The sequence below is a fragment of the Schistocerca nitens genome, chromosome 9 (assembly GCF_023898315.1).
Source record: "Schistocerca nitens isolate TAMUIC-IGC-003100 chromosome 9, iqSchNite1.1, whole genome shotgun sequence".
Classification (NCBI taxonomy): Eukaryota; Metazoa; Arthropoda; class Insecta; order Orthoptera; family Acrididae; genus Schistocerca; species Schistocerca nitens.
The window spans coordinates 175,422,690-175,910,276 of record NC_064622.1 but is presented as its reverse complement, the minus strand read 5'-3'; the positions used below and the strand labels follow the sequence as shown (position 1 = coordinate 175,910,276).

At 42.4% G+C, this 487,587-nt stretch overlaps 3 protein-coding genes across 6 annotated transcripts; 2 read left to right on the top strand and 1 right to left on the bottom strand.

The window, feature by feature from the left end:
- The first annotated feature begins 6,645 nt into the window (after positions 1-6,645).
- On the top strand, positions 6,646-327,469 carry LOC126203398 (aminopeptidase N). Its single transcript, XM_049937703.1, has 16 exons — positions 6,646-6,752; positions 36,634-36,785; positions 43,308-43,503; positions 75,421-75,579; positions 143,333-143,632; positions 176,194-176,377; positions 199,607-199,763; positions 202,336-202,417; positions 218,639-218,822; positions 251,675-251,873; positions 254,560-254,840; positions 269,767-269,966; positions 277,736-277,903; positions 282,679-282,822; positions 324,883-324,964; positions 325,452-327,469. Exons 2-16 carry the CDS (start codon positions 36,686-36,688, stop codon positions 325,611-325,613), a joined length of 2,598 nt encoding a protein of 865 aa, XP_049793660.1. The 5' UTR covers positions 6,646-6,752; positions 36,634-36,685; the 3' UTR covers positions 325,614-327,469.
- A 77,599-nt stretch (positions 327,470-405,068) lies between these two features.
- On the bottom strand, positions 405,069-411,181 carry LOC126203559 (protein lethal(2)essential for life-like). Of its 2 annotated transcripts, none has more exons than XM_049937882.1 (4): positions 411,043-411,181; positions 410,194-410,403; positions 409,882-410,103; positions 405,069-405,311 (listed from the first exon to the last, which is right to left on the bottom strand). In XM_049937882.1, the coding sequence occupies exons 2-4, from the start codon at positions 410,401-410,403 to the stop codon at positions 405,195-405,197; spliced, it is 549 nt and encodes a 182-aa protein (XP_049793839.1). In that variant the 5' UTR covers positions 411,043-411,181; the 3' UTR covers positions 405,069-405,194. The 2 variants fall into 2 exon arrangements, with proteins under 2 accessions (XP_049793839.1, XP_049793840.1); XM_049937883.1 differs by having other exon boundaries at positions 411,137-411,157.
- A 207-nt stretch (positions 411,182-411,388) lies between these two features.
- Positions 411,389-452,355, top strand: LOC126203557 (uncharacterized). Of its 3 annotated transcripts, none has more exons than XM_049937880.1 (3): positions 411,389-411,473; positions 448,473-450,285; positions 450,316-452,355. In XM_049937880.1, exons 2-3 carry the CDS (start codon positions 448,488-448,490, stop codon positions 451,815-451,817), a joined length of 3,300 nt encoding a protein of 1,099 aa, XP_049793837.1. In that variant the 5' UTR covers positions 411,389-411,473; positions 448,473-448,487; the 3' UTR covers positions 451,818-452,355. The 3 variants fall into 3 exon arrangements, with proteins under 3 accessions (XP_049793837.1, XP_049793838.1, XP_049793836.1); XM_049937881.1 differs by having other exon boundaries at positions 448,473-450,435; positions 450,466-452,355; XM_049937879.1 differs by having other exon boundaries at positions 448,473-452,355.
- Positions 452,356-487,587: the final 35,232 nt, after the last annotated feature.

Here is a 487,587-nt window from a genome sequence, read left to right as displayed (position 1 = left end):
TTCGCCTGTGGGCGTCATTAAGCAGTAAACACGGAGAGAAAACAAGGCGGAACGGAACGTCTGCAGAGAGGGCGGCACGCGGCCGGCTTCCCCCTCGCCCGGCCCTGGTTGGTGCTCGGGTCACGTCCTGTTGACAAAAGACTAAGCGCGGGCGGGCGGCCAGAGGTGCACTTTGTCCTCGGCCTACATAAAGAGGTGGCGGCGACCCCTGCGGAGACGAGACTGGACTCCTGTTTCACTTGTTACGTGCCGGGTCGCAACCCAACCGGGGCAGTACGTCTGCGAGGGGAGTCGCGAGCTCTGTGATATGACTTCTATTGAGTTATACGTGCGTTTTGTTAGTCTAACACCCATTGCAAGCTCCCTACCTACAATTAATCGAGTGAGATGAAAATTGCTTCGCCAAGCACATCTAAAAATTGGTTCTGATGTAACATAACTGATAGGGAGTGAGCGGGAGCTGGGAGCGGAAGTGCCAGGCGACCAAATAAACACCAGTCACATTAAGATTTAAAAAGATTTTATTACGTAGGCCAAGGAAGCACTGATTTAGGTAAACACCCAAATAACATAAATAACTGCCAAAAAATGTACAATAAAGCAAAGGTGCTGAAAAAACTAGCCATGTCCTTGTGGGAGGTCGTATTATACTTCAATCTTCTCTCTTGTCAAAACTATGGGCCTATATCTCTGACATCGATCTGTTGTAGAATTTTAGAACATGTTTTTTGCTCGCATATCATGTCATTTCTGGAAATCCATAATCTACTCTGTAGGAATCAACATGGATTCCGAAAACAGCGCCCGCAGCTCGTGCTCGTGCGGTAGCGTTCTCGCTTCCCACGCCCGGGTTCCCGGGTTCGATTCCCGGCGGGGTCAGGGATTTTCTCTGCCTCGTGATGGCTGGGTGTTGTGTGATGTCCTTAGGTTAGTTAGGTTTAAGTAGTTCTAAGTTCTAGTCCCATAGTGCTCAGAGCCATTTGAACCATTTTTTTCCGAAAACAGCGATCGTGTGAGACCCAACTCGCTTTATTTGTTCATGAGACCCAGAAAATATTAGATACAGGCCCCCAGGTAGATGCCATTTTCCTTGACTTCCGGAAGGCGTTCGATACGGTTCCGCACTGTCGCCTGATAAAGAAAGTAAGAGTCTACGGAATATCAGTCCAGCTGTGTGGCTGGATTGAAGAGTTTTTAGCAAACAGAACACAGCATGTTGTTCTCAATGGAGAGGCGTCTACAGACGTTAAAGTAACCTCTGGCGTGCCACAGGGGAGTGTTATGGGACCATTGCTTTTCACAATATATATAAATGACCTAGTAGATTGTGTCGGAAGTTCCATGCGGCTTTTCGCGGATAATGCTGTAATATACAGAGAAGTTGCAGCATTAGAAAATTGCAGCGAAATGCAGGAAGATCTGCAGCGGATAGGCACTTGGTGCAGGGAGTGGCAACTGACCCTTAACCTAGACAGATGTAATGTATTGCGAATACGTAGAAAGAATAATCCTTTATTGCATGTTTATATGATAGCGGAACAAACACTGGTAGCAGTTACTTCTGTAAAATATCTGGGAGTATGCGTACGGAATGATTTGAAGTGGAATGATCGTATAAAATTAATTGTTGGTAAAGCCGGCCGAAGTGGCCGTGCGGTTAAAGGCGCTGCAGTCTGGAACCGCAAGACCGCTACGGTCGCAGGTTCGAATCCTGCCTCGGGCATGGATGTTTGTGATGTCCTTAGGTTAGTTAGGTTTAACTAGTTCTAAGTTCTAGGGGACTAATAACTTCAGCAGTTGAGTCCCATAGTGCTCAGAGCCATTCGAATTGTTGGTAAGGCGGGTGCCAGGTTGAGATTCATTGGGAAAGTCCTTAAAAAAAGTAGTCCATCAACAAAGGAGGTGGCTTACAAAACACTCGTTCGACTTACACGTGAGTATTGCTCATCATTGTGGGATCCGTACCAGGTCGGGTTGACAGAGGAGATAGAGAAGATCCAAAGAAGAGCGGCGCGTTTCGTCACAGGGTTATTTGGTAAGCGTGATAGCGTTACGGAGATGTTTAGCAAACTCAAATGGCGGACTCTGCAAGAGAGGCGGTCTGCATCGCGGTGTAGCTTGCTGTCCAGGTTTCGAGAGGGTGCGTTTCTCTATGAGGTATCGAATATATTGCTTCCCCCTACTTATACCTCCCGAGTAGCACACGAATGTAAAATTAGAGAGATTCGAGCGCGCACGGAGGCTTTCCGGCAGTCGTTCTTCCCGCGAGCCATACGCGACTGGAACAGGAAAGGGAGGTAATGACAGTGGCATCTAAAGTGCCCTCCGCCACACACCGTTGGGTGGCTTGAGGAGTATAAATGTAGATGTAGATGCTCCAGGTTAATGAACTGGATTCTAGTAGGCGTCGATAAAAAGTATGTAAATGCATTTTGCAGGATTGTGGCGGAGGAACGTATGAATATTACGTGAAACAGGAGTTATAGCCGGCCATTGTGGCCGAGCGGTTCTAGGCGCTTCAGTGGGGAAGCGCGCTGCTGCTACGATCGCAGGTTCGAATCCTGCCTCGGGCATGGATGTGTGTGATGTTTAGTTAGGATTAAGTAGTTGTAAGTCTACGGGACTGATGACCTCAGATTTTAAGTCCCATAGTGCTCAGAGCCATTTTGAACCAGGAGTTATAATGACTTTGATTTATTACGAAACAATCAATATTAAATGATGGCTACCTATGCCAGCCAGCATTAACAAGGTAACAATCAATATTAAACAATGGCAACCTATGCCAATATTAACAAGGTAAAATCATAGACAATAAACAATTTAATGGCAACCTATTTAAATGTAAATTACAAGTTTATTTCCTTTATGAGATCGGAGGAAGGCAAAGGCAAACCACCTCCGCTAGGACCTTGCCTAGTCGGCGATGCGGGTCTCCCGCATCGTCCCCTACGCTCCTCGGAGTATGGGACCTCATCGTCATCGTCGTCCCTTTATGAACTGTGTTAAGCTCAAATATTTCATTTAATTGGTAGAATTGTCACATTGTAGAATTCTTTGTGTCACCGTTGTTTCCACCTGTTTAAATTATATTAAACTTTGGGGCTTAACTGCCCCGGTTCTCATGCAGAAGCTTTATGTGTCATCTAATGTGCTGGCATTTTGTAGTAGAGCCAATGGCTCCACGAGCTCAGACGGAAGTTGTGTGGAGAAGCGCCTCCGGAACAGGGGGCTGGCACTGACTTCTTTCTGGATGCTTTATCATCGTATTGTAAAGGAAGTGCCGAGACAGTTTTTTTGAACAGCCTCGATACATATGCAACACAGTAATAAAAATCCCATGTAAATGGAATACTTGATTCATATGGATAAAACTGATGTACCACAGAACTAGTAACTGTTAGTAGATCACTGATGTAGTCTGATCGTTCTGTTGGCTTAAATTCAGATTCGCATGTGATGCAGCAGTGAGAAATGTTGAAAGCACCTGAAGTCGTAAGAGAGTCGCACCGCAGGGACAAGTTCTTGGAAGTGTTCCGACGAGTCACTGGCCAACAGGAAGTGCGGCCATTGCGCAGAAACGCAGATAGCATCTCGCATAGAGAAGCGTCTGGTGAAAACGCTTTACAAGCAGAAAATGAACTAGCCCTCTTTAGCTGGAACGCACCTTTGTATGCGAGGTGTCGAAAGCTTCCGATTTTCCCACAAGACACAGAAAAGTGAAGATAAACATCTCAGTGATGAATAGGAGGAGCTCTATCCTGTGGCTTTGAAATTGTGAGTGGCCACCCAACACTCTGGCTTTGCAGTAAGACAATGCTCTTTGATGTGAAACGTACATCTATTGGCTAACGTAAACAAACTCTGAGTTAGAACGAGACACAGGACGGTGACGAGGTGAGCACTTCATTGGTTGAGGAAAGCGACGGAGAGACAATGACGTTAGTTTTTTCGATAGACTTTGGTAAAAGACAAGTCATTGGTTAAAATGAGCAGTTTGATCGCTCGGAAGATTCGGAGATGAGCCAACCAAATACTATGAGCTATGGAAAACATGGCAATGGAAGGATTCCTTTTACTTCACATTCGATTTGAAATCAGAGATGGTAAGCAGAGTTTTGAGATCGAGGTCAAATTCCGAAGCCTTTGATGCTGATAGCTGCCGCACAGCCTCCTGAGGCTAATTTGGACTAAGCCGCTGGTGAGGGTGGTTGATTCCACCAATGATCGATTCTTCATCCACTTTGAACCATCTCCTGCAGTACTATAGGCACCATGGTGAGATCATACAACAGACATGAGATGAGGAGTAGGGAAATTAGAATCAGTCTTCCATACTCTGATTACTTCAAGCTTCACTGTGTCTCTTTCCACGGCCTATGAGGTGCTCACCTCATCATCGTCCAGTGTCTGGTTCTAACTCAGAGAGCTGTACGTTTCACATCAAAGAACACTGTCTTTCTGCAAAGTGATGGTGTTAGGAGGTCTCTCGAAATTTCAAAGCCCCAGGATCGAGGGTCTCCTATTCATCATTGTTATCTTCACTTTTCTGACTTTTTTTCAGGGAAAATGGTCAGTTTTCGGCATCTCGCATACGAAGGTATGTTCCTGGTAAAGAGGCCTAGTAGTATTCATTCCATTTCCTGCTTGTAAAACGTTTTCGCCAGGCGCTTCTCTATGGGAGATACTCCCTGCGTTTCTGTACAGTGGCCTGGCTTCCTGAGGCGCTACTGCATGTCAATAGCTTCCGTCCGGTGGCCAGCGACTCCCCGGAACACTTGTTGTGGCCCTTCCAAGAACTTGTCCCTGCGGTGCGACTCTCTTACGACTACAGGTCTTGAGCATCCCAATTCATCGTCTCCCACTACTTTCAACATTTCTCATTGCTACATCACACGCAAACTTGAATTTAAGCTTATAGAACAGCAAGACTACATCAGTTACCTACTAACAGTCGCTAGTTCTGGGGTATATCAATTTCATCCATGTGATTTAAGTATTCCGTTTAAATATGAATTTCATTACTGAGCTGCATATGTGGCGAGGCAGTTCCAAAAAGGTGTGACATCACGTCCTTTACAATAAGATGATAATGTGCCCAGAAAGAAGTCAGTGCCAGCCCCCTGTTCTGAAGATGCTTCCCCAGACATCTTCTGGCTGAGTTCGTGGAGCCATTGTCTGTACTACAACATACCAGCTCATTAGATAACATATAAAAATTTTGCATGAGAACCAGGGCAATTTGTCTGGTGATTCTTAAGCCCCAAAGATTAATAAAATATAAATAGATGGGAACACGAGTGACAGAATTCTACAATGTGATAATTCTACCAATTAAATGAAATATTTGAGCTTAACACAGGTTAATAAAAGGAATAAAATTGCAATTTACAGTTTAAATAGGACAACCTGTTGCTAGCCAAGATCCAATAACTTCGTGAAACCTGTGAAGAAGTTTAAGTTAGATTCAGAATAATTGGCTAGTAAAGATACTCAGAACTCATAATTTTGCGGACTATTGTTATGGGGGTGGAATCTGTACGGGACTAGGAAAAAGTATTTTATAATTTTTGGTTCGATTTAAAACGCCTTATGATAAAAATTTAATTTTTATTTAAAATTATTACTTATGTGGTGGCCATATAGTAATGGGGTTTTATAAATTAGTTACACAAAAATAACGTTCAATTGTGAAAAAGGTAAATAATTTACAGAAATATTTGACGGAGCAGTGAAAGCAGTATATCTTCAAGTTTTAGTTACAAATGTTCATTGTAGTTACGTTTTGTAACGCGACAAATATCCCATCTGTAATCAATTTCCTGACAAATATTATGATGCGAGCCTTGATGTATAGTGGCAACTGCTTGTGCTTTTATGAAACATTTGTGCCAATTAATAACAGTTTGCCTTTGAGATGGTGGCTTACGATATTTACTCCTGAATTGTCTCTAAACTAAAGTAGCGGATTAAAACTGCGTGCTGGACTGAGACTCGAACTCGGGACCTTTGCCTATCGCGGGCATGTGCTGTACCATCTGAGCTACCCAAACACGACTCACGCCCCGTCCTCACAGCTTTATTTCTGCCAGTAGCTCGTCTCCTACTTCGTACGAGAGAACTAGGATACGAGGTACTGGCTGAAGTAAAGCTGTGAGGCCGGGGCGTGAGTAGTACTTGGGTAGCTCAGATGGTAGAGCACTTGCCTGCGAAAGGCAAAGGTTTCGAGTTCGAGTCTCGGTTCGGCACACAGTTTTAATCTGCCAGGAAGTTTCATGTCAGTGCACACTCCGCTGCAGAGTGAAAATGTCATTCCTTATTGCCTTCGTGTCTCTAGAGGGCGAAACAGAAATTATCGAAGTGCAGCATCTGTATGGATGTCTTAACTGAAGTGGCGCTCTCGTGTGCGCAGGGCAGGTGATGGACGGCGGCAGCGAGCTGGGGGTGGCGCCCAAGACTGGCGCGGGGCCGTGCTCGGGGCGCGGTCCGCGCGCGTCGCGGCGCTGCCTGCTGGTGGCGGCGGGCGCGGCGGTGGCGGCGCTGGTGGTGGTGGCCGTGGTGACGCGCCACGTCACGCTGCAGCAGTGCGCCTCCGCCGCGGGCGGCAGCGGGGCCGGCGCCGCAGACTCTGCCCCCGGCAGCGCGGCCGCGCACGCGCACGGCGGAGACGCCAAGCGCCTGGTGCGCGACGTGCGGCTGCCCGCCGCGCTGCGGCCCCTCTCCTACACCATCACCATCGTGCCCTTCATCTGGTGAGTCACTGAGACGCCCAGCCGCCGCAATACCTGGCGCCTAGATGCACGTGTCCTCCGGCATTATGCGGCACAATTTTATATACACTACTGACCATTAAAATTGCTACACCAAGAAGAAATGCAGATGATAAACGGGTATTCATTGGACAAATATATTATATTAGAACTGACACGTGATTACATTTTCACGCAATTTGGGTGCATTAGATCCTGAGAAATCAGTACTCAGAACAACCACCTCTGGCCGTAATAACGGCCTTGATACGCCTGGGCATTGAGTCAAACAGAGCTTGGATGGCGTGTACAGGTACAGCTGTCCATGCAGCTCCAACACGATACCACACTTCATCAAGAGTAGTGACTGGCGTATTGCGACGAGATAGTTGTTCGGCCACCATTGACCAGACATTTTCAATTGGTGAGAGATCTGGAGTGTGTGCTGGCCAGCGCAGCAGTCGAACATTTTCTGTATCCAGAAAGACCCGTACAGGACCTGCAACATGCGGTCGTGCATTATCCTGCTGAAATGTAGGGTTTCGCAGGGATGGAATGAAGGGTAGAGCCACGGTCGTAACACATCTGAAATGTAGCATCCACTACTCAAAGTGCCATAAATGCGTACAATAGGTGACCGACACGTGTAAGCAATGGCACCCCATACCATTACGCCGGGTGATACGCCAGTATGGAGAACACGAATACACGCTTCCAATGTGCGTTCACCGCGATGTCACCAAACACAGATGCGACCGTCATGATGCTGTAAAGAGTACATGGGTTCATCCGAAAAAAATGACGTTTTGCCATTCGTGCACCCAGGTTCGTCGTTGAGTACACCATCGCAGGCGCTCCTGTCTGTGATGCAGCGTCAAGGGTAACCGCAGCCATGGTCTCCGAGCTGATAGTCCATGCTGTTGCAAATGTCGTCTAACTGTTCGTGCAGATGGTTGTTTTCTTGCAAACTTCCCCATCTGTTGACTCAAGGATTGAGACGTGGCTGCACGATCCGTTACAGCCATGCGGATGAGATGCCTGTCATCTCGACTGATAGTGATACGAGGCCGTTGGGATCCAGCACGGCGTTCCGTATTACCCTCCTGAACCCACCGATTCCATATTCTGCTAGCAGTCATTGGATCTCGACCAAAGCGAGCAGAAATGTCGCGATACGATAAACCGCAATCGCGACAGGGTACAATCCGACCTTTATCAAAGTTGGAAACGTGATGGTACGCATTTCTCCTCCTTACACTAGGCATCATAACAACGTTTCACCAGGCAACGCCGGTGAACTGCTGTTTGTGTATGAGAAATCGGTTGGAAACTTTCCTCATGTCAGCACATTGTTGGTGTTGCCATCGGCGCCAACCTTGTGTGAATCCTCTGAAAAGTCAATCATTTGCATATCACAGCATCTTCTTCCTGTCAGTTAAATTTCGCGTTTGTAGCACGTCATCTTCGTGGTGCAGCAATTTTAATGCCCAGAAGTGTAATTAAGTCAAACTCGTAACATTTCATAGTCGGTTTAATCCTCTCAGATCTGTTATTCTTCTTGAGGAACGAAATTTTTTTCAATGCTCTGATGCTCCTAGATATTTTTTTTATTATTTTAGAAGCAAGAGTTACACACACAGTCGATTTCAAAACACACTGAGGTGACAAAAGTCATGGGATACCACCTAATATCGTGTCGGACCTCCTTTTGCCAGTCGTAGTGCAGCAGTTCGAAGACCTGCCAGGGTAGCCGAGAGCGCTAACGCGCTGCTTCCTGGGCTCGGGTAGGTGCGCCGGCCCCGGATCGAATCCGCCCGGCGGATTAACGACGAGGGCCTAGATGTGGTTTTTAGGCGGTTTTCCACATCCCACTAGGTGAATATTGGGCTGGTCCCCATGTCCCGCCTCTGTTACACGACTCGCAGACATTTGGAACACATTCTCACTATTTCATGATTTACACTAGACGCCGACAGTTGGGGTACACCATTTCCATCCCAGGGGGGTATGAGGTGGCGACAGGAATGGCATCCAGCCACCCCTTCAAAAGTTAACTATACCAAATCAGTATTTATACAGCAGACCCCCGCACATCGGGGTAAATGCTTGGAAAGAGAGACAGAGTACAGCAGTTTGAAGCCACATGGACTCAACACGTTGTGAGAAGTCTCTTGCAGAAATATAGAGCCATGCTGCCTCTACATGCGAAAGTGCTGCCAGTGCAGGATTTTGTGCAAGAAATTATCTCCCGATTATGTCCCATAAATGTAAGATTGGTAGGCCGAATTATTCGCTCGAACTGTCGAGAATGATCTTCAAACAAATCGCAGACCACTGTGGTTCGGTGACATGGTGAATTGTCATCCATAAAAATTCCTTCGTTGTTTGGGTTCATTACGTCCATGAATGACTGCAAATGGACTCCACGTAGCTGAATATAACCATTTCCGGTCAATTATCGGTTCACGTGGACCAGAGAACCCAGTCCATTCCATGTAAATACAGTTCACATCGTTATGGAGCCTCCACCAGCTGGCACAGTCCCTTGTTGACAACTTGGGGTGACGGCTTCGTGATGTCTGCGCCACACTCGAACCCTGCCATCAGCTCTCTCCAACTAAAATCGGGACTCATCTGACGAGGTCACGGTTTTCCAGTCATCTAAGGTCCAACCGATATGATCACGAGCCTAGGAGAGGCGCTGCACGCGATGTCGTACTGTTAACAAAGGCACTCGCAAAGGCACTCGCGTCGGTCGTCTGCTGCCACAGCCCATTAACGCCAAATTTCGCCGCATTGTCCTAACGGATACGTTCGTCGTACGTCTCAAAGTGATTTCTGCCGTTATTTCACACAGTATTGCTTTGTGTTCGCACTGACAACTTTTCTCAAATGCCTCTGCTCTCGGCCGTTAAGTGAAGACCGTCGGGCACTGAGTCTCCCGTGACGTGGTATTCTCAACGCATTCTTTACACAGTAAATCTCGGAATGCTGAATTGCCTAACAGTTTTCGAAACGGAATGTCCCACGCGTCTAGCACCAACTACCATTCCGCGTTCAGAGTATCTTAATTTCTGTCGTGCGACCATAATCACGTCGGAAAAGTATTGACATGAATCACCTGAGTACAAATGACAATTCTTCCAATGCAATTCCCTTTCATACTTTGTGTAGGCGATACTACTGTCGTCTGCATGTGTGCTTATCGCTACCCCACGACTTTCGTCGTCTCAGTGCATACTTCGTACACAATAGTGTACGCTAGGCCTCAATTAACGCTGAAATCATTGTAGACCAAAGAACATAGGTTTAGAAATGGCGTACAGGCTGTGCTGACATCAAGCGTAGCAAGCACAAACTTAAAGGAATAGGAACTTACTGCCCCAACGGGTCCAACGGGCTGTTGAGCTACATAGTACCACACTGAATCTGCCGGGACTCCTATATCCCGCAAGTAAATAAAGGTTTAAAATTAAAACTACGAATTATTGAAACAAATCACATTGACACTATGTGATCAAAATTATCTTGACGCTTATCAGTGGACCTTAATGTGGGGTGTGTTTATGCTTCGCCCATTTCTCATGCCTTGGGGATACTTTCAATGTGCTGCCTGACTGTCTGTAGAGGAATGGCAGCCTATTCTTCCCAAGACAGACCAGATAGTGATGTGGGACGCGGAGTCTGGAGCAAAGTCGATATTCCAACTCGTTTCGAAGGTGCTCCACTGGGTTCAGGTCGGGACATTAGGCAGGCTTGCCCATTTCAGAAATGTTCCTGTTCACAAACCATTGCCTCACAGAAGTGAATAGAATGCTGCAAGTCTTATCAGACATTATTAAACTACGGCAAATCAAACAAACGAAGAACGAAGGTAATGGTAATACCAAGTTTTTCATTCTAAATATTGAACAATCTCAATGATATTTTTGCAGTAAGTTTGTGTATTTTACTATCACATCTATGTTTTGATCATTAAAGAAAATTTAAATTTGAAATTTGAAAAAAAATACTGAAAGTAAATTAAAAACTTTCCTCATAAAATGAATGCACAGAACTTTTGAACAATGTCTTGTGAATGTACCTAAAGAATCTGGAATGCGAAAACTCAGCTCTTAGTATGCGAAGTTGGTTTTCAAAATATCGCTAAAAAACGTATTAAAAATTTGCAGAATTACAAAGTCAGTGAAGTTATGGACTTTAAAATTTGGTTGTTATCAGCAAAGTAGAAGAAAAGTTAAGTTTCTGGGTGGGGTTTCCCCTTAATAACTGACTGGATGAGTCAGGTCAAAGGTTAGAAGAAGGCAAGGGGATGCCAGCATCGTTAGGACGAAGGTTACTAAAGTGCAGTGGCGTACAAACCAGCTTGACAATACCTGGAGAATACTCAGTATTATAGAACACTCAGTATAGTGTCGTTTATTGAAACTGAAGTACACTTCTCGAACAATCACTATATATACACAAAAACAAATAACTTGTAGACAACCATTCATCAAGAGCGTCGGTGAGGTCTGTCGGAGCTGGTCCTGGCTCGGCGAGGAACTGGCTGTACTGCTGCTGCGCTGGCCTTATAAAGCCGGCGGAGGCCGGCCGAATACTCCAACTTTCCCTTGGATCTGTGAGGCGACCTCTGCAGAAAAAGGTTCGCATTAGTCTCTAGCAAGTTCTGTTTGTTCTGAAGAATTGTTTTCCTCTTAGTTGCGCCTGCAAGTGCTTGTGTATGTTATATGGAACACAGGGGTGTCTTGAGTGTAGTCTGACTAGCAGGGGCCGTGTGTGGCAGACCTAACAATACCCTTGTCTCTGATGAAAACTCGCTGTCGAGAATAGCGAACTGGGTTCTATTACTTAAGAAATCTTCGAGCCACTCACATATCTGGAAATCAAATCCGTACGCTCAGATATTCGTCAACTGTCTTCAGTGCCTTGCTGCCACAGGATATTTTCTGTAAATCGATCCTTTCTTTTAGTCTAGTTGTGCCACAACCTTCTTGCTTTCTCCAATTCTGTTCAGTACCTCTTCATTAGTTATCCAGTTTACTTATCAGATATTCAATATTCTCCTCTACCACCACATTTCAAAAGCTTGTATTCTCTTCGTGTATTAACTTTTTATCGTCTAAGTATAACTTCTGCAAAAGGCTACGCTCCAGATAAATATCTTCAAAAAAGAATTGTTAATATTTAAATTCATACTCGATGCTAACAAATTTCTGTTTTTGAGAAACAATAGTCTTGCTACTGTGAGTCCGCATTTTATATCCTGTTACTTCGGCCATTACCAGTTATTTTGCTTCCCACATGGCAAAACTCGTCGATTACTTTTAATTTTACTTCTCTTAACCCAATTGTATTAGGATCACTCAAATTCAGTTCACCTACATTCATTATCCTTGTTTTACTTTCGTTGATACTCTTTCAAAATGGCTCCAAGCTCTATGGGACTTAACATCTGAGGTCATCAGTCCCCTAGACTTAGAACTACTTAAACCTAACTAACCTGAGGACATCACACACATCCATGCCCGAGGCAGGATTAGATCCTGCGACCGTAGCAGCCGCGTAGTTCCGGACTGAAGCATCTAGAACCGCTCGACCACAGAGGCCGGCTGTTGATAGTCGTCTTATAGCCTCTTTTCAAGTCACCATTCATTCTGCTTAGCTACTTTTCCCAGTCCATGCCGTCCCCGTCAGAACTACAGTGTAGTCGAAAACCACAAAATTGTTATTTCTTCTCCCTGAAAGTTAATTCCCTACCCAAATTCCTCCTTGGCTTCCTTTTCTTCTTGCACAATTTACAGATTGAAAAATGTAGGTTAGCAGTACAATCATGTCTCACTCATATCTCAACTGCTGCTTCCTTTTCTTGCACTTACATTCTTATACCTGCGGTCTGGTTCCTGTACAAGTAGTGTATAACTTTCCGTTCACTGTTTTTTTACCTCTGGTACCTTCATAATTTCGAAGAGTGTACTCCAGACAACATTGTCCAAAGTTTTCTCTTAATCTACAAATGCTATAGACATTGATTTGACTTTTTGCACTCTATCTTCTATACTTCAGTACGGAGAATGAAAAATATGGGTGCTTAGTGTTACTAAATTGTCCGGCTAAAAGTGTTTCTGACAGAACGGTGAGCGTACAATTTACAGGAGGACAATCCACATGGTCCTTTACCTAAACGTCCGTATATGACGGGCCACACAGCGCAGCTAAGGACCTGCGCGAAGCCTTTCTCACAAGGGCTACTCGCGAGCACAAATAAAACGCTACCTCCACAAAAATAGGACCTAAAAAAGACGGAAGAAAGCGAGAGCCTGACGGTTTCTCTCTACGCAGGGCGACCTTCCGTCAACATTGCTGGGACCTTAAACAAATCTAACGTGAAGAGCGTATTCCACTCGTGGCGCAAAATTGAAGGCGTACCGTTCTCTGCCAGAGGCCCGTGGGGGACTGTGTAACTGCGTGCACCTAGGGTGTTTAGCAAAGCGCGTACGTGTGAGTGTGTGTGTGTGTGTGTGTGTGTGTGTGTGTATGTGTGTGTGTGTGTGTATGCGCTCGTGTGTGTGCGTGGGGGGGGGGGAGGTGCGGGGGGGGGGGGGAGGAGGTGCCAAATAATCAGGCAAAAACTCGCTGCAGAGGTATGAACTTGTTGAAAAGAAAACATAGAAGAACTTTATGATGGTCAGGACGTCAGGAATGAAAATAATCCAACTGAAATAATCAATGAGTGTGAAATACAAGATCCCCCATCATGAGACATGAATTTGAACATCATCTTCGGAGTCTCAAAAAAGCAAAAGCTACTGGTGTTGTTGATTTCCCTGCAGAGCTGCTGAAAAATTTAGCTAAAAATATGAACAACCAATTATTCAGAGTAATAAATGACTGCTACCGAAGAAGAATCATGCCAGAAGACCACACACAGTGCAGAACCTTTCCCACGCCTAAAATGGGAAAGGCAGCCTGCACCAATCATAGAACGCCATCAATGGTGTCGCATGCCTCCAAAATACACATTAGTATGGTTAAGAACAGTATAAAAGAGAAGGTAGCTAAGTATGTTGGAGAAGGCCAATATAGATTTAGAGAAGACAGAGGAACAAGAAAAGCAATTTTGGTGTTGCACATACTGTTGGAGAGAAGAACAGGTATAAATACGAGATGGACTTATCGTACCTTCATTGACCTAGAAAAAGCTTTTGACAATGTGACAATATAGGGTGTCAGCTTGAGAGGCACCCACGTACCTTACTCATACTGTGGCATCAAGCAGTCAGGCCTGCAAGATGAGTGGTTTGCCAAGCGAGTGGATTCTTCCTTAATTTATCGAGTAACATGAATTCTCGTATCTTACTATTTAGTTACAAATTATCCTTTTGTATGAATACTACGCAACGGAAACGCATATCTGACTATCAGTGAATTACAGAACTCAGACTGTACACTACACACTGGCAATACCACATTTTCTTTTTGTCTATTATTTAACGGCTTTTATCAACACGTGGCCACCGCACTGAATATGGATGGCGTACACATTATAAATTCGGGACATCATGATAACATACAATTCGAAGGAAAAGGCCACCGATCTTTTTAAACACACAAATTCTACAACCTACAACAATAACACATGAGAAATTCCGCCCAGTGGGCATGGCTTTACATTAGTGAATCATTATGGTCTCGTAATTTATTTAACTCTACAGTGCACTTTCTGGATAGGCTGGTGGATCTTTTATTATACCTCACACTTCGACTCTCACAATCATCACGAAACTTTCCTCCAGACCGAGCGGTACAGAAGGAACAAGCATAACCCACAAATCTTTTGAAACTACCTTGCTACTCCCCCATGCAAACCACACATACCCAAATTGCATGACATACACCACACAACAATATGAAATACTACACAAAGAATGGTTACAACATTATCACTTTCAGCTTTCCCACTTCAATCAATATTTATCCCAGTTTCACACGACACTGCCCCACTTTGTAATTCTACTTTCCTACTGTGAACTCTGGAGATAAATGCACGTCTTCCTGTGCAATGCAAGCCAAGTGGCGTTGCTGGATAGACGGCCGACTCACCTTGATTCTCTCTCAGAGTTTAAATCTAGCGTCACACGGAATCATATCATGCAGTTTAATATTAAGCACACACGCGAGTCCTCAACTGATACCATGGACGAGTACTTCTCTTTATCCTATGTCTCATACACAGATTGAGACTCACACAGTACTCACCACGTGGAAGTACTCGTCTCTAATTTCAAGTCCTGCACACGCCGTTTCTTAAATATTTCAGCTTATGGTACACACGCTATTTCTTAAATATTTCAACTTATTGTACACACGCTAGTAATTCAGCTTAACTTAAGCACACGGAAGTATTTCAACTTATTGCTACACGTGGTTTCATTGTGACCGTTGGTCACTTCCGAAGATTACTACAATCCCATTAATGTTACCTGCCTGACATTTAATTCTCCCCACAAAAGTTCCTGAGATAGAGAAATTATTAGTTCAAACTACTCTTAAATATTCCACATGCATACCATGTCTCCACTCTTTCGTCATTACGGAGCACAACTAAAACAGATCTTAACAGCACAAGATTCAGCGGCAGAGTGCTGAAACATGGCCGTTCTCCAGGTCGTCTCCCATCTCTGTCGAGGTGGGGGAAGCACCTTGCTACCGTATTGGTCAACCACATTTCAGGAGCTCAAAGCTCTGGTACCTTTCATCTCTTTGGTCCCACCAAAGGTGGCCAAAGGATCGACTCAAAGATGATCATATATCCACATTCACTATCTGCGGTTAGCAGACGACCATACATTCATTCATTTCACAGATCTCACCAAACTGGATGTAGGGATTTATTTTGTGGGAGTGCACATGCGATCAATTAAATAAATAAATTGTCATTCTTTCCCACACTGGTATCCGGCTTCGCTGTATTAATTGAAATTGAGTTATTTTTACACAAAAAATGTGTTGTTCTGACAAAAATGATGAAGTATTTCGTACCTATTTTCCATGTCGGGCGGTACTGTACCCTTTCACCACCGGCTACCCATGCAGAAAAAAATGGCACGGTACTATCCTTGCAATGCGAGGGTAGTTCCGAACATTTTTTTTTTTAAGAAAACTGTATTAAAACAAACGTAGCAATTCATCAAAATACCCAAGAGGAGATTTTAGCCCCTGGTGACCTCAAATTGACGACCAAATGTTGTTACTTTACCAAATTATTGACAGTTGTTGCATTATTGTACTCTCCACAATCCGGAGTAACGTACACATACAAATTTATAACAATCCACATGACAACTAAAACATCACATCAAAGAAATAAAAAAAATAATGGTGAGATAAAAATTTGCTTAGTTACTGGGATCTCCGTTATTTTTACGAGTAATCCAAACTTCAATAATTCTAAAACAAATGAAAAATACTAATTGTACTCGTGAAATTTTAAATAGCTCACCGTCCAAACACAGAACAAGTAATCTGACATTCATAAATTGCGTTGTAATAATCTTTACACGGCAATGTCTAAATACAAAACAAAATCAACAAAAGAAAAACATTGCGTACACTAGTTACGTGTAGAATGTCAGGCTCCATACCATTACTCTAAAATATACCTCAAACCTACAGAGAAATAAAACTGAGAAGAAAAACAATGAAATATACCACAAGTTACATACTGGTTACGTAATATAGTTCGTCTAAGACATCATGTCATACTTCATTAACTATCATCACCTAAGCAATTGCCACAACTACTCGACAGTGAGGTTAACCTTATCCTTATCCATCAGTACAAATGCCTGCTGCTGAGCTAGTCAGTCCATCAACTTTGATCAATACACGCAATAAATAGTTAGCAATAAGTGCTTGAATCTACCAGTAGCTCTCGTATCTTACTCTACTGTTCATTTCTCTGTTGTCACACATTTAGACGACAAGAACTTGCATTTCGACTAGCCTTCGTTACACTTTAATGTGAAATATCACCACTGTGATAATGCAAATAAGTGGCTTCAGTCAACACACCAATAAGATCATTACTGTCCACGACATCAAAATGCATCAGTTAATTCCGATATTTGTTGTGCAATGCAAACCCTTGTCCCCTGTGACAACCTTACTGATCAATGCTACAAGAGCCACTACGTTAGTATTACGCCACTGGCTAATAATTAGAGCATCATTGTACCAAATATTCTAATAAACATGCTACGTGAACTTGATAACCCAGAACAAACAAAAAACAAACACTAACTATTCTAAACACAAATGTTAATGAAATACAATTACACTTGCTGTCCCTTCAGGAATGAAACATATAAAAAAAATTTACACAATTACAAGTACAAATACATTTTTCCCTATCTTGCGAGTCACACGGAAACATTTCATTCTGTGATTTTCTTGGGGTCAAAAAAGTTGCTGACAGGTTCCCTAGAAACACTGTCTCAGTGTCAAAGCTCTCCCATGGTTTCCCGGACGAAAGTCTTTAAGTCACTCAAATCGGCATTTTGAATACGCACTGAACAGTAAACTGTATCTCACATTAAACACAAATGTCATAGTCACACTCAGCGTACCATCCACACGAATCCGGTCGTCCAGAAATGGCCCTACAACTACTATTACCCACGGTTCTGTCCTTTCAGTTCATGGTGTAATTAAAAGTCGTAAGTTCCATCAAACAGCACTTATTCCCGCACCAATTCAAGAAATGTCTCCTACTACAGACGCAAATGTCAATGTCCCACTCTAGTTTCTTGCGTAATTACAATAATTAGTCACCAAACGACAACTGTTCTCTTCAAGAATACCAAGCGTCCCACATGCAATTCACAAAGCACACTTAACAAGTCACTGCCAAAAGTTTATGGATCCCACCATTCAGTGGTCAAGACAAAACAAAACGATCGTCCTGTGTGCTAAAGACAAAATCTTTTCCACCACTCACAACGTGGAAACACCAGTCCTTCACTTTCCATCTTATGGAGATGTATCGAGCAGTCATCTTGTTTCACGGCTCCACAGTTCAGTACTAGTTAATAGTTGCTGGTAACAAATGCCCGCCGGGCTCTGCCGCGCCTCGTCCATTCTGCAGTAGCGCCGCTGCGCGCGCCGTTGAGCAGAAGAAACCACCCGCTGTTGCCTCCGCGGGATACTTTCCCCAGTCGTAAGGGTGGCGGAACTTATGAATGGCCAGTGGTACGTGCGTGTCGCCCCAGGCCGTTGACCTGCTGTGGCGGGCGCGTGGAGTGTACCCCGTCTGACAGTGGAGTGGGGAGTGCCGCGGCTCTGTCGCCCGTCGCCATGGCGACGTCAGCTCGGCCCGTTAGCGGTATGGGCGTTACGACACCCAATCAGTCGGATCCTTCCGTGCATCTCGCAACATTACAGACAAAAGGATATTCTTACATTATTTAAATACTCATTGATTACATGTATGATCTATTAGATACATTGGTAATAAAGAATACAACATCAACATTTATCTCTTTTCTATATACAGCCCACACTTGTGCTATTGATTGCCTGTCGTCCCTCATACAAAACATGAAGTACAAAAAAAAAAACAAAAGGAATAATAAACAATCTATACAGCTCATAATTACAATATCAAATAGTAGGCTACTCTAACATCCTATCACAGTGAAAATATTAGAAACTGTTGATTCTAAAACTACAATATACAATGAACTTTTGTGCTTGTGACAGACTGAAATTAATGCCCCTTGAAAGTGTTCTAACAAAAAAATAAGAAATAATCTACACAGCTCACAATTACCTACCACATGTTATTAAATAGTAAACTACTTTAACATCCTAACACAACAAACATTTTAGAAACTGATGACTCTAAATCTACAACATACAATGCACCTTTGTGCTTGTGACAGACTGAAATTAGTATCTTTCTATATATTTTACCTTTTTATTATATATAACAACATTTCTAGGACATGTATGAACCATCCACATGATGTCAGATCCTGACCTGCCATCGAGGTTCATCCCAATCAAACAATACACAATAATGTTTTAGTTATGGATCGGTAGCATCCCCTTCACAGGAGTGTGCGCATTGGTCACACTACTCTACGACTCTCACTCACCAGACATCACATTTTCCTTCTCATTCAATCCATTAATACACTAACAGAATAGGTCTAGAAGTCAGCTAACCTTAACACCACCACACTCACGACAACATACCATACCTTTGCTCCCTTATACTCAACCACATAACACATGAAGCTGTTTCAGAGATAGCATTCCAGTCTCCGAATTCGTGCTTTCACTCTGGCACCTCTCTCCATCGGCTTACCTCTGCATTCACTTTATGCTAAATATCAACTTAGAATTGCGACATTTCATCTAAGAACAAAAAATACACAAATTATTCAACCTGCAAAATAACAGTACACATTATTGGTACCGTTTTGATTAGTTATACTGGTACCAGGCTTCAACAACAACAAAAAATATTATTTTTGCCAAATCGCAAATGTTATGCTAAGAATTAGATCTACACTTATATTACATCTTACGTCAGTATTCCACAACGTTCACCATCTGGGTCTCATACTCCCTTTATGTCCTTTCACATTGTGCAGTTGTCCTCATCTCTTCATTCGTATTTCGGCTCTCCGTCCGTCCATTACTCCATCATTTCCTGGTCTTCCTTCGCCATTGGCATCAATCTCTATTGCAGCATACACAGGCCTCTCTGTAACATACATCTAAGACATCTCCACATTATTACTTCTACTCACCTTTATTTACCACTGTTTCATCACGTCGAATCTCTCTTTATTAATCCCACTGCTTCACGTCGCTTCTTTCCTTATATATATCACCTTTATCCACTACTATTTATCACGTCGTTTCTCTGTCTACCACCTTTATCCACTCATTAATCATCACGTCGTTTCTGCTTGATCCTTATTCATATGACAAAAAATACGTACATACACCACCCTGTCGGCTCCTGTCCATGACTCATTCGACCAGTCTATTCCGTCATACTTCCTGACATCCCGCCTGAAAATTCCTATGTTCGATTTGACCCTGCACAACGTTACACACCACAAATAAATACACTGACTAACTACCATAAATTGCCTACTTTAGATCTATCCTTAACTTTTCCATAATTTGATGTTAGAAATGTGATGAAGCCCACGAGACTGTTTTCCCTTGATCGTCTCAATCAGTACAGCATTTTCATGGACAATCCGCCTCACTCTGAATGGTCCACTATACACAGTAAAAAATTTGCTAGTTAGGAATCTGTGCTTCTTCGATAATCGATGAGTTTTTATTAGAACCTTGTCTCCTACTGCCAATTCGATCTTACGGATCTTTCCTTTCTGCTTCTCCTGCCTATCCTTAGCTGCTTTCTTAATACGCTCTATCGCAACCTTGACAATTTCTGTGTGCCTCTGCTTTCCTGATCGCGGAAAATCTACCAGCTCCCTGACTCGGTCTGGTGGTGGTTCATTCTTTAGTACCGTAATTGGTGATAAACCAGTTGCTCCATATGGTAGCTCATTGAGGATGTCCTGAAAATCTTTGAGAAAAATACTCCAACTTCTGTGTTGCCTATGGCAATAGACCTTACACAATTTTCCCAGTTCTTTTACCACTCTTTCACTGGGGTTACTTGCAGCATGGTATCGGGATATGAACACCGGTTTTATCCTTCTTCTCTTCAGTGTGGTTAGCCATTGTCTGGATCTATATTGCGGTCCATTTTCAGCTATGAACTTTTCTACAGTTCCTACTTCTCGCAAAAAGTTTTTAACGATTGCTGCTGCTACTGTCCTTCCCGTCGCACGTTTCAATGCGGTAAAAGTCACATACTTTGACACCAATTCCACTGCTACTAAAACATATCTATATCCTTGCACTGACTTAGGTAGCGGGCCAAACAAATCTGTTGCTCCGAATTCCCTCAGTCTACCTGGCACTATCGGAAAAAGCGGTGCTTTGCATGAGATTGTTAACGATTTTGCCTTCTGGCACAATTTGCAACTATCAAGCACGTTCTTGATCCTCCTCTCCATACTAATGAAATAAACTGATTCCCTTAACTTCTTACAGCATTTCCTTGCCCCGTAATGCCCGTAACTTAGGTGCGTGTACCAGATCAACTTGTTGACTATTTCATTTGGTATACACAACACCCAGTCCTGTGTGTTCGGATTTCTACGGTAGAAAAGGACCCCGTTCTGAATTGTATAAAAACGTGATATATTGGCATCTAAGTTCGCTCTAACTCTGTCCTTCACCATTCTCCATGATGCGTCTTTATCCTGCTCTTTCGCGATATTTGTGAGTACCGCCCCTATGTATTTCTCGAACGGCACGCCCTGCATATACAATATATCATATCTGTTCTCGTTTACCTCCTCATCAAAGCATTGACCATGACCTACTGGGTTCCTTGACAACGCATCTGCCACTATATTCTGTGGCCCAGGAATATACATGACCGAAAACTGAAACTCCTGTAAATAGAGTGCCCACCTAGAGAGTCGTCTATGGTTAAGTTTGGCCGACATCAGAAACTGTAGTGACTTGTGGTCAGTATAGATTTTAGTATGCCTTCCATACAAATAGTATCTAAACTTACTAAAACCCCATACTATTGCCAAAGCTTCAAGCTCAGTTACCGTGTAATTTCTCTCAGCTTTGCTAAGAACTCGGCTCGCAAATGCAATAGGTTGTTGTATTACTTCTCCTCCTTGCTCTTGCTCTTGGAACAATGTTACCCCAAGTCCACTACGGGAACTGTCCGTGGCCATACAAAACTCTTTCCCTAGGTCTGGATGCCCGAGGAGAGGTGCCGATAGCAGTGCCTTCTTTAACGCCTCATACTCTTCCTGTGCGACAGGGTCCCAATTCCATACCGTTTTCTTTCCAGTCAGCTGACATAGTCTGGGTGTCGCTGCACCCGCAATCTTAATGAACCTCCTGTAAAAATTGATTAATCCTAAATAACCCCGTAGCTGACGTTTTGTTCTTGGCACCGGAAAATCTCTGATTGCTTCGAGTTTGTCTGGATTTGGTCTTATTTCCTCTGGTGTCACAATGTGACCTAGAAACTCGATTTCTTTTCGTCCAAATTCTGACTTTCCCAAATTCACGGTCACCCCATGTCTCTCCAGTGCACCGAGCAATATGCCTAACGTTCTATTGTGGTCTTCCCAGTTTCTTTCTGCTATCAGGACATCATCCACGTACTGTGTTACCTTGTCTTTTATTTCATTAGGAATGACAGTATTTAGCGCTCTGATAAATGCCGCGGACGATACATTTAACCCAAATGGTAGTTTCCGGAATTTATACGATTTCCCATAGCACAAGAAAGCAGTGTATTTTCTACACCCCCTGTCTAACTCCACCTGCCAGAAACTCATTCTCAAATCAACTGAGCTGAGAACTCTGATCCCGTGGAACTTTTGTAGCAATTCGTCAAGTGTCAGCGGCCGATCTGTCTCTGGCTCTATTATCTTATTAATCCTTCTTGCGTCCAAAACTAACCTAATTGACCCATCCCTTTTTTCAACACAAACTAAAGGGCTGTTGTACGGACTGGATGCTGGTTCGATAATCCCTTGTTGTAGCATGCTTTCGATCTCAGCTTCCACTCTTTCTTTGTACACAACAGGTATCGGGTACACTTGGGCCCTAAACTGTTTATGTGGCTTGACCTTGAATCTATACACAAAATTTCTTATTGTACCCGCAGCATGTTTAAATACCTTTCTATTCTCGTATAAAATTTTCTGCAATTCCCCGTAGACCGTGGTCCCTCGTAAATGCCAGATTTTCTCCCTGATCTCCTCCTCCAAACATTTATGAATTTCCTTCTTCTCTTGTTCGAACCCCGTATTCTGTGCCTGTCTACCGGACTTTACCGCCAGACATAATGCTAAGTGTGCGTTATCTTTACCATGTAAGCAATCGTCGAATCTTAATGTAATTTCCTCCGAATCTCGTTTCAACTCCATCGAACCATTTCTCATGTTAACGACTGCTTTATATTGGTTCAAAAAATTAACGCCTAATATCCCTTCAACAGTGAGAGATGACACAATCATGAACACTGTACTAAACCTCTTCGCCTGGCACACGAAGTCTACCTGCGCTTGTAACTTCACCTCAATTCCCTTTCCTGTAACTGCCCCTCTCACTGTTGTCCTTTGCAATGGCAACGTTGGCCATGGTTTTGTAAGACTACAACACTTCAACACATCTTCCCTCAAAACACTCATTACACTGCCTGTGTCGATGACACAAGGTACGATTATATTATTTATTTCTACGCTAATTATTGGGTGGACTTCACTCCCCACATCTCCTACCTCCTCTAACAGATTCTCCCTTAGTTTTCCGTAATCGATATACCTAATATTTACATCATTAATAGTCCTGGTTTGTACCCGTCTGTCAAGTAGTCACCTTCTTGTCCCTCCGTCATTGTGACAATGATTGTCCTGTCGTGAACCCAATAACTGCCTATCCTCTCTTCGCCCATCATTTTCATTTTCCCTTCTTCTCCCATCTCTGTCCCATCTTCTATTTTCCCGGTTTGCTGGTCGATATCCCCATGAATTCTGCCCCCTATTTCCTCGCCATCTTCCATTTCCGTCATTCCTCTGATTCCATGCTCTCCTGTCATTCTGATAGTTTCTACCGTTCCTATCCTCAACTCTGTCTGACCTATGAGTCATGTCGCCGTTCACAATGTTGCTCTCATTACCCAGTTCCTGTAAGAAGTGCTGAAATGACGCAGAATCGTTCAAGCCTCTGCCTGCTATCACTATATCTCTGCGCAATCTCACTGGCAACTTCGTTATACAGATCCTAATGAGCTCCCCAGTTTCGTATGGCACATCCAAATACCTGTTTCGTCTCAGCATTTCCTGATAGCACGACACTGGATCTCTTATACCACCTTCGTTACAATTTGGCATCATCAATATGCTTTGCTTAACCTGGTCCTGCTTACTTTTCGACCAGAATTCATTTAAAAACTTGTCACAAAACATCTTGTAGCTACTACAGTCTTTAATAACTTCCTGCATTTTCGCTCTAGCCTCGTCCCTCAAATGGTTACACACAAACTTCATTTTGAGGAGCGGTCCCCACGATAAAGGTAATGAATCTTGAAATTGAGACAGCCACAGGCATGGATGTTGGTAATTATCAGGATCCGGAAAACAAGTGTACGTTTGTACCGACACGAAGTGCCTCCTACATTCTTCTTCCGCATTTATGTTTTCCGACCTTGGACTATACCCAGTTGGGTTTGCCACCTGTTTTATCCGGCTCAACCGTTCTTCTAACTCTCTGAGTTCGTCTTCCTCTTTCTGCCTATTTTCGTTTTTTGAATTTATCTCACTCTCCCTCTGCAATCTACCTGGTGGTGTTTCACCTTCGCTTCTGCACGCTAATTGCAACTGTGCTAGTTCTTCCCTATGTTTCCTATTTGTTTCTAATTGTGCCTCTTTAAACTGTAATAGTGATTGTATCTCCTCCTGGTCGGCATAAACCTCTCGCTGCGTACTGTCAGAGCCCGTTTCGCCTCTCATACTGATCTTTTCTACATCTGCGCTAATCGTATTCATTCTGGTCACTACCACCACAACTTCGTCCCTGTGTTTATTTAGCGCCATTTCCTGCCGTGTGACTTGAGCTTCCACGCTGTCTAATGCCCCTGTTTTATCTGCAAGTAAGTCCTCCACTATCTCTTTGATTCGCTCATCCGGCCACACGCCCCTCTGTTCTGTAATATCGCTCTCTATTGCACTTATTCGTACCTCCAAATTATTGGTTTTTTCTTTCACGGCATCACAAACTTGCTTCACCGCACCCAGATTCTTCTCCCCCTCATCTATCCGATTACTAACTGCGGACAGACGCTCATCGATAACTGTGTGTAGCTTCCTCATTGCCTCTTTATTTCCCTTATCCATTGCCTCCAATTTTTCCTTAGTTGCTTCAAATCTTTCCTTATTCTCCCTATCTCTCTCCCTATCTCTTTCCTTATTCTCCCTATCTCTCTCCTTATTATCTCTATCAAATCTTTCCTTATTCTCCCTATCTCTCTCCTTATTATCTCTATCCATAGCTTCTAATCTTTCATCCATCCTCTGTAAAAACTGCAGTAGCACACTGTCATTTGCTACTTTCGACGCGCTCACCTCGTTTGCCTGTGAAACCGTAGCTTCGCTAAGGGTAGCTGCACTTTCACTGCATACCTGGCCTAGTCCCTGCTTACCCGCGTCGTCGGGAAAGGCCCGCGTTTGTGGACAATGCCCGCCGCATAAAGGATCCCCTTGCAGCGGTCCACTGAACAATACAGCCCCTTCGGAGTGTTTGTCTTTCTCGCTCATTAACCCATGGTCAACAGCTACTTCCTGCTGCACTGCTACGTTCACCCCAGAATCGCTATTCTCCATGGTGGCTACGCTTTTCGACTGCGACCTAGTTACTACGGACATTACGCAAAAAAAATTATACAACGATCTTCCAGCCTTGGACTATATAGCAATTAATTACATAAAAAAATAAAAGATCCTCACCAATCCAGAAAGAAATTGGAAACAGAAAAAAAATTTTACTTCTTAGCGCTATCACAATACATTCCATAAAAAAATCTTAACAGCAAAATATCCTGGAAAAAATATCCTGGTAACAAAATTATCGTGGCAAAAACGGAATCCTGGCACAAAATCCTGGCAGGGTCGAAATTATAAGAGGCACCCACGTACCTTACTCATACTGTGGCATCAAGCAGTCAGGCCTGCAAGATGAGTGGTTTGCCAAGCGAGTGGATTCTTCCTTAATTTATCGAGTAACATGAATTCTCGTATCTTACTATTTAGTTACAAATTATCCTTTTGTATGAATACTACGCAACGGAAACGCATATCTGACTATCAGTGAATTACAGAACTCAGACTGTACACTACACACTGGCAATACCACATTTTCTTTTTGTCTATTATTTAACGGCTTTCATCAACACGTGGCCACCGCACTGAATATGGATGGCGCACACATTATAAATTCGGGACGTCATGATAACATACAATTCGAAGGAAAAGGCCACCGATCTTTTTAAACACACAAATTCTACAACCTACAACAATAACACATGAGAAATTCCGCCCAGTGGGCATGGCTTTACATTAGTGAATCATTATGGTCTCGTAATTTATTTAACTCTACAGTGCACTTTCTGGATAGGCTGGTGGATCTTTTATTATACCTCACACTTCGACTCTCACAATCATCACGAAACTTTCCTCCAGACCGAGCGGTACAGAAGGAACAAGCATAACCCACAAATCTTTTGAAACTACCTTGCTACTCCCCCATGCAAACCACACATACCCAAATTACATGACATACACCACACAACAATATGAAATACTACACAAAGAATGGTTACAACATTATCACTTTCAGCTTTCCCACTTCAATCAATATTTATCCCAGTTTCACACGACACTGCCCCACTTTGTAATTCTACTTTCCTACTGTGAACTCTGGAGATAAATGCACGTCTTCCTGTGCAATGCAAGCCAAGTGGCGTTGCTGGATAGACGGCCGACTCACCTTGATTCTCTCTCAGAGTTTAAATCTAGCGTCACACGGAATCATATCATGCAGTTTAATATTAAGCACACACGCGAGTCCTCAACTGATACCATGGACGAGTACTTCTCTTTATCCTATGTCTCATACACAGATTGAGACTCACACAGTACTCACCACGTGGAAGTACTCGTCTCTAATTTCAAGTCCTGCACACGCCGTTTCTTAAATATTTCAGCTTATGGTACACACGCTATTTCTTAAATATTTCAACTTATTGTACACACGCTAGTAATTCAGCTTAACTTAAGCACACGGAAGTATTTCAACTTATTGCTACACGTGGTTTCATTGTGACCGTTGGTCACTTCCGAAGATTACTACAATCCCATTAATGTTACCTGCCTGACATTTAATTCTCCCCACAAAAGTTCCTGAGATAGAGAAATTATTGGTTCAAACTACTCTTAAATATTCCACATGCATACCATGTCTCCACTCTTTCGTCATTACGGAGCACAACTAAAACAGGTCTTAACAGCACAAGATTCAGCGGCAGAGTGCTGAAACATGGCCGTTCTCCAGGTCGTCTCCCATCTCTGTCGAGGTGGGGGAAGCACCTTGCTACCATGTTGGTCAACCACATTTCAGGCGCTCAAAGCTCTGGTACCTTTCATCTCTTTGGTCCCACCAAAGGATCGACTCAAAGATGATCATATATCCACATTCACTATCTGCAGTTAGCAGACGACCATACATTCATTCATTTCACTGATCTCACCAAACTGGATGTAGGGATTTATTTTGTGGGAGTGCACATGTGATCAATTAAATAAATAAATTGTCATTCTTTCCCACACTGGTATCCGGCTTCGCTGTATTAATTGAAATTGAGTTATTTTTACACAAAAAATGTGTTGTTCTGACAAAAATGATGAAGTATTTCGTACCTATTTTCCATGTCGGGCGGTACTGTACCCTTTCAAGCTAATCTTTAGAATTATGAAGAAAACTGGACTGGATTTGAAGAATAGAAGAATGATTAATAGACTATATCAGAACCAAAGCAAAAAAAATAAACATCACTAAGGTAGAAGAAGAGGTCAGTATTAGATAAGAAGTTAGACAATAATGTACACTGTGTCCGTATTTATTTAATATGTTCTTTCAGATGATGAAGGATAAGACAAAGGAAATAAAAGTCAATGGCGAATTGATAAATTATAGCAGATTTGCTGAGGATGTCATAATAGTTGGAGACTCCGGAAAAGAAGTGAACAGAATGCTGCAAGTCTTATCAGACATTAGTAAACTACGGCAAAGCAAACAAACGAAGAACGAAAGTAATGGTAATATGAAAAAATGTGGAAGAAATCAAAACCAATATAAAAACTGATGTGTCAGTTTTGATCAGGTTACACTATTTTGTTTTCTTGGTAGTATAACAACAGAGGACAATAGGTGCAACATGGAAAGCCCGCATCTCGTGGTCGTGCGGTAGCGTTCTCGCTTCCCACGCCCGGGTTCTCGGGTTCGATTCCCGGCGGGGTCAGGGATTTTCTCTGCCTCGTGATGGCTGGGTGTTGAGTGCTGTCCTTAGGTTAGTTAGGTTTAAGTAGTTCTAAGTTCTAGGGGACTTATGACCACAGCAGTTGAGTCCCATAGTGCTCAGAGCCATTTTAACATTTTTTGCAACATGGAAGTGAAGAATATGGCTGCATTGGCAAAAAGACGTTTATGATTGAGAAAAACATTTTAACCAATAACAGTTTGAACCAGCAGCAGTATGAATATAGATGTCAGGAAATCTTTTGCAGAATCATTTCTATGGTGTACACAGATCTACAGAAGGGTTAATTGGATAGGAATCGCCTTTTTGGATATGGTGAAAAATGAAGAGGGCGGACTGGACGAAAAGAAAAGAAAAAGACATCTGTCTTAATGGAAGTCAATGAAGAAAGAAGAGTATTAAAGGAAATGGAAAAGAGAAAAATAAAATATATTGGATATGTCATCAGACACAACGGTTCCATCCTTAATAGTCTTGAAGGTAAAGAGACAGGAAAAACCTGAAGAGGGAGGCCAGAGGATGGCCTAGGAAGAATTATTTGGGTTATATCGAGAAGAGTTTAGAATGTGGCGTCTGGAGCCGAGCGACCGCTCCGGTCACAGATTCGTTTCCTGCCTCGGGCATGGATGTGTGTGATGTCCTTAGGTTGGTTAGGTTTAATTAGTTCTAAGTTCTAGGCGACTGATGACCTCAGAAGTTAAGTCGCATAGTGCTCAGAGCCATTTTTTTAGAATGTGGCAATTACATGGAACTTAAACGAACAGTAAATAACAAAAGAGTGTAGTTGCATCAATAAGGCATTAGCCTTTAGAATAAGCATGGGCGAGGCACTTTCAATAAGTAACACATTTTTTTCTGAAAACATTCCATCCACGTAGTGCTTCCAGCAGAATGCATCATTCACTGGGTCAAACAGATGAAAGTGGGAAGGTGCGAGAATCGGCATTAGGGTGGATGAAGAAGAAACATGCAATGAAGTTTTATGAGCTGCTCTCGGTTACAATGACTTGTGTGAGGTCATGCGTTGTCATGGAGAAGGAGAAGTTCGTTTGCATTTTTGTGGCGACGAACACGCTGAAGTCGTTCCTTCAATTTCCTGAGGGTAGCACAATAAACTTCCAAGTTGATCGTTGCACCAGAATAACCCAGACACCGGCTGAGGGTGTGGTTTTGAATACCTTTTCTTCGGAGGAGAAGTGGTGTGGCGCCACTCTATGGATTCTCCTTTTGTTTTCGGTTCGAAGCGATAAATCCAAGTTTCATCGCTTGTGACGAAGTCCGACAAAAAATTGTGACAATCAACCTCGTAACGCACAAGCAATTTCGCTGTTCTCTATGGTCTTCTTTTAGGCGGCGAGAAACCCAGCGGGCAGACAACCTTGACTACCCTAACTGGTGCACCAGTGTGTCAGTACTACCAACAGAGACGTCCAGTTGTGCATCGAGGTGTTTGACTGATCCGTCGATAACCTCGAGTGAGACTGTTCGCACGTTCCAACACTGCAATAGTCGGAGCTGTGCAGCCGGCCAGCAGCGAGAAATGGGATGTTTGCGCATCCTTTCTGCGATGATAACAGACGCCTCGCCCAACGACTCACAGTGCTTTTGTTCATCGCCAGGTGCAAATTCCACGATGCCCCAAAGCGAATTCCCCCTTTTTTTCAACCTAGATTGGGCGGGAAAAAATGTGTTGCATTACTTATTGAACGCTCATCGTGTGTAGGAAGCATTTGTCTCCGGTGAAGTATCGAGTTAGTCTACCATGGCAGAGTACAGCATAGTCGTAGAAAGGAGTGAAAATACAAGTAGATGCGTATCAAGTTTATTAAAGTTACTTCCATCTAAGCGCCGAATTGAAAGTGAATTTGTAAAGAACATTATGAATGACAGCGACGGATGCAGATACGCACGGTATGGATTGGTAAACCAGGACTTAACACAGAAACTAGATATTGAGTGCTTTGCATCGATCCCCAAACTTTTTAATTTATGCTTTTCAACTGATACCTTTACTCATGTAAGTACTTTATAGTGAGTATCGCATTGAGAGATCGTACTAATGATTTATTAGATATTTATTATTTACCCAAAACTTTGGTCCAGTGACTAAGTTACATTTTTTACAATTAAACGCGCAAGCGCCAGCAGGCCAACAATTGAACGAGCTGTGTACTTGTGGGCGACAGCGTAATAGTACGAAAGTATCTGCGGTATTTCGCTAATTTTGGCAATGTTACGTTTGTAGTTCGTTCATTTGGAATCCATTTTTTCCACGCGTAGATTCATTTGCCTCTTTTTGTATTGTTGTTTAAAACAGTTTAAATTCGCGGGTTACTGAATCAGCAAAGATAATAGAAGCAAACAAAACCGAAACTTGGTAGTATTCTGATTAACTGTAGAAAAAAAAAAGGTTGAAATGTGTGTGAAATCTTATGGGACTTAACTGCTAAGGTCATCAGTCCCTAAGCTTACACACTACTTAACCTAAATTATCCTAAGGACAAACACACACACACCCATGCCCGAGGGAGGACTCGAACCTCCGCCGGGATCTGTAAAAATGAAGTGAGGTGCGAAATCAAATCTGTTTGAAAAACTCGAAGTCTATTGGAAATACTTCAAACTTGAAAAAGCGTTTAAGGAAACACACCAACAGACAGAAAGACATAATTAGTAACTTAACAAGATGTAAGAGTGAATAGAGTTTTGAGCATGTGCTTTATTGGGTCACTGAAATCAACAAATCACTTCTCGTTAGCAATTTTTATTTTGTGACGCGTTTCGGCCTTAGCCCATCATCAGTGGATCATATAAAATATAGAGGCTTAATACATAGCGTTGCGTCACATAATTACATTCTTGACATTGGTACGCACATGACAAGAATGTAACTGTGTGGTACGATATCAAGTGTTAAGGCGTTTTATATGATGTACTAATAACAGGATACTACAGAAATGCTTCCTAAAAATAAATTTTAACAATGGGTTTGTTGATTTTAGAGATCTAATACTGCAGTGCTAAAAGATGTGCGCAGAGTTTATGTAATAGACGTAGATACCCTGCGCGACGTCATGTCGACTGAACAGTGTGTTACATACACTGCATGACAAAAAAGTAAATCACCCAAAGATATGGTCGTACGGCAATGTAACTTCGTACGCGTACACACTGTCGTCGGATATGTGAATATTTGGAGTTGCAGTACTCTGTGACACGTACAACGGCCAACAGAGTGCACTACTGTTGTTCATATTGAATGTTATTACAAGTACCAGGTGTGTTAGGTTATATAAAGGGCGCGAAGAGCGTCAGATATTGAGTGATCGCTGTGAATGACACAGACGTGTTGCATTCGCCTACGAAACAGCATTGTCAGCAACAGAGTTTCAAAGGCCCCTCTTTGTGGATCTTCATTTGGCCTCTTGGTCGAATCGTGCAATGTCCAGATTTGTGGGGCTTTGGACTGCATGGGGACCTGGGCGTATGGGTACTCGTCATCAAGGTCCTAATCGACCACATCTGATCGGCCATATCGTGCACCAAGCGCATCGTAACCCCTTCACAACTGCGATTACCATCGAGGTACAGTTAATTCTATGTCATCCTACACAATTGGTGGGAGACTAACAATAACCGTCTAGGAAACTGGCGTCCCATTCGTAGTCTGCGATTAACGCCACACATACAAGCGGCTACGTTCAGGTTGCTGCCGTGAGCGAGAAGCATGTATTGCCGATGAATGGCCCTTCTGGTTGCTTCACGTATTTTTCGGGTAGTGCAAGGACATGACAAGATGTAAGTAAGAAGGGTATAATTAAAAAAATAGGTTTTTTGATGATAAAAACCAAAACATGATATTAGAAAACCGTTTCAGAAAATCTTGTCTTAGCAAAGCAATCAGCCAGTATAAACTTGATTAGTCGGAAGAATTCAGTTTAAACACCTTTATAAAACTGGGTCTTAGGAGCTTCTTTTTTCTTTTTTTTTTTTTTGTTAAAGTTATGGCCTTCATTCATGAGTAAGATATCGATACTTTTCGTTCGATGCTGTGTCCCTACTCGACCTCAACATCTGTCGCGAGGGAGCCACTTGCGAGCGCGCAAGATAACCTCACATGAAACTCAGGCTGAGTTATTTTGTTTTATTATCATTTATTGCCGCGTTTCAATTTGGACCATCCTGCAGGACCATAAGGTACGTAAAATATCTCATGAAACTGAAAAATTATTTCATTTACTGCTTTTCCAGCAGTACCAGACACTTTACAGAGAAATACACAAAACTATTAAAAGATGCCTAAGAATAACATGTTATACATGTTATAATCTGCGATAGAAGGAAGAATATTAGTCATTTTAATGATACAAAGAGAAATCAGATACCCTCCATAGAGAAATCCAGATAGCAAATCTCTACACTGTTCTACCACAATATCCCTCTAAGAGGAGACAGCCAGTAAGGCGGACCCCGCTGTGATGGGGAACAAACTCTGAGAAAGAAGAGGAAGAAGATGAAAGTTGAGCAAATATGGTTACTCCCTCCCTAGTCACCGGTACTTGTTTAATTCTTAGTCTAAAGGAAGAAGAATCTGGGTCATCTAAGTAGGTCCATAGTAAACACTACCTATTCTAGTGTCAGTTTCCATGCGGGAGACTACCTTACGAACGATACAACAGATTCACATACAATTTACGGCGAATACAAAGAGCTCTGGCACTCGACCACATCAGATGGAATGGATCTCTTTGAAAAATATTGTAAAATACGTGAAAAAAAGAAAAGAACTCTGTAAACTTGGAAAGTTCGGCCAGTCCAGCGATGTCTCCAAACTACTATACTGTCCACTGTAACGTATCAAATTGCAGGTTCTAGGCGCGGTTTATTCTCCCAACCCACTAGTGCACCATGTATGTATTTGTGTGTGTGTGTGTGTGTGTGAGAGAGAGAGAGAGAGAGAGAGAGAGAGAGGGAGAGAGAGAGAAACAGAGGGTAATAGAAAGAGAATGAGAGGGGATGGGGAGAGCGAGAGAGAGAGAGAGAATGTGTAAGGATACACCAAGCGCTGGTCGATCTTGCCTTCCCTCGGGATAAACCCGGATGCACTGCAGTGGATATCAACACCAACCTGTGGCTCTTTCTGACCGTCGGAAATGACAGGTACAGCGGTTATGTGAGGCTCACATTACGTGTGGCCGTTGCGCGTTTGTATGTGTGTGTGTTTGTGTGTGTGTGTGTGTGTGTGTGTGTGTGTGTGTGTGCTATTTCCGAGTAAAGTGCATGCCCTTTCCGAACAGCTCATTTGCTGCACGATGTGTTGACCGTATTGATTATAACGCCCCAAATTCAACATCCACTTTTGAATTTCTAAACCCTTTGTACAACGTGTGATGAAGTGTGGTGAGGGCACTAGTAACATTTTACCTTCTTTTTGTTCACTGCTAACAACCACATTCGGTAGGTCTCTGTGTAAGCCTGAACTTCTTTAACTGCTCCGTCCCGATCATTACGTGTAATGTTCAATGTTTTATGACAAGGTTGGAAACGTACTCTCTCGAAATTTTAAGACGTAGCCCCTTTGACTGTAGACCCTCTTCCTCGTGAGTCAAAGGACACGCTAGAATGTATAGTGTAGTATCAGTTAATTAAACACGGTATGATGTTAACTAGACATTGACAACAGGATGTTGTACGGAACCTTCTCCATATCAACAAACCGTTCCACAGTCTTGATTGCTATCTACTACTTTCAAAAGCCAAAACATTGCATCCTGCGCTGTGCCTCAGAAAACCTTTTCATCATGTCTTATAGGATACGAACATTGTATCTTAAAAGAATCACAGAAGATGAAATGGAGGGACATAACATCTGATGTCCCTCAAGGATTGGTTTTTGGGCCACTGTCATTTTCCTAGATGCAAATGTTTCCCTCACACTTAACCTCCAACTACCATATGTATGAGGGTGAATTTCAGTTACATGTGAGGGACACTGCAGAAAATCTAACCCCAGCTATATATTCCATTAATAACCATCTACAGTAGGTTTATGACTTGGCCAACAAAATAGGACGCATGCTGAATATTACTAAGAACTAAATCCATGCAGTTCACGCCTCAGCGTCTCTTCAGTTGACATGTATTTGAATTTCTTCCTTATCAGAATCACTCAAGAAATCTTGGTCAAATTTTTGGTACCATTTGACGACGATTGGATGGCATTTGGTCCACATATCGCCAGAATTTCTCTGTGAATCTGTACGCAATTTAGACTTTCTCCACACTATAACCGTACTGTCCCGCGTACTTCAACTCTGGACTACGTTCCCTGCCAGCATGTGTGGCCGAGCGGTTCTAGGCGCTACAGTCTGGAACCGCAAGACTGCTACGGTCGCAGGTTCGAATTCTGCCTCAGGCTTGGATGTGTGTGATGTCCTTAGGTTAGTTATGTTTAAGTAGTTCTAAGTTCTAGGGGACTGATGACCTCAGCTGTTAAGTTCCATAGTGTTCAGAGTCATTTGAACCATTTTTTTGACTACGCTCCCACAATGTGATACACCTATTAACCGTATCACAGCAGAACTGTCTCTGCAGGAAACCCGAAACATTTTCTCTCTTCTGACAAAGCATCAGTGCTGTTGAGTACTGATGGTCTTAGCGTGGGACGACATGTGTAACCTACTCCTGGAAGTTCCTCGTAATCTAAACAGTTACAATTTCTGATGTTTCTACCTCGTCGTAAATTCCTCTGTAATTTTATTACCGAACCACCACTTTATGGAAAGACTACCCTTCCCCTTACATCTCGAAGGGCGATTGCTACACACTTTGCTTTTTCGATTCCTTCATAATCACAGTCGTAAATAGCTATGCTGAAGCGTACTGGGAAAGACTGTTGTATCTGCAGTATGGTGAACTAATTATTGGCCGGTACTTCCCTCTAATGACAGATTTTAGAACCGCATGCACGAATGCACACTAGAGACCCCTTTAAGCAATTTCCATTTTATCCAGTTTTTGTTGTTGCCTGAGTAACATTTGTAAATATTTCGCGTTCTACACGCTTTAGAAAGACGCGCAATAGGAAGAAATTACCCGAATGGGACGAGAAGAGTAGATGTGACGTACATATACGGACAAACAACTGATTATAATTTCAGAAATTGAGCTAGTCAATAACGCATTTTTCCACCTCTGACTCTTGTGAAAGCAGTTATTCGGCTTTGCATTGATTGATAGAGTTGTTGGATGTTCTCCTGAGGGATATAGTGCCAAATTCTTTCCAATTGGCACATCAGGACGTCAAAATATCTAGATGATTGGAGGGCCCTGCCAATTATGCTCCAAACATTATCAGTTCGGGAGAGATTTGGTGACCTTTCTAGCCAAGGTAGGGTTTCGAAAGCACGATGACAAGTAATAGAAACTCTCACAGTGTGCGGGTGGGCATTATTTTGCATAAATGTAAGCCCAGGATGGCTTGCCATGAAGGGCAACAAAACAGGACGTAGATATTGTCGTCGTACCACTGTAGTGTAAGAGTTCCATGGATGACCGCCAAAGGGGTCCTGCTATGAAAAGAAATGGCACTCCAGACCATCACTCTTGGTTGTCAGGCTACATGGCGAATGGCAGGCTAGTATCTCACTAGTGTGCGGGACGACTACAGACACGTCCTCGCTGATCATTGAGGCTCATTAGAAGTGGGAGCCATCACTGAAGGCAATTCTACTCCATTTAGTGACGTTCCAGGCCGTGATGACCAGCGACGAAATGTTTAGAGACGTCTCAGGCAGCGAGGGATTCCAACTTCACTGTCACCTGCCATACGGCCCGAAAACCAGGAAGAGTCTGCAGTGCTATTTCACTTCTGAGCAGGACCCCTGTGGTTGCCATCCGTGGTACCGTTACGGTAGGGCGGTATGTTGACAGTATTCTGCTCCCCGTTATGTTGTCCTTCATGAGAAGCCTTCCTAGGCTTACATTTTAAAAAGACTATGCCCTTCCGCACACGGCGAGAGTTTCTTCTGCTTTTCGCTCTTGCCAAGCTCTACCTTGGTCAGCAATATCACCGGGTCGCTCCACAATTGGGCACGTCTGGAGCATTATGGGCAGAGCCCTGCAATCATCTAGGTATTTTGACGATCTAATGCGCCAATTGGGTAGAATTTGGCAGCACGATATCCCTCAGGAGGACATCCAACCAATATGTCAGTGCCAAGCCAAATAACTGCTTACAGGGGCAGAGGTGGACCAACTTTTTCTCGACTTGCTCAACTTGCGAAACTCTCTCTTGAATATACGATCCAATTTTTCTGAAACTCTAATCGTTTGTTTGTCTTTCCATGTACGTCACACCTACCGATTTCCTTTCCATCCGGATAATTCCTTCGAGATGAATAATTTAATGAACTGATTGCTGTACATCAAGATATAGAACAAGAATACATTATTGAGGTTTAAGTCGAATTCATTTGCAGATGAAGGAGAGCTGGACTCTGGGTAAGCGCTCTGGTGCTGTGATTGTGAATATCACTTAGTACAGAAGAGAATTTTTCCTTTGCCTGTAGGCAGTCTAGGCTGTTTTTGATCTGTGCTCGGCCAGAATGTTCTTATGTACTGACATACTTTACTGACATTCCGTCTCTTACCCTGCAGGGCTGCTGATCCAGTGGGCAACTTCACGTTCCACGGCAGCGTGGTCGTCCTGATGGAATGCATGGAGGACGCCGATAACGTGACCCTGCACTCGGAGGAGCTCCTAATCGACGAGACTTCCGTCCGCCTGACGCAACTCTCAGCAGTCGAGAGTAAGTACAGCTGGCGATTCCCATACCTGTGCAGCTATCACCCAGAGCTTAATTAAGCTCGTTCTTTCACGTTTCCTATCTTGTCTATGTTCTCCGCAGACTGAGTATCGGAAAAGCAAAAATCAAAATATTTTTTCAGGTATCGGCTGATAAACGAATGATTTCTTTTTTTCTTCATCATTAGTCAACACCAACGCAGTAATGACCTATAGCCCGCAATAGTCACCATACTACTTAACTATCCACTTAGTTAATAATGCCAAATTTGACATACTGCTTAGAAAAATGCGACAGCTAAAATTTTCAGATAATGCTGAAGTGGTCTGAAAACTACTTGAAAATCGTACAGCAACGTATTGTCTACGTGAACGAAAAGTCGACCCGGAGGCATTTTCTCTCAGAAACGTCACAGGGTCAATATTGATCCCACTATTGTTCGCCCTTATACGTGAAATGATACCTCGTTGTGTCTTCATTTATGAGTCCACATCCTTGACGTAACTTCTGAATGCTAAAACCGTTTTAACAGTCCACCGCACGCTGTCAGTACTTTATACAGCTGAAATTTACATTACTGGCCTGTTTAGGCCTATGACCAGTTCCAGATGCAGTCGCTGAAATGAGCGTCATATGAGTGACACACATAAAAACAGTTCCACGTTGCACTAAATGGCTTTTTAATATGATTCTGATTTCACCGACGCAATAGTATTTTAAAATGGCCACTGACCGAAGCTGGCCAGTGATGTAATAGATGACTCAATGAAGTTCATCTGTATAAAAAAACTTGACAGCCTACAGTGATCACTTGGAATGGTCGTAGCATTCAGCACCTCGTCGGTTCTGCCCCCCCCCCCCCCTGCAAGTATCGTTTATATGCTACTATCAGCTTTACCTAAGTGGCAGTACTAAAGACAATACTGCGATCGTCCAGACGAATGATGATAAGCCATCAGTGGTGAGATGGGCGAAAAACGTGGGACTTAAACTAAATGCGAAGGAGTTCCAGTAATTTTAGTTATCCCATCAGAAATTAACGAGTTCTAAGTTTCTCGGACCATGTCCTCACATTCTTGTCGATGGTATTCCGGTACCTTCTCTAAAACAGTCAATAACTTGAATGTAACATTGGAAGAGCATCTCATGAGGGCAGAAATATACTGTCTCCACATTCTGGGAGATGTCCGACTGCCTCTATACCCTTAAAAGTTCCGGAATATATTTCCACAGGATGCGGAAGGTAAACTCGTTTTACTGAACCTCCACTATTGCGAAGAATCAGATAGGACACAAGTAGCGAGAAGACTAGACGGTTAGAACTAGCCACGATTGCTCGTGTGTTTTACATCTGCAGCACCCGTCTATTTGAGCACGCCAGCGCTTCTTTCTTCCAATTGGCTTGGTTACTACCAGACAAGTTACATTACTACGATACGCTTTGATTACTTCATCGGCTCCTTAGTATACATACGCCCCAGTACCTCACGTCAGGGTTTCAGTACCTGTCATCTTATCTAATTGAAATAAAAAGTCTCGCTTATCTAGTACCCTAGCTTTGCCCATCCGTAAAACAAAAACATTTGCGAACACCTTCTCTGTTGTTGCTGTTCTTCTCGGAACAAGCTGCCTCTGGACTCTACATAAATTAAATGTTCTTTTACTTTTAGGAGCAAGCATTTCCTCCTGTCAGCCTCATAACGTCTGCACAAAAATTACTGCGTACGTCCATTTTCGCTCTATCAAACATTAAAGCGAAATCTCCTATCATATTCCATTTATGCATTGTTCTCTCCAAATTTCCCAATCAGTCACGTCACTTTTTTCCCCTAATTTCATTAATTGTATTTTATCGCTGTATTTTATCACGTTCCTCTTACTCTCCCTTTTCCACTCTTCCACTTACATCCATTGCTGTTAGCCCTTATAATTTGAATCTGCCTGCGTGTTATTTGTCATTATTCGTGTACATCCCATGAACTATTATAAACGGTATTTTTTTAAATGACGTGATTCACCAGGCTATGTTTTAAATTACTTTATTTGCACTTTACTTTATGTGACAGTCATTTGAATAGGTTCACATTGCGAGATACGTAGTAAACATTACGTGGTTCGTTTCCCTGCTGCTCGTGATATATGTGGCATTTTAATAAGGTTGTAATGTTATCGTTCTCGAAAGAACTTTGCATGTCATGCACCTAATATTTTATAAGATGATCGTTGACGACTCTCTGACAACGATGTGTCCACACCTGTTACTATAGATGCACTTGAAAATGGGCAATGTCTGAAACTAGCTGTGCAAATAATATATATATATTTGTTTTTGTAGACTGCATTAATTAAAAAATGTTTTATAATGTTGTACAACAACAACTTTAATGCAAAATATGTGAAGTACCTGGTTAGATGTAAGGGAGACCTGATGGCCCTAGACGTCAGGATAATAAATAAATATATAGTTCGAACCGCATAAACTATTTTCCTGCGTCTAGGTGGGAGATAGAGTTACCATTCTTGTTCTTTCCGTAGCATACAGTCTCAAGTATGCATCAGTCGTGTGTGATTGTCTGTGGGCAATGCTTGTAATGTATTTTGTTGGGTTTGCGGTGATAATGATGGGTAAGATTTGAAAGGAAAGGAGGGAACGGAAACGATATCAGCAACGCCAGGGAGGCCGGTACTCTACACTCACCATCCTATCGTCGAACCACCTCCTTGTGTAACACAAGACAGTAACAAGGGGCCTTTGGATTTAACCTACGAAAAGGTCTTGGCAGCCAAATACTAGTGGTGGATATTTCTAATGGGGCTCTTCTGGATCGATTTTCATTACACTAACGTGTGCTGGCGGTCCCCTCCATGTATACAGAGTGTCCCGTTTATCTTGATCACACAAAACAACTTTCTGACCAGAATCAGAAAAAAATGTAACAAAAGAGTGTTGTTTAGCTACAAGAGAGGTATCAACCACATAAATATGACAGTCAACTTAATAAGCAGAAAATGGAGTTCTTTAACAGGATTTTTAGTGCTACGATCCATTGTAGGGCACAAAAATGGACAGAAGATTCAAAGGTGCTCGAACTGCGGTGCACTGCTCCATGCGTTCGATAAAATAATTCATCGCCGCTTGCATTGTTGTCTCCCGATGTGAATTACACGTAAACACGATACCTTCCTGCGATGTTCTCTGGAGTTGTTAGATTTCTGTGACGGACAGTGTCTTTTATGCATTCCCAAAGAAAAAAGTCCCGAGTATTTAAGTCCGAAGGAGACCGAACAGGCCTAGCCGCTATTCCTCAGCGATCAATTCTTCTGGCAAGATATCTTCGCTACAGAACACAAAGCGCACGCAAGACATAATGTGGTGGACAGCTATCTTGTTAGTACCATATAAACATTCTGGTTCTTAGTGGCTTTTCATCCAGAAGGTGACGAAGAATTCGTGTGACAGAGTTCTCATACTGGCTGTCGTTTAGGTTACCAGTGATGAAATAAGGCCCAACAGTGGTAGTACCAAGCATCATACAATAGACATTAACGCTCCATTGACGCTGATGTTCCTCCTGCTACCCCTTGTAGGTTTTTGCTGCACCAGTAACGGATGTTCTTTATATTTGCCTGTCCTGAAGGGACGTTCATAGATAAAAAGAATATCGGAGAAGACGTTCTAGGAGGCGGAGATTTCCTGGTGTGGCCAGTGAAGAACTCTATTCTGGAAATCATTCTCATACAATTCTTGGTGGATATTTGCTTGATAAGGATGGAAGTAGTGACGTGCTAGAATGCGATGTTCATTGGTTTTAGGAATCTAAGCTGCCGTGTGCTCACGTGTGGATTCACTGCTGCAGATGCGAAAACAATAACTTTTGCAGCTTCTTCTGTGCGATGTCAACAACGATAGTGTTGTCTTCTTTTTTCTCGAGGTGTCACAACAAGACGAGGAAATATCAGGTGGATTCTTGCCAGGATATCGCTCTCTGTGGAGTTATTCTGCCTGAGTAGCATTTCGCCTACTTTCAGCCACGATAAAAAAAAGCAAAGATGATACAGTTTTTAATCTAGGACTACCTCTACTGTAGCCAACATAGCGTTTATAAGTCCTACAGTCCCCTGTGGTAAAGACTTCATTTTGATAGTGACAGAGCAGTGTAAGCAGAGGCGAGGTATGGCTCCGTCAACAAACTCGAACATTTTACAACGACGGTATCAACAAACTAGTCTCTCGTTGGGAGAAAAGTGTTCCTCGCCAGGGTGACTATGTTGAGAAATACGTATGTAGACATGAGGAACAAAGATGTAGAATTTTAATAACATTTGTCTTATTTAAAAAAGCTTTAAAAATTTTCACATGAAAAATTCTGAGGCATTACTGTGCTCCTTAGATGAGCAGCATTTCCACGTTTCTCTTCGTTTGTGTGCAGTGTACACACACAAACCTTCAACTGAAGACGGCTGAGTAAATGGCTGGTGTGCATTTCTTTTGTGTATCCATTTGTTTCCTGTCAACTACAGCAAATTACGTTACCCGGGTACCTGCACTATGTGATAGTACAAGAGGATCAAAGTCCATTTTGTGTTATGCTTTCCATACGTGAATGGTAGATAAGTTTATCGAGATAACCGAATAAAAAATCTACGGTGACGTATAAGAAAAACGTACTGTTGTTCATATCTTTGTAGCGAACAAAGTTGCAAGAACGGAAATCCTCCTGGTAAATGTTCTCCTTGTTGTTAAATAACAGCTGCTTGACATCCAGTATACTATTGTAACTGACTGACGAAAGTCATGAGACAGCTCCTAATATTGTGTCGGACCTCCTTTATGTCGGGTGGAGTGCAGAAAGTCGATGTGGCGTGGACTCAACAAGTCGTTGGAAGTCCTCTGAAGAAATATTGTACCATGCTGCCTCTGTAGCTGTTCATAAGTGCAAAAGCGTTGCCGGTGCAGGATTTTGTGCACCAACTAACTTCTCAATTACGTCTCATAAATGTTCGACAGGATTCAAGTCGGGCGATCTTGGTGGCCAAATAATTCCTCGAACTGTTCAGAACGCTCTTCAAACCAATGGCGGACAGATGTGGCCCGGTGACCGTTGTTTGGGAACATGAAGTCCATCAAAGCAAACTGTCTTCAAGGAGCCGAACATGACAGTTTCCTGTCAACGATCGGTACAGTTGGACCAGAGCACCCAGTCCATTCCATTTAAAACCAGCACACATCATTATGCAACCACCACCAGGCTACAGGTGCCTTATTGAGAACTCGAGCCCATGGTTTCGTGGGGTCTGCGTCACACTCGAACCCTACCATCACCTATTACCAGCTGAGATCAGTACTCATCTGACCAGTTCATGGTTTTTCAGTTGCCTAGGATCCAACCGATATGGTGATGAGCTCAGGAGAGGCGCTGCAGGGATGTCGAGCTGTTAACAAAGGTACTCCCACCGTTCGTCTGCTGGCCAAATTTCGGAGCACAGTCTGTTGTGACTGACAATTCGCAATTTTTCACAGACACAACTTTTATTGATGTAAGTGCACAAGGTTGATGACTGAACATACCAACGAAACGTAACAATAACGAAAAAAGTCTCCTAATTGAGGCAAACAGAAGTTCACTTCTTATTTTCCACAAACGTTCGTGGTAACACACTCACACACTAGTAACAGTCCAATTCCGAGACGTTATCGTCGACGGTTGCAGTACACGAGGTTGGTATCAGGCGTGAATTGAACTTCAGGCCTCGTTCTAGCCTCTAAATACCTGTCTCCAGCCAATCAGATTTCGGCGTAGTAATACTTCCTGCAGGCCGTGGCTCGAGCTCCCTCTGCAGGAAGTACTGCTCGGAATGTCTGTTTCCATTATCTTGTATGTAAATAGCCGGTGTTTATCATGGTGCTTTTGGGTACGCCTTGCGCATTGACAACCTCATCCTCTGCAGTGTTATATGGGTTGCCGGCCCTCAGGGGCTACCTTCATTCCGGTATAACACTGTGCTAAAGGATAAGTTCGCCATGTGTCCCCCATTGATTTCTGCAATTATTCCACACGTTGTTGTTTTCCTGTTAACACTGACAACTCTGCGCAGACGCCGCTGCTCGTGGTCGTTAAGTGAAGGCAGTCGGCCATTGCGCTGTCGATGGTGAGAAGTAATACTTGAAATTTGTAATTCTCGGTACATTCTTGACACTGTGGATCTCGGAATATTGAATTCCGTAACGATTTCCAAAATGGCATGTCCTATGCGTCTAGCTCAAACTACCATTCCGCGTTCAGAGTCTATTAATCCCCATAGTGTGGCCTTAAACGGGTCGGAGGTCTTTCACATGTATCACCTGAGTACAATTGAGAGTTTCTCCAATGCACTGCGCTTTTATACTTTGTGTACGCGATACTACCGCCATTTGTCTATGTACATATTTCTATCCCGTGACTTTTATCATGTCACTGTAATACAGTACAATGTACGCAGCGTACGACGCTGACCATTCAGCGTTCTGTAAACTGATGTTCACAGACGGAACGGGTACTGAGCTGCCGGTGGAGAGGCTGTCCTTCGACCCGGACCGGCAGTTCGTCGTGTTCCACGTGGGCGGCGGGCAGCGCCTCAAGAGGGATTCCCGGTACCAGCTGGGCCTCAACTACACGGGCAAACTGGGCGACGCGCTGCACGGCTTCTACCGCTCCTCCTACAAGGAGGGCAACGTCACCAAGTGAGTACTCTACCTGGCTAACGTGGCCGACTGGAAGTGGCCGTCTTCTCTATCACACAACGACCCATTCGTGATCAGTTCTCTACTATATCACTAGGTCCTTCGAGTCTCCGTTTCCTGCGATCCATTGATTCCTTCTTAATGTTGCTGTATGTGCTATCGTCCATCATATGACGCACGACCTAGAATCTCTTCATCCACCACCTCCTCTTCCCTTCCAACTACGTGTCTGTTTTTGTAATCTTTCCTTTTTCTTCGTATACACCGACGAAAAAAATCGCAACACCACATTTTAACGTAGAGTAATGAAATTTCGGAATTACCATTGTCTAGGTAACATATTTGGGTGGTTAACGTCGTAAGGCCACAACCACAAGATAATGTACGTGCGATACAAGCCACTGAAAATGTGAAATGCTGGTACATTAATAACCGGCGTAGCCACCAGAATGTTGAATGGAAGCATGCAAAAGTGGATGCATTGTGTTGTACAGGTGCTCTATGTCAATACAGGGACGATTAATGCTGGTTGAGGATGATGCTGGAGGTCGTGCGATGATGTCCCATAAATGCACGATTGGAGATAGATCTGGTGATCATGCAGGGCAGGGAAACATGTCGACACTCTGTATAGTATGTCAGGTTACAATAGAGGTACGGTAGCGAGCGTTATCCTGTTGGAGAACACCCCCTGGAATGCCGTTCATGAATGGTAGCACAAAAGCTCGAATCACCAGACTGACGCACAAATTTGCAGTCAGGGTGCGTGGCATAACCACAACAGTGCTTGAAATCTAGTTTCGCAGGACAGAGCGGATCAGGTTGTGGATAGGGGTCAAGGTCAATTACCGTTAGTTATACAAGAACACACACAACTTTATTCCTCAAACCAATGCACAGTTTTCTCTTTAAAACAACAAAGATCAACTCACGGCTGAGTGCCCGAGTTTAAATGATTGCTTTTAAAACACCAGGATTTAGAGTAACGGCTGAAGGCCTTACTTAAGTAAAATTACAATATCTTGTCGGCTAAAGGCCGAAATAATAGAGGGTTATTACAAATGATTGAAGCGATTTCACAGCTCTATAATAACTTTATTATTTGAGATATTTTCACAATGCTTTGCACACACATACAAAAACTCAAAAAGTTTTTTTAGGCTTTCACAAATGTTCGATATGTGCTCCTTTAGTGATTCGGCAGACATCAAGCCGGTAATCAAGTTCCTCCCACACTCGGCGCAGCATGTCCCCATCAATGAGTTCGAAACGGTAAGGCTTCTGCTTTAGCCTTTTCCGTAAGATTTTCCAAACCGTCGGCTGTGGTGCGGTTAGCTCCCTGCTTGCTTTATTCGTCGACTTCCGCGGGCTACGCGTGAAACTTGCCCGCACGCGTTCAACCGTTTCTTCGCTCACTGCAGGCCGACCCGTTGATTTCCCCTTACAGAGGCATCCAGAAGCTTTAAACTGCGCATACCATCGCCGAATGGAGTTAGCAGTTGGTGGATCTTTGTTGAACTTCGTCCTGAAGTGTCGTTGCACTGTTATGACTGACTGATGTGAGTGCATTTCAAGCACGACATACGCTTTCTCGTCTCCTGTCGCCATTTTGTCTCACTGCGCTCTCGAGCGCTCTGGCGGCAGAAACCTGAAGTGCGGCTTCAGCCGAACAAAACTTTATGAGTTTTTCTACGTATCTGTAGTGTGTCGTGACCATATGTCAATGAATGGAGCTACAGTGAATTTATGAAATCGCTTCAATCATTTGTAATAGCCCTGTATTTCAGATCAGTTAAGGAAATTCTTTAAAAGCCAAGCATTTACTAATTCCGGCTAAAGGCCATATTAAGGAAAATTCAAGTTAATTCTTCGGCTGAAAGCCCAATAAAAATTTTTCTTTACATAATAAAAGAGAGGCTATAAAGATAAGCTTTTACACAGAACAACAGAAAGACATTTAAAAAAAAAAACTTGAAGCATCTCGTCGGCTGAAGGCCCAAACAATTACTAAAGAATGATTAAGGACAACCTTAAGATAAACACATACAGAACACTGCGGAAGACCGTTTCAAGAATTCAGTATAATTAAAGAGAAATTTTACAGCCAAGGATTTACATATTAAAGCCACAGATCCTGAAACAAACGCGGCTGAAGGTCTAAATACAGAGCAACAAGAATTTTAAATAAAAACACGGCTGAAAGCCTAATCTTAAAATAGTTGTCATGAAGTTCGACTGAATGCCATATACTAAACATAAAAGAGACAATATTAATACACGGATGAAGGCCTGGCACAGTACTTGCGACCAAACAAAATGACAATCAACAACAAACATTGGTGCTCAGAAGTGTTCCAAGGGTCGGCCTGTGGAGGAAACTCTAACCACAGTTTAGGTGATACAGGCAGCCAAACTTAACACTAAACAATCGGGTTGCAGCACGACCTAGGGACGGCTGACGAACCGACCAACAACCTAATCAATTCCCTCTGTCGCAATCGACCAACTGGCTATTCCAGTACGCAGACAGCATTCATCTGCTCAGTGGAAATCACAGAAGCTACACACAATACGACGTAACCATACTTGCACAAGAACTCGAACAACAGTAAAAGCGATCTGTGGTGTCACAGCCAGACACCACACGTGCTAGGTGGTAGCTTAAATCGGCCGCGGTCCATTAGTACATGTCGGACCCGCGTGTCGCCACTGTGTGATCGCAGACCGAGCGCCACCACACGGCAGGTCTCGAGAGACGTACGAGAACTCGCCCCAGTTGTACGGACGACAGTGCTAGCGACTAGACGTACGAAGCCTTTCTCTCTCATTAGCCGAGAGACAGAATAGCCTTCAGCTAAGTTAATGGCTACGAACTAGCAGGGCGCCATTAGCCTTACAGTGATTGTAATTAGAGTCTCACTTGTGTTCACCATAGAGATGTACAAGAAGAAATTAAAGATAAGTATATGAGAAGCTCCGTTCTTTTCTTCATAGCATTAATTACGTATCCTGTTCCAGTACTTCACGCCCGTCTGCGTTAGTCTAGCGTGCCTTTAAGCCACCTCTATCTACAAGGTGTTGGCCCAGCTGCCGACACATCACGATCACTGTGGAACAACAAGGACGAATCAATTCGACACACAGATAGTTTCCACAAGCGGTCGGCGACCAAATATACGTCGTCCGATGAGACGACCGACCAAACGACTAACCCAGGTCGTTCACACTCAAGTTACGTGTGTCGGCTGACTGTAGCTCCAACCCGACTCAACTCCATGTCCGTTCGGAACTCGGAGACACGACGACCCGGAGATACTGTTTCGGACCCACCCATGCAGAGGTAACTCTTGCCCATCGGTGACGGCATCTCTGCACGAGGAAGGAACCGACCCACGTCCGGCAAGATGACCAACTAACGAGGCCCAGTGGTCAAAAGACCAAATACACGTCGCCTAATGAGACAACCAACCGAACGACCAGCCGAACGACCAACCGGCCGTCGTTCCCGATCCAATCTCCTTCCGTCGGACAGTTCATGTTTGTGGCCAGCGGTCGGGAAGTACTGACTGTCCGTGCCTCACTGGCGCTCCGTCCCCATCTTCACTGCTGCTGCGCCCGGACTGAACTCTCGAAAGACGACGACCCGGAAATACTAGCGGTCGCTCCAAAGACAGTACGACAGTGCACTTATCGATAAACCCTGCTCTGCCACTCAAGGGCAAGCAAACCAGCAACTTAGTGAAGCCAGTAAATCGATTTTTTTAAAAAAAAAAGGCGACAGAACCGTAGGACAAGATGACGAGCAATAAACGGTATGACAGCGAGCAGCGCACGGCTCAGTGCTCCTGCTGTCACATGAAGTCGCATCCAGACCATAGCTCCAGGTGCAGGCCCAGTGTGTCTAGCACGCTGACAGATTAGTTGCAGGCCCTCAGCTGTACTACTTCGAAGCAACACTCGGCCATCACTGGCACAGACGCAGAACCAGCTTTCATCAGACAACACAACAGACTTCCATCCTGCCCTCCAATTATTTCTCGCTTGACACAACTGAAGTTCCAAATGGAGTTGGTTTGGAGTCAGTGCAATGCACGCTACAGGGCGTCTGACTCGGAGCTGTCCTCGAAGAAGCCGATTTGTAAGCGATCGTTCTCTCACTGTGGTGCCAGCTGCTGCTCATCTCGTTGCTGCAGATGAAGTACGACGCGCCGGAGCCATACGCCGAACACGATGTCTTCGCTCTCGGTAGTACCACGTGAACGTCCAGAGCGCGGTCTTCTTACGACCGTGCATTCTCGTGACAACCGCTGTCAGTAATCAAGTACAGTGGCTACATTCACGTCTTTCTGCAATATCACAGAAGGAACATCCAGCTATTACATGACCTCTTTCAAACTCAGTGAGGCGTTTATAATGACGCCTTTGTTGCCTTAAAGGCATTCTTGTCTAACTTCAACTCTCCAATTTCAAAGATAATTAACGCTCACTACCTAATTTGTAACCCCTATAATGACGCTGCTAGTGCCACTCTTATGGTGAGAAATTTGGATAGATATCATCCTTCAGATGAAGCACCCGTACCAACTTTCGTTTGCAGTCAGGGTGTCGCACAACACTTTCTTCGTGTTGCAATTTTTTCCATCAGTGCGTGTCCAATACAGTTTCTTTTTCTTTTTATTCCTACATGGAATAACATATACAGGGTGTTACAAATAGGTACGGCCAAACTTTCAGGAAACATTCCTCACACACAAATAAAGAAAACATGTTATGTGGACATGTGTCCGGAAACGCTTAATTTCCATGTTAGAGCTCATTTTAGTTTAGACGGTATGTACTGTACTTCCTCGATTCACCGCCAGTTGGCCCAATTGAAGGAAGGTAATGTTGACTTCGGTACTTGTGTTGACATGCGACTCATTGCTCTACAGTACTATCATCAAGCACATCATACGTAGCATCAACAGGTTAGTGTTCATCACGAACGTGGTTTTGCAGTCAGTGCAATGTTTACAAATGCAGAGTTGGCAGATGCCCATTATGGATTAGCACGGGGCAACAGCCGTGGCGCGGTACGTTTGTATCGAGACAGATTTCCAGAACGAGGGTGTCCCGACAGGAAGACGTTCGAAGCAATTGATCGGCGTCTTAGGGAGCACGGAACATTCCAGCCTATGACTCGCGACTGGGGAAGACCTAGAACGAAGAGGACACCTGCAATGGACGAGGCAATTCTTCGTGCAGTTGACGATAACCCTAACGTCAGCGTCAGAGAAGTTGCTGCTGTACAAGATAACGTTGATCACGTCACTGTATGGAGAGTGCTACGGGAGAACCAGCTGTTTCCGTACCATGTACAGCGTGTGCAGGCACTATCAGCAGCTGATTGGCCTCCACGGGTACACTTCTGCGAATGGTCCATCCAACAATGTGTCCATACTCATTTCAGTGCAAATGTTCTCTTTACGGATGAGGCTTCATTCCAACGTGATCAAATTGTAAATTTTCACAAACAACATGTGTGGGCTGACGAGAATCCGCACGCAATTTTGCAATCACGTCATCAACACAGATTTACTGTGAACGTTTGGGCAGGCATTGTTGGTGATGTCTTGACTGGGCCCCATGTTCTTCCACCTACGCTCAATGGAGCACGTTATCATCATTTCATACGGGATACTCTACCTGTGCTGCTAGAACATGTGCCTTTACAAGTACGACACAACATGTGGTTCATGCGCGATGGAGCTCCTGCACATTTCAGTCGAAGTGTTCGTACGCTTCTCAACAACACATTCGGTGACCGATGGATTGGTAGAGGCGGACCAATTCCATGGCCCCCACGCTCTCCTGACCTCAAACCCCTTGACTTTCATTTATGGGGGCATTTGAAAGCTCTTGTCTACGCAACCCCGGTACCAAATGTAGAGACTCTTCGTGCTCTTATTGTGGACAGCTGTGATACTATACGCCATTCTCGAGTGCTGCATCGGGGATTCCACGCGACGGAGGGTGGATGCATGTATCCTCGCTAACGGAGGACATTTTGAACATTTCCTGTAATAGAGTGTTTGAAGTCACGCTAGTACGTTCTGTTGCTGTGTGTTTCCATTCCATGATTAATGTGATTTGAAGGGAAGTAATAAAATGAGCTCTAACATGGAAAGCAAGCGTTTCCGGATACATGTCAACATAACATTTTTTTTTTCTTCGTGTGTGAGGAATGTTTCCTGAAAGTTTGGCCGTACCTTTTTGTAACACCCTGTATACTATAATATTGACTTTCATAAGTTTCATTACTACTACAGTTCAAAAATATTCATGACACACATTAATATTCACAAAATGTTCATGACACACTAATGAAAAATTACATGCTGTTGCACGTTTTTAAAGCATTTTTTAAAAATGAAATTTGTAAAATATTCTTAAACCTACGTTCATTTTTCTTTCAAAATGCCATTGCTTTTAAATTACTGCTATTCCTTAACATCTACAAAATTGAATCGCACTAAACCTGTGTGCCTCATTCTCTTTACATCTCAAACTAAAATTTGAACATTTACACACACAAAAAATGCACTGTAAACTTAACCTACTACTCACATACGTAAAATTTGCTCTACTGAGCGAACTTCTTTAAGTCTTTGTATGGATAGAGTCCATTGATCTCCTCAGATTCTACGTCACCCATCAAATAGCTACATCCATGTAGTATGTCTGATTTTGTAGGGCCCGGCATACACCGGTTGCCATTTATTAATCTTGTTTGCTAACAGAAATGACTTGGGACGAGTCCTTATTATCACCAAGTCACCTGGTTGATACAGTGTTACCTTCTTTATTTTCTTATCATGCTTCTCCTTTCGGCGCTCCGCGCACCTCTTTAAATTATTTAAAGTCTCAGCTATAATTTGTTCGTGAGGTACAACTTGTCTTGGTACAGTCGGTAATGGTGACAGCCAACCTTCGCTTTCATTCTTTCCAAACATGACTTCTAGTGGAGTATAACCGGTGACTGAATGTGGCAATCTATTGTGGAGTCCCTCAAAAGTCGAAACGTATTCTGCCCACTTGGTGTGGCGATTCGGAATGTAAGTTCTCATGAACCTCTTCAATTCTTTATAGGTACGCTCTACAACACTGCTTTCAGGGTGAAATCGGTCTACAAAAATGTGTTTAATATCTTGCTCTTGTAGAAACGTTTTCCATTTGAGACCAGTAAAATAGGTGGCATTTCGGATACAATGATCTGTGGTTTGCCAACATTAACAAAATAATTTGTTCGTAATTTCTGAATGAGGGGTATGGCCGTTGAAGTTTTTACGGGATACAATTTTAGAAATTTGGCGTCATATACAGCAAATATATATTTCACACCACCTCTGCCAGTGGGAAGTGGCCGTAGAATGTCAACAGAAACTAGTCGTAATGGTTTGTTAGGAACAACAGGGTGCAATTCACTTGCAGTGGGCAGGTTTGTAGGTTTCGTCCTTCAACAAACTACACATGTCCTTACAACATTCTGAATTATTCTTTTCATATTCCTAAAATGACATTGTCTTGAGAGAAGAAGAACATTTTTCAATGCCCACGTGTTCCCACGAAAGGTGGACGTGCCAGATTAAATCACTGATACATACTTCCGCTACACAAATACACCACAAGTCCTTGTTAACATCTTTCCGGTAATATAATACTCCATTATGCACAGAATAATGGCTACCTATCTGATTTCCACCCGAAGCTAGGAGCTCTTGTTTGACTTTTCCCAAGGCGGGATCTTCGTCCTTAACCTAGCCAGTTGCTTGCACGGCTGCAGGAACTTTTTGCGACAAGTAGGGTCTTTCATGACTAAAATTTTGTACTCAGTTGCCTGTTCTAGTATTGTTGTTAGCCCAGGTAGACCTTGCTGCAACCGTGACAAAGAATCAAGCACTACGTTGTCACAACCTTTTACATACATTATTTGAAATTGATATTCAAATGGTTCCATTGGCTCTGAACACTACGGGACTTAACAGCACAGGTCATCAATCCCGTATAACTTAGACCCCTAGAACTTAGAACTACTTAAACCTAACTAACCTAAGGACATCACACACATCCATGCCCGAGGCAGGATTCGAACCTGCGACCATAGCGGTCTCGCGGTTCCAAACTAAAGCGCCTAGGACCACTCGGCCACAGCGGCCGGCCCATTTTTTTCGGATCAGGCACAATACCTGTAGGTGATATTACATGACCAAGAAATTTTATTCTTTCCCTGCCAAATTTGGATTTTGCGAGGTTTGCGGTTACGCCCACCTCAGAAAATCTTTTTAGTACGCGTGTCCATGTGGCTTTCCCAATCGGCAGTAGCTATTAATAAGTCATCGACATACAACGTTACTCTGTCCAACAAATCTGGTCCCAATATTGTATCGAGTGTTTCAATGAAGACACCTGCACTAACATTTAATCCTAATGGTAAAACTTTAAATTGGTAACTTCTGCCAGCAAATACAAATGCAATGTACCTTTTCGATGATTCAGTTAGCGGGATTTGCCAATACGACGAACGCATATCGACAGAGGTCAGACAGTTAACTCCATAAAACTTCTGTATCTGTTCATCCAGGCTTTCTGATCGCGTTCTGACAGGTACAATAATTTTGTTAATATCGCGCGCATCAAGCACGAGACGTATACTGCCGACTGCTTTCGCAACTGCCATTATCGGATAGCTGTACGGAGATAGAGATGGTTCAATTATCCCCCAATCATGCACTTTTCTTTTTTCCTCCATAACTGCCTCCTTTGACCACGGGATGGTGTAGTTTGCGTGACAGAAAGTATGGTGAGGTACCACTTCGATGATATAGGTGCAGCCCTCGATAACACCGGGTTTTTCCAAAAACACATTCTCATAATCTGTAAGTAGCTGAGTCAATTCGTTTTGTTGTGCTCCAGTCAAATATTCTGCCTCCATGACTTTCATGGCTATCAGTTTTCTTTTTTCCTCTCTGTCTTCAGTAATAAACTATTTATAATATGCTTGTCTTGTACGTAAGTCAGAATATAAATTCATTACCTGTATGCCTTCGAATCTAGAGTGAAAGCTCTGGCAATATTTACCGTGCACCTACCGTGCCCTCAACAATGGCAAAATTACACGTCTACCCTCACTCAAAATGCTTACTTCCCCGCACAAGAGGTCGATTTTTGCGTCCCTCTGGCGTCAAAATTCCATCCCCAGGATGCAAGCAACACCTAATCCCTTCACTACTAGGAACGAGCTTTTCATTGCTTCATTTCCTACAGTAAACTCGAATTGCACCTGGTGCTTTATGATATGAGATTGTGGACCTACTGCGTAACGTTCCCGCCTTAGGATTGTATATTTCTGGACGGTACAACTCCTTACGTAATCTTTCTTGGACGCTGTCGAACCAGAATTTTTGCAAGAATGCACCTTCAGACTGTTGCATCATTAGACATTTTTCGGACACGTCGGTGGCCCACAGTGCCGCGTCAACTTGAATAAAGGAGACCACGAACTGTATTCTTTGTCTTTCCGTCCACGTCCTGGGAAACACATTCCTGAAGCTCTTAATGAAGCTCTTAATTTCGCTATTGAAGGATTGGAATGTCCTGAGTTGTATCACATTGTCCTCCTTTTTGCACATCTGATTGCTACTTTCTGTGGCATTCATTACTTCGTGATGTGCGCTCAACGGTACCGCATATTGTTTGTGCTCATAATTCGCATTAGGTTGCGGTTGCGCACTCTCGCCCTGCATACCGTCTGCGTTATTATAGTAATCAGTACGCAGAGTCGGATTCACTATCTGTGCGCCACTGTTTACATAGCTTTCCAACACAGTCTCCGCGCGACCTCCTGTTGCCAATTCGGCAACTCCACTGTCGCACGGGATTTGATCTGTGTTAATTCAGCGAGTGGTGCGGCAGCGCTAGCGTCAATATTTACACTCGCGGCCGCAGTCGCTTGTTCTACAGCTGTTCTTACATCGCTTTCAATCTTTGCAGATATCTCGCGATCCTTTACTTCTAGCCATTCATTAAATTCTTTTTCGACTTTTTGAGCTTGCACTTCCAAATATGTATCAATACTTTTCCGTGCATCAAACTCCACATTATCTACGCGGTTGGTTAAAGTCTGGACATTGTCTTCTAGCCTGGACTGCGGTATCTGTAGTTTTTGCATCTCGCCGGCTAGGCTTTTCACAAGATCAGGTATTTCTTTGCAAGCGTCTCGCGTCTCGGCAAGTTCGCTTTGGATACTCTTTAGTTTCGTTTCTAGTCTTTGGTCTCGCTCTCTATCTTTCTGCTCACGCTCATGGAGCATTTGAGCAAGTTTCTCTTCTCTTTCCCTTTCCCTCTGGTCTGACATTTTTTCTTTTTCCCTTTTTTTCTGTTCTCTTTGTCGCTCTTGATCATAGAGCATCTGAGCAAATTTCTGATCTCTCTCCCTATCTCTTTCTTCTAACCTGCGCATAAATTCTGCAAATGGCTCTGCAATCGGTGAGCATACCGGTGCCCCGCTTCATCTAGCACTCGGTTGGCCCCCCTGTCGTCGGTAGTCTTCTTGTGGTGTTGTACACTGTACTTTTCCTGTCTGCTGGAATCGTTTCCATAATCTTGAGATCACACTTTGTGGCACACGGTGGACCCGTGCTACGCCCTGCTGTGTTTGACTAGCCTCCAGTCGCCCTAGTATTCTACCCCTCACAACGCTATCAATATGTGTTCTCTGAGCCATTTTCAACACACAGTCAGCATTAGCACGTCTAAAAACGTCTGCACACCTACTCGCTGCACCGTACTCTGACATGAACCGACACACCTATGCGTATGTGGACTGCTGTCAGCGCCACCGTGCGACGACCGCAGGTCAAATGCACCGCATGGTCATACCCCGAGGTGATTTAAACCCGCAAACCACCCACCAGAGCGTTGTTTCACCATGTATCAGCATTATCCTTAATTTATGAGCATTATTGTACATAAGTAAGTTTGTCGGATCTCTCAGTGCACTAGTCCTACTCGCAGTTGACCAACTTCGCTACGCATCGCCGTCATCGGAGCTGAATATTTGCTGTTGAATACTTGATGTTGCAATCTTTTTCACAATTCCGTCTCGTTTTCTTTACATGTTTATTACATGGGACATCTGATGGATACCGTCTGTAGATGTCCTCTTTGATGCAATTGCACAAGAAATTTGTATCTTTAGAAAATTATTGCAAAATCTAATAAGACTTGCATATGAGCAATCCTCGCTGCAAATATTTGCAGCCGCCCTTCAACCGAGCATTTCACAGTTAAAGGTGTCAGGATGAATCATGCTGGTGGCCGGAGTGGCCGTGCGGTTCTAGGCGCTACAGTCTGGAGGCGAGCGACCGCTACGGTCGCAGGTTCGATTCCTGCCTCGGGCATGGATGTGTGTGATGTCCTTAGGTTAGTTATGTTGAATTAGTTCTAAGTTATAGGCGAATGATGACCTCAGAAGTTAAGTCGCATAGTGCTCAGAGCCATTTGAACCATTTTTGAATCATGCAGAACAATATCTGCCAGAGGGATAATGTGCGTTAGGTGGAATAGCGCGCAGGACTGACAGCGTACTTATACTGTATGCGCTGTCCACCAGACAGGGACTAGTTGCGAGCAGAGTAACATGCCCGTGACAGACTCCAACGTACATGCGTACACGAAGGGTTACGCAATGTTTGGACATGCGGGGAAGTCGCTTTGAGCATCTGTTGTTCTGAGAACAACGTATTCTTTTGTGAAGGTCATTCGGTCATTAATGTGGACATAATTATTGTCAATGCTTGCTAATGTGCGACATCTGAGAGCTCATATTACATGTAGGATAAACGATAAGTAGCTGTGTTATTGTACTGTGCTGTCATCTTTAGCATCTAGAAATTGATCTTGTTTTCGTGGTTATTCTGTCCTATGACAGAGCACTTGTTTTTACTCTCTATTTCTTATTTGTCTAACCACGTATTTGTTATGTTCAGCTTTTCAAAACATTGTACATTTAGGATACACCTGACCAAGAAACGCGGTATATTACAGTATGAAATGTCAGAATGAAATTAGCAAATAAAAAAAAACGCGACCTAACCCAGGATCGAACCCTCGTCCTCCTGTGTGCTAACCCAAAACTATATCCTCTGCACTAACTGTACAGCAAACCTAATCTTCTGCTGATAGAGGTAATTACCATACACGTGGTTACAGTGTTGCCAGATTGCCAGTCTTTAACGTCCTTTTTCTGCCAGATGTACTCGCCCGACGAAATTTTGTGGGAGACATTTCTGTATCGCTAGCGTGTGTGGAGTCGCGTTTTAAAAGGACGAGTGCGCGACTTTCACTTCACCCTGTATAACCTCCGCTACACATCCTACAGTTCCTTGTGAAGATGTTGTTACAAATGTAAATGTAGTGTTCTACGACCTCCAGAAATGTGGAACGCACCACGGAGTGGCTCAACTAACAAACTCGTTATTGACTTGAGAATGAGATTTTCACTCTTCAGCGGAGTGTGCGCTGATTACTTATTGACTTCTTTGAAGTATTACCCGGAGAATTTCCATCATTGTTACAACAATGAAGCTGTGGTTAAGGAAAACTCTCGATGATGGTGGGCCTAAAGGGACGGAAACATCGCGGTCATCCCGTTGCACTGAAAATTCACGTAAAACAATGTGGAACAAGAAAAGGTAAATTGACAGCTCCAGAGTTTGTTAGCTTGCCATCGTGGTTGAAAATTAGCGTTACAGTAACTTAAGTCAGATGGATAATACCGAGAGAAAGCCTAGGGAGCTAAAAACTGTACCTGGACACTGAAGGATTCTCTAAGAAGGTTCACCATAGCCAGTGATACTAATATGGGGTGAGAAAGTGAAGACTGTAAGGTTAGGTAATCAATTACGTAAAACGGTTGGACAAATAAACATACATAAAAACGCTTAAAAATGCGTGACAGTGCAAAGGTAGAAAGTAGGTGGAGGGCACTCGCGACACACGCCGCAGTGAGATGTGTTCCCCCTCATCTAACCTTAATACCGAACATTGAGATGCATTAAATTTTGTTATAAAAATCTTCTTTCGCTCAGAAAACGTACGACTTTGTTACATGCTATCCCATCATCGGCAAGTATCTGGGGTAATGAGATAGACAGGTTGATGGCTCTTCTCAGATCAGCCAGCAGGGCACACACTGCAAAGATCTGCGGTGACTACCACAACTGTATTAAGGGGAAACCTCCTGAAGCAACAGGAACGCGTGGGTAAGCCTGGTGTGGCCGATACGCAATCAGCACAGTACGACGCTATCTATCTTCCGGAGAAGCCTGGAGAGGAGTATGCCACGCCTTACTGATCCCCATGATTGCTCTCAGCTTGTTGTGGATTGTGGCCGCCTGCAATTCCACATCTCACGTTTTCAAAATTTGATGTAGCAGTTCCAGTCGTAGACCTGTGCCAGGTACTCAGTTTTCAAGTTTGTTTCCTGTGGTTGCTTCTTTAACTAATTTTCCAGCTGGGATACACACGTGGCTCGGTGTCCAAATGAATGTGACTGTCGTTCCTGAGTTGCCGAGGTAAACTAACAGTTTTTGGGTGTTAACGACCAAATATTTTCTGGGGTAGCATTGAGATTCGTATTGTAAACAACTCAAACCAAGACGGTCTCTGTGGCGAAACTTTTAATGCAATGCAGTGCCCCTGATATGGCGACCAACTCTACAGTGTGTATACTGCGTACACTGGACAGAAAACACTTCTCGTGTACCCTTGCGTGTGCAAAAGCATAACCTTTCTATCCGACCGTGTGGACGATGCGTGTCGAACCTGGGTCTTCGTGGTGAAGCGCACCGGCCTCAGAGAATGGTGGGGCAGCATTTTCCTTAAGGCCACAAAAGAGGTCCATCCGAAGCATAGGACTAGGTACACACTACTAGGCGTGGCGAGAGCAAACACACGAAAACATGTCTTATGGCTCTGAGCACTATGGGACTTAACATCTGAGGTCATCAGTTCCCTAGAACTTAGAACTACTTAAACCTAACTAACCTAAGGACATCACACACATCCATGCCCGAGGCAGGATTCGAACATGCGACCGTAGCGGTCGCGCGGTTCCAGACTGAAGCGCCTAGAACCGCATCTGTCTTACCTCAGTGACAGAGTCTCTGTGGCATTATCAAGGAATAGAGACGAGGTAGTTGCAAGTTGATGCCTTGAACCGGACAGTGTGACGTATTTGGTGTACTAGATTAGTAGAGTATTTGCCTCAAAAAACAGGTTTTATAGTAAGATGCATCATCGTCTCTACGTCACACTGTTTTAACTAGTCGCATACACCGTATTTCACGATCTCGCAGACAAACTTTCAGAAACGATATATTACAACAAACATGGAATCCTTTACCGTTGAAGCCGTCGTTTATGGCTTATGTTTGTGAAATGTCGATAGAGTTCTGCGAATGATAGCACATAAAATATACACGAATCACAATTTGTTCATGGTGTTGTTCACTCGACCTTGAGCCTAATTATATGGCTGATACCCTTTCCAGCAATGACAGTCCAACCCAGCCGACAACTGCGGGATACAGTTTCAATTCTGAAAGGTGTAGCTGATATGGGCAATCAAGTCAGTTCTGGTGGTAATGGAAGTAAAGTACATCAAAGTTGACAGTCATATGTGTTGATGCATCAACAATGAAATGTGCAGAGCATGAACAAGAAGTTACTGAGCACAGCATGTTGTACTGTTCCATCAGTGTGGTACACGTAACCGATCTCTAAGAGTGTTCGCACAAGTGAAATGAAACTGATAGTTGATTACCTGCCATTCCAACCCAAATGTTCACTTATAGCGGTTGTTGGTGTGATCTAAATCAATTAATTAAGATTCTCATACTCACGCAAGTGATATATTTTGATTTTTGAAACAATCATTTAGTCTCAATTAGGCCTCGTCAGCGAATAACGCGTGTGTGATTGGAACGACAAATAATTATCATTTTGATTAATAGACTACCGTACTAGATCGATACGAGGTGTTAAACTAGATGGTGATGTTTGGTTGTGCACTGGAACGTACAATGCCATCGACTGCGTAATCCGGGCCCCCGACGTGGCGTAGCTTATATAATTTTTGAACTTGCGTCATTGGACCTGTGATGGTATCCCCGAAATCCAGTGTTCTCACATCATGGCTTCCCTCAGTGACAAGCTTCGTTACACGAAGGTGTCAACAAAGTGATTGGGGGTAGGGATTCCCTTTTAGGAGACTGATACCTGCAGATGTTTACCATCTCAGACATTTCATAGTCAGTCGTCTCGTTGATGTCTGAATCTCTTATTGCCGTTTTTCCGTATTTGCAGATATGGCTGTAAAGTCCTACCTTTACCAAACACAATGTTTTCCTTTTCCAGTTTTCCCTAGCTCAGCCAGTATAAACATAATCCTTACATGATCACCTTGTTTCTGTCTTTCTGTCTGTCTGTCCATCCGGCTGTTAAAAACACTTTTTCTCAGGAACGGGTGCATGCATCTAGTTGAAATTCATGTCACACACTAAGGTTCACGGTCTGTTGGCGGTGTTAAAAATTTAAGCTTCGAAGTCAATGCAGCCAAAAGATATTGCCATTGTTATCCGACTTCAAACTTGAAATTAAAAAAAAAAAAATCGGAAGTCTTGGACTTCCTTGGATCGTTATCTTGCCAGTATCAATGTCGATAATAAGCAAAAATCGTCGATATTCTAGACTTCCTTGACTGTTGAGCCATTGTATACATAATTAAGTTCGTGCGGAACCCATAGATTTCGAGTCGTACTTCCGTCTGTCCAATTTCTTTTTATACAGTTAGAGCACCTTGGAACACTTTTCAAATTTTCGCCTCTAACAAAACCTGTTAAAGAAATTAGATTTTTTTTTCTTATTCCATTTCCAACTGATAGCATTCACTTTATGTATGCTGCAGTCGTTTTCTGAAATCATGCAAATTGTCCGGCAAAGAAAGGTTTTTCCAAATGTGAAAAAATTTCCACGGTACAACATAGTCATGTGCCTAGGAACAAATAATATATTCAGATTTAAGTGTTGCAATAGAAAAAACATCTTGTAAATACTGGATTTAATATTATTGGTGTTATGTCATTATTATTGTGGTACACACCAATAATCAGCACAGTGAAATCAAATGAAGAAGTAGTATTATCGAAAACCATTTACCAGTTAAAAACACTTTGAAATTGGTAACTAACACAAGTTTCCAGTTTCAAAACAGGAAAAATTGGTAAGACATTAAAGAAATTCAGTTCATTTGGAAATATTACATGTTCCATGTCCTATGGTAAGAAGACATTCTTCTGTTTCAGTGTGCAAGACAGTGCACGATCGACAAAATATGGTGTAACCGTCCACACATTATTAACTAGCTCTGAAAGTACACTGAAGTTTTATTACCATAAAATTCTGTAACTGAAGAACTAACGATAGCCTTCAAATAGCTTTAACATATTATACGACACTTAAATACGTTGAAATATTATTTAGAACTGCTGTAGAAGACAACCTGGTGTCTCACAACCAAAAAAAGAAGAAAGAAAAGAAAGAAAAGAAAAAAAAGTAGAAAATACCGAAAACTGCTCATTCCTTCAAGTAAGACTGAAAAACCGACCAAGAAACTTCCTGTGTGTCCAGGCACACTATCCTTCAGGTACGACACTTCCCACTACGTTAAAAATGTTTCGATACGTATGTGTTATCTTCTGTGTGTCTCGTTTTATTTCTAAAACTACATTAATTTCAAAGATGGGATTGTACAGGAAGGCGGGCATTTATGCATTTTATAGCTTGACACCATGTCGTAGGTTCTGCGGTATTATACATCACTGGTCTGTTTCTTTTGTGGGTTGTAGTTATACACACTTTTTTCATAGGAAAAACAAAATTTTGGAAAACTTGTGTCGCCACACTGTTCGTGAGATTAAAATTAATGCTGTTTGAGCAACAAAAGGTGACCCTCTGAAGACGACACATAGGTGTCGAAGCATGTTTGTTGTGTTTTGTACAGGGCGGAGTTTTAAAAACCAAATTTACAGTCAACGTTGAGTCAGAATATAGCACTCAAAACATTTACTAGGAAAACAACAATCCACAACGAATTGCCTACGGTGCGTTTTATACCCTGATAGATCCGTGTTTTAATTACGCATATGACCCGTGAAGGACAGGATGAAAAAAAATTATCTTCTCTCTATGTTTTATTGCCCCTCAAAGCTTGTCGATGTAGTTCTGACACTTCCAGTATAATTAAAGCAGAGTGGGCTCCAGTAAAACGTAAGAAGTTCCACCTGTACAAAACACTACATTTGAAAACGTAAGCCCAATCTTCACCTTGCCTATTATAGCCTATAGTGCCAATGTCGATTTAAATAGAATCTGGTAATCGTGGTCGCAAGTACTTCGGTCACAGCAATAATATGCCACACAAACAGAGGTTGTCCTTGTTACATAAAGTAAGAAGCTGTTTCACAGAACACAACATAGCCACGATTATATACAGCAAGCAAAAACCACTGTACTGGGTCGCGAACCGAACTCAGTTCTCTGCTGCCATTCGTCTGCAATCTGTTATCAAGTAGGTTACACGAGTTCACTTCACGGACCAACTCAACTCCGTGTTTTTGCCGATTCCTTCCAAACTACACAGAGGACCCCTATAATATGAGACTAGCGTATCCGTAAGAATGATAAATGAATAGCGGAAAGTTTCTGGCAAGTTGAAGCTACACGTTGGTACGTGAGGTGGACTCGAATAGCGCTGTTCGTAGCCCACTGGCCCATTCCTACGCACACATACAATCGATAAAAGCATATACGCCAAAAAGAGTAGAACAAGTTGGGAAGTCACTATCAAGCCGAACAGCACAGAAATGACGCCGAATTTGCAAGCAACAATAAAAACCCTGAAAATATACAAAATGAAAGGAACGTGTGACCACAAAATATTCGAATCCACATAAAATAATTTTCATTAACATTTCCTTTCTGAGGCAGCCAGTCTTCTCTGTCTGCGGCGGCTGTGCTATTTTCGCTGTTCAGATATAATGGCTACCGCTTCTTATACTTATTCCACACCGGTTGAGTAACAATGTTGAGATTCTTTTACGTTTGCCACACGAAAGCCTGACTCCGTTACAAACGCAAATCTACGACTCAGTGGCTCCTTAACACAAAGAGTAGACCAATTTCGCTTCCTTGGAATGTGGTTCTGTGAAGATGTGAAATATGACATGGAGATAAAATGTCGCACACGGGACACCCGTAACGCTTTCATTAAATTCAAGAAAATTCTCACAAGAAAATGGCTATACCTACACATTAACTTGGATTTGTAAGATGCTATAACTGGTCTGTACTTCTGTACGGTCATGAAAGATGGATACTAAACAAGTCAATAGCAAGGAAAATCGAGTCCATTGAAATATGGATTTACCGCAAATGTTTAAAATAACGTGGAGAGTAAAAGAACAAATGTGCGAAGGAGAATATCTTGGTTAGATAACGTAAGGCAATGAACAGGACTGTCAAGTGCAGAACAACCACTACATACTGCGGTTCATACAATAAAGCGTCATCGCTAACATCCATTAACGGGTGGGCACAAGAAGAAGAGATTTCATTTGTCGTTTTAATGAAGTTCTTGGAATGAAACTTCCTGGCAGATTAAAACTGTGTGCCCGACCGAGACTCGAACTCGGGACCCTTGCCAGTTTTAATCTGCCAGGAAGTTTCATATCAGCGCACACTCCGCTGCAGAGTGAAAATCTCATTCTGGAAACATCCCCCAGGCTGTGGCTAAGCCATTTCTCCGCAATATCCTTTCTTTCAGGAGTGCTAGTTCTGAAAGGTTCGCAGGAGAGCTTCTGTAAAGTTTGGAAGGCAGGAGACGAGGTACTGGCAGAAGTAAAGCTGTGAGTGCCGGGCGTGAGTCGTGCTTCGGTGGCTCAGTTGGTAGAGCACTTGCCCGCGAAAGGCAAGGGTCCCGAGTTCGAGTCTCGGTCGGGCACACAGTTTTAATCTGCCAGGAAGTTTCATATCAGCGCACACTCCGCTGCAGAGTGAAAATCTCATTCTAAGTCCTTGTAAGTACATCACTCAATGCAGACGCCAATTCATCTTCATTGTAATATATGCTTTTCTTTTAAGGCGAACGTAAGCTCCAGGACAGGACCGTAATCATGTAATTATAGTAGCTCGAAATTTTTCTTGACATACTTTCGACAAAACTTTATAGATTACAATTAAATTCGCTTCGTGCTACACTATTTTATTCTAGTCCGAACTATTACTGATATGGTGTACATGAGCTATAATTTGTCTTTAAATTTTAATACACGAAAAAATGAAGAGTTTGGGGTCAATTCGACTTGGTAAAGTTGCCAGTGAATACAGCTTGTCCAGAAAATTGAATGTACCAACAATTTAGGTTACTTTAATTTATTAAATCTACCTGACTATGAGAACGTAACACGTTGTGGTTCAAATGGTTCAAATGGCCTGAGCGCTATGGGACTTAACAGCTGAGGTCATCAGTCCCCTAGAACTTAGAACTACTTAAACCTAACTAACCTAAGGACATCACACACATCCATGCCCGAGGCAGGATTCGAACCTGTGACCGTAGCGGTCGCGCCGTTCCAGACTGAAACACGTTGTGGAAGCCTAAATAAAGTTACTGCTTACAGCTCTCTGTGTACTTTAGTTGCTGTTCGTAACAGTCGCAATGAAGCCTAGTACGAAACGTGTGCGTTCCAAGTAATTTAACTGCTAAGTGTCTGTAGGTACGGCCAAAATTAATTTTATTACCGTGGGAAAGAATTTTACTCGTTATTATGACAGCGTTGTATGTGTGATGTTTGAGTACAACAGATGTATGAGGCAGGATGGAAACATTTCGGGCACACAGAAGGTGATATTGAGCTTAATAAAACATTTTCATTATGCTAGTATTATAGCTAAATCAGTTGGCATTTTTTTCTGCGGGATAACTTTGTTCTCACAGTCTTTTGAGGTACTCGCTGTGTGTGTGTGTGTGTGTGTGTGTATTCGGGCAGCGTGCATTCAGAAGATTGACGACAAAAAAAGACACGTCCTAATGGCGCTGTGTGGAGTTGAGTAATGTATCACCCAGCGGAGATTGCCTCAGATCACCCTGAATGCAAACGTAGCTAATTCAGTTGGTGATCAATTGAATGAATTCTATTGCACAATTAATCTGTGTTGAAGGCAGTTCGGTTCGACTTTGTTGCGTACCCTTCCCCCTTTTCGTCGGTCACACATACGTGTGTGATGATGTTTCCGCCTGATAACACTGAGATATTCCAGTAAAATAATGTGCGTGGCATACTTCCAGGTCATCTAGTTGCTGTGTGAAACACAAACAGTTAATTCAGCACTAGCAACTCGTTCTTGCAATCCAAATAAATGCTTTTGAGTTATTATGTATCATCTTTTTCCTCTACCTCTTCTTCTTCTTCTTCTTCCTCATTAACCCACCGAGTGATGCTGCAGTGGTAACGCACTTTCCTCTCATTAAAAGATAGATTCAAATCACTGTCCGGTCATTCTGACTTATATTTTTATTTGATCTCTTATATATCCCAAGTTAAATGTCATTACGATTCATTTGACTAGAAAAAGGACAAACACCTTTCATAAACTTCTCCGCTCCCCATAACCAGTCATGAATATTCTGGTGTCCTCAGCTGACACTACCGAAATACGATTTTTCTTTCACATCTTTCACATGATGGGCTGTAAAGGAGAGGAAATGTTCTGAAAACAGAATCAAGAACCTTCATTGCAGACAAAATTTACAACTGCGGAGCACTTCGAAAACTACGAGCAGAGTATAGATTTTAACAATACGTGTGTGACAGCCAAAGAATGTATCATTTTTCAGAGTGAAAGTCCTGGAAGCTGCAGAGGTTTCTAAGATCGAGTCTAATTTCAGCAGAGATGATAGTTACAACCTGTCGAGTTCGTGGCTTCCAGCCATCATCGGAAGTACCTTCCAGATCGCAATGCACGGAGAACTTCACAAAATTTCCAGGAAAACACTTTAGAAGCACAGTAATAAAAATATTTTTGTTTCTGAAATGTTGTCGTTACATTTCCTCTTCTTTACCGCTTGCTATAATGTTAGCCTATCAATGAGAAGCTTGATGAATGTTTACCCAGTAATTTCTTTTCTTTAAAAAAAGCATCGGAGAACACCCTCTTCTACGTGAGACTGGCTTCCAACGCCGTTCAGCCACCTGTGGACTTTAAATGGTTACAGCCGAATTAGAAGAACGAAATGTAGTCACATGGAATATTTTACTTTCACTGATAAGTTGTAATACTGCATACTTGTACAGGGTGTAACACAAGTAATAGCAAAATACATACAAGTCCCAAAATGAGCCATTTTCGAGATAACTGCTAATACGTCGTTCCGAAGTGCAACTGACATCATTACGACTTATTGTCCAAGATTATACAAATATATTCAAACGTAACCTTAAGGCTCAAATTTCACCCGTGCCCTACCTTGACAAGAAATACGTTTTTTTGTCTTTATTGTTATTTGATTCCTCTCGCTCCGTATGGGCAAGTGATGGGCTGCCAGTGGTACAATATTTCATCTTCAGCCAAGAGCAACCTTAAAAATACATGGTGGCCAAGATAAAAGACGCCCCGTGTTGTATTGCAAGTGATATATGAAGTTATTTGTTGTTACTTCTTAACGCTAGGGAAGCGCTCGAGCGGGATCACGTCATGTCACTTGCTGTCGAGCGGCGATCTAGTTTTCAGCAGTCAGTTTTCAAACTTGTTGTGAACACAGTTCTACCGAATGCTTTTTCAGTCGAACAAAAGGTATATATTGTTGAAAATATTTCTGGGTGTAAATCGTTTAAAACGCTAAATGAAAGGTTCACGATAAATTATCCAGTGACAACTGCACCTGCAAAAAGTGTTGTGCAGAAATTGATCACAAAATTTAGAGCAACAGGTTCAGTCGCTAATGCCAAATGTAACCCTGTAGAGTTTGTTAGCCGGAAAATATTCAACGTGTTCAGGAAACTATGGTAAGAAGTCCACGGAAATCAACTAGACGTCTATCCTCCCAACTAAACATCAAACGAACGTCTTGCCAGAACATGTTGAAGCTGTCACGTATGCGAAAATACAAAGTAAGAGTGATGCTAGAGTTAAAACCTCCGGCTTACGCACGACGACAAACATATTGCGAATGCATGTCGCTGATGGTTATCTGGATCCAAATATTTATTTCAATTCAGATGACGCATCGTTTCACCTTAGCAGATACGTGAGCTCTCAAAACACACGCTACTGGTCAACAGACATTTCTATGAACGCTCTGAGGTGCCTCTGGCGTTTGTTGTGCAGTTTCAGGCCAACGGATTGTAGGCCACATTTACTTTAACAACACCGTGAACTCCCAAGTTTATGTAACGGAACTGTTGCAATCATTTGTAGAGCAGCTAACTGAGGAAGAAAAAGAGTATGCATTTTTCCAACAAGATGGCGCCAGGGTGCATACTTAATAGTTTTCAGTGTCATACGTCCATGAAGCTTTCGGAGAGGAACGTAGTTTTCAGTGTCATACGTCCATGAAGCTTTCGGAGAGGAACGTAGAGATTTGTGGCCTCCCAAATCGCCCCATTTGTCCACCTGTGATTTTTATTTGTGGGGTAATACAATGTAAAGCCTACCGTAACAAGCCACTTACAATTGATGAGTTGAAACCAGACATTCGCAATGCGATTGCGGAAATCATACCAAATGAAATGGCAAAATCTTCCAGAAACATGCTGAGACGTGATCAGTTGTATATAGAAGTCTAGGGTGAACATTTTCAGCACCTCCTGTTAGCTATTGACCTACTGAATGTTCAGTACTGCGTTTTTCATAATCTACTGCTTCGTATTCTGTATTTACAATAAACGAGTGAATTGTCTGTATGTTTTTTTGTAAGACATGAGGCCTCTTTATTTTGGCCACCCTGTATAACAAAGATGCGAAAAATAAGACATTATGAATGTTTTTATTTGTTGAATTAAAAATCAAGGAAAACTAAAAAATATATACATTTTAAAAACAGGTCACTGAAAGTTTAATTTCTACTAAGAAAAAGCACTGAAGCACTGCAGTTACACTAAAAACCTTAATAACATGCACAGCGAGAGAAGTACGTATTTCAGAAGGGGAAAACATGTTTCATTGAGCTGAGGGACGTGGGTAGAGAAAGCAGGTGTCTATTACGTAGGAAAACTGTAGAGCGGAAGATAGGTGTTGGGGTAGATACTGAGAAGATAGAGCGTAGGAAAGACAGAAGATGGGAGGGAGTATCTCGTGTGGGTGGGGTAGTGATAACAAGACGAAACGGATGAGAATGGACAGAGAGGGAAAGGGAGAGAGGAGCCCTGATGTGAAGTGGGACCCGTGAATTGGCGTTAAAGTTGCTAGGAGCAATAAATATTGCAGCAAATCTCATTGTCTGCGAGAGGGAGTTGGTTGAAGTTGCGTTGGATGAAGTTGTGTTGGAGTGTTTTAAGGTGTAGGGTGTGAGTGTGAAGTGCGACAGCATACCAGGATTGGTGATCAGAGGGGAGACAATCGAGTTATTGGAATCTAGTTTGCGGATAACGTACGAAATGCGGAGGTGTTCATTGTGGGTGAGGAGGGGGTGGGAAGTTGATGAGGTGGTAGAAGATCTAAGTGGGGGAAGGTAAACGGATGATGAAACCTAGACGGAGTGCATGGTGTTCGAGGATTTGGAGGGACTTTAAAACTTTGATTGGGGCAGAGGTCAATGGAGCATTTGCATAGCAGACGATGGGTCGGATCAGGTTTTTGTACGTGAGTAGGTTCCTGGAGAGGTGTAATCGTCAAATTCGGCCTGTTAATGGTTTCTGTTGGATGGTTAGTAGGTGAGGTTTCCACTTTAGGTGCTGGTTGAAGGCTAGTCCAAGATATTTCAGTGTATTAGTTAACTCGATAGGACCGTCGTAAGTGGTAAGATTAAAGTCATGGAGATGGAAGATGCGAGTGGTTCATCCCATAATGACTGCTTGGGTATTGGAGGGGCCGATCTTGAGAAGCCATTGATTACACCAGGAGGTAAATTGAATAAGGGAGATTTGCAGGGATCCTTGGGATTTCTGGAGTCTAGGGTAGAGTGTGAGAAAAGCAGTGACATCATCTTACCGAAACAGGTGGTGTGGTGGAAGAGAAATACAGTGCCGTTTCATTATGTTATATGGAAACTCTCGTGTGTTTATGCTTAATTTCTTACTGATAATTAGCAATCCATCGTAGTGCTAATAAACACTACGTCTATCACTGGGTGGAACTGATATCTAATGTGCATTAACGATCCATCTTATTGATCATAGCCCTGAAGTGAATCAACACCATTAGCTAATAGTTTGCACAATGAAAGCTATCTGTGCACCTGTCCTGCATCTCGTAGGCGACTAACTAACCCATGCGCTGGAAGGAAGAACATTTGAAGAGTCGAAATGGAAAATGTTCTAAGTGCCATTTTTCATAAAGCGCGTTTTCATCGCCATTGTGTTCTTGGTATTCTGATGCATGTCCTTAGATTTGATCCAGGTCCCAAATAATGGAGAAAGTAGAAAAATGACGTGATTCCACCAGGCTGTGCTTTAAGTTATTTTATTTGCAATGACTGACTGCGCATGACGGCCATTTCAACAAATGCATACAGTGTGATTTGTGGTAAACATTACAATGTTTGTTTCTCTAGTGCTTCTGGGTAGATGTGGCATTATAATAACGCAGTAATGTTATTGTGTTCGAAAGGACTTTGCGTCTCATGCACATTATATTGTAGAAGATGACTGCTGACCTCTCTGTCCTCTGTTACGCACACGTTGCATGGATCTAGAACGCCGTACACCTCACATCGCTTTCATCATCCGTTTACCTTTTACTGGGTTCTTTTTTAGATTGGGGATGGCCTTATTCCCCAATCCATTTTATCACAGACTCTCGCGCATTCGTGAGTCAGAAGTTTTAAACACCTGGTTATAAACATTGGGAAAATTTTTATTTGGTTTAAATAGAACCTTAACCTTCTGACTGTAAGTAGACATATACCTTATCGCTTTTATTTGTCCATTTCTTGGAGTGCCTAAATGTCTGATAAGTTCCTTTGTACCTTTGTATACAGTGAGGCACCTGAAGGTGCAAATTTAATTTGCCAAACCGGCCATGTTCTCGAATAAAGAATTCTAACAGTCGTAGCGGTCTTGTTGATTCAAATCAAAGAGTTCCCTCCATCGTTACCAGCTGGGACCTGAAGCCATACCAGATGAATCCTCACACCATGACGCCAAAAGTAACACCGCTGCTCCTCTCTGAAGCCCTGGAAGAACAGCATCTTTCCCCAGGTCGCCTCTGTACAGGCCGACGATGATCATCCCGTGTGCCGCAGAACAACGATTCATCGCTAAACACGGTGCGACACCATTCATCAGTAGTCCGTGCTTCCTGGTCCCGGTGCCATTCCAAACACAGCCGTTTGTGTTGTGGTGTTACCAGCAGTCTACGCGTGGGACGGTAATTCTCTAGTCCGGCTGCTTCTAGTCTCTGACCGACGGTGCCGTATTAAAAGGAACATTGCAGGGAGTCCATTACATTTTCTAGGACGTCACGTGCAGATGCAAAGGGGTTACGACGTGCTCGGTGTGCATTACTGCGGTCCTCCCTGGTCAGATTTTGTCACCCGGAAGCTTCACGACGAACACGTTTGGCACCATGTTCCTATCCCGTCCAACATCGTACCACTACGACATCCGTATGCTCCACAAATTTGGATATTGTACGATTAACCAGCCGGTCAAATGCAGATGCACAGTGAGGTCCTATTCAAAACCAGGTGCTGCTGACGCTGTCTCTGGCGAGGACACAGGACCTCCGTATTCTTCACATCTGACGATGTTCATCCGTTTATACCCCCAACAAGATCTGGTAATAACACTAAACAAGAACATCAGTAATGCACTCTGTTGGCCGTTCAACCTGTCATGGAGAACTGCAACTTAATCACTTACATACCCGCCGACGGAGTGTACTTGTATGAAGTTTCATTGCCATCCGACCATGTCGTCGGGTTGCTTCACTTGTTTTGTAAAGCAGTGTACATTTTTTCTGGGATTTTGTGCTTCTCTTATTGTACTCTATCATCTTTCTCAGTTTTCGCTATTAATTACGATACTCCCCAAATATTTATGCAACTATACTGTTTACATCCGACAGCTGATAGGTGTTTAAAAATAGCCATGTTTCTGTACGTTCACACGTTTCTTCGAGCTCTATAAGAGATCAAATGTGCTTGTATTTACGAACAAGCGATGCGCTCGGCAGAATTGCATTTGTGAGTTACCCTTACTTACTGCAAATTTTCGTCGCACGCCGTTTCACGCCGCAGGCCACAACAGTCTATCGGTTTTCAGGTGGCCATTAATCAGGCGACCGTCCGCTCTGCCAAGGCAATTTTCTGCGTTAATGGAGCGACGGGCAAATGAGCAGCCTAGGGCATTTTCTACCTGCAAATGGGATAACGGCCCACCAGTTTCCGATAGCCGACGGCAACGCCAGCTTCTAGTACAGCAAAACGGCGATTCGTATTTGGGGCTCGAGAAAGCTCCAAGGAGGTGGAAAAATGTCGCACAACGTACATCTTTTATTATTTAAAGTAGTGTCCGTTAGTATCGCCTTTACAAGACGCATGAGGCTCCAACGAAAAATGTTTTTTAATTCTATCTAAAATTATTGATGTCTCTTAATTTATTTTCTTTCGCGAGAGACTTCAGCTGACCCTTTTAATCTCGAGACGTACTATGAACGAGGAGTAATTACTTTTAAGAATAGTTGAACATACCGGTAAACACTTTATAATTCAGCTTTATACTGTAGGGAAAAAAAGATTTCTTCGTTCGACCTGAAGACAAGAAAAAGCTTTCTGCCACATTGGGAAGATCAAAGATAAAGAACAAAACAACTAATGAAGTGGGAGGTCATGAAAGACAATTTTGTATAAGACAGAGATTGCGTTTAGCATTTCGATTGTTGCAGCTGTATGTAGAAAATGACGTGACGCAATCAAACGGCCACGGAAACGCGTAATAATAAATGTTCAAATGTGTGTGAATTCCTTAGGGACCAAACTGCTTAGGTCATAGGTCCCTAGACTTACACACTACTTAAACTAACTTATGCTAAGAACAACACAAACACGCATGCCCGAGAGAGGACTCGAACCTCCTGCGGGAGTGGCCACGTAGTAACAAGAAAATACCTTACTCCTATTACGAAAATAAGAACAGAAGAGATTACAGTGGTGCACAAGTTCTTTAACACAAATCGAATTAGGGACAAATGAAACTAATTGAAAAAACTATCAGTTAAACATCAGAAATAACGAAGCTGTAATAAGAGAAATAGAAAAATAAAGTATTTTGAAAGTAGGAACGTACAAAATAGGTGAAAAAAGAAAGATTATTGGTGAAGATGATGGTGGTGATGATAATGAGGAGCAGGAGGGTATGTGGGTTTCGGCACGAGACAGTCACTTCTTTAAACGTCCTTTCATCAAGAACTGGTACACAACAGTTCTCTAAAAACCACATTCATGTACACCCACACACACACACACACACACACACACACACACACACACACGCACACACACACACACACACACACACACACACAGAGAGAGAGAGAGAGAGAGAGAGAGAAGTAGACAAGCGCGGAAATAATGCATATTTAAAGTCATTTCCAAAATATTCTGTAAAAAATAAATATTTAATGTTAAGAGCTAAAGTAATGCAACTGACTGATAATTCTGTCTGCGTGGTCACTGGACTAAAAAAGGATGAGCCAACCACTGTGAAGGATTAAGCAGGAGTCCAGACGCTGCACAAAATTTTAAAAGTTCTACAACAGGCGTCTGGGCATCAGCTGAAATAGAGGGCACGCCCGTACTTAAACTTGCTTCTGCTCACTCTGCAAAATGTAAAATTTTATCTGTTAAAATGTGACATACAGTGGTTTGCAGACCACATGCACCATTGTCTGGGATGTTCCCATCCCCACAACCACCGACGCAAAAAATTTATAAGCGAATAGAAGAAGAGAATTTTCTCCATCTTCCTGCTTCAATCAAAGATTAGCCGAAAACTGAGGAAACAATGTGAATTCAAATTCTAGCTCTGCAAGTAAGAGAATTTTAGCCACTGGAAATACATGAGAAAATAGATAGGGGAATTTTGAAATCTCTCTAGATTGATGCTAAATATTTTAAGAAACCCAGAATTGTGTGTAAGAAGAGTTAACCTAGGAGAAGCAAGAGATTTACGGAAAACTCAACAGAAGGAAAGACGGAGAGGATCGAGAGACATGCATTAAGTCACCCAAGACTCGGTGGTTATTTTGACACTTGATGAATCAATAAAGGATTCATGTTTCATACAACAAGAGAGGTCGGACTATATAGGTAAGTTTATTTGTTATTTTGGTTATATCAGGTAGGCCAATATGAAGAAATCAGTACTGGATACGATAATTTGAAGGGAATGTCAAACACGTCTACTTACTGAAACATAAAAGTAAAATAAGTATTAGTTCTTAGCAAAAGGTGAACAAGTTCCGTGTGCTTTCCATTCCTAATAATATGAAATATACGGGTATTGGAATCACATTGCAAGACCAGTGTTAAAGTACATACAATACCAGTTTTTTTTTTTTTTTTAATATTGTTCCACACATCGCCTTCGATATTTCTCACGAGAATTTTACCGCTGCGTCAATTTGCACACGAGTGAAGTGCCTACTGATTAATTCGCATAGATGGCAGGATGGAGTTCTGTGAACTGTCGACTACGCGTTTCGTCCGCTTTGAAGTAAGAAACAGTTTCAGTAAAGTCACGTATGAGTAGATCCACCACTGTTCATGCGTGCGTTGTGTGCTGCATAACCGTAAGGCGCTACTGCAAACGTGGTGTGCTCTCTCCACGAACACAAAAATAAGATTTTCATCACAATTTCCATATGTAATTATTCTGACCTATTGTTTGTTATAACCATTATAGGGATCGAGCCGGGAGACTTAACACACTATTTCACGTGTTTGTTTTCACAGAGTTTCTGTCGCGAAGATTACTTCACCCAGAGTATAAAGCGTTCGAGTTTACTATGTAACTTTGGTAGTTCGAGAAAAATCCTGTTGGGGTCAGTAGCCGAACTCTGAAGTGGATTGTCGGGGAGAGATGTAAAAATCCCCGCGTGAGAGAGAGAAATTACAGAGTGACAGACGATCTTAATGTATTTCCGCAAATACTTTCGCTCTCGGGTAAAGTTGCTATATGGAGATTACTTAGTTCACGAGAACCTTCTTCTGGACTATAAATCTGGGAGATCATTCTTGCCCAACCATAAACGGCCGTGCCGGTTGCTGTGGAGGAGCGGTTCTAGGCGCTTCAGTCTGGAACCGCGCTGCTGCTACGGTCGCAGGTTCGAATCCTGCCTCGGGCATGGATGTGTGTGATGTCCTTAGATTAGTTAGGTTTAATTAGTTCTAAGTCTAGGGGACTGATGACCTCAGATGTTAAGTTCATAGTGCTTAGAGCCATTGACCCATAAGCGGCGCCGGCCGGAGTGGCCGAGCCGTTCTAGGCGCTACAGTCTGGAACCGAGCGAACGCTACGGTCGCAGGTTCGAATTCTGCCCCGGGTATGGATGTGTATGGTGTCCTTAGGTTAGTTAGGTTTAAGTAGTTCCAAGTTCTAGGGGACTGATGACCTCAGAAGTTAAGTCCCATAGTGCTCAGAGCCAGCCATAAGAGGCAGTAGTAGTAATGAGTCGTCTTTGAGATTGTTTCGCATGATTGTGCCGGTTTACTTAGGATCTTTGTACTCTGTTTCCTGGCCTTGCCGCCGGGTTCAGCACGTTATTTTGGATTTGATAACGTTATTGGTGGAGGGTGGCCTCATGCCCGTCCCCTCGCTAGCCAGTTTACTTAGGATAAAAGGTTTAAAATGCATTCAGATTGAGAATGCATCAACAGACATAGAGTCATTCAATTACACTACACGTTTTTGTCCATTTCAAGAGCTTCTGATTGTACACAGGAGGGTGGTACTTATTTTTCAGCTGCCTAAATTCGAGCTCTTAAATTGCTACAGACAACTAAGAAACTGAGTAGAATTTTAGCCCAGTCAAGCAAATGTAAGATGACCATGAAGTTCTGTTGTTTTCTCGAGGAATATGATACATTTATATAATATTTTCAGTTGTTTCATTTGCAATCAGTATAAACATTATTAGCGAATAGTAAACGTAGTTCCCATTAATTCATTCTGCAAACAACAGCAACCTTCATACTACGGCAATACTTGCAGCAAGTTGAGGTGGTTTGCACTTTTTCTTCTGTATGAAGTTGCTGGTAGGTACAATATCAGTGATAGAAATGGGGTTTACATTCACAGCTCAACCTTTTGGGTATTATACTGAAAAACTGGTATTAAGCTGTACCATTTTTCAAAGCCCCAGATTACAGTTAACCGATAGAACCACCAAGAATTAGTTGGTTGGTTGGTTGGTTGGTTTCGGGGAAGGAGACCAGACAGCGAGGTCATCGGTCTCATCGGATTAGGGAAGGATGGGGAAGGAATTCGGCCGTGCCCTTTCAGAGGAACCATCCCGGAATTTGCCTGGAGTGATTTAGGGAAATCACGGAAATCCTAAATCAGGATGGCCGGACGCGGGATTGAACCGTCGTCCTCCCGAATGCGAGTCCAGTGTCTAACCACTGCGCCACCTCGCTCGGTCAAGAATTAGTGGTACGCTGAGATGGAAACTAGCTGCAATTACTTCGACCCACACAAGAAGCAGTTTCCCGGATGGATACATCACAATCTCTCATGCCAATAATGCTCCCTCTTTCAATCTCGCTGGTTTGACTTTACGATTCGCGCATACGCCTGCGAGGTGTCATGCACGCCTGCTCAAGTCACTGTGATCCATTACATTCGGATTGTAGCAACAGCGCGAGCCGCTAGCACGTTTTACCGGTAAGTGCTGTTGCACCACGATATCGTTGTTGACCTCGAACCCACCGATCGACATTTTACAAACGCTAATATTTTCTACAGAACATACTAATTTACATGTCCTGTGAATATGAACGTTCTATCTCTAGTAGTTCAAAATATTTTGTTTTTTCTGAACATTAGTGTATTTTCTGAAATGTTTCTATCTCTTTTGATGACTGGGATGACGTAGTGGTTAAGACACTGGACTCTGGTTCGACAGTAGTTATATGATATTTTACATGCTGCAGGCTTCCTTTATTTGAAATTTGTGGTAAGGCCTTATGGGACCAAACTGCTGAAGTCATCGGTCCCTAAGCTTACGCGCTACTTAATCTAACTTAAACTAACTTTCGCTAAGGACAACATACACACCCATACCCGACAGAGGACTCGAACCTATGACGGGGTTAGCCGCCCGGACCTTGACAAGACGCCTCAGACCGCGGGGCTAACCCGCGCGGCAGTCTTCCTTCATACTTGTCTGTGTGATGTATTGATTCTCTCTCTCTCTCTCTCTCTCTCTCTCTCTCTCTCTCTCCCTCCTTCCCTGACTTTGACATCGGCGATACGTTTAACTACATCCTTCCTGCCTGATACTTCCCTTCCAGCTCTCTATCCTGAGGCAACGAGGATCCGCCACTAGAGAGGGTTGCCTTCCTTGCCCAGCTAACTAGAGTGTGTTGCTGTGGCCTTGCAGGTGGATCGCGACGACGCAGTTCCAACCGACGGACGCTCGGCGGGCCTTCCCCTGCTTCGATGAGCCAGCGCTCAAGGCGACCTTCTCCATCCGGCTGGCCAGGCCTGCCAACGCCACGAGCATCTCCAACATGCCCCGCGTCGGACAACCCACGCCCGTGTGAGTACCTACCTCAAGCCACTCTCTAACCGTGCTGCCCCTCTGTATTTTTACTCAAATGTTTGAGCGGTGCAAAATCTAGACTCCTTAGAAATTAAGCAATGAAATTTTGTTTCATTTTTCTTAACCAAACGAAGAATGGATAACGGACAAATGGATATCATCTTGACAAGCGTAACGCCTAGTTTTACAAAAATATATTTAATCACTTGAAAGTAATCAGAGTAATTGTCAAAAACTTAATTAGAAATTTGAGGGAAAATTGAGAGATGGACACTTTTGTACGAATTTTCACATACACTCCTGAGATCGTCAGCGAGACGGTGATCTGTAATACAATAAACACCGAATCAATTTTCAACTTCCAAGATCGCTAAAATCATTTATTCATATAGGTAATCGGTTTCGGCAATTCTCTGTTGCCATGTTTAGGATGATGTAAAAATGGATCCGAAGATTTCAATACAGAATCTCCGAAACCGGTTATCTACATGAATACATAATTTTAGGGATCTTGACAGTAGAAAATTTGTTCAGTGTTCGAATTTTCACAGCCAAACGAAGAGTCACAGACGGGCAAATGGGATATCAAACTGATTAGCGTGATTTTTGTTTTTGAAAAGAAAGTTTTAAATGCTTGAAAGCAATTAGGGAAACTCAATAAACTTAATTAGTGATTTGACAGAACATTTTTGGACGTATTTTCATAGTCTAGCAAAGAACGGAAAATGGACAAAAGCCTATTTTTGGGAAAAGAGATTTAATTGCTGAAATGTAATCAAGGAAAGTAAGACAGACGGAATTAGTTATTTGGGAAAAAATTATTGACCTAAGTTTCATAGTCAAACGAAGACTAGGAAACGGACAAATGGGGTATCGAATTGACAAGCGAATGTTCTAGTTTTGCAAAGAAAGATTTAATTACTTGCGAGTGATAAGGGTAATTCAGAAAAACTTTATTTGTGATTTGAGAGAAAAATTGGCCTGAAATTTCATAGTCAAAGAAAGAATGGAAAATGGACAAACTGGGTATCAAATTGATCAATATAAGGTCTAGTTTAGCAAAAATGCATTTAATTACTTGAAAGTAATCAGAGTAATTAAGAAAAACTTGAATACTGATTTGAGGAAGACTTTTAACCGTATTTTCATAGCCAAATGAAGACTTGGAACTAGAAATGTAGTATCAAACCGACCACTGTCAAGTGCACATTTTCAAAGAAAAATTTAATTGAAACTTCCTGACAGATTAGAACTGTGTGCCGGACCGAGACTCGAACTCGGGACCTTTGCCTTTCGCGGGCAACTGCTCTACCATCTGAGCTACGCAAGCACGACTCACTACCCGCCATCACAGCTGCAATTCTGCCAGTACCTCGTCTCCTACCTTCCAAACTTTACAGAAACACTTGGAGAACTAGCACTCCGGGAAGAAAGGATATTGCGGAGACATGGCTTAGCTACAGCCTGGGGGATGTTTCTAGAATGAGATTTTCACTCTGCAGCGGAGTGTGCGCTGATATGAACTTCCTGGCAGATTGAAACTGAGAGCTGGGCCGATACTCGAACTCTGGACCTTTGCCTTTCACGGGCAAGTGCTCTACCATCTGAGCTACCCAAACATGACTCACGACCAGCCCTCACAGCTTCAATTCTGCCAGTACCTCGTCTCCTACCTTCCAAACTTCACAGAAGCTCTTCTGCGAACCTTGGAGAACTGCATTCCTGGAAGAAAGGATATTGCGCAGGCATGGCTTAGCCACAGCCTGGGGGATGTTTCCAGAATGGAAAAATTTAATTGGTTGAAAGTAACGAGGGTAATTAACAAAAATGTAATTAGACATCTCGAGGAAAATTGAAATACTTCAAGAACAGCTGCTGCTAGCTACGTAATTGAAGTGTGAAAAAGTTAATCTCTTGAACGCCTAGCTATTTTTCGCATAAAAGGTCACATTCGTGTATAAGTTGTGGAATGTATTTTTTCATGCTGAAACAACAAAATAAATGTGACCGTAAGGATAAATTGAAACTTCTCTACATTCTCTTGATCTACATATACTTAATAACGAATAAAACGTACCAAATAAAGAAAATTTTTGAAAATAAAAAAAATAACAAACAATCAAATGTTTTGTAAGAAGATAGATTAGACAAACACTTGACAAGCCGTTGAATGATGTTCGAAATCATTTACAGCAAATGGGGTACGTCAAATTTTTCTCTGATCTATTTTATTTCTTACTCTTAGACAAGTTGTTTCGTAAAACATTTGACAGTTTTTCCATTTTTCTAATTTATTTATTCCACTAAGGGCATCTCTGACTCACATGAATAGTTGCAAAGATATTTCCCACGAACTTAATTCCATCATTATTCCAAGATCCTCTCGGTGCAGTTGCTTGGCTCCTGTTCTTGCATGAAGGCTGTGCTGATTCTTCAGGCGTTCTCGTTGATCGAGCACTGGGGGCTTTTCTTCTTCGCGATCTTGTATTGTGTCGATCTAAAACAAACGAAAATAAGCACATTAGTATTCTGGAAGGACAAGCATTTCTCCATCTGCAATTGTGGCCACCCACTGCCCTTCTAGGCTTACCGCAGAAGTTACCGACGAAGTACCTAAATAACTCCGGCAGGTATGTTGGTATTCGGGCTACCAGATGCAATTCCGCGGCCTGGATATCTCGAGGATGGTGCGAGTTTGAAAGCACGAATTTTTACCTCGTGTAGGCTGTCGATATGTGTATCGATCGCGTTCGTCCCTTAAATGCTGCACGGAGTACGTATCGAAGTTCTGAGTAACCCGCGAAGAAGTTGCATACAAAGCTGTAACGGTGCTGCTGTTTGTGATGAAATGGCTTCAACAGCAGACCATGTTGAAATAAATTTTGAAAACCCTGTTTAGTTTATAAATATCAACTGACTTTTTTAATTCATGAGTCATTTGTTGTTATATTACTTTGTTATAAAGATGTAGTAACATTTAATCTGATCGTGTCTTAGTTTCTTCTCCTATAACAACTTAACAGCATGTACTTCATTAAGTACCCCACTGTGCCTTATTCAGAATCCATGGTTTTAATTATGTCCATTTGATGCTGTATCTTTCCTACCCTCTAAAAAAAACCTAAATGTTTAATGTAGAGTTCTAATTATAGATTTCATTTTCCTCAAAATTAGAAGGAGAAGTTTTGCAAATCATATAAGATTTAGAGCATGAAACGTTACTTTTACAATGGATATTTATTTCGAAGATTTCAAGGGTGATTTTCATTGTTACTCATGTTTTTCTGTTCAGGTGTCCTAGTTTCATTGCTTTTTTGGGATAATGAACAATTCTTTAGCAATTCCAGTTGGTTAACTTTTTGAAATAAAAATATCCGACACACTAATACTGCTAAGTTTTCTTCAAGTATTCTTTCCATCTACCTGTAAATTTAACACAATTGACTCACACATGTACTGCCATTAATAGCTAACATGAACCAACTGACAACTAACTATTTTTACCCAAAAACGGCCCTTATGTAGAAAATTAACAATTCATAGCGATAAAAACGTTATAAGCTTCAGTATTTTTATGAATTTATAATGACAAATTACTCGATCAAAAAACCTGCATGTAACAGTATGTTTAGTAATAACGAGGAAAATGTTTTACACCGTTTGTTTTCTTATATAATTTTTTTTGCAAAATGTCTTATAATGTGAATTGTAAACAATTACTTCTAAAATATGCATCTTTCTACTAAAACTTTAATTATTTTGATTACTAACTTTTATGTAAGTTCCAATTAGAAAGTAATTTTTTTCATTCCAGAAGTTACTTTGTACACTGTATTACATACCACCTAAAACGAGCTTGATTTTTCTATACTGACTTCCTAGAACTTTTTAAACGATAATTTCATACAAAAACAGATGTGTTACATAGCTAAGACTTTTTTTTTTAAGTTTAACAGTCACGTTTTAACTGAATATATGCTCATAAATGCATTATATCAGAATATTGAGATTCTTAATTTTTAAATGATGTGGTGTCTTTATCGTTAATACAGATACAATCCTCAGTTATTCCAAATACATAACATTAAGCAATGAATAATTTATGTGAAATGTAGTCACACAATGTCTGATACAGCGTATCGACTAATGCACTAAAAAACTTGTAATTCATACTTTTATGCGAAATACATTACTTTTACCTTACAATGACTAACTCTTAATAAGTTACAGAAGCAAAAATTAAGAAACATAATTTCTCCATTTCTCCCCTAACAGAGAGATTATTTAACTTTCTTGTAGTGTAGAGAGAATTTCCCTGAATGACAAAATTAAAAATACAGAGGGTGCCGATCCTTAAGTGAAGTTTAATTGATACACCTATTTTATATGTAAATTTAGCTATACACAGTTCTGTTCAAATGGCTCTGAGCACTATAGGACTTAACATCTGAGGTCATCAGTGCCCTAGAACCTAGAACTACTTAAACCTAACTAACCTAAGGACATCACACACATCCATGCCCGAGGCAGGATTCGAACCTGCGACCGTAGCGGTCGCGCGGTTCCAGACTCAAGCGCCTAGAACCGCTCGGCCACAACGGCCAGCCACAGTTCTGTCAGCAACTAGTGGTTTCAGGTGTATATTGTACATCTCAAGAATCTTATGGGCTCTCAGCCGAACTGAGTACATTATTAAATTTAGAGCAAGAGCTCAGATGGAAATCCAGTTCTAAGCAAAGAAGGGAGTGTCGTAGGACCGTTGCTATTCACAATATACATAAATGACCTTGTGGATGACACCGGAAGTTCACTGAGGATTTTTGCGGATGATGCTGTGGTATATTCAGAGGCTGTAACATTGGAAAATTGTACTGAAATGCAGGAGGATCTGCAGCAAATTGACACATGGTGCAGGGAATGGCAATTGAATCTCAATGTAGACCAGTGTAATGTGCTGCTAATACATAGGAAGATAGATCCCTTATGATTTAGCTACAATATAGCAGGTCAGCAACTGGAAGCAGTTAATTCCATAAATTATCTGGGAGTACGCATTAGGAGTGATTTAAAATGGAATGATCATGTAAAGATGATCGTTGGTAAAGCAGATGCCAGACTGAGATTCATTGGAAGAATCCTAAGGAAATGTAATCCGAAAACAAAGGAAGTAGGTTACAGTACGCTTGTTCGCCCACTGCTTGAATACTGCTCAGCAGTGTGGGATCCGTACCAGATAGGGTTGATAGAGGAGATAGAGAAGATCCAACGGAGAGCAGCGCGCTTCGTTACAGGATCATTTAGTAATCGCGAAAGCGTTACGGGGATGATAGATAAACTCCAGTGGAAGACTCTGCAGGAGAGATGCTCAGTAGCTCGGTACGGGCTTTTGTAGAAGTTTCGACAACATACCTTCACCGAGGAGTCAAGCAATCCCTCTTATGTATATCTCGCGAGGAAACCATGAGGATAAAATCAGAGAGATTAGAGCCCTCACAGAAGCATACCGACAATCCTTCTTCCCACGAACAATACGAGACTGGAATAGAAGGGAGATCCGATAGAGATACTCAAGGTACCCTCCGCTACACACCGTCAGGTGGCTTCCGGAATATGGATGTAGATGTAGATGTAGAAAGAAAGGTGGAAGGAGTATATAGAGGGTCTATACAGGGGCGATGTTCTTGAGGACAATATTACGGAAATGGAAGAGGAGGTAGATGAAGATGAAATGGGAGATACGATACTGCGTGAAGAGTTTGACAGAGCACTGAAAGAAGGCCCCGGAAGTAGACAACATTCCATTAGAACTACTGACAGCCTTGGGAGAGCCAGTCCTGACAAAACTCTACCATCTGGTGAGCAAGATGTATGAGACAGGCGAAATTCCCTCAGACTTCAAGAAGAATATAATAATTCCAATCACAAAGAAAGCAGGTGTTGACAGATGTGAAAATTACCGAACTATCAGTTTAATAAGTCACAGCTGCAAAATACTAACGCGAATTCTTTACAGACGAATGGAAAAACTGGTAGAAGCCGACCTCGGGGGAGATCAGTTTGGATTCCGTAGAAATGTTGGAACACGTGAGGCAAAACTGACCCTACGACGTATCTTAGAAGCTAGATTAAGAAAAGGCAAACCTACGTTTCTAGCATTTGTAGACATAGAGAAATCTTTTGATAATGTTGACTGGAATACTCTCTTTCAAATTCTGAAGTTGGCATGGGTAAAATACAGGGAGCGAAAGGCTATTTACAATTTGTACAGAAAACAGGTGGCAGTTATAAGAGTCGAGGGACATGAAAGGGAAGCAGTGGATGGGAAGGGAGTGAGACAGGGTTGTAGCCTCTCCCCGATGCTATTCAATCTGTATATTGAGCAAGCAGTAAAAGAAACAAAAGAAAAGTTCGGGGTAGGTATTAAAATCCATGGAGAAGAAATAAAAACTTTGAGGTTCGCCGATGACATTGTAATTCTGTCAGAGACAGCAAAGGACTTGGAAGAGCAGTTGAACGGAATGGACAGTGTCTTGAAAGGAGGGTATAAGACGAACATCAACAAAAGCAAAACGAGGATAATGGAATGTAGTCGAATTAAGTCGGGTGATGCTGAGGGAATTAGATTAGGAAATGATACACTTAAAGTAGTAAAGGAGTTTTGCTATTTAGGGAGTAAAATAACTGATGATGGTCGAAGTAGAGAGGATATAAACCGTAGACTGGCAATGGCAAGGAAAGCGTTTCTAAAGAAGAGAAATTTGTTAACATCGAGTATAGATTTAAGTGTCAGGAAGTCATTTCTGAATGTATTTGTATGGAGTGTAGCCATGTATGGAAGTGAAACATGGACGATAAATAGTTCGGACAGGAGGAGAATAGAAGCTTTCGAAATTTGGTGCTACAGAAGAATGCTGAAGATTAGATGGGTAGATCACATAACTAATGAGGAGGTATTGAATAGAATTGGGGAGAAGAGGATTTTGTGGCACAACTTGACTAGAAGAAGGGATCGGTTGGTAGGACATGTTCTGAGGCATCAAGGGATCACCAATTTAGTATTGGAGGACAGGGTGGAGGGTAAAAATCGTAGAGGGAGACCAAGAGATGAATACACTAAGCAGATTCAGAAGGATGTAGGCTGCAGTAGGTACTGGGAGATGAAGAGGCTTGTACAGGATAGAGTAGCATGGAGAGCTGCATCAAACCAGTGTCAGGACTGAAGACCACAACAACAACAACAGACGCTGACTACATACGTAAACAAAGTGACCGATATGAGGTAAAGCCCAATAGGTAGGCAACACATCTCATGTAGAGGTAACGCAAGTACAATCGTAACTGACCGAGGTTACTAGGGAAACAACGGTAGCCTACGGTAGTTTTACACCTCTAATTCAGGCTAATGCTGGGTTGGATCATTTTCAAAGGACACGGCCAAATTCCTTCCACCTCCTTGTCCAATTCGGACTTGAGCGCCATATTCTCCTAAACCCTAAACTTCCTTCCTACTTCGTAAGCACTGCGCACGTATGCCTGAGTAAGAGACTTCGTTACCGCAACGTTGTGCTCCGGTCCGCATTTACCACTGGCTGGCCTCTGGCTGACGCGGACACAGAAGTCCACGAGGGTCGCGCCTCCACCGGCGTGCATCATTCATCAGGCGGGCGTCGCAGCGCTGCTGAAACTTTCAGCACCGCCTCCGGCAGCCGCCGTCACCGGCGCCCAGCCGGCCCTTACCGCCGACTCCCGGGACAAACCATACCCGCTACCTGCAACGTTTTAATGTACGTCACGTATAGGGGCGAGAGCTACCACGCTGAAAGCGTCATCAGGTGTGATGAAAAGATGGTTCTCGCGGGCAACTTAGCCGGTAGGCGAACGTTGCTACATCCCATTTGTCAACTGTAGTTCAGGGTTGTGCATGAAATGTGTTACCATTTTGTTTTTGAATATAAACTTTATTGTCAATACAATCTGAAAGGGACATATACTACAATGAAGAGCCGTCCATGGAGATTTGTTCTAACTCAGCACATGCTCAATATGTCCTCCATTTCGTTTTCTAACTTCCTTCCTACGGCTCATGTCTTCCGTAATTTCACTGCAAGCTTGAAGAATAAGTCTTCTGAGCTCCATTCAATCACGTGGACGTTTCGTAAAACTTTTCTCCTTTAGGTACCCCCAAAGAAAAAAGTCACACGATTGAAGGGCCAATTTTGTCCGTCATTCAAGCGACCTGGAAACCTGAGTGAAATGATCCGCATGTCGAAATGCTCGTGTAAAAACTCCAACACAGTGTTTGCAGTGTGTGGCCTTGCTCCATCTTGCATGAACCACTGCGTGCTGAAGGGCAAGGCAGTAGCATGAAGCTGTGGAATGAAGCTATTGCGAAGCATGCTCAAATAACGCTCGCTGTTCACAGTTTCTTCAAAGAAAAAGGGTCCAATAAGTCCGTGACTGGAAATTGCTACCCACGCTGTAACTCTCGGAGCATAATGTTGTCGTTCATGAAGCACTTGTGGGTTTTCAGTGGCCCAAAAGCGTACATTTTGTTTGTTAACTACACCGTCTAAATGAAAATGCGCCTCGCCTGAAAACCATACGTTGTTGAGAGCTTCTTCCTTATTCTCCACCCACTGAGCAAACAGTAGTCTCTGCTGCTTGTGTTCTTCAGTGAGCTTCTGTGCGCAGGCCATCTTGTATGGGTACATATGGGTACATTTAGGTCACACTTTTAAGAATGCGTTCAAGGAGCGTCTGTATATTCCCAGTTGCACTGCTGCCTTTCTACACGATTTCCCGGGACTTCTCTGTACAGCAACTCGTACCGCTTCAATATTCTCCGGCGAACAAACAGGCTTAGGCTGAGGTCGCTTCGCTTCCAGTACTGTTCCTTCCTGTACAAATGTATCGTACAACCTGTGGATGGTCTTCTTGCAAGGGACCCATCGTGTGTTAAACTGTTGTCGAACACGCCTCTGAGTCACAACAAGACTTTTCGTTTCATGAAAAAGTAACACAATTACCTATCGTTGCTGTGTCGTCAGTCTTCCATTGTCAGCCATTGCAGCTTACTAGTCTCCTAGCGGCAGTATCGTGAATTACACGTCATTTCGTAACCCATTTGTTTTTCCAAAAAATGGTTCAAATGGCTCTGAGCACTATGGGACTCAACTGCTGTGGTCATCAGTCCCCTAGAACTTAGAACTACTTAAACCTAACTAACCTAAGGACGTCACACACATCCATGCCCGAGGCAGGATTCGAACCTGTGACCGTAGCGGTCGCGCGGTTCCAGACTGTAGCGCCTAGAACCGCTCGGCTACTCCGGCCGGCCTTTGTTTTTCCAATCTCTGCTAGTACTGCTGTAGAGATCCCAGCGGGATATCTCAAGTGCGCCGTAAATTATGAAAGAAATAATTGGTAACACATTTCGTGCGCCACCCTCTATTTCCCATCTCTTCCGCATTTCCATTCTCACACAAAAACCGTATTTTTTTTTTTTTATTTTTGTTGGGTGCCACTGGGGCCACAGCCTCAACGTGTTCGGAGAATGAAAACATTGGCCAAGTAAGCTGTATTCTTTTTTATTTTGCGTACAGTTGGCCAATTTCAACCGTGATTCACTTTCAAGCACCTGTAATATGTTCAAAAATGGTGACATCGACTTATATCAATTGTCTACAAGCTCTCACATACACACTTCACAGCCCAAGTTACTTATATATGTTACACTTCCAGCTTCATTTCACGTTGTTATGCTGGTTTAAATTATTCGTTTTATCGTGTTAATAATTTACTAATGGAGATTTAACTTTTTCGTCTGACTAATATGACCCATGAACAAGTCTGGCATATTTTTCTTCTCTTCTTCTCCTGTAGTGGTCAATCCAAGGATTGGTTTGCAACAGCTACAATGGCAGCTTGTCTCCATTCTGTGCGTCTTACAGCTTTTCCCTTCATTTCTTTATATGTGTTACATCCCACATCTTTCACGATTTCATCCATGTACCTCAGCCGTGGTCTTCCTCTTGGTCTTTTTCCCTCGCCATATCCCTGTATGATCGTGTTCAGGAGTCCTTAATGTCTTAATAGATGGCCTGTAAATTGCAATCTTCTTTTAACAATGAAACTCCAGAAGCTTCTCTTCTCACCTGCTCTTTCCAGAACCACTTCGTTTGTGACCTTGTCGATACATTTTATTTTGAGCATGCGTCTATAGCACCACATTTCAAAAGAATTTAGCTTCTCCCTCTGTCCCGAGGGTCCATGTTTCACACCCATAGCATGCCACACTCCACACATATGATTTCAAAAATCCTTTCCTGATTTCAAGGCTGATGCTCTTAGATGTTAAGATGTTTTTCTTCTTGTTAAAAGCAGCCTTTGCTTGAGCAATTCTACTTCTCACTTCTGCCTTGCTCCTTCCATCCCTGGTGTTATTACTGCCCAGGTAAGTAAATTTATCAACTTGTTCAAGCAGTTCATTGCCTACATGAACTTGGACTTTCACTTGATCTTTTTTGTCGCATGCCATTAATTTTGTTTTTGCTTTATTAATTCTCGTATTATATTCTTCCCCCATAACTTTATCCATTCTATTCAGTAAGACTACAAGATCTTCTTCACTTTCAGCTAGGACAGCTATATCATCGGCATATCTTATTATATCTATTCGTTGGCCATGAATTACTACACCTGTCAGTGAATTTCCCCTTTCTTTTTTCAGCACCTCTTCAATGTATTGGTTAAGGATGACAGGGGATAGTGCGCAACCTTGTCGGTCCCCTTTCCGTATCTGCACGTCTTCTTGTTTTGTCCGTCCACGGATAACTGCTGTCTCGTTTTTGTACAGGTTCCATATCATTTTTCTATCTTTATAGTCTATTCCTAATTTTTTGAGTACCTCAAACATCTTATCACATTTAACATATTTTTAGTGGTTTTAAAATGACAACGAATTTACATTCGTACTTCTAGTGTGACATATGCATCATCAAGTCCTATAACACTTTACAAGCATGAGCTCCTCAAAACTGTAGCTACTACTTCCATTTCACATTAAATTCTACAGTGATTTAGTTGGTCAATACAGGGAGTAAAATATACGTCCCTCCTCCTTCACATAACATCTGTAGGTCCTAACATTTGTACTGCAATATATTGGTAAAGAAACCGTACTGATACGGTGAAATCCAACTATGGTTTTCCAGTTTTATTACAACACCGTATAAAAGATGAAGTAGGAAAAAATGTGCTTACTATATGCACAGTATAATCTGTTACTAATTTTAATGTATCGCATTTAATTATTTTTTAGAATAACTGGCACAACTCATTAAGAGGCCCGACATAATCTTTTGCAGCTGGACTTTGCACAATATTTTCCAATATTACATGTGGCGTTCATTTGATGTATAATTTTCGATCCTCTACTTTTAAATAAGATAGCACATCTGAGAATAATTAACATAATACGTCGGTGGCTATTGCGCCAGTAGCTTACATAATGTCATTGACCATTCACGGATAGGATTCTGGACATCTTTGGTCATATCATAACCTTACTGCCTATACCGTGATGCGGCAGCTTTCTGTTTGTGTCGGCTAATGGGCGTAATCATGCTTGCTACTGTATTGTTTTTATGCCACTTATATACAAAAATACGAGTATACCTGTTCACATGTACCAGTGATGCATTAGAATGTGAAATGAAGGTGAAAGCTTAAGATATGTAAGTATCTTGCGTTGCGGTTGGTTGGTTGGTTGATTGGTTTGGGGGAGGGACCAAACAGCGAGGTCGTCGGTCCCATCGGATTAGGGAAGCAAGTCGGCCGTGCCCTTTCATAGGAACCATCCCAGCATTTTCCTTAAGCGATTTAGGGAAATCACGGAAAACCTAAATCAGAATGGTCGGAGGCGGGTTTGAACGGTCGTCCTCCAGAATGCGAGTCGAAGGTGCTAACGTCTGCGTCACCTCACTCGGTTACGTGCATCATGAAGTATTGTATATGCGAGAGCTTTTAGGCAATTGATGTCACCATTTTTGAACGTATAGCAGGTGCTTGAAACTAACCCATGGTTGACATTGGCCAGAGACACAGAAAATAAAAAGAATACGGCATACTTGGACCATGTTTTCATTCTCAGAACGTATATTAGAGTCTAACAGACCCTCAAGGTTGATGGGATAAATCTCTACTACGCATGACGCCGTACAAAGTGAGGAGAAGGATACTAGAAACCGCTGTTCTTTCTCTCTGTTTCACTCACGGCTCTGAGGCGGGAAAATGTATTATCCTTACATTTCTGTGTAGCCCTGATTATCGTTATTTGTTATTCACGACTGTTACGCAGGTAGGTGTTCCGGGACAACAACATAAGAGCGTAGGCTTCCGCGGTCAAACTCCACTTGAATAAAATTCTTCTGTGTATTTGACAGCGTCATGAAGTGATAAAACTACCAACGTTTCTTCAACAACTACAGGCAACCTTCATCAGGAAATGAGCTTACGGCATTGTTGGCCGGGAGTCTCCCATTCCAGGAAGTTCGGCCGCCGAGGGCAAGTAAATATTGAATTCGACGTCACATTGGGCGACTTGACCTTTATCAGGGAGTCACCGTGACAGGGCCATTCTCCAATGGCAGGCGAAACACCAGTAGTCGCATCACGATGCGGTCACACACAGAGCAATTTCATTGAAATAGACAGTAAAGTGTTTCTTGACTCGTGTAGGAAAATGGTCTCTTAGGATATTCAGAGTAATGTTCTCTGCGATGCTCAACCATGCGGCAGCTGCCCGCAGGCTTTTGTTGCGCAATAGACACAGGCAACAGAGCATGCACAATGTCGGCACTAGTACAGTGTATATCCACCTTCCGCAGCAATGCAGGCTGCTATTCTCCCATGGAGACGATCGTAGAGATGCTGGATGTAGTCCTGTGGAACGGCTTGCCATGCCATTTCCACCTGGCGCCTCAGTTGGACCAGCGTTCGTGCTGGACGTGCAGACCGCGTGAGACGACGCTTCATCCAGTCCCAAACATGCTCAATGGGGGACAGATCCGGAGATCTTGCTGGCCAGGGTAGTTGACTTACACCTTCTAGAGCACGTTGGGTGGCACGGGATACATGCGGACGTGCATTGTCCTGTTGGAACAGCAAGTTCCCTTGCCGGTCTAGGAATGGTAGAACGATGGGTTCGATGACGGTTTGGATGTACCGTGCACTATTCAGTGTCCCCTCGACGATCACCAGTGGTGTACGGCCAGTGTAGGAGATCGCTCCCCACACCATGATGCCGGGTGTTTGCCCTGTGTGCCTCGGTCGTATGCGGTCCTGATTGTGACGCTCACCTGCACGGCGCCAAACACGCATACGACCATCATTGGCACCAAGGCAGAAGCGACTCTCATCGCTGAAGACGACACGTCTCAATTCGTCCCTCCATTCACGCCTGTCGCGACACCACTGGAGGCGGGCTGCACGATGTTGGGGCGTGAGCGGAAGACGGCCTAACGGTGTGCGGGACCGTAGCCCAGCTTCATGGAGACGGTTGCGAATGGTCCTCGCCGATACCCCAGGAGCAACAGTGTCCCTAATTTGCTGGGAAGTGGCGGTGCGGTCCCCTACGGCACTGCGTAGGATCCTACGGTCTTGGCGTGCATCCGTGCGTCGCTGCGGTCCGGTCCCAGGTCGACGGGCACGTGCACCTTCCGCCGACCACTGGCGACAACATCGATGTACTGTGGAGACCTCACGCCCCACGTGTTGAGCAATTCGGCGGTACGTCCACCCGGCCTCCCGCATGCCCACTATACGCCCTCGCTCAAAGTCCGTCAACTGCACATACGGTTCACGTCCACGCTGTCGCGGCATGCTACCAGTGTTAAAGACTGCGATGGAGCTCCGTATGCCACGGCAAACTGGCTGACACTGACGGTGGCGGTGCACAAATGCTGCGCAGCTAGCGCCATTCGACGGCCAACACCGCGGTTCCTGGTGTGTCCGCTGTGCCGTGCGTGTGATCATTGCTTGTACAGCCCTCTCGCAGTGTCCGGAGCAAGTATGGTGGGTCTGACACACCGGTGTCAATGTGTTCTTTTTTCCATTTCCAGGAGTGTATGTTCCATGATTCTACAAGAAATCGATGTCAGTGAAACTGGCCCGTAATTATGTGCATCCGATTTTCTCACCTTTTTATAGATTGCTATGACCTGGGCCTTGTTCCAGTCCCGTGGAACTTTCCGCTGTTCCAATGATCTCTGATAGATGATGGATACCAATGGTGCTATATTTGTAGCATAGTCAACGTATAATCTTACGGGAATACCGTCTGGGCCAGATGCCTTCCAGGAGTCTAAGGGTCGTAACTGTTTTACAATCCCAGATAAACTAAACACTATGTCAGCCATCCCTGCGTTTGTTCAATAATTGAAAAGGGGGAATGGTGCTGCAGTCCTCTACAGTAAACGAGTTTTTGAAAGCTAGGTTTAGGATTTCGGCCTTCTGTTTATCATCATCCGTTACGTTACCCGTACTGTCAGTAAGAGAAGGTACTGAATTATTTGTAGCGTTCATAGATTTTACGTATGACCAAAATTTTTTGGGGTTATTGTTAGAATTTACAGATAAAATATTACATTCAAATTCGTTAAAAGAATCTCTCATTGACCTTCTGACAGCTGCTTTCATTTCGCATAATTTCTGTTTATCGGCGGGGCAGTGACTACGTTTAAAACGACTGTGCAAAATTCTCTGCTTTCTCAGCAATTTCCTAATATGTTTGTTGTACCAAGGTGGATCCTTTCCCTCCACTAAATTTTTGCTAGGCACATATTTCTCTAGGACGTGGTGGGCAATACCATTAAATTCCGACTAAAGGTGCTCAATATCTTTGTGTCCCGCGGTGAATACTTGGTTTTTTTTGCAACATCCACTGACGTAGAAGCCAAAACGATATTATGGTCGCTAATACTTTCTTCTAGATTAACTACCTCAAAAAGATCAGGTCTGTTTGTGACCAAGATATCTAATACGTTCCCATCTCTAGTTGGTTTTCTAACCAATTGCTCAAGGTTGTATGTTGAGAGCGCTCCGAGAATAACTTTACACGAGTCTTTGCTTCTGCCCCCTGTGATAAACGTGTAATTTTCCCAGTCAATGGATGCCACATTAAAGTCTCCACCTATAAGTAATGGATAATTTAGTTCACATATCGCCAGAAGTTCACGGTGAATCCGTACCCACTGTAGACTTTTTGATCCAAAGAATCGTACGGTCCCGTACATTTTAGCTGTGGAGTACGTCCTCAGCTCCCGGCCCATTTCAATTGCACACCTTGACGCGCCTGCTATCCGTCTCGCAGCAGAACTGTGTGTGTTGGAAACGCGGAACACGTACTATCTACAGACGATGTACCACTCATGATGCGCAATGCTTTTAGCTTGGGATACGAGTAACTTACTTTCTGAAATCCTTACGTGGGAAGCTGGGGACAAAACGGTATAGTAGAGAGCAACGGGATTGTGCTCTTTTTTGGGCCGAAGAACGATGCTTGCTGTGGTAGTGACACGTAGCTATATCTCTGAATGGAAAGGAAGGTGCGACAGCCATACTGACATGGTTTGGAATGTGACTTGTAAGTGATCGGTTGTCCATCAGGTTTCCGGTTGTGTTTTCATAACTTTTGGCGAATTTAAACGCAAAATAAGGTGTTAATTGATACTTGTACGCCCGTAAATGACTTGTAATCTTAAAGTGCATGCCAAACGCTTTACGTTACTTGCATAATATATTAAAATCTGTCAGTTTAATAAGTCATGGTTCCAAAATACTAAAATGTATTCCTTACAGAAGAACGAAAAACTGGTAGAAACCGACCTCCGGGAAGACGTTTGGTTGCAAAAAAGTGGGGCACATGCGAGGCAATACTGACCCACCGACTTATATTAGAAGTTAGATTAAGGAAAGGCAGACCTACGTTTATAGCATTTGTAGACTTGGAGAACGCTTTTGATAATGTTGACTGGAATACCCTCTTTGAAATTCTGAAGGTAGCTCGGGGAAAATACAGGGAGCAAAAGGTTATTTACAATTGTACAGAAACCAGACGGCAGTTATACGTGTGGAGGGGCACGAAAGCGACTCAGTTATTGAGAAGGGTGTGAGACATGGTTCTAGCTTATCCCTGATGTTACTCTCTCTGTACCTTGAGTAAGCAGTGAAGGAAATCAAAGAAAACTTAGGAGAAAGAATTAAAGTTCAGGGAGAAGAAATAAAAATATTGAGTTTCTCGATGACATTGTAATTCTAATAGAGACAGCAGAAACTTGGAAGATCAATTGAACGGAATGGACAGTCTTAAATAGTGGATACAAAATGAACATCAAAAAAGCAAAAGAAGGATAATGGAATGTAGTAGAATTAAGTGAGGCGGTGCTGAGGGATTAGGAAACGAGACACTTAAAGTAGTAGAAGAGTTTTGCTATTTGGACAGCAAAATAACTGATGATGGTCGAAGTAGAGAGGATATAAAATGTAAACTGGCAATGGGCAATGGCAAGAAAAACAATTCTGAAGGAGAGAAATTTGTTAACATAGAATATAGATTTACGTGTTTGAAAGTCTTTTCTTAAACCATTTGTATGGATTATACCCATATATGGTAGTGAAACACGGACGATAAACAGTTTAGACAAGAAGAAAATAGCAGCTTTTGAAATATGATGTTACAGAAGAATGCTGGATGGGTATATTACGTAACTAATGAGGAGGTATTGAATAGAACTGTGGAGAAGACATTTTTGGCACAAACGGACTAGAAGAAAGGATCACTTGGTAGGACACATTCTGAGATGTCAAGCGATTACCAATTTATTGCTAGAGAGGAAGTGTGGGAAGTAAAAATTGTAAAGGGAGACCAAGAGATGAATGCAGTAAGCAGATTCAGAAAGATGTAGATTGCCGTAGCTATTCGGAGATGAAGAGGCTTGCACAGGATAGAGTAGTGTGGAGAACTGCATCAAACCACGCTTCAGACTGAAGACCACAACGACATCAACAGCAACAACAACCGTAAGTTTTGACGTCCCTTAACATGAAATGTGCTCTTAAGGCGGAACAGGATGGGGCAGGATGGGATATTGCCCGTTCTGCCCCGTCACTCTTTGATGCAAGTAGATTTCAAACTATATATTTCTTTTCTTTTTTTACTTGCTTTACCAGAGGTCTGAAATTACATTAGAAAGGTTTATAGGCAGCAATTGGATATTAAGGCAATGGCAATGTCAGTTTCGGCCATTTTATCTTCCGAAATTTTAAAAGTCTTCTGAAGTTTTAATAGTATCTAGAGTGTCTGACGTACCCAAATCAACGTATGAAAGAACGTTCGTAAAACTACGAATAATCAGTACTGCAGGGTTGACAAATCAGATGGGAAATTTAAAAAAGTGTTCACTGAAGAACAAAGAGACGAGCTGGTAGCTAGCTGAGATTAGTGGAAACGTCTCATTGTCAGATCATCAGCCTACCTACTAGTAGAAAGGATCAGCACGCAGAATAAGATTGTCATCGGTAGGAAAGTATCTTTCTCGAACGGTCGTAAGGAAGTGCAGAAACACTTCGAGAAAATTGACATTTAGTGTAATGAATTCCAGCTCTCTTGAAATGTGGATATGTGTAAGATAATACCTATAACAGCGAAAAAGAATCTGATAATATATATGAACAACATTAATAGTGAACTTTTTGGGTACATCATATCGTGTTACAATTTCGGGGTAATACTAAGAAGCGATATGAAATGCAACGGACGAGTAAAATCGGTATTGGGGAAGGTGGATATAAGTCTTAGATTTGTGGGAAGGATTCTGATAAAGTGGAGAGCATCTCTCAAGCTAATCGCACACAACACGCCAGCGCGACCAATAATTGTAGAATATAGTCCCAGCTTTTGGAGTCCTTATGATCGAATTGAGACACGCACTGCTAAGATCGCAATTGGTCACTGTAACCTTACTAAAGAATGACATAAATGATCGGGGAACTTAAATGACAATACTTTGAAGAAAGACGTTGCTCTCGCGATATTCTGTTGGGTCGCAAATTCTGTGTAGCAAAAAAAAAAAAAAAAAAAAAAAAAAGGGAGGTCATGGGGACAGCGTGCCTTCTTAGGGCTTAATTTTGGCCGGAACGCACTGGATTGAAAATAGTACACGTCTATTACACTGAAGAGCCGAAGAAACTGGCACACCTGCCTAATATCGTGTAGGAAAGTGCCACAACAGGTCGTCGGATGGACTCGACTACTGTCTGAAGTAGTGCTGGAGGGAAACGGGCACCATGAATCCTACGGGGCTGTCATAAATCCGCAAGAGTACGAGGGGATGGAGATCTCTTCTGAACAGCATGTTGCAAGGCATCCCAGATATCCTCAATAATGTTCATGTCTCGGGAGTCTGGTCGCCAGCGGAAGTGTTTAAACTCAGAAGAGTGTTCCTGTAGCCACCCTGTAGGAATTCTGGACGTGTGAGGTGTATCATTGTCCTCCTGGAATTACCCAAGTCCATCGGAATGCACAATGTACATGGATGGATGCAGGTGATCAGACAGGATACTTACGTACGTGTCACCTTTCAAAGTCGTTTTTAGACGTATCAGGAGTGCCATATCACTCCAACTACACACGCCCCATACCACTACAGAGCCTCCACCGGCTTGAACAATCCCCTGCTGAGATTCATGGTCCATGGATTCATGAGGTTGTCTCCATACCCGTACTCAACGACCATGCAACATGTTCCCAGTCATCAACAATCCAATGTCGGTGTTTACGGGCCGAGGTGAGGGGTAAAGCTTTGTGTCGTGGAGTCATCAAGGGTACACGAGCGAGCCTTAGGCTCCGAAAACACACATCGATGATGTTTCGTTGAATGGTTGGCATGCTGACAGTTGTTAATGGCCCAGCATTGAAATCTGCAGCAATTTACGGAAGGGCGGAACTTTTGTCATGTTGAACGATTCCCTCCAGACGCCATTGGTCCCTTTCTTGCAGGATCTTTTTCCGGCTGCAGCGATGTCGGAGATTTGATGCATTACCCTATTCCTAATACTCACGGCACACTCGTGAAATGGTAGTACGGGAAAATCCCCACTTCATCGCTACCTTCGAGATGCTGTGTCCTATCGCTCGTTCACCGACTATAACACCACGTTCAAAATCACTTAAATCTTGATAACCTGCCATTGTAGCAGCAGTACCAGATCTAACAACTGCGCCAGACGCTTGTTGTCTTATATAGGCGTTGCCGAACGCAGCGCCCTATTCTGACTGTTTACATATCACTGTTTTTTGAATACGCATGCCTATACCAGTTTCTTTGGCGCTTCAGTGTAAATTGCAACCTAACTCACAATTATTAACGTTACGAAAAACAAAATCTGACTGAAGAATATTATGTACAGACTGTCACCGTAGCAGCAACACATAAGGGGGAAGGAGAGGAGGAATATCATGGCTCATACGGGGTGATGGGGATGGGAGAGGGGGATCTTTTTCTCCTTATCTTGTTGCAGTGTTACCCACTCAGAACCATGCACCCATCAGTTGGCGTGGTACAAATGACACAAGGAATTAATATTTCGTAAAGACGTATTGTAGAGACGTTAATGTTCTTATATGTTGCTTATGTAGTAATGAACATGAACTTAAATCAATCTATTTATAGTGCAACTCAATGAGTAAAAGACAAATGGAGTTTACATCGTTCACTAAACATCTAACTCCGTGTCTTATATTACATAGTGTTTTGTTTTTCCTATCTCTTCGAGAAGTCTAAACTGTACGTGACACCGATGGGCAACGAAAATCTTCATCGTCATTCATTGCTGAACGCTAAATTCTTTATTAATTGATACTAGACACATGTTCCCCGAGCATCTACAATGCATCTGTTTGAACGATGCGGCTGGCAGCAGTTGAAAACATGATGTCTCTTTCATGAAGACTACCGATTTGTGCCGATATGTATGGAACAGAAGTAGAGAGCAAAGTGATGCTGTTACAGGGAAAGACACTAACACCCGTTTTTTATCTTAAATCTGGTGGTTTTATTGCTTGGATTATAGGAAATTATGTTTCGAAAACCTGAATTTCAGAACAGTATTTTGTAGAAAATGATTTCTCACTGTGACTTTCATCGCAAGTTTTCAAAAACCGAAACATGTTGTTTTTATGGCTGAGGGCGGGGGCTAGTATGGTTGAAGAAAATTCTAGAAATTAAGCACTTCTTTGTACAACTTTACTAGGGTTACCACACGTCCTCATTATCTCGGGCATGTCCTCTTTTTGAGGCTACAAAATGTGTCCAGGCGGATTTCACAAAAATTTACAAATTTCCTATTTTTTAGCTCCGAGAAAAAACGCGAGTTTGGGACAAAGGCAACCAGTCTTCGCTGTAATTATTCACAAATAAATGCAAGTGCAACACTTTTGGCAAAAGAATATATCTTTGATTTGGTAAGTTCATTTTTCTGTTGTTGGCGACATCATTAGGAAGCTGTCTATCCTATATTCCATCAGTATATTCTGTCTTCCGCATTATGTTCTATGCCTTGGAGACTGAGGGTAAAGTTGTGCTGTTTACCTAAAATAGCGTTGTGTGTTACGAACTTAAATATAAAATGCCGAAAATAAAGTCGGTGTTTAATGATATGCTTGCGGGGAAATATAGCTTTAAATCAGTTGACTGTACAAGTCAATTACACACACAGTTCTGTACAAAGATTCTACCATTGCTAGGCAAGTTTCGTGTACTCACACTGAAGCTGAAGATATTGCTACGTCTGTTTTATCACCACATTCGGTAGACGTTCCTGTAGGTGTGCTATTCTAATACAGTTCTTTGATATCAAACCAGGTGCGATCAAGGTAACCTTAAACTTTATGGATTCCGTCTGTTTCCCAGCACCGATAACAGTATTGTCTGTCTCACTCCTCTTGGCAGTTGTGCGAGAATTAAACTGTAGCAGTAGCTCCTGGATTTTCCGTTGTGAAGGAACATCAGAAATAGGAGTTCAGCGTCTCTGCTTTTGCTTTCTGCTTTACGCTCAATTTTTGTTCTTTTGTCACCCATCGGTGTCTCTACATCATACCATCGCTGCGGAATTTTGCGCAGCTCGAAATCACTTCAGTGTTGATATTGCGCCCTTTGAGGTCGGCAAGGCGTGCTGGCACTCGCTCCCACGTTTTCGTTTAGTCTGAAGGTGCTCCACCGAAAGAGCTTCACGTCTCACTGACCTTCTCTACCTCACAAGAGAGCGCGCTTTTGCGCCAACGTGTGTGCCATCTCTGTGCAACTGTAATAACTTATTTCTCACACGCTGTTCTATACACGCTCTGAGTCTGATTCAGTCCGGTAATTTTTTCCACGGATTGTAATTTTCACAAAATTTGGCATTTTCGTTAAAACTTCCACGAAAAAGAAATACTAGGGATTCTTTTTAAGTGTCTAACATCAACGTGGAAACTCATGCAGCCTTTAACAAATATACTTATGATACATTATACACAATATAAGTGGTTACATTCAGTGGTATGAATCTATGAATCGGATCTGGTAATGATCACAGCCTCTTATTACCTCCCTTCCCTCCTCTAAAATATGACTTACCCTCCTCACTTCCACTCTTAATATGCTACATGTACGTACGAGTTTAACAATAATAAAACGTATAGAATGTTTCAGTTTAGTAATAATTTTTAACTCCAAACTGTTATAATATAATAAAAGAAAAAATGATTTAATTACAATATTTTAATTTGGAAATAACTGTTAATCACTATCCCCGAGTCTTTGAATAACTGAACTCTAAGAAAAGTTTTTCTCGCGCCGAAATGTTTATGGCGTCCTATTGAACTATGTGTTGTACAAATATAATTTTGCAGGTACATTCCATGGTATACGTGGAGCGAAAGGCTATTTACAACTTGCACAGAAACCATACGGCGGTAATAAGAGTTCGAATGGCATGGAAGGAAAGCATGGGTAGAGAAGGGAGTGCGACAGGGTTGTAGCCTATTTCCGTGTCCACACTCTACTATGCAGTCTCTCCTCGTATATTTGCTTATTCCTTGTCGAACCATTCTCCCACTCATTGTTGTTTAGCCGGCCGGTGTGGCCGAGCGGTTCTAGGCGCTTCAGTCTGGAACCGCGTGACCGCTACGGTCGCAGGTTCGAATCCTGCCTCGGGCATGGATGTGTGTGATGTCTTAGGTTAGTTAGGTTTAAGTAGTTCTAAGTTCTAGGGGACTGATAACCACAGATTTTAAGTCCCATAGTGCTCAGAGTCATTTGAACCATTTTTTGAATCATTGTTGTTTGCTTGTTTCCCGTACTTGAAAGCATCGATAAGGCAAAATCGTTGTATACATTATCTGATCAATAGTACGTGGACATCCCTATGTAATGTGGAAGTGACGATTAGATGTCACGAGAGACAGACGCGCCAGCATAAAAGGCTTAAAGGAGTCGGGAAGTACTGTGTTGTCAGCCCGCCCGGCTAGCCACGCGGTCTAACGCGCTGCTTCCCGAGCGGGAAGGTGTGCCGCTCCCCAGCACGAATGCGCCCGGCAGATTAGTGTCGAGCTCCGGTGTGCCGGCCAGCTTGTGGATTGCAGGTCTCCGGGCGAATAAACCATGTCTGTTCAGTCGTCTGTGGACTGTGTGTCTGGAGACAACTGTTCCAGTGGCTGCGGTAAGGTCTTCTTGTGGTGTTGTACACTGTGGAAGTCCCGTACTGTAGCGCCTGGACACATTTCCTGTCTGCTGGAATCATTGCCATAATCTTGAGATCACACTTTGTGGTACACGGAGGGGCCATGCTACGACCTTCTGTGTTTGACCAGCTTCCAGTCTCCCTAGTATCCTACCCCTCATAACATCAATATGTGTTCTTTGAGCCATTTTCAACACACAGACACCATGAGCACGTCAGAAAACATCTGTACACTTACTCGCTGCACCGTACTCTGACATGCACCAACACACCTCTGCGTATGTGGACTGCTGCCAGTGCCACCGTGCGACGACAGCAGGTCAAATGCACCGCATGGTCATACCCCGAGGTGATTTAAACCCGCAAACCGCCCACCAGAGCGCTGTTTCACCATGTATCAGCATTATCCTTAATTTATGAGCATGAGTGTAGATGTGTTTTCCTAAAGCAAATATTAAAATATTTTTTTCGTAAAAAACATGTAACAGTGTAGACTCCGTCGTAAACTCTGTAACAGTGGGAATAAGTTGCAGGATTCACAGTGACAACAGTACATAGGGCAAACGGTGGTTGGGGGAGGGGGAGAGGGAGGATTTCGAAACTAAATACAGGAAGCACACATACTATAAGTACAAAACAGCGTTTGGGACACATATGGCAGCTTTAAAGCAATCAATCACCTACCTTGATCAAAATTTAGAAATCCTACACAAAGCTCAAAAGGAGAGATTCGTTAACGTCTTGGAGGAACTCGAAATTTACACTCACAAAAAGTAAGATCCGAATCTGATTAGTCAGAGCGAATTCAACGATAACGCTTACATTAACGTTTATGACAACCTACTAAGGTGATGATTGTTGTATATGGATGTCAAAGGCGATAGGGGAGAAAAAGTGTGCTGTGGAACAGCTGGGACACGTTTGCAGCGTGTGACATCGGTGAGGCGTCCGCCAGCCTGGCTCTGCCTACGGAGTGGATATGGATGCCTTTCGTTTCTTGATCACAAAACGTTTTGCGTTGGTCTTATCTTTCAAGTTTGACAAACCACAATTTTTAATTAAAAATCTCTAAGACCAGTATTCTCACCAAACAAACAAAAGTTAATATCAATTCAGTGTGGATGTAAATGTTATATTAAAATGTGACAAACGTACCAGATGCCACCTGTTGGTAGTAACCTTCTGGGGTATATTATTAAAGTGGATTCTATTAAACCAGTATTTTATCGTGTGAAGTAGCATCTAAAATTTAGTGAAGAAAGACGGGTTACTGATGTAATCGCAGGTACGTTCTGAAATATTTGATTTTTTATGACGGACAACACTATGTATTTCGTCGAGTATTTGTTGATCAGTTACTTCACTGTTGTCTATAGATCTAAGGACGTTGCTCGTTTTAAAAAATTAATGCAATCAAGACGGGAATAAAAAAAATTGTTTTACATTTTACAGCATTATGTACTGCGTACATAATAGGAACAGTTTGAAGACGATGATTATTTCTATCGGCATGACAGTGTATCCTGCCATCAAACAGTACCTGTGAGTCAATGGATTGTGAACAATTTCATTGAATGTAATGGTCTGTGCAGAGTTCTCGTCTGACCCCAATAGAATAATTCGAATCGAGAACAGCTGCCAACATGAGTAACGTAGGAGTAAATATCCTCGGAGTAGTGAAGCAACTTAAATCACTTAATAAAAGAAAGTCTTCTGGTCCAGACTATATACAAATTAGGTTCCTTTCGTAGTATGCTGATGCATTACCTCCATACTTAACAATCATATACAACCGTTCGCTCGACGAAAGATCCGTACCCAAAGACTGGAAAGTTGCACATGTCACACCAATATTCAAGAAAGGTAGTAGCAGTAATCCACTTAATTACAGGTCCAAAGCGTTAACGTCGATATGCGGCAGGATTTTGGAACATATATTGTGTTCGAACATTATGAATTACTTCGAAGAAAACTGTCTATTGAAACACAGTCAACATGGGTTTAGAAAACATCGTTCTTGTGAAACAAAAGTAGCTCTTTATTCACATGAAGTGTTGGGTGCTATTGATAAGGGATTTAAGATCAATTCCGTATTTCTGGATTTCCGGAAGGCTTTTGACACTGTACCACACATGAGGCTTGTAGTGAAATTGCGTGTATATGGAATATCGTCTCAGTTATGTGACTGGATTTGTGATTTCCTGCCACAGAGGTCACAGTTCGTAGTAATTAACGGAAAGTTATCGAGTAAAACAAAAGTGATTTCTGGCGTTCCCCAAGGTAGTGTTATTGGCCCTTTGCTTTTCCTTATCTGTATAAACGATTTAGGAGACAGTCTGAGCAACCATCTTAGATTTTTTGCAGATGACGCTGTCATTTATCGACTAATAAAGTCATCAGAAGATCAAAACAAATTGCAAAACGATTTAGAAAAGATATCTGAATGGTGAAAAAATTGACAGCTGACCCTAAATAACGAAAAGTGTGAGGTCATCCACATGAGTGCTAAATGGAACTCGTTAAACTTCGGTTACACGATAGATCAGTCTAATCTAAAAGCCGTAAATTCAACTAAATACCTAGGTATTACAATTAAGAACAACTTAAATTGAAAGGAACACATAGAAAATGCTGTGGGGAAGGCTAACCAAAGACTGCGTTTTATTGCCAGAACACTTAGAAAATGTAACAGATCTACTATGGAGATTGCCTACACTACGCTTGTCCGTCCTCTTTTAGAATACTGCTGTGCGGTGTGGGATCCTTACCAGATAGGACTGACGGAGTACATCGAAAAAGTTCAAAGAAGGGCAGCACGTTTTATATTATCGCAAAATATGGGAGAGAGTGTCCCAGAAATGATACAGGATTTGGGCTGAACATCATTAAGAGAAAGGCATTTTTCGTTGCGACGGATTCTTCTCACGAAATTCCAATCACCAACGTTCTCCTCCGAATGCGAAAATATTTTGTTGACACCGACCTACATAGGGAGAAACAATCACCACGATAAAATAAGGGAAATCAGAGCTCGTACACAAAGTTCATTCTTTCCGCTCGCTATGCGAGATTGGAATAATAGAGAATTGTGAAGGTGGTTTGATGAACCCTCTGCCAGGCACTTAAATGAGGTTTGCAGAGTATCCATGTAGGTGTAGATGTAGATATAGATGTAGAACTTGGGGATAATGAGAACATCGACTTCGCTCCAGACCTCAGCGTCCGACTTCAATATCTTCTTTGGTTTCGGCTCTTCAGGAAGAATGAGCTGTCATTCCTCCACTGCCATCAGACACCTCATTGAAAGTGTGTCCATCAGCCGTCGTAAAGGTGAAAGGAGCACACATCCCATATTATTAGCTGCTTGTAGGTGTCCATATACTTTTGATTAGATAGGGTGCATGTCATTAACTGTAAAATATTTTAAACAAAATTAATTTTAAGTGTGGATCTGTGGTTACCTGTAACGACAAAAGGCCACCATTCTTTTAATTCGACACCCCAAACCAATCAAATCATCTAAACTTGTAAATAGTTGTGGAATCACATTTTTTTCACCTGTCACAAAACAGCATCCTCACAGAAAAGACGCCCAGATACCACGTCCCGGCTGCCACATCCTAGTTAAGTCACTGCATGCATTTACTGTTAACAACCCACTGCTGTAACCTATTTCACACACACACAGGAACATTGTAAAATGTTCTTCAGCTTCGACAAACAAATGTAAAACACGTTACTTGACCTAAACTTCAATTAAAAATGAAACAAAGAGAAAGTTGTGTGACATAGTTGGCTGGTAGGCCCAGAGAGATTGATTCAACCATCTAATGGCAATACGGTGTAGAAGTCACCAGAGAGCAAACAAGGTTGCTGTAACTGACTGGTAGAATAATATCTGCTTGGACAGTCCACAAACGTGTGGTTGCAAATTGGGGTTACCACCAACCCAGTGCGGTGTATGTGTTCTCCGTAACAGCTATGATTCAAAGTGAGGCATGTTAAAGTGCTACTGAATTTTACGCAACATGTACATTTCTCGTGCCACATGATAGTCACCAGCGACGATTATAGGTTCGCAGGGCTTCTGGCCCTGTATTTCAATGACGCTTGCTATTCTGCGTTCCATTTCTTCAGATTATTAATTTGAGGATGTTTAAGAAATCTGCAGGTGATACCCCTATATGTTCCCTTTCTATGTCGTGTCTGCTGCAGCCGGCTTGTCTGTCGTTTCATTTCCGGGACTGCCGCCATGAGCTTTTACACAGCACATGCAAGCATCCCGATTTCTACGTGTGGGCCTTTCGTATCTGGCTGTTGATCTAGTATAGTACCAATAGACTGTATCGTCCACTGTATAGGCATCTCAGCAATTCAAGCGAGTTTGGAATAAGAGAAGATGAAACAGCAGAAAAGAGATTAGAGATAAGCGTAATTTCAAAGTTAGTGACCTCTAAGTTGACGAAGTCGATGATGATGATTTTGATTTATAGAGCACTCAACGACATGGTTATCAGCGCCTATACAAAGTCCCAATCTCTTCATTTTCCAGTCTCGCAATTCTCCGGAATGATGATGAAATGATGTAGAGAATGCATCCAGTCCCCAGGCGGAGAAAATCACCTGCCCGGCCGGGAACTGAACCGGGACCCCGAGGCAGCAACGCTAACCACTAGACCACGAGCTGCGGACTGGACAAAGTTGAGGGATTGTGCTGCCTTCGGAGCTTAGTGTCACATGACAGACGAAGCAAGGAGGATATAAAATCAGGATAGTACAGGAAAGGACGCCAACAAGTCTATTAGTATCAAATGTAACATTTAGTGTGAGGAAGAAATTTCTGACAACATACCTTCCTAGCCTGGAATTGTATGAAAGTGAATCGTGACCTGTGAGAAAATCGGAAAAGAGGAGAACGTCTCATCAGAACAGGTGGAGAAAGGAACATATGGTAACAAATGACAAGAAAAAGAGATGGGATAATAGTACACGTGTTAAAACATAACTTCCATGTTAGTAGAAGAAGCTGTATAGGGGTAAAACTGTAGGTTAAGACAGAGATTGGGATACATCCAACAACTAATTGAGGATTTAGTGTGCAAATGCTTCTTTGAGGTGAAGAGGCTGGCACAAGAGAAGAATTAGCGGTGATAATTTTTATTTCCTTCGTCAGTGTGAATTTCTTAATCCTGTGACCCTTTCACAACCACATCCATTTCCTTTATTCGAAACACCAGTGTAGGTGAGTCTTACGTTTCACTGTTTGGAAGTGGGTCTCACGTTTCAGAGTTTGGAAAAATATTCGTTCAAAAAGACATCATTTTGGTATTCACAGCCTAAGTCTAGGCCTAATACAGGTGTGGGTCCAATCCACTGTCCTGGCAGTCCGAATCATAGATAACTATTCTTTTTGTAGGTAAAGTTCTTCTTCCAAACGAACTACTTTCCTGTATAAGAAGATGAAGATATTAACTGAACCAGTAAGTGAACGTGGAGAAAAAAACCTGTTAAGGTATAAATGTCTCACAGTATCCGAATTTTGCCTGAATGCAAACATTTTAGTAAAAAACGTTTACTTCAGCATTTGCGAAAAAGGAGAAGGATTGGTTCATTTTTCTCGACCATTGCCTTCACCATTCTTTCAGTGATACCCTGCGTAATTCCTCCCGGGGAGTTAACTAGACAACGCATTTACACAGTTCACTGATATCAATTTATCGTCGACAGATAGAGAGTCATCTTGCTGGAAGCAGTGGAATTAGACGTAACAGAGGTCACCGGTAAACGTCAAAAATCAGCAGGCTGCTGGAGGTTTTTGTGCTGCAGCAAACGATACACTAACGAAATTAAAAGAACGGAACGTCGGTGGTTACTGGCCATAAATCTGACAGAAACATAAAACCGAAGAGCTGCTCGTTTCACAAAATTGCATTAAATTACAGAGAGCGAGATACCATCAAAACTAAAACAAGCCTGTGTCGGGTCGATGAAAAATGCATGAGACCTACCAACTGCTGTAGATGCGAAGTCCAATGTGTGCAGTGGACTAAAATCGCTGTTTTTTTTTCTATTCGTAATGTTTGTTTTATTTCATATTTCATTATTATACTCATACAATTTACTGAGTTGGGTTTATCAATATGTTGGAAATTTCACCGCAACATCGAGTTCATTTTCCGAAAAATGGTGAATGCCGTTGTCCGTACAATCGTTTAAAGAGAAAACGCCAGCTGTACTGTATAGATACCTTCACTATTTTAAACTTGCACACTGTTCATTCGGTCTACATCTACACACATACTCCGCAAGCCACCGTACGGTGTGAGACGCCCTGCTAAACACATAGGAAAGGACAGGCAGTTTAAGTTGTGGAAAGGGGCCGAAATAAAGGGCTAAAATAGTTACACTCGAACTTACAACCTTTTATTTAATCAAACATTACAAGAGCCAAGAATTTAAAAAAAAAAACACAGCTTTAGTTTTGGAACTTAATTAGCGGCTGAATGCGCCGTACAATCTCATGCCTTAAGGGCAAGATCACTTTAATTTAAAAACGGCTGAAAGCTAATAACGTAAATCTCAACCAAAATCAGAAATTTAAAAGGAAAAGCCTTATCTTAAAACAGGTCCTTATTTAGGCTGAAGACCCAAAGAATCAGACACTTTAAGAGCAAACAACTAAAATTAAAAATCGGCTGAAGGCCCTACACTGAAGACTCAATAACATTAATTTTAAGACTGCTAAAGGCTTTATGTAAAACAGTCCTTAAATTGGGCAGAAGGCCCAAACCATCTGACGCCCTAATGGCAAAACAACCTTAATCTAAAAATCGGCTAGAAACCATACAAGTGCAAACAACAAGAACAAACAAGAAAAGGCAGTACATCCAAGGATGATCAGAAGTTCCGAGGGTTGGCCTGGAATTCAATCACTAACATTCGCTTAGGTGAGACAGGCAGTCGGCACAACCATTGTCGATCTGACGACAACCCAACCAACAGGCAATCAACGGACCCACCGACAAGCTATCCTCCGCTTCAACCGACCAGCACACAACAGGGAGTTCAATGGAACAATGTAGAAGCGATTGGCTCTCACAACCAATTATACATTAAGCTGTTAAACTACACACCATGTTGGACAGCGACAGCATGATGAGGAAACTACACTGCCTGAATTTACGTCAATGGCCAGGGCAGGTAACCAGAACGTTAACGGCCACAAGGCAGAAGATTTCACTGGTGTACTTCAATTTAAATACCCAAGCACAGTTAAACTCTACCGGAGGGTGGCTGAAATATGACAACTTGAAAACACACGTGGTTGCTTGCAGGAATATCCCAACAGCCAACAACGAACTCCAAACGACACAATGTGAAAAGTCATGACTTGCTGGTAGATGAAGTCAAAACTCAACATTCGTGTCCAGGATCGGTGAGCCACGAACCTGGTAGGAATGGGAACAGCACCACACACTCTGACACTGTAAAGAGGCCACCAGCGGGCCCGTCCAAACAACGCGCTGCGGAGATTTCCTCGCTGCTCCACACCAACCAACCAATTGCCCCCACACAGCCCAGCTGGAAACTATAAGCGCCAGGCCAAAGATAGTCCAAGGTGTGGATATCAATACACACCTCTGCTGCCACCTGCAGAAAGAGAGGATAACAGCATAATCGCGATAACAGCGGGACACTGAACACAGAATAGCAACCAACGTTTAATCCAAAGCATAGCATGAGCCAGCCATGGCTCACGGTGCTTAGTGGAGGGTATCCTGTACCACTACTAGTTATTTCCTTTCCTGTTCCCCTCGTAAATAGAGCGATGGAGAAAAGACTATCTACATGCTCCATATGAGCCCTAATTTATCGCATCTTATCTTTGTGGTTCTTACGTGGCCATTCGCCTTCCCTACCACAATCCTAACATGATCGTTCCGTTTCATATCGCTTTGCAACGTCATGTCCAGATATTTGAAAGACGCGACTGTGTCAAGTAGGACACTACTTATGCTGTATGTGGACATTATTCGTTTGTTTTTCTTATTCATCCCCATTAACTTACTTATTTCTACATTTAGAGTAAGCTGTCATTCATCACAGCAACTAGAAATTTTGTCCAAGTCGTCTTCTATCCTCTTCAACTTCGACACCTTACCGTACACCACAGCATCATCAGCAAACATCGGCAGATTGCTGCCCACCCCGTCCGCCTGATCATTTAGGTATATAGAAAATAATGGCGGCCCCACCACACTTCCCTGGGGCACTCCTGACGATACACTTGTCTCTGATGAACACTGGCCGTCGAGGACAACACACTGTGTTCTATTGCTTAAGAAGTCTTCTAGCCATTCACATACCTGAGAACCTATCCTATATGCTAGTTCCTCCGTTAACAGCCTGCAGTGGGACACCGTGTCAAATGCTTTCCGGAAATCTAGAAATATTAAATCTTCCTGTCGTCCTTCATCCATAGTTCGCAATATACCATGAGAAAGAAGGGAAACATGAGTTTCTCACGAGCGGTGCTTTCTGAAACATTGCGAACTCGTGGGCATAAACTGCTCGATCACAAGAAAATTTATTATATTCGAACTGAGAATACGTTCAAGGACTCTGCAGCAAACCGATGTTACGGATATTGGTTTGTAATTTACCCTTCTCATATACAGGAATCACCACTGTGTCGGGTCAATGAAAAATGCATGGGACCTACCATCTGCTGTCGATGCGCAGTCTAAATGTCTGCAGTGAATTGAAGTGCGATCGTCATCCGTGGATAGGGCTCCATGTTGTTTATAAACAAAATCTCGACATTTTAAAAATATTGCACAGAAACCAAGACTCTATAGAATTTCAATTCTCACAAGCACATTATCAATTTTCGAGGTAAGGTGGTACTGGTATGACGTTAATAACGTTCCTAGGATTGTAATAAACTCGAATGTTACACATACCGCGCTGAAGTCAAGCAGTGATAAAACAATTCGGAAGGACAGAGACTCAAATGCCCATCCGGTCATGCAGTTTTCCTCGATTTCCCTACGCTTAAGACGAATGCCGTCTGTTTCCCTTGAAAGGGTACGACCGATTTCCTTCACCATCTTTCCTCATTCACAGCCTGAGTTTCGTCTCTAATAACCTCGTTGCCGACGGGATATGAACCCTAACCTTCCTTCCATCTCCTCATAGCAGGTGGTATGCCGTTGGCTTCCTCCAGCTTTCGATCTGACTTGCTCAACCAGTTACAAAGGGAACTGCAGTTTAACGTAGACTCTGAACCGCTGTGCAACGTTTATTTTTCACATTTACAACTCATTGCCACAAGAACTGTAAGAAGTGATAAGTGACAAGAAGAACTCTAGAACTGACTGACGATTGAAGTGCGGACTTTCAGGGTTTTAACCTGCCATGCACCCATTTAGCCACTCAGCCATTGAAGCTCAATTTCTTGTGTTTCATGTGGCTTTTTTTTCCCTCTTATTACACACACTAAGGTTACAAAGTCATTGAACAGCGACGTGCACTTAAGCAGATGACGGTAGGATCCCGTACACGAGGTACAGGAGGACAGTGCATTGGCGAAGCTGTCATTTGTACTCCGGTGGTTCATGTGAAAAGGTTTCCCATGTGATAATGGCCGCACGACTTGAATTAACAGGCTTTGAACGCGGAATGGTAGTTGGAGCTAGAGGCATGAGACATTCCATTTTGGAAACCTTTTGGGAATTCAGTATTCCAAGATCCACACAAGAGTGTGCCGAAAGTACCAAATCCCAGGCATTGCCTCTCACCATGGACAACGCTATAGCCGAGGGCCTTCACTTAACGACTGAGAGCAGTGGCATTTGCGTAGAGTTGCTAGTGATAACTCACAACCAACACTGCGTGAACTGGACGCAGAAATCAATGTGCGGCGTACGACAAACGCGTCTGTTAGTACACTGCCGCAAAATTTCGAGTCAGTTGGCTGTGGCAGCAGACGACCATTCACTGGATGCAGCAGACGACCATTCAATGCTCCATGTCACCGCGCCAAGGTTGTTCGTGATTTCTTTGAAGAACATTCTGAACAATTCGAGCGAATGATTTGGCCATCCAGATCGCCCAATTGAATCCCAACGAAAATTTTTAGGACACAACCGAGAGGTCACTTCGTGCAGAGATTCCTGCACCGGTAACTAATTATTGATGGCTATAGAGGCACCATGGCTCAATATTTCTGCAGAGGAATTCCAGCGACTTGTTGAGTCCATGGTGTTCATTCTTTCCGCGCGCTATACGAGATTGGAATAATAGCGAATTGTGAAGGTGGTTCGATGAACCCTCTGCCAGGCATTTAAATGTGATTTGCAGAGTATCCATGTAGATGTTGGTGTAGATGTAGATAGATGCCACGTCGAGACGCTGCACAACGCTGGGCAAAAGGAGGTCCGACAAGATGTTATGAGGAATCCCATGACTTTATGGGGCTGCACGCCCGAAAATTTAATGGAACAGTCATTGCGCTGCGAAAATATGGAGATGCACGATAGTTATTTATAATATTTTTGACTCTAGAATATTCATTTTGAAGAGCAACAATGTTGTTTTAGTAGTCTTCTGTCCGAAAACTGCTTAGCTGCAGCTCTCCACGCAAGTTTATCGTGTGAAAGTGTCTTCATCTCTGCATAACTATTACAATTTATATCGAAGTGAACTTGTTTACTGTAATTAGGTCTTGTCCCCCAATGTATAATTTTTAACTTCCACGCATCAATCCATCACCTTATTAATTAATCCTAGACGCCTCAGGATGTACTGTATGAACCGATATCATTGTTTAGTAAAGTTCTACAATAAAGCACAAGAATGCAGTACAGTACAGCAGTTGAAGGTAGAAATAAAATTACACAACAACCACAGCTCGAGTAACAATGTTCCTTTTTCAATGACAGTATTAATTTTTGTATGGCAATTGAAAATTTATCTGCTTCTAGTTATAACTGTATATTTATGCGTTAAGTCTAGTCTAAGATCCAGTTGACGTTAGTGTCCTAAACATCGGTGTCACTGATTCAACGTTGAGTCGTTGCCTTGCGAAAGCTAGAATTAACTTCTAGTGTTATGAAACTAATACTCCATTTCCAAACGGTATAGCCTTCTTACAGATGGCCCAACAGGTAGTAATTGATCGCCAATATGTTGTTAGAATTAACAAAAAGAAAAGCAAATGGGCGAATCTTAAAGACGACCTGGCCCAAGAATCTTTATTTGCACCAGTTTTGCTTAGTATCTACAACACCAACAACTCCAATAATAAGAAATGCTTTTTATCCTTATTTGCAGCTACATACTGTCAGGTCCGTAACGTCCAATCCAGTGAAGACACAACTTTGGGCTTTGCAGCTGCGCAATCAATAAGTTGATCTTTACGAAGTGAGGTACGAGAATGCTACTCAGCAACGATCTTGAAGCGTAAGAAAAGCTGGAACAACGGAAAAGGATGAAAACGAGAGTATGTAACAGTATGGTTCAGTTACCGTCTTCAATCGACGGTGAAAACGCAAACGCTATGTTTTTGTTTGCGTGCACATCTTCCGCAGCAGCTGTTAAAATCTATTTTTTTTTCATCTAAAGACTTGTCAGGCATTTACAATTGGCCTCTACATGCACTTTGAAAGGATACGTCTCAGACCACATAAAACTGTACAACATTTAAAGTTCAACAACATTTGCAGATCAAATAATATTATACTTAAACATATTACTGTACAGGTTAAAAACAGTTGTGCCAGTGCACAGAAAACGAAACAAATAGCTCAAAAATTTGGCTAAACAGCGAAATCAAGCCTCTCCACGCCGATAAGCGAGATCTAGCTATACAAAGAACATTTTAATCTCACAGAAGTTCTGAATAATAACAGTTTTCTTCAATATTGTTAGCAAGGTTGAAAATGTAACATACACAGTGACAGAAAAAAATGAATAAAACTCACAGACGAAAAACTGCAAATTCATAAGCTAAACAAACGCCCAACATAGCTCCAAATTACACCCAGTCTAACGAAAAACTTCATTTCTATACAAGACTGGTCAACCTCACTGACAATGTTTTGTTTACAAAAGAAATAAAACTGCTCGAAGAAGGTCTGAAACACAATATCAGCACACAAATAGATGGAAAATACGTAGAAGTACTCATAGTTGAGTCATAAACCAGTCTCACACATGAAAAAAAACGAAACAAGTGAAGTAAACATTGGTCTGACGAGATAGCTAGTCAGCAATGAAATCAAAAACATAATAACACAGATGACGGAAAACACAGTAAACTAAAACAATACAGTTTCCATAACACTCATAAAACTTAAAAAGAAACTACAGGAAGACAATACCATCATCACAATGGCAGATAAAGGAAAGACTGTGGTTCTCATGAATAAAGAGCAATATTAATAAGAATCTAAAATTACGAAACTAAAAATGGATCCAACTAACAGATTCCAAACGAAGTTGAGAAACACTATTAAAGACGTTGAACATACACTAGAACCCAAGGAAAAAAGTAAGCTTATAAAGATAAATCTCTTTGCACCTTCCCTCCCATGCCAACCAAAGCTACACAAGAAAGACCTCCCCGCCAGAGTCATTGAGAATGATAGGAACGCTCCCACATACCCATTTGCAAGATACATGCTGAAAATCTCATCACAAAACCACAAATTACAAGAAGACAGAACTATAAGAAACACCTCACAACTGATACAGTACATAAAAGACATACATGTTCCAGGCAAAACTACCCTTCTGTCATTTGATGTAGAGAACATGTATTCCAATGTAGGCTACCAATAACTGAAACAATAAAAATTATAGAACTAAATCTTGAGACACACGGTACACTTCCGCATAAATACATCGAAGGATCAGTTAGACTGCTAGAGCTAATAACAGAACAGAACTATTTCCATTTCAATAATGAATTCTATTTATAAAGTGAAGGTTTACCAATGAGGTCCCCAGTGTCCGAAACCATAGCAAACATGTATATGAACCATGTAGAATAGATCAGGTTTAACAATATAATGCCAAATACGTACAGCATATTATACTGGATTAAATATGTGGATGACATGTTGTGCCTGATAGGTGAACGAAGCAGTAAAATTGACCTGTTACGCACAGACATAAATTCTGTCTGTCATAGGATACATTTTACAACAAAAGAAGACAAAATAGTTAGTTCAAATTCATGGATATCACCACACAGATTCAGAAAATCAACACACATTTGACATATAACGAAAACAGACAACAACAGACACAGTTATACGTGAGACATCAGAACACCTGATTCTCAGAAGCAGGCAGCATTTACATGCTTCTCAGACTAAACACAGTGCCATTAGACACAGTCAAACAGCAAAAAGAAATGAATACCACAATACAAACAACCAAACAAAATGTATACAAAGAAAACTGAACAATAAAATCAAGAAACAGAAAAGAGCAAATACCCAGTTGTCACCATTTCAAGAACAAAATCCCATACAAAGTAACGCACAAAATACAAGAACAGGAACAACACGAAGTGAGAAAAAACCATAAAACAAAAGATGGTACACAATGACATGCAGCCAAAAATAAACACACAGGATATCCAATATTTTAGAAAGAGAAGACATAAAAAATAGCCCAGGAAACCAACAATTCAGTTCAATAGTACTTTCCAAAATCGATATGAAAAACTGATCTATATTAGAAATCAAGAATACATCAACTGAAATGCAATACATCTGATGCAAGATACCTAGGTCAAACCATGAACGAATTTGACACCAGATACAAATAACATGCAAGAGCACGGAAGCACAAAGCAAATAATTCAAATATTGCAGACCACTTACACCAACACCAACATAAAATTGCTACCAAAGACACAGACCTGGGAACTAGAAGGAAACACAACAACAAAAAATACCACCTCACCTGATATGAAAACTACCACATTCTGTATACCATAATACTAAAGAAACAACTCATAAATGATCAGACCATACAGGTAAACCATACGCTCTTTAAACTGATTGACCACTTAATATAACATTAAATATACACATATAACCACACGCTCCTTTTACTACTACCATCTCCTCCCAGTCTCTTTTCTATAACCACCAAGCCATGCGATGCTCATAAACTGTACGAAAAACTAACGAATAAACATAAACACTATAATAATGTGCTGAGTTCAGTTCAACTTCCGAAAGTGAGGTGAAGTATAAACAATGGAAATGCAGCGTAAGAAAAGAGTAAAAATTAAAAAACTGCTGTACATGCGTAACTGAATTTATTTCGGCATAAACCTCTGCTAACAAGAAGGGAAAAAGCAGTAGTTTGGAGAATATGTAAACAAGAGTCAAACACCGTAAGTAAATTGCACACAAAGTTTATAAACAAAATACCGTTTTTAATCCAAAAGAACCAAAAATTTACAAACATATGAATCCAATTTGCAGAATGACCGCAGAAGATGCTCTGAAAGTGAAAATGAAACGTGTCTGGTGTAAATTTCGCATTAATTAATTGCATTTAGACAGAGGAACCAATAATAATTGATGCAAATATTATGCTTTACTAGTATATCTATTCCAGCTATGATCTACTTTGCACATGAATGCAGTATTGAACACTGCAGTACTATGACGTCAAATGCAACCGATAGTGCAAACTGCTTACATGCAGAGGCAATGACATCACAACCCAAGATGGCGGTAAGCAACACTACTACTTGACAATGATGTCATCATTATCACATAACAAGCCCCGCCCACTTTCAATTACATCTTCATGCCTCCCCCTTCCCCTGTTCCTCCTCCCAGTTCCAGCCAATAACAGCTCAGCATTAAAACGAAACAGACGATTGGAACGTGTTGTTTTAGTGGTAATTAAAATGAAGCAGCCAATCACAATGTAGCCCTGGAACAGCCATCTCGATTGCGTATCGGAACGATCTGTATTTCTTTCACAGCGTTCATACGTACTTGTCCGAAAACTTACGGAAAGGTTTTAGCTTGTAGTATTTCCACATCTAAAATACGTCAGAAAATAGAGATTAAATAGCACTAGCGAACACGCAACGTTCGTACAGGGTGTTTCACTAAATGTTTTGCCTCTGTAAGTTACGAAGTAATAGGCGACGGAAATATTTATTGCGATAGGTCACCATAAGAAACGTTACACTGTCCGCGGAGCTATGAACATAGTTTATTGTGTCATTATCCAAAGAGTTACAGCAAAAAGATGCAATTTTTTAAATGGAACAATAGTTGTTTCTATCATGCACTGGAATCAGTAACACCAGCTGTGTGTACATCAATTTAAATTACATTCCTATCACTTTTACTTTGGGAGCTACAACCTTCAAAGTTTCAGGGGCAGATACCATACACTGTATCTAATACATGGCTGTGTGGTGGATGATGGATGTTCTGGCGGTGGGAAGTTGATTTAAATGAGATGTTCAAATGTGTGTCCATGATCCTGAATGCACAAAGCAATGCGTCTTCTAAAGGATCTGCGGACGAGATGTAACATCGCCGGTGTCACGTAGCAACATGCGTCCTCGATGCGCCGTTTTAGATCATCTGGAAGTGTGGGCTCAGTGACATAAACACCATCCTTTAGACATCCCCACGAAAAGAAATCTAATGGTGTTAAATCGGGCGACCTTGCGGGCCATGCATGAGGACCACGGCGCCCCAACCACCTTCCTGCAAACCTCTTGTTTAGTTCTTCCACAACAGCACGCATAGAATGGGCTGAGTGACCATCGTGCTGCATCCATATATGGACTCTGGTGTGTAGACACACATGTTCAAGGAGACCACCCAAACTGTCGACTATGAAAGCGCGATATAACTCACTTGTCAGTGTACCTGGGAAGTAGTGTGGGCCGATGATTTCATCCCCAAGGATTCCACGCCATACATTAATAGACCACCTACGTTGACGGTCGACAGGTCGTACCCACTGAGGATTGCTGTGGTCGAGTAGTGCATGTTATGGCGATTCACTGCACCATAATTTGAGAACGTGGATTCATCAGAGAACATAACACCTTGTAAAGACTCCAGCGTGAAATTCCGCATGGCCCATTCACAGAATGTAACTCTCGTACGGAAATCGTTCCCATGCAGCTCCTGGGTCAGTGACAGGCGGCACGGGTGAAGCCTGTGGCCGTGTACTATACGCCACACATATGTGAGACTGATACCAGCGACTGCAGCGATGTCTCGTAAGCTGGCATGATGATCGTGGTGTACTACAGCTAAAACAAAAAAAAAAAAAAAGGTTCAAGTGGCTCTGAGCACTATGGGACTTAACTTCTGAGGTCATCAGTCCCGTAGAACTTAGAACTACTTAAACCTAACTAACCGAAGGACATCACACACACATGCCCGAGGCAGGATTTGAACCTGTGACCGTAGCGGTAGCGCGGTTCCAGACTGTAGCGCCTAGACCTGCTAGGCCACACCGTCCGCCTAAAACAAACACCTCCGTCTCCTCACTTCTTGCAGTTCTTCGTTTGTTCCTGCGGCGCATTACCAAGCTGTCTGTTGTTCGGCACGTAAGAACGTAATGGCTGCCAGAGCTCTTCGCCTAGGATGTCTCAAAGCGTACGCCATGGCTGCTTCAGCGGCATCGTGTCGGCACTCGCCGAGCATTAGCAACATGTCAAAGTACTCGTTGTTCGTGTATGCCATCTTCATCCGATGTTAGTAACTGTGATATATTGAATCCCGTTTGTTCGTGTGGCTCGAACTGTCGGGTATACGGCCGTGTGCGGAGACAGTCGGCAGTGTAATATCGCGTCGAAGGAGATTCTCGCTCCGTGACACCGGCGACGTTACAATTCGGTCGCACCACATTTAGAAGGCGCATTGCGTTATGCGCAGCGTGTGTGGTATCTGCCCCTTAAACTTCGAAGGGTTGTAGCTCCAAACTAAAAGTGATATGAATGTAATTTAAATTGATGTATACGCAGCTGGTGTTACTGATTCCAGTGCATGATGGAAACAGCCATTGTTCCATTTAAATCAATTTAAATTACATTTTACTCCAATTATTAAATAAGTCGCTTAGCATACCGTACGGCGCAATTGTCAGCCGCGTGCAGAAATGTAGTGCTTCCAATGAAACCACCAATTCGACAGTTGTGATCTTAGCCTCTGTTAGTAATGTAAACAAACCACACTGCTGCAAACAAACGTGGGCTGTAAAATGCGATTCCAATAGCATCAGTGGTTTGGGTCATAAGTTTCGATATGGGTTGCCTCAGAATGCTATATTAAAAACCAATCATTTTTCTGTTCATGGGTTGCCCCGAATCTTCAAAATGTCATAGTTTTGTCAAATAAAAAGTTGAAATATTCTCTCAAAACTTAGTTTAACATTTCAACCTACGCACATCAATAAAAGTTTTGCATTTGCTCCTTTATTACGAAATTCATGGCACAGACAACAAAAATTGGCTCTGAGGTTTGCGCGTCGATTTTTGTATCGACAAATGGGGAGGGGAGCTGGGGGGAGAGTTCACAGCCCTCCTGAGCAACGTCCCTTTCCTCAGAAGCAGTCTTCAGATCGTCGCGGCATATTTTGCGCAAGTTCCGCATAATACATGGTAGTCATTGACGTCAAAACATGCTCATTTCAATCGATCCTACACATGTTCTATTGGTTTCATGTCCGAGGAACAGGCAGGCCCCTCCACTCTAGTGATCCTTTGTTGCTGAAGGAGCGTGTTCACGTGAACAGCAAGCGACCTACCATCCATCAGGATGAAATTATCACCAACATATGGCGATACGGTCCCACGGAATCTCGCCCCCGTACCATAGAACAGTCAGATTGCCATCAAAACGACTAGAGGCAGACGGTGGTCCCTTGTAATGCCATGCCGGAAGATCACTCCACCGACACTTTGACCGCAGCTCGGGATCTAGTGGCTATCGTTGCTGCCTCTGGATCACGAAGTCCCGGTTTTTATTCCCGGCCCGGTTAGGGGTTTTCTCCTCCCGAGGACTGGGTGTTTGTGTTGTTCTCATCATTTCATCATCATTCTTAAAAGTGGCGAGATTGGACGGTGTAAAGATTGGGAATTTGTACGGATGCTAATATCCGTGCAGTTGAGTGCCCCAGAAATCAAAAATCATTACCACCACCACCACCACCACGACCGCAAATGAGGAATGCAGTGTTGAAAGCCTTTGATGTTACCGGGTTGTCTCCAAACAAGTTGTCTGCGATTATTAGTGTACAAAAATGGCTCTGAGCACTATGGGACTCAACTTCTCAGGTCATTAGTCCCCTAGAACTTAGAACTACTTAAACCTAACTAACCTAAGGACATCACACACATCCATGCCCGAGGCAGGATTCGAACCTGCGACCGTAGCAGCCTCACGGTTCCGGACTGCGCGCCTAGAACCGCGAGACCACCGCGGCCGGCATTAGTGTACAAACAGATGCGAGTTCCGTCCACAAACAACACGCGAAGCCAATCCTGGGCTGTCCATTGTGCTTGATAGGTTGCGCATCTATAACGGAGTCCGTGATGCCGTGGCGTACGATATGATCCTTGCCATGGTCGTCGGGAACGGAGATTCTGGTCATACAATCATCTGCTAGTAGTTTGATGCGATACATGACATCCTGCAGCTTCTTAAAATCGGAATTCTGTTCCGGAGCATTCAGCCCATGGTTTCTTTGACTCAAAAGTCGTAGATATCCATCATCCTTCGTACCTGTCGTATATGAACGGCCTGTGCGGTGTAAGTCCTCAATATTGCTTGTCAATTGGAACAGATTACGTGTCGGCAACACATCACTTTGACTCCGGTACACAACCCGAACAACTTTCCTGGTCGACAAGCTTCTAGCCTCCTGCAGGTAACGGACCGAGCGAGGTGGCGCAGTGGTTAGACACTGGACTCGCATTCGGGAGGACGACGGTTCAATCCCGCGTCCGGCCATCCTGATTTAGGTTTTCCGTGATTTCCCTAAATCACTCCAGGCAAATGCCGAAATGGTTCCTCTGAAAGGGCACGGCCGACTTCCTTCCCCATCCTTCCCTAATCCGATGAGACCGATGACCACGCTGTCTGGTCTCCTTCCCCAAAACCAACCAACCAACCATCCTGTAGGTAACTTGGTAATGCGGACCGATAATTGACCGCGACTATCCTTCGTGGCATGATGTGTGCTCACTCTACTGTTTCACAGAAGTCTCTAACGCGACCGAGCGAGGTGGTGCAGTGGTTAGCACACTGTACTCGCATCCGCGAGGACGACGGTTCAATCCCGTCTCCAGCCATCCTGATTTAGGTTTCCCGTGATTTCCCAAAATCGTTTCAGGCAAATGCCGGGATGGTTCCTTTGAAAGGGCACGGCCGATTTCCTTCCCAATCCTTCCCTAACCCGAGCTTGCGCTTCGTCTCTAATGACCTCGTTGTCGACGAGACGTTAAACACTAACCACCACCATCTCTAACGCCTCACTACTGGTGATTTAGTTTCATCTGAAATGCTGTAATCCACCCGAGCGTTCTTCCCGTAGGTAGCGCTCGCGTATGTTTACAAACACCGTCAGGGGTGGACTTCCGATCAGTAGAGGAACTGTCACAACAGCAACACACCTGCACGACCTAACGGTGTAATGCAAAACTTTTTTTATATGTCTATTACACAATCGGTACTAAGTAACAACACGAATGTCTTTCGACTTACGTAATTCACATAATCATTTTTCTTTATTAATATTTATTTCAGTGTATTTTACTTTACTAAACTGTATTCCATTCCCATCCGCACTCAGGGAATTCACCTGTGTCTGCTGTGATAATGGTATCAGTGCTGCACTCTGTCAGTGTATCCAGTCACGAGTGTAATTCGTATGCATTTGCTGCGCTTTCATGTACGTGGCTACTGTCACACTGGAACACAGCACGTGAAATACGTTGCTGGAAACGCACCGCTGAGCTATCTGCCTCGGAACTGTTCCATTTGCTGTGGCGACTGGAGGGCGCCGGCTCCCCAACGCAGCGGCTACCTCCGATTCAATTGCTCTTGTCTGCTTACTCATTGTGGCCGAAGCGTTATTAGTTTGCGCGCGAGTAGCAATGGCCGCAAGGGCATATTACCGTAAACACAGCGTTCAGAAGAGCTCTCCATATACAACGCGCCCCGTAGCGACAGATGCCGCTGTATTGGTGTACGGTAAATTGCCGTCGGGCTGCGTCCAGCGTGAGCCATAAAATCGGGCGACAGCGCGCGATCTCTGGGTGTGCATCTTTAAGGCCACGAAGAACAGCGTCGGTCGACACGAAAAAAAGGAAGATTAGTTTCTAGCATTTGTAGACTTAGAGAAAGCTTTTGACAATGTTGACTGGAATACTCTCTTTCACATTCTAAAGGTCGCAGGGGTAAAATACAGGGAGCGAAAGGCTATTTACAATTTGTACAGAAACCAGATGGCAGTTATAAGGCCGGCCGAAGTGGCCGTGCGGTTAAAGGCGCTGCAGTCTGGAACCGCAAGACCGCTACGGTCGCAGGTTCGAATCCTGCCTCGGGCATGGATGTTTGTGATGTCCTTAGGTTAGTTAGGTTTAACTAGTTCTAAGTTCTAGGGGACTAATAACCTCAGCAGTTAAGTCCCATAGTGCTCAGAGCCATTTGAACCAGCCATTTGAGCAGTTATAAGAGTCGAGGGGCATGAAAGGGAAGCAGTGGTTGGGAAAGGAGTGAGACAGGGTTGTAGCATCTCCCCGATGTTATTCAATCTGTATATTGAGCAAGCAGTAAAGGAAACAAAAGAAAAATTTGGAGTAGGCATTAAAATCCATGGAGAAGAAGTAAAAACTTTGAGGTTCGCCGATGACATTGTAATTCTGTCAGAGACAGCAAAGGACTTGGAAGAGCAGTTGAACGGAATGGACAGTGTCTTGAAAGGAGGATATAAGATGAACATCAACAAAAGCAAAACGAGGATAATGGAATGTAGTCAAATTAAATCGGGTGATGCTGAGGGAATTAGATTAGGAAATGAGACAAAGTAGTAAAGGAGTTTTGCTATTTAGGGAGGAAAATAACTGATGATGGTCGAAGTAGAGAGGATATAAAATGTAGACTGGCAGTGGAAAGGAAATCGTTTCTGAAGAAGAGAAATTTGTTAACATCGAGTATAGATTTAAGCGTCAGGAAGTTGTTTCTGAAAGTATTTGTATGGAGTGTAGCCATGTATGGAAGTGAAACATGGACGATAACTAGTATGGACAAGAAGAGAATAGAAGCTTTCGAAATGTGGTGCTACAGAAGAATGCTGAAGATAAGGTGGGTAGATCACATAACTAATGAGGAGGTATTGAATAGGATTGGGCATAAGAGAAGTTTGTGGCACAACTTGACTAGAAGAAGGGATCGGTTGGTAGGACATGTTTTGAGGCATCAAGGGATCACAAATTTAGCATTGGAGGGCAGCGTGGAGGGTAAAAATCGTAGAGGGAGACCAAGAGATGAATACACTAAGCAGATTCAGAAGGATGTAGGTTGCAGTAGGTACTGGCAGATGAAGAAGCTTGCACAGGATAGAGTAGCATGGAGAGCTGCATCAAACCAGTTTCAGGACTGAAGACCACAACAACAACAACAACAGGGTTTGTTAAGGAAAATTTTGCAGCACCACTGGGCAGGGGAGTAGAAGTGGCTGGCAGTTGTGAGGGCGCAAATACAGGATGTTAAAAACGAAAGTGTTCCATATTTTCAGTCCATTCATGACGGGCTCTAATGTGTATACCTAGCACATAGCTATTGTCACTTGTTCATCTTCGCTGTTATGAAACACATCTTTTCTACTGCAAGCTCTTTGCTGTTACGAACGACCTACACAATGCAGTAAACAAATAAGAGCACACTCTTCTGCTAATGTGAAGAATCAAAACTAACTGTTATTACATGCGACTTACACTTGCAAAACATCTCTCAAACAGCTGCTCAATAAAGTGCTTATTCACAGAAGTCGTCCTTCTGTCAGACGTGGTAGAAAATAACGCACTCTACAAAAAAAATCCATATTGGTCACGGTTGCACTGGCATCCATTTATGACACGTTCCTGTAGTATCTGTACATCATTAATAGGGCTTGCGCACACCATAGATTTCAAGCGTCCCCACAACGTCCAAGGGATTAGGTTCAGACGAAAGTGATGGCTAACTTACTGGACCTCTCCAACCTATGCATTGCCCATTAAATGTCCGTGTGTGGTGTTGTCGGACATTTCGAAGAAAATGGGCGGGTGCTCCATCGTGTATGAACCAGTGCTCCAGCCATTGTTGAAATGGTACATCCTCTAGCGGACAGGGAAGTCTTTTGATAGACACTGACGAAATCCTTCACCAGTCAACCTGTTTGGTTGTATGTAGGGTCCTATTAGTCTGCTGCCCATCGGCGGTTAGCCCTTGCTTCTTCAACTGCGTGTCCATTTCCCTCAGCCCACACATGTTGGTTATGAAAATTGGCAAACAACTCACCTGAAACCAGCCTCGTCTGTGAACAATATTTTTGTTGTGAAAAAAATGGTTCAAATGGCTCTGAGCACTATGGGACTTAACATCGATGGTCATCAGTCCCCTAGAACTACTTAAACCTAACTAACCTAAGAACACCACACAACACCCAGTTATCACGAGGCAGAGAAAATCCCTGACCCCGCCGGGAATCGAACCCGGGAACCCGGGCGCGGGAAGCGAGAACGCTACCGCACGACCACGAGCTGCGGACTTTTGTTGTGAACATCGGACCTTCATCACATTTGTAGGATAGCCATTGGCGAACTACATTCTAGCACGCTGATCTTTTAGCCCAACGGCTTGGATACTCTATACATGGAAAGGTATAGCGTCTGTTCATGGAAGATAGCCCAGACTAGAGGATGACTAACGCTGATAGGTGCTGAAGTTCTACGCACACCAGTTCCAGAATTTTCTTTTACTTGCTGCTTCAGTCCCTCCTCCACAGCATGAGTACGAGAAGTCTACCACTATCAGCCGTTGTTAGAGCTACTCGCTGGAAAAAAACGGCTGAATATTTATGTAAATGGTATCCTACGTTCTGGATATTTTTCACCTTATAGAACACGAGCTTGACGGTTGCTTCCATTTGCCAGACGATAACTGAAGATCATGTCTTCCATTTCCAGTGTGTTACAATAGGCTTCCATTACGGTAGTAAATGCAAGTTTAAAAGCATTTATCAAAGCAGTTATCAAATGGCTAAAATGGCTCTGAGCACTACGGGACTCAACTGCTGTGGTCATCAGTCCCCTAGAACTTAGAACTACTTAAACCTAACTAACCTAAGGACATCACACACATCCATGCCCGAGGCAGGATTCGAACCTGCGACCGTAGCAGCCGCACGGTTCCGGACTGCGCGCCTAGAACCGCGAGACCACCGCTGCCGGCGTTATCAAAACAGAAACTGGTTACATGAGATCTGTGCACATGGCTTTCAGTAGTACCAGTAACAGATGTTTGCTGCATGCTGCGTCCATAAACAATAAAAGAGGAATGTGCCCCCATTTTTTACTGCATGTTGTAGGTCATTGGTAATAGCAACGTGCTTGCAGTAGAAAAAATGTGTTTCACACTAGCGGAGATGAAAAGGTCCTCACAAGCTCTTAAAGTAGGCATTTTAGAGCTCATGTTTACCGGACATCATTGTCTTGTTTTGATCCATACTACCACCTTCCAAAATATGGAATACTTTTTTCTACGTCCTGTGTATTTTCATATTAACACTATTTTATTGCAAAACAAAATTTACTATAACTGGAATACTTTTCTTACAAGACGTGTGTCTGGTACTAAGGAACGACACATATAAAATAAGAATAAAATATACTCAAAGACTAAATTTCTGATAACGAAATAAACTTAAAAAAATAAAAAATAATGGTTTCTCTAACTAACTTCAACAAGAAGTCTGACCCAAGACTCAACAAATGTAATAAATGAAGTAAAAATACATAATCATTCCACATTAAGCACTGCAGGATGCACCTACAGCCAATTCAGTGTAGAGTTCAGGAGACAGTCAACTAGCTGTATTTCACTTTGGTAATGTCCGTCCCGATAGCTAAGTGGTGAGCGTGACGATTGCCGTCCTACGGGCTCGGGTTCGATTCCCCGCTGGGTCGGAGATTTTCTCCTCTCAGGAACTGGGTGTTGTGTTTGTGGCAAAACTCACTAGGAGAAAGGATAGATTGATTGGACACGTTCTGAGGCATCAAAGGATCACCAATTTAGTAGTGGAGGGAAGCGTGGAGGATAAAAATTGTAGAGGGAGACCAAGAGATGAATTCAGATGGATGTAGGTTGCATTAGTTACTCGGACATAAAGAGGGTTGCACTGGATGGAGTAGCATGGAGAGCTGTATCAAACCGGTCTCTGGACTGACGACCACAACAACAACAGTGTGCTATTGCTTCACATCGGCATTCTTCAAAAACAGTTGCCAAAAATGATGAGAAAAGATCTAAATGACAAGACTGGCCTTCGCGGTTGATGGAGACGTGTAAGAGGAAATTCCATTGTAGTCGGCGCTCGGTGCTACCGACAGAAACTGCAACGTTTCGCTTCTGTACGCAATTTTGACACTAGGCCTGCTAGATCGCTGGCTGGCTTTAGCAGAAATAAAAAAAAAAAAAAAGGGAAGTCGACACGAAGTATTCCGGACAATCCGATATGTGTCGAAACCTAACGACAGACCCATCGGACACCTTCTATTTTGCCACCATTGTTATCAAAGTGGTTATCGCCATGCGTAAACGTGCATTTTTTCCTTTCAGTTGTTGCTCTCAGGGGGATACGTAGGTTGCTGGCCTGCTGATGTACAAAGAATCTAATAAGAAATCAATACTTAAATATACAGCTCTAAAACAGGCAATATATTTACATTGTGCAGACGATACGTTTATAGGTAGCAACGTCAATATTTTTCCGTCGATATATCAATATATATCGACCCTGTTTTCCGGTATTTCGAGAGCACGTAATGCTACTCTTTTAAATATCGATGTATCGAATTCTGGATACTTTTAAAAAGTCCTACTTGAGACTCCAGTCGCCAAGCGTCTTCCTCGTGGCACTGACCAGGTGTCCCGCTCGTTCTCCTGCCCCTGTGAATATCCATACGGTCGCTCCAATCGCTACTTCGACCACACGTTGCCGCCTTTGATGTTTTTATCGCCCTGTCGCCCACAGCGAGGAAACTGCCCCCGGATTTGACACCATCTGCTGAGCACAGCGGGGCCTCTATCACGGCACAGGTTTAATGGCCCGTCGACGACAAGGTCATTGGATGTGGCTCTCAAGCTCGGACTGTGAAAATATGAAGAAGGAAATTGGTCGTGCCCTTTCACACGAACATCCTGGTATTCCGTAGATGCTCCCCAAGCTGCAGCCGTTTAAGATTTTCGCTACGACTGCAGCGTCATCTGTGTTCGCGAAACCGGGAGACCGATTAGCGCTCGCATATCACAGCATGAATGTTACGTGCTACTAAGGCAACAAAGCAAATCACCAATAATGGAACTTAACTTGGAATGTGGCAGACCCATAAATTTTCAAGTCCATGCACTAGCCCTACACCTATGGATACAGTGGTGGAAAATAAGAGAGGCTGTTGAAATAATTAATGTCCCCAACAGCATGACGAGGAAGGATGCTAGAAGTTCCCACGGCCTGGCTGGCAAGGATCTCCTTCCTACGAACGGCGTGTGTTCGTCGATCATCAGCTTCACAACACCAGGGTTCACCACCTTAAACAAGCAGCCACACGAAAACTGCCGTGCGGCATCGACGTCTCGCTGTAGGAAAATTCAGCCATTGGATACAGGCTACCGAATCACTGTTACCTGCCAATCACCAAAGTGGCCTTCTGTACAACCATCGCTCCATAGGCATGTTCAGTTTTGAGGCCGCGGGGGGTAACTGCGCGGTCTCAGGCGCTTTCCACGGTTCCCCCGTCGGAGGTTCGAGTCCTCCATCGGGCATGTTGTCCTTAGCGTAAGTTAGTTTAAGTTAGATTAAGTAGTGTGTAAGCCTAGGAACCGATGACCTCAGCAGTTTGGTTCCACAGGAACCTACCACAAATTTCCAATTTCAGTTTTGAGCTCTCAGATGACGTTCCAGTATAGCACAGTGATAACGAAACAGGACGGTGTATAGGGAAGACAACAGCAGTCTGGCCGTCGAAAAGGAGGAACAAGTAGAGCTGGGCGATGAATGGGCTGCTAGCATAAATGAAGATTATGAGAATGCACTACAGGACTTTAGAGAAAGGAAGGCTTCGAGTGTTGATAGTATATAAGGACAACTGTTTTAAAAGTTATGTAATAAGCGAAGACTGCACTTCATTGATTTCATATTAGATATTTAAAGCCTGGAGAGTTATCGGAAGACTTTGTGAAATGAATAGTGGTACCATTACCTAAAAAACTAGATGAAGGACCTGTGAGCAACACCAAATATTGAGCTTGGCGTGCCATGCATCGAAAGCAGTCACGAAAATTATTCTCAGAAGAATGGAAAAATAAACGGAGAAACAATTATCTTAAGACCACTATGGTTTTATAAAATGTGTGGGAATAAGAGGAGCTATGTTGGCACTCAGGAAAGTGATCGAGAAACAACTAAAGGGCAATAGTACACTCATAGCATTTGTAGATCTTGAGAAAGTAATTGACAGTGTCCACGGGAATGTATTATCCAGTATCCTACGTCAATCAGGAATCACCTTGAGAGGGACAATAGGCCTACTGATATAAAACACTTACATACGTGAAATCGGAGTAATGAGAAGTAGCAGAAATAAGAATAACGAGAAACTTCACATCAGGATTGATGGTCACGAAGTAGATGAAGTTAAGGAATTCAGCTACCTAGGCATTAAAATAACCAATGACGGATAGAGCAAGGAGGACATCAAAAGCAGACTAGCAATGGCAAGAAGGGCATTCCTGGCCAAGAGAAGTCTACCAGTATCGAACATAGGCCTTAACTGGAGGAATAAGTTTCTGAGAACGAAAGTCTGGGGTACAGCATTGAATGGTAGTGAAACATGGACTGTGGAGAAACCGGAACAGAAGCGAATCTAAGCATTTGAGGTGTGGTGCTACAGACTAATGTTGAAAATTAGGTGGAATGATAAGGTAAGGAATGAGGAGGTTCTGCACAGAATCTGAGGGGAAAGGAATATGTGGAAAATACTGATAAGGAGAAGAGACAGGATGATGGGACATCTGTTAAGACATAAGGAAATGACTTCCATGGTATTAGAGGGAACTGTAGAGGGCAAAAACTGTAGAGGAAGACAGAGATTGGAATACATCCAGCAAGTAATTGAGGACGTAGGTTGCAAGTGCTTCTCTGAGATTAAGAGGTTAGCACAGGAGAGAAAAACTGATGACAAAAAAAAAAGAAACGGAGACGTGGCTCCCTATTCCCATACTTATTTAATCTGTATATACAGGCTGAGAGAAGAAATAAACATAGTAGTAAAAATTCATGGAGATAAGGTAGACATGCTGAGATTTTCCACTGATGTAGCACTAATTGCAGAAAGTGAATGAGATCTGAAAAAACCTGAACGCAACAAGAAAACAAAAGTTCGTGTGTGCAGTATAAATATAGAAAGCAACACAACGTTAAAAATTAAAAATGAAACAATTGAGGAAATGAACGAATTTAATTACCTGGTAAGTAAAATCGCGAGTAATGGAAGAAGCTATATAGAATTCCCCAGGCCAAGAAAGCTCTAATAAGAATAAAAATATATTCGCTAGAAAGAACATAAACCTTGACATGTGGAAACAAATGCTGAAGACCTACGTGTGGAACACTGCCAGAAGAATAATGAAAATCAACTGGATAGAAATGATCAGGTATAAGTAAGTTCTCATTAGAGCAAGAGAGAAAAGACGATTCATGAAACACCTAAAAAAAGCAGAAGGGTTCACCTGGTAGGCCGGATACTCCGACAAGATAGTCAACTGAAAAGAATAATTGAGGGATCAGTAAAGGCAGACGCCACAGAGAAAGACCAAGACTGGAGTAATTATAATAACAATTAATATCTACAGCTGCTAACTGCCGTTGATACACAGGGTGAGTCACCTAACATTACCGCTGGATATATTTCGCAAACCACATCAAATACTGACGAATCGATTCCACAGACCGAACGTGAGGAGAGGGGCTAGTGTAATTGGTTAATACAAACCATAAAAAAATGCACGGAAGTATGTTTTTTAACACAAACCTACGTTTTTTTTTAAATGGAACACCGATAGTTTTGTTAGCACATCTGAACATATAAACAAATACGTAACCAGTGCCGTTTGTTACATTGTAAAATGTTAATTACATTCGGAGATATTGTAACCTAAAGTTGACGCTTGAGTACCACTCCTCCGCTGTTCGATCGTGTGTATCGGAGTGCACCGAATTACGTAGGGATCCAAAGGGAACGGTGATGGACCTAAGGTACAGAAGGGACTGGAACAGCACATTACGTCCACATGCTAACACCTTTTTATTGGTCTTTTTCACTGACGCACATGTACATTACCTTGAGGGGTGAGGTACACGTACACACGTGGTTTCCGTTTTCAATTACGGAGTGGAATAGAGTGTGTCCCGACATGTCAGGCCAATAGATGTTCAATGTGGTGGACATCATTTGCTGCACACAATTGCAATCTCTGGCGTAATGAATGTCGTACACGCCGCAGTACATCTGGTGTAATGTCGCCGCAGGTTGCCACAATACGTTGTTTCATATCCTCTGGGGTTGTAGGCACATCACGGTACACATTCTCCTTTAACGTGCCCCACCGACAGAAGTCCAGAGGTGTAAGATCAGGAGAACGGGCTGGCCAATTTATGCGTCCTCCACGTCCTATGAAACGCCCGTCGAACATCCTGTCAAGGGTCAGCCTAGTGTTAATTGCGGAATGTGCAGGTGCACCATCATGCTGATACCACATACGTCGACGCGTTTCCAGTGGGACATTTTCGAGCAACGTTGGCAGATCATTCTGTAGAAACGCGATGTATGTTGCAGCTGTTTGGGCCCCTGCAATGAAGTGAGGACCAATGAGGTGGTCGCCAATGATTCCGCACCATACATTTACAGTCCACGGTCGCTGTCGCTCTACCTGTCTGAACCAGCGAGGATTGTCCACGGACCAGTAATGCATGTTCCGTAGATTTACTACCCCTTGGTTTGTGAAACCCGCTTCTTCGGTAAACAGGTAGAACTGCAACGCATTCTCTGTTAATGCCCATTGACAGAAATGCACTCGATGATTAAAGTCATCACCATGTAATTGCTGATGTAGCGACACATGAACAACGGGTGAAAGCGGTGACGATGCAGTATGCGCATGACACTACTTTGACTCAGTCCACCGGCTCTCGCAATGTCCCGTGTACTCATGTGTGGGTTCATGGCAACAGCAGCTAACACACCAACTGCACCCGCTTCTCCTGTGACGGGCCTATTACGGGCCCGTTTGCGTGCTACGACCATACCTGTTGCATACAGTTGGCGGTAGATGTTTTGCAATGTGCGGCACGTTGGATGCTCTCTGTCCGGGTACCGTTCTGCATACACCCTGCCGGCTTCAGCTGCATTTCGGCGACACTCGCCATAGATGAGTATCATCTCCGCCTTTTCAGTTCGAATACACCATGGTCACAGTTCCTACAACACTACACTATCACAGACGTCTGGTAACACGGTGTACTACAGTTGGTCTGCGTGCGGAGACGAATGCAGAATAACAATAGCAGCAAGCGCTACATGCGGACACTGCGACAGCTAGACCAAACCACAACAGTGTACTACAGCCACACTCGTAAACACGGTCGTGATCGTAAACATGTCCCTGCAGATGCTGCTCGCCGACCGTGGCCCGTGTTTGTTACAACACGCAACTGAACGTCGGAGGTTTCAAGCGTCAACTTTAGGTTACAATATCTCCGGATGTAATTAACATTTTATAATGCAACAAACGGCACTGATTACGTATTTGTTTATATGTTCAGATGTGCTAAGAAAACTAACGGGGTTCCATTTAAAAAAACGTAGGTCTGTGTTAAAAAACATACTTTCGTGCATTTTTGTTTGGTTTGTATTAAACAATTACACTAGCCCCTCTCCTCACGTTCGGTCTGTGGAATCGGTTCGTCAGTATTTGATGTGGTTTATGAAATATATCCAGCGGTAACGTTAGGTGATTCACCCTGTACGTCAGCGGGGACAGGTGAAAATTTTTACCCCGACCGGGACTCGAACCAAGGATCTCCTGCTTACATGGCAGACGCTCTATCCATCTCTTTTTCTCAATTTGTTCGGTATTGTTCGTTGCGTTTGGTCTGGGCGGACGTCACAAGCCATCCGTTGAAGTTGATCATTGCTTCCTTTACTCAGTTTTTTTTAATTACAGAGGGCGTGCAGACCTCTGACGGAACACGCTGAGCTACCGTGCCGGCAATCCATCACAGCCACCAAGGGCACAGATGATAGTGCGACTGCAGGGACTATCTCGCGCACGCTCTCCTTGAGACCCACATTCTCACCTTGTATGTCCACACACTACATTCGTAGTGTCCCTACCCAACACACTCATTACTCGAGGGAGACATTCTTACCAAGTCCCGTAAGAGTACGGGCAATATGTGTGCATCCGCACATATATCCATATAAGACTGGAGTTTGTTGCCAGCCAGCTTCCCAGCTTCGCGATTAATGACTATAGAGGGAGGCAGGATGACTGGGGGGAGGGGGGGGGAAGGGGGGGGAAGGGGGACCATCCCCGGAAACCAACAGTTCAGTCGCCCTGAAGAAGATGATCGGAACGTCGGTTCCAGTAGTTGTTCTTAGTTTCAAAATAAAGCGGCCTAATGCCTTGATAGGATTATATTCATAAATCAAATTTTGCCTTTGTTGAAGGAAGCATCTTGACATTCACTAGTATGCTATAAGAGTAGCGTAAACCATGACGCCAAAATATGGGCAGCGGAGCTTTATTACGGTAATCGTATTCTTTATTCAACAACTGATGTGGATATTTGTTTAAGTTAGTGAAAATTTGACACATCTCAAGTGTATCCAACCCCCATCCTTTCGGAACTAAGTGACAGGTATTAAGATGTTGATTTATGTGCCCTACGTTATGTCGCCGGCCGCGGTGGTCTAGCGGTTCAAGGCGCTCAGTCCGGAACCGCGCGACTGCTACGGTCGCAGGTTCGAATCCTGCCTCGGGCATGGATGTGTGTGATGTCCTTAGGTTAGTTAGGTTTAAGTAGTTCTAAGTTCTAGGGGACTGATGACCACAGATGTTAAGTCCCATAGTGCTCAGAGCCTACGTTATGTCCCGTGACAGTCCACCTATATCGCCCGTCCATGTGCCTTTTCTGTATCCTCTAAGCAATGAGGGCGATGTAGAAAACCCGTTTCTCAGTGACAGAATTAAGCTACGTGTGGGGTATAAATGTTGTATTAATTTTTCTGCGAAACTGTTTTCGGAAAATAATAGAGTAGTACGACTCGCTGGGGAACGAATACCAGGCCGTAGCAACGTGCCGCGTGACGGTAGCATTTCAATCGGTCTGCGGGCTCAGAACGCCCGGGAGACCAATATTATTTAATGAATATTTTATTTTAGCTATTTATGATATTAGCTGCACCATGTCAGTTTATTTTAATGAACTTATTATTAATATTGACTGAAGTATTTAAGCGTTATCTAGGGAATTACTAAGCGCAGTATTTGTAACAATTATTTAGAGAATATACGTTGAAATTGTGAAAGCATTACGTCGTTTTTCTTGGTATTTTGAGAAACTATGAGTGCCTGAGTGAATTTTCAATTAATTACACGCAGCGCTTCATTTTTATTGAAGTGACAGTATTATGTGAACGTCCGAGGAATTTCTTATGCTGTGAAAATGACAGAGATTATTTGGAATTTAAACTTATATGTAGGAAAGAGTTTCATTTAGTACGCGCTCGGATGTACATTTAGGGCTACAAATAGACAATTTAGTCAATTCTACGTTGCGCATATTCAGGGATTTTCTGTATTAGGCTCCTATTTGATGAACTTTCATCTGAGCCAGAATATTATTATTCTAGCACACAGGAACAGGATGCTGGGACTGCTTGCAGTTGAATGAAATGTATCCAACTCACCCCGTCAAATAAGAGAAACGCCAGTCAGCACTTTATTAAGTGAGAACCAAAGGCTGTTTTATTGCTACCTACCTTACAGTTTTCTCTGACTTGGACATTAAAAGATCTGGTTCTCATCGAAGTTGATCGAAGACAGAACGGTCTTTTTAAATTTAACATAATACTTTTTTCGAATATCACTTCTGGAAAATCCGTGTGCCTGCAAAGCAATAACATTTATTAAATGTCCGTGGTACTAAACGAATTGGTGTTTCTGTTGCTTCTGCAGTAAATACCATCCGGAATTCTGTTCCAGCATATCTAGTGATGCAAGTGATAACCTGTAGGACCATTCTGTAATCTATATTATAACAAATGGAGTATACATTTGAAGAAAATGCGCTGTAATGATTGATTTATTAATTAAATTACTACGGCGAAAATGAGTGTTTCTGAATAATTTTGCACGATTTATTCCATTTAATGATATTCTGTACAATGAAAGCGAAAAAAAATTTTCGCACGTGGATGTTCTGAACCCAAACCGCCAGTCACTGCACTCCGCTCTTTCGGTCGATACATATTTAACGTTACGGGCGTAGTAGGTACAAAAAAAACTTGACACCGATTTCCAGCGAGACTAGAGGCCTTCAAATGAAAAGCCACTAGCCAGTTATTCAGGACAGGTCCCTCTGCAACATACTTAAAACTCATCAAAATCAGTGGTTAACAGGTCAGCTGATCCCCTTTTAGTTCTACCGTCTGGCGCATAAAGCGCTTTCGTCCTGTTCCATTTGAAACAGCATTAGTCGACTGTTTTTCACTAATTTCGACGTGCACCAAAGTGTTTATATACTGCTTCATACACTCCTGGAAATGGAAAAAAGAACACATTGACACCGGTGTGTCAGACCCACCATACTTGCTCCGGACACTGCGAGAGGGCTGTACAAGCAATGATCACACGCACGGCACAGCGGACACGCCAGGAACCGCGGTGTTGGCCGTCGAATGGCGTTAGCTGCGCACCATTTGTGCACCGCCGCCGTCAGTGTCAGCCAGTTTGCCGTGGCATACGGAGCTCCATCGCAGTCTTTAACACTGGTAGCATGCCGCGACAGCGTGGACGTGAACCGTATGTGCAGTTGACGGACTTTGAGCGAGGGCGTATAGTGGGCATGCGGGAGGCCGGGTGGACGTACCGCCGAATTGCTCAACACGTGGGGCGTGAGGTCTCCACAGTACATCGATGTTGTCGCCAGTGGTCGGCGGAAGGTGCACGTGCCCGTCGACGTGGGACCGGACCGCAGCGACCCACGGATGCACGCCAAGACCGTAGGATCCTACGCAGTGCCGTAGGGGACCGCACCGCCACTTCCCAGCAAATTAGGGACACTGTTGCTCCTGGGGTATCGGCGAGGACCATTCGCAACCGTCTCCATGAAGCTGGGCTACGGTCCCGCACACCGTTAGGCCGTCTTCCGCTCACGCCCCAACATCGTGCAGCCCGCCTCCAGTGGTGTCGCGACAGGCGTGAATGGAGGGACGAATGGATACGTGTCGTCTTCAGCGATGAGAGTCGCTTCTGCCTTGGTGCCAATGATGGTCGTATGCGTGTTTGGCGCCGTGCAGGTGAGCGCCACAATCAGGACTGCATACGACCGAGGCACACAGGGCCAACACCCGCCATCATGGTGTGGGGAGCGATCTCCTACACTGGCCGTAAACCACTGGTGATCGTCGAGGGGACACTGAATAGTGTACGGTACATCCAAACCGTCATCGAACCCATCGTTCTACCATTCCTAGACCGGCAAGGGAACTTGCTGTTCCAACAGGACAATGCACGTCCGCATGTATCCCGTGCCACCCAACGTGCTCTAGAAGGTGTAAGTCAACTACCCTGGCCAGCAAGATCTCCGGAACTGTCCCCCATTGAGAATGTTTGGGACTGGATGAAGCGTCGTCTCACGCGGCCTGCACGTCCAGCACGAACGCTGGTCCAGCTGAGGCGCCAGGTGGAAATGGCATGGCAAGCCGTTCCACAGGACTACATCCAGCATCTCTACGATCGTTTCCATGGGAGAATAGCAGGCTGCATTGCTGCGAAAGGTGGATATACACTGTACTAGTGCCGACATTGTGCATGCTCTGTTGCCTGTGTCTATGTGCCTGTGGTTCTGTCAGTGTGATCATGTGATGTATCTGACCCCAGGAATGTGTCAATAAAGTTTCCCCTTCCTGGGACAATGAATTCACGGTGTTCTTATTTCAATTTCCAGGAGTGTATATGAAAAGAGGAAATGTTAAACGTTCTATGTGCAGTTTTTTTACAAAACGTATTTTCAGTGCTGCTGTGTTCTTGGTACTCTGTTGCATATCCCTAGACTTGTTCCATGTGCCAAATGTTTCAAAAACTTGTTACCAGATGGGGTATGATCTCTGTGCCCAGCAGTGCTACCCTCTGGAGTTGTAAGTGTCAAGCGGCAAGGTCTACGTTTTACAAGGTTTAAACAATGCCGCTGAATCAGTTAGAGTTCTGAACCCACTCAATGTAATTCCAAAGCATACGATTGACTTCTTGGATTTTAAAGATGCTGCTGAAACATTGTTGTCAATGCAGGCCTGTAAGATCTCCAGATGCAGTCCAGTCAATTTGTCTCATATCCATCCTGATCAAATAGCTATTAAAATTTTTACTCTGAAACAGAAGAATGAAAAAATATCAATGCATTCAAAAAAGCCCATGCCTCACTTCATCTGAAAGACCAGCCGTGTTTACCAGTTGCAAAACAGAAAGACCTGTTGACAGTGTTACCATTTATAATGATTATCCTTCAACAACACAGGGAACTCTACATTAAACTTTGCCAGTCTTGGATCACAATTTTTCTTTGTAATCAGTTTACTAGTTTCGGTCGATAATGGCAATCTTCAGAGCTGTGTAAAAAAGGGTTGCATTACACATACCACACAATAAAGGGATATTTTTTCTTGAATTTAATTTTGTTATTCTCTTGTAGAATATTTAAAAGGCGTGAGAAACATATTTTGTTAATTACAGTTCTACTAGTCAAAACACTATTGCTGTATTTCCTTACTTGTATTATCACAAAGAAAACTTAGTACCTCGGTATTAATTGTACATAAAACAAAACCCTTCAGAGTCATTTTTATTTCAAATGACAGCACAACATCATCTTAAAAATATTAGTTAAATAATTTGCTGTAAGACAAGGTAGATGATGTTTATGTGTTCTTCGGACGAAGACTCGTTTGGTACAGGTCACCAGGCTAGTCTACCCTGTGCAAGCATCTTCATGCCGACGTAACTATTGGATCCTGCATCCACTTCACACTAATTAACGTATTCAACCCTACAATATTTACCCCTCGTAGCTCCCTCCACTACAAAACTGGCGATTCCTCGATGCCTCAGGGTGTGTACTAAAAAGCAATCCCTTCTTTTACGAATTTTAACATACATTTCTATTCTCCTTAATTCGGTTAAGTTCCTCATCATTAGTAATTCATTCTAGGAATCTAATATTCAGAATTCTTCTGTAGCACTACACGTCAGAATCTTCTATTCTGCCCTTCTCTGAACTGTTTCATTATCAACTTCTGTACAAGACTATACCCCAGACAGTTACCTTCAGAAAAGGACTTCCTAACACTTAAAATCATATCCGATGTTAAAAAATATCTCTGACAGAAACTCTTTTTCTTCCTATTACCTGTCTGCATTTTATATCCTCCTTACTCGACCATCGTCAGTTATTTTTCTGTCGAAATAACAAAACTTATTTACTACTTTTAATGTCTCACTTCTAGAGTTTTAATAGTACCGTTGGGTACCATACACTGTTATAAGTAGGCGTTGACTATGGTAGGTTTCCTAGCAGCATTCGTCAGTTATGATCATAACTGTATGTTACGTGTGTTGCATACCCGTTGGGCGTTACCTCATTTTGAACGCTTTGTTTACGTATGTGATCGGCGCCTTACTCGATTCCGCTAGCAACCAGGAGCAGCTAACCGTCTAGAAACAGATCGAGGATATGTAAAATACCTCATAACGTATGGAAGACTTTTGTTCTACATAGTTATCCTCTTGTCTGTTACTTAAAAGTAAACAGCATTTATAACGAAACTGAAACTGTCAATGTTTAATTCAGGTTTTATTCGAAAAGTGTTGATTTTTTAATGTGAAACAGAGGAATGTTGTAGCAAAAATTTTAAAAAAGGCATATTTATAACATAGCGCCAGAAAACGCAATTTCCTCAAAAAAGAGCGAAATTAAACAAAAAAACGCGGATCGAAGACATATCAAACATCGCTTTAATACTGCGTAGAACTTATATAAAAGTGTTTCTTTTATCAATAATAACAGGAAACTCTTGCCTCTGATCATGGTGAAGAACGTTCTACTGAGTACAAAATAGCGAAAACAGTTGTATAGTTCATGCATGCATATAGTTCATGCATGCAAACTGTGCTTGCATCAATAGTAATTGCCTTGGTTACATAAGAGCGCGGAAGTTACCGATCAACCAATTTTTATTACTCACAAAATGCAATTTGTACTTCGTAAGGATATAAAACACAGAATGGAATAACACTGAACGTTGAGAAGTTTTAATTATGTACAAAACAAACAAACAAAAAACAGAGAAGTCGTCGCCTCCCATTTTCTCTCAAACATTCATTCATGGTTCTTTCCCTACGAATGCTACCAATACTACCCCTAATCCTATTATTTACTTAGTCATTTATGTAATATACCAGAAATACTGAACCGTAGTTTTGGTAGGGCATAACTATACTCACTTCCTAATCTATCTCCTTCAGCATCGCTTGAATAAATAAATGATTTAGTTTAGAAAAGGGCAAATGTAAATACTTTTCCATGGCAGAAAACAAAGTAGTGGCAGAAAGGGATGTTTTGTATCGAGAATGAAACATTTACTCTGCATCAGAGCGAAAGCAGTTTTGACACTTCCTAGCATATCAGAACTTTGTGCCAGATCGGAATTTGCATCTAGGCCCTTGGCTTTCGCGGTCAGTGCTGAAGGGAAGCTTCCGTGTAGGCGATGAGACATTACTAGATAGCTCAGCCGGTTAGAGAATTGCCGAGAACACAGTTTTAATCTGCTAGGAAGTTTCTGGTTTTTTGTTTATTTGGGAGCCGGCGCAGGACTGTAGCGAAGATTTCCTGGAAGTAAAGAAACATACATCATCCTCTCTGCTCTCTCTGCTACCCATTGTCATTGAGTATGGTAAAAGAACGGAGCAGGCTTGGTTTCATTCGATCAGTGCTTTAAGTCCTCTAGAGCAGCATTTAGGTGTCCGTGAAAGCCTTCACTTTGTTCAGGTTATGTCAAAAATGGAAGGGAGGGCAAGCGCTTCTCAAGTATTTCAGAAGGGAGAAAGTTATGGAGCGGTTGTTGTAAGCCGCGGTACGCTGGCGTTCGGCGTAGCGCGGCGCCACGCTACGCAAGAACGCAGGCTGCGAGAGCGTGCAGTGTTTGGGAGCCAGGGGACAATGGACGGCGCGTGATTAGCTTTCAGGCTGTCTACGCACAATGGAGCCTCATGTATTAACCGCCTGTGGGCGGCCGCGGAGCGCTCGTTCGCTTGCGCTACCAAGAAAACCGCGTGATCCAGCCTTAAGCCCGCTCTCTCAACAACCTACAGCTTTGTTATAGGGGACAGAATTCTATCTTGGAACAGTTTCCAGACTGTAGCCTCTAGCGAGCTCTGTGATAGATGTTTAATACATTTTTTTATTGTAATTTGTGCGTGCCGCAGTATTATTGTGAAAAAAATACTCCGGAAAAGTTATGTTTTTCCAAATGTGAAAACATTATTAATACCGGAGTTTTGAGCTCAGTTCCCGTGCTCACAGAAAAATAATAATGAATTAAAGATGGGTCCGCCTTTTTGCAGTTACACAAATTGTTGGTTTGTTTTCTCATCCAAACAAGTTTCACTACTGTTGTGGCATCCTCAGTGCTTTTTGTTTTATTTCACTTTCCTGAAATATATAAATGCAGATTATTTTTAGGTTTGGGAATATGACACATCAGATTTTGTTGTTATTTGAATTATACATGCACTTTATCTTTTACTTTACATTGTGTTTGTCCTGTGGCTGCCAACCAAAAATCAGCCACAGGTCTAAATTAGTACACGACGTCATCTGCAAACATGAGGGATGTTAGAAAATCGTCGGCACTGAATTCTTGTTTATGATTCAATCTTTTAAAAATTAATATTCTTATAAAATTCTCGACTTATGCCCGTTTTTGGCCATACCATTGTAGTATTTAGCTTCTCCTGAACTGACACAAGTTTTTTTATGTACCACACGTGTTTTTGTGTAGTTGAGCTGAAACTGTGGACATAGGTAAAAGTTGTTTGAAGCTTAGGTATGGAGAACTATTACTGTGGACATAGGTAAAAGTTGTTTGAAGCTTAGGTATGGAGAACTATTTCATGTAGTCTGTTATTCATGGATTATCTTTCAAAATGGTTCAAATGGCTCTGAGCACTATGGGACTCAACATCTATGGTCATCAGTCCCCTAGAACTTAGAACTACTTAAACTTAACTAACCTAAGGACATCACACAACACCCAGTCATCACGAGGCGACTATCTTTCGTATTTTGGCAATGTTTACTCACGTTTTCTCCCGTTCGTTTGTAAGTACTATGTCTTGCTATGTCGCTGAGCTTGGACAAATGTTTTTGACGTTTCACTGCACAAACTTACGTCTCTAATGCGCTTCCAACTGTCGCTTGTTTAGTGTTTTGTTTTGGCTTGAAGACCCCGAACTTTGAAAACGATCCGCTTGTTTCCATTGTGTGTGTGTGTGTGTGTGTGTGTGTGTGTGTGTGTGTGTGTGTTTTTATTTTGTGTTGTTCGATAAGTCGTTAAGATTGTTTAACAGTGTTTTGTTACATAGTACTGTTTGGACATTGATAACTTTTTGCTCTGTGTGGTAGCATTTTGGATGTTATTTTCTTCGATTTTTAAAAACTAATACTGATGATTGTTGTGTGTTAGGATTTGGAGATCTGTTTCTATGCCACTGAGGTGGTGGTTGTTTTTGATAAGGCGGTCTGTAAATGTGGGCGGTCCTAGGCGCTTCAGTTCGAAACCACTCGGTTGCTACGGTCGCAGGTTCGAATCCAGCCTCGGGCATGGATGTGTGTGATGTCCTTAGGTTAGTTAGGTTTACGTAGTTCTAAATCTAGGGCACGATGACCTCAGATGTTAAGTCCCACAGTGTTTAGAGCCATTTGAACCATTTTTGTAAATGTGGAATGTGTGCTGTCACTTTTCAGTGCTCGCAGATGTACTGAGTACCTTATCCTGAAATTTCTATATGTCTGTCCGATGTTAACTGAATTTCAGTCCTCGCAGGATAGGTAGTACGAGTATATACCCACTTTCTTGAATTTATCTGTGGTGGTGTTTGGCATTTTTAATCTTTTCTGCAGAATATTCTTTCCCTTATATGCCGCATTTATACGTTTGTCCTCATGATGTTACCTATCGAAATGAAGTCCCATGCCTCTTGACACAGCGTAGGGGAACAATTCGAGAGACCCGCGCCGCCGTACTAGCGAGGTCCTAATGGAGGTTGCCTTCCTCCGACAGTAATTGTGATGGATGATGATGATGAAGACGAGACAATAACACCCAGTCATCTCGGGGCAGGTGAAAATCCTTGACCCCTCCGGGAACCGAACCTGGGACCCCGTACTCGAGAAGCGAGAACGCTACCGTGAGCGGACGATGTTATCTATACTGTGTGTTATTTTGTTGTCAAATATCAGAGTGTCCCAGGCTTTCTTGCTGTCTGTGACTTTGTCATCTTCTGTGCCTTGTATGTTCCCTGTTGTGTAATTGTTACTGGTGTGTTGTTTTAAGGTATTCTCGCTTGTATTCTGAGTCAGTTGTGTTTTTATTTAATAGTTTACTTTGTCAACATTGTTTATTTTGTAACCATTTTCTGTGGCAATCTGTCTGATTACGTTTAATTCTTGCGTTTCTTCTATTTTTTGTCAGTTCTAAGAGTCAAACGTACTTTTGTGTGAGCAGTATTGTGTGACAAACAATAATTTATGTACTTGCAAAATGGTGGACCCCTCCGTCATTCCTCATAATCTATTGAAATTTAACAGTCGAGAAAATCTTTCAGTACTGTATTTAATAGTTTATGCGTAACATTATTATTCTGCTACACGCAAATAATCAGTAAACGAAATAAGATTAAGAAATATCATCAAAAACGAGATACTGAAACACGTATGTTCTGTAGCAGCGATGGCGAGCCATGAGAGAATCTCTGACCAGAGAGTTATTTATCGTCGCTAGTCTGCGCTTGACCGCGCGAGTGTTCAGTTGGAGAGTAGTAGCGCGTGCGAGATGTTTCAGTTGCATGTAGGGAGTCAGTAGTAGTAGTTGCTAGTTGCACTCAGTCAGTGCTAGTAGCACGCGCGAGACAGTCGGAGTTGTGTGTGAGGAATCGGCGGGCGTCGACATGGACCTCTGGTCAAGATTCAGGACGAGGTATATTTTTTAAATAAGGTAATGAAGCAGCATTGCGCCCATCTGATAATGTAATGCATCTTAAGTGTAATTAATTTGTTCAAGAATCGCCCCAATAATAATTATGTTTTCAAACCAAGCATTTTGACAAAACAAACATTTTATTGAAAGAAAGTTTCCCATGCATTTCCATAAAGAAAAAATTTACTTAAGTTCAAAGGATTTTTGCGATGCATCTCCTTCAAGCTATGGCGAAAAATAAGAGCAGATGCAGTTTTACTGAGGTAAGAATTTGAGTTTAATCAGGGCCTAAAGATCGACATTTCGGTCTATTTGCGTTTTCATTGTCACTGAGATCTCATTATCATTGAATTGTCTTACATTTTTTTTGTGGGCAGCTTACATTTGGGTCAGATTGCTATTTCTCATTTAATTGTCATTGTCAATAAATTATTTTATTTGCTGGGAGGTTACACTAGGTTCTATTCTCGTTAACATTTAAATATTGTCTTTCGAAATTTTGTGGGGAGGTTACAATACAGATTAAAAATTTTTTGTGGTAAAAGCTTTTGGTAACTAGCACAAATATGCATTTTCAAGACGGGGAAAATTATAGAAGACAATAAAGAAACTCAGTTCATTTGCAAATATTACGTGTTCCGTGGTAGTAGACCTTCTGTTTCAAAGAACGAGATGAAACTGACAAACTAGAGCTTAACTATCCACACGTTATGGAAATGATTTTTAAAATATAAATAATTTTACTCACCACAGAACTCGTAACTGGAGAATTAACAATATTGTCAATATAGCTGTAACACACACTGAGGTGACAAAAGTCATGGGGTAGCGACATGCTCATATACAGATGGCTGTAGTATCACGTACACAAGGCACACACGGAGCTGTAATTTGCACCCAGGTGATTCACATGAAAAGGTTTCCCTTGTGATTATGGCCGCACGATGGTAATTAATAGACTTTGAACGCGAAATAGTCGTTGGAGATTGATGCTTGGGACATTCCATTTCGGAAATCGATCATTAGGGAATTCAGTATTCCGAGATCCACAGTGTCAAAAGTGTGCCGAGAACTCAAAGTTTCAGGCATTATCTCTCACTGTGGACAACACAGTAGTCGACGCACTCCACTTATCGACAGAGAGCAGCGGGGTTTGCATAGAGTTGTCAGTGCTTACACATAAGAAACACTGCGTGAAATAACTGCAAAAATCAATGTGGGATGTACGACGAACGTATCCGTTAGGACAGTGAGGCGAAATTTGGCGTTAACGGGCTGTGGCAGCAGACGACTGACCGAATGCATTTGCTAAAAGGAGGACGTTGCCTGCCGCGCCTCTCGTGGGTTCGTGATTACTTCGGTTGGACACTAGACGACTAGCAAACCGTGGCCTGGTCAGATGAGTCCCGATTTCAGTTGATACGAGCTAAGACAGGGTTCGAGGGGGGCGCAAACCCCACGAAGCCACTGAATCAGTTTCGTCAACAAGGCACTGTGAAAGCTCATGGTGGCTCCATAATAGTGTGGGCTATGTTTATGTTGAATGGACTGGGTCCTCTGCCCCAACTGAACCGATCATTGACTGAAATGAATGTCTTCATCTACTTCGTAACCACTTGCAGCCATTCATGGATTTCATGTTTCCAACCAACGATGATATGTCACCGAGGCAGAGTTGTTCCCGATCGGTTTGAAGAATATTCTGGTCAATTCGCGCAAACGATTTGGCACCCAGATCGCCCGACATGAATCCAATCGAGCGTTTATGAGACATAATCGAGAGGCCACCTCGTGTACAACATCATGCACTGGCATCACTTTTGCAGTTTTGAGACGCCTATCGAGACAGCATGGCTCAGAATTTCTGCAGGGGACTTCCAACGACTTGTTGAGTCCGTGCCACGTCTAGTTGATGCACTACGCCTGGCGAAAGGAGGTCCGACACGATACTACACTACTGGCCATTAAAACTGCTACACCAAGAAGAAACGCAGATGATAAACGGGTATTCATTGGACAAATATATTATACTAGAACTGACGTGTGATTGCATTTTCACGCAATTTGGGTGCATAGATCCTGAGAAATCAGTACTCAGAACAATCACTTCTGGCCGTAATAACGGCCTTGATACGCCTGGCCATTAACTCAAACAGAGCTCGGATGGCGTGTACAGGTACAGCTGCCCACGCAGCTTCAACACGATACCACAGTTCATCAAGAGTAGCGACTGGCGTATTGTGACGAGCCAGTTGCTCGGCCACCAGACGTTTTCAATTGGTGAGAGATCTGGAGAATGTGCTGGCCAGGGCAGCAGTCGAACATTTTCTGTATCCAGAAAGGCCCGTACAGGACCAGCAACATGCGGTCGTGTAATATCCTGCTGAAATGTAGGGTTTCAGAGGGATCGGATGAAGGGTAGAGCCATGGCTCGTAACACATCTGAAATGTAGCGTCCACTGTTCAAAGTGCCGTCAATGCGAACAAGAGGTGACCGAGACGTGTAACCAATGGCACCCCATATCATCACGCCGGGTGATACGCCTGTATGGCGATGACGAATACACGCTTCCAATGTGCGTTCACCGCGATATCGCCAAACACGGATGCGACCATCATGATGCAGTAAACAGAACTTCGATTCATCCGAAAAAATGACGTTTTGCCATTCGTGCACCCAGGTTCGTCGTTGAGTACGCCATCGCAGGCGCTCCTGTCTGTGATGCAGCGTCAAGGGTAACCGCAGCCATGGTCTCCGAGCTGATAGTCCATGCTGCTGCAAACGCCATCGAAGTGTTCGTTCAGATGGTTGTTGTCTTGCAAAGTCCCCATCTGTTAACTCAGGGATCGAGACGTGGCTCCACGATCCGTTACAGCCATGCAGATAAGATGCCTGTCATTTCGACTGCTAGCGATACGAGGCCGTTGGGATCCAGCACGGCGTTCCGTATTACCCCCTGAACCCACCGATTCCATGTTCTGCTATCAGTCATTGAATCTCGACCAACGCGAGCAGCAATGTCGCGATACGATAAACCGCAATCGCGATAGGCTACAATCCGACCTTTATCAAAGTCGGAAACGTGATGGTACGCATTTCTCCTCCTTACACGAGACACCACAACAACGTTACCAGGCAACGCCGGTCAACTGCTGTATGTCTATGAGAAATCGGTTGGAAACTTTCCTCATGTCAGCACGTTGTAGATGTCGCCACCTGCGCCAATCTTGTTTGAATGCTCTGAAAAGCTAATCATTTGCATATCACAGCATCTTCTTCCTGTAGGTTAAATTTTGCGTCTGTAGCGCTTCATCTTCGTGGTGTAGCAATTTTAATGGCCAGTAGTGTAGAAGATACCGCATGATTTTTGCCAGAAAAAATGTTCAAATGTGTGTGATTCCTAAGGGACCAAACTGCTAAGGTCATCGGTACCTAGACTTACACAGTACTTAAATTAACTTACGCTAAGGACAACATACACACACCCCCATGCACGAGAGCCATGCACAGTAATATACAGTTAATCATTACTGTTAGTGGAGTATGTGAACTTGGTAGCGTTTGATTAAGATGTTAATGGTGCAACACATTTCATTAGTATCAGTGCAGTAAGCAACGGAAAACTTAGCCTTGCGACTGTAATGAGCCAATCTGGACTGACCGATCGCCGTGTCTCTGGCAATGGCGTCACTGGATGTGCTACGGATGGGTGTGGGGTCAATATACCGCTTTTCTGGATGTTGTCGGCTTTCTTGCCCTTGGAGCCGCTACTTCTCACTAAAAAAAGGTCATCAGTTGGCAACACGAAGCTGAGTGCACCCCATTCTAGTCCTGCCACCAGGGAAAAATCCCTGGCGGTACGGAGAATCGAACCCGGCTCCTCTGCATACCAGCCAGGCATGTGGACCACTGAGCTGCGAAGCGCACAGTGCAATAAGGGTTGTCTTATTGGTTGAATAGTTATCAACTACCCTTTGTTTTTATCCCTCCGGAAATTTGATTGTGACCATGGGGCAATGACCGCCCCCAGATCGGGAAGCACTGGTCTAGAGCCTCTTTCCTACGCAGCAGAGGCGCTGACGGCAGCACTCTGTCGGTTGCAGGGCGGAGCTGGCGGGCCACGAGTGGGACCGTTTCGAGACGTCGGTGCCGATGTCGACGTACCTGGTGGCGTTCGTGGTGTCGGAGCTGGGCCGCGAGGCGGACGCGCAGTCGCGCTTCGCGGTGTGGGCGCGGCCCGACGCTCTGCGCCAGGCGCGCTACAGCCTCCAGCTGGGGCCCAAGCTGCTCAGCTTCTACGAGTCCTACTTCGACATCTCCTACCCGCTGCCCAAGGTCGACATGGTTGCGCTGCCAGACTTCGCCGCCGGCGCCATGGAGAACTGGGGGCTCATCACCTACAGGTAATGTCTACATACACAGCAGTACACCGCAAGCCACATGGTGGTGTGTGGCGGGGGGGGGGGGGGGGTCTTGTCATAATACTAGCTCATCCCCTCATCCACTGATTCACTAGCGAATGGCGAGTGGGAATAATGATTGTCGCTAGGCCTCTATATTACCTCAAAATTACAAAATTATCGAGTTTTCTCGTCGTGGTCATTTCGCGAGATGCATCTAAAGCACTCTGTCTTCAGGCCACTTGTGGCCCACCGGGACCATCCGACCGCCGTGTCATCCTCGGTGGAGGACGCGGATAGGAGGGTCGTGGGGTCAGCACACTGCTCTCCCGGTCGTTATGATGGTATTCTTGACCGAAGCCGCTATTATTCGATCGAGTAGCTCCTCAATTGGCATCACGAGGCTGAGTGCACCCTGAAAAATAGTAACAGCGCACGGCGGCTGGATGGTCACCAATCCAAGTGCCGGCCACGCCCAACAGCGCTTAACTTCGGTGATCTCACGGGAACCGGTGTATCCACTGCGGCAAGGCCGTTGACCGAGATGCACGTAGCAGGAAGTAATATGTTGTCCGACTCTTCCGGAAAGTACTCTGTTGAAATTTCGATAGTAAACCTCTCCGTGATGCACAGCGCTTCTCTTGTAGCGCCTGCCACTGCAGTTTGCTGAGAATCTCAGTAACGCTCTCAGGCCGCCTAAACGGCGCTCTGACAAAAGGTATAGCTCTTCATTGGATCCCCTCTATCTCTTCTCTCAGCCCTACCTGGTAAGGCTTCCAGATTGATGAATACCCAATAATTGGCCTAACAAGAGCCTTGCTACTTCTTTCGTGGAAGAGTTACATTTCCTTAAGATTATTCCTATGAATCTCAGTCTGGCATCTGCTTTTCATGCTATTTTTTTTATGTGGTCATTACACTTAATGATCGCTTGGATAGTTACTCCTAGATATTAGGAAATTTGTGGAAGATCTTATGGCACCAAACTGCTGAGGTTCTTTCTTTTGCTATTGTTTTTGTCCCGCAGTGTTCGCAGGGTCGGAAGGGTTACAATCGTATTCGGCATGGTTAATTTGAAGAGGCGGCCGTATGCCCTTCCTCCCACCATCCCGTAACCTCCTGAATAGAATCAGTGTAGCCCAGCTGTCTGCGTCTAGTGTAAATCATGAAATAGTGCGAACGTTACACACTACTTAATACAACTTCGACTTACGCTAAGGACATCACACACACCCATGCCATGAACACAGCACATTCACCGGTCAGTGTTACTGTTTTAGTGTACTCGTTCTCCAGATGCGCCTCTTCAGGGTTGCATTCGGCACGGACTACATTTTTAAAGATGACACAGTGCGACAGTATCAAACAGCACAGCTGTAGGAGTTCTTGGTACGAGAGGATACTCAGCGAATGTATGGACCCGTCTGTTCCATTCTACTGAAATGCCCTCGAGCATGGGGAGACGTATTGCAGCAAGTCCAAATGCACCAACGACCACCCAGCAAATATCAACCACCCTGGTGGAGGGATTCAACGCCCTACCACAAGAACTCGTTACCAACCTTGCGGCCAGCATCACATCACATTGCAGAGCGTGAATTGCCGTCTGTGGTGATCACAGACCCTGTTAAGAACCACGTCCTGTCTTTTGTAATGCGTAGGACCACCATCGTACACTTCAGTGTAATTACTATCTTTGAGTAAAGGTGTCATTTCTCTTCGAGTTATACCGGGTGAGGTATGCCGGGGTGCGAGTTCGAGCCTCACCTGGGGCATACTTTAGCCGGCACGGTAGCTCAGCGTGTTCAGTCAGAGGGCCAGCTGCCCTCTGTAATAAAAAAACTGACTTAATGGATCAACAACGAACTGAAACGGGTGTCTTTCGACGTCCGCTTGGAGCAGATACAACGAACGAAAACGAACAAAATAAGATTTAAAAAATAAAAAAAAGGAGGTGGCGCAGTGGTCAGCACACTGGACTCGCATTCCGGAGGACGTCGGTTCAATCCCGCGTCCTGCCATCCTGATTTACGTTTTCCTTGATTTCCCTAAATCGCTTCAGGCAAATGCTGGGATGGTTACTTTGAAAGGGCATGGCCGACTTCCTTCCCTAATCCGACGAGACCGATGACTTCGCAGTTTGGTCTCCTCCCCAAAATCAACCCAGTTCCTCTTCGCGTTATAGCGCATTTCTTTCACTTACCTTCTGCATTATACTATAGCAGTTCTCTCTCTCTCTCTTTCCTATTTTTTTTTCTAGGCCCGTATTTCATCGAGCTATGTTACGTGGCAGTGACACATAATGCCAAGTTATATTCATCCTTCAGTTTTGCACGACAGATTCATATATACAGAGTTTATGCATTTACAGGTCGCGTTTGACAACGGACTTGCTCGTTTAGCGTCACATGTAGAGCGCCATCTTGCGAAACGAGGTAGTGTGCCAAACCCAGAACCAATACGGGCTGCTAATTAACGACTATTGGTCTGGTCCATCAGCCAGCATGAGTATGGCTTTAAGTGGGCTTCCACACTCAGAAAATATGATACACAAGTAGTTACAAAGGCACACACGACATGGCCACAAAGGCAAATAAAACAAATTTCTGAAATTACGAAACGCAACGGACCCAATATGACGCTAGGAAAGAAAAAGAGATCTAGTCTACCGAGGGTTGAACAGGCATGTATCCTTGTAACAGGGACCACCACGGAATTTGGCTCAAGTAATTTGGCGAAACCACGGGAAAGCTAAGTCAGGATTACTGCATGGGAATTAAAGCCTCTATCCTCCCGAATACAAGACTAGTCTGCTAAAAACAGGGCAATCTCATTCTTTTTATTCCTAGTGTTCAATAGTATTTTATTGATATACTGAGTGTTTACCAATTTGTTGCCGGCCGGAGTGGCCGAGCGGTTAAAGGCGCTACAGTCTGGAACCGCACGACTGCTACGGTCGCAGGTTCGAATCCTGCCTCGGGCATGGATGTGTGTGATGTCCTTAGGTTAGTTAGGTTTAAGTAGTTCTAAGTTCTAGGGGACTTATGACCACAGCAGTTGAGTCCCATAGTGCTCAGAGCCATTTGAACCATTTTTGAAGCAATTTGTATCCACAAACGTACGGATATTTTCCTGACAATAAAACATTACAAAAAGTGTATATGAACAAGGGCCGGATAATCCTCCGTGAGGGTATTACATGTGATACATTTAACAATACACATTCATTAATATTACTCTAAGAGACCTCCTCCAGTTTCGATGCATGTCCTGACCTGCATTCCATTGTTCACTGTATTCCATGGAAAATTCCTGGACTGTATCGTATTTGGTCAAAATTATTTTGGATACACTACCTCAAGACATCTTCATTAGGTGCAACAGTTAAATACACCAAGGATTTTAATCGTTCTGAGAGGTGGAAATCCACTGGATTCAAATCTGCTGATCTGACCAAACAGTGTATCTCCTTCGACCAGTCCATCGAATCGGAAACGTGGCATCGAGATCCCGGCAAACTGTTGAAGTAAAGTGAGTTTTATATTTTATAATCCAAACTATCACTTTGGCTACACGAACGTTTCATTTCTCTGTATTTTGTGATGTAGTTTTTGCTTTTATGCTAAACAATTACTGTTATTGTGCTTCCATATGGCTCGTGATCACTTGGTGTGTTGAAGAGAGGCTATTTCTGTATCACTACATGTGCTTGGTAATGAAATGCCGGAAAATGTGTTCCAGCATGTGACAACGACGCAGCGTGTAGTTCAACATACCACAATGCTTGAATAGTACAAACTGTCGAAATTGCAATGGTAATAAATACAGGGTAAGCACAAAGTCTTGCCCTGATTATAAAAATTTATAACAGAATAACCGTTTGACATAATAAGTTACATTTGATGCCGTTACATAGGTTAGTGTTACTAGTTGTTGTGACCAATAGATGGCGCTAGTGCTCCTCAACATCGGCGCGGTCTCTTAGGTCACGTTAGTTGCTGGCGAAATGGTGTCGAAGCAGGAGAAAGCGCAATGTGTGCTTTGGTTTCACGAAATGAAATCGACCATCAGTGTTCAGCGTGAATTTCAGGCTTCTTATGGACGAAGCCCTCCTGACGTTACATCAACAAAGCGATGGTATGCAAAGTTTAAAGAAAGCGTTGAAGATCGTCCTCGAAGTGGCAGGCCTCGTGTGAGTTATGCAACTGTTGATCGTGTTCGGCAATCGTTTCAACGCAGTCCGTCTAAATCAACTCGTCAAGCACCACGTGAACTTCAAATACCGCAAACAAGTGTGGTGAAGATTCTTCATGAGGCTACGGTTGCATGCTTACAGAGTTCAAATCGTGCAGGCATTGCAATCGAATGATTTGCTGACACGTACTGAATTTGCAGCTGAGATTCTCAACAGGATTGATGGCGCTAACGATTACTTAAATCGCATATGTTTCACCGATGAACCCAACCTTTCATGTCAGTGGAATTGTAAATAGGCAGAAGGTTCGTATGCTACTGTACAGTTACAGCGAGACAGCGGAAAAGTGAATGTTTGCTGCTGCCCCATGCGTAACAAGGATTTTGGACCGTTTTTCTTCGCGGAAAAATCCATTACCGCTAACATTTACTTAGACATTTTGCAACAGTTCATTGCCCCACAGTTAGAAGAATATCACCAACCATGGATACTTACAGCAAGATGGAGCGCCCCCCCCCCCCCCCCCTCCACTGGGCATTGATAGTGCGTGATTTCCTGGATGAAACATTTCCGGATCGGTGGATTGGAAGGAACGGTCCAACACCCTGGCTACCCCGCTCTCCAGACATTACGCCCCTTGACTTTTTTTTCTGAGACTACATTAAGGACAGAGTCTTCGTGACACCAGTTGCTGACGTCGACGAAGACTAGGATACAAGCTGCTGTGGGTACTGTGACAGAACACATGTTACGAAACACCTGGCGGGAACTGGAATACCGCCTCGACATTCTCCGAGCTACCAAGGGAGCACACGTTGAGGTTTACTAACGTAAGTGGTCTTAAAAAAACTAGCAACACTAACCTATGTAACGGCATCAAATATAAATTATTATGTCAAGCGGTAATAAATTGTTATAATCAGGGTAAGACTTTGTGCTCACCCTGTAGTTTTCACAGTCATTACGTTAAGTCCTTATCAAAACCTGCCTTCAAATGTATTTAATACTTGCTGCATATAGCAACACAACACGGCATGGTAGCCCCGCTAGGCGACAAAGTCACCTCTATAGTGGTTTCCGGTCGTATATTTCTCAGACACTTTTACGGAAGATTTCAACCTTATCACTGACACCCGTTACATCACTGTACTCATAATTTCAAGAGCTTTTACAAAAACTAATACCATTAACCACTAAACACTTTTACGTGCCCTCTCTTCGTAGAATTGTCTTCCAGAAATCTAGTTTTGGTATCGTGAACCGTTCAGGACACAAAAGGGGTGTTGCGTTTTATGTGACTCACCCAGAAGAATCCACAAGATGTCAGATGTTGGGTGGCAAATGGTGCTTCGTACCAATATTAAGAGATTTTCCGTCCCGTTAAATTCGCACACGTAACGAGGGACAGATTAGAGTATTTTTGATTTGGACCAAATCTACATCTGCATATATACTCTGCAAGGCACCTTACGGTGTGTGGTTGAGGGTACGCTGTGCCACTACTTGTCATTTCATTTCCTGTTCCACTCGCAATTAGAGCGAGGGAAAGACGACTGTCTGTATACCTCCGAACGAGCCATAATTTCTCTTATCTTCGTGGTCCTTACGGGAAATGTATGTTGACGGCACTAGAATCGTACTGCAGTCAGCTTCAAATACGGCTTCTCTAATTTTTTAAAAAGTGTTCCCTGAAAAGGAACTCACCTTCCCTCCAGAAGTGACCATTTGAGTTCCCTAAGCACTCCGTGAAACGTGTACGATGTTCAGACCCACCGGTAACACATTTAGACATCTCCCTCTGAAATGCTTCGATGTCTTCCTTTAATCCGATCTGGTGCGGGTCCCAAACGCTCGTGGAGTACTCAAGAATGGGTCGCTGTAGTGTGCTATGTGCGGTGATGAACCACACTTTCCTAATATTCTCACAATGGACCAAACCGACCATTCGCCTTCCCTATTACAATCCTTGCTGCTCGTTCCATTTCACATCGCTTTGCAACGTTGAGCCAAGATGTTTAATAGATGTGACTGTGTCAAGCAGTACACTATTAATGCTTCATCCGAACATTACGGGTTCGTTTTTCCTACCCACCTGCAATAACTTACATTTTTCTACATTTACAGCTAGCTGCCATTCATCACATCAACTAGAAATTTTGTCTAAGTTATCTTGCGTCCTACTACCGTCACTTATAGTCACTCAACAACGACACCTTCCAGTACACCACAGCATCATCAGCAGACAACCATAGATTGCTGCTGACCTTGTCCGCCATGCCATTTATATACAGTATGCTCAGTTTAACTGAAGACATTGATATATCTAGAAAACTACATATTGGATAAAAAAATGACAAGTTAAAACTTGTTCGTCTCAGAGGAGGACATTTAATGATACCAAACTTGACCCGCCCCCTTCCCACCAAACCCCATGTTTATAAACGGGGGAGGGAGGGGGTGGTGGAGGCAGCTTTGAAATCTTAAATGGGAATCCCCGTTTTTATTGCACATCCGAGTTCTACGGAAAAAATACATAAGTTTTGTCGGAAACAATTTTTTCGTTACGTAACACATGGCGCTATAAACGGAAAAATCTGAATGAGTAGAAAATTGTGTGTTTCAAAATGCTATCCAATGTCGCTTGAATTAATCCCTCACATCCAAGGTGCGTGGGTAGGACAGGTAATTATTTAATAATTTTGGATGGGACTGCACTGCCTGTTATGATAAGCCGTAGTTCGCTACACGGGCACAGTGGAGCGTTGAGCAGTCCCCTTTACGTTTTGTCGGAGGAATACAACGGTGAGAATGAGGTTTCCCATTCATCTACATCTACATCTACATACATACTCCGCAATCCACTATACGGTGTGTGGTGGAGGGTACCTCGTACCACAACTAGCATCTTCTCTCCCTGTTCCACTCCCAAACAGAACGAGGGAAAAATGACTGCCTATATGCCTCTGTACGAGCCCTAATTTCTCTTATCTTATCTTTGTCGTCTTTCCGCGAAATATAAGTTGGCGGCAGTAAAACTGTACTGCAGTCAGCCTCAAATGCTGGTTCTCTAAATTTCCTCAGTAGCGATTCACGAAAAGAACGCCTCCTTTCCTCCAGAGACTCCCACACGAGTTCCTGAAGCATTTCCGTAACACTCGCGTGATGATCAAACCTACCAGTAATAAATCTAGCAGCCCGCCTCTGAATTGCTTCTATGTCCTCCCTCAATCCGACCTGATAGGGACCCCAAACGCTCGAGCAGTACTCAAGAGTAGGTCGTATTAGTGTTTTATAAGCGGTCTCCTTTACAGATGAACCACATCTTCCCAAAATTCTACCAATGAACCGAAGACTACTATCCGCCTTCCCCACAACCGCCATTACATGCTTGTCCTACTTCATATCGCTCTGCAATGTTATCGCCAAATATTTAATCGATGTGAATGTATCAAGCGCTACACTACTAATGGAGTATTCAAACATTACGGGATTCTTTTTCCTATTCATCTGCATTAATTTACATTTATCTATATTTAGAGTTAGCTGTCATTCTTTACACCAATCACAAATCCTGTCCAAGTCATCTTGTATCCTCCTACAGTCACTCAACGACGACACCTTCCCGTACACCACATCATCATCAGCAAACAGCCGCACATTGCTGTCCACCCTATCCAAAAGATCATTTATGTAGATAGAACACAACAGCGGACCTGCTACACTTCCCTGTGGCACTCAGGATGATACCCTCACCTCCGATGAACACTCACCATCGAGGAGAACGTACTGGGTTCTATTACTTAAGAAGTCTTCGAGCCACTCACATATTTGGGAACCAATCCCATAGGCTCGTACCTTAGTTAGGAGTTGTTATGAAACAATTGCATGTCTAACCCTCGCAGCATGGATGTTGGGGGTTAATTCAAGTGTCATGGAATAGGATTTTAAAACATGCGACTTTCTATCCATTTAGAATTTTCCGATTACAGCGTCACCTGCCGCGAAATGAAATAAAATGTTTCAGGCAAAACATATATTTTTGACCGTAGAATCTGAATCCACTATAAAAAGTAGAGATTATCATTTAAGATTTCGAAGTTGTCCACACTCAGGGTGGGGTGAGCGGTCGAGCTTGGTATCATACGATGTCCCCTTCGATACGAACAAATTTTAACTATACATTGTTTGAATCCTGTATGCAGTTTTCGAGAGATTTCAATGTCTTCAGATAAAATAATCTCTACATCTACATCTACATGATTACTCTGCAATTCACATTTAAGTGCTTGGCAGAGGGTTCATCGAGCCACAATCATACAATCTCTCTATCATTCCACTCCCGAACAGCGCGCGGGAAAAACGAACACCTAAACCTTTCTGTTCGAGACCTGATTTCTCTTATTTTATTTTGATGATCATTCCTACCTATGTAGGCTGGGCTCAACAAAATATTTTCGCATTCGGAAGAGAAAGTTGGTGACTGAAATTTCGTAAATACATAGATCTCGCCGCGACGAAAAACGTCTTTGCTTTAATGACTTCCATCCCAACTCGCGTATCATATCTGTCACACTCTCTCCCCTATTACGTGATAATACAAAACGAGCTGCCCTTTTTTGCACCCTTTCAATGTCCTCCGTCAATCCCACCCGGTAAGGATCCCACATCGCGCAGCAATATTCTAACAGAGGACGAACGAGTGTAGTGTAAGCTGTCTCTTTGGTGGACTTGTTGCATCTTCTAAGTGTCCTACCAATGAAACGCAACCTTTGGCTCGCCTTCCCCACAATATTATCTATGTGGTCTTTCCAACTGAAGTTGTTCGTGATTTTAACACCCAGGTACTTGAATTGACAGCCTTGAGAATTGTACTATTTGTCGAGTAATCGAATTCCAACGGATTTCTTTTGGAACTCATGTGGATCACCTCACACTTTTCGTTATTTAGCGTCAACTGCCACCTGCCACATTATACAGCAATCTTTTCTAAATCGCTTTGCAACTGATACTGGTCTTCGGATGACCTTACTAGACGGTAAATTACAGCATCATCTGCGAACAATCTAAGAGAACTGCTCAGATTGTCACCCAGGTCATTTATATAGATCAGGAACAGCAGAGGTCCCAGGACGCTTCCCTGGGGAACACTTGATATCACTTCAGTTTTACTCGATGATTTGCTGTCTATTACTACGAACTGCGACCTTCCTGACAGGAAATCACGAATCCAGTCGCACAACTGAGACGATACCCCGTAGGCCCGCAGCTTGATTAGAAGTCTCCCTCACTTTATTCCCGTGATCCCTGTGCGAGATGTAGGCGCAGCCCACCTTGTGTTGCTGGCTGCCTGCCACAAGCCCCCTTGGCGGCCCACTACAGCAGGGACCACGTTATCCGCCCGAGGTCCGCTGTACCGGTGATAGAGTTGTGGGCTTCCCGCAAACTTCTGACCGCGCTTGAGTGGTACCTCCCTCCTTCCCCTCCCCTCAAAGCTCACACACAAACACACACACACATACACTAGAGGCACTCCCGCCTCTGCATTGTCTGCCAGAACCGCAGGACATGTCCCGACTACCCCTTGCGGTCACCGCATTTCCATGCGACACGGCTACATTAATGCTGCGGCCCTTGTTTCGTGACGTTTCTAACGTCGGTCGTGTATATGTTTTTGGTAGCGAGTAGTCATCGAAGAAAGACAATTTCGCAACGCTGGTATCTTACTTATGACAATATGACATTACGTAATTATGTGTTACTTTTTTTCTTTCCGTAAGAATGACATTTTCAATACAGAGGTCTTCATTACTCCGAACTGCTGCCGAAGAGCATCTTTGCACCATTCACAGGAAAGCTAAAATAGTGCTGCCTAATAACAAGATGTTGAACAAATTTACTTGAAATTAATTTCTATTCGTTGGCGAGTCAAATAATATTTCTTTCTGAAAGTACAAGTTATCTTCAACAGCATACGTGATTATTTGAGGTCTAGCAGACTGTCTCCAGAATTTTCAATCTCCACGCAGTTGCGACGTTTATTTATACAACACATTGCGATTAATGCATGGTCAATGTTCTTCCAAAATGTCTACTAGTTGTAAATTCAATATTTCATACCAATTCTACACTTAGTCCAAACAGCAGGCAATCTTCAGACTTGAAATTAAAACTTTTACGTCTTATTCCCACGTAAGTCAATAGTTCTTATGCTTGTAATTATCACACATTACTTCAAAACATCCGATTGCAGGCTTTCTCGGCGTATTTCAGTGATGAACTCTTCTCGGGCGATCAACCGAGTGGTGACGTCGTCTTGTCGCCAAGTTTCGATGAGTTTCGTACCCATCATCCTCAAGTGAGGTGTCGGGATGCTGTGCTGCGACAAGACGACACCACCACTCGGCTGATGACCCGAGAGGAGTTCATTACTTCAAAACATATTTTTCCATCAGATAATCATTTCAGCAGCAGAAGTACACTTGTCACATGAAATTACTCCGCCCTCATACCATCAAAAGTTACACCCTATCAATATCCTTATCTGTCACAGATAAATGTTACTCATTCTCGCTGTTGGGGTTTTCACAAACGCCGACGAATCTCAACTATTTTGCAGTTACCAAACGAGATGTCTCAGAGGATAGATACTGCACTCGTATTCGGGAGAACGGCAAATGACATAATGATCGCTTTGAAAGGCCACAGTCTATTTCCTTCCCCACCGTTTACAGATATAAAAGCTCAAGCTGTAGCAACTTTTACTTTTTCCTTAATAAGTTTTCAACAAATACCATTATAGGTACATTAGATATTTTTGTGTTATCAGCTCATACTGTTTCTTAAATTTAATCATAAGCGTGACATAAAAACGAAAATATTAATACTATCAAAACTTACACAATTTTTTTCAGTGTCTTTCTTAAGGAAACCGGCAGTAATTTTATAAAGATGAATGTCTGTAGTAAATAAAATACAGAGTGGCCCAAGAATAATAGTACATTTTCATTTGGTTGTTAGGAGGTTTATCGTTTATTTACATCAATATAACTTATCTACAAATGTTCTACGCACTCTGCAGTTACCGAAAAGCCACACAAAAGTGTATTTCTTAAACAGTACATTACACAAATGGCTCTTATCATTGAAGATGCATTACTAAAGATTTTCGCTTAAGCTCCGCAATACGTTCGGAATCATTTCTTGAGGAATGGGCTCTGACTCTTGCCGGTTTGCGGCTTTCAGCTCATCATTATTATGGAGTCGCCGTAAAAAAAAAAAAAAAAAAAAAAAAGAAAAAAGAAAAAAATCTATGACCTTGAGATGATCCTACAGAGTCTAGCAGGCCGGCCGCGGTGGCCGAACGGTTCTAGGCGCTACAGTCTGAAGTCTCGCGACCGCTCCTGTCGCAGGTTCGAATCCTGCCTCGGACATGGGTGTGTGTGATGTCCTTAGGTAAGTTAGGTTTAAGTAGTTCTAAGTTCTAGGGGACTGATGAACTAAGAAGTGAAGTCCCATAGTGCTCAGAGCCATTTGAACCATTTGATTGGAAAGACCAGGTCCAAAAAATACAGTCGTTTTGTTTATTGACAAGCCCATTCAGATATAAGTTTACCTTTTCAGAATTCACAAGATTCGCCCGAAATTCGCCATCCTGGTCAGTTCTGTACAGTATTGTCGTGCACGAAACGCGCCTGCTCACTTAACTCCCCGCCATAAATGATGAATCATTTCAAGGTTATTAAAAATGAAACTTTACATCCTGTTTCACAATCCTCTGCAGTGACCTGTGGGTGATTTACAGTGATCTGTAATGGCGACTAAGAGATCACAATCCTCTGCAGCGACCTCCGGGAGATTTACAATGACATGGAATGACGACTGAGACATCACTGTTGGCCTCATTACAGAAGTGCATGAACCCTCTAAAATCTCCAATGGTTTTCGGTATACAACAGGAAAATTAACTGCAGATGGAAAACCATGTCCGAAACAGTCATCCACCAAAGCAACAGAGCATCGTATTCATAGGAGTAAAGGCCTGTCTACGCAGCTGCCAGCTCCAACATCTCCATTGGCGATTGTGGCAACCAGTGAATAACAAACAATATTGTAAGACGTATCATTTGCCAACCACTGTGGCCGAGCGTTTCTAGGCGCTTCAGTCTGGAACCGCATTGTTACTACGGTCGCAGGTTCGACTCCTGCCTCGGGCATGGATGTGTGTGATGCCCTTAGGTTAGTTATGGTTAAGTAGTTCTAAGTCCAGGGGACCGATGACCTCAGATGTTAAGTCCCATAGTGCTTAGATCCATTTGAACGTATCATTTACGGTTCGTCAGCGCACAAGTACCGTCTGCTGCTGAAGGGGTGGCAGGCATCGGCGCCTGTAACTTCGGCAACACTCAATGGCATCGTTGGATGCTTTTTCTGGACACGAGTTCCTATCATCGTGTTGTATCCCAAGACATCCTCTACAAACCCTCGAAGTTTGTAGTTACATTTCCGAGACAATCCGTATACACAACTACAAGCAGATCTTTGAGCATCAACATAAACGATTGTATCTGCAATTCGTATTTATACTTTCCGAACTTATAGTTTTAAAACAATAGGCTATAATATATTTGCTGAGTGTGTCATGATCATATTCAAAAAAAGGTAAATGCGGAGAATATTTTATAAAATATAATATAGGAGACCAATCAGAGCTAGTAAAAATATCCAGAATTTTATTTTTTCTGTTGGAGTCAGTCCGTAATTGATAAATGCAGTCTCCTCTGTTATAGACAGGACTGTTCATGAATGCCAAACCTTGAATGAAGTATACATCTGACAGCATCTGATGATTAATACTCAAGGGCATGTGTCACCTCAAGGGCGTTTGTAGGTGTCAGACGCATGGCTCCAACGCAAATACGAATGGTTCTGTATTGAAAACTAACCCCTTTGTGACACAATGTACACACATAGCCCCGACCAGATCGAATAATTCCTTGGTACGTGTTGAATAGAATACTTCGATGTGCTACCCACCACAAACAGGTGAGTGTGTTAATTATATTTAATCCTTCTTTACCTTTATTAACAGTAGATTACATGTGAGACGATATCATTCTGAGGAATCGGGCCTGAGATTTTATCTGGAAATTAAACTTTCTAGACATGGCGTCACCGTTAATGTGAGCAGCGTTCAATTTCTAAAGAGGTACGATTACTGATTTCTCAGCCGAAATCACTGTTACACAGTCATTTATTGACGTGTTCTATGGTATTCAAATGGTTCAAATGGCTCTGAGCACTATGGGACTTAACATCTATGGTCATCAGTCCCCTAGAACTTAGAACTACTTAAACCTAACTAACCTAAGGGCATCACACACATCCATGCCCGAGGCAGGATTCGAACATGCGACCGTAGCAATCGATCGGCTCCGGACTGAGCGCCTAGAACCGCTAGACCAGGGCTTAACAACTGGCCGGTTTTGAGCGCGAGTACTCGCATCTGCTCAGGCACGTGCTCGCGAGCAGGTGCTAGGTCGCGGAGTAGGGAGGGAGGGGAGGGAGGGAAAATGCGCGCGCACGTTTGAATGTGATCTCGCGTTCGTAGCAGATTTAACTAGCCATCTGAATGCTTTGAACATTTTACTACAAGGTAAAGATCTGCTAATTACTCATTTCATAGATCGAATACGAGCTTTTAAAATGAAATTGACACTTTGGGTGAGTCAGCAGGAAACAGGAAACCTAGCTCATTTTCCTAAATTATCATCCATGCAAGATGTCACAAAGACTGTGAACGTTATTCACATAGTTTAGTTAATCAGCGCTTTCAAGATCTGACAGCACTAGACAGTGATTTTGATCTGTTCTCTCCATATTCAGCGAATATTTAAGAGATTCCTCCTGAGCTGCAGCAATAAATTATTGACCTGCAGTGTGACAGAGAATACAGAGACAACTTTCAGAACAAGAAAAACATTTTGGAATTCTACAGACACTTCCCTCAGGATAGATTTCCTCGTTTGCACAAACTGGCGGCGACAATAATATCAATGTTCGGTTCCACTTATGTTTGTGAACAACTGTTCTCTGCAATGAAATGTAACAAGACGCGCCTGAGAAACGCATTGTCTGATCGAAATTTAAACTACATGCTGCGCATAAAATGCACAAGAACAATTACTCCGAACATAGACGCAATTGTAAAGGGCAAAAAGTACAAGATAACCGAGAATCCCACACTTCAGTGACACCTTTTATTGTGTAACAGTTCACAAATTAATGCGAAGCTAATAAAATTATGTGGCATGTGTACATTCTCCTTTATTTGTTTCATTTGTCGCAGTAATAATTCGTGAGTGATATCCCTGCAGGTGGCCGCGGATTTACATTGACTGGCGGCAGCTGTTGTGTGCCCCACGTGACTTTCCCCACTCTCCGCTCTGGTCCGGTAGTGGGGGTATCGTGCTCGCGCTGCTCCGTGCTCGATCCTTGCTGCTCACAGCTTGCTCCGCGAGCACGTATGTTGTGAAGCCCTGCGCTAGACCATCGCAGCCGGCCTATGGTATTTCGTAATACCGTTTTGGCCTGGAGATGCGAATTTACAGTTGAATAAATATTTACCTCGTCTGCAGTTCTTCTGTTTCCGTTGGAAGATTTCCAAGCAAAGAATAATATATGAAATTGTAACACCCCACTCGTTGCTTGTCCGGTTTTTGCGTGTGTTCGCCCCTGACAAACAACTTACAGAGAAATTGGGAGTGGAACTGTATGGATAACGCTAGATTTAAATGTGGCCCTGTCACTCCTAATTAATCTGCAGTGGTAGTGTTGACGATAAATCACACCTATTTTTACTTCCAAACATGAAGGATCACGAACACTTAGGGTGTTCAATGACATCAAACACGTACACAAAAATAAAATAAAGCAAAAGGGTGAATTCAGTATCAACTACTGAAAGTAAAGGCTCTACTGAATCACAATAATTTTATTATAACCTTCAGATCAATGCTGAATAAAAGAATAAAACACAATGAACAATTTACAAATTATCCTCCTAACTGGCATTGGCAGTAACTGTGTTAAAATCGGTCCAAAATGCGATCTCTTATAACATATATACAAAGAACCACTACACGCCAAAGTACTGTGAAACCTCTATGGAAACAGCAATTGCAATTGATCCAACTATTTAACGTTACTCCTAACACAGGGCGAAGCGGGTGCGATCTCACCGTAATATTCCTGTTGTAGCGGCGGTCTCCGACGGCGATGGCGCGGCCGTGCGATCGGTATGTGGCGTCTCGGAAAGTACACTCCAGCAGTATTCGAACACCAGGTTGCTGTCCGTAAACTTCTCTAATTGCGACATTGTTTCCGTCAGCAATGAGCTGGGGCGGCTAACGTCCTCTCAGAACGAAAGACCAAGAGGGGAGACGACTTGGCTAACGTCCTCTCAGTACGAGAGCCCAGAACCGAAGACCACTACCGAGAGTCCAGCAAGATCGCTCTTCACCTTTCTTTTCTCACCTCAACTTTTACCGAGCGATTCAAATCACTAGAAGCTCTCAAAATACCCAGTTTGCCAGTGCCGACCAATGTACGGCCTGGGAATAGAGCTCTTTTCCACAATTCTTTTATTTATACAAAATTTCACAAGTAAACTTCGCCCTAGCCGGCTGGGAAGAACCACAGCTGTGAGCAATAACACGTTTACTGGAAGTTTACACTCGAGATTTTCCCGGCAAGATTCCCCGTCGTAGCGAACACAGATTCTTGCATTGAAAGTTTGTCATTCGGAACTCCTGGCCTGCCCCACTTGAGTTACTCAAAGGCCTAAAATTAGTGGGACATAGGCGAGGGCACGAGGGCACGCACAGAAAAGCCCGTCCAGCTATCCACTGCTCTGTTTTGGTAAACACTTGAACTTCTGCAGCCGCACGTCCTTCAGAGGTTGGCAACCGCTGTGGCCTCTCTAAACGGATTACAGAAATCCCCCAGTTCACCAGTCATGCCGTTAGGCTGTGGCCTTCGGCGGCTAGGCGGGGACGTAGCCGAGCTTTGTCTCGCGTACTGCCTTACCGCAAAATCTTATAATTACAAAATCGCGGAATTCTCGCGTGCCGATGCGTTTCCATATAGATTTTCTACACCGTAATTTAGAGTATTACTCCAACAAAGCCTAAAGTGTCACGTTAAATGGACTCATGTAAGGTGCAAGGCCGTTGCTACCTTACAAAATCAGTACCAGGACATCTGTCACTCGATGATTTAATTTCATCATTTTGTTCTTTCTGTAGTGAAGGATATGATGACTGTCATCTTCAACAGCAGATGGATAATTCAGGAATGGAACCGTGAGAGGTGCGAGCATAATTATAAGTTCCTCCATCCAGTCAGTTGTAGTAGGAACGTCGGTTGGCAGACGATAGTTACTAAAAGCCTGTGTTTTATACCAAATATTTATCGTACTGGTTGCTTTATTGAGTGAAGAGCAAAATTTAATCCAGTTTTTCTTGCTTGTTCGTTTTCTCTTCAAAAACTTGTTAACACCCGCATTTACTGTTCTCACTTCCAAGAAGTTATTCGAGTTATAGTTCTGGCAATAATTTTTCAAAGCAAGTCTTAACATGGCAATTTCTCTAGAGCTTTCGGGATTCTACGAACCAGTGGAATGTTTCTTCATAATATTAAACTCTTCGCTCTTCAGAATTGTAACATCCGCTGCGACTTCCACAGCATTTATTGAAGCTTTCTGTGTGTCTTTTACCTGTCCCATGCCCCATAATTTCGAGTTCCTTTCGAAATGTTTCCTTGGGATTTGGAAAGAAGAGATGCAAGATTTTCCATACAGCTATATAGTGCAGAGGGCGTCTGGTTTTTTTTTTTTTCAAATTTTTCATATAAACAGCGTACGAACCACTATCTGTACCTTTGTAGAAGGATACCGCTAAGTAGTTACGGTTTTCACGGGAGGAACATTTAGAAAATTTTGTTGGCAGGAATCGGAAGCAGAAGCTTCATTATAATGGAATCAGTTCCAAAATGTTCAAATGTGTGTGAAATCGTATGGGACTTAACTGCTAAGGTCATCAATCCCTAATGTTACACACTACTGAACCTAAATTATCCTAAGGACAAACACACACACCCATGCCCGATGGAGGACGCGAACCTCCGCCAGGCCCAGCCGCACAGTCCATGACTGCAGCGCCCAAGACCGCTTGGCTAATCCCGCGCGGCGAATCAGTTCCGTTTGACACATCAGTAGTGGGTAATTCTTGGTTAGCTTCTGCAGTGAACGTTTTTTGATCCCTTAATCCCAGACTACCCTCAATTTGCCGCTTATTTCTCGCTCTGGGAAGGCTGGAGAGATTCATCTTCTCATCTTCAGGACGATTCCAGATTCGCTCCTGAAGACTTCTAACAAGTAGTTGATAGCATCCATCGTATTGTCAATCATAGTTCATGGAGAAGTCTGGAAGGAAAGTGTATCTTAATGTCACCGTTGGGCAACAACTTGTTACTGTTGACCAACAGGGGCGTTGAAATCACCCTCTCCTCGACATATACCCCACCATACGTGGTAAGCCTTGTCTTCACCGATAGAAAATTCGAATGGTATAGTTTGTTAAAGGTAACTGCAACACACTATAAGCAAAACTCAGGCATCACACGGAAGAACGACCTCAGATTACATCTAAACACTTCCGCGCCAGCGACAGACTGTTCCCTCCCTCCCCAAACCGAGTTTATGTTTCTTCCCCACTGACTTCCATCCTTCTTATTTTGAAGTTTCACTGAATCAAAGTATTACACAGTGTCAAGCCGGACAGCTAGAAAAGAAGAGAAGCGAAGCGTTTGAGACTTGGCGCTACAGAAGAACTTTGATAATTACGTGAGCCGATAAGATAAGGAATGAGGAGATTCTCCACAAAATGGGATCTGATTAGGGTGAATCAGGCCCTCTCTTACATCTGACCAGAGTGTCACACATATCATACCCTTTTTACAGAATATTTACCTAAGAAATAACAATTTTAAAATGACAAATAGTGTTAAAATGATTTGAGTGTCTATAGTGATAATGTGAGGAAATAATACTGACTGTCAAATATTGTAATAAAGTTAATACTGTCAGTACTTCTACTGTTGCCACTGCTGCCACTATTAGCGATAATAATAATAATGCCAATAATAACAATAATGATAGTGGCCGATATAAGAGGAATTTATAGGTGTACAAAATAGATATTTTCTGGGGAAAGGAAATTTAAGGAGATTGCACCAGCTAAGAATACCGGGAAATGAGGACGATCTGATGGGAAGAAGGATGTGCAAGAATAACGAGTGCTTACAGGGGCAATGGAAATACTTATTGTTGCTTTGACTGCTATGTCACTAACTGTCTTCTGAAGCTGGAGATGTTAAAATGGTTCAAATGGCTCTGAGCACTATGGGACTTAACATCTGTGGTCATCAGTCCCCTAGAACTTAGAACTACTTAAACCTAACTAACCTAAGGACAGCACACAACACCCAGTCATCACGAGGCAGAGAAAATCCCTGACCCCGCCGGGAATCGAACACGGGAACCTGGAGATGTTATTCAGTTCTCTAATATTACAGAGTCAGGTTCCTGCTACTGAGAAGGACTTCGAGAAAGTGGCTGAACGATGGAGTGGAACACCAGAAGTTTGTTCCAATGGGTGTTCCTGCCATGTCACTCAGACAAGAGCGATGAGGTCGAGAAGAGATCTAATGGGCAGTGTGCGTTGATAAGACAGGAGGTATGGAAATTTCTGCACGCACCCAGGATAGCTATGCATATGACTGTGAAATCAGTCGGACATCACAGATGTAACGAACATAGGCGTTCATAACCAGTTCAATTGGCCGTGAGCTTTCCTGAGGAAGACTTTGCAGAATAACATCACTGTAATCGATAGCTGGAAGTATGTTTGTGCAGTTTCTTTTGCAGGTCAAGATGAAAGAGATTTTTATGTTTAAGTTGGACATTGTAGTTACGTGCATAGTCCAATCTAGATTTTCATCTACACTCCTGGAAATGGAAAAAAGAACACATTGACACCGGTGTGTCAGACCCACCATACTTGCTCCGGACACTGCGAGAGGGCTGTACAAGCAATGATCACACGCACGGCACAGCGGACACACCAGAAACCGCGGTGTTGGCCGTCGAATGGCGCTAGCTGCGCAGCATTTGTGCACCGCCGCCGTCAGTGTCAGCCAGTTTGCCGTGGCATACGGAGCTCCATCGCAGTCTTTAACACTGGTAGCATGCCGCGACAGCGTGGACGTGACCCGTATGTGCAGTTGACAGACTTTGAGCGAGGGCGTATAGTGGGCATGCGGGAGGCCGGGTGGACGTACCGCCGAATTGCTCAACACGTGGGGCGTGAGGTCTCCACAGTACATCGATGTTGTCGCCAGTGGTCGGCGGAAGGTGCACGTGCCCGTCGACCTGGGACCGGACCGCAGCGACGCACGGATGCACGCCAAGACCGTAGGATCCTACGCAGTGCCGTAGGGGACCGCACCGCCACTTCCCAGCAAATTAGGGACACTGTTGCTCCTGGGGTATCGGCGAGGACCATTCGCAACCGTCTCCATGAAGCTGGGCTACGGTCCCGCACACCGTTAGGCCGTCTTCCGCTCACGCCCCAACATCGTGCAGCCCGCCTCCAGTGGTGTCGCGACAGGCGTGAATGGAGGGACGAATGGAGACGTGTCGTCTTCAGCGATGAGAGTCGCTTCTGCCTTGGTGCCAATGATGGTCGTATGCGTGTTTGGCGCCGTGCAGGTGAGCGCCACAATCAGGACTGCATACGACCGAGGCACACAGGGCCAACACCCGGCATCATGGTGTGGGGAGCGATCTCCTACACTGGCCGTACACCACTGGTGATCGTCGAGGGGACACTGAATAGTGCACGGTACATCCAAACCGTCATCGAACCCATCGTTCTACCATTCCTAGACCGGCAAGGGAACTTGCTGTTCCAACAGGACAATGCACGTCCGCATGTATCCCGTGCCACCCAACGTGCTCTAGAAGGTGTAAGTCAACTACCCTGGCCAGCAAGATCTCCGGATCTGTCCCCCATTGAGCATGTTTGGGACTGGATGAAGCGTCGTCTCACGCGGTCTGCACGTCCAGCACGAACGCTGGTCCAACTGAGGCGCCAGGTGGAAATGGCATGGCAAGCCGTTCCACAGGACTACATCCAGCATCTCTACGATCGTCTCCATGGGAGAATAGCAGCCTGCATTGCTGCGTAAGGTGGATATACACTGTACTAGTGCCGACATTGTGCATGCTCTGTTGCCTGTGTCTATGTGCCTGTGGTTCTGTCAGTGTGATCATGTGATGTATCTGACCCCAGGAATGTGTCAATAAAGTTTCCCCTTCCTGGGACAATGAATTCACGGTGTTCTTATTTCAATTTCCAGGAGTGTATTATTATTCTTAGAGTCCTTCATGAGGCAGAGAAGTTAATATTTGTCCCATTTAGGGCTTAAAATGGTACAGATTCCCGATATTTCTGGCTAATGAGGCTACAATGCCCGACCCGTACAGCTTGGGTTTTGATAGTTCACACAGGTCGGTATTGAGATTCTCTGTAGTTGTCTTCAGGTTTATTTGTTTTCCTCTTAGATGCCACTGGACGCCATCAACGTTCATGTGGTATTTCCAATTGGACAAAACTGATGAAACATCATTCACAATCTATGAAAAGAATATATGACCTAATACTGAGCCCTGTGGGACGCCTCACACTGCCTGCCTCCATTGTGACTTTATACTGCAGGATATGACGCACTGCTGGTTTGAACTTTGCAAGAAATTTAGGCTGCTAGGTTTGGCGAGTAAAATGTCGACGCCGACGATGTCAAAAGCTTTGCTGAAATCTAAGGAGCAGATGATAATCGCCTCTTGTGGATCCATGACCAGCTTCAGGTCTTCTATTAACGACATGTACTAAGACATCAGGGTGTAACTTCGATTGTACTAGAGGGAACTGTAGAGGGCAAAACCTGTAGGGAAAAACAGCGACTACAGTACATGCAGCAAATAATTGAGAAAGTGGGGTGCAAGCGATAGAGATGAAACGGTCGACACAAGAAAGGAATTCGTGCCAGAACGCATCACCAGGTAGCAGTCTGATGACAAAAAAAAAGATTAATCTCTCCATCGGAAGGAGGCATTAACCATACATCTAAATTCATGCTGATGTTTTCTTATTTACCACAGAATCTTCCGCTGTTCCAGTAATATAATGACTGAGCTACCAAGAATCAGCCAAATTTCTTTGTGACTGTGTCTGACAAAGAAATATGTACCGCCGGCCGGGGTGGCCGAGCGGTTCTAGGCGCTGCAGTCTGGAACTGCGCGACCGCTACGGTCGCAGGTTCGAATCCTGTCTCGGGCATGGATGTGTGTGTTCTCCTTAGGTTAGTTCGGTTTAAGTAGTTCTAAGTTCTAGGAGACTGATGACCTTAGAAGTTAAGTCCAATAGTGCTCAGAACCATATGAACCATTTTGAAAATATGTACCCTCCAGTATAAACAAATCATTCTCGGAGTTGGTTTTCTTGCTTGTTATTAATGAACAGTTGTTATCTTTTATTGTACTGTAAAATTTCAAGAAGTGTAGTGTGATGGCAGAGCGTGTGTGATTGCTGTCGTATTAGTTTAGTCTATCGCCATGTCGAACATCATGGGCTTCAAACGAGGGAAACCTTTTGGCATCTACTTATTTAAAGCATCTGTGGCTTAAGTCATAAAAAGTCCTGGCACCGTAAACACAAAGCGTACATGATCGGATCTTTTCTATATCCAACAGCGTATTGTTACTTAAAATCCGTCTTGATTGCAATTTTTTTGTTTTTTTTATTATTCATATGACCGGTTTCGGTTCATTCAGAACCATCTTCAGATCTGATATTTCAGTTACAGGAGTAACCCGTCCAAATCCAGCAGCTTTCACGTGCTACGATGTGACGTAGCATGTGAAAGCTGCTGTATTTGGACGGGTTACTCCTGTAACTGAAATATCAGATGGTTCTGAATGAACCGAAACCGGTCATATGAATAATAATTAAAAAATTGCAATCAAGACGGATTTTAAGTAACATTATAAAATCACTGATTTCTGTTATCCCATAAGACATTATGTCTGTTTTTGCAACAGCGTATTGTTACTCCGTCTCTAATGGTAGCGTCGACAGGACGCTGACTCTAATATTTCTTTTCTTGTTCATGTATGATCGACATATTTACTGTATCCTACAACGTTTGTCATTTCGTTTCAGTAAATCCGAGACCAGTAATAATTAATGCCACCGTGACGGTAAGCCTAATCAAAACGTTTCAGAGAAACACGGATGAGATGAAAGCAAGTTCTGTTCAACAGTGCACTTGTCTAACCATACTGCAATTACGTAACAAGCACCCCCTACTTTTTAGCTATTGTTAGCAACTGTGAAACAGCAGATTTACACCCATAACGAGATCTCTCGCCATCCGTCCTACCCCGTTGAGTATATATATTTGCTACGAAATTAGAATCAACATACCCTCTATAGATCAATCAAACCGAAGATGGAGCAATGCAGCTCAATATTTTTTATTGGCTTTGGTTTAGTGAACCATGTATCCAAATATTTATACTTCCAACTACAGGTTGCAACGATATTGTCCTGCAAGTTGTTTCTCTGGAAAGCTCAGGGCTCCTGGAACTGTTTATGAATGCCCGTGTTCGTCATATCTGTGATGATCGCCTCCATGTCACCATAATGTGCACAGCTATTCTGGCTGCATAGAGACAAGCTGAGAGATTTATATACCCACTGTCTTCTCTACTGTATTATCAACGTACACTGTCCCTCATATCTCTCCTCAACCCTAACACTCTTGACCGAGCGAGGTGGCGCAGTGGTTAGACACTGGACTCGCATTCGGGAGGACGACGGTTCAATCCCGCGTCCGGCCATCCTGATTTAGGTTTTCCGTGATTTCCCTAAATCGCTCCAGGCAAATGCCGGGATGGTTCCTTTCAAAGGGCACGGCCGACTTCCTTCCCTAATCCGATGAGACCGATGACCTCGCTGTCTGGTCTCCTTCCCCAAACCAACCACCCAACCTAACACTCTTGTCTGAACAACATGGCAGAAACACCCGTTCCCATCGTAGCAAAGTCCTTTCTGTCCCACTCCATCGTTCGGCCACTTTCTCGACGTCCTTCTCAGTGGCAGGAACATGACTCTGGAATAACCTGCCGCATTATATTAGAGAACTGAATAACATCTCCAATTTCGGAAGATAGTTATTGATGTATCTACTAAAGAACCGACAATGCTTACCACTCTCCTAAACGTCCTCGTTACCATTGTACTTCCTTCTTTCCAACCAGGTCTTCCTCATTTCCCATTAGTGTTATCTCGTGGAGTCTCCTTAAATGTATCCTTAGCTGGTGCAGTCTCTTTAAATTTCAGTTCACCAGAAGTCGCTGTATCAGAAAACATCTATTTTCTACAGGTATAAATTCATTTCTATATCTGACATTATTGTTATGGTCATTATTATTATTTTCACTATTATTATTACTATTATCACTATTAGTGGTAGCAGCAGAACTACTGCTAGTATTAATTTTATTAGCTCATAGTCAGTATTATTTAATCATATTGTCACTATAGACACTTAAATAATTTTAATGCTATTTGTCATGTTAAAATTATTTGTTAGGTAACTATGATGTAGAAAAGGTACTGTATGAGTGCAACCCTTGTCCGATGTCAGGGAGAGCCTTATGGCCATAATCATACGAGATTAAATAAATTAATAAATAAAAAATATGTAAAATATCCACTCACAAATATCGCAAGTAAAAGAAGCAGTACAAGAATTTAAGAATATGTTACAAATAGGCACTCATTACGGCTAAAGAACGTTGATATAAGACCAATTGTAGCCGGAAGAGAAAAAGTGAAGTCAGCTCGTTCTAGGGTGAATATTCAGGAAGACTCAAGTAGGAATGTAACCGATGTTAATACAATAAAATTTACAAGCACTCATTACTGGGTCTACAAATTTGAAAAATGCTTTATGTAATCGTATCTGCAGCGCAGCTTAGTTCATTGAAGATCAGTGCCACACAATCTGATGTTGGAAAAATATGCTAAAATAAAAATGTGTATTCATTTACTCACTCTTGTAACCACAATCTTTCACTCTTGTTTCAACACTTCCATTCGATACAAAAAATTAAACTTAGTGGAGCAAGTATCGTAAGATAAACAGTTTCGACTTTACACCGAGTGAAAACTAGACACGGTACTAAAGTAGCGTATGTTATTTAATCTAATAACGAATGCGAACAAATGCAAATTTCACTTGAAATGACAGAAATTGCACTGCTGATTCCTGTTTGAGCTGGTAATTGTATTTTGAGTATTATCATCTATATTCTGAAGAATGAGGCAACTCGGCAATCACGCAAGAGTTTCGGCTTCTTCTCGAAAGATATTTCAGTTCCCGATAGGTGGAGTTGTACTGTTCCCCGATGAGATGGCCCCAAATGGCATGATAAGCAAGTGGAAACTGTCAGGATACTGATCGATGGTACAGATCCAAGTACCCACAAAGGAGACATCGAGTCCATATCATGTCTCCAAAACTGCTCCAACTGTTAATGAAGAATAGGTAAGTGGTACCCTAATAAAAACCTCCGAAGCGGACAATGAACTGCCCAGACTCCGAACCTGGAAGAAGTAGTGAATGATTGCCTACGTGATGATGATGATGTGCTTTCAACGAGCCAGCGCTCTGTCAGTTGCGTGTGAAACAGCTGTGTGTAAACTTACGTGAAAACAACGACTACACCTCTGCTCTGCTATTCACAGAAAGCGCAAGCTTAAGCTTCTAATTTTGTTTCCCGCGTCGTGGAAGGTTGATTGTACTTTCCTGTGTGTAATTTTCCCTTTTTCCCAGCTGCAGCCTAGTTCACCAGATAAATAAACGCTCAATAACTGCAATAATCATGCATGGGTCAGCGCCACAATTGGGAAGAACAAATCACATAGCTTCGTGTATACGTTTAAGATCATAATATGAGTGTAAAACACCTTACCAGAACATATGCAGATTGAATAACAAGTAAATTGTTTTTGTTCTACTGCTTTTTGTTTATCTTTAACCAGTTTTCGTCTTACTGGGACATCTTCAGAAACAACTGCCTTGCGTACACAAGGAACATTAGTTATTGAGTAACCAACCATTATAACAAAGATACAATCCACATGCACAGAATGTCGAGCACCAAACTTGTTTAATAACGTTGTAAATTACACTACCGCCAAGGACAATATTAAATGCAATAAGTAATTAAACTACACAATATTACTGCATTACAGCTATAACGTTAAGTCTTTGAGGTCGTGACATTGCTTGAGAAACTGTTAAACTGGGCATCCTTCATTTATGTCGTGCATCTTACAAGTTATGTAACATCGTAAATTACACTTTACACAATTGGAAAAATTAAACACACTAAATAGTTGGTTGATTGGTTGTTTGGTTTGGGGGAGAGGACCAAACAGTGAGGTCATCGGTCCCATCGGATTAGGGAAGGATGTGGAAGGAAGTCGGCTATGCCCTTTCAAAGGAACCGTCCCGCCATTCGTTCAAAATGGCTCTCAGCACTATGGGACTCAACATCTTAGGTCATAAGTCCCCTAGAACTTAGAACTACTTAAACCTAACTAACCTAAGGACATCACACACACCCATGCCCGAGGCAGGATTCGAACCTGCGACCGTAGCAGTCCCACGGTTCCGGACTGCAGCGCCAGAACCGCTAGACCACCGCGGCCGGCCCGCCATTCGTCTGGAGCGATTTAGGGAAATCACGGAAAACTTAAATATGGATGTCCCGATGCGGGTTTTAACCGTCGTCCTCCCGAATTCGAGCCCAGTGTGCTAACCACTGCGCAATCTCGCTCGGTAATCACAATAAATAATTAAAATACACACTGTTTCAGTATTACACGTTATATGGTTACGATGCTACAATTTGTGAGATCGTGACGCTAGTGTGCAAGTGTCTAACTGAGCACCAGTCACTTACGTTGTGGAACAAACAATTGTACTTTGTAAATTACACAATGGACAATATTAAAAACAGTACATTTTTAAAACACACGGTATTACAGTATAACAAGTTATAGTGTGATAATGTTGAAGGTTGTGAGGTAAGCAAGATAAGGAATATCGTATTCAATTGTGTTTTGATTTTGTGCAGCAGTATGTACCATTATGACGGTCTGTGGGTATGTCTCTGCTGACTGCATTATGTGAAGCTCAAAAGTGGCGATGTGCTCAGTTGTAACTAATCATTTAGAACCCTTTATGGATTTTGAGCTAAATGCTTGTTAACTCAAGAGCTTCCAACAGGTACAGTTTTCTTCTTTGTTGGCTAGCACAGGAGAAACAAAAATATCGTTCTTCGGATCAGAGCGTGGAATCTTAGATTAGTTAATCTTGCAGGTAGGTTAGTAAATTTAAAAACGGAAATGGGTAGGTTAAGGTTAGATATGGTGACAATTAGTGAAGTTCGGTGGCAAGAGGAACAGGACTTCTGGCCACGTTAATACAGAGATATAAATAGAAAATAAAATAGGGGCAATGTAGGAGTAAGTTTAAAGATGGATAAGAAGATAGGAAGATGGGCAAGCTACTATGAACAGGATAGAGAACGCATTATCGAACCCAAGACAGAAACAAAATCAACACCCACCACTGTTGTACAAGTTTATATGCCAACTATCTCCGTAGATGGTGCAGAAATTGAATTGTGTGATGAGATGAAAGAAATCATTCAGGTAGTTAGGGAGATGAAAATTTAATTGTGATAGGGGTCTCAGATTCGATAGCAGCAAAAGGAAGAGAACAAAAAATAGTAGGTGAATATGGACTGAAGGAAAGGAAAGAAAGAGGTAGCCGCCTGATAAAATTTTACACAGAGCATAATTTAAACTTCACTAACAATTGGTTTAAGAATGATGAAAAAAGGTTGTATACGTGGAAGAGACCTGGAAACACCGGATGGTTTCATATTGATTGTGTAATAGCAAGACAGAGATTTCAGAACGAGACTTAAAATTGCAAGACATTTCCTGGATTAGATGTGGACTCTGACCATAATTTATTGGTTTTCAGCTGTAGATCAAAATGGTGGTAAATGAAGGAGGGTTTCAGAGGGACCATTGGGCACGGGTTGACTAGAACAGGGGAAAATAATACAGTACAAGACGAATGTGTAGCTTTGAGAGACGTAATAGCGAAGGCAGCAGAGGATGTAATAGGTAAAAAGACAAGGCCTAGTAGTAATCCTTGCATAACACAGGAGATATTAAATGTAACTGATGAAAGGAGGCAACATAAAAATCCAGCAAATGAAGCAGGCGAAAGGGAATACAAAGTCTAAAAAATGAGATTGACAGTAAGTACAAAATGACAAAGCAGGGATGGCTAGAGGACAAATGTAAGGATTTAGAAGCATATTTCACTAGAGGAAAGATAGATACCGCCTACAGAAAAATTAAAGAGGTCTTCGGAGAAAGGAAAAAACAGCTGTATGAATATCAAGAGCTCAGGTGGAAAACCATTACTACGCTAAAAACGTGAAAGCTGAAAGGTGAAAGGGATATGTGGAGGGTCTATAAAGGGGAGATGAAGGCAATATTATAGAAATGGAAGAAGATGTAGATGAAGATGGGATGCGAGACATGATACTGCGAGAAGAATTTGACAGAAAACTGAAAGACGTAAGTCGAAACAAGGCCCCGGGAGTATACGACATTCTGTCAGAATTACTGATACGGTTCGAAGAACCAGATATGACAGAACGTTTCATTTGGTGTCCAAAATTTATGAGACAACGAAATACCCCCAGATTTCAAGAATAATGAAACAAATCCAATTCCAAAGGAAGCATGTGCTGACAGGTACGAATATTAGCGAACTATCAGTTTAGTAATACAGAGTTACTAAATACTAACAGAAATTATTTACAGAAGAATGGAAAAATTGGTAGAAAATGACATCGGGGAAGATCAGTTTTGATTCCGGAGAAATGTAGGAATACGTGAAGCAGTACTCCCGCCACGATTTTTCAGTCTTAGGAGATAGGTTAAAGAAAGCAAACCTATGTTTGCAGGATTCGTAGTCTTAGTGAAAGATTTTGGCAGCGTTGACTGCAATATTATCTCTGAAATACTGAAGGTAGCAGGTTAAAATACAGGGAGCGAAAGTCTGTTTACGACGGCCGGTGTGGCCGAGCGGTTCTAGGCGCTACAGTCTGGAACCGCGCGACCGCTACGGTCGCAGGTTCGAATCCTGCCTCGGGCATGGATGTTTGTGATGTCCTTAGGTTAGTTAGGTTTAAGTAGTTCTAAGTTCTAGGGGACTGATGACCTCAGAAGTTAAGTCCCATAGTGCTCAGTCATTTTGAAAGGCTATTTACAAGTTGTACAGAAATAAGGTGGCAGTTATAAGGGTCGAGGGACGTGAAAGGAAAGCAGTGGTTGGGAAGGGAGTGAGACAGGATTGTATCTCATCCCTGATGTTATTCAACATGTACATTGAGCAAGCAGTAAAGGAAATAAAATAAAAATTATGAGAAAGAATTCAACTTCAGGGAGAACAAATAAATACGCTGAGGTTTGCCGATCACATTTTAATTCTGTCAGTGACTGCAAAGGACTTGGAGGAGCAGTTGAAAGGAATGGACAGTATCTTGAAAGGAGTATGTAAGATGAACATCAACAAAAGCAAAACAAGGAAAATGAAACGTACTCGAATTAAATGATATGATCCTGATGGAATTACATTAGGAAACGATACACTTAAAGTAGTAAATAGGTTTTATTATTTCAGCAGCGAAACAACTGATGATGGCCGAAATAGAGAGGATATAAAACGTAGATTGGCAATGGCAAGAAAATCGTTTCTAAAGAAGAGAATTTGTCAATGCCGAATATAGATTTAAGTATTATGAAGTGTTTTTAAAAGTATTTGTAAGGAGTGAAGCTATGTATGGAAGTGAAACATGGACGATAAACAGTTTAGACTAGAGGATAATAGAGGCGTTTGGAACGTAGTGCTACAGAAGAATGCTAAATATTAGATGGGCAGATCACGTAGACGTAACTAATGAGGAGGTACTGAATAGAACTGAGAAGAAAAAAAATTGTGGCATAACCTGACAAGAAGAAGGGATCAGCTGACAGGTCACATACTGAGACATCAAGGGATCGCAGGGATCACCTATTTAATATTGGACGGTAGTGTGTGTGTGTGGGGGGGGGGGGGGGGAGTAAAAATCGTAGAGTGAGACCAAGAGATGAATATGATAATCAGTTCAGAAAAATGTAGATTGCAGCAATTATTGTGAGATGAAGAGGCTTGCACAGGACTGAGTAGTGTAGAGAGGTGCGTCAAATTAGTCTTCAGATTGAGGACCACAACAATAACAACATGTAGGACTTCTGTGTGGACTTGGTGTCTGACTCCTTCCTTCAGCACATGTTCGGTGATGGTGGAGTCTGACTTACGTAATATCCAGCTGCATTGGTGTTCAATCAGCCTATTTGCTATAACCCTGCTTATTTGACCAAAACACAGTTTGTTGCAGTCACTGCAAGTGATTTAATAAACACCAGTGTTAATAAATCCGGATCCGCAGCTCGTGGTCGTGCGGTAGCGTTCTCGCTTCTCGCGCCCGGGTTCCCGGGTTCGATTCCCGGCGGGGTCAGGGATTTTCTCTGCCTCGTGATGACTGGGTGTTGTGTGATGTCCTTAGGTTAGTTAGGTTTAAGTAGTTCTAAGTTCTAGGGGACTGATGACCATAGCTGTTAAGTCCCACAGTGCTCAGAGCCATTTGAACCAATAAATCCGGTTTCTCCTCGTTGCCGAATAAGATATGACTTGTACTGCCACTTAAATAAAATGAAGTTTTATAATTGCAGGATTTGAGAGTTTTGGCAGCCTAAATATGTACTCATTCCATTGTTTTTCCTCTGCGCCCCGCAAACACGTCATACAGTTTACTATCTGATGTTTTATGCACGGTTGTAATTGCACTACTAAGTGGAGTACGCCTGTCACTATAGACTACCCGTTTTGCGTCCGCACTTCAACACCTCACCTACTGCCCAAGGAAAAATAAGCAATAATGGCTTGCTCTTGTCACATGTACTTGGAGATACTAACATAAAAACATGCTAGTCATAATAGCTATAATTATTAGTCTTGAAATCAAGTAAATACTGATGTCATGTTGTTCAGTACACTGTCCTCAATCAGCAATAAAAATATCTGCACTGATAACCCCAAAGCCTGTGTAACTGTTCATTTAACATCACGAATCAACATCCACTAAAATATTATTCGTTGCCTCACTGTATATATTTTTTTAAATTTTGGTAGTAATTTCGGTGAGGAAACATGCTGCCACCGGTCGGTATCTGATCACTCTCTGTCCCCTTCGCTTGCATTACAAGTTACCATTTTTACCAACACAAGGCGCCATAAGAGTATCCCATTCCGTATGCTTGGGCGGTGCGGATCAAGTAGTGCTCAGGAAAAAGCATATCAAAACCTAGTCTTTTGTGGGGAGCCATGGCTTGTTTAGAATCAGGAAGCGTAAAAAAAAAAAAAAATGAGCCTACTATTCTGGGTCCTCAAACATTTTCCGCTATTACTAAGTAAAAACTGTACCTTCAAACGTTTTTATTCTTTCTGGTTATACTACTGCCTGGGATGACTGTGAAACGTCCTCTTAGAAAAATTTATGAATGACTGTGCTGATAAACCTCTTACGTTATTTGCTTTTCAAACAGCTGAGCAGAACTGAACGTACTCAGACATTTCTCTCTTTACTTATTCTGATCAACACTAAACTGACACAATATTTTTAGCGCAACGCAATGTGACTTTCAATAATCCCTACAAAAAAAAATGGTTCCAATGGCTCTGAGCACTATGGGACTTAACATCTGAGGTCATCAGTCCCCTAGAACTTAGAACTACTTAAACCTAACTAACCTAAGGACATCACACACATCCAGGCCCGAGGCAGGATTCGAACCTGCGACCGTAGCAGTCTCGCGGTTCCGGACTGAAGCGCCTAGAACCGCACGGCCACAGCGACCGGCAATTCCTACAAAAGAATGGCCCTGACTAACAATAGCCTATACCTTTCATGAATCACTTACCTCACAAAAATCTTCGTTACTCGAACTACTGCAATACAGCGAGCGCCAACACTGCCAGCTAAATAAAAGGTTCTAACAACTGAAGGCACTAACTACTGATAGGCATAGTTGGCAGATGAAAGATTTTGATAGAGAACAAAGAATGTATTTACCTTAATAGTGTTCAAAAGTCATTATATATATATATATATATATATATATCAGTTCATAACATCCAGTCTTACAAATTTACTCTCTCTGATGGACACACGTCCAGATCATCCGTTCTCAAAATTCTGCCATCTCTCTCCCCACATCCACCACTGCTGGTGGCTCACCTCCAATTGCCGAATGCTATGTGCTGTTCACATCCAGCTGCCCAACACCACAATAGAGAATATTTCAACAACGCCAACCAGCCACAGACTGCACACAGCAGACCCAGTGATTTTCATTCAGAGCGCTACGTGGCGTTACCAACATAAAAACCTAAACAGCCTACTTACAACTGTCGTAGCTGCTTCGCCCTGTATGTGAAATGTTACATCGTTATCACGGAAGCAGCCAGCACATTTAATCAAAATGCTGAATTCAACGGTTTGTATTAATTTTTGATACATAATTTGTGTGCCCTCTTTTTATCCAGTGAATCACAGAAGAGAAAATAATCTAATTGGCTTCCCAATGTACGCCTAATAAATCGAACAGCACAAGGTATTCCAGTTGTGTTCAGGATTTTGCGGTACATATTAGAGTAGAATGAATCAGTGTGTGTGTGTGTGTGTGTGTGTGTGTGAGTGTAGCTGTGAGGAAAGCGGTACGTCTGCTGTATCTGTGATGCAGCTATCTCGGATTGTAAAATAACAACTTGCCAAAGGCAACTGAGCCGAGTACTCGAGTAGCTCCATCCTTTCCTCTTTGACAGCGAGAAACACATCTCGCTAGGTCTTGCCTTACGTTCTCTGCGCTTTCCGATACCCGTGCCGCGGCGGCCTCTGTGTACCTTCTGCCGCAGAACTCCATCAGGCCTGCGCGCTGTGTGCGACAATGCAAATAGCCGGCTGACGTGTTTACGCTGGTGTGCGCAGGGAGACGGCGATGTTGTACGAGCCCGGCGTGTCGACCAACAGCAACAAGCAGAGCGTGGCCACGGTGGTGGCGCACGAGCTGGCGCACCAGTGGTTCGGCAACCTGGTCACGCCCAGCTGGTGGTCCGACCTCTGGCTCAACGAGGGCTTCGCCAGCTACATCGAGTACCTGGGCGTCGACGCGGTGAGTCTCTCCCTCTTCATTGTTTCTGCACTTACAGGGAGCTCGAAACAAAATTACATAAGGTTGTCAATCCGATATGATAATGTTGTATAACTATCAAATCTCAATTACATCCATTATGAACCATGTTACCAAGACTGCTACTGTTACCCATAATCAAAGAATTACATATTTCAGCGTCGGTCACTAAGTTTTATTTCATTCACTTCACGTTTCGATGGTTAACCTTCCATGCGGAAGGTAGGCCCGTTGATAAGATACCGATATATCGACGTATCAATCATTATTGGTTTAATATTTCAAAAAGTATCGATATATATATCGGCAACATTTTCCCTCCAATAAATCGATAGCCAGTGGCGTTGCAGCAGTAACACCAGTTCCCATCAGACCACCGAGGTTAAGTGCTGTCGGGCTTGGCCAGCACTAGGATGGGTCACCGTCCGGCAGCGCCGAGTACTGTTGGAAGTAGGGTGCACCCAGCCTTTGTGAGGCAATTGAGAAGTAGCGGCACGGATCACGAAAACTGTCAACTGCCGGGAGAGTGCTCATGTGACTAGGGCGTCCCGTCGGGTAGACCGTACGCCAGGTGCAAGCCTTTCCATTTGACGCCGCTTCCGCGACGTGCGCGTCGATGGGGATGAAATGATGATGATTAGGACAAGACAACACCCAGTCCCTGAGCGGAGAAAATCTCCGACCAAGCCGGGAATCGAACCCGGGCCCTTAGGATTGCCAGTCTGTCGCGCTGACCACTCAGCTACCGCGGACGGACGGGAGAGTGGTGTGCTGACCACATGTCTCCGTATCCGCATCCGTGACGCCTAGGACCTGAGGACAACACGGCGGTCGGTCGGTACCATTGGACGTTGTATGTATGTTTGCCGAGATATCGATATATAGGTATCAAAATGACAATATCGAGTGTCCTTATTTTTATTTTATATTACATTTTTTCACAATTTTTGATAAATATTTGAAGTTTTCGTTTTGAAATTGTAGTAGAACATAGTTTTACTTCCACTGTTCGAAGGAGTCGTACTACTATTTGTTAAAAATGAAACTCCTCCAGTTGTACTTAACATTTAATAAATATGAAAACTTAAGTACAGCTGGAGGAGTTTCATTTTTCATAAAAATTATACCAGCTGATGTCCCACCATCATCCAATTTAAATATGGATGTACGAAGATACTACTTTTTGGGCTTTCATTACGTCCAGTCTTTCTCTCTGACTGTGTGAAGCGAGTATATGTGGCACAAACGAAGAAGTCCGACTGCGCTGGGAAGTGGCGGTGTCAATGGAATGGCCGGCCGAAGTGGCCGTGCGGTTAAAGGCGCTGCAGTCTGGAACCGCAAGGCCGCTACGGTCGCAGGTTCGAATCCTGCCTCGGGCATGGATGTTTGTGATGTCCTTAGGTTAGTTAGGTTTAACTAGTTCTAAGTTCTAGGGGACTAATGACTCCAGCAGTTGAGTCCCATAGTGCTCCGAGCCATTTGAACCATTTTTTTGTCAATGGAATAACAAGATTTCCGATGTAAAGCACTAGCGCACCAGTTGCGTTAAAAAACAATATTTACAGTGTGCAGCCTATGTTTTTATGGGTCGGTACGTCAATATCTTTCCTGTCCATGCATTGATATATCGATTTCTTTTTCTATACATCGGCCGCCGATAATGATATTCTTTTAAATATCGATATATCGAATTCCCGATGTTTTTAAAAATATCAACAGTCCTAGCGGAAGGCACGTTATACAAGGTTGCTAAGCAATGACGTTTCCGTATAGCAGCACGTAAGACGGCCGAGGCGTTAGGTTGTGACCTGCAAGAGCGCAGTTGGTGAGTTCTCCCAGTGAAATTCGCATATGCTTCTCACTGTACATCAGCCACATATATACGACGTGACAACAAGGTATGTGTGGTGTCTAGGAACTTTGGGTGCTCGGTTCGCTACACAAACATTCAAACAAATAATATTAACGGATTTTGTTACAATAAGTAAAGTTACAATATGTAACTTTTGCCATTACTCAGATGTGTCGCAGGCAAAGGGCGACAAACAAAACAATCAAGCCTCTACAGTGTGAACAATTCCAAGTCTGTGCTACATAGTGTGTACAAGTCAATACTCTTGAAGCTGGTATTGAAGTGGGGCGTTGCTAGTCGGTCGCGGCGCTTATGTTCTCTTCACATAGGGGCCGCTGCTGTCGCGTTGTCGACCTGGAGAGGTGACGTTCAGCGTGCGATTGGCTGACGTCTTCTCACAGCCATCTCTTCTCTATCGTTCCCGACTGGGGTGCGGGCGCTTGACTTTGCACCATAACATTCCTCCACCGCCCCTCCCCCAAGTGAAGGACCGTCGTCGAATAGGGAGCTCGATGACGGCGGGGGAGACAGGAGCGTGGACGCTCGGAGGGACCGGAAGCTATGGCTGCAGGGAACATCAGACTTCCGGTCGTACCCCGTCATTCGACCTTCGCTCTGGTGGAAACATCCCACGGAAAATGCAGAGAGGGGTTTAGTAGAGTAGCTATCTGCTGCGTATGAAACTGAAACATCTTTGTTAGCTCGTTGCATCTATCGCTTGCAGCTGAGGCACCTGAGTATGGGGTGGGAGAGGTGTGTTGCTCATTTTGGAATCGGCAATTGCAATAAACAGACAATGCAGGCAACAAAAATAAGCACACAAGAAAAAAAAAATTGTGCGACATCGACCTGGACACACTGAATAGAAAGAACACTATAAGAGACGCTGATAAACATGAAAACACACACCTGCAAAGAAAAGACAAAGTAGAATCAAGGCACAATTAAAACACAAAAACCTACGACAAAATAAAACTATGGCAGCTAGGCTCTGGGTTGTTGCGTTGGAGTTTGTTTACCTCCTCGTCAGCAAATATGTGGTGTGTAGGAAACGTGCGTAATCGGTTCGCTACACAAACATTCAAGCAAATCATATTAATGGGTTTTATTACAATATGTAAGGTCACAATACTTTTGTCATTGCACAGATGTGTCACAAGCAATGGGCGACATACAAAATAATAAAGCTTCTTCTGTATAAACAATTCCAAGTCTGTGCTACAAGCGAAGTCACAAGTCTTGAAGCTGCTATTGAACAGGGGCGTCGCCAGTCGGTCGTGGCGCCTATGTCCTCTTCACATAGGGGCCGATGCTGTCGCGTTATCGTCCTGGAGAGGGGTCGGTCAGCTTGCAATTGGCCGACGTCTTCTCACAGCCATCTCTTCTCTATCGTTCCCGACTGGCGTTCAGGCGCTTGATTTTACGCCGTAACAATACGTATATTGTAATATTATACACGTGCCGAATGTGACTTTATGAGTAATAACATATACTACTCCGAAAAACTTAAGAATCAGATAGACAAATTAATGTAGCACGCATAAAACTCCAGCCGTGCACTGAAAGCTGGACATCACATGGCGTTCAGATCAGCGTGACTATAGCGCTAAACGGGGCTGATGCTTTAACGCGAGGCCGTTGAAGGAACAGCAAAAGACAATGTGTGCCAATCGGCGAATAGTTATTGTGCGTTTTGATGGCATTCTTCATTGCAACATGGCTCGGAAACAACATTCGGATGGCTTCACATGGGGAAGAATGATAGGAAACTGAAAGAAGGACTAAGGGTGATGAGTGTAGCCCAGGAGTTTGGTATTGTTCACCGCTTTCCGAACCACAGGCACTGCAGTCCAAGTAGAGGAGGTGGTCGACTACAGTTAACTACAGGAGTAGATGACCGCTACATTGCGCAACAAGCAAGAAGGGACCCATGTCAAACAGCAGGTACAGTGGCAAACACATTTAACAGCACTGCAAGGCACGCAGTTTCACGCTTCACAGTGGTACGGCGACTGCATGGGGGTTTGCTCTTTGCCCAACAACCAGTACCTTGTGTCCCATTGACACCCGTCCATTGGTGGCACTGTTTGCTATGCTGCCAAGAGACTGAACCAACGAGGAGTGGGGTCACGTGCTCTACATGGATGAAAGCAGACTGAGTCTGAGTAGTGATTCTGGAGGTACGCTTATACGGTGAGAGACGGGAACACGTAATGCCATCAGGAACACTGTAGAGCACGATCGTTTTGGTGGTCCAGGTCTCACCGTGTGTGGATGCATACTGTTGCGCGGGCGTACTGATCTGAATCTTTGAACACGGTACACTTATGAGCCAACGTTTCTGTGACACTGTAAGACTTCCCCATAGACGTCTTTTCGGGGGTGCATTCGGCCCTAACTTCAATTTTATGAAAAAGCGCCACCGCATCGAACAGAGCAGGTGGGGGAGCTCTTGGAAGGAGAGGATACTCGGCGAATGAAGGGTCTGCCCGTTTCCCTGACTTAAACTCCATGGGGCACGTGTGGGACGCACTGGGCAGACATTTTGCAGCGTGGCCTTAAGCATCAACGAGCACCCAGAAGTTGTTATCTGCACTGCTGAAGAAATGGAACACCGTACCACAAGAACTCCATACCGACCATGTGACCAGCGTGGGAGCAGATTGCACTGCATGCATTGCCGTGTATTGTGATCACACACCCCTTTATGAAACCATGTCCCGCCTTTTGTAATGTCCAGGGGACCATCAGAAATCGCGGCGCCCTTAGTGTAATTATTGTCTTTGACTAAAAGTGTCATTTCTGTTGGTCGCATTGCGCATTTCTTGCAGTCACGTTCTGTACTATACAGCAGTATTTTCAGTGTACGGTGCAGTTTTTATCGAGCTATGTTACTTAACAGTGACACATTATGGGAAAGTTGCTTTAGTCCCTAAGCTTTGCACACCAGTGTATTTCAACTGTTCGCTTATCGTGTACTGTTAATCGTGTATTCCTTTTGAATGGAATATCAGTAATGCAGAAATGGTTTGCAGATTCGTCTGTTTTGAGACAGAACAGGGCGATAAAGGAAAAATGCTTCTTGTTATCTCTATCAGAAGTCTTCGTAACTCGGTAGTTTTTTTTTTCGATGGCTCTAAGCACTATGGGACTTAACATCTGAGGTCATCAGTCACCTAGACTTAGAACTACTTAAACCTAGCTAACCTAAGGACATCAGACACATCCATGCCCGAGACAGGATTCGAACCTGCGACCGTAGCAGCAGCATAGTTCCGCACTAAAGCGCCTAGAACCGCTCGTACACAACGGCCGGCAACTCGGTTGTTGATTTTCTTCATTGTTTACTTGTTAGGTAACCAATGATAATATTTAATCAGCCGCTCAGCTCATAGAGGTTTCATAACAGGAGATTACGCTGCACACTTGCGCTGCACGTTACATTGAAGGCGGCACCAGCGTGTTAGGTGCCCCAAAACGTTAGCAGACTACTGTTGAAGATTGCCTCTTGTTCTTAATTTCCGTGGGCGCACGCAACAGTTGTTTTTAGTAGAAAATGTTAGACTGCGTTTGTGAATAACACAACGTCGGAACTGTATTTTCGTATGTTCTCTGGTCTTAAATGAATATTTGATCCATTAATACCACGCATTTCCCCTCGGTAATGTAACTTTCTTTTTGGTTTCAAATAACCAAAAAGTTAAGTATGTGTGTGAAAAGGCTGCTTTCGTAATCCGGCATTTTTCTTAACACAGGCTGTCGGAACTTACGTTCGTTCATCCAGAAAGCTTTTCGAGTTGGGTTTACAGGAAATCTAAAGTCAAATCACAGAAATAAAACGGTGCTGTAAAGTAAACAACAGAACCAAAATTCATGTATATACAAGATAATATCATTTGGACGAGCCTACTTACGAATTAAACGTGATTCCTTTACACTTTAGACAAAGATCAGAATGATTAGTACACCCGTAAATGATGAAAGCTGGCATTTTTGAACAAAGTATTTCCACCATACGCTAATGTTGGGGGAAAAAGACATAGCGGAAGTTGGCTTCAAGTTTGTGACGTCATGACAACTTCCAGCATTATGTCTCCTTGGCTCAGCTAAATTCAGTGAATCACTGGTTTTAGCGTTAGCGGTCAAATCTGGAATTAAATATTTTCCACCTCATTGTACGTTGATGTTGCCGTCTTTTAATCGAAGCGAAGTATTTTTCATTCACATTTGGTTAATAGTTGACCCTGTCATCAAAACTCCTCAAATACTGTTGTGGAAAATCTATCTCAGCGACCCATTCCAAACCCAAGGCTATCACTTCTTAATTTTTCGTACTGTTCATCATTCATTTATTTTGTTTTTCTTCGGTATACAGTGTGTTAGAGGTACAACTGAAGGTACTATGCTCATCTGTGCCTCAATATGTATCCACTACAGTGCTTAAGTCGTTTTTCCTCTGCATGGAAAAGTCTTCGCACGAACAAGTCACATAATCTACTGTCTGATGTTTCCTACAAGATAGTAACTGCACCACTAAATGGATTACGCCTGTCAGTATAGACTAATCGTTTTGCGTCCACGCTTCAACACCCGACTTACTGCCCAGCGGAAAATAAGCGTTAATGGCTTGCTCTTGCCACATGTACTTGGACATACTGACCAGCCGAAAAACGTACTACTTCTACTTACTCCGCCCGAACAGGTATCGTAAGGCCAGAATTCGAATCGAGAACAGCTGCCAACATGAGTAACGTAGAAGTAAATATCCTCGGAGTAGTGAAGAAACTTAATAAAAGCAAATCTTCTTGTACAGACTGTATAAACCTACCAATTAGGTTCCTTTCCGAGTATGCTGATGCATTACCTCCATACTTAACAATCATATTCAACCGTTCGCTCGGCGAAAGATCCGTACCCAAAGACTGGAAAGTTGCACAGTCACACCAGTATTCAAAAAAGGTAGCAGGAGTAATCCACTAAATTACAGGCCCATATCGTTAACGTCGATATGCATCAGGATTTTAGAACATATATTGTGTTTGAACATTACGAATTACCTCAAAGAAAAGGGTCTATTGACACACAGTCAACATGGGTTTAGAACTATATCGTTCCTTTGAAACAAAACTAGCTCTTTATTCGCATGAAGTATTAAGTGCTATTGACAAGGAATTTCAGATCGATTCCGTATTTCTGGATTCCCGGAAGGCTTTTGACACTGTACCTCAGAAGCGGCTCGCAGCAAAATTGCGTGTTTATGGAATATCGTCTCAGTTATGTGACTGGATTTGTGATTTCCTGACAGTGAGGTAACAGTTCGTAGTAATTGACGGAAAGTCATCGAGTAAAACAGAAGTGATTTCTGGCGTTCCCCAAGGTAGTGTTATAGGTCCTTTGCTGTTCCTTATCTATATAAACGATTTTGGAGACAATCTGAGCACCCGTCTTCGGTTGTTTGCAGATGACGCTGTCGTTTATCGACTAATAAAGTCATCAGAAGATCAAAACAAACTGCAAAACGAATTAGAGAAGATATTTGAATGGTTCGAAAAGTTGCAGTTGACCTTAAATAACGAAAAGTGTGAGGTCATCCACATGAGTGCTAAAAGGAACTCGTTAAACTTCAGTTACACGATAAATCAGTCTTATCTAAAAGCCGTAAATTCAACTAAATACCTAGGTATTACAATTACGAACAACTTTAATTGGAAGGAACACACAGAAATTGTTGTGGGGAACGCTAACCAAAAATTGCGTTTTATTGGCAGGACACTTAGAAAATGCAACAGATCTACTAAGGAGACTGCCTACACTATGCTCGTCCGTTCTCTTTTAGAATACTGCTGCCCGGTGTGGGATCCTTACCAGATAGGACTGACGGAGTACATCGAAAAATTTCAAAGAAAGGCAGCACGTTTTGTATTATCACGAAGTATGGGAAAGAGTGTCACAGAAATGATACAAGATTTTGGCTGGAAATCATTAAAAGAAAGGCGTTTTTCTCAAGAAATTCCAATCACCAACTTTCTCCTTCGAATGTGAAAATATTTTGTTGACACCGACCTACATAGGGAGGAACGATCACCACGATAAAATAAGAGAAATCAAAGCTCGTGCGGAAAGATATAGGTGTTCATTCTTTCTGCGCGCTATACGATATTGGAATAATACAGAATTGTGAAGGTGGTTCGAAGAATCCTTTGCCAGGCACTTAATGTGATTTTCAGAGTACCCATGTAGATGTAGATGTACCGGCCGACCACCGTGTCATTCTCTGCCGAATGGCGTCACTGGATGCAGCTATGGAGGAGCATGTGGTCAGCACCACCGGTCTCCCGGCCACTGTCAGATTTCGTGACCAGAGCCGCCACTTCCCAATCAAGTAGCTTCTAAATCGGCCTCACAAGGGCTGAGTGCACCTCGCTTGCCAACAGCGCTCGGCAGATTCGGACGATGAAGCATGCAGGTGCTAGCCAATCACAAAAGCGATTAACTTCCGTGGTGTGACGGAAACCGGTGTTACCACTGCGGCAAGACCGTTGGCATTACTCCTAATAGCTACTGTTATTAATATGTTTATGAAGTAACTACTAATGTAATGTTGTTCAGTACACTGTCCTCAGTCACAATCTACCCCTAACACCCTGTACATACTCATTAATTAAACTTTCATCAAAACACACTTAAAAATAAACTTCTTCCATATACTGCAGGAACTACATATAAAACCATATTATTTTTCGGCTTCATAACAACGTTAGCTTGGTTTAATCGCCACCACAGATTAAAACACAACACAATGTATTAAAAAATGCTTCAAGTACTACAACAACAAAGAAGGTGACCGTGCCCACAATGACAACAAAGAAGGTGATCGTGCCAGAATAACAACTGATTACATCATCAACATACGATAATTCATACGTTTTCATTCATTTCATCGTATAATCATAACAGTCGTGGGAGATGTGGAAAAGCTTCAGTCTTTATGTTGGGATGGACGGCGGTCGATTGGGTGAGTAGTGGAACAGTACCCAGGAAAGATCAGCCGTCGGCGCTCGACAGATCTCTGCGACATACCTGTAACAAGAGGGAACAAACAAACCCTTTGTAGTTTTACATTAAATTTTAATAAACATTTGTGGAACAGCGATCAAAAATTTTTAAATTTTTTTTTCTTTTTAAAATTCAGTCTTGATCGCACCACGTATGCTAAGAGAACATAGGTGATCGGTTTCGGTCATATCACATGACCATCATCAGACCTGTAATTTAATTTAGAAAGTAATAGAAACCTTACTAGATTTAAAATAAAATATGACAAAATGATTATAAGGATAAAATACAGTACGACTTGTTGTACCCATGGCGTCCTTCGAAGATGGTAGGTGGAGCACTCTTCTCAGCTGCTCTGATGTCAACTGGTGCCAGCAAGTGACGGGCATACGGTTAAATACGAAGATTGTCCACCTACCTCTTCTCCCTCTACCTCACGTCAACCAATCAGTGTAAAAACGGGTCCACATAATCGTCAAAACGTAAAAGAAATAAAGTACAATAATAACATAAAAATAATTATGTATAAAATATCTCTGTACAACCATGGAACTACTTAAATATTGTATAAAATATCAATTAAAAGCTTTAAAATAACTGTACAGACGATGTATACTCAGTGTGTCCTCTATGGTCTAAGCTGGCACTACCAGTGGTACTACCACAATGGTTTCAAAGTCAACGATGTTGTGAAGGTCTTTGTCATTGCGGCGTCATGTCGATATGTGAGTTGTGACTCGACTGCAAGTGTGACCTATGTTCTTGTTACATTAAATAATTATTGCTATGCAAAATTCGTTAACATTAATATACAGGCTGGCCTGAAACGGACTGAAAATCTTGTAATGGTGTTGCAGGGTAGGTTATGGTGAGAAATAACTGAAAGTAAAAATATTCGGTACGTTGCGTTGTTTCCGAGTTAATTAGCACTGAAGTTAGGCAGTCAGGCCGTTGCGCAAACAAATTCAAGCGGCCCGCCGGAGATGGTGCCACCAAACGTGTTCAAATGGTTCAAATGACTCTGACCACTATGCGACTTAACTTCTGAGGTCATCAGTCGCCTAGAACTTAGAACTAATTAAACCTAACTAACCTAAGGACATCACACACATCCATGCCCGAGGCAGGATTCGAACCTGCGACCGTAGCGGTCACGCGGTTCCAGACTGAAGCGCCTTTAACCGCACGGCCACTCCGGCCGGCTAAACGTGTTCTTCGTTTGGTTTCCTAAAACCTTCCTTGCCATTGCCAGTCTACATTTTATATCCTCTCTACTTCGACCATCATCAGTTATTTTACTCCCTAAATAGCAAAACTCCTTTACTACTTTAAGTGTCTCATTTCCTAATCTAATTCCCTCAGCATCACCCGATTTAATTTGACTACATTCCATTATCCTCGTTTTGCTTTTGTTGATGTTCATCTTATATCCCCCTTTCAAGACACTGATTGACGTAGAAATATATATTTCTTTGATCTTCATCTAAATTGTCATGGACTGTTGGCGCTATCAGTGTGCGCTGAGCGTGCTTGAATGGTTGGGTTAGTGCAGCGAGCTAGTATTAGTAGACCACAATATTACTGACTTGGGAGTGAGGGCGCGTCGGTCGACTTATCGTGCGTTTTTATCTTGATATTTCACGAAGACACGCTGAACCATCTGACATCACACTCATCAGCCAGAACATTATGACCACCGACCTGCTATTGATATCAACCCGTCCAGACGATAGCAGCGTCACCTGGTGAGGAATGACTGCTAGTCAGACACAAGTAGGGTGCGCGTAGTATCAGTGAGCGTGCTGTCCATGTGAGGACAGATTGTGATGGCCAAGGGGCTCGGTGTGAGCATTTCGGAAACTGCACAACTTGCCGGAGTTTAGAGGAGTGCTATGGTGAGTGTTTTTAACACGTAGCGAAACCAAGGTGAAACCACGTCCAGACGTCGTGGCTTGGGCGGCCACCTCTCATTAAAAATGTTGGACGTCGTAGGCTCAGCAGACTGGTAAAGCAGAAAAGATGGCGAACCCTGGCGGAAATGACATGAGACTTTTAAGCTGGCAGAGTAGAAGTGTGTCTGAACACGTAGCGCACTGAACACTCCTAACTATGGACCTCCGCGCCTAACGACTCATGCTTGTGCCAATGGTAACACCACGATATCGATAACTACGAGTGAAATGGGTAGGTGACCATTGGCACTGAACGTTGGCGCTGTGCTGGAGATTTACGTGGTCTGATGAATCCTGATACCCTCTTCACCATGCCGATGGGACGGCGCAAATCCGTCTTCTTCCAGGGCAACCACTCCTTGACACCGGTACTGCGGAACGGAGACAAGCTGGCGGCGGCTTCGTTATGCTCTGGGGAACATCCACGTGGGCATCCATGGGTTTAGTAGAGCTCGCACAAGGTACTACGACGGCTAAGGACTGCCATACACTGGTTGCAGACCACGTAAACCCTTTCCTGACGATCATGTTTCCCGACAGTAATGGCATTTTTCAACAAGATAACGCGCCATTTCACAAGGTCATAAGTGTGATAGAGTGGTTCGACCAACACATTGGCGAGTTCCAATTGACGCGCTAGCTCTCTAACTTGCCAGATCATAACCCAAACGAACACATCTGGGACGTGATTGAACGTGGCGTCAAAGCTCATCGCCTCCCTCCCCGGAATTTACCGGAATTAGGTGACTTCTGTGTGCAGATATAGTGCCAACTCTCTCGAGCTGTTACCATGCCATGAGACTTGGCCGCTGTTATTTGTGCCAGTGATGGTCATACCGGCTATTATGTAGGTCGTCACAATGTTCCAGTTGACCAGTCTATTTGCACAAGTGTCCTGGAAGAACGCACAGTGCGAGGCGGTTTCCGTAATCACTACTGTACAGGTTTACTGTTACGTCACACCATGTTTCCGACAACGGACGCGGGAAGCCAAGTGCAATAATATCGTGGTCGAGTAGTAAAGTGGAAGTCAGTCAAGTAGCAACAACGGCTGAGATGAGGCGAGTCGAGAAACGACGGCAGTAGCAGGAAGAGTTTGGAATACGGCCGAATTTGTTTACCCATAGTTGTGAGGATCTGGCAGATAGTGACCAGTTTGACTTAAGAAAAGGTAAAAACGCCTGAGACGCAGTTCTGACGTTGCGCTTGATACTGGAGGCAACATTTAACAAAAAAGAAAGAAAAAAAAACAGTAATGCTGATGAGCGATACACTTTTGTGACCAAAGCGGAACAAGACGCTTGAACTGATATTCCAGAGAGCCAAATACAAGAAACACTTTATTTAAGTCAGTGTGCATGCAGTTAATCACAATACAGTTATTAGTTCGGACGCAAGTCTACACAACCAAAATGGTTCACTTAAGGGATTAATCTTCTCAGCCAGAGTTGAAAAGAAGAAACAAAAATTCACTGGTGCAGAAAAGTTTGATCGAATAGTTAACTAATCACTTATAGTCTAAGTTAACTAAAAAGTTTATCACTGGGACTAAGTCCAACTTCGAAACTCCTCACGGAGAGATTAAGTCTGCTTGGAAGTTTCCTGTCCATTAGGCGGCAGAGTCCAACGAGACAGTGATTAGGGGTATGAATGACGACTTCTTGGTTGTACAGGCTTCGCTGCTCTCTGAACGCACTGTAGTTGAAAGTACCCGGGACTGTTCCGCAGCTGGAACTGGCTGACTACGTGCGGTGCGGCCATTTAAGTTTTCGATGCGTGGAAGGTTACCTGTTCCGTTCCAAGGTGTGCACGTGACCGATATTGAGAAACTGCTCGGTGACTGTAGTGACGCCGGTGGCGATGCAGGCACCGGGTTGACGATGCTGGGGTCCGAGTTTGCACAGAGCCTTCCGCAGACCGGATGGTAAAAATGATGTCATTTACCGGTTTTGCACGCAAGCTAGTGTTGTTATTTTAAGGCGAGAGCTGCCGTTCGATATTATTATTCACTGGTGGTTGACACTTGCCGTCGTGGCAACGCATCAGTCGTGAGTGTGTTGCATTATAGCTGATGTCCTAGATTACTGCAATCACAAAAATCGTCTAACAAAAACCAGTCTAACAAGAGTTTTGTAAGTTATCCCTTCTGTGGGTGAGATACATTTCCTGAGGATTTTTTCGATCAATCTCTGCCTGGGAATTCCTTTTCCTCCAATTATTTTTAAGTACATGTTCCACTTAGGGTTTCTCCGTATTGTTACTCCAGGTATTAAACGATAGTTTCCGTTTGTTCTCAGCATATCATGCTCAACAGTGTAAGTTCAAATGGCTCTGAGCATTATGGGATTTAACTTCTGAGGTCATCAGTCCCCTAGAACTTAGAACTACTTAAAACTAACTAATCTAAAGACATCACACACATCCATGCCCGAGGCAGGATTCGAACCTGCGACCGTAGCGGTCACGCGGTTCCAAACTGTAGCGCCTAGAAGCGCTCGGCCATCCCAGCCGGGAACAGTGTAAGTGAACAATGGTGTTTCTTTCTAACTGATTACGCGCAATAGATTACATTTGTTTATGCTGAGGATCAACTGCTAGTTGCGGAACTAAACGTCGATCCTCTGCACGTGTTCTTGATTTACCTACAATTTTCTGATGTTGCATCTTTTCTGTATAGAACGTTTTACCTTGCACTTTACAGTGGTTTGCAGAATTTAGATGTAGATGTAACAGCAGACATTGTTTGGAAACAACACTTAAAAGATTACAGTTGTTCCCCTGATCTTCTGTTGATGTAGTCTTCAGTGGTTATTCTGCGACACACTATCATCTATAAAGTATCCAAATCTTTAAGGTCAATGTTATACAGACGATAGTTCGGGGAAGGAATGACTGGTTGCAAATGAATATTTCAGTGCGACGTCTTAACAGAGTAATGCCAGCAACCCACATATTTCAAAACTGCTTAAGTATCTGCATCAGCGCTGGTTGCACTGCATTGAAAAACGGTACAAAATTGTCTGAGTTGTATCCAAGGAAATTATTTGTTATGGGTTATATGAAGGCGTTCGTGTATGAAACGCCATTAGATACTGAAGAGGAAGTTCTTGGTTGGGTCCTAGAAGCTTGTCTCATTGTACAACAGACCAGAAAGCTATTTAAGATGGAATATCATAATATTATGCGTCATTGTAACGCATGCGTTGAGTCTGGCAGTCTTCACTTTCAGCAGTTGTTGTGAGCTTCAGTTGTTCCTGATTTTGATGCGGTATTCAGTCTGAACCCTTGCTTAATGCAACTCTACCATTGTCTTCTTTCACAATTTTCCCCCCACACTTTTTTCGATTACCAAACTGACGATTCCTTGATGTCTCTTATCAATGGATTTCTTCTTTTGGTCAAGTTGTGGTACATCTTTCTTTTTTTGCCAGTTCTTTTCAGTATCTCCTCATTTTCAACATTCTTATGTAGCACCATATATCAAAAGCTTCTATTCTCATCTTGTCTGAACTCCTTACCGACCGCATTTCACTTCCGTACAAGGGTACACTCCATCATTCATAAAAGACTTTCTAAACTTAAATTTTATATTCAGTGTTAACAGATTCCCCTTTTTTAGGAACGCTTTCCTTGCTACTGCGACTCTGCATTTTATATCCTCTCTACATCGGCTATTGTCACTTAATCTGGTGCCCAAACATCAAAACTCATAGATTACTTTTAGTGCCTCATTTCCTAGTCTAATTCTCTCAGCATCGACTAATTTAATTCGACTATATTCCATTGCCCTTGTTTTACTTCTGTTGAAATTCGTCTTGTAATCTCTTTTCAAGACCTTATCCAATCAATTCGACTGTTCTTCCAAGTCCTTTGCCGTCTCTGATAGAACTGCTATGTCATCGCCAAACCACAAAATTTTATTTCTTGTCCTAGAACTTTAATTCCAATTCCAAATTCCTTCTTGTTTTCCTTTACTGCTTGATCGGTGTATAGACTGAATAACATCTGGTATAGCCGACAATCCTGTCTCACTCCCCTCTCAATTAAGGCTTACTTTTTGTGCTTTTCGATTTATAATTTTAGTCTGGTTCCTAGACAAGTTGTAGATAACTTTTTAACTTTCTGTACTGTACCCCTGTTAGCTTCAGATTTTAAATGGTGTGTTTCAGTCAACATTGTCAAAAACTTTCTCTAAATCTACAAATGCTCTAACCATAAGTTTTTATTTCTTCTGTCTATCTTCTCAGATATGTCGTGTGGTCAGCATTGCCTCGCTTGTTTCGAATATCTCCAGACCTTCCTTGACGTCGCTTCTACTAGTTTTTCCATTCTTTTGCAAATAATTTGTATCAGCACAAAATGTTTGTGTCAACAAAAGTGTTAAAAACTCATTTCCAGTCATTAACTCCAGATCTCAAAGTACTGGGTTTAGTATTATATCGCCTTTATTAGACTGTAAAGGTTTGGGACGCCCTGTATCTGTTTTGTAACACAGAAAAACTACTCGTTCGTGAATACAGCCTGTCACCTATTATCAGTATTCCAATACCGACACCGTCAAATTCAAAAATTATTTGTCTATACGCCGCCGGTCGCAAGTTTTGTAGTGCTACGTGATGTGTGATTCTTTGAAATGGTGTTCTAACCAAGTTCCTGGTTACTTCTAGTGTACTGGAAAGATGAACTGCTAGATTTTAGAATGTCGGCTGAAGTCCAAGCACTTTTATGTGGTACCTCCACATCGGAAATCTAGGTCACATGGGACTTCGTAGTTTCTATGATGGTCACATATAGGAGGTTGTCTTAAAAATGTGACACGACAGCGTATTTCCCTAAGTCGCTACTTAAAACCTTTTTGGAGACCGGAAACAAGTTCTGCAGGACTTCCGATAGTGGCGTTCTTAAGAAATTCAATTCGCTCCATTCGTTCAAGAGATCTAAACACAGCGCTGAGGTTGATACCATGTTCCTTTACTTCCGGAAGGCAATAGATAAAAATAGGTTTTCCTTTCCTCAGTCTATCTTCTAAGACAGGTCGTGTGATCATGTCTGGCTCGCGTTTTCCTTCGTATCTTCAGATCCTCCCCGACGTCGCTTCTACCACTTTTTCCGCACTGTCACCTAGTAAAAAAGAAAAAAAAAAACAAAGAGCTTTTTTAGTAAAAAAGAAAAAAAAACAAAGAGCTTTCTGAATACTGGACGAGCTTTTGTGATTGGATTTAGGACCCCTTAGCAGATAGAACCCAATGCCACTTTCTTAATAATTCGAAATCATGAAATGTAAAAGTAATTTCAGGAGTACGCAAAGGAAGCGTTGTAGTGCTGTTACTGCCCAAGGTATTTATTTAATGGTCTGGAGGATACCGTTGCAATCGACTGGAAGTTTCCATGGCATTATCTGGCTCCATCAATGCATATGGAAGGCATTCCTGCCCAATTTGGTTCCTTCTTTGGAAATAGCGTCAACAGTATTATGAGTTTTCGGAAATGTTATTCACCTTGCTCCAAGGCTGGAAACGTCGACAGGTTCCTGAAAGAGGTCATGATACCAAGCACTCCAAAGGCTCACAATTACCTCGTATCTTAACCCCACCGAAAAACTGTAGGATTACTCCGAATATCTTGAAATGAAGGAGGGGAATTCGTTCTTAACATCCCATCAGTGTGGTCATTGGGAATTAGAGAAGGAAGTATGGCGTGTCCTTTTTAAGACAATAACACCGATATCTGCTTCCAGCGGTTAAGGAAACCCACAGAAACGAACTTCCGCACCTTTCTTTCGCAGTGGCCCCTTCAAGTGGTATTAACAAAAAGTAAATAAAACTTTCAAAATGGCACCTCAGCTAGCTGCATCTTGGCTACAAACCACATAACTCTTGTAATTTTAATGAATCAGAAAAAGTACCGAAAAAATTATTGAAAAAAGACACAAAGTAAGGGAAATTCAAATGCAGACGCAAACGGAGATGTCATAATTTCACTCTGGAAATTATGTAAATGTGTCTTGTAAGAGTGATCTGCGGACCCTAAGTCATCTGAAAACATCTCTGGTCTGATACTTAAGCGTAATTGAGGAACTTCTTCTGCATGAAGTAGAATTAGTAAATAATTTTTTTGGTAGTTTACGAAAGGTAGTAACTAACTATGTTAGTCACAAGGGACGTTCTCTCTACATTTCCTCAGATCTTCAGTTTTTTTTTATCAAGTGTTTATTTTGAAAAAACCTTATGGGGAAATGTTTTGACTACGTCTCGGGTTGCTGTGTGCTAGATAATACAACGGTATAAAAATTAAAAACGCGTTGTTGTTTTGTGATTTACGAAGCAGTAGAGCAACCATAAACATCATCCCGGATTAATTTTCGCTAAAAACTCGTGACCACTTCGCTCGAAGGTACAAACTGAAGTACCAAGTTTCGTCCATAAATAAGAAATACAGCTTGTTTCGTGAAAAAGCTATGGAAAGGGGAGGGGAGGGGTCGGACGCAAGACCACATCGACCTTCCCGCACTTCGTCATCTGCAGCCGCTAAAGGGTGGCCTTTCTCGGGAATTACTGGCTTCACTCCAGCGCAGTGATGCACTGCCGGCGTTTCCCGAAAGAACTTGCCGGCTTCTAACTGCTGGCAACGCCCTTATATCTTCCCAGACGCCTGCTCCGACACCTATCTCCTGCACTGATTTAGTAACGTCTAAAGTGAGACAGAACCTCGTATGTGTTTATTTTATAGTGGCTCCGCCTCAAGACTGGTTTCATTGGTTCCAGGATAGCATTTTTCAAATACTTTGTAAAACTGATACATGAGCATAGTAATAGAAGGTTGGTTGGAGAAGAAGTTGTCGTTGTTGTTGCGACACATCAAACGCAGCTCTCTACGACAATCCTGAACAAGATTCTTCATCTCTGAAGAAGTACTGCAACCTACACTATGTGATCAAAAGTATCCGGACACCCCAAAAAAACATACGATTTTCATGTTAGGTGCACTGTGCTGCCACCTACTGCCAGGTACTCCATATCAGCAACCTAAGTAGCCATTAAACATCGTGCGAGAGCAGAATGGGGTGCTCCGCCGAACTCACGGACTTCGAACGTGGTCAGGTGATTGCGCGTCACTTGTGTCGTACGTCTGTACGCGCGATTTCCACACTCCTAAACATCACTAGATCTACTGTTTCCGACGTGATAGTGAAGTGGAAACGAGAATGGACACGTACAGCACAAAAGCGTTAGGGGGTTAGTAATGTGCAACAGGCAGACATCTAACCAGAACATCACACAGGAATTCCAAACTGCATCAGGATCCACTGCAAGTACTATGACAGTTACGCGGGAGGTGAGAAAACTTGGATTTCATGATCGAGCGGCTGCTCATAAGCCACACATCGCGCCGGTAAATGCCAAACGACGCCACGCTTGATGTAAGGAGCGTAAACATTGGACGATTGAACAGTGGAAAAACGTTGTATGGAGTGACGAATCACGGTACACAGTATGGCGATCCGATGGCATGGTGTGGGTATGGCGAATGCTCGGTGAACGTCGTCTGCCAGCGTTTGTAGTGCCAACACTAAAATTCGGAGGCGGCAGTGTTATGGTGTGGTCGAGTTTTTCATGGAGGGGACTTGCATCCCCTGTTGTTTTGTGTGGCACCATCACAGCACAGGCCTAAATTGATGTTTTAAGCACGTTCTTGCTTCCCACTGTTGAAGAGCAATTCGGAAATTGTGATTGAATCTTTCAACACGATCGAGCACCTGTTCATAATGCACGGCCTGTGACGGAGTGTTTACACGACAGCAACATCCCTGTAATTGACTGGCCTGCACAGAAACTGACCTGAATCCTGTAGAACACCTTTGGGATGTTTTGGAACGCCGACCTCGTGCCAGGCCTCACCGACCGACACCGATACCTCTCCTCAGTGCAATACTGCGTGAAGAATGGGCTGCCATTCCCCAAGAAACTTTCCAGCACATGATTGAACGTATGCCTGCGAGGTGGAAGCTGTCATCAAGGCTAAGGGATGACCAATACCATATTGAAATCCAGTATTCCCGATGAGAGCGCCACGAACTTGCAAGTCATTTTCAGCCAGGTGTCCGGATACTTTTGATCACGTAGAGTACGTCCATTTGAATCTTCTTCCTGTATTAGTGTCTAGAACTCCCTCTACAATTTTTCCCCTCCACATTTTCCTCCATTACCAAATTGATCCTAGATGCATCATACTATGTTTTATCAACTGGTCCCTTCTTTTAGTCAAACTATATCAGAAATTTATTTTCTCCCAAATTCACTCCAATACCTCCTCATTACTTGTGCTGTCGTCCAAAACTACACTCCAGACAAATACCTCCAGAAAAGTTCTCCTAACACTTATATCTACATTAGAAATTAATAAATTCCTCTTTTTTCAAAGAAAAATTTCATGCTATTGCCGTTCTATATTTTTATCTTCTCCGGTTTTGCTGCCAAGTAGCAGATCCTGTCAACTACTTTTAGTGTCTCATTTGATAATCTAGTTACCTCAGCATCATTTGACCTCATTCGACTGCAGTCCATTACCTTTCTTTCACTTCTGTTGATGTTCATCTTACAATCTCTTTCCAAAACACTATCCATTCCGTTCAACTGCTCTTCCAAGTTCTTTGCCGTCTCTGACAGAATTAAGCCATTGGCAAAGCTCAAAGTTTTTTAATTATGTCCCCTGAACTTAAAATCCTTTTCCAAGTATCTCATTTGTTTCCTTTACTTTTTTGCTCATTGTACAAATTGAATAACACTGGACACAGGCTACAACCCAGTCTCACTCCCTTCTCAACTACCCCTTTCCTTTGATGACCTCCGACTTTGATAACAACAGCCTGGTCTCTACAGAAGTTGTAAGTAATTTTTCGCTCCTTGTATGTTATCTCTTCTACCTTCAAAATTTCAAAGAGTTTAGTCCTTTTAACAGTGTCAAATATTTCTCTACGTCTATAAATGCCATAAAAATACGTTTTCCTTTCCATTCTTCCGTCTATCTTCTTTCACAAGACGCAGGATCAGAATTGCTTCGAGTGTTCCTACATTTCTCCAAAATACGAACTGACTTTCCCTTAGGCTTCTATTAGTTTTCCGCTCTTCTGTAAATAATTCGTCTGAGAATTTTACAACCATCTTATCTACATTAATACTCCGCATATAACTTTACGGTGCATGGTGGAGCGCACTTCTGACTCCACCGTCTGATCGCCCCTTCCCTGTTTCATCCGAGAATGGCGCGTGGAAAGGGTGATTGCTGGTAGACCTCCGCTTTAGCTCTAATTTCCGGTTGTGGTCAGTTCGCGAGACGTAAGTAGTAGGAAGCAATATGTTGCCCGACTCTACCCTGAACGTACCTTCTCGGTAGTATACCTCTCCGTGACGCACTGTGCGTCTGTTGTAGCGTCAGTCACTAGAGTTCGGTGGGCATCTCCATAATACTCTCACGCCGACTAAACGATCCCGTTACGGTTTCGCGGTTAACGCTGTGCCGTCCTACTAACAGATAAAACATGCACTTAAGTGAGTTCTTCAACAGCGCGGACTGTTCTCAAGCGACACATAATGCACCTCAGCTAAGAAAATCTGTAAAAAAGTAGCTGCACTGCACATGTCAACAAGGTGCATAACAAGTCTGTCTGTAACTACTAAAAGAAAAAAAGTCTTTGTGTTAAACCATTTGTTCTGTACGTAACTTTATATACACACACTTGCTGCCAAGTCCGGTCTGGTACACAGTTCCAGGAATGAATGGAAAAAAAAGCATAGGTTTTACTAATCCTTTCACAGTTAGGGCACACACACACTCTCTCTCTCTAACAGCTATTGTAAGGTTTTAACCCAGGTCTCATGTTGAAAGAACAGCTTTTTATATTAGTTAATAATCAATGTTTAATAGCTTTGATTGTATGCTCAGATACTATGCAGGTCATCATGTTTGGACTCAAACTCCTAGTTACGACTGCACACCACACCATGTGCAGCTTTCTACCCTCCGTAGTAAGCCTCTGTTGTCAGTAAAAAAAATCGAAAATATCTGTAGACATTACCCACAAACGATCATAAACTGTTACGGATAATCCATATTCTGCAAAAAATCACTATTAATCTACTTAAATATTAGGAGGATTTGACACAAAGTCAAATAAATCAGTTAAAGAAAAATCAAGGCCTCACATAGATTTAAGATGTTCTCTAGCAGTGGATAGTGAGGAGATACTACCTTGATTCATGAAAAATCACTCATGTAGCCGAAACAAATTTTACACAACTATTTATTTAATCAGTAAGGAAAATCATTTATTACACATAAATCTGTTGATCAAGAAAATTAGCAGTGTTAAAAATTCTATCTTTCACATAAGTTACAGAAGGAAAACAATAAGGAAATCTACCTCCAAGATATATTTCTATTAATATTTCTGGACAAACATGTGGGAGGATATACAAATTGAAACACATCGGGGATAAATGTCGTTCCCGACCATACCAAATAAAAAAATTTCTCCAAACATCCTGACAAAAAATCAACAAACTGTCGTAACAAAATAGCGTATGCAAGCAACAGTTATCTTTCTTTTCTTCAGAAAGAGGATGCTGATGGACAAGTATCAAATGATGTACAGATTCACGTGGTCGCCTTGTAAAAATCGTTCAGAGAATTTCTAAGCCCCAAGCGCATATAAAACCTGAGTCGTTACGAAAAATGATACGTAAAAATATTCGCACAAAGATACTGCAATAAAGAAACGCAGTTCAGACGCTATGCATGGCTAGATCTCATCAAAGGAAGTTGCAGACAAGAGCATTGAGGTCTGCGCCCTTCATCTAGAGACACCAGCACGGACTCAACTCCAGCTCGTAAAGGGCACCGCATATGATCAAACAAGTCTGTAAACGAATGGTACCAACAAAGTCTGTCGATTAAACCACACTTTTGAAGCAGGCGCTGTTCGTGTTGCACAGTATTTTGACACTAGTTGAAGTGGCTACCAATTTAGAAAATCTTTTCTGGCCGTGACTTCAGAAACGTGTATAAAGAAGAAAAAAAAACAAGGCGCTGTTCTAGGAAATGGTTGATTGAGAAAGAAATTTTGCAAAGTAAATATTACACTCAGAACCTGAGGATTACATCAACTTTCTCCGAACGGACAATCAATCTTTTAATAACCGAGTGTCTTCCCCTTTCATTGGAAAAGAAGACACAAGTATGCGAAAATTTATTCTCTTCTACTTGGTCCTCTACTGGCAGTTCATTAAAATACAACAAAGTGGCAACAGATATACCGTCCGTGGAAGAAATGGACCGCTTACATTTTTTATTTTGTTTTATTGTACTTCTGTTTGTGTGTTGTGCATAGAATATTGATTCTCTTATTATCCTCTTCCCGTGTAATATATGACTGGGAAAGACACAACAACTCTACTCTTTTGGCAATTGTCAGTGCTGCTTTGTTTTTATCTTTGATCGTAGTTTGCATGGTTGTTGACGCTCACGATGCAGAGAGACAAATTGCAATAAAATTCTTTTTCACTGAACATGCACAGCGACACACCGACACAAACAATGTCCAGCACCCTGTCAAATCTTCCCTCAATCAAAATTTCTCTCAAACACGACATTCTCTGTGTTTGACAAATATGTCGAACAATGTCATACGCCGTCAGATATTTGACAAACTTAGTAAAGTTTGTCAAATTTTTTGATCGTATAAGGGGCCTTAGGGAATCACTAATTCTGACCTACCGCCCTTCCGTGGGCGTGCTAAGAACTACGAAAAAACTACTACTGTCGCCCACGCGCGTTTAGGCTGGAAGAGCATAGCGCAAGGAAAGCTCGGATCGACTATCGTGTGCGTCTTTGAAGAAGCTACACGCCAGCAACACCGTGGACAAAACAATATATCGTTGTAATGAAACGAGGCTATCAGCCACTTTTCGATTACAACGAGTCAAGAGAGGCAGAGATGTGATTAAGCAACTACAGTACTTTCCAGGATGAACAAGTTTCAAATCACAGTCCGGGTATCCAGATTTATACTATCCGTGATTTGCCAAATCGATTAAGACGATGTTTTCGATGGTTCCTTTGAATGGGACGCGTCTGATTTTCTTCCCCAATCGGAGTTCGTGCTCCGTCTCTAATGAACTCGTCGTCAACGGGACGTTAAATCCTAATCTTCCTACCATTCACGCAGTAATGGCTGCCTTTTCACGCACTCAGCAAAAATTATTCACTACGCTAGTAAGTGAATGCATAGATCCCAAGAGCAATCCAAAGCACCGAGCACTGACGCATTTGATAACTTCCGGGGTGTGTTCTCAGGTGGAGCCGACGTGGAGGGTGCTGGAGCAGATGGTAACAGCCGATCTGCAGAACGTAATGTCCCTCGACGCCCTCGAGTCATCGCACCAAATTTCTATCGAGGTGGGCCATCCGGACGAGATCAACGAGATCTTCGACAGGATCTCCTATGGCAAAGGTAAGCGGCCATCTTCGTAATCGTTTCTGTTACAACAATGACGACAATATATCGCGAAGTGAGTCGCAGTGACTAAAGAAGAAATCCTCTAACAACGCCGGCTTGGTTTTAAGAAGCACATGCAAATTATAGGATGCATCTTACAACTCTTATCTGTTATACAACAGTTGTATTTGTTATTACAATGCCAAGAGTTAACTAAATCTGTCGACATCGTTTTGTTGCATTTGGTTTCCAGAAAGGAGTGTTTCCAATCCTGTTTATTAGACGTGACTTATTTATATTACTAACCTGCTGAAAAAAGGTTCATCGTTGTTGTTGAAGGGTTGCCTATGTAACGGCTTCCGGGGGCAACAAAGATTTCATTTTCAGTATTTCACGTGATTATTGACCGAATTTAAAGATTTAAATTTCTGTCGTAATCTGCCCCATTAAGAAGTGTAATCTTAACTTAGAAGTTCAACTCAATAAGACAAATATTACAGTGAAAAACTGTGTGCCTTGAGGCACCGTAAGTGACTTCATCCAGCATTTAAAAATGAGAGCACTTAGCGACTTCCAAAGAACTTTGCACTTAATTTCAAACTTTTTCCGACCTTTTTCTTGAGACACCCTCACAGAATAATGAAAGAAAAATAGTTTATCGCTTACCACATTTTCGCTGTACATGCCACAAAGCTTCAGCGCCAGTCATGAGGTTTTAATTTACTACTTCTTTTTACTAATGACTCTATTCACAGCACATTTTCCAGACAGTATCCATATATACCACCGAATGTTCCTCCAAATTATATCAATGTATGAAGCATATTTCAGTTGGCACGATGTCATAAATATTGAGATGCGTGAAAAACTAACTTCTCTTAAAATAGTTGTTTTATACATGGGTGCGCTATTCTTTTAGGGAATCACGCTGATGGGTGGGGTTGGTGGGGCGGGGGGCGTGAAGAAGGGCATGTCGTGTTATTCGTCGTCATCCTAAGCAGGCAACCTAAGCTGGCAACAAAAGCGTCTGGAGCAGATGTTTGCTTCAGTGCAGAAGAAAAATAAATGCACATTTAGGAGCATTATAGCTAATGATAACGTTATGCATGAAAGAACGGCCATAGACGTTTTTGAAGAAACTAGTGTTTCAACTGCGTTGTAAACTTGGCATATGAATCAATCTCCAGAATCTTTCACTGTGCTGCAGAATGTGTGGTTTGAAGCTTTCTAACACATTACAACACTTTACCGGATCGGTACACTCTCCTGGAGCTTTCATGGGCGTGCTCTTACTAGCTCAGTCATCCAAACATATCTCAATAGTTTGATCCGTCTGTGACTCTCCCAGCTCTTCTAAATTCCACATTTATCACTCCTACATATCTTGCTGGAGCATAACTCCTGGGAGAAAGAAAGTGCCATTGTGATGCTTTCAGAATGAATCCTTTCTGTATCGACAAGGAGTGCTCTTCCTGATTCCTAGACTGAACGCCACAGAGCGAAGTACTGGAACAATTAAACTTGTAGCCGCATCATTACGATTTTCCAGAAGGTTCATTTCGCCATAATTGGCGGCACACAGTTTCATTAAGCCAACACCTTACATGGCTAATCCATGTCTGTACAATCTACATCTACATAATTGTTCTGCAGTTAGCAATTAAGTGCCTGGCAGAGGGTTCATAGAATCACCTTCAAGTTATTTCTCTTCCGTTGCACTCTCGAACTGCGCGTGAGAGAAATGAGCAATTAAAACTTTCCGTGCGAGCTCTGATTTCTGTTATTTTATTATCCCTTTGTATGTGTGAGCCAACACAATATTTTCGCAATCGGAGGAGAAAGTCGGTGATTGTAATTTCATGACAATATCCTGCCGCAACTAAACACGCCTTTGTTTTAATGATTCCCACCCCCATTCGCGTATCATATGCGTGGCACTCTCTCCCCTGTTTCACGATAATACAAAACGAGCTGCCCCTCTTTGGACTTTCTCGATGTCCCCCGTCAGTCCCATCTGATGCGGATCCCACACTGCACAGCAACACTCAAGAAGAGTGCGGCCAAGCGTGGTGTAAGCAGTCTAATAGACTTGTTGCACTTTCTAAGTGTACTGCCAGCAAATCGCAGTCTTTGGTTTGCATTTGCCATAACTTTAAGTTATTCGTAATTGTTGTCTCTTAGATTTTTGTGATTTATCCTGTAACCGAAATTTAGCGTATTTCTTATATTATTCATGTGGATGCTTTCAGCTTGTCAATACTTAGAGTGAAGTGCCACTTTCCGCATCATACAGATAACTTGTCTAAATTATTTTGAAAATACCACCATTATTCAGGGCGTTAGAGGTAGAAGTGCAGATATTTTTGTTGATGACTGCGAACAGTGTATCTAATCACATTACGTCAGTATTTACTTCATTTGCACACTAACAATTATGGCTATTAGGAGTAGTATGTTTTTAGGTTGGTTACTATTTCAAAGTACGTGTGGCAAGAGCAAGCCATTATTGCTCATTTTCAGGTGAGCAGTACGCTAAGTTTTGAAAATTTTCTGTTTGAGGAACTACTATATTTTTGTTTTATTTTAGGTGCTTCCATAATTCGGATGATGGACCATTTCCTTGGAACGGAGGTATTCAGGAAAGGCCTGACCAGATATCTGAACAAGTGGTGAGTACAATCATTTACTGCAGCCTAGTTATTAACTGTCTTCATGAACTGTTATATTTTAGATATATTATAGTTTCGATATCGCGTCCTTTCAGTTAGGTATTACCATCTCATCAGAAATATAAAGTGGACGCTCTAGCAAGTAACATACTTCTAAAATAGGTCGCTCAAATACAACGAGAAATAGAAATCATAACACTGGCAGGTTTGTTTTGTAATTCATACAAGTGGTACGCTGTAGCGTAAACGGTTAGTGGTAAGAGTCCTACTCTAACTACAGTAGACTTTTAAAATCAATCTCACCTTTCATAAAACTACTATGTTCTCGTGATCAGTACAAAATCATTCTTATGTAACGAAATACTAATGAAAGAGTTTCGTCTGAACTACATTCACCGATAACTTAACATATTTTTGCATATTGTGTTCCACAGCTTATATCAATTGTAAAAGTGAAGTCATGTAACACCTCAAGCTACTGTTTAATTTCTTCTTTGTTGTGCAACCATCTTCGGTCAAAGACCACAATCCACCAGGATTTTTTTTAACAGAAAGTGTTACACACAAACATTATTAACAATTAATGTTCAGTCATGCTGGGGTAGATTCATGGCATATGGTATAGTGTTTGTTACAATATATGGTCAGAAAAAGGTATATCAGCAAGCAGAATAACCGATAATACAAATTTCTACCTGTTACTGTTGTCATTACTGTCGCTGCTATTAACTGTGAAAGATGAGTTTTGTCAGTATTTCTTAAGTGCAACTGGCGACAAAGCGAAGTGGTATAGTACTTAAGACAGTGGACTCGCAATGTAATGGAGCAGGGTTCAATTCCCCATCCGGCCGACAAGTCTTAGTTTTCCCATTGTTTCATTAAATGGCGTGAGGAGAATTTCAGGATCATTACTTTGAAAAATACACGACTATTTTTTTTACCTTCCTTGTCCATTCTAAGTTTGTACTCCACCTTTGAAGACGTTGCCATCGACGGTTCGTTAGCCAGAATCTCATTTCTTCTCGACGATTGTCACTCGACTCACAACCCGTCCTCACTGTGGAAAGTAAGCCTCCGGGTTCGGGTTCCAGTCCAGCACACATTTTGAATTTGCCAGGAAGTTCAAAATGAGTCCGGATGCTGTTTGGACAGACCATGACACTTCAACTGCCAGCCATGGAAATCGTCTGAAAATATGAAATAGTTTTTTGAGTTGCGAGAACACGAATCAAATTAATGCAAAAAGTCTGACCGCCGACTTGCCTTATAAGAACTAAACCTGCGTAGGCAACGCGGAACGTGTAGCATCTCTTTAATAGCACGCCATACTTCATAATATTTTTGTTATCTGCCTGGACAGCCGTGCGGGTTAAAGCGCGCATTCAGGTCAAATCTTCCCAGCGGATTAACGACGAGCTTTGGTGTGCCGTTTAGCCTGGATGTGGTTTTCAGGCGGTTTCCCACCTACGACTAAGTGAATACCGGACTAGTATCCAACTCCCGCCTCAGTTACACGATTCGCAAACATCATTTTATTTTTATTTATTTTTGGAATTGGGCAGCAAAGTACATGCAGCCAACAGTGCTTACAAAAATGCTATGTTACCATAATCGAAATCACCACATCAGAACAATAAAAAGTAGTTAGCTGTAAAAACGTAAGTTCTTAACGTAAAACAAAAACGCTTAAAGACGAACATCATAGAGCCAGCAGTGGTTACAACAGTGCTTAGTTGACATTAGTACAGTTTTCACAATAAAATGACGCTAAGAATGTGAAGTACAAGCCGTTGTCTCCTGATAACAGTGTCTAGAAGCGATGATTTTCAACTGTGTTGGTGGGCGGTATAACGCCCGCTTCCCAGCCTCATTCGAATGAGAGAAGTCACATGACTTTCACTAAGCGTCACCGAGCTGAACCATGGCCAAGAAGAGACGTTCGGTTTTATGGCCGCCAGGTAGCCGCCCTTCTAGCGCTGGGATATGTGCCATTCATAATTCTTGTCGTGAGAAGTAGCTTTCCTGAATGCAGAGTTGAAACCCGTAGAAGGGTTCGGTGTTTGGCGGAACGATCCTTCTGTAATGCTCCTCTTAATGGGGCGGTCAATAGTTTCATTATGGAGAATGCCATGATGCCGTTTTATCCGCAGTAAGCGGACGTCAATGCTCAATGTGCACGGGTCTATTTTGGCCTCCAAGACATATCGGTTGGTCTGTTTCTCAAATGCCGGATGTTGTAGTTTCTGCAGCATCGCAAATATTAGAAAACTTCCTCTCGCTTACACTAACACTACCCACAGACAGTTGGGGTGCACATATTACGTCCAGAGGGATAATGGAGTGGCGACAGGATGGGCATCCGACCACACCTTACATCCCTCAACAAGCAAGCCGACCCTGCGCCAATGCGAGACAAAGGCACAAAAAAAGAAGACTTCATGATATTTTTATTTACTGGAGAAGTTGATATCGCACGTATACTAAGAAATCACAAGTAGCGCACGATCTGAATATTTTCTGCACATAAATTAGGTGTTTCCGTCTAAAGGAGAAGCTATGCATTGTTGCCCTGTGTGGTAAAATTATGAACTACAGAGTTAATATTATTAAAGGAAAACAAAGTTGAACGTTCAGAATGACCCATCGACACTAGAGACTGAACACTACCTCAGTTGAACGAGAGCTTTTCACAAGGCAGATGATTTCCTTTTGAAAGTAAAACCATGAATCACTTACTGATAACACAGGCCAACGATGAAACAACTTTTTCCTGAAAAACCTTATTTTTATGTGTTTTAGGGTGGGAAATCCAAATATGGTACTTAAAAAAACTGTATCACCCACCATTTCTTCAGATTTTACAGTTAAATTTATTAAATTAAGCGATTTTTAAAGAATTTAATAGTTTTTATATAATTAAGATAATTTAAAAAGGAGGTGTAATGAATGTCTATGACATTGGTAGCACTGCTAAAAACATTTGCTGGCAAAAACAGGTCGATTCTATTTTTGTGTTAACAGATGGTGTTTTGCTTACTGTTAACCTAACCTCACTTTCCCGTTTCCTGTACATGTAGTTTACTGTAAATACAAAACATGCTGGTTATAGGCGCTACAGTCTGGAACCGCGCGACCGCTACGGTCGCAGGTTCGAGTCCTGCTTCGGGCGTTGGTGTGTGTGATGTCCTTGGGTTGGTTGAGTTTAAGTGGTTCTAAGTTCTAGGGGACTGATGACCTCAGAAGTTAAGTCCCATAGTGCTTAGAGCAATTTGAACCATTTTTTGTTCTAACAAAGCGTTTCATTAATTTCCCCATTTACCGTATACCATAGGACTTATATACTATATAATAAAAAGCATATTGCTCGAAAACTATGGGTGATACAAAAAATTAAGGCTATATTTTGATTCATCTCATAAAAATCTATAAAGATCAGCTATCAAAGTAAAAAAAGTTTTTCAGAAAAATTTTTTCGTTGGCCGGTGTAATGACTCTACTGATTCTAAATGGCGTTTCCTGTTTCCAAACCGCAGGTTCGTCCTCTGAGGGCTCTAGTTTTCTTGTACGCAAACCGTGGTCTATTGATTATCGTCGCTGCCTTTAGATCGTGGGATCCTGGATTCGATTCACTGCCATCTAGAGGATAGGGGACTGAGAGAGTATGTTGTTCTCATGGCTTCATCTCATCATCATTATCATCGGCGCTCAAGTCGCCCAAGTGACGTCAGATTGAGACTTGCACTACGTGGCAGAGCTATCCCAGTCGGGGTCTCCCAGCCAATAATGTCATACCATCATTTCATTTCATTTAGCAGTTTTCCTTTATGTCCTTTACATTGTGTTCACGATGAGATGTCGGTGATTTTCCGCTGTGATTAAAGTTTCTTGGCAAGGTCGTAGCGTGCAGACTGAACAGATATTAGAAAAGTTTCTGACAAAGAGAGTAATTAACGGTGGCTAGTTGCCGTAACGTCTCGACACCCCACAGAAAGTCTTGAATGAAAGTTTTTCAGTATCAACTTACTCCGTAAAGGTGTGCTTACGATCATAATAATGCCGTGAAACCTTCTTCACACAAAAATCATAGAATCAGACCTAATCTCAGAGCAGCCTGCTCCCTAGGCTTGTGTTACTTAAAAAAGTTCCGCAGGAGGAGCACAGCAATACCTTTCACAACAGTCTGGCAACACGATGTGGACGTGGATATAGACTGGTTTATCGTTGAAGTAAGTCCAGGATATGTTGCACCAAATTTATTATGGCGTTCTGTCATATAAACCCTGACATGTTACACTGCTGTAACAATTAAAATAAAACGCAACATAGTTAATTTTAAAATACATCGATATTTCTACTTCGTATCCACGTCGGGACTGGTGTGCTGGCGCCGAGTAACTCTAGATTCAGTTTCAATTACTATAATGAAATATTTTATTGTGATCGCTCTCATTCGTAACAAGCACATTAATTTTTATTGTGTCCATACCTTTTGGGTGTAAACTGATTTTTTTGAGATAAGAAGTAAATGGTCGCAAATTAATATGTAGTGTACACTTTTAATCGTACAACAGTTACTTTAGTTCATAAAAACTGTTCGAAGCGACGAGCACCACCCTCACTCAGTGCGGCAGTTATACAGTGTGAGCAAGAGAAAATTGACCAGGAAGATGTTTCACACAACGTAAGGCAGACAACGCAACTTACATCAGTTGCATGGGACGGATGATGTAAGTTGTGTTGCCTATCTCAAGGTGCATGGAACATCTTCCCGGTCAGTTTTCTTTTGCTCACACGTTATTTCGCCACACTCGCTCTAATAAACACCATATCGTGTGTTGTACAATGAGACAGGCATCTGCTACATTACCCTTAAGTTCTCTTCAATTTCTACAAAGGTTTCAAACCCGAGCTACTTCGTATAAGCTCATAGTAAAAAAGAGAGTGACATCCGGCGGCCGCACTATCTATTGGACAAGTACTGAGGGTATATGCTGTTCAGGTGTTTGTGGGCATTAATATCGAACTGGGATGGTGCGTCTTCTGCTTAAATCAGATCTTCTTGTAGATAGCTCCATTACAGTTGAATGATTACTCGTCTGTGAAGAGTACAAACTATAGGAAGTTCTACGCTATAGAGCTACACTGGGTAATCCAATACTAGCATAGAATTGCGAATTGTGTATTGTTTCTCAATGTTGCGCCACAAGTATGCATGCGTCAGGCCTTGTTAGTCATAAAACAAGCTATTTACAAATATGCGTTTTCCACACATTGCTCAATCAAAACCTCTTAGCATCTGAAACATTGTTTTCCGACGACTGGTTTCTTACCTTAAAATATTGAATCTAGCATCCTGTAGCGAGTTTATAATTTGGATATTAAAATTTTGTAAAGCATTTTAGCCCACTCAGTGCGCCGAAGCCCTGACGGAAGGGCTGCGCTTGACTGATTTTTTTCCCCTAATGAAGTCCGACCTCCTAATTTACATTCCACTGACTACTAACGTAATGACCTAACGACAGATCATTACAATTTTTTAATACGGCATAGCGTGTCGTATTACTAATGAATTACGAAATTTACACTTTTCTGTCGCAATTAATTAAATGGAATTGTGAAATTTTCTTTGGAATATTTCTACTACAGTGGGCGGTCAATGAAGTTGTGTTACAAGCTGTCGTTACAAAATATATAGTTAACTTGTATGTACAATATATTCACAGTATCGTTTCATCCAGAAAAGTGCTAATCTTCTCAGTATAACAAGCATTACATTATGTACCTGTAAATATATTTAAGAGGAACGTTGATTGATTCATCGATTTCACACCAAACGAGCGATCCACCCGGCTTGGCCCTGTCTACAAAATTCCTGTGAAGTTTGAACTAACCTGAAGGAACTTAGAAGGCTTGGTGAGTATTAAATTACACTCCTGGAAATTGAAATAAGAACACCGTGAATTCATTGTCCCAGGAAGGGGAAACTTAGAGATGCTGGATGTAGTCCTGTGGAACGGCTTGCCATGCCATTTCCACCTGGCGCCTCAGTTGGACCAGCGTTCGTGCTGGACGTGCAGACCGCGTGAGACGACGCTTCATCCAGTCCCAAACATGCTCAATGGGGGACAGATCCGGAGATCTTGCTGGCCAGGGTAGTTGACTTACACCTTCTAGAGCACGTTGGGTGGCACGGGATACATGCGGATGTGCATTGTCCTGTTGGAACAGCAAGTTCCCTTGCCGGTCTAGGAATGGTAGAACGATGGGTTCGATGACGGTTTGGATGTACCGTGCACTATTCAGTGTCCCCTCGACGCTCGACGATCACCAGTGGTGTACGGCCAGTGTAGGAGATGGCTCCCCACACCATGATGCCGGGTGTTGGCCCTGTGTGCCTCGGTCGTATGCAGTCCTGATTGTGGCGCTCACCTGCACGGCGCCAAACACGCATACGACCATCATTGGCACCAAGGCAGAAGCGACTCTCATCGCTGAAGACGACACGTCTCCATTCGTCCCTCCATTCACGCCTGTCGCGACACCACTGGAGGCGGGCTGCACGATGTTGGGGCGTGAGCGGAAGACGGCCTAACGGTGTGCGGGACCGTAGCCCAGCTTCATGGAGACGGTTGCGAATGGTCCTCGCCGATACCCCAGGAGCAACAGTGTCCCTAATTTGCTGGGAAGTGGCGGTGCGGTCCCCTACGGCACTGTGTAGGATCCTACGGTCTTGGCGTGCATCCGTGCGTCGCTGCGGTCCGGTCCCAGGTCGACGGGCACGTGCACCTTCCGCCGACCACTGGCGACAACATCGATGTACTGTGGAGACCTCACGCCCCACGTGTTGAGCAAATCGGCGGTACGTCCACCCGGCCTCCCGCATGCCCACTATACGCCCTCGCTCAAAGTCCGTCAACTGCACATACGGTTCACGTCCACGCTGTCGCGGCATGCTACCAGTGTTAAAGACTGCGATGGAGCTCCGTATGCCACGGCAAACTGGCTGACACTGACGGCGGCGGTGCACAAATTCTGCGCAGCTAGCGCCATTCGACGGCCAACACCGCGGTTCCTGGTGTGTCCGCTGTGCCGTGCGTGTGATCATTGCTTGTACAGCCCTCTCGCAGTGTCCGGAGCAAGTATGGTGGGTCTGACACACCGGTGTCAATGTGTTCTTTTTTCCATTTCCACGAGTGTATAATTCCACCTAATTTGAATGATAATAGGATGGAGGCTCTTTCTAAAATAAAAACTGAACCTAAAGGGATTAAAGTTGCCTTTGTAGTCAAGGGATAGTCCTGCTGTTCCATTCCCGCAATTAAATGCTGCAATTACTCCGTTTGGAGCTTAATAAAAATGTGGTCAGAGAAGGAGATGATTATCCAGAAAAACAGTATAGGGGAAACTATACTGGACATGAAACTTAACACAGATGCACTTGGTCCTGTGTTAATTGAAATAATCGTGAGCCAGATATTCACTAGGAAATAAATACCCACACGTTAGCTGGATTATAACTGAAAATAACGTTCAACGAGAGTATGAATTTACAAGATATCTGAGACCAGAAAACCCACAAATACTGTAACTGCCAACAAAACGTACTTCTCATGGGTCTTTAATCTTAGCTTCAAAATGAAAAACTGGCTCAACCGTAAACGCTAGACTAAACAGAGGCTACTAAGCTGCTGTGCAAAACTTAAGGACGAAAGTTGACTTTGAAATGATGTGTTACCGTCAAGAAACACAGTTCAATGAAACTTGGACCATATCTAGAAAGAACTGCTACTGTACAGTAGATGTTGTTGTTGTTGTTGTGGTCTTCAGTCCTGAGACTGGTTTGATGCAGCTCTCCATGCTACTCTATTCTGTGCAAGCTTCTTCATCTCCCAGTACCTACTGCAACCTACATCCTTCTGAATCTGCTTAGTGTATTCATCTCTTGGTCTCCCTCTACGATTTTTACCCTCCACGCTGCCCTCCAATGCTAAATTTGTGATACCTTGATGCCTCAAAACATGTCCTACCAACCGATCCCTTCTTCTAGTCAAGTTGTGCCACAAACTTCTCTTCTCCCCAATCCTATTCAATACCTCCTCATTAGTTACGTGATCTACCCACCTTATCTTCAGTGTTCTTCTGTAGCACCACATTTCGAAAGCTTCTATTCTCTTCTTGTCCAAACTGGTTATCGTCCATGTTTCACTTCCATACATGGCTACACTCCATACAAATACTTTCAGAAACGACTTCCTGACACTTAAATCTATACTCGATGTTAACAAATTTCTCTTCTTCAGAAACGATTTCCTTGCCATTGCCAGTCTACATTTTATATCCTCTCTACTTCGACCATCATCAGTTATTTTACTCCCTAAATAGCAAAACTCCTTTACTACTTTAAGTGTCTTATTTCCTAATGTAATCCCCTCAGCATCACCCGATTTAATTTGACTACATTCCATTATCCTCGTTTTGCTTTTGTTGATGTTCATCTTATATCCTCCTTTCAAGACACTGTCTATTCCGTTTAACTGCTCTTCCAAGTCCTGTACAGTAGATAAGGTAACTGAAAGACCGAGCGAGGTGACGCAGTGGTCAGCACACTGGACTCGCATTCGGGAGGACGATGGTTCAATCGCGCCGCCGGCCATCCTGATTTAGGTTTTTTCCGTGATTTCCATAAATTGTTTCAGGCGAATATCGGGATTGGGTTCTTTGTAAGGGCACGGCTGACTCCCTTTCACCGGCCTTTGTGGCCGAGTGGTTCTAGGCGCTTCAGTCCGAAACCGGTCTGCTGCTACGGTCGCAGGTTCGAATCCTGCCTCGGGCATGGATGTGTGTGATGTCCTTAGGTTAGTTAGGTTTAAGTAGTTCCAAGTCTAGGGGACTGATGGCCTCAGATGTTAAGTCCCATAGTACTTAGAGCCATTTGAACCATTTTTGAACTCCCTTTCCCATCCTTCACTTATCCGATGAGACCGATGACCTCACTGTTTGGTCTCTTCCAGCAATTCAACCCAACTGAAAGAAATATGGAATCAGACGAACAGAAATGACACTTTTATTCAAAGACACCACGATTTGCGATGGTCCCCTGAACATTACAAAAGATGGGTCATGGTTCTTAACAGGACGCGTAGAGCACAACATGCTTCCGCGCTGGCTACAAGTTTGGTAAAGAGTCCTAGTGGTAGGGTGTTCAATTCCTCCATCAGCGTTTTTGACAACTGTTGGATGGTCGTTGATGCACATGGATGTACTACACGACGTCTCTCTAGCGTATCCCACACGATTTCAATGGGATTTAAGTCCGGATAACGGGTAGGCCAGTCCATTTGCCGAATATCCTCTCATTCCAAGACCTCCTCCAACTTTGCTGTTCGATGCGGTCGCTCTGTGTTCAAATGGTTCAAATGGCTCGAAGCACTATGGGACTTAACATCTCAGGTCATCAGTCTCCTACACTTAGAACTACTTAATCCTAACTAACCTAAGGACATCACACACATCCATGCCCGAGGCAAGATTCGAACCTGCGACCGTAGCAGCAGCGCGGTTCCGGACTGAAGTGCCTAGAGCCGCTCGGTCGCAGCGGCCGGCTCGCTCTATGCCATCCTTAAAAATGAAGTCAGGGTCAAATGGACTCCTAACAAGACGCACATGGGGAAGGAGTACAGTATCACAATAACGTTGTCCAGTATGCGTACCGTGTTCAAAGAGGTCAGTAAGCTGTTGCAGCATTATGCCTCTCCAAGACGTATCACCTAGACCACAAAACGATCATGGTCGACAAATGTTCCTGATTACATTACGTGTCCCCAAGTCTCGTCATGTGAGGTCACGTCCATAACCACTTCTCAGGCTGACTCTCCTCTCATCAAAGAGCGCTTGACCCCACTCGTCGCTGCTCCAGTCCCTATGCTTTGGCACCATAGCAAACGGTGCCGAAGATGTGCAGATACGAACGGAACACAACGTACTGGTCGTCGGACACAGAGACCAACACACGCAGCCGCCGTGCCGCAGTGGAGCGTGAGGCTGCGTTCCTTATAGACCTGTTAATGTGATTGCAGTTGCACCCGCTGTTTGACGTGTGTCCCTTCTTGTCTTTTGCACACTGTAGCGGCCACCTGCAGCTCTATTTGCCAGTAGTCGGCCACCTTCTCTCTTTCGGGCAGCAGTTCCTGTGTTTCTGAACGCCCCTCATGCACGTAAAATAGTGCTATGAGCAATACAAAACTCCTGAGCTATACTCGTCACGCTTTGTCCTTCTTTCAGTTTCCCGATGATTCTATCGCATGTGAAGTCATCCAGATGTTTTCTCTGGTCCATGGTGTAATGACGAACACAACAGAGTGCACCGTAACTGCTCGTTGATTGCCGAAGACTGTCTTTCCCCTTTCCTTCAACTGCCCCCTGTTATGGGACCCACCCCTCTTTTAGCTATGACGTCCTACTTTCTGTGCTCATCTGAGATTCCTCTGGCAGCATGATCCCGCACTTTCATTCATTTCCATCGAATGGTTAATATGTTATGTTACTTTAAGTAGCTTGTTCTTAAGTTTTGACGAGCATTCCACGCAACCAGTCAGCCATCAGCGTGACTGAAACCAAAGAAAATATTGAAAATCTCTTGAGTGCAAGACGGCCGGGGTGGCCGAGCGGTTCTAGGCGCTTCCGTCCGGAACCGCGCGACTACTACGGTCGCAGGTTCGAATCCTGCCTCGGGCATGGATATGTGTGATGTCCTTAGGTTAGTTAGGTTTAAGTAGTTCTAAGTTCTAGGGGACTGATGATCTCAGATGTTAAGTCCCATAGTGCTCAGAGCCATTTGACCCATCTTTAGTGCAAAGCCAAACGCCGTAATCATTTACCCGTCTTGGTGTAGCAGCTTCTTTACTTGAGAATGCGGTCCTACCGTCGTTCTAAGTACATCTACATCTACATGTACACTCCGCTAGCCACCATGTGGTGTGTGGCGGAGGGCACTATTCGCGCCAGAGTCATATTCCCCCCCCCCCCTCCCCCAGCTGCTCCACTCGCGGATCGCACGAGGGAGAAACGACCGTCTTGACGCTTCAGTACGAGCTCTTACTTCCCTTATCTTTGAATGGTGATAACTGCACGATTTGGAAGTTGGTGGTAATAATATATGTTCTACATCCTCGGCGAAGATCGGATTATGGAATTCAGTGAGCAGCCCCTTCCGCTTAGCGCTCCGTCTATCTGCAAGTGTGTCCCACTTCAACCTTTTATGAGATTTGTAGCGCTCTAGCGATGGCTAAATGTACCAGTCACGAATCATGCCGCTATTCTTTGGACCTTCTCAATCTCTTGAATCAGACCCAGCTGGTAAGAGTCCAATACAGACGAACAATAAGACTGGATGAACTAACGTATTGTAAGCTATTTCCTTTGTTGAAGGACTGCATAGTTGCAGGATTCTACCAATAAACCGCAATCTAGAGTTCGCCTTGCCCGTTACTTGTGTAATCTGATCATTCCATTTGAGATCATTTCGAATAGTCACATCCAGATATTTAACGGATGTTACCGCTTCAAAGACTGGGCATTTTGTACTCTTACATTAATGGGGATTTTTGCCTTCTTATACGCAGTAGGTTACACTTACTAATATTGAGAGATAACTGCCATTCATTACACCACGCATTTATTTTCTGCAAATCCTCATTGATGTGTTCACAACTTTCGTGTGATACTACTTTCCTGTAGACTACAGCATTATCGGCAATCAGTCTAATGCCGCTGTCAATACCATCAACCAGATCGTTTATGTAAATCGTAAAAAGCAGCGGACCTATTACACTGCCTTGGGGCACACCTGCAGTTACGCTTCTTTCTGTTGAAGTCAACCCGTTCAGGACGACGTACTGCTCCCTGTCTGTTAGAAAACTATCTACCCAACCGCATGTCATCGGATAGGCCGTAACCGCACACTTTTTGGAGCAAGCGACAGTGCGTAACTAAGTCGAACCCCTTTCGTAAGTCAAGAAATATGGCATCAATCTGGAAGACGGTATCTAAAGTCTGTTGTATACCATGCACAAAGAGGGCCAGCTGTGTCTCGCATGACCGCTGTTTCCTAAAACCGTGCTGGTTTCTGCATATGATCTTCTCAGAGTCTAGAAAGGTCATTATGTCTGAACACAAAATATGTTCCATGATTCTACAACAAATCGATGTCAGTAGCTTCACAATCAAAATTGTGCTTTTTAACATAGTCGAAAGTCACTGCCTAAACGACGCGTTAACTAATGTGCTTCTACGCGAACGTCGACGCAGTATTTGAAATGTATTAGTACTCACAAAAGTACTTTTTAGCTCGGAGGCTAATATTTTTGTTGAGTGTTCATATAAGGGCTCCTCTGCTACGGGAGTCGAGTACTAAGTCCTGGTGCACGGCGCGCTAATGCGAAAGCAAGCCCCTTCTCTACCTTGTGTGCACTTCCACAACGTAAGTTACAAAAAACTAACTCAGTTTTATAGGTGAATGAATGGATATTTCCAGAATGAGATTTTCACTGTGCAGCGGAGTGTGCGCTGATATGAAACTTCCTGGCAGATTAAAACTGTGTGCCCGACCGAGACTCGAACTCGGGACCTTTGCCTTTCGCGGGCAAGTGCTCTACCAACTGAGCTACCGAAGCACGACTCACGCCCGGTACTCACAGCTTTACTTCTGCCAGTACCTCGTCTCCTACCTTCCAAACTTTACAGAAGCTCTCCTGCGAACCTTGCAGAACTAGCACACCTGAAAGAAAGGATATTGCGGAGACATGGCTTAGCCACAGCCTGGGGGATGTTTCCAGAATGAGATTTTCACTGTGCAGCGGAGTGTGCGCTGATATGAAACTTCCTGACAGATTAAAACTGTGTACCCGACCGAGACTCGAACTCGGGACCTTAGCCTTTCGCGGGCAAATGCTCTACCAACTGTTTGGAAGGTAGGAGACGAGGTACTGGCAGAAGTAAAGCTGTGAGTACCGGGCGTGAGTCGTGCTTCGGTAGCTCAGTTGGTAGAGCACTTGCCCGCGAAAGGCAAAGGTCCCGAGTTCGAGTCTCGGTCGGGCACACAGTATTAATCTGCCAGGAAGTTTCATATCAGCGCACACTCCGCTGCACAGTGAAAATCTCATTCTGGAAACATCCCCCAGGCTGTGGCTAAGCCATGTCTCCGCAATATCCTTTCTTTCAGGAGTGCTAGTTCTGCAAGGTTCGCAGGAGAGCTTCTGTAAAGTTTGGAAGGTAGGAGACGAGGTACTGGCAGAAGTAAAGCTGTGAGTACCGGGCGTGAGTCGTGCTTCGGTAGCTCAGTTGGTAGAGCACTTGCCCGCGAAAGGCAAAGGTCCCGAGTTCGAGTCTCGGTCGGGCACACAGTTTTAATCTGCCAGGAAGTTTCATATCAGCGCACACTCCGCTGCACAGTGAAAATCTCATTCTGGAAACATCCCCCAGGCTGTGGCTAAGCCATGTCTCCGCAATATCCTTTCTTTCAGGTGTGCTAGTTCTGCAAGGTTCGCAGGAGAGCTTCTGTAAAGTTTGGAAGGTAGGAGACGAGGTACTGGCAGAAGTAAAGCTGTGAGTACCGGGCGTGAGTCGTGCTTCGGTAGCTCAGTTGGTAGAGCACTTGCCCGCGAAAGGCAAAGGTCCCGAGTTCGAGTCTCGGTCGGGCACACAGTTTTAATCTGCCAGGAAGTTTCATATCAGCGCACACTCCGCTGCACAGTGAAAATCTCATTCTGGAAACATCCCCCAGGCTGTGGCTAAGCCATGTCTCCGCAATATCCTTTCTTTCAGGTGTGCTAGTTCTGCAAGGTTCGCAGGAGAGCTTCTGTAAAGTTTGGAAGGTAGGAGACGAGGTACTGGCAGAAGTAAAGCTGTGAGTACCGGGCGTGAGTCGTGCTTCGGTAGCTCAGTTGGTAGAGCACTTGCCCGCGAAAGGCAAAGGTCCCGAGTTCGAGTCTCGGTCGGGCACACAGTTTTAATCTGCCAGGAAGTTTCATATCAGCGCACACTCCGCTGCACAGTGAAAATCTCATTCTGGAAACATCCCCCAGGCTGTGGCTAAGCCATGTCTCCGCAATATCCTTTCTTTCAGGAGTGCTAGTTCTGCAAGGTTCGCAGGAGAGCTTCTGTAAAGTTTGGAAGGTAGGAGACGAGGTACTGGCAGAAGTAAAGCTGTGAGTACCGGGCGTGAGTCGTGCTTCGGTAGCTCAGTTGGTAGAGCACTTGCCCGCGAAAGGCAAAGGTCCCGAGTTCGAGTCTCGGTCGGGCACACAGTTTTAATCTGCCAGGAAGTTTCATATCAGCGCACACTCCGCTGCACAGTGAAAATCTCATTCTGGAAACATCCCCCAGGCTGTGGCTAAGCCATGTCTCCGCAATATCCTTTCTTTCAGGAGTGCTAGTTCTGCAAGGTTCGCAGGAGAGCTTCTGTAAAGTTTGGAAGGTAGGAGACGAGGTACTGGCAGAAGTAAAGCTGTGAGTACCGGGCGTGAGTTGTGCTTCGGTAGCTCAGTTGGTAGAGCACTTGCCCGCGAAAGGCAAAGGTCCCGAGTTCGAGTCTCGGTCGGGCACACAGTTTTAATCTCAATGGATATTTGTTATTATCTTAAAATATCTTCTTTAGTCACAATTTGCTGTAGCTTCAAGTTACTTTCATGATGCTGCCAGTATCTCGCGTTATTGCACAGTAGGCCTCCAAAGCAATCGCATCGCCCGCGCCCGGGTTCCCGGGTTTGATTCCCAACGGGGTCAGAGATTTTCTCTGCCTCGTGATGGCTTGGTGTTGTGTGATGTCCTTAGGTTAGTTAGGTTTAAGTAGTTCTAAGTTGTAGGGGACTGATGACCATAGATGTTAAGTCCCATTGTGCTCAGAGCCATTTGAACCATTTCTGAATCGCATCGCGTGCTATTCATACCACAGAAGTTGTATATAGGCTAAGAACTTTCTGTAACTTTCTTGTTACAAACTAATATCCGCCACATAAGCCTTTTGTTACTTCTATTATTAACAAAAATTTGTTTCAATCAAAATTATTAAGCATAACATTGAAATAAGGAGAAAATAAAGGAATACAAACTTCCCTTACGCTGGTAAGTATGTTCCCCGGCGTCTGTTTGCACTAAACCGGCCATACACGCGAGAGTTGTGTTGGAGATGAACAAATTCGTTGCACCTCGCCAAGCGTATCTACAGAGGTCTCCTACCTGGCGTCTTCTACAGATGATGTCCGTTTCGCACTAGCTGATATTACGAGGTCGTAGATTTACTGATTGGGTCTTGAGATGTCAGAGTACTGTTATGTGAAAGTCGTGGAATAGCGAGGAACTTGACTTCAGAATGAACACTTCAGGTAAATTTTAGGGATGCCAGCTTTGCCGCGCGGGATTAGCCGAGCGGTCTGAGGTGCTGTAGTCGCGGACTGTGCAGCTGGTCCCGGCAGAGGTTCGAGTCCTCCCTCGGGCATAGGTGTGTGTGTGTTTGTCCTTAGGATAATTTAGGTTAAGTAGTTTGTAAGCTTAGGGACTGATGACATTAGCAGTTAAGTTCCATAAGATTTCACACACATTTGAACTTTTTTTTTATGCCAGCTTTAATAGCTGTTTTCAATTCCTACCGCAGCACAATATCAAAACAATTTTGTAGTAACTGATGTCACACAACCTTTAGGCCAATGGCGCTTAATAACACGTTATAATATTCACATTCACGCCCAGTTTAATAATTACGACTGTCAACATCTCACGACCGTTTGTGTTGCCGTATGATTATGGAAATGGAAATGAGCGTTTGGTGTCATTGGCCGGGAGGCCCCTTGCGGGGCAGCCATATGATTATGATTTTAACTAATGATAATTAAGCCATTATGCCCGAGTAGTAACAGCCGTCCCTGGCGTCAAACTCTTCGACCAATCAGGGACTTGGATTTTTTTTTATATTTCGGCTACTTTCAGCCAATAGTTAGCGGGAACGTTGCTCCCCTGCCACATCACCAAACTGCCACGCTGGAAGCTCCACGTCTTGAAGATGCCACATTTACCTTCTGTCCAGTCTTAAGGTCTTGCCCAGCGTTGTATCACCCCACAAAACGCATTTAGCATAATTGGGAGACATTTACACAACACTATAGCACTGTTGCTACGCTACACAGTGGTTCGGTCACCACTTTGGCACTCACTGCGGCTGTGTTGCAGGAAGTACCAGAGCTCGACGCAGAACGACCTGTGGGCTGCGCTGACGGAGCAGGCGCACGACTCTGGCTCGCTGTCACATGACATCACCGTGCGCCAGGTGATGGACACGTGGACGCTGCAGACCGGCTTCCCCGTGGTCACCGTCACCAGGGACTACGTCACCGGCGGCGCCACGCTCACACAAGTACGTATCATCACCGACACAGGCCAACGAAAATATATTTCTTTGCTTACTTTTTTTTAGCACTTCAATGTGGCAATAGCTCGGAAGTGTAAGCACACGCAAACTTAGACAGCTGCTGGATCAAAGGAGCTGTGAAAGAACAAGTCCCACCTCCCTCTCTCAGGGCTGGTAGCCCGCACTCTGCATTTGTCCTTCTCCGAGAGCAGAACTATAACAGTGATTGTCGATTCTTTTAAGCGCAGTGGGACCCGCACTCAAACCATGTGATAGATCTGGAGAAGTCTCTTCATTCGTTTCAAAATAAGAAAAGGAAACAATGATCAACTCACAACACTAAGCAAAGCTGAGTATTCCAAGCATTACCTACTGCAATTAATTGGTGAATTTTACAGTTCCGTAAACTAGTTACACTCAACCCTTATCAGCTTCTAAAGCAACCACAATTCAGTGCCCCCCGCCCACCTACAACGGCCACCATTAAATGTTGGTACAATAATAATTTAATCCAAAGTGTTCTTTTTTTTAACTGAATTCATTTTTGACATCATTGTTCACCGCTTTTTTCTATGACGTACAATTTTGTCATAATGTGATTTCGGAATAAACTAGAAAATTCACAAAATACATGAAATTGTAATGAATACAATCTCATTTTTCAATGTGATCAAAGATTTTATTTAAGTACAAACATGGACCCCTCTTTATTGCATAGGAAATTTGTATCCATTTGCTTACGTATCCTTTACCCCTCTCCTTGTAGCGTCAAATATAGCTTTTTCTACGGTGACTTTCTTGTTGTTACGTCACTGTGAAGTGACTGGTATTTCATCGGATATGATACCGGCTTTCTATCACTTGACGTTTTCACGAAAGCCTGGCATCAGCCAACGTTACAGGGAAAAACTGAAAATGGCTGTACATAAAGTGAATCTTAAAGCTCATCACTCTTCATCAAACTGTGCAACTCCTGAACCTTTCCAGTGTGTTGAGGCAACAGAAATATGATGTTTAGCTTATTATTGCCTAAGAACTCAGTAGCAACCTCCTTGAATGATAACCAGTCTTCCCTCTCTACTTGAACGTTAGGTAACGTTGTATAAATTGTTTCATTAGACTCAACTTGGTGTGTAGAAATAGAAGCATTTTTTTCGGATTCATGAGGTTCTTGCGGAATAAAGAGAAGTAGGTGAAATTTATATCTCTAAAATCACTGAAAAGCGGTTTGTAAATATCGACTGTTAAATGTAAAGAATGGTGGGTATGCAGCTTTTTGTCATCATATTAGAACTCAGCACGTTGAAGCCCACAAGAGTAAGACATTTTCGTTGAAAAAAAGTATTTATTCGTTGTTCTTAGTAATACGAGGGTTGACCAGAAAGTAAGTTCCGATCGGTCGCTAAATTGAAACCACAGTGAATATCAGAAACATTTTATTTTCAAGAGTTATCTACGCTTTCCAGATACCTCTCTACATAGTCGCCGCTCCGACTTAGACACTACGGTCGCAGGTTCGAATCCTGCCTCGGGCATGGATGTGTGTGATGTCCTTAGGTTGGTTAGTTTTAAGTAGTTCTAAGTTCTAGGGGACTGATGACCATAGATGTTAAGTCCCATAGTGCTCAGAGCCATTTGAACCATTTTTTTGACTTAGACATTTATCGGAGTATTATACCAAATTTCCAACACCATCGTCATAGAAGGCAGCCACCTGTGCTTTCCAATAATTGTCTACGCTGGTCTATAGCGCGTAGCCTGCGCTCAAGTGTTGTCTTAGTATCCAGTGTTTCATGTTGTAAGTAGGCTGTTTAGGTTTTTGTATTGGTAACGCCACGTAGCGCTCTGTATGAAAATCACTGGCTGTGCTGTGTGCAGTCTGTGGTTGGGTGGCATTGTTGTAATATTCGCTGTTGTAGTGTTGGGCAGTTGACTGTTACAGCACGTAGCGTTGCGCAGTTGGAGGTGAGCCGCCAGCAGTGGTGGATGTGGGGAGTGAGATGGCGGAGTTTTGAGAGCGAGTGATCTTGACAGAGACAGTAAATTTGCAAGACTGGATGTCTTGAACTGATACATATATTATGACTTTTGAACACTATTAAGGTAAATACATTGTTTGTTCTCTATCAAAATCTTTCATTTGCTAACTATGCCTATCAGTAGTTAGAGCCTTCAGTAGTTAGAATCTTTTATTTAGCTGGCAGTATTGGCGCTCGCCGTATTGCAGTAGTTCGAGTAACGAAGATTTTTGTGAGGTAAGTGACCTGTGAAAGGTATAGGTTAATGTTAGTCAGGGCCATTCTTTTGTAGGGATTATTGAAAGTCAGATTGCGTTGCGCTAAAAATATTGTGTGTCAGTTTAAGCACAGTCATTTATAATTTTTCTAAGGGGACATTTCAATGTGAACAGAGATGATACTCAGAACGAGCCAATTAGGGCTGTGTTGTGGGTGATCGAACACTTCCCATCGAAAAGGCTGCAGGAGCGTCTTCACTGCCCCTGCAGAGTGCGGGTGAGTATTGCCATGAAGAAGGAAGTGCGTGGCCGTTGTGTTAGGTGGGCTGCATTCATTAAGCCGAAGCCTGTCAGCGGGCCCTCCTACTTGGCGGGAGACATCGTTGTTCTAGGCACCTTTACTCATTCACAGTGTGCTCACAACTGAAAAGAGCGTCTTGATGCGATCGACAGTCATACTAGAGAAACTACCCAACACATCTGTGCAAAGCTTCATCTTGTTTTCACTGTGGTGTCCATTTCGCACCTGATCGGAACTTACTTTCTGGACAGCCCTCGCATTACCACCCTCCGCAACTATCGACAGGCTAGACTGTGTCGATGTATGAAAAATGGTGTGAGCACATGATGGCTACTGTTGTCTAACGTTATTGGAACTTCAAGAAAAGATCGCAACATAGAATGTCAAGAGGAGGTGCACATTCAACTTGTCACTGTCTTTCGAGCTTTGAGAAAGTTCGAATAATAGTTGGGAGGAATATGGCAGCACTATACCGACAGTTCGCTTTGTCAGTTCTTGCGGATTTCCGCCTGGAGGCTGGGATGAAAGTATACGGCTTCCCTTCGCGTCCCAGGCCTGCTATAAGGATATCAAAGCATTTAGGGAGTGAACTGCAGTTTAGGTTCTTCCATTATCCTTTCGGACTTTGAGAAATATCGAATCCTTGGTGTGAGAAATATGGAAGCATCGTAAAGACAATCGCGCACACAGTTCGCTGTAGTGGCGCGATGGATTCTGGACAAAAGAGGACTCCTTCGAGAAGCACTATGGCAGGAGAAGGTCATAGGGGTTTTCGCTTGGCTCTTACGAAAAAACAGATGACAGCAACTGAAACACGAGCAGAAGTTACATGCAGCATCTCACCGCGAGGCGTGGGAAGCGGATCACAGAAAGTTGTTACTGAGTAGTGGAATTGCCACTGTCGTTTACCGCTAACGCTGTGCTATAGACAGCACAGAGTTGCATTGTGTGGAGCCAGAGTCAACTGGGTCATTGACTAACCTTCTACGATGCTCAACGATGGGTTCCGCTTCTATTTGTGACGATAAATCAGTGTCACTGTGTTCGTTGACGATCTGGTGAAAGATCACAGGAAGCAGCGTTTCTCGAGACCCACACATCTTCGACTCCTGGAATCATGGTGTGATAAGATACTGGATATGACAACAGAACTGATTTGGTAATACTTGAAAGGATTTGGATTGTTCGTCAGTATGTGGCATCCCTGATTAACCCTGTTGTCATATCACTGGGCATGCTTCCAAAGAGCATATTCCAGCAGGGCAATACGTGGTTCCGCACCGCAGTTCACACCACAAACACCTCGAGGAATGTACGGATACCTGACTGGGTCGTCAGACCCAACAATTTGTCATCTACAGAGCATCTCAAGGATACTGTGAGAAGACGTATACTTTGATACTAGCCTCTAGCTGCAGTTCATGAACTGACGCAGCATGTGTTCCAAGAATGGGAAGAAATTCCTCAGAGTGTCGTTTGAGTCAGTTTTCTTCCATGTCACATTGAATACAAGAATGTATTCGTGACAGAGAGGTCACACCTCATGCCACCATTATCGATGGACTTCCGTGCTGAATGAGAAGAATATTTAACCGTTTAATTCTCGTTTTGTGATGAACTTCTCCACAACGTTTGATAAGTATCCGACTGGTGCTTCATGCGTAACACTTTCTTTTCCCGTCAATTTATGCACAAGACCACGCTCATCAGTATGCATGTAGATATTTTAAGCTAAACACCATCAACAACTCAGATGCCTATGGGAGATCATATGATTGATATGCGAGCGACGCACAATTTTGTGGTCATTGAGAAATAAAAACGCCGGCCACACTTGCACATGAATTACTAGCTACTCCTTAATCACGAACCACTGACGATTACATCGGAGGCGGTCCCAATCCATTACACCGGTTAGCTGTCCTGCGTTACCGCACTGTAATTCCTATGGCACAGGTCTGCTTTGTTGTTCCAGGGTAGCGTCCTCATCTTGCAGCCGCCGTCGGGCTTTTGGTTCTCACCTCGGGCGTAGGTGGACTTCTCTTAATTTCGTATAAAATTAGTTGTTTTAAAACGTCAGAAAAAGTAACCATATCTCTCTCTCTCTCTCTCTCTCTCTCTCTCTCTCTCTCACACACACACACACACACACACACACACACACACACACACACATAAACCTCTTCACGAAAGGAAGGTAAAATGAGTCATCAGTGGCCAAAAATTCTGATAAGTGTATTGCATACTAGCATCCCGTGCCACGCGATTGTAGCCTCTGAAGATAAAAGATCGAAATCCCTATCAGAAAATAGGACCTGCCTTTTCCGGATATCTGGAACCGCGCGACCGCTACGGTCGCAGGTTCGAATCCTGCCTCAGGCATGGATGTGTGTGATGTCCTTAGGTTAGCTAGGTTTAAGTAGTTCTAAGTTCTAGGGGTCTAAGTTATAGGGGATTGATGACCTGAGCTGTTAAGTCCCGTAGTGTTCAGAGCCATTTGAATATCAATTTCAAATAATGTATGTAAAAGGTTGTGACAACGTAGTGCTTGATTCTTTGTCACGGTTGCAGCAAGGTCTACCTGAGCTAACAACAATACTAGAACAGGACAGAGTACAAAATTTTAGTCATGAAAGACCCTACTTGTCGCAAAAAGTTCCTGCAGCCGTGCAAGCAACTGGCTAGGTTATGGACGAAGATCCCGCCTTGGGAAAAGTCAAACAAGAACTCCTAGCTTCGGGAGGAAATCAGATAGGTAGCCATTATTCTGTGCATAATGGAGTATTATATTACCGGAAAGATGTTAACAAGGACTAGTGGTGTATTTGTGCAGCGGAAGTGTGTATCAGTGATTTAATCTGGCACGTCCACCTTTCGTGGGGACACGTGGGCATTGAAAAATGTGGAGTTCTTCTCTCAAGACAATGTCATTTTAGGAATATGAAAAGAATAATTCAGAATGTTGTAAGGACATGTGTAGTTTGTCTCTACATAGTCGCCGCTCCGACTTAGACACTACGGTCGCAGGTTCGAATCCTGCCTCGGGCATGGATGTGTGTGATGTCCTTAGGTTAGTTAGGTTTAAGTAGTTCTAAGTTCTAGGGGACTGATGACCATAGATGTTAAGTCCCATAGTGCTCCGAACCATTTGAACCATTTTCCGGATATAAACAAATGACGCTCTCTCCAGGATGCCGTGTGCCCCTCTAGCTGGGTGTTCATCGTGTCTTACTGCCTCGTGAAGGACCGGAGTTCGCTTTCAGATGCTACCACAAATATTTTTTCTTTCTTGGAGAACCCGATAGGGGATGTAACCTGATCGCGCGGAAATTGAAATAATTATTAGGGATGTGAGTAGCATCGGTGCTGCGAAATATCTGGCATAACGGGAGAACTGTACGCAAACGAAATGCTTCTCCATAAAGGTAAACCTGTCCTAAACCCGAAGGTTGGTTTGAATTACTGCTTTGATAGGCATGGTCCTGTTGTAGGTTATACGAGATGTGACTATAAAGTAATGGCACTATTGCTGTAAAATATTTTATTTCAGAAACATACCTATTTACCTATTATCACTCGCAATATATTCCCCTCTTCTATCCCTCCATGCGAATTTTCGATTGATGGAAACAGTGCTGGAGGTCTTCCTCTGTAAGTTTCTTGATAATGCATGTCGCCTTCTCTTTCACTGCTTCAACGGACTGAAGTCTTTTTACTTTTAATGCAGATTCACCTTGGGAAATACTCTGCGCAACAATATTAAAGGATCGCTTCTTCGTAATCCCCTAATTTTCTTCTGTTCCGACGCTTAAGTTTGAAATTTGGCTGATACGTACTTACAATGTTCCTCTGTAATGGTGCTGACAGCAAGGTGTCGACGCATGGGAAAAAGCCACAGCTCAGAAGTTCACGAGAGCTTGATTTAATGACGTTACACTGGCGCCAAATTTCACCACAATTCTTCCCAACGCCAGTGTGGGAGTGTCACGCTATGGAAAGGTCTTCACAACCACTCTTACCCACATTTCACCCCTTCTTCTGCCGCCTATGCAGTGCAGATCAGAACCAGAGCACCCAGCGTTGAAATCGCCCAGCTTTCTTATGGGTGGCCGGAAGTAATATTTCACAGACAACGCCGATCAGAATTGACACAAAAGGCCCTCAGGTGGTGGTATAAAGGGCGTCAATGAAACCATCCCTTCTCTTGGGGCGTTGATTCCCACGCTTTTCGACGTCGAAAAGGACGGCTTGCAGTGCGGTGAGTAACAGGGTAACGTTCTGGACAGCGTTCAATAATGCTGCCACTCCTTGGACGTTTCAACCCTACTGTAATGGCATTGTGAGGCTGCAACACCACTGAATCTGATCTGACCCCATTTGGAGCTTAATGCGACCGCAATTGTTTGCTCTGATGTGCAGGGTGAACCACTAGGGACCTTTCAAAACCATTCAACGAAATTTGAGCGTGTTCCGAAGCAGCGAAGGTGTTTTATGCTTTTTCTTCTGTTTCTCGCTCGCCTGTGGCGTGATCACTGTGAGAAATGGTTCAAATGGCTCTGAGCACTATGGGACTTAACATCTATGGTCATCAGTCCCCTAGAAGTTAGAACTACTTAAACCTAACTAACATAAGGACATCACGCAACACCCAGTCATCACGAGGCAGGGAAAATCCCTGACCCCGCCGGGAATCGAACCCGGGAACCCGGGCGTGGGAAGCGATCGCTGTGAGGGCGAGAGGGGGCTGGGGGGAGGGGGCGGGGTGCGACATTATCATATCATATGCGTAAATAAAGCGGCGAAGGATCCCTCCAAGACCCCCGTTCGGCAACACCCTCTGTGGCACCCACGCTTCTTTGTTGAGCACCTTAAATGGACATCGCTTTAGTTTCGCGGCTGCTCCAGGGCCTGAAAGTAGGCAAACCGTACCTAAGAGTGCGTTAAAGAGGCTGCCTAACCCTTAGGTGCCAATGTAACGTGATTAATCCATCTTGAAGCTCTCTTAATCTTCTGAATTACCGCCTTTTTTTCGACACTTTGCTGCCTGAAGCGTCGCTGGGCACAAGGGCGACGTCGCAGGTCGCCATGCTTTTGCACCACTATAGAGAAAGCTTGTAGGCACCTTTGAGTCAAACTTCGAACTTAATGCGTCGCAATGGGAGGCAATTACAGCGTTTCGAAAACGTTATCCACCAATTTTGTTGCGCATTGTAGATAAAGGTCGCATGCTGCTAGCTCAGGCGAATAAGATGTATGGCCCAGCACATAATGCTGTACTGCGCTAGAAAAATCTTACACACTATGCGGTATGAGCCGGCGCGTTGTCTTTATGCTGGCCATGACTTGTTCTTGTACAGTTCGGGTCGTTCTTTCTTTTATTTTCTCACGGAGTTACGCAAGAATCTCAAGGTAGTAAAGCTAATTAATAATTTGACCTTCAGGAACCCAGTGAAGATATACAATTCCGTAAACACCGAAAAAAACAATCAACATCGCTTTGAATATTGATTTGTTCATTCGAGTTTTTTACGCTCTCGGTGAAGGTGAGCCCTGCCAGTGCATGGATTGACGCTTAGGTTCTGGATCATAATTGAAAAACCAAGATCAGAGCTATCACTGCTTCCAAGGAATGAGGATCATTTTCAGTAGTATTCAGTGGCAGTACAAACACTTTCACAGTCTTACTTTTGTTAGATTGTGAGAAATTTCGACACCAGTTTCGCGCACACTTTTCCCACGTTGAACTGATTGTGTAAAATTGGCCTTACGCATTATTTTTCAATTCCCACAGTTTCAGCAATCGATCTAATACTGAATCGACGGTCAGGTCGAATCAGATTTCCTACTTTTTCGGTATTTTCATCCGTCTTTGAAGTCGAAGGGCATCTCGGGTGTGAGTCATCTTCATCGTCTTCATGGCCAACTTGGAACAGCTTTTACCACTCAAAAACTCGCGTAGATGATAAACAGTCTTCGCCATACACTTCTTTTAGTAAAAGTCAGTAGCAGTAGCAGTTTTTCTAATTTACGTATGAAACCTCACAACAAACCATTGCTTTACTATTACACTTTTCATTTTTCCGGCAAAACAAAGCGACACCTCTTACACAAACGAAGGATACGGCTACACTGATTTGTCTACAGGAACCAGAGACGCCGCATTTGAGTGAGAAGACTTCATGCTTCACAGCTGTTGGTCGTTAATCTTTGGTGTATACTTACACTGCGACAGAATCAATCCCTTTTTTTATTTTTTTATTTTGTAGCCACTCCTCGTATAGCCTTTTTTTCTTCCAACTTTTGGACTAAGTTGCCCAGTTAGTCATAGTGGACATAGAGTTTAATGTGGGGTCCGAACGATAATGCAATTTGATATTTTAAAGTGTTGTCAAATGACGAAGCAGACTGCGAGATGACTGGTCGGTAGACACCACTTTCCGAAATTTAGTTTAGTTCTGTAGGCAAACATGTTCCCTTCTAATACTATTACCGACTAGGTAGCGCAATGGCTAGCACGCTGGACTGACACTCTGGATGACTGCGATTCAAATCCCTGTTTTCTGTGGTTTCCCTAAACCACAAGAATACAGCATGTATTTCCATCCTTCGCCCAGTCGGAACTTCTGCCCCGATAACTTCGTCGCCCATGGGACATTAAACCCATATGTTCCTTCTTTCCGTCTAGCACTATCTTAGCTCCTTCTTCTCTATCCCCTTTCCAACGTTACGAGTTTCTACGATCAGTGGTGTCCATAATTTCGTGTTATATATTGATGATGTATCTAAAAATCACTGGATTTTATTTTCGGACAAGGAGTATAGTATACCTGACCTATCACTGGCTTCGAACTCCCAGAAATACATGTATTAGAAATTTCTTCCTTAGCACACAATAGTTATCCGATTAGTTTCAAAAAATTCGATTCTTGAATGTGCAATAACATGTGAAAATGACGGTTCTCTATTAAGACTAATTATACACTGCCCGGTCACATTAATTTGAGCACCTGTCAAATGCCTGAATAACCATCTTCTGCATCGTGAGCAGGGCAGGAACAGAGACAGTGAGGTCCTGAAAGTTACGGATAGTGATGTCGAGACATGCCGTCTCCAATGCCGTGGCCAGCTGCGCTAGGTCCTTCGGGTGAGAATCTACGGTGCAATCAATCCTATCTAGGTGGTCCCACAGATTCTCAACTGATTGAAAATCCTGGGGTTTCGTGGCCGGGAGAGTACGGTAAACTCATTCTGCTTCTCTTTGAACCACACACATACACTGCAAGCTGTGTAACACGGTGCATTGTCCTGCCAAGAAATAACAAATTCCATTTAAAGATGGAAATGGTCCCCAGGAACAGATGCAAACATATGTTGCTCCATTGTGTCTTGCAGAATGAAGAGATAACCCGGGTAATGCCATGCAAACATTCCACAGACCATAACGCTCCTTCCTGGTTGTAGGTTAATTGCTTTCAGACGTTTAACGCTGTACATGCAATGTGGCCGATGGAGCATCGTGAACCATCTGAAAAGGCCATCAGTCACCATTCGTTGGACGTCCAGTTGCGGTATTTGCGGGCAAATTCCAGCCTTCGTTGCAGACGAACAGTAGTCAGCATTGGTGTACGAACCATGCGCGTGATGCGGAAGCCCACATGCAGCAACGTTCGTTGAACGGTCGTTGGTTCATCTGGGCCGTCAGTTGCTCAACTATTGCACGTCTATTCGCCAGTACACATCTCCACAGCCGTCGTCCACACCTGTCATGTATGACCCGTGATGCACCATAGTTGCCATGGCACCGGTTTTGTATAGCGCCATTTTGCCATGTATGGTATACTTTAACCACTGCGGCATATGAACAAAAAAATGGGTCAAATGGCTCTGAGCACTATGGGACTTAACTGCTGAGGTCATCAGTCCCCTAGAACTTAGAACTACTTAAACGGAACTAACCTGAGGACATCACACACATCCATGCTCGAGGCAGGATTCGAACCTGCGACCGTAGCGGTCGCGCGGTTACAGACTGTAGCGCCTAGAACCGCTCAGCCACATAGGCCGGCACGTGAACAGTTTACAAACTTAGCCGTTTAGGAAATGCTTTCATCCTTGGTCCGAAAGCCAGTGATCATGTCCTTTTGGACGTCAGATAAATCGGTCCTTTCCCGCACAAGGGCAACAATTAAACTCCAGAATGAGATTTTCACTCTGCAGCGGAGTGTGCGCTGATATGAAACTTCCTGGCAGATTAAAACTGTGTGCCCGACCGAGACTCGAACTCGGAACCTTTGCCTTCCGCGGGCAAGTGCTCTACCATCTGAGCTACCGAAGCACGACTCACGCCCGGTCCTCACAGCTTTACTTCTGCCAGTATCTCGTCTCGTGCTTCGGTAGCTCAGACGGTAGAGCACTTGCCCGCGAAAGGCAAAGGTCCCGAGTTCGAGTCTCGGTCGGGCACAGAGTTTTAATCTGCCAGGAAGTTTCAACAATTAAACTGTCCTCCGCCTTCCCCCGACATGCTTGGTGTAGCTCCGCTGCCAGTGCTGCTACCTTCCGTCTGTAAGTAGTTATTGCACACTGTCGTCGAACATAGGCGTTGGTCATATTAATTTAATTGGACCGTGAAGTTAAATATTCAAAGAATCTTCAGGTAGATTACATAAAATTACAATGAAATGAACACCCTTAGCTGTTTACAGGCGGTGTTGACATACGTCAATGGGCACAGATGAAAATGTGTGCCCCGACCGGGACTCGAACCCGGGATCTCCTGTTTACATGGCAGACGCTCTATATTTTTTTTTTTTTTTTTTTTTGTTCGTTGAGACGTCGCAACGCAAGATATCCTGTTCAAGTTCGGTGGTTGATCCTTCCACTCAGTTTTTTATTACAGATGCCAACCGGCTCTCTGACCGAACACGCTGAGCTACCATGCCGGCATCTGAGCCTCCGAGGACACAGAGGATAGCGCGACTGCAGCGATTTATCTTTGGCACGCCTCCCGCGAAACCCACATTCTCGAAGTATTGTCCCGCACTACATTCGTAGTGCCCCCGCCCATTATACTCATTACTCGCGGCGCGTTGCCGATTCCCGTAAGAGTTCGGGCACTGTTTGTGCATTCGCACAGAAGAAGAAGATGGTCAAGTGGCCGGTGAGCCTTCGGACATGTTTGGACATGTCCGAAAGAACAGATAGCATCTTAGTATATATGTAGATTACATACGTTTGTTTGTGTCCTACCCTTTCTAACATGACAATCTGCATGTCACCAGCGGTAGAACGGCAGCATTGTTCTCCTGTTAATTTTTTTGACCGGACCCAGAGTTTGTACTTCACTGCCGCAAATATATTACTCGTGTTGACATAGGTCAAAATATTACAGGGGCTCGTAATCACCGGTCGCCGATTATAGTATGAGTATATAGCTGACGTCACACGAGTAACACAAGGAAGAGAGTACGATAATGTGCATTCATTTCACATGTAGGATAAATAATGAGATAGCTTACATGTACAGACCAGGTTTTCATTCATGTTAGAACTATTCTGATAAAAAATGGTCAAATATTTTGTGAAATGATTTGTCTAAAAGCAGGAAATAAAATAGATTAATGTTTGGCGCGCGTCTGAATGATGCACAAAATCGTGTACAACTTTAAAATTTTAAGATTCTGAGTTAAACATTTAAACCTCAAATTACCAATTCCCACCTCATCTGCTGTACGTGGCGGCGCGGGGTAGCCGTGCGGTCTTGGGCGTCTTGTCACGGTTCGCGTGGCTCTCCCCGTCGGAGGTGCGAGTCATCCCTCGGGCATGGATGTGTGCGTGTTGTCCTTAGCGTAAATTACTTTAAATTAGATTAAGTTCTGTGTAAGCTTAGGGACCGATGACCTCAGTAGTTTGGTCCCATAGGACTTACCACAAATTTCCAATTTTTTTTTTTTTTTCCTGTACTTGATTTCGAGCATAATTCAAAGGTGCGTTAAATTTTGCTCTAGTTTTATTCTATTTCATATTTTTAGACTTACATACTTCTTTTCAGAATAGCAGCTTCCGCTGGTCAGTTTGATAGTCCATTTGTCTATTTCTCTCTCTTTATATGGCTATGGAAACTCTGACAAAAATCCATTGCGTATTTTTCCCTCGAATCAGAAATAAGTAATTGCTCGGATTGCTTTTGAGCAATTAAATTTATCTTTGCTGAAATAGTCCTCACGCTGGTCAGTGGAATACCCTTTTGTCCATTTCTCAATCTTCGCGTGGCTGTGAAAATTCGGAAAAAATTCTGTTGTGTAATTTCTAGGCAGTCTTATTTTCGTTCCGCATTTGACCAAAAAAAAGGGGCGTCAACTGATTCTGTGAGTAGTTCATGTACCGTGGATGAAACATGGGACCACTAATTCACGTCAGAAACGAAACGCCAAAATTATGGTTGTAACCCGATGCAACTCCACTCAAAAAATGAAATCAACTTCATGTGCGATTCTTTATATTGATTACTAGATGGGAACAGATGTGAAATGAGTATGAATTCCGAAGTAGCGTTTAAATTACAGATTGTTACAACATCCACACCGTTGACCAGATTCTCCACCCCCTAATTTCTATGTTTTCACAATTAAAGGAAGTTGTGACTGGGCACATTTTGAGTCCAGCTACAGAATTATGGTGGGTTTGGATGAATATTTCGCTGGAGACTGTTTCGAAAAATAGCCGCATGTTTTTAAATAAAACAGTTCTTTCCCTATTTTAGGGTGAACAAGTTTCTCCTCACAGTCGTATGAGCTATATGTCCTTCGCTCAGGACTATAGCTGTAATTCATCAACAGCTGCAAGCGAAAGAAAAATCAGAAAACGTTTTGTGAAGTACGCAATTGAGTTACCTCGCGCCGTAGTTCATATTCGGTCCTCGCGCATTAATCGAATTTTCCCTGGAAATTCCTCGTATAGCGAATATGACTGTCACATGTCTCCGTTTCGCTTCTCTAATTTGTTGTTCATTAGAAAGGACTTCGACAGGCTTTGTATGGGGCTGCTGCGTAGCTCCATGCGGAGAAAATAATAGCTGCGATACGAACAAAATTTCTAGCGTCTTTAATGTTAGGTGTACCCCATAACCCATCGTTTTTCTACACATACTGCAAATAATTGAGTAAACAGACAACGAGAAAAAGAGAAGACACTGGCGACGGTAGAGTGCTATAGTAAAAATAGTGAAGCGACCGTTTGTGAAACAGTCCAGTTTCAAGAGATATTGTGTGATGTCACGCAGTGTAGATAATTTTAGGCAACGATATTAAAATTTTCGCGTCTGAGTGTACTTTAAAAAACAACGAACGCACAGTCTTCGTCGAGGAACACAACTTTTATCCGCACAAGCTACAAAAATTGTAAGTTGATATTTTTGAACTTGAATTGAAGGGGTCAGCGGGAAAAGGTCTCTCCCCTTTTGTATTACTGCGAGTTCTACGTTCCGTTAAATTCAATACGCAGTTTATATAGTAGGCAGTATTTTCTAGTATTACATGTGGAACTACTTGTTGCTTGCATGTCACGCCTTCTAAAACTCAACAGGTAGTTGATGACGCTAATCCTTATCTAGTCCTTTCTCCCGCCCACCGTTTAAATTATAACGTAAAACAGGAGGCATAATATGTTAACTAACCATCGCCTTATTACGATCAGAAGTGGTAGGTGTGATTAAAAATTGTTTCCAAAAAATAATTATTTCAGTTCTTACCAACAACTGCAGTTTCTCTCCCCTTAGTAGCAAATATTCTGTTGAGTGGAAATAAAAGCTTAATTCGACCTTCCCGAAAGACTGGTAACAAACAACAGGCGTCTAGAAGCCGATCAGCAAAATATAATCCAATTTCCGAAAACACCATAATGCAGGTACTGTGTCACAAAACTGCTGATGACATTAAACATGCCGTGTGCAGACGTGGGGTGAGCATCATCAGTTAGCCTACTTGGGCGAAGAGTTAATGTACAGCGTACTTGAGCAAACCTTTTAATATAATTGATTTAGGTATATTGCTTACGGGATTGAATCAGCTGAATTGCTGTCACGGCGCAATATGTTGTTCGGCACCTACGTTAGGTAGAGGTATCAACTCACCATCTGTGTATTCGAGATACCATCGTGAACACACGAGCAGTCAGAATTCCCTCAGTCTTCCGTCTTTGGTCCACCCTTCGCTTTTACTATAGCTTGCACTCTGTTGGGGATACTTTCAACTAGGTGTCTCAATGTCTGTGGAGAAATGGCAGACCATTCCTCCTCAAGTGCCGAAACGTGATAAGGTCGTGATGTTGAATACCGGTGTCTGGAGCGAAGTGACTTTCTAGCTCACCCCAGAGGTGTTCCATTGGATTTGTGTCGGAACTTTGGCAGGCCAGTCCGTTTCAGGAATATTATTATGCACAAAACATTGCGTCACGCTTGCTACATTGTTGACAGGGTACATTGTCATGCTGATATAGTTATCGTCTCCGAATTGTTCTTCTACTGTACATAATACACAAAGCTATAAAATGTGTTCGTGTCCTTCCACATTTAGCATTTTCTTAAGGGCTAAGGAGACCATACTCCAGCCACGGAAAACACCCCCATACCATAACACCACCTCTTCCACACTTGACTGCTGGCACTACATAAGGTGGCAGGTAATATTCTCCACGCATTCGCCAAACCAAAACACTTACATCGGATTAGCGCAGGGTATTAACGTGATTCATCACTGGACGTCACTCATTTCCAGTCATGCTCTGTCCCGTGACATTGCTCTTTAGCCCACTTCAAGCATAGCTTACCACTGACTACAGAACTGGGTGGCTTATGACAAGCTGCTCGACCACTCCATTCTTTTCAACTCCCTACACACACACACACACACAGTCATTGTGCTGGCTGGACTGCTGACAGCTCTCTGGAACTCATGAGTGATTGCTTCTGCTACTTTAATGACTTTTTTTACAACCACCCTCCACAATGTTCGACGGTTCCTCTCCGTCCGCACATGTCTTACTGCTCTTGGTTTAACTGTGATTGATCCTTCGTGGTTCCACTTCACAATCGCACTACCAACAGGTGACTCGGGCAGCTTTAGATGAAATATCCCTGATAGATTCGTTACTCCGATGACATGCAATGACTACTCTACGTTCGAAGTCATTGAGCTCTCCTGAGCGACCCATTCTGCTTTTTCTGCATATCTAGTGACAACACAGTACTCCACGCCTCCTTTTATACTGGCGAGTCCGTGTCTAGTGACATCTAGTGATCAGTTCTGCATTACATGCTGGTGCCTGGCTACTTTTGATCAGATTGTGAAAATGTTCCAGTTGAACTCCAACAACCTAACTCATTTTAAGCCATCTTCCACACTGATGATTAATTTTTTGTAACTTTACGTGCACAGACAGGTAAAGTTACAAAAAATTAATCATCACGTCAAGGCACCAATTAATCGCCGAGAAACGCCATTACTTTTCTTTCGACTTCACTGCCCAACATTCTGCATGCTCTTGAAACCACATTTCAAGGCGACAATTAATTCTTATTGCCCTTTAGTGTAAGTTGTGAGGTCTTGCCAAATCGTCTCCTATAGGGTGCCAAAAGGATGGTGCGTTCTTGGAATGCTATACAACAATTCAAGAAAATAACATTACTAGTTTCATTTCAATAAAGCAGATTGACAATACTTAACTTTGAAATAACAATGGTATCGCAAGCGATGGGCGACATGCAGCATAAATCCGACTCCTTTGCTGTATACAATATTCATGTAAGTTTGAGACACAGCCTGTGGATCACTAATAACTGCTATCGTAGCACTCTCCGCTAGGCCTGTCCGTATACTGTCCCGATACTGAGCCGATACTAAGCGGCCGAGGTTGGCAGGAGCGGTACTTAATTATTTCACATTTAATGGTAAAATTTATGTGAAACAAGATGACCTTGCTATGAGGTCTAGCCTCTCAGGCCTTTTATCAGAGATTTTTATGAATAATCTAGGGGTAAAGCTTTTTAGCTCTCAGAGCGATTTGCTAAATGACATTGTAATTTACAGGAGATATGTTGATGATATATTTATTTTATTTAAAGGGGAGTTTGATGGGATTGATCAGCTAGCTACCCAGTTTAATAGTATGCATGCGAAAATTAAGTTCACAGTAGAGGTAGAAGTCGAAAATTCCCTCAGCTATCTCGGCCTACAAATTACTAAGAATAGGAATGGTTTGGAAATAGGCATATTTCGGAAGCCAACGACAACTAACATAATAATTGCATCGGATTCATGCCACCCCCCGCACATAAAAGGGCGTTCTTTTCGTCAATGTTCAACAAGTTATACAGATTTAATTTGAGCAAAGAAGACACTGATAGGGAGATTGAAATGATTGTAAGGATAGGACGGGCTAACTGGTACTCGAAAAAATTTATACGATAGTTTGGAGCTAAAATTCTTGGCAAGACGCGGCAGTCGAGCAACCAAAAATTAAATAGTAAGTTTGTGTCAATGGAATATGTTGGACCATGTTGCCAAAAACTAACTAGAGCCTTCAGGATGGCTGGCAGTCGCGTAGGCTTCCATACAAGGAAGAAGTTGGGGGGAAGAGATAAGGAAGAAGGGAAAACAGATAAGTGTAAGCAATCCGGTGTATACGAAATTAAGTGTGGAGGACGTGCTGGGACATACATTGGCCAGACGGGTAGAGATTTTGCCACAAGGTTTAGAGAACATAACTATAGTAATAATAGTCGGCTGGGGTGCCATATGACGGAGACTGGCCATAAGCTGGCCCCGATAGAAGATAGCCTAAGGTTTCTGCATTTATAACCAAAAGGAAAGATTTTAGATACCCTTGATCTGGAGATCTATGTGCGTATACAGCACCCTGCTCACCCAGTCCTTAGTGAACAGGCTTCCGGTGGGAACCACTGGTTTTTTGGCTTGTTTGAACGGATACTATTTTGAACTTGGTGTATTATCCCCTCATAAGAAGTATGATAGTGTATTTTATAGGAGCTGGTGGTGTTTTGTGCACGTACCGTTATGATAGGCTAGGTTTTTTGCTGAGTGGTTGGCTAGTTTAACATCATACGGGGAAAGTTAGATGGGTAGATAGGTTGGCATATACGGATTTGTTCACCACCGTACCCTTTGGGTGGTCCTTGATGTCACAGTGGTTTATTTTACTGATTTTAGACTTTAATGTTTTAACACTTTTAATAGTTTTTTTTTTTTTAATCTAGAGCTCTCCGGTATCCGGATAGCGTAGGTAGGTAGGACTCGGGAATTGTCGTGCCGCTAGTTTATATAAGAAATGTATGACGTATAACCCACGTGTGTGTTTTGGGATTTCATGAAAATCCTCTTCCTCTCACCATTAAACTTTTTCCATGTGGTAGAGGGGTGTAAGTTGTTTTTGAAGGCTTCTATTTGGGCAATAATTGGCTGTAATTCGATAGGCGGATGGCTGCCGCCGATGTGTAAAAAAAATTGGAGTTTGTAAAAACAAATTTTTTAAATCCTTTAATGTTAACGTGTACGAATATACTATTCCGATTGCTAATTACACCCTGTTAGAAGCCGGCCGGTTTGGCCAAGCGGTTAAAGGCGCTACAGTCTGGAACCGCGTGGCCGCTACGGTCGCAGGTTCGAATCCTGCCTCGGGCATGGATGTGTGTGATGTCCTTAGGTTAGTTAGGTTTAAGTAGTTCTAAGTTCTAGGGGACTGATGACCTTAGAAGTTAAGTCCCATAGTGCTCAGAGCCATTTGAACCATTTGAACCCTGTTAGATGTTATATGCTGAATATATTATTAAATTACATGTTAACGCATGGAGCACATGACCATGCAGCCCCCCCCTACCGAGGGCGCTTCGCTGCTAGTTGACTTGTTTAGCGTCAGTATACGCTCTGCTTCAAGACTGCTTGTGTCGCATTCATATGTTATTGTACACTTTCTCTGAGTTGTCAAGGCTGTATGCCTGGTTGGTTAGGAGCGAGTTGAAGTTTGTGGTATGTAATTCCTATGACCAGATCTCATTTTCTGTAACGTTGAGACGTGTTGAGTGTGCTGTTCACTTATGTTTTGTACTTTTTTATAACAGGTGTCTGAAGATTGGTGTAATCCCGAAACGAGTAACATGTTCTAATAAAAGAGTCAGTTGAACATTTCATGACTTTATTGCGATTGTACAGCATTGATTGCCAATGATCAACTTATATTCTCCTCTTTTAGAGGCCGCTCCTGTCGTGGTGCGGTCCTAATCAGAGCACTATTGGCCGACATCGTTTCACCGCCTTCTCTTCTCTTGCGTTCTTCATCTTCGTTCCGACGATTGTAATTAAGCCAGAACATAAGTTTTGTGCTTGTTGTGCATCGAGCAACCAACCAGTCAGTTAAGATGAGTTATACAAAATTTCTATTTGGTTGACGAATGGCAGCTATCTCTAAATGAAGGAAAATGTAAGTTAATGAGGGTGAGTGGGAAAAACAAACCCGCAATGTTCGGATACAGCACCAGCAGTGTCCTGCTTGACACAGTCACGTTGTTTAGATATCTGGGCGTAAAGTTGCAAAGCGACATGAAATGGAACGAGCACGTGAGGACTGCGGCAGAAAAGGCGAATGATCGACTTCGGTTTACTGGAAGAATTTTAGGAAAATGTGGTTCATCTGTAAAGGAGACAACATATAGGGTACTAGTGCGACCTATTCTTGAGTACTGCTCTGGTGTTAGGGATCCGTACTACGTTAGCTTAAAGAAGGACTCCGAAGCAATTCATAGGAGGGCTGCTAAATTTGTTACTGGCAGGTTCGAAGAACACACAAGCGTTACGGAGATGCTTCTGGAACTCAAGTGCGAATTCTTGGAGAGAAGAAGACATTCTTTTCGAGGAACGTTATTGAGAAAATTTAGAGAACCGGTATTTGAAGCTGACAGCAGAAGGTTCCTACTGCCGCCAACAAATGTTTCACATAAGGACCACGAAGATACGAGAAATTAGGTCTCATACAGAGGCCTATAGACAGTCGTTTTTTCCTCGCTTTATTTGCTAGTGGAACAGAAAAGGTAATGACTAGTGGTAGTGGTACAGGGTACCGTCGGCCACGAGCCATACTGTGGTTTGCCGAGTATCTATGTAGATGTAGAAACGAACTCCATTACCCGTCTTTCAACTCCACTGTCCTTCAGCTGCCCCCATCTCCCTGCTCTATATATATTTTACATTGACGTTAGTTTCTCTGAGCACAGAACTTAAATTACAAAACATATACCTGCGTAACATTTACATACATACAAAATTTAAATATTTCAGGTAACTTAAATAATACTAATACGTGTAAACTCTGTCTCATTTTGAGAACAGAAGATATGACGTTTTCCTCTCAGAATGTGGCACATAAAAAAAAGGCCCTTACGCCTTGAAACGACCTGTGTAATAACGTCAGCTGTTTCGTTCACCGTCTTATATAACTGTGATAACTTTAGGGGTGAGGCGTGGACGATACGTGGGTGGGACGACACGTGTCTGACTCGTTGCTTTAAGACTCTCCAGAGAATCCAGATCGATAGTGTCAGGGAGAATCGACCTCCCTGCAGGGAACTGATATCCCCTGGGAACGTTAAAAGCGTTCGAAAGCGGTCGAAAGCGGTCACTCTGTCCCTTTCTTGTCATGATGGTGAGCAGGAGACAGTGTAGTGTCCACATTACCAGCAACACGCAACACGTTTCCGTGTCACTTTTCTGTCCTTCTCAATTATCATTTTATGCCGTGACCTGAAGCTTGGGCACATCTCTGGTGTTCTTTGCACCTGTTTAATAACAAGCACTCTTCGCAGTACGAAGTATTGTCATGCACTTTTAATTATCACCTAGAAAAAATAAAGTTAGTTAGTTCTTCGTTTGTTTACCGATACATACCTGCAGCTCTGGTTAGAAATGTGAAAAACCGAACAGTTAAAAATGATATCGGCAATTTAGTTCTGAATAACAGGTATTTTTCGGTATTTCTGTAGGCTCGGTTGTAACAGGTATTTTTTTAAGTTTTACTAATAATCTAGTACAAAAACCGAAATATCTATTAACTGTAGTAGCAGTACTAAAATTTTTCGTTTTTAAATCAACCTTTTTTTAAGGAGCAATTTTTATTCGTAATATTTGCGTTGGTTTCAATATTGCGTTATTATAGAAAATGGGAAAAGCGATCAATGCTATTTTAATAACAATGGCGACAGAAACGAGCAGCAAACACATGGCATAAGAACTGGTGCAGCATTATTGTGTCGTGGCTTAAGGTACGCGAATACGTGCAGTGTGCCCCCACCTAGTATGTAACGGTTGTTTCTCGCTGTCATCGCTGAACATCAGTTGTATTGCAGAATGGCATTAACACTAGCCTGGATATATATTTACGAAGTGATGTAGCAATGAAGTACACTGCATCTTCCCTTAAAAGATTAAAAATCTGTCTGCCAGTAAAAGGTGAAGGAAATTATGGTAATACTAATTGATTAAAAAAACTTAACAAAATATTATTCATAGTATACTGTTCAATAAAAATAGCAAATACCTGATATGCTGCCTTCTCCTACATAGTATGGCAGTCTAATTTTGAGGCGACCGCTCGCGGTAAGTGGGAAATTCATGTTCGAGTCACTGGTCTGGCACAAATTTTCACTGTCGTCATTCCATTATACAGCTGATGGTTGTCCATATGCGTAGCGGCGAACACGTTTTACGCATTACGTGACGGCTGTTATTGTGGTAGCGACTGTTCCTTCGAAAATGCTTGCATGCCCGATGCGCTGTAATTCGAGAAAACACAGGCACTGCAATATCGTATCTGTCACGATGGTGTTCGTTGGAGTCTTGGCTGCTCGCTGTCTCCCCGCATGAAAATGGAAATCATACACGGGCCGTTCCTTGCCAGATGTAATATTACGCAGTTCGAATTTATTGCTTAGAGCCCAACTGCTGCCTGAATGCAAATCTGTACCAAGTTACCGGCAAGATACTGCAGAAAGTTATTCACGTACCAGCACGTCTTTTTGGCGAGAAACGTGCTGCTCAGGATTTCCGTTACACTGCAGAGATTCGTACGAGCCAAGACTCCTACGAAGACCTCGGCAACTCAGAACTAACAGAGATTACTTTAGATGGAACTAGCTTGTGTCCTGGGAGATACTCTGTGATACTCTGCCGGAAACTGCAAATATTACACAATGAAATTCCGCTCTGAAATTTCTCAAACTTTGTAGAAGTGTTCATTACGTAACGGAAATTAAGCAACTGAACTTCATTCTCTTCGGATGTTCATCATTGACATTAATATGAGATGTAGCTCCTATGGTCACGATCACACTCTTGCATTCATTGAGGCGTGGAAGTAAACAGCCTCTGAATGTCATCTTCAATAATTTCTTGCCGTGTCTGAAACACACGCTATGTCACTTCATGAATACTGCTGGCTGGGGGATGTTAGGAAGTATATTTCTTTTCATCATATCCCAGACATTCTATAGGTGATTAGTCAGTGTTGGGTCTTGAGTTATCCTGTGGGAACCTGCCATTTCGTATCCTAGTCATAAGAGGGCATGACAACAGGCCTTACCATTGTTTCTACATAATGCCGAGCATTCAGCCTGCATCTTACAATTACGAGATCAGTACTGCTGTCACATCCAATAGCTCCCCACACCATGGATCTGGTGGATCGCTGCTTCCGGTGACCATCTTAAGCGTTAATTTGACCACCACAAACATAAGCGAGACTCGTTGCTGAAGATCACAGAATGTCACTCTGTGTGCCATTTGACTCTGGCTCTATTGTCTCTGGTGTGACCTGGTAGTCAAGAGATGGCAGGCTTCGGTTACGATTGTGGACGGGGCCGTAATCAGTTACTATTGGTTGCCTCTTACAGTTACACACAATTTACTTTAAACCCGTGATTCCAGACTCAACAATAAATTTAAAAAAAAACACATGTTAGCCGGCCGGATGGCCGAGCAGTTCTAGGCGCTACAGCTTGGAACGGCGCGACTGCTACGGTCGCAGGTTCCAATCCTGCCTCGGGCATGGATGTGTGTAATGTCCTTAGGTTAGTTAGGTTTAAGTAATTCTAAGTTCTAAGGGACTGATGACCTCAGCAGTTAAGTTCCATAGTGCTCAGAGTCATTTTAACCACACGTTACTAATAAAGGAATAAACAACAGTGTAAATAATAGTGTTTTCAGTGAATTACAATTTAGCATATCACCATTAAATACAGATACAACAGATAATGTTTTAAAAGCAAGCCACTGTGATCTGGGCAGGAGGCCTTACACGCCAGGAATGGCAATAAATTAAGAACTGTTTAAAACTCGCAGCAACTTACAAATTACAGGTATTGAAATAGGAAAGGAAAGTCGCCACAAACGACTGCAAAAGGTATCTGACGCTAGGAATGCCAGTAAATGAGGTATTAAGGCTTACTGCTAAAATACAAATATCCAATTAGAATTTTAAGGCAAGTAATCACAACCACTCCTGAAGGCGTTACACGCCAGGAACGGCAATAATATAAAAAAATTTGAAACCTGCTGTAAAACAGCGAATACAACAGGAAAAGTTAATTTAAAAAAAGCAACTGATCCAGACGGTGCTCCAGGAATCGACCTCTGAGAAGGTCCGCCAACAATCACTTTCGCGAGCGATGAGATAGGCAGCCAAGAGTTGCATTCCCTTCACAAAATGGTAACTCAGACTAGTGGCAGTCTAACAAATGACTAATGATAATCTTGCTGAAGCTACCTGATGTCCGATAAACCAAATGCAACGATGGAGCAATACGCCAAAGCCGGAACCGGTGGTCTGCACTACGTCCAGAATACTGTGTTTGGAGCGCCCGGAACGAGAAAGGAATCACTACCACCAGAGTAGAAGAAACGCCAACCTTCCTAAAATCAAGAAGACTGTCAAAACTACACTCCTTACTGGACAGCAGCGGCAAGGCGAAGAAATGTACACACCGTTACATACACTAACCCCCAGGGCAGGTAACTGGGCGTTAGCGCCCACCAGGCAAGAAAAATACCGCTGGTTGAGCTTAACCAATTGTAACAAGTGAACGCAGTAAATAGTAATAAGAAGTCGAGGAAAGCTAATCAGACCCGCTTTCCCCAAGCACTCCACTCGCTGCTCTTCGCCTCGGCGTCACTACGAGCAGCAACACGAACCCAAGTCGAAATGCACTCATCTTAAAGCTTTCTGGATCCGGTTTACGACGAGGTCGTGCACCCTCGTGACCACAGTCCGGCAGTCCATTCGTCCCGCCAGAGGTCACGGCGTGTTCGCGCACTGCGCGGACCTGGCTTCTCCTCCGTCCTCAAACCGAACTCGCACACTCACACGACCCTGAAAAACAACGACGTCGCACCAAAGAAATCGATAACCGCCGCTGCTGCCACTAGCGGACAGGCAACGCTTGCGAAACCGAGTGGCACCAGCCAACACAAGAAGAAGACAAACAACCGCAACCATGCCAACTAAACGATACCGTCTGGCCTCCAACAGAGGGCGGAAACCTGCAAACAGCACCAACGCGAGCCGCAGCATGGCTCATGTCGTATGGTGTCAGAGTTAAACGACGCCTGGATACTTCAGATCTCTACCCAGCTTCCCATCATTTCGTGGCGTCACTCTGCCCGTAACCTCTGATCGGATCTCAGCTGTTGTAAACCGTCTGTTCGTCACGACCAATCGAACTGAACAATTCTATGATCTTTTCGAGATGCATCCCTTCTGTAAAGGCCGATGCCTTCTCTTTTTACCACACTGTTGTCATGAGACCATCTCGCCGCTACTCGTTCTGCAGTCACTGCACTAGAAACAATTACATATGGGATCTACATCTACATCTACATTTATACTCCGCAAGCCACCCAACGGTGTGTGGCGGAGGGCACTTTACGTGCCACTGTCATTACCTCCCTTTCCTGTTCCAGTCGCGTATGGTTCGCGGGAAGAACGACTGTCTGAAAGCCTCCGTGCGCGTTCTAATCTCTCTAATTTTACATTCGTGATCTCCTCGGGAGGTATAAGAAGGGGGAAGCAATATATTCGATACCTCATCCAGAAACGCACCCTCTCGAAACCTGGCGAGCAAGCTACACCGCGATGCAGAGCGCCTCTCTTGCAGAGTCTGCCACTTGAGTTTGCTAAACATATCCGTAACGCTATCACGGTTACCAAATAACCCTGTGACGAAACGCGCCGCTCTTCTTTGGATCTTCTCTATCTCTTCCGTCAACCCGATCTGGTACGAATCCCACACTGATGAGCAATACTCAAGTACAGGTCGAACGAGTGTTTTGTAAGCCACCTCCTTTGTTGATGGACTACATTTCCTAAGCACTCTCGCAATGAATCTCAACCTGGTACCCGCCTTACCAACAATTAATTTTATATGATCATTGCACTTCAAATGGTTTCGCACGCATACGCCCAGATATTTTACAGAAGTAACTGCTACCAGTGTTTGTTCCGCTATCATATAATCATACAATAAAGGATCCTTCTTTCTATTTATTCGCAATACATTACATTTGTCTATGTTAAGGGACAGTTTCCACTCCCTGCACCAAGCGCCTATCCGCTGCAGAACTTCCTGCATTTCGTTACAATTTTCTAATGCTGCAACTTCTCTGTATACTACAGCATCATCCGCGAAAAGCCGTATGGAACTTCTGACACTATCTACTAGGTCATTTATATATATTGTGAAAAGCAATGGTCCCATAACAGTCCCCTGTGGCACGCCAGAGGTTACTTTAACGTCTGTAGACGTCTCTCCATTGATAACAACATGCTGTGTTCTGTTTGCTAAAAACTCTTCAATCCAGCCACACAGCTCGTCTGATATTCCGTAGGCTCTTACTTTGTTCATCAGGCGACAGTGCAGAACTGTATCGAACGCCTTCCGGAAGTCAAGAAAAATAGCATCTACCTGGGAGCCTGTATCTAATATTTTCTGGGTCTCATGAACAAATAAAGCGATTTGGGTCTCACACGATCGCTGTTTCCGGAATCCATGTTGATTCCTACATAGTAGATTCCGGGTTTCCAAAAACGACACGATACTCGAGCAAAAAACATGTTCCAAAATTCTACAACAGATCGACGTCAGAGATATAGGTCTATAGTTTTGCGCATCTGCTCGACGACCCTTCTTGAAGACTGGGACTACCGGTGTTCTTTTCCAATCATTTGGAACCCTCCGTTCCTCTAGAGACTTGCGGTACACGGCTGTTAGAAGGGGGGCAAGTTCTTTCGCGTACTCTGTGTAGAATCGAATTGGTATCCCGTCAGGTCCAGTGGACTTTCCTCTGTTGAGTGATTCCAGTTGCTTTTCTATTCCTTGGACACTTATTTCGATGTCAGCCATTTTTTCGTTTGTGCGAGGATTTAGAGAAGGAACTGCAGTGCAGTCTTCCTCTGTGAAACAGCTTTGGAAAAAGGTGTTTAGTATTTCAGCTTTACACGTGTCATCCTCTGTTTCAATGCCATCATCATCCCGGAGTGTCTGGATATGCTGTTTCGAGCCACTTACTGATTTAACGTAAGACCAGAACTTCCTAGGATTTTCTGTCAAGTCGGTACATAGAATTTTACTTTCGAATTCACTGAACGCTTCACGCATAGCCCTCCTTACGCTACTTTGACATCGTTTAGCTTCTGTTTGTCTGAGAGGTTTTGGCTGCGTTTAAACTTGGAGTGAAGCTCTCTTTGCTTTCGCAGTAGTTTCCTTACTTTGTTGTTGTACCACGGTGGGTTTTTCCCGTCCCTCACAGTTTTACTCGGCACGTACCTGTCTAAAACGCATTTTACGATTGCCTTGAACTTTTTCCATAAACACTCAACATTGTCAGTGTCGGAACAGAAATTTTCGTTTTGATCTGTTAGGTAGTCTGAAATCTGCCTTCTATTACTCTTTCTAAACAGATAAACCTTCCTCCCTTTTTTTATATTCCTATTAACTTCCATATTCAGGGATGCTCCAACGGCCTTATGATCACTGATTCCCTGTTCTGCACATACAGTCGAAAAGTTCGGGTCTGTTTGTTATCAGTAGGTCCAAGATGTTATCTCCACGAGTCGGTTCTCTGTTTAATTGCTCGAGGTAATTTTCGGATAGTGCACTCAGTATAATGTCACTCGATGCTCTGTTACTACCACCCGTCCTAAACATCTGAGTGTCCCAGTCTATATCTGGTAAATTGAAATCTCCACCTAAGACTATAACATGCTGAGGAAATTTATGTGAAATGTATTCCAGATTTTCTCTCAGTTGTTCTGCCACTAATGCTGCTGAGTCGGTAAAAGGAGCCAATTATTAACCTAGCTCGGTTGTTGAGTGTAACCTCCACCCATAATAATTCACACGAACTATCCACTTCTACTTCACTACAGGATAAACTACTACTAACAGCGACAAACACGCCACCACCGGTTGCATGCAATCTGTCCTTTCTTAACACCGTCTGTGCCTTTGTAAAAATTTCGGCAGAATTTATGGTTCAAATGGCTCTGAGCACTATGGGACTCAACTGCTGAGGTCATTAGTCCCCTAGAACTTAGAACTAGTTAAACCTAACTAACCTAAGGACATCACAAACATCCATGCCCGAGGCAGGATTCGAACCTGCGACCGTAGCGGTCTTGCGGTTCCAGACTGCAGCGCCTTTAACCGCACGGCAGAATTTATCTCTGGCTTCAGCCAGCTTTCCGTACCTATAACGGTTTCAGCTTCGGTGCTTTCTATCAGCGCTTGAAGTTCCGGTACTGTACCAATGCAGCTTCGACAGTTTACAATTACAATACCGATTGCTGCTTGGTCCCCGTATGTCCTGACTTTGCCCCGCACCCTATGAGGCTGTTGCCCTTTCTGTACTTGCCCGAGGCCATCTAACCTAAAAAAACCGCCAAGTCCACGCCACACAACTCCTGCTACCCGTGTAGCCGGCTGCTGCGTGTAGTGGACTCCTGACCTATCCAGCGGAACCCGAAACCCCACCACCCTATGGCGCAAGTCGAGGAATCTGCAGCCCACACGGTCACAGAACCGTCTCAGCCTCTGATTCAGACCCTCCACTCGGCTCTGTACCAAAGGTCCACGGTCAGTCCTGTCGACGAAGCTGCAGATGGTGAGCTCTGCTTTCATCCCACTAGCGAGACTGGCAGTCTTCACCGAATCAGATAGCCGCCGGAAGCCAGAGAGGATTTCCTCCGATCCATAGCGACACACATCATTAGTACCGACATGAGCGACCACCTGCAGATGGGTGCACCCTGTACCCTTCATGGCATCAGGAAGGACCCTTTCCACATCTGGAATGACTCCCCCCGGTATGCACACGGAGTGCACATTGGTTTTCTTCCCCTCTCTTGCTGCCATTTCCCTAAGGGGCCGCATTACGCGCCTGACGTTGGAGCTCCCAACTACCAGTAAGCCCACCCTCTGTGACCGCCCGGATCTTGCAGACTGAGGGGCAACCTCTGGAACAGGACAAGCAGCCATGTCAGGCCGAAGATCAGTATCAGCCTGAGACAGAGCCTGAAACCGGTTCGTCAGACAAACTGGAGAGGCCTTCCGTTCAGCCCTCCGGAATGTCTTTCGCCCCCTGCCACACCTTGAGACGACCTCCCACTCTACGACAGGTGAGGGATCAGCCTCAATGCGGGCAGTATCCCGGGCAAACACAGTCGTAGTCCGATCGGGGGATGCGTGGGACGAGCTGGCCGTCCCCGACAAACCCCCATCCGGACCCCCACAGTGATGCCCATTGGCAACAGCCTCAAGCTGTGTGACCGAAGCCAACACTGCCTGAAGCTGGGAGCGAAGGGATGCCAACTCAGCCTGCATCCGAACACAGCAGTTGCAGTCCCTAGTAGATTGCCTAGTAAATGCAGTAACGCTGCTACTTGCGCACTGCTGACACACTGCTCGGCGGCGGAAGGAGACTACGCGATTTTACGCTATTCAGGTACTAAAACGCGATGCTACAACTCTCAAATACTATAATACGCCCGAAATTTATGAATTAAACAATGCAAGTACCAGAAACACGCAAAGAAATTAAGAATTAAACTATGTAACAAATGAGTGAGCTAGGAGTATACGACTTGCTGCTGCAGCTGCTTATCCAACGGCGGCAGGGAGCACACTCTGTCAGTGTGTTATCGCCACGTCCAACATTCCAATAATTCAACAATTCTCAAAGTCCACAGGTCCCGATAAACTGCATGTGCACATCCACCTGGACTCTCCGTGTTGTGAAAAATTCCAGTAACGTTAGGCGCACCGAAAGCCATCATTTACTCACCCAATTCTTCATCTACATCTACAAAGTATACTCCGCAAGCCACCTTGCAGTGTGTGTAGCACCGACACTTTCTCCTTCCCTATTCCGTTCGCTATTGGTTCGCGGGAAGAACGACTGCCGACAAGTGTCCATGTGGGCTGGAAAGCAATATATTGGTTGACTCTTGCAGGAACGTGCGCTCTCGGAATTTCGACAATAAACCACACAGTGATGCGGGACGCATCTCCTTCAGCGTCTGCCACTGGAGTTGGCTGATCATCTCCCTGACACTTTCGTGCTTGCTAAATGAATATGCAACAAAACGCGCTGCTCTTCTTTGGATTGTCTCTATTTTATCTTACAGTGCCATCTGGTACGGAACCCAGGCTGACTAGTAATATTCAAGTACTGGTCGAACGAGGGTTTTGTAAGCTACCTCCTTTGTTGACGTGTTGCATTTCCTGAGAGTTCTACCAATTAAACTCAGTCTGGCATGTGCCTTTCCTGTTATTAGTTTTATGTGGTCATTTCACTATAAACTGCCCCGTACGCATATCCCAACATCTTTTGTGGAAATAACTACTTCCAGTGATTATTCTGCAATCTTTCATCATGCAATAATGGGTATTTGTATCTATGTACACGCAATATGTAACATTTGTTTATGTTGAGGATCAGTTGCCACTTCCTGCACCAACCATCGATGCTGTGCACGTCGTCCCGCATTTCGGTACAATTTTCTACCACTGTGATTTCTTAGTATACAACATCATCATCATCCGAGAAAAGCCTGATGCTCTCTACCACGTCATTTACATATAATGCGAAAAGTAATAGACCTGTAGAACTTCCGGGGGGGGGGGGGGAGGGGGGTACGCTCGAAGTTACTTTCCCGCTTGAAGACTTCCATCTATTGAGAACGACATGCTGAGTTCTGTCTGCTAGAAACTCTTCAGTCCACTCACTCACTTGGTCTCTATTCCATAATCACGCCTTTCGTATGTCAAGCAAGACGCCATCCACCTGGGCGCCGGCGTCCTGGGCCTAGTGAACGAAAGGAACGAGCTGGATTTTACACAATATTTGCTTTCGGAACCCATATTGATCATTACAAATGAGATTTTTTCATTTGTAGGAATGACGTGTTCTTTACTGAAAATACAGAAAATCAGCTCGCCTAAGGATTAAATTTTGGTCGGCATTTCCCAAAGGTACGTGAAATCTGGTTACGCAGGACAGACCGGATCAGGTTGTGAAAAGGGGCCAAGATCAGTTACTGTTAGTTACACAAGAACACAACTTTATTCCTCCAAAACCAATGAATAGTTTGCTCTTTTAAACAACAAGTATCAATTCACGGCTGAGGGACCAAGTTACTTCTCAATAATAAAGTTTAAATAATTCCTTTTAAAACACAAGAATTTAGACATACGGCTAAAGGCCTTACTTAAATAAAATTAAAATATCTTCTCGGTTAAAGGCCCAAATAATATTTCAGATCAGCAAAGGAAATTCTTAACAGGTAAGCATTTACCAATTTCGGCTAAAAGCCATATTAAGGAAAATTTAAATTAATTCCTCGGCTGAAAGCTCAATAATATTTCAACATAATAAAAGGCAACCTTTAAAGACAAGCATTTACACAGTACATCAGAAAACCATCTTAAGAAAACTTGAAATACGGCCGAAGGCCCAAGCAATTATTCAAAATAATTAAAGACAAACCTTAAGATAAGCATTTACACAGTATGGCTGAAGGCCATTTTAAGAATTCAAGATAATTAAAGAGAAACCTTACAGACAGGAATTTACACATTACAGGTGAAAGCAACAAATTTTAAAACAAACGTGGCTGAAGGCCTAAATACAGAGTAAACAAGAATTTTAAACTAACACGGATGAAAACCTAATCTCAAAATACCTCACATAAGGTTCGGCTGAAGGCCATATACTGAACATAGGACAAAATAATACACGGATGAAGGCCTGGCACAGTACTTGCGACAAAAGAAAATCACAATCACAAACAACAGAAGAGCGTTGCTCAGAAGTGTCCAAGGGTCGGCCTGGGGAGTAAACTCTAACACAGTTTAGGTGAGACAGGCAGCCTAGCGGAACACTAAACAATCGGGTAGCAGCACGACCTAGGGACGGCTGACGAACCAACCAACAACCTAATCAATTCCCTCTGTCGCAACCGACCGACTGGCTACTCCAGTACGCAGACAGCATTCATGTGCTCAATGAAAATCACAGAAGCTACACACAGTTCCACGTAAACACTTGCACCAAGAACTCCGACAATCCTAAAACCAACCACCGTGGAAAAACAAGGAGAAATGACAAGTCACAGCCGGCCGCGGTGGCCGAGCGGTTCTAGGCATTTCAGTCCGGAACTGCGCGACTGCTACGCTCGCAGGTTCGAATCCTGCCTCGGGTATGGATGTGTGTGATGTCAAAAAATGGTTCAAATGGCTCTGGCCACTATGGGACTTAACTTCTGAGGTCATCAGTCCCCTAGAACTTAGAACTACTTAAACCTAACTAACCTAAGGACATCACACACATCCGTGCCCGAGGCGGGATTCGAACCTGCGACCGTAGCGGTCGCGCGGTTCCAGACTGTAGTGCCTAGAACCGCTCGGCCACTCCGGCCGGCTGTGTGTGATGTCCTTAGGTTAGTTAGGTTTAAGTAGTTCTAAGTTCTAGGGGACTGATGACCTCAGATGTTAAGTCTGAAAGTGCTCAAAGCCATTTGAACCATTTTTGACAAGTCACACACACAGAGTATTTCCGTAAGCAGTGGGCGACCAAATACACGTCGTCCGATGAGATGAGCAACCGAATGACCAACCAAGGTCGTCCCCACTCAAGTTATGAGTGTCGGCAACGGTCGGGCGAGTCTTGGCTGTGCGGAGCTCACTGCAGCTCCAGCCCAACTCAACTCGATTTTCGTTCGGAACTAGGTGGCACGGCGGCCCGGGCGTACTGGCTTGGACCCAACCATGCTGAGGGAACACTTGCCCATTGGACACTCGATATCTCTGCACCAGGAAGGAATCGACCCACGTCCGGCAAGATGACCAACTGACGAGGCTCAGAAACGGTCAAAAGACCAAATACACGTCGCCCGATGAGACAACCAATTGAACGACCAACCAAGTTCGTTCCCACTCAAGTTATGAGTGTCGGCATCGGTCGGGCGAGTCTTGGCTGTGCAGAGCTCACTGCAGCTCCAACCCGACTCAACTCGATGTCCGTTCGGAACTAGGAGGCACGGCGGCCCGGGCACACTGGCTTGGACCCAACCGTGCAGAGGGAACACTTGCCGATTGGGTACCCGACATCTCTGCACCAGGAAGGAACCGACCCACGTCCGGCAAGATGACCAACAGACGCGGCTCAGAAACGGTCAAAAGACCAAATACACGTCGCCCGATGAGACGACCGTCCAAACGACCAACCTACGGTCGTTCCCGCTCCAGTCTCCTTCCGTCGGACAGTACATTTGTGTCGTCAGCCGTCGGCGAGTACTGCCTGTCCGGAACTCACTGGCGCTGCGTCCCTACTAAACTCCCCACAGACGACGAGGCGGAAATACTAACGGTCGCTCCAGAGATAGTACGAAAGTGCACTTATCGATAAGCACTGCTGCTGTCAGTCACGAGCAAGCAAACCAGCAATCTAGTGACGCCAGTAAATCAAATTAAAAGCAAACGAGGCGACAGAATCATAAAAAAAAGATGACGAGCAATAGGCGGTACGACCGCGAGCCGCGCACGTCTCCGTATGGAAATACTGGGCGTAACAGTTTGGTAGCATTCCGTCAAGTTATTGATGGTGCAACACTTTCCACTTCCGTGAGTGTAACGTTAATGAGATTTTTCGGCCTACTCGACGTCATAAACGTGTTCGCGTGGCGCCTCTGAGCGTAGCGGTGACGTGTCGGCAGGAGCGGTTCCTGGTGAACTCTACGGGCGCGGCGGGCAACAGCAGCCTGTGGTGGGTGCCCATCACCTACACGGACGCCGAGCGGAGGGACTTCGGCGCGACGAGGCCGCGGACGTGGATGCGGGCCCAGCCCACCCTCCACCTGGACAGCCTCGGCGCCGCCAACGACTCCTGGGTCATCTTCAACGTCGAAGAGACAGGTCAGCCACCACTAACCTAGCTACTCACTTGCGGATTCTTCTTCTTCTATCTTTCTTTTCTTTCCGTTTATTCACCAGTCTTCTGATTGGTTTGATGCGGCCCTCCACGAGTTCGGCTCCTGTACCAACCGCTTCATCTCCGTGTAGCACTTGCAACCTACAGACTCAATTATTCTTTGATGTATTCCAATCTCTGTCTTCTTCTATAGTTTTTTACCCTCTGCAGCTCACTCAAGTACCGTTCAAGCTATTCCCTTATATCGTAACATATGTCCTACCATCCTTTCCCTTCCTAGTGTTTTTCCTATGTTCCTTCCTTCGCCGATTCTCACCTTATCAGTCCATCTAATTCTCAACATTGTTCTGTAGCACCACATCTCAAATGCTTCGATTCTCTCCTGTTCCGGTTTCCTGCAGTTCATTATTCACTACCACAGAATGCTGTGCTCCAAACGTACATTCTCAGAAACATCTTCCTCAAATTAAAGCCTACGTTTAATACTAGCAGACTTGACTTGGACAGAATTGCCCTGTTTGCCTCTATTGACCTGCTTTTCATGTCCTCCTCGCTTCGTTGTCCATGGGTTCTTTTGTTTCCAAGATAGCAGAAATATTTAACTTCGCCTCCTTCGTCATCTCCAGTTTTGATATTAAGTTTCCAGCTACTATTTGTAGCTTTTTGATGTATGTATTACTAATGAACTAACACGGTATCATTTGGAAAGTGATTTAATAACAACTATGAGTCGGAAGTAAATGAAACTGACGTTATAATCATAATTCTGTGATGGGCCATAGGTGAGGTTTTAACACTGGTCACCCCCTTTGCAGTCCAACACCGTGACCACACAACCACGACGCCGTGTTTCTTGCAATTCACTCGATGTTGAAGAATATGAGCTTCTGTTTTCCATCTTTATTAACAGTTCAGTACACTTTCTTCCTGTTTTCATGCTAGACAGAGAAACAATTAAAATCGCTCAAAAGAGGAAAGGCCGCTGGACCTGATGGGATACCAGTTCGATTTTACACAGAGTACTCGAAGGAACTTGCCCCCTTTCTTGCAGCGGTGTACCCTAGGTCTCTAGAAGAGCGTAGCGTTCCAAAGGATTGGAAAAGGGCACACGTCATCCCCGTTTTTAAGAAGGGTCGTCGAACAGATGTGCAGAAGTATAGACCTATATCTCTAGCGTCGATCAGCTGTAGAATTTTGGAACACGTATTTAGTTCGAGTATAATGAATTTTCTGGAGTCTAGAAATCTACTCTGTAGGAATCAGCATGGGTTTCGAAAAAGACGATGGTGTGAAACCCAGTTCGCGTTATTCGTCCACGAGACTCAGAGGGCCATAAACACGGGTTGCCAGGTAGATGCCGTGTTTCTTGACTTACGCAAGGCGTTCGACACAGTTCCCCACGGTCGTTTAATGAACAAAGTAAGAGCATAAGGACTATCAGACGAATTGTTTGAGTGGATTGAAGAGTTCCTAGATAACAGAATTCAGCACGGCATTCTCAATGGAGAAAAGTCTTCCGAAGTAAGAGTGATTTCAGGTGTGCCGCAGGGGACTGTCGTAGGACCGTTGCTATTCGCAATATACATAAATGACCTTGTGGATGACACCGGAAGTTCACTGAGGCTTTTTGCGGATGATGCTGTGGTATATCGAGAGGTTGTAACATTGGAAAATTGTACTGAAATGCAGGAGGATCTGCAGCGAATTGACGCATGGTGCAGGGAATGGCAATTGAATCTCAATGTAGGCAAGTGTAATGAGCTGCGAATACATAGAAAGAAAGATCCTTTATCATTTAGCTACAATATAGCAGGTCAGCAACTGGAAGCAGTTAATTCCATAAATTATCTGGGAGTAGGCATTAGGAGTGATTTAAAGTGGAATGATCACATAAAGTTGTTCGTGGTAAAGCAGATGCCAGACTGAGATTCATTGGAAGAATCCTAAGGAAATGCAATCCGAAAACAAAGGAAGTAGGTTACAGTACACTTGTTCGCCCACTGTTTGAATATTGCTCAGCAGTGTAGGATCCGTATCAGATAGGGTTGATAGAAGAGATAGAGAAGATCCAGCGGAGAGCAGCGCGCTTCGTTACAGGATCATTTAGTAATCGCGAAAGCGTTACGGAGATGATAGATAAACTCCAGTGGAAGACTTTGCAGGAGAGACGCTCAGTAGCTCGGTACGGGCTTTTGTTGAAGTTTCGAGAACATACCTTCACCGAGGAGTCAAGCAGTATATTGCTCCCTCCTACGTATATCTCGCGAAGAGACTATGAGGATAAAATCAGAGAGATTAGAGCCCACACTGAGGCATACCGACACTCTTTCTTTCCACGAACAATACGAGACTGGATAGAAGGGAGAACCGATAGAGGTACTTGAAGTACCCTGCGCCACACACCGTCAGATGGCTTGCGGAGTATGGATGTAGATGTAGATGTAGATGTAGATCTGTGTTCAGTTTATTTTGACGGGATATCCACTGGGCCATTTGGCCACTAAGCCTGAGGATGGTGCGATGGGGAGTTTCGCTTGTAAGTTCCAAGCCGTGTGAGGAAAATGAGTTTTCAACAACTTTCCGATCACCTTGTACAATTGCCCGGAAGATGTGTAGATTGTGAGAGGCGTCGTCCGGTGTCGTGCTGACGCCTCACCCCGTGACCGGCAGGCTTCTACCGCGTCAACTACGACGAGACCAACTGGCGGCTGGTGCTGGCGGCGCTGTCGGACGCGGGCTCGGTGGAGACGCTGTCGGCCGTGTCGCGCGCCCAGCTGCTGGACGACGCGCTGTCGCTGGCGCGCGCCGGCCGCCTGCCGTACGCCACGGCGCTCGACCTCACAACCTACCTGCGCCACGAGACCGACTACCTGCCCTGGAAGGCCGCCTTCAACGCCTTCTCCTACCTCGACGGCGCCCTCATCCGCTCCGCCGACTACGACGTCTTCAGGGTGAGCTCGATCCTCTGTGACACTCCAGTCTCATTTTCTCCACTCCACAAATGAAACACTTTACCACCTGCTACTGTTGTAGGCAGTCACTAGGGCCGCGTCCTATCATTTTTGTTACCGAGTAAGGTCGCCACGACGTAGTCCGTTCGCAGTAACCATCTACACGAAACAAACATGCCAAATTTAAATGGTTCAAATGGCTCTGAGCACTATGGGACTTAACATCTGAGGTCATAAGTCCCCTAGAACTTAGAACTACTTAAACCTAACTAACCTAAAGATATCACACACATCCGTGCCCGAGGCAGGATTCTAACCTGCGACCGTAGCGGTCGCGCGGTTCCAGACTGAAGCGCCTAGAACCGGTCGGCCACACCAGCTGGCTGCCAAATTTAAACATACGCAAAATCCCCAAGATTGGCTATCTTTTACAGAAGCTCGAAATTTAGCGCAGACTTCAATGAGAGATACTTATAACAGTTTCCACAACGAAACTTTGTCTCGAAACCTGGCAGAAAATCCAAAGAGATTCTGGTCGTATGTGAAGTATGTTAGCGGCAAGAAACAGTCAATGCCTTCTCTGTTCGATAGCAATGGAGATACTATCGAAGACAGTGCTGCCAAAGCAGAGTTACTAAACACAGCCTTCCGAAATGCCTTCACAAAGGAACACGGAGTAAATACACTCCTGGAAATGGAAAAAAGAACACATTGACACCGGTGTGTCAGACCCACCATACTTGCTCCGGACACTGCGAGAGGGCTGTACAAGCAATGATCACACGCACGGCACAGCGGACACACCAGGAACCGCGGTGTTGGCCGTCGAATGGCGCTAGCTGCGCAGCATTTGTGCACCGCCGCCGTCAGTGTCAGCCAGTTTGCCGTGGCATACGGAGCTCCATCGCAGTCTTTAACACTGGTAGCATGCCGCGACAGCGTGGACGTGAACCGTATGTGCAGTTGACGGACTTTGAGCAGGGGAGTATAGTGGGCATACGGGAGGCCGGGTGGATGTACCGCCGAATTGCTCAACACGTGGGGCGTGAGGTCTCCACAGTACATCGATGTTGTCGCCAGTGGTCGGCGGAAGGTGCACGTGCCCGTCGACCTGGGACCGGACCGCAGCGACGCACGGATGCACGCCAAGACCATAGGATCCTACGCAGTGCCGTAGGGGACCGCACCGCCACTTCCCAGCAAATTAGGGACACTGTTGCTCCTGGGGTATCGGCGAGGACCATTCGCAACCGTCTCCATGAAGCTGGGCTACGGTCCCGCACACCGTTAGGCCGTCTTCCGCTCACGCCCCAACATCGTGCAGCCCGCCTCCAGTGGTGTCGCGACAGGCGTGAATGGAGGGACGAATGGAGACGTGTCGTCTTCAGCGATGAGAGTCGCTTCTGCCTTGGTGCCAATGATGGTCGTATGCGTGTTTGGCGCCGTGCAGGTGAGCGCCACAATCAGGACTGCATACGACCGAGGCACACAGGGCCAACACCCGGCATCATGGTGTGGGGAGCGATCTCCTACACTGGCCGTACACCACTGGTGATCGTCGAGGGGACACTGAATAGTGCACGGTACATCCAAACCGTCATCGAACCCATCGTTCTACCATTCCTAGACCGGCAAGGGAACTTGCTCTTCCAACAGGACAATGCATGTCCGCATGTATCCCGTGCGACCCAACGTGCTCTAGAAGGTGTAAGTCAACTACCCTGGCCAGCACGATCTCCGGATCTGTCCCCATTGAGCATGTTTGGGACTGGATGAAGCGTCGTCTCACGCGGTCTGCACGTCCAGCACGAACGCTGGTCCAACTGAGGCGCCAGGTGGAAATGGCATGGCAAGCCGTTCCACAGGACTACATCCAGCATCTCTACGATCGTCTCCATGGGAGAATAGCAGCCTGCATTGCTGCGAAATGTGGATATACACTGTACTAGTGCCGACATTGTGCATGCTCTGTTGCCTGTGTCTATGTGCCTGTGGTTCTGTCAGTGTGATCATGTGATGTATCTGACCCCAGGAATGTGTCAATAAAGTTTCCCCTTCCTGGGACAATGAATTCACGGTGTTCTTATTTCAATTTCCAAGAGTGTATTCCAGAAGTCGAATCGAGAAGAGCTGCCAACATGAGTAACGTAGAAGTAAATATCCTCGGAGTAGTGAAGAAACTTAAATCACTTAATAAAAGTAAGTCTTCTGGTCCAGACTGTATACCAATTAGGTTCCTTTCGGAGTATGCTGATGCATTAGCTCCATACTTAACAATCATATACAACCGTTCGCTCGACGAAAGATCCGTACCCAAAGACTGGAAAGTTGCACAGGTCACACCAATATTCAATAAAGGTAGTAGGAGTAAATTACAGGACGATATCGTTATCGTCGATATGCAGCAGGATTTTAGAACAGATATTGTGTTCGAACGTAATGAATTACCTCGAAGAAAACGGTCTATTGACTTGGCTCTGAGCACTATGGTCATCAGTCCCCTAGAACTTAGAACTACTTAAACCTAACTACCCTAAGGACATCACACAACACCCAGTCGTCACGAGGCAGAGAAAATCCCTGACCCAGCCGCGAATCGAACCCGGGAACCCGGGCGCGGGAGGTCTATTGGCACACAGTCAACATGGGTTTAGAAAACATCGTTCTTGTGAAACACAACTAGCTCTTTATTTACATGAAGTGCTATTGACACCGGATTTCAGATCGATTCCGTATTTCTGGATTTCCGGAAGGCTTTTGTCACTGTACCACACAAACGGCTCAGTGAAATTGCGTGCTTATGGAATATCGTCTCAGTTATGTGACTGGGTCTGTGATTTCCTGTCACTGAGGTCACAGTTCGTTGTAATTGACGGGAAGTCATCGAGTAAAACAGAAGTGATTTCTGGCGTTCCCCAAGGCAGTGTTATAGGCCCTTTGCTATTCCTTATTTATATAAACGATTTAGGAGACAATTTGAGCAGCCGTCTTCGGTTGTTTGCAGATGACGCTGTCGTTTATCGACTAATAAAGTCATCAGAAGATAAAAACAAACTGCAAAACGATTTAGAAGAAATATCGGAATGGTGCGAAAAGCTGCAGTTGACCTTAAATAACGAAAAGTGTGAGGTCATCCACAAGAGTGCTAAAACGAACGCATTAAACTTTGGTTACACGATAAATCAGTGTAATCTAAAAGCCGTAAATTCAACTAAATACCTAGGTATTACAATTACGAACAACTCAAATTGGAAGGAACACATAGAAAATGTTGTGGGGAAGGCTAACCGAAGACTGCGTTTCATTGGCAGGACACTTAGAAAATGCAACAGACCTACTAAGGAGGCTGCCTGCACTACGCTTGTCCGTCCTCTTTTAGAATACTGTTGCGCGGTGTGGGATCCTTACCAGATAGGACTAACTGAGTACATCGAAAAAGTTCAAAGAAAGGCAGCACGTTTTGTATTATCGCGAAATGTGGGAGAGAGTATCACAGAAACGATAGAGGATTTGGGCTGGACATCATTAAAAGAAAGGCGTTTTTCGTTGCGACGGAATCTTCTCACGAAATTCCAATCACCAACTTTCTCCTCCGAATACGAAAATATTTTGTTGACACCGACTTACATAGGGAGGAACGATCACAAAGATAAAATAAGGTAAATCAGTGCTCGTACGGAAAGATATAGGTGTTTATTCCTCCCGCGCGCTATACGAGATTGGAATAATAGAGAATTGTGAAGGTGGTTCGATGAAACCTCTGCCAGGCACTTAAATGTGATTTGCAGAGTATCCATATACACTCCTGGAAATGGAAAAAAGAACACATTGACACCGGTGTGTCAGACCCACCATACTTGCTCCGGACACTGCGAGAGGGCTGTACAAGCAATGATCACACGCACGGCACAGCGGACACACCAGGAACCGCGGTGTTGGCCGTCGAATGGCGCTAGCTGCGCAGCATTTGTGCACCGCCGCCGTCAGTGTCAGCCAGTTTGCCGTGGCATACGGAGCTCCATCGCAGTTTTTAACACTGGTTGCATTCCGCGACAGCGTGGACGTGAACCGTATGTGCAGTTGACGGACTTTGAGCGAGGGCGTATAGTGGGCATGCGGGAGGCCGGGTGGACGTACCGCCGAATTGCTCAACACGTGGGGCGTGAGGTCTCCACAGTACATCGATGTTGTCGCCAGTGGTCGGCGGAAGGTGCACGTGCCCGTCGACCTGGGACCGGACCGCAGCGACGCACGGATGCATACCAAGACCGTAGGATCCTACGCAGTGCCGTAGGGGACCGCACCGCCACTTCCCAGCAAATTAGGGACACTGTTGCTCCTGGGGTATCGGCGAGGACCATTCGCAACCGTCTCCATGAAGCTGGGCTACGGTCCCGCACACCGTTAGGCCGTCTTCCGCTCACGCCCCAACATCGTGCAGCCCGCCTCCAGTGGTGTCGCGACAGGCGTGAATGGAGGGACGAATGGAGACGTGTCGTCTTCAGCGATGAGAGTCGCTTCTGCCTTGGTGCCAATGATGGTCGTATGCGTGTTTGGCGCCGTGCAGGTGAGCGCCACAATCAGGACTGCATACGACCGAGGCACACAGGGCCAACACCCGGCATCATGGTGTGGGGAGCGATCTCCTACACTGGCCGTACACCACTGGTGATCGTCGAGGGGACACTGAATAGTGCACGGTACATCCAAACCGTCATCGAACCCATCGTTCTACCATTCCTAGACCGGCAAGGGAACTTGCTGTTCCAACAGAACAATGCACGTCCGCATGTATCCCGTGCCACCCAACGTGCTCTAGAAAGTGTAAGTCAACTACCCTGGCCAGCACGATCTCCGGATCTGTCCCCCATTGAGCATGTTTGGGACTGGATGAAGCGTCGTCTCACGCGGTCTGCACGTCCAGCACGAACGCTGGTCCAGCTGAGGCGCCAGGTGGAAATGGCATGGCAAGCCGTTCCACAGGACTACATCCAGCATCTCTACGATCGTCTCCATGGGAGAATAGCAGCCTGCATTGCTGCGAAAGGTGGATATACACTGTACTAGTGCCGACATTGTGCATGCTCTGTTGCCTGTGTCTATGTGCCTGTGGTTCTGTCAGTGTGATCATGTGATGTATCTGACCCCAGGAATGTGTCAATAAAGTTTCCCCTTCCTGGGACAATGAATTCACGGTGTTCTTATTTCAATTTCCAAGAGTGTATTCCAGAAGTCGAATCGAGAAGAGCTGCCAACATGAGTAACGTAGAAGTAAATATCCTCGGAGTAGTGAAGAAACTTAAATCACTTAATAAAAGTAAGTCTTCTGGTCCAGACTGTATACCAATTAGGTTCCTTTCGGAGTATGCTGATGCATTAGCTCCATACTTAACAATCATATACAACCGTTCGCTCGACGAAAGATCCGTACCCAAAGACTGGAAAGTTGCACAGGTCACACCAATATTCAATAAAGGTAGTAGGAGTAAATTACAGGACGATATCGTTATCGTCGATATGCAGCAGGATTTTAGAACAGATATTGTGTTCGAACGTAATGAATTACCTCGAAGAAAACGGTCTATTGACTTGGCTCTGAGCACTATGGTCATCAGTCCCCTAGAACTTAGAACTACTTAAACCTAACTACCCTAAGGACATCACACAACACCCAGTCGTCACGAGGCAGAGAAAATCCCTGACCCAGCCGCGAATCGAACCCGGGAACCCGGGCGCGGGAGGTCTATTGGCACACAGTCAACATGGGTTTAGAAAACATCGTTCTTGTGAAACACAACTAGCTCTTTATTTACATGAAGTGCTATTGACACCGGATTTCAGATCGATTCCGTATTTCTGGATTTCCGGAAGGCTTTTGTCACTGTACCACACAAACGGCTCATAGTGAAATTGCGTGCTTATAGAATATCGTCTCAGTTATGTGACTGGGTCTGTGATTTCCTGTCACTGAGGTCACAGTTCGTTGTAATTGACGGGAAGTCATCGAGTAAAACAGAAGTGATTTCTGGCGTTCCCCAAGGCAGTGTTATAGGCCCTTTGCTATTCCTTATTTATATAAACGATTTAGGAGACAATTTGAGCAGCCGTCTTCGGTTGTTTGCAGATGACGCTGTCGTTTATCGACTAATAAAGTCATCAGAAGATAAAAACAAACTGCAAAACGATTTAGAAGAAATATCGGAATGGTGCGAAAAGCTGCAGTTGACCTTAAATAACGAAAAGTGTGAGGTCATCCACAAGAGTGCTAAAACGAACGCATTAAACTTTGGTTACACGATAAATCAGTGTAATCTAAAAGCCGTAAATTCAACTAAATACCTAGGTATTACAATTACGAACAACTCAAATTGGAAGGAACACATAGAAAATGTTGTGGGGAAGGCTAACCGAAGACTGCGTTTCATTGGCAGGACACTTAGAAAATGCAACAGACCTACTAAGGAGGCTGCCTGCACTACGCTTGTCCGTCCTCTTTTAGAATACTGTTGCGCGGTGTGGGATCCTTACCAGATAGGACTAACTGAGTACATCGAAAAAGTTCAAAGAAAGGCAGCACGTTTTGTATTATCGCGAAATGTGGGAGAGAGTATCACAGAAACGATAGAGGATTTGGGCTGGACATCATTAAAAGAAAGGCGTTTTTCGTTGCGACGGAATCTTCTCACGAAATTCCAATCACCAACTTTCTCCTCCGAATACGAAAATATTTTGTTGACACCGACTTACATAGGGAGGAACGATCACAAAGATAAAATAAGGTAAATCAGTGCTCGTACGGAAAGATATAGGTGTTTATTCCTCCCGCGCGCTATACGAGATTGGAATAATAGAGAATTGTGAAGGTGGTTCGATGAAACCTCTGCCAGGCACTTAAATGTGATTTGCAGAGTATCCATATACACTCCTGGAAATGGAAAAAAGAACACATTGACACCGGTGTGTCAGACCCACCATACTTGCTCCGGACACTGCGAGAGGGCTGTACAAGCAATGATCACACGCACGGCACAGCGGACACACCAGGAACCGCGGTGTTGGCCGTCGAATGGCGCTAGCTGCGCAGCATTTGTGCACCGCCGCCGTCAGTGTCAGCCAGTTTGCCGTGGCATACGGAGCTCCATCGCAGTTTTTAACACTGGTTGCATTCCGCGACAGCGTGGACGTGAACCGTATGTGCAGTTGACGGACTTTGAGCGAGGGCGTATAGTGGGCATGCGGGAGGCCGGGTGGACGTACCGCCGAATTGCTCAACACGTGGGGCGTGAGGTCTCCACAGTACATCGATGTTGTCGCCAGTGGTCGGCGGAAGGTGCACGTGCCCGTCGACCTGGGACCGGACCGCAGCGACGCACGGATGCATACCAAGACCGTAGGATCCTACGCAGTGCCGTAGGGGACCGCACCGCCACTTCCCAGCAAATTAGGGACACTGTTGCTCCTGGGGTATCGGCGAGGACCATTCGCAACCGTCTCCATGAAGCTGGGCTACGGTCCCGCACACCGTTAGGCCGTCTTCCGCTCACGCCCCAACATCGTGCAGCCCGCCTCCAGTGGTGTCGCGACAGGCGTGAATGGAGGGACGAATGGAGACGTGTCGTCTTCAGCGATGAGAGTCGCTTCTGCCTTGGTGCCAATGATGGTCGTATGCGTGTTTGGCGCCGTGCAGGTGAGCGCCACAATCAGGACTGCATACGACCGAGGCACACAGGGCCAACACCCGGCATCATGGTGTGGGGAGCGATCTCCTACACTGGCCGTACACCACTGGTGATCGTCGAGGGGACACTGAATAGTGCACGGTACATCCAAACCGTCATCGAACCCATCGTTCTACCATTCCTAGACCGGCAAGGGAACTTGCTGTTCCAACAGAACAATGCACGTCCGCATGTATCCCGTGCCACCCAACGTGCTCTAGAAAGTGTAAGTCAACTACCCTGGCCAGCACGATCTCCGGATCTGTCCCCCATTGAGCATGTTTGGGACTGGATGAAGCGTCGTCTCACGCGGTCTGCACGTCCAGCACGAACGCTGGTCCAGCTGAGGCGCCAGGTGGAAATGGCATGGCAAGCCGTTCCACAGGACTACATCCAGCATCTCTACGATCGTCTCCATGGGAGAATAGCAGCCTGCATTGCTGCGAAAGGTGGATATACACTGTACTAGTGCCGACATTGTGCATGCTCTGTTGCCTGTGTCTATGTGCCTGTGGTTCTGTCAGTGTGATCATGTGATGTATCTGACCCCAGGAATGTGTCAATAAAGTTTCCCCTTCCTGGGACAATGAATTCACGGTGTTCTTATTTCAATTTCCAAGAGTGTATTCCAGAAGTCGAATCGAGAAGAGCTGCCAACATGAGTAACGTAGAAGTAAATATCCTCGGAGTAGTGAAGAAACTTAAATCACTTAATAAAAGTAAGTCTTCTGGTCCAGACTGTATACCAATTAGGTTCCTTTCGGAGTATGCTGATGCATTAGCTCCATACTTAACAATCATATACAACCGTTCGCTCGACGAAAGATCCGTACCCAAAGACTGGAAAGTTGCACAGGTCACACCAATATTCAATAAAGGTAGTAGGAGTAAATTACAGGACGATATCGTTATCGTCGATATGCAGCAGGATTTTAGAACAGATATTGTGTTCGAACGTAATGAATTACCTCGAAGAAAACGGTCTATTGACTTGGCTCTGAGCACTATGGTCATCAGTCCCCTAGAACTTAGAACTACTTAAACCTAACTACCCTAAGGACATCACACAACACCCAGTCGTCACGAGGCAGAGAAAATCCCTGACCCAGCCGCGAATCGAACCCGGGAACCCGGGCGCGGGAGGTCTATTGGCACACAGTCAACATGGGTTTAGAAAACATCGTTCTTGTGAAACACAACTAGCTCTTTATTTACATGAAGTGCTATTGACACCGGATTTCAGATCGATTCCGTATTTCTGGATTTCCGGAAGGCTTTTGTCACTGTACCACACAAACGGCTCATAGTGAAATTGCGTGCTTATAGAATATCGTCTCAGTTATGTGACTGGGTCTGTGATTTCCTGTCACTGAGGTCACAGTTCGTTGTAATTGACGGGAAGTCATCGAGTAAAACAGAAGTGATTTCTGGCGTTCCCCAAGGCAGTGTTATAGGCCCTTTGCTATTCCTTATTTATATAAACGATTTAGGAGACAATTTGAGCAGCCGTCTTCGGTTGTTTGCAGATGACGCTGTCGTTTATCGACTAATAAAGTCATCAGAAGATAAAAACAAACTGCAAAACGATTTAGAAGAAATATCGGAATGGTGCGAAAAGCTGCAGTTGACCTTAAATAACGAAAAGTGTGAGGTCATCCACAAGAGTGCTAAAACGAACGCATTAAACTTTGGTTACACGATAAATCAGTGTAATCTAAAAGCCGTAAATTCAACTAAATACCTAGGTATTACAATTACGAACAACTCAAATTGGAAGGAACACATAGAAAATGTTGTGGGGAAGGCTAACCGAAGACTGCGTTTCATTGGCAGGACACTTAGAAAATGCAACAGACCTACTAAGGAGGCTGCCTGCACTACGCTTGTCCGTCCTCTTTTAGAATACTGTTGCGCGGTGTGGGATCCTTACCAGATAGGACTAACTGAGTACATCGAAAAAGTTCAAAGAAAGGCAGCACGTTTTGTATTATCGCGAAATGTGGGAGAGAGTATCACAGAAACGATAGAGGATTTGGGCTGGACATCATTAAAAGAAAGGCGTTTTTCGTTGCGACGGAATCTTCTCACGAAATTCCAATCACCAACTTTCTCCTCCGAATACGAAAATATTTTGTTGACACCGACTTACATAGGGAGGAACGATCACAAAGATAAAATAAGGTAAATCAGTGCTCGTACGGAAAGATATAGGTGTTTATTCCTCCCGCGCGCTATACGAGATTGGAATAATAGAGAATTGTGAAGGTGGTTCGATGAAACCTCTGCCAGGCACTTAAATGTGATTTGCAGAGTATCCATATACACTCCTGGAAATGGAAAAAAGAACACATTGACACCGGTGTGTCAGACCCACCATACTTGCTCCGGACACTGCGAGAGGGCTGTACAAGCAATGATCACACGCACGGCACAGCGGACACACCAGGAACCGCGGTGTTGGCCGTCGAATGGCGCTAGCTGCGCAGCATTTGTGCACCGCCGCCGTCAGTGTCAGCCAGTTTGCCGTGGCATACGGAGCTCCATCGCAGTTTTTAACACTGGTTGCATTCCGCGACAGCGTGGACGTGAACCGTATGTGCAGTTGACGGACTTTGAGCGAGGGCGTATAGTGGGCATGCGGGAGGCCGGGTGGACGTACCGCCGAATTGCTCAACACGTGGGGCGTGAGGTCTCCACAGTACATCGATGTTGTCGCCAGTGGTCGGCGGAAGGTGCACGTGCCCGTCGACCTGGGACCGGACCGCAGCGACGCACGGATGCATACCAAGACCGTAGGATCCTACGCAGTGCCGTAGGGGACCGCACCGCCACTTCCCAGCAAATTAGGGACACTGTTGCTCCTGGGGTATCGGCGAGGACCATTCGCAACCGTCTCCATGAAGCTGGGCTACGGTCCCGCACACCGTTAGGCCGTCTTCCGCTCACGCCCCAACATCGTGCAGCCCGCCTCCAGTGGTGTCGCGACAGGCGTGAATGGAGGGACGAATGGAGACGTGTCGTCTTCAGCGATGAGAGTCGCTTCTGCCTTGGTGCCAATGATGGTCGTATGCGTGTTTGGCGCCGTGCAGGTGAGCGCCACAATCAGGACTGCATACGACCGAGGCACACAGGGCCAACACCCGGCATCATGGTGTGGGGAGCGATCTCCTACACTGGCCGTACACCACTGGTGATCGTCGAGGGGACACTGAATAGTGCACGGTACATCCAAACCGTCATCGAACCCATCGTTCTACCATTCCTAGACCGGCAAGGGAACTTGCTGTTCCAACAGAACAATGCACGTCCGCATGTATCCCGTGCCACCCAACGTGCTCTAGAAAGTGTAAGTCAACTACCCTGGCCAGCACGATCTCCGGATCTGTCCCCCATTGAGCATGTTTGGGACTGGATGAAGCGTCGTCTCACGCGGTCTGCACGTCCAGCACGAACGCTGGTCCAGCTGAGGCGCCAGGTGGAAATGGCATGGCAAGCCGTTCCACAGGACTACATCCAGCATCTCTACGATCGTCTCCATGGGAGAATAGCAGCCTGCATTGCTGCGAAAGGTGGATATACACTGTACTAGTGCCGACATTGTGCATGCTCTGTTGCCTGTGTCTATGTGCCTGTGGTTCTGTCAGTGTGATCATGTGATGTATCTGACCCCAGGAATGTGTCAATATAGTTTCCCCTTCCTGGGACAATGAATTCACGGTGTTCTTATTTCAATTTCCAGGAGTGTAGATGTAGATAGATTTACCGAGTGCCTACATGAGTACACCACCTGATCAAAATTATATAGACACCTATTATTGATTATTAATATGGGGTGTGCCCACATTTCGCCTCTACGGCAGCTTGAACTCTGCTGGCGATACTTCGAATCGGATGTCTGAAGGTCGGTGAAGGAAGGGGAGCCCATTCCTCCTAAAGAGCCGAAACCAGAGGAGGCAGTGAAGTTCGCACACTGGTTTCTGGAGCGACGCCGATGTTCTAAATCGTCCCACATTCGTTCCATTGGGATCATGTCGGGTCTCTGGACAGACCAGTGCATTTCAAGAATGTAGGTGTCCACTCACAATTGCCTCACAGATGCTGCTTTATGACAGGATCATTCTGGTGCAGTCATCGTCTCTGAACTGTCGCACTACTGTAAGCGGGACAAAGTGCTGCAAAACCTGTTCATATTCCAAGGCGCTGCAGTCATGGACTGTGCGGCTGGTCCCGGCGGAGGTTCGAGTCCTCCCTCGGGCATGAGTGTGTGTGTGTTTGTTCTTAGGATAATTTAGGTTAAGTAGTGTGTAAGCTTAGGGACTGATGACCTTAGCAGTTAAGTCCCATATGATTTCACACACATTTGAACATTTTTTTGTTCATATTCCTCTGCATGTAGATTTTTCTTAATATCAGTAAGCGCACCACATTCCAACCACATGAAACATCCCCGTACCGTAACACCATCTCCTCCATACTTCACTGTTAGCACTGCACATGATAGCAGTTAACATTCTCTAGGCAATCGCCACATCCAAACTCTTCCATTGGCTTGCCACAGTGTACTGGGCGATTCATCACTCTATATGTCCGCCCCGATAGATGAGTGGTCAGCGTGACGGATTGCCGTCCTACGGGCCCGGGTTCGATTCCCGGCTGGGTCGGTGATATTCTCGGCTCAGGGACTGGGTGTTGTGTTGTCTTCATCATCATTTCATCCCCATCCGGCGCGCAGGTCGCCATATGTGGCGTCGAATGTAATAAGACCTGCACCAAGGCGGCCGGACCTGCCCCGTAAGGAGCCTCCCGGCCAATGACGCCACACGCTCATTTCCGTTCCCATCACTCTATATCACTCGTTTCCAGTCATCCACTGTTCACTGGCTCATGCGTAACTGCTCGACCATTTTACTGCATCCTTTTTAAACCCGACACAGTCATCGTGCTACCTGGACTTCTGGTAGCACTTTGGAACTCACGTGTCATCCCTTCCGCTGATTCATGCGATGTTTTACGACTAACATCCGCAATGCTTGACCGTCCCTTTGCGTCAGCACATGAGGCCTACCTGGTCTTGGTTTAGCTGATGTTGTTCCTTCACACACTCATCACGAATAGCCGGCTTGGGCAGCTTTGCAAGGGTTGAAATTTCCCTGATTAATTTGTTACTCAGGTGACATCCAATGACTAGTCCACGTTAGAAGCCACTGAACTCTCGCAGACAAGCTATTGGGCTGTTACTGCTTCTCTACTTACAACACAATACTCATCGCCTTCATTTTACACCGCCAGGTCCCTCTTCTTGTCACATTAATGATCAATTCCGCACTTCATAGACGTGTCCGAGCAAATCTGATCAGGCAGTGTATTTTACTTAGCATTAAATATGTTCTTGGCCTCCATTCCTTTTTTAATAATCGTAATTTTCCAAGTTGTGGCACACTGGTTACTCGATAATACTTCATCGCTTATAAAAAGATACTTATTATGAGGTACATGTAGACAATTCAGTAAATCGTACTATGAAGTAAACACACTGCTTTAGTTGATCCAAGAGTGATAATCGCGATCTCTCGCTATGATCTCGAACATGTTGCAAATGTAGTACCTTTTCGCAGTTCTAAGATCACCCTCTGATTTTCGTGAATATAGGCCTAAATTACGATGTATGCGTCCCAGGAAAAGGCAATTAAACATGGGGAAAATTTTACGAAAAATAACTTGAACTATGGAGTTCATTCAGAATCTACGAATTCAACTTTAAATGTTGTTAGTCCTTTGTAAAATAGTAACTGCCACGTTCTAAATGCCTTTTTATTTTTCTCCAGTACTCGCACAACTTTTGAACATGCGGCGTCTAATCCGCAGGCTTTCGTGGCCCTCGTCATTGGTGGTAAAATCTTTTGAATCATTAGGCCGTGTCATATTCCTCTTTAAACTTCTGCAATGCTTGGCGGTGAGATCCCTGTGCTGGTATCTTCTTCAGGTTCCACTGGTGTTTCAGGATTGTTGGATACTGTCAAAAAACAGTGTCGCAACCACTTATAAGAGGAAGTTTTCCCCATGGTTCTTCATAAAAGTAGAGTTACTGGGTAAAAAATCTTCTCGCTGCTATTTGTGGACCGTCGTCATTGGGTACATACTGAAAAGAAATACTTAAAAGAGAGGGAGAATTCAAAACATTATTGATGTTGTGGCAGCCGTTATTTCCTGGCAGCTGTTTATGCTCCTCGCTCGTCGTAGCTGTGTAGTTGCTTCCGTGATTGCTAATCTTCTACCATTAATTTAATTAGTCTCAATTAATATCAGCCAGGTCTGCTTAATTTTATAAATCGATACAAAGGCGACTATACAATGGCGACTATAGACCATGAGTGTTCGCCTCTCGCTAATGATGCAATTGATCACTTTCTCTATGAAATGCGAATGGATACACATCATCTTCCTCTATGGAAAGCTCCACCGTTGTGGCCTCATGGAGGCCAGTCGGTACCGGCCGGCCGACCGCCGTGTGAGTCTCAGCAAATGGCCTCTCATTTGGATGCGGTGTAGGGGTGGTGTGAGATCAGCACACCGTTCTTCCGGCCGATATTGGCTTTGCAGAATCTGGAGCCCAAGTTGTCTTAAAGTAGAAAGAGCAATAATCTTCTTTAAATCAAATTCAAAATTAGCACCCAATCTCTCTTTTTCATTCAAGTGGCTGATTGGATATGTTCCATTTCTCCCACCAAGGAACAAATCTGGCAGTGCCAGCAATTGAACCAGAGTCCTCCACATGACAGGCAGCCGCGTTGATTACTCTGGTATAAAGAAACACTTCCTATGCAGAAGAGAAAACACAGAGAGGTAGAAAGAGATGTACATTTGATCCTTATGCGTGACTTTACATAATCTCGGATCGAGATTACTTACTGAATTACTAGTTAATGTTTTATCAACAATTTATGACATAATTCCTATCCACGATGGAAGGTGGAACGTATCCATAGTGACCTACTGCGGGAGTCAGTGCAGTAACTGTTCCGTCCCCCCCCCCCCCCCCCCCACACACACACACACTCCCTCCTCCACAATTTCACATGCTACACGAAAATGGAGGCTGCTTTCCAGACGCCTGAGTTGCAACGAAAAGGCACTATCCGTGAAATAGTTATAGTTCTGTTTGGGTAGACCACAACCAGTTCTAACATATGGGTGTGTTGTGTCTACAGAGCTATATACTTAAGCTGATCACGAAGCTGTACGAGCACACGGGCTTCACGGACAACCCGACGGACCCACAGCTGACAGTGTACAAGCGCGTCAACGTGCTGGGCTGGGCCTGCAACCTCGGACACCAGGACTGTGTCCGCAACGCGCTGCTCCTCTTCCAGAACTGGAGGGCCACGCCGGACCCGGATACCAACAATCCGTGAGTACCCCACGCACCAAACGTCATGCGCACACATTGTTGTTTGCATAAATATCCAAAGCTTCAGGCTACTAATCTACTAAATTCTGTTTCTTCTCCTGATGCTTCGTCCGAATGGCTTTCGGTCTTCTTCAGAGTGAGCCAACAGTGAACATACTGACGCTACAGAGCTCGCAACGCACTTTTTAAACCAGAGGCCCGCGCCATTGTGCACACAGCCACAGATACACAAGCTCCAGAGACGTTGATCGGTGGCAGAGATGCAGAGATGTATGCATTAACTCAGTCTGTGGCTATACTGTCGATTCATGCTGGGATGTATCGTTATGAGCTGCACTGTGTCAACGTCTTTGAAAGTTTACTCGAGATAGTGCCGGATTCCATTACATGCCCAAGCTGCAGCCGCTGTCTATTAATTAAATTATTGGTCAAACAAATTTCATTTGCTTCCTTCGTAATGATATATCGACATCCCACCATTAATCAATTTCGTAGCCACAGACTCAATTAATGCACACTTCTCTCCACTAATCAACATCTCTGGCGCTTGTGTGCCTGTCGTCGCATTCTCAGCGTCGCAGACCGCGGATTTAGAAGAACGGAACGAGAGCTGTAGCGTCAGTCTCTCGGCTTACCTTGAAGATAGTCGAATAATATACGTCCGAAACGTCAGCGGAAGAAACAGAATTTATATGGCTGCACACCAGAAATTTAATAGATCAATCAATGCTCAGCAAAAACATGAAGATGCACCTCCAGGTAAAATTTTGAGTATGACACCCCAATCATCCTCTCTTGGAGACGGGGGTGGGACGGAAGGGATGGTAAAACGAAACATAACTGTGCAACGCCTGGAGAGGTTTCAACCAAACTTGGCTTACTATCTAGGAAGAAGTATTGAGAGGGTAAGTCAACCCTAGCACCCCTGCTTTATGGTTTTGATGTTGAGAAAGTGACGACATGTTAGCATAGCATAGTCCAGCAGATCTCCTACTTAACTTTAAGAGTAGCACTTCCAGTGACACCAACGTTCTAGATTAGGGCCATTAAAATATAAGGCCATTCTATTAAATACCATGGAGCAAATTTGAGATCGCCATGTTTCTCCCATAAGCACTGGAGCTCCCAGGATGGGGTAAGGGGGGGGGGGGGGCAGTTGAGCCCCTCTTGGAATCTGAGTAGATATTTTATTCGTTATACTAGACGTATTAAGGTCCGATTTGGCGCGAAATGGAAACCACTGTGAAAATCTGATGGTACTTTGCACAGATGTTTTAGACAGTGCCTTTAGAGTGCCTGTCAATTGTTTCACGTCGCTCTTTCCAGTTCAGAGCTTAAAGTGACCAGGTAGAAATGCCTAAAACATCCGTGTCTCCCGCCAAGTATGTGGATCTAGTGAGAGATTTCGCCTGAAGCTATGCAGCCCACATAACATAAATGTCATGTGTTTCTTTCTTCAAGACAATTTTCAGATGCATTCTGTAGGGGCAATGAAGACGCTCCTGCAACGTTTTAGATGGGAACTGTTTGATCAGCCACAATACAGCCCTTAATTGGCTCCCTTTGATGTTCATCTCTGCTCACATGAACCGCTGGCTACGGAGACAACAATTTGGCACAGACAGCGAACGGCAGACCAGTCTAGAGAATTGACAGAAAGCACAGGTGGATGCTTTCTGTGACAAGGGTACTGGAAAGTTTGTACGATGCCACGACAAATGTCAAAGTCGGGGCGGCAACTATTTAGAGAGGCAGCTGGAAGGTGTGGCTAACTGTTGCGAAAACCAAATTTCTGATTTTCACTGTGATTTCCATTTTGCGACCGATCGGACCTTAATTTCCGAACAGCCCTCGTATAATTTTCACAGATTTCTGGAAATGACTGTCTGTGATTCTGCTACAACTTTTCGCAAAGCGTAATTCAAAGAGAAACACTGTGGCGTTAGGAAGCGCTCATAACTTGAGTTTGTTTGGTTGTCAGACTGGTCACCGTAAATTATACCTTTTCATATCATTGCGCTAGTTTCGGCACTGTTTTTCACTCATGATCGATGTGAACCTTTACAGAAAATTGCCGAAACAGGGTATCCAGTGTTATTCTTGTCGATTCCTCGTACATCCCTAATCAAATTGCAGAAACGGGCAGATCAACACTCATCACAAAGTAAACATGGCCCCAGTTACCCTTTCCTTGCTCAGCAACTTAATCACAACCACAGTTTCCCAATTGTTTATGGAAAATGATGACTCATCAAGTCATGTTGAGGCTATTGTCATGGCATAGAGATTCTAATAGACTCTAAAGAACGCCGCCTTGCTGCACTTTAATTGTATTCACCGATACCTCACCTGCGGACCCAAACGCATGAGTCGTAAACATTAAATACGATTTTCTGAGCTAAAAAGAGGAAAAAAATTAAACTTCATTGTTGAAAATATGACATCTCTAGCGGTTGGAACCTTCCCACACTGTATGGGGTACAACAACACGCAACGTGCAGTCATACAGTTACTAATTCTTCACTTGGCTTATTCCTAGGCTGGACCTACCGGTCAAGTTGAGTCTTGTTTTGAGAGGTTCCCCACATTCATCTCATCGATTGTTGGCCCTGGGCCGCACTTCACCTAGACAGCATAAAAAGACATAGCTTTCAAAATATATTTATCATGCCACATGACAAATAAATATTAACAGCCGTTCACAAATAAATAAATCACAAACCATTGAAATGATAGATGATGAATGACTGCAGGTAACGAAAACCGAATCAGGGACCTACATCTCTCCAGCCAGATAACCGCTTTGGCGGAAGGCGCGCGCCACGCGGCATTTATCTCCCTCCTCACAAAACAGTGACCTTCTGTTTCGGATTTGGATCTAGCCGGCGATTCTTCATATAGCGACGCTTCTGACTGGTTTGATGCGCGGCCCGCCACGAATTCATCTACTGTGCCAAAATCTTCATCTCTGAGTAGCACTAGCAACTTACGTCCTCAATTATTTACTGGATGTGTTCCAATCTCTGCCTTCCTCTACAGTTTTTGCCCGCTACAGCTCCCTCTAGTACTATGGAAGTCATTCCTTCATGTCTTAACAGATATCCTCTCATCCTGTCCCTTCTCCTTATCAGTGTTTCCACATGTTCCGTTCCTCTCCGATTCTGCGCAGAGCCTCCTTAGTCCTTACCTTCCCAATCCACCTAATTTTCAACATTCGTCTGTAGCACCACATATCAAAAGCTTCCATTCTCTTCTGTTCCGGTTTTCCCATTGTCCTTGTTTCACTACCATACCCCCGACGTACATTCTAGTAATTTTTTCCACAAATTATGGCCGATATTCGATATTAGTAGACTTCTCTTGGTCAGGAATGCCCTTTTTGCCATTGCTAGTCTGCTTTTGATGTCCTCCTTACTCCGTCCGTCATTGATTATTTTGCTGTTTACGTAGCATAATTCCTTAACTTCATCTACTTCGTGACCATCAACCCTGACGTTACGTTTCTCGCTGTTCTCATTTCTACTACTTCTCATTACCTTCGTCTTTCTTCGATTTACTCTCAATCCATACTCTGTACTCATTAGACTGTTTATTCCGTTCAGCAGATCATGTAATTCTTCTTCATTTTCACTCAAGATAGCAATGTTATCAGCGAATCGTATGAATGATATTTTCTCCTTGAATTCTACTCCTGAACGTTTCCTTTATTTCTATCATTGCTTCCTCGATGTACAGATTGAATGGTAGGGGCGAAAGACTACAACCTTGTCTTACACCCTTTTTAATACGAGCACTTCGTTCTTGGTCGTCCGGTCTTAGAATTCCCTCTTGGCTAGGTAGAGACGATGCAGCGTGTTATTTTAGATGGAGAGTCATTGACAGATCTGGAAGTACCTTCTAGATGTGACGATAGGTTTGCTGTGGTGATATGGTAATATTTTGATTACCACAATCCATCGAAAATTTAGCCTTGTCTTAAAGTCGTAGACTGCAGGCGTTTCTGAATTTGAAATGCCGCCTTTAATATTACAACATCGCTTTATGAGCATAGCGTTCACATACACTGACTGACAAAGAAAGCGAAACACACAGAAGACATGGTTGGGCGTCAACGTAAGTTCTTGTACGTTTACACAACAGATGAGAATGTAAATGGTTAGAGTCGCAGTTCTCTGTAACAAGTAGAACGGCCAACAGAGTACATTAGTGTCGTTCGTGTTTGGTGTTGTTACTAGTCGTCTTATGGTATATAAAGGGCGTGAATAGAGTCAGAGCCGGCCAGAGTGGCCGTGCTGTTCTAGGCGCTACAGTCTGGAGCCGAGCGACCGCTACGGTCGCAGGTTCGAATCCTGCCTCGGGCATGGATGTGTGCGATGTCCTTAGGTTAGTCAGGTTTAATTAGTTCTAAGTTCTAGGCGACTGATGACCTCAGAAGTTAAGTCGCATAGTGCTCAGAGCCATTTGAGCCAATAGAGTCAGATTTTGAGGGGACACTGCGATGGTACGTACACGTTTGAGACAGCATTATCAGCATCTGGTAGAGTTTGAGAACTATTTATATAACTTTTGGACAGTTAAGCTATACTTCGTCGCTCGCTTACCATCTTGTACCTTGAAACAGAAGATCTTTTACCTTCGAACATATGATACTTGGAAATGAACAGAGTTTCTTTAATGTCTTAACAATGTTACCTGTCCTGAAAACTGAAGTTTGTGTTCGTTTCCGATAGCTTCCATTTCAAATTGTATTTAACTTGTAATTTATTTTCGATAATACTTCCGCTTATTTTGACATCACTTACTGATTAATGGTTTTTAGTAGAGTAATAATGTAACATACTGACTATTAAATACGGTACTGACAAGATTTTCTCGATTATGGTGCTTTTAAATTTCAAACGAGTATTTGTTTTAAGTATATGACATGTTTTCACATTTGGAAAAAATATCTTAATTATCCGGAGTAACTTTGTAATTTCAGAAATAGACTGCGATACAAAGTGAATGAAATAGAAAAAAATTTTAACTTGTATTATAGAGCTAGCTAAATGCGAAAGTGTAAAAAGTCTACCAAGGTACAATACTCTCCACTAGTGTCCGAAAAAACCTGCACGAATGTTCATCTAGGTCTTGATAAACTTGTAACTGGTGCTTGTTTTAAATGGTCAGAAACGTAAATTTCTGCACTTCACAAAACGCAAAAATGTAATATTCTAGGATAGCGATATCAATGAGTCACAACTGGAATTAATGTCACAACTGGAATCAATCCATTTATATAAATACCTGAATATAACCATTTGTAGGCATAGGAAACGAAATGATAACTTAGGCCACGGCATAAGTAAGAAACGTAGCGTACTGTTCACTGGTAGAATCCTATGAAAATGGACTACGTCTACAAGAGAAATTGGTTACAGAACTCTCGTGCGACTCGTCCTGTAACAGTGCTCAGATGTATGGGAGCCAAACCAAAAACGACTATCAGCGATATTGAACATATACAAAGAAGGCAGCATGAATGATTGCCACTTTGCTTCAGTCATGAGAGAAAGTGGGTGACATGCTGAAACACATGACCTGGAGACTGAAGTGGCCGTTCACTATCCCATGCCTACGAATGTATACTTGCAATGTTTCAAGAACCAGTATTAAGGGCGGACTCTAGGAATACACTACAACTCCAAAAGTATTGCCCCCGTAGGAATTGTAACGAGTAGCTTAGACTAATTACGGCATACACAGAAGGATTTATGGAATCATTCTTTTTTCTCTCCATATACGAATAGCAAGGGAAAAAAGTGTAATCCTGGTAAAATGTAAAATAACTTCTCTCATCCACATCACACTGGTTTGCAGAGTTTAAATATGTAGATGTAGATTCCTATGTCAACGACAATCCTTATATGTTGCGCAATAAGATTAGCGTGTGTACGACTATAGTTGATGTGGTTTTTAACATTATTTGGCCAACACTGACCTCGGGATATGCACTTGCCTTTCTACGAGCGTTTACAGTCTCTGTATGGTGGGCCCGATCCTTGTCATCAGCTGTTGACTACGTTATTACACTATCCACTCACATTAATGTGACCAGTGTCTATGTTCGACCACTCACAGACGTCAGTTGGCAGCACTGGCAGTGGGGGTTATACAAAGTAAGTCAGGGTCCCGCGGAAAAACAGTGCAGTCGTTGTAATGCAAAAACGGAGCGATTTATCTGACTTCCAAAAGGACATGATAATTGGCTTTTGGGCCAACGGTGGAAGCATGTCCAGAACGGGTAAGTTTGTAAACTGATCACGTGCCACTATCGTTAAAGTATATCGTGTGTGGCAAAATGGCGCTATACAAAACAGCATTCGAGGTAACTGTGGTGCATCACAGGTCATGGATGACAGGGATGAATATCGGTTGTGGAGATGTGTACGGGGGATCAGACGTAGAACTGTTGAGCAGCTGACCACCCAGATGAAACAAGGGGCTACCAACAGTGTCTCCTCAACGACCGTTCAGCGAATGTTGCTGCATATGGGCCTCTGCAGCAGGCGTCTGGTTCAGACACCCACACTGACTTCTGTTCATCGGCGACGAAGTTAGAAATTTGCACCTCAGACCGCTACTGGATGTCCAATGAGAGCCGACAGGTGGCCTTTTCAGATGAATCGCGTTTTGTGCTCCATCGGACAGATGGCCTTTGGCGAGTATGGCGTGAAACGCCTAGAAGCAAACACCTTGCAACAATCGTCGCAACAGCCCGGGCCAGATAGTTTTTCTCTAGGTGATCTCGTCATTCTGGAAGGCACAATGGATCAAATGGTTTAAATGGCTCTGAGCACTATGGGACTTACCTTCTGAGGTCATCAGTCCCCTAGAACTTAGAACTACTTACACCTAACTAACCTAAGGACATCACACACATCCATGCCCGAGGCAGGATCCGAACCTGCGACCGTAGTGGCGCGCGGTTCCAGACTGCAGCGCCTAGAACCGCTTGGCCACCACGGCCGGCACAATGGATCATCACAAGTGTGCACCTATCCTTGAGGAGAATGTCCATACCTTTGTTTCTCCTCGTTACGATGTCATCTACCAGGAGCACAATGCAACGTATCACACAGCTCGCAGTGTACATACGTGCTTCGAAAAGCACCAGGATGAGTTTATCGTACTCCCCTGATAACCAGACTCCACAGATTTAAACCCAAGCGAGAAACAGTGGGTCCATCTCGATTGGACTGTTCGCAGCACAGAATCTTCAGCCAAGAAACCTTGTGCAGGTGAGCGTAGCACTGGAGTCCGCATGGCTGCACATCGCTATCGCTATCTCACGGACTTTCTCCCTGTACGTCTGGCAGCGGTCCGCATTGCACAACTTGGTTATTCAGGTATTTGACAGGTGGTGACATCAGTGTCACTGTACAGTGTAGTACTGCTAATAAGAATAAAATGACTATCTTATATATATTTTAAATTGTTGAGGACAGCTTCACTCGTGCTAAAACTTACGTTGTGGATGCTTGAGTTCTGAGGTGGAGTGCTCCACACTTCTGGTCGTGATGATTCGCTTACAATCTGTGATTCAGAAGGTTAGAACTTTGTCCAGTGACATCATAGTCACATGATATGTCAAATTATCCTATTATCTAACGTGACAGGACCCTTCTATCTCCTCTATGATCACAGTCTTTAGTCTGTTTTTCGCTGATGTAACTTATGGTGAATGTATCCTTGACTGTCTAATGTTCTTGATATAATATGTTTTACAGGATTTCCGGCAATTTGAAGAATGTCGTGTACTGCACGGCAATTAGAACTGGTGGTGTAGAGGAATGGGAGTTCGCCTGGGAGCGCTACCAGTCGACCAACGTCGGTAGCGAGAGGGACATCTTGCTGGGCGCCATGGGATGCTCCAGAGAGCCCTGGCTGCTCAACAGGTACGCCTCCTCGCCACTCATCATATTTACTAGTACCCACAACTCAGAAAAGATGCAGTGGGAGGAAAGAAGGTGATGGGGGTACTACGAAACTGGGAGACAGAGTAGGACAGAAAGAAAAAAAAATGGTTCAAATGGGTCTGAGCACTATGGGACTTAACATCTGAGGTCATCAGTCCCCTAGAACTTAGAATTACATAAACCTAACTAACCTAAGGACATCACACACATCAATGCCCGAGGCAGGATTCGAACCTGCAACTGTAGCAGTCTCGCGGTTCCGGGCTGAAGCGCCTAGAGCCGCTCGGCCACCGCGGCCGGCGGACAGATAGAGGAAGATGTTGAACGTGATGGTAGAGAGAGCTGCTGACTTGGTTTGAGAAATTGGTATGTAGAGGGATAGTGGGAATTAGGAATAAATGATTGAGCAAAGAAAGAACAGGAAGATAGAGAATCTAGAAGGGAGGAAGAGGGTCAGGGGAGAAATGTGGGACAAGTGGAAAGCTGGAGAGGAGGGATTAGAAGAGAGAGAGAGAGGTAAATGATAAGAGGTAGAGAGAGGTAAAAGGACACAAAGAGAGGACCTGGGAAGAAATATGGGACAGTTGGAAAGTAGGAGAGGAGGAATTAGAAGCAAGAGAGATGTACAGGGACTCAGAAATAGGGAGAGATAAAGGGTCATAGAGGGAGGAGGAGGGAGGGGATGGGAGGGACAGAGGGAAAATAGGAGAGAAGAAGAAGCAAGGAGAGTGAAGCGAAAGACAAAAGTGAGATAATGAAGGGGATAAGCAGGGAAGAATGGCAACAATTGAAGATTAGGGTTTAACATCCAGTTGAGGATGGAGTCACTAAAGACACAACTTGGATTGGTGAATAACAGGGAAGGAAAACGGTAGCGTCGTTTTCAAAAGAATAAGCCTGATATTTGCTTAAGCACTTTAGGGAAACTAAATTTGGATAGTCATACAAGGGTTTGAATTGTGTTCATCAAAAAGGCGAGTCCAATGTCTAAACCTCGGCGCCACCTTGCTCAGTGAAAAATAGGAGAAAGAAAGGGCTGGATATTGGGGGGGGGGGGGAGCTGTACTGGTTTGGACGGTTGGGTGGAAGTAGAAAGAAAGGAGGAATGGGAGAGAGAAGAGGGAGGGAAAGGGGGAATGACAGGGGGGAGAAAGCGAAAAAAGGAGGAAGAGAGAGCGAAATCCTTGGAGGAAAAAAGAATGGATGCCAAAGGAAGGGAAAGTGGATGAGAGGGAGTGAGGGAGAGGGGTAGGGTGAGGAGTGAAAAGTTAATTGCTGGGAGGGGAAACGTGAAGTAAGTGGATGGGAGGCTAAGATCAGATGTAGGTAGCAAGAACGAACAGAATCAGTCTAATACACTGAAATAGGACGAACGAGGACTGGCACGAAGCGAAGTGAGGGGGGACATGGAAGAAGCTGAGTAAAGGTAAGAATTATAGCAACAACAGACGAAAAATTTCGTCTGTTTGTGATGTAGCAAATATTAGGTGATGTATGAGTCGTGGTTATGTTTATTCCTTACGTCGCTCGAGTTGTGTTCTATTATAGGAAAACATAAACTATAAATTATGCTACCATATATCACAATTTTTTCATGCAGTCTGTTCTTCACATTTCGCAAAGCTCCATCTGACGGGCATGCAGCGAAAATGAATTGGATGGTCGGCGGTGAGCCCATGTTTTCTGTCGTTGAGGTTCATGTTTTGTTTTCCAAATTTGTTGAACGCAGAAGAAGGAAGTGAGTCACAAGGCAGAAAACAAGCTCGCATGATAAACTTTTCCATTACACAGGTAGTGTATTTTGCGAAGACTGGTTTGCTCATGGTATCCAAGCGATGCTTCATCTGGAAACAAAATCTTACCCAGAAATGCCACACCACTTTTCAGTTTTTGGAGAACTAAACACGATCTGAAAATCATTGACATGAAGTTGCTCATGGAGCGGAATATGGGAAGGATGAAATGTGAGAGAATGTAATATTCGCAGAGCAGTCCTTCCACTGAAACAGCTGCACGTTCTGCTGCTTCATAGACCACGTGGATTTTGTGTTACCTTCGCTACAATGTTGGTTTGGTTTCATTTCTTTCTTCATTTACTATTATTCCCATTGGCGTAGTTTTATCTTTACACTTCCAGCTTTCTTAAAGTTCTCGCAAAGACAGATCAGTGTTCGCAAAGTCAGATAACGATACTTTTCGACACACATCTGTATGCCAGCTCGAACAGTTAGGTGATATTCGCTGTATACAAAAACCGTGTCTATTTTTCGACAGTTCTATAAATGCTGTTGAGCCTGCCGTGCGAACGGATACCGGCCTAATACGGTCGCCGGCTACCGGCACAAAAAGGACAGCTCGGTTCCGATGGATGCTTCCGCCATCCTAGTTTCGTCCTCAGTCTTGATCTCCTCACAGTTCCACATCAACATCGACTTTGGCCCTGCGCCCGCGCCGCGGCCGACACGGCACGATGCTACGCACTTCGTGCCGGGACGCTCATCCTAAGGTTTTAAGACTCTCCTGGGAGTGCCCACGTGTGTAATGTCCGAGTAGGGAGCTCCACCCGTCTCTGCCGGTACTTCCGTGTGGTAATCTTGTGCCTTACGTTCGGACCTTGCCTTGGCCATTTCTTCCGCGAGAGACTATTAATTCCATGCCTAGCGTTGGAAAAGTCGGCGTTGCGCCGGTGTATACTCTAGGACGAGGTAGTGAGTTATTCGGTGTCCACTACTCTTACCGCGCCGCTCTTTCGCCTAGTACTGTCACATCTGCAAGTGACTTCCTCCTATAAAAGTTAATTTTGAAACCATTTCATGTTTTGTTTGCAGAAGTTCTTTTCCTTTTTTGGGGGGAGGGGGGGGGGGAGGGGTAATCAGTCTTCTGACTGGTTTCATGCGGTCCGCCACGAATTCCTCTCCTGTGACAACCTCTACATCAGAGTAGCACTTACAACCTACGTCCTCAATTATTTGCTGGATCTATTTCCCTCTACAGCTCCCTCTAGTACCATGGAAATCATTCCCTCATGTCTTAATAGATATCCTATCATCCTGTCCCTTCTCCTTCTCAGTGTTTTCCACATATTCCTTTCCTCCCCGATTCTGCGCAGAACCTCCTCATTCCTTACCTTATCAGTTCATGTAGTTTTCAACATTCGTCTGTAGCACCACATTTCAAATGCTTCGATTCTCTTCTGTTACGGTTTTCCCACAGTCAGTGTTTCACTACCATGGAATGCTCAGAAATTTCTTCCTCAAATTAAGGCCTATGTTTGATACTAGTAGAGTTCTCTTGCCCAGGAATGCTCTTTTCGCCACTGCTAGTCTGCTTTTGATGTCCTCCTTACTCCGTCCGTCATTGATTATTTTACTGTTTAGATAGCAGAATTTCTTAACTTCATCCACTTCGTGTCCATCAATCGTAATGTTAAGTTTCTCGCTGTTCTCGTTTCTGCTCCTTCTCATTACCTTCGGCTTTCTTCGATTTTCTCTCAATCCATATTCTGTACTCATTAGATTGTTCATTCCGTTCAGATCATGTAATTCTTCTTCACTTTCACTCAGGTTAGCAATGTCACGAGCGAATCGTATCATTGATATTTCTCGATGTACAGATTGAACAGTAGGGGCGAAAGGGTTCATCCTTGTCTTACACCCTTTTTAATACGAGCACTTCGTTCTTGGTCGTCCACTCTTATTATTCACTCTTGGCTGTTGTGCATATTGTATATGACCCGTCCCTCCCTACACCTTACCCCAATTTTTCTCAAAATTTCGAACATCTTGCAACATTTTACATTGTCGAAGGCTTTTTCCAGGTCGACAAATCCTATGTGTGCTTCTTTGTTTTTCTTTATTCTTGCTTCCATTATCAACCGCTACGTCAAAATTGCCTCTCTCGTGCCTTTCCTTTTCTGAGGCCAAACTGATCTACATCTGGCACATCCTCAGTTTTCTTTTCCATTCTACTGTATACTATTCTTGTCAATAACTTGGATGCGTTAGCTGTTAAGCTGATTGTGCAATAATTCTCGCACTTGTCTGCTCTTACAGTCTTCGGCATTGTATGGATGATATTTTCCCCAAAGTCAGATTGTATGTCTTCAGACTCATACATTCTACATACCAACGTGAAGAGTCGTTTTGTTGCCACATCTCCCAATGATTTTAGAAATTCTGATGGAATGTTATCTATCCCTTCTGCCTTATTTTATCTTAAGTCCTCTACAGTTGAAAATGTGTGCCCTGACCAGGACTCGAACCCGGGATCTCCTGCTTACATGGCAGACGCTCTATCCATCTGAACCACCAAGGGCACAGAGGATATGGCGACTGCAGGGACTTATCCCTTGCACGCACCCCGTGAGACCCACATTCCCAACTTAATGTCCACACACTACATTCGTAGTGCCCCCTCACCATTATACTCATTTACTCGCGGCAGACAATCTTACCGAGTCCCATAAGAGTTCGGGCAATACGTGTGCATCCGCATAGAAGAAGGCGGTCAATGGTCGGAAATGTCCGAAAGAACAGATACTATCTTCATATATACTTAATATATATGTACGTTAAGTGGCTGGAGTCTTCAGTCAGTACTGTATTGAGACCTACATTTCGCCCAATAGTTTTCCAGAAACGTTGGATTATTATTTTATTAATGTGCATTTTTGTTGGTATCCTGTAACGTAGCGCTAGCCGAGCATATTACATGGAATTCAAGATTGACGACATCCTGTTTGTGTGTGTGTGCAGGTACCTGGAGAAGGCGGTGACGGAGGGCTCTGGCATTCGGCGACAGGACTCAGCTCGCGTCTTCAGCGCCGTCTCGTCCAACACCGTGGGACAGCCACTGGCCTACAGCTTCCTGAGGAACCACTGGAACAGAATACGCGAATAGTATGTACTGCACTGTCTCCAATCCTCAGCTGTAACAGCATATTAAAACATTGTAACACGCCTAGCCAGTCCTACAAAAGGAATTTGTTGCGCTAGTCTTCACACTACACCAAATTCACTGGTAACTCACATACCACTGCGGGCCTTGATGCCTTGAGCTAGACAGATAGCCGACCAAAAGATCCACCAAGGAAGTCTCTAGTCGTCCCCGAGTCCAATCAGTTATTGAGCAAACAGGTTGAAGAAATTACCAGAGAGAATGAGAGCCTAAAATCACAGCCAGGTATAACACAGTGGAGCACGTTTTCAGCCATAATCAGCGAAGCGCAGCATGAAAAAGTGATAGTGTTGCTTTTTTTGCTTTATTGTCGTTTAAAATCCTCACGAGGGTGCAGGCTCGCAGCGGATAAAACAGCTCTCCAGCCAAAGGTTTCAAATGTTTTAATATACACTATTTGACAAAGGAGGACCAGAAAGACATCGTTAGAGGTCAGTGGAATTTCGCACTTATACACAACATCGTGGGTATGTAAATTATTAGAGTTGCAATTCTCTGAGAGACAGGTATAGCGACCAACACAGTCGTTGTTGCTCTTGTTTAGTGTGGTTACCAGGCCTGGTAGGGTATACATGGTGTAAATCTTAAATTGACAAACTAGAGTAACTCGAAAAATAAGCTACACAGAAAAAATGTGTAGAATCCAAAGCTGATTATTTTCAAGGGAGACATCTGCTTGTGCTAAAATTAGCCCGCCATCCCAGCCCACTGGGGGTGGGGCAGGAGGCAACTTTAAAATTTCAAATGAGAAATCCCATTTTTTATTGCAGAATCCGATTCTACACAAAAACCTACGTACATGTTGTCTTATGTTTCGATTCTTGGTAGTTGGCGCTGCAATTTAAGAAAATCCATGTTCTCATTTTTGCGTGGAAAATGGTTACGGATAAATAAAAAATACTTATTTACTTCGTAAATTTTGATTCACTAAAACTAAAACTCTCCCTCTCCCCCCATTGGTCGGGGTTTGAGAGAAAGGAATTAGAGTTTTACAAACAAAACTTATCTGAGTCCGCGGAAAAAATTAACATTTGGGTCAACATCAATCTTTACGAAGTAAATAAGTATTTTTTATTTATCCGTAACCATTTTCCACGCAAAAATGAGAACATGGATTTTCTTGAATTGCAGCGCCAGCTACCAAGAATCAAAACAAATGTTTAAGACAAAATGTACGTAGTTTTTTTAATGTAGAATGTGATTCTGCAATCAAAAAATGTGGGTTCCCATTTGAAATTTTAAAGTTGCCTCCCGCCCCACCCCCAGGCGGCTGGAGTGGTGGGCTAATTTTAGCACCAGCAGATGTCCCCTTCGATAATAATCAACTTTGGATTCTACATATTTTTTGGGTGTAGCTTATTTTTTGAGTTATTCTGGTTTGTCAACTTAAAACTTACACCCTATACATGGGGCTGGGTAGTCTAAGACATTGAGTGATCCCTCAGAACATGGAGATGCCACATACTGGAGTGAAACAGCGTTATCAGCACATGAAGAATTTGAAAGGGCCTTGTTGTGGTTTCCATTTGGCCAGCTGGTCGAATCGTGCAATATGCGGATCTAGAAGGGGGTCGGGGGTGCATTCGGATATGATAATACCCCTACCTTCATTACTAAGGTTGCAGTCGACCTTGTCTGATTACCACAGGGGAGAATTGCCATATTGTGCACCAAGCACGGCGTAGCCCCTTCACATTTGCGTCTGCCATCTGAGAACAAGTAATGGACTCCCTGCAGTTTGTGGTGTCATTCTGCATGATTTGTAGGAGGATAGCAGCAGCCGGCTAGGGCATGATAGTTCCATGCAGCAACTGTCCTTAACACAACATAAATGGCGGCATTTGAAGTGGTGCTGTGACTTGGAAGCAGGGAGAGCCGATGAATGGCGTTTGCTTTGTGTTCAGTAATTACTCGCGGTTCTGCATTAACCCGAGTGAAATTGTCAGTGATCTGGGGAGAGGTCCCATTCTTCCAGAAGTTTTGGAGATGCACAGCAGTGTTACTTCTGGCGTCATCGTGTGACTTCAGGTCACGGTCAGTAGCAATTGAAGGAACTCTTGATGGCACAGTGGTACAGTCTGCGCAGAATGCCATGGCCAGTAGATGCGCAGATGGCAGGGCATACTTGAGAAGAGCAGTTGTGGTAGGGGTTATGGGCAGGCTTTGTAGGGGAAATGCCGAGCGCTGGAGGGGAAGTCCCATTCTAAACTGAAGCCTACGCTCACATTTTTTGTAAATGTTAAGCCGGGCCCCTCCACGCTCGCACTTGCATGGTGACCATTCAAAAACATCTGCTGTCACCTGTGTTGTCGTTAGTATCTGAAAAGAATTCTGCTGAAAATGCATCGATTTGTTTTTGCCTGGCTTGTTAACCATTTGTAAATTTCAGAGAAGCGTCATGAGTGGCGAATTTTGAGTAAAACCTACAAACCTACACATTTCTCTGGTTGTCATGTCAATTTTTTTTTTTTTTTTTTTTTTTTTTTTTTTTTTTTTTTTTTTTTTTTTTTTTTTTGCTACACAGTGGAGTTCACACTGTCTCACCTATTAACATGTTGTGCAGGCACAATTGCAAGAGAATTCTAAAACAGTGGTTTACTTCGTTTATTAAGCGAGGAATTGAGGAAAAGTAAACTCAGTAGATTACGAAGAAGCACATCCTCGATACAAAAAAACATGTTATGTCTTCACAAACATTGTTCCAAAACGCATAGCATCTCCCATTTCACCAGCTATCGATGTTCATTAAAAATTACATTCTTTCACAGAAAAAGTCTGTAGTTACTAGAACATCTCAGGTCATTAGTCCCCTATAACTTTGAACTACTTAAACGTAACTAACTTAAGGACATCACACACATCCATGCCCGAGACAGGATTCGAACCTGCGACCGTAGCGGTCGGGCGGTTCCAAACTGGAGCGTCTAGAGTCGCTCGGCCACATCGGCCGGCAACACAGTAGATAATGAAGTTTTACATGATAACGGTATGGTAAAATACTCTCCTCTTTGCATGCTATCATTTGCAAAATCTCATTTCGATATCAGAAACCGTTTATGAAATATGAGGAATGTTGTGAATTCTCACTCTGGCCTTATCAATGGCGCAGCGTGATCGCAAATGAGTGTGCTGCATCAGGTCAATTTTCTCAAGGTTCAGACAATAAGAAATTCTATCTTCAGTTGCAAGGTATAATTTTTTTTTAGTTTACCTAGGTTTTGATACCAATAATGGTATCTTCTTCCGAACCTGTTTTAAGTATTTTATACACTATTCCCATATATCTGTTAGCTGCTTTACTTGCATCGGCAGGTACAAATTTACAAATCTTTAAAGGGATATAGAGCTATGCCGACTCCAGTGCTGTGACCAGCTGCGTTAGATTTGACGGTTGAGCATCCATGGCGTGAACAGTCCGACTGAGGTAGTTCCACATATTCTCGGTTGGTTTAAATCCTATGGGTTTGGTCGCCAGGGGAGTCAGGTTAGCTTTTCCTGGGTACTCTTCCAACCATGCACGTACACAGCGAGCCATATTACACATTGCATTGTCCAGCTGGTAGATGCCATCGTGCGGAGGAAACACAAACGCTCGTAGGGGTAGACACCATCCCCACTGATAGCAGCACACTTGTGTTGATCGAGTATACCTTCCAGAATGATGATATCACCCAGGGAAAACCACGAAAACATTCCCCAGATCATAACGCTCCCTCCTGCTGCCAGGACCCTTTCGATGATTCTTGCGGGGTTGTACACGCCAACATCAATCTGACCGATAGAGAATAAAGGATACCAGTCGCATCTCATTGGACTTCCAGCTGCGGTACTGGCGTGCAAATTCTAGCCTTCGTCGCCAATAAACAGCAGTCAGCATGAGTACGGAACAAGGCGGCTGCTACGAAGGCCATGCCCAGCAACGTTCCCTGAACTATCGTTGAGTAGACACTGTTGGCAGCCCCTTCATTCATCCGGCTGGTCAGTTGCTCAACAGTTGCACGTCTAATCGCCGGTATACATATCAGCTGCCATGCACTGTGCGCTCAAGCGCGCTTGCTTTATGTTATTCCACTGCCGAATATGCATGTTTGGTATGGTACAAGTCCAGTCATGCCAGGAACGTATATGTGGCTCTAAATGAGTATGGCCGGATTATCACGGGTTGCTTAAGACCTACTCCTGACTCGCTGGCATAGCTCCTCCTGAAATCAGGAGTGAGGTAGCTTCGAGATATGAGAAAAGTAAGGCCACAACGAAGGAAGCCCATCCACTATATGGTCGTCAGCCCGCACATCCTAGGCTGAAATCAAGAAACAACTTCTTCACAACTACTGAGGCTCTCATCGAGAATCCACATACGGCAAGGATCTCGCGATGGTGGGAGAAATGTCGGTATTTGGGAAAATGGATGCTCCAAAGGAAGAACTTCCCCTGGACATTCGGAGCAATGGTCAATATGGAGGTCTCTCAATAGATTACGATCAAACACAGCGAGATGCAAGACCAATCTGCGGACTTGAGGTTTCTCTGCGGACTCAGTTCTTTGCCAGTGTGGCGTTGAGCAGATTAACAGCCATTTCCTTCAGTGTCCCTCATCACCAACCACCTGCACCATGTAAGACCTTATGAGAGCTACACCAAATGCACTTGAAGTGTTCAATTTTTGGCTTCTTTTGTGTAAAATTATGTCAACACTCATATTGATTTGATATTTCTTTACTTTTGACACGATAAATAAATAAATCTCCGCAGCCGTCGTTCACCCTTGGCATCTATGCCCTGTGGTATAAAGTTGCCTCGGCACCACCAGTTTTGGATAACGCCATTTTGCCGTGCACTGTACACTTCATCCAAGGCGGCGTGCGAACTGTTTACAAACTTAGCCGTTTCGGAAATGCATCCACTCATGGCCCGAAAGCCAATGATCATGTCCTTTTGGATGTCAGATAAATCACTACGTTTTCGTATTACGACAGCGGCTGCACTGTTTGCCTGGTCGCTCCCCCCCCCCCTCCCCGCCCCGCCGTCACCTTCCCCACTCCATTCATTCCCCCGACACGCTTTCACGCTTTATGTATCTTCCACTCCTAGTGCGGCCACCGGCCTTATGTGAGTGGTTATTGCACGTTGGCGTCCAACATAGGCGGATAGGCGGTGGTCACATTAAGGTGACTGGACCGTGTATAGTACTTGGCTTGTTGCGTTTAACTTCTAATATATGATTATACCCTTTATTGAGTAGATTATGACGTCATTTTAAATGTTTAAATTCGGTCAAAAATGATGCGAAATATTGAAAATCACAATTTTGTTGCCCTTGGGAGGCGTTAGACGGACAACCTCCAAATGTGTGAGGACATGGTGCTCCGGGTTCTGGGATAGTTGGTTAGTAGATATGCCTGTTTTTAAATACTGCCTGTTTGTCTCATAGAGCAGGAAAAGGGCCATAACGAATCCAACTGCGTGTCGGAGAAGAAATTGTTTCGCGAACACAGTCTTAAAAGAAAGTTAGGAGAGAGGGAGAAACACAGAGAGCGTAAGAGAAGGACGGGGAATCGTTACAAAATAAAACAAACACGCGTCATTAACGCAACTGAAAGAGTCTTTCGTCGTATTTCTCTTGGTGCGCCGGGTCTCTTTCGGTACTTCTGTTGTACAGAGTAACCAGCATCACCGTCCGCACTTTCTCTTTCTTTCATTTATATTACGAAGAAGCCCAGCGTTATTCAGAGCTAATTAGCGCCCCTTGGAGGACTGCATACACACTGAAAGTACACCAGAGTTACCTGTTTTCTCACAAAAAGCTAAAAAAGCTACACCTAAAGTAGGAGAAGGACGTTAGGTTATAGCTTTGAAAGTGAATTAATTAACACTGCCAAGTACGTGTCGTCTATATTTGTACCCTGTAAGTAAGTTTATAACATTTTTTGTACTGCTACAACTGAATAATGAACAAGAAGAAAAAGAGCTCTTTGTACTGTTTACGTTCGTATGAGACGTCATCAGTTTTCATCAGGTTTAAAAGCTTGAGGCATAATGGTATAAAATATTTTCAAATTCATCGTGCAGAACTGATTCTTTGATATCTAAGGAGTGCTTTTCGCCGGCCGTGGTGGCCGTGCGGTTCTAGGCGCTCAGTCCGGAACCGCGCGACTGCTACGGTCGCAGGTTCGAATCCTGCCTCGGGCATGGATGTGTGTGATGTCCTTAGGTTAGTTAGGTTTAAGTAGTTCTAAGTTCTAGGGGACTGATGACCTCAGATGTTAAGTCCCATAGTGCTCAGAGCCATTTTTTTGAGTACTTTTCCACAATATGAATCTCCTATTAGTTTAGAGCAATCAGTGTGCTAACCTTCGATAATTAGGTTGCCTCTTGCTCATTTTTAATATCGCATTTGAAAAAGACTGAGTATCACCTAATTCACCTAAGCGACTAGATATACTGGTTTAAGCCAGTAGACTAATATCGTGAATGGCAGGGTTCGCATTGACGTTTATTGACCATCTAGATTTAGATTTTCTGTGATTTAGATTTTCTGTGATTTAGATTTTCTGTGATTTACGTAAATCACATCAGGCGAATTGTGAAGTGGTTTCTTCGGCAACGCTACAAGATATTTCCTTCTCTAGCCTCGTTCATCAAAGCTTGTGTTAAGTCTCTGCTGATTTCGAAACTTCCTTTCTTTTTGACAGATTCACGGCTCGCACATGTAGGTACGAGTTTGATAATTGGTACTTAACCAGTTCGTAAATTTACTAGCAAATACATTGACACCTTGATGATTTTTGTTATATGAGCATTAGGCCGCCATCCAATGCGTATTTATCCGCCCAGCATTTCGTCTTTCAATCTCTTCCGATATCCGAGCACGCTTCCCGTCCAACCTTGATTCCCAACTTGGCGCACGCAACTTACCCCTAGCGGCTCCTGCCCACAATCTTCATCGCTCGCAGACTCACGGTGATTCCTACAAGAGTTAAGGAGAGCGAGTGCATCTGCAAGAAAATAATCTTAATGGCCGTCAAAGCGCATATATTTATATATGTGTGGTGTCTGTTCTTTCAGACATATAAATATTTAAAGTCATTCCTCTCTCTCAGACATTTGATTGACTCGATGCCTTGCAGAAGCGAGGCAGTGATTAAATCAAAAACATATCCTACGAAACACTGAAGGAAACAAAAGAAAAATTCGGAGTAGGTATTAAAATCCATGGAGAAGAAATAAAAACTTTGAGGTTCGCCGATGACATTGTAATTCTGTCAGAGACAGCAAAGGACCTGGAAGAGCAGTTGAACGGAATGGACAGTGTCTTGAAAGGAGGATATAAGATGAACATCAACAAAAGCAAAACGAGGATAATGGAATGTAGAATTGAGTCAGGTGATACTGAGGGAATTAGATTAGGAAATGAGACACTTAAAGTAGTAAAGCAGTTTTGCTATTTGGGGAGCAAAATAACTGATGGTAGTCGAAGTAGAGAGGATATAAAATGTAGACTGGCAATGGCAAGGAAAGCGTTTCTAAAGAAGAGAAATTTGTTAACATTAGGTATAGATTTAAGTGTTAGGAAGTCGTTTCTGAAAGTATTTGTATGGAGTGTAGCCATGTATGGAAGTGAAACATGGACGATAAATAGTTTGGACAAGAAGAGAATAGAAGCTTTCGAAATGTGGTGCTACATAAGAATGCTGAAGATTAGATAGGTAGATCACGTAACTAATGAGGAGGTATTGAATAGAATTGGAGAGAAGAGGGGTTTTTGGCACAACTTGACAAGAAGAAGGGACCGGTTGGTAGGACATGTTCTGAGGCATCAAGCAATCACAAATTTAACATTGGAAGGCAGCGTGGAGGGTAAAAATCGTAGAGGGAGACCAAGACATGTATACACTAAGCAGATTCAGAAGGATGTAGGTTGCAGTAAGTACTGGGAGATGAAGAAGCTTGCACGGGATAGGGTAGCATGGAGAGCTGCCTCAAACCAGTCTCAGGACTAAAGACCACAACAGCAACAACAACAACAACGAAACACTGAGAAACAGTACAATAACTTTTGTATCAAGTAATTTGTAGCTTTCTGAAATTATTAGGTTGTGAGTATTTCGTTTCACTTTAATTAAAGTTAATCAAATTTTTGTATACCGACTGTAATTTTCAAACAGCAGATATTCGGGCATTTATCCTGTAAAATTTGTAACGTGTCAAAATGTATACTTCAGCTAAAATAAACGCCTGAATGGAACATTCAATAAATCTGTACAGGGCTTCTACAATTAATTCCTGTGTAGGTGAGTGGTCAGTGTAGTTGACTGCCATGCAGAGGGCCTGGGTTCGATTCCTGGTAGTGCCAGGGGTTTTTTCTTTGGTGGGAGGACTGGCATGGAATGCATTCAGCTTCATCACGCTACTTGTACAAGTAGTAGCGGTACCAGGTCGCGAAAACTGACAACGCCTGGCAGAGCTGTGTGCTGACCCCACGCCAATGCATGTTACGCGGGCAGTGTATCGTGACAGTCGGTCGCGACCGTAAACAAACGAGGACATATTACCCGAGGGGGAGGAGCCGTGCGGGGGAATAAGCCCCGCCTCCCTCTCGAAGGGCTGCCATCCTACGTCCACGTTCTGTACTTCCACGAAAGCAGGACTAACACAACGGTCATAGGGATTGCTGATTCCTTTTCTTGTGGCGAGAGAAGCATTCAAATCCCTTTATGCACCAGGATTAGTCTCTGCACTCACTTCAAAACAAGAACAGAAAAAAAGCACTCCATCACACAAAGCAAATAACGGTACACGCAAAGTAGTTGTGGCTATTGCGCAATTGTTTGCTGCGGTTGGCAGTGGTTGTTCAGCCCCGTCCTCTACCCGTATCTTACGCAACCACAGTTCAAAATACCCCTCACTTAAAACTGCCAGTGACATCGTTGTCCAAGAATGACACGGCGGCCGGTCGGTTCCCATGGGCCCGCCGGCTCCTATGGAACGAGTTCTCTTCTCACTGTACTTTCCTCACACGTCACGTGACCGCAAAGCACCAGGTGGCATGTAGTCTCGCTGTGGGCAGTGGTCATAATGTTTCCATTCATCAGTGTAAATCAGATAATACATACGTAGTGTAGACCTATAGAATGATGACAGGTTTAGTTACGTTGTCAGAGTCAATTTTGAAGTTTTGCAAAGGAGAAACAGATGACGCCACTGACAGGTGACATTAGTATTGTTTCAAGTTTACTTATTTGCTATTGTTAAAACGATGGCATGTCAGAAGTTGGACGAACTGTTTGTCTACACCGTGCGAAAAAGAGACACTTCGTGAAGAAAACGGAAATTTTACGTGAATGCTTTGGCCGGATGATTTCTCACGACCTTCGCAAAGACCTAAACCAACAAAAATGCCTCGAACCTCTTTCTTTGCTTGCGGCTATTAGTTGCCTTTCGGAAAAGGCTGCTTACGATTGGTTTGTGAAATTTCGTCAATGGTCCTTTTCAGTCAGCGATAAATTATGTGCAATCTGACTAAAATCGGTTGCTACGCACAGGACCATCCATTAAGGCCACAACGGACATGTAGCACTGACGTACTATTTAGCATTTCTTAATCCTAGACGTACACAGCCTAACACAACGGTGAAGTAGCCAAAAGTGGAGGAACAAATAAAATGAACCTTCTCATCTATATCTACATCTACATCCATACTCCGCAAGCATCCTGACGGTGTGTGGCAGAGGGTACTTTGAGTACCTCTATCTGTTCTCCCTTCTATTCCAGTCTCGTATTGTTCAAATGGTTCACGTGGCTCTGAGCACTATGGGACTTAACTACTGAGGTCATCAGTCCCCTAGAACTTAGAACTACTTAAACCTAACTAACCTAATGACATCACACACATCCATACCCGAGGCAGGATTCGAACCTGCGACCGTAGCGGTCACGCGGTTCCAAACTGAAGCGCTTAGAACCGCACGGCCACACCGGCCGGCCTCGTATTGTTCGTGGAAAGAAAGATTGTCGGTATGCCTCTGTGTGGGCTCTAATCTCTCTGATTTTATCCTCATGGTCTCTTCGCGAGATATAAGTAGGAGGGAGCAATATACTGCTTGACTCCTCGGTGAAGGTATGTTCTCGAAACTTCAACAAAAGCCCGTACCGAGCTACTGAGCGTCTCTCCTGCAGTCTTCCACTGGAGTTTATCTATCATCTCCGTAACGCTTTCGCGATTACTAAATGATCCTGTAACGAAGCGCACTGCTCTCCGTTGGAACTTCTCTATATCTTCTATCAACCCTATCTGGTACGGATCCTACACTGGTGAGCAATATTCAAGCAATGGGCGAACAAGTGTATTGTAACCTACTTCTTTTGTTTTCGGATGGTATTTCCTTAGGATTCTTCCAATGAATCTCAGTCTGGAATCTGCTTTACCGACGATCAACTTTATATGATCATTCCATTTTAAATCACTCTTAATGCCTACTCCCAGATAATTTATGGAATTAACTGCTTCCAGTTGCTGACCTGCTATATTGTAGCTAAATGATAAAGGATCTTTCTTTCTGTGTATTCGCAGTACATTACACTTGTCTACATTGAGATTCAATTGCCATTCCCTGCACCATGCGTCAATTCGTTGCAGATCCTCCTGCATTTCAGTACAATTTTCCAATGATACAACCTCTCGATATACCACAGCATCATCCGCAAAAAGCTTCAGTGAACTTCCGATGTTATCCACAAGGTCATTTATGTATATTGTGAATAGCAACGGTCCTATGACAGTCCCCTGTGGTACACCTGAAATCACTCTTACTTCGAAAGACTTCTCTCCATTGAGAATGACATGCTGCGTTCAGTTAGCTAGGAACTCTTCAATCCAATCACACAATTGGTCCGATAGTCAATATGCTCTTACTTTGTTCATTAAACGACTGTCGGGAACTGTATCGAACGCCTTGCGGAAGTCAAGAAACACGGCATTTACATGGGGACCCGTGTCTATGGCCCTCTGAGTCTCGTGGACGAATAGTGCGGGCTGCGTTTCACACGATCGTCTTTTTCGAAACCCATGCTGATTCCTACAGAGTAGATCCCTAGTCTCCAGAAAAGTCATTATACTCGAACTAAATACGTGTTCCAAAATTCTACAATTGATCAACGTTACAGATACAGGTCTCTAGTTCTGCACATCTGTTCGACGTTCCTTCTTGAAAACGGGGATGACATGTGCCCTTTTCCAATCTTTTGGAACGCTACGCTCTGCTAGAGACCTACGGTACACTGCTGCAAGAAGAGAGGCAAGTTCCATCGCGTACTCTGTGTAAAATCGAACTGGTATCCCATCAGGTCCAGCGGCCTTTCCTCTTTTGAGCGATTTTAATTGTTTTTCTATCCCTCTGTCATCTGTTTCGATATCTATTATTCTGTCATCTGTGCGACAATCTAGAGAAGGAACTACAGTGCAGTCTTCCTCTGTGAAACAGCTTTGGAAAAAGACATTTAGTATTTCGGCCTTTAGTCTGTCATCCTCTGTTTCAGTACCATTTTGGGCACAAAGTGTCCGGACATTTTGTTTTGATCCACCTACCGCTTTGACATAAGACCAAAATTTCTTGGGATTTTCTGCCAAATCAGTACATAGAACTTTACTTTCGAATTCATTGAACGCCTCTCTCACACTACATTTCGCTTCGTGTAACTTTTGTTTGTCTGCAAGGCTTTGGCAATGTTTACGTTTGCTGTGAAGTTCCCTTTGCTTCCGTAGCAGTTTTCTAACTCGGTTGTTGTACCACGGTTGCTCTTTTCCATCTCTTACGATCTTGCTTGGCACATACTCATCTAATGCATTTTGTACGACGGTTTTGAACTTTGTCCACTGATCCTCAACACTATCTGTACTTGAGATAAAACTTTTGTGTTGAGCTGTCAAGTCCTCTGAAATCTGCTTTTTGTCACTTTTGCTAAACAGAAAAATCTTCCTACCTCTTTTAATATTTCTATTTACGGTTGAAATCATCGATGCAGTAACCGCTTTATAATCGCTGATTCGCTGTTCTGCGTTAACTGTTTCAGCCGGCCGGAGTGGCCGAGCGGTTCTAGGCGCTAGAGTCTGGAACCGCGCGACCGCTACGGTCGCAGGTTCGAATCCTGCCTCGGGCATGGATGTGTGTGATGTCCTTAGGTTAGTTAGCTTTAAGTAATTCTAAGTTCTAGGGGACTGATGACCTCAGAAGTTAAGTCCCATAGTGCTCAGAGCCATTTGAACCATTTTTTGAACTGTTTCAAATAGTTGGAGTCTGTTTGTCACCAGAAGGTCTAATATGTTATCGCCAGGAGTCGGTTCTCTCTTAAACTGCTCAAGGTAGTTTTCAGATAATGTACTTAAAAAAATTTCACTGGATTCTTTGTCCCTGCCACCCGTTATAAACGTTTGAGTCTCCCAGCCTATAGCTGGTAAATTAAAATCTCCACCCAGTACTATGACATGGTTGGGAAATCTACTCGAAATATTTTCCAAATTTTCCTTCAGGTGCTCTGCCACAACAGCTGCTGAGCCAGGGGGCCTATAGAGACATCCAATTACAATGTTTGAGGCTGCTTTAAACGTGACTTTCACCCAAATTATTTCACATTTCGGATCGCCGCCAATTTCTTTCGATACTATAAAATGAACCTATTCGAGTTGAGAAAGTATGTGATGTTAAGTCAGTGATTACAAAATCGATTTAAGTTTACGAGGATCTTGGCAATATGAGCCCACTTATCAGTTTGACATTGCACTCCCTATGGAATGGATGCATGCACTCATTCCGTTGGGTTGGGTGTCATAAGGTCGTTGTATCCTATCCCGAGGCAAGCTGGCACGTGACTGTTGTAACTGGCCCTTGATGTTCTGGAGACAGGTACCGGAATGAAGTTGACGCCCGAGCTGGTCAATTAGGTATAGATCTGGGGATCTTGGTGGCCTTGGGAGTACCTCACGCAGCAGTGCATCATGCGGACAGCTGATAAAGAAACGTGCCATGTGTCGGCAAGCATTGTCCACTTGAAAAATGGCACCACGGTACTATCTCATGAGAAGTAACACATAAGAACGTAGTAAGTCCACGACATAGGACATACCATTGTGCCATCAGACTTCCCTCAATAACTATCAGCCGAGACCTGAAGTCATACCCGATGGCTCCTCGCAACCATGACGCCAGAAGTAATATCGCTGTCCATCTCCAAAACATTGGGAGAGTGGAACGCCTCCCCAGGTCACCGCCATATTCTCTGACGATCGTCTTGGGTGGTGCAGAACTGTGAGTCACTGCTAAACACCATGTGACGCCATACTCTAGTATTCCACGCTTCCAGTCATGGCACGACATGTTTCGGTGTTAACGGCAGACTGTGCATGGCGCGTTAATTCCCTGTTCCAGCTGCTCCTAGTCTCCCAACAATGGTGAGCAGCGACACAGAATCTTGCAGGTGGTCCATTTCTCGTTCTGGGATAACAGGGGCAAATGTGAACGGTTTACGACGTGTTTGATGAGAAATATGGCGATCCTTTCTTGTGGTGGTCAGTCGTGATCAGTGACGAACATTCCTCTCCTCGCATTCCCATGCACTCCGCAATCAAGATACTAGAACTTTCTTCACATAACAATGAAAGATACGTAAATAGTTAATTGATATTTCCTGGCAGTTTAAAACTGTGTGCCGGACCGAGTAGAGCACTTTCCCGCGAAAGGCAAAGGTCCTGAGTCTCGGTCCAGCATACAGTTTCATAACATCTCACACTCCACTACAGAGTGAAAATTTCGTTCTGGAAATAGTTAATTGTCACGCCAAGCTGTATGTCGCTTCCTCATAAGCAATGATAAGGCAATCAGACTGAGGAGGCAAACATTTTTTTCGATTCGACAACAGGTCGTACCAAATCGGTTACACTGGTCAATTTCGATGTGGTTTTTCAAGTAGCTAACCGCACTCATGTATGCAGTGGTGCGCTGGATAAACGTTTCCCTCTCAGTTAAGGTTAGCACCAACACATAGACGTTCGAAAGAGGGGTAGATGTGGAGGGAGATGGACACAAGACGCCACTTGCCTCTCCTGGAATTTATGTTACAGAATTTTAAAAAAAGCTGTTCGCGTGGAATTATGCCTTTCCCTCAGCACATTGGTGGTTCCGGAGTAGTCCTGCATTCGAGGCTGATGTGGCGATTTACATAATGTTGCGCTGCGCGGAATTAGCTGAGCGTTCTACGAGGTGCATTCAAGTTCTAAGGCCTCCGATTCTTTTTCTAATTAACTACTCACCCGAAATCGATGAAACTAGCGTTACTTCTCGACGTAATCGCCCTGCAGACGTACACATTTTTCACAACGCTGACGCCATGATTCCATGGCAGCGGCGAAGGCTTCTTTAGGAGTCTGTTTTGACCACTGGAAAATCGCTGAGGCAATAGCAGCACGGCTGGTGAATGTGCGGCCACGGAGAGTGTCTTTCATTGTTGGAAAAAGCCAAAAGTCACTAGGAGCCAGGTCAGGTGAGTAGGGAGCGTGAGGAATCACTTCAAAGTTGTTATCACGAAGAAACTATTGCGTAACGTTAGCTCGATGTGCGGGTGCGTTGTCTTGGTGAAACAGCACACGCGCAGCCCTTCCCGGACGTTTTTGTTGCAGTGCAGGAAGGAATTTGTTCTTCAAAACATTTTCGTAGGATGCACCTGTTACCGTAGTGCCCTTTGGAACGCAATGGGTAAGGATTACGCCCTCGCTGTCCCAGAACATGGACACCATCATTTATTCATCACTGGCGGTTACCCGAAATTTTTTTGGTGGAGGTGAATCTATGTGCTTCCATTGAGCTGACTGGCGCTTTGTTTCTGGATTGAAAAATGGCATCCACGTCTCATCCATTGTCACAACCGACGAAAAGAAAGTCCCATTCATGCTGTCGTTGCGCGTCAACATTGCTTGGCAACATGCCACACGGGCAGCCGTGTGATCGTCCGTCAGCATTTGTGGCACCCACTTGGATGACACTTTTCGCATTTTCAGGTCGTCATGCAGGATTGTGTGCACAGAACCCACAGAAATGCCAACTCTGGAGGCGATCTGTTCAACAGTCATTCGGTGATCCCCCAAAACAATTCTCTCCACTTTCTCGATCATGTCGTCAGACCGGCTTGTGCGAGCCCAAGGTTGTTTCGGTTTGTTGTCACACGATGTTCTGCCTTCATTAAACTGTCGCACCCATGAACGCACTTTCGACACATCCATAACTCCATCACCACATGTCTCCTTCAACTGTCGATGAATTTCAATTGGTTTCACACCACGCAAATTCAGAAAATGAATGATTGCACGCTGTTCAAGTAAGGAAAACGTCGCCATTTTAAGTATTTAAAACAGTTCTCATTCTCGCCGCTGGCGGTAAAATTCCATCTGCCGTACTGTGCTGCCATCTCTGGGACGTATTGACAATGAACGCGGCCTCATTTTAAAACAATGCGCATGTTTCTATCTCTTTCCAGTCCGGAGAAAAAAAATCAGAGGCCTTATAACTTGAATGCACCTCGTAAGGCGCTGCAGTCATGGACTGTGCGGCTGGTCCCGGCGGAGGTTCGAGTCCTCCCTCGGGCATGGGTGTGTGTGTTTGTCCTTAGGATAACTTAGGTTAAGTAGTGTGTAAGCATAGGGACTGATGACTTTAGCCGTTAAGTCCCATAAGATTTCACACACGTTTGAACATTTTGAACATAATGTTGCCAAAATAGCCCCCAAACTACTCTCTGCTCCCTTCTCGTATAGTCCTTATCGAGTCCAGAAAGAGGCCTTTCCAGCAAGCAGGCCCGCGACTTCAGGCACCTATTGCACACACTGTGGTCAAAAAATGATCGTGTGGCATTGTTGGGCGGGAGACCCAGTCCGGTGAAGTTCGGCCGCCAGGTGCATGTCGTATTTCAGGTGACGCCAGACAGAGCGACTTGTGCGTTGGTGATGATGAGATGATGATGATGATGATGATGACAGCACAACACCCAGTCCACGGACGGAGGAAATCCCCAACCCGGCTGGGAATCGAACCCAGACTCGCTACATTGTAGGCAAGCACGTCACCACTCAGCTAAGCAGGCGGACTTCTGTGGTCAAAGAAGACCTGACACGGCTTGCTGTGACCACATTCTGGTTTCAGTAGCAGAGCGTTTATGACAGACTGAATAACACGGTCTTGTCATACCGTGTGTTCATGTGTACCTCGTTCGTCTACGGACCCAAAATCAATCAATGGAAACTAAAAAAATACCAAGTTCTGCTCTAGGAAAGAGGGAAAACGTGTGAAATGTCAGCGCCGAATACGTCTCAACTTAAAGAAATGGGGTCTTCTCAAAATTCCGTGGGGTGCAACACAGAACAACATGTATTAATAAGCCGCGTGCACGCCGACTGCGGCGCGCAAAACCAGGAAAAGGTGTTCGGCGCAGCGCGTCGCGTCCGATGTGGACGTCACAGCGCGACGCTCTGCACAGCGAAGATGTTGCGCGCCTTGTCGGTAAATCAAAGGTAACGATTTGTTCACGAGCGTTCTGTTTCGACAGCGTTTCTCACCTTCTGTTTCTACTGGTGCGAGCGCGGGCGCACTGGAACACTGATGCGGACCTAAGAACACTGTACTACATTCTGAGCAGTTCTGCTTGGCTCTGCGATCCTGTGCTGCTCTGCGTCGCGCGTTCGTGCGAGGCGTGGCGCGTCCGGGGTGGACACAGGTATAGAATAACGAATTCAGAAGTCCAGTTCGCAAGGCTGCATGTAATTTGTCAAACTTACGGAAGGGAGGGAGCTACGACTCTTCTTGGTTCATTTTACACTGAGGAGCCAAAGAAACTGGTACACCTGCCTAATATCGTGTAGAACCCCTGCGAGCATGCACAAGTGCTGCAGCACGACGTGGCATTGACTCGAATAAAATCTGAAGTAGTTGCATTGGATTGTTTGTGGGAGGAGACCAAATAGCGAGGTCATCGGTCGCATCAGATTAGGGAAGGAAGTCGGCCGTGCCCTCAAAAAGGGACCATCCTGGCATTTGCCTGGAGCGATTTAGGGAAATCACGGAAAACCTAAATCAGGATGGCTGGACGCGGGTTTGAACCATCGTCCTCCCGAATGCGAGTCCATTGTGCTAACCACTGCGCCCCCTTGCTCGGTCTGAAGTAGTGGTAGAGGGAATTGACACCATGAATCCTGTCCTGCAGAACTGTCCATAAATCCGTGAATGCTTCTGAACAGCACATTGTAAGGCATCCCAGATATGCTCAATAATGTTCATGTCTGGGGAGTTTGGTGGCCAGCAGAATTGTTTAAACTCAGAAGAGTATTCCTGGAGCCACTCTGTAGCAATTCTGGACATGCGGGGTGTCGCAATGTCCTGCTGGAACTGACCAAGTCCATCTGCATGCACAATGGACATGAATGGATGCAGGTTATCAGGGAGAATGCTTACATACGCGTCACCTGTCGGAGTCGTATCTAGGCGTATCAGGTGTTCCACATCACTCCAACTGCACACATCCCGAGGCTCCACCAGCTTGAACTGTCCCCTGCTGACATGCAGGGCCCATAGATTCCTGAGGTTGTCTCCATACCCATTCACGTCTATCCATTCGATACAATTCGAAACAAGACTCGTCCAACCAGGGAACATCTTTCCAGTCACCAACAGTCCAATGTCAGTGTTGACGGGCCCAGGCAAGGTGTAAAGCTTCATGTCATGCAGTCATCAAGGGTACATGAGTAGGCCATCAGCTCCAAAAACCCATATCGATGATGTTGTGTTGAATGGTTCACATGCTGACACTTGTTGATAGCCTAGCTTTGAAATTTGCAGCAATTTGTGGAAGGGTTGCACTTCTGTCACGCTGAACGAATCTCTTCAGTCGTCATTGGTCCCGTTCTTGCAAGATCTTTTTCCGGCCGCAGCGATGTCGGAGATTTGATGTTTTAGCGGATTCCAGATATTCACAGCAAATTCATGAAATGGTCGTACAGGAAAATCCCCACTTCGTCACTACCTCAGAGATGCTGTGTCACATCGCTCGTGCACCGTTTATAACATCACGTTCAAACTCACTTAAATCTTGATAACCTGCCGTTGTAGTAGCAGTAACCAATCTAACAACTGCGCCAGATACTTGTTGTCTCGTATAGACGTTGCCGATTGCAGCGCCATACTCTACCTACTTAGATATCTCTGCATTTGAATACGCATGCCTATAGCAGATTCTTTGGCGCTTGAGTGTATTAATCACTAATTGTGTCTGTCATCATTTAAGAAAAGGAAGGAGTAAAAATAATTCAGCGATATCCATTAACGTAATCAGACGTGAAGTTTTATAACCAAACAACATAATAATTTGCGTGAGTTACATAAGTGTTTTTAAAGTTTATTTCCCAATTCATCTCATTGAGGAGTATTAATCAGTGGCATTTTTGCTGTTTCTTTTTGTTAATAATCAAAAGGAATCTCAAGTTTTGCGATGTCAAAAACGGTAATTTTAAATCGTGCACTCTCTTGCATTAATTTCTGTGGGAACTCATACACTGGCGGGAAGAACGTACGTCCACTTTTCCACATTAATACACTCACCTAGAGATTTAGCCTTACTTCCCTTTTAGACAAAACAATCACAGAAGGACAAACATGACTATGTCTGATTCTCCATCTCTGCAGTTAGTGTCTTGTATCACTTGGTTCTCATAAGGATTTAGTCCGTAACCCCATTCGGTACCGTACTCTGCTGCCTCTTCCTCAAATCTTATACTCAGCAAACCACCGTAAAGTGCATGACCAGGGGGTACGTCCCAATGTACCAGATATTAGTTATTAGAATATGTAGCTCAGGAAGAATGATTGTTTGAATGCCCCTCTGCGTGCTGTATTATTCTAATCTTATCTTTCCCATCTCTACGCAAGCAGATGTAGTGTATTCCTAGAGTTACCATTTAAAGCCAGTTCTTGAAAGTTTGTTAATAGATTTTCTCGGAACAGTTTATGCGTATCTTCAAGGGTCTTGCAAGCCCAGTTTCTTCAGCATCTCTGTCACACTTTCTCACTATCCAAACACACCAGTGACCATTCGTGCTGCACTTCTTTGTATATTTTCAACATGCCCTCTTAGTCCTACTTATTATGGGTCCCACACTTGAGCAATATTCTAGAACTGGTCGCACGAATGACTTGTAAGCGATCTCTTCCCCAGTATTCTGCTAATAAACTGAAGTCTACCACCTGCTTCACCCATGACTGAGCCTATGTGATCATTCCATTTTACATCCTTACAAAGTGTTATTCCCAGGTATTTGTAAGAGTTGGTCAATTCCAATAGTGGCTCATTGATAATATGATTTTTCATTCTGTGAAGTACAAAATCTTACATTTTTGAACTTTCAATACTAGTTGTCAATCTTTGCAGCACTTGGAAATCTCATCAAGATGTGACTGAATATTTATGCTGCTTCTTTCAGAGAGTATTTTACTATAGATAACTGCATCATCTGCAAAAATCCTGTGGTTACTGTTAATATGGTCTGCAAGGTCATTAACATACAATATGAACAGCTAGAGCTCCAACACACTTCCATGGGACACACCCAAAGTTACTTCCATATCTGACGATGACTATCCATCCAAGATAACATGCTGCATCCTCCCTCCCAAAAGTCCTCAACCCAGTCATAAATTTCACTTGATACCCCATATGATCATATTTTTTAAACAAGTGTAGGTGTGGTACTGAGTCAAATGCTATTCAGAAATCAGGAAATACTGCAGCAACCTGCCTTCCTTGAATCAAATCTTTCATATGTCATGTGAGAAAAGTGTGAGTTGGGTTTCACATGATTGATGTTTTCTGAATCCATGCTGGTTGGCATGGAGGAGGTTATTCTGTTAGAGATATATTATTAAGTTTGAGCTAAGAATATGCTTTAAGATTCATGAAATTCATGGTTAAAATTTAACATCTCTTTATTAAACAAGATACTACTACAGTTCTGTAACAACTGATATTGGGTGGGAAATTAGTACAGTAACTTAAAATTAAATAAAGGAACATAAAAGATATCAAAATGAAGGCACAAAGTGCTGATTGTCTGACTAACTGCTAATCGGCCTATTTCATTTGGTGGGAGGGAACATCAACAAATGATCCCTATATGGTAAATTTTATTGCCCAATATTTCCAGTTGTGCAACAATAATTAACATGTCTGGGTTACATTGACATGTTGCCTAATAATATTGAACAGATCAAAAACTTTTGAAACATACTGCCCAGTGTAAGATATACTGTGCCATCTGTGGGCAGTATTGGTAATTTCTTTTCAGCTACTCGCGTGCTTCATTCAAGTACAGTCTCTTTCATTATGTTCACTACTGCACACCTAATAAAATGAATCCAAAAAAAGGGAGGAAGATGGTAATTCACATCAGAAGGCATCAAAATTTATGAGATATTTTCGATATCACGGGATGTTAGCGCAGATAAATAAAAATACCAGAAATTTTCTGATTTTTTATGAGTTGTTGCTCACCAAATATCAAGAGCCATACCCTGTAGGTAATGGAGAATCTGATTTTTAAAATAATTAAAAAGAGGTTCTTTAAGAACAAACATAGGGGCATGCATTTCCACTAGTTTATCAAATGTTGGACCTCCTACATGTAACAGAATTTTGATAATCATTGACCTCCTTCAACCTAAATTCATGTGTGTGTTTTGGACACTCATACCAATCTTCTTCTACATGAAAGAAAGTAGAGCAGTTACCAGAGCAGCAGCTTCTTGACCGTAGGAAATATCGAAACACATTGAATACAACACATTTTTGTTCAGCAGTTTATGCAGGACTTAGACTATTGTTGTTCAATGATATTGACCATTTAATGGCTATCTTAGTAGATCTTTGTTAATGATGTAACGCAACAGACTTGGCCGATAAAACTGTGGTGCAAGTTCCAGTGTCTTAAAAAGACCACACATAATTTTAAACAGTATTATTAAATAGAGTTGTTAAAAACTGTGGGGCAACATGACTGATGGAAGAGGATCAACTAGTGAGACAGATCCTTTCTTAGGCCTGTCAAAGAGCACAAGAAGACTGTTGTTGTTATTGTGGTGGTCTCCAGTCCAAAGACTGGTTTGATGCAGCTCTTTGATGCAGCTCTCCACACCACTCTATCTTTTGCAAATCTTTCCATCTCTGAATAAATACTTCAACCTACATCCAGTTACTGCATTCCTTCATTGGTCTCCCTCTACAGTATTTACCTCCCACACTTCCCTCCAGTACTAAATTGATGAATCCGAGATGAGTCAGAATGTCTCCTATACACTGATTCCTTCTTTAAGTTGAGGCAAAAATTCGTTTTTTCCCCTGTTCAGATCGGTACCTCCTCATTAGTTACTCGATCTACCCATCTGATTTTCAGCATTCTTCTACAGCACAACAATTCAAAAGCTTCTCTCCTTATTGTCCACAGTTCACTTCTGTACAAGGCTACACTTCAGATGAATATCTTAAGAAAAGACTTCCTAACACTTAAATTCCTATGTCAACAATATTCTCTTTTTCAGAAGTGCTTCCCTCACTACAGGCTGTCTGCATTTCATACATTCCTTATTCAGGATTATCAGTCATTTTGCTACCCAAATGGCAATATCTGTTTACCTCTTTTAGTGTCTCATTTCCTAACTTAAATACCACTGCATCACCTGATTTAATTTGACTACATTCCATTCCACTTCTTTTAGTTCTGTTGATGCTCATCTTATGACCTATTATAAAAACTATCCATTCTGTTCAACCATTCCTCCAAGTCCTTTGCTGTCTTTGATAGTATTACAATGTCACTGACAAACCTCAAAGTTTTTATATGTTCTCCTTCAACTCATAATTCATTCTCTAAATTTCTTCTTCATTCTCTTTACTGCTCTCTCAAGGTACACATTGAATAACATTGAGAATAGGCTATAACCTTGACTCACTCCATTCTGAACTGCTGCTTCCCTTTCATGTCCTTCAACTCTTATAACAACCATTTGGTTTTTTGGTAATATTCACACCTGTCAGCACCTCATAAAACTTGTACATCAAGTTTAGTGGTTTTGCTGTGGCTGGCTATCCCAAAGATCTCAATAATTCTGAGGGAATGTCATCTACTCTGGAGGCATTGTTTCCACTTAGATCTTCCAGTGCTCTGTCGAAGTCTCCTCGCAGTATCATCATTTCCCATCTCATCTCCATCTTGGATCTTCTGGTGCTTCTGTCAAATTCTTCTTACATTATCCTTATCTCCCACCTCCATCTACTTTCTCTTTCCATTCTATAATAGTGTCTTCAAGTATATTTCCATAGTAGAGTCCCTCTACATACTCCTTGTGCCTTTCCAGATTTCCCTTCTTTGCATAGTACTGACTTGCCATCTGAGATCTTGATATTCATATACCTGCTTTTGCTTTCTCCAGAGGTCCTTCTGATCTTCCTGTAGGCAGTATCTATCTTTCTCTTTTGTTTTACAACCTTTCATGAACTTGCAGTTGTTCTCTAGTCATTTCTGCTTAGCCATTTTCCACTTTCTGCCAGGGTCACTCTTTAGACATCTGTATTTCCTTACACCTGCCTTATTTGCTGCATTTTTATATTTTCTCCTTTCATCAGTTAAATTTAATGTCTCCTGTTTTATCCAAGGACTTCCATTAGGTCTTGTTGTTTTACTTAAGTTGTCATCTGCTGCCTTCGTTATTTCACGTCTTAAAGCTACCTGTTTGTCTTCTACTGTATTCCTTTCACGTATTTCAGTTAAATGTTGCCTAATACTCCCTCTGAAACTCTCAGTATTCTCTGGTTCTTTCAACTTATTTAGGTTCCATCTCCTTAAGTTCCTACCTTTCTACAATTTCTTAAATTTCAATCTACAGCTCATAACTAATAAATTTTATCGAAGTCCACATCTTCCCTTGAAAATGTCTTTCAGTTTAAAATCTGGTTTTGAAACCTCTGCTGTACCATTATATAACTAGTCTTAAATTTTCCAGTGTCTTCAGGTCTCTACCATGTGCATAAACTTTTTAGACAGTACTTGGACCCACATATTAGCAATGATTAAATTATGCTCTGTGCATAATTTTACCAGTTGGCTCCTTTTTCATCCCTGTCCCCTAGCCCAAATTCTCCTTCTCTTTCTTTCCATACTACTGAATTCCAATATCCCTTCACGATTACATTTTCCTCTTCTTTAACTATCTGAATTATTTCTTTTATCTCATCATACATTCTTTCAGTCTCTTCATCCTCTGTGTAGCCAGTTGACCTATAAACTAGTACTATTGTGAGAGATTTGGTTTTATCAGGAACAGCATGCTCCATGGCCATACTAATGAGATCCATGATAGAAGGAAGGGCAGCATCAGTTGTAAATTTTTAAGCTTTTTTATTGCAGATCAGTTTCAGTTGCTGTGTGTTGCCTTCAGTGGATTTTATCCAGGTCATGATGACTTATCATGGCAGCATATGGTATCACTTTCCATTACAGATAATAAGCAGATAACAAACATCAGTTAAACTCATGTTCAGTGGACTGTATACAAGCCATGATGACTTATTGTAAATATAATAGCAAATGGTACCACTTGACACTGCAAAAAACAGACATCATTTTAACTGATGTTTCTTATCTGTAACATCAGTTAAAATGATGTTGTCTGTAATGTGAAGTAGTACCATGTGCTATTATATTAATGATGAGTCACCACAATTTGGATATAATGCACTGAAGATAGCTACACAGTAGTAGATTAAAAACTTACAACCAATGTTGTTCTTCCTCCTGTCATGGATTGTGATGCATGTTGGCTTCATGTCTATCTTTGCTATCATACTGCATTTACTATGCTCTTGATAGTCACTTAACCTGCATTCTTATTTTCTCATTCATTATTAAACCTACTCCTACATTATCCCTATTTACTTTCATAATTCTAATCCTGAACTCACTTGACCATAAGTCCAGTTTTTCTTTTCATCAGACTTCTCAAATATCCATCATACCTAGTTTCAACCTACCAATTTCCCTTTTTTTAAATAGTTTAACCTACCTACCCGATTAAGGGAACTAACATCCACACTCCATCCCATATAATGACAGTTTTGTTTTTCCTGATGATGGTACCCTGCTGGCTAGACACCACCAGAAGATCCAACAGGAGGACTATTTTACCACTGGAACATTTTACCCAAGAGTATACATCATCATTTAACCATACTGAAGAGCTCCATGCTCTCAGGAAGAATAATAACTCTAATTTCCCCTCGTTTTCAACTGATCACAGTATCAGCATATGCAAGGCCATTTTCACCTTGACTTTTGACCCAGCAATTACTAAACAGGCTGGAGCCCCTCATCAGGAACATCATGCTTGTCTATGGCTGTCTATATTGTTGAACACTCAAGCCAGCCTATCTTGGCAATGTGTGTTCATATGCAACTGTAAAACAGATCTGTCCCTGACTAATTTTGCACAGTTTGATCAAAGCTAAAAAAAACAGCAGACCTGTTTTAATGATGTAAGGAAACATGCAATAAATCTGACTGAGGAAATGCAGAATCTATATTAAACATAGTAACAGGAAATTAATTTTATGTTTCTGCTAAATTTTTATTTCCCTCATAAAATGAGTATGGTAATTCTCTTCTTCAGAAATGATTTTCTTACCATTGAGAGTCTACATTTTATGTCTTCTCTTCTTCTGCCATCATCAGTTATTTTGCAGCCCAAATAACAACACTCATCTACTATTTTCAGTGTCTTGTATCCTAATCCATCTTGGCATCACTTGATTTAATTCATTTGATTTAAATAAACTACATTCCATTAACCTTGTTTTGCTTTTATTGGTGTTCATCTTATATTCTCCTTTCAAGACACTGTCCATTCCACTTAACTGCTCTAAAAATTCCTTTGATGTCTCTGGCACAATCACAATATCACCAGCAAACCTCAAAGTTTTTCTTTCTTCTCCTTGAACTTTAATTCCTATTCCAAAATTTTCTTTGGTTTCCTTTACAACTTTCTCAATGTAGGATTGATTAACACTGGGGATAGGCTACAGCCCTGTCTCACTCTCTTCTCAGCCTCTGCTTCCCTTTATGCCCCTTGACTCTTGTAACTGCCGTCTGGTTTCTGTACAAGCTGTAAATAGCTTCACTCTCTGTGTTTTACCTCTGCTGGCTTCAGAATTTCAAAGAGAGTATTCTAGTCAAAATTGTCAAAAGTTTTCTCTATGTCTACAAATACTATAAACAAAGGTCTGCCTTTCTTTAATCCATCTTCTAAGAGAAGTCATAGAGTCAGTATAGCCTTGTATGTTCCTACGTTTCTCTAGAATCCAACATATCTTCCCTGAGATTGCTTCTCCCAGTTTTTCCTTCTTCTGTAAGGAATTCTTGTTAGCATTTTGCAACCATGACTTCCTTGGAATTGGAATTATTACATTCTTCATGAAGTCTTAAGATATTTTACCTGTCTCATACATCTTGCTCACCAGATGGAATAGCTTTTTCATGGCTGGCTATCCCAAGATTGTAAGTAGTTCTGATGGAATGTCTTCTACTTAAGAGGTCTTTTTTTGACTTAAGTCTTTCATTCCCTATCAGACTCTCCCCACAGTAGTATATCTCCTGTCTCATTTTCATCTTTATCTCTGTCCTCTTCCATTTCTATAACATTGCCTTCAAGTTCATCTCCCTTCAATAGACCCTCTGTATACACCTTCCAACTTTCAGGTTTCCCTGTTAGCAGAATATGGACTCGGTGGGTTCAGGAGGGTAATACGGAACGCCGTGCTGGCTCCCAGTGGCCTCGATCACTAGCAGTCAAGACGACAGGCGTCTTATCCGCATGGCTGTAATGGATCGTGCAGCCATGTCTAGATCCCTGAACCAACAGATGGGGACGCTTGCAAGACAACAACCATCTGCAGGAACAGTTCGATGATGTTTGCAGCAGCATGGACTATCAGCTCAGAGACCATGGCTGTGATTACCCTTGCCACTGCATCACAGACAGGAGTGCCTGTGATGGTGTACTCAACGAAAAACCTGGGTGCATGAATGGTGAAACGTCATTTTTTCAGACGAATGCAGGTTCTGTTTACAGCTTCATGATGGTTGCATCCATGTTTGGTGACATCAGGGTGAACACACATTGGAAACGTGTATTCGTCATCGCCATACTGGTGTATCACCCGGCGTGATGGTATGGAGTGCCATTGGTTACATGTCTTGGTCATCTCTTGTTCGCATTGACGGCACTTTGAACAGTGAACATTACATTTCAGATGTGTTATGACCCATGAGTCTACCTTTCATTCAATCCCTGCGAAACCCTAGATTTCAGCAGAATAATGCATGACCGCATGTTGCAGGTCCTGTACGGGTCTTTCTGGATACAGAAAATGTTGGGCTGCTGCCCTGGCCAGCACATTCTCCAGATCTCTCACCAATTGAAAATGTCTGGTCAATGGCGGCCGAGCAACTGGCTCGTCACAATACGCCAGTTACTACTCTTGATGAACTGTGGTATCGTGTTGAAGCTGCATGGGCAGCTGTACCTGTACACGCCATCCAAGCTCTGTTTGACTCAATGACCAGGCATATTAAGGCTGTTATTGTGGCCAGAGTGGTTGTTCGGGGTACTGATTTCTCAGGATCTATGCACCCAAATTGCATGAAAATGTAATCACATGTCAGTTATAGTATAATATATTTATCCAATGAATACCCACTTATCATCTGCATTTCTTCTTGGTGTAGAAATTTTAATGGCCAGTAGTGTATTTTTAGCTGGTTTTCCATCAGTAATCCACTTCTTACAATATTTGATCCAGTGGCACGGTTCTTTGCAATAGTTACATTTTACTTTAACTTTGAATTTGTTAGTTTTTATTTTGTTCTGTACACCTGATTTTACTACTAATGCCTCTTGTTCGATTTTGTCACTACTCTTTGGGAAATTTCTCTCAAACATGCACAATTGATCCTTTAATTCATCTAACATTTCCTTATCACCTTTCATTAACAACATCCAACTCAATTTAAAGGAACCAAAACTTGCAGGTAGAATATGTAAAACTTTACATACCAATATCAGATCAGGTAGCACAGTTTCTCCCTTTGCTTTAAGCCCATTGTTCAGTTCATTCCACAGACTTGTTAACTTTGCTATTTATGTGGAGATGTCTTCGCCCTGAGTCCAATTAAACGCAAAGAAATCTGAACAAATCTTGAACAGCTGATATTTTGATGATGCTTTGAAATTCTGCTTCAATGCCTCCCATGCTTCATGAGCCATTTCCTTGTCCATGATCTTCAGATACACAGTGTCTGTAACTGCACTTGTAATCACCGACTTGGCATAACTGTTTGCTTTACGATAAAAATCTGACTTGGCTTTATGATCCTTTATTGCTGCATCATTAGCATTTTCAGACAGTGGCTCAGGTGTTACTGATTTGACATCACTTATATCTAAAGCTCCTTCATGATAGTCAATTAGATCTAGTACTTTTCTCTTCCACATTGGCCAGTCAGTTTCTCTATTCAGCAGCTCGATATGTTTTACCAGATCCATTTCAACTCTAAAACCAAAAACACACTCTCAAATACAAGTTAAAAGAAAACTGTCTCTGTCACTTTTTGCACACATTTTTACACACATAGCTGGGGCCCATAACCTATTGTATTTTGTTGAGAAAAAAAAACTTATTTATTCTCAATAAAGATCAGGTGCTGACAAAAAGCGATGAGTTTGGTTTTCAAATACTTAGATTTATTTCTGAATCTGGAGGCACAGTTTACACAAGAAGTCACTTTACCAAGGAGCTTCTAAAAACAAGTAAGAGCAAAAGTGTGTGTGTTGTGACTCAAAATAAAAAACAGAGATAAACAAAACGTTATGCTCATATATGATGTTGATTAATAATTTACCAGACAACTTCTTTTTAAATACAGTAATAAAAAGAATTTACTTTAACAGTTCTTTCATCAGCTAAATTCAGTATCTATTGTGACATTCAAGGATTTCTACTTGACATTGTCTTTTTATCTATTTGATCCTCTGCAGCCTTCACTATATCACCTCTTAAAGCTAACTGTTCCTCGTCTACCACAATTCTTTCTCGTGTTCATATCAATTGTTGCTTAGTACTCTCATAAAATCTCAACAACCTGTCATTGTTTCAACTTGTCCAGGTCCCATCTCCTTAATTTCCTATATTTTTGCAATTTCTTCATTTTTAATCTACAGTTTGTAACCAATAAATTGTGGTCAGAGTCTAGATCTGCCACTAGAAACGTATTACAACTTAAAATCTGGTTCTGAAATCTCTGTCTTATCACTATATAATCAATCTGAAACCTTTCAGTGTCTCCAAGTCCCTTCCATGTATACACACTTCTTCCATTGTTCCCAAACCAAGTAATAGCGATGATGAAATTATGCTCTATGCAATATCCCACCAGGCAGCTTCCCCTTTCATTTCTTCCCCCCATTCCATATTCACCTACTATTTTTCCTTCTCTTTCTTTTCCTACTACTAAATTCTGGTTCCCCACCACAATTAATTTTTTATCTCCCTAAACTATCTGAATAATTTCTATTTATATCATCATACATTTCTTCAATCTCTTCATCACAGCTGGTATATAAACTTGTACTACTGTGGTGATTGTGGACTTCAAGTCTAACTTGGCTATGATAACACATTCACTATGCTGTTTATAGTAGTTCATACATGTTCTTTTTTCTTATTCATTATTAAACCTGCTTTTGCATTACCCCTGTTTCATTTTGTATTTACAACCCTGTATTCACCTGGTCAGAAATCCTGTTCCTCCTGTCACCAAATTTTAATACCTCCCACTAATATGTCTAACTCCAGTCTACATGTTTCCCTTTTTAAATTTTGTAACCTAACAGTCTGATTAAGGGATCTAACGTTCCACATTCCGGTCCATAGAAAAACAGTTTTATTTCCCTTGTTGACAATATTCTGTCTATTCCCCTCCTGGAGATCTGAATGGGGGACTGTTTTACCTTTGTAATATTTTACACAAGAGAGTGCCATCATCAATCAACCATAAAGTGGAGCTGCATGCCTGCAGCTGCAATTACGCTTGCTTCCAGCCATTCACAGTACCAGCACGACAAAGACATTTTGATTGATGTTACGAGACCATGTCAATCCAGCATGTTGCCCCTGCAATTAGTGAAAAGGCTGCTGCCCCTCTTGAGGAACCACACATTTTTCTGGCCTCTTGACAGATATCCCTCTGTTGTGGTTGGACCTACGGTATGACCATAGTATCACTCAGGCACACAAGCCACCCCACCAACGGCAAGGTTCATGGTCCATGGTCCATGAGGGAGACATTTTTAATTTTTTTTAAATCACTGTTAAATTTAATCCACTGTGCTATTAACACTGAAGAGCCAAAGAAATTGGTACACCTGCTTAATATTGTGTAAGGCCCATGTGTGCATGCAGAAGTGCCGCAACACGATGTGGCATCGGCTCAACTAATATCTGAAGTAGTGCTAGAGGGAAGTGACACCATGAAATCTGCAGGGCAGTCTGTAAGTCCGTAAGAGTAAGAGGGGGTGGAAACCTCTTCTGAACATCACATTGCAAGGCATCCCAGATATGCTCAATAATGTTCATGTCTGGGGAGTTTGGTGGCCAGCAGAAGTCTTTAAACTCAGGAGAGTGTTCCTGGAGCCACTCTGTAGCAATTCTGGAAGAATGGGATGTCACATTGTCCTGCTGGAATTTCCCAAGTCCATCAGATTGCACTATGGGCATGAAAGGATGCAGGTGATCTGACAGGATGCTTATGTGTATGTCACCTGTCAGAGTCGTATCTCAGCGTACCAGAGATCCCACATCACTCCAACTGCACATGCCCCACACCATTACAGAGCCTCTACAGCCTGAACAATCCCCTGCTGACATGCAGGGTCATGGATTCACAAGGTTGTCTCCATACCCATACACGTCCATCCACTTGATACAATTCTAAACGAGACTCATCCTATCAGGGAACATGTTTCCAGTCATCCACAGTCCAACATCAGTGTTGATGGGTCCAGGCAAGGTGTAAAGCTTCATGTCATGCAGTCATCAAGGGTACATGAGTAGGCCATCAGCTCCAAAAACCCATATCGATGATGTTGAGTTAAAATGGTTCACATGCTGACACTTGTTGATAGCCTAGCTTTGAAATCTGTAGCAATTTGTGGAAGGGTTGCACTTCTGTCACATTGAATGGTTCTCTTCAGTCATCATTGGTCCCATTCTTGTAGGATCTTTCTCCAGCCACAGCCATGTCAGAGATTTGATGTTTTACTGGATTCCTGATATTCATGGTACACTCATGAAACAGTCATACAGGAAAACCCCCACTTCATCGCTGCCTCAGAGATGCTGTGTCTTATTGCTCATGCACCAACTATAACACCACGTTCAAACTCATGTAAATCTTGATAATCTGCCATTGTAGCAGCAGTGACCAATCTAACAACTGTGTCAGACACTTGTTGTCTTTTATAGGCACTGCTGACTGCAGCACCGTATTCTGCCTGTTTACATATCTCTGTAATTGATTACACATGCCTATACCAGCTTCTTTGGCACTTCAGTGTATTTGCATACTATGTTACATATGCTATCTTTGTTTGCGTTAATATTCGTGTATAGAAAAGAAAGAGTTGTCCAAAAAATTTATTTCCGATTAGATTTAAAACTGCCTGTCACCTGTCAGACATTTCGTCTTCTTTGGGCCAATGATCAAAGAATTTTGTGGGAGCATCGTGAATTGCTTTCTGGGCCAGTGACAGCTTTAGTAATGAGTAATGAAGCTCATTTTTTCTTCCAGTGTAGTAGTTATGAATATTGATGGTCTTCTTTAACTGTGACATATTATTTGTAATGACTTTTTTTAGTGAAAGTGCAATGAAAAAACCTAACTCCTTAAATAAGCACCTACAAGGTGACTGTGGATGAACACCATGCATTTTTACTACTCCCTTTTTTTGTACACACCACTTCGTTCTTTGGTTATGAGTCTCCCATTGTTGTTGTTGTTATTATTGTTGTTGTTGTTGCTGAAGAATGTTTTGAAGCAGCTCTTGAGACTAGTCTTTCCTGCACAAGCTTCTTCATCTCTAAGTAACAACTACAGCCTACATCCATCTGAACCTGCTTATTGTATGCAAGCCTAGGTCGTCACCTACAATTTTTACCCTCCATGCATTCGTCCATTACTAAACTGGCTCTTCCTTGATCCCTCAGGATATGTCCTACTAAGCATTACCTTCTTTTAGTCAAGTTGTGGCATAAATTTCTATTTTCCCCAATTTAATTCAGTACCTCCTCATTAGACACTCAATTTACCATCTAATCTTCTCTCGTAGCATCACATTTCAAAAGCTTCTATCCTCTTTTTGTCTGAACTGCTTATTGTCCACAGTTCAGTTCCACACAAGACTACATTCCAGACAAATACCTTCAGTAAAGGCTTCATCATCAGTTATTTTGCTGCCCAAATAGCAAACCGCATGTATTACTTGTAGTGTCTCATTTCCTAATGTAGTTCCCCCAACACTGTCTCATTAAATTTGACTATATTCCATTACCTTTGTTTTACTTTTGTTAATCTTCATCCCGTAACTTCTTTTGAACACATTATCTATTTCATCCGATTGCTCTTCCAAGTCATTTGCCATCTGTGACAGAATTACAATATCATCAGCAACAGTTCTTCTTTCTCAACTTTAATGCTCTTTCTAAATTTCTTCTCGATTTCCTTCCCTGCTCAAACTGCCAGGAACTGAAACTGCTAGATACTGATTCACATTGCAGCCAGAAACATAGTTCAACTGGTACTTGATGAATCCTGACTGAATACAGACTTCTACCCCTTACAGCTCTACAGTGTAGGTCTCAAAGCAAAATAATTATACAATACACCACCTTAATATACTTTTTTTATTTTATTTTTTTGTGGGCATTAGTCTATGGACTAAGGTTTGTGTCAGTGCCTAACATTTTTCTCCTAATTCTGAAGACATCCTCAGAGGCTATAAGGGAAACTTAAACAAACTCAGGGAGGTGAACTACAGCTACATCTACTCATCTACATGGATACTCTCCAAATCGCATTTAAGTGCCTGGCAGAGGGTTCATCAAACCACCTTCACAATTCTCTATTATTCCAATCTCGTACAGCGCGCAGAAAGAATGAACACCTATAAATTTCTGTACTAGCTCTTATTTCCCTTATTTTATCATGGTGATCATTTCTCCCTATGTAGGTCGGCATCAACAAAATATTTTCGCATTTAGTGGAGAAAGTTGGTGATTTGTGAGAAGATTCCTCTGCAGCAAAAAATGCCTTTGTTTTAATGATGTCCGTCCCAAATCACGTATCATTTCAGTGACTCTCTCTCCCCTATTTCACAACAATACAAAATGTGCTGCCCTTCTTTGAACTTTTTCAATGTACTCCGTCAATACTATCTGGTAAGGATTCCACATCATGCAACAGTATTCTGAAAGAGGACGGGCAAGCATAGTGTAGGCAGATATATTACATTTTCTAAGTGTCCTGCCAATAAAACACAGTCTTTTGCTAGCCTTCCCCACAACATTTTCTATATATTCCTTCCAATTTAAGTTGTTCATAATTGTAATTCCTAGATATTTAGTTGTATTTATGGCTTTTAGATTTGACAGATTTATTGTGTAACCAAAGTTTAATGGATTTCTTCCAGCACTCATGTGGATGACCTCACACTTTTATTTATTTAGTGTCAATTGCCAATTTTTCACCATAGAGATATCTTTTCTAAATCGTTTTGCAATTTGGTTTGATCTTCTAATGACTTCACAAGTCAATAAATGGCAGCGTCATCTGCAAACAACCTAAGACGGCTGCTCAGATTGTCTCCCAAATTGTTTATATAGATAAGGAACAGGGCCCATAACACTACCTTGGGGAATGCTAGAAATCAGTTCTGTTTTACTCAATGACTTTCCTTCAGTTACTACAAACTGTGACCTCTCTGACAGGAAATCATGAATCCAGTCGTATAACTGAGACGATATTCCATAAGTATGCAACTTCAATACAAGCTGTTTGTGTGGTACAGTGTCGAAAGCCTTCCAGAAATCCAGAAATCTGGAATCAATTTTAAATCCCTTGTCAATAGCACTTAACACTTCATGTGAGGAAAAGAGCTAGTTGTGTTTCACAAGAACGATGTTTTACAAATCCATGTTGACTGCAAGTCAATAGACCATTTTCTTTGAGGTAATTCATAATGTTTGAACACAATATATGTTTCAAAATCCTGCAGCATATCGACTTTAATGAAATGTGCCTGTAATTTAGTGGATTACTCCTACTACCTTCCTTGAATACTGGTGTGACCTCTGCAACTTTCCAGTCTTTGGGTACAGATATACAGTTAAGTATGGAGCTATTGCATCAGCATACTCTGAAAGGAACCTAATTGGTACACAGTCCAGACCAGAAGACTTGCTTTTATTAAGTGATTTAAGTTGCTTCACTACTCCAAAGATATCTACTTCTACATTACTCATGTTGGCAGCTGTTCTTGATTCAAATTCTGAAATATTTACTTTGTCTTCTTTTGTGAAGGCATTTTGGAAGGCTGTATTTAGCAACTCTGCTTTGGCAGCACTGTCTTCAGTAGTATCCCCATTGCTATCCTACAGAGAAGGCATTGTTTGTTTCTTGACGCTAGCATACGTCACATACAATCAGAATCTCTTTGGATTTTCTGAAAGGTTTCAAGACAAAGCTTCATTGTGGAAACTATTATAAGCATCTTCCAACCGCACTATATTTCGATCTTCTGTAAAAGATAGCCAGTCTTGGAGATTTTGTGTCTGTTTAAATTTGGCATGTTTTTTAGTTGTTTCTGCAACAGTGTTCTGGCCTGTTTTATTTACCAACAAGCATCAGCTCTGTTGTTTGTTAATTTATTTGGTATAAATCTCTCAACAACTTCCAATACTATTTCTTTGACTTCAAACCACATCTGGTCTACACTTACATTGTTAATGTGGAAGGAGTGGAGAATGTCTCTCAGGAAGGTGTCAAGTGAATTTTTATCTGCTTTTTTGAATGGGTGCATTTTTATTTGTTTTTGGAGGATTTGGCAATTACAATATTCAATCTCGCTATGACAACCCTGTGTTTACTAATCCCCATATCCATTTTGATGCCTGTTATTAACTCAAGATTATTTGTTGCTAAGAGGTTAAGTGTGTTTTCACAACTGTTTACTATTCACATGGGCTCATGAACTAGCTGCTTGAAATAATTTTCAGAGAATGCATTTAGCATAATTTCAGATGATGTTTTATGCATACTTTCAGAATTAAACATCCATTTTTGCCAACATATCAAGGGTAAATAAAGTCACCACCAACTATAATTGTATGAGTTGGGTATGTGTTTGAAATTAAACTAAAATTTTCTTTGAGCCTTTCAGCAACTGTGTCATCTGAATTGGGAGGACAGTAAAAGGATCCAATTATTATTGTATTCTGGTTGTCAACAATGACCTCTGCCCATACTAGCTCACAGGAACTATCTACTTCAATTTTGCGACAAGATAAACTACTTCTACAACAACAAACACGCCACCACCAACTGTGTTTAGCCTGTCCTCGCAAAATTTCAGCTGAACTTATCTCCAGCTTTAGCCAGATTTCAGTGCCTATAACAGTTTGAGTATCAGTTCTTTCTATTAGCACTTGGAGCTCTGGTATTTTCCAAACACAGCTATGACAGTTTACAACAGTTGTACAGATGGTTCCTGTATCTGCATACTTTCTGTGTTTGGCCTGGACCCTTTGTGACTGATACCCTTTTTGTGTTTTCCTGGGACCCTCTAACTTTAAAAAACACCCAGTTCACACTACACAGCCCCTGATACCTGTGTAGCTGCCTCTTACATGTAGTGGCCTCCTGACCCATTCAGCGCAATCCAAAAACCAACCACCCTGTGGTGCAAGTCAAGGAATCTGTAGTCTACACAGTCATAGAACCATCTGAGCCTCTGATTCAGACCCTCCACTCAGCTCTGTACCAAAGGTCCGCAGTCAGTCCTGTCAACTATGTTGCAAATGATCAGCTCTGTTTTCATCTTGCAAGCAAGACTGGCAGCCTTTACCACTTCTATTAGCCGCTCAAAACCAGAGAGAATCTCTTCTGATCCAAAGTGACTGACATCATTGGTACCAATGTGAGCCACCCCATGCAACTGGCTGCATCCTGTGCTCTTCATGGCCTCCAGAAGGACCCGTTCCACATCTGGAATGGCTCCACTCAGTATGCATACGGAGTGCACATTGGCTTTCTTCCCCTTCTCAGCAGCCATGTCCCTAAGAGGCCCCATAATACACCCAACATTGCAGCTCCCAACTATCAATATTCCCACCCTCTGTGATTGCCCAGATCTTGCAGACTGAGAGGTTTCCTCCGATACAGGACAGACGATGGCATCTGGCCGAATGACAGTGTCAGCCACAGACATCACCTGGAACCTGTTTGTCAGCCTAACCAGGGAGGCCTTACATTTGGCAACCTGGGAAGTCTTTCACCACCTGCTGTGCTCCAGGGCAACCTCCCGTTTGACCACAGCTGAGGGGTCAACCTCAGTACCAGCAGTAACTGGGCTGGTCACTGATGAGGACCAATAGGAGGACTCTGACATGCTGGACATCCGTTAGATCCCCACAGCCGGCCCACAACAGGGGTGCCCCTTCACTGCAGCTTCAAGATGTGCAACCAAAGCCATCACAGCCTGGAGCTGAGAGCAAAATGTCCCCAACTCAGCTCACATCCGCACACAACAGTCACAGTCCCTACCCATACTAAAGACCATGGAAAACTGAACTACCCAGATAAACAGACTATTGGCACGTGCTGCAGGACTCTACTGTGGACACTAATGAAAATGCAGGAACTGTGTCTAATAAATTAGGTTAATAGACAGAGATTCAAAAACCTAACTACCAAAGCACTCAGGTGAAATTAAATAATTCTTCCCTGATTTGAAACTTGTAATATGTCACAAAATTGGTTTACTTTCTGATGCAAATGAAAACATGAGAACTGTGGCTTTTAGATATTAAATTAACACACAAAAACTCAAGAAACTAAACTATCAAATCACACAGATGAAATTATACAATTTGTTCCTGGCCAGGAATTCATCACAAAATTGACTACTTTCCTGTTGCTGCCTCTGTCTCAGCTGGCTGCTACTGCCTAACTGGCTGACTAATGACAACAAGCGGTCACTAGCTTTCAAAACAAAGAAACAACTATTGACTTGTGATACAGTACTCTACTGTAAACCCTGACAAAAACACAGGAACTGTGTCTAATAAATTAGTTTAATACGCGGAGATTCAAAAACCTAACTACCAAAGCACTCAGGTGAAACTAAATAATTCGCACCTGATTAGGAACTTGTGATATGTCACAAAACATGAGAACTATGGCTGTTAGATATTAAATTAACGTGCAGAAACTCAAGGAAATCAACTATCAAAGTATACAGATGAAATTATGCAATTTGCTCCTAGTTAGGAGTGGGTGAACTGTTTACAGTTTAACTATACAATAGTGTTTCCAGAATGAAATTTTCACTCTGCAGTGGAGTGTGCACTAATATGAAACTTCCTGTAAGATTAAAAATGTGTGGCAGACTGAGACTCAAACTTGGAACCTTTTCCTTTTGTGGGCATGTGCTCTACTGACAGCCCATTCCCACAGCTTCAACTGTGCTAGTACCTTGTCTCCTACCTTCCAAACTTCACAAAAGCTCTTCTGCAAACCTTGCAGTACTAGCACTTCTGGAAGAAGGGATACAGGGGATACATGGCTTAGCCACAGGCTAGGGGATGTTTCCACACTGAAATTTTCACTCTGCAGCAGAATTTGCACTGATATGAAACTTCCTGACAGATTAAAACTGTGTGTACATACCTGCAAAAGGCAAAAGTCCCGAGTTTGAGTCCCGGTCCGGCACACAGATTTAATCTGTCAAAAAATTTCATGTCAGTGCACACTCCTCTGCAGAATGAAAATTTCATTCTGAAAACATCCCCCAGGCTGTAGCTAAGACATGTCTCTGCAATATCCTTTCCTTTAGGAATGCTAGTTCTACAAGGTTCACAGGAGAGCATCTGTGAAGTTTGGAATGTAGGAGAGTAGGAGATAAGGTACTAGCAGAAATGAAGCTGTGGGAAGTGTTTTAATTTGCCAGGATGTTTCATACAATGGCGTCATTTTGCCACAGCTAAGATCTTGGAACTATGTAGCTATTACAGGAGAAGAGTTGCTACTTTCTGCTTTATTTAACACGAAGAGCCACAATATGTGTAATTACAGTTTCTCTTCTTTTCAGTTTTTTGTGTGTTTTGCGTTTCTAAGGCTTGACTGTACATTCCTGCACAGTAATGATTGGACCCTGATACAACTGTAGTTTCAGAGAATTGAATTTGGTGGTTTCCTGGTACTGCTATATGACCTGCTTCTGCCAATTTATCCACATTGTCCATATGATAATTTCTTAAATAATACAAGAGCAATGCCATAACATTTAGGTAAACTACAAAGCATGATCATTCTGATCAATATTTTACAAGCCTTGTTCTGAATCATAAAATTAATTCTCATAGCCACAACTATAAGAATAATTCTGGGAGAATCCCCATTTTAATAATGCCTGCCTATGACTGTCTGCTACTAGAAAGAAACTCCCATGTTTGACTGCACTCCAACATTATGCACACAAAACCCATTCTTGAGATCACAGGAGAAGGTTTACTTGTTCTCACAACCCTCTGATGTTGTCGTTGTGGTCTTCAGTCCTGAGACTGGTTTGATGCAGCTCTCCATGCTACTCTATCCTGTGCAAGCTTCTTCATTTCCCAGTACCTACTGCAACCTACATCCTTCTGAATCTGTTTAGTGTATTCATGTCTTGGTCTCCCTATACGATTTTTACCCTCCACGCTGCCCTTCAATACTAAATTGGTGATCCCACGATGCATCAGAATATGTCCTACCAACCAATCCCTTCTTCTAGTCAAGTTGTGCCACAAATATCTCTTCTCCCCAATTCTGTTCAATACCTCCTCAATAGTTATGTGATCTACCCATCTAATCTTCAGCATTCTTCTGTAGCACCACATTTTGAAAGCTTCTATTCTCTTCTTGTCTAACTATTTATCATCCACATTTCACTTCCATACACAGCTACACTCCATACAAATACTTTCAGAAACGACTTCCTGACACTTAAATCTAAACTCGATGTTAACAAATTTTTCTTCTTAAGGAATGCTTTCCTTGCCATTGCCAGTCTACATTTTATATCCTCTCTACTTCAACCACCATCAGTTATTTTGCTCCCCAAATAGCAAAACTCATTTACTACTTTAAGCATCTCAGTTCCTAATCTAATTCCCTCAGCATCAGCCGATTTAATTCGACTACATTCCATTATCCCGATTTTGATTTTGTTTATGTTCATCTTATATCCTCCTTTCAAGACACTGTCCATTCCGGTCAACTGCTCTTCCAGGTCCTTTGCTGCCTCTGACAGAATTACAATGTAGCTGGCGAACCTCAAAGTTTTTACTTCTTCTCCATGGATTTTAATTCCTACTCCAAATTTTTCTTTTGTTTCCTTTACTGCTTGCTCAATATACAGATTGAACAACATCGGGGATAGGCTACAACCCTGTCTCACTCCCTTCTCAACCACTGCTTCCCTTTCACGCCCCTCGACTCTTATAACTGCCATCTGGTTTCTGTACAAATTGTAAATAGCCTTTTGTTCCCTGTATTTTACCCCTGCCACCTTCAGAATTTGAAAGAGAGTGTTCCAGTCAACATTATCAAAAGCTTTCTCTAAGTGTACAAATGCTAGAAATGAAGGTTTGCCTTTCCTTTACCCCTGCCACCTTCAGAATTTGAAAGAGAGTGTTCCAGTCAACATTGTCAAAAGCTTTCTCTAAGTGTACAAATGCTAGAAATGAAGGTTTGCCTTTCCTTAATCTATTTTCTAAGATAAGTCGTACAGTCAGTATTGCCTCATGTGTTCCAACATTTCTATGGAATTCAAACTGATCTTCCCCGAGGTCGGCTTCTACCAGATTTTACATTCGTCTGTAAAGAATTCAAGTTAGTATTTTACAGTCATGGCTTATTAAACTGATAGTTTGGTAATTTTCACATCTGTCAACACCTGCTTTCCTTGGGATTGGAATTATTATATTCTTCTTAAAGTCTGAGGGTATTTTGCCTGTCTCATACATCTTGCTCACCAGATGGTACAGTTTTATCAGGGCTGCCTCTTCCAAGGCTATCAGTAGTTCTAATGGAATGTTGTCTACTCTCAGGGCCTTGTTTCGACTCAGGTCTTTCAGTGCTCTGTCAAACTCTTCACGCAGTATCATATCTCCCATTTCATCTTCATCTACATTCTCTTCCATTTCCATAATATTGCCCTCAAGAACATCGCCCTAGTATAGACCCTCCATATACTCCTTCCACCTTTCTGCTTTCCCTTCTTTGCTTAGAACTGGTTTTTCATCTGAGCTCTTGATATTCATGCAAGTGGTTCTCTTATCTCCAAAGGTCTCTTTCATTTCCTCATTTTTGAGACCTTTGTATTCCTTTTTGCCTGCTTCATTTACTGCATTTTTGTATTTTCTCCTTTCATCAATTAAATTCAATATCTCTTCTTTTACCCAAGTATTTCTATTAGCCCTCCACTTTTTACCTACTTGATCCTCTGCTGCCTTCACTATTTCATCTCTGAAAGCTACCCATTCTTCTTCTACTGTATTTCTTTCCCCCATTCTTCTCAATCATTCCCTAATGCTCTATCTGAAACTCTCTACAACCTCTGGTTCTGTCACTTTATCCAAATCCCATCTCCTTATATTCCCACCTTTTTGCAGTTTCTTCAGTTTTAATCTACAGTTCATAACCAATAGATTGTGGTCAGAGTCCACATCTGCCCCTGGAAATGTCTTACAATTTAAAACCTGGTTCCTAAATCTCTGTCCTACCATTATATATGCTATCTGAAACCTTCCAGTATCTCCAGGCTTCTTCCATGCATACAACCTTCTTTCATGATACTTGAACCAATTGTTAGCTTTGATTAAGTAATGCTCTGTGCAAAATTCTACCAGGCGGCATCCTCTTTCATTCCTTACCAAATGGTTCAAATGGCTCTGAGTACTATGGGACTTAACTTATGAGGTCATCAGTCCCCTAGAACTTAGAACTACTTAAACCTAACTAACCTAATGACATGACACACATCCATGCCTGGGGCAGGATTCGAACCTGCGACCACAGTATTCCTTACCCCCATTCCATATTCACCTACTACATTTCCTTCTCTTCCTTTTCCTACTGTCGAATTCCAGTCACCCATGACTATTAAATTTTCATCTCCCTTCACTATCTGAATAATTTCTTTTATTTCATCATACATTTCATCAATCTCTTTGTCATCTGTGGAGCTAGTTGGCATATAAACTTGTACTACTGCGGTTAGCATGGACTTCGTATCTATCTTGGCCCAAATAATGTGTTCACTATGCTGTTTGTAGTAGCTTACCTGCATTCCTATTTCTTGATTCATTATTAAACCTACTCCTGCATTACTCCTATTTTATTTTGTGTTTATAACCCTGTATTCATCTGACCAGAAGTCTTGTTCCTCCTGCCACCGAACTTCACTAATTTCCACTATATCTAACCTTAACCTATCCATTTCCCTTTTTAAATTTTCTAACCTACTTGCCCGATTAAGGAATCTGACATTCCATGCTCCGACCCATAGAACGCCAGTTTTCTTCCTCCTGATAGCAATGTCCTTCCGAGTAGTCCCCGCCTGGAGATCCAAATGGGGGACTATTTTACCTCCTGACTATTTTACCCAAGAGGACGCCATCATCATTTAACCATACTGTAAAGCTGCTTGCCCTCGCGAAAAATTATGGCTGTAGTTTCCCCTTGCTTTCAGCCATTTGCAGTGCAAGCACAGCAAGGCCGTTTTGGTTAGTGTTACAAGGCCAGATCAGTCAGTCATCCAGACTGTTGCTCCTGCAATTACTGAAAAGTCTGCTGCCCCTCTTCAGGAATCACACGTTTGCTGGCCTCTCAACAGATACGCCTCTGTTGTGGCTGCATCTACGGTATGGCTATCTGTATCTCTGAGGCACGGAAGCCTCCCCACCAATGACAAGGTCCATGATCATGGTTCTGATACTATTACCTAAAGGTGCTTATATGCATACTTCAAGAACTGAGTGAACTGGGACAACAGTAGTCTTAAACTTTCAAAGTCAAATGCTTCATACATGAAACATAAGAGTAAATATAAGAAAAAGGTGAAACAGCAGTCCATGTGTTCTTAACACAGAGGGAGGCCACCAAAAGCTGTAAAGTGCATTGTAAACTGGTTTTGCTAGCCAGTTTTAAAATTACTACCACTCTGCTATTCGGGCACATGAGCAGCTGAGCTTATGGGTATTGTTTTTGGTCAGTTGCAGAAGGAAATTAATTCCTCACATTGGTGTTGGGGATCACAAACTGGTCTTCTCAAAAAGACAATGTATCCTATCCACACTACAAGAAAACCGCAATGCAAAATGTATCCTTGTGCAAAAATTGCAAGTGTAATTTAATTATAATCAAGGAACAGTTCTTACTTTAGTTTGTTTAGTTTGCTATATACAATAATGACACAACATTATTTGGAAAAGAATAATAATAAATTGCTCAAATTGTTTAAGTGTACAGAATACTTAAGAAATAATTTTGTTTCAGCCTTGGTTCTTCACTTTTCACTCTTAGCAGCATTGTAAGGAGTACAACAAGAAAAATCAACACACAGTTTGAACTTGACGATGTAAGTAATTCAAGTTTCTTATAACAAGAATTCTCTCTCTCTCTCTCTCTCTCTCTCTCTCTCTCTCTCTCTCTGTCAGTCTACATACCTACCTGTCCATCTGCCTACCTATCTGTCCATCTGTCTGTCTACCTATCTATTGATCTATCTATCTCTCATTAGTGTCAAACTTCTTTTGGGCCTGTACCAACTCATGAATTATTGGAAGGGCAGGTCACTCATCCAAAGATAAATGGCCTGCCCATCCTTTTTAACCTCCCCAACATATCCCTCTTTGCTCCTTGAGGAAGGAACTCACAGTTCCAAAATTCAGCACACTCTCTTGTACTTTTATATGTGTCTGTCACCAGTACTGAGAATTTCACTTACTGACAGTAAGTAGTGATCAGCAATTCTGTCTCATAAATTCCATAGTTTACTCAAGTCATACAATTATCGTATGCTGTCCACAATATTAGTCTGATAATCTTCATATTTTTCTCCATAGCTGCTGAAATTTGGTGCAGAACACAGGCATGAACTGGGTTCTGCTACAAGAACTCTGGAGCAAGCAATAGAACAAGCACGCATTAATGTTCAGTGGGCACAGACCAGGCGAGATGAAGTTGTTGCTTGGCTGCGTATGCAACACAACATGGCAGATAGCTAGCACTTTAGCAGTAGTGTTCTGGTGTATTCAAATTCCACAGAGCACACTATACTCATAGAAGTTTGATGTGTGGCAGAAAAAGGCCTCTTAAATGTGTCACTCAGAGCAGAACTATCTACACAACTGATTACTGGATGTAAATTTTTTTCAGCCTGATGCCAGGAGAAGTTGCAACATCCTTCTTGTGTGTTCCTGGTGTCTTTATGTTTGTTTTTTTCATGAGAAAATGAAATGAATCATTCCAAAACTTAAAGTGGAGCCACAAACTGTCAATTGCTATGACTGAATATAAATTGAACTGAATTAGAAACTGCCACCCCTTCAGTGAATTCAAAAATACAGTGCAAAGCTTCAATAAACAAAGTGAAAATACTCCAAATGAAATATTTTGAAGTGTTGTATGAAGGTGGTAATCACATCTCCAATCAATTCAAATGCAGTAACCCAGATAAATGTGTTTTGCTCATAAATTGAATTTTATAATAAATATATCATTAATTAACAAAAGAAAGTCACTGAAACCTAGAAGCTGCAGGATTTATCAATGTTTAATGACTGAATGATCAGCTTGTAACAATGTATTTACACAGCAAGGTTCAAATAGATTTAACCATTTTAATGACTGTGAAGACAAGAAGACACATTTAACAAAACAGTTTGCTGGGTGTGGTACCGTGTCATAACTTAAAAAAAACTATACTGGAGAAACCACAATTTTGGCCATGGTAACAGTGACCTCCTTCTGGGTCTACTGCATCTACTTTTGTATTAACTGACTCTGGCCATGGAAGCCTATTCAATTATATTTAAAAAGACACATATATTTAAAATTTTATATTTAGTTTATTGTTTTGCCTTTATAGTAGTTCAACAGCCACAAAATAATGTATAAGCCTCATTTTGGATATCTATCTGTGTATGTATGAATTACAAATTGCTACTTTATCCTACATAGCTGAAAAGATTACTCATCAGTTGCCATTTGCAAGCAATGATCTTTAAAAAAAAATCTGCAGTGAGCATTTCCTTTTATGAAATAAAGACCTGCAATATACTTATACATTAATTTTAAGAATTTCTCCTTTTAAGAAAGTTCTTTGCCCGTTATTGTAATATGATACTCTTATTTATCAGAGTTCTATGTTTCTTTTAGAATATAAGTATCTGCCACAGTATCTATAATGTATTTAAAGAGGTTTCACCTTTTGTGTAAGTTAAAACAAAACTACTGTTAATTGGTGCATACAGATTTGATTATTTAGCCATGCAGGTATTATAGAATTAAATATCTGGACAAGAAATATGAATGTAAGTTTTGGCCTGTGCTTGAATGTTTAATTTCACTGTGAGCATATGTGCATTAGTTATAGTGAAACAGCACTGCACCCAGTGAAGGTGTTGGCAAAGTGTTCTATGGCAGTCTTTTTTGGCCTACTACCTACCATTGTCTCCAACTGTTTCTCAAATAAGGAAAAAATGAATAATTTGATGAGAGAACACAAAAAGTGCTGAAAAACCCTGATGCAGCAACTTTGATATATGCTCTCAGACAATCATATTTCTCATAAGTATGAGAAAACTAAATATGTACACATGATATGTTGGATTTTATTTTGTACTTATAACTTGAAACTACCTGACATAGTACTTAAAATGTAATGTTGTTAACCTAAAGGGTCACACAAAGATACACCTATAATGTTGTTAATCAAATACAAGCCAATTTTTAATTCTTGTCATTTTTTGTATGTCTAATTTGAATACATGTAAGAATTTTGTATGTGCATATATATGTAATTTCTCATTGTTGCTGCAGCTGTTTAGAAAATTTAAGGAATTAAATACAAGAAACTTAACACACTCTTTTTTAAATAATGGTATCTGTTATTTCCATAACTTACCTAATAACCCTACCAAAAAATGGACTGTACTTTTCAAAAATGCTGGTATGAGATTGAAACTCATTACAAATTTCCAGAGTCCAGTATCTTTTTAAGTCAAGTCCTTGGAGCTCACTTTTAACATTCATGACATTGACAGGCATAGATTTACACATTAAGAAATTTCATTAAGAGTTTATTTACAAGGTTTCAGAAAAATCTGTTTGCTAAGTTGTAGCAGGCAGAACACACAGAAAGATGCAAAACTGCTAGTTTCTGCAATAAGGGTCATCTCTTTCTGGCAGAAGTGAGGAGAAAGTTTGTGCAGAAGAGAATGTTAAGGCTTATGATATAGAAGAAATCACAAGAAAAGTCACCCAGAACCTAGTGTAAATGAAAGAAAGAGAGAGAGAAAGAGTTATATGATAACCAGTGGAAAAAGTTTTCTGTAGAAGCACAAAACTGGCAAATATTTCCTCTTTAAAAGACTCTGACAGAAAAGGGGAAAACCACATTCCACCTTATTCACTAAAAGTTTTCGCATGTGAATATATATTATAACATTATAATCTTCTTACTCAGTCTCTCATTGTAGTTAAACATACATAAATCAGCATCTACCTCTCACTACCACTGACTAGATAGGTCCCTCTCCCACAGTCTCCTTTTTTTTCCCAATTGATTTACAGTGTATCTCAGTGCCACTGTCTCCTCTCTCACTTACACTATCTCCTTTTGTTTTTCTTTCCCATTGTCTCCACCATACCTAAGCAGCCCAAAAATTCTGGGGGTTCAAGTTATTTTTCCCTTATACCCAAGTGTTTTAAATTTTGGTTCAAATTGTGCCCTCCTCCATACCTATGTGGTAACATTTTTCATTTCCACTGTCTCCTCTTGCAAGAACTGCCCGCTCATACTAAACCTCCAAAAATGTTTCAGTTTCGCCGGTGAATCCATAGGTGTCAGTTTAACTGGTCATGCTTTCCCACCTGTGTTTTGCATATTAAGCCAGTCCATCCTTGAAATGATTTAGTGAGCCATCACATAGGAATTCTTCCTACATGTTATGTGGAGATGCTCTTGTAGTTTTATGTCCCCTTGCAGAGCCATAGCAGCACCATTGGATTCTGAAAGTGCAATACTACTATCTATGTTTTACATAATAAAGTGGGAAGGAGTCTTTTTTGTGCAAATAATTTTTACTCTTGATGCCATTTATTTAAGAAATACCATAAAATTAACTTGTTCATACTGATTATAAGCTAACTAATGGTACAAGAGCATGGTCTACCACATGACTAGATCGAAGGCATTCTACTGATGAGTGCTGACTATAGCATACAGTCTGTAACTTGAACATACAGTTGGTATAGTTTGTAGAAGATCATACATCTTCGGTTATGCCAAAGTTATTCATTTAGTTATTAATATCAACATCTCTTGGCATTGTAAAATTACTGAAAGATAGTATTTATGATCCGTACACTCCTCCTAATGTCTGAGTGGCAAAAGGCAACTTTTGTTAGCAAATATTTATTAATAACAATTACTTGATTCACACCAGAATAAATGTGCTTTCCCTATGTATCTCTTCCCTGACATCACAAATAATTTCTGCATCAGCACCTCGTCCCACAGGGTCTGAAAGTGCGAGATGGCCAACCACCTCTGCTGGCCAGTATGGGAACCTACCAGTCACTCCTTACCCCCATATGTACTGCAGCACTAATACATTCACTTGATGTATGCAAACCACAGCAAAACAGGAAATAAAGTAAAATCCACTCCTATCTGTAAATAAGGGGTATCTTACACTCTCTCTTTTGGCCCCACAGCTCATGTCTCCTTCCATCCTACTACTATTCTCTTCATTTATCTCTCTTTCTCTTTCACTGCAACTTTCTCTCTCCCATAGTCATTGTCTCATCTCTCTCTCTCTCTCTCTCTCTCTCTCTTCCCCCCCCCCCCCCCCCACTAGTGTTGTATCCTCTCTCTTCATCACTGTCCCTCTGCTATTCTCTTTCAGCACATAATGCGAAAGAACTTGCCCCCTTCTAACAGCCATGTACCGTAAGTCTCTAGAGGAACAGAAGGTTCCAAATGATTGGAAAAGAGCACAGGTAGTCCCAGTTTTCAAGAAGGGTCGTCGAGCAGATGCGCAAAACTATAGGCCTATATCTCTGAAATCGATCTGTTGTAGAATTTTAGGACATGTTTATTGCTTGTGTATCACGTCATTTCTGGAAACCCAGAATCTTCTCTGAAGGAATCAACATGGATTCCAGAAACAGTGATCGTGTGAGACCCAACTCACTTTATTCGTTTATGAGACCTAGAAAATATTGGATAAAGGCTCCCAGGTAGATGCCATTTTCCTTGACATCCGGAAGGCATTCGATACAGTTCTGCACTGTTGCCTGATAAACAAAGTAAGAGCCTACGGAATATCAGACCAGCTGTGTGGCTGGATTGAAGAGTTTTTAGCAAACAGAACACAGCATGTTGTTCTCAATGGAGAGACATCTACAGACATTAAAAGTAACGTCTGGCGTGCCACAGGTGAGTGTTATGGGACCATTGCTTTTCACAATATATATAAATGACCTAGTAGATAGTGTCAGAAGTTCCATGCAGCTTTTCGTGGATGATGCTGTAGTATACAGAGAAGTTGCAGTATAAGAAAATTGCAGCAAAATGCAGGAAGATCTGCAGTGGACAGGCACTTGGTGCAGGGAGTGGCAACTGACCCTTAACATAGACAAATGTAATGTATTGCAAATACATAGAAAGAAGGATCCTTTATTGTATGATTATATGATAGCGGAACAAACACTGGTAGCAGTTACTTCTGTAAAATATCTGAGAGTATGCGTACGGAACAATTTGAAGTGGAATGATCATATAAAATTAATTGTTGGTAAGGTGGATGCCAGGTTGAGATTCATTGGGAGAGTCCTTAGAAAATGTAGTCCATCAACAAAGGAGGTGGCTTACAAAACACTTGTTCGACCTATACTTCAGTGTTGCTCATCAGTGTGGGATCCATACCAGGTTGGGTTTACGGAGCAGATAGAGAAGATCCAAAGAAGAGCAGTGCGTTTCGTCACAGGGTTATTTGGTAAGCATGATAGCTTTACAGAGATGTTTAGCAAACTCAAGTGGCAGGCTCTGCAAGAGAGGCGCTCTGCATCGCGGTGTAGCTTGCTGGCCAGGTTTCAAGAGGGTGCGTTTCTGGATGAGGTATCGAATATATTGCTTCCCCCTACTTATACCTCCCGAGGAGATCACGAATGTATAATTAGAGAGATTTGAGCGCGCACGGAGGCTTTCCGGCAGTCGTTCTTCCCGCGAACCAGATGTGACTGGAACAGGAAAGGGAGGTAATGACAGTGGCATGTAAAGTGCCCTCCACCACATACCGTTGGGTGGCTTGTGGAGTATAGATGTAGATGTAGATAAAAACATAAATATGTTTGCATGCTAAAATCTTTAATGAGGAAGGCACAATGAGAATTGAGACATCTGGTTCCCCACTTTTCTGTCAGAGTCTTTTAAACTTGTATACATTGATTTTGTGCTCTGGCTGTGGACATAGCCAGGATTTTGTCAAGAAGAGGGAGGGGTGGGGGGGGGGGAGGTCCAGTTTGTTAAAGAGGACCTTAAAAAGCCTCATGGTTTTCATTTTATGCTGAAAACACATATCCAGGGTGAGTCACCTAACATTACCGCTGGATATATTTCGTAAACCACATCAAATACTGACGAATCGATTCCACAGACTGAACGTGAGGAGAGGGGCTAGTGTAATTGGTTAATACAAACCATAAAAAAATGCACGGAAGTATGTTTTTTAACACAAACCTACGTTTTTTTAAATGGAACCCCGTTAGTTTTGTTAGCACATCTGAACATATAAACAAATACGTAATCAGTGCCATTTGTTGCATTGTAAAATGTTAATTACATCCGGAGATATTGTAACCTAAAGTTGACGCTTGAGTACCACTCCTCCGCTGTTCGATCATGTGTATCGGAGAGCACCGAATTACATAGGGATCCAAAGGGAACGGTGATGGACGTTAGGTACAGAAGAGACTGGAGCAGCACATTACGTCCACATGCTAACACCTTTTTATTGGTCTTTTTCACTGACGCACATGTACGTTACCATGAGGGGTGAGGTACACGTACACACGTGGTTTCCGTTTTCAATTACGGAGTGGAATAGAGTGTGTCCCGACATGTCAGGCCAATAGATGTTCAATGTGGTGGGCATCATTTGCTGCACACAATTGCAATCTCTGGCGTAATGACTGTCGTACACGCCGCAGTACATCTGGTGTAATGTCGCCACAGGCTGCCACAATACGTTGTTTCATATCCTCTGGGGTTGTAGGCACATCACAGTACACATTCTCCTTTAACGTACCCCACAGAAAGAAGTCCAGAGGTGTAAGATCAGGAGAACGGGCTGGCCAATTTATGCATCCTCCACGTCCTATGAAACGCCCGTCGGACATCCTGTCAAGGGTCAGCCTAGTGTTAATTGCGGAATGTGCAGGTGCACCAACATCATACTGATACCACATACGTCGACGAGTTTCCAGTGGGACATTTTCGAGCAATGTTGGCAGATCATTCTGTAGAAACGCGATGTATGTTGCAGCTGTTTGGGCCCCTGCAATGAAATGAGGACCAATGAGGTGGTCGCCAATGATTCCGCACCATACATTTACAGTCCATGGTCACTGTCGCTCTACCTGTTTGAGCCAGCGAGGATTGTCCACGGACCAGTAATGCATGTTCCGTAGATTCACTGCCCCATGGTTTGTGAAACCCGCTTCATCGGTAAACAGGTAGAACTGCAACACACTCTCTGTTAATGCCCATTGACATAATTGCACTCAATGATTAAAGTCATCACCATGTAATTGCTGATGTAGCGACACATGAAACGGGTGAAAGCGGTGACGATGCAATATGCGCATGACACTACTTTGACTCAGTCCACCGGTTCTCGCAATGTCCCGTGTACTCATGTGTGGGTTCATGGCAACAGCAGCTAACACACCAACTGCACCCGCTTCTCCTGTGACAGGCCTGTTACGGACCCGTTTGCGTGCTACGACCATACCTGTTGCATACAGTTGGCGGTAGATGTATTGCAATGTGCGGCACGTTGGATGCTCTCTGTCCGGGTACCGTTCTGCATAGACCCTGCAGGCTTCAGCTGCATTTCGTTGACACTTGCCATAGATGAGTATCATCTCCACCTTTTCAGAGTTCTAATACACCATGGTCACAGTTGCTACAACACTACACTATCACAGATGTCTGGTAACACGGTGTACTACAGTTGGTCTGCGTGCGGAGATGAATGCAAAATAACAATAGCAGCAAGCGCTACATGCGGACACTGCGACAGCTAGACCAAACCACAACAGTGCACTACAGCCACACTCGTAAACATGGTCGTCATTGTAAACATGTCCCTGCAGATGCTGCTCGCCGACCGTGGCCCGTGTTTGTTACAACACGCAACTGAACATCGGAGGTTTCAATCGTCAAATTTAGGTTACAATATCTCTGGATGTAATTAACATTTTACAATGCAACAAATGGCACTGATTATGTATTTGTTTATATGTTCAGATGTGCTAACAAAACTAATGTGATTCCATTTAAAAAACATAGGTTTGTGTTAAAAAACATACTTCCGTGCATTTTTGTATGGTTTGTATTAAACAATTACACTAGCCCCTCTCCTCACGTTCAGTCTGTGGAATCGGTTCGTCAGTATTTGATGTGGTTTACGAAATATATCCAGCGGTAATGTTAGGTGACTCACCTTGTATATTTATTAAATTTTTTTGTATGCAATTTGCTTTAGTGAGGCCTTCATATAAAGAGTATTTGTTCTATAAAATTAAGCAAGAAAAGCTTGTCTTAAAAAGTATAGCATATATTCTCAATAAGAAATACCCAAATGTGCAATTAAATATTTATTTATTTGGCAATATGATAACTTCGCTCTACTGGCAAATGAATTAAAATTTGAATGTAACATATTGCCACTTTGGAAATGAAACACTGCTCAGTCTTCTAATATTTCACCATTGCAGAGCAGAAGAATCATAATGCTTGTTTGAATACAAGTTACCTAGTTCAATTCTCTCTTGTCAATAGTTATCTTTCATAATTTCTTCAGCATCAAAGCATCTCAAGTTCCTCAATTCAGTCTCTAATTTCATTATAGTATGTTTCATTTCATCAAAATTCTTCATTCCTTAACTGATCAAAACTTTTTAAAGTTATTGTTTCAACAGTCAACTTGAAACTATAGCAACCAAATTTGTTTATAAAACAAAATACACAAATATTATGAGCTACAGTTTTTGGATCTTGACACTGATTCACATATTAATTTCAATTAGACTTCTAATGTATGTGACCTCATAAATGAGTTTGTATTCATCCATGATAATTTGGTTAATGTTTGATGCCAATAAATTTCTCTATGATGTACAACATACATTCAGTCTTTCCTTCTGCGAGAAGAAGGACCCACTGGCTCCAAAAGCTTGCTCAAGTATTGGATGGTTGGTTGATTTGGGAGAGGGTACCAAACAGCGTAGTCATCAGTCCCATTGGATTACGGTGGGATGGGGAAGGAAGTCAGCCATGCCCTTTCAAAGGAACCATCACAGCATTTGCCTGAAGCACTTTAGGGAAATCACAGAAAATGTAAATCAGAATGGCTGGACACGACTTTGAACCATCATCCTCCCAAATGCAAGTCCAGTATGCTGACCACTGTGCCACCTCACTCAGTTTTCTTAAGTATAACGTTCTTTTATGTGTGTGTTCTCCTGCCACTGCTTGGTGAGTAGATTTTTTTTTTATCTATACAAGCGCATTATATTATCAAGTTAATTACAAATACATCAAAGTTGAGACGGTTGGACTATCATGCCAAGGACATTAAGAATAAGACATTTCACAGTAGAACATTGTTCTTGTTGTTCTTGTAGTAAAACTTGAATACACGCATTATCACTGTCCCACAAGTGAGCCATCTTTATGCACAGATATGTAGTACAAAATGATGATCACAAGCAGCATTCCAATATAAATATGGCTTTTGCACTAGGAATCTCCAAAGAGATGTCAGGAAATAAAGGAAATCACAAGGAATTCACTGTGGCCTTCCCCCATGAACCATGGACCTTGCCATTGGTGGGGAGGCTTGCGTGCCTCAGCGATACAGATGGCCGTACTGTAGGTGCAACCACAACGGAGGGGTATCTGTTGAGAGGCCAGACAAACATGTGGTTCCTGAAGAGGGGCAGCAGCCTTTTCAGTAGTTGCAGGGGCAACAGTCTGGATGATTGACTGATCTGGCCTTGTAACATTAACCAAAACGGCCTTGCTGTGCTGGTACTGCGAACGGCTGAAAGCAAGGGGAAACTACAGCCGTAATTTTTCCCGAGGACATGCAGCTTCACTGTATGATTAAATGATGATGGCGTCCTCTTGGGTAAAATATTCCGGAGGTAAAATAGTCCCCCATTCAGATCTCCGGGCGGGGACTACTCAAGAGGACGTCGTTATCAGGAGAAAGAAAACTGGCATTCTACGGATCGGAGCGTGGAATGTCAGATCCCTTAATCGGGCAGGTAGGTTAGAAAATTTAAAAAGGGAAATGGATAGGTTAAAGTTAGATATAGTGGGAATTAGTGAAGTTCGGTGGCAGGAGGAACAAGACTTTTGGTCAGGTGATTACAGGGTTATAAATACAAAATCAAATAGGGGTAATGCAGGAGTAGGTTTAATAATGAATAAAAAAAATAGGAGTGCGGGTTAGCTACTACAAATAGCATAGTGAACGCATTATTGTGGCCAAGATAGACACAAAGCCCATGCCTACTACAGTAGTACAAGTTTATATGCCAACTAGCTCTGCAGATGATGAAGAAATTGATGAAATGTATGAGGAGATAAAAGAAATTATTCAGGTAGTGAAGGGAGACGAAAATTTAATAGCCATGGGTGACTGGAATTCGTCAGTAGGAAAAGGGAGAGAAGGAAACATAGTAGGTGAATATGGATTGGGGGGAAGAAATGAAAGAGGAAGCCACCTTGTAGAATTTTGCACAGAGCATAACTTAATCATAGCTAACACTTGGTTCAAGAATCATAAAAGAAGGTTGTATACCTGGAAGAATCCTGGAGATACTAATAGGTATCAGATAGATTATATAATGGTAAGACAGAGATTTAGGAACCAGGTTTTAAATTGTAAGACATTTCCAGGGGCAGATGTGGATTCTGACCACAATCTATTGGTTATGAACTGCAGATTGAAACTGAAGAAACTGCAAAAAGGTGGGAATTTAAGGAGATGGGACCTGGATAAACTGAAAGAACCAGAGGTTGTAGAGAGTTTCAGGGAGAGCATAAGGGAACAATTGACAGGAATGGGGGAAAGAAATACAGTAGAAGAAGAATGGGTAGCTCTGAGGGATGAAGTAGTGAAGGCAGCAGAGGATCAAGTAGGTAAAAAGACGAGGGCTAATAGAAATCCTTGGGTAACAGAAGAAATATTGAATTTAATTGATGAAAGGAGAAAATATAAAAATGCAGTAAATGAAGCAGGCAAAAGGGAATACAAATGTCTCAAAAATGAGATCGACAGAAAGTGCAAAATGGCTAAGCAGGGATGGCTAGAGGACAAATGTAAGGATGTAGAGGCTTGTCTCACTAGGGGTAAGATAGATACTGCCTACAGGAAAATTAAAGAGACCTTTGGAGAGAAGAAAACCACTTGTATGAATATCAAGAGCTCAGATGGAAACCCACTTCTAAGCAAAGAAGGGAAGGCAGAAAGGTGGAAGGAGTATATAGAGGGTTTATACAAGGGCGATGTACTTGAGGACAATATTATGGAAATGGAAGAGGATGTAGATGAAGATGAAATGGGAGATAAGATACTGCGTGAAGAGTTTGACAGAGCACTGAAAGACCTGAGTCGAAACAAGGCCCCGGGAGTAGACAACATTCCATTAGAACTACTGATGGCCTTGGGAGAGCCAGTCATGACAAAACTCTACCATCTGGTGAGCAAGATGTATGAGACAGGCGAAATATCCACAGACTTCAAGAAGAATATAATAATTCCAATCCCAAAGAAAGCAGGTGTTGACAGATGTGAAAATTACCGAACTATCAGTTTAATAAGTCACAGCTGCAAAATACTAACGCAAATTCTTTACAGAACTGGTAGAAGCGGACCTCGGGGAAGATCAGTTTGGATTCCGTAAAAATGTTGGAACACGTGAGGCAATACTAACCTTACGACTTATCTTAGAAGAAAGATTAAGAAAAGGCAAACCTACGTTTCTAGCATTTGTAGACTTAGAGAAAGCTTTTGACAACGTTAACTGGAATACTCTCTTTCAAATTCTGAAGGTGGCAGGGGTAAAATACAGGGAGCGAAAGGCTATTTACAATTTGTACAGAAATCAGATGGCAGTTATAAGAGTCGAGGGGCATGAAAGGGAAGCAGTGGTTGGGAAAGGAGTGAGACAGGGTTGTAGCCTCTCCCCGATGTTATTCAATCTTTAAATTGAGCAAGCAGTAAAGGAAACAAAAGAAAAATTCGGAGTAGGTATTAAAATTCATGGAGAAGAAGTAAAAACTTTGAGGTTCGCCGATGACATTGTAATTCTGTCAGAGACAGCAAAGGACTTGGAAGAGCAGTTGAACGGAATGGACAGTGTCTTGAAAGGAGGATATAAGATGAACATCAACAAAAGCAAAACGAGGATAATGGAATGTAGTCAAATTAAATCGGGTGATGCTGAGGGGATTAGATTAGGAAATGAGACACTTAAAGTAGTAAAGGAGTTTTGCTATTTAGGGAGTAAAATAACTGATGATGATCGAAGTAGAGAGGATATAAAATGTAGACTGGCAATGGCAAGGAAATCGTTTCTGAAGAAGAGAAATTTGTTAACATCGAGTATAGATTTAAGTGTCAGGAAGTCGTTTCTGAAAGTATTTGTATGGAGTGTAGCCATGTATGGAAGTGAAACATGGACGATAACCAGTTTGGACAAGAAGAGAATAGAAGCTTTCGAAATGTGGTGCTACAGAAGAATGCTGAAGATAAGGTGGGTAGATCACAAAACTAATGAGGAGATATTGAATAGGATTGGGGAGAAGAGAAGTTTGTGGCACAACTTGACTAGAAGAAGTTATTGGTTGGTAGGACATGTTTTGAGGCATCAAGGGATCACAAATTTAGCATTGGAGGGCAGCGTGGAGGGTAAAAATCGTAGAGGGAGATCAAGAGATCAATACACTAAGCAGATTCAGAACGATGTAGGTTGCAGTAGGTACTGGGAGATGAAGAAGCTTGCACAGGATAGAGTAGCATGGAGAGCTGCATCAAACCAGTCTCAGGACTGAAGACCACAACAACAACAACATATAGTAAGGGATTGTCACCAGCATTTACGTACATTGAAAATGGGAAACCACAGAAACCATATTCAAGGTTTCCGGCAGATGGATTCAAACAATCTCACCTGTAGAATCCAGGGACTGCTAGCTCAGTATCTCAAGACACAGAGCTACCTCACTTGGTGGAAAATTTGGAAAAACTGTTAGTTGTACACTGTTTCCAAATGAAATAAAATGCATCACAACAAAAGATGGGAATCTGATATTACATGTTTTTCCTTTAACAGTAAATGATTGTAAATGGATTTATGATGAAATGGGGGGGGGGGTGGAGGAAAGGGAGGGGGGGGTGGATGCAGGGCACAGTCGGTTCAGAGAAATTCAAGCAGCCCACTGAAAAAATCTTTTACAAATGAATGAACTACAGAATGTGCTGTCATCACATACCCTTTCTGCTCTCCACAAACAACTCCCTATCGTCCCATATCAGAAAAGGCTTTCATAACTGAGTACTGCCTGGATGACCAGAATGGGTGACATTTTGCCATTTGGACTACTAATGATAGAATTTTGAACGATTTTTTCAAAGAAATTTGGGCAATATTTTTGTTGATCACCATGATTGTTTGGTGACACAGGAAATCCAAGTCTATTTTTATGCACCGATTTTCATTTAATGTTATTTGTAGTGATGTTTGCCACTCCACTGCACTGTAAAACACTGAACTATTTCAGCCCCAGACTTCTACCCATCTCCAAATAATGACTCCAGTGCTAGCATTAAATTGCTACAGACAAGTAATTAGGCTATTATTGTTGTGCATACATATTTTTAACTTACTGTAATGCTAGTGAACAAATCAAAATCACTTTCCCTCTTCTTTCTTGTTACAAACTTATCAATAATTAGAAACTCTCAGAACAGCGCACAATACAAAACAATAAACGGCAGCACAAGTTCAACTGCAAGTATGAACTGAACTGATGATTCACATAGCAACATTTCATATTTCTAACATATTGATAGTGGAACAGCGACCAACACAGTGCTGAAAATGTACATGTCTGTGTCTACAGTCACACTCCCCCCCTACTGGCTAATGGTTTCAAGTAATTTGACCACTTACTTGGGAAGCAAGCATAACAACTGTGCGCCAGGGGTGGCCAGAAGATGGTATTATATACCAAAACTGGTAGCCAGTAGACAAAATAAATAAATTGTGACAGTAGACATGAGCATATAAAAAAAAAAAGCAAATGAACTTGAAGTAAACCCAACATTGGCAATAGATGGTCTTGGCTAAAATAGGGATAGGGGATGGCTGATAGTGCTATCAATACATATAGTTTAATTGTATTGATGCCCTTGTGGCATTCCATAGTGCATATCTCTTTTTCATCATGTGATTGCAAATCAAGTATAAGAGGTGATCAAAAAGTTTCTGTTGAAGGGCATACAGTCTAGAATTGGTACACCACTCAGGCAAAATTACCAAGGTCATAGAGGCAATCAGCCCACATACTCACCACTCACCATGTTGAAGGTACCCTTTTTGTGAAACAGTGTCCTGTTCAATGAAGAAGTCTGTAACTGCCTGCTGTAGATCCTCGTCCGATGGGAAGTGTCAACACTTCAAGGTCATTTTTTGAGAGACCGTAGGTGTGATAATCACATGGGGAGAGATCAGTACTGTAGGGTGGGTGCTTGAATATTTCCCATGTGAGTTGATGTAACTTCTGCATTACAACATTTGCAATGTGGGGACATGCATATAACGAAGCAGCAGCACCTCTTATTGCACCATTCCCCAATGGTGCTTTTCGGCAGACATGCTTCCTCACACACATTCTCCATTCTCCAATGGATGTCTACCAGTGTTCGTTCTTCAACAGTGAAGAAAATAGTAGCAGACTGGTCCTGCTTGGAAGCATTTACCATATGTATTTCATGGTTCCACATTTACTGCATGCACATTGGAAAGTTACTAATGTGACACTAATTGCTTGCCCACTTACCAGTGTTTATACAACCATATGGGACTCATGCTATGTTGCGTATACACTGCAGCAATGCATTTAAATGGAAACTTTTCAGTTTCAGTACACTACTGTCAGGTCACATGTAATTTCATTTAGATGATAGGGGCAACCACCTCCCCCCTCCCCCTCATCCCCCCCCCCCCCCCATTTGGCTATATCCTTTCTCAAATAGTTGCATTTTTTCACCCCTGCTACAGCATGGTGTGCTGCTTATATGCAGCAAATTCTATAGGCCAGTAAAGTTTTGAAGATTTATTTGATAACTTCCAAACATTTACATACCTTGGCACATACAAACAACAAATAAATATGCATAAAAGTAAGTCGAACAAAAAGCTGTTTGCTCACATTTTTGGATACTTCACTTATCAATTGCAATTCATTGAAAATACCCAGCTTATGATTTTCACCTTAAAAAACTAAATATGTTGATATAATAGAGGGAAACATTCCACGTGGGAAAAATATATCTAAAAACACAGATGATGTGACTTACCAAACGAAAGTACTGGCAGGTCGATAGACACACAAACACACACAAACATACACACAAAATTCAAGCTTTCACAACAAACTGTTGCCTCATCAGGAAAGAGGGAAGGAGAGGGAAAGACGAAAGGATGTGGGTTTTAAGGGAGAGGGTAAGGAGTCATTCCAATCCCAGGAGCGGAAAGACTTACCTTAGGGGGGAAAAAGGAAAAAAGGACAGGTATACACTCACACACACACACATATCCATCCGCACATACACAGACACAAGCAGACTGAATTTTGTGTGTATGTTTGTGTTTGTTTGTGTGTCTATCGACCTGCCAGCACTTTCGTTCGGTAAGTCACATCATCTGTGTTTTTAGATATAAATATGTTGATAAATATTTTACTGGATTTGCAGTCATCCAGCTTTACATAAACTCTTTTAAGGCTCATTATTTGTCACTGCAGTACCAGTCTGGGCATATTTGTATTGGTGTGAAATGCCCATTACACAGAGACAGCATGTCATAAAGTTCTATTCGTGAAAATATATTGACTAAAACCATAATTTGATCATCTCAGAGCCTTAGCAATTACCCTAGAATCCTTGTCATGTATTCACTACATCAGTTAAAACTACATTTACACCTGAGACTGGATATTATGTGCATAAAATTATATATCGTGAGCACATTAACTTTTAACCTCTGGATCTTGATAACAGATAATGGTATTGAAAAATGTTCCAAGGTTCCCTGAGAAAATAATCTTATGAACATATGGTAAAACTTCTTATGATTTTCCATGAATGTAAATTATAGAAATGGCCAGCCCCACAATTGGTACTTTTGGAACCCAAAAATCATGGTTTTTCAGGTGTATTTTATAACACACACAGCTTTTCAAAAATGTGAGAATGGCATTTCTAGATGAATGTGTAAAGAATGTACAATTAAAGTTTAAGCCACTTAATGTGGTTAGTTATTTACATAATTGCAGCCTACAGTGCAAAATGACTGAAAACTGGCTTTTGTGGTTTTTTGCATAACTACAGTAAGTTTCAAAGTTCTCCGGGAACATCAGCTTAAGAACATATGGCAAATGTGTCAAGGATCTACCATGAATAGAAATGATAGAAGTGGCCATCCCACAATTGGTACTTTTCATACCCAAAAATAATGTTTTTTTTGGGGGGGAGGGGTTTCTCAGGAACCACCCATGAACAAATTTCATTTCTATAAGCCACCTAAGTTCCACTCTAGACCACACCTAATGCAACAGAATAAACTGATTTGCTTGGTTTGCCTGGACTGAAGTAAGCATGTAATATGTAAATTTTGTTCCTATATTCTAGGGTGTTTAAATTGTCAACCCATACTATAGGATAGCTACATTATATCCTGCCTTCCAGTATGTATACAAGTGGTTGCTAATAGGGCTGTTGAAAAAATATCAAAAGTATTTTTATTTTATATTACATTTTTTCTCAATTTTCGGTATAAATATTTGAAATTGTTCTTTTGAAATTGCTGTAGAATATAATTTTACTTTCACTTGTGATGGAGTCTTACTACTTTTTGCACTTTCAGTGCATCCAGTCTTTCTCTTTGACTGTGTGAAACAAGTATTGGTGGTACTAAGAAGAAGTCCGATTACACTGGTGGGTGACAGTGTGAGCAGAATAACAAGATTTCTGATGTGAAGAAATAGCACTCCAGTTACATTAAAAAACAATTTTTAATTCAAAAACAGTTGCTGAAAACTATGAACAAAAATCTAAATGACAAGATTGGTCTTTATGGTGAGCAAAGACATGTGATGGGAAATGCCGACATAATTGGTGCTTTGCACTACCAACAGAAACTGCATTGTTTAACTTCAGCACACAATTTTGACACTAAAAATGCTAGGTCATTGGCATTGGCAGAAATGAAAAAAACATGGAAGACAACATGAAATGTTCTGGAGAAATCCAATATGGGATGAAACCGAATAAAGGACCCATCAGACAACTTTTATTGTGCCACTTACATGCATCTACCATTGTTAGCAAAGTGATTATTGCCAAACATGAAAGTGTATCATTTTCCTTTCAATTCTTGCTTTAAGGGGGTAGGCAGGCTGCTAGCTTGTTGATGTACAGCATATCTAATAATAAATCAATACTTTAATATACAGCTCCTAAACTGACAGTATATTTATGATGTGCAGTCAATATTTTTATAGGCCTGAATGTTGATATTTTTTCCATCAATACTTTCCATTGATACTTTTTTCAGCATATAAAGGCCAATAATGATTTTTTTTTAATACAAGTATCAATATGTCATATTCCTGATATTTTTCAAAATATTAACTGTCCTATGCTAGGCCAAGGGCTATCCAACAAACTTGACCCCTTATTTCTGTGAGCAATAGAACCTGAGATATATAGCGTTTTCATATATGACTTTTTGGAATGTATTGGTATCAGTACCATACATTGTTGTGCAAATACCATTGTTGGCTGAGGGACCTCGCCGGCCAGAGTGGCCGAGCAGTTCTAGGTGCTACAGTCTGGAACTGCGCGACCGCTACAGTCGCAGGTTCGAATCCTGCCTCGGGCATGGATGTGTGTGCTGTCCTTAGGTTAGTTAGGTTTAAGTAGTTCTAAGTTCTAGGGGACTGATGACCTTAGAAGTTAAGTCTCGTAGTGCTCAGAGCCATCTGAACCATTTTGAGGGACCTCAAAGGGTTGTTTGCCGAATTGTAAAGACTTTCTTCTTCCCCCCACAATGGCCCCTTTCCATGCAGTGTATGAAAGTTGTGTCTTATGTGTACCTGCTGAGTGAATGTGTCTGAATTGGTGTGTGTGTGTGTGTGTGTAGAGTTACTTCCCTGACCTCTTGAAATACGTGGAAGTACAACCATTGTTTAAAAAACGTTCAAAAGATGATATGGGAGATTATCACCCCATCTCTATACTCCCTGTCATATCAAAAATATTTGAAAAAATTGCTGTTTTACAGATACAAAGATTCATCACACAGAACGATATCATTTCACACAACCAGTTTGGCTTCCAACAAGGCAAAAACACAGTAGATGTGATAAATGAATTTATTGAAAAAATTACTTCATCACCAGATAGGAAAGCTAAGGTCGCAGGAATATTCTGTGATCTTACAAAAGCATTTGACTCTGTAACCATGCCCTGATGCTTTTCAAGCTCAACAGATATGGAATAGGGGATATTGCTTTGAAATGGTTTGAATCACATCTCTTGGTGGGAAACAAAGGGTAGTAATCACATCAAATGGAGCAGATTACTTCTCAGAGTGGAAAACTGTGTCACAAGGTGTTCCTCAAGGCTCAATCAATTTTATTCCTGTTTTACGTAAATGACTTGCCTCTCAATATAAATACTCATTTAACTTTGTTTGCAGACGATACTTCTGCCCTAATTGAAAATGAAAATTATGTAAATATACCACAGAGTGTCATGAATACGTTAAGTAACCTGGAAACACGGTTCAGTCTAAATGGCTTAAGGCTAAACATTTCAAAAATCCACATGATGAGTTTTAAAAGCAAACAGTCGGAAACTGAAGAAATCTGTATCACTCACAAAAATCAAAAAATGCAAGAACTTGACTCACTCAGGTTCCTGGGAATAAACTTAGAGAGAACTTTTGAGTTGGAATTCTCATATAGAACGTATAGCAAATAAATTAAACAGCCTTGCATTTGCACTGGAAATTTTAACTTGTACCACTGATATGTCCACCAGGAAAATAGCATATTATAGCTACTTTGAACTGGTTATTCGATATGGCATAATTTTTGGGGGAAACTCGGGAAACATTACACGAATTTTAAAGTTGCAAAAAAGAATCATTCACATCATGTGCTCTGAACAGCCAAGGGCATCATGTTGACCATTATTTAAAGACCTAAAAATATTAACTGTCGCCTCTTTATACATCTTTGAGGTGGTTCTTTTCCTACACATCAGACCTGAGCTATTAAAAAAAATCATTTTGAACACTCATATGGTACAAGACATAAAGAAAACTTTATGCTTACCTCTCATCACTTAAAACTGTGCTCTCAGACTCCTCAGTATAGAGCCATGAAAATTCACAACACAAAAAAAGGGTGTGACATAATGAATAGGAAGATAAATATTTTAAAAAGCAAGTTACATGATTTTCTAATTGAATGATGCTGCTACTCTGTGGAAGATTTCATGAAGGACAAAGTGATACTTTGAGCTGGATCCCTAAAATGGAATGAAAATTTTTGATAGTTATAGCAGATGTAAATATTTTAAGCTTGACAAATTTTAAGTAAGTAAATTCTCCACAAAGTATTATTGTAAGTGTGACAAAATTTTAAATAAGCAATTTGTTACCTTGACATGTCTCCTGTACATCAGACACATGTTCTGAAATTGTCTACATTATGAGATGAATAAAACACATTTCACCATCAACAGTGTTACATGCTCTCACTCCATGTAACACTGTGAAAATGTTTAGAGTTTAATCCAGGATAGTGGCACAAAGTTATTTGGTCAGAAACTGTATGCCACCACCTCTCCTGCAACTACTAGCCAAATACCAGTTATAAAAATCAAACTAATGTAGTTTCAGCAAGGAAATGGCAGAGAGGAAGAAAGATTGAAAGACTCCTATGAAAACAGCATCCACTGTATTTTACTCTCATCAACAAACATAAAACAAAATTTTCTTTGTAACTTGAAAGTCGATAAAGGTCTCTGAATGTCAGGTATGTACCATATTCCATGCAAATATGGTGTGTCTTACATGAGGCAGAATGTTAGGACAGTCAAGGAGAGATGTGTGGAACATTAGCAACACACCCAACTAAAACATAGAGGCAAATGAACTGACACTGAGCACTACCTCAAATATAATCATGAAATGAATGAGATGAGACCAGTATTGTGGTGCAAAACTCAAGTTTTGCAGCAGCATAATTAATGAGTCTATCAAAATGAATATGTCAGAAAACCTAGTAAATAGTGACATATGTGTTGCGGCCACATGTAGTAAGCATTGCTTCACGCAGTGGAGAATGGCAAAACAGAGGCACGCCAGTGATTGAGGTGTTATGAAGTAAGCAGGCACAGATAGCCTTGCTGACAGCAGCAGTCTACCAACAGACTGATGCAAGGACGCACACAGACCAAGCACCGAGCGAAGGCTGGAGAGTGCTGATTAAGGGGAAGTGAGGCCAGCACTCTAAGTTACGCTGCAATATACTGCGGGAGTAATAACAAAAAGCTGCCACCAAGGGTAAAAAACGTCCTCCTGCTGGATATAAATAGTAGAGCGCAGGCAGCAACAGTCAGAAGCCATTAGGAAGCAGTTCGGATCTGAGGATGGACATGGTCCATGTCCGAATGTTCAATCTTCGTAGGTGACGATTCCGGAAGTCTGTTCCAGCTCGCAGGAGTCATCCGTTCACCGCCAGAAGTCAACTTCAGCTCTGGAGGTCGGCCCAAGTTCGGTTGGTACCATAGCTGACTAACTACAGTGATAACTTCCAGCAGGACCGGCCGCAGCATGGTCTTGGTCACAGGCGCCCCCGGGGACAGATGCTCGGACTTCACGGCAACCCGGCCCCATGGCGCGTGGTCCGTCCTGGACAGGACCTCGCAGACATCGTGACTGACAGCTTCCCAGCCGCCAGTGCAGCAGGTGTCGGCAGCTGACCTCACGGCGACGTGGCTCCATGGGCATGCCCGTACTGGGGGTGCCAAGCGGAGACGAGTTCATCTCAACCACGGGGCATCCTGGGGTCAGCGGAGCACTGGTGGCCTGAGGCTTCCAAGTGTGATCAGCAGCGTGTGTTGCGCGCATTGTCGGAGAATCTTCACAGCAGCAGCCAGGCGGAGGGATCCGCAGGGCTAGGCAATGACGACGAGGGAGAAATTGTAAAGAAAGTTCAATAAATAATTGTAAAACTCCACGCCATCTCAGTCTTCAGCACAGCCACTGTGTCTGCTGCTAACATATGTTTCAATTTAAACAAGGGTTGGATTCTGGCATTCAATTCATTAAGTTCTTGTAGACCTTAATATCCACCAGCAGAACTTGAAAATTCTGAGAGACTGTACATTTCATGGAATATCAGTGTGTTAGTGTGGACTCAGAAAAACTAAAGAGCATCAAATGGCATGTATCAGGAGTAAAACTCAGCTATTAATTCTGGTACAATATCAACAATAGTTCTCAGCCTGATTGCAGTCCAGGCAGTGAGAATACTTTGCAGTATCCGAAGAAGCTGACTGGACACACCACTGAAATTCAAACGGCTCTTTCCAGATGAAAGCAAGGGGAAACTACAGCTGATATTTTTTCTGAGGCCTTGAGGCTCTATTGTTGGTTAAATGATGAAGGCATCCTCCTGGGAAAAGTACTCCATAGGTTAAATAGTCTCTCACTCAAATCTCTGGGAGGGCTACTCAGGAGCACATCATCATAGGCAAAAAGTATTGTAACTGTTAAATTATGAAGGCATTCTCTTGGGTAAAACATTCTGAAGGTAAAGTAGTCCCCAGTTTGGATATCCATGTGGTGACTACTCAGGAGGATGTTGTCATCAGAAAAACAGAACTGTCAGTCTGTGGATAGGAGCATGGAAAGTTAGATCCCTTAATTGGTAAAATTAAAGAGATATTTGGAGGAATGAGAAGCAGCTGTATGAATATCAAGGGCTCAGATGAAAAACCAGTATTAAGCAAAGTAGGGAAAACTGAAAGCTGGAAGGAGTATATAGAGGATCTACTCAAGGAAAATGAACTTGAAGTCATTATTATAGAAAGGGAAGAGAACATAGATGAAGATGAGGTACCAGATATGATGCTGCAAGGTGAATTTGAGAGAACACTTAAAGACCTAAGTCAAAACAAGGCCCCTGGAGTAGATGACATTCCATTATAACTATTGATATCTTTGGGAGAGCCAATCATAACAAAACTATTCTGCCCAGTTGCACATTGATGTATGAGAAAAGAAAAATAGCCTCAGAATTCAAGAAGAAAATTCCAATTCCACAGAAAGCAGATACTGAAAGGTGTGATTATTACCAGACTATCAGTTTAATAAGTCATGGCTGCAAAGTCTAATATGAATGGAAAAAACTGGTAGAAGCCAACTTTGGGGAAGATCAGTTTGGCTTTAGGGGAAATGCAGGAACACATAACTCTACAACTTATCTTAGAAGATAGGTTAAGGAAAGTCAAACCTGCATTTTAGCTTTTTTAGGTTTGTAGAATGCTTTCAATCATGTCAGCTGGAATTCTGAAGGTGGTAGGAGTAAAATACATGGGGATGAGGGGAGGTTATATACAACTTTCACAGAAAGCAGATGATAGTTATAAGGGTCAAGAGCATGAAACAGAAGCCATAGTTGACAAAAAATTGAGACAGAGTTGTAGCCCATCCCTCATGTTACTTCATCTACATGCTGAGAAAGTACTAAAGGAAAGATTTGGAGAAGGAATTAAAGTTGAGGAAGAAGATATAAAAAACTTTTATGTTTGCTTATGACATAGTAATTCTGTCAGAGACAGCACAGGATTTGAAAGGGCAGTTCAATGGAATTTACAGTGTTTTGAAATGGGGATATGAGATTAACATCAACAAAAGTAAAACAATGGTAATGGAATGTAGTAGAATTAAATCAGGTGATGCTGAGGGAGTTAGATTAGGAAATGAGACACTAAAAGCAGTAGATGAATTTCATACTTGAGGAGCAAAATAACTGATGATAGCTGGAGCAAAGAGGGTATAAAATGCAGACTGGCAATGTCAGAAAAAGGTTTATGAATAAGAGAAATTTGTTTGATAAAATAAATAGACTTAAATACTAGGAAGTCTTTTTTGAATATATTTGTCTGAAGCATAGCCTCATCTGGAAGTGAAACATGTCAGAAAAAGGTTTATGAATAAGAGAAATTTGTTTGATAAAATAAATAGACTTAAGTGCTAGGAAGTCTTTTTTGAAGATATTTGTCTGAAGCATAGCCTCGTCTGGAAGTGAAACATGGACAAGAAGAGAATGGGAACTTTTGAAATGTGGTGCTACATGAGAATGCTGGAGATTAGATGTGTAGATCATGCAAGCAATGAGAAGGTACTGAACAGAACTGGGAAGAAAAAAATTTGTGGCATAACTTGACTAAAAGAAGCAATCAGTTGATAAGACACATTCTGAGACACATCAAGGGATCACCAATTTAGTGTTGAAGGATGTGAGGGGAAAGGGGGAGGGAATTATAGAGGGAGACCAAGAGATGAATATCAGGCAGATTCCATGTATCTAGATTTACAGAATGTGTTTGACATGGTAGGCTGTTAAAGAAGATACAAGCATATGAAATAGGTTGAGTGGCTTGAAAACTTCTTAAATTTTTAGAGCCCAGTATGTTATCCTCTTTGGCAAGTGTTCACCAGAGACAAGGGTATCATCAGCAGTGCCCCACAGAAGAGTGATAGGACTGCTATTATCTTCTATATACACAAATGATTTGGCAGACAGGAAGGCCAGAAATCTGCAGTTGTTTGCTGATGATGCTGTGGTGTATTGTAAGGCATCCAAGTTGAGTGACTGTGGGAGGATACAAGATGACTTACACAAAATGTGTAGTTGTTGTGATGAATGGCACCTGTTTCTAAACGTATAAAAATGTAAGTTAATGCAGATGAGTAGGAAAAATAAACCCATAGTGTTCAGATACAGCATTAGTAGTGTCCTGCTAGACACAGTCACGTTGTTTAAATATCTCAGCATAACATAGTAAAGCAATATGAAAAGGAACAAGCATGTGAAGATTGTGCAGGAAGAGGTGAATGATTGACTTCAGTTTATTGGGAAAATTCTAGGAAAGTATGATTCAACTGTAAAGAATACTACATATAGGATGCTAGTGAAATCTATTCTCCAACAGTGCTCAAGTGTTTGGAATCCATACAGTGATGGATTAAAGAAAGACACTGAAGCAATTCAGAGGCAGGCTGCTAGATTTGTTACTGGTAGGTTTGAACAATAGACAAGTGTTATAGAGGTGCTTTGGGAACCCCTGGAAGGAAGGTAACATTCTTTCTGAGAAATACTATAGAGAAAACTAAGAGAGCTGTCATTTGAAGCTGACTGCAGAACAATTCTGTTGCTTCCAACAGACATTGCTTAAGGACCACAAAGTTAAGGTACAAGAAATTAGGACTCATACAGAGGCATATAGACAGTCATTTTTCCCTTGCTCTATTTGTGTGTGGAAAAGGAAAGGAAATGACTAGAAGTGGTATGGGGTACCCTCTGGCATGTGCTGTAAGGTGGATTGTGGAATACTGATGTAGAAATAGATAATAGGCAGGTTCAAAAGGATGTAGACTGCCAGAGTTATTCAGAAAAGAAGAGATTTTCACAGGACAGATAGAGTGGAGAGCTGCATCAAACCAGTCTACAGAGTGAAGACCAAAACAGCAACAACAATTACAGCTGTTTCGTGGTATTAAAGTATAACTTAACAAGATTCACATCTCAGAAGATGGGGTTTGCAGAACACAATGAATCAATGAGCAGTGCAGAAATCCTGAACCAGGAACTTTCTTGATTCTGACAAAATAGATTGTGCTTTGCTGAACTTGCATGAAGGGTCGAAAGTTTAGGATTCCCTTAAAACATTCAGGAGTTGTGGAAGTCAACAAGCTACAAAGAGTGCAAGTGATCTGCAATTATGTTGATATGGTCCACAGCTGCTATGGTACCTTTGTTTACTACCTGATGTAACAAGAAATGCGATTAATCCAACCACATGATATGTTTCCATTGACACACAGTCCAATCTCCATGATCCCATCGTACTGTGATCATGGCTGACAATGTTTTTGGATCAACATAGGAACACATAGAGGTCATCTGCTGCAGGGCCCCAAGTTCAACAATATGTACTGAATGATCGGCTCTAAAAAATTTTTGGCTGCACTAGCACTGTATTCTGTTGTCAGATCAGTCAGAGATCACTGCCTATCCTACTTTATCCTCTCCGGGGGACACCACCTTGATGAAGCACTGTCCATGTGGGTGGAGAGACTTGCATATCTGCATGAAGCTGAGGCCTATGCTGAAGGTATAGGACCTACTGCTGGAAAGGCCTTAGCTGATGGATCAGACTAAGAGTGTCCCACAACATCCCATCTCCCTTATCCACTCCTAGTCCTAACCAAATTCCCTTTCCCAACCCAAGGTGTGATGTGATCCATGCCAAGGAGTGCATGGCACATGGGAAGACACATCGCAAACAGAGCCTCAAGGATACCAGGCAACCTCCCTGAGAAAGTAGCCTTACACCGTGTGGGGTATTCATGGTGTGGACCATGTAGATCCTCAAATCTCATGGGACCAAGATGGATACAACTAAAGAAAATAAATTAAAACAAACTGAGGAGCAAATTGAGACCTCAGACACCCAAACATTGGGGTCAGGTCTGATGGAATGCATTCCCACTACTGAATCAGGATCTAGACCTGAGCCAGAAGTGGGAACTGTAACTGAGAAGTTGGACCAGATCAAGATTAAAGCCTTGCCTGGGGCCCAGATAAGGAAACTCCTCAGGGAACAGAGACAAAAGGAAGGGAAAGAATGACTTCCCAAAGACAAGTGAAGGGAATTAAAAGGTCTTTAGCCTAATACCCCCAAGAAAACACTGTCTCAGGTTGAAAGGGATACACAGACCCCCACAACATCAAAGACAGGCAGCAAGAGGATAAGGGAAGAATCTAAGATCCCTCCTCCCTGGATAAGTGAGCCCAGAAAAAACCAAGGCAAGAAATAGGGAAACAGACCTATAGTACTGAAGTGTCCACCCCGATAGCTGAATGGTCAGCGTGATGGACTGCCATCCTAAAGGGCCCAGGTTCGATTCACAGCTGGGTAGGGGATTTTCTCCACTCAGGGACTGAGTGTTGTGTTGTCTCCATCATCATTTCATCCTCATCCAGCACGCAGGTCGCCCAATGTGGTGTCAAATGTAATAAGACCTGCACCAAGGCAGTCAGACATGCCCCATAAGGAGCCTCCCGGCCAATGACGCCAAACGCTCATTTCCAGTACTGCAGTCTCAGTTTTTTAGATGCAATTTACCCAGGAAGGCTATCCATGGGTAACCATCACCTCACAGTAGGAGGAACTTGTACAGATGGCCTTCTTAGAAAAGATTTGGGGGGGGGGGGGGGATGCTGGTCCAGGACCCAAGTTCAAGAGGGTCTATCTAGATTGTGGTGCCCTCATTTTTGTCTGTGAGGGGGTGCACATGGTGGAATGGCTTAAGGACAAATTGCCCACGATATTCCCGTGGGAGGATGCGAAGCTGCTGGTCAAAATGGCAGCAGAGCTTCTTAAGACCGCAAAGGTATCAATATGGGTACCAAAGATCCTTAAGGATGTCTCCCTTAAGACCCTGTTCAAGAAAACAGGGGTCCAGAACCCAAAAGTCTCGACAGAGGATTGGAGAGTAATCAACTAGTAGGTTGTACCAGAAGGACAAACCCTGTTGGTGGAGGTTGGAGAGAAGTCCCTGAAGGTGATGCGAGAGCAAGACCTGAAATTGTTTTTAGGGTTCTTGCAGTTCACTGTCAGGGTTACCAAAGACCTCAAAGGCAATGATGGCAGCAAGATAGAGCCTGGAGGCACTGCAGATTAATCTGCAGCACAGTAAAGGGGCCTCTGCTGCCCTGAGCCGCTGCCTGGGAAGGCAGGAAGTGGACATGGCCCTGATACAAGAACCCTACTTATATAAAGGGGGCGTATCGGGCCTCAGTGGTACTGGAGGTAAGCTGATTTATGCTGGAGATCTAAGAAACTCCAGAACATGCATCTATGTAAGAAATTGAATTTCCTTCATGCCAATGATGGATTTCTAGTCCAGGGACCTAGTGACCATCAGAATGCAGCAATGTGAGGAAGGTATCACAAGGGAAATTGTTTTGGCATCAGCATACCTTGCTTAAGAAGACAGCTCTGCTCCTCCTTTGGAGGTGAGGAGACTGCTAGAGGCTTGCCATTGGCAAGGTGACCAACTGCTGGTGGGATGCCATGCCAATGCCCACAACCTAGTGTGGGGCAGCAAGGACACCGACAGTAGAGGTGAGTACCTTCTTGAATTTCTCTTAGCTAACAACTTGGAGGTCCTGAATAGGGGCAATGAGTCTACATTCAGGAATAGCAGAAGGAAAGAAAAAATTGACATAACCTTTGGTTCCATGATGATGGGCAGCTATGTCAAACAATGGCCTGTGGTGTTAGAGCCATCCTCATTGGATCACATGTACATTAAATTCAAGGTTGAATTTGGAATCAGACAGACCATGACCTAGAGGAATCCCAGGAAAGCAGACTGGGAGACATATAGGAGGGAGCTTGACTTAAGCTTATTGCACATTAAAACCTTGATAAGGAATCCAGTAGAGTTTAAGGAAGTAGCAGAGGCCTGCCATAGTGACTTTATATAAGGACAACTGCACAATCACCAAGAAGTGCGCAAATAGGAGTGTGCCTTGTTGGAACGATAACTTGAAAACGCAAAGAAAACAAGTATGGAGACTGTTTAACCTTGCGAGACATAAAGGACAATGGGCAAAATATAGTGAGGCCCTTGTCAACTACAACCTTGCTGTCAGACATCAAAGGAGGCATCCTGAAAGGCATTCTGTGAGGAAGTAGAGAGCACAGCTGCTCAAGCTAGACTTCACAGAATCCTCACTAGAGTACCAACCAATCCAGGAGGTATGGTGATGAAGGAGGATGTGGAATATACAAAGACAGCACATGAAATGCTGGAACTGCTCCTCAAAACTCACTTTCATCAATATGCTCTGCCAGACAACACAGACTAGAATGTGACCCCAGAGAGACAATTGTTCTCAGGCACTCAAACAGAAGACTGGGAATCAGCCAAGGAGTGTGTGGATTTCAATAAAATACAATGGGTGGTGGGAACATTCCAGCTGTTCAAGTCACCTGGCCCAGATTGAATCTTTCAACCTCTCCGGCAAAAGGTAGGAGAGAATGTCATAAGACTCCTATGCAGGTTATTCAGGATTAGCCTAGCAACAGAAATCATTCCCAAAGCTTGGAGGGCAGTGAAAGTTGTCTTCGTTCCAAAGCCAGAGAGAATTGATCATACCTAGGACAAGTATATGAGACCAATCAGTCTGTCCTCCTTTAGTCTTAAAACATTGGAAAAACTGCTTAATGTATACGTTGAGGAGAGGAGGCTAATTAGGGCCCCTCTACATTCAAATCAATATGCATATCAACCAGGTAAATCATGTGAGACAGCTCTCCACCAGCTCGTTGGGAGTGAGGAGAAAGCACTTCACTTTCAAGAAATAGCCCTAGCATCTTCCTGGACATCAAGTGGGCCTTCGGTAACACAACCTTCGATTCTATGGTAAGGGCAGCAGAGGTGCATGACCTAGGGAGCACTACATGTAGGTGGACCAGGGCCATGCTTAGTGGAAGGAAGGTAGAGGCTACAATGACGAATGAAAAGATGGTTATTAACACCACTAGAGGTTGCCCACAAGGTGAACAAACTCATTGAGGAACTAAATTCCAGGCAATGCTTTTGCCAAAGATATTCAGGTGACCTTGTCATAGTAATACTTGGCAAATTTACTGACATAGTTAGAAATATGGCACAAAGTGCATTGGACATTGTGCAAGACTGATACATGAAACAGGATCTAAGGATTAATCCTAAGAAGACTGTTGCGGTGACATTCATGAAGAGGCATTTCCAACACTCATGTTGGAATCTAAATGTCTTCGATGAAACTCTACCTGTGAAGGGGATAGTGAAATATCTAGGGGTAGCCCTAGATGATAAACTAACATGGATCTCTCACATTAAGATCATCTGCTCCAAGATGAAAGGTACTCTAGTGAGTACCAGAAGGGCTTGTGGCAAAAACTGGGGCCTTAGCCTCAGAGGTATGCACTGGATATACACCACAGTTTCCTATGGGGCCATAGTGTGGTGGAAGAAGGTAGAACAGCGGGTTGCAACTAAGGTGCAGAGACTGGCTTGCTTAGCCATAACAGGCAGAATTAGCAGCACACCAACCACTGGGATGGAAGCCATGCTGGACATGCCTCCACTACCCCTTTGGGTCAAGATGAAGGCAGCAGCTGGGGCATACAGACCTAAAACTGGTAAAAACTGGATCTCATTGGGATACCCAGAATCACACACTAAGATAGTGAGTGAGGTAAATATAGGAATGGCTGAGGTAATGCTGGCCGCCTATATAATAACTCCCAACTGCTTCAACAAGCCTTATAATATAACAATTGGAAGCATGGAGAAGTGGGAAAAAACAGTTCGACACCATACAGGGGCATTTTTTGGTTCACCAACGGGTCGAAAGCAGAGCAAGGCATTGGGGCAGGGGTGTACGGGGTTCAGCCAAGACTGGAGGGCATCATTCTCTAGGAAAACTGGCCTCGGCATTCCAAGCTGGAATTACTGCAATCGGGGCATGTGTGGAGGAGAATATGTATAGGTGCTATAAGGACTGTAGCATCTACATCTATTCAGACAGCCAGGCAGCCCTAAAATCACTGGCAGCTCCTGCAATGAGATCTAAGATTGTTGCAGAATGCCACAGGGCTCAGGGGGAGCTAGGGAGAAGCAATAGGGTAAACCTTGTCTGGGTCCCTGGCCACTCGGGGATCTGTGGCAATGAACTAGCGGACAGATTGGCCAGGATGGGGGCAATGACTCCATTTATTGGACTGGAACCTGTCCTGACATTTACCAAGGCAATGATCAAACTATAACTGTGGAACTGGCTTAGGAAACAGCACATAGAATATTGGATCAAGGTCTGTAAACAAAAACATGGTAAGGTTATGGCAACTAAGCCGAATTTTAAAAGAAGCTCTGTAATCCTGGGATTGAACAGGAAAGAGATCAAACTCATGACTGGACTGACGACCGGCCATGAGAATTTCAAAAAGCACTTACATTCAATGGGTATAATGGAAGAAGACCCTAAATGTAGGACCTGTGATGAGGGTGAAGAAACTGCATCACAACTAATCTTAGAATGAATGGCATTGGAGAGCAAAAGATACTGGACCTGAAGAAATTGTGTCTAACAAAAAACTGGTAAAGGGACTCCTTGCACTATTTAAGGGCACTGGTTGACTTTACTAGATATACAGGGAGCGATACTGCACAACAAACTTGGTTTCGGTGTGGACAGTGGCAGGATAGACCAAAGCTGTTTTAGCTTCCCTGTCCAAATCAAATCAATCCTGCTTTACATACTGGGCAGGTCTCCGACTTCCATGTTCTACAATGAACGGTGGTGTCGCCTACTCAAGGTTTCATTATTTCTTCAACTACTTTCAATAGATGTGGTGCGGGGTCAGTGTGTCGAACCTGAGACTCCAGTTGGTAGAGCTGAAGCCAGGACCCATTGCGCCATATTTTGTCAGGAGGCTGAGCAAGTTCAAGAGCGTCAAGGGATAATATAGAATGATACAGCAGTATTCAGTAATATTCAGTTATTCAGCTAATTTATAGTACTCGAAGGGTGAAGCATTATGTCAGCGTGCAGCAGTGCACTGTCCCGTGAGTCCAGCCAGCTAAGTAAACTCCTGGTATGCCGATGCTGCTGATGGTGTCATCAAGGTTGCCCGCCGATGGAAGTCGGCCTGTGCTCTCCTGATCACCACCTGCCCGGACGTTGCAATTGGCGCCACTCTGCTGCCTGTGATTCCAGAGACTGCTACAGTCCCTGGACCTTGCTACCCTCCACCCCATTTGGCCTGCTCTGTCTGACGATGGGATGAAGGTGGGTGTACTGGTCACCCATGGCGCTCATGCTGGCGCTGCTCCTAGGATAGGACCAGACTCGAACCTGCGCCCTCCTGGACACAACTTGCCACTAGTGGTGCTTGCCAGATGGAAACACCCACTGCTGTCTCTGGCACTGTAGCAGCTCTGCTGCACCTCCCGCAACGTACGCCCTACCCGGGCCCTGGTACGCCAGGTGAGAAGCGAACGTGGCCCGTGGAACCGAGCCCCTCCTGAACTCACTGCAGACTGCTGTCACTGCCCTCCTTCAGGCAGAACATGCCATCTCCAAATTCTAGGCTGCCATTCCATCCTGATCCCAGTGTCGTGTCCCCAGAGGTGGAATATAGCCCAAACTAGTACATAGAAACAAAGTACAAGTTTATGCAGAATACTTATAACATTGCTGCCAGACTGTCCCCTATAAGCGTAGTCCCCTTAAAATCCCATCTAATAATCACTGAAAAGTTGCCAGTGCATTCTTCAACCCGAACAGCATACATACACTGCTGGAAATTGAAATAAGAACACCGTGAATTCATTGTCCCAGGAAGGGGAAACTTCATTGACACATACCTGGGGTCAGATACATCACGTGATCACACTGACAGAACCACGCCTGCACAATGTCGGCACTAGTACAGTGTATATCCACCTTTCGCAGCAATGCAGGCTGCTATTCTCCCATGGAGACGATCGTAGAGATGCTGGATGTAGTCCTGTGGAACTGCTTGCCATGCCATTTCCACCTGGCGCCTCAGTTGGACCAGCGTTCGTGCCGGACATGCAGACCGCGTGAGACGACGCTTCATCCAGTCCCAAACATGCTCAATGGGGGACAGATCCGGAGATCTTGCTGGCCAGGGTAGTTGACTTACACCTTCTAGAGCACGTTGGGTGGCACGGGATACATGCGGACGTGCATTGTCCTGTTGGAACAGCAAGTTCCCTTGCCGGTCTAGGAATGGTAGAACGATGGGTTCGATGACGGTTTGGATGTACCGTGCACTATTCAGTGTCCCCTCGACGATCACCAGTGGTGTACGGCCAGTGTAGGAGATCGCTCCCCACACCATGATGCCGGGTGTTGGCCCTGTGTGCCTCGGTTGTATGCAGTCCTGATTGTGGCGCTCACCTGCACGGCGCCAAACACGCATACGACCATCATTGGCACCAAGGCAGAAGCGACTCTCATCGCTGAAGACGACACGTCTCCATTCGTCCCTCCATTCACGCCTGTCGCGACACCACTGGAGGCGGGCTGCACGATGTTGGGGCGTGAGCGGAAGACGGCCTAACAGTGTGCGGGACCGTAGCCCAGCTTCATGGAGATGGTTGCGAATGGTCCTCGCCGATACCCCAGGAGCAACAGTGTCCCTAATTTGCTGGGAAGTGGCGGTGCGGTCCCCTACGGCACTGCGTAGGATCCTACTGTCTTGGCGTGCATCCGTGCATCGCTGCGGTCCGGTCCCAGGTCGACGGGCACGTGCACCTTCCGCCGACCACTGGCGACAACATCAATGTACTGTGGAGACCTCACGCCCCATGTGTTGAGCAATTCGGCGGTACGTCCACCCGGCCTCCCGCATGCCCACTATACGCCCTCGCTCAAAGTCCGTCAACTGCACATACGGTTCACGTCCACACTGTCGCGGCATGCTACCAGTGTTAAAGACTGCGATGGAGCTCCGTATGCCACGGCAAACTGGCTGACACTGACGGCGGCGGTGCACAAATGCTGCGCAGCTAGCGCCATTCGACGGCCAACACCGCGGTTCCTGGTGTGTCCGCTGTGCCGTGCGTGTGATCATTGCTTGTACAGCCCTCTCGCAGTGTCCGGAGCAAGTATGGTGGGTCTGACACACCGGTGTCAATGTGTTCTTTTTTCCATTTCCAGGAGTGTATATATTGATAGAGTCCCCCTGGAACAGTAAAAGCTGTCTTTGGCTTATCCTCTGTCACTACTTCCAACTGATGGTATCCACTCCATAAATCTGTTGTTGTTGTTGTGGCCTTCAGTCCTGAGACTGGTTTGATGCAGCTCTCCATGCTACTCTATCCTGTGCAAGCTTCTTCATCTCCCAGTACCTACTGCAACCTACATCCTTCTGAATCTGCTTAGTGTATTCATCTCTTGGTCTCCCCCTACGATTTTTACCCTCCACGCTGCCCTCCAATACTAAATTGGTGACCCCTTGATGCCTCAGAACATGTCCTACCAACCGATCCCTTCTTCTGGTCAAGTAGTGCCACAAACTCCTCTTCTCCCCAATCCTATTCAGTACCTCCTCATTAGTTATGTGATCTACCCATCTAATCTTCAGTATTCTTCTGTAGCACCACATTTCGAAAGCTTCTATTCTCTTCTTGTCCAAACTATTTATTGTCCATGTTTCACTTCCATACAGGGCTACACTCCATACAAATACTTTCAGAAACGACTTCCTGACACTTAAATCTATACTCGATGTTAACAAATTTCTCTTCTTCAGAAACGCTTTCCTTGAAAGCTGCATGCCCTCGGGAAAAATTACGGCCGTCGTTTCCCCTTGCTTTCAGCCGTTCACAGTACCAGCACAGCAAGGCCGTTTTGGTTATTGTTACAAGGCCAGATCAGTCAATCATCCAGACTGTTGCCCTTGCAACTACTGAAAAGGCTGCTGCCCCTCTTCAGGAACCATAAATCTATAATCATAAAATATGCACATTGTCCCAGATTGTCCAATGTGTCCATGATATTCAGAATCAGATATGCTTCTGAAATGGTTTTCGCATTCAGAAACCTATAATCACAACAAAACCTATATTTCCTTGTACCATCCAGTGACTTCTTAGGTACGAGAACTACATTGCTTGAATATGGACTATTGCTATCTCAATGATTCCATCCCGTAGCTGCTGTTCTATAAACTCCTCTAGTAGCGGTTGCATATGACATGCTATCCTATATGGTTTCCTAAACCTCTGTTGGTATGTGATGCTTTGCAATTGGTGTTGCCAGTAACCTACCCTCCATCTAAATAAATCACTAAATGTCAATAATAATTCCTCCAATGTGACCCTGTCATCTCCCTGCAAATGGTGTAATTTTCCCCGTAATTTTGCTTATGGCTCACCTCTAAAATCCTCCCCATTGAGGTCATCTTCATCAAAAACCCCAACGTGGCCAATAACAACCCTTTTGACAAGCTAAAATCCGCTCTGCCAAAGTTATATATACTGACAGAAACCCTATAATCTCCTTCCACATAACTTGCATGAGCTAAACTCCTCTGCACAAAACAGTGCACATTATCCAACTCCTCATTACTCGAGAGTGGTTCCACCATGTACAATGTCTCCTTTGGTAAGTCGGTATTTATAGAATCCCAAAACTACCTTCCCTGTACCTGCCAGTATGTTATCCTGCTGATCGACCTTTAATGAATTCGTTTGCAGTTTAGCTTGCATCATCTTCATGTTAGATGCACCTTGCGACATTAGTCCATTTGCAACCATTTCCCCCATGCAAAACATTTTTCCACCGAGTTCCACTGTTTGTTGCCAAAGATATATCCTTGCTCGATGTTTGTCAAGGAAGTCCAGTCCAAGAATCACCAAATACCCCTCACCTACACATGGTAACACCTCTACCTGCTCACTAAACTTAGTTCCTGCAGTTACGAATTGCAGTACCGTCATACCCAATGACTCCACTTTATTATCTCCCACCCCAAGTAACCTATAATATGGTGGCTCAAGCCTTCTCCTACTAACCAGGTATAGGCCAATAACAGACACGTGTGGCCCCGTGTCAACCAGAAACCTTTGTTCCCTTCCATTCACCAAGCATTCCATCTGTGCACCTACAAGAGCATTACCTAATTTGACTGGGACTGCTCTCCGACAGTTGAAGCAATCCCATTCTTGTTTAACAGCTGCTGCCGCTGAGGTTCCCCCTACTTTTACTCCTGCAGTTCATTGCCTGGTGACCCATTTTCCCACATGAGTAACACCGCAACTGATGCTGACATTTCCTCCTAATGTGCCCTATGGCCACAACCAAAACACATAATTTCTTAGAGCCACCACAAGATCACTGGGATTCTCCATTCTCACCCAACATGACATCTCCGGTGGTACTCCCCACAAAAACACATCTGACTCGGTGTTCTTGGCCTCTCGTAACAGCACTTCATTAGTCTCCCCATTCTGTGACAATTCGAACGTTTGTACATTCAGTTTTCGAATCCTGTCTGAGAAAACCTCCACAGTCTCATTTCTCCTCATAACTAATGCACTTAATTTTTCACGAAAAAACCTGGTACTATTCTGTTTTTGATACCTCTCGCATAACGCAACCTCAAGCTCTGAAAACGTCCCCACATTGTTCAATGTTTCATGGTACAATACACACGATGTGGCATCTCCTATCAAGCGTAGCTTCACCATTCTCAACATTATGACATCCGACCACCCATTGGCCTCAGACATTGTGATAATGTCATTAAGGAATACCAACACATCTTCTGTTGCTTTACCCAAAAAGGGGTTCATCAATGCCGCAATTGCCAGGTCAAATGGTCTATGACACTCCATGACCTGTAATTTACTTTCACCTGACGTCCCTTCCCCTATTTCCAATGCCTCAAATCTCCCTGCTAATTCTTCATGTTTTTCTTTGTCACTTATCCTCGCCTCTGACAATACCCGAATTTGCTCTGTTGAAGTGGCTACAGCTTCCGCTGTAGTCACTGCCACAACCTCCACTGCTTGCCGTGTTTCCACCATTCTTGCTTATAGCTCCACTGTTGCCTTTAATTTCATTCACTCTGCTACTCCTTAAACTTATTTCTTGTGGCAGATCATTGCCCATCTACATTCTGAACAATTGTGCACCAAATGACCAAATCTCTTGCAAATAAAACAGTTCCTTGGCACCCACATTGTACATGGTAATCTGTGGCCTGACAGATTAAAAAAATTCCATCGCTTAGGCACTATGTTATCATGTCCCCCATTTCCCCTGAATCCAGATAAATCTACAGGCTCCTCCACCCTTACAAAAGACACCTTTAAAAAGTCTATCCTAATTCATACTTAACCCTTCAAAAGACAAAAGAATGACACATAAAAAATATATCAAACCTCAGTCACTCATCCACATCATGCTCGTGTGCAAGTGAAAAGTTCTGCTTTCCTCCCTATACTGGTATGGATGAATACCTCCTGAACGACAAGATGTAACAAGAAGTGAATGACCACCTGTCATGAACACAACCAAACACCTCAACTACCCCTCTACACAGGCACACCTCAACATTACTTGCTTGACGTAAGATGTGGGAATAGAAATCCTATACCAGCTTTGTAATCAGCAACACATCTGACACCACTGTTGTGGGGTCGGTGTGTCGAACCCAAGGCTCCAGTTGGCAGAGCTGAAGCCGGGACCCACCATGCCATATTTTGTCAGGAGGCTGAGCAAGTTCAAGAGCGTTGAGGGGCAGTGCAGAGTGATACAGTGGTATTCAGTAACATTCGTTTATTCATCTAATTTACAATACTCAAAGGGTGAAGCACAATGTCTGCATGTCGCCGCACGCTGTCCCGCGAGTCCAACCAGCTCAGCAAACTCCTGGTATGCCGATGCCACTGCTGCTGTCATCAAGGTTGCCCACCGATTGAAGCTGGCCCCGCTCTCCTGGTAGCCGACCGCAGGGGCGACTGGTGCCACTCCGGTGTCTGCAATTCTGGAGACTGCTACAGTCCCTGGACCTAGCCACCCTCCACCCTGTTTGGCCTGCTCTGTCTGACCATGGGACAAAGGCGGGTGTACTAGTCACCTGTGGCCCTAGGGCCACCACTGCTCCCAGGACAGGACCGGACTCAAACCCATGCCCTCCTGGACGCAACTTGCCACTAGTGCTGCTTGCCGGATGACACCCGTCACCATCTCTGGCACTGTTGCAGCGCTGCTGCACCTCCTGCAATGTATGCCCCACCCGGACATCGGTACGCCAGGTGGGAAGCAAACATTGCCCATAGACTCGAGTGGAACCGAGCCCCTCCTGGACCCGCAGTAGACCTCTGTCACTGCCCTCCTTCAGGCAGACCATGTACTCTCGAAGTTCAAGGCTGCCAGTCTGTCCTACCCTGGTGTTGTGTCCCTGGAGGCAGAACATAGCCCGAACAATTACACAGAAAGAAAGTACAAGTTTATGCAGAATACTTATAACATTGTTGTAACTCTTCAGGTTTTCCCGGTGATCTAATGACATCTTGGGTTGTCAGGTGTTCTGCCGGATATCAGAGTCGTACTTGCACGATATTTCGGTCACGTAGCTCGTGACCTTCATCAGGTCGCACCTGATGAAATGACACGAGCAACGTGACCGAAATATCGTGCAAGTACGATGCTGATATTCGGCAGAACAATCGACAACCCAAGATGTCACTTATAACATTGCTACCTGGCTGGCCCCTATAAGCGTAGACCAGCACAGGTCTGTCCCAACCTTCAAATGACCTGGCACAATTTGTCCCAGGCAAAAATTGCCCTTCTTTTTGTATTGGTTTCTCCCTCGCCTCTGACGTAGTGTCAGAGAGAGACAGAAACTATGGCAGGGATAAATTGCCACAAGTCAGCTACTTACAAATAGCCACTCTTGGCTCTGGCCTAGTGCCCTGCCTCATACATCGCAATAACTTAAAACAACGCTGCAGTTTTCTGCCTTGTTGTTGCTCCACTGAAAACAAATTGCATGTGCAATACTGCTGTCGCTACTCCGCGCACATGAGTGCCATGTCTACCTTGCTTGGCCCGCTGGCTGTCGGTTGTTACCACACTCTGCCAGTGGCCCCTGATTTCATCGCCCAACCGCACCTTCATTGAATTTTGATAAAATTTCCCTTTCCCTCGACTAGGACTGACACTAGCACAGCAGATGTTCACAACAGTCACACCAGCTACACCAGTTCTAAGTTCCTAGGTTCCGAGCTCTGCTCTTTGTAAAAGTCAGTTATGGCAATGGACTTCCTCATTTGTGGACTGTATCTTTCCTAGAATGATTCCCAATTCAGCTCTGCTCCATTTTTGTACTTTGCTTACTGTATCAAGTGCCCACAACACCACCAAGTGTAGTTCTTGTGATGTACAGTGAAGATAATATTTTGGCTCATCAGTATACATTCTCCAGCCATTGTGTAACAGTCAATGAAACTGCAAGCACTACGTTACAAACTGTATAGATTACAAAATTTCAGAAGAGGTGAACAAGGCAAAACCACTGTAAATAAGTCATTCTTCAATTACTAATTTCTATTTTTTTGTTTTTGTGAAAAATTTCATGTTCACAGTTGAAATTTAATTCTTTCTGGCCACTGATACAGATATGAATTTATTCATGTAGGGTTCTCTTAATATTTCACACCTTTTTGCTCTTTGATTATCTGCATATCTTAATGGTCATAAATTTAAGTTTCTGTTAGTACATATATTTGTTTTTTCTTGGGTTAGTCCTGCCTCTCTTGGGTATTTGCAAACAACTTTGATATGAGAGTATTTGTTGTTGTTGTTGTTGTTGTTGTTGTGGTGGTGGTGGTGGTCTTAAGTCCAGAGACTGGTTTGATACAGCTCTCCATGCTACTCTATCCAGTGCAAGATTCTTCATGTCCCAGTACCTACTGCAACCTACATCCTTCTGAATCTGTTTAGTGTATTCATCTCTTGGTCTCCCTCTACAATTTTTACCCTCCAAACTGCTCTCTAATACTAAATTGGTGATCCCTTAATGCCTCAGAATATGTCCTACCACTGATCCCTTCTGCTAGTCAAGTTGTGCCACAAATTTCTCTTCTCCCCACCTCTATTCAATACTTCCTAATTAGTTATGTGATCTGCTTATCTAATCTTCTTTCCTTGCCATTCCTCATTTTGCTTTTGTTAATGTTCATCTTATATCCTCCTTTCAAGACACTATCCACTCCGTTCAGCTGCTCTTCCAGGTCCTTTGCTGTTTCTGACAGAATTACAATGTCATCAGCGAATCTCAAAGCTTTTATTTCTTCTCCATGGATTTTAATTCCTACTCCGAATTTTTCTTTTTGTTTCCTTTACTGCTTACTCAATATACAGAATGAATAACATCAGGGACAGGCTACAATCCTATCTCACTCCCTTCCCAACCATTGCTTCCCTTTCATGCCCCTTGACTCTTATAACTGCCATCTGGTTTCTGTACAAATTGTAAATAGCCTCTATATACTCCTTCCACCTTTCTGCTTTCCCTTCTCTGCTTAGAACTGGGTTTCCATCTGAGCTCTTGATATTCATACAAATGGTTCTCTTTCCTCCAAAGGTCTCTTTAATTTTCCTGTAGCCAGTATCTATCTTACCCCTAGTGATATACGCCTCTACATCCTGACATTTGTCCTCTTTCCATCCCTGCAAAGACATTTTGCACTTCCTGTCAGTCTCAATTTTGAGACGTTTGTATTCCTTTTTGCCTGCTTCATTGACTGCATTTTTGTATTTTCTCCTTTCATCAATTAAATTCAATATCTCTTCTGTTACCCAAAGATTTCTATTAGTCCTCATCTCTTTACCTACTTGATCCTCTGCTGCCTTCACTATTTCATCTCTCAAAGCTACCCATTGTTCTTCTACTGTATTTCTTTCCCAATTCTTGTCAATCATTCCCTAATGCTCTCCCTGAAACTCTCTACAACCTCTGGTTCTGTCAGTTTATCCAGGTCCCATCTCCTTAAATTCCCACCTTTTTGCAGTTTCTTCAGTTTTAATCTGCTGTTCATGACCAATAGATTGTGGTCAGAGTCCACATCGGCCCCTGGAAATGTCTTACAATTTAAAACCTGGTTCCTAAAACTCTGTTTTAGCATTATATACTGTATCTAAAACCTTCCAGTATCTCCAGGCTTCTTCCATGTAGACAACCTTCTTTCATGATTCTTGAACCAAGTGTTAGCTATGATTAAGTTATGCTCTGTGCAAAATTCTACCAAGCGGCTTCCTCTTTCATTCCTTACCCCACTCCATATTCACCTACTACATTTCCTTCTCTTCTTTTTCCTACTATCAAATTCCAGTCACCCGTGACTATTAAATTTTCATATCCCTTCACTATCTGAATAATTTCTTTTATCTCATCATACATTTCATCAATCTCTTCGTCATCTGTGGAGCTGGTTGGCATATAAACTTGTTCTACGGTGGTAGGCATGGGCTTCATATCTATCTTGGCCACAAAAATGCGTTCACTATGCTGTTTGTAGTAGCTTACCCGCACTCCTATTTTTTTATTCATTATTAAACCTACTCCTGCATTACCCCTATTTGATTTTGTATTTATAACCCTGTATTCACCTGATCAGAATTCTGATTCCTCCTGCCACTGAACTTCACTAATTCCCATTATATCTAACTTTAACCTATCCATTTCCCTTCTTAAATTTTCTAACCTACCTGCCTAATTAAGTGATCTGACATTCCACGCTCCAACCTGTAGAATGCCAGTTTTCTTTCTCCTGATAACAACGTCCTCCTTAGTAGTCCCCGCCTGGAGATCCGAATGGGGGCCTGTTTTACCTCCTGAATATTTTACCCAAGAGGACGCCATCCTCATTTAACCATACAGTAAAGCTGCATGCCCTCGCGAAAAATTAGGGCTGTAGTTTCCCCTTGCTTTCAGCCGTTCGCAGTATCAGCACAGCAAGGCCATTGTGGTTAGTGTTACAAGGCCATATCAGTCAATCATCCAGACTGTTGCCCCTGCACCTACTGAAAAGGCTGCTGCCCCTCTTCAGGAACCACATGTTTGTCTGGTCTCTCAACGGATACCCCTCCATTGTGGTTGCACCTATGGTACAGCTATCTGTATCACTGAGGCACATAAGCCTCCCCACGAATGGCAAGGTCCATGGTTCATGGGAGGATAAGAGTATTTATCATTAGCTATTCACTAACACAATGATGGAAAAACAATAGTTTATTTACAGTTTGTCAATAATTCTTTAAGCTACAGTGACTTTTTGTAATACCCATTGTTGTAGTCACGCCATGATTCAATGCCACATTGGGCTGGTATGCTACCACCTAAAGCACTTTGAATTGACAATAGGCTCCACTCCCTGAAAAGTATCTCAACTAGCTTGGTGATTTCTTCAACATTATAATGAAAGATAGGATGTATCACACTGGAGAGCACAAACACCTGAGAAATTTGTTCAGGATTATCTATTCTTCATCATAATTTGAAGTCAATTAAAAGTAAAGTAAATAGTATTACCAAAGGGATAAACTACTACCCCCCCCCCCCTCCAGACAAGGAGGGCAGTGAGCTGCAGACAGGCACAATGAAAAGACTACTAAACATTTAAGCTTTTGGACAAAAATGTTCTTCTTCATAAATAGAAAACACACACATAAGAACAACTAACACACACATGACCACTGTCTCCAGCTGCTGTGTCCTGACTGTCCCTGTGTCTGACATGAGCAGCAATATGGAGTGGGTGCTGGGGGTAAAGAGGAGGCATAGGGCAGGGAGTGAGAGGGATAGTTGGGTAATGGTAGGATAAGAAGTGTTGCCTGTGAGAGTACATGCAGGGATGCAGAGGAGACAAGATAGGGTTGCGAGGCACAGTCAGGAGCCTGTGCTGGAGAGGGGGAGGGTGGGGGGAAGAGCAGAAATGGAAGAGGAGAGTAGCAAAGAATTGTCAGAATAGAAGGCATATGTAGTGCTGGAGTGAGAGCAGGGAAGGGGACAGGTAGCTGGAGGACAGTGTCTACCGAAGGATGAGGATACGGGGTAAAGTATATGTTGCAGGGAGAGTTTCCACCTGCACAGTTCAAAAAAGTTGGTGTTGCTGGGAAGTATCCAGATGGTGCAGACTATGATGCAGTCATTGAAGTAGAGGATGTCATGTTGGCCAGCTTGTTCATCAAAGAGTGGCCCAGCTGTCTCTTGGCCTGAGTAGGGCAGTGGCCATTAATGTAATCATACAGCTTGTTAGTCGTCATGCCAACATAGAAAGCAGCACAGTGGTTGCAGCTTAGTTTATAGATGACATGGCTGGTTTGACAAGTAGCCCTGGTAATAATGAAATAGAAGATGCCTGTGACACACATACCATTGGAAAACTATGAATGCAAGCTTAATAATAATGTGCTTTAATTTTCCTAAAACTAATAACCTTATCAGATAATTCGTACTGAAATTTGCATCCACCCACAATTGCTGTTGCCTTTTGTGCCATTAAACCCTCTTTAATTACCAAGTTTACCACTATACTTTCATTGCCCTAAATTTTCTGGACTGGATGACACCCTTCATTTATTAATTAAGTTGCTAATTAAGAATCTGTGTGATTTAAAATATGGCAACTTTACTCGTAAATTGGTCATTCACAGCACTGATATACAAAATAGTTCTGTAAACTTTTCTACTTTATTAACTAGCTACCTATACTGCCACAATATATAGCTCATACATTCCAGTAAATTTCAACCTACCAGTTCTACAAACAAATATATATTTTCCAGAATATCTTTATGCTAGTTTATAAATACCACAACCCATATAAAAAATCAGTGTTCTGCTACCATCCAACTAAAACTTGTGCATTACTATGATTAAAATCTCTGTATGAACATCATGCTGCATCTTTAGGGGACCTGTTTGGTAAAAGGTCTCTTCGTTCCTATCCACCAACTGTACAAGGCTTCAAGATTACTGCCTGTTTATATTAAAAATTATTTTGTCTGTATTAATGACTTACATTTCTGCACAGTAACATCAGTTGTAAAACTTACTCAGTCCAGTGGTTGTGTAATTGGGTAACAATTTTGGAGTATTCAACTATCAGAATCACAGGTAGCCACAATAAAAGACAGTTACACATACACTTTTCACCACAGCCTTTGTCAGAGAAAGAGAAACACACATCATTCATTCACATGAGGTAGTACACATCTCACACACATTACCTCCATCTCCAGCAGCTTGTGCCAGAATTTGTATGTATAAGCATCTTTTATTGTGCCTATCTGCAACTTAGTGTGTTATCTTTATGGTAAGTAGCAATCTATCTAATCTTAAATTGTTGATATTCCTACCTGGAGTTTCCATTGTTCAACTGTGAGAAATCATACGTGAAAGTGCACTCTGGTCACTGAACCACTGTCGGACTGTTTCAGCAGTTACTGTAGGGGACTACCTATGGTTGTAATTTTATTTGAAAACTGAGAGTGTCCATCATGTAGCTTCATATGTTAATAAATGTGCAAAACAGTGAAAGTAATTTAAATGCTGTGTTGCATCCATTATTTGAGAATCTATAATAAAACGAGTTTACAGCAATATGATGAATTTTCACTGATTAGACAATGAGTGCATCTCAATGAATCACAAGTTGGTAGATTTACATTTGGTGTCCCATGGTTTTGGAGATGACTGCAAAGACAGCACAGTAAAAGAACTCACAATACTGAGATTATTTAAAATGACATTGCCGAGAACTATTTAGGGTCAGTGCCAATCAAATACTGAACTAGAAACTCAGTTGAAGGTGATAAGGTGCATAAACTGTTCTTATTTGAGAAAGTGGACAGTTTATAAATCAAATGTCATGTGGCACAGTAGTTACAAAAGATAAAGAAAACTGGACATAATTGTGATAACAGTTCACAGAGTATTAATAGCAAAGACAAAGTTAACTGGACATTCTACAGATGACATAGAAAGATGTGAGTAAAAATGCATATTTGGAACACAACAAATGGAAAAATTAGGAAATAGATGCATTTTTAAGGTGTTTCCTGCCAATAGGATATCAAGAATGCAGTACCATACTTGTTAAGCATCAACCAATGAGGAACTGAATGTTAGTTCAGACTTAAATGAACCAGCTTGATGAAGAAATACTAATGAATTGCAAGAGCTGGTGATCAGACAACAGTTGGTGAGATGATGGTGGCAAGGTGGCAAGTAGCATAAAAGAAACTAAAGGTAGATGTATTTGTCATTAAGAGTTCATTAGACACTGATAAGATGGATGTCAAGAAAGTGCAAAACAGTGCAATGAGCAATGAGGAGTATGAATCATATTGAACTATTGAGAGTTAGTGGGGACTGATAGTGGATTTAGTGGAAAAACTATTTACGACAAATTCAAAAAGTGACATTGACAATTATGTAGTGAGATTAAAAGTAGTATCAAAATAAGTTTTGGTATGTAAGAATCAGATATAAGCAATAATATTGTCAAATGTAAACCTTCATGGCCAGAAAGGTAACAATGATTAAAATACTCCAAGCTGTTATGCTGCAGTTGAATGGATTTCACATTGGAACCTAACATTTCATCCCCATCTGCAGAGGACATTTTCAAGGAGAATCATAGCTTGTTTGAGTGTCCATTTTACATCTTGGCTCACTACTGACTGCAGCAAAATTCTGTTTATGCATGCTCCCACACAGTGGCATCATGTCACATGCTTTTAACACCCAAATGCAACTGGCTGTTGTCAGTTGCCATCATCCTCTGTTGCTATCATCCCATTGTGGAAGAACAGTATACATTTTCTTCAGCATTAGGATCCAGATCTCATTCAATTTCATGCCCTCCACCTTCCTATTGAAATTCCTCGGGTATTTAACAATCTGTGTGGCCTCTCTTCACAGTTTTTGATGGTACCTGCTTGTGGCTGGCAGTACTTGAGTCCTACCAAGATGAATGTGGTGGTCTACTGGCTGCAAAGCATGTTCCACAACAGCTGATCTGTCAGTCTCCCCCCTTCTACAGATGCCCTTGTGCTCTTCTACATGTTTCTTGATAATTATTTTTGTAGCACACACATTCACCTCCCAACAACTAGACAGGATCCTATAAATTCCAACAATTTCCAGTGGTTTGCTAGCATCCTTGGCAAATTTTAGGTGATCATTTATGTTCTGGAGTGGGGTTTACAGATTATTGCAATGTTCAGCTCTTTCTAGATTTTTCCCGTGTGGTCAGTAACATCCGTAATGAAAGACAAGAAAATTTTCAATTTCACAGGCACTACTAGTGCATGGCTAAGATTTTTGTGTAGTGGTCTTCATGCACTTTTTACCTCAGTGAATGAATAACCATTTCTGAGCAATGCACTGGTGATATGTTTACATTCTGGATAAAAAACAGCTTTGGTTTACAGATATTCCTTGTTGTATCTGCCAACGTTTTTAAGGTTGTTATTTGTTGTGGTTCAGATCTCGGTCTAGGTAATGATCTGTGTGTGTGGGTTTTCATTAAGCTGTGTAGCAAAGCTACCATCTTCTTTCCTGAAAACTAGCACATCAAGAAAATCCTCCTCTTCCATGGTAAACTGAATCTGTGGAATAATCCTGTTGAGATGTTTGTGAAAATGACCTACTTCCTCTCTGCCAAGCCTGCTACCTATGTAGCAGAATCAAATATTTTGTGTAATTTTGTTTTTGTTTTGTTTTGCCAGTTTCCAGTGTCAGCTCCTCAAATATTTCCATGAAGAAACAATGCTTAAGGGGCTCCCAATAGCCACACCACCCATCTGTTCATAGAGCTCAGTGGCCATGAGGCAATATTGAAATAGTTATGTAATATCGGGAGAAAAAATTCAATTAAGCTGTTGCAACACTTCACTGAGTGGAACCACAGTAAAATACAATATCACATCACATCAAAACTAACTAGTTTTCAAGAAAGAATATGGTAGTTCAGGCCACACAGTTTACTGGAAACCCACACACATGGGCTTTGAACCTCCACCCACAACAAAAGCGAGGCATCACAAAAATCTTAATAGACACAGCAAGGAGCACCTGTGAACCAGAGCTGCTTAAATTAAAACATGTCACCAATGCATTGCTCAATTATGGTTATACATCTGCTGAGGGAAAAAAAAAGAGTGTTAAGACTGCACCACAGAGAGCATAGAAATGTACAAGCACCTGTGAAATCAAAAGTTTTCCTGCTTCTCATAAGGATAGTACTGACCAAACAGAAAAAAATTGCCAAGGATGCTAACAAACCACTGGAAAATGCAGGAATTTATAAGATTCTTTGTAGTTGTTGGGAGGTGAATGTGGGTGCTACAAAAATAATGATCAAAAACATGTAGAAGAGCACAAGGGCAACTGCAGAAGGGGGGAGACTGACAGATCAGCTGTTGTGGAACACACATTGCAGTCAGGAGACCACCACATTCATTTTGATAGGACTCATGTACTGGAAACCACAAACAGGTACTATCAAAAGCTATACAGAGAGACCCTGAGATTATGAAACACCCCAGGAATTTCAATAGGAAGGAAGGTGGCATGAAATTGAATGACATCTGGATCCCAGTACCAAAGATGTGTACCAGTCCTCCACTGTAGTGGATAGCAACAGTGGACAAAAGCAACTGACAATGGCCAAGTGCGCTCAACTATTCAAAGTATGTAGCATCATGTCACTGCACGGGAGGATGTGTAAACAGAATTTTGCTGCAGTCAGTAGCTAGCAGGGTGTGAATTGGACACTCAAAGACAAAATGATCCCCCATCAAAATGTCCTCTGCAGATGGCAACAAAATTCTGTATTTTAATGTGAAAGCCATTAAACCATGGCATAACAATACAGAATATTTTATTAACTGTAAATACTATTTCTGACAAAAAAAACAGAAGTGATTCAAGATAGAGTGTCATTTCACTGCAAAGCAGGCAATGTATTAGGATCAATGCAAGTTTCTATAGAAACCAAAACCCAAAATGTAGAGGAAAATTTGGAATCTAAATTAGAAAACAAAAATGAAAATCATTGTAATAAGGAGATAGAAGTTAATTTTGTTAATTTGTGTCAGACTAAAGTAACAGAAGTAGATTAAGTCTGTTGTGAATAAAGATAATGAACTGATCTCTGGCACAAAGCAAAGAGATACTGGCGATATTGAAAATCTGGGGGTAGATCAAAAACCCATTAGTGCAAGTAGTGGTACATTTGATAATGTTGAACTGGAATGTACACATTTAATGAATGATATCCTAGATAAAGAGATGACAGTGTGAATGAAAACCAGTTTGGAAAGGAATAAAAAACTTTTGTAATTAATAGCAATGTAAGTGATTTGTGAGTAACTGTATCTGAGTGATGTTGAGACGAATTGTCTTCAAGTAAGGAATGAAAATATCAAAAACGTTAATGATCTTGTTGAAGACATATACAGAAGTTGTTTAATTGATAACAATAAGGAAAATGAAAACCAATTAGTAAATGTTAATGCAGGTGATGGAATGATGAAATGTGCACAGGACAGGAAAAGAAAGGATTGATAAGTGGAATCTGACAATGTAAACAAGACTGTTGGTAAATCTGCCATACTGAAAGCATATATAATTTTTTAAATTGGCTATAAATTGGTACGTGAAAAGAAGTTTTCTTTGTAGATCCACAAGCAGCAATTTCCACTGTAAATGTAGTATTTAGTGGATTCTGTTTATTGATTGCAAAATGTTCAAAGATTTTGTTGTGCATTACATTGGGCTAGCAAATGTTGGAAAAGTAAACGTGGAGTTTCAGCCAGTGTTGCAGAACTAGATGGAGAAGCAGGGGGTCAGAAAAACTGTGAATTCATGAATAGGTAAGGAGTTCTCTGAACACACTATCTGGTAAATAGTGTCTTTCCCAGTTGGATGATTTTGTTATTCTTTTCTCGAATCACTTCTTTCCATAACTATCCTATTGATAGATTACAAGGAAAAGGTAATCATCTACTATTTTCAGTCTAGAGTACATGAAGAAGTGTTATTTCGAGAATTAAAATTTTGTTAATTAATGTATACTATTAGCATGTCAGAGTATGGATAACAATGTTATTCCAGTACTATGTCTACAAAATGACTTACCTGCATTTGAATTTAGCAATGATGAAATTTGTGTAAATAATTATATAATTATCTCCAGCTGTATGGCTTGTAAAATTTAGGATGCATTAAGTAACGTAGCAGCAGTGGATGAAAATTGTTGAGTTCTAATGAACCCAGTTTCATTTATGTAAATGTTGGGGCAAAATTTAAAGCTTCTTGTTTAATGTAATGTATAACTAAAACCAATTTTGCTGTAGTAATATGTCAGTTTCATGAAAATATATCACCTTCAGGCTAAAGTAATGAGAGATAAAGAAACTTAATTAGTGTTACCTACAGTGACCTTTGATAAAGAGATATATTTGTCGTGAGGCAGCCATTGAGGCAAGAGTGGAGAAAAATATGTGGTTTGAAATGAAAAGGGTATCCTCACCATGAAACACTAAAAGACAGCAAATAAGCCTTTGTCTGATTGTAATGAGAGAAAGAAGTTTGTAAGTGTTGTGGACCAAACAAGATGTTACAATGAGTCTGTTTACAGGGACCATCGTACCAGCGCTAACACCGGTTCCCATCAGATCACTGAAGTTAAGTGCTGCTGGGCTTGGCTAGCCCTTGGATGGATGACTGTCCAGGTTTCCCAAGTAATGTTGGAAAGTGGAGCACACTCAGCCTTTGAGAGGCCAATTGAGGAACTACTTGACTGTAAAGTAGCAGCTCCCATCACAAAACTTATAATGGCTGGATGATACCTTATTTCCATTTTCAATCAAGTTCCACTGAAAACCATATTATAAGATCAAAATTGCTTTTGGTCGTATCGTTAAAAACACTAGACAGGATTATGTAGTAGCTATTATTGAAGACTTTGTGCAATGTTCTCCTAAGTTTCATTTTATGCCATCCTAGTGACAATTTCATGATTTGCTTTGCATCCAATATGCAGAAGATGAAATTTCTTATACTTCCCAAAATTATTTATTTATGCGAGAGAGAAATGCTGTTGCATCCAACTATTCTGACAGCTAAATCATATTTCTAGCAGTTAAACTATTTCTTCTTTACTAATGATTCAGATTAGAATGGCTTTATTCTTAAAGTATTTTTCATGAGGACCTTGCATGCTTGCTACTTGTTCATAGTAGAGTCTAGCATTTTACCTGAGCAAATAAGAGCATCCCAATGGATACAGGTATTAGTTACTACAAAGTAATGGTAGCAAGACTGAACATAACAACATCCAAACCCACCAAAAATAAATGCAATATGTATCTGCTTAAAAAGCAGATAAAAATTTGCTTGACACCTTCCTAAGAGACAGACTCCAGTCCTACCAAACTAATTATGTAGGCATATCCCAGATGTGGCTTAAATTCAAGGAAATAGTATTGATAACAACTAATAGATTTATACCATATAATTTAATAAGAGATGGAACTGATCCCCTACAGTACACAAAACAGGTCAGAACACTGTTGTAAAAGCAAAGAATAAAGCATACCAAATTTTAAAGAACACAAGATATCCAAATTGGCAGTGTTTTGCTGAAGCCTGAAACTCAGTGTGGACTTCAATGCAAGATGTTTTTAATAGTTTCCACAACAAAAGACTCTGACAATCTGACAGAAAATTCAATGACATTCTAGTCATATGAAAAGTACACCAGTCACAAGATACAAACAATACATTCACTTTTTGGTGGCAACAGTAATGTTGTTGGTGACAGTTCCACTAAAGTGGAATTATTAAACACGGTTCACTCCTTCATGAAAGAAGGAGAAGTAAATATTCCAAAATTTAAATAAAGAACAGCTACCAACAAGAATAACTTAGAAGCAGAAGTCTCTAATGTAGCAAAGAAGCTTAGATTACTTAATAAAGCCAAGTCTTCTGGCTGTTATTGTGTACCAATTAGATGCCTTTCAGAGTATGCTGATATAATATCTCCATAGTTAGCAATCATGTACAACTTCTCACTTGACATAAAATCTGTATCTAAAGATTGGAAAATTGCACAGATTACACCAATACTCAAGAAAGGAAAATGAAGTATTCTGCTGAATTATAGACCCGTAACTTACATTGGTTTGCAGTAAAATTTTGGAAGGTAGGCTATGATTGAACATTATGTATTACCTCGAAGAAAATGGTCTACTAACTTGCAGTTAGCAGAGGTTTAGAAAACTATTGTGCCCGTGAAAAACAACTAGCTCCTTATTCACATGAAGTAATTAGTGCTACCAACAGGGGATATCAAATAGATGCCATATTTCTTTATGTCCATAGGCCTTTTGACACTGCCTCGCAAGTGGCTTCTACTCACACTGTGTGCCTTTGGAGTATTGCCTCAGTTGCGCAATTTGATTTGTGATTTCCTGTCAGAAAGTTCACACTTCTTAGTAACTAATGGAAAGTCATCATGTAAAACAAAAGTGATATCTGGCTTTCCCCAAGGAAGTGCTAAGGCTCTCTGCTGTTTGTAATCTATTTGTGTCTAAATGATTTAGAAGATAATCTAAGCAGATTCTATCATTAGCAGATGACGCTGTCATTTACCATCTAGTAAAGTCAGCAGAAGATCAAAACCAATTGCAAAATAATTTAGACAAGATATTTGTATAGTGAGAAAAACAACAATTTACTCTAAATAACAAAAAAATGTGAGAGCATTCATGTGAGTATGAAAGAGAAACAATTAAATTTGAGCTACACAAAAAATCATACAAATCTAAAGGTTGTCAATTCAGCTAAACACCAAGGAAATACTGTTAGAACAACTTAAGCTGGAAGGATCTCACAGATGAAGTTGTGCATAAGGCAAACCAAAGACTATATCGTATTGTATCGTATCGTATATTTATTGGTCCTGTAAATCACATACTGTACAGGGGTACATAATGATATAGGACAAGTCAAATAATTTGCAATAAAGTTTAACAGAAAAAAGCTGTTGTATGGTTTTCAGTATATAGCAATATAACTCTAACATATGGGAATAACATTTCACAAATAAATTTTACACACACACATCGCATACTTTTGGCCTTGATTATACAGACACACACATATATGTAATAGACCACATATAATACACAGATAAATCTAATGTACACATTTCTTATTTTGGCCTTAATTGTATAAACTATTTAAATTTTTCACATATTTACATTGTAGATAAAAATTCATCAACACTATAGTAACAATTCTGTAGCAAGTAGTCACTCACTGCAGTTTTGAATTTATGCATGCCAGTTATTGCCTTAATTTCTTCAGGTAGTTTGTTATACAGTTTTTTTCCTTCTTGCAAGGGTCCTTTTTGTTTTAGTGTTGTATGTGAAAACTGCATATGTAAATCTTGATTATTTCTTGTGTTGTATGAATGGATATTTTGGTTTTTTGGAGCAATCTTGTTATTTTCATCTACGATTTTTCTTATAAACATTATTGTTTCTAGGATATATAGGCATGGTAATGGAAGAATATGAAGCTTTTTATATGAGGGTTTGCATGAAGATCGAGGTGCTAAGCCTTCCATGGCTCTTAAAATTCTTTTTTGTGCAATAAAACAGCTTTTGCTGGGTGGTGAATTTCCCCAGCAAATTAAATCATATCTTAGTAATGATTCTGCTTGGGCATAGTACACATTTTTATGGCTTGCATAGATGTGCATCCAGCAAGAATTTTTATACTATAACAAATGGTATTTAATTTACTACATAGGTGTTGTGTGTGTTTCTGCCATCTTAGGTCATCTTGGATCCAAACTCCCAAAAATTTGGTGCTATTTACAATTTCAAGTATTTTGCCTAACAGTTCTATGGTTGCAGTTAAAGGCTGTTTATTCTGCACTGTGTGTAGATGCATAGTGTTTGTTTTATGTGTGTTTATTATTAAGTTGTTCATTGCGAACCATTTTGATACAGGTGTAGTGCTCTTTTTTATTTCATTTTGGAGCTCTTCATGGGTCTTTCCTTTGATAAGTATATTTGTATCATCGGCATACTTAATGTAGGGCTGGATGGTTCCAGGTCATTTACAAAGAGCAAGAACAGGATTGGTCCCAGTACGGAACCCTGCGGCACACCGTATTTAACACACTGTTTTTCTGATTGATAGGAAGTTAATTTTTTCCTTCTTTGTACAAGACTTCAACTATTTGGTGTCTGTTTTGTAGATATGACTTTACCCATTTATAGGCTGGGCCTCTGACACCAACATTTTCTAGCTTTCTAAGCAAAAGACCATGGTTAATGATGTCAAATGCTTTTGAAAGATCTAGGAATATTGCTGCTATGTGTTCTTTTTTATCTAATGCATTTAAAGCTTCATTTAGGAAATCAATAATAGCTGTCTCAGTGGATTTACATTTTCGGAAACCATGCTGTGTAGCTGAGAAAAGTTTATTTTTTTCAATGAAATCTACGAGTCTTTTATAAAAGATTTTTTCATTTATTTTAGAAAAAACAGGTAGTAGAGAGATTGGCCTATAATTTATTATATCTGTTTTTTCACCCTTTTTGAACAATGGCTTCACTTTAGCTATTTTTAGCCTTTCTGGGAAGATTCCCTGAGAGAGTGAACTATTGCATATGTCTACCATGGGCTTAACTACTAAGGGTGCACATTTTTAATGATATGGTCTGGTATGTTGTCAGTACCAGAGGAACATTTTGATTTTAGCACCCCTATTGTTTTTAGCATTTCCTTTTCATCTGTTGGGTGTAGGAAGAGAGACTTGTTACTAGGGATAGTTTTAATCTGATTTGCAGTGACAGCATTTTGAAAGTTTTGCTTCACCAGAATCTCAGCTGCCTCAGAGAAATATGAGTTAAAATTATTTGCTATCTGCTGGGGATCAGATATTACAGAAGTGTTTTCATTCAGTTTGATATTATGGTATTCACTCCGTTTTACTCCTGTTTCATACCTTACAATCTCCCATATGGCTTTCATTTTATTTTGTGCATTTGCTATGGAGGAACTATTTGCCATTTTTTTTTGCTTCTTTTATGACTTTAGTTAAAATCTTTTTGTAATTCTTAAAATAGGAATCAAATTCTGGTGATGTGTTGTGCTGTCTAGATATTTCATGAAGTAGTCTCTTTTTCTTCACAGATATTTGTATCCCTGTTGCGACCCATAATATTTTCAGATCCTTTTTTGTGACTGCCTTTTTGTGGAGTGGAAAGCATAGTTCAAAATAATAGGTAAAACTATTTAGAAATTTATTGAACTTATCATTTGTACTTTCACATTCATAGATGTCTTCCCAAGTTCCTTTACGCAGATAGTTAAGGAAATGTTGTATATTCTGGTCATTATACTTCCTAGACGTAGTAGTTAGACATTCAGTTGAACTAAGTGGTTTTCCTAATCTTATACTAATTTCTTGGGCTGCGTGGTCCCCAAAGCCTGTATTGTGGGTTTGTGTTGTATGTTTCAAGGGCACATTTGTAAATATTTGATCAAGGATTGTGGCTGAGGTTTTTGTGATGTGTGTTAGCGTTTCTTTAGTAGCCTTTCAATTGAAAGTTGCTAAGAGGTTCAGTAAACCAGTTTTTTGATTAGACTCGCTTGCGAAGTCAATGTTGAAATCCCCACATATAATTTGTTTTCTATTTTTTTGTGTAGTCTTCTATAAGATATTTTCAAGGATCTTTAACATAACGTTAATATTACCAGTTGGCGCCCTGTATAGACAAATTACAGCAATTTTTTCGTCTGTGATTTCAATTCCATTTACCTCAATATCTTTCTCTATGGATCATTTTCCTACATACGGCATACATTTAAAATTTATGCTATTTTTAACATAAATGCAACTACCACCACATTTATACAATTTACGAAAAAAATAACTACCCAATACAAAATTTGCAATGCATAGCATATGAAGTTTCTCTTTGTCAAGCCAATGTTCAGTAAAACATAATACAGAAGTGTTTTTAATGTCACTTTCCAACAAAATTTGAAATTCGTTTACTTTGTTGGATAGGGATTGTACATTTTGATGAAATACCGTCAGGTTTGGAGTTAAACACGAGTTCTGAAACTTACTATCCTTAGTACTTATATTTATATTGGAATTTCTGCCTGGACGATATTTTTTATTTTCAATTTTCACTTTTGAATTTTCACCCCCTCAGTTTCCCTTGTTCTTGATGATTTTACAGATATCTGTAACCATTTTACTGAAATTCATTGAGCCTACTCTGTTTAAATGCACGCCATCCTTTCCCAAGCATTTGCCACTTAAAAATTTGTTGGGGTCAACGAATATTGTCCTGAGTTCGTCGCACTGTTCCCTGATAGCACTGTTTATATTGCTTATATAAGAACTGCTTACTGACCTTCTGTGCAGAATTCCACTTATAACCAGTCTTGAATTTGTTTACAATGATTTGGCTGAAAGAATGATGTTTCTCGTCTCACTTACAATTTCTCCCTGACTGCTGCTTCGTATTGAGTTCGTCCCAGAATGAATAAAAACACCTTTGTAATTGGTCTTTGGATCATTTCCATTTTTAGTTGTAGACTGTTTTGCACTTAAGAGATTTTTAAAAATGTTTGTTGAGCTGATGAGGTCGGATACCAGGGCGAACATCTATTTCACAGTTTGGTGAAACTACATTTTTTAATATAGAATCACCAATAACAAAGAACTCCTTTTCGTTACTCTGCTTTTGTGAGGCAATTTCACATTTCACCCTTTTATTATATGTCACTGTTTTCCAGCTGTATTTACTTACAGATTTTCCACAGTTTAAAAACCCTGCGTCTTTTTTTATTGTATTTTGCCCATGATAATTTTCACTGTTCCTTTCCACACTAGGCACAGATAGAACTGATGAAGGACAATGAAGAACTACAAAGGGCAGCTTGTTTTGTATTATTGCAAAAGATGGGAGGGGAGGGGGGTGGAGGGGAGGGGAGAGAGTGTTGTGGATATGGTATGTGTTGATGTAAACTTTGAAAAGTAGAAACGATCGTTGTAACAAAATAAGAGAAACCGGAGTTTGCACGGAAAGCCTATTTTTCCCACACACCGTTGGAGAGTGGAGTGGCATAGAGAGATAGTCTGGAGTTGGTTCAATGAACCCTCCACTGGCATGTATGTGTGAACTGCCGAGTTGACAGGTAGGTGCAGATGTTATAATTTGTAACGTTGTTTAAGTATTTTTTAAGGGGTTGTTCACTCAGTGAAACACAACTTTCCATTCTTGGATTTTCCCTCTCTCTTACTCTTCTCATAATTGCCTTCTGATACACCACTGTTGAATTTTCTCCCATCAATGTTATATAGAAACTTTAGTCTCACAGTGCAATAAGAATATGTTTAAGAGAGAGCATAACTTGAACTGCCTTATACATGTAGTCCTACCCCAATGTCTCTAATCATTAAGGCCTAAACATATAGATGGTACAAGGCCACTATAGCTAAAAATTTATTGCTTGCATCTAAGCTTTAGCAAGTTCAGTGAATGCAATGAAGATAAGTTAATAAGTCTCATTTATTATTTGCTGTACTTATAAATTAACAGTTTCACATACAGTTGACTCTCATAATATTTCATTTTATTTGCTGAATGTTTGCTTTTAGTGTCATTGCTAGTAGAGCAATGAAATGTGTAATGTGGTAATGTTTCATGGAATTGTTCTGGTACTGTTGCATACACTAGTCAAAACGTTTTTTCAGGATATTGCCTTACTTGTACGTGATTGTTATATTGACTATTTCTTGTTTCTTTCACACATAAATGTGGTAAATAGAAACAATCATGTGTTTCCTCAGTTTCTCCCGGCGTACTTCTTGCTTGAACAGTCCACGGGTGTACTGCCAGTCCATAGTGTCCAACGGGCACAATATTTCAGGGATCAGACATGTCACCATCATCAGGTGCACTGACGAACTGGCCTTCTGAGGGAGGGTGGCCTTCTTAAATCCCTTCCCCTCACGAGGTGTTCTCTCCGCGGTCTGCACCCGCGCATCAGCGATCGCTGAGATGCTAGCGTCAGCATCTGTGGTGGCATCGGTTTAATTGCCTCGTCCACCCTAGTCGCCCGTTTGTTTCCTTTGCTGAGTGTCTTTTTAATTAGACTCAATGCTGATTCCCATGCCTTGCTGAGGTTGTAGCCACAACCTCGGTTGATGAGTCCATTCCTGGTATGAATTTTGATATCCTCTCTAATGATGCTGTCCCAGTATTTAGATGTCTGTGCCAAGACCCTGGTATGTTGGTAGTCCATTTCATAATTTTTGGACAAACAGTGCTCTGCGACCACCGACTTGTTGGGGTACCCAAGTCATCTGTGCCTCTGACGTTCTCGGCAACGATCTTCGATAGTGCGCACTGTCTGTCCAATATAAGCCTTCCCACATTCACACAGAATCTGCTATATGTCGGCCTTCTGCAAACCGAGATAATCTTTGACACTTCCCAATAATGCTCGTGTTTTATTTGGTGGGCAAGACAGTTCCTACACAGTGTTTCCTCAGTATTCATCCTATTTTCCTCGATAGTGTGCCAATATATGGTATATAGGCAGTAGCTATCTCTTTCTCCATGACTTCTTCCACCTCAACACCCTGTACTGTAGAGGTGGGGCGGAAAGTGCATATGATCTGCCATTTCGGTGACACCCTCTGCTAAATCTGCATCCTTTAGAAGAGCTCTAGTCTTGTTTTCCACCTTCTTTGTGGGGTCAGTGTTGATCTTCCTGTAAGATTCATCATTTAGTAGGCTCTTCATCTACTCAATGTGGTCATTATGGCAAATAACAACCGTAGCAATGCCTTTGTCAGCCAGTAAGAGAACAAGGCTCTGTCTCAGAAACTGACACCTCAAGGACCTGTATCGCCAAGACTTTATGGACTCCCTAAAGTCCACAAAGAAGGGGTGCCTTTACACCCAATTGTCAGCAACATTAGGGCACCTACATATTTGCTGGCTAAATACCTGGCAGAATTACTAGGCCTTTATATGGGTAAATGCCCTCATCACATTCGTAATTCTGTGGATTTCATAAAACGTCTTGACAACTTCAAGCTGAAAGACTCTGATATCATGGTGAGTTTTAATGTTGTTTCATTATTCACCAGGGTGCCTCTTCGAGAGTCAGTTGAGCTTATTGCACAGAAATTTGAAGAGAAGATGGCCGACCTTTTCAAGCACGTTCTGACCTCCACGTATTTTCTCTTTAATGGAGAATACTATGAACAAACAGAAGGCATCACAATGGGAAGCCCATTCTCACCTGTGGTCACAAATTTCTATATAGAGTACATTTAAACTAGATTATGTTCCAGTCTTGACTCAAGACTAGAACAGTTAGTGAAGAAGAGCCATGTGTACATAAATGTGCTCTAATCACAGGTAACGGTAATGTAAATGATAGTAGTAAGTCGAGTGTAAATTCTAATTCTAGTGAGATGTTGAATGATGGTGGGTGCAGCAATGTTCAGCCTGTAAAAAGAGAGGAAGAAGTTATAATAATAAAATTAAGTAATGAAACAGAGTGCGTTGCTGTTGTTCGCGACATCCAAAGTGTCAAAATGGATGGTAAATTTTTTAAGAGAACATAAGGAATTCAGGTGTTTTGCTTTGAGGTCTAATACTGCAAACAAGGATCAACTAATTAGCCAACTACTTGAGGACAATGAAAGTGACAGTGGATCTGATTCTGACAGTAGTTGTAATGATGACAGCAATGACAAATCCAGTAGTGATGAGGATGAGGTATTTGAATTTATCGTCTATAATGATGGCCATGTGTTAAGTAAAGAAAGAATAAAGGAGGAATACATTAGGACTAATGAAGAGTTAGAGTTTGAGAGTGGTAATGAGGAAGAGGACCATGCTATCTGTCATTTGACTGTGTGTGATGACTATTTTGGTAAGCAGGACGATAGTTTTTCAAGGGAAAGGATTAATAAGGATTTGCTGTATGAAGAAGATCACATGGTAAGTAAAAAGGAAGGGTGGTACCCTGTAATAACAGCAAGTGTACAAGGTATACATGTTAAGTGTTTACTGGACAGTGGTAGTGATCTGAATGGTATTTCACAGTCATTTTTTGAATCTATTAAGAACACAGAGGGACAGTAGTGATGCATGTTTCTGGAATAAAAATTATTGGTGCTACCAGTAAGCTATCAAAGATTGTGAAAAGAGAGGTACTATTAATTGTGAAATTGCCAGGATAGCATTTGGAGTGCAATTTCTTAGTGATTCAAAATCTCACCATTGATGTAACATTTTGGACTATTTTCTTGTGCAAATGGTGTGTACATATTGATTTTGCTACTGGTAAATTTAGTTTTAAGTGCAACATAAGTAGGTACAAAGTATCATTTTTGGAAGGTATCGACAAGTGTGTGCAAACTGAATTAGATTTGCCATTAAGAGTTCTAACCACAGAGCAGATTACTGAGGAAAAAGAGGAGGAGAGAGTAAGGTTGGAGGCAATAAAGAGAGTTGAGGATATTGAAGGTATTACACATAGTCAAAGGGAAGAATTAAAAGGTACTAGCCTGTGCAACTGTAAGGCATTTTCAGACAGGCCAGGTTTGGTAAAGGATTTTGAGTGCAAATTAAAGTTTAGGGATCATGAACCATTTTTCAAGAAGCCTTATATTACTCAATTTTCAGAAAAGGAAGTGGTGAGAAAAGAAATTCAAAAGAGGATCTCATGGAGGATTACTGAAAGGTCAACCAGCACATATAATAAACCACTTGTGAATAAGAAGAAGAAGAAAAGGAGAAGAAGAATGGTGGTGTCAGGTTGGTTCTGGATGCCAGGAAGTTAAATGAAATCGTAGTACGGGAGAGTGACAGACTAGCTAACACAGATGAAATTTTGTAAAAGTTCCATGGATGTAAATTTCTGACTTCTTTTTATTTGGCTTGTGGCTAATGGAATATCAGTTCGGCTGGAAGCTAGACAATGTACAGCATTTTTACATGAAGGTAAGTGTTATCAATACTGTGTGGTGCCATTTGGTCTGAACTCGTCTGTGTGTGTGTGTTTATCAGAGCTATTGATAAGTTGCTAGATGAGGTATTAACCAATGAAATAATGGTCTACATAGATGATATCCAAGTAGCGAGTCCAGAATGGTTCAAGCACTTTAAGAATCTGAATGAAGTACTGAGAGCTATGTATAGAGGAGATATAGAACTAAAATTAAGTAAATCTGAATTTGTAAAGAAGGAAATTTCATTTTTGGATCATAGGACTAACGAGGAAGGTATACAGCCTGATGCAGAAAAGCTTGCTGTTATTGCGGATTTCCCACTTCACAAGACCAAGAAGGATCTACCGAAAGTTTGTATTAGATCAGTCATTTAACCGTCCTCGCCTTGGTAATTTGTTGAAAAAGAACGTGGTGTGGAATTGGGCAGAGGAGTGTGAAGGAGCACTTCACAGTTTGAAAAATGAATTACTAAATAGTAAGATGGTAGGGCATCCAAATTTTTCACTGCCTTTCTGTGTGAGTACTGATGCAAGTTTTTGTGGTTTGGAGGTAAAAATTTTCCAAACAGTAACTACTGATATTGGGGCTGAACATAAAACTATTGCTTTTGCTAGTAGAACACACATGAAAAGAACTATTACATTTCAGAATTGGAGGCTTTGGCAATTATTTTCGGATTTCAGAAGTTTGAGTACTATTTGTTCAGACATAAGACCACAGTGTACACAGAGCATAAGGCTTTGAATTACCTTCAGAAGTGCAGGCTGAAACACACTAGGTCAGGGCTTCACAAAATACGTGCTCGCGGAGCAAGCTGTGAGCAGCAAGGCGCGAGCACGGAGCAGCGCGAACACGCTACCCCCACTACCGGACCAGAGCGGAGAGTGGGGAGAGTCACGTGGGGTACACAACAGCTGCCGCCAGTCGATGTATATCCGCGGCCAGCTGCAGGGATATCACTCACGAATTATTACTGCGACAAATGAAACAAATAAAGGAGAATGTACACGTGCTACATAATTTTATTAGCTTAGTGTATGCCTCTACCATCTGTAGACACTGAAACTAAAGAATTCCACGACAATCCTATATTTTCAACACTTTCTTCAACACTAAAAATATCACCTCCGGTTGTAGTGTTCTTCATGGCTACTACATCGAGGAGCTCCTCCCTCACCTGAAGGTCTCTGTTAACACCTCTAATAAATATGGCAAGCTGCGCTGTTCCAGTGATATCAACACTTTCGTCCAGAGCTAGAGAATACGCCATAAAATATATTTGCAAGCTGGCTCTGGACGTCGTCTGCCATGTCCTGTACGCGACGCATAATGGTCATGTTAGATAATGGCAAAATCCGAAACTTTTCAACTTGAGATGGACACAAATGTTCCGCTGCAACTACCAAACATTCTTTTATTAAATCGCCATCAGTTAAGGGGCGCAGGGATTTTGCTAAAAGCAAAGCAATTTTGTAAACCACTCTGAGAGCTGCCTCAGTTGATTTTTCTTCGTCGTCCAGATCTTCTTCGGATAGCTTCCTTTTATGTTTAATAACTTCCTGTGCACGATCTGGTCAATCACATTTTCCACGTCCGTAGTCTTTTGCGTGGTACGACATATAATGTCGCTGCAAATTAAATTTCGTAAAAGAATTCACCGTTTTGTGACATACTAAACATTTTGCAACACCATCTTTTTCAGTAAACAGATAAAATTCCTCCCAATGGGGGTTGAACTGCGAAAGCATGGTTGGGGTTACAAAACGGCGACTTCACATGATTCTTAACCAGCGAAGTGACTGTTAAGAGTTGATCGTAGTACTTTAAACGTTACACAGTCGGCGCGAATTCAATAGGCACGCTGCGGCCGTATTCAAACATGCACGCGCATTTCCCCTCCCTCCCCTCCCTCCCTACTCCACGACCTTGCAGCTGCTCGCGAGCACGTGCCTGAGCAGACGCGAGTACTCGCGCTCAAAACCGGCCAGTTGTTAAGCCCTGCACTAGGTTAACTAGGTGGGCTTTGTATTTGCAACAATTTTATTTGGAAGTAAGGTCTGTCAAAGGAAAAGACAATATTGTGGCTGATGCATTATCAGGGTGTATACGACCTGGGACAACCGGAAGATTTGGGAGAAACATGGGAATTTTTTCTTCCCGGAGAAAACCGGGAAAAACCCGGGAATTTTTTAGAATTCTGGGAATATTTCATTTTTTGGTTTTTAGTTAAATTTTGGTAACTTTGACTGGTAAGAACCAATACTCTAACAAAGAATATTACTGTATCTCGATACTGCAGAAAAATACTGCAGCAATAAAACACGAACGAGAGAAAAAAAAACGAAAATAAAACTTAAGTTGCAAAGGAAATGCACCGTATACAGGAACAAAACACAGTGCTCATACAAGCGTCTGCCAACAGCAAAATGTGTCACGGAAGACTATGCAATGTTTCATAACAACAAATTGCCTCCGATGAGGGGACGTTACAACTGTTTACATTAAATTCGTTGGAGCGGTCGCGAGCGAGCTTATGTGCATGTGCAGATGAGTCGCGTATGAGTAGTACCTTTTCCCGCTTCTGGCTACAGAAATGTGGCAGTTAGCTGTATAAGCAATAGCAGCAAGCAGCTGGATGCTATCCAGAAAAATTTTATTGGTGCGCCTAAGCTGCCAGTTTCACGTATGCGCAACAGGCCCGGAACTAGGGGGCGGGGGCAAGCCGAGGTATCTGCACCGGGTAGCAATTCCAGGGGGAGGGGAGTGGGGAATTCATATTATTGAAGAAAAAGACCTTGTTTCACAAAGCGCCTAGCATCCAGCGCACGTTAGATTAGACTAGTTTTTCGTTCCATCGATCCGTGCTGAGGAGAACTCGTGGATGTGGAACATGTCAATTTTTTTTAAGCTGAAATAACAATACTAATAGTATGAATATATACAATACATCATTTGTTTCTATTAAAAAATTCGTCAGTGGGGTAGAAGGACTTGGCCACTTGTAAGTCCTTCAGGCTCCTTTAAAACTGATCTTTATTTGTAACTAATTTTTTTATGTTTGCTGGCAAATTATTGAAGTTGAGTGTTCCTGAGCAGCGGACCCCTTTTTGAACTAAAGTAAATGCTATTAAGCCCTTGTGCAGATCATTTTTGTTCCTGGTATTGTATGTATGAACTGAGCCGTTTGCTGGAAAAAGAGATATATTATTTAGGACAAATTTCATTAAGGAGTAAATATACTGAGAGGCAGTAGTTACTACACCCAGTTCTTTGAAGAGGTTTCTACAGGACGTCCGTGAATTTACTCTATAAATAATACGTATTACATGCTTTTGAACTCTGAAAACTTTTGTTTGACTTGAAGAGTTATCCCAAAATATTATACCATATGACATTATGGAATCAAAGTATGCAAGCTTTTTCATTTTTATGTCGTCTATGTCTGCTAACACTCGAATTGCAAATTCAGATTTGTTAAGGCGTTTCTGCAGTTCTATGGTGTGCTCCTCCCAACTGAATTTATTATCAAGTTGTAATCCCAGGAATTTAAGACTGTTAACCTCTTCTATCTGCTCTTCTTCATACTTTATGCATATGCTGGGCGGAAACCTCTTACAGGTTCTATCGATAACTCATATGATTTTGAACGCATACCTGTTGGTTTTTGATCATTTTTGATCAAATACTAAGTTGATTTCTGAATGAATCGTAAGTTGATTTTTGAATGCGTGCATAGTATATGTGACGTCTCTGCCAGGGGAATCCCCGTCGCATCTAGAAATAAACTTTCCTGCAGACAAAATGGGACAGGTCTATATGAGCTGAGCGAATAAAGTCGAAAGGCTGAATGGCAATCGCTGTTTATGTGGTTGACTGGGTTCGCAAATGATCAGTGTTGTTATAAATGCTAGCGAATTCCATAGATTCAGACTACCAGAGTGGAAATAAACGACTAACAGGAATAACAGACAACAAAGATTATGTATTGTCTTCTCCGTGTATCCAAGAAAATGAAATTTTGACAGAAAATTTCTGGCCAGATTGCTACTCTACTAAGGGCCAGTTATACAATCCCCGGCTACCAGCCGCTAAAGTTCTATTCTGGCAATAGCATGGAAAACGCATTGTACGAACACGTAATAACGCCTAACCGGAGAATAAATGCGGGATAACTAAACCGGCGATTGTGGCAGGGTTAGTGAAGTTAACCAGAGAATAAATGTTGATACTGGCAGGAATAGTTAAAGAATTAGTGGTGACAAGATTATTTGTTAGAACGAGGAAGGAGAAGAAACGGGGACTCACACAAATTACGGAAGAATATGACAATTCCAAATTTATATAAAAATTTCGTACTACTATTTTTCGATCTCATGCTTCAGAAGCTAGAGAGTATGAATGAAATGTCAAACTATTTCCTAACTTAAAACTTCTTGCTTGTAGTAGGCCTAATAGGCATTTGATATTGGTACTTCATGGTTTATATTCTGTCGTGTTATGAAAATAACCATTTGTGCCAAAACAGTCCCGTTTATTTGGTGTGTGTAACAATTGCTGCAATATTAGGCAGGACTATTTCATTTTATCTAGCAGTGACAAAATACACGTAATCAGATTGAGAAATCACACCAGTCTTGGGTACTATTTGTATTAACAGCTTTTAAAGTATTAGACAACGACATTTCGTTTTTTCATATAGCAAAACGTTGACGAACTTTGATGAGTTAATAGATTCTTTCCCAGAAAAGAAAGTATGCCATATAAAGCTGTGGCAAGATGAGAGAGAAAAAAAAGCTAGGACTTAAGGACTGAAGAAATGTGTACTGTCTTGCTTGTCTCTTGTCTTTACTTGTTTTATGTATCCTATATTTAATTTTATGACACACAAAACAGCAAGTTATTAGCTAATAGGCAGTAAAGACTGCAAATTTCCTGAAGAGTTCATGTTCTGCCGGTTACAAATAATCCCATCCAGTATTAATTGCGAGATTTTTTTAAAGAGGGGCAGGGTGTCAAACCGACCAAATGTTCAAATGTGTGTGAATTCTTAAGGGACCAAACTGCTGAGGTTATCTGTCCCTAAGCCTACACACTACTTAACCTAACTTAAATTAACTTACGCTACGGACAACACACACACCCATACCCGAGGAAGGACTCGAACCTCCGACGGGGGCAGCCGGCCGGACCGTGGTAAGACGCCCTAGACCGTGCTGCACACTAACGGAAAAAAAACACGTAAATGGAAGTTGAAATGCGGGTTTCTACATCTGGAATATAATGTGTATTCGTATTTCAAGCCAGTCGCATACGAGTGGCGCTAGGAGTGTCACTATGAGGGTATAAATCAGGTTTGCTATAAATACACGCTGTAACGGTCATGAGGGTTAGTTACCTTTGCTATTGGGCGTGGTGAGTTGATGTTAGTGAAGAATGCATTTAAGGCAACAAAGATACCTCACTGAGTTTGAACGAGGTCCTATAATATGTCTACAAGAATCTGGATGTTCCTTCTGTGACACTGCAGAAAGACTAGGCAGGAATGTAACCACTATACATGATTCCTGGCAGTGGTGCTCATGAGAGTGTAGGGACACAAGAAGACCAGGCTCTGGACGGCAACGTCGCACTATCGAGAAGAAAGGCCATCGTGTTCGGCGTACGGTTGTGACGCTTGTTACTGCATCTGCGGCAGCAACATGAGTACCAGTTGCCACCACAGTGACACAACAAACTGTTACAAATCGGTTACTTCAATGACAGCTCCGAGCCAGAAGCCATGCAGTGTGCATTCCACTGGCCCCAAACCACCATTTGCGACTTCAGTGTTCTCCAGCGAGAGCTTATTAGTGGCAAGGGTGGAGGTCTGTTGTTTTTTCTGATAAAAGCTGGTTCTGCCTTGGTGCCAGTGATCGCCGTGCGTTGTTTAGGAGGTGTCCCGTTGAGGGCCTGCAACCAACCTGTCTATGTGATAGACACAATGGATCTACACCTGGAGCTATGGTCTGTGATGCGATTTCCTATGACAGCGGGAGCACTGTCATGGGTATCTCGCGAACCCTGACTGCAAATTTGTACGCCAATCTGCTGACTCGACCTGTTGTGCTACCATTTACGAACAGCATTCCTTGGGGTGTTTTTAAACAGAATAACGCTCACCCGCATAGCGGTGTTGTAACCCTACTATCTGTACAGGATGTCGACTCGTTGCCTTGTCTGGTCGATCACCAGATGTGTCTCCAATAGAGCACATACGGCGCATAATCCGACTGATTGGGAGCAGGAGAGGCACCACATGACATTTTAATTTCCACTGGCCGGAATATAGTTTGATGGCACTCATTACAAAATATTACACTTTGAGTTCCACAGAGCGAAATACAGAGACGTGCGATGGAAGAATGCTGTGTGAAGAGGCTTGGCACTGCACTTCAGCACACTTTAAGATCAAATAACATGTCTTACATTCCCTCGAACATATATGTTTTATGTATCAGACTCTTCGGAAAGATGTGTGCTACAAAATGAAGATATTTTTGAAAAGTCGATTTTTTAAAATTTTGGCGTCCTACCTCAAACACTCGAGGGAGGGAGGCGCCACTATCTAATATTGCCCCAATTTGGAAATATCGTAGATCCAGACCTGATGCACAGAGCAGTCTGAGTTGTAGTGGGGAGGTGATAGTCCCCACGTGACCCGCGTTTACGTTAAGTGATTTTGTTGTTAACTCTTCGTTTATTACCCTCACGTCAAATGAAAACAAAATGGATTTCTGTAGACGGGAGCTATCAAGTGAATTAAAATACATTCACATAATTACGGAAGGCTAAAATATATTATTAGTTTCAGATTTTATTTTGATTCCACCTTTCTGACAGTCAAGCGTTAATCACCTTGCAGAACAACGAAGTTATTTTTCTTGGTTTGTTAAAGAAAATGACTTTTATTAATCTTTTCTGCTGAGGCCAGTTTATTTGAAACGAAGTGTTTAATTCCACACAATTGGCTAGTTTCAACTGCATTTCAAGTTCTCGTTTTCATCTTCTAGCACATATGGTATTATGCCATAATAAAGAACCAAACATGAGATAATACGGTACTGGTACTCCAAGAAAATTTTCATCTGAATCTGGACATACGAACGTGCACTTTAAGCCGAATTATGCATGTTAGTATGGTTCACAAAATTCCCATGCACTTGGAGTATGTCTTGTTCCTTTTATGACATAATGTAAGACCTTTTAATGTTTTACACGTACGAACGTACGGGCTTCCTGCGTCATCGTTGCTGCGCAAGCGCGGCGATGCCTGTCACCAACTGCTGAAACAAATATATTTCTAACAGGTCGCGGGAAGATATTCCGAATGGTTGTTTGAAAAGCGTTATTTTCAAGTAAAGTAAATTTCCTTTTACACAAAATGAACTCTATGTGTGACTGTCCAATGAATTTCTTAAATCACAAAGCGTTTGACTCTCATTCAAAAATCAAATCTTTGAGGACGACCATTTAGAATATTTTCGATCCCACAAGATCAGACATTTATGTTGTTAAAAATTTTCCGGTCACATTTGTGTGATGTGTGCTAAAGTGCAACATGCGCAAAAAATATCAACATTATGTGTGAAAGCTTAGCTTCTCTTGCAGCTTATTAATCTTAGAGACCAATATTATACGTGAAAGCTTTTCTTTCTTGTAGCAACACTATGTATATTAATTTAAACCATTACCTTTTCCTATTTGTGTGTTTCTTCCCCTGAGTTTAGTTTCCTAAAGTGCCGGGAACTTCTACGCCGGTGTATAAAACCACAACCATTGAAAGGATTGATAAGTTTTACAGTTCCGAGGAAAACTATACTGTTACTTAACACGGAAAAAGTGTATTTTCATCCGGGAGAAAGCATATTTTTAACCAGGTAATCCGGGAAAAATCAAGGAATTTTTTTCCTCGTCCACATATACACCCTGATTATCTAGGATGCTAGCAGGGAGGAAGGATACTGACAGGTATGACTGTGCAGGTGAGGAATGTGAAGAACAAGTAACATTGTTTAATTTGTAGGTAGTGAAGGATGAGAAGCTTATTAGGAAAATTTGCAAGCAAATGAGAAGGGAGCAGAATGAGGATCCAGATTTAAGGTTGGTTAAGCAGTATTATAATTCAGAAACGCCAAAGGTAAAACAGTGCTATACTAAACATAAAGGGTTGTTGTTTAGGAGGAAAAATTTGAACGATCAGGACTTGAAGTCATGCTTTCCTGACCAACACGTTGATAAATTTTTTGACTACTTTCACAAGAGTTATGGATATTATGGGACCAAGAAAATAGTAGCTAAGATACAGGAGACAATAAAATTTAACAACTTGAGGAGAAGGGTTAAGCAGAGACTAGAAAGGTGTGATAAATATTAGAGAGTAAAGACAACTGGTGTGCCATCAAAAGGCTTAACACATTCTGTTCTTCCTAGTGAACCTAAAGAAATTATAGCAGTTGACCTTCTAGGAATGTTGCCTCCATCCACAGGAGGTTCTAAATATATTTTTGTTGTTTTGGACACATTCTCAAAATACATAAAACTGTATCAGAATAAGAAGACACATACTAATACTATAATTGAGAAGCTGATATCTGATTACTTTTGCAATGTAGGGATACCAACATCACTTTTGTCCGACAATGGTCCACAATTTGTTTCAGAGAGGTTTGAACACTGTATGGCAATACACAAGATAAAACACACAAAGATTTCTACCTATTTACCACAAGGTAAAATGAGTGAAAGGGTTATGAAGGAGATTAATAGACTGTGCAGGACTTATTGTAGTAAGAAACACCCTGCTTGGATGGGTCATATTCGACATTTTGAAAATATTATAAACAACTTATGGAACAAATCAACAGGATATGCCCCATGTGACCTTATGTTCAACAAGAGACCCAGCAACATCATTATAGAAGAAGTGGATTTCAGTCAGGAGTGTGAAATAGCACAGGACAAAAAGATCAGATTAGCTAAAGAGATGATGAAAAAGAAAGCAGCAGGAAGGAAGGGAAGGCATGACAAAGGAGAGAATCTGACTAGTTTCAGAATAGGTGACCTTGTCCTCATCAAAACCAAAGAAAAATCTAACAAAAGTAAATGATGAGGTAAAGAAATTTTTGCACGTGTATCATGGTCCTTTCAGAGTGGTACGCATTACCCATGACAACTCTTATGAATTGGCTTACACAAAGACTAACAAGATTTTGGATTAAAGAATATTATTGTCCTGAAACCCTATGTATTACCAATTAGATGTTTGAATATTGATCCACGGCAGTTTAAAAAGTATCTAAGCTTGGGTAAAATTGATTTTGTTAGGAGAATGGAGTGTGCATTGAACCAAAAGTAAGACTTACATCCAAGTAGGGCAGGGCTTCACAACATACGTGCTCGCGGAGCAAGCTGTGAGCAGCAAGGCGCGAGCACAGAGCAGCGCGAGCACGCTACCCCCACTACCGGACCAGAGCGGAGAGTGGGGAGAGTCATGTGAGACACACAACAGCTGCCGCCAGTCAATGTAAATCCGCGGCCACCTGCAGGGATATCACTCACGAATTATTACTGCGACAAGTGAAACAAATAAAGGAGAATGTACACCTGCCACATAATTTTATTAGCTTAGTGTATGCCTCTACATTCGCATTAATTTGTGAACTGTTACACAAGAAAAGGTGTCACTGAAGTGTGAGATTCTCGGTTATCTTGTACTTTTTGCCCTTTACAATTGCGTCTATGTTCGGAGTAATTGTTCTTGTGCATTTTAGGCGCAGCGTGCAGTTTAAATTTCGATCAGACAATGCGTTTCTCAGGTGAGTCTTGTTACGTTTCATTGCAGAGAACAGTTGTTCACAAACATATGTGGAACCGAACATTGATATAATTGTAGCCGCCAGTTTGTGCAAACGAGGAAATCTATCCTGAGGGAAGTGTCTGTAGAATTCCAAAATGTTTTTCTTGTTCTGAAATTTGTCTCTGTATTCTCTGTCACACTGCAGGTCAATAATTTCTTGCTGCAGCTCAGGACGAATCTCTTAAATATTCGCTGAATATGGAGAGAACAGATCAAAATCACTGTCTAGTGCTGTCAGATCTTGAAAGCGCTGATCAACTAAACTATGTGAATAACGTTCACAGTCTTTGTGAACATCTTGCATGGATGGTAATTTAGGAAAATGAGCTAGGTTTCCTGTTTCCAGCTGACTCACCCAAAGTGTCAATTTCATTTTAAAAGCTCGTATTAGATCTATGAAATGAGTAATTAGCAGATCTATACCTTGTAGTAAAACATTCAAAGCATTCAGATGGCTAGTTAAATCTGCTAAGAACGCGAGATCACATTCAAGCGTGCGCGCGCATTTCCCCTCCCTCCCTACTCGGCAACCTTGCACCTGCTCGCGAGCACGTGCCTGAGCAGACGCGAGTACTCGCGCTCAAAACTGGCCAGTTGTTATGCCCTGAAGTATGGGGTTCAACATTGTGTGTTGAATTCATTGTGTTGATGATAATGCTTACCCCAGCTGTCTGTCTCATTTATCGTGTTTCATGAGGCAGTCAATCTCTTCTCCTATCCTGTCTGTAGTTTATAAGTGAATCAGAAACATTCTATCTTCAACTTTCATGTGACTTTGTACAGCAGGATACTTTAGTATAGGAATAGAAAAGGTTTCCCCAGTGATATAATGTTGTGTTACTGATAAGTAATGGAATCATAAGATGATGGAAGAAAAGGCAACACAAAACAATAAAAAAAACAGCAGTGGTATTTGGTAAATATCTATGAGATACTATGAAATATTATGAAAGTAAATTGGTGTCATAGTTAAAGAACTTCTGTCAAAGAGGTAAGGTAAACAGAAAATGAAAGGTGTCAGCAAATGTGGAGAAGGTGCAGATGATCTGAAAACTATAACATCTGAAGTAATTAGCTCATGGGTGAAATTAGCATAATTTGGTACAGCTGAAGAGGCAATTTACAAAAATATACCACAATTAATATTAAAACCTAGTATTCAAGATTTTTTTTCTTTTTGTAAATTGCCTCTTCAGCTGCACCAAATTATAGTAATTGTGGTATAACAGAAGTCCCCCCCCCCCTCCCCCCCATGAACCATGGACCTTGCAGTTGGTGGGGAGGCTTGCGTGCCTCAACGATACAGATAGCCGTACTGTAGGTGCAACCACAACGGAGGGATATCTGTTGAGAGGCCAGACAAATGTGTGGTTCCTGAAGAGGGGCAGCAGCCTTTTCAGTAGTTGCAGGGGCAACAGTCTGGATGATTGACTGATCTGGCCTTGTAACATTAACCAAAACAGCCTTGCTGTTGTGGTACTGCGAACGGCTGAAAGCAAGGGAAAACTACAGCCGTAATTTTTCATGAGGGCATGCAGCTTTACTGATGGCGTCCTCTTGGGTAAAATATTCCGGAGGTAAAATAGACCCCCATTCAGATCTCCGGGCGGGGACTACTAAGGAGGACGTCGTTATCAGGAGAAAGAAAACTGGCATTCTATGGATCGGAGCATGGAATGTCAGATCCCTTAATCGGGCAGGTAGGTCCGAAAATTTAAAAAGGGAGATGGATAGGTTAAAGTTAGATATAGTGGGAATTAGTGAAGTTGAGTGGCAGGAGGAACAAGACTTCTAGTCAGGTGAATACAGGGTTATAAATACAAAATCAAATAGGGGTAATGCAGGAGTAGGTTTAATAATGCATAAAAAAATAGGAGTGCGGGTAAGCTAATACAAACAGCATAGTGAGCGTATTATAGTGGCCAATATAGACACGAAGCCCATGCCTACTACAGTAGTACAAGTTTATATGCCAACTAGCTCTGCAGATGATGAAGAAATTGAAGAAATGTATGATGAGATAAAAGAAATTATTCAGGTAGTGAAGGGAGACGAAAATTTAATAGTCATGGGTGACTGGAATTCGACAGTAAGAAAAGGGAGAGAAGGAAACATAGTAGGTGAATATGGATTGGGGCTAAGAAATGAAAGAGGAAGCCGTCTGGTAGAATTTTGCACAGAGCATAACTTAATCATAGCTAACACTTGGTTCAAGAATCATAAAAGAAGGTTGTATACATGGAAGAATCCTGGAGATACTAAAAGGTATCAGATAGATTGACAGAGATTTAGGAACCAGGTTTTAAATTGTAGGACATTTCCAGGGGCAGATGTGGACTCTGACCACAATCTATTGGTTATGAACGGTAGATTAAAACTGAAGAAACTGCAAAAAGGTGGGAATTTAAGGAGATGGGACCTGGATAAACTGAAAGAACCAGAGGTTGTACAGAGTTTCAAGGAGAGCGTAAGGGAACAATTGACAGGGATTGGGGAAAGAAATACAGTAGAAGACAAATGGGTAGCTCTGAGTGATGAAGTAGTGAAGGCAGCAGAGGATCAAGTAGATAAAAAGACGAGGGCTAGTAGAAATCCTTGGGTAACAGAAGAAATATTGAATTTAATTGATGAAAGAAGAAAATATAAAAATGCAGTAAATGAAGCAGGCAAAAAGGAATAGAAACGTCTCAAAAATGAGATCGACAAGAAGTGCAAAATGGCTAAGCAGGCATGGCTAGAGGACAAATGTAAGGATGCTGAGGCTTATCTCACTAGGGGTAAGATAGATACAGCCTACAGGAAAATTAAAGAGACCTTTGGAGAAAAGAGAGCCACTTGTATGAATATCAAGAGCTCAGATGGAAACCCAGTTCTAAGCAAAGAGGGGAAAGCAGGAAGGTGGAAGGAGTTGAGTTGAGTTGAGAATTAGGGCAATGATTTGGTACAACTTCCATCCCCTTAATTTTGATTTGAGTAGTAATTAAGTTACATTATGGTGACTATTCTTTTTTCATAAAGTAATGATTAGTAAATCTATGCTACTGCACATATTGAGGGTCTATACAAGGGCGATGTACTTGAGGACAATATTATGGAAATGGAAGAGGATGTAGATGACGATGAAATGGGAGATACGATACTGCGTGCAGAGTTTGACAGAGCACTGAAAGACCTGAGTCGAAACAAGGCACCGGGAGTAGACAACATTCCATTAGAACTACTGACGGCCTTGGGAGAGCCAGTCCTGACAAAACTCTACCATCTGGTGAGCAAGATGTACGAGACAGGCAAAATACCCTCAGACTTCAAGAAGAATATAATAATTCCAATCCCAAAGAAAGCAGGTGTTGACAGATGTGAAAATTACTGAACTATCAGTTTAATAAGTCACAGCTGCAAAATACTAACGCGAATTATTTACAGACGAATGGAAAAACTGGTAGAAGCCGACCTCGGGGAAGATCAGTTTGGATTGCGTAGAAATGTTGGAACACATGAGGCAATACTGACCTTACAACTTATCTTAGAAGGAAGATTAAGGAAAGGCAAACCTATGTTTCTAGCATTTGTAGACTTAGAGAAAGCTTTTGACAATGTTGACTGGAATACTCTCTTTCAAATTCTAAAGGTGGCAGGGGTAAAATACAGGGAGCAAAAGGCTATTTACAATTTGTACAGAAACCAGATGGCAGTTATAAGAGTCGAGGGGCATGAAAGGGAAGCAGTGGTTGGGAAGGGAGTGAGGCAGGGTTGTAGCCTCTCCCCAATGTTATTCAATCTGTATATTGAGCAAGCAGTAAAGAAAACAAAAGAAAAATTTGGAGTAGGTATTAAAATCCAGGGAGAAGAAATAAAAACTTTGAGGTTCGCCGATGACATTGTAATTCTGTCAGAGACAGCAAAGGACTTGAAAGAGCAGTTGAATGGAATGGACAATGTCTTGAAAGGAGGATATAAGATGAACATCAACAAAAGCAAAACGAGGATAATGGAATGTAGTCGAATTAAGTCGGGTGATGCTGAGGGAATTAGATTGGGAAATGAGACACTTAAAGTAGTAAAGGAGTTTTGCTATTTGGGGAGCAAAATAACTGATGATGGTCGAAGTAGAGAGGATATAAAATGTAGACTGGCAATGGCAAGGAAAGCGTTTCTGAAGAAGAGAAATTTGTTAACATCGAGTATAGATTTAAGTGTCAGTTATTCGTTTCTGAAAGTATTTGTATGGAGTGTAGCCATGTATGGAAGTGAAACATGGACAATAAATAGTTTGGACAAGAAGAGAATAGAAGCTTTTGAAATGTGGTGCTACAGAAGAATGTTGAAGATTAGGTGGGTAGATCACGTAACTAATGAGGAGGTATTGAATAGGATTGGGGAGAAGAGAAGTTTGTGGCACAACTTGACTAGAAGAAGGGATCGGTTGGTAGGATATGTCCTGAGGCATCAAGGGATCACAAATTTAGCATTGGAGGGCAGTGTGGAGGGTAAAAATCGTAGAGGGAGACCAAGAGATGAATACACTAAGCAGATTCAGAAGGATGTAGGTTGCAGTAGGTACTGGGAGATGAAGGAGCTTGCACAAGAGCTGCATCAAACCAGTCTCAGGACTGAAGACAACAACAACAACATAACGGAAGTGTTTGTTTTCAGTGCAATCAGTATATGGAGATAACTACCCAACAACAGAAGTACCTCATAGTGCAGCCTCTTCTAACATTAAGGAAATAAAACTTTAAACAATAGTTGCCTGGAGTAATGTATGGAAAGAATAAGTAAGATTTGTATGTATATTTCCCTTCAGGCTAGAATCTCAAGCAATTTGATGGAATACAGTAAAATAATAGTTTTTCTAAGTGATAATTCTGTCAAATCAGTAATGAGAGTTAAGTTCGCCTTAGCATAAGGATCTGTTGCTGTGGAGTGTTTTTTCAGTAGAATCAACTTTTCACTGGATAAGCATAGTGGGTATTTATTTATTAGATAATGAAATAATCAATAAAGTTGGGGTCTTAATGGTTAGGGAACCTGTCTCTACAGTAGGGATATTCTTTGAGAACGCACTCACTAGCTAAAGAGGTAAGAAACGTAAGTAAAATAATGGAGCTGACAGACATGACTGAATAATGAAAAAGATAACTGTATACAAACAAATGTGGTGTAACTATACTAATGATCTATTTTTGAACTCGGCAACATTCGGTACTGCGTATATTGTGCAATTCATGACACTGCAGGTGGGAATGAGAGCTTAACAGAAACGGAAATATTTTAGTGAGGTACAAGTCATATAATGCTGCATTATCAGATCTATAGGTGATCTGAAACTTCTATTTGTGTTCTGAGGAATTACGAGCTTAAAGTGGTAATACTGGAAGGAAGAACAGTAATTTGGCTGATTAACCGATAACTGTTGTTCTAAAGTGATGTGAATATTCTGATAGGTCACCTATTTGGGAACATTTAGTGATTATTTAATTTTTTGATTGAATGAAAGTAGTACTCGGAGTTGAGTTGAGAAGTAGGGCAATGATTTGGTACAACTTCCATCCCCTTAATTTTGATTTGAGTAGTAATTAAGTTACATTATGGTGACTATTCTTTTTTCATAAAGTAATGATTAGTAAATCTATGCTACTGCACATATTGAATTTTTGCTATTTTGCACATTGAAAAGAAACCAGTCTCAGACAGAGTTATGACCTAGACAGCAGTTACAAGAGTTGAAAAACATGAAAGGGAAGCAGTGATTGCAGGAGTGACATGTTCAGTTGTGTGTAAATTTAGTGTAGACTTCAGTTTATGAGTACAATACTGGGGAAGTGCAATCAGTCTACAAAGTAGACTGCTTGCAAATCACTCGTGCAACTGGAGTGGTTTGCAGAGTATAGATGTAGACAGGTTTGTAGCCCACCCCCAATGTTATTCAGTATATACAATGAGAATGCAGTAAAGGAAACCAAAGAAAAACCCAGAGCAGAAATTGAAGTTCAGGGAGAAAAATAAAAGCCGGAGGGCCTCAGGATTCCCCCAGTGGAAAGGGTAGGGTTTGTGTGGCAGTTCAGGATGTCGGTATGGGAGAAGGGATAGTATAGTCATGGTGACGAAAGGAGCCGCTTGAAGAAAGACAATGATCTTGTGGAGCAGCACCTCATACTGTTCCCGTCCAGGAGAAAGAGACACACGAAAGACGCCTTGTCTTTTACCTTGGACTCTGTCACCCTTGCTTGTGGAGAGGGAGCAGGGAATTCATATCTCCACATACATAGCCACCTCCCCCAGCTTCCTGCACTTCTACGAAGGCCTGTGAGGCAACTGTGTCCATGCTGGCCATCTCAGGGGAAGGTATATCCAGGACATTAGGATAATGCTTTTTGGGACAGCATTTGGTATGTTTATTAATGGCTGATGACTGCTATTTTTAGTTTGTCTGGCAATGTTTTGAATGCTTGAGCAATGTATGTTCTAGATCTATTACTCCACGTAGCTACTTGTAACACCACCGCCTTAACACTTCCTTATTAGATTGGTGTAGAGATTCACCCTTGCAACTCTCTTGATTTACCTCAGGGTCCAGCTGTGCTGTGTGTAGTAATCCATCCTGGATTTTCCATTGTTTGATTTTGTTAAATAAAATGTAGATTGGTTCCAGCTAATTCTGTATATTGTCACAAACTTTCATAAACAGTTACACATTACATGGGAAATTACTAGTCTCAGAAATAATGAATAGTACTAAGACCTCTCATTAACATGTCAATAGTATAAAACAATAATAGCTTCTGTACATCATATTCATCTTCCCTGGTGCTGGAGGTCTTCCTTGGTACCAGAGCTCCTTCATTTCTCCTTGCTCCACAGATAATACAAATGCTCTCCAGCCCGTAGACTCTGCAGCTTTCAAGTAACACTTTCCCACAATATGTGGCCCGATGTTTACAAACAAATTGTGACCACATACATCTTTACTTTGAGCTCTATATTTGATGTACATGATATGTGCCCTTCCATAAATTGCGTGGATCACTACACATTCTCTGTACATTTGTGCTGCTTTAAGGGCAGTACATCCTGCCGCACCATACAATAAATGCACGTCTGACAAAGGTGGTTGTTGTCGTCGTCGTTTTGCAGTGTACACAATAAATGCGGCTATCAGTGCAATTGTGGCCTAACCCACATTTTTTTGAAAAAATGATATTCACACAGAACATCACTTTACACCCTACCATTACCTCCTACAATCGCCGGACATGTATTCGGACACCATGGACAATGTGGTAGCGTCAGGTGTTTTTGCACCATGCAGTGCCACACGAAACAGTAGCGGCCTATGCCACATGGGCTGCTATTGCACCATGGTATGCATGGCGACTAGGCCCGTGGGACAGATTACCATCGGTCGTACAGCATGTGACGGCCGGCAGAGGACACAGCTACAGTAGACTTACAGTATTGTTGTCGACACACCGCAGAGAGAGAGAGAGAGAGAGAGAGAGAGAGAGAGAGAGAGAGAGAGAGAGAGAGAGAGAGAGTGAGTGTATGTACTGGTACCGTAATTGCACCACAATGAGGAAGAAGAGAGTCCAGAATGCACACCTGTGGGCACGGAACATTCAAAAAAAAAAAAAAAAAAAAAAAAAAAAAAAAAAATAGTGTGATCGAAAAGGGAAGAATACATTAACGTGAAGGGAAATGTAGTGCCGAACAAATGTCCCACTCTCTGAGCATGCGCGTGTCGGAAGGAATGTGGTAAACATTTTTCACCTGAACACCAGCAACATCTATTTTGACTCGTTCTATGCATTAGGTAGTTGACTTTTAGTCGGCATACATTTTTGCTACGGTTAAGGTAGTCCCTACAGCACACGCATATTCCTCTGGTACTACAGAGTCGCGACAAGTAACAACACGTCTGTGCAATTTCCAGAATGATGAGGGAGTGGACGTGATGGTGTGTAAAATGTTCTTTAAGAACATTTTGCAGATATCAGACAGCAGGATTAAAAAGATTCTTTCACACAAAGTGCAGCAGCAGACCCCAATCATCGATAAGTGAGGCGCAAGCCCTGCTAAAAACAAACCACGAATAGCAAAGACGGTCACGGTAGAGAACTTCATAAAATGGTTTCAAGTATATCGGAGCCATTATGATAGAATTAATGAAACAGTGGATCAGAAGTATTTGTCACTAAACCTGAACATGGAGAAGTTATACCATTTAACAAAGCCGAGCATGATGATCCGGTCTCTTACTATCTCTTTGGTCCGATATTTAATACAAGATTTAATATTGTCCTTTCATCCCCCTGCAAGTGATTCCTGCCATAAATGTGACCTCTATAACACCAAACACACTGGAGTCGACACTGCAGAAGAGAAGGGTAAATGGGAACATGAAAGAGTAACATCAATGAAAGGCTGAGAGTGTGCGGACAGGAATGCATCGCAATGCAGCAGAAAGGAGGCATCAGGACAATGATTGCCCTGTATTTGATGAGGACTTGACTGACACTGGTACTTACGACAGGTGTTACTACAAGCAGCCATTGTGGACATACTGCCTTAGAATACACAACCTATGTATCAAGAAAGTAATCGTGTATGGAGTGAGAGCGAAGCATCCTGAAGACCGCAAGAAATTGGATTGTCTCTCATGCATTACACTAAACATAAGGTCCAAACAAAGTGACTGATTATGTACTCGGTTCAATGTGGTGGTCAAAATCAATATAAAAATGGCTTTACTGTGTCAATTCATGGTTCTGCATGCAGACTTCACACCAGAAGTAACCCTCCATAAATTCTTAGCCTGTGGGCATTCATACCTACCATGTGACCAGGACTTCAGTATCATCGTGGAGTACAGGAAATTTCACCCGAACATATACACGCCTTTTGACTGGATGAATGTCATTATCACTGCATGAAAATAACAACCCTTCACCGCTACACCGATGACAAGGAATGATTTCATGTCCACAGTATGTTTAGAGAGAAACGTACATAACCGTAAAGTGTCTACACAAAAGCATACCATCCCCATATCACATATTATACGTACTCCAATGAGCAAGGTGTTCCATTTGCCAACGTCAGTTTTGCTAAACGAGGGTAAAAGTAATTGTGACTTTGGACATACTATAGCCCAATGGACACGCTATTAGCGCATTGAAAAAGATCGATTTAATGACCTTGCTGCAATCCGTATCCCCGGTGTACCATGGTTAATTACGGCAATTTTAAGATATCTGCACAGCCACGTGGCGACACCATCCCTGTAAATGGTGATACGGATAATGAGCATTAATGCCTCATCTGTATCTCGTCCATTGACTACAGTGTGTAAAGCAATAACAGCCTATCCAATATGTTTTGTGTACTATGGCCAAGTGCACTGAAACAATAGTCGCCTGACCCACACAGTCTAAACACTATTGCACTTAATTCCGCATATAGCGAATTACCGGACACCATACCACGTTATCTATACCACATTCATTGCTACATGCCGCAATCACTGCTGTACACATCAATTCTGCAAACATCAATATCTTCCAGTGGCCATCCCACAAACCAGTGGGCTGTGGGTTAGGCCACTATAGTGCTGACAGCCTCAAATTTGCATTCCTATCTCAATATAATCAGTTGTGGACCAACTATCACCTGTTTCAATTTGACCCCAAAGGTTTGAGGCACACTGTATATGGCATAACTTTTTTTGAAGTCTTTAGATTTGCTGTTTATGATAGATATATTTCCTTGTGGATAAGCTTCTCGACTAGGAAAAGATGCTTCGTTGGTTTCCTAGAGATAAAGGCACTCGAGCCTTTGAAACCACCCGACTATGTACTCACTTGTTTACACAATACCTTTGTGTTCATGTTACTCAATGACATTTGAAAATACTAAACTGCTTTCTCACCCATTTCCTGGAAGTTATCTGGCTTCAAGAGAGTTTGACAACTTACAGTAAGTAGGTCAATAAACAGCAAACACAATGATCGTGTTGGTCTTGACTGGCATAATTGTCCCAGGATGTTTTTTTCTCAGCATAAACTATAAGCTTGCAAACTTCACATAGAATGTAGATAAAGGCAATTCCTAATGGGACTTTTACTGCACTAAATTTTGGTTGCATGAATGTCCACATAAGGGGGGGGGGGGACCTGTTCTATTGTTTTACAACTGAATGTCCTACTTAAGGCAAGACAATCTCTTAATGTATGGCTCTTGTTTCGCCCAGGTCATTTATCTGAAATACTGGCATTTAAATTGCTATAGATACTGACTCGCCTAAGACAACAATAACATACCCTTAACTATGTGCCAATCAACACAATACCCAACAAAACAAATACAATAAGCAATAACGAACAGTTGCAGATAATCTGCAGTGTTCCCAATGATTGAGTGTTAAAAGGAAGCAGAGTCACTGACAAGTTTTGACACTTCAGGAAAAACAGTGGCTGTAACACAAAGCTTGACTGAAGCATACTTTAACACTCAAGTGTTGGAAATTTACCTTGCAGTTTGTGCAATGACCTTACAACTTTATACCTGGGTCTACACCATATACTACTATGCCACACACAAGCATGTGGCAAAGGGATGTCTTCTAACACAATTGCCCCCCCCCCCCCCTTTGTCTAATCAATCTGCTTTTGCTGCTGTGTATGTCTTTGCAAGAAGGTAGGTAACAAGCAAAGTTCAAAGTAAAGTTCATGTCCTACATTTGAACTACTGAATACAAAAATGATACCTAATCACTTAAAATTATTTTCAGTGCACAACAATATACACTTCAAATTCACATTCTTTTTGCTGATTAACTGAACATACATAGCAAGACTATCACTGTTTGCCCACTGGAAAATCTTAATATAAACAAAATGTATTTCAATCCTTTCTTAAGTGCATTTAACATCTGAGATTCCATTACTTGTAACTGTGGCTTTTGTAAGGTTGATTAAGAATCTTTAAGTTGAGAAGAAGTTCTTTATTACTTAGAATACAAAGGAATACAAAGAAATGCAAATATGAGAATTCAAACTTATTTCAGTCTCTAAATTTAATGTTTACAGTTGCTTAATGAATTTTTTTTTTTTAATTATTGTTCCATCTTCTCCTGTTTGTCACCATCATTTCCAGGTGCAGATCTCAAGGCAGGTTTGTTGGTCTGCACAATTTGAATGACCCTCTCTTTCGAGTCTGCTGGAGGCAGTTGCTGAAAGACATACATTGCATTAGAATAGATTAGGTTCACATTTTGTTCCATACACCCAAAAGTGAGATGATTCTCGTGGGTGTCGAACACGTGAAAGTTTTTATAAAAACAGATGAATATAATACTCACTATTCTGATCATTTGTCGGGAGATTGTCAAAATAGATGACTACATTGAACTGCAATTGCTAATATTTACAGAGCCAATACAGTCAAAATAAAACATAGTTGTGCACTTATGATATCTGAAACTAAGTTTTTAATGGTTGCTGGCAATATTGTTGAAAAGTGTGTGTTCCTGAATATTGGACCCCTTTCCAGACCAAGGTAAGGGACTTTAGGTATTTATGTTAATTGCTTTTTTCCTTAGTATTTATCTATTGCTTGAAAACTGAGATATTACTCGCAACAAATTTCATTAAGGAATAAATATACTGTGAACAGTGGTTAGAATACAAAGTTCCTTGAAAGGTTTCTACACGATGTTCTTGAATTTCACACCACAAAAGTTGGATAGGTTTTACTTTAAAAAAAAAAAAAAAATTAAAAAAAAAAAATAAATAAATAAATAAATCTTTCTTTTAACTTTCAAGAGTAGTGTGACTTCACTGAAGTTGTTTCTTACTAATTTTTTGTTACAATGTTTATTTCTATTGTCTTTGTTGAAGTTATTGTTTCTTTGTTGTGGTTGTTCACTGCAGGTTTCTGTATTTTAGTTGTTCAGTACTAATTTGTTTATCGAAGAGGCTTCTAAGAAATCTGACACCATCCAGCGAGTTCTGTGTTTTCGTGAGGAATTTGCCAGTTGACACAGTTGCATTGTCTTGTGTGAATAGGACTATTTGAAATGTCTTCTGGCTGGGGCTACAAAGTGAAGATGTTTCTAGTGACAACTTTGTGTTCCAAATGTTTTGACAGAATAGTATCTGAACAAGGTTAGGCATCCCATGGTGCAGATTTTGCATCAGTAGAAGAAGAATCAATCACCTACAGAGTCACCTACAGAGGTAGGTGTTAGTCCTGTTAAGAAACCATGGTTAGTGAGATCTAGTCATAAACTCTATGCATCAAGAACGTGCAGAGAAATTACTAAAGCTATGGATGAATACACTACAGCAAAACTAACCACACTCTTCAAAGTAGAAGTTCTATCTTCAGAAGAAAATGATTCAAAGCATTCTTGCAAGGAATTATGGTCATCCTGTAGAATCAGTTCAAGTCAAATAGTGCAGTCATTTTATCTGCAAGATAAATGAGACTTCCAGAATGAGATTTTCACTCTGCAGCGGAGTGTGCGCTGATATGAAACTTCCTGGCAGATTAAAACTGTGTGCCCGACCGAGACTCGAACTCGGGACTGAGAACTGGCAGAAGTAAAGCTGTGGGTACCGGGCGTGAGTCGTGCTTCGGTAGCTCAGTTGGTAGAGCACTTGCCCACGAAAGGCAAAGGTCCCGAGTTCGAGTCTCGGTCGGGCACACAGTTTTAATCTGCCAGGAAGTTTCATAAATGAGACTGTTCTCACCAGAGTGCCAACAAAAGAGACACTACAACTCTTAAAGGTAGAATGTCAAAAAGTTGTGAAAGTGAAGAGTTACATGACTCAGTATCAAATAAACTTTTGCAATTTATAAGAGCAACTACACAACTTCACATATAGGAAGATCAAAATTTTCTGCACTACAACCTAAGTGGATAGTTCCACAACGACCTAGAATTGTCTGTGTGCTGCACAAATTTTGAACTTTATGTGGTAACTTTGAAGAACTTACTGGAGCACATGACATATGACAACGTTGGTTGGGCATGTAAAGTTATTAGTCTGTGACAAAGCGAGAGACTTGTTTGTTTCAAGAATGTGGTGACTGCCCTGGAAAGGGAATACTGTCTTCACAGACACTTGACCTGGAACATGTAGCAGGTAACTCTGCAGAAACTACATGTGACATGGGAGGAAAATAAACTAATTAAGAAAACTGTTGCCTTTAACAGCTTCATTTATGAACTTGGTAAATTGTTGGTGAAAGCAGTACCACACCACCATCTGAAGAAATTGCAACAACACATTGCAGAAGTGAAAGGGTGTGTACAGGCTGACAAACTGTTTAGTTCTTCACTGTGATTTTGCTGAGAACTGGTCTGTAACTATCCCACACGAAGTACAAGGGTATAATTGGAGAAATAACAAGGTTTCAATTTTTAAGGAGTGACATTTTTAAACCCAGACCACAAGTGTTGCAGTTAAGTGATGACATATGACATGACTCGGCACATGTAGGCTAGCAATGCAAAAAATTCTTCAACTGCAAACAGGGGCAGGGATCATTATTTCTGATGGTGCTCCAAGTCATTTTAAAAATCGTTACCAGCTGTTTGAATTGAGTAAGGTGCTTGTGCCAACTGACTATGTATACAGTGCAACTGGTCATGGGAAAGCATTCACAGCCCTCATTCATTTGTCGAAGGAGGAAATCTAAGAATTCTGTGAGCGGAGGGGGGGGGGGGGGGGATGGCCCAAACAAAGTACTCCTTTGAAATGAATTCAGAAAACGCATTTTTTGGACTAAGTTATGGGAGAACTCATATTGCTCGCACTTTAAAGAGGGAGAAAGAAGAAATTTTGTTCGTTTGGCTAACACATCAGAAACAGCAGAATAATATTCAGATTCACAATATGAGGATGATGTCTGAGGCGTGTGTGTACAACTGTGACTGGTGGATTGCAGAGACCAGTTATGAGTTAAACGAAATTGTAGTGAACTTGATGCTACCACATGGAGCAGCAGCTGCTGGATACAGGTTTCAAGCTGAAGGGCAGCAAGAATGCCATGAGTCTGTTCACTATGTTTTTAAATTTCGAAGTGCTCCAGTTCCTACTGTTTTAACAGGAAGGCATCAAAATGTCAAAGGAAGACACTGAAGCAGTGGAACACATTTTAAGAGTCTCTTTCTCATCCTTCAAAACTAAAATTATGTTAATGTTAAGTAAGGCTAGGTTTTGATTTTTATGAGCCTGTTATGTGATAATGAAGCAGGTTTGAACTGTATGGTAAAATTATGGATTGACTTTTGGAAGAATAAGGGGGGTGGGGGGGGGGAATCTAGAACTGTTCCAGATATACAGGATTTTAAAATTTTTGCCAAACTTCACATCTTCAAAAATGGTGTGCACAATGTCATCTTTGGAGGGCTGTATCTCTGAGCAGAAATTTTTTTGGTGAAAGCGAAAATGTGTTTCTTCGTGTTTCATTTTAACATATGGTAAATTTAGTAACATTCAAGACTATGAAGGTAAATTTTTTTCCTAGTCTACCTGAATTCATTGGACTATGCCTTATAGGTTTTGAAGGACATATAGTGCATCTTTTCAAAGTTCAATGACATTGAATTAGCTCTAACCATTTATCAATGTCAGTGAAAAGTTTTATCACTAGCCATTTCTACATGTAACGTATATATCATCTGCAAACAAAACAAACTTATCTAGAAACGGAACAAGTAAGAGGTCATTAATGCAAACAAGAAAAAGCAATGGACCCAAGATGGAATGTTGAATACTACATGTAATTAATTCCCAATCAGATATTAAAGGCAGACTGCTTACTGCCCAGGTAGGTCACAATGACATCCTTTATTTCCCCGTTAGATATGACTCAGACTTTTCACAGCAGTGCCAGTGACACCAAAGACTTAATTTATGTAAGAGAACGCTGTGAGTCAAAATCGAAGGATTTTGACAGGCCACATAAAATGCCAGTAGCCTCTACTTTGTTATCTAATGAATTAAGTACATTCTCAATGTATGTGTACATAGCTTTTCCCTTGTCAGAACCATTAAGAAACCAGAACTACAATAATACATTATTTGCTGTCAGAAGCTTAACGAGATACTTAATTTTATGAAGGCTGCTACTTCTTTGGGAGACATGAATGTCACTGACATTTTACAGAAGTTGTTCGTAAAGACTGGTCTCAAATACTCCATTGCAAAGTTTGCCAAACATGATAGCCCCCAAGTTGTAAGTAACAGTGTATTCAATCAATAGGTTGCAACATAAGTTTTCTTTATAATGTAAAACAATGCTAATATCAGAGCTGTTCCTATGGAGTAAACAAAGTCTCCTTTTTTTCCCAAATAATATTTTTATTCCTTGTGCAACCCATGGTTTATTTTTAGGCTTCTGCCTGATTTGAGTTCCCTTTCGGGAAAAACTAGCGGAAGTAACTTTATTTACGAAACCTCTGTATTTTCCATTTGAGTCAGAAGTATTTCAACTATCTATCCAGTTGATGTCTTTGAGCAGTCTCTTAAAAATTCATAACTTTTGACTGATTTAACCATTCTGTACTCAGATTTAATAGATTTTCTTATTGTGACACGTACGAAACGTTATATCCACAAAAACCTGCACGACCCTATAAATTATTTTTACATTTTTTTTATTCCTGATAGTATTTGTGATAGATAAAAATCAAGACAGTTACATACGAAAAAGAAAGCATTCCTAGCCCCACGCAACAGAAAGACATGTTACACATTGTGATGAAAACAGAGCATACAAAAACAACTTACCTTCTTTGGAGCTGTAATGGTAAGAACACCATCAGAGGAAAGTTTTGACGTTACTGCCTCTGGTTCAACATCATTTGGTAGCTTGTATCTGCGAGTAAACTGTCTGGAAATAAAACCGTGCTCATCCTGTCTCTCCTCGTGTTTTCCTTCAACGACGACGAAATCGTCAACCATTTTAACATTTATTTCCTCTGGCTTGAATTGCTGCACATCAAGACTCACCTGTAACAAACAGACAAAGCAAGTTTCTACTCAGTGTGGGCCAATTTCAACTAAAGATGGTCATTAACAACTAACAATCGAGTTCCACACCTTAAAATCGCTTTTTGTATTCTGAATGTTTGATGTACCGCTGTGCCTCGTTGCAACATGACGCCACGGACGGTAGTAACCAGACAGCAAAGGCACTGTAGCTGTGCGTGGCATCAGTAGGTCATCACCCAACATCCCAAGCCCAAAATTCTGATCAAACAGATACATTGGGCGATTTAGTTCGTCGAATAGTTCACGAACAAGGGCCATCTGAGGAGAGAAAAAAAATTTAATAAGACCACAGCAGGTAAGTTATTTACACATACGCCAATCGAATTATACCCCGTCTATTCATAATAAATTTATTTATTTCATCGCACGATGCAACCACGCGTAATTTGCGCTTTTTCCAAAATCATCTTTTAACAAACCACATACCCCTTCGTCTGATCAAGGAAGTTTCCTCACATTCCAGGAAAAGCGCTAGTTATCTTGAAGGTTTTAAGGCCTACGTAAATTAACATGTACATACAATATTACATTCAGTGTACTTCATCTTTCCAGTATTAATTTTTAAAGGCGACCACACATATCTTCGCTGATCGTTGTTTGGAAACTATTCTAATGTTTGAAAACTAAATTACTTCTCTAATTTGAAATATTCAGTTACATTTCTTTCGCGGCTGAGCAACAAGTTTCTTCAAATTACGCTTAAATTTAGAACACTACGATCATTCGAGAAATTGACGAACTTAATAACCATACCGTTTCCCTTCAACACAACTGCACTTCTCACAATGAGAATAAAATTCTCAAATAATAAATTTATCAGCGACAAACATGTGTGCTTGTAAGATAGCGCTAACTATTAAAACAAACCCACATCTGCGAATTACATAAAGCCCTTACCTTTCTGTTAAGAACCACAACAATCAGAGCAGGAGAAACGACGTAGTACGTATCTCACACTCGCACACACAACTTCGATCTGCGATGTACTTACGCGTAGTCGGCGCTTTTAAATATCCAGCGGCTTTGTACGAGAATGTTCTCGACACCTCTGACATCCAAATGGGCGGAGCCGTCTGGAAAGATCAAGCTCTTTGCAGTGTTTTCGAGCTATCGATGTCGTTAACTCTGTGTTTTGAATAGTGGCGGGAGCCCGGAACTTGCTTGTATCCTATTCTGTTAAGGTTTTATTGTAAGGCCGTACTTCTAACTGGCGAGGTAGGGTTTTGTCTTATGCTATAGGCCCATTAAGGATTCCTAAATGAATTATAATACAAGGATATAGTCATTCTGAAAACCTTTGCTATCTAAGAGGCGTATATCTAACCATTGTAAGTAATTACGAATAATTGTTTTGTATCACGCGTTGTTGTTGATAACTAAAGGCGTCTTATTTAATTATGTTGTGTATACATATATTATAGTAAATTTTTGTTTATTTTACTAATGCAATTAGAAAATAAGTCCAACATTTACGTTCAAGAACACAATGATTACGAAGTGTGAATATTGCATGACAATGTGAAAATCGAATTAACGCTATGTTATTGTTTCACAAGAACTGCGTAATGGCAAAAATTTAAGAAAATCACATTCGGGTAGCACGGAGACTTAAGTATAAACCACGAAAGAAAACTTGTAAGTTAACTGAGTGTCTCTGCAATTTCTTTTTAACATTTATCTGTAACGCATAAAGCTACATCATGCAGTCATTTTAAATGAAACTGGATTTTTTTTTTTGAGACACACAAACTTGGAGCATTTGTAAAAAACACACAGTGACCTATAATTACACTCGCAGCACTGAATTCTCTTATTAGTCACCGCATTTTGCTTCACACTTTCATCTTTTAGCTGCTCGGATAGTCTGTCCACGGATTTTTTGAGTTTGTCATCTCTCCGAAGTAATTGACGATTGACTGGTCTCTTTCCAAGCATTTTCAGAAATTCTCTCCTTTTGGTTGAGTATCGATTACAAATATATAGGAGTGCATATACAAGAAGCTCGAAGCAAATTATTACATACTCACAATTGTACGTAATCTGTTTAATTCATACTGTGATTGAACCACAAGAAGTGGATGGCTGCTACTACCAAGAACACGAAAAAGCAGTATATGTGTACCATTGTTACCGCATCGGTGATCATAGTTTACATCATCTTTTTTTCCACAAAAGACACAGATGTACACTTTGTCATACTCTACTTATGAATTTAGCACAATTAATGTAGTTTAAAAAGTTTATAGTTTTGCAGTGTGTTTGTGATAATAGTTTACAACTGCAGATTTTTGTATGATACACACATTTGAAAGTTAAAAGATATTTACAGTTTATACATCATGATGAAAATGATTTATATGATATTCTGGTTCTTTATGCATGTACTTCTGGGAACTGCCCTTTCCAATACATTTCTCTTTTGCATTGTGAAACAACTGTTTTAGCACTTGAGTTTCACCAGAAGATTATGCTGTATCACAGTAGGGCTTCTGCTTTGGCAAAGTACGAATTTTTTGTTGTTTACTTTGATGTGCAGCATGATAGAATTTTTGTATAGTAACAAATGGTGTTTGTTTATTGATTACCCATCTCAGATCCTCCCGGATCCATAGACCAAGAAACTTTGTAGCATTTACATTTTCCAACTTTCTGGTAATTCTGCAGGTTGGGTTTAATGGGTGCTTATTCTGTACTGTAAGTAGATTTATGGTAACTTTTTCTTTTAATATTTGTTATTAGATTATTTGCTGAGAACCAGTTTGTAATATCTGAGGTGAAGTATTGATTTCATGTTGCAGCTGTTGTTCAGTTGCTCCTTTGACTAACACGTTTGTGTCATCAGCAAATTTAATATACTTGTGATGTGGGCTGGCTGGTTCCAGATCATTTATGTAGAGCAAAAACAAAAGTAGTCCCAAAATGGAGCCTTGTGATATGCCATACTTAAGAACACAGTCACAACAAAAAGACTGTCACAGTAGAAGATTTCATCCAACAAGGCCTTTGTCGAAAACAGGCGACACACACAAGCGCGTGCACGACTGCAGCCTCTGGCAGCTGAAGCTGCACTGGAAGCAACAGCAGTTTCATCCCCAATTGACCTCTCCAAATCTAATGAAGTTTGGTGTGAAAGTTCTTTATAGTCTTCGATGGTTATATACCAAATTTCAGATCGGTGTCTTCAGTGGTTGAATTTTTAGGGGCTTTTAAAGAGAGGCTTCTCATCTTCACATCACATATTTAAGTGCGAATGTACCAAATCTGCTAGGCTTTTTTTTTTTTTTGAAAGTTCTAGCAAACATTTGGTCATTATCTTTAATATACACAGGCAAATTTTTTTCTGTATCACACAATTGCAAAAATTAGGGATTTAGGCACACCTGAATATAGATACAAGCCTCTGAAGTGGTGAGAAAATTTGTTGCACTATTCTGAGAGCTAAGGTTTGTGCTGCTTACCATATGAACCAATCACACCAAAACTTAACAGAATTATTTCTACCCATGATGCCTATATATGGATCAAATTTAATTAACATTGGATGCCTAGATGAAAAGATATGCATCTGCAAAATTAGCCAGAATTTTCTGTGTGCAAATTTTAGGGTTTTTTTGGGGGGGGGGGGGTGCAGTATGTCAAATGTGTCTTGTTCAATCCTCTCCCCCCCCCCCCCCCCCCCTCCATTGCTATAGATGAAAAGAGCATGCTTTAAGCTTTGAAAGCTATATTGTTTAATTTATGGATCTTGTATTTTGATGAGTATGAGTATTTTTTTAAAAATTATTATTTTAGCACTTAAAGAAGATTGAAAAATGAAATATTTTGCTCATTAAGTCCCATAATTATTTTTTTTTATTCAAGTATATAAATCAGTTTCAGACATTTCTTAAACACATGCCATAAAATTAAGTATAATACACAAATACAGCAAATTTCCAAAACAGAAATAATAAAGAGTCAGCTTCATTTTTGGTTAAACAGTTCTACAATTTTATCAAGGACAGCTTGTGGATAACTGTATTGTCTTCCTGATAATGATGTTGGTGGGGTATCTAAAGTCATGAAAATATCTTGCCCCACAATCCAGCAAGTGTCTTTAGGGGTTGGGCAGTGGAAGGAATGAGCAGAACTGTGTGGTTGCACAAAGCTGACGAGAACATCTTGTTATTCACATGAAACTTAACACACATTTACAACCCACAAAAATTGTCAAACATAAATGCACCATATTGTCCTGGTTGTAAACTTGCAATTGAGATTGCTGGAATTTCATCATTTGCTTCGAAGGCATTAACTGTGAATGATGTAGCATCATTGGAAAAACTGCTTACTCTGAGCTGATTGCAATTAATTATCTTAAATTGATGGTTTTTCTCTTGTTCCAGATATTTTAAGTTACATGGTGAGCATTGTTTCTTGATCAGGCTGAATTTTTTCAGTTGCTTCTTGTAGTAGGCGTACATAAAAAAAAACTTTATGCCTGGAATACTATCTTGTAGTAGGCCTACAAAAAAAAAACTTTATGCCTGGAATACTATCTTCACAGAATTTGAACAAATCATATGGATTCATCTAAGGGCCTCTGTAGACTAGCACAGAATGCTAGTCTTTTTGATGTTCCCCCAATGCCATCACAAGCAATTTACTGTGGCTTGCTCCAGAAAAATTCCATTCGGCAGTGATGCCGAAATCCTTTTCGTGCAGACATAAATTGATGAAATAGTTGAAATTCTTATGCTGAGCAGCTGAACCATCACTAAAATAATAAATGTTCTTAATGTTTTCAGTCTTTGTCTTTAAATGTGCTATTAACTTTCTTTGAAAAGCATGGGCAATATTGGTATCATGACAAAGACAGTTGCTGATCATAAATTGCTAATACTCTGTCATTCTTTGACACCAAAATAGACAACAAATGAATGTAGTGTGGCCTGATTATTCTCCTAATGAAATCATTTCACGGTATTTTGAACAACAAATTATTAATTGTCAGCAAAATCCTTCAATATAATTAATGGTGGAATGATTCTCTTTCGGCCACTCCAAGTCTACATCTGGTACAAATTTCATACAATAGTTTTACGTCAGCAAGCAATTGTGAAAGCTCAGGAATATCCAGGTTTGAAGCGTAGCATATTCAGTCTTGGTTGTATATAAAATATACAAATGAGGCTATCAAAACATTGCTTTAGTGCTTAACTTCACCTACAACAATGATTACTGATTATTCAAACACTACTCAACAATAAGATTGTGCAACATCAACATTGAAGATTACACCGCACAGAACATCGACACTGTGAAAATTGCCAATTATGAAAGCAACTATTGAAAGAGGTGATTCCAGTAATGTATTACTGTTGTGAAGATAGAGCCTTAAAAAAACTACTACTGCTTTATAATGCCGAGGCCGATGGAAACTAAGTGACAATGCATATATGCACCATCATGTGTTGTAGGGTTAAAACATTCTAAAGCAACATATCATTCCATTATGATGATCTAGATTTTATAATCTTAAAAGCATTTTCTGAGGTTTTATTGTATTTATATTCTATACTGTAAAACAATGTAAAATACTTCTTATTAGTGTAGTTACATTTCTAAACCATAGGCAAATTTTAATACTACAATTACACGTCTTTGATTTACTTCAAATAGTATTAATTTTTTGTATTTATTGATAGTCCATTTTCCCTACCTTTGATAGGTATTCTTACTCATCAATAAGCAAGATCCAGAAATTAAACAATATATCTTTCAAAGCTTAAAGCATGCTTTTTTCATCTGTGGCAAGAAAGTAATGATATAACAAGGCACAGTTGAGATATTGCCCCTCCCTACTCCACCCAAAAGTACCCTAAAATTTGCATATAGAAAATCTTTGCCAACTTTGCAGATGCCTATCTTTTCATCTAGGCATCCAATGTTAATTAAATCTGATCCATATATAGGTATCGTAGGTAGGAATAACTCTTTGACATTTTGGTATGATTGGCTCATATGAAAAGTAGCAACTGTCGGTCAAACCTTGGCTCTCAGAATAATGTGATGAATTTTTTTAGCCATTTAGGAGGCTTATATCTATATTTAGGTGTGGCTAAATACCTAATTTTTGCCATGGTGTGTTACAGTGTAAAAAGTTGTCTATGTAAAAGAAAATCAACAGATGTTTGCTACAACTATTTAAAAAGCCTAACAAATTTGGCACATTTGCGCCCTCATATGTTATGTGAAGGTGAGTAGTCTGTCTTTAAAATCCCCTAAAAATTCAAACACTGAGGATACTGGGCTGAAACTCGGTGTATAACCATCAAAGGCCATATAAAACATAGGATTGGAGACGGTAGAGTGGGGACATTTCTAAATATTGGTTCCTTTGAGGTGGAATGATCCATGAGCAAGAGGTCCTGGCTTATGACATTAAATACCTTTGGGACAATTAGAAAAATTGCAGAAATATGCTCTTTATTGTCAATTGCATTTAAAGTTTCATTTAGAAGTACAAAGATGGTATACATCTTACTGGGTTATCATCTCATACTTCATTTCTTCTCCAGTTGTTTCATCTGTTTCTCATGGTGCATGGAACTCATTAGAATTATGCACTTACTTTCCTTTGGTTCATAACTATTTTGCAATGTTTCTGAAAGATTAGACTTGAAAGTTACTCAAGACACACCAATGCCCAAAATGGAAATAGGAGTAATCTGCTGAATTATAGGCCCATATCACTAACGTCGATTTGCAGTAGGGTTTTGGAACATATACTGTATTCGAACATTATGAAGTACCTCGAAGAAAACGATTTACTAACAGACAAGTCAGCACGGATTCAGAAAATATCGTTCTTGTGGAACACAACTAGCTCTTTATACTGATGAAGTAATGAGTGCTATCGACAGAGGATGTCAAATTGACTCCATATTTTTAGATTTTCAGAGGGCTTTCGACACCATTCCTCACAAGCATCCTCTAACCACACTGTGTGCCTATGGAATATCGCCTCACTTTTGTGACTAGATTCATGATTTCCTGTCAGAAAGATCACTGTTCATAGTAATAGATGGAAAGTCATCAAGTAAAACAGAAGTAATATCCAGCATTCCCCAAGGAAGTGTTATAAGCCCTCTGTTGTTCCTGATCTATATTAACGACAGGAGACAATCTGAGTAGCCTTCTTGGATTATTTGCGCAATGAAACAGTCTTACAAAGTCGTCAGATGACCAAAATGAATTGCAAAATGATTTAGGTAAGATATCTGTACGGTGCAAAAAGTGGCAATTGACCCTGAATAAAGAAAAGTGTGAAGTTATTCACATGAGTACTAAATTGGCTGAATTTTGATTACATGATAAGTCACACAAATCTGAAGGCTGTAAATTCAACTAAATACTTAGGAATTACATTTGCAAAATTGGAACAATCACATAGATAATGTTGTGGGTAGAGCAAAACAAAGACTGCGATTCGTTGACAGAACACTTAGAGTGTGCAACAGATCTACTAGACTGCTTACACTACACTTGTCCGCCCTGTTCTGGAGTATTGCTGTGGGATCCGTATCAGGTGGGACTGACGGATGATATTTAAAGAATTCAAAGAAGGACAGCTTGTTTTATACTATCGCAAAATAGAGGAGATAGTTCCGCAGACATGACATGTGAATTGGAGTGGCAATCATTAAAACAAAGGCGTTTTTCGCTGCGACGGGATCTTCTCATGAAATTTCAATCACCATTTTTCTCCTCCGATTGCTAAAACATTCTGTTGGCACCCATCTACATAGGGAGAAATGCTCATCACTATAAAATAAGAGAAATCGGGGCTTGTACAGAAAAAGCGCTTGTTTTTCCCGTGCTTCATTCAAGAGTGGAACGGTAGAGAGACAGCTTGAAGGTGGTTCATTGAACCCTCTGCCAGGCACTTAATTGTGAATAGCAGAGCAATCGCGTAGATGTAGAAGTGAAAGAGGAATATTCGATAAGAATCGTTGGGCTGTGACTAGTTATGCAGGAAACTTGTGACTAACAGCTTAAACAACATTGACAACAACATGAAATCAGCCCCCCCCCCCCCCCCCACCATATGTAGTAAAATTTTTAGCCCTCATGTGAACACTTTGGCACTGGTGTTGGTGCACTAAAGGAAAGTAATAGCATGTTGAAAATTTTAGATTCTGTTTATGTATGGTAATATGATGCAATTGCTATTGCGTGTGGGTCTAAACATAACTTTGACAGAAAACTATCAGTATGTAATTATCATAACTAGCAATATCTAGTTATTACATAGCTAATATCGAATTTGATTCTAATCCCTGATGGTTCCCTTTCTCATCAGAATATATGGCTCAGAGTGTTTCTTAGTGTGTTGATTAAAGATTTACTCATAGAAAAATATGATATCTTGCAGAAAAATAAAACTGCTTATGCTATCATTTGTATAGAGACATGGTTTCAGCACTAGTGTTCTTTTTTGTTGATACTTACAATTTTTAGTGAATTTGCACTCGATTCTATGTATTGGATGACAGATTATTGTTGGCCTGCTTTTCTTCCTCATATCACATATATTGACTATTGACCAAAAGCATTAATATACTATTCAAAAGCTCATATCCAACTCTATTGGGACAAGTCCTATGTCAATTTAAAATGATCTATACATAAATATGTTAATAATACAAATACTAATTTTATAAGTTACTTACCAAACTATGTTATACATCGATTATGGTACTGGTCTCCCATTTTAAAGGAACAGTGTTCAAATTTCAGTGTGGCCGTCAAGTTTAAGGTCTTCTGTGGCTCCCTTAAGTTGTCGGAGAAATATTTTGGTATGATTTCTGTGAAAAGGACACAGTAGATTCTTCCACATTTTTGTTTCAGTTTATAAGCATTCTGGTATCTTACTATATACAGGTATAGTGATATGATATAGGATTTGTCATAGGTAACAGTATTGAAACACCTTGCAAGTATGTGGTAATGAATAAAATATTTGTGTGGCAGCTAGTGATGCAACACCTATGACCAGGGACTGCAGATTGACTAGTGTAGTGTCTTTAGACTTCAGTCGGGTTTAGCTCTCGCTGCCATTTGGATGTATTTTGCATTATGTGGTATTAATAAAGCTAAAAAAAAATCGATTAAGAACAGCCCTGGCCACAGTATATTAATTTACAATGGTTACCAGTTTTGGTCACATTGTAACCAAAACAGGAAATCGTAAATAAACATTGTATTGCAATCAAGACTCTTCTTATCCATTTAAAAGTATTTTTAACCAGACTCTTGTTTCTCCATGAGAAATGTTCACAAAAATTATTAATAAAGTATTATTACACCAAAATCATGTCGTATACATTGGTAGTGCTATCCATACATCTCACTGGGGAAAGTATCTATAGTGGTGGTCTACCAAAAGCCTGACATGTGTAAACATCACAACAAACGTTACCAAACATTGTTCTGATGCTGACAATTAACTGACAGTGCCATACAATTTTGTTGTTTTGCATTAAGACATGCCCAGGATGCAGCTCGCCCGGCCAGAAAATACCTGCTTGACATGTCCAGCACTTGCCACAGAATAACCATGCGGATACTGCGAGTCAGTGCAGTGTTCAACATTTCCACACTACCCAACTAGTTAGATACTCTTTTACTAGAGCTTCGACTGAACCACATCTTTGGTATGCAATTCATTCTGAGCATGCGATTCGACTAGTTGCTTGCCGCTTGAACAATTTTTTTGTGCTAAGATTTTGTGTGGTCAACAGTGTGTTAATGAAATCCTTAGTAATGGCAGTCATCTTTTCTCGCCACATTTGCAGATGTTGCAGAACGGCAACAGAAACAGAGACAACACGATTTTGCCTGACTGCCGCCGAAGGAGATGGTGTGCACCCAACTGCTGCCAAAGGAGACGGCGCCCCTCCCTGCCACAGCAGCCAGTCGAAATGGCCCAACAACCATACCATGTGAAGAGTCACATCTTTTATTGCCTTATGCAACAGCTAGTTGTGTTTAAACGGTTAGCAGTTGCTTCAATCCAGCGCGTAACACGGGATATGCGAATACGCTTTCATACATAGTTTAGGGCATTGCTTATCGGAGCTGCGGCCAGATGTGGTGTTTCTCTCAAACTCTAATAATAGATTGGGAGTAGGCAACTATTGTTGAGATGTGAAAAGGCCACTGTTAGCCGCATAAATGTTATACTGCTGAATGTTGCACACTTATTTAATCACCCAAGTAGCAGACTGCACATCCTTCACTGCAGTCCTTGTACTGTTGTCTTCAGAAATTGGTGTGGAGGACCAATCGATGTGGGGTGGCCACATCGTTGGAACACAATAATCCAGGCTGGATTTTCAAAAACATCAAATGAATGCCTGTTCCTCGGTGGTACAGGGCTACCAACGTAGGAGGAGCTTATCTCTATGGTGAGCAATCTTCCTCATGACCTACAGCACCTCATAGGAATTCAAGATTTCTACCGTGACCACCTGCCTCATGTGACTGAGCAATAGGTGCCTCTGTTGAACGCTATGTCAGACATGGACAAACAGGGCAAGAGAAAATTCAGTGGACTTCAGAGATGGCGAATACATTTTGAAGTGCCAAGTAGTGCTTAGCGCGTGCTGTAACTTTGGCACACCCCTGTCCCAAAGCCCAATTGACTCTCATGACTTGATTTGTGCAATTCCGCTATCGGTACAGTTGTGCAACAAGTACTTGACGTTGAACTTCAGATGCTCTGGTTTTTCTACAAGAAACTGTCTGACTGATCAGGGCCATCAGTTTGAGGCCAGCCTCTTTAACACACTGTGCTGCCTCTGCGGAATATTGCACATGCCCACTACTGCTTATCACCCACAGAGTAATGGGCTCATGGAGAGGTGGCACAGGATGAAAGTAGCCCTGATGGCGAGTCATCGGGCCTTCTGTGGATTCTACATGCCATATGAACAGCATGCAAGGATGACCTGCAGGTATTGCTGGCACAGGTACTATGAGGCGAACGTCTCCCCCTGCCAGCAGACTTTACACAAGTACTACAGATCCCATTCAGATGGACCTCTCATCACTCGTTCATTGGTTACGCCAGCATATTTGCACAATTAGCGCCACGCCACAAACACTGCAGTCAACACCGTAGGTCTTTGTCCACAAGGATATGGCACAGTGTGATTATGTCATATTGCAGGACGACTTCATAAGGGCCACCTTGTATCCTCCATACTTGGACCCACTCAGTCATCAGCCTAGGGTACAGACCTTAAGGTCCTATTACATGGTACACTGACGACCATTTCCATCACCCGCCTGGAGCTGGTGTGGATACTGCGGGATGACTACACCTCATCCCAGGCCACTCCAAGATGATTGACATGAACTCTCACCAACTTGTTCCACTACAGAACCCTTGAATGGTACCTTGCTTGACGAAGAAACCTCCTTTGCACTCTCTGTGCCTGCCGAGCCCTCTCCACCGTGCTGCACACTTGGTCCAATACAAGCAATACAGTATTCGTATGACACCCACATTTCACTGAGAAACAGACCGGCCATGTCCCACATTCAAGCCAGCCACAACGCTGCCTGTCGTGCACATCTGACTGCGTCCACACTGATATAGATCTCAACCATGATGGGAATGTCTTGATAAGGCACTGAGAAAGGTCTTTCACGAACAGTGAGGTGGCAGTGCATAGTAGACGATGCTCATGTACGGATGTGTATGAGACAGATTGTTAATAAAGTGTGCAACGCATATTGTGCTGAGTATTACTGCTGGTATCCTACAATCTTTAGTCTGATACTATCTATGCATTTTTATGTACAATCAAAACTTAAGTGCTCATTATCTAATGACCTTGTGAGCAATAACATATTAAATTCTGATCAAACCTCCTTGCTTTGAGTCAGCTACTCAATCCAAATTACAATCAAGCACCCAGAGACAGAAAAACTACAACATTGGACATAGGATTAAAGCATCCTTCACCTAGCAAAAGGCAGAAGGAGACTATTTAGGAATTAGGCAGAACTGTTTCCTCCTTTTGCTAAATAATGGGTCTTCTAGTTCTGAAACATAGTATAACATCCCACAGTTTATTTATTTATTCATCCATCGTTTGATATCATTACGGGGTTTGGGATTTGTCATCATTATACAATGAAAATAAATAGTTGAAGTAAAAACTACCTATTGGATTGCAGTTTCCTCGTGCTACTTCTGTTGTTGTAAAATTCATATTGCGCTATTCAAAATATGTAATACATGTAGTTTCACATCATATGAAACACATGCAAAATTCCTTAGTATCCAAGTAGGTAACAAACTGAAGTGAAGTAACGTTTTGATTACTGCTGTTGGTCCACTTCCAATCGCTGTTCTGTTCCTAGATAATCTTCGACGAGTGTGCTGCTTCGAGCAATAAAGTTTTTTTTTTTTTCCTTGGGGAGCATTGGGAAACCGAAGTTCTTGATGAAACTGTGTATGCATTCATCTTGTCCATCCACCTTTCTTTTCGTGTCCTTCCTTTTCTTACCCTTCCTCCATTTTGGCATTTGACGTCTCTCTTCTTCTTCCTCCCTGTGCATATCTGATGGTCAGCCCATGCGTTTGACATGTAAAAGATGATGGGGTAATGCATAATTCCCAGCTCCATGTCGACAACTAGGGCTCATACTTACCCCTGGTAAAGGCCAGACTCAGGGAGGGGTGATGGCCTAAGCTGGTACCTTTCTCTACGCCAATTAGTCCCTTTGTCTGGAATCCAGGAGGTGTGAACAATCACCTAAGTTGGACCAGCCGCCCGTCAGGGAGGAACCCCAGTAGGAAGGAGCGTGTCATGAAGATGCTGGCAATCATGGAGCATTTCTCCGTGATGAATTCCTCATCTCAAAGACATTAATGGGTTGAGATGAAAGAATCGACGCCTCTCCCGGCTGCACCCCGATACCTTGTGGTGTCACAAATGGAAGATGTTCACACTTTCACGACAGTTCATCCATTTGTTGTTAAGAAGGGTGTAGACGCCGTTGCTGGTCCTGTGAAGCTCTGCCCTTGGTTGCGTAGTGGGAGCTTGCTTTTGGAGACGGATAGTGCTTTTCAAGTGCATAAACAGTGTAATGCAACACTTCCCCACAGCTATACTGTTAAAGTAGAGATTCACTGCACTCTAATTTTCTCCCGTGGTGCCATATAGTTGGCTGCTTGATGGCCTGACCAAGACTGAAATGACGGTATGTCTATCTGACCAGGGAATGACTGCAGTTCACTGTGTCATGATAAGGGTTGATAAAGTATTAGTTTACATTTGACCTTGAGGTACTTCCATCAAAAATTAAGACTGGCTGCGAAGCTGTTACTGTTAGTTCATATATCCTGACTCCCACTTGTTGCTATAAATCTTATGAAAATGCAGCCAAATGCATAACTTGTAGCAGGGACGCTCATTAGGGTGAGTGTCCACCTCCTTCCCTTCACTGTATCAACTTATTCCATCCTGTGACTATCCTATCTACCTTAGTGAGGGAGCTGTTCGGGATTTCTGGGTGAAGGAAAAAGTTCCTACTCACATTGCTCGGAAAATGCTGGCTAGCTGCAAACCTTGCACACAACCCTCTGACAGTTGTAGTACAGTTCTCCGTACACCCCCACCCATGAAGGACATGGCTATGCAGACTTGAGACTTCAAGTTTAGTGCCACCGTTGTAAAATTGGCTCATCTTTACCTGCTATGTGTGCACACCATACCAACAAACGTTCGCCTGCACCAGCAAAATAGCATGCCTCTCAAACAGAAGCCTGGAAGTCTAGAAAGGAGTACTCCTGTAATGACTTTCTGCACACATCTAGCCAGCGAATGTCCGAATCTGCGCCTGACAAACGCCAAGGTTCTAAGCAGTCAAACAAAGCCAAATGATCTTCCCCTTCTCCACCTCAGTGTTCTCTTCAACAGTGTCACCATGCAATACCCTCACCCGTTTCACTGAGGACACACCGCCAACAACCAATCCGCTGGCCAACCGAAGGTGAATACAAATGCCTCTGTTAAACTAATGTATCAGGATCTTCCAGCTTCTCAACCTGATCAATGTTCACTTTTGAGTTCTGGCACTAGGAAGCCACTGCGGTGACTGTCCCCTTACTTGGCCCATCTCCTGTGCATCATTGGATATGGTTATTCTCCAATCGAACATTTGCGGCATCAGATCCAATAGTGTTAAATTACAGTTCCTCATGCGATCATACTGTCCAGTGGTTTTCTGCCTCCAGGAAACAAAATTACGTCCTCACAATTGCTTTTACCTCCTGTGCTTCACTTCAGTCCCTTTTACCTTCCCCCTTAGCCTGGGATTCCGGCTCATGAGGGTGTCATGTCACTCATTCGAGACGACATCTATAGTCACACCATTTCCTTCCACACCCAGCTTCAAGGTGTTGCTGTCTGTCTTTCCGTCCCCGGTTTCACCTTTTAACTTCACCCACATTTTTTTCCAAGTCCATGCATGCCTTTTTCCCTCTTGAACCTTTCAATCTATACTGCTCAGCGTGCTCGTCATCTTGAGTGGTCCGTTCTCTCCAGCACACGCTCGAGTGACCGTCTCTCATGTGTCAATTGTTTGCTAACGCCTGTCCCATCTGTGCATCCAACCAACTGGCAGCTTTCCAAAGCTGGCTGGTGGTTCTACTCCTCACTGGTCACTTTCAATGAGCACCATTTCTTCTGCATTGATGATCAAACAATGGAAAATCCAGGATGGAATGTAACAATACCAGAGGAGGAAAGTTGCTACTCACCATATAGTGGAGATGCTGAGTCGCGATAGGCACAACAAAAAGATTCACAAAATTATAGCTTTTGGCCATTAAGGCTTTTGTCAGCAGTATACACAGATGCGCACACGCACTCACGCAAATGCAACTTGCACACACGTCTGCAATCTCAGAGAACCGGTTTCAGTTCTATGAGACTGCAACATGTGTACAAGTTGCATTGATGATCAAGTAGTATACTTTACAAACACAATCCTTACCACTGCAGAATGTTCCACGCCTCACACCTTTTCCTCGCCGCGACATGCCTCTGTCCCCTGGTGGACTGAGGCAGTCCGTGCATGGAGACAAGCTCTCCACATTTTCCAATGCCATCTCACAATAGCAAACTGTATACATTATATACAGTTACGTATGCAGTGTCACCACATTTTCAGGGATAGAAAAAATTCTAGTTGGCTTTCGTTTCAAAGCTCATTTAACAGTTTTACTCCCTCTTCTGTTTGGGGTAATGTCCGTTGGCTTTCAGGAACCGCGGTTTATTCCGCAATTCCTGGTCTGACCATAGTGAACAATGTCATTGTAGATGTTTTTGATGTCTCCAACACTTTGAGCCAATATTTTGCAGACTTTTCAAGTTCCTCCCTCTGAAACAAGCAACTAAGGCAAGGACGATATCTTTCTCCTTCCAGAATCATAAATGTTACAATGCTGCTTTTACTATGAGGGACCTTAAACATGCACTCTCTTCGTCCTGGTCATCTGCTCCAGGGCCAGACGGGTTCACATCCTGATGTTGCAACACCTGTCTCCTGAGGGCCTATGCTTTCTCCTCCATACCTATAACTGCATCTGGAAACATTTCCCAGTTACTGCTGTGAGGCCATTGTCATTTCTATACCTAAGTCTGGAAAGGACAAACAACTTCCTTCCAGCTACTGCTCAATTTTCCTCACCAGCTGCATTTGCAAGGTGATGGGACATACGATTAGTGATCAGCTGGTGTGGTCGCTCAAGTCTGGTAATGCTCTCTTTAATGCCCAGTATGAATACTGTAGGCATTGCTCTGCAGTTGATTGTTTCATCACTTTGTTAACTCATACTGTGAACAGTTTTTTATGCGGAAGTGTCAAACTGTGGTGGTGTTTTTTGAGTTGAAGGTGTATGACACATGCTGCAGGATGAGTATTCTCCGTATTATGTATGAGTGGGGCTTCCAGCATTGCCTGGCCCTTTTTATCCAGGAATTTTTAAGGTACATTTGGGCTCGGCTCTGTCACACTCTTGTTAAAGAGAATAAGGTGACTCAATGTGCTGTGCTCAGTGTCGTCTTATTTTCCATATACTAGCCGTTAACCTTATTATGGACTGTCTTCCACTAAGTATCTCTGGCTCTCTTTCCATTGATGACTTTGTGATTTATTGCAGCTCTCAAAGAACCTGTCCACCTGAGCAGCATCTTCAGCGATGTCTTGGTCATCTATACTAATGGAGCATCAACAGTGGCTTCCAGTCTTCCGCTGACAAGACTGTATGTATGAACTTCTGGCAATACCGGGAGTTTCTTCCCCCGTCCCTATGTCTCGCCCCACTCCTTCTTCCATTCATTGGCACAACAAAATTCTTGGGGCTCACGTTTGATATAGAAACTCTATTGGTCTTCCCACATCTCTTACCAGGCAGCTTGTTGTACTCGCTTTCTCAATGTTCTAAATGTTTTATGTGGTACTGAAATGCCCTGCTAAACCCGTAGGGCAGGACAGGACAGGTAGTTTAAGTTGTGGAAAGCCAATAACTTGAAGCTTAACCAAAATCAGAAATTTAAAAGGCAAAGCCTTATCTTAAAAATGTTCCTTAATTAGGCTGAAGGCCCAAAGAATCTGACACTTTAAGAGCAAACAACTTAAATTCAAAATCGGCTGAAGGCCCAACACTTAAGACTCAATAACATTAATTTTAAAGATGCCAAAGGCTTTACATAAAACAGTTCTTAAATTAGGCTGAAGGTCCAAACCATCTGATGCCTTAGGGCAAAACAACCTTAATCTAAAAATCACCTAGAAGGCATACAAGTACAAACAACAAAAACAAACAAGAAAAGGCAGTATACCCAGGGGCACTCAAAAGGTCAGAGGGTCGGAATTCAAACACTATTGCTTGCTTAGGTGAGACATGCAGTCGGCCCAACCATTGTCGATCTGACGACAGCCCAACCAACAGACAGTCAACAGACCCACCAACAAGCTAACCTCTGCTTCAGCCGACCACCACACAACACGGAGTTCAATGGAACAACGTAGAAGGTATTGGCGCCCACAACCAATTATACATTGAGCTGTCAAACTACACACCGTGCTGGACAGCGACAACACTATGAGGAAAATACACTGCCTGAATTTACGTCAATGGCCAGGGCAGGTAACCGGAATGTTAATGACCACAAGCCAGAAGATTCCACTGGTACACTTCAATTCAAATAACCAAGTACAATTAAACTCCACCGGAGGGTGGCTAAAATTTGCCAACTTGAAAACACACGTTGCTCGCAGGGATATCCCAACAGCTGACAATGAACTCCAAATGACACAATGTGAACAGTCATGACTTGCTGGTAGATTAAGTCAAAACTCAACTTTCATGTCCAGGATTGGTGAGCCACAAACCTCGTAGCAATGGCGACAGCACCACACACTCCTACACTGCATAGAGGCCGCCAGCGGGCGGCCAAACAACGTGCCCCAGAGATTTTCTCACTGCTCCTTGCCAACCGACCAACTCCAGGCCCGGAAATGGTGAAAGGACCAAATATATGTCAGCCGATGAGACAACCAACCGACAGTCGTCCCGCTCCAATCTCCCTCCATCAGACAGTTCATGTGCGTCACCAGTGGTCGGCGAGCACTGGCTGTCGACTTCTCACCGGTGCTCCATCCCTGACTCACAGCTAGTGCGTCCTGAATGTACTGCTGGTCCATCCCGAACTGACTAGTCAGACACACAATGACCCGGAAAAACTAATGGTCACTCCAGACGTGGTACAACAGTGCACTTATCAATATGCGCTGCTGCTGCCGCTCATGGACAAGTAAGGCAGGAAGTTAGTGATGTCAGTAAATGGAATATAAAAACGAGGTGGCAGTACCATAATAAATGGGAAACAATAAATGGGAAGAACGAGAGCTGTGCTCGGCTCAGGTACCTTAGGAGGAGTGGATCACACCATCCTCCTCCGTTTATACTGGTCCCTTGTCCATTTGAAACTGGATTATGGATGTATCATATATTAATCCATATGTCCGTCTGTCTTAAGTCGTCTTAACACCATTAACCATTGCGGGTTACATTTAGCCACTAGTGCCTTCTACATTAGGCCGTTGAGAGTCCTTATGTTGAGGCTGCTGACTAAACCTTTGTCCTATCGGCTGGATGTTCTCCTCAGTCGTCAGGCCAGCTGTCTGTCTTCTATGGCCGATCACACATCCTATACTCCCCTTAATGATTCCATTCACCGCCAGTAAGTGCTGCGCCCATCTTCTCTGTTATCTCCCGGAGTTCACTTTTTTTTTACTGCTTCGACAGCTTTGCTTTACAATTGCTGCCATGTTCCCCACAAGTGCGCTCTTCAGAACCTTTGCTGACGTATGTGTTCATTTTGGACTCCATTCCTGGCCTGGCCTGGCCTGGTGTATCACAGCAAGTTTCTCGCATTTTGATAGTAGGGAGAGCATCTTCGTCTACACTGACGGTTCCAACACTGACAATGGTTTTGGGTGTGCCTTTGTACTTGGCTTCTTGACGAGTGCTAGATTTTCACCACACACCTCCACGAAGTTTATCATGCCACCCATTACATCTGGCAACATGGGCTTCCAAATTGTGTCATCTGCTCAGATTTGCTCAGTGCTATCCAGAGTCTTCGTGCAATGTACTGAGTCCACCCCGTAGTACAATTGATCTAATAATACCTTCACTCGCTAACTGTGGGGGGAGCCAACGTGGTATTCCTGTGGGTTCCTGGTCACGTTGGCAAGCCAGGGAATGAGGCTACTGATTCTGCTGTAAAGGCTCCAGGTCTCCTCCCTCAGCCTGCCAATCATTCTGTTCCCTTACATGATCTCCGTGTCACTGTCTGACATGTAGTATCATGGTAGTCTTCTCTCCAGGGAAACAAACTCTGGGACATTAAACCTTTCCCAATAGTATGGTCGACTTCCTCTCAGCCCTCACATCCTGAGGAGCTCATTGTAGCCCGGCTGTGTACTGGATGCTGTGGTTTTAGTCATCACCATTTATTAAGTGGTGACCTTGCCTCACTGTGCCTAATGCTCTCAACCTTTGACGGTATACCACTTTCTGATTTGGTGCCAATTTTTTAATTGTTTACGGTTATATCTATGTTTGCCATCTACTTTGTCAGATTTTTAGTGGATGATGTGCGTTCTGTCGCTTGTGTTTTACTTTTTATTCACTGCAGTGGCATGGTGAAGCAAATTTGATCCTCCCTGCGGGGACCTCTGCCATCTCAACAATGTTTTTAGAAATTTTCCATAGGGACATCCTTATCCTTAGTGGCTTCTCTTTTAAAGTTGCTTCATTGGATTTTTGCCTTTTTCGCATCAGCTTTTTATTTAGTACTTGTTTTTTCTTACTTTATGATACGGGTGCTTATGACCTTAGCAGTTTTTCACCCCAAGCAGATCAAGGGAAAATTAAAATGATAAGAAAGTGAAATATATTTAAGTGAAAGTGAATTGCTTAAAGTTGTGTACAGAATACTAAGTAAAGAGCGAAGTACCAATACTTTTAATATTTTCTCAGTATACATATTTATGTTGTTCTGGAATGTTTTTAGAAAACAAGTGAAAAGGAAAGCGAAGTAAAATTGGTCTTTTTTTTTTCAGCTAGTCTGTAGTTAAATTCCTTGATATTGTTTTGCATAGGCCTACTGTTTTGGAGCCACGCAGTTCGGATGTTGCTGTTGTCGTCGTCTTCAGTCAGTAGGCGGGTTTAATGCAGCTCTCCACATTACACAATTCTGTGCATGCCTCTTTTTTTCCAAATGACTACTTCAACCTACATCCACTTGAACCTCCTTAAGGTACTCCTATCTTGGTCTCCCTCTACAATTTTTAACATCCCCCCCCCCCAATTCCGTGATGCCTCAGAATGTGCCGTGTAAAATGGTCTCTTCTTATAATCAAGTTGTGCCAAAAAATTTCATTTTCCCTCAGTTCTGTTCAGTACAGCCTCATAACTTGTGTGATATACCCATCTATTCTTCAGCATTTGTTTGTAACACCACATTTCAAAAGTTTCTATTCTCTTCTTGTCTGAACTGCTTATTGTCCACATTTCAGTTCTGTGCAGTGCTGCACTCCAGATAAATAAAATCAGGAAAGACTTCATTACACTTAAATTGATATTCAGTGTTAGCAGATTTCTGTTCTTCAGAAATGCTTTTCTTACCATTGCCAGTCTTGTTTTTTACATTCTCTTCACATTGACCATCATCACTAACTTTGCTGCCCAAATAGTAAAACTCATCTATTCCTTTTATTGTCTAACTGCCTAATCTGATTCCCTCAGCATTGCCGATGTAATTTGACTGCATTCCTTTAGCCTTGTTTTGCTTTTGTTGATGTTCATATTATATCCTCCTTTCAAGTCACTGTCTGTTCCATTCAGCTGCTCTTCCAAGTCCTTTGCTGTCTCCGACAGAATTACAGTATCATTGGCAGACATCAAAGTTTTCATTGCTTCTCCCTGAACTTCAGTTCCTGCTCCAGATTTTTCTTTGATTTCCTTTACTGCTTGTTCAGCATACAGACTGAATAACATTGAGAATAGGTTACAACCCCGTCTCACTCATTTGTCAACCACTGATCCCCTTTCATGTCGCTCGGCTCTTAAACTCCCGTCTGATTTCTGTAAAAGTTATAAATAGCTTTTCACTTCATGTGCTTTACCTCTGCTGTCATCAGAATTTCAAAGAGAGTGCCACTCAGCATTGCCAGAAGCTTTTCTAAGTCTAAAATTGTTATAAATGTGGGTTTGCCTTTCTTTAACCTATATTGTAAGATAAGTCGTTGGGTCAGTATTGCCGTACATGTCCCTCTATGTCTCCGGAATCCAAGCTGATGTTCTGTGAGGTTGGCTGCTACTAGTTTATCCATACTTCTGTAAATTATTTATGTCAGTATATTTCAACCTTGACTTATTAAACTGATAGTTCGGTAATGTTCACATCTGTCAGCACTTGCTTTCTTTAGCATTGGAATTACTACATTCTTCCTGAAATCTAATGGTGTTTCCCTGTCTCATATATTTTGCACAGTAGAGGGAATAATTTTGTCATTGCTAACTCTTCCAAGAATACCAAAAGTTCTCTGGATATGTCGTCCACTCCATGGGCCTTGTTTCAACTTTGGCCTTTCAGTGCTCGTTCAGATTCCTCCTCTGCTGTTGTATCTCAAATCATATATATTCATCTACAACCTCTTCCCTTTCTATAATATTGCTTTTAAATTCATTTCCCTTGTATAGCCCCTCTAATCTATGTGTATTCCTTCTTCTTTGCTTATCACTGATTTTTCCATCTGCGCTCTTGAAATTCATGCAGCTGTTTCTCTTTTCTCCAGTGGTCTTTTTAATTTTTGTATACATGGTACCTATCTGCCCCATAGCTAAATATGCTTCTGTAACCTTTCATTTGCCCCTATTATCATTTCTGTGAAGTCATTTTTAACTTTGACAGTCTTATTTTCAGTGGTTCATGGTGTGGGTTCCTATAGTCATGTCCTAGTTCATGAACCACGGGCAACATATGAGTGGCCAAGTAAGTGGTTCCGACAGTCGGGATACCAGTTACTTTGGAATAAGGCTGGGCATCTCGGACATATTCTGAGTCGTGGTCACCTTTGTGCTCATACGGCAAAGACTACCAAATCCACAGGTTAGTCCCTCAGCCGTTAGGGGTAAAACCCAATGGGACTCGGGGCAAGTAAGGCTAGCAACCTGCTTCCCTGGTACTTTAAATATGATGCTGGCAACAATCAGAGCAAAATGCCTCGGACCTTTGGAGGTGACGGAGTCCCACCTCTAACTGACAAACCAGGGACTCCTAAGATTCGACTTGGCAAACAAATGGTAATGAGATGGAGAGCTATTAATATCAATGGGGGCTACTCTGAGAAGAAAGTAGAGCTGGCAGAGGCTGCAAGTAAGATGGGACTGGACGTTTTAGCTGTTAGTGACATTCGGGTAATGGGTGATAAAGAAGAGGAAGTGGGAGAATACAAGGTCTACCTGTCAGGAATCAAAGCAGGAATAGCACAATGGGGTGTAGGGCTTTACATCAGGAAAGAAATGGAATCCAGCGTAGTTGCAATAAGGTATGTAAACGAACGACTGATGTGGATAGATTTGACAGTGTCTAGCAAGAAAATTAGGATTGTGTCAGTATATTCACATTGTGAAGGGACAGATCTAGATAAGATGGATAGTTTTTATGAGGCACTCAGTGATGTAGTTGTTAGAGTAAAGGACAAGGACATTGTTCTGCTCATGGGTGATTTTAACGCCAGGATTGGAAATCGAACAGAAGGGTATGAAAAGGTTATGGGTAAATTTGGAGAGGATATGGAGGCCAACAGGAACGGGAAACAACTCTTGGATTTCTGTGCCAGTATGGGCTTAGTAATCACAAACTCCTTTTTTAAACATAAGAACATTCACCGTTATACTTGGGAAGGCAGGGGTACCAGATCTGTCATTGACTATATAATAACAGATCAGGAATTCAGGAAGGCTGTGAGGGACACTCGTGTATTCAGGGGATTCTTTGATGACACTGATCATTATTTAATCTGCAGTGAAATTGGGATTGTGAGGCCGAAAGTGTAAGAGGTCAGGTCCATATGTAGGAGGATAAGAGTGGAGAAACTTCAAGATAAGGAAATCGGGCACAAGTACATAACAGCGATCTCAGAAAGGTACCAGTTAGTTGAATGTAGTCAATTAACAGTCATTGGAAAAGGAATGGACAAGATACAGGGACACAGTACTAGAAGTGGCTAAAGAATGTCTTGGAACAGTAGTGTGTAAAAGTAGGATGAAGCAAACAGCTTGGTGGAATGACACAGTCAAGGCAGCCTGTAAAAGGAAAAAGAAGGCGTATCAAAAATGGCTACATACTAGAACTCAGGTAGACAGAGAAAGTTATGTTGAAGAAAGAAACAAAGCCAAACAGATAATTGCAGCATCCAAGAAGAAATCTTGGGAAGACTTTGGAAACAGGTTGGAGACTATGGGTCAAGCTGCTGGAAAACCATTCTGGAGTGTAATTAGCAGTCTTCGAGAGGGAGGTAAGAAGGAAATGACAAGTATTTTGGACAGGTCAGGAAAACTGCTGGTGAATCCTGTGGATGCCTTGGGCAGATGGAGGGAATATTTTGAAGAGTTGCTCAAAGTAGGTGAAAATGCGATCAGTAATGTTTCAGATTTCGAGGTAGAATGGGATAGGAATGATGATAGAAATAGGATCACATTTGAGGAAGTGGAGAAAGTGGTCAATAGATTGCAGTGCAATAAAGCAGCTGGGGTGGATGAAATTAACTCGAAACTCATCAAATACAGTGGAATGTCAGGTCTTAAATGGCTACACAGGATAATTGAAATGGCCTGGGAGTCGGGACATGTTCCATCAGACTGGACAAAGGCAGTAATCACACCAATCTTTAAACATGGAAACAGAAAAGATTGTAACAACTGCAGAGGTATCTCTTTAATCAGCGTTGTGGGTAAAATCTTCTCAGGTATTGTTGAAAGGAAAGTGCGAGTATTAGTTGAGTACCAATTGGATGAAAATCAGTGTGGGTTTAGGCCTCTTAGAGGTTGTCAGGACCAGATCTTTAGCTTACGGCAAATAATCGAGAAGTGTTATGAGTGGAACAGGGAATTGTATCTATGCTTTATAGATCTAGAAAAGACATATGAACGGGTTCCTAGGAGGAAGTTATTGTCTGTTCTACGAGATTATGGAATAGGAGGCAAACTTTTGCAAGCAATTAAAGGTCTTTACATGGATAGTCAGGCAGCAGTTAGAGTTGACGGTAAATTGATTTCATGGTTCAGAGTAGTTTCAGGGGTAAGACAAGGCTGCAACCTGTCTCCACTGTTGTTCATATTATTTATGGATCATATATTGAAAACAATAGACTGGCTGGGTGAGATTAAGATATGTGAACACAAAATAAGCAGTCTTGCATATGCGGATGACTTAGTTGTGATGGCAGATTCGATTGAAAGTTTGCAAAGTAATATTTCAGAGCTAGATCAGAAATGTAAGGACTATGGTATGAAGATTAGCATCTCCAAAACGAAAGTAATGTCAGTGGGAAAGAAATATAAACTGGTTGAGTGCCAAATAGGAAGAACAAAGTTAGAACAGGTGGACGGTTTCAAGTACTTAGGATGCATATTCTCACAGGATGGCAACATAGTGAAAGAACTGGAAGCGAGGTGTAGCAAAGCTAATGCAGTGAGCGCTCAGCTACGATCTACTCTCTTCTGCAAGAAGGAAGTCAGTACCAAGACTAAGTTATCTGTGCTCCGTTCAATCTTTCGACCAACTTTGTTGTATGGGAGCGAAAGCTGGGTGGATTCAGGTTACCTTATCAACAAGGTTGAGGTTACGGATATGAAAGTAGCTAGGATGATTGCAGGTACTAGTAGATGGGAACAATGGCAGGAGGGTGTCCACAATGAGGAAATCAAAGAAAAACTGGGAATAAACTTTATTTATGTAGCAGTCAGGGCGAACAGGCTTAGATGGTGGGGTCATGTTACACGCATGTGAGAAGCAAGGTTACTCAAGAGACTCGTGCGTTCAGCAGTAGAGGGTAGGAGGAATCGGGGCAGACCAAGGAGAAGGTACCTGGATTCGGTTAAGAATGATTTTGAAGTAATAGGTTTAACATCAGAAGAGGCACCAATGTTAGCACTGAATAGGGGATCATGGAGGAATTTTATAAGGGGAGCTATGCTCCAGACTGAACGCTGAAAGGCATAATCAGTCTTAGATGATGATGATGATGATGAGTCTTATTTTTTAGACATCTACAGGGTGAGTCATGAAGTTTTCCTCCAGTTGCTGGAGTTTATTCCTTAGGTTGTTTGGAACAAAAAATGTGAATACAGTAATGTGATCAGATCCATAATTAAGGAGTTTTAACAGAGTTCCGAAACATGCCATGGTATATGGAGCACTACACTTCTGTTCACAAGACACACGATTAGCCTTGGGTATCCAAGCGCAGCAAGTGATATGTGTTTGCATAACAACCAAGTTGTTTATACTGTAGTCACTGTTTACTGTTATTGTCTCCTGTGTACAGTACACTTTGCGATGCCGTAAAAGTTTCATCGCAGGGGTATGGAGAGATGGTGTATATTTTGGGCTTCTGTGATGGTAATGCGAAAGCTGCTGTTGCTGACTATCACAGTCGGTATCCTAATTATAGGATTCTGAGTGCCAAAACATTTAGTGGAACATATTGAATATTGCTAGAAACTGGTACTCTTCCCAGTATTTGTATTCACTCCAAAAGACATCATGATGTTCAATTACAGGACGCCTAGTTACCCAGTTGAACGTTTCACAATCTAAGGTTTGTAGGATTCTTCATGAGAGTGGACTGTATCCTTTTCATGTGCAGAAAAATTCACCATTTAGAGCCACATGATTGTGCCAGCAGTTTGCACTTTTGTAACTGGTTAAATGGAAATTGGCAGTTCTATTGCTTAATAATGTTCAGTGATAAGGCAACCTTTACAAGAGATGGCATCAACAACATTCATCCAGAATGAGATTTTCACTCTGCAGCGGAGTGTGCGCTGATATGAAACAACAACATTCATGTCTGGGCCGATGAAAATTCCCATGCCATGGTAGTATCTCAATTTCAACGCAGATTCAGTGTCAGTGTCTGGTGTGGTGTGGTGTTGTGTGTGACCAGTTACTGATGCCGTTTATTCTTCCGGGAAATTTAAATGGTCAGATGTACCAAACTTTTTACGAGAAGACTTACCACAACTTTTTGAAGATGTTCCTCTGGAAACAAGACACCACATGTACATCCAACGTGACGGGGCACCTGCACACTTCCACATTGTGTTAACAGCTTATCTTTAATCAGCAATTCCCACATTGATGGATAGGTCGCGGGGGCCCTATCAGCTGGTCTGCCGGATCCCCAGATTTAATACCCATAGATTGCATCTGGGGTTGGATGTAAGACATCGTGTTCAAAGTTTAGGCAGAAACATGAAAAGAATTGATACACAGCATTTTCAATGCCGCAATGTCAATAAGGAATGAGACTGTGAAATTACAAAATGCTACTCGTGCGGTTCACTCCCGTGCGAATCTTTGCCTTCAAATGCAGGGAGGAAATTTTGAACATGTGCTTTAAATCCACTCTGAATGCAAGAGACTGCTACAAAATTGTTTAAATTAATTATTATGTGCAGTTTTGATAGTGAAATCCTACAATAAAAGTTTTTTCTGTCCTTTTCCTCAGTTTTTCAATTACTGTAGCTCCTTAATTATGGATCTGACCCCATTACTTTATTTACATTTTTTTGTTCCAAATAACCTAAGGAATACCCTTCAGAAATTGGGGGGATGGGGATCAGCGTGACTCACCCTGTATATTCACATTCATCTACTTCATTAAGATTTTCTCCTTTCAACAATTAAATTCAGTATCTCCTGTGGTATCAAAGGATTTCTACTATACCTTATCCTATTACCTGTTTGCTCCTCTGCTGCCTTCACTATTTCATCTCTCGAAGCTACCTATTCATCTTCTGTTGTATTCCTTTCCCCTGTTTGTCAGTTGTTGCTTGACGCTCCCTGTGAAACTCTCAACAACCCTCCGGTTCTTTCAACTTTTCAAGGTCTCGTTTCCTTATTTTCATATCTGTTTGCAATTTTTTCCATCTTAATCTATGGTTCATAACTGTAAACTGTTGTACAGTTATATTATCAGTCTTAAGCCTTCCAGTGTTCCTGGGTCTCTTCCATGTATGTAACCTTCTTGTATGATTTGTAAACCAAGTTTTAGTTGTTATTAAATTATGCTCTGTGCAGAATTATAGCAGGTTGCTTCCTTGTTCACTCCTTTCCCCCAATATGCATTCTCCTACTATTTTTCCTTCTCTTTCATTTCCTAATACTAAATTCCATTCCCCCATTACAGTTAAATTTTCCTCTTCCTTAACTATTTCTCTTCATCATCGGCAGCACTAGTTGCCTTATAAATTTGTACTTCTGTGGTGGTTATTGGCTTTGCCGTCTTGGTTATGATAATGTGTTCACTGTGCTATTCACTGTAACTAATCCACATTCCTATTTTCTTATTCATTATTAGCTCTGCAATTCAGATACAAAGAATGTTTTTGTTCCAAATGTGAGCCATCAGAGTAATTTCTGGTGTGAATTCATGAATCTCATATAGTAATCTATCAGATAAGCTGGGGAAAGTGGATTCCATACTGGAGTACATTGACTTGGTTGTTTTTGTAGTAGCCGAGCTGTTTCTAAAAGAAACAGCATTGCAGATTCATTGAACAAAAAACAAAGTATTGACCTTATATAACTAGCTTGCCATTAAATCCTGTTCAAAAAAGGCTCTATAGTCCATATTTTCAACAAGTCGCCACAAGAGTTGAAGGCCTTTGTTGGCAGAATGCAGGTTTTCAAATAGAAGTTGAAGATGTTTGTTCTACAAGAACATTCAAAGTAGTAGTAATAATAGGATTGTTTTATTCACCCAGAGATTACTTTTACAAGAATATTGGACAAGTAGTCATATTAAAACTAAGAACAACAAAGAAACTTAATTCTTATATACAGCCATTTCCATACTTCTAGGTCTAGTTTGACAAGAATGGAACAGGTAGTTGATCCTTACATTTACCTGAAGTAGTATTGGGAAACCACGGAAAACCTAAATCGGGCTGGCTGGATTGAATTCTCCATCCTTCCATATACAAGGCCTATCCCTTTAAGATTGTGTTACCTCATTCAGCTCATTTTTGGTGTACAACAGTTTCATTAATAAGTTATTCAATAATGTAAAAGGTTAGTGCTACTGTTCATCCATTTCACACTACCACGCACTACACACACACACTCACACGCATGCAACAGTGCCCTTGATAGTGTTGCTGTAATTCCCAGTAAAATAAATTGAAAACTGGGAAACAACAGTTAATGTAGAGAGGAGCGAAGACCTTAACTTACCCTCAAGTCTAAAAGAAATCAGCCAATTATTCCACCAACTTTCTGCAGTCCCTGTTCCTTTACCACATGGCATCCTGCTTGTCACTGTCGATACCACCTCCTTCTACACTAATATCACCAATGCCTATGGCCTTGCCGCTATTGTACACTGCCTTTCCTAATGCCCGATTGAGTCCAAACTTAGAGCCTCCTTCCGGATCACCATGACCAACTGTATCCTCAACCAAAATTACTTCTCCTTTGAAGGTGTCACCTACAAACAGATCTGTGGTACAGCAATGGGCACCCTCATGGCACCGTCCTATGCCAACCTATTCAAGGACCCTCTAGAGGTACGATTCCTAACCTCCCAGAATGCCAACCCATCACCTGGTTCAGATTCATTGATGACATATTCATGATTCGGACTGTGTGGGAACACCCTGTTCACGTCCTTCCAGAACCTAAACAGCTTCTCCTTCATTCACTTCACCTTGTCTGTCTCAATGCAGCAAGCTACCTTCCTTAATGTTGACCTTCACCTGAAAAAAGATTACATTAGTACTTCTGTCCATATCGAACCTACCAACTACCAGCAATACCTCCACTTCAACAGCTGCCACCCATTCCATACCAAGAAGTCTGTTCCATACAGCTTAGCCATGCATGGCTGTCACACCTGTAGTGACGAGCAATCCCTCCCCAAATATTCCAAGGGACCAGCCACCTCCCAAAGTCCCTTCTGGCCACAAAGGAGCACTCCCCTCAATACCACCAAGGACTGGAGCAGCTGAATCACATTCTCTGCCAAGGTAAAGGAAATATCCTATTCACTATGCTTCCCACCCCTTCCACAGTGCTATTCCACTGCTCAGCAAACCTACAGAATATCCTTGTCCATCCCTCCTGACAACCTCTTGACTCATGGCCTATGTCTGTGCATTAGACATAGATGTGAGTGGGCATGACAACTGATAAGCTGTCTGTCCCCATGAATGGCCACCAACAAACTGGGGCCAAGAGACAGCTGGACCACCTAGTTCCTGAACATGCTTCCCAACACAATGTGCTTGATTTCAGCTACTGTTTCACAGCCTGCGCCATCTGGAACCTTCATACTGGAACTAGCTTTTCTGAATTTTGCAGTTGGGAAATCTCCCTGCAATATCATCAGAGTGCCCCAGGGAAGTGTGACCGGACTGCTGTTCTCTATATACATAAAAGATTTGTCAGACAGGATGGGCTGCATTCTGCAGTTGTTTGCTGATGACGCCATGGTGTACGGTAAGGTGTCTTAATTGAGTGACTGTAAGAAGATACGAGACGACTTAGACAAAGTTTCTGGTTGGTTGATGAATGCCAGCTTAGCCCTAAATATGGAAAAATGTAAGTTAATGTGGATGAATAGGAAGAACAAACTTGTAATATTCAGATACAGTATTACTAGTGTCCTGCTTGACACAGTCAAATCGTTTCAATATATGGGCGTTAAGTTGCAAAGCAGTATGAGGTGGAACGAGCATGTAAGAACTGTATTAGGGAAAACAAATGGTCAACTTCAGTTTATTGGGTGCATTTTAAGAGTGAGTGGTTAACCTGTAAAGGAGACAGCATACAGGATGCTGGTGTGACCAATTCTTGAGTACTGTTCGAGTGTTTGGGATCCACACCAGTTTGGATTGAAGGATGACATCAAAGCAATTCAGAGGCAGGCTGCTAGCTTTGTTACTGGTAGTTTCAAACAATATGTAAGTGTTCGGAGATGCTTCGGGAACTCAACTGGGAATCCCAGGAGGGAATGTGAAATTTTTTTTGAGAAACACTAATGAGGAAATTTAGAGAAGCAGGATTTGAAGCTGACTGGTGATAATTCTACTGCCGTCAACATGTATCGCGCATAAGAACCACGAAGATAAGATACAAGAAACTGGGGCTCATACGGAGGCATACAGACAGTCGTTTTTTACACGCTGTATTTGCAAGTGGAACAGGAGGGGAAGTGACAAGTAGTGGTACAGGGTACCATGCGCCGTTTTTGGATTATCTTTGTAGATGTAGATATATCCTATGTACCCCGTTTTCTGCCCCTACTCCAGCGCTATGCAGCCTTCTGTTTTGCCAGTGCAGCCACTTGTCTTTTCCCTTTCTCTGCTCCTGTCCCTCTTAGCCGCCATCCCCACTCCCCACCCAAAAAAAAAAAGAATACAAAGAAAGGAAAAAACACTGACTGCACCTAACAGCACTATCCTCTCCCCATCATGACCCTGCATGACCTCACAAACAGCATTAAACCTTCCCCCAACCTAACCCTACTTTCCATCCTCCTCCTCCGCCCCACCTCATGGTTCCTCCATACCCTCACCATCCATTCCAAATTGCTGCTCTCGTCATGTGCAGTTGCTGTCTACAGGTTGCCCACAACAATCAGATTGGAAGAAGGCCTTTTTTCCAAAAGCTTAAATGTATAGTGTCTTTTCATTGTGTCTGTCTACACCTCAATGTTCCTCTATATGGTGAGTAGCAATCTGTCCTTTTCATAATCTTGTTGCTTATGTACCTGATACGTCATCCTATTTTGAGTTTCCTGTGTTTCTCCCAAATTATTCATATGAATATCAGAATGATCGTGCAGTCACAGCTAGACAATTATTGAACTAAAATAAATACTTATCCTCCATGTATTATTATTATTATTTCTTTACTTTCTCAGACGTTAAGTCTGGTTAAAAATGGAAAGTGACGCGGACCTTGATCAAGCGTCACTTCCTTTTAACTGTACGGTATATGTTACATTGCATTTAGGAACTTTCGGGTAATTGAACATGTATCAATAATTACAGATTTATGTAGTTTTGTATATATACGTTTGGATGTAGCTGTATTGCGTTGATGTACTGGTGGATATTGCGTGGTATGACTCCTGCAGTTCATAGTACAATTGGTATAATGTCAACTTTATCCTGATGCCACATGTCCTTGACGTCCTCAGCCAGTTGGATGTATTTTTCAATTTTTTCTCCTGTTTTCTTCTGTATATTTGTTGTATTGGGTATGGATATTTCGATTAGTTGTGTTAATTTCTTCTTTTTATTGGTGAGTATGATGTCAGGTTTGTTATGTGGTGTTGTTTTATCTGTTATAATGGTTCTGTTCCAGTATAATTTGTATTCATCATTCTCCAGTACATTTTGTGGTGCATACTTGTATGTGGGAACGTGTTGTTTTATTAGTTTATGCTGTATGGCAAGTTGTTGATGTATTATTTTTGCTACATTGCCATGTCTTCTGGTGTATTCTGTATTTGCTAGTATTGTACATCCGCTTGTGATGTGATCTACTGTTTCTATTTGTTGTTTGCAAAGTCTGCATTTATCTGTTGTGGTATTGGGATCTTTAATAATGTGCTTGCTGTAATATCTGGTGTTTATTGTTTGATCCTGTATTGCAATCATGAATCCTTCCATCTCACTGTATATATTGCCTTTTCTTAGCCATGTGTTGTATGCGTCTTGATCGATGTGTGGCTGTGTTAGATGATACGGGTGCTTGCCATGTAGTGTTTTCTTTTTCCAATTTACTTTCTTTGTATCTGTTGATGTTATGTGAACTAAAAGGTTGTAGAAGTGGTTATGAAATTGCAATGGTGTAGCCGATGTATTTATATGAGTGATTGCTTTTTGTATTTTGCTAGTTTCTGCTCGTTCTATAAAGAATTTTCTTAAATTGTCTACCTGTCCATAGTGTAGGTTTTTTATGTCGATAAATCCCCTTCCTCCTTCCTTTCTGCTTAATGTGAATCTTTCTGTTGCTGAATGTATGTGATGTATTCTATATTTGTGGCATTATGATCGTGTAAGTGTATTGAGTGCTTCTAGGTCTGTGTTGCTCCATTTCACTATTCCAAATGAGTAGGTCAATATTGGTATAGCATAAGTATTTATAGCTTTTGTCTTGTTTCTTGCTGTCAATTCTGTTTTCAGTATTTTTGTTAGTCTTTATCTATATTTTTCTTTTAGTTCTTCTTTAATATTTCTATTATCTATTCCTATTTTTTGTCTGTATCCTAGATATTTATAGGCATCTGTTTTTTCCATAGCTTCTATGCAGTCGCTGTGGTTATCCAATATGTAATCTTCTTGTTTAGTGTGTTTTCCCTTGACTATGCTATTTTTCTTACATTTGTCTGTTCCAAAAGCCATATTTATATCATTGCTGAATACTTCTGTTATCTTTAGTAATTGGTTGAGTTGTTGATTTGTTGCTGCCAGTAGTTTTAGATCATCCATGTATAGCAAATATGTGATTTTGTGTTGGTATGTTCCAGTAATATTGTATCCATAATTTGTATTATTTAGCATGTTGGATAGTGGGTTCAGAGCAAGGCAGAACCAGAAAGGACTTAATGAGTCTCCTTGGTATATACCACACTTAATCTGTATTGGCTGTGATGTTATATTATTTGAACTTATTTGGATATTGAGTGTGGTTTTCCAATTTTTCATTACTATGTTTAGGAACTGTATCAATTTAGGATCTACTTTGTATATTTCCAATATCTGTAGTAACCATGAGTGGGGTACACTATCAAAAGCTTTTTGGTAATCAATGTATGCGTAGTTTAGTGACCTTTGTTTAGTTTTAGCTTGATATGTCACCTCTGCATCTATTATCAGTTGCTCTTTACATCCTCATGCTCCTTTGCAACAGCCTTTTTGTTCTTCATTTATAATTTTGTTTTGTGTTGTATGTGTCATTAATTTCTGTGTAATGACTGAAGTTAATATTTTGTATATTGTTGGTAGGCATGTTATGGGGCGATATTTAGCTGGTTTTGCTGTGTCTGCTTGATCTTTAGGTTTCAGATAAGTTATTCCATGTGTGAGTGTATCAGGGAATGTGTATGGGTCTGCAATGTAACTGTTAAATAATTTATGAATATAATAGAGGGAAACATTCCACGTGGGAAAAATGTATCTAAAAACAAAGATGATGTGACTTACCGAACGAAAGTGCTGGCAGGTCGATAGAAACACAAACAAACACAAACATACACACAAAATTCTAGCTTTCGCAACCAACGGTTGCTTCGTCAGGAAAGAGGGAAGGAGAGGGAAAGACGAAAGGATGTGGGTTTTAAGGGAGAGGGTAAGGAGTCATTCCAATCCCGGGAGCGGAAAGACTTACCTTAGGGGGAAAAAAGGATAGGTATACACTCGCACGCGCACACACATCCATCCACACATACACAGACACGTGTCTATCGACCTGCCAGCACTTTCGTTCGGTAAGTCACATCATCTTTGTTTTTAGATATATGTTAAATAATTTAGTTAGATGTGAATGTGTTGAGGTGAACTTCTTTAGCCAGAAATTTGCTATTTTATCTTTCCCAGGGGCTTTCCAATTGTGCGTAGAATTAATTGCTCGAGTGACTTCATGTTGCAAAATTATCACTTCAGGGATTTGTGGTATCATCTTGTATGTGTCTGTTTCTGCTTGTATCCACTGTGCATGCCTGTTATGTTGTACCGGGTTTGACCATATGTTGCTCCAGAAGTGTTCCATGTCTATTATGTTTGGTGGATTGTCTATTTTAATGTGTGTGTTATCTATTGTCTGGTAAAATTTCTTTTGTTTGTGTTGAATGTTTGGTTTTATTTCCTTCTATTTTCACTTTTTTTGTATCTCCTAAGTCATTTGGCCAATGCTTGTAATTTCTGCTTCTTTTCATCTAATTGCTCTATCGCTTCTTGTTGCGAGATTTTACCTAACCTTTTTCGTTTTTTGTCTGGTATTTCATTTCTTATAAATTGTGTTAGCTGTCCGATGTCTTTTCTCAGTTTTTCTATTCTGATCTGTAGCCTGTGTTGCCATGCTGGTTTTGTGGGTTTCTTCCGTGTGTTGGTTTGTTCTGATCTCTGCCTAGTGTGTATATTTAGTGTAGTGAGTGCTCCTATATAAACCAGTAGTTGTAACTCTTCCATAGTTGTATTTTCATTTATTTTGTTGTGTATGATTGTGTTGATAGTTTTTATTGTTGTTTCGACTTGTGGGTTATTTGGTGGTCTATGCAAGAATGGTCTAATGTCTTTATTTGTGTCTTTGTATTCTATATATGTCAGCTGAAATTTTTCTTCTATATCTAACATGTGTGTCACTTCATGTTCTATTTGTGCCTGTTCTGGGGGGCTGTCTTAAGATTTCGTTTTCCTTTGATTGTTTAATTGATGCTTGTTGTTCTTTGTTTGTTTGCTGTGGGATGTTTGAGTCCATTACTGTATTTTCTTCTTCTTCTGATTGCACATTATTTTGTTCCAGTATTTGTTGTACTTGTTGTTTGATGTTTTATAATTCTGACTGGGGTATCCTGTTATTTTTGATTATTACACGGATCTGATCAGCTAGTCGTTGTTCTGTTAAAAATTTTAATTCTGGGTATCTGGTAATAAATGTTGTGTATACTTGTGATCTGTATCCAGTTATGTTGGTTCCTAAGTTTGTTGCTTGGTAATAACAGAACAGGAGGTGTCGGTTAACTTCATCTGACCATCTCATCCTCTGTCTTTGTTTTCCTTCTAGAGTGGTTGCAGGAAGCATATCCTGCAAAACACCTCTATTTGGGTTTAAATCATTTTCCATGTGCCTAGCAGTGTCGTTACCATTGTGGACGGGCATAGGGTTCAAGCGTCGTCCCCGACCATGACAGCGCTTGTCCGAGGCTTCATTAGTTCTGTCCTGAACCAACTAATCACATTAAAAGGGGGGTTAGCCCTATTAGTGGTTTGTTCTTTTCGTCGCCTTTTACGACTGGCAGAACATACCGGAGGCCAATTCTTTTCCCGGGCCTCCACGGGGATTATTATTATTATTATTATTATTATTATTATTATTGTCCTTTTTTCTCAGACGTTAAGTCTGGTTAAGAATGGAAAGTGACGCGAACCTTGATCAGGCGTCACTTCCTTTTAACTGTATGGTATGTGTTATATTGCATTTAGGAACTTTCGGGTAATTGAACATGTATCAATAATTACGGATTTCTGTAGTTGTATATATATGGTTGGATGTAGCTGTATTGCATTGATGTACTGGTGGATATTGTGTGGTATGACTCCTGTAGTTGATAGTATAATTGGTATGATGTCAACTTTATCCTGATGCCACATGTCTTTGACTTCCTCAGCCAGTTGGATGTATTTTTCAATTTTTTCTCCTGTTTTCTTTTGTATATTTGTTGTATTTGGTATGGATATTTCGATTAGTTGTGTTAATTTCTTCTTTTTATTGGTGAGTATGATGTCAGGTTTGTTATGTGGCGTTGTTTTATCTGTTATAATGGTTCTGTTCCAGTATAATTTGTATTCATCATTCTCCAGTACATTTTGTGGTGCATACTTGTATGTAGGAACTTGTTGTTTTAAAAGTTTATGTTGTAAGGCAAGCTGTTGATGTATTATTTTTGCGACATTGTCATGTCTTCTGGTGTATTCCGTATTTGCTAGTATTGTACATCCGCTTGTGATGTGATCTACTGTTTCTATTTGTTGTTTACAAAGTCTGCATTTATCTGTTGTGGTATTGGGATCTTTAATAATATGCTTGCTGTAATACCTGGTGTTTATTGTTTGATCCTGTATTGCAGTCATGAATCCTTCTGTCTCACTGTATATTATTATTATTATTATTATTATTATTATTATTATTGTCATTTTGGCATTCAGTTGTTCGTCATTTTACTATTACATTATTTTGCTTAGTTGCAGATGTGTGATGATGTGGTTTATGATCTTATTTTATTCAAAGTTGCCTACAAGTAAAATAAATGATGAGTTAAAACATAAGGAAAGCTACAATAAAAAGGAAAACTTTAATTTTTGGAGAATGGTATGAGCTATAGATAAAATCTGAAATGTTGTAATTGGTCATGGACAGTTATACAGTTTTCATTTATCCTGTTGTTATTGTTGGGGTCTTCAGTTGGAAGACTGATACAGCTCTCCATGCTACTCTTTCCTTCACAAGCCTCTTTCTATACAACTGCAACTTATTTCCCCGCGAACTTGCTTACTGTATTCAAGCCTTTGTCTGTTTTTTCCCAGTTTCATCCCCCACACTTCCTTGTATTACTAAACCGGAGAGTCCTGTCTGCTTCAGGATGTGATGTATCAACCAGTCTTTTGTATTACTCAAATTGTACCATAAATTTTTCTCCCATTTCGATTCACCATGTCCACATTATGATCCAATGTACCCACGCAATCTGCAGCATTTTGCAGTATCATTACATTTCAGAAGCTTCTCTTACTATTGCCAATCCATATTTTATTTCCTCACTACTTCAGTATTTGCCATCTATTTTCTTCCCTGAATAGCATAAGTCATCTACTACCTTTAGTAAAGGCCTGGCCAAGATTTTCGCTCCCAAAGTGCGCTCGCGCTCCGCAAATGCAGCTAAGCCTGCTCAGTGCTCCAGCTTCCCCCACCAGTGCGTTATTCCAAGAAGGTGTGCGACTGAGATGACTGTATCCTGAAGGCTGCACATCCGAGAAACTAAGGAAGATGTATTTGCAACACAGTGCAACTACTTCTAAGAGGCAGATATTGCACCTAACTTTTGTAAGCAGGATTTTATCACTAGTGTTGATTTTCACCTTTTTATTTTTTTGTGAGAGCAATAACGTTTATTACATAGTATGTTAGACAGAGCTAACACAATTAGCAGTGCTACAAGAGCTTTACCTACAGGCTTTTAACAATAAGTCATAATGTTTATTAATTTATACACATTTTGATTTTAGAATACATAATGTGTCTGCATCTATGGTTTTTCATGCAGTGGAACACATGGAGTTATGCAGATTAAGATCTGTTAAAACCAACTAAACGTCTGCAGTGCTTTGCCGATTTAATGAAAGAGAGAGAGAAAAAGCTCTCACACATGTTGAACCATACATTGAAATAACTTTAGTAGCTTGTCTCTGCATTCAAGAACATTGCTCTTGGGGTACTGTTGTATAGAAGTCTTATAAATTTACATACTGGACAAAATAGTCATTGAACTGGGTGCTACACTGTATGTTTAGTAGCTCAAGGTAGAAGTAAAGTGGTACATTACAAACAAACAAAATCAGTCTTCTGTTTGAGAACTCATGATGAAATGTTTCAATTACTAAAAAACATATTTAGTCATGTCTGGTCCACAAATGACTGCCTTGAGTTCTGAGAAATGTTCCATATCATGAACTTTAAGTTGATTTTTCCATAGAATACATTTTTATTTGATAGAATCAGTCTTTTGTCTGCAATTTCTGCTACCAAATGACACTCCCTTTGCACTAAGATACTTAATGAATTCAAAGAAATGATGTCGACCATCAAAGACTTTTTCACTACTTTACCCTTAACTCAGTTTTTTCCTGTATGGCTTCTTTCAATTCAGCCAGCATTCATTCTTGTTCCTTGGAAGACAAGTGCATCATTGTCTTTGTGGCTGGTGTAATGATGATCCAGTGAATGTTTTTCCAGCTCATAATTTTACGATAGCATGTTAAGCACTAAGCACTTTGCATGGCTTCAAACAATATGAAAAGTAAAGCAACTCCCATTCTGTCGCATTGAATGATAACGGCTTCTCCACTTTTTTGTATTTGAACAACTGCATGGATGCCATAGTATTCCTGATGCAGAATGTAAATTTAATTTAACATAAGTAATGTTGTCGGCAAACTGCTTTGTGTTTGACAAGGTGATGGACTATGTGTAATAGTGTCTGGCTGCAGCTTTCCTTTTCCTCCTCCATCCTCACCCCCACTTGCTGCTGTGCTAGGCAGGAGCACGGCTGGAGCAATTGCAGAACCCATTTGTCTATGCCTATTTTAGGGTATCATTTTCTAAATGAATTCCATTGATCAACATCACCTGACTTAATTTGTCTTTCGCACCAGTATCTTCGTTTTACTTTCGTTAATATTATAATCTGCCTTAGGGTATTTCTTATGTATTATGTATCCTGCTTGGCAGGTGGAAAATTTGGTTGGTTCTCTCAATGAACGTAATAATTTTGAGGGAATGCCATCCACCCCGATACTTTGTTCAATCTTAGGTCTTCAGTGCTGTATCAAATCCTTCTCGCAGTTCACATTCCCATCTCATCATCCTCATCCATTTCCTCTATCCTTTCCATACTGTTGTCTTCAATTCTCTCTCCTTCATGTAGCCCTTATACGTATTATTTCCATCTTTCAGCGTTATTGTCACTTCATGGGCGAATTTGAAACTGGGGAGATGGAGGTATGTGATGCAGATGGAGCTCCCAATATGGTACCACAGCATGTAGCAGGGGAATACCATTGCTTGGTATGCCCTCGCCACTTTCGAAGTGTTCCACACCACTTCAAAACTGCAGGGAATTCAGTGCCATTGCTGATGCCAGAAGAAAACACTGTTGTCCATGCAAAGCTTCCTGAGTGCCATCAGGAATATAAGCTGCAGCAGCAAAAACAACAAAATGCAATTCAAGAGTCAAATCACATCGATTCGGAGCAGCTACATAAACGCTTCTCTACTGCATTTCAGAAAGCATATGCTAGTGGCAAGAGACCTGCTGCCATCATACCCCCCTTGAACAGGAGGTGGAAAACTGAGGTTGTTCACGATAGAAGAGGGTTGTCTACCGACCACACAACTCTACCACAAAACCCATCTGATGGGGAGAATTGTGCTAATTCATTGTGCAGTGACACTGACAGTGCCTCCGTAGTGCAAGACAATGAATATGATGATGGTGGTGAAGAAGAAATAGTCAATGAAGAAATAGTCAATGAAGAAATAGTCAATGAAGAAATAGTCAATGAAGAAATAGTCAATGAAGAAATAGTCAATGAAGAAATACATGAAGAAGAAATTGATTATGAAGAACAAGAAATTGATGAAGAGGAAGAAATAACGAATGAAGAAATGGAAGAAGGATTCATGAATGAAGAAACGGAAGAAGGATTCATGAATGAAGAAACGGAAGAAGGATTCATGAATGAAGAAACGGAAGAAGGATTCATGAATGAAGAAACGGAAGAAGGATTCATGAATGAAGAAACGGAAGAAGGATTCATGAATGAAGAAACGGAAGAAGGATTCATGAATGAAGAAACGGAAGAAGGATTCATGAATGAAGAAACGGAAGAAAGCATAATGAATAAAGAAATAGAAAGAGGAGGAGGAGGATTAAGGAATGAAGAAATAGAAGAAGAAGATTTAATTAATGAAGAAACTGAAGGAGGAGGAATAGTGAATGAAGAAATCGAAGGAGGGGGAATAGTGGATGAAGAAACTGAAGACGGCATAATGAATAGAGAAGTAGTAGAAGGAGGAATAATAGATGAAGAAGAAATTGATTTTGAAGAAGAAGAAATTGATAATGAAGAAGAAGAAATTGTTGATAAAGAAATAATGAAGGAGGAAGTTGAAGGAGGATTAATGATAGAAAAAACAGAAGAACAAGAAGAGGGATTGATGAATGAAGAAACTGAAGACGAAGGAATAACAAATGGAGAAGTTGTAGCAGGAGGAATAACAAATGGAGAAGTTGTAGCAGGAGGAATAACAAATGGAGAAGTTGTAGCAGGAGGAATAAGGAACAGAGAAGTTGCAGCAGGAGGAATAAGGAACGGAGAAGTCACAGCAGGAGGAATAAGGAATGGAGAAGTCATAGCAGGAGGAATAAGGAATGGAACTGTCACAGGAGAAGGAATAAACAATGGAGCAGTCTTGGGAGGAGTTATAAGGAATGGAGTAGTTGTACGAGAAGGAATAACGAATGGAACAGTTGTAGGAGAAGCAATAACAAATGGAACAGTTGGAGGAGGTGGGATAATGAATGGAGTAGTCGTAGGAGGAGGAATGAGGAATTTAGTAGTCATAAGAGGAGGAATAAGGAATTTAGTAGTCGGAGGAGGAGGAGTAACAATTGAAGTAGTCAGAGGAGGAGGAATAACGAATGGAGGTGTTGTAGGACGAGGAATAAGGAATGGAGATGTAGTAGGAGGAGGAATAGCGAATGGAGGTGTTACAGGAGGAGGAATAGCGAATGGAGGTGTTACAGGAGGAGGAATAGCGAACGGAGTTGTCACAGGAGTTGGAATAGCGAGCGGAGGTGTCGCAGGAGGAGGAATAGCGAAAGGAGGTGTCGCAGGAGGAGGAATAGCGAAAGGAGGTATCGCAGGAGGAGGAATAGCGAAAGGAGGTGTCGCAGGAGCAGGAATAGGGACAGCGAACGGAGGTGTCGCAGAAGGAGGGACAGCGAACGGAGGTGTCGCAGGAGGAGGGACAGCGAACGGAGGTGTCGCAGGAGGAAGAATAACAAATGAAGTCGTAGGAGGAGGAATGAAAGAAGGGCCTGGTTCCAGCAACAGTGACCTACAATCTGTCAAGCAGGCAGAGCTTAAGCCACCACCAATCATCCTACACATCAAGGGCCACTACAGATATTTCCTGCAGTTACTTAAAGAGTGGACAACAGAGGACTTCAGTGTGAGAACTGCAGGTAAAGACCTCATCCGGGTCAATTTCTGTAACATTGCGGACTATAAAAGAGTCGAGAGTGAAGCAGCAGCACGTCAAATTCTGTTTTACACTCATACTACCCACGCGGACAAAGTCATCACAGCAGTCTTCCGTGGACTACCACGTACTTTTCAGCCACATCACCTGTGGAAGGAACTGGAAGAGCTTGGATTTGCTGTACACTTTGTGGTGCGCATGAAATATCCAAAGACAGGGAGGGAAATGCCTCTATTTCTGGTTGTAGTTCCTGAGACCCCACAGAACAGGAAAATTTTTAGCATCACGCTGATTGCCAACAGAATCATTAGCGTGGAAAACCTGAAGAGAAGGCGGGGTGGCCCTCGATGTTTCCGATGCCAGGCCATTGGACATATGGCACACCATTGTTCACAGCTTGACATTTGCATCCAGTGTACCGGTGAACATCAAAGCCAGAAATGTCTGCTCCTCAGAAACAAAGCACTGAAGTTCATGAACTGTGGGGCTCGCCAGCATGAAGTACCTTGCAGCCAGCCTAAGCAAGAGAAGGCTAACCATTCTGTCTGCCATCTAGATCCAACCGCACTGCCACATGTGGACCTCATTAGTGATGTTAGCAAAGCAAAGCTGCTGTCTGCATCAGACACAAGCTTTATGGGCCCAACAGCCAATAGACTTGGGCAGACCCACGCCAAAAAGCGTATGTCTGAATTACAGCTTGACAGTGCACCAAAACAGAAGCTGCGGTGTTGTCCGCATGCTGCGGGGGAGGCAGAACAGGAGGGTTTGGTCTCCACCTCCATGGGCCAGAATAGTTCCAGAAATGGCACCAGCTATGTCAAAGGTGAAGATAGTGTTAATGCTGAAGCCACCAACTGCACTGACATAATGCCCAGCAACAGCTTTACCACTGCTGAACAGCTTGCAGATATACCTAGACAGTTTGCCCTGCTAGAGGAGACAATCAGGAATCTCCCACAACGGATTTATGCTGCTGTAAAGATGGCTGTGGAAACAGGCATGCTGCCCGCTTCCCAACAACCAGCAGACTGAACTGCCAGTCCGTGCATCATGGAAAGCTCCAGAGGCCTCTGACTAGTCAGCTGCTTTGGCCACCCTCATACTGATAGCACTGATGCTAGGACAAGAAATTACAGCAACCGCAACCAAAGAAAACAGGAAAGCAAAATGCTTAGTGTTTTAATACTCCAACACAAGGGGAAGAATCAACCACTGTGATGATTTCTAATGTTCCAATGAGCAGCAGCAGCCTTCCCCTTGTTTAGTACTGCAGTGTCCTTTCCTCCATCTATATTTTCCATAGTCATGCGTACTTCTACATCTCTGCATTTCTGTAGCCATTCCTGTTTCACCACTTTGCCTATTCCGACAATTTCTTTGTTTTGGTATCTGTATTCTCTTTTTGCATTCTACACCTGACAAATTTTTATACTTTGTTCTTCACTTTATGGAGTATATTTACAGCCTGTTCTGCCTTCAGGGAAGCCATCTGTTTCTTTGTTGCCCTATGTCTTTTTCAGATTTATTTATAATTGTTTGTTTACATTTTGTGCATCCTTGCCCTTTTTCATGTATATAGTATGTATTAAGTTGTCTTATACATTTTTGTATTGATCTTGAGGGTTAACCATTTAAATTTCCGTAACAAAGTTTATTCATTTGACTTTCATCAATTAAATTTAATGTTATTTAAATTAATAATTTACTTGTGCTTTCAGTGACTCTCAATATAATGTAAACATCTTTTCTGTATTAAAAAAATGTAATGAATGCATCTTTTTTATTGGTGGAACAGTTGTCACCTAAAGCGTAATATCTTTGCACTGTCTTTTTACAGCAGTATTCTTCCCACATTCCTGTACAACACTGTATAGGTCCCCAGTAATATGTGATACCCATCCAGTCATTGTTTTGTAGATTTTGTCGTATAAGAAAATGTTTGGGCTTGTGGAAAGCTTATGCATTATGAAAGAGAAGCAGTCAAGCCGTTAGAAACGTAAATTATATTTTTGGACTCCTGTAAATTTTCCAGGTAACATGTTTTGCTAGTAATTACTTTGCTAGCCCTGCATAATTGTGTTTGTCATGGATGTCTGTCTGATTCTTCGCAGACTGAGATTTTATTGGAGATGGTGTATTTTTCTTGTGTGGGTCTGTTATTTTCTTTGGGGTAGTGTGTCAGTGTTTTTGCTATGTGCCATTGATAACAGATATCGGTCTGATCCATTGCGATGACTCCTGAAAGGAGAATGAGGGCATGAATTTGAAATGGCTCGTGGTGTATTGTTTTCTGTAAGTTGTGTGTAACTCCACAAAATATTGACGTTTAAGTGGGCATGGATGGTATGAGCATTGTCGGAGGTGGAATTTTATTTTGTAAGGAAATGAAATTGGGGCGTTCTGTACATACATGATCTGTTGAACCACATGTTGCACAAGTGTGTGACTGACTGTGAGAGATTGTTGTCTATATTTCTTCAGTTAAAGAGTCCCTGATACCCAGCCTTTAAACCTGAAGAGTGGTTTCACATCACATCAGCTGGTGTACGACACAGGTTGCTTCATAGATTCCTCACATGTTAGTGGTTTGGGTAGGTCTGGGGTTATGAAATCAGGAACAGTTGTGTTGATAAGAGTCACATAGCAAGGGAAATGGTTGAGTAAGCGTATAGCAGCTGCCTGTAATGCTGCAGATTTTCAGAGGGCAACAAGAAATTAATAATGATTTGTACTGAAAGAATTGTGGTTATGGTGGCAATTATTCCAAGGCAGAACTTCAGACAGATATAGCTTGGTTGAAGTTATTTGATGTATTGGAATTCCAGTACTTTATATCATCAAGTGACACATACATAGCGCATTAGTTCTGGTGGGGGCTGAGATAGCACAGAAAATTTGCAGCAAGTGGACTCAATAATTGCGAAAAGTCAATGTGTGATACGGGCTGTGTATACCCAGTGAAACTGAGCTCTAATTGGGGGTAAAAATGTGGATTGTCAAAGGTAATTCGATACATTCATCTCTGGTACCTCCTAAAAGAATAATTGCATTTCATTTTATTTCTTATCACCATTTATCTTTGTTGCACATATATTTTCATTGAAATGCAGAAACAATGCATATTTTGACAGTATGCACATTGTGACTTTGGAAACAAACATTACAGTCCTTGATAATGATAAAGCCCAATTTACTCTCACCCTCAAGCTTGGGCTTCAGCACTGCTTTGTTCCCTCTCTGGTTTGTTTTTGCAGCAGGGTTGTACATCAGCAGTGATACAAAGCAGTATAGACAAATTTACTGATGAACAATTGGCTGATATGCACCTAGTGTATGGGTTCACTGAATGCAGTGAGAGAACAGCTTGATGACCAAATACTGAGCTGTTCCCACAGTGATAGTACTTCTGTTTGTGATCGTTGTTGCATTACTCGATGTTATGTGTTGTGCCTTTTGGTGATGTGCATATTGCACACTTCTTCACTGTTATGAAGATCTTTTCACAGAAACAAAGATAATTGGGGAAGCAAACCAAGTAAATAATTACTTTATTACTGTGTGTAATGAGCCTCCAGAGACTATGGGTTCTTTACACCAACATACCCAGAAAATATCCCTGAACAGCCTCTGATATTTTGTCATTAAATTTCAGGTTAATTTTGTATATTCATGAAGTAAATCTTTAGTGCATAGAAACTGACAAAGATTAGCAGCTCTGGAAATTGATTTTAAAAGCTGTCAAAGATTGAGACTACAACACCAGAAAAATGAAGAAATAAAAAGTATGGGGGGGGGGGGGGCCTACAAAAAAGATGTACTGAAGAATAGAGGAGCAATGAAATGCTATGGCCACATGAGGAAATTTGGATGATACTGTTGGCCAAGGAGAATATTGGAATTGCATCCACAAGTGAAAAAAGAGACCATGAGAGGTATGGGGAAAACAACTGTCCCTAGTTGTGGAAGGAAGAGGTGTGCAAGGAAATCTTTGGCAGGATAAGGCTGCTTGGAAAAGATGATTTGAGAAATAATTGTAACAAATTTTAAAAAAGGTTTATTTAAACAGTAGTGGTACATATTACATACTTTGTCTTTATTATCTTTTGCAGGGGGTGTCTGGCAACACATCTGATGATAACTTAGACTGCGAGATTATCAGTCCATAGAAAATAGTTACGAGAAATTGAAAGAAGCTTAAAGGTGGATCCCTCTTGTCCATGGGTATGAGAGATTGCCAGTCCATTTAACCTCCCTCAAATTGTCCATCTCACCTCTCCAAGAAAGGGACTATTAGTTTTGAAAGCTAGGAAATGTAGTAATAAGCATCCCTGGTGTAGAGTAAGAAGTGAAAACAAATAAGCCATCAGTTCTGGATGGAAGTCCCAAGCGAATGGAAAAAAGTTAAGATGACTCCTGTATATAAGTGTAAAAGAACAGACTTGCAAAATTGCAGACTAATATTCTTCACACTGGTTTGTTGCAGAATTCTTGAACATATCCTCAGACAAATATAAATTTCTTTGACACTGAAACCTTGTGCCCACAGGTCAGCATTGTTCATGCAAACCTCAGCTTACCGTTTGTGACACATAGAATTGTGAACTGTGTATGAGGGGCAACAGGCAGATTCCATATTTGTAGATTTCCAAAAAGCGTTTGACACAGTACCCCACCGCAGACTTTTAAAAAAAAATTACGTTATGAGGAATATGTTCTCAAATATGTGATTGGCTTGAAGACTTCTTCAGTTATAGAATTCAGTGTTGTCCTCAATGGCGAGTGTTCATCAAAGACAAGGGAATTGTCAGTAGCGCCCCAGGGAAGTGTAATAGAGCCACCATTATTTTCTGTATACGTAAATGGTCTATTGGACAGCGTGGGCAGCAATCTGCAGTTGTTTGTTGATGATGCTGTGGTGTATGGTAAGATGTCAAAGTTGAGTGACTAAGGTGATAGAAGATGAATTAGACAAAATTTGTAGTAGGTGTTGTGAATTGCAGCTGGCTGTAAATGTAGAAAAAATAAGTCATTGTGGATAAGTAGGAAAAACAAACCTGTATGTTCAGATATAGCATTAGTAGTATCCTGCTTGACACAGTCATATCATTTAAATATCTAGGCATAATTTTGCAAAGTGATATGAAATGGAATGAGCATGTGAGGATTGTAGTTGGAAAGGTAAATGGTTGACTTTGGTTTATTGTTAGAATTTTAGGAAGGTGTGGTTCATCTGTAAAGGAGACTGCATATAGGATGGGAAGACACAAAGCAATTCTGAGGCGGGCTGCTAGATTTGTTTGAACAACACGCAGCTGTTACGGAGATGCTTCGGGAACTCAGACGGAATCCCTGGAGGGAAGGTGATGATCTTTTACAGGAACACTATTGAGAAAACTTAGAGAGCCACCATTCAAAGCTGATTGGGAACAATCTTACTGCTGCGTAAGGACTACGAAGATAAGATAGAAGAAATTAGGACTTTCTCTTGCTCTCATTCTCTCTGTTTCGGAGTCATTAGTCTTCTGACAGCTTTGATGCGGTCCACCATGAATTCCTCTCCTGTACCAACATATTTGTCTCAAATTGGCACTTGCAATCTACGTCCTCAATTATTTGCTGGATATATATCAATCTCTATCTTCCTGTATGGTTTTTACCCTCTGCAGGTCCCTCCAGTACTGTGGAAATTATTCCCTGATGCCTTAACATATGCCCTACTGTCCTGTCCCTTCTTCTTTTCAGCGTTTTCTATATAGTCCTTTCCTTGCCAATTCTCGAGAGAACTTCCTCATTCCTTACCTACCTTCTGTAGCACCACATTTCAAATTCTTCTATTATCTTGTGTTCTAGTTTTCCCACAGTTAATGTTTCACTACCATATAATGCTGTGCTCCAGACATACATCATCAGACATTTCTTCCTCAAATTAAGGCGTATGTTTGATCAGGGTTGTCACAAATTCTGGAAATCAGGTAATTTCAAATGTATCAGGGAAAATTGGGAAAAAAACACTGGAAAAATCTCATTGGTCTCATTTCATAAACATGTGTCTGTGGCACATGAATAGCTGGTTACACAAGTGGACTTCCACGACGGGCCAAAAGCACAGGCCATTTCTGTGGGTATCTCTAACGGATTGGGCCTGCTGATCTGAAGCCCATCATTTCCCACTAATGTGTAAGCCCTGCCCATCAGACCTAGTCTCACCGATCTGCCTGCAGTCTGGGTCTGTTTGTGAGTGGCATAATGTGGCAGATTTTCGTGTTTTATCCAAGGACCCAGGACTGCAGTGCTCCTCGGCAGGCCAGAGGCTACAGGCGATGGATTTCAGGAATTGCGACTATCTCACCGCAAGTACATTGTGTAGTGTGGTGTTTTATAGATGTTTTATTTATTCTACTACATTTTGGCACTTTGCAAATAATTTATATATTAGAAAGTATGGATGATAAGAGTAAGAAAACTGTGGCAGTTGCTGACGGTTTGTACGCTATGTACTCATATATTTCTCGAAAGAAAAATCACACATTATCTGTAAAATAATAGACATAACACAGTGACTTATAACCGACAATTATGAACATAGTGCTGGTTTACACAACTCTTCCCTGTCTTATACACTTTTTTCAAGAGACCTACTCTTTTTCTGATGTTATTCCTGAAATCATTGAAGGTATTTTAAATCTGTCTTGCGACTCCAAGGAAATGCATATTTTTGTGACAAATGTTTAGTTTTAGTGCAATAAAATAACAACAGTGGTCTTAATTGAACACAATACCATTTCCCTTGCTTTCTCTATCTAAAAACAGTCCATTACAAAAGGTGTTGATGTTACTACTTCACATTATAGCTGACATGGGGGAGAAATCTACCATGGGCTCCCAGCCTTTGCAGCATCTTTTCCCTTTCATGTTGCATGTCTGTCCTCTATCTTCTTTTTCCCCTCCCTTGGAGAACATGTCTGGGGTGTTTTTAGGAATGTTCTGCACTGTCCTTAGCTGACATAAGAACAGTCTCACCACTGTGTTTTGTTCCTTTTTCCCTTCTTCGTGCACCTAGTCTTATCCTTCCTCCGCTTCAGCGTTTGAGGCTCCTCTTTTTCTCTTCCTCCCTGTGCACTCCTGAAGACAGCCCCATGCGTCTGACGCGTAACAGCTGATTGGGTAACACATAATTCCCAACCCCGGGTCAACAGCTAGGTTTCGCACATACCCCCAGGTACAAGCCAGGCTCAGAGAGGGGTGATTGACTGAGCTGCTACATTCCCTAATTGCCAATTGGTACCTCTGTCAGGCGTTCAGGATGTGTGACTTGAGGTGTGGACAGTCACCAAAGGCGGGTGCACCCCTTTGTGAAGGGGGGCCCCCAGTTGGAAGCAATGTGCCATCAGAGCATTGGCAAAAGTGGGTGATTTTCTTGTAATGAATCAGTCATCTTCACAGTCAGTGTCTACAAAACATAAACGGAATGATGTTAATGATTCAAAGACCCTCCCAGCTGCACCACAGTTCCTCTTGGTTTCACATACTGTTGACGGTTTATTAATCAGAAAGGTGTTGATGCAGTTACCGGCCCTGTGAAATCTTGCTTTTTTTTTTTACGGAACAGCACTTTGCTTTTGGACACTACTTTTGGTTCTCAAGCACAACAACTGCTTGCCGCTTCACTTCTCCACAGCTATCCTGTTCGTGTCAAGGCCTATCAAATACTGAATTCTTCCGGTGGTGTTATTTACACAAGGCTGCTCAACAGACTGACTGAGGCTGAAATCCAAACATACCTATCTGATCAGGGTGTCATTGCCATCCATCAGGTGATGAAAAAGGTAGATGCCTCCTTAGTGCCCACATGCACTCTTTTTCTCACCTTTGATAGAGTGGTGCTTCCGTCCAAGATCAAAGTGGACTATGAAGTTCTCACAGTCTAACCGTACATTCTCACAGTCTAACCGTACATTGCGAACCGGATGCACTACTAGAAGTGTCATCATTTCAACCACACTTGAATGTCTTGTCAGCACCCGGCCAAATGTGTAACCTGTGGTAGGGATGCACACGAGGGCGATTGTCCACCTCCTTCTCCCAGCTGTATCAACCGCAATTGTGACCATGCCACTTCCTCTCAAGATTGTCCTGTGTATCTCGATGAATGGGCTGTCCAGGAGATCCGGGTAAAGGAAAAAATTCCATACCCAGTCACTCGCAAGTTATTGTCTAGTCGCAAACCCTGTGTTCTACCATCTGGCACTTACAGTACTGTTCTTGCTACATTCCACTCCAAGAATAACATAACCACGCAGACATATTACCTCAAATTCAGCTCTGAGGTTGTGAAATTACCCAGTGTCATGGTAGCATCGCAGTCCCATCGGCCAGCTGTGCAACAAACTGTCAAACTCTCGCCTCGCAGGGCGAAGTCACCAGCTATACAACTGGCAGGCCAGGAAGGACATAAGGAGTGCTCCTGTGAATACTTCTTATGACCCTCCAGCCAACCAACATCTGAGTCTTCCTCTGCTAACCAGAAAGGCTCGAAGAAGTCCAACAAAGGCAACCGGTCTTCTCCTTCGCCGACTCGAAGATCCTTTTCGACAGTGTTGCCGTGTGATACCTTCACCCGGCCTGTCTCCATCTCCCTGGTGCGCATCACCAACTGTTTTTCTGCGTGGACTCTGCAGGCTGACAGGAGAAGAAAACCGACACTTCTGTGGACCTCATGGAGCAGGATCCTCCTGCCTCAGTGTCCTGTAGCAGTGAGTCTTCACAGGCTGGCACTCAGCAGCCACTGAGGTGACACCAATTCATTTTTTCCTCATCATGACTCTCTTCCAAAGGTATGCTCACAGCCTTCGATCCAACAAAGAGGATTTATGGCCGCTTTTAGAATTTCAACGTCCACTTGTACTCTGCCTTCAGGAAACAAAATTTTGTCCTCACGACCACTTTGAGCTTTTTGCATTTCATCCCGGTCCGTTTTGACCTTTTACCCAAGGTCAGCATTCCATCTCATGGAGAAGTCATGCTGCTCATATGGGATGGCCGTCATAGTCAGCCAATCTCCCTGACTACCCATCTTCAAGGTGTTGCAGTTTGCTTTTTCCTTCCTCACTTGACCTTTGCCTTTGTACCACTTAACATCCCTCTATCATTCTATGTAACCAGGACCGACTTCCTCCAGCTTATTTGGCAGCTACCTCACCCATTTCTGCTGCCCACCATCCCATTTGGGGTTCTCCAACTACCTGTCCAAGAGGTGCCCTCTTGGCTGACATTCTTAATCAACTTAATCTTTTCTGCCTTAACACAGGAGCACCCGTGTTCCTTTCAGACTTCTCATACATCTATTCCCATTTGGACCTATCCTTTTGCACTGCCCATCTTACCCATCATCTTGAGTGGTCTGTTCTTTCTGTCACCTACTGGAGCGACCATTTCCTGTGTGCTATCCCTTTGCTGACTCCTACCCTACCTCCGTGCACACCTAGATCGCAGCTTACTAAGGCTGACTGGAGGCTTTACCCTCCCCTGGCGACCTTCAACGAACACAATTTCCACAGTTGTGATGACCAGGTGGAATATCGTACAAACATTATCCTTACTGCTGCAGAACGTTCCATTCCTCAATTTTAGTCTTTGCCACACCACTTCCTGGTCCCTTGGTGGCGTAGGCCTGCCGCGACACAATTTGTGTGTAGAGACGTGCTCTACGTGCTTTTAACCATCATACTATGATGGCAAACTGCATTCATTATAAACAGATGTGTGCACAGTGTCATCGCATTCTTCACGATAACAAAAAAGCTAGCTGGATTTCATTCACTAGTTCTTTTAACAGTTCCACCACCTCTTCCGTCATGTGGGCCAACCTCCTACAGCTCTCTGGAATCAATATCCATTCACCAGTTTCCGGCCTGACAGTAGCAGACGATGCCATCGTCGACCATATTGCTATCTCCAACACCTTAGGGCGCTATTTTTCGGAAATTTCTAGCTCCTCCGTCTATCACCCTGCTTTCCTCCATTGGAAACTAGTGGAGGAGGCTCTGGTGACATCTTTATCATCTCAGAATAATGAGTGTTACAATGCCACATTTACTATGAGGGAGCGAGATCATGCTCTCACTTCATCCAGATCCTCCGCCCCCAGGGCCATACACTGTTCTCATTCAGATGTTGCAGCACCTTTCTCCTGCAGGCAAGCACTTTCTGCTTAATATGTACAACTGCATCTGGGCAGAGGGCAAGTTTCCCAGATGCTGACGAGAAGCCACTGTCATACCCATACTCAAGCTCAATAAGTACAAACACCTTCCTTCTATTTACCACTCCATCTCTCTCACCAGCTGTGTTTGCAATGTGATGGAATGTATGATTCATGCCCGGCTGGTATAGTGGCTCGAGTCTTGCAATTTACTAACCGCTGCACAGTGTGGATTTCGAGCACGCTGTTCTGTATTTGACCATCTTGTCACTTTGTCCACCCGTGTCATGAATGGTTTTCTGCGGAAATCCCAGAATATGGCAGTGTTTTTCGATGTGGAGAAAGCCTGCAACACCTACTGGATGACTGGTATCCTTTGTATTCTCTACACATGGGACTTCCATGGCTGCCTACGCCGTTTTCTTGAGGAATTTTTAAAAGGCCGAGTTTTCAAAGTACGTGTGGGTTCTGACTTCTCGGACACCTTTATCTAGGAAAATGGTGTGCCTCAGGGTTCTGTCCTGAGCGTCGTCGTCTTTGCTATTGCCATTAACTGTATAGTGGCCTGTCTCCTGCCAGGTATCTCCAGCTCTCTGTCTGTAGATGAATTTCCACACTATGGGCAGTTCTTCCTGGATCTGTCTTATAGAGCAGTTTCTTCAGTAATGTTTTGATTGTCTTTACTCGTGGAGCATTGAAAATGGCTTTCATTTTTCCAATGACAAAACTTTGTATGAACCAATTGGTTTCTCCCACCATCTTACGTCTTGGGCCTGTTGCTCTCCCATTCATTGAAACTACGAAATTTCTGGGTCTCATGCTCAGTAGGAAATTGTCTCGGTCTTCCCATGTCTTACCTGGCAGCCTGCTGTGCGCAGTACCAGGCAGCCCACTGTACGCAGTCCCTCAATGTCCTCCGTGTACTCAGTGGTACTTTCTGGGGTGCAGATCTAACCACCCTCCAATTTTGTACCTATCCCTTGCGTGTTCGAAACTAGACTGAGTGCTTTGTTTATGCATTTGCATGTCCGTTCCTCTTATGCTGTCTCTGTACTATCCACCATTGTGTCATCCATTTGGCCACTGGTGCCTTTTACACTAGCCCAGATGAGAGTTTGTATACAGAAGCTGCCAAACTACTGACGTGACCTCCTCCTCAGCAGTTATGCAAGCCGTTTGTCTGACATGCATGGCCACCCATCCTATGCCTCCTCCTTCGATGACTCCTTTGATCACCAGTATGGGGCATGTCCCTCTTCTCTGTTACCTCTTGTAGTTCACTTTCAGATCTTGCTCCGGCAGATTAACTTCACACTCGCTGCAACTATCGTGGTTTGTGTACCCTTCACCACCTTGGCTTCATGCAGCGGCCTGTGTTCACCTTGGCCTTCATTTGCTTCCTAAGGGCACTACACCAGCCTTTCTCTGTCGCCTTCAATTACACAACCTGCACATGGAATTTTGCAATAGTACCTTTGCATACACTGGTCGGGTGTGCCTTCATCATTGGCACCGACATTTTTTTGGTATCGGCTTCTGGCACACTGCTCAGTATTTACAGCAGAGCTCTTTGCCCTATATCAGGCCACAGAGTACATCTGGCGACACCGGTTTTTCAATTGTCATCTGCTCAGACTCTCTCAGCGCCCTTCAAAGCCTCTGTGCACTTCACACCTTCCATCTCTTAGTGCAACGGGTCCAGCCAAGCTTGCACTTGCTCACTCTTGAGGGAGCCACTGTGATTTTTATGCGGGTTCCCGGTCATGTCGGTCTGACAGGAAATGAGACAGCTGACGTTGCTGCCAAGGTTGCAGTTCTCGTACCTCAGCCCACTAGTTCTTACATTCCCACTGATGATCTCTGTGTTGCCATTTGTCAAGAGGTGGTGTGACTTTGGCATCGCCACTCTTCCTCCCTTCATGGGAATAAGTTTTGGGTTATTAAGTCTCACACAGCGGCTTGGATGACCTCCTCTTGCCCCTTCCGCCGTGAGGTCATTTTAATTATGTTGCATATTGGACACTGCCATTTTAGCCATCGCCATTTGTTAAGTGGTGCTCCTCCACGTGACGCTCCTCCACCACTTAGTGAACATTGCGCCCAACTTGTAACTGTCCGCCATTTCCTGACAAAATTTCCATTTTTTACCGGTTACTTTCCTGTTTGAGTGTGCTGTCCGAGATATTGGCCATTTTAGCGAACGGCATGCAGGCCATTTTTTACGTTTTATCTGTTGTAGCAATATGTTGTTGTTGTTGTTGTTGTGGTCTTCAGTCCTGAGACTGGTTTGATGCAGCTCTCCATGCTACTCTATCCTGTGCAAGATCCTTCATCTCCCAGTACTTACTGCAACCTACATCCTTCTGAATCTGCTTAGTGTATTCATCTCTTGGTCTCCCTCTACGATTTTTACCCTCCACGATGCCCTCCAATGCTAAATTTGTGATCCCTTGATGCCTCAGGACATGTCCTACCAACCGGTCCCTTCTTCATGTCAAGTTGTGCCATAAACTCCTCTTCTCCCCAATTCTATTCAATACCTCCTCATTAGTTATGTGATCTACCCATCTAATCTTCAGCATTCTTCTGTAGCACCACATTTCAAAAGCTTCTATTCTCTTCTTGTCCAAACTATTTATTGTCCATGTTTCACTTCCATACATGGCTACACTCCATACAAATACTTTCAGAAACGACTTCCTGACACTTAAACCTATACTCGATGTTAACAAATTTCTCTTCTTGAGAAATGCTTTCCTTGCCATTGCCAGTCTACATTTTATATCCTCTCTACTTCGACCATCATCAGTTATTTTGCTCCCCAAATAGCAAAACTCCTTTACTACTTTAAGTGTCTCATTTCCTAATCTAATTCCCTCAGCATCACCCGTCTTAATTCGACTACATTCCATTATCCTCGTTTTGCTTTGATTGATGTTCATCTTATATCCTCCTTTCAAGACACTATCCATTCCGTTCAGCTGCTCTTCCAAGTGCTTTGCTGTCTCTGACAGAATTACAATGTCATCGGCGAACCTCAAAGTTTTTATTTCTTCTCCATGGATTTTAATACCTACTCCGAATTTTTGTTTTGTTTCCTTTACTGCTTGCTCAATATACAGATTGAATAACATTGGGGAGAGGCTACAACCCTGTCTCACTCCCTTCCCAACCACTGCTTCCCTTTCATGTCCCTCGACTCTTATAACTGCCATCTGGTTTCTGTACAAATTGTAAATAGCCTTTTGCTCCCTGTATTTTACCCCTGCCACCTTTAGAATTTGAAAGAGGGTATTCCAGTCAACATTGTCAAAAGCTTTCTCTAAGTCTACAAATGCTAGAAACGTAGGTTTGCCTTTACTTTATCTTTCTTCTAAGATAAGTAGTAAGGTCAGTATTGCCTCACGTGTTCCAACATTTCTACGGAATCCAAACTGATCTTCGCCGAGGTCGGCTTCTACCTGTTTTTCCATTCACCTGTAAAGAGTTCACGTTAGTATTTTGCAGTTGTGACTTATTAAACTGATAGTTCGGTAATTTTCACATCTGTCAACACCTGCTTTCTTTGGGATTGGAATTATTATATTCTTCTTGAAGTCTGAGGGTATTTCACCTGTCTCATACATCTTGCTCACCAGATGGTAAAGTTTTGTCAGAACTGGCTCTCCCAAGGCCGTCAGTAGTTCTAATGGAATGTTGTCTACTCCCGGTGCCTTGTTTCGACTCAGGTCTTTCAGTGCTCTGTCAAACTCTTCACGCAGTATTGTATCTCCCATTTTGTCTTCATCTACATTCTCTTCCATTTCCAAAATATTGTCCTGAAGTACGTCACCCTTGTATAGACCCTCTATATACTCCTTCCACGTTTCTGCTTTCCCTTCTTTGCTTAGAAGTGGGTTTCCATCTGAGCTCTTGATATTTATACAAGTGGTTCTCTTTCCTCCAAAGGTCTCTTTAATTTTCCTGTAGGCAGTATCTATCTTACCCCTAGTGAGATAAGCCTCTACATCCTTACATTTGTCCTCTAGCCATCCCTGCTTAGCCATTTTGCACTTCCTGTTGATCTCATTTTTGAGACGTTTGTATTCCTTTTTGCCTGCTTCATTTACTGCATTTTTATATTTTCTCCTTTCATCAATTAAATTCAATATTTCTTCTGTTACCCAAGGATTTCTACTAGCCCTCGTCTTTTTACCTACTTGATCCTCTGCTGCCTTCACCACTTCATCCCTCGAAGCTACCCATTCTTCTTCTACTGTTTTTCTTTCCCCATTCTTGTCAATTGTTCCCTTACACTCTCCCTGAAACTCTGTACAACCTCTGGCATCAGGTCATAGCTACCTACCCTCTGATAGGAACTTTGGACTCGTAGAGAAGAAAAAGACATTGGAAAAATATGTGTACACACCTGCTGGGTGGGTAGATCTTATAAAAAATACTAGGACAGGTAAAAGAAAATTTAATGTAACTGAAATGCAATAGGTAGATTTCGTAAGTTCAAAGCCTTTAACTGATAAAATTTACTGAGGATAAAGAACCTGCTGCTTTCAGTAGCATTTCAATGCTGAAAGTCTCTGTTGAACAACCATGGAAATATTGTCAGGTATTGTTATTCAGATGGTATATAGCAAGGTACATATGTGAATATCGTTAAAGGACAAAAGAGAAAGAATAAACACACCCTTGAAGTACAACAACCAAGCGGTTAAAGGTGCTACAGTCTGGAACCGCACGACCACTGCGGTCGCAGGTTCGAATCCTGCCTCGGGCATGGATGTGTGTGATGTCCTTAGGTTAGTTAGGTTTAAGTAGTTCTAAGTTCTAGGGGACTTATGACCACAGCAGTTGAGTCCCATAGTGCTCAGAGCCATTTGAACCATTTTACAACAACCAAGGCCAGTAAACCCAAAGAAACTTAAAGATATTAATGACCTTTTGAAATATGTTCCACCCATTCACCATTCATTTTACAATGGTCTTGGTATCTCAAAATAGAACTGAGGAAGATGAAAATATACAACACATTGTGGAGGATGACAGTGAAGACATTTTTTATATTCCTGATTATGTATAGTAGGCCTACTGCGTAATCTTGCAAAACACATACTGAAAAAGTATACTGAATAAGGAAGCTCTTGCTTGTAATGATAAGTTTATAATCTTAATATTTTACTGACAGAACCATTTTGTGTAATGTGTTGTTACTTTAAATTCATATTAAAACTTGTAAAAGAACTATTAGGATGAACATATGATTAATTACATTACATTTATTCAAATAACATTTTTTCTTCTTTCTCATGTACACAAAAATGTCACTGCAACAGTGGTCTATCCAAGAAAACGAGTTGCAGGTGTCTCATAAAAACTGCACTATTTCTAAAACTAATTCACAAAAGACTTTATGACATTGTGGTTAAATTAACCAATCATCATGGAATACACCACTACCAAGAGAACTGGGATTTACAAATTCCAAGATAAACCAACCTTCTGTTTCTAAGTGGCTTAGCCCACTGTTGCACTGACCCCATCAATTGCAATATCATAACTGCCTCCATGGTGCCTTTCCTTCCTGAAGCCAACCTTATTGTCATCTAACATATCCTCAGTTCCACCCGACGGGAGGCCCTAGTCACACGACCAAAGGTTGTTTTGACTTCCCCATATGCTGAGTCAGTCCTTCTAACAAACATTTCTTTTTCGATTTCTTCACAGTCTTCAAGCAGCCGTTTCATCTTAGCTTCTCTGTACTTCCTATTTATTTCATTCCTCGGTGTCTCATTTCTATATTTCAGAATTTCTTGAACATTTTTTATGCTTCCTTCTGTCATCAATCAACTGAAGTACTGCTTTTTTCATCGATGGTTGTCATCGCAGTTACCTTCTTTGTACCTATGTTTTCCTTTCCAATTTCTGTGATTCATACTTTTTAGAAATGTTCATTCATCTTCAACTGAACTGCGTACTGAGCTGTTCATTATCGCAGTATCTAGAGCCTCAGATAACTTAAAGTGCGTCTCTTCATTCTTTAGTACTTCTGCATCCAACTTCTTTGCACATTGATATTTCCTGACTTGTGTCTTAAACTTCAGCCCTCTCTTTATCAGTACTATATTGTGATCTGAGTCTGTATCTGCTGCTGGGTATGCCCTACAATCCAGTATCTAATTTCAGAATCTCTGCCTGACTATGATGTAATCTAACTGAAATCTTCCAGTATCTCCAGACCTTTTCGAGGTATATTTCCTGCTCTTGTGATTTTTGAACAGAGTATGTGATATTACTAGCTGATATTTACTGCATAACTCAATTAGTTTTTCTCCTCTTTCATTCCTAGTACCAATCCCATATTCCCCAGTAACCCTTCCTTCTACTCCTTCCCCAACAACCGCAACCTAATCTCCCATGATTGTTAGACTTATAATGTCTGCATATATACCTGAACTATTGTTGTCGATGTTGCTTTGCTGGTGATTCTGAGGACAGCTGTATCACTAAACTGTTCGCAATAACTCACTCGCTACCCTACTTTTTATTCATAATGAATCCTATTCCTGATATACCATTTTTCTGCTGCTGTTGGTATTACCCTGTACTCATCTGACCAGAAATCCTTGTCTTCTGTGCATTTCACTTCACTGACCCCACTATATCTAAGTTGAGCCTTAGCATTTCCGTTTTCAGGTTTTCTATCTTCCATATCACATTCAAACTTATGGCATTCCACACCTTAACTCATAGAACGTTATCCATTTGTTGGTTACTTACTCTTTTTCTCATGGTCACCTCACCCTTGGCAGGCCCCTCCCAGAGATCCATTTTGGGACTTAGTCCAGAATCTTTTACAAGTGGAGTGATAATCATCACACTTTTTTTCAGTTACAGGCCACATGTTCTGTGGATACACATTATGTATCTTTAATGCAGAGGTTTCCATTGCCTTCTGCATCCTCATGCCATCGATCATTGTTGATTCTTCCACCTCTAGGTGCAGTTTCCCACCCCAAGGGCAAGAGAGTGCCCTAAACATCTGTCCACTCCTCTGTCCTCTTTGACAAGGCTGTTGGCAGAATGGGGTGGTCTTCAGCTGCAAATACTGATGATTTTTATTCAAAATTTAAGCAGGGCCAGGTTCAAACTCTGGATTGAGAATGTTTTTATTACTAATTAGAGACATTACCCCTAGAGCATGGGTGCAATCTAGGGCTCAATTGGAGGCGTATAGACAGTTGTTTTTCTCTCGCTCTATCTACAAGTGGAACAGGGAAGGAAACCACAGGGTACCCTCTGCCACGCACTGTATAGTGGCTTGTGGAGTATGTATGTAGATGTATCCTTTTATTTTTATGTGTGTCTATCAACAGTACTACATATTTTGCCTCCTGAAAGCAAATACTAGCCAGCAATTCTGCCCCATAATTCATTAAAAATAGTTATGAGGATAGTATATTGTCTTAGTTACTGATCAAAATGCAGAACTGTGTTCTGGAGTCATTATATTTTTACACATAGGTGTCAGTCAACTACTTATTTCATACTCTTTTAGTCTCTATGAAGTTTTTACCTTCTTTGTACATTCACTTTGACAAGAGATAAAGGGAAAAATTTCATTTACAATTTATATATTTGTATAAAAGCCTTGAAAAGAGTTAGGCACTCCCATTACAGAATCATAAAAAAATAAAAGTAGAAGAAAGATACTGTACCACATCAGAAGCCTTTTCAATAGCTGCTCTTAAGTTTCGTCAATATCTCTAGTCGTGCACGTACGCTGCTTTTAGAAAATATTGTCATTTTAATTCTGAATAGTATACTGTGTACCTCCTGTTTTCTGCTGTGCCCCTCCCCCCTTTAATTTGATTTGTTTCACTTCTTACTTCCTCAAGTACAGCTGAAAATTTATAATTAAGATTGTAGGCTTATCTCCAATAAATTGGTATTGCATACTAACAGTGACTCTTGATTAAAAGCAAATGCATGTAAGTATGCAACAAACTGTCATCTTGTGTTATTCAAATCCAGAGTCATCTTCCACACTTACTCAAAACATATTTTCCTGAGGCTGCCTATAGCATTCTGGGTGGTGTCTGACAGCTATGTATTAGTGCTTGACTGATTTTTTGGGGCCACCTTTCATAAGATTTACAAGGACAATGTTTGTGCCTCAACCTTTTTTTCTGAGGAGGACTTGCACAAAGATAAGGACATTGATGAAAAGAATGCTCAGTAAAATACTCACTGATAGAGGCCTGGCCAGATATAACATGGCCTGTGGCCTTGAGCCACGACGATTAGGTGGCATTGTTGAAATGCTCTTCATTGTATCATGCAGGACAGAAAGATGCTTTGATGCAGCAGCAGCCAACCTGTCGCACCATCCCAGTGTCTCAGAATACAGATTCACTGCATGCTGGAGTAGATATGTGCACCTGCTAGTGCATTTGGCTGCTATGTGACAGCAGCTGTGGGAGGCAGCTCAGTTGTACTGCGCTGCACCTGCAAGCTGGCAATGAGGTTTCGGAAGCTTCCACAGTGTGACAGCTGATTCAGAGACAATAATCGCTGCTGCCAGCTACTCTTGCCTATCTGGTGTCCCTTGCCAGTGTTCACTGTGGTTATCTGGTGCAGCATGAGCCACACAGCCAGGTCATGTTCTATCTGGGCAAGCCTTTTATGAGCTGGAGTACAAGTACAAAAATGCACACAAAGGATATGCCCTACAGATAGAAACGTTGTGTGTGTGTGTGTGTGTGTGTGTGTGTGTGTGTGTGTGTGTGTGTGTGTGTGTGTGTGTGTGTGTGTGTGCCCAAAAACAAGACATATAGGGGATACACACATTAACGCAAATTACAGACACTCCATATGGGCTCTGTTCATGATGTGGTGAACATCAAAGTGACTGCCAAACTCTTGCCATACACTTCCCAGCTCGTCTACATTTATACTCTGCAAGCCACCTTTCAATGTGTGGCAGAGGGTGCTTTGTGTACCAGTGTCACTGCTCCAATCACCATGGTTGATATCAGTGACTGCATTAATTATCCTTCCTTGCAGCTCTTCCAAATTAAGTGGTAGTGGAGGCAGGAAAACAGTATCTTCAGCATGTCTCCGTAAGAAACCCTTAAAGACAACTGCAGAAAAGATGAGTCATGATGGAAAACACATCCTATCCAGTACCTTGGTGATCGCAAACATCTTGGTGCAAAATTAATTCTCCACTGTTTTGCTGTAATTGTGACATAAACCATTGCTGCAGCCTGTCCAGTCAGTTTTTGTTGCAATGAAAAATTGTCCACAAGCTTTTGAAGAGGATATTGTATAAAATACTTCAACTTTGGATGAATCACAAATGTGTCCTACAATCTAGTGTGAAAGTCGGAATGAAAGTCACCGCCCTGACAAATCAGCACATGTAACAACTGCAGCCAGTATGGTTTTACACACAAGATGTTTCCGTAGATTTTCTGCTTGCATGTGCGCCAGATTTCTTCAGATCCCTGACAAATGATTCCCACATTCCCACACAAGCTTAACCTTCTCTACTGATGGTCCAGGCTGGCCTGTTCTCTTTACACAATATACACAATCAGTTTCACAGAATGTGTTGTGGCACCCACGGACTGTCTTGTTTGTCAGAGCTTTTGTCAGATATTTGTTAGAAAATTGCCACTGAACCATTATGTTTGAATAACATTTAATGAATTCAATGTCACACATGTGATGTCTGCTGATGTACTCTGTAACTACACCTTGGCGCATATTAAGCCCCCCCCCCCCCCCCCTTTACACCAAAGCAAACGTGCAACAGTGAATGAGAATTCTCTCTGGTGTAAAAGCTAAGCACATGTTCGTAAATGTCTTTTGACTGTGTTTTATTTGGATTAGTAGTTGTTCACTTGTCTCCCACCAGTTGTAAGTCTTCTGCGGACCATAGAAAGTAGTTCGTGTGTGATTTGCTTTGACAATAGCTTTGGTGATGGAGTTCACTCACTTTGCTGCAGTATGTTGTTTTCCATATGCAAACTAAATTTGTTGTTAGTAATGAATGTGATGTGCATGAGTAATGGCATGGCTGGAAGATACGATTTTGTTGATTGTATAGACCTCACAAGTACTTGTGGGCTCCTAGAGATCCACAGTATAAAATACATACAAAAATGATGCTTGACAAGAAATTACAGAAGTGCTGAAATTGCCAGCAGAGGAAATGAAGAACAAAATGAGCTCTCTTGCTTCTTCTTTTAAGTGAGAAAAGAGTTCAGAATGTGCAACCGCAAGAATTGGTGCAATGGAAGTGTATAATTCCATGTTGTTTGCATTCAAACTGCTGTCAACCCTCCTTGATAATTTCCATGTGAGGAAAAGCTGATGTTCAAAGGTAAATAAATCCATAAACACATAGCAATAGTTTTAGCATTTATTTAGTTTAATTAGAGCAGTACAAACAGTGTGTCTATCCCACTTAACCTTCGTAAGGTGTTCAAGTCTACTTTGACCAGCAAGGATTCATTGATGGTCCATCAATTTGAAAATATTTAGTTTCAATAAATTTTCTTCATTGACTTTATTTGTCCCTTATTGAAATAAATTCTGACAAAAAAATATTTTGAAGCTTTAGTTTGGCATTCACAGAAATAGTACTTCTCAAGCTGTTTGTTTTGTTTTAGACCCTGCATACTTTAACCTGTATTATTACAGCAAATTCTGACAATATTCAATTTGTCGACAATGAATCTTGCATGTGTACAGTAAGGTGTAAAGAAATGAAGTCATAGTTGTTTTGAACAATGGAATGTCTATTTCTCTGGTAAGGGGCAGTAGAAGTCATCATTTTTTTACTGCAAAAAATCAGTTTGTGAGGTGATTCACTTCTATGCACGTCACTTGCTTTCTGCCTTTAACCCTTGAGCAGACACGCCACTTTTTCATAACACAAGTGGGTGCATGATGTACTTCGTACACATGTAAGTAATAGCTGTCTTTGTTACCAAGATAAACATCCATGAGCAAAATCACAGTTTAATTTTCGTTAAATTAAACAAAAATAAAATAAACGTACATAATATGAGCTGATTCACTGTTTAAACAAACCATAATAAAAAAACTCATTATATCACTCTATGCCATGGACAGGTGTTACCTCACAGTAATGATGCACTTGAAGCATTAAACAGTGCAGTTGCTTCAGGTCCCGGTCAACCATACATTCGGTTACTAAATACTTCATGGACAATTGCCTTATTGAGGGATGTGCTGCTAGCTCGTAATGTAGATGATTTTCATGCACAGATCATAAAATTGTGTTAGCTGAAGCAATTATGAAGGAATAGGCATGGATTCACAATTGTGGAACAACAATGGAATGGGTGCAAAACAGTTTTATTTGTGGTTGGCACACTTATACATTGGTTCATCCACTTGAGGGTTAAATTGCATATGTTTTGTAAGTAACCAAGTTTGATTCCATCAGAGCGGTTGTGGGCAGTGACTAGTATATTTCAAAAGAGGAAAAGGAATTAATCGATCAGTCACAAGTACAATCTTTATTTCATTGGAGATCTAGATTTCGGCTACTGGATAACTATCCTCAGTACTTTCAAAATGAGTCACATATACTCATCAAACTTGCCACGTACATAGCCAGTTTAATAGTAACTTGCTGCAGTAACTCAACTGGGACGATGAGTAGCATGCAATGAAGTTCGCATAACTTCAGGCCCGCAAGGCGTAACACTTTGCAATACAAATGAATACTCTGCTTTCACATTGTTCCTGCCTCCATGAATTGAAAGCATACTCACCAGTACTAATTCTGAAAGAATGTGTTTGTATGGAGATAAGCGAAAAATGAGATGTTCTTGACCTAGATGCTTCTGTAGTAGGTCTGACGTTATTAGCTGAGTTTAGAAGTCACATAATGAGTCTAATGAAACTTCATAAGGTCGCCCGGTTTACAGGGCTCAGTGTCACTAGAAACATTCACAAAGTTATCAGGGGTTATTTGATTTGATGACCATGACACAAGTCTATGTAGAAGTGAACAAAGTGAGCTTGCACCTCTAATACATTGTGGGTGAAATGGCTAGATATATTGCCAAAGTAATACAATCCCAATATGTTTGTTACATTAGATGAGCGACTTGTTGTATCCAGGTGAAACTGCCCTTACCACCAATAAGCCTAGTAGACCAGTAAAGAGTGGCATCAAGTTTTGGGTACTTTGTAACAGTGAAACGAGTTATGTTCAGAATATTCAGCCGTATGCAGGGAAACAACCAGGTAGTGCCCCTAAAATGAACGAAAGCATAAGGGTTGTAACTGACTTGCTTATGGCTTGAAAGTGCATTACCTGTAACATTTAGTTCACCTACTATGAGCTAGGACACATGCTGATGAAGAGAAATATCATGATGATTGGAACTGCATGAAAAAACAAGCCTTCAATTTCACTGTCTTGCTAGCATGTGTGCATGCTGTGTGCAGACACAAGAGGAGCTGGCCACAGTTTGCAAACAGCTGAATGCGCTTCTACAGGATGCTGCCTTGTGGTGTAGCAGTGACAGAGAATCTGGCACATCAGCCTCAGGTTTCGCTTGTTTCACCAGGTGGCTCTGCTGCTAAGGGACCTCCTAGTGTTCCCAGTGCAGTGGATCCACCCTCCCAGCAGAGTGAGTGGCAGGTGGTAAAGCATTTGCATCACTCAAGGCGGAGGGCCAGTGTGGACATGGGCTGGAAAGAGAGCCAATGTTCAATCAATATGTCTGCTGGGGGGCCTCATCCGAGATATGAAGGTGGCTATCGAGTGTGCAGGGTGCAGTTATCCACAAGTTGTGGTTCACGTTAGTACCAACGGTGCCTATTGCATTGGTTCTGAGGCCATCCTCAGTTCATAAAGATTGTGAAGGCTGCCTGCCTCACACTTGGGATGCAAGCAGAGCTCACAGTTTGCAGCATTGTTCCCAGAGTTGATTGGGATTTTTGGTTTGGAGCCGAGTGGAAGCTCTCAACCAAAGGATTCGTCAGCTCTGTAGCAGTCTTGGCCGCAAATTTCTAGACCTTTGTTATTGGTTAGGAATTTGTAGGTCTCCCTTTGGTAGGTCAGGGGTGCTTTACACAAACGAAGCAGCTATTTGGGTAGCAGAGTACTTGTGGAATGCACGAGAGTTTTTTTAGGCTAGGCAGTAATTTGAGGTACTCTGATGAACACTTGCCAGTCATACACAGCAAGAAAAGTCAGGCTGCGTTTAGAGTAAAGACACTAGACTTTTGTCAAGGTATGTGTAACAGAGTTCGAAAATTTACTGCCCTCCAGAAAAATTCTCATGCTCATATTATTCTCTAGACCAAGAGCTGGCTGAAACCCGAAGTGGAAACTCTGAGGTATTTTGTGAGTTGTGGAGCTATACTGGAAAGATAGATTAGTGGCCATAGAAAGAGGGTATGTTCATTGCAGTTGACAAAAATATTCTCTCTATTGAGATCAAAGTTGAGGGTGATGATGAAGTTATCTGGTTGCATGTAACAGGTATGGGTGAAACCAAGCTAATTGTTGGATTGCGCCCCCCCCCCCCCCCCGATTCTGCTGTGATAGTTCTATAGTCATTCAAAGAATGTCTATGGTCAGTAGCGTGTAAATACCTAGATCATGCAATACTAGTTGGAGGCGACTTTAACCTACCGAGTATAGACTGGGATGTCTATGGATTCATTGCAGTGAACCCACTTTTTGGAAACTGTTTTGAGCAGCTAGTTCAGCAGCCCACACACAATGGAAGTATCTTAGATCTTGTAGCTACAAATAGGCCAGACCTTACTGACATCAGTATAGAAATAGGGATTTGTGATCACGACGTCATTATAGCAACTGTAATTATGAAAGTTAATAAATCAGTTAAGGAGGCTACTAGGAGAGTGTTTCTGCTAGAAAGAGTGGATAAACAGTTGTTAGCATCTCACTTAGTGTACTGACATCACTTAGTTCCAGTAAGATGGACATAGAGGAATTATGGGCAAAGCATAAGCAGATCGTAAATCGGGGTCTGGAGAATTGTGTGTGTACAAAGTGATTTAAGGGTTGAAAAAACACACCGTGGATAACAAGATTTGGAAAATGCTGAGGAAGCAGAGGCTGTTGCACTCTCGGTTCAAAAGAGACAGTGCAGATGACAACAATCAAGGGTTAGTAGAGATCCATGCATCTGTGACAAGATCTACGCATGAAGCATACAGCTGCCACCACCATCACACTGTAGCAAAAGATCTGACAGAGAACCCAAGAAAATTCTGGTCCTATGTAAAATCGCTAAGTGGGTCTAAGGCTTCCATTCATTGCCTTGTTGACCAGTTAGCTGTGGCAGTTGCAGATAGAAACAAAAACTGAAAATATTAAATTTCACATTCAAGAAATTATTCATACAGGAGAATTTTACAAACATACAGTCATTTTACCATAGGACAGATTCTTGTATGGATGACTTTAGTAATAAGCATCCCTGGCATAGAGAAACAACTGAAAGATTTGAAAGCAAATACATCCCCAGGTCCGGCTGCAATCCCAATTCAGTTTTACAAGTACTCTAGAGTACTCTATGGCATTGCCCCCTTACATTGCTTGCATTTATCACGAATCTCTAGCCCAGGGCAAAGTCCCAAGCGGCTGGAAAAAGCGCAGGTGACTCCTGTGTGTAAGAAGGGCAATGGAATGGACCCACAAAATTACAGACCAGTATCCCTAATATCGGTTCTCTGGAAAATCTTTGAACATATTCCCAGTTCGAATCTAGTGAACTTTTGTGAGACTGGAAAGCTTATGCCCACGAATCAGGCAAGTTTTAGAAAGCATTGCTCTTTTGAAACTCAGCTTGCCTTTTTCTGACGTGTTATACTGCAAACTATTGGTGAAGGGCAATAGGCAGATCTCCTATTTCTAGACTTCCGAAAAGTGTTTGACATGGTGCCACATTGTAGGCTGTTAAAGAATGTACGAGCATGTGAAATAGGTTCACAGATCTGTAAAGAAGACTGCATATAGGTTGCTAGTGCAACCTCTTCTTGAGTACTGCTTGAGTGTTCAGGATCTGTACCAGGTCGGATTAAAGGAAGTTCAGAGGCGGTCCACTAGATTTGTTACAGGTAGGTTTGGGCAACACCCAAGTGTTATATAGATTCTTCAGGAAGTCAGATCCGATCCATGGAGGGAAGGCGACATTCTTTTCATGGAACACAATTGAGAAAATGCAGAGAACCAGCATTTGAAGCTGACTGTAGAATGATTCTGTTGTCTCCATCATACACCTGCACATAAGGACTGTAGTGGACAGACAAGGCAGCCAGTCCACAGTGACGGTGACCGAAAGGCACACGTACACACACGCCGACTGGCGTGATGTCTGAAACAGGATACTTTATGAATGCTATAAAGAAAAGAACGGAGCTTCTCGTATACTTAACTTTATTCACTTCTGCGGTACATCGCTCTTGATAATACAAGTGAGACTCTCTCCAGATATGGTTAATGGCGCCTTGCTAGGTCGTAGCCATGGACTTAGCTGAAGGCTATTCTAACTGTCTCTCGGCAATTGAGAGAAAGGCTTCGTACGTGTAGTCGCTAGCAATGTCATCCGTACAACTGGGGTGAGTGCTCGTACGTCTCTCGAGACCTGCCGTGTGGTGGCGCTCGGTCTGCGATCACACAGTGGCGACACGCGGGTCCGACATGTACTAATGGACCGCGGCCGATTTAAAGCTACCACCTAGCACGTGTGGTGTCTAGTGGTGACACCACATTCCTCCCCCGCAAATCGGTGAACGGTCGTGTTATAAGGCTTCCGCCCGCCGTGGGGAGGACCCCATGTTGACGTATGCGATGAGGTGGGGAGCCTAACAACAGGCGAGGCTGTGCCACCCGCACCTGGCCATTCGGTCCGAGGGGAGCTAGGAAACGCCTGGAAACCTAGTCCAGGGTGCACGTCAACATGCGGTGTATGCGCCCGTAATGAGACAAAAGGGGCCGAAGGGTCAACCTCCATTGCGTCGGGGTATCTCACGCGCCATGACGCCATGTGGTCCGAAGCGGGCAAGAGTTCCATGGCGGAGGACAGCTGGTCACGGGAAGCTGACGGCGGCGCGTGACCCAGGGAGGCGCCCGGCAGCAGCAGCGACGCGTCCGCTGCGGGCGGCGCCGGCGGGAGAACGGGCGGCGGCGCGTCGCCATGGGGCAAAATGGAAGGCATCGTCGGTAACACCTGGGGATGAGGCGAGCCAATAGATGGGTCCCCAGGGCGCTGACCGGACGGCTCCGTCGCTGAAAGCAGACGGGGAGCGGCAGAACCCGGGCGACGACAGAGGCGCAGCTGATTGAGATGCCGACGCACCTCACCAGAGGCCCCCAAAACCAAATACATCGCGCGGCCGAGGCAGCGAAGAATGCGCCCTGCGAGCCAACGCCGTGAACCTCGATAGTTGCAATAGAAGACAACGTCGCCTGGAGCAAAAGCAGGAGTCTGCCGCTGCACAGGAACCTGATGCGGCGGATGCAGCAAAGACATCAAGGTTCGATGAGGGCGACCGTGGAGCAACTCAGCCGGCGAGTGACCATCGTGGGGCTGAGAGCGATACGAGGACTAAAAGAGCAGTAACGCGTCCTCCCGAGAATGCGACTCTTTCAACTTCAACATCTGTGACTTGAAAGTCCGGACCAATTGTTCAGCGGCACCGTTTGACTGAGGCGAAAACGGCGCGGATGTCAGATGTTGAATACCATTGGCCTTGCAGAATGACTGAAATTCTGCGGACATGAATTGTGGGCCATTGTCGGAAACAATAGTCTGTGGTAGACCTTCAATGCAAAAGATAGCGGACAACGCTTGGATGGTGGCAGATGACGTCGTAGAAGACATCCGGACAACAAAAGGAAAATTACTGAAAGAATCGACCACAACCAACCATCGAGCATTCCAGAATGGACCAGCAAAATCCATGTGCAAGCGTTGCCAAGGGGAAGTGGCTTTCGGCCAGGCAAAGAATTTCCGCGGCGGTGCGGATTGTTGTTCGGCACACGCCATGCAAGAAGAGCACATATTCGTAATCGCAGCATCGATTCCGAACCAAGTACAGTGCTGACGAGCAAGTTGTTTCGTACGCACTATACCCCAATGTCCTTGGTGGAGAAGCTTTAAGACAGAGGACTGTAACGAACGTGGGACCACGACCCTAGACTGATCATTATCAGAACGCAACAACAAAACACCACGTCGTACAAAAAGTCTCTCCTTGTGAGCAAAAAATCCGCGAACCAACGGATCCGTGATCCGCGACTTTGACAAGGGCCATTGCGTAGCAACAAAACGCAAAACGGTAGCAAGGACAGGGTCAGCTGCTGTGGCTGCAGCTACACGACGAAAATCAATTGGAAAGGATTCGACCACGCCATCGGTTTCCGAATCAATGAACATACAAGCAAGTTCGGAAGAATCAAATGCTTTATCCTCAGCAACAGGCAAACGGGACAACGCATCAGCGTTTCCGTGCTTAGCAGTGGACCGATGCAAGATATCGTAGCGGTACTGCGAGAGAAAAATAGACCAGCGAATGAATTTCTGCGCTGTACGTGGAGGTACAGGCTTGTGCGGATGAAAAAGCGAGGTCAAAGGTTTGTGGTCTGTGATGATGGTAAAGTGACGACCATACAAGAAATCGTGAAACTTCGTAACAACAAACACGAGAGCTAAAGCTTCTTTCTCGATCTGTGAATAATTTCGTTGCGCAGAAGAGAGCAATTTTGACGCAAAGGCAATAGGGCGATCATGCAATCCATCCTTGTGCGCAAGCACAGCACCGATCCCGAAATCCGATGCATCTACCATCAACAAAAGGGGTTTCCGGGGATCGAATGGCGTAAGGCAAGTATGGGAAAGCAACGCCGATTTCAACTGGCGAAAGGCGCGTTCGCATTCCGTCGTCCAGACGAACGGAACACCTTTACGGCGTAAGCGATGAAGCGGAGCTGAAATGGAAGAGGCATTGCGCAGAAAGCGATGATAATAGTTAATTTTTCCCAACCCACTCTGTAGCTGCTTCACATTCTGTGGCGGAGGCAAGTCCTGTATGGCACGGAGGTGCTCTGGACTCGGATGTATGCCTTGGGCATTGAGTACATGACCGAAATATGGTAAGTCACAAGCAAAAAACACACATTTGTCCTTCCGCAAGCGAAGACCATTTTGTCGCAAGACCTGAAATAATGTTCGTAGGTTTGCAAAATGTTCGTCTTCTGTCTTGCCGGAGATCACAATATCGTCCAGATAGTTTGCAGCAGTAGGGACCGACGCACAAACAGTTTGTAAATATTGCTGAAACAATGCAGGGGCGGATGCACACCCGAGTGGCAGTCTTTTGAATCGATACAATCCAAGATGTGTGTTAACCACCAATACGCGCTGGGATTCGTCGTCCACCGGTATTTGCAAGTACGCATCTGCTAGGTCCAACTTTGAAAAATACGTTCCCGGGCACAGTTTGTCAAAAAGATCTTCCGGGCGGGGCAAAGGAAAAGTAGCAGTCACAAGTTGTGGATTCACAGTTGCCTTGAAGTCCACACAAAGTCTCAATTTTCCGGAAGGTTTTTTCAAAATAACTAAGGGTGAGGCCCAGAGAGAAGCCTGCACAAGTTCAATGACACCTTGTGATTCTAAATCGTTTAATGTTCTGGCGACCTCATCACGCAATGCGTGGGGAACATTGCGCGCTCTGAAAAATTTCGGTTGCGCGTTCACTTTTAGTTCCAAATGAGCTTCATAGTTCTGAGCGCAACCAAGGCCCGGTGCAAAAATGTCTGCAAATTCTTCACATAGACTAGAAACACCGGCTGAAGGCACAGTCTGGTTCACTGAGAGGACCTGATTTACGATAGACAAGTTAAACAACTGAAATAAATCTAAACCAAACAAGTTCACTGCAGTAGAAGAACGAAGAACGTAAAATGACACAAGTTTTGTTTGTCCCTTGTATGTGGCAAGAAGGCTGCACTGTCCTAACACAGGGATATCCTGTCCTGAATAACTCGTGAGCGGAACATTTGCGGCACGTAACGGAGGTGCGCCCAGTTGTTTGTACGTGGCGTGATTGAGCAATGAAACTGCAGCTCCGGTATCGAGCTGGAACGGTATCACTTGTCCGGCAAAGTCCAAATCTACAAAAAGTTTATTGTCCTGCTGACGACAAGAGCGACTGATTTGTGCAACGTGAACAGACACTGGTACCGAATCACGTGCGACGTGAGGGGACTTCCGTCGACGTCGACGCGCACTTTTTGTGGGACGAACACAGTCACTGTTAGCGAGAGGAACACTGGGCGGAATGGCATTAACTACATGAACGTCCATGGGCGAAGGTTCCCGAGCCTGTGTGTCCTTGATTCGATTCCGGCGCGAAGCAAAGGGCCTGGAATGGTTGTGATTGGCTGATCTGAGCTTTTTCTGGCAAACACTTTGAACATGCCCTTTCTTATTACAGAAAAAGCAAATAGCCTGGCGTGACGGGCAATTCTCACGTGAATGTCTAGTTGCACACCGCGGGCATGATTTCACTGCATTTGCTTGCTTTCGCGGGACACGTGGCGGTGCGGACGTGCGCGAAGGCTGTTTACAGTTCCGCGCAGCGCGCCCGGCGGGCCGGTTAATGCGACACACTGCTGGCGAAGTTTCAAACGATTCCTGAGCAAAGTCAAGTGTGTCCTGCCTATCCAATATGTCTATCACTTGTTGAAGGGAGGGATTGACGAGTTTCAAAATTTGTTCCCGTATGCGAACATCAGAAACGTTCTGTGCAATTGCATCACGCACCATAGTATCTGAATAAGGGAGTCCACATTCACATTCAAACGCACAATCCCTAGTAAGGCCTTGCAATGTTGCAACCCACTCCCGATTAGTTTGACCGGCCGTACGTTTTGTACGAAAGAATGTATACCTTTTTGCAACTACATTGGCTGTATCCTTGAAATAGGCATCTAATGCAGACAAAATTTCTTCGTATGACAGAGTTGCTACGTCGCGTCGGGGAAACAATTTCACTATCACACGGTAGGTGGACACACCTACACACGAAAGCAAAAACGGCTACCGCTCATTACCTTGAATTCTGTAGGCGGCGAGATGAAATCCAAATTGTCGGGACCATTCTGTCCAGCTTTCGTCGGCCGCGTGAAACGGACGAAATGGTGGTGCAACTGCGTGTTGTGGCTGCGGTAGCGATGAAGCAGCGGCGGCCGCATCACTTTGCAGCGCACGTTGACCCTGGACGAGCTGTCCAAGGGCATCCAATAAGGCCTGCGTCTGCTGATTCTGCAAGCGATAAAATTCGGACAGTACATCTGGAGAATGTGGCGAAGCCATGACACAAGCAAATGAGTGCAATACGAACGCTAAAGTCCCTTTTTAGACTCGTCGCCAATGTAGTGGACAGACAAGGCAGCCAGTCCACAGTGACGGTGACCGAAAGGCACACGTACACACACGCCGACTGGCGTGATGTCTGAAACAGGATACTTTATGAATGCTATAAAGAAAAGAACGGAGCTTCACGTATACTTAACTTTTATTCACTTCTGTGGTACATCGCTCTTGATAATACAAGTGAGACTCTCTCCAGATATGGTTAATGGCGCCTTGCTAGGTCGTAGCCATGGACTTAGCTGAAGGCTATTCTAACTGTCTCTCGGCAATTGAGAGAAAGGCTTCGTACGTGTAGTCGCTAGCGATGTCGTCCGTACAACTGGGGCGAGTGCTCGTACGTCTCTCGAGACCTGCCGTGTGGTGGCGCTCGGTCTGCGATCACACAGTGGCGACACGCGGGTCCGACATGTACTAATGGACCGCGGCCGATTTAAAGCTACCACCTAGCAAGTGTGGTGTCTAGCGGTGACACCACAAGGACCATGAAGATAAGTTACGAGAAATTAGGGCTCTTGTGGAGGCATATAGACAGTCATTTTCTCCTCTTTCTGTTTGCAAGAGGAACAGTAAAGGGAGTGACTAGTAGTGGTATGGGGTATCTTCTGCCACACTCCGTAAGATGGATTGCTTTGTATTGATATAGATAAGAGAGATTCCTAATTAAATATGAACATTTGCTTTCACAAAGGACACGGTGCCTGTATCATACGAGGGCAGTTCGAAAAGTTACAGTAAACAATCAGTAGTAAATGCAATTAACATGTCAGGCATTTGATACTCTCAGGAACTGAAGATGCATGCTTTGAGAAAATTCCAGCGTATGCCAACAAATGGCATGACAGCTGAATAAGAAAGGCAGTTGAAACAAAATGGCCGCGTCCCTAGCTGTCTGTACCATAGAAGAACAGCAAGCAGTAATACAGCTTTTGTGGTTGAACGGCATAAAATCTTGGACAAGTCCATTGAATGGTGTTGGAGAGGTTTGGACATAACAGCATTAGCGAGAGAAGAGTGCAAGAGTGGGTAGATGCCTTTAAGGCTGGCCGCAAGATGAGACGCAGGTCCGTGAGGTGACGCAGGGTGACTCACGGTGAGTTTTTGCGAACCACACAACTGAATGGTCCTGCGCACGTTAGAGCGCAGCGTGACGTGACGCAGTCCCTGCACTTGGTGACCCTGCAGACCACAGTCTCCTGTGTGCAGTTTACTGCGAGGCTCACGGTGGTTCTGGCTGTTGGTAGTTCGAAATGGAGGAAAAGCTAACTCCAATCGGCCTTGTAGCGTTGCATCCCTGTCTGTCAATTTCATTCTTGATGAGACCATGCACTTCTTGGAATTGATCACGGTTTAATCTAAAATAGTTCGTGAATTTTTCATCATCAAATTCCTTAGTTAAAGCAAATTCCCCATAACAGTCTTCTTTTCATGTACGCACCTTTTTCTGCTTTTTGTTTCATCAAAGCGATGTAACACACAGTTTCGAACTCAAACTCAGAATCGGAATCCGATTCTGAACTTATATCTATTAACATAGCAGAAGTAGTCGCCGTCTCTGCCAGAGCCGAAGTTCCTCAGCAAACTGCGTATTGAAACTGCAATCCGACTTGCGATGATTGTCGCCGTGACTCACGCTGCCGTGAGGAATTTGGCGTGAGCCCCCCACAATCACCTCAGGGGCCTGCGTCTCATCTTGCGACCCGCCTAAAAGCAGACGTACATCAGTCACAGATGAGCAACTCCCTGGTTGTACCAGCATGGCAGTTAGTGAGGAGAATGTGTCACACACTGACACCATGATTTGTCAGAACCAGCGTATTTTATATAAGATTTAGCTAGGACACTTAGTATCAGTGTTGAGTCCACTCATAGCGTTATTAGTGAGGTTCCAAAGTAATGTTTTTTGTGTGCACGATGGGTGTCTAGGATTCTCACTTTTGAACACCAGATGATGCGTGTTCAGGCTGCAACATCATTTCTGGCACAATATAACGCTGAAGGACAAAACTTTCTAACATGTATTGTCACAGGAGACAAAACCTGGGTGCATCACTAGGAACCAGAAAGCAAACCACGATCTTCTGAATGGCGACACGCATCTTCTCCAGCCAGGATGAAATTCAAGCCTCAGTTGGAAAGGTGTTCTTCATCCTCTTCCAGGATATGAATGGGCAGATTTTGGAGCACTACAAGCAAACGGGTAGAAAGCTGAACAGTGTCCAGCACAATCCTATGTTGTAGACTGAGCTAAAGCCGGCAGTACAGAGCCGTTGTATAAGACTACTGTCAAGAGGCGTTTTTCTCCTTCACGACAATCCATGCCCAACTCTTGCCATCATTTGGAGATTGAGACATCAGGTTGTACTGCAACCCCCATACTGCCCTGATCTCGCTGCTTCAGATTACCATTTGTTTGAACCCCTGAGGGACACTCTTGGAGGATGAAGACGATTTGAAACTGATGATGAGGTTAGAGCAGAAGTGCACTCTTGGATACAGATACAATCAAAAACTTTTTATTCAGGTGGAGTATAAAAATTGGTGCAATGATATGAGAAGTGTATCATAAAGGAGGCTAGTCATGTTGAAAACTAACATCTTGTTTGTATCTGTAAGTGAAATACACATTCGCAGCATAGTTTACTGTTACTTTTTGAATCACCCTTGTCATCCCAAAGAAAAACAAATATATTATTCTGCAAAACACTGTGCACTGTGTTGCAAAAGTCAGTGATTGCACCAAAAGAAAACCTCAAATTATTTTAGGCTACAGTGCTACAAAAGGAGAGTGAGCTGATGTGACTAACGCTTCAGCACTTGCTACGTCCTGCTAGAGCATTAGTCACTTTGGCTCACTCTGAAGATGGCTGGACGGTATTCAGTCGAAACATTAGTAGAAGAAGAAGCTGAATTTATGCAGCTGCATGCCTGAAATTTTATGGAATCTTGGATGTTATCAATATATCTGTATATAATTCTTGTCCCCGAGGGAAAGCAAACACCTATGGCAAAGAAGACTGTTCCTAGAAATTCTTGGTGAGCAGCTAATTGATCAGAAATGGAGATGTGAGGATATCTTCCAAGAAGGAATGCTGTGAGAGAAGCTGTAGAGAGAACAACATTGTGTGAATCTGCACCCTCCGTGCAGGAAGAAACTGATTCTAGGAGCAAGAAGAGAGGCTATTGTCGCCTTTGGAAAAAAATGGTGATAAAAGTTCAGTGAAGTGTGCTAACTGTAAAAAATTCACTTGTAGGAAATTTCTTACATAAACATGTAAAAACTTTGTAAAAGTTAGGTATAGAGTAGTAAAATCAACACACACATCATTTTAATATTTCATTATTGTATTGTTGTACTATTATATTATGCAGTTAATACACTAAACTATCTAAATTATAACTTTTTTATCATTTCAATACACCAATGTATGTTCAGTTTCTTCATCAGTTTTCCATTGAGGTATGTAAAAATTCCTGGTTATCAGATTTCTGCATGCTTGCCCAAGTACTACACAGTTTTCAACTTCCAATAGCACTGGTATTGGTAGTGCATGGAACACAGCTGCAACTATTCCACATTTTTCTGCAGCATTTGCCTCACTCTGCATAGGCTGTAGTTTACCACAAATTTGTCAGTACCTTCTGCATGTTTGCCTGGGTATGACCTTAATAAACGTTTATGGAGAGCAAATGTGTGGTCTCCAGTGAACACATAAGGACGCACTCCATCTCCCTGTAAGTGGTGCTTCCTCCAGAACATCTAGACCAGGGGCGGGCAAATGTTGCACGCGGCTCGTGAGCGCACAGCGCTGCACGTGTGCTGCTCGCGTGCAATCGTCGACTGGGGCACTGGCGACAGCCGGCAGGTTGCGACAGTGTAGTGCCAGGCTAAGCTGCGGATGTTGATGCGTAATGACCACTACGTAGTGGACGTTGTATTTCAAGAACCGGAAAATGCAGAGTGAAACAAGGAAACAAAGAAGTGTAGATTTGCTATCTTTTAAAAAGTAATGGGAGAATCATTTTTTCTTTGTGCAAAAACGTGAAAATTCGAAATGTTTAATATGTGGCAGTATTCTTGCTGGTCAGCGGAAGTTTAGTATTGAAGGCCATTATAACAAATTTCACAAGGACGAGTACAATTTGTCGGATTCTGAGCGGATGGGGAAATTGACTGAGCTTAAGAAGAGTGATCTGACGATACTAGATGAATCTGTCATAGTTGCTGTGGTCACGAGAGATCTGCAACTTCCTTTCGTCATGTCTCTCATCTAACTGATTTAACATTTTATGGAGCACTGTTTTCAATTTTTCAGGACGACGACAATAATAGCCCAGCGGTACCTGCAAGTTATAAGATTGCGCTTAATATAGCGAGAGCTGGAAAACCATTTGCTGAATTAGTAAGTGTCGGTTAAGAGCAAACATCAGTGATGAAAATTTAAGTAACTGTTTGCGTTTGTCTGTATGTAGAAATTTTGTTCCACTCCACCTGTGATAATTAAATAAAATGTATTGTAGGTAACAGGTACTCTTTCAAAACACGACATCTTTCAAGCATTCCTACTAACCTTATTTTGTTCCACTCCACCTGTGATAATTAAATAAAACGTATCGTAGGTAATAGGTACTCTTTCAAATCACGATACCTTTCAAGCACTCCTACTAATCTTATTCCTTCATTCAATAAAGCAAGCTAGGAAACAAAACGCATTGCAGAGGAAGGAGCGGACAGAAAGTATGGTGGGGAGGGGAGATAAGCGGGTGGCCAGCTTGCCCGTGTGCACGCAGAACACCTGTTAACTGCACGCGTGCAAGTGCACCGCACACGTGCAGGATTCCTGCCCGCCCCTGATCTAGACCTTGTCTTCAGTTTGCTTCCAGAAGGAAATGTGTACCAGCTCTGAGTGGGTATCAGATTTGTATGCAGAAAACAGTAATCAGCATTGATAACCCCTAAAACCTCAGTGCTGAAAAACCTTACGGATATAGTTGTTCCTCAATTTTTTCCAGCCTACAGAACCCAGGCAGGGTGTGAATTCCACTGCTCTTCAAAATCCTGTGCTGCATTTAACCTTTCGCTTGGACGCTGATAAAGCTGAAACAAGATGAAAAATATATTAATGTTACTGCAGATAAATGAGTGAATAGTTATATTCTATTTTAACCTAAACAGGCTGTGTCAAAGCAGGAAACTGGTTGATTCTGATTTGCACCGATCAAAGGAATGCTAATGTACAATTTGTCCTAATTTGAGTACTCAGAAAGTGATTCTTCCATCGTTAAAGAATGCAAATTTTATCTCGGGAAGGATTCACTTTGTAAGTTGACTAATATTTTCTTCTAGGAGACCATTAATAAGGTTCATTAAGATACACCAGCAGCAGCAGAAGTTGTGAAAGCTAGAATAAATCAAATCATATTTGTAACACAAACAGCATCCCCTGCATCTGGAGAGTTAAGGCCATCTGGTTAGGTAAACTGCACATGTACTTATCTGATCAATCTCATTCCCCCGTGTGCTTGTGGGAAGTAAAATCGAAAGACTATTCCAACAGGAATGTAAAGAAAATACCTAAGTAGTTCTTGTTCTTGTAGCAAAGTGCCAAGAAATAAATCGTGCTGCAAACAAGCCCCTTTTTTGAGGAAAAAAAAAATGTTCACTACAGGTGCCTTTTGTCATTAAATCATAAACCAGAGGTCCTGCTGAAAACATGCCAGATCCATCACTCTGTTACTGTGATCTGCTACACTTCCACCCGGATCATGACTAGATGCAATGTGAGATATCCTCACTAACAGAGGATAAGAATGTGATGACTCAGATGTTGATGTTGTGAGTATATTGTGTTTATTTATCTAGTATTAATGAATCCAACAACACTCCACAATTGCTAAATATGTATGGGTATTTGATGTATGTCCTAATCTCCTTCTCTACCATCTATCTGTCATCTTCACCCCTCCCCCTCTCCTCCTCCTCCTCCTCCTCCTCCTCTCACTCTGTCCGTCTACTGTGTATGCCCCCCTCACCGTCCATGTACTCCTCCACCCTCTTTCTGTCCATGTCCTTCTTTCTCAATTTCCTTCCCCACCACACCCCCCATGTGTCCATAACATCTCCCCTGCCCTCCCCTCTTACCTTTGG

What these genes read in the sequence shown, in the direction of transcription:
- LOC126203557 (XM_049937879.1), top strand. Translation starts at nt 448,488, where the DNA reads ATGGGCGAATTTGAAACTGGGGAGATGGAGGTATGTGATGCAGATGGA.
- LOC126203398 (XM_049937703.1), top strand. Translation starts at nt 36,686, where the DNA reads ATGGAATGCATGGAGGACGCCGATAACGTGACCCTGCACTCGGAGGAG. An exon ending in GCAACTCTCAGCAGTCGAGA is followed by an intron (nt 36,786 to 43,307) that starts GTAAGTACAGCT and finishes TGATGTTCACAG; the next exon opens with ACGGAACGGGTACTGAGCTG. An exon ending in TGGAACAGAATACGCGAATA is followed by an intron (nt 282,823 to 324,882) that starts GTATGTACTGCA and finishes ATTTTGTTTCAG; the next exon opens with CCTTGGTTCTTCACTTTTCA.
- LOC126203559 (XM_049937882.1), bottom strand. Translation starts at nt 410,403, where the DNA reads ATGGCCCTTGTTCGTGAACTATTCGACGAACTAAATCGCCCAATGTAT. An exon ending in ATACAAAAAGCGATTTTAAG is followed by an intron (nt 410,104 to 410,193) that starts GTGTGGAACTCG and finishes TGTTTGTTACAG; the next exon opens with GTGAGTCTTGATGTGCAGCA. An exon ending in CCATTACAGCTCCAAAGAAG is followed by an intron (nt 405,312 to 409,881) that starts GTAAGTTGTTTT and finishes TATGTCTTTCAG; the next exon opens with CAACTGCCTCCAGCAGACTC.